The sequence below is a fragment of the Dasypus novemcinctus genome, chromosome 11, assembly GCF_030445035.2.
Source record: "Dasypus novemcinctus isolate mDasNov1 chromosome 11, mDasNov1.1.hap2, whole genome shotgun sequence".
Classification (NCBI taxonomy): domain Eukaryota; kingdom Metazoa; phylum Chordata; class Mammalia; order Cingulata; family Dasypodidae; genus Dasypus; species Dasypus novemcinctus.
The window spans coordinates 122,393,396-122,940,300 of NC_080683.1; the positions used below are offsets into that span (position 1 = coordinate 122,393,396).

Here is a 546,905-nt window from a genome sequence, read left to right on the forward strand (position 1 = left end):
CTTCCTTAGAATCACCTCCCAGTAAACCACTTGTACACACATACTTGTCTCAGGGGCTGCTTTTGGGGGAACCCAATCCCAGACAGTTGGAACCAGCAGTGGCTCTAGGAAGCAGAACTCCAGGATGGGACTCCAGGTTCAGTAAGGGTTCTGAGCTTCCCCCGATACCAGGAGACCCAAATGCCATCATACGCCTGCCCCCGTCAGATTGGAGGCAAACAGAGGCCAGGTGGTAAGCGGAGCCTTGGCCAAGTCCAACTCACCGTGAGCCCGGAGGCTCAGCCTGTCCCGTTATCCCAGTCTGCGTGTATAACCAAGAAGGACAAACTTAGCAACTGGTAGTGGAGCAGGTAGGAAAGTCCAGGCGAAGCCGCTCACACCCCGGCAGTCCAGACAGCAAATCAGAAGCAAGCCCGCCTCTGGGTGGGATGGCAGAGAGCAGCGATAGCCTGGGACACGCACGGGAGGAGAGGGCGGCGGTCGTCCTAGCCCTGCTCAGTTGGGCGTCGTGGCCTCTGTAAAAACAGACGGAGCTGGAGTTTGTCGACGCGGACTACGTCCTGGAGTCAAGCTGCTGCGCTGCAGGTGCATCTCCCCACAGCAGCTAATGCAGCCTCTGGCAGCGGCTGTGCAGCTCCTGGTCTGGCAAGTGCCTATCAGGGAGGACACCTGCAATCACCTGGAGAGGTGGCCACGCACTTATTTTCACTTATTTTATAGTTTGTTAGTTTGGTTTTGCTTTTTAGCTTTCCTTTTACTTCCGTTTCACTTCCTCCTTCCCTCCACTCCTGCGGTCGATGATCAAATATGCAACTTGCACCCAAATCTTTACTTATCTCAGGGAGAATCCAAACTAACCAGTGATCAGTTCCCTCAATAAAGTCTGTCAGTGGATATGAATAGATCCAAGTATATGAGCAACCCCAATAGATGGAAATGAACTCAAGTCATCGATGTTTTCTGATTGGACATCCTTCATCCCAGCTGTGTGGCTCTGAGGAGCGACGTCCGTAAGCCTAAGACGTGGAACATTGCCCAGCCTCCACGGTACAGCGGCAGTACGCTCTCCGTGGCGCGGCATAAGCGCCGATTTCTCACTCGTGCCCTGGGGGCCGGCTGGGCCACAGCTGCCTGGGCTCTGGGCTTTGCTCCGAGGGGCAGATTCATCTGGGTCTGCTCCAGGTGTCTCTGACCTAAAAAAGACCAGGAGGCAGGTTCTAATCACGGCAAAAGCCAAGAGCACCGGAGAACACGCCCCCTGCTTGCGACACGCCCACCCACAGCCTGCTGGCCAGAGCAGGCCACAGGACAAGGGCTCTGGCAGGCCTGGGGGGAGAAGAACGGGAATGAAAATGAGACCGACCATGCTGCAAATATTGAAAAGGGGAGGATGGCCCCAAAGGAGGCAAGCGCTCCCAAAACAAAACCAGAGTGGCCAGTCCAGGCCAGACGAAATAGATTCCCAGACGAAATGCACTGTGTGGGCAGGGAGGGCTCCACGCAGGGTCTACGGGCCACGCAAGCGCGCCCAGGGGACCAGGCTGGAGAGATGCGGAGGGCGGACGTGAAACTCCACCGTGGCAGCAGAGGATTTCATCACCCTCTCGTTTTTGGAAATGTCTGTTCATCTGCTCCAAGCACGGATATAGATGAGATCGACATCGCTATGAAGACACTTTGGACTCAGGGCATATGTGGAATTCTGCATCTGACATCTAGACGACACGCTGTTCTCGGTACACACAACACTGTAAACAGCGGGTCATCCTTGTCGACAAAAAGCCAGCCCCGACACGCCCCCATACAAGGGACTCCACAGACACATTCTCTGACCAAAACACAGGTGCAAAGGGCGTAAGAAAAAAAAGAAAACGAAGGCCCCTGTATCTGGAATAGGAAAGCATGCTTCTAGATGACTCCAGTTTAAAGAAGAAATCATAATGGGAACTTGAAAATGAATGATAATGAAGTCACTACATACTAGGACTTGTGAGATCAGCCAAAGCCGAGGCGCAGTGACGCGCGCCCAGGTGAAGAGGCACGTGTGGCAGGGACGGGGCAGGGCTCCTGCGGCGGTCAGCTCTCGGGCCCGCGTGGCCGCCTGGTGGTGTCCGCTCGTTTGGCCAAACACGGGCCTTGTTGCCTGGAGGCGGTGTTCTGTAGACGGGCCAGCATCCCCGGTGGTTGGTGTCGGTAAGTTGGCCCTGTGGGTGGGCTCATCCCGCAGGGGGTCCTGGTGGCAGAGGGCCTGCACGCCTCCCTGAGTTTCCAGGCTGAGGAATTCAGACTCCGGAATCCAGCCGCCTCCCGCCTGCCAGCCTGCCGTCCCGAAGTCGGGCTTGTCAGGCCCCGCCACCCCCTTTCCTTATGATACATCCCGGAATGTTCACTTGGTTCTGTTTTCCTGGAGAACCTGACTGATACAGATGTCTGTAGCAATACTCTCAAAACAGAAGAAACTTAGAAACGCCCTAAATACCCAGGCAGCACGTAGAAACGGCACACGTGGAGGAGGGGGCTTTCAGAAGGAAGGCGCTTCAGCCCCACGCTACAATGTATGTGGGTCTTAGCGACCTAGAGAGAGAGAAGTTAGAAATGAAGAAAATGTTCCCAAAGAACGCCTGCCACGAGCTCTCCTTTGTGTGACATTTGAAACCCTAAATCTAAGTGCATTGCTTCTCGGACCACACGTGTATGAGATGACACCCCCAGACACGAAGGGGCTCCAGGCAGTGGGGGGCTTGGGGTGGGGGCAGGCAGGGCAGGCGGGGGGGCAGATGTGGGCAGGGGGGGCAGGCAGGGAGCAGGCGGGGGCAGGCGGGGACAGGCGGGGGGCAGGCGGGGGCAGGCGGGGGCAGGCGGCGGTGGGGGGCAGGCAGGGGGCAGGCGGGGGCAGGCGGGGGGTGGGGGGGCAGGCGGGGGCAGGCAGGGGGCAGGCGGGAGCAGGTGGGGGCGTGGGAGCAGGCGGGGGCAGGCAAGGGCAGGTAGGGGCTGGGGGACAGGTGAGGAGCAGGCGGGGGGCAGGCAGGAGGGAGGGGGGCAAGTGGGGGCAGGCGGGGGCAGGCGGGGGTGGGTGGGCAGGCGGGGTTAGGCGGTGCAGGGGGGCAGGCGGGGGCAGGCGATGGACAGGCAGTGGGCAGGCAGGGGGCAGGCCGTGGGGGGCAGGCGGGGGGCAGGTGGGGGCGGAAGTCAGCAGGACAGGGGGCTGTTCTCACCCCCAGCCTGCGGCCCCCCCTTCCCCATCCTAGACCACGTTCTGGCAGAGAGCCAGGAGCCCCCGTCCAGGCACCCAGGAAAGAATCGCCGTTCCCGTGGGCCTCCGCCTGGCCTGCAGTGCCTAGTGAAGACCCTCTGCTGCCCCAGTGTGCCCCCTTACCCTCAGGGGGCCAGGGGAGCTGCTTCCGGGAAGGTGGGGTGTCCACGTGGGCAGCTCAGGGGTGCTGTGTCTAGGGCCAGCTCGCCCCACCGGATGGCCTGTGAGTTCTAAACCCACCCATGCCTTCCAGCTGGGCGCGGGGCTTGGTCATCTGGGGCGCCAGCCTGTCGGTTACTGGAAGGTCTGCTCGTCGGGTTGATACCGTGTGGACATTTAGACGGCGGCTCAGTGCGCCTTCTCCTCTGGGCTCACAAATATTAGGGCCTGGCAAGGCTGACTGGCGAGCACCAGCCAAGCAGATATAACTTAATTTCCCTGTTCTGGTCTGAATTTACCAAAGGCAGCATCTGGGAAAGGTCAGATATGTAAGGATTTTTCTCAGAAATGACTGGTTGGCTATGGGAAACGGCGAGGGGTCAGCGAGAGGGCCACATCACACAGGGTCTTATAAGCCATGCTGCGGAGGTTAACGTGAGAGGACAGGGGGTTCCGGAAGGGTTTTTGGTTTCAGGCTGTCATCTGCAGGGCCGGATCTGCTGGAAAGTGCAGCCAGGGTGGAAGGACAAGATGCCGGAAGGAGGAGGAGCGGCTGTGTCCCTGATCCAGGTGAGAACCGAGGAGGGCTGATGGTGGCGAAGAGACGGAGGGACACACGGCCTGCAGGACGCCGCCAGCCCCTCGCTGAGGGCGGGTAGAAATGAAGGCTGAGGGATCTGGGGCCTGAGCAGCTGGGGGCTGAGGGTGTCGTCAGCTGAAGAGGGCCTGGACGGGGCAAGAGGATTCCTTGGACTCGAGGGGCTCGAGGGCCTTTCGGCACCGCTTGGCTGATGACGACCGCGATGGGAGCACAAGTGAACAAAGGAAGGGGTCAGGGTGCTCATTCTCTCGTCGACCCTTTTTCTTTCTGAAATGAGAATCAATAAAAGGAGCTCCTCAAGGATGAGGACGCCTGAGCCAATGGCTGCTGACATCACCAATCCACGTACTTCTGTGTAGATTTGTTTTGAAGTTAAGCAACCAGGGAAGCAGATCTGGCCCAATGGATAGGGCGTCCGCCTACCACATGGGAGGTCCAGGGTTCCAATCCCGGGCCTCCTTGACTCCTGTGGAGCTGGCCCATGCGCAGTGCTGATGTGCGCAAGGAGTGCCGCGCCACGCAGGGGTGTCCCCCACGTAGGGGAGCCCCACGTGCAAGGAGTGCGCCCCATAAGGAGAGCCGCCCAGGGCGAAAGAAAGCGCAGCCTGCCCAGGAATGGCACCACACACACGGAGAGCTGCCACAGCAAGATGATGCAACAACAACAACAAAAAGAGACACAGATTCTGGGTGCCACTGACAAGAATGCAAGCAGACACAGAAGAACACACAGAGAATAGACACAGAGAGCAGACAATCGTGGGGGGGGAGAATAAATAAAAAATAAATCTTTAAAAAAATAAAAGAAAATTAAATTAAGCAACGGTATTATTTGTGAAATTTTATTTTGTGCCTGACTTGCCGGTTGTATTAATTGGGTCATCATCACTCCAAACCAGAGATGTAAAACAATCAATGCTTGCGAACATGTCACATTTCACAGTGGGCTTGGCAGCCCCTGGCAGGGTCCTGCTGGCTCAGGGACCCCGGCCCCTCCGTCTTCTGGTCCTGACCTCCGTGCAGTCACCTCAGGGGACAGGACCGAGGTGTGTTAGGGGCCGGCCTGGAAGAGCTTCCCTCTGCCCACGTTCCATCGCCAGGACAGCCGCGTGCTCTCCACCCGGGGCGGGGCTGGTACGTGCAGGCCCGACGCGGGCGCAGGGACCACCCCCAGCCAGGCTCCACGACCTGGCAAGGCAGGGAGCTGCACTGCAGGAAGCCCTCGCACACTACATGCCCAGCCCTGACGGGGCAGGTGGGCACTCCCACTTCCTGTCCCAAGAATGGGTCGTTTATCCCCCGACTGTGAAATGAGACCAAAGCGTTCTCATCTCCTCATTTACGACGTCTTGCATGAATGCCAAGGTTTGCTTAAGTCTATAGTAATTCAGACCTTTTTGATGAAGATCATACATAGCAGCTCTTTCCTTCTGCAATCAGCACTGTGAGTTTGCCACAAGGACTACAGGGGAGAATTTGGCAAACTGAAATGGAGACCTCCGAGTGGTATATTATCTGGATGTTTTGACTTAGAAAATCCCCAGTGTCTTTATTGAAAGCTAACCACGAGAAGCGGCTGTGGCTCCATCAGGTGGGCTCCCGTCTACATGTGGGAGGCCCTGAGTTCACATCCTGGGGCCTCCTTGTGAAGGCAGGCTCACCTGCATGCTGCAGAGAGCTGACAGCCCATGTGCCATGGAGAGCTGTGCAGCAAGATGATGCAGCAAAGGGAGAGCAGCAGATACAGAAAAAATGTGCAGTGAATGGACACAGAGAAGAGGCAGCAAAGAATGGAATAAGCTGCAAGGGGGGAGTAAATTCATAAACAAATACATCTTTAGGGAAAAAACAGAAAGCATAAGCTGCAAGGGGGGAGTAAATTCATAAACAAATACATCTTTAGGGAAAAAACAGAAAGCTAACCAGTCTTTTCAGACATAATCTAATTAAGGAGCACTGGGTCTGATAAGAATCCCTTTACAGGGAAGTGGATGTGGCTCAAGTGATAGAGCCCACCATATGGGAGGACCTGGGTTCAATCCCTGGGGTCTCCTGGTGAAAAAGAAGAGAGAGTGCCCACAACGGCAAGCCAGTGCCTACACAAGTGCCCATGCAGTGAGCCAGTGCCCGCGCAAGTGAGTCACGCAGCAAGATGATGACACATCGAAAGAGAGACAAGGGGAGAGTCAAGGTGAAGTGCAGCAGAAACCAGGAACTGAGGTGGTGCAATTGACAGGGAACCTCTCTCCACATCAGAGGTCTCCAGGATCAAATCCCAGTGAATCCTAGAGGAGAGAAAATGAGAAGAGAAGACAACACAGACAGCAAAAACAGCAGGGCGGGAGGAGGGGAAGGGGCGGGGAATAAAATAAATCTTAAAAAAAACAAGAATCCCTTTACAACAGGGTGGGGGAAAGGTGCAGCTCAGTGGTTGAGCTTATGCTTTGCATGTACGAGATCCTGGGTTCAATCACTGGTACCTCCTAAAAATAATAATAATAATGATCCTTTATGCTTGCAGTGTTTCATGCATGTATTTTGTCTTATTTGGTCAGCACAACTACCATAATATATTCTCTTTATTTGTCATAACAGCACCCAGATTTTTGATGGGAGTTACTCCTCACCCTCTCCCAAATCCTTCTGGTTTGGGTGGAGCTGACTCCACCTCCAACTTGTGGGGTGGGCATGTAGCTAATCGCGGCCAAGCAGATGACTCACCTGCCTGGCTGTCGGTCCTGACTCACAGGTAAACACACTGAGCCACACTAACCTGCATCACAGCTGGTCAATCATTGAACTTCTCTTCTACCAGGTTGAGAGACAGACATTCTTTTTCCGAAGCGAGTTGGAGGCCAGCCTGGCTCGTTGGAGGCCACCTTCCCAGGCAACAAACAGTCCTGGGGACCATGTGAGCCAAGATCCAGCACAGCTGATGCCAACAGACTTTCCAGCCACGTGGCTCGGCACATGCTCCTTCTTTCCCTTCACCGTTAGGTACTTATCCTTCACACCTGAAGAGGTCCAGTGCTTTGGGTTGGGTTACTATTTTTTCTATTTTACGGGAAAATAAACTGAGGTTCATAGAGCTTAAGCAACTTACTCTAAAGTTTGGTTCATACATAGTAGGGTCATACAAAAAGTAAAATTGACAGAGATTATGGGTTACTTGTATTTTATTTAATTAAGATTATTTTTAAGTTTGCAATGCACTTTTCTCTTTCCTTTCCACCAAGACTTAAAAATTTTTATTGGGAAAGAATGATTACTTCACTGTATATAGAGAGTTTGGCCTTGTTATGTAGGGTATTGTTTTTATATATGAATGGCTGAGTCATTCTCAAGAAATAAATAGTAAATTTCAACATTTCATGAGCCACATGATGGCTACATCTCCTTCTGTTGTCTACTTGAAATGAAATATTTTCTGCATTTGAGTCCCAGTTCTGATCTAAAATCAATGAAAGGGGAGTGGTATGGCTCAGCTTGAGTGCCTCTTCCCACGTACAAGGTCCTGGGTTCAATTCCTGGTGCCCCCTAAAAAAATTAGAAACGAAACCAAAAAAGAAGGTTTGAATACAAAAATGTGTGCTACTTAGGAAATCTAGTGATTTTAGAAAAAAGCATGTATGCACTGTATACTTCAAAATAACTAAATAATGGTATTCTTAATGGGAAAAACATCCCATTTTTTTCCTGGAACTGTGAATGGAAAACTCAGCTGCATACCATTCCAATCCAAGGATCTGTAATCTTAGACCATTGAAGAATTCCCCATTTCAAGGAATGTTTCTCTGTGTGGTTTCTAAACCTCCTGACTTGATGCAAAAAAAAAAAAAAAATCAACCTACCCTGGGCCGCTTAGGAGAAATCACAATGAAGGACGACCTTAAGTCTTCTTAAACCGTCACACCTGACACACAGCCCTTCCGTTGTGTCCCGCCGGTTTAGTCACACTCTTGACGTCATTTGATCTTACTTCATCCTCAGAACCAAATGGAGCTCTAGGGAAGTGACACGGGTTTCCTCTTTTACAATGAATGTGGAAGGCAAAACCTGCTTGGTCACAGCGACTGAGAAGTGAGTGTCAGACACGTCTTCGGGAGCTGACGTCTGTGGTCGTACTTGAGCGGAGCGCCGCGGCATTCTGTGGGACACCCCCTTAGTAAGAGCGTCTGCGCATCCCCCGCCGCCTCCCAACAGCTCTTGTGAACAAATAGCTGAAGGGAGTCTTGAGCAGTGGGTAGAAGGAGGCCGCTCTCCTCTTCAGGATGCATTAAGTTGGCTCCTGAAGCACAACTGGCCAGATTTTTGGCCCAGAAGTTAACACTTTTCTGAGGACAGAAAATGCCATCACTTAAACTCTCTGAGCTTTAGTTTCTCGAGCTGTGAAATTGAAATACACATTGAATGCCTGCCTCACTGAGATGTTGTGAAGATTGAAATGTTCCTTTAAACTTCATTATTTGTTCAGTCCAAAAAAAACCCACTCTGTGTGAAAATAAGATATTGGTGATAACTAGCATCGGTTTTCTCCTTCCCCTGCTATAAAAGTTACTAAAAGTGTATTCGAAGTCCAAGAACTAATACAATGACCATCACCCAAAATTGTTAGTCTCAGACAAATTAAATTCAAGTTATTATGAGGAAAGAATGACTGTACAATTAAGTTGTATTAGCTATTACAAATATTGATAGATCGCTATAGAGATATGCGCACACACATACTTTCGGTTTCAATTTGGTCAAATGGAGAAATCAGATTTGAGAAAACACCCTCCCCTACAGAGGAAGTACCGGAAGTGATTGCCAGGCCTGTCGTCTGAGTCAGCTCTCGACTCTCTTCATTAACTTGGGCGCTTTCGTTCCACCGCTCCTCATTTCCACGGCAGCCCAGCCTCTCTGGGTGGTGGGGCCAGTCCCTCCCCATCCAGCAGAACCACCCGCCCGAGTCCTGAGGGGCCCCTAAACGGCCACCGGGAAAAGCAACCCAAGGACGGTCAAGGGGTACGGGTCATCAGCAAAATGTGCCTTGGCCATTTGGATGGGTTGAACTGTACCCCCGGAAAGACATGCTGATGTCCTCATCCCCAGAGCTTCCGGATGTGGCCTCGTTTGGAATCAAGGTCAGCACAGACGGACTGGTGGGTTCAGAGGAGCTCCTGCTGGGGTAAACGTAGGGTCTTCAACCTGCTGTGACTGGTGTCCTTACGAGGAGGTGACATCTGGATGCAGAGCAGAGAAGGCCACGCGGCCACGGCAGCAGCGCCTGGAGACAAGCGGCTGCAAGCCCCGCGAGGTCAGGCACGGCCGGCAGGTACCCGGAGCCGGAGAGGGACGTGGACCGGGCCCGCCCCCGCGGACTTGTCCACACCTGAGGTCCCGACTTTCGGTCCTCTGAGCTGTGAGAGAATAAATGTCTGTTGTCTCGGGGTGCCCGGTTTATGGTGCTCTGCGGGCAGCCCGAGGAAAGTAACTCCCACCGTTTTCCCTGTTTCTCCATCTCATCGGCCTCTTTGCCCCAACCTGTCCTCCCCCAGAGCCCATCCCCACCACCCTGGGGGCTGGGGCTCAGCTAGCCTCTCTGCCTTCTTGGAAGGGTCTCCAGTTCCAAAATGATGGCCTTGATTTTTCCCCAGCGTCTTTCCTCAAACCTGCTGGTCTCGGCCAAGTGTACACAGCCAGGCCGGGCACACCTGCTTCTTGCATTATGGGAGTTTGCATTTCAAGCATGTGCATCCGTATTTCCCACAATTGGTGAAATCCTGCGAAGTCTCACAGAATCTAGAAGGGGACGGAGGCCCCAGGTGGGGCTCCCCTTGGAACAACAGACTTCCCTTTGTTCTTCAAGGTTCAGCTCCCTTCTGCTCAGAGCTGGGCTCCTCACTCCCCATGTGCTTCTGCAGAACTTCGCTGCCCTGGGCTTAGCAGTCGCTCTGGGCTGCCATCGTGCCCTGGACCCCCAGAACACAGCTTCGTATAGGGCATGACGAGGGCGTGCAGAGTCCTGCCGACTGGCACAGACCTGCAAGGACGTGGAGTGTCTCCTGAATGTGGGTGCACGCATGTGCCTCTGCTTCCTCCTTATTTATGGACAAGTGCCCTGGGCATTTGCTTCCTCTTTCGGGCCCTCGAAGGTTGAACGTGCACAGGTGTGACTGCGACTTGAGTACATCCTGACTCTTCAGTGGACAAGCGCAGGAGCTACAAGCGTCAAGTTCCTCGGCCCTTGAATAACTGTTGCTCTCTGTGCGTGCATTTGATGACTTTCGTTGAATAGGGGAGGTTTCCAGGACTCTTACAGGGCAGGGCCCACAAGTACTGCAATGCATCGCTTTGCTAATTGCTGTATATCAACTCCCATGTGGTTCATTGGTGGAAATGAGTTGCATTTATGACTGATTTGATATTTGTTGGTTGCATCCCTTAGGGCCTGGGAAGCATGAAGATCAAAGTGTTCTGGGAACAGAGAATCACACATTGCCCCAATCTGAGCACAGAAGCTCAAGAGGAGCACGAAACGTACATTGTGTTCTCCCGAGCTGAGAGTAAAGAGGGACTTAAACGTCAGACATTTGGGAAGCAGGTCTTGGGAGGATCTCCCTGGCTTTCTTCATCATGTCCTCCAGCAACTACTGAGATAATTCCCAGCATGGCGACCTTTCAACTCCTGATTGCCAGTTTTTAAGGCCTAATTCTAGTCCTTATGTTCTGTAGTTGGCACATTTTCTTGTTGTCCCTTCGGTGTCGGGGTTCTGACCGTCCACTCTCATCTTCTATTCTCACTCTTCAAACAGTCCCCCAAGTGGAGACCCACAGGCTGGAAACAGCCCACAGACATGCTCAGTTTGGGCCGTCAGGTCACAGCATACTTAAAACTGCAACTGTTCACTTACCCATTTGATTTCCCAGGTGCTTTTGAGAAACGGAAAGGCCTGACAACACTAGGCATAGCCACGACTAGCTGGAACTAAACAGGACATTCCTTAGAGTTGGATATTTTCTCTCCAGTTGCCACACTCTTCACCTCTCCCTGTTGCCTTAAATCCCAGGCCCACCCACTTGACTCATTAACGTGAGTATCTGCAACTTCTCCCCCAGCTCACTCTCCTCCTTACGTGGTGGTGTGAACTTCCTCCATCTAAAGTTGTGATCCAGAACACATTCTTAATCACAATACAATACCTCAGTTCCACCTACAGGTACTGTAATCTCCTCACTCTAAATATATTTAAAACCAGACCCATCATTCTTTCTCATCAGCCTTCTGTAAAGTTCACGGTGTCACCATCCGCTGAGACCTCAGGGCCGAGAGTCTGAGATTTTCTCAACTCTTCTCCTTCCAGGCTCTCATCCAGTCATGCCTCTTTCAAGTTATTCCTCAAAATCAATATCAGATCTGATCCTGTGATTCCTCTGGTCCCTGCTGCCTAGAGGTCAAAGTCCAGACTCCTCAGTGTGGCACGGTGGCTGTTTGTCATCTGGCCCCTGCCCACCTCTCCAGACTTCCCCGACTCCTGCCAGCCAGATGGAGATGTGCTGAGTTTCTGAAGACATCAGCATGTTTTACTCTTCTATGCCTAAGCTGCCCATCAACCTCAAACGGCCTTCCTTAGTGAGCACATGGCAAAAACCTACGCACCTCTTAAGACTGTTGAAACAGCTCCTTGGTGAAACCTCCCTTCCCAGCAGGACTGACCAGCTCTTCCCTGTGTCCCACCTCCCCATACACGCTTTGTGCAAACACAACTGGCAAGCAGGACCTAACTTCCATGTGTCTGCACGTGTCTGTCCTTCAGCTAAACTATAAGGCCCGTCCTGTTTCCTAATGCAGTAGAACCTTGTGGCAACCATGACCATTCACTCCTCAATGTCCATTCTTCCTTCTTCTACAGTAATAGGCCTTCCGGGCAGGTACAGGGCCACCAGACCCTGGGCTGCCAAGCCTCCCTTACAACCAGGTGTGAGCTTCTGAGAGCCTCCCCCTGGGGGCAGCTGCCATGGGCCTTTCCCCTGCCTCCTCTCTTCCTGCTGCTTGGAACGAGAGTGTGGTGACCTAAGTCCCACCTCCATGTGCTGAAGGGCTCCCTTGGCATGGAGAAGCGCAGGGCCAAGTCAGCAAGCCAGCCCCAGATGACGCGCCGGTGACCAGATACACGTTCGCCATATCTGAGCTACCATTTCGGAGGCAGCAGTTTCGGCTGAATCTCATCCCAACGTCTGAGCAGGCATGGCAAGCTCCGCCGGTGGTAGCTCAGCTAATCGGAGCTTTTCAGTCTTTCCAGTCAGTGCCTGGATAAAGACACATCACTGAGTCCAAGTCGGGAGGGGCCGGTGAGCTCAGCGGCCAGCTGGTGGCGTTTGGCTTTTCAAGACTGGCTCCAGGAGTCACGCCTAGTCCTCCAGTTGGGTAACCCGGAGGGCTTTGGCTGCTTTCCGGCTCTGGCCCCTGAGGACCCCAATCCTCCTTTCCCTTGGCCAGGACATGCCCGGCCAGCCCAGCCCCATGTCCTACAAGTGACTGCAACGACGTAGAGGGACGGTCAGGCTAGAGCCAAGACTGAGGGGAGGTGGAGGCTGTGGGCTGCAGGGAAAGGCCGGCGGAGGAGCAAAGGGCTGCAGCTCAGCCTTTGTGCACAAGGAAAGCAAGAGGCGGTGGGAGAGAAACAAGCCCGGCCCCCGCTGGGCAAACTGACCCGCTCTTTCAAAGGCCATGCCCGTGCCAGCGGAAGTGGGCTGGAAACCCACACCTTTATGGACTCGTGTGGGAGTGTAAACTGGTGAACATTTTGGGAGGCAACGCGACAGTTTCCATAAACATTCTAAATGTGCATTCACTGGAAGCCCAAGATTTTTAAAGGGGCGCAGGGCTCAACAGAAACACTAGAAATATGTGTCTTTACTGTTTAACTTTATTCCAGAGATCCTTATCATGCAACAAGACACTAGAAACACACTCACAAACCCTCTCTCGTCCCGAAGTAATAAGAACTAGGAAATATTTGGTAACAGAGTCAGCAGGAAATATATAAGACCCATGAAGAAACCTGTAACATTTCATTGGCGTTTACAGAAGGGCTAAAACTATCTTTACCGGCCGATGTTATTATTATTTTTTTTTAGGGGATTTCTACTTTTTCCATTTTTTTATTTTTATTTTTTAAAGGTACATAGTCACAAAAACATTACATTAAAAAATATAAGAGGTTGCCATATATCCTACTCCCCACACCCCCACTCTTCCCACATCAACAGCTTCTTTCATTAGTGAGGTACATTCATTGCATTTGATGAGTACATTTTGGAGCACTGCTGCACCGCACGGATTATATTTTATGTTGTAGTTTACACTCTCCTCCAGTCCCTTCAGTGGGCTATGGCAGGATTTATAATGTCCTGCATCTGTCCCTACAATATCATTCAGGACAACTCCAAGTCCCTAAAATGCCCCAATATCACACCTTTTTTTCCCTCTCTCTGCCTTCATTGACTTCCGTGGCCACTGTCTCCACATCAATGATATAATTTCTTCTGTTGCTAGAGTCACAATAATTCTATAGTAGAATACCAGTAAGTCCTCTCTAATCAATGTTTTATTCCTCATCCTGTGGACCCTGGATGGTGATGTCCACTCCACCTCTATATCGAGAAGGGGCTTGATCCCACATGGCTGATTAATGCGATTCTCCTGCTTGCAGCTGTAGACTCTCTTGGATCCCTGGTGTGATGGTTGACCATCCTCACCTCCCTGTTACCTGATCAGGGTAAGACCAATGAACTGGAGAGTAGGTGCTGCAACACTGCTGAGACTCAGGGCCCAGGTGGCTCATGGACAGTCCAGAGATTCAAGTCTCCTGAGCATATACCAACACCAGCACCAACCACGGGTTCAGTAAAAGTGACAGAAGAGGCATGTGTAGAAAGGTCTCATCTGAATCCAACTCCATCACACTCAGGAGCTCACATTCCAAAGTGGGGCCCACTGGCAAGACACCAAACTCTGGAGCTATCTGCCATGACCATAGGACCTAGGTGTCCCCATAGTCCCCAGGAGCCCCACTGCCTAGGGTTGTATCTACTTTGGCTGTCTCTGAGATCCTGCTGTTTGCTATTGTTTTTATATTTAAAAAGAACAAGAGAAATAACTGATTGTTTATTAACACTAGAGTTCGGTAAGATCGCAGGATGTAGAAGAAATGATAAGCATTAATGGCTTTTAAAATATCTGCCAGCAATACTGATGAGAAAGCATAATGGAGTGAAAAGAGGAACATTTCAAGTCAGTGGTATTTGATGGATTGATGGATAACCTGGGGAAAATTTGATAACCAATATGGGAAAAAATTATATCCCTTCCTCATACAACCCACAGACGCACACACACATATGCACAAGCCAAATGGGTTTAATATGTGAATAAAGAATATAAAGAATAATAACACTAAAACAAAATATAGGAGTCTATTTCTTGGTATGGAAAAAGCCTATTGAAAATCTCAGTAACAAGGCCAAAAACTATAAAGAAAATATTACTAATTACCTCCATACAATTAGAAACTTAAAGACTGTATAAAAAGGCCAACAAATGACAGAGAAGTGAAAATATTTGAAGGATTGAGCATTTGTTATAAAGAATACCTACACATCAATAAGAAAACTCAAATATCCATTAGGAAATGGGTAAAGAAAATTAAAGGGCAATTCACAGAACGATATAAAGGAATAATAAATGTGAGAAGGTGAGCATCATTAAATAAAATATATAGAAATTAGAACTGAGTGAAACATAATCAAATATCACATAGATTTACAAAGATTTAAAGAGATTTGTAACCAATACAGAAAAAAATAAACACTCCAGTGGAAAATTTATTAAAGAAAAAAAGAAAACCTTTTCTGTGTATCAGATTAATCAAAATGAAAAAGACTGACAAACCCGATGCAGGGGATAATAGGGTCACTTCCTGTGGGTTTGTTTCCATGCAAGTGGTCCCGCCCCGCCCGTTGCAGTTTTCTGTTTTCTTACCCCGTGGATTTTTCCAGATTGGACAGGCAAAAGTTTTATGTATGACTGAACATACTGGTGAGATTATGTCTGGTTTCTGAGAGGCGTGGTGAAATAATGGAAAGCCTGGATTGGAGAGAGAGACAGAGACTGATTCCTGGAGAAAGGGAGAAGGCTGGGGACTTGAGGGGCCGAGGGGTCAGCACGATCCTGAGCCCCTGGGGACAGAAGCCTGGGGTGCTGGCCCCCAGCATCGCACTCTCAGCTAAAGGTCTCCAAGTGCTGCGTGGAAGCAGCCACTTGGAGGCTGTGGAGAACGGGTAGCCTGTGGTACCCCGTGGCCAAAAGGCAAGAGGGCACCCTGAGCTGCATCTGCACAGCTCTGAGGTCTCCAGGCACCTTTGCTTGGACTTGGGCGGGGCACTGCCGGGGACCCCCTCATGGCAGCAGGCTAGCCCCCTGGGCTAATTTTAAGGAAATAAGGAGAGGTGATATTTCCTGCACACGCAGGGTCGTGGTTGTGGAGTTGCAACCTTGTTAGCCATCCAGTGAGAAGAAGGCGCCACCCTTCATTCATCACAGCCATCCAGGTGGACGATTTGGCCCTGCACGTCCAGTGGCCAGAGGTGCAAGTTTCTTCACTGGCCATCCCAACACCAGGACTGCACACGAAACAGCTCTCCTTACCGGGCAAGGTAAATAGGACTATTGTAAACTTCTCACAAGGGCACACATTCTGGAAAACCCCATATACCCATCTGCAGCGACTACTTAAATAAATATGAAGTAATCGGGGTGCCGTCACATGATGGGGCCTCCTAGGGCAGTAGAAGTGTTTCTGTGCTCCTCACCGTTAGTCATAGGAAACAGGCAACTCAAAACCTCGAGATACCGCCTTCCCACCCACCAGGAGGCCCTTACTTAGGGGAAAACAAGGGTAGGTGAAGATGTGGGAAAGCTGGGATCTTCACACAGTGCCGGTGGGACTGCAAAATGGTGCTGCTGCTATAGCGAATCATTCCTCGAAAAGTTACATGGTCTTGTTATATAATCCAGCCCACACAAAAACTTTTACACAGTTGTTCACAGCAGCTTTACACAAACAGCCTAAAAGTGGAAACAACCCAAACGTCTATCATAGATGGTGAGTGGAAGAACAAAATGTGGTATATCCACTCAAAGGCATATTATTTAGCCTCAAAGAGAACAAAGTGCTGATGCGTGCTGCAAAAACAAAGATGACATGCTGCGTGAAAGAAGCCAGACACAAAGGGCTAATATTCTGTGATTTCATGTACACGAAATGTCCAGAGGAGGCAAATGCATGGAGACAGGAAGTGGACTCACAGTTGACGGGGCAGGGAAGGGGCACAGGGCATGGCTGCTAATGGGTACTGGGTTTCTTCTAGCGATGAGAATGTTCTAGAATTCGATAGTGCTGATGGTTGTACAAGTTTGCAAATATACTAAAAACTACTGATTTGTACACTTTAAAGTGGTGAATTTTAGGGTATGTGAATTGAACCAGATTATAAAACCAGACTGAAAAATAGTCAAATTAAAAAAAAAAACACTAGCAGAGATGTGACTGTTTTAATTAATATGAATATATTGTTAAATGAAAACAAAAAAGAAATAATATGCAAATCTGGGTACCCAGAGGGATCCACCCAACATTAAGGTGAAATGCTTAGAGAGGCAGGCACGAAAATATCTCAGTGGGAATTTCTGAAGAATGTGAATTTGAGAGATTACACTTCGGCATGTAATTTTTGTATTTTCTTTTTTATAATGAACATTTGTTATTCCCAAAAACCAACAGAAAAAAAGAATTATTAACAACTAGTGTTTGCTGAGGTGGGGGACTGAACTTTTCAAGGATCACTGGTTGACTCATAAGTGGAACAGGCTTCAGAGGGTAACTCAGCACATCAATTTCTAGGAATTTATCCCATAGAAGTATGTGGACATTTGCCCAGGTATGTGTCCAATGACGCCCACTGTGGCAGTGCTTGTGATGGCAGAATATGTTAAATAAACAAATATACAAAAAAACTTTTTTGGCCTGTTCCCTAGAGAAGTTTCCTTCTGGGCCAATCATGGCCCTGCAGGACTATATTATGCCGTCATTCAAAACAGGGAGGGAGAGCTCTGCACATTGAGGAGGATACAAGTAAAAACTTACTGTTAAATAAAAACAGTGACTTAAAAACAGTAAGTATACCAAGATCTCTTTTTAAATTATTATGACTTTTTTTTTAAGGTTTATTTTTTATTTATTTCTTTTCCCTTCCCCCTATTGTCTGCTCTATGTCCGTTTGCTGTGTGTTCTTCTGCATCCACTTGCATTCTTGTCAGCAGCACCGGGAATCTGTGTCTCTTTTCATGGCATCAGCTTGCTGCGTCGTCACTCCTGGGCAGGCTGTGCTTGTTTTGCACGGGGTGGCTCTCCTTGCGGGATGCACTCCTTGCGCATGGGGCTCCCCTACGCTGGGGACACCCCTGGGTGGCACTGCACTCCTTAAGTGCATCAGCACTGGGCGTGGGCCAGCTCCACACGGGTCAAGGAGGCCCTGGGTTTAAACCCTGGACCTCCCATGTGGTAGACAGGCGCTCTATCCACTGAGCCAAACCTGCTTCCCTATTACGACTTTTATAAGCACAAGCAACAATTTCAAGAGGAGGCATACTAATGGGTGAGCAGCAGTTACCTCTGAGGGGAGGATTACAGAATTTTCACATCCTGTTTTACACATTTCTAGACTGTAGGAACGTTTCACAATGAGCAGGTATTGGTTCTATTAAAAGGAGGAAAACAATGAAGTGTTGTTGTTGTTTTAAGAAAGAAGGGGAAAGCCCACCGTGAGTGGCCCTGCTCCAGGTGGAGTCTTGGGCCAAGCCACAGGCTGGTGGCTCGGCAGGGCGGGGGCCTCCCCTGGCTGGAGCAGGTCAAGAGTTTGACGGATGTTCTCGGCCTGCCCTGGGCTTTCGGGCGTCTGGGAAGGCCCAGCTCGAACCCTTTGAAATGCCCGGGAAGGGGCCCTCTGCTGTGTGCCCCGCCCGTGGTGTTCTGCAGTCCTGGGGCCCAGCGCCTGTGCGCATCCCCCCCTGGCAGCGGGAGCCTGGCCAGTCATCTGGCCTCCCAGGCCGCCTCCTCCAGGGGCCGTCTTGAAGTTGACGTTAAAACTCGCAGGTGCCACATAAAAGGCGCGTAGTAAGTGTCAACCCACGCCCAACACCAACTCTCCCTCCTCCCAGTCCCCACCCCTGGCTGATGGGCTCTTGGTGGAGGCCGTGGGGTGGATGCAGAGGAGAAGCCGAGGGGCGAGAGACACAGAGGGAACCGCAGATGCGGGATGAGAATAATGAAGGGAAAAACAGGCGAGAGGTGCGGGAAGGGAGCTCACGTGTATTTCATTGCTCGCCTAGGCCAGATGCTTCGATGCACAGCTCATCTGCATCATCATCCTCCTCCTACAAGGAAGAGACGGAGTAGAAAGAATAAGTAACTTGCCCGAGAACTCAGGGTTCCCTGGAAGCTGAGGCTCATGCACGGCCTGCTGTCCCAACGCTCTTCTCCTCGTTATGGAAAAACTGTCATCTGTAGGATCGGAGAAACCACAGGAGAAGAACTGAAGGGGGAAATAGTTACACGGAAAAAAATTGTAGAAACGTGATGTTCAAACTTTATGAGGAGCCGCCGATGGTCAAACTCAAAGCTGTCCCTGGACTGAAACGATAACCCCCAGCGAAAAGCAAAGTTTGACATCTCGCTTGGTAGGTAGAGACACCCGTCAGCTGAGACGTAGCGTGAACTCTGTAAATAATGACGAGGACGTAATTTTTCCTCTGGCATAAAAATATCGACAGATTGTGGCAATGGTTCCCAACTCTTATGAAGGAGCCCCCCTTGGAGAAGGGGCGTCTCCGCTCCCCCATCCCTGCCATCAGCCAACACTTTCTCAGCCACTCTGGTTTGGGGAAATAAATACTGCAGGATGTTCAGTGTCTGCTCTTGGCAACGCGCTCTTCTCTTCTCAGGCCACCCCCGGGGCCGTTCCCATTTGATCCATCTATGACAAACGCAGCCCCATTGCACAGCCGCGACAGTCGCTTCCAAAGCAAAGCACCGCCTGCTGTCAGTCGAAACGGGTCTCCTTCACGCACGGTTTTCTTCAAGGCCATTATTTTAAGGCCGTGCAGAATAAATAAATCAATAAAATGTAAAAATGTCTCATCCCTGGACAAAACATTTCTGAGAATTGTTTCTCTCCTGAATGATGTGTGACAGATGGTACGAGTCATGGTGAGGCATTCAAACGGGTACAGAGGCTCCTACTGCTCCATCAGCTGTTTCCACTAACTCTTCCAGCCATTAAAGGCCAACTTATTTTTCCTCCACTAACTTCAGTTTGGCTTAAAAAAAAAAAAAACTTATTTTTTTAAAATAAATGTTTCTTAAACTGTTACTGGAAACCATCATTTGAAATGTAGCCTTCACATGCCATAGAATCAACCGTTGAAAGCGTCTCCTACCAGATAAATATCACAACAGATGAAATCCAATGCCCATTGCTCTGGGAGCCTTAAATAAATATCCTATGATCACTTAAATTATGAAATTCAGTCTTAGGTTGGTACATATGCAATATTTAAATGTTTGAATAAAGAAAATTACCATTAAAATTCTAAACAGTGTTGTTAGTATTTGGAATTTGCTAAAACAATACTCCTAAAGAATTATATTACTGCAAGGATGTTTTATTAGCTATGCTACTGTAAATAATGAATGGTATTCTATCAACATCCTACTCCACTTGGCGAGTGTGAACCTGTAAATACAGAAACCCAAGTATTTGCAGGCCAACCCACATGCACAACTTTCAAGAAGATACTTTTCTAAACACGGTCATGTATAAACTCCAGCTGCCCATCCCCACGTGCCCTCGAAGGTCCAACACCTCCCCACCCCCATACTTCTCTCTTGTGCTGTTCGTTTTGTTCATTTCCTGCTTTTGAATCTTCTGAAGGAGAGTTTTGGATGGAAAGGAACACTGAGCACCAGGAGAAACCCTGGAGAGGTAGATGATGAGCTTCACAGAGGGACGTCCAGGTGGCAAGGCTGCCACCCTTGATTCTTCCTGCTTTAGACAGTAAATGGCATTGCACGATAGAAACTGAGATTTACATCACACTTTGAAAAAGGCTGTAGTCTCTACAAAGAAATGAGGGTTAACAGAGATACTTAAATGAAAGACCTTAATCAAGTCAAAAACTGTTCCAGCGAAAACAAATCTGCTGAAAATTAGAACGTTTTCAAGGTTATTCTGGAAATAAATTGACTCTGCTTGGCAATCTTCAGAAAGTGGAAAGTGCTGCATTCTCTCCTGCCAGCTTTTTTGTGTGTGGCTGGCCACTGGTAAATAAGAAACAAACCCAAAATGTCTTTGCTTTTAATTTTGGTCTGACTGACCAACAAACCAACTTATGATTTTTTTTTTTTTTAACAGAAGAGACTTGCAAAGTAGATTGCCATCTGTAATTGTTTTCATTTTTTTTTCAGCATTCAGTAGCAGAATTGGCTAAAATTTTGTTGTTGATTGAATCCGAATGGTAAGCCAATTAGTTATTTTAATATGCTGCCACCAGTTCGAAAGACGCTGGAGACACATTGTCCTAAATACAAGGTGAGGGGTGGGGGAGGTTTTAAAGCTCTTAGCAGAAGAGCAGAAGTGTGATTCCTTCTGAGGCCAGCCCGCTGCTTCCAGGCATCCAGGCAAGAAAGAGGCGTCGAGCAACCTCACCGCCCTTGGTGGATCCCATCAGCCGGGAAGGCATTCGTAGGTGCCGGGCCTGCAGCTTCGACGCCGCAAGGACTAAGGTGGGATTCTCCTGGGACTAAACTCTCTGTGGGAGCAGGGGAGGGGAGGCAGGGCTGTCACTGATTGCCTTCTGGGTTTATTTTGATCAGATTTGCTAGTCAGTGTTGAGCTCTAGCTGAACCCATCCTTTCTCAATAACCGATGACCTCCTAGAGGTCCACAAGGTACACAGCCTGGCCTCCGCCGCGGCCCGTGCTCCCCACCCCTCCTGAATCAGCCGTGAGCACCTCTCCAGGGTGCACGGAGCCTGCTCTGCTCTGCCCCTGCCCTCCTCACTCATCTCGTCTGCTCTGCCTGCCCTCACCGGTCTACTCGGTATTCTAGAACAGCCTTGTCTGCCTTTTCATCATCTTCATTTGGAAATGGCCACCCTGGGAGGCCTCCTTTGCCATTTATATTTTTGGATTCTTTCTCCCAAAAAGCTGTGTGCAGGTAATTCCATGTGCCATTGGTGGGGGTGGGGGGGACCCTTGCTTTTTAGATTGGTGCTGGTGTGAGTTGGCACCTTTCTCTCTTGGGTGTGTATTTAAAAAATTTTTTGTTGGTTTGTTTTCTTAAATTAATGCCAAAAAGAAAACTCATTATCATTTGTAAACTTAATTATGCCTTGCATCTTATTAGCATAGTATTGGAACCACTTATTCTTTAGGTGCAATATTATTACAGTACAGAAAAAAAATGCTGAATGTGTTACGACACTGTACATTTAAAAAATGACAATGTGCAAATAAAGAGACACATTTTAAAAAATGAATATTCTAAGTCATCTTGCCTCATATTTATTTATTTATTTAATGTCTTTATTTTTTCAGTGATACATTAAAAAAATATGAGGTCCCCATATATACTCCCACCCCCCTCACCCCACTCCTCCCATATCAACAATCATGGCACATTCATTGCACTCGGTGAATACATTTTTGAGCACTGCTGCACCACATGGATAATAGTTTACATTATAGTTTACACTTTCCCCCAGTCCACCCAGTGGGCCATGGCAGGACATACAATGTCCAGCAACTGTCCCAACAGTACCACCCAGGATAACTCCAAGTCCTGAAAATGCCCCCACATCATATCTTTTCTTCCCTCTCCCTACCCTTAGCAGCTACCATGGTCACTTTCTCCACATCAATGCTACATTTTCTTCCACTACTAGTCACAATAGTTCCAGACTAGAATATCAGTAAGTCCACTCTATTCCTCCATCCTGTGGACCCTGGGATAGTTATGTCCACTCCACCTCTATATCGAGAGGGGGCTTAGATTCCACATGGATGATGGATGCAATTCTCCTGCTTGCAGTTGTAGGCACTCTTGGCTCCCTGGTGTGGTGGTTGACATTCTTCACCTCCCTGTTAGCTGCCTAGGGTAAGTCCAATAAACCAGAGGGTAGGAGTTACAAGTCTGTTGAGGCTCAGGGCCTGCCTATCACATGGTCAGTCCAGAGATTTAGGTCCCCTGAGTACACATCAAACCCTAGTGCCAACCACAGATCCAGTAAAAGTAACAGAAGAGGCTTGTGAACAAAGATCACATCTGAGTTCAACTCCATCACACTCAGGAACACAAACTCCAAAGTAGGGCCAATTGACATGGCACTGAACTCCATCTGCCATGACCACAGAACCTGTGGATCTCTGTAGCCCTCAGGAGAAACAACACCTGGCCTTGTATCTACTTTGGCTGTCTCTGGGACCCTCCTGAGGCGTGTGTAAGGGTGACCCCTCTGATGACCTCCTGAGTCTTTTTTGGAGATTCATAGCCCTATAAATTCATTTGTCCTTTCCATTTTCCCCTTTTATTCAAGGTCAAAAAGCATTTTTAACACCTGATATTACATGTAGGCTGAGATATTCTGCTGGTCTGAGTTGACCCTTTTATTCAAGGTCGTTTTCTAGTTACATCATCAGCTGGTACTTGGTAGTAATCCCTTGGCGCCAGGGAGGCTCATTCCCCAGGAGTTATGGCCCCTGCTGGGGGGAAGATAATGCATTTACATGCTGAGTTTACCTTTGAGAGTGGCCACATTTGAGCAACATGGAGGCTCTCAGGAGGTAACTCTTAGGCATTCTGCAGCTCTAGGCCTAGTTCTTATTTCAGGTGCACAGGCTCACAAGCATAGTCGTTAGTAACAAGGGCTCATTGTTGGACCATCCTTCTTTATTGGTCTTAGTCTTTGCACTTGGGGGATTGTTGCTGTTCCACTGGGGAATGTGATAGAGCTCCTCTGGGTAGGAACTCAGTACTCCCTCAGTTGTCATTTTTAACTGTAAGCACTATGAAAATATCCAAACATTTTTATATACCCTGTATACATGCCCTGGAGAACTCCCTCCCAACCATGTGCCCCCTATCAATAACATCCCACACCAGTATTCCTCCCCTGCCATAGTTGAACCTCTGTGTGGTCCAAAACTTCTTTGAAAATTTAAACCCATCACTATATTCCATTTTACTATTAATGGAACCTGGCAATATATTACCTCATTTTATTATTTTAGTTTAGTCTTGCCCCAGGTTTGCACTTGCTGTCTTCTCTCTCAGAAATGCTCTCACTCCACTCCTCAAGGCTCACTGCTTCCTCCAAGTTGCCTTCCCTGCCTTCTCCCCTTCCATCGTATCATCTTGCTTTGTTTAATTTTATCTGTCTCATCTTTATTTGACAAGTTCCTGTTTATTTGCTCGTTTAATTGTTCATTGTCTACCTCCTGTTGCTAAATGGTAAGCAACATGGTGGCAAAAGCGGCACTTCTCTTTCTGTGGCTGTTCTCTGTGCCTAGGACAGTGCCTGCCCCCAAGGTTGACTAAATGATGGAGTAAGAGTGTGCACAGAAAGGATGACAGGCTGAGACTGTGTCCAGATGGCTTGCCTGTGGAGGCCGCTGGGACCGTCCCCTGACGCTCCCCTCTGGCGTATGTCCTCCTTCATGGTGGGTGTCTCTGGCACCTGGGGGGCCCTGGTGTGCACCTGGGGGGCCCTGGTGCACCCTGGTCACTCTTCTCCATGAGGTAGTGAGGAAAGCCTGGGCGGGGTGCTCTTTGGCCTCTCCGTGGTGGCACGGCTGGTCATTCAGAGCCTCAGCCCCTCAGAACCAGGTGCTCTCAGGGCTGCGCGCAGGCTGTGAGGAAGCCAGGGCCTCCCTGGGGCCTGACCGAGGTGGGTGGGGGCAGCGTTTCCTGAGGTGGTGCTGGCTGCTGAGGTGGGGAGAGGCCAGACTCTGACTGGACAGGCCAGTGGAGGTGTCCCGAGGGCAGCTGCTCTACGAGTCCAAACAGGAGGGCCGCCATCGGGCCAGGAATCGTGAGCACACTGAGGGCAGGTGATGCCGCGAGACCCCACGAGCTCACCTGGGTCATCTGCAGCACGGGGAGAAGACCAGTGGCCGAGAACCAGCCCTGGGGCAGGCGGACGTGTCCGAGTCAGTAGCTGAGGAGCAACTGGCCGACTAACGCCAGCAAGGCTGAAGAAAAACGATGAGAATGCAAAAAGAACACTATTTCCTCAATCGTTCATTTCTTATCTATTTGCTTCATAAATATCAAGCAGAGTTGGTGCAAGGTAATTCGAGGCAACAAAACAAATCAGACTTGTCATGAACCCTGCCTTAGAGGGGACAGCAGTCCAGTAGGCAGATAAATGTATGTGATTCATTGAAATGCAAAGTAAAGAGTGACTGTAGGAGAGGGATAAAAGAGGGATAGAAAGGGCAGGGTATGAGCCACAAGCCATGATGATAAGATCGTAAAAGGATGGTGACAAAATGCAATGTGGTGCCCTGCATGGATCCTGGAAGCAAAAAGATTGGGGACGGAAAAACTGGTGAAATCCAAGTAAAGGGCGTAGTTTAGTTAATAGCATGGGACCATGTAGACTCCTTTGTTTTTACAAACTCGCCATGGCTATTTAATATCTCAAATTTACGGGGAGCTGGGTCCGGGGTGAACAAGAACTCACTGTAATATCTATGAAACATGAAAATGTAAATTATTATTATTTTTTTAATTGGAAGAATATGATGATTTAGGGAAGGGAGCCCCGAGGAGAGGAGGAGCAGACCACGTCAACGTGCACAAAGCAGGCATGGTGGGCGTGGGGAGGTTGAGGACAACTACCCACCCGGAGGAGGGATCCTGGGCAGAGGTAAGGGCACGTAAAAAGAGATCGTGTGACCCAACAGGGATGTCAAAGAGCTGAGTTCTCCTGCCAGCCCAGTCTCTGCAGCCAACCAGGGGTTTCCATGCTCTGCCCAAACTTCCGTCTGTTGGCTGCCCAGCCCCCAGCAGCCAGCTCCGCCCACGCAGCAGAGCGCATCTTCTCCCTTGACGGTGGCAGCCACTCAGCTCGTGATCCATCCACTTTTTTTATTAAGATTTACTTATTTATTTATTTCTCTCCCCTTCTCCCCTCCACCCCGGTTGTCTGTTCTCTGTGTCTATTTGCTGCGTCTTCTTTGTCCGCTTCTGTTGTTGTCAGCGGCATGGGAATCTGTGTTTCTTTTTGTTGTGTCATCTTGTTGTGTCAGCTCTCCATGTGGGCTGTGCCATTCCTGGACAGCCTGCACTTTCTTTCACTCTGGGCGGCTCTCCTTACGGGGCGCACTCCTTGCGCGTGGGGCTCCCCTATGCGGGGGACACCCCTGCGTGGCATGGCACTCCTTGTGCGCATCAGCACTGCACATGGGCCAGCTGCACACGGGTCAAGGAGGCCCGGGGTTTGAACCACTGACCTCCCATGTGGTATATGGATGCCCTATCCACTGGGCCAAGTCTACCACCTCCATCCACTTTTTACCCAGGGCTTTGACATGGGACCTGTTGACGTCCCCTGATCTAGGTGTCAATTTCCATTCAAATGCCCCTTGCACCAAGAAGGCTTCGCTTCCTCTTGGGCTCCTGAGCATTTCGCTGGAGAAGTCTTTTGGAGCCTTGACGAGGCTGACGCCCAAGGCCGCGCAGGCGTGGTCCGTACGCAGGTCTGGAGCCTGCCCCTCTCACCCGCTGCTGAGTAAGGTTGGCTGTGGACATCCCGCCTGATCCTTCTAAGCAGCTTCCTCACTACTGTGATGATAACTTACACCTTGGGTTGCTGTAAGTGTACAATGAAGTGAAGTAATATAGTCCTGTGCCTGGAATAAAAGAAGTGCCTAATAAACGTTCAGTGTCATTCACAGGAAGTCTCTTCCTTATTCATCCCTGAATCCCCCATAACATCTTTTCTTTTTTTTTTAATTTTTTAATTTATTTCTCTCCCCTTCCCGCCCCCCACCCCCACCCCCCGCCCGGTTGTCTGCTCTCTGTGTCCACTCGCTGTGTGTTCTTCTGTGTCCGCTTGCATTCTTGTCAGCGATACTGGGAATCTCTCTCTTTTTGTTGTGTCATCTTGCTGTGTCAGCTCTCTGTGTGTGCAGTGCCACTCCTGGGCAGGCTGCACTTTCTTTCACGCTGGGCAGCTCTCCTTACGGGGCGCACTCCTTGTGCATGGGGCTCCCCTAAGTGGAGGACACCCCTGCGTGGCACACCACTCCTTGCACACATCAGCACTGCACATGAACCAGCTCACCACATGGGTCAGGAGTCCCATACAGTAGGCAGACGCTCTATCAGTTGAGCCAAATCCACTTTCCCCCATAACATCTTAACACAGCACCTTATGCCGAATAAGCTGAATTCTCTCCTGAAAAGAGCAACAATTCCTGGAGCCACCTTCTATCGTGCTTGCGAGTTGTACTGTATTGCTAGCATTCGGTTATAGAAATTATAATTTCTGTACCAGAGATATCTCAGTGTTGAAGGGCTCTCATAAATTTTTTTTGAATTGACAAAGGGGCTAAGAGACTTGTTCAAGGATAAGCAAGTTAGTTATCATGCTACTCCCACGAGATATTTCCTTTTTCACAAAAGGTAACTCAGTGTACGTTGAGTATCTCTTCTGCAACAATCATCATAGTGGGGACATTCAAAGAAAGAGCTTAAGTTGGCCCTATAAGAGAGTTCTCGAATGTCATTTTGGTGTGTGAATTTCTCCACTGCCACGATTCTGAACTGTTTTAATTCTGAGCAGTCTAGTTGGATACCCTGACCGAAGAGTGGACAGAGCCCATTTCAGTTTACTGCCTGCTCCGTAAGTGCCAGCGGGCACGTGACCAGGCTCAGGTTACCAGCCCCGCCTCCTTTCTTACCACCCCCCATCCCTGCTGTCCTTAGGACCCCACACTCCAGAAGAAAGCTCCCGCCACACTCGAAGAAAAGAGGCAGCTCTGATCCTGTCATTCGGGTCCAAGATCATGTGTCTTCATTCCAGGTGAAACCTGACCTAATTCTGAGAAGACATCTTGTGACAATACGCGAAACGTGTGACATTTATAGTAAAGGAACAACAAATTTCTCAGAGCTTTTAAGACAAAATTGTGGCATTGTACTCCGTTTTTATAGTGAGTGTTGGAAATTTGTTGTTTGTGTGCATTAGTTTTCTGTAACTGATTATCTTCTTGTTTGTAGACATTAAAAAACACAAACAAAATATGACATTAGCCACAAATGTTTAAGTCATTAAAATGAGTGCCTTTATTTTTACCGTATTTGTAGATTAACAACATTTTATCAAAATCTGTATTTCTATTTAAACCTAATTTGAAACAGTACTTGGAGTTCAAAGATAAAATCTGAGTGTGGTGGGAAACTAAATTAAGATATTTTAAAGATTATTTCCAATAAACCTTGTTCTAGTTTGCTAAAGTCTGCTGTACTAGTCAGCCGAAGGGGTGCTGATGCAAAGTACCAGAAATCTGTTGGCTTTTACAAAAGGTATTTATTTGGGGTAAAAGCTTACAGTTACAAGGCCCTAAAGAGTCCAACTCAAGATTACTTTCTTACCAAACTCCGTTGCCACATGTTGAAGCAAGATGGCAGCTGACCTCTGTGAGGGTTCAGCCTTCCTCTTCCCTCTTAAGGCTACGTAAGTGCAGCTGCTTCTTCCGGCGATGAAAATGTTTTGGAATTCGATAGTGTTGATGGCTGCACAAGTTTGCAAATATACTAAAAACTACTGATTTGTACACTTTAAAGTGGTGAATTTTAGGGTATGTGAATTGAACCAGATTATAAAACCAGACTGAAAAATAGTCAAATTAAAAAAAAAAAACACTAGCAAAGATGGGACTGTTTTAATTAATATGAATATATTGTTAAATGAAAACAAAAAAGAAATAATATGCAAATCTGGGTACCCAGAGGGATCCACCCAACATTAAGGTGAAATGCTTAGAGAGGCAGGCACGAAAATATCTCAGTGGGAATTTCTGAAGGATGTGAATTTGAGAGATTACTCTTCGGCATGTAATTTTTGTATTTTCTTTTTTATAATGAACATTTGTTATTTCCAAAAACCAACAGAAAAAAAGAATTATTAACAACTAGTGTTTGCTGAGGTGGGGGACTGACCTTTTCAAGGATCACTGGTTGACTCATAAGTGGAACAGGCTTCAGAGGGTAACTCAGCACATCAATTTCTAGGAATTTATCCCACAGAAGTATGTGGACATTTGCCCAGGTATGTGTCCAATGACGCCCACTGTGGCAGTGCTTGTGATGGCAAAATACGTTAAATAATCAAATATACAAAAACACCTTTTTGATCTGTTCAGCTGTAGGCAGGCATCTGACTCATCTCTCTTCCTCTGGAGCTCGTTTCTCCCCAGGCTCCTAGGCTCAGCTGCTCTGTTCTCTTCAAAAGTTCAGCTGTAAACTATGAGGCGAATGTCTCATCTCTCCTCCTGGGGCCTCTGACATAGCTATGGAGATCTCTTCCTCTGTGTGTCCTGTCTATGTATCTACTTCTGTGTGTCTCCTTGACTGACTGTCCTTTGACATAGCCCACAAAGGGGACAGAGACTCAAACTAAGTCACCTAATTACAGGGTCCAAAGTCCTAATCTTAACATAATGTAATCAAAGGCATCTCAGCTGAAACTAATACAATGAGAGGGGATCACACCCAGAGGAACAGACTAGTTTACAAACATGATCACTCTGTTTGGAATGCATAAATAATCTCAAACTGTCACAGCTGCCAAAGCAATGTATCAGAAATTGGTGGCTTTTGCAATGGGGTTTCACTAAGTCATAAGATTAGAGCTCTGAGGCTGTGAAAATGTCCAACCCAAGGCTCCATCAGCAGATGCCTTCTCCCCGAGTTGCAGCTTTGAGCAATCAGCCGCAAGGCATGGCACAACGGTGGCGTCTGCTGGTCTTTGCTTCTACGGGTTCTATTGATTTGGGATTTCGACTCCCAGGGACTTCTGTCTTCTCTCAGCCTCTGGGTATTTCTCATCTGTCATTGCAGCTTTATTCTGTATCTGAAGATTTTTATTCTTCCATTTGTAAGGACTCCAAAAGAGGAGTAAGACCTTGCGTCATGTAATCTAATCAAAGGCCCTTAACTGAAGTAATTTAATCAAAAGTTGCCACCTATAATTGGTTCACACACACAGGAGTGGATTAGCTTAAAGAACAGGATTTTACAGTGTTGACAAAAGCTTCAAACTGCCACAACATTTTATAGACTTTAGGGTTCATCATATGTATTCATCAAATTAACTATTTATACCTAGTGATTTAATTATTGTGGACTTCCTTTTTTATTTTAAGAAATGCATGTATGTATGGTGTAAAAGAGAAAGAGCACATGTCTTAGCTTTCTGTATAAGCAGAGAACTGTTGGAGGCCTAAGTTCTTCATTCGGCCAACGTGAAAGTCATTGTTCAGTACCTCCTCTTTCTTCCTGAAGAATCATATGTTTTCGGTGCATTTATTACAGATATCTATTTTACACTTATGCATTTTATATTTGTCTGTTGCTGTACTGTCTGGTCTCCTGGGTCATCTTATAGATGGGTGGATGGGAAGAGAGAAATTTTTATTTTAATTAATTTTATTTATTTATTTATTCCCACCCATTGTTTGTACTTGCTGTGTCTGCGCATCTTCCTTGTTTCTTTAGGAGGCACAGAAAACCAAACCTGGGACCTCCGATGTGGGAGGGAGGTGCCTAATTGCTTGAGCCACCTCCATTCCCTGCTTTGTTGTGTCTCTCATTGTTTTTCTTTTTGTGTCTCTTGTTGCATCATCTTGCTGTGTCAGCTTGCCACACCTGCCCATCACACCAGCTTGCTGTCTTCTTTAGGAGGCACTGGGAATTGAACCAGGGACCTCCCATGTGGTATGCTCCCAACTGCTTGAGCCATTCCCTTCATTCCCTCCATTCCCTGAGAATTTTTATTGAATTCACCTCCATTCCCTGAGAAATTTGTACTGAATTTAAACAACATTAGTGTTCTGAGAATGTTCTTTATTACTTTTCTCCATAACAATATTATACTTTGAGCTGCAGGAAGCTTACAGAAGAAATGCCTGGGGATATGAATAGAATAAGAAAATGTGTTTTTAAAATGAGTACTTTAGAACGTATGAATGTCTTCTATTGAATCATTCTACATATAATTGATGACCCAAGATGTTATAACTTCAAAAGAGTTGCTATTCCGCAGTTTCCGTTATAATTTGCCTACATACAATTGTCTGCCTAATATTTTGTTCCTATTATGATAATAAAGATGTTCTTTAAATTCCATGTATCCAACAAAGATTCCCTTGACAGAGTTGACTCTTAAAGAGAAGATGGCTTCGTTTGGGCAGCCAGGTAAGTTCTCCATAAGGTCAAGACAAAAGGAAATGCTCCCTGCCTTGTCAGACTCCTACTTCCTTCCTTCACAAATTTTTTCCTGCCCCACAAACCTCTTCCAAAAACATGCAGGTTTGCCAGGACAGCCTCTGATTCTATTCTGCCTGGCACAAACTTATAGGAAGCAAACATCTTTCATTTTCCAAGGATGGAAATTCAGTGTCTCTTCATTAAGTTGTTTTACATTACTTCTTTCACACATTGATTCATTTATTTTTCCAGCAAACATTTACTATATGACTAAAAAGGGGCAATCACATCTGGTGATGCAAATATGAAGAAGAGATATTACCAGTTTTCATAGTCTAATGGAGACTATCAAATATAATAACAGATTAATGACAACTAAAAGTGCTAAGTGCTATGGAAGCACAGAGGAGAACGTAAGACTGTCACGGAGGGAACCAGGAGAAGCTTCCCAGAAGACGTGGGTCATAACTTTGAGGAGAGGTTCCTCAGGTGAAGAGGAAGAGGAGGGACCTATCAGGGGACAGGAGAAGAATGTCAGGGCAGGTAAATAAAAAACCATTGTCTTGAAAACAGCGGCAATTCAGAGAATGTTTCCCAACAGAGATTCAAATAAACAGTTTAAGCTCACTCTTTACCTCTACATTATATATATATATTTATATGTATAATTTATATGTGTATATATATATTTATATGTATAACCTTTATTCTGGTACAGAATGTTACTTTTTTGTTCACTTCCTTTGGTTACTATTATTTTAGATTTGACTTTACGTATGTTAGAATTATTAGCAGCCAAAAAAAATGTGGCCCAGAGCCATTTCTTGTTTCATCAACTCTTTCCCCCTAGATGCATGAGAACTCATGAGTTCATTATGAGAATGCTTTCTCTCTGGAAAAGAGTTTGGCTATTGGGCCGTCAAGATGCAGAAAGGCTTTGTGCTTTGCTTAGTTAATGCCACTTTGACCTATATAGCACTCTAATGTTTTATTCACTACTTATTTCTTTGGCTTCATATGGTCTCAGTTCTAGTTTAGGGCTCTGCTCTAAGGAATTGAATCATAAATGTGATGGGAAAAGCCCTGTGCAGACTCTGGAACACAGGTAAGTCTAGGAGAAAAGGGGCATAAAGAACAGTGGCTTTGTGAGTCTTAAATCAGCATACCAAAAGGAAAAGAGTAGACTTTGCATCCATTCATGATGGAGTAGCAGGATCCAGACTTACTCCCCCTGCCCCTGCACTGTGAACAACTAAAGAAATGGACAAAAACACACGAAACAACTATTTTCTCAATACTGAGCAATAGGCACTGATGTCTGTGCTATCTGATGCAGTCTTTTTTAAAGAAATGAATAGAGACTTAGTCATTTGTGGGACAATATCAAGTATTCTAGCATACGTGTAAAATAAGTCCTTTGGAGAAGGGGAGTGGGGAGTAAAATTAGTTGAAGAAATAATGGACAAAAATTTTGTAAATCCAATGTAAACTGTAAGCCTAAAGGTTCAAGAAATTCAACAACAAGGATACACACACACAAATGCACAAGACATTCCAAGGCCCATCATAATTAAATTTCCGATAATGAATGACAAAGAGAACATATTTTAAAAAAAAACAGAAGAGACACATTACATAAAGATGAACACACAGAAGAAAATTTAGACATTGTCAGAAATCCTCCAAGACAGAAGATAATGGAATGACATCTAAAGTGCAAAGGAAGAAAAACTGTCAACCAAGATATCTATATCCACTGAAAATATCCTTTAATAATAAAGAAAAAAAGCAAAAATTTTTAGACAAACAAAAGATGAAAGTATTTTCACCCCCAAACCTGAGCTACAGAAGTACAAAATGATGTTCTTCATGCAAAGGATGCAATATAGAAACTTGAATCTATATAAAGGAGTGAAGAGTGTCAGAAACAGTAAATATGTGGGTAAATACAAAAGATTCTTCTCACTTTTAAATTCCTTAACAGATAACTGCCTGCTAACAAAATGAAAAGTTAAATATAATGGTTAAATATAATATAATCAATAATCACATATTTTGTAATATATACAGAGAAGTAAAATGTGTGAAAAGGGAGAAAAGGGAGAAAAGGAAATATACTCTTGTAAAAATATTCTTAAATTGTACAGAAATTGATATAATATTGACGGAAGATAGACTGTGTAGGAGTTTGATAATATTTATGAATTCCAAAAAAAGATACTGATTATGTTTTAAACTGGTCTGTTCCTCTGTGCATGATTGTATTAAATTCCATGGCTTTACATTTACTTTATTAAATCAAGAGGGCTTTGATTCAGCCACATCAGTAAGGTCTGACTCAGGGTTGAGCCTCTGCCCCCTTAGTGGGCTATACAAATGGACATTAACTCAAGAAGACACACAGAAGAAGGTATGCAGAAGAAAAAGAGAGAACTTTGTCAGCTTTGATCCTGGAGACCCAGGAAGAGATTAGCCATTTGCCTGATAGTTTGCAGCTGAAGAGACCAGAGCCCTGAGCAGCCAAGAACCCCTGGAAAGAAATGAGCCTTTCAGCCTCCAGTGAGATCAGAAGAAGCTGGCCCCACAGAGCCTTAAGAGAATAGAAAGGCTGAACCCTCACAGAAAAAGGCAGCTATCTTGCTTCAACCTGTGGCAACAGACTTTGGTGAGAAAATACCTCTTATGGGACCTTGAGCTGGACTCTTTAGGGCCTTGTAACTGTAAGCTTTTACACCGAATAAATACCCTTTGTAAAAGTCAACAGATTTCTGCTACTTTGCATCAGCACCTTTTGGCTAATGTAGACTGAAAAAAAAAAGTTACACAATGTAAATTCTAACCCAAAACTACTTATAAAAATAACAAGGGAACTAATAAGAAATAGTGGAGATTAAAAGTAATCATAAAAAATATTCTACTTATACAATAGAAGAAAGGAAAATTAAGGAGGGGGGGTAGGAACACATAATAGTTGGCTAAAAGAATACAAATAGTAAAATATAGATTTAAATGCAATTGTACCAGTAATTACATTAAATCCAAATGGTCTAAATATACCATTTAAACGGCAGAGATTGTAAGACTGAATAAAAGTATGATTTATTATATGCTATCTGGAAGTGATTCACTTAATAATTTTAAAAGGTAGAATGAAAGTAAGAAATTGAACCAACATATAATGTGTCATTTTTCTTGTCCAAGGTCCAAATCCAGGGTCACACATTGCGATTAGCCTGTCACGGGTCCCCAGCCTCCTTCCATCTGAAAATGTTCTCCAATCCTTCTTTGCCTTTCATGCCTTTGTAAATTTTGAGGAATACTGGCCAGCTGTTTTAAGAAATATTCCTAAATTTAGGGTTAGCTGATGTTTTCTCATGATTAAATTAAGATTATTCATTTTAGGTAAGAACAACACCAAAGTGAGGTTAGCATATCATATTGGGAAGCATGTGATGTTTTGTCCCACTGATGATAACTTGGTGAACATGGTGTCTGCCAGGTTTCTTCACTGTAAAATTACCATTTTTCCTGTATAATTACTAAATATCTTGTAGCATGATACTTGTAGGAAGATACTATTTCTCATCATATTTTCACCCACTAATTTTAGCACCCAGTAAGGACTCTTGCCTGAAGCAATTTATTACTGTGCTTTTTGCAAAGGGTGATTTTCTATTTTCACCCTTCCTTCTACATTTGTTATTAATAGTTGACTTTCTACTATGAAAAAAAGCTTTCTATTCTCCCCATATATTTATTATTTATTTTCAGTTCCATTATATCAGTATGGACAATGGATTCTTACTTCTTTCTATGGGTTTTAGTCCATTGCATTTGTTGTTAATTTATTTTATTTATTGCTCAAATTGTCCCTGATTTGGCCATTGGGAGTCCCTTCAAATGGGCCCTGTATCCTGTTAACATGATTCCGTCATTTTTTGAGCACTTCCTTGTTTTTTGGTTCCAAAAAATAGTCTAGGCACCTCTTGTACTTTCTTTATCCCACCCCTGGAATGAGCCCTAATTCCTATTATTAAAGAAAGCTTTTTTTTTAATGAATATGAGAGCTCATATTCCACAACTTTAAGCTAATTTGAAAGTATTAGCATTAAAAAATATGGGGAGTAGAAGAACAGGGAAGACATGTGGATATTGAGTTTTCACTGAGCAAGAATCTTAAAAACAAAACAAAGTGGTTGTTGACCTTCCATTTCACTAGAAAAGTATTTTTCAGCTAATATTTTACATAATATCAAAATTATACTGGAGCAGTTCTGGTTAACCAAAATGTGGCATAAGATACTGCAGCATTCCTTTCCCTGACAAATTACAAAGACTTGCTAAGCCAACTGCCTCAGAACTCTGGAAAAAACAATTAAATGATTGCAGTAACTGGTTAGGGGCCAAATCAAGAAACGGCTTTAAAAATGGTAGGAGGCCCTTGTGACACCCTTGCTGCCCCTTCTCCACCTCCTACCCTGGGTGGTGTGGAGCCAGCTGGAGCTCCCATTGCGAGGCCCTGGCCTATTCTAGAGGGAGCAGAATAACCCTATGCACATAATGGGGTGGCAGTATGCCAGTGCCAGTCTATCAGGTAGCAGCCCAAAAGTCTGAACCAGGAAACTCATCTCTGGCTCACCCCGCTGGATTTGCCCTGAAGGCAGAAGCAGCTTGTGGGCAATTAAAGCAGTGTTAGCAATAATTAAATCCAACTGGTCTTGGGCAAAGATTACCTGCTTTAAGTCTTATAATAGAGCACCTCATAGGGGTGAAAGTTTATTTCATAAGGAATAAAGGGTGGTTTGAGTCTTTTGTGGACCCCAGAAAATTATGTTCTCAAGCTAATCCTTTCCTGTGCATATAAACCTATTATAGGTGGGAACTTTTGATTAAATTACTTCAGTTAAGGGCCTTTCATTAGATTGCGTGGCCCAGAGTGGGTCTTAATCCTCTTACTGGAGTCCTTTATAAATGGAGGAATAAAAAGCCATAGACACACAAAAAGCTGCAGAGACAGGAACCCAGAGCTGAGAGAGAAGGCCCCAGGAGCCAGAAGCTGAAATCAATGGAACACAGATGCTGAGAGGAAGCCACTGAAGCCAGAACCTGAAGGCAAGGAGGCTCAGAGGAGAGGGGAGAGATGAGTGGCCACCACCAAGTGAGTGACCACCCACATTTACAGCTCAAGAGAAAGCATCTTGTGATGATGCCTTGATTTGGGCACTTTCACGGCCTAAGAACTATAAGCTTTTAAATTAATAAAGGGGGCATTTTAAATCTTATAAATGGAGGAATTCCCAAGATCATGAACAAGCACAAGCCCGAGAACAGAAACAGGCTCAGAAAAAAACAGAGGGGACCCTGCTCATTACATTTGCCTCATGCTGATGTTCTTGGTATTAGAGCAAAACTCTGAACAAAACACAAGCCAAGGCAGAGCCAATTTGCAAAGACTGTGAAAAGTGTTTCTTGCCTTGTTTTGTTTTTGTTTTTGTTTGGTTAACTTCTTGCACGCAAGGAAATCCCTGTCAATCACTGCCTGGATACAACCTTAAGGAACAGAAATCTTTAAATCTCAGAGTTAAAGCTTTAATTGTACAGTGTGCATGAAAGATTACAAGACACACAAAGAAATAAGAAATGATGGTCCATCAAAAGAAGAAGATAAAAATCCAGAAACCATTAAAAAATACCTATTTTAGACATAACAAAAAAGACCTAAAAAAAAAAAAAAAGATCTTCAATATGTTCAGTGAGGTAAAGGAAAACACACACACAAAAAATAATGACTATCAGGAAAACAATCAGTGAATAATGTGAGAATCTCACTACGGAGACAGAAATTTTAAAAAGGAACCACACAAAGATATTGGAGTTGTAGACCACGGTAACTTGAAATGAAAATTTCTCTAGAGGGTTTTAACAGCAGACTGGAGCTGACAGAAGAAAGAATCAGCAAATTTGAAGACAAGACAATTGAAATGATTCAGGCTAAAGAGCAGAAATGAAAAAGAACGTTAAAATAAGTAACCAGAGCCTAAGAGACCTGTGGGACACCATTAAGCATACCAATGTACACATTTGGGCATCCCAGAGGGAGAAGAAAGAGAGAAAAGGGAAGAAAAAATATTCAAAGAAATAACGGCAGAAAACATGCCAACATGCTAAACTTACTTAAAGACGTGAATATGTATATTCAAGAATACCAATGAACCCCAAACAGGATAAACTCAAAGAGAACCAAATACACTCACACAGTAGTCAAACTATCAAATGCCAAGGACAAAGAAAGAGTTCTGAAAGCTGTAAGAGAAAAGTAATGTGGTCTGTACAAGGGAGTCCCAATATGACTAAATGCCAATTTCTCATCAGAAACCATAAAGTCAAAAAGACAGCGGAATGAAACATTTAAAGTGCTGAAGAATGTAATTGTTAACTAGGAATCTTATATTCAGAGAGATTGTCTTTCAAAAATTAGGGAGAGAGTAAGAATCCCCAGATAAACAAAAGCGGAAGGAGTTCATCACAACTAGACTTGCTCTACATGCAATGCTAAAGGGTGTTCTTCAGATACTACGCAGTGGATCAAAATGCCATAAGGAAATACAGACCCCGTAAAGGTAACCATTTGGGTAATTTTAAATGCCTGTACTTTTGTATTGTATTTTTTCGTATGTTTTTCCATTTTTCACTCCTTACAGGTTCTGAACGCAGTTGTATAAAAAGTTATGATAAATCTATGGTTTGGGACATATAGTATATAAAGATATAATTTCTAATAAGTACAACAAAAAGGTGGGGGAAAAGAGAGATTTAAGGACAGTAAATGTGTATCCTCTATTGAAGTTAAGTTGGTATCAAATCAAACATAATTGTTAAAGATTTAAGATGTTGAATTTAAGTCCCATGTTAACCACAAAAAATATGAAAAATAAATTGCGGTCACCCCTCGGGCTGAAGTGTGGTTTGCTGGCCTGGCGGGGGAGCAGCCGCGGCAGGCCAAGCCGCTGCCCCCATAATAGGGTGGCTGGTCGGACTCACCGCCACCCCTGAAGGGAGCTCGGCATGGGCGCAGAGTGCCCTCGGGTCTCCCCTTCTCGGCAGCCATGCTTCCGCGGCCGCCCCTCCTCCCGGATGGCGCCACACAATGCCTGTGGGGTGGCACCCTTCTTCTTCTTTCTCCCTGCGCAGGCGCAGGGCGGAAAATTCCAGTCTGCCCTTTTCCCCTCCCCCGACAGCAACAACAGCCAGGCGTGGGCGGAAAAATCCAGTCTGCCCTTTTTCCCTTCCCCCGACAGCAGCAACAGCCAGGCATGGGCGGGAAACTCAAGTCTGCCCTCCACCCCAGCAACAGCAGCCACCAATCCCTAAACCCTGCCCCTTCCCCCAGCAACAGCGACAGCCAATCCCTAACCACCACCCCTCCCCCGTCCAGTACCACCCACTGACCTTTCACCGGCAACCAATCAGAACAGGGCGTGGCTTCGACCAATCAGCCTTCCCCAGCCCCTATAAAACTGTTGCCTCTCCCTCAATAAAGTTGGACTTGCGTGTTTACCTTGTCTCCGCGGTAGTTCTTCTGCCGTGCGCCCTCCAGTTCTGAGAGCCCCCGACAAGGGCCTGGCCTCCCTTGTCCCCAGTTCGTCGCCTGCTTCTCCGGGCGACCCCTTCGTCGCCTGCTTCGCCGGGCGACCCCGTCAACCGAACCGCGCAACCCCTTGTGAGACCGATCCCTCGTCTGCTGCCAGACCGACCCCTCGTCCCAAGTGGGACCGACCCCTCGTCCCAAGCGGGACCGACCCCTCGTCCAGAGCTGGACCGACCCCTCGTCCGCAGCCAGACCCCACCTCTACCGACCGAGCAAGCCGCCGCAATAAATACAGCAAGAAATGAGAAGGGACGCAAAATACTACAATACAAAAATATCAAATAAATATGAAAGTAGACATTAATGAAAGAATTGAAGGGCAAAAATAGGTATAAAACTTACAAAGGCAAAATTGTAAAATGGCAAAATAAAGTCCTGCATTATCAGTAGTTATTTTGCATGTAAATGGATTAAACTATCCAGTGAAAAGTCAGATATTGGATGAATGGATTTAAAAACCTTAACCCAATATATGCTACTTACAAGCAGCTTACATTAAATTCAAAGATACAAATAGTTTGAAAGTGAAAGGATGGGAAAAAATGTACTATGCAAATAGTAACCAAAAGAGAGCTAGCTTAGCTATACTAATATCAGATAAAATAGATTTTGTGAAAAACTTCACATTATGACCAAAGTCATAGCCACACAATAAAACAGTGAAACCTAAGTTAAACCATGGGCTATAGTTGATAGTACAATTTTTAAAAAGTGCTTTCATCAATTGTACCAAATGTTCCACACCAATGCAAGGTATAAATAGTAGGTAGTACATAGGAATCCTGTATTTTATGCATGATTGTTCTGTAAACCCACAACTTCTCTAATAAAGAAAAAAAATCTGTTACAAGGGAAAAAGATCACTACATACTGATAAAAGGGCCAATTCAACACTCTTAAACAAACAATCGGTCAAAGAAGAAATCACAAAGGAAATTGGGAAATATCTTGAGGTGAATGAAAGTGAAAATACAACATTCCAAAATTTATGGGATTCTGTCAAGGCAGTTCTGAGAAGGAACTCTATAGTTCTGAATGCTTACATTAAAAAAGAAAAATGCTCTCAAATCAGAAACCTAATCTCACAACTGAAGATCTAGAAAAAGAAGAGCAAATTAAATCCAAAGTAAAGTAGGAAGAAATAATAAAGATTATTTATTCTCTATTTCATTTGGAGATAAATGAAATAGAGAATAAAAAAAAAAGGAGAATCAATGAAACCAAAACTTGATGCTTTAAAAAGATCAATAATATTAACAAATCTTTAGCTAGACTGGTAAAAATAAAAACAGAATGAATAAAATCAGATGTGATATGCGGGTATTACTTCTGACCCCATGATTATAAGAGGATACTAGAAACAACTGTATAGCAAAAAAATTAGATAACCTAGATGAAATGGAAAAATTCCTAGAAAAAGTACCTACACTGACTCAAGAAGAAATAAAAGATTTCAACAGACAAATAACAATTAAAAAGATTGAATCAGCAATCAAAAATCTCCCAACAAAGAAAAACTCAGTAGCAGATGGCTTCACTGGTGAAGTTTACCAAACTTTCCAAGTAGAATTATCACCAATCCTGCTCAAATTCTTCCAAATAAAATTGAAGAGGAGGAAGCACTTACCAACTCTAATACTAAAGCCAAATATATATTTAACAAGAAAATATCCCTTATGAATATAGATGCAAAAACCTTCAACAAAACACTAGCTAACTGAATCCAATAGCATATCAAAAGAATTATACACCATGCTCAAGTGTGATTTATCCCAGGTAGGCAAGGATGGTTCAACATAAGAAAATCAAGTAATATAACACATCACATTGACAGTATGAAGGAAAAAAAGCCAAATGATCATTTCAAATGATATAGAAAATGCATTTGACAAAATTCTGCATGACTTTTTAATTTAAAACCACGTAGAAAACTAGGAATAGAAAGAAATTTCCTCAACACGATAAAGGGCATATTTGAAAAACCCACAGCTTACATCAGACTCAATGTAAAGGCTAATAGCTTTCCCTTAAATCAGGAACAAGATAAGGATGCCCACTGTCACCACTATTATTCAACATGGTACATATTAGAAGTTCTAGTAAAGGAATTAGACAAGTAAAGGAAATATAAGGCATCCAAATTGGAAAAGAAGTAAAAATTTTACTTTCTGCAGATGACATGATTCTATATATAGATAATACTGCAAAATCCACAACTGTTAATTGCTATTAAATTCAGCAAAGTGGTGGGGGTACAAGATCAATGTGCAAAATCAGTAGTGTTTCTATATACTAATAATGAACATTATAAAAAAGGAAATGAAGATAAAAAGTATATCTACAGTAGCAACTAAAACAGTCAAATATCTAGGAATAATTCAACCAAGGATATCAAGTACTTTTACTATGGAAAATGACAAAAATGCTCAAAGGAATCAAACTTAAATAAATAGAAGAAAATTCCATGTTCATGGATTGAAAGACTAAATATTGTTAAGATGGCAAGTCTATCCAAAGTGATTTACTGATTTTATGCAATCCGTATCAAAATTCCATGGGAATGTATGTAGCTCAGTGGTTGGGTTCTTGCCTCCCATGTACTAGGTCCCAGGATCAATCCCCAGAACCTACTGGAAAAAAATTCCAACAGTCCTCTTTGCAGAAATAGACGAGTCAATCATTAAATTCATATAGAAGGCTAAGGGGCCATGAAAGGCCAAAACCATCTTGAAAAAGAAGAATGAAGTTGGAGGATTCATACTTTTCGATTTAAAAAATTACTGTGCTACAGTAATCAAAACAGTTTGGTATGGCACAAGAAGAGACATATAGTCCAATGGAGTTGTGTTCAGGGTTCAGAAATAATCCCTAACATTTATGGCCAATTGATTTTTGCCAAAGTGTCAAGCGCACTCAATAGGGCAAGAACAGTATTATTACCAATGGACATCCATGCACATAAGAATGAAGGAGAATCCATACAACACACGATATATAAAATCTAACTCAAAATCATTCAAATCCTTAAATACAAGAATCAAAACTATAAAACTTAAAGACAACATAGGCAAGCATTCTTTAGGACCTTGTGTCAGACAATGATTTCTTAGACTTTACAACAAAAGGACAAGCAACAACAGAAAAAATAGATAATGTGACTTCATGAAAATTAAAAACCTTTTGTGCATCAAAGGGCTTTATGATGGAAGTAAAAAGACAACCTACAGAAAGGGAGGGAATATTTGACAACCACATATCTGAGAGAGTTTAATATCCAAAAATATATAAAGAATCCCACAATGCAATAACGAAAAGACAAAGAACCCAATTTAAAAATGGATAAAAGTTTAATAGACATTTCTCCACAGATGATATGGAAATGGCTCAAAAACCCATGAAAAGATCCCCAATATCATTAACCATTAGGGAAATGCAAATCAAAATCACCATGTGAGGGAGCGGGTGTAGCTCAGTGGTCAAGCACCTGCTTCACACATGTGAGGTCCCAGGTTCAATTCCTGGTACCTCCTCAAAAAAAAAAAAAATCACCATGAGATACCATTCCATTTCACATTCTCTAGCAAGTCTCCTATGTTAGTTCAGCCAAAAGGGATGCCGATGTAAAGTACCAGAAATCTGTTGGCTTTTATAAAGGGTATTTATTTGGGTAGTTAGTTCCTCAAATGGGCAGTAATGTCTGGGGCCTTGATTTCCAGAGGCTTGGAATTTCTGAAATAAGCTTTCATTTTATTTGTGCCCAACAATTTAGTTATCAGCTTATCTCTTTCCTCTAACACTTTGGAGGAAATGCCAGGCTGTATTTTCCATATTTAGTTTGGAAATATCCTTGGCTAAATAACCAAGCTCATAATTTTTAAGTTCTACCTTCCATATAACATCAGGAGTCAATCTTGCTAAGTTCTCTGCAACTTTAAAACATGCATCACCTTTCCTCCAGTTTCCAATAATAGTTTCAACATTTCCTTCTAAGGCCTTATCAGAAATAATTTTGGCTCCAAATTCCTACAAACAGTCTCTTCAAAGCAGTCCAGGCCTTTTTCTATCAAGCTTCTCACAATTCCTCCAAAAAATACACCTTACCCATTTAAAGAACATTCCAGCATTTTGATAATTGCCAAAGCACCACCCCACTTCTGGTACCAAATTTTATATTAGTCAGACAAAGGGGGTGTTGATGCAAAGTACCAGAAATCTGTTGGCTTTTGTAAGGGATATTTCTCCTTGAGTGAGTGTCCATTTATATAGCCCACCAAGGGCATGGGAACTCAACCCTGCATGCCCTAATGACATAATCAAATCAAAGCCCTAATCGTAACATACTTAAGTGTAGCAGTTTGATATTGTTTATGAATTTCAGAAATAGATATTGGATTATGTTTATGAACTGGTTTGTTCCTCTGGGCATATCAGATTGGATTGGATTTGGAGGTTTCACTTTTTCTTCATTAAATAATGATTAAGACTTTGATTGGGCCGTGTCAGTAGGACTCCAGTCCCTGTCCACCAAGGGGACCACAAAGTTACTATCTGAGTTAGAAAGTTCTGGACTCTGAGGAACTAAAGTTTCATGCCTCAGTGATCATTGCCCGATGCCTCATTGTCTTGGAAGGGGCAGGTGTATACAGAGTCGTGGCTAAGTCTGGGCTCATCCCAAAGCACAGAGTCTATCTGTTATGCCTGAAAAATGGGATGGAGACACCACAAGACAGTTTCCACTGCAAATTTCTATCTCCAGATAGGAAAAATTCAGTCACAGTTTTAAAGAAATGACTATCCTTTTGGCCAGTTCACTAGACCAACTCAGTTTGCAGAATTACCCTCCTGCATTTGTAATACATCTTCAAATATTGGGTCATATCTTTTCAACACAATAGTGAGAATTGATGCAAGTAGCACGTAGCTACCGGGAATCATAGTACTTGACTGGTGGAACATATCTCAAAGATACTTCGTTAAAATTCTAGGCTTTTGGAAAAATGAAAACAATCCTCTAAATGTGTACATTCCCTCCTTTTTCCACCCAGGTCAGCACAAATAAATAAATGAATAAACACATGGATGGGGGGAGTGGAGCCCTGACACTTCTTCAGGGCACATTTCGTGGATTTCTACATTCCCCTGTCTTTTGTCTAGTCTGTGTGTTATTCTCGAGGCGCTGGAACTGAGCGAGGTTGAGGGGGAAGGAGCTGCCTCTTCCCCACCTCCATCAGGCTGGAGTTACCAGGAAGGAAGACTAACCAGGCCCCCAGCTGTGAGCGCGGGAACTCGGTGGAAAGAGGAGAGCCCAGGAAATTGGTCAGGGGAAGGGGCGTGAGCTTGGGGCTGCCTCCTGGGTTTTTCCCTCTCTCAGGAGGGGCCACGCAAGCTGCAGGCCCTCCCTGGCGGAAGCTGGCCTGGGAGAGTGGGGAGGTCAGGCCGGGAGGAGGTGCCCCTGGAAGGTGGGGCCAGTGGGTAGCCCCGGCTCCCCCCCGGCTCAGGGGGCCTCTCCTCCACATGGCCTGCAGACCCCCTTCTCTCCAGCCATGAGCCCCGCCAGTCGCTCCCCTGCTGCATCTGAGCCAGGTCTCTAGGGGAAACGTGTCCCTTATCTAGGAAAGCCTGTGGGCTGCCCTCTGCCAGGGCACCCCACACCTGAATGCCCTACCCAGGGATTTCCAACAAAGGTGTCCCTTTACCTAAGGGAGACTGTAGAATTCCCAGAGAGAAGTGACTTCTTGGAAACGCAACTGAAGATGCGATCATCCAAATCTGTCCAGATTCCAGGGACTGGGGTGGAAACACTCTTGTCTCTACTCCCAGCTAAGTCGGTTGTATGAACGTGTGCCGCGCCTCGGCTCATAGTTACACAACAGTGCATCTTTCTGGACTTCAAACATGAAACAGAACTGAGTCTTGCCATAGCAGAATGTGTTTAATTAGGCACAAGCTAGGTCTAACCATTTTTAAAATAACTTTATGCCCACTGACTTTACATTCCTATCAGAACCTAGTTCTAAGCATAGTTTTTAAAAATAATCGTTGTTTTTTCTGGTTTGAAAAGTTAGAAATGATTAATAATGTAAAGTTAGAAAATGTAGAGAAAAATAAAGGCCAAAAGAAAACTCATTCAAAGTGCCACTAGTATAGGCAATCACTGTTATAATTTTGGTTAGTAACATCCAATTTTCTTCTGCACATAATAGAATTATATAATTAAAACATCAGTTCCTATGTCTTTAGAAAGCTCCTTATTTTACTTATTAAGAAACTTTTTCCAGTCATTTAATCTGACTTTTAATACTGCAAAGTATTCTACTATACGGTTGTACCATAATTTATATAAATATTATGCAATATTTAGATAAATATGACATTGAAGAGACATGAAGGAATTAATATTTAAACTATTAACTGATCAAGTTAATATATATATTATCAACTCTTTTGCAATTTCATAATTTTCCCTTAGAATAAATGCATGCAGGTAAAATACATGTGTATTAAAGTTTAAATATAGACTATTAGTCTATATTTATATTTATATATTATTTATATTATTTATATTTATATATTATTTATATTAGTCTATATTTATATTAGTATATAAAGTTTAAATATAGACTATTTCTATATTGTCTATAGAAAGTTTGCCCTGATTTCTATTCTGGAAGCCCTGTCTATTTCTGTCTCTTTGTCATAACTCTTGGGATTGCATTTGGCTACAGGTAACAGAAAACCTGCCCGCAGAGATTTCATGAAGCAAGAGTTCTGCTTGTCCCATGCCACCGAAGCCCAGGGGTCAGCATTCTGGCTGATATAAAAGCTCTCCAGTGTCACCAGGAGACCAAGCTTCTGATTTTCTGCTTTGCCAAACTTAGCATTTGGCTTTCACCCCTTCTTCTGCAATGTGGCTGCTGTACTTCGGCAGCTTGTATTAGGATTCCTGGTCCAAAGGAAAAGGCAAGCCTGACGCTTTCTCCTTTCGAGACTTTAGCACGTGGTCAGACAACAACCCCAGGGCTTTCTACCTACTTCCCGCAGCACACAGCCCAGCTGCCAGGCGCTGGGGGGCTGTCACCCTCGGACTGTCACCCACACTACGGCTACTCGAAGGTTATTGAAATATGACACCAAATTTCCCCGCAGAAAGAGTAGATGAAAATATATTCCCTCCAACAATATTGGAGAAAGTCAGTTGCCCTGTGCAGTAGTTTGGTGTTATTAAATTTTAAAGTATTTTCAATTGTTTCTTCTTTACCAACTTTTGTTTTGCCCAATTATAGATACACTTTGATTTCTAATTGAGTATATTTGTTTTATATGTGTTGCTAAAATTACATATGATTTTGTATCATTTTTTCCACTCGATATTTTTCACATGCATTTTCCTACACCATTGTATATTTTTAAGAATGGCATAATCAAATGTCTGCCTTATGTCATATGACTATAAAATAATTTTATTCTAATTTTCCCCTTCATTTCCCTGACTTTTTGCTATCTTAATTAACCCTGTGATGAACAGCCTTATGTCAAATTCTTTGGTCAGCACCTTGGATTGTTATTAGAGTCCTATGAATGAATTCTTACCTATTTTGATATTTTTGTCATACTTTTTAAAGCTTTTACTGATTATTGTCTATTTTTAACATTTATTTTTAAATGTATTTATTATTTTTATGGGCTTAGATTCATAGGAAAGTTTTATAAAGATAGTATAAAAGATTCCCATAAAGTGTACACCCAGTTTCTCCTATTTTTAACATCTTAGGTTAGTGGGGCACTGTGTAGTCTGCTAGGCTGCAGCAATGTAATATACCAGAAATGGGCTGGCTTTTACAGGGGGAGTTATTAGCTTGCGAGCTCCCAGATATGAGGTCATGAAAATGTCCAAATCAAGGCGTCATCAGGTGGCGATTCCTTCTCCCCAAAGACCAGCTGCAGGTGATCCTGGACTCCGCTCTCACACGGCAAAGCACATGGCAGCGCCTGCTGGGCTCTCCCTCCTCTTCTGGGCGTCTTACCTTCAGCTTCACTCCCTGAGTTTCCTTCTCTTATATAGGACGCCAGTAAGAGGATTAAGACCCACCCTGGGCCACGCCGTACTGAAGTGATCTAATCAGAAGGTCCTACTTGCAATAGGTTCACGCCCACAGGAATGGATCCGCTTTAAGAACATTCCTTTCTGGGATGCATGTAGCTTCAAACCATCATGCGCATTTGTCGCACCAATGAATCACTATTGGTGCCTATTGTCAAAGCCGCTGCTTCACTCAGATGTCCTTAGATTTTGCCTGCTGTCCTTTGCGTCCTTCTATCTAGCCCGGGTTCCTTCTAGGATACCACTTGCTCACGGCGACCGTCACCCTCCTCTGCGCGGCGGAAGTATCTCACACTTTCCTTATCTTTGATGCCCTGGGCAGGTTGGAGGATTTTGCAGAACGCCCTTGATTGGGACTTGTTCGATGTCTCTGTCATGATGAGTTGGGCACTGCGGGGCTTGGGGAAGGAAGACGCAGAGGTCAATCCCGTGTCAAGGATGACGGCCACCATGTCCTCACAGCTGGCTCTGCACCGCTGCTGGGCTGAGGTCGTGTCCATCAGCCTCCTTGTCTGGGAAGTGGCTCTTTTCTCCCTTCTTGGGAAGGAAGCACCACGTGCAGCCCACAGGTGGGAGAAGTCGTGCTCTACCTCCTTGAGGGTGGACTGTCTATGTAAATTACTTGGAATTCTCCTGCATGGGTTGCTTATTTACTCAATCACTTATCCAAGTCATTTAGCTCCAAGATGGATATTTAAATGAACCATGGATATTTATTTATTCATATTTCAGACTTGGGGTTATTATCCAACACTTTGCTGTTATTTTCTTGCTCAAACTGTTCCAGCCTCAGCCACTGGGGGTGCAGGGGCCGTCTGTGGCCCCGTCACATGCCCACCATTGTCTTGTTTTGTGTGCATCTGCACTTCCTTTTATTCTGGCACTACAGGGTGCTCTGGGCTCACCATGTGCATTTCCTGTCCCAGCCCTCAGTCAGCCAGGATCCTTTCAGTGGAGAATTGTATTAGAAAGCAAGATCTGGACGGTGGGTTTGTGTCAACTTCATGTCCTGTAATCTGGGTTATATTTCCCCCCCAATGTCAGGCTAATTCTCACTGCAGTTAAACATCGGCCCTTTGCCATGACCACTCCACCCCGTTTGCACCTGCTTCTACCTCTGGACCCCAGAGCTGGTCACTGCCAGTTCTGTGTGGATCTAGAAAGAGCAGGAGCGGTGATGGCGATTAGGAATAGCCTGGGGCTGTGGGGAAGTGGCAGGGAGGAGCCGCCTGTCCACGTCCCAGCTGGTGGGGTCCCTTGAGGCTGAGCCTCAGCCCTGCCTGGTGGGAGGACAGCAGAGACCCTCTGAGAGGGGCAGGGAGAGCATCTCAGCCTCAACGCGGCCATGGCTGCGGGCCAGGGGCCAGGACACCAGGAGGCCCAGGGAGGTGATGGGGAGGGGTCCGGTGTAGGGCCACCGACAATTCTCTCTCCTGCTTCCCCAGCTGATCCCTACCCCCCACCCACCAGGCTGGCACGGCCTGTGGCAAATGCCCCGCCCTGGCCAGTCCAGCGTTCCTGGTTCTGGTCCACACTGAGCCGACTTTGGGCAGGTGGTCTGTCCTCTCTTAGCCTCCGTCAGAAGCAGAGGAGATGGCTCACCTTCCCCGCACTTTGGGTGGCTGGGGGGGTAAGCAGGGGGCCTGCCCACTTTGTCCCCTGCCTCCCTGACCCTTGGTCCACCAGGGTGATGGGAGGAGGGTGGCAGCACCCCGCTGCGTCACCCCGGCTCTGAGGCGCCTGAGTGGTGGGCGGCAGGCCCCTCCCCAGCTGCCCCCTGAGGAGCTCCCCCAGCCCCTTGGCATCAGACCTTGGAGTTCAGACCTCTCCACCGTCGTTCGGGACCTCTGTCCCCCCTGCCGCCCCCAGGGCTTCCACCACGGGGCCTGGAAGGGCGGGACGCCCACTGCGCTGCTCTCGGAAGTCAGGGAGCATTTTCCCTCATCTCTGTAAAAAGAAAAACAAAACCTGGGTATAATAAAACATGTAACACTGCCCTCCAAGCCCACCCCCGTGTTCTGTTCCTGGTGGGAGGGAAGCCAGGCTGCTCTCGGGCACCACTGGGCTTCTTTGAGCATCACCTCGAGGAAGGGTCGGAAATGACCATCAGGTGTCACCTGGGGTCCGTCACCAGGTGTCCAGGGGGGCCTGAGGGGAGGAGCCTCCCCGGGCATCCCCACTGCCCTTGGCCTGGAGGCCCCCGCTTCTGTCCTCACGTGGCCCTCTTCTCTCTATGTCTGCCTCCGTGTCCCAACGTCCCCTCGATGTAGGACCTGGGCCCCTACTGCAGCAGGACCCCATCTCCACCTGATTGCACCTGCAAGAACCTGACCTCCAAATAAGGTCATACTCACAGTTCTCAGGGGTGGGACGTGAGCATCCCTACTGGGTCCCCAAAGCAGGGACTGGAGCAGCTGAGAAGCAGCCTGCAGTTGCTCTTGCAGCACGGCTGGGGGGGTGGGGGGAGCTGGGAGGGGGAGAGGCTGGAATCCCACCTAAAGGCGAAGTGGGACCTGGGAGGGGAAGTCCCGCGGTGAAAGCAAGGGAAATGGCATCGAGTACAGACCTGAGTTTATTACACTGTATTGGATCACTTCTAGTGTTAAAAATGTGTCAGAGCCCTGCAGGACTCCCCGCTGGGAGAAACTGGTACTGGATACCCACCTTCAGAGCATCTCTGCAATTTTTCAGCAAATCTGAAACTACTCAAAAATTTTTAAAAAATTATATTTAAAAAATCAGGCTCCTTGATTATCTTCCTCTTCTTTGTTCTTTTTCTCTTGTAAGCATTGTTTCCCACCCAATGAGAAAAGAACATTTCCAATTTATTTGAGCTGGGTGTTTTTATTATTGCATGCCTCAAAAGATCTTCCCAGTAATATGACATTTTTGCTATATTTTGTATGCATCATGTACAGAATTGTCCATTTGCATCCCTGCTCCTCTCTGGGTGTTGTTTTATGATCAAAGAACAACATAAACTATGATTGCAATTATAATAGCAATAATTTGAAAAATAGTTTTATTCATTTGTAGAAATTACATTTACAAATGTTATTTTACCAACAGAATACATTTACTTATAAGTCAATAAATGTTAGCTTTTTAACACTTGAAATAATTTTAAATTTAATTCACTGTCAGGCTTCCTTCTCTCATTCCTTCCTTCATCCCTCCCTTTCTTTGTTCTCTCCCTCTCTCCCCTCCTTCTTTATTGTCTTCCTCTTCACCTTCTTCCCTATTCCTTTATTTTTAATTTTAATAGATTTGAAGTCTTGGATTCCTCCACTTCCTATCATTATGTATCAACTCCCAGTGAATTAGCAACCCAGAAACAGAAATTAGTTACTCTACAGAGTTTTGTTGAAATTCTGCAATCACACTCCAGGGCTATAAAAAACCCTTAGAGATATCAGGCCCAGGGACCCTAGTTCAACTGCATCTTATGATGAAGAAAGGGAGGTCCAGGGCTGGCAGCGCTGCCCAAGGGAGCCAGGTGGTCCCACGAGGGGATGAGGAGCAGAGCTGGGTCTGTGGCCCACGGTCCGACAGTGCACCCCAGTCAGATGCGCAGCGCCTTCTTCTCTCTCCAGAATGTCTGCAGTTATTCTTGACTCTTCCCTTCCTACAAGGAGACAGGCAAGCCAGTGCCAATAGCTACCTGCAAGGACTTTATCGTTCATCACTCCAATAGGATGTTGTGAAGGCTTTCACAGCTTTGCTTTACAACCTCTTTAAAAGAAAATGCTGAGAAAAACGCACAATTCTCTTACTTAGATGGAAGCGCCAGCTAGTTAATAATGTATCAAAAATTTTTACCATCGTATGGATTTCCCCCCACCAAATGCCATTTTACAAACACATAGATGCTCTAAAGTTTTACTAAGGTCAACTGTGGTGCTTTTATTCCATCTGCTCTCCCAAGAGTTACAAAGCAGTAACATAAATGAAAGTTGGTAGCCATGAAGGTGGCACCATAAAGACACTCAGATGATTGTGAGCAGACACAGGCTTATTTGTATGTTCTGGGCTCTTTATTCTGTGGCTGTAGTCTAATATTCTCTGGGGGCATTTCTGCTTCTACGTGAGTGGTCTGTGTTCCAAAAGAGCTACCCAAGTTCATTTCTCCTGTTCTCCCCATTCCCTGATAGGCGTGTTGTCCTGCCCTTAAGGCAGCTGTTCTGTCCCCCTCCCCGCCACCTAGCAGCTGTCTCAGGGGAGTTTTACTGTATAGCAACAGCGATCACATCGACTGGCCGTCAGGTGGACCTGGGCAATGGGAGACGATGCAGAGGCTTGGAAAGCGGCTCCAGAGGGCAGATGTTTGGCAGGTGCAGAGGCTGGTTTCCCAGATGAAGGGACCCTACCCCAAGGTGAGTCCTCAGTGTGGTCCCGTGCTTGGCGACTCTCTGGCGCCACACCCTGGCTAGCTAGTCCGTGGCAAGGCCCTTCGGCACCCATCCACCAAGGAGGCAAATCATCCTGGAGAAACCAGTGAAGGCAAACTGGGAGATCCAGCCTACCGCAGAGCTGGGAGTGGAGCCTGAGTAAATCGATTTCAACTTCCCTTCTGTGCAGGCGTTTACAGTCAGAATTAGGCAGAAAGTTAGCTGTGAGTTTCCCTTTGAACATTTCATTTTCATCTGTTCTTTGTTTCCTTTTCTCTAATTTCAAATAGTGTAACTATCTTTGAAAAATAGTTCAGAGGTACAAAATAAAAATCTCTGCTCCATCCATCCTTACACACTTGCTCGGAGAACACCACTGAGCACGTTAGGCCTCGAACTCGCCAGCTTTTTGACTGTGTTATAATAAACGTGTATATCATTTACCAAAAAATATACCATATTTCATGTGTGTGTGTGTGACCTGTACTGGATTTTAAATTAATGATATCGATTGGGCATCTTTCTATGTCTGTACGCAGAGAGTCAGCCCATTCATCTTAATAGTATCCCAACTGATTATATGGAGGTGTCACAATTTATCGAAACTGTCTTTGAACAACGGGTGTCTGGGTTACTTTTAAGTTTTTGCCGATGAAAACATCATTATACATACATCTGTAATTACTTGGGGCAATATTTCTGCAGGATGAATTCCTAGCAGAGAAATGAACAGGACCAAATATTATAACCTACCATACTTCCAATGAGACTGTATGAAAATCCGTTACCCTATATTCGCTTCTAATATTGTAAAGTTTTAATCCTTTTGGTCTTTTCCAGTCCAAGTGAAATTTGTATTTCTTTAATTATAAATGAGGTTGAGAATCTTTATAATATGGCTAATTCTCATTTGTATTTCTCTTATGGATTCTATGTTTTTAATTTTTGTACGTTTTCTGTAGTGATATTTTCCTTTATCTCAAAGATTTGTAACAGAAAATTTAAAACTTAGCTGATATCAGTACCCTCCCAGTTTGTCATCTGACTTTAAACTTTGTTTATGAAGTCAAATCTGTTTGCCTTTTCTTTGTGGTTTCTATGTATTATGGCATGTTTTGCAATGCAAAAATTATTTTCTCCTGCTACAATTATGATTTGTTGTGATTGTTAAAACTTTAGTCACTCTGGAGATATTTTAGGATATGGTTGTGATATGGGAAGATAAATTGATTTTTTCCCAAGAGTCAAATGTCACAGTCCCCATTTATTGAACAATATCTCTTTTTCTCACTTATGAAATCTCATTTTTACCTAGTAGTGAATCCCATGTAAATCAAGGTGTGCTTTTTTCTATCAATAGCATGTTAATCTATTGTTTTGAATCTCTATTAGTATTGGGATGTTTTAATTGCTGTAGTTTTATAATAGGTTTTAATACATGACAGGTCAAAAGTCTTCATGAATCTTTTTAATATTTTTCTTAGTTGTTCTAACCAATATATTCTTTACCAAATGAAATTTTAAAATTATTTTTCAAGGTTCTTAAAACACTGCATTTAGTTTTTTAATTGTAATTATGATAAATTTATTATAAATTATAAAGACCTTTATAAGGACCAGGAAGGAATGAGGGTCAGTGAGCCCCTGATACTAATGACTATGCTTGTGAGCCTATACGCCTGAAATAAGAACAAGGCCTAGAGCAGCACTGTGCCTGGGAGTTTCCTCCTGACAGCCTTCATGTTGCTCAAATGTGGCCAGTCTTGAAGCCAAACTCAGCATGTAAATGCAATGCATTCCCCCCAGCGTGGGACATGACACCCGGGGATGAGCCTCCCTGGCACCAAGGGATCACTACCAAATACCAGCTGATGATGCAACTAGAAAATGACCTTGAATTAAAGGTTCAACGTGGACCAGCAGAATATTCCTGTCTACATATAATAACCCGACTTTAAAATGCTGTTTGACCTAATGTAAGGGGGAAATGGAAAGGAGAAATGAGTTCATATGGCTATGAGTCTCTAAAAAAGAGTCTGGAGGTTGTCAGAAGGATTGCCCTTATGTACACCTGAGCAAAGTCTCAGAGACAGATAAAGTAGATACAACCCCAGGTATTGGTTCTTTTGAGGGCTAAAGAGACCCACGGGTTCTATGGTCATGGCAGATGGGGTTCACTGCCATGTCAGTTGGCCCTTCTTTGGAGCTGGTGTTTCTGCGTGATAGAACTGGACTCAGATGGGATCTCTTTTCACAAGCCTTTCATGCTACTTTACTGGAATTGTAGTTGGTGCTGGGGCTTAAGATATATCTAGGGGATTTGAATCTCTGGACTGACAATATGATAGCCACGCCCTGAACCTCAACAGACTTCAACTCCTATATTCTGATTTATTGGACTTACCCCACTCAGCTGACATGGAGTTGAAGAATGTCAACCACCACACCATGGAGCCTAGAGTGCCTACAACTGAAAGCAGGAGGATTGCATCCAGTATCCATGTGGAATCTAAGCCCCCTCTTGACATAGATGTGCAATGGACACAACCAATCCAAGGTCCACAGAGAAAATGTGGCATTGGTGTGGGAAAAGTGGCCATGGTGGCTGCTGGGTGCGGGGAATGGGAGGAAGAGATGAGATGTGGAGGCGTTTTTGGGACTTGGAGTTGTCCTGGGTGGTGCTTCACGGACAATTACGGGACATTGTAGATCCCCCCAGGGCCCACTGGATGAAACGTGGGAGAGTATGGGCTGTGATGTGGACCATTGACCATGAGGTGCAGCGATGCCCAGAGATGTACTTACCAAATGCAATGGATGTGTCATGATGATGGGAGAGAGTGTTGCTGTGGGGGGAGTGGTGGGGTGGGGGCGGTGGGGTTGAATGGGACCTCATATTTTTTGAATGTAATATTTTTAAAAAATGAATAATAAAAAAAAAAGACTAAAACCTTTATTCTCCCCCCCCCCAATACATTTCCCCATTAACAACATCTTTCATTAATGTGGAATATTTGTTACAATTGATTAACACACATTGAAGTATTGCTACTAACCATGATCTATAGTTTACATTATGGTTTACACTTTGCACCACACATTTTTATAGGCTTTGACAAAATGTATAATGGCCTGTATCCGTCATTGCAATGTCATGCAGAACAATTTCAATGTCCCAAAATGTTCATGCTACACCTATTCTTCCCTACCCCTCCCCTCAGAACTTCTGGTGGCCACTGCCTTTATATCAATGAGACAAGTTCTTCCATTATTAGAAACATAAGTCTGCTTTAGTCCATAGTTGCATTCATCCCGTGTTTGTTCATTCCTCAATCTTGAGGATTTGAGGATGGTGATGCCCTCCCTGTTTCCAAATGAGAAGGGACTTAGATCCCATGGGGCAGATGGATGCTCGCAGTTGTAGATACTCTGTTTTTTTGGCATGGGCATTGTCCATCATCATCCTTTTCTTAGTTGTCTTGGGTGAGTCTGAAAAACTGGAGAGCAAGTGTTGGCTGCAACTCTGCTGAGATTCAGGGCTCAACTGGCATACGAACAGCCAGAAGATTTAAGTCTCTGGGATACATATGTAATGGGTAATGTGCTAATTATAGGTTCAAGTAAAAGGAGCATATGAGCCATGTGTAGGAAAATTATACATGAGTCTAACTCTGATACATTGGGGGGATAGGATATCATATATTCCAAGATAAAGCCCACTGACAGTACATGCTAAATTCCTGGGATTGTCTGCCCTACCTATAGTGTCTCTAGAGCCCTCAGGAGCTCCCTGCTTGAGGCCCTGTTCACTGTGGTAACATAAACGTAAACTCTAGAGTGACCCCCTTATTCACTTTGAAATCTCTTAGCCACAAAAACTCATTTTTTAAAAATATTTCCCCCCTTTGGTTAAGGTCGATTTCCAAATGCATCGCTATTTGGCATTTGGTAATAATCCCTCAGCACCAGGGAGGCTTACCCCAGGAGTCATGTTCTATGCCAGGGAGAAGGTAGTGCATTTATATGCTGAGCTTTGGCTTAGAGAGAGGTCACATTTGAGCAACAAGGAGGCTTTCAGGATATAACTCTTAGGCAATATACAGGTTAAATTTCAATTTCACAAGAATGTGGTTCATAAATACAAGCATCAATATCAATGGCCTGGTGTATTGGTCTGTCCTCCTTCACTAGGCACTGTCCATGTACATAAGAGATTCTTGCCACTCTATAAGAGAATGTAGCAGGACTCCCCAGGATGGGCATTCAATATTCGTTTGGTTATTATGTGGGTTTTCATCCACTGAGACAACACCCCATGACCACTTGAACACATTCATATTCCATAGAGACATGCCTGAGGTATACCCCTCCCATACATCCTCCCACCACTGACACCCCATACCAGTGATCCTCCCCTACGAGACCCTTCTGCAATCCAAAACCTCCTCCAAAACAAAGCCTAAATAAATACGATGAAAATTAAAAATAAATTCACTTTAAATATAAAAGTAGAGATAGGTTAAAAGAAAATGAAAGGGGAGAGTTACCATGCCAATACTAATCAGAAGAAAACTGGAGTATCTATATCATCTTCAGTCAGAGCAGACTCCAGAGTGAGTAAGATCACCAGGGAAAGAGAGGCACTGCTTAAGGGTAAAGGGCCACTTGTCCATAGGAGTTCTTAAGGTACATGCACCTAGCAGAGCATCAGGAGACAAGCAGCTACAACCGCCAGAACTGCAAGGAGGAGCTGAGCACTGTTAGAAGTGCAGGCTTCAGCTACCTCCTCTGCCAGCAATTCACAGACCAACAGGCAGAGAGCCAGTAAGTGTGGAGCTGAGCCGAGCAGCACCAGGCTGTTGACTGAGCTGACATTGACAGAACATTCCCGCCAAGGCGGCAAAATGCACTTTCTCCTCAAGCTCATAGGGAAGACTGAAGAAGACAGACCACTATCTGGACCATAGAACACACCTTAACAACCTTAGAAAGACTAGAAATCATACACAGTACATGCTCACACCACAACGGAATTAGACTAGAAAACAACAACAGGAAGATGGCTGGGCTGGAAAATCCTGAAATATTTGGAAATTAAACAACACACTTCTAAATGAAACATGGGTCAAAGAAGAAATATCAAGAGAAATTTTAAACATTTTAACGAAATGAAATTAAACCTTATCAAAATGTGTGTGATGCAGTGAAAATAGTCCTTAGAGGGAAATTTAGAATACCGAATGTATATAACAGAAAAAGAGAGAGACCTAAATTAATAATCTAAGGTTCCACCTTAGGAAACTTGAAAAAGAAGAGCAAACCAAATCCAAAGAAAAAAATAATTTTTAACCATTAGAGCAGAAATCAATGAAATCAACAACATGAAATGAAGAGAGAAAATCAAGAACAGAAATTTGGTTTCTTTTTGACTTCCAGCCATCCTAACCAAGAAGAAAAGTCACAAATGACTCAGATCAGAACTGAAAAAAGCACCCTCCGGAGCCAGGGCACAGGTGCCTTTTGGCCTGGGCTCACCCTTTCCTGCATCCCACGTCTTGGAACCAGCGGTCCACAGCAGGCAGCACCACCTCAGTATTCTGGGAGGACCGGGCTGGAACTGTTTCCAAAAGGGAGCGCAGAAGGCTCCCACTGCAGCCTGCTAGCTGACGCCAGCGCATGGCAGGCGGGCTGCTTTTGGCTGACACCATTTTTCAAGATGTGAAACGAAACTCTAAGAGATAGGACATGCACTCTTGTCTCCTCCGGATCCAACCTCGCCCCGTTACTTATGACATATGCCTGGTCTCGGAAACATCTGGGTTTAGGCCTCCGAAAGATCCTTTAACTATTGTTCAACACTTATTTATTCTAAATGGCTTTGTAATCATTACCTTGCCACCCGTCTGGGGACAAACGTCTAGCCACCATGTAAGGATCTTCCAGCAGGTTTCAGGAGGTTCCACTCCAATCAAAGTTGCCGTGAAGACCTTGCTTCTAGCAACAGAGTCCCCCCAGGAGAATCCTGGCAAGGATGCTTGGCCGGCCTGCTGTGCTCCGGGGCCTTGGGAGCACCCTGCGCCACCTGGCCGGTGCCTGGCGTTTCTAACATAGCACGGCGGGGCTCTTTCCAGAGGTCGGGACCCGGTGGAGGAGCAGTGCTTGAAAAGGAAACCTGAGTCCGGTGAGGGCTGGAGGGGTGGAGCTGGAGCCAGCAGGAAGCCAACCAGGCGGTGACACCAGCAGGAAGGCCGTAGGGGGATGGTGAGAGGGTGAGACGCCTCGGCTCCGGCTAGCCTGGAAGGGTGCGCCCCCAAGAGCACGGGGACAAGATGGAGAAGCAGCGTCACCAAGGGTGGAGCCGTACTCGATGGGGCAGAGGGGCTTTTAGGTCTGGGTGAGATCTAGCCAATGACTGGCCACTAATCCAGATGTTACCCTTTTTAAAATGCCCTTCAGTGACCTGCCATAGACTCTGCGCTTAGGAACCGCATAACTTGGTAGAGTTCTCCATAGCAAAGGCAGTCCATTTTCATATCTGCAAAAGCTAGAGCATACAGCCAAAAAAATCAACATCACTGTTGTCCTCTTACCCGGAAAACAGCCTCGTGAGCAGCAGAAAAGCTGGCTAATTAAAGGCACTGGCACTGCATTGCAGAGCTAAGGCAATTTTTAACATCCGTAATGGGCATCAACTGTTGGGAAAAAGAGTAATTTTTTTTTTTTACCTTCATTTAATTGTTAATCTTCTCCAACTGCCCTGCAGGACAAAAGAGATCTCTCTGTCACCTCGATTCATATAAATGCATGTGAACAAACGTAGTCATTAGTCTGTACAAGTGTGGCTTCTGAATCGGTGGTTTTTAGCTACAGATTCTCCTTAAAATATAAAACTCTCCATTTAAAATGTGGATGTTAGTGTTACTAGTTTTAGTCATAGACAGCTGGAAACAGCCTAAATATCCCCAAACAGGGAAAAGTTTAAGCATGATGTGATCTGTTTATATGTGTGCTCTACTTTGCAATAATTTTAAATGAGTTTTAGAAAGATTTTTTGGTATGGGAAAATTCTTATTAAATTTGCAGCAAAATATCTGCTTCATGCAAATTGTGAGTTTGGTGTGTCACGATTAAGGACATATTGAGTATTATAAAAAGATGCAGGTAAATGCTAAAACATTTACAGACGTTTTCTCTGGGTTGCGAGAGTGAGGCTCATCTTTTTTCCAGTTTTGTTCTGGAAACCTTTCCTATTTTTACATTGTAAATATTTTATAATAAGAACAATAAAATCTCAGAGGTATCTTTTCTACACTATTGAGGAGCCTTTCCCATGCCATCCTGTTTGTACCTTGCTAATCTTTAACACCTCTTTGTATTGCACAGATGTGAAGGGGGGGTTACATGTCCAAATATATTGATATTTAGAAAAGGCTTCTCTAAAGCAAACACAGAACCAAAGGAAACACCATACATCGAATACTGGAGTATTGTAAAGGCGTGCATGCATGCAATTTTCCTTCTGAATTTTCAAACAAAGACCCATGGTTGTAAGAAGTTGGCTTCTTAGAATACAAAATACGGAGACACGGGGATCCCTGTTATTTCCTATGTCTGCAAGGCTTACCATCACTAATGAGAAAGAACCACACCCCCTCCAAAAAAAAAGGGAATGAGAGTCATTCTCAGTTTTAAACATCCCTTTGTAAGGAAAAGTACCTTCCGCCCATATACACAGGAGTGTCTAAAAGTAAGAGATATTACAATACCCAAAGAACGCCAAGACAACTGGAAGCTGGAAAGGGTCTTGCCACCTTCTCTAGGCGCCCTCCTGAAGCCGGCTAGGAGGAGAGGGAATCAGTAGATGGATTTGTCCACGCGTCATTCAGCGTCCCCAAGAGGGCTGCTGGAAGGCGCCCCACAACATTCTGCCGTTGGGAACAAGATTCCTCCCGCAGCCAGAAGCCCCCAGATTCTCCAGGGGCCTTATCATTGGGCCCCCCTGGGGGACTGATGGGTGGGGTAATTAATCAAAACAGCAAACAGCTGGGGTTCCTCCCCTGCCATTAGCAAAAGGGTGGAATAATTAATGGTTTTAAAAGCAAGCACAAAGGCTGAACTCTCTCTCTGGCCTTTGGATCCCCATTCTTGCCTTCTGCACTCTACTCTCACGGTGTTCCCCTCGTGTGGATCAACACGAAAGTGAAACATGGGCATTTATAATCTATAATGGGGATTTGTGGTGTGTAAATCAGCTTTATCACTCTTCAGCCCCTTCCTCTCTACCTGGAACCCATGATCTGTTATTTTCTCCCATTTCTCTTTCCTCTCCACCTTAATAAATGACTGGCCTAACTCACCTGACTTGCGCCTGAAATTCATTTCTCCAGCATAGTCAAGAACCTAGACAAAATTTGGTTACACTTCTACATGGGGTTTGCTGGTATTAGCAGAACTCAAGTGCAGAAGGCTTTTTCCTCCATCCCTGCTAACGGTGCAGTACAATGAAAAAGCTTAAAAAGCAGGATGTACATATTTTCTTCAATAAAATGAAAATAGTATTATTTTAAATATGGAATCATCATGTAAATGCTTAGCAGTATACAAAATATTAGAGTTCACAAAAGGAGCTATCTTTCACTGTGCAATGTTTGAAAAGCAATAAACCAGATAATTAAATAACACGAAATTGAACCTATTTCTACCAAAAAAAAAAAAAAAAAGAAATGAAAGAAAACAATGCTTAACAGCAATTGTATTACTTACCCTGTAAACACACCATTTGCATGTAGGTTAGTATTTTTTCCCCCAAAGAGTGCCTTAAAATGATGTGGGCTATGGGTGGGAGGCTCTTTGTCTCTTCAGAGATAACCTAATCTGTCTGTGGCTTGTGGGTGTGGGACGATAAGAGGCTGCAGTCCTGCCCTTGGTGACCATGGCAACGACTCCAGTCCCAGGAAACAGTTTAACAATGCAAGGTCTATAAACTTTAAATATTCAGGGGAAATGCAAACCAAATGTGCTAAAGGCTTATCTAGAATGTCTGAAGTCCATGCTAAAAGCTTACCTAGGATGTGGAAGATATATATACTAATTCAAGCCTATTGAGAACTGAAACAAAAGGACCATTTAACCTTTCCTCTCTTTATAAAAGAATCTCAAAAATCTTGTTCGGGCCTCGGGTTTGCAACAGGAAGCTCCTGAGTCCGGCTGGCAGTCAATAAACCACTTTTCCTTCTCAAAATCATTCCTGTGTCCTGGCCTTTCTATACGCAAATAATTGAACCTCTCTCAAATTCTATAACAAAAACATGACTATGATAATTAGCTATAGTCTAAAAAAGCAAAGAGCCCGACCTGGTCCTGTTAATAGCTAGTTATAAGGAAGTTCCAAAAACTGTGAACTGACGTTCTCATAAAATTATATTTGGGCCAAGGGTTGTGCATATGTTTCATTGTTTTAGCACGAAACTCACTATTTTATGACAGCAAATCACAAAACAATGAATCTAATAAAATAGTTTCATTTATTAGAGTGCTTTAGTTATTTATTTGAAAGAAACTGGCTTTCAACAAACATGCTGGAACAACTGGACTTCCACATGCAAACGAAGTGGGACCCCTAGCTCACACTGTATCGGAAAAGTAGCTCAAAATGCATCGACTGTTCAGTTTGCTCTCACAAATACCAACACAGACAGTCGTCCTGACCCGGGGCATTTTGGGCTCTTGGTGTCCAGGTGCTGCCTGGGGCCGCCCTTGAATTTCCCTGGCTTACATCCTGGCCCCAGGCCGGGGCAGGTCTCCCCTTTCTCCTGCTCTCCCAGCTCCCACTGGCTTCGGCTTCTCCCGTGGCCTTTCCCTAAGGCCTCCAGTCACCCTCAGTGCCTTGGGCCACGCCTTAACTGAAGATATCATGTTCAAGGGAAGGCAGATAAAGATTAAGAACATGAAGAATTGGGGTGTATCTTTCAATCTACCACACCCACCTCAAGAGCAGGGAAACCATAAAACTCCTGAAGAAAACAAAAGAGTAAATCTTCATGACCTTAGATTTGGCAATGGATTCTTAGAGAGGGCCCAAAAAACTCAAGGAACAATAACGAAAACTAGTTAAACTGGACTTCACAAAATCAAAACTTTTGTGCATCAAAGGACATTAATAAGAAAGTGAAGACAATCTACAGAATGGGAGGAAATACTTGCAAATCATATGTCTGATAAGGGTCTAGTATCCAACATGTATAAGGATGTCCTACAACTCAACAACAAAGTCAAACAACAACAAAAAGTGAGCAAAACACCAGAATAGACATTTCTCCAAAGAAGGAATACAAATGGCCAATTAGCACACGAAAAGATATTCAAAATTATTAGTGATTAAGAAATGCAAATCAAAATGATGATGATTTATGTCCTCTAGGACGGCTCTAATAAAAACATTAACAAGGGTTTTTGTGTATGTAGAGAAATTGGAACTCGCGTGCATGCTATTCTGAGTGTAAAATGGTGCAGCTGCTGTGGAAAAGTTTGGTGGATCCTCAAGAGGGTTAACTTATCATTACGAAACAAACCAACGATTCCACTCCTAAGTGTACGTCCCAAAGAATTTACAACAGGCATTCCAACAGATACTCATACAGCAATGTTCTTAACAGCATTATTCACAGTAGACAGGAGGAAACAGACCAGGTGTCCATCAGCAGATGGCTAGGTAAATAAGCGTGGCGTATGCACCACACAGTGGAATATTATTTAGCCATAAGAAGGAATGAAGTGCTGATACATGTGACAGCATGGTGGACCTTGGAACTTACGCTGAGTGAAAAGAAGCCAGGCATACAAGGGCAAATATTGTAAGATTCCACTTATCTGAAGCATGTGGAATAGGCAAATTCATGGAGACAGAAAGTAGATGAAAAGCTACTAGGGGCTGGAGGGAAGGGAGGAATAGAGAGTTATTGCTTCATGGGTGGTGTTTCAGTTGGGGTGATGAAAAGTTTTGGAAGTGATAGTGGATGATGGTAGCACAACACTGTGTAAGTAATTAATGCCACTGAATTGTACACTTAAAATGGTTAAAAAGGCAAGTTTTGTTATATATTACATGATATGTATATATATGACATTCTATATCTTACCACAATAAAATAAAGACCCAGACTAAATTTTAATGGTCTGATGAGAATATGATTATACTTTGTAATGAAGATGACAGAGTCCTACTGATGACATCCTAAAAATGCAAGGTAGGAAGGGCCTATCAAATGGAGATCATCATGTGAAATAGAAAACTTTATCAAGGTCTTGGTAAGATATATCTTCCTTTCATGAATCTACTTTTTTGGGGGGTTTAGTTTCGTTTTTGACTTTCATTCTTATGAATATGTAGTATGGGCAGAATTTAAAAAAATAGACCCATCTTTTACATGAAGAAATCACTACAACTCTTCAAGGAGTAGTTTTATGCTAGCAGACTTTTTTAGCATTAGCTTGATTTTTGTGACATCGGTTGCGATTAGCAGGATAATAATGCCCGTGTAAAACAATCGAGTGGGGTGGCTTGTTTTTGCAAACCGTTTGGCTGGAAGCTTCCGGGCAGCAGTCTTGAGTGTGCTGCTCTCTCCTCCCCTGCGGTTCTGCTCTCCTGATCCCCGGTCCACATCTGACTCACAGACTATTTGCAGAGGACACCTGTTTTGAATGGGTCCACAGGAAATACCTCTGCTGTCGTTTTGGAATCTGAACCTGCATTCGGCTGGCTGACAGGCTGCGACGATTAAACGCCGGCTCGGGGCCACCCCCACGAAACGCTGTCCCCCGATGGACACGATCTCAGCGTGGCCTGGCAGAACCACTGCAGAGGCCAGCTTCTGTTCCTTCCACCCGCCTTGGTATGTGGCGCAGGGAAAAAATAAAAAACCAAAGGGGCAAAGCTAGCTTATCTGCCAAAAGCTGAGTATTAAACCACTGCTTTGCTTCCTTTTTAACTTTTTGTCAGCCTCTCGTGGAAGGTGAACATTCTGTGCCGTACAGTTGGTAGATTTCTAAACCTTTCTTGGAAAAGTAAGCGGTGGCCTGTCCCCCGACAGCAGGGCCAGCGGGTGGATCCAGTGGGGGGTCCCGGCGGCGCCCTGGGCGCGGGGTCGCACCCATGGTGCGCTCCACTTGCCCACAGCCGCTACCCAAAGACCTCTACCCCGGTTCCCCGCTGGGACACAGGGGTCCCCGCCTGCAGGGCAGGCTCCGCGCCCTCTTCAACCCCGGCCCCCCGACTGCCCAGTCCCTTCAACTCCCCGGCACTACCTGGCCTCCCGTGCCCCGCTCGCGCCCGTCACTCACTGCCCCGCGCCCCCCGCCCTGGCCCCCTTCAACCCGGACCCGAGCCCCCGAGCCCCTGGCCGCGTGCCTCCTCGCCCCGGCCCGCGCCCCCCGCCCTGGCCCCCTTCAACCCCGGACCCGAGCCCCTCAGCCCCAGCCCCGCGCCCCCGCACCCCCTCGCCCCTGCCCGCGCCCCCTCGCCCTGGCCCGCTCGCCTCCGTACCCGAGCACCCTCACCCGCGGCCCAGGGTCCCTCACCCCCAGGCCCGCGCCCCCCTCCACCGCCTCGGCCCCGGCCCCCCCGGCTGCCGATCCCCTCCGCCTGGCAGGCTCCCGCGCCCCGCAGCCCCCGCCACCCGCGCCCGGCGCCGGGCGCAGGGCGCAGGGCCGGCCCGGGGAGGCCGGCGGCGCAGGACCCGGCCGGGGCTGACGCAGGCTGACGCCACGCCGCACGGGCCCGCCCACCGCCCGCGCAGGTCGCCGCCGTGGACGCGCGTGGCCCGTGGCCCCGGGGCGCGCCCATCCCGCCACCCGCCGGCCCCCCGCGGCCTGGGTCCCCGCGCGCCGCCGGCCTCGGGGTCATGGCGCTCGTCCCGTGCCAGGTGCTGCGCGCCGCCATCCTGCTGTCCTACTGCTCGGTGCTGTGCAACTACAAGGCCATCGAGATGCCCTCGCACCAGACCTACGGCGGCAGCTGGAAGTTCCTGACCTTCATTGACCTGGTAAGGCCTCCCTGGCCCGGCCCGTGCGCGCGCCCGCCCTCCTCGGGTCCCCACCTGTCGCGGTGGGGAGTGCACCCCTAGGCCCGGCCGCGCCTCGGCCCCGCGCAGGTGCGCTGCGGAACCAGCGCAGGTGCGCTGCGGGACCAGCTCTGGTGGGCGCGGCCAGGTGGGCCTTTGGAGGGGGCCGGCCCTGCGCGCAGAGGTGACGCGGGGAGATTCTCAAGGGGCCACGGGATCTGCGCCCCGCCTCGCCCCCTCGGTGCTTAGCAGGGCACCCACCTGGGACAAGGCGGCATCAGCTGCGGGACCGGTGCTGCCTGGCGACCTGGAGCTCCACCCGGAAGGCTCGAAATCCCCAGAAGGGAGAGAAGGCACCTCGTAAACTTGTTTTCTTGGCATCGGTTTTTGCTCCTTGTCAGTAATTTGTAATGCCCTTTCCCACAGAAACCCCAGGGAGGGACTCTCAGGGTGCATGGCCAGGAGGCCCATTGCCAGGTGAAAGGCTGCTGGCCTCTGCGGAAGGGGCACCTCCCTTGGCATGAGGTCATAGTCTTGACAATTGCAGTTTCTCTTGTTTCTTTTTTTTTAAATTTTTTAAATTTTTAGAAAATGTTACATTAAAAACATACGGGGTTCCCATATACCCTCCATCCCCCTCACCCCACTCCTCCCACATCAACAGCCTCCTTCATCATGGTGGGACATCCACTGCATTTGGTGAACACATTCTGGAGCACTGCTGCACCACATGGACAGTGGTTTACACTGTAGTTCACACTCTCCCCCAGTCCACCCAGTGGCCCATGGCAGGACATACAGTGTCCCAGCATCTGTCCCTGTAATACCGCCCAGGACAACTCCAAGTCCCGAAAATGCCCCCACATCACATCTCCTCCTCCCTCTCTCTACCCCCAGCAGCCACTGCGGCTACTTTGTCCACATCAGTGCCACAACCTCTTCCATCACTAATCACAGTAGTTCTTTTTAATGCTTATCGACCTTTGGCCTTAAAAGGATCCCCTACAGAGAATCAGAAGATGACAGAAGGCCCAGTGATGGCGCAGGTGGGGCCCCCACACACTTAAGATGGCCAAGTCTGGGCAGAGGGTAAAGCAAAAGGCTCAGCGAAAGAAAACAGAGAAGCAGTCCCTGCAACACCAGGACTCTCTGTCCAAGGTTATACCAAGGGCGTCAAGGAAAACACCTGGAGCTGTGGGCCTTCATTTGATGATGAGAACTTGATCCTTGCCTTAAGATGTGTCCCAGGCTGAGGACGCCTCACAGAGGTGCAGAGGCTTTCGTTTAGAAAGACTGCCTTATCTTTGCGTCACCTTAGATGTTTCCAGAGAGGAGTTTAATTCCATTTCCTGGCACCCTCCAAACTGTGCTCTGCCCCCAGGGTATCCACTTTCAGATCCTCCCTCCACTTCCGCTTTCTGGAAAGCCTTCTGCCTCTGGACATGCCAGGCAATGCCAGATGCCTCTCATCCCAGCCCTGTGTGCTCTGTCTTCTGCTCCCTCCTTTAACCACCAGGAGATGGACGGCTGTCCCAGATGCAGAGATCTGGGTAAAATTCAGACTTGTTTTCACAGAAAAGTCTCATTGGTTGACTGGCTTGTCCATGAGGATGGCTCTGCCAATCAGGTCACATGACAGACAGTTTCCATGGACTGAGTGAGCTGGGCCCGCCTCCCCGGAGTGCTTAAAGGATGCGGCAAAGCAAGTGTGGGGCAAACAGAGTGCCAGGGACAAGGTCCCTTTGCAAGGGTTTGAACATGTTCAAGATGTTTAGATCTTGGTTTGAAAACATGCGCATAGGTTTTCAGAATCCCTTTAGGGGCTAGGTGAGCAAAACAAACCCCTCTGGGGCCGTGGCCCGGGCCCCTTGCTCGGTCAGTCTTCCTGAAGAGCTGGCTTATTCCAGAGTGGCCAAGGAGCCGAGCAAGAACGAGGGGCAGCTCTCCCCGGGCCTTGGCACCACCAGGTGCTCAGAGGCCCCTGGCATTAGGTGCTGTTGGGGGGGCGGGGTCAGCAGGTGAGGGTAGAGGTGGAGGCTGTCACCTGAGATGGAGGCCAGCTGTCACGTTGGCATGGCTCCCGGTGTTTAAAATCCACAAACGATGTGCCCTTTGCCTTCGTAGGAGAGGCACAGCGCTTAGATTGCAGCGTTAGACAGTTGGACAGGCCAGGCTTACGTAAGGCCAGTCACCGTCAGCAGGCTTCTTCTCTACCCGGAATTCAGGCTGGACACCAAACGTGAAACTTTGGGTTTGCCTCGTATTTAGATTCAGCTTGTATTGGGCCCTCGATCAATCGTTCAAACTTGTTAATTCTCCAAGGCTTCTACTGAAATATGATTATCTTTAAGAATTTCCCATCTTTAACGGAGAGTATCCTGTGATGAAGTCTGTCTAAAACACAAGAGCGTTCCTGCAAAGTGTTGTTCTTCTTATTTTTAGAGATTTAGCGTCCTTAGCGCTTAAGCAGCTGTAAAAACACCCAACCTCCCGATCCTAGTGATGAAAAGATTAAGCTGCTATAATTTTCCCATTTAACCTTTCACTTTTTGTGTGTTTTTAAAAAAAGCTGAATAAACTTTATCACCCAGTGCCTTGGACAGCACTAAACTCACCAGAGCGATCTTGGAAGAAGGTTTTGCTTCTCAGCGTTTTAAGGAGAAGGCCCTCTTTCTGGCGGACAGGGATTGTCTCCTGGATTCCACGTTCCACGCTGTCAGCTGAGCAGATTCACGTGCAGACCCCAGGCCTCACGTGCCCTGGCTCGGATGGCTTGGTGCAGCTATTCCAACTTGACCACATCCCTGTGGGTGGGAGAGCCATCCCAGGAGAGCCAGGGCCAGTGGTCAAAAGCTGAAACTGCTCATTCCCCCAACAGCCTCTTTTCCTAGTGTTGGAAAACTGCAGGAGAGCTAGTGTACTTCAGGAAAACTTGGTCAGTAGGTGGAAGTGGGGCACTGCCTCGGCATGGTGAGCAGAGCACTGACCCCAGAGATGCCCACCCGCCACTGCCCGGAACTTGTGAATATGCTCTGTGACGCGGCAAGAGGAAAAAGGTTGCTAGCCAGATGGCCTTAAAATGGGGAGATGATAACGGATTATCTGGTGGGCCCAAAGGAATCACAAGGTCCTTTCAGGTGGAAGAGGGAGGCCAAAGAAGGCGCAGTGGGCGTGGGTGGGCTGTGAAGAAGGGTGCAGGGACAGGAGGCGGCTGGCTGGGAAGGTGGAGGGAGGGAGGGAGCAGCTCCTGGAACCTGGAAGGAAAAGAAGGGCAGGGAGCCTCCAGGAGGAACTCACACCGCCCACCTTGGCTGGAGCCTGCGGGTCCCGTTCTGACTTTTGACCTGCAGAATCATAGATGTGTTACCGCAGCAAGAGAAAATAATATACTTTGCTTGAAAGCCTCCGGCCTAAAGTGCAAAGCATTGAACTGTTGTATTTATGTGAAATACATGCTAATATCCAGCTAGTCTTTTATGTAGGTTAGTCAACTGGTTAATTTTAGCTTTAACCAAGGCACAGGCTTTTTCTGACTTATCCACGAAGGTAAGTGGAGAGATCCATACATACAGTGGGCAAGACAAACATCTACAAAACTGAACAGCACTGGAAAAACTAGGTCTTTTCTTTGCCATGAAATATTTCACGAAGGAACACTAGTATTAGGTAACATGCCAGGGCAAGGGAAGGGAGACTCTCAACTTGAAATAAGTGGGAAAGAAGGAAACCCTGAACTAACTGATATGCAAGCATACCAGTATTACAGCTGATGAATTTTCACTAACAAAAGGATAATTCCCCAAGTGACATAATAAAAATGAACAAAAACGAAGCATCAAAATGAAACCCACATAGTAACTTGAAGGGAAAAGGTGACTATTTGGAGATGTTCAGTTAGAGCCTGGAATATAACAGGTATTTCGTGAATGTTTGAATAAATGGAAACTTTCTCTTTCCAAAATTTTAATGAGTATTTTTTTCTTGTTCTGTCTCTTCACCAAACATTTCAATGTAATATGGATTTTAAAAAAATAAACCAGGACTGTTTTCAGATGTGTATGGTAGAAGATTTAACAAATGAGTCAGAATCAACTTCTTTGCAAAACATGAACCAGACACTTGTTAAAAACTAAATTAATACTGATGTTGGATTTAGGAGTTTTTGAGTCTTAAGGATTGCTCTTGCTTGCAGCACTCACCTGCGCGTGCTCTCATCCTCAGGGCCGCGGCAGGCTCGTTTTTCCACCTTTCCTGCCTGTGCAGTTCTCTGTTGGCAGAATGCTGTTGTTCCAACTCCTCAAAGCGTGGTCGTTGGACCAGCAGGGCCGGTGCCACTGGGGAGCCGCAGCCCTTCTGGATCAGAATCTGCATTTCAGCGAGTGCTGGGCTCAGCGTACATTTGGGCTTGGGAAATCTGCTCTTGCCGGTTTCATTTGTCTTTAATGTGGACGCGCTCATAGGACACAGGCTCGATGTCTTCTACCTATTTTCAGAGCATGTCTAGGTCCCTCAAACATGTGTTGAGTCATACTTAAAAACCTGCTATAAAAATGAAACATTTAAACTAAAAGTGAGAAAGAAACATGTACTCAGTACCAGGGAGGGGCTAGCTATTGCAACAGAGAAACAAATTTCCCTGGCCTTCCCCTAAGGAGGCTGGGAAGCATGCACCTTTTGATTGCACATTCCTTGTGCTGGAATGAAGGAAGCTTGGTGGCTTGTCAGGGAAGGTACGGTTTTTTCCCAGGCACTGACTTTTAAAGGTTGTTTATCACTCTGATCCTCATAAGGAGGACTGGGTAGTTAGTGTAGGAAATAATGCCCAGATGGGCTTTTAGCAGGATGTATGAAAATACCCTTAAAGAGGACGTTTCTTGTGTCAGGATTTATGAAGGTCAGGGGTATGTCTTCTCGACCGGGTGAGGGCATTTTTGTCGAGGTCGTAGGCAGTAGAACCGTCTTAGTTGGCCTGGCCTGCTGTCGTCACCCAGGGGACTGGTGTAAACAGCATGCCCGAGTGGCACCTGCTTCAGAGGCCAGAGGTCCAGCACCCAGGTATGGGCAAGGCTTGCTTTCTCCCGCAGACCGGCGCGTTCTGGCTGCTGCTGGTCAGGGAGGCCTTGGCTCTCCCGGCCCGTGGCGACGTCCTCTCGTCCCTCCTTCCGCTGACCTCCTCTTTCGTCTAGCTTGAAGGCCTCTGGCCATGTGGGTTAAGGCCCACCCTCATTCGATGGGGCCTTAACTAAAACTAACGCCTGCAGGAGACCCTGTTTACGACAGGGTCACTCCATAGGAAAGAACGTGTGTACATTGGGGCCTGTAATTCCAACTACCACAATAATCTAGGTACTTTGTTTTTGCTCTCTAAATCCATATTTCAAAAGAAGTTTTAAGAAAACCATGGAAGGGACAAAATTAGAGCTCAGAAGTGGGAAAGCTTAGGGGGCTCAAAGATCAGGAAATGGCCAGGTACACATGGAGGATATGTATTTCGCTTTTCAACAGGCTGAGAGTTCTAACGTTTAAAAAAAATGTAAGAGGTAGAATAAGCTGTGTAAGTACATTAAATGTGCATCTGAGTTTTCCTTATACTTACTTATATGCTGCTAGTAAAATATATACCCGAGTCTGTTTCATGGCTTAACTTTAAATAGGAAAAGTCTTGAGAAGAGCTTCTGCATCGTTATGCAACTATGGTACTTAGTTTTGTCGGCCAATACTGCCGCCGGCCATGCAAAGGCCAGAAGTCATCGAGTACTCAGCAAAATTAGGGGGGTGGTCGTTGTTCTTTTTGGATATTATACAAACAGGGTGAAACTGCAATTTTTTTTCTGCAGTGGAATCAGTCTTCACCTTAAAAGATACACATAAAATTGGAGGACTAAATAATTTTATATCTTAAACTGGTGGAAAAATTGGAAGTATAGTGCTTTGCATAAAGCTCTTTATCTTTTTTTTTTTAAAGATTTGTTTATTTCTCTCTCTTTTCCCCCCACCCCGGTTGTCTGTTCTCTGTCTATTTGCTGCATCGTCTTTGTCCCTTTCTGTTGTTGTCAGCGGCACGGGAATCTGTGTTTCTTTTTGTTGCGTCATCTTGTTGTGTCAGCTCTCCGTGTGTGCAGCACCATTCCTGGGCAGGCTGCACTTTCTTTCGTGCTGGGCGGCTCTCCTTACGGGGCGCACTCCTTTCACGTGGGTCTCCCCTATGCGGGGGACACCCCTGCGTGGCAGGGCACTCCTCGTGCGCATCAGCACTGTGCATGGGCCAGCTCCACACGGGTCAAGGAGGCTCGGGGTTTGAACCGCGGACCTCCCATGTGGTAAGCGAATGCCCTAACCACTGGGCCAAGTCCTCTTATCATCCTTATCTTCTTTTAAAGTGTTTCTTTTGGATCAAAATTAAACAGCGTCCTGGTTTTGTCAGAGTGGGGGAAATAACTAATAAAATAATCCCTCCTCCCTTTCCTAGCTGCGCGTGTTAGTGAATTACAGAAATTCATCTGGCCACTGTTAAGGTCACATCCTTGCCCGTCCCCGTCCCCCGTGTCTGGTATAACATTTAGCAGAATTGGTAGGTGTGCTTTAGGGCTGTCGTTTTTTCCTGTGTGTTCCCTGAAATGTTGGGTTTCTGGGGAAGCGTGAATAGTACTCCAGTTTTCCTTGTTGAATCAGATGTTCCTGTGACCCAAGCCTGCCTGGAAAAGTCTGACTGCTTAGGATTCCTTAGCAGCACGCAGTGTTGTGCGGCTTGCGGACGGACAGTTCAGGGGCCCCTGTCCACCTCCTGGACCCCTCCCGGAGGACTTGCTGTGAAATGAGGCACCCTGAGCCACTCCCCGTGGCCTGGAGCATGGTGTGGGATGAGCTTCCATGGCCTTGGTCGGAACGGGCTCATCACGACTACCCGAGAAGTGCCTTGGGTTTGCAAGTGCAGCAGTCCTACCATTGCCAGCCCTGAGAAAATGGGGTGTGTTAATTCTAGAGTCCCTTAAGTTAGGAGCGTGGGATTCTAGAATGGTCTAGGGTCCTCGTATCGACAGATATATAGACCTGTAATCTGTTTTTATGTAAATATTTGATTTCAAAAGAAATACATAATCATTGCCAATAATTTATAAAATGCAGAAAAGCACAGGAAAAATGCATTCCATGTGACTTCTCCCATCTTGTGGCTTGCTGTTACCATTTTTGTGCCTCAAGATAATATTTATTTCAGAATTTTATACGCACATGCACACTGTCCCTCCCACACAGTAAGCCTATATGTGTGTACAGAGTCAGATTTTAGAAAAATCAGTCTTTATAAAATTATTCAAAAACTACACAGAAATATAAATAGCATTCACAGATAAAAATGTTACTATTTTACTGTTTGTCTTTTCAGTCATGTATATATACTTAGATGTAAGCACAACTTCAATACATAAATATGTTTTTCGTTTTTGTTTTTTTTTTCAGAGGTATGGGGCTGCTCAAACACTAAGCTACATAGGCTCCCCTACATATGGTTTTTATAATTTTTTTAGGAGGTATCGGGGATTGAACCCAGGACCCTGTATAGGCAAAACACATGTTCAACCACTGAGCTACACCTGCTTCACTATAAGTTTATTTTTAATTCACCACAATTCACTTTTTGGTGTGCAGTCCTACATGATTTAACTAATGCATAAATCTGTGTAACCATCACCATAATTAAAAAACAACACAGTTCTATCACCCAAAAATACTGTCTCAAGCTGCATTTTTGTAGTTGGTCCCTTCCCTGAACCTTAACCCATAAGCTTTGTTCTTTCTAGAAAGTCTTATCAATGGTATCATACAGCATGTAACCATTTGAGTCTGGCTTTTTCAGTAGCACAACATATTTCAGATTCAGCTCTTCTTTTGGGTATGTCAATGGTTTGTCTATTTTGTGGCTGATTACTAGTCCATGGTATGGATGTACCAGTTAGTTTACGCATTCACAAGTAGAAATACACTCAGATTGTTTCCTTTTGGGGAGATGATGAATAAAGCGGCTATAAGCCTTTGCCTACAGGTTTTGTATAATGATGAGTTTTCATTTTTTCCTGGGTACTTACCTAGGAATGGGGTTGCTTTGTCACTTGGTAAGTGTGTGGTTAACTTTATAAGAAACTACCAATCTGTTCTCCAGGGAGGATGTGCCATTTTGCATTCTCACCAGCAAAGTACAGGATTCCACTTGGCTCTATAGCCTCATAATTTGGGTATTATGAAATTTTCTTTGATTTTAGTCATTCTAATTGGTGTGTGATGGTATCTCATATGGTTTCAATTGCCATTTCCATCTTGACTAATGATATTGAGCATATTTTCTTGTGCTGTTTTATCACACGTATCTTCTTTGTGAGGTTCAAATATATTTCTCATTTTTTATATAACAATATTGACTTTATTTTAATGGCAGAAGTTTGTATCAGTAGGCTTTGTTATTGAGCTGAAATTCACATAACTTTATATTCATCATTTTAAAGTGAATTGTTCAGTGGCTTCATTTATACATTTGCAATAATACATTTGCGTTATTGTACAGCCATCGGCACTGTTTAATTCCAGAACATTTATCACCCCAAAAGGAAACCCTTTACTATCCCTCCTGAATTCCCTCTCTTCCCATCTCCTAGCAATCACTAATATTTTTCACTATTTTCATGGATTTGCCTGTTCTAGACATTTCAAATAAATGGAATCTTGCAATATATGTTCTTGTATCTGACTTCTTTTACCTAGCATCATGTTTTTAAGGGTCGTCCATGCTGTTGCATGCATCAGTACTTCATTCCTTTGTAAAGATGGATAATTTTCAGCTGTACGTTTATCCATTCATCTGTTTCTACCTTTTTGCCACTGTAAATAGACCTACTATAAATGTTCCTGTGTAAGTTTTGTTTGAACACCTGTTTTAAATTCTCTTGGGTGTATATGTAGAAATGGAATCACTCGGTTGTAAGGTAATTCTATTTACTTATTGAGGAACAGCCAAACTTATTTTCCACAGCAGTTGCACCATTTGATATTTCTACCAGCAGTGTTCGAGGGTTCCAATTTCTCTTCACCCTTGCCAACACTTGTTATTTTCCATTTTTTAAAAAAATTAATCCATGCTTAGTAGATGTGAAGTGGTATCATTGTGGCTTTTATTTACATATCCCTAATAGGTAATGATGTTGAGCATGTATTTCTGTATTTGTTGACCATTTGTATGCCTTCTTTGGAGAAGTGTCTATCCAAGTCCTTGGTCCATTTTTAAATTAGACTGTCTTTTTGTTGTTGAGTTATAAGAGTTCTTTATCTATCCTAGATACTGGACACTTATCAGATCTATGACTTTCAAATATTTTCTCTTATTCTGTGTGTTGATTCCCTTCATTCACTTGATGCACAGAAGTTTTTTATTTTGATGCAGTAGAATTTATTTTTTCTTTTGTTGCTTATGCTTCTGGTGTTCTGTTTAATAAACCATTGCCAAATACTAGATCATGAAAATTTGCTTCTGTGTTTTCTTCTAAGAATATTATAGTTTTAGCTTTTAAATTTAGGTCTTTCATTCATGTTCAGTTAATTTTTGTAAATGAGATGAGGTAAAAGTTCAAATTCAGTCTTTGCCTGTGGATGTCCAGTTGTAAGAGCACTATTTGTTAAAGAGACTGTTCTTTCCCCCATTGAATGGACTTGGCTCCTTTGTTGAAAATAAATTGTATAGATGTATGAGTTTATTTCCGCATGCTCAATTACTCAGTTAATCCAGTGTTTATCCTAATGACTGTACCATACTCTTTTGATTGCTGTACCTTTGTAATAGGTTTTGAAATTGGGAGGTATGAGTTCTCCAAATTTGTTCTTCTTTTCAAGATAGCTTTGGATTTTTGAAGTCCCTTAACATTCTATATAAATTTAAGGAATGATTTTTCAGTTTCTGAGAAAAATGAGGGAGGCATTGGCATTTTGATAGGGATTACATTGAACCTGTAGATTGCTTCAGGAAATATTGCCATCTTAACAATATTAAGTCATAACCTATGAATACAGGATGTCTCTTCATTTATTTAGGTCTTTTTAATTTCTTTCAGCAATGTTTTGTAGTTTTCAATGTCAGGTTTTTCACTGACTTGGTTAAACCTGCTTCTAGGTGTTTTATTCTTTTTGATGCTATTGTAAATGAAACTGCTTTCTTAGTTTCCTTTTGGGTTGTTCATTGCTAATGTATAGAAATAAAACTTATTTTTGCTTATTGATCTTGTATCCTGAAACTGCTGACTTTGTTTTTTAACTCCAGCATATTTTTTGTGGATGTTTTTAGGATTTTCTATATAAAAGATCATGTTACCACTGAATAGAGATTTTTTTAAATTCTTCCTTTTCAATTTGGATATTATATATTTTTTTTCTTGCCTAAATATTCTGACTAGAATTTCAAGCATAATGTTGAATTGAACTGGTAAAAGTAGGCACCCTTGTCTTGTTACTCATCTTCAGGGAAATATTTCAGTCTTTCATCATTGAGCATGATGTTAGCTGTGGATACTTCATATATGCCCTATATCTTTTGAGGGAGCTCCCTTCCGTTTCTAGTTTGTAGAGTGTTTTTATCAAGAATAGGTATTGGATTTTGTCAGATACTTTCTCTGCATCAATTGAAATGGTCATGCCTTGGCTTTTCCCCCTTCAAATGATTAATGCAGTGTATTACACTGGTAGTTTTACCATGCTTGCATTTCTGGAATAAATCACACTTGGCCATGATATAATTCTTTTAATATGCTTCTGGATTCATTTGGTTAGTATTTTGTTGAGGATTTTTGCATTTATATTCATAAAGAATATTGGTCTGTAGTTTTCTTTCCTTGTAATGTCTTTGGAATGGGCTTGAAAGTATTTCCAGTAAAGCCAGCTAGTCCTGATCTCTGGTCCTGAAAGAATTTATCAGTGAGGTTATCTGGTCCTGATCTTTGCTTTTTTGGCAGGTTTTTGATTACTGATTCAATCTCTTCACTTGTTATAGGACTATTCAGATTTTCTATTTCTTCTTCCATGAGTTTTAGTAGATTGTATGTTTTGGGGAATTTGTCCATTTCATTTAGGTTTTCTGATTTGTTGGCGTACAGTCGTTCATAGTATTATTTTATAATCCTTTTTATTTCTGCAAGGTTAGTAGTAATCTGCCCACTTTCATTTTTATTATTTTTTAAAAATGTGTGTATTCTCTTTTCCTTCATCTACCTAAAAGTTTGTAAATTTTGTCATTTCAAAGAGCCAACTTTTAATTTTATTTTTACTGTAAATTTTCTCTTCTCTACTTCATTTATCTGCACTCTAATCTTTATTTTTCCCTGCTTCTGCTAAGTTTAAGTTTAGTTTGCTCTTCTTTTTCTAATTCCTCAAGTTGTGAATTTAGTTTATTGATCTGAGGTCTTTCTTCTTTCTTATGTATTTGTAAATATAAATTTTCCTCTGAATATTGATTTCACTACATCCTGTAAGTTTTCATATGCTATGATTTTATTTTCCTTTGTCTTAAAAGTATTTTTAAATTCCCCATGTGATTTCTTCTCTGACTCATTGGTTGTTTAAGAGTGGGCTTAATTTCCACATATTCCTGAATTTTCTGTTTTTCCTTCTTTTATTGATGACTAGTTTCATTCCATTGTGATCAAGGAAGATTCCTTTTATGATTTAATTATTCTTAAATTTATTGAGGCATGTTTTATGTCTTAATATATGGTTTATCCTGGTGAACGTTCTATGTATCCTTGAGAGAAATATATATTCTGCTGTTGTTGGGTAGAGTGTTCACTTTATGTGTGCAGGTCATTCTGGTTTATAGTGATTTTCAATTCTTCTCTTTCCTTATTGATCTTCTGTCTAGTTGTTCTATCCATTGTTTAAAGTGGACTATTGAAGTTTCCAAGTATTATTGTAGAACTGTCTATTTTTCCCTTCAATTCTATCAGATTATGCTTTATGTATTTTGGTGACTGTTGTTAGGTGTGTATATTTTTATAATTATTATAACTTATTTGTGAATTGACACTTTTAACAATATATAATATCCTTCGTTGCCTATTATAAAACCTTGACCTAATGTCTGTCTTTTTCCCCTGGTATTTTTATAGCCACCCCAGCTCTCTTTGGCAACTATCTGCAAGGAGTAACTTTTTCCATCCTTTTACCTTCATCTTCTTTGTGTCTTTGGATCTAAAGTGAGTCCTTATAAACAGACTATAGATGGATCATGTTTTTTCCCCCAATCCATTCAGCTAATCTCTGCCTTTTAATTGAAGAGTTTAATCCATGTACATTTAATGCAGCTAGTGATAAGGAAGAGATTAATTCTGATATTTTGCTACTTAGTTTCCGTATGTAATATAATTTTTATTCCTTAATTCCTTTATTGTTGCCTTCTTTTGTGCTTGTTTTTTTTGTAGTGTACCATTTTGAGTACCTTCTCATTTCCTTTTCTTTATGTATGTGTTATTTACTTGAAATTTACAACTAGCAACTTAAACTTGTAACAACCCAGTTTGAATACATACCAAAAGTTTCAGTAGAATTTATATAAAAACTCTGCTCATGCACATCTCCATCCCTTTCCCTTTATATTCTTATTGTCACTAATTATATCTTTTTACAAAGGTGTCCATTAACATAGATTTATAAAAATTATTCTATGCATTTATCTTTTAAGTCTTTTAGGGAAAAAATGAGGATATGTAAGTCACAAATACAAAAATATTTGATTTTACATTTACTTATGAAACTACCTGTACTAATGTTCTTTAGTTCTTCATATGGTTTTATGTTACTGTCTATTGTCCTTTCATTTCTACCTGAAGGATTCCCTTCAGCATTTATTGTAGATCAGGCCTACAAGTAATGGATTACCTTAGCTTTTATTTCTCTAGTAATGTTTAAATTTTTCCTTTATTCTTGGATGATAATTTTGCACGTTATAGAATTCTTTATTGAATTTTTTTCTTTCTGCACTTTTAGTATGTCATCCTACTGCTTTCTGGTCTCCATGGTTTCTGGTGACAATAGCCTGCTAATCTTATTTGGAATCCCTTGTTTGTCACTTCTCTTTCTCTCTTGGTTTCTGAGATTCTCTCTTTATCTTTGACTTTTGACACATTGATATTAATGTACTTCAGTTTGGAGCCTTTGAGTTTAACCTGTTAGGAGTTCATTGAGTTTCTTGGATGTGTAGATTCATGTCTTTTAACAAGTTTGTAGCCATTATTTCTTCAAATATTTTTTCTGCCCCTTTCTCTGTCCTCCCTCTCCTGGGAATCCCATTACAGATCTGCATATATGCTTAAGCTATGTTCACTTTTCTTAATTCTATTTTTGCCCCTCAGACTGGATTAATTTCATTTGACCTATCTCCAAGTTTGCTTTTCTTTCTTCTTTCTTCTCAAATCTACTTATGAACCCTGCTAGTTAATTTTTCATTACATTTTATTTTTTACCTCTCTACATTTTATTTTGTTCATTTTTAAAATAAGTTCTTTCTCTTTATTGATTTTATCCATTTATTGAGACATCATTCTCCTGTTTTCCTTTAGTCTCTGGCCATGGTTTTCTTTAGCTCTTTGAGCATATTTAAGAGAGTTTATTTAATGTCTTTGTCCAGTAAGTCATTATCTGTGAGTCCACAGGTCACTTACTTTTTTTTTTTTAAACATCCAGTTTTAAACATCCACCCCCCTTTGTGACTTTTTTTTTTGCTTGCTGTCTGCTCTCTGTGTCCATTCGCTGTGCACTCTTCCGTGTCTGTATTTATTTTATTTATTCCCTCCTCTTGCTGCTTGCTTGTTGTCTGTTCTCTGGGTCCATTTGCTGCATGCTCTTCTGTATTTTTGCTTGTCTCCCTTTTTGTTGCATCACTTTGCTGAGTCAGCTCTCCATGGCACTTGTGATTGGGCGGCTCTCCGTGGCGCTTTGCAGGCCGGGCGGCACTCCGCAGTGCTTGTGGGTGAGACTGCCTTCACAAGGAGGCCCTGGGACATGAACCCAGGGCCTCCCATGTGGTAGACGGGAGCCCAACTGATTGAACCACAGCTGCTTCCCAGGTTAGTTACTTTTAATTTTTTTCTTTCCTGTGAATTGGTCATACATCCTATTTCTTTGTAGGGCAGTTTGAGATTATTTATGAATTCCAAAAAAAGAAATTATTTTGTAAACTGTTCTGTTTCTCTTGGCATGATCCCCTTTGAGTTTATTAAACTCAGCGGAGATGTCTTTGATTAAATTATGTTAAGATTAGGGCTTTGATTCTACCCCATCAGTAGGATGTAACTCATGGTTGAGTCCCCATACCCCTTGGTGGGCTGTGTAAATGGACACTTATACAGAAACACACAGAAGACACAGAAGAAGATATGGAAGAAAAGGGAACTTGGTCATTTCGGTCCTGCCATGTGATAGAAAGGAGAAGGCTCAAACAGCTAAAGCCCTGGGAAGAGAGACGAACCCTATGCCAGCCTACAGCTGAGATCAGAAGAAGCCTTGAGAAGAAGAAGGTTACTTCTTCTGTTATTTTTTTTTTTGCCCCAGGTGGCAGCAGGTTGTTCATTTGTCTTTCACTGCTTTTAGGGAATGTCTTCCACATAACTGCTCTGCCCTGATAAGAGTTCCAAACTAGGAAAAACAAATGGAAGTCCCTCGCACAAGTCCTCCTGGGAAACCAAGAGACAAATTTGTATCTTTGGAAACATGTCCACTCTGCTTCCCTTCTTTTTTTTTTTTTAATTTCTTTGTCTTTTTTTTTTTTAATGTTACATTCAAAAAATATGAGGTCCCCATGTACCTTCCCACCCCCCTCACCCCACTCTTCCCATAAAAACAACCTCCTCCATCATCATGGGACATTCATTGCACTTGGTGAATACATCTCTGAGCACTGCTGCACCACATGGTCAAATGGTCCACATTATAGTTTACACTCTCCCCCAGTCTACCCAGTGGGCCATAGAAGGACATACAATGTACAGTAACTGTCCCTACAGTACCACTCAGGACATCTCCAAGTCCTGAAAATGCCCCCACATGCATCTCTTCTTCCCACTCCCCACCCTCAGCAGCTACCATAGCCACTTTCTCCATCTCAATGCTATATTTACTTCCATTAGTAATCACAATAGTTCCAGAATAGAATATCAGTAAGTCCACTCTAATCCATACTCTAATCCTCCACCCTGTGGACCCTGGGATGGCTATGTCCACTCCACCTCTGTATCATGAGGGTGCTTAGATTCCACTTGGATGATGGATACAATTCTCCTGCTTTCAGTTGTAGGCACTCTTGGCTCCCTGGTGTGGTGGTTGACCTTCTTCACCTCCTGTTAGCTGGCCAGGGTAAGTCCAATAAACCAGACGGTTAGGAGTTGCAAGTCTGTTGAGGCCCAGGGCCTGGCTATCATGTGGACAGTCCAAAGATTCAGGTCCCCTGAGTATACACTAAACCCCAGTGCCAACCACAGGTCCCGTACTCTGCTTCCTTTTGAACCAGGTAGCCACACCAGGAACATGGGCTGCTGCCTTTTAGATCACTGATATGCAGGGAGGTGAGTGGGCATGGCTAAGTTTAAATGCCCCAAAACTGTTCTACCCAATTGAGGTCACCTTTCTCTTGGTTAAGCATCCTCTTGGTTTTTATAAACCTTTGACTATCTTTAAAGGTTCTGATAAGGTTGATTCTGACTTTTTTTTTCCCATTTTCTGTATTTCTAGAGAGGATCAGCCTCTGAAGACCTTTTGTCCTCTAATCCATTGAAATTATCTTGCATGGTTTTAAATATTGGGAATTGGTTTTCTTACGGTTAAGCTTTGAGAATTTTTGATGCTGAATAAAATTCCTTTGTGTACCTTTTATTTCTTTTTCTTGCCTCATCACAATGACTTTAGTTTATATTGCATAGAAGTGAGGAGAGTGGATATCCTTGCCTTGTTCCTACCTTATGGAGAAAACAGTCCATCTTTTGCAGTTAAGGCTGTTAGTTTCTTTTTCTTCTTTGAGATGCCCTTAAGCAGTTTGAGCAAGTTTCCATTTATTCCTAGTTTGCTGAGAGAATTTTATTTTTAATATTATGAAGAGATATTGAATTTTGTTAGATGCATTTTCTACATTTATTAATATGCTTATATTTTTTTCTTAATATTTTTCTGTTAATATGATGAATCACATTGATTAATATTTGAATGTTGAACCATTCTTGCATTCCTGGGGTAGACTTCACTTTTATGTGATTATCTTATCCTTTTTATATATCTCTGAATTTGATTTGTTAATAGTTTGCTGAGATTTTTGCCTCTGTTCACGAGCGATATTGGACTATAGTATTTTTTTTTCTTTCCTGTCTTTCTCTGACATTGCTGTCAGTATACTGCTGGCTGCATAAAATGAACTAAGTATTTTTCCCTCTTCAGTTTTCTGAAAGAGATTGTGTAGAATTGGTAGTATATATCTTTGCTTGGTTGAATTTACCAACAAAATTATCTGACTTAAAAGCTTCTTTTTTGGGAATTTTTCAATCACATATTCAATGTAATTGAATTCAAGATCTAGGACTGTTCTGAAGTCTACTTTTCCTGGTATTAATATAACCCCTACAGCATTCTTATGATTAGTGTTTGCCTGGTATAGCTTCTCCATCCTTTTAACTTATTTAGTTCCATATATTCAAGGTAAGTATCGTGTGGGCAACATATAGATGAATAATAATTTTTTAAAAATGTAATCTAATAGAACTATCTCTTCTTTTTTTTTTAAGATTTATTTTTTTATTTAATTCCCCCCCCCCCCCCCCCCGGTTGTCTGTTCTCTGTGTTTATTTGCTGCGTCTTGTTTCTTTGTCTGCTTCTGTTGTCAGCGGCACGGGAAGTGTGTGCGGCGCCATTCCTGGGCAGGCTGCACTTTCTTTCGCACTGGGCGGCTCTCCTTACGGGCGAACTCCTTGCGCGTGGGGCTCCCCTACATGGGGGACACCCCTGCATGGCAGGGCACTCCTTGCGCGCATCAGCCCTGCACATGGGCCAGCTCCACACGGGTGAAGGAGGCCCGGGGTTTGAACCGCGGACCTCCCATGTGGTAGACGGACACCCTAACCACTGGGCCAAGTCCGTTTCCCTAGAACTATCTCTTAAATAATTATTTAATATAATTATTTATATGGTTGGATTCAGGTCTACCATTTTATTGTTTTCTTTTGTCCCACTTTTCTTGCTACTCTCTTCCCCATTTCCTAATTTCTTTTGAATTATTTGTAAATGTTTAGTATTTTATTTTGATTTATCTCTTGGCTCTTTGCCTATATCATTCTGTATGACTATTTTAGTTCTAGGGATTAGCACATATACAAATAACTGCACAGTCTACTTAGAGTTAACTTTTTACCACTTCAATTAAAACATGCAAGCCTTGTAATTTTACCTTCCCACTTAATCTGATAACTGTCCTATTTATTTCATTTACATAACTCGAAAACCCCATGACAATGTTATAATTTTTGCTTTCAATGGTCAAATATATTTTAGAGAACTTACTGGAATAAAGTAGTTTATTATACTTACCCAGATTGTCTCATTTCTGTTGTTCTTCATTGACTCCTTCCATCCATGTTTACCTCTGGAATTAATTTCCTTTGACATGTGGAACTTACTTTATCATTTCTTTTAGATCAGGCCTCCCGAAAGCAAGTTCTCTTAGGTTGTTTCTGTTTTGTTTTGTTTTGTTTTTTTCATCCTGAAGGATATTTTTGTTGAATATAAAATTCTGGCTAATGGTTCTTTTTTTTCGTCACTTTAAAGATGTTGTGCTACTGTCTTTTGGCCTCCATGATTTCTGATAAGAAATCTGCACTCTTTCAAGCCCTTGGACCCTTGAATCCGATGTGCTGCTTTGCTGTGGCTGCCATTAAGATTTTTTCTTTATCTGGGTTTCAGCAATCAAATTATGATATGCTTCGTCATAGATGTTCTAAGTGTGTCTTGATAGCGTTTGCCGATCTTCGGTCTTATGTCTTTCACTCAGTTTGAGACATTTTCCAGCTTTAGTTCTTCAAATATTCTTTCTGCACACATTTCTTTTTTCTCTTCTTGGTCTTAATTGATCTGGATGTCAGGGCATTGAATTATTGTTCTACCGGTTGCTGAGGACTTGTTACCTTTTTTTTAGTTTTTTGTCTTTTTTCTCCTTCTTTGTTCCTCAGATGGCATGATTTCTATTCCTCTCTTTTCAAATTTACCAATTCTTTCCTTTGTCATCTGCATTTTGCTGTTGAGTGCATCCAGTGAAATTTTTAAGTTCAGACATTGTATGTTTGAATTCTCAGATTTCTAAATGGAACCTTTTTATAATTTATATTTTTCTGATGAAAATTCTGTCTCATTACTTACAGCAGTTTTCACCTTTACCTTATGGAGCATGTTTGTAGCAGCTGCTCTAAAATCTCTCTGATAATTCCAACATCTGGGCCATCCTGGAATTAGCATCTGTTGATTGTTTCTTTCCTTGACTATTAGTCATATTTTCCTGGATCTTTGTATAGCATGTGATTTTGGATTTTACCCAGAATATTTCGACTCTTTTGTTGTGAGATTCTGGCTGCTGTTAAGTCCTTGGAAGAACGTTGATGTTCATATTTGTTTGTTTTAGCCAGCGGTCAGCCTGGTGGAGTCAAACTTCATGTTTTATCTCGCAGTGCTTCTGATGCCCGTTGAAATTTCCAAGGTTTGGCTGTGCACTTTGGGTCGACTGGAACTTCAGCACCCAGCATCTGGTCTGGCACTGAGCGCGGGTTTGGAGGGTGTTCGGGGCTTGGAGACCCCACTGTGCTTCTCTGGGTCCGCTGTGTGCGGGCCAGGGCCTGCGTTGGTTCATGCACAGGAGGGGCTCCCTCTCCTAGCTCTCTTCTCACCGTGATTTCTCCCACTTGCTCCACTCAGATGCCTCCTTTCTTGTTTCTCCCAGCCAGAATGACGGCCTTCTCTCTGAATAGTGGCCTCCCAGCTTGTCAGGGACTTGCCCACAGCTGGAGTCTTCTTCCCAGCAAGGCAGCAAAAGAAAAGAGGGAAAAAACCGCATTTCCCCTACTCACCACCGAACAGGCTCCTTTTTTCTGAGTTCTCTGGCTAGAGAGGTGGGCTTTTCTTGGGGTTTTTGAATCCTGTGCTGCCATTAGTGCAGCTCAATAGCTGCGCTAGGATTGGAGGAAGGAAAAAGAGAAAGGGAAAGAAATGGATCCCCTCCCAATCTCCAGTACCCGGCGCCCCTTTTTCCAGTGCTCTGGCTGGAAAGGGCAGTTTCTCCTGGAGTTTTTGCCGTTTGTGCCTGGTGCACAGTTCCAGCGTCCAGCCTGCCCGCAGGTCAACTCTGGGAATAAAGGGGACTCATAAGCCGTGTCCTGGGGAAAGCTCATCACGGTGTTTGTAACTAGCAGAGCTTTTATATGGGTATGACAGTGGTAGAACAGGAAAACCCAGGGTTGTGTATATTTCTAGAGGAAAAGCTAAAAACTGTCACATGGGACTGTATAAGGTAGTAAAACCTCATACAAAACACGAATATGGATGATATTGCATATCGAAGATAGTTTTTACAAAATATAGATGCAAATATAGTAGAGGGAAGGAAAATGAATAGCAGCTATGCAAGCAGGGAAAGCAGAGATTGAGAGGTGATGGGCTTTGTTTGTTTTCTGTTTATTATTATTAATATTGTAGTAATGGAAGTGCTTGAAGGGGGATTGAAGTGATGAATGCACAACTGTGTGATTACAATGTATACCATTGATTGAACGCTTTGGATGGATTTATGCTTTATTAATATGTATCAATTAAATTGGTGTGCTAAAAAAGCCATGTTCTTCACCCCATTATCGTCCTTATTCCAATTTCCCTTCTCATTTCCAATCCACCCTCCACTGTTTACTTCTTAAAGTCCTCAGGTAGTTGCTTTTTACATTCTGCTCAGTGTTTTAATTTGGATTCAGTTGGAATGATAGCCTGTGGTCACCTCACTCCATCTTGGCTGGAACTGGAAGTCACCACATATGGTTGTTTCTTTGTTTGTTTTAAGGTGGTACCAGTAATTAAACCTTGGACCTTGTACATGGGAAACACATGCTCAACCGCTTGAACTCTTTCTATTCTCCCACGTGTGGTCTTAATACCTGTTTTCCTCCCGCTTAAAATATTTTATAAACTTTTCCCCATGCCTTTATGGATTCACCCATAATTTTTGATGACTGCCTATTTCTTCATATGGGTGTTTATTTTTTATTTTTTTAAAGATTTATTTTTTTTAATTTTTTGTTGTTTTTTAAAATTTATCTCCCCTCTCCCCCCCCCCCCCCCCCCCCCGCCCTTCCAGCTTGCTTGCTGTCTGCTCTCCCTGTCCATTCGCTGCACATTCTTCTGGTCTGCTTGCCTCCCTTTGTTGCATCGTTTTGCTTCGCCAGCTCTCCACGGCGTGTGGGCAAGCCTGCCTGCACAAGGAGGCCCCGGGATACAAACCCAGGGCCTCCCATATGGTAGGCAGGAGCCCAATCAGTTGAGCCACAGCCGCTTCCCTGTTTGTTTATTTTTTGAATGAAAGATTTATTCTTCTCTTGGGAAAAACAGGAGGTTAGGGAAACACACTACACTTTGCAGCCCGCCTTGATTGGTAGTTGGTCCTCGCCTTCCTGGCACAGCTCTGGTAGAAGCACTGACTGCTTTCCCAGGTCGAGGTGTTCAGTGCCCACAGGATGCCCACAGCAGCTCTAGAGAAGGACGACACTTTTCCCCTGAGAGAAGCCGCCAGCAGCGCCATCCGTCCAAGTGGCCCCCCTTATGAACCAGCCCCCCTTTCCCAAAGCCCTTGGGCCCCCTAAACTCTCATTGCCCATTCGGATGCTATCTTGATTGTGTCAGTGAATACATGACTAAGTCTTTACACATGTTATTCCTAGGATAAATGCTTAGAGGTAGACTTTAAAGTCTAAAAGAGGTACTCTTTAAGAGAGTGTTTTAATTTTAAATCCATTTACCCTCCCTCCAGTGTTTAGAGTACTGGTTTTCTATCCTCCTAATACTATGAATAGCAAATAATGCCAACGATCACTCAAGCTGCTTAAACTTCACCATTTCCTGTCTAGTAAATTAATAGCAAATATTTCATCACATATCTGACAAATGGAAGTGCCTAGCTGGTTTGATACTATGCACATTTGGTTTGGGCTCATAGCTACTTGAGTCAACCAGTGCTCAGTGCATCCTAAGCAAGATGCAACTGACATGACTTTCTCAGTGTAGTAGACATGAGTCTGATTGTGCATTCCATTCAACTTGCATTAAAATTGTGCTTAATCATGAGTGATTTATTAGATCCAATTTGAAAAGTCACCATCAGCAGTCTGGGGAAAGCGATTTGCTATGCTTCATGTCCTTGTCTTTGTAATTCCACGTGCACGTCCTTACCACTGTGCCCTAAGAGTGCAAATAGAATGGGGGTGTTTCCTCTTGTGACATACTAAGGTGACTTCAGCTCAGGTCCTGCCTGGGAAAAGAGATGGTACACTCAGATTGAGTCATACGAGCAAGGTTAGGAATGGAGGGGTTTACACGTGAGGGAGCAGTGTGTGGACAAACAAGGAGCGCTGGCACCCATCTCGTGGCTGGCAGCAAGGGGCAGAGACCCCTAAGGAGAAGCAGTGCCCCCACCCCCATGAACCAAGTGAACCAAGCAAACACCCAACTCTCCTCTCCTCCCTCAGGCCAGTCTCCCCCTTTCTGCTTGTTGGTAAAACCCTGCCAGAAGTCAGAGTGAGAAAGCCTCTCCAGGAGTCCCTAAGATCTAACATGGGGAATCCAGGAAATGTTCTTGAGTTAAAATCACCTAGCACATGTGCATTCAGAAGTCGCTGGGTATCTTGCAACCAACTGTATTTGATGAAGGAGTATTTCTGTTCCCAAGATATTTATTTAGAGTTGGAATATGCAAAGTGATAATTCTTAATAAAATTAGATTTTTTAGCAAGATATATAGTTGAATCCCTGGAGGTATGAGTCACATATTACGTGCCTGTTGAAGAAGCTGTTGAGTGTGAGGTGTGAGTGCTTGGGCTCAGGAGTCCGACTGGATTTGAAGCTCAGCTCTTCCATGGCTGCTGCGTGGCTCTGGGCAATCTTGTTACCTTCCCTAACATTTAATTTTTTTTCATTTGTTAAATGGGAATAATAGTGCCTATCACACAGGGTTGTTGTGAGGCTTGTGTGAGATATGTGTATTATTTGCATAACCCAATGCCTGGCACATATTAAGTGCTTGATAAATGTTAGTGCTTATTGTTTTAGTTACAAACAGACGGGTGACTAGGGTGAGGACCATGTGGGGTATGAATCAGCCAAGGGGGTGCTGACGCAAAGTACCGGAACTCTGTTGGCATTTATAAAGGACATTTATTTGGGTAGATGCTTACAGTTACAAGGCCCTAAAGAGACCAACTCACGGTTGCTTTCTCTCTAACTTCAGCTGCCTCATGTTGAAGCAAGATGGCGGGCAACATCTGTGAGGGCTCAGCCTTCCTCTTTCCTCTTCAGGCTCTCTGGGCCCAGCTTCTTCCATCTCAGCTGTAGGCTGGCCTAGGGCTCAGCTGCTCTGCTCTCTTCAGCTGTGAACTATCAGGCGAATGGCTCTGCTCTCTCCAGGGCCCCAGCATCAAGTTCTCTCTTCTTCCATGTCTGTGGAGCTCTCTCTGTTCCTCTGCGTCTTCTCCTGGGTTCTCCCTGAGTGAGCGTCTGTTTATGTAGCCCTTCAAGGGGCAGGGGACTCAACACTGAGTCACGACCTGCTGATGTGGTTGAATCAAAGCCCTAATCTTGATTTAATCCAATAAATGTAAACCCTTGAACATAAATCAGTCAAAGGGTATCATGCCCAGAGGAACAGACCAGTTTATAAATATCATCTCTCTTTGGAATCCATAAATAGTCTCAAACTGCCACATGGGTAGTCTGCCAAATGGATATAATAAGCTTAGCTTATTCTAGGTTCACAAAGGAGAGAGAGTTCAGTGATTAAGCACACAGGCTCTGGAGTGGGACTTCGCGGGTTCAAAGCCTCTGCCTGTACTTCATTGGACAAGCCATGTAGCTGCTCTGTGCCTTATTTTCTTCATTTTGAAACTGGGGAGAATTGAAAGAGCTACATATCCTAAAAAGAGGATAAAAGTTCACAATAATGGGAAGCAGATGTGGCTCAAATGATTGGGCTCCCACCCCCACCTACCATATAGGAGGTCCCGAGTGTGGTACCTGGGGCCCCCTGGTGAATGCAAGCTGGCCCAAGCAGAATGCTGCCCCAGGCAGGAGTCCTGGCCCAGGCAGGAGTGCTGGCCCAGGCAGGAGTGCTGGCCCGTGCAGAGAGTTAGACAGCAAGATGATACAACAAAAAGAGGCACAGAGGAGAGATAGTAAGAGACACAGCAGACCAGGGAACTGAGGTGGTGCAAGAGAATGAGTGCCTCTGTCCCTCTCTGGAAGGTCCTACAGTCAGTTCCCAGAGCCGCCTAATGAGAATACAAGCAGACCCAGAAGAACACACAGTGAATGGACACAGAGAGCAGACAATGGGGGGCAGGGAGGCAGATAAATAAAATAAATCTTAAAAAAAAAAGTTCACAATAAGGTTAAAAATTTACAACTTTCGCCAGCCCGTTTCCAGGATCTGAGAAGCAGTCCCTTGAAAGCCAGAATCAGTGCAATTGACTCAAATATGTTGTTCATGTCCCTCCACACCACCCCCAATATCTGCTGGTCATAAGTGCGATCCGGGGCGTAAAGTCCTTTTCTTATTTCTATTTCAGAGATAACATGTCTGGAAAGATTACTTTTTAGTCAGGGGGGGCGGATCTGGGAGGCAGAGTGTTGTGCAATTGGAAACTATAAAACCCAGAAAACACCAGGGCAGGAAGGAAGTAGAAAGGGGACTAACAAGGGCCTTACATACTGGGAGATGTGACATACACGAGTAACAGGCTGTATGGCACTTGCAAAGCAGGAAGAGACCTATCGGCAGCAGTGTATTCTGGGATTTGTAGTTTCTTTTTTACGAACTGTTCTCAGGCTTCGGGGTGGCAAGAGCCAGCAATGAGCACAGGAAGGTGCCTCCTCAGCAGAGCAGAGGTTCATTACATGCACGCCTACTGAGTGCTACTGTATTAAGCTAGAACTGTACGTTTAAACATACTAACCAGCCATAGATCTGGGACTAGAATATTGCCCCAATAAAAGAGTGTCCCCCCTTTCAAGGTATATATTCTAGCTGTTGAAAATACTGGTATTAGACAAGACTCTCCTTGTTCCAGGATGAATAAATTAAAAAAAAAATCCCCAATAGCAACTGCATGCAAACTTTGAAAATTTTTGTGAAACAATGGAAATGGGATATCATCCTGAAACTCAGAGGAGTATACTGATGAAAAGTATTTATAGTCTGAGACCAAAACTTTGAGAAAACTCTTCAGAATCCTCAATAGGATTGAAAAGGACATTGTCTCTAAGAAAGAAAACATAATGTCATAAGTCGAGAGTAGAGAAATTAAAGCCCACAGGATGAGATGGAAAGAGAAGTGGGTGATATAAGGTTAATTGCAAGACTTTAAAATTGCAATAGCAAAATTGAAATCTGCAATGGGGGTGGTAAAACATAGAATTGATATATTGGAAAAACAAATTGGTGTGGTGGAGGACAAGCTAAGAAATTCTCCCAGAAGTCAGAAGGAAAGGAAAAAGAAATAGAAGTAAGAAAGGAGAAACTGTGAGATTCATATAATAGAAATTCAATAACAATTAATTGAAAAATAAATCACCATAATTAGACAAGAATAATAATGAAAGAATTGAAGAAATTTCCCAGTGATGAAGGAAAAAAAGACCCAATTATGTGAGCTGAAACAAGTTAAATATATCTAGACACATCCTTGAAAAGTTTGTGATTTAAAGTAGCAATTATTAAATGTCATATAAGTATCCATACATGAAAAATAAGACATTAAGAGTGCTCCAGCAAGTTACCTTCTAAAGAACAAAAATTACAATATTCTGAGTCATCTAAATTTAGTTTCTATTATGTAGAGTGAAACAAAGAAAGCAACAATGCAGCACCCACAGAATTTTTACAAGAAAATGATGTGATCTGAACATTTTATACCCAACCAAGTTATCTTTTTTGAGTAAAGGTAATTGAAATACATTATTAATTATGCAAGGTTGCAGAAAACACTGCTCATTTTCTCCTTGTTTTTTAATTCCATTTTACTGTTGTTTTATTGTTCAATTATTGTTCAACTGTTGCTCAAGCCAAGAGAGGAATTAAAATATAAAATTCAAGAATGAAGCAGGCATATTATAAACTTACATTATTCATTGAAGCTGATTAATTATGGAGTTAAGTTGAAAAGATTTCTTAGGTTCTTTCAGATTGCAAGGCACAGTGATATAATTAAACACTAAAATATAACTAATGAAGACTCTTGGAAAGAAATTTAGCCAAGTTAGAGTAGTTTTAATTGTAGATATTTTTAATGCTATTTCCCTGATTTCACCCACACAGAACTAGTATCTCCCAGCAGAGATACTCCTTTAATGAGACATAAGAATTATTTCTAAGTAGGACCTGAAAGTACTAATGTAAGCCATGTGAAACTTTGCAGTTTCCACTACAAGGTTACATGAACAGATATAAAAGGATATGACTGAATTGGCTAAATTATCTCTTCTAACACCTTAGTTTTGATGGTAAATTCCAGTCTTATGTAGGCCTATCTAGAAGGAGAATGACTAAGTTATTTTAAAGACTTCACCCGATCATACTGCTCCTCCTTGCTCTTAAATTATGATTTCAAATATCATAGAAATTTAAAAAACAAAATAAATACCTTGTGCTACTGTCACTGAAAATACAGCTTAGTCTTTATACCTCATAACGTGAATTTCCTTGGGCAGAGATGTCATGGATGTATACCACAGCGTCGTGCTGATTTGGATGTTCAGTAAGTTCTCTATGATAATAATTGATAAATTATTATTATTATTTATTAACGACTTCAATGTCTTTGAAAAAATAATTTCCAAAAAAGAAATGTCTTTCAATTCAGATAGGGCTCCCTATCAAGTTAGGAGATAGAAGATAATAGGAGTATATCATAGATATCTAAATACAATTGCAATTGATTATTCCTACTTTACATTTTTACTGAAGGACGACCTCACATTATAATTTAAAATGATTTTTTTCCTCCAATATATTTAGTTTTTCTGTATATTAACACAGTTTAACTCAAGGGTTGCCTGTAATAAACATATCGGGACCAATTTCTGTTTGTCACAGAAAGAAAGCCATTATGATGTGACCTAATTTGATATATATTTAAAAAGAAAAAATAGCCATTAGTGATGTTATGTACAACTAGAAAGTGAGCAGCTTGTTCCAAAAAATCTAAGTTGTAAAGGAAAAGTGAGTGTTTTTTGCTGGTAGCATGCCTGTCAATGGAACCTCTCTGGTTGTTTGCTGAACAGGGCTTGCTCCATTATTTTGTTGTGGGAGAGCTTTTCAGAAATATTCTGTTGAAGCAGAAATTTTAGACCTTACTCCCTTTTCCCAGTCCTCACTCCTGCCTTCATTGCCTCATTTCCCCCCTAGTATCTTAGAGTCCATGGCCCAGCAATAAAAGCGTACCCTGCACATCCTCAACTACCATCTCCCTTTTTGTCTTCACTGATGCACCCTGGAAATCTCATCCCACTTAACCCCAGTGCCTGCCCCCTTGTGCTGCACTGAGCAGCTGAGTGTCACTGGAGACAACCATGGTGTGTGTGATTTGGTCTTGCTTGGTACTGAAGACCAGTAACAACACCTTTCATTGGTGTGGTATGTTTCTTATAAATGATGAACACATACTGAAGCATTGCTACTAACCATGGTCTATAGTTTACATTATGTGTTACCCTTTGCAACACACAATTTTATAGGTGTGACAAAATGTATAATGGCCTGTACCTGTCAATGCAGTGTTATGTAGGAAAATTCCAGTGTCTACAGAATGCCCCATGTTACACCTATTCTTCTCTTTTCTCCCCTTGGAACCTCTGGTGGCCACTGCCTTTATATCAGTGAACTAGTTCTTCCATTGCTAGAATAATCATAAGTCTACTTTAGTCCATAGTTGCATTCCCTGCTTATGTTTGTTCATTCCTCTGTCTTGAGGATTTTGGGATGAAACTGCCCACTCTGTTTCAGATTGAGATGGGGCTTAGATCCCATGGGGCAGATGGATGGAACTGTCTTGCTTGCAAGTGTAGGTGCGCTGTGTTTTGGAATGGGTATTTCCCATCATCAATTGACCTGAGCAAGTCCAGTGAACTGGAGAGTGGGTGTTGGCTGCAACTCTGCTGGGATTCAGGGCTTAGTGGGCGAATGAACAGATTGAAGACATATGTCTGGGACATATATTTAATGAGTACAGTGCTAATTACAGGTTCAAATAAAAGGGGCTGAAGAGCCATGTGTAGGGAAATTATAAATGAGTCTAATACTGTTACTTTGGGGAGCGTATATTTCACAGTAAGGCCCACTGACAGAGTTCTGAATTTTTGAGATTGTTTACCCTGCCTATAGTGTCTAGATGTCTCTTGAGCCCTCAGGGCCCCACCATTTGAGACAGTTTACTATGGCAGTCAGTGAAATCCTGCTGAGACTTGCATAAGCATAACATCCGGGATGATCTCCCAACTCATTTTGAAATCTCTTAGCCATAAAAACTCATTTGTATTTAATATTTCCTCCTTTTGGTGAAGACCTTTTCCAAATGCATTGCTAGTTGGCACTTGGTAATAGTCCCTTGGTGCCAGGGAGGCTCATTTCTGGGAGTCATGTCCCATGCTAGGGGGAAGGTCATACATTTATGTGCTGAGTTGGCTTAGAGACAGGCCACATTTGAGCAACAATGAGACTTTCAGGAGGTAACTCTTAGGCAATATACAATATTAGGCTAAGTTTCAAATTCCCAAGAAAAGTTTTATAAGTACAACCATCAATATCTAGGACCTGGTGTAATGGTCTGTCCCCCTTTGTTAGGCACTGCTCATGTACTCAGGTGATTCTTCCCCTCTATTAGAGAATGCAACAGGACTTCACAGGATGGGAATTCAATATTCATTCAATTATTGTGTGGGTCTCCACCCACTGAGACAATACCCATGACCACTTGATCATATTCATATGCCATAGAGGCATGCTCCAGGTGTACCCCTCCCTACATATCCCCCATTACCAACACCCTATACCAGTGGTTCCCCCCACCACAGATGTTTCCCTCCTGTGATCCAAAACCACCCCCAAACAAGCCAAAAAGTAAACAAACAATAATAAATTAATATAATAGTAATAAAATGTAACAAAATATAAAATAAAAAAACAAAAGTAAAAATTAAAAAAAACATTAAAAAAATTTTAATGTCTTTAATCACCATAAGCTCTGTTACCTTTTATGTACAGTAACAATTTCTTCCATATGTTCCTCCAGTGTCTTAATTTTTTTTGCTCTATCATCAAAGAAGCTTAAGTTTCAGAAAAGTTACATAGAAAATATAGGGGATTCCCATGTATCTAACTCCCTCCCCCTTTCCCACTCTCCAGTATTAATATTTTACATGTGTATGGTATATCTGTTACAGTTGTTATACAAATATTGAAGCATTGCTACTAACCATGGTCAATGGTTTACATTATGGTTTACATTTTGAACTGTACACTTTTATAGTTTTGACATAAGTTATAATAGCCTGTATCCATCAGTTCCAGATCATGCAGAACAATTCCAGTGTCCTAAAAATGCCCTATGTGCCATCTATTCTATTCTCACCCCCTCCGCCTTGGAACCTATGGTAACCACTGACTTTAAATTTTTGAAGAATAACGTTCATAGTTACATGTAATAGTATTGAGGGCTTGACATACTGGTCTTTTCCTTTTATTAGGCACTGCCTATGTACTCAACAGATTCTTGCCCCTCTAATTGAGAATATACCAGGACCCCCAGGATGGGAGTTTAATACTTTATTTATTGCTTGGGTCTCCATCCACTGAGATAACACCCCATGAAGAGATAAACACTTCTATATTTCATAGAAGCATGCTTTCTCTATCCCACATATCCCCCCACCCCTGATACCCTGTACGAGTGACCGTCCCCTGCTGTATTTACCAGAACTTTCCCACCATTGTAGTTTTAACCACAGAGCTACAAATCCCCAGAATTCACCTGCTCCTCCCTTTAGCCCATCCCTCCAGTTCCATGGATAGTCCAACCCAACCACTCACCCTACTCCCCCTCACATCCCAGCACCATGGAACCCAGTCACCCCACTGCACCGCTATCCTCCCATCCACTGCCCTACCACCCCTTCCACCTTATCATTATCATGGGTTTTGCCATGTTGAGCACTGGCTCACCACTCTAAGAGCGAGGTTTAAATCATGGAATAAATGCTAAACATAAATAAGTAAACATGGTATGGGTGTAAGTTATTTAGCATAATTTTGAGATTAACTGGCACAGTGGTTGCTTTCCACACTGCATTCCTTTCCCATCCCTGCTTCCTGCCTCCCATCTGGAGGTAGCTGCCATCTTGAATTTTATGTTTATCGTTCCCTTTCCTTTTTTTCCCCTCTAAATTGTATATATCTTAAACAGTATATTGTGTTAGTTAGTTTTGCTTGTTTAAGGCTTTAAAACAGTATCAGTTAGGAGGCTTTCTCAGTCCAGACAGAAATAGCCCATTTGAGCAGGGCACGCTTAAGAAGCACAGGGACCTGCTGTGGCTCTGTTTTCATCATGTATCCTTTATTGCCTTCAGTACTGTGTAATTTTGTCTTGCAATTGATCAGCCAATTAGGAATTAGAAGGATGATTTGTAAATGTTCCTACTGAATTCACAGAATGATTTATCGAAAGCATAGAATTGTGGAAATTCACTTGCTCTGTTGTTTGGGAGGCCCAATGCTAATACACACATGTGACAAGGCCATGCTATGGCCAGTTTCTAAAGAAAATCCAGCCAAAGTAGATTTCCATTTGTGATGGTTAGGCTATTGTGTCCCAGGTAATTGTGCCCAGTTGTTTGGTCAAGCAGCACTGGGCTAACTGTAATACAAGGGCATTTATGGGCTTTAGTCTCCACTGACTTTACTTCAGTGGTAAGTCATAGATAACTGATTACAATTACAGCAATCAGGGAGATTGCCATCAGCAATGAGTGATGCTTTATCCAATCAGTTGAATGCCTTAAAAGGGGAAGTGATTCCAGCATTGAGAGAAAATTTCCCAGCTTGTCTTTGGACAGCCAGCATCTCCCAGAACTTGTCAAGAACCTTCATTCGACTTTCATTGCAGCCCCTGGTTGCGGCCTGCCTGCAGAACCTGGACTTGTGCATCCTCACGGCTGCATGAGAGACTCTTATAAAATCACATACTTTTGACAGATATCTCTTGTTGATTCTCTTTCCCTCGAGAACTCTGACTAACACAGCTTGGTATCGGAAGTGCCTCTTTAGGAAGAGAGTCTTAAACATGGGGTGTCTGAGGTGGGTTCTGTGAGTTTTGCAGTTGGCTCTCTACTCTAATTGGACTCAAGGTTACTGACGACTCCCTTCCCAATAACAATGCGGCTGCCAGCAGTCCATGATGTGGGTTGGCAATCGAAATACACAAAATATCATCACTGGATTCCCCTACTTCCACACCTTAACAGAGTTTTGTGGAGTCAAACGGTATAATGATGTTAGCTGGCTCCTCCTAGATACTCTGGATACTGTTACAAAAGAAGGAGATGAGTTAAAGGCTTCAGATTTTAAACTGAAACACTACATGAATGATGTGAAAGTTTCTGGGTGTGCTCTAAGAGGAAATATTGTTTCCTGTAGCCACAGGCTGGAAATATCTGAGAACCAAACTCAGACTCTCAATGTACGAGTAGCAGAGTTACAAAGGAAATTAAAATCTCAACCCTGTAGGGTTTCTGCAGTTAAAATGAAGGCATTGATTGGAAAAGAGTGGAATCCAGTGAATTGGGCTGGAGACATATGGGATGATGATGTTGATATTGATGGAGACATTGGAACCCTGAATTCTGCTGAGACTTTACCACATAAGCCTGCCATGGCCTGCCCTGTCCAGGCCACACCTTGTCAGCCTTGTATCCTCCAGCCTCCAGCCTGCCCCAGGGGGGCTGAAACAACTTCCAGCCCTGAGGTTGGTACCAGCCAAACTCCAGCATGCACTGCCCAGCCTCCAGTCTGCCCTGAGGAAACTGCCTTCCAACTTCTGCCTGAAAAGATTAATCCTGTCTCACCAGAAGAAAATGCAAGGGAATGCCCTGAGATCAGTAGCTTGCAAGGCATTTCTAATCCTTCTCCTTAACCACCCCCACCACCTTTCTTGTCTTGGAGACCTATTACTAGACTGAAATCACAAAAAGCCTCCAAAGGTGAAATACAAAGTGTGACCCATGAGGAAGTAAGGTATACTCAGGAAGAACTAAGTTTTCCAATTTATATAGACAAAACCAGGGAATATGTGTGGGAATGGCTACTAAGGGTATGGAATAATGGTGGAAGGAATATAAAGTTGGATCAGCCTGAATTTATTGGTATGGGCCCAGTAAGCAGAAATTCTAGATTCAACGCTTTAGCTTGAGGGGTTAGGAAGGGCTCTAACAGTTTGTTTGGGTAGCTTACTGAAACATGGACCAAAAGATGGCCCAGCATGCCTGAGGTTGAGATGCCCGATTTGTCCTGGTACACAGTAGAAGAGGGAATTCAAAGGCTTAGGGAGATTGGAATGCTGCTATGGATTTACCTTTTGAGAGCTGCCCATCCACCCCAGGAATGTCCAGAGGACACACCTTAACCAGGACTGTGAGGAATAAATTTGTAAGACTATCTCCATCTCCGAGAAGAGCTCTGTGGTTGCTCTTCTTTGTAGTTTAGATATTACTGTAGGGAGGGAATTAGAATCCTTAAACATTATGGGAATGATCGGGTGCCAGTCTGGTAAAAGCCAAGTATGGGCAGTTAATCACCGAAGTCGCGGTGGGCGTGGCTATCACAATGAAAGGCAGATTCAAAAAAGCACTCAAAGGAGTCTGAGTCATGTTGAGTTATGGTGTTGGCTAATACATCATGGGGTACCTAGAAGTGAAAGAGATGGGCAGTCTACTAAATTTCTTCTGGATCTGTGAAAACAGAAGAGTTCTATGTCGAGTGAACAAAACCATAGCTAAAATGACAGACGCAGAGAATCGCGGCCCCTTAATCAATTCCCAGACTTGAGACAGTTTACAGACCCAGAGCCCCTTGAATGAGGAGGAGGCTGTGTCTCCTTGGGGAAGGACCCTGTTAAACTGACCAAAATTTATACTGTTGATCTTCCTCCCACCTTTCCCCAAGGAGATCTACAGCCTTTTACCAGAGTAACTGTGCATTGGGGAAAAGGAAGTGATCAGACACTTCAGGGATTATTAGATACTGGCTCAGAAGTGACATTAATTCCAGGAGACCCAAAACATCACAGTGGTCTACCAGTCAGAGTAGGGGCTTATGGAGGTCAAGTGATTAATGGAATTTTAGCTCAGATCCATCTCACAGTTGGCCCAGGGGGTCCCTGGACCCATTCTGTGGTTATTTCCCCAGTTCCAGCATGCATAATTGGAATATACATATTCATCAACTGGCAGGATCTCTGACTTGTGGAGTGAGGGTGATTATGGTTGGAAAGGCCGAGTATAAGCCACTAGAACTGCCCCTACCTAGCAAAATAGTAAACCAAAAGCAATACTGGATGCCTGGCGGGATTGTAGAAATTAGTGCCATCATCAAGGATTTGAAGGAATCAGGGGTGGTGATTCCCACCACATCCCCATTCAACTCTCCTATTTGGCCTGTACAGAAAACAGATGGATCTTGGAGGATGACAGGAAATTATCATAAACTTAGCCAGGTGGTGACTCTAATTGCAGCTGTGAGAATGCTATGACCTTGGTTAAGGTGCAGTCATCATCTGGGAAAAGGGCACAAAGAATGATGATCCAGAGAATAACCAGGTGTTCTTGAGATTAAGAAGAACTCAGCATTCCCTTAAGTCCTGTTCTGTGTCTCAGAGCAGGAGGGAGAGGAGGTGGGAGCAGCAATCAGTGCCAGAGCTGGATAAGGAGAATGTATTAAGTGGGTCAGCAAAAAGGTATAAAAGGACAGTTTAATAAAGAATAATTTGCCTCATTTCTTTGGAGATTATGGTCCCCTGAACCCCGTTGTGTTGTGTCTTTTGTGTTTTTCTTTTCACTTCCACGTTCATACAGGTTCCTGCAACAGCAGCTGCTGTCCCAGATGTGGTATCATTGCTTGAGCAAATCAACACGTCCCCTGGTACCTGGTATGCAGCTGTTGATTTGGCAAATGCTTTTTTCTCAATTGCTATTAGTAAGGACCACCAGAAACAGTTTGCTTTCAGCTGGCAAGGCCAGCAGGATACCTTCACTGTCCTGCCTCAGGGGTATATCAACTCTCCAGCCCTATGTCATAATATTGTCTGCAGGGATCTTGATCCTCTCTCCCTCCCACAAGACATCACACTGGTCCATTATATTGATGATATCATGTTGATAGGACCTAGTGAGCAAGAAGTAGCAAAGACTCTAGACTATTATTAAGGCATTTGCATGAGAGAGGTTGGGGATAAATCCAACTAAAATACAAGGTCCTTCCACCTCAGTGAAATTTCTAGGTGTCCAGTGGTGTGGGGCATGTTGAAATATCCTCTCTAAAGTGAAGGATAAGCTGTTTTATCTGGCCCCTCCGACCAAAAATGAGGCACAATGCTTAGTTGGTCTCTTTGGATGTTGGAGAAAACACATTCCTCATTTGGGTGTGCTACTCTGGCCCATTTACCAGGTGACCAGAAAAGCTGCTAGTTTTGACTGGGGACCAGAACAGGAAGAGGCTCTGCATCAGGTCCAGGCTGCTGTGCAAGCTGCCCTACCACTTGGGCCATATGATCCAGCAGATCCAATGGTGCTGGAAGTTTCAGTGGCAAATAGAGATGCTGCCTGGAGCCTTTGGCAGGCCCCTGTAGGAGAATCACAATGCAGACCTGTAGGATTTTAGAGCAAATCCCTGCCATCTTCTGCAGATAAGTAAATAGTGAGTGGCATCACTCACTATTACTCCTTTTGAGAAAGAACTTTTGCCCTGCTCCTGAGCCTTAGTGGAGACTGAATACTTAACCATGGGCCATCAAGTACCATGACCTGAGTTACCTATCATGAGCTGGGTATTGTCTGACCCACCAAACCATAAAGTTGGGCATGCACAGCAGCACTCCATAATAAAGTGGAAGTGGCATATACAAGATAGGGCTTGAGCAGGTCCTGAAGGCACAAATAAGTTACATGAGGAAGTAGCCCAAATGTCCATAGTCACCACTCCTGCCATGTTACCTTCTCTTTCCCAGCTCACAGCTTTGGCCTCTTGGGGAGTCCCTTACAATCAGTTGACTGAGGAAGAGAAAACTCGGGCCTGGTTTACAGATGGTTCTGCATGATATGCAGGTACCACCCAAAAGTGGACAGCTGTAGCACTGCAGCCTCTTTCTGGGACATTCCTGAAAGACAGTGGTGAGAGCAAATCCTCCCAGTGGGCAGAACTTCAAGCAGTGCACCTCTTTGTTCATTTTGCTTGGAAGAAGCAATGGTCAGAGGTGGTTTGTGCACTGATTCATGGGCTGTTGCTAATGGTTTGGCTGGAAGGTCGGGGAATGGGAAGGAACATGATTAGAAAATTGGTGAGAAAGAGGTCTAGGGAAGAGGTATGTGGATAGATCTTTTTAAGTGGGCAAAAAACATGAAAATATTTGTGTCCCACGTGAATGTTCACCAGAGGGTGACTGCAGCAGACAAAGATTTTAATAATCAAGTGGATGAGATGACCCACTCTGTGACTAATGCTCAACTTCTTTCCCCAGCCACTCCTGTCATTGCCCAGTGGGCTAATGAACAAAGTAGCCATGTGGTAGGGATGGAGGTAATGCATGGGCTCAGCAACAAGGACTTCCCCTCACCAAGGCGGACTTGGCTACAGCCACTGCTGAGTGCCCAATCTGCCCGCAGCAGAGACCCACGCTCAGCCCCTGATATGGCACCATTCCTCGAGGTGACCAGCCTGCTACTTGGTGGCAGGTTGACTACACTGGACCACTTCTACCATGGAAGAGGCAGCAGTTTGTCTTAACTGGAATAGACACATACTCTGGATATGGGTTTGCATTTCCTATATACAATGCTTCTTCCAAAACTACCATCCATGGATTTACTGAATGTCTTATCTACTGCCGTGGCATTCCACACAGCATTGCTTCTGATCAAGGAACCTATTTCACAGCAAATGCTGTGTCAGAATGGGCACATGCCCATGGAATTCACTGGTCTTATCATGTTCCCCATCACCCTGAAGCATCTCAATTGATAGAACAATGCAGTGGCCTTTTAAAGACTCAATTACAGCACCAACTACATGGCAGTACCTTGCAGGGCTGGGACAGTGTTCTCCAGGAGGCTGCGTATGCTCTAAAGCAGTGTCCACTCTATGGTGCTGTTTCTCTCATAACCAGGATCCATGGGTCCAGGAATTAAGGGGTGGAAATGGGAGTGCCACCACTTACTATTACCCCTAAAATGGGAATGGCATCACTCACTATTACCCCTAGTGACTCACTAGGAACATTTTTGTTTCCTGTCCCTACAACTTCAAACTCTGCTGGTCTACAGGTTTTATTCCCAAAAGGAGGAGTGCTGTCACCAGGGAACGCAACAATGATTCCATTTAACTGGAAGTTAGGCATGCCACCTGGCCACTTTGGGCTCCTCTTACCTCTGAATCAACAAAGAAGGGAATTCTTTTATTGGCTGGGGTGATTGATCTCAACTACCAAGGGGAAATAGGACTGCATCTACATAATAGGGGTAAAGAAGAGTTTGCCTGGAATACAGGAGATCCTCTAGGGCATCTCCTAGTCCTGTCATGTCCTATAATTAAAGTCAATGGAAAATTGCAACAACCCAATCCAAGCAGGACTAACAATGGCCTAGAATCTTCAGGAATTAAAGTTTGGGTCACCCCACCAGGCATAGAACCATGGCCAGCTGAGTGCTTGCTAAGGGTAATGGAAACATGGAATGGATAGTGTAAGAAGAGGTAGTGAAAAATATGAACTTTGACCACGTGACGAGTTACAGAAATCAGGACTATAATGGTCCTGAATCTCCTCCTTATTTCATTATGATGATGATTGTATATGTACACAAAACAAATTTCTGTCTTCTTCCCCAAACTTTTCCCTTATCATATAATAAGGTGTATCATATAATAAGATATAATAAGTTTCATGCCATAATATCTGAGGATGTCAAGTTTGAGAATGAATATTACCCAAGAACTTGCACCCTATACTGTATGGAATTAATGCATTTCTGGTTGTAAGCAGGAGAGTTGAACATTGTTAGGTGGAAATATATATATATATACGTGTCTGTTATTGTTTTTACTTAGAGACTATAGTTTAAGGTAATGTGTATGGTTGCTGAGTTGACAAGGGGTGGACTGTGATGGCTAGGCTATTGTGTTAACTCGACCAGGTAATTGTGCCTGATTTTTCCATCAAGAAAGCACTGGGCTAACTGTAATACAAGGGCATTTATGGACTTTAGTCACCATTGACTTTACTGCAGTGGTAAATCATAGCTGATTACAATTACATTAGTCAGGGAGATTGCCATCAGCAATGAGCGATGCTTTATCCAATCAGTTGAATGCCTTAAAAGTGGAAGTGATTCCAGCATTGAGAGAGAATTTCTCAGCTCGTCTTTGGACAGCCAGCATCTCCCAGAACTTGTCAAGAACCTTCACTGGACTTTCCCTGGAGCCACTGGGTGGAGCCTGCCTGCAGAACCTGGACTTGTGCATCCCCACGGCTGCATGAGAGGCTCTTATAAAATTGCATGCTATTGACAGATATCCCTTGCTGATTCTGTTTCCCTAGAGAATCCTGACTAATACACCATTCAACTACAATTTTGCTTTCCACTGGTGTCATGCCGATTTTAAAATGTATTTACCTTTTCTGCAGTTTCAGTGAGTGTCGTTGATCCTTTCATGTCATGATGCCAGCACTGACTACATGGCTTAGTTTTGGCCACCGCTTGTGGTAATACCTTCTGTTCTTCCCACGCCAGTGTTTCTACTGCATTCGTACTGCCAACTTGATCCTCTGAACAGTAAGATTTACAGGAAGACCTTCTGTTTGTTCTTAGAAAACCGCATGGCTTATTGACCCCAGGTGCTGATTTTGGTTGTAAAGATGCTTGTAGTATTCATTAGAGCTCAATATTTTGTCTCAAGGTGATTTGGATAGAAAATTCTCCCAATTATTTTTGTAAAGAAAGCAAAAAAAGAAGGCACTGACATTCAACCAGAATTTTAATCTACAAAATAAAAGCACTCTCTCACTTTGTTTTAAAAGGCAAGCAAGGCACAGCAGCATTCCCCCTCTAAAGATTTTATACACTGCCAGTGGGGAATAGAATAATGTGGTCATATGTAAATTTTATTTCCTTAAATAATTTAAGCCTACTGTTAGAACATTTTGAAGCTTTAATTTATGTTTTATATGCTATCTGAGAAGTTTCTATTTTTCTTAGCCCTCTTTTCACTTTTACTAATGGTAACTGCTTTAAATAACAGACCCAGGCAAGGTTTTCATAATGAGGTATGAGGTTGCTCGCTTTCATTCTTCAGGTTTCTGTTTTACAAGAATAAGGTGAGAAAATCGAGAGGTCCCTGGTAGATCATTGGACCTGAGGGAATGTTCCAGCAATTCAAGTCTAAGTAGTCTGCACGGGGTGTACACATCAGCTATTCACAGGACTGCAGGAGTTACCTTACGTAGATGATGTATGACTTTCCCTCCACCATCTTGGCCTAATTTCCAGGGAATCACTAATTGGAGGGATGAGGGGCCAGGGGGAGCAGCCCAGGAGAGGAAGGACATGTGTGGAGCACGGACTCCTTCTGGGCAGGGCCTCCCAGCGCCCGGAGGAACGGGTGTTGGAGGACGGCCGGGGAGGAGGGTCCCCGAGGACCTGGAAGGCGAGGTCCCTTCCGCAGCAGCCCTGCCATGGCTCCTGACTTCTCGTCTGATAAAGCCTTTTCAGCCACAACAGTGGCCTAAACACCCAGGAGATGTTGAGTGGAAATGTCATTATTTCAGATCCTCTTTGGCTATTTTTTTAACAATTGCAGCCAGAACATAGCCAGCGGGTAATTCTGGCACTTGATCGTCGCCGCTGTGTTTTTAACATCCCGAACCCTGGGTGTCAGAGCCTCCTAAGTGCAGTGACAGTGCTTGCGTTTTTGGTATAACCGCCACACACCTTTATTTTTGTTAGGCTTAACCAACATCTGACTTAATACAATACAAAATGTCGTCGTGAGCTGAGACAGATAGAGGCACGTCAAAACAGTTGTGAAAACCACAACAAACTACAGCAAAGAAACATCAAACTCCATGAATTTGACTTGTCACTTCCGTCTATGTGTTATACCACCCCAGCATCCTGAATGTGTGCACATGCTGGGACTCAAATGCCTGGCCTAGATCTCTGACTCTGGAAGTAGATTCTAGAGGATTCTAGAGGATTCCAGAGGACAGCCGTTGCTCGAGACTGTTCCCTGAAAGGGGGCTGGGAATTATACATTTGAAGTCTACACTAAGGCAAAGAACAAGTATCAAATCTTACTCGTTGACTCGTTTACACGACCATTTTCAGAGTCCCTACTATGTGCCAGGCACTCTGTCAGGTCCTGGTAGTACAAAGTCACATGTGAGCCCATGCACACATGTGGCGATGGAGAGAGGTCAAGAATATGGTGGTGACAGGCTCGATCGCTGAGAGTCGCCATTGCATTCCTTGGTAGCGTCGATTGACTTGCTGCTTTGGGGATGGCTGTGCCTGGCCTCCGCGTTGAGAACACGATTTTCGGCCATCGCTGTGTGGTTCTGTATTGATAAATACAGAAGGTTTCTAAAATGAGCTACCGAGCGCCCGTGCACCTGATGAGCTTGCACCAAGGCTGTGCACTAAAGGAGAATCACCTGGGCCGGGAAAGGGCACAGCGATGGGCCAGTTATGTGTTATAACTGACGCAGGGGGCTCGTCCCAGCGGAGAAGGAACGGGCCGGGGCTCTGCTTGGCACGGCAGCTGCTGGTGGGGATGGTGGCACGAGGTGGCCACTGTGGTTGGAGTCAGCCTCCCACGCGTCTGCAGAAGCCAGCTGGGGGTGAGGAGGGGGGGCTGTGCAGGCTGTGGAGGACCCCTTTGTGGGGGGCTGGATTTCCTCCCCCCTGCTCCCCGCTTCCAGTTGCCACATCCCTGGAGGTGGCGAGCTTCCCACGCTGCTGACTGAACCCCAGCCCCCCGAGCTTTTCTCACTTGAGGGTTTTTCAGCTAATTATTCCCTGGAGCAGACGTGGGGCCAAAATTAAAAGTAGCAACCCTGGGAGGTCAGGGCTCGCCCAGTCCCTCTGGGAAGGTCCTGGCCTCGTCTGCCGTCCTTGTCCCTTCGCAGGGGCACCCGTGGGACTCTGGCCCCTCTGATTCTGAGGGTGGGGCTCCTTCTGCCCGTTCCCGTGGGCCGACTGTCTCCTCGTGAGGGCCCAATGCCCGGCGGAAGGTCCGTCTGAGCAGGACAGTGGCCGTGGCTCGGCTGGGCCCTGGGCAGCTCCAACGGCCTCTCGGGCTCCTCGGTCTACAGAGGCCTTTCCCAGGCAGGAGCCCCCCGTGCTGGTTCTTGTTTCTCGGGGATGGACAGAGAAACCAGAGGTGCTAAAGAATCCCTACCACAGGGGAGGTCCAGGGTTCAAACCCAGGGCCCCCTGACCCGTGTGGAGCTGGCCCATGCGCAGTGCTGATGCGTGCAAGGAGTGTCCATGCAGGGGTGTCCCCCACGTAGGGGAGCCCCATGTGCAAGGAGTGCACCCTGTGAGGAAGCTGCCCCATGCAAAAAAGGTGCAGCCTGCCCTGGAGTGGCGCCACACACAGAGTGCTGATTTTGCAAGATGACGCAACAAAAAGAGACACAGATTCCCGGTGCCACTGACAAGAATGCAAGCAGACACAGAAGAACACACAGCGAATGGACACAGAGCAGATGGGGTGGGGGGGGGGGTGGTGGTGGAAGAGAAATAAATAAAAATAAATTTTAAAAAGAAAGAACCCCCCCCCAGTGTGCTGGAGCTGTGGCTCGGAGTCGTGGAGTTGAACCCCGGCAGGGGGCTTGCTGGCCTGGGCGGGAAACGGCGTGCTGGCCGCTAAGCTCAGAGGAGGGCTGCCCGCCAGGCCACGCACACGTCTCCATTTCCATGAACCTGGCCAGGTCAGGTCAGCAAGCCCCGGGCCCCGGGCGGGGCACGGCAGAGCCCCGAGGGCCTCCAGCTGGAAACGCCTGTGGCCATGGGGCACCCCAGGGCAGGGGCGCCAGCTGCACCAGAGGAATCGGGCGACCACGGAGGCTCGGCCAGGGATAGGCCGGCCGGGCGCCGGGAGGAGGGGCAGGAAGGCTTCTCCCTGAATTGGCAGTCCAGCCAAGTGGGCCGCGCTGCGAGGTGGGCCCACAGCTGCACTCTCCGGCGTGCTCGGGAAGCTTCGGGTGGTCCGGGTTTGAGCACCTCCGGGCTTTGCTTTGGGGTTCTGGAGGGCCACGCTGCTTTCCTGTGGCTGGAAGCATGCTCCCGCCTTCCCTGATGCGTTAGCTCTGTGCGCAGCCAACCCCCAGCAGGCAGAGGGGAGGAGGCCAGGTGGGGCATGGGGACCCTTAGGGAAACCCTTAGGGAAAGGCTGGCTAATCTCCAGGGTGGCCCGGGTCTGGGGAGCGGGACAGGGTGTCCTCTCCGCTTCCACCTTCCTTCTGTCTTGTCGGCTTTGTCTGTCTCTTCCATCTCCCTCTGCTTTCCTTGGGGCTGGGGACGATGTCCTCGTGCCCTCTGAACCCTCATCGCGTGGAACGGAGATGGTGGCGCATTTTTAAACAAGTGGAGACGTTGGTTTCTACCAGGAAGCACCTGGCTCCCTCTCAAGGAGAAGGGCCTGTTTCCAGCCCCTGCTCGTGTGGGTGCTGGGGTGGCTTTCTGTGATTATTAGTTCTCTCCAGATCACCCCTCTCTCCTCATTTAGTTATTTCTGCATTTTAAAGATTATCTACAGATAAGTGAAATTTCAATGATCACTGTTCTAGGAAAGCCTTCATTTATGTAAAATTTGTATAGCACATGTCAATCATTTGGTTAAGATTTTCTTAGGGACAAAAGCAATCATTTGTATAATGAACGAACGAACCAAATGATTCAATTTTCGAGGTACTGGGGCCAGGGAATAAGTGACTAATTTTAGTTTAAAAATGCCTACTCATTGTACAGATATGATTTGAATAAATAAAGAAGAGGTGAAAAATTTTTTAGACAGAGTGTAGGAGGTTAAATTATGTCCCCAAGAGCACATGCTGTTACTCCTTGTCCCTATGGTGTGAACCCACTGCACACAGGACCTCTGGAAGACGCGGCTTATAGTTTAGTGTGGCCACCTGAACCGTCCTGCTGGACACCTTATGGAGAGGAGCACCTGGAAGCTGGGAGTTGGAGGAGGCCACCCTGGACGTCAGCAGAAGCCACCAGAGCCCAGGAACGGTCGTTGTCGTCATGTGATGGAGCCAGAGCCGCAAGCCGAGGACCCCAAGGATGGCTCACCGCCAGCACCCCGTGCCGCAGTCTTTGGGGAGAAGGCAAACCTTGTTGATGTCTTGATTTTGGACTTTTAGCCTCAAAACCATGGGCCAATTACTTCCTGCGGTTTAATCCAACTCATTGTGTGGCATTGGTCATAGCAGCCTGGCAGCCTGGTCACAGGGCAAAGTGATAGCTTATCCAAAAAATATTATTACAGACATAGGTATCCATCATCCAGATTCTGGAAACTAACGATACAAAGTCATGGTGTGGGTGAACTGGGAGAGTTTTTAAGTATACCTAGAAATGCAGGTTCTTAAAAGTAAATGGGAAGACTTTCTGCTGTAAATGCAGACAATGGAAATAAGCTAACTGGGATTATTTAGAAACCTTAGCTCCAATTACTTGAGTTTCCATCTTGGTACGAAGGTGTTGAAAAGCTGAGGGGAAGGAGCTTTCCTGGAGGCTCTGAAGGGGGTGAGAGAACATAGAAGGACCTTGTGTCAGAGGCAGAAGCGCTATCTTCTATAAGAATTTTCCAGAACCCCCAGGTAGAAGTCCCTTCTAAAACCTCAGAGGTCAACTAAGCTCTCCTTACACCGTGATAACTTGGAAACATTATTTTTAACGTCCGTTTTCTTCAGTGGGTTCCAGTTCCTCTAGTCCTCGTGTTTGATTATACTTCCTCCAAGGGAGGGAAACAAAGGACCGACACTGCCATTAAATTGCTGGTCCAGTTAAATTTATGTTGGACCGTAAGGTTTGGCATAAAACTTCCCTCTGAAAACTCATTTGCTTGAATTGCTGCTGTTTTAGTCTGACTTACATGTTTTGCTTAAATGTGTAGACTCGCCGTAATGGCTGTGCAGAAGCTTTGTTGCCGAACAAATTCCATCTCTCAGTGTACAGCTGAGTAGAAGGTATTTGCAGAAACGGGAAGCCGTTTCTCAGGTGGTGAGGCTGGCTGTGCAGGCTTCCCCTGCGGGCTGCATTGCCTGCATCGGCTGCAACGAGGGAGGGAACCTGAGGTCAGGAGGCTTAAATCTGTTTAGAAAACACTCCAGATTTACTCTACAAAAACAAGAAGATGGAACTTCCCTGTAAGATTTCTGACTTCCTGTAAAGCATCTTAAAAAAATGTACTCAATTCACGGTCGTGTCTGGAGAAACCCAAAACCAAGTGCCAAGCCTGGAAGGAGCCACCTGCCCGTGACCACCAGGGGCTGGCGGCTGGCTGGCTGTGCCACAGGCGACTTTTGCCTGATCTCACCTCTGTTTCTAGAAATCCAAAGGGCATTTGCAGCTCAGAGAATTTTCAGCTGGGAGAGGGGCTGCACTCAGGCTCAGAGCAGACAGAGGCAGTGCTAGGTCTACGTGAGGATACCGAACACTTGCTGTGCCGATTCCAGGCGGGCTCATACATATTCAAATTTCATACAAAAGAAATCTGGGCTTGTACTTGGGAGGGTATTGAATGCATAATCAATTAAGGAGCTGATATTTTGGAGCACTGAGCTGCCCAGGAACTTAATCTTTTTCTCCATTCGTTCAGCTCTTCTTCACCTGAGGTCACCACAGTTTTGTGGATCTCCATGTGGAGGGCTTGCACATCTTCCCTAGATTTTATTCCTAGTTATGTGTCCTCTTTTTAGGAGAGAGCTGTTTCTAGATGAAATCATAGCAAAATCTTCCTTAGACCCCTTTTACATAATATTACAGAAAGACTCTATTTAGAAACTGGAGACAGGAAGTGCCCCTGCACCTGGAGGAGGAGGAGTGGGATTTTGTTGTTGGTTTGAGAGAGGTGAGATGCAGCATGTCCTCTCCAGATGGAGTCTTTGGATTATCCTTAAAGGCAGCAGATGTGTGTGGGAAGAGGCAGGGTAGGTTGAGCAGCAGCTTTGCCTGGGGCCATGGTGATGACGGAGCTGCGTGAAGGAACCAGAGCACAGCGTAACTTTCTGAAGCACTTTCATTGATGCAGAGCAGTCCACCACCTTACCCTGAACCTACCTTCCTAGGACTATGACTTATCATTGCCAAGCGCCGGAGAGCAAAAGTTTTAAAATCAATGATTAAAATGCCATCCAGGTGACTGAGTTAGGGTTAAATATGTTGGCTTTACCATCAAATGTACTTCCCAGAACATAAAAAGATCTTCAGATGTTAATGAGATGAGTCAGCTAGGGCGTGCTGCTGAAGAGTTGAAGCCTCTTGGAATTCCTGCTAACTGCTGCTCGGGGTCTCTTCCTTTTCCCAGTCATGCTTTGGGAGAGCAGGCTTCTCCCCGCGGCCCTCGGGGCCTCACCTCCGCGGCATTGCTCGCTTGGCTCCCGACTCCCCCTAAGACGCGGAGCTCTGATCGCCAGTGGAGAGGGGTGGACTTCTCCACCTTCTCTGCAGTCGCTGAGGCTGTGGAAATAGTCCATCTCCATGACACTGTTGCCTCTGGCTTCCTGGGCGCTCGTGACCCGATCTTCCCCCACTCGCTGACCGCCTTCGTGTTCCCGGCCCTCTTCACTCCGTAAATGTCGGCACTCCACGCGGGCTGCATCCGGCGCATTCTCTCCTCTCCTTTGGAGAGCTCATGCACGCCCATAGCTTCCATGACACTCATTATTGTCATGGTTTTGAAAACAATTCTAGAAAAATCCTACACTACAAACATGTGTGTCTAGTTACCCTTTGGACCTCTTCGTTTAAATGCCCTAAAGACACATCAAGCTTGGCATTTAAAAATCAACTTCCTTTTTACCACATACTTAGCAGTCAGAGAGGGTCAGAGGCTGAGCCAACTCGACCGAGGTACGAGGAAACCCTTTATTGTCTGCCATAACCCTTTATTGTGTGATCCATGAAGGAGCTTCAGGGCGTTTGGAGAGTCCCTAAATTGCATGCACAATTGAGTATGTGCGCCTATGGAGAGAAGGGACACAGTTTTCGTCACCTCCTCAAAGTTCTTGTGACTCATAGAACCACTGGTCCACATACTTTCTGTTCATTGTATTTATTCATTTGGTAATGGCTGCTTGAGGATCTAGGTGCAGACATTTTGGTATATGCTCTTTTTCTGTAAGTTACAGTGATGCATGAAATGATTCAGATCCAAGTTAGCATTGAGTGTGAGCCTGTGTTCCAGATGTTTCCACATGCAAGGCCTCATTGAATCTTCACAGTAAATCTGTGTGGTAAATGTTTTATGACCATTTAATAGAAGAAGAAACTGAGATTCAGAGTATGAAGCACTTTGCTAAGGATGGCTGAAGGTTCAAGCAGGTAAACTTTACTTGTGGATCTAAGATGAATGAAACCTTATCCTCCTTCTCAAGAAGTTCAGCCGAGTAGGACAGGCAGAAACAGATGCTGAAATGCATGGTACAATTACAAGAATAAAGGAATATACCTATATTGTGGCACCAAGAAGGTTATACTCACTTTTTTTTTTCTGTTATGAATTTAGGCAAGTCATTTAACTTGGGCATTGAAAGAACATATGGAATTACTCTCTCCATATAGTTTCGTTTTTATTTTTTATTAGAGAAGTTGTAGGTTTACTGGACAATCATGTAGAAAATACAATACAGAATTTCTATATACTACCTTATTATTAACATGTTGCATTAGTGTGGTACATTTGTGAAAATTGATGAAAGAACATTTTCATAGTTGTGCCATCAACTTTAGTCCATGGTTTACTTTAGGGCACACTATTTGTGTTGTACAGTCCTACAAATTTAAAAGAAAAAAATTTATTCTGGTAACCACATTCAAATATATAATACAGTACTGTTAATTCTATTCACAGTGTGATACTACCATCACCACCATCCATTACCAAAATATTTCTATCATCCCAAATAGAAACTCTATAATTTAAACATTAACTCCCCATTCCCTACCCTTACCCCAGCTCCTGATAATCTATATTCCAGTTTCAAATCAGAAAGATCAAACAATATTTGTCCTTTTATATCTGGCTTATTTTACTCAGCATAATGTCTATAAGGTTCATGCATGTTGTCTCATGAACCAAAACTTTATTCCTTTTTAGGCTGAATAATATTCCATAGTATGTACATACCAGATTTTGTTTGCCCATTCATTGGTTGAAGGATATTTATGTTGCTTCCATCTTTGGCAATTGTGAATAATGCCATTATGAGCATTGATATGTAAATATCTGCTTGAGTCCCTGCTTTCAATTTTTGGGGGTATATTCTTAGAAGTGGGATTGCTGGGTCATATGGTAATTCTGTATTTATCATTCTGAGGAACCACCAAACTGCCTCCCACAGTGGCTGCACAATTTGACATTCTATTTTCCACATTCCTCCAACCCTTGGATAATTTTCCATTTTCTTTTTTTAATAGTAACCATTCCAGTGGGTATTAAATGATATCTTATTGTGTTTTCCGTTTGCATTTCACTAATGGTTAATGATGTTCAACATCTTTTCAGGTGCTTTTTGGCCACTTCAGTATTTTTTTTGGAGAAATGACTATTCAAGTCTTTTCCCCATTTTTAAATTCAGTTGTTAGTCTTTTTGTTGTGGAGTTGTAGTATTTTGTTACATATTCTAGATATTAAATCCTTATTGGATGTTTAGTTTTAAAATATTTCCTTCCATTGAGTAGGTTGTCTTTTTAGTTTCATGGTAAAGTCTTTTGATATGTGTAGCAGTTTAATATTTTTGATGAATTCCAAAAGGAAATATTGGATTATGCTTGTAATCTGATCTGTACCTGGGCATGATTGAATTATGGTTAGGGCATTGAGTCCCCACCCCTTGGTGGGTAGGGACTCACAGATAAAAGGCATGGCAAAGGACAGAGTTGAAGGGTTTCTAATATTGGAGTTTTGATGTTGGAGTATGATGCTGAGGACTTAAGTTGGAGCCCTGGCAAGTAAGCTCACAGAGGAAAGAGAAGCCAGCCCTAGGAAGAAAGGAACCTTGAACCCAGAGAAAAGCAAGCCCCAGGAACGTAGGAACCCAGGACGCCTGAACCCTTGCATATGTCAGCAGCCATCTTGCTCCAAATAGACTTTGGTGAGAGAAATAACTTATACTTTATGGCCTGGTATCTGTATGCTCCTACCCCAAATAAATACCCTTTATAAAAACCAACCAGTTTCTGGTATTTTGCACAGCACCCCTTTGGCTGACTAATACAATATGCAAAAGCTTTAAATTTTGATGAGATCCCATTTATCTATTTTTTCCTTTGTTGTTTGTGCTTGGGGTGTAAAGTCTAGGAAATCATTGCCTAAAACAAGGTCCTGAAAGTGTTTCTCTATGTGTCTCTCTTTGTGTTTTCATTCTTATATTTAGGTCTTTGAGTCATTTTGAGTTAATTTTTGTATATGGTGTCCAGCGGGGGCCACCTTCATTCTTTTGCATATGGACACCCAGTTTCCCCGGCATCAAGTGTTGAAGAGACTACTACTCTTCTTTACCTGCTGACTGTGCGAGGCAGCCTTGTCAAACATCAGCTGGCCATAGGGGGAGTGGGTATAGCTCAGCGGTTGAGTGCCTGGTTCCCACTTAAGAGGTTCCAAATTCAAACCTCATTATCTCCTTTAAAAAAAAAATCAATGGGCTGTAGATGTGAAGGTTGATTTCTGAACTCTCAATTTGATTCCATTGTTCTATTTATCTGTACTTGTGTACCAAGCTCTTTTGATTATTGTGGCTCTTGAATACATTTTTAAGATCACGAAGTGTGAGGTCTCCAACTTTCATCTATTTTTCAAGATGGTTTTGGCTCTTCAGGGCTCCTTACCTTCCCATATACATTTGATAACTGGTTTGTTCATTTTTTCAGAGGAAGCAGTTGGAAATTTTATTGTGGTTGTGCTGACTCTGCAAATTGCTTTGGGTAGAATTGACATCTTAATATTTAACCTTCTAATCCATGCATATGGAATGTCCTTCCACTTATTTAGGGATTCTTTGATTTCTTTTAGATATGTTTTATAGTTTTTTATATACAAATTCTTTATATCTTTGGTTAAATTTAATCCTAGATATTTGGTTTTTTAGTTGCTATTGTAAATGGATTTTTTCCTTTAATTTCTTCTTCAGATTGTTCAATACTAGTATATAGAAACTATGATGATTTTTTGGCATTGGTCTTGTACTCTGCCACTTTGCTGAATGTTTTTATTAGGACTAGTAGCATTATTTAGAATTTTTAGGTTTTTCCATATATATATATATATATATATATATATATATATATATATATAATTTGCAAATTGGGAAAGATTTACTTCTTCCTTTCCAATTTGGGTGCCTTTTATTTCTTTTTCTTGCTTAATTGCTCTGACTACAACGTCCAGAACATTGATGAATAACAGTGGTGACAATGGGTATTCTTGTCCTGTCCCTCATCTTAGAGGGAAAGCTTTCTGTCTTTCACTGTTAAGTGTAATGTTACCTGTGAATTTATATATATATATATCATATTGAGGAAGTTTCTTCCTGTCCCTAGTTTTCTAAGTGTTTTTATCAAGAAGGCTTGATGGATTTTGCCAGAAGCCTTTTCTACATTAATTGAGATGATCATATGTTTTTTTTCCTTTGGTTCTATTAATGTGATGTATTCCATTAATTTAATTGGTTTTCTTTTGTTCAACCATCCTTGCATACCTGGAATAAATCCCACTTGATCATGGTGAATAATTCTTTTAATGTGCTCTTGGATTTGGTTTGCTAATATTTTGTTAAGGATTTTTGCATCTATATTCATAAAAGATATTTGTCTGTTGTTTTCCTTTCTTATGGTGTCTTGATCTGTTTTATTTAATGAGGGTGGTGTTGACTTCATAGAATTGGTTAGGGATTGTTTCTTTCCTCTTCAGTTTTGCAGAAGCATTTGAACAGGATTGGTGTTAATACTTCTTGGACTGTTACTATTCTTTTACCCTTTGACTAGACTTGACAGCCTAGGCAAAAATCCATTGGCTATAGGTGTGAGGGTTTATTTCTGAACTCTCAACTCTATTTCATTTAAATTATCTAATTGGTTGGCATATAGTTTTTCATAGTATCTTCTTTTTGGCCTTTTTATTTTTGTGGGGTCAGTAGTAATGTCCCCTTTTCATTTCTGATTTTATTTGTGTTCTATTTTTTTTTCCTTTTCAGTCCAGCTAAAGATTTGTCAATTTTCTTGGTCTTTTCAAAGAACAAACTTCTGATTTTGTTGAGTCTCTATATTATTTATTTATTCTCTATTTCATTTATCTCTGTTCTAATCTTTATTATTTCCTTCCTTCTTCTTGGTTTTAGTCTGCTCTTCTTTTTCTAGAGCTCCCAGTTTTGAGGTTAGATCTCTGACTTGAGATCTTTCTTCTTTTTTAATGTAAAGCATCTAGAGCTTTAAATTTCTGTCTCAACCCTGCCTTTGCTGCATCTTATTTGTTTAGGTATGTTTACTTTTTTTTAGCATTTATTTATTGTATTTTTTTGAAGATATATAGATCACAAAAAATGTTACATTAAAAAATACAAGAAATTCCCACATACCTCACCCCATACCCCACTCCTCCCACAGCAACAACCTCTTTCATCATTGTGGCACATTCATTGCATTTGGTGAATACATTTTGGAGCACTGCTGCACTGCATGGATTATAGTTTGCATTGTAGTTTATACTCTCCTCCAGTACATTCAGTGGGTTATGGCAGGATATATAATGTCCAGCATCTGTCCCTGCAGTATCATTCAGGACAACTCCAAGCCCTGACAGTAATGTGCTCTTAAAAAACCCAGTAGGTCAAAGAAGACTATGGCCACTTAGGTTTCAGTATGTTGACTTTTTGTTTTCATTTTCTTCAAGATATTTTCTGATTTTCCTTGTGATTTCTTCTTTGACCTATTGGTTTTTTTAAGAGCATATTACTGAATGTTCACATACATGTTAATTTTCCATTTCTCCCTCTTTTATTGATTTCTAGTTTCTTTGCATTGCAATCTTGTTTTAAGACCTAACATATGGTCTGAGAATGATCCATGTGCACTAGAGAAGAAGGTGTATGCTGCTGCAGTTGGGTTAATGTTCTATATGTCTGTTAGGTCTAATTGGTTTAGAGTATTGCTCAAGTTTTCTGTTTTCTTATTGATCCTTTATCTAGAAGTTCTAACCATTTTTGAAAGTGTTGTATTCCTCTGCTATTAATGTATAGCCATCTGTTTCTTCCACCATATCTATCAATATTTTCTTCATGCATTTTGGGGCTCTGCTGTTAGGTGTATATATATTTATAATTGTCACATCTTGTTGAATTGACCCCTTTATCAGTATGTAGTGATCATCTTTATCTCTCATAATAGTCTATTTTATCTGATATTATTATAGCTACTTTACCTCTCTTTTGATTACTACTTATGTGTTATATATTTTTCCATCCTTTCACTTTCAACCTACTTATGTCTTTGAATTTATAGTCAGTCTCTTGAAAACAACATATAGTTTGGTCATAGGTTTGTTTGTTTTTTCATTCTGCTTTGCCAATATTTGCCTTTTTTAGTCTTTGTAAGTCATACCTTTTTGTGCCTCAAAATTCTTATGTTAATGCCTACTTCCACATTTATTTGATTTTTTAATATTGTACCATATTGAGTCCCTTCCATGGGGTTAAAATTTAACATCCTAAATATGAAACAATTATTTTTTACTGGGTAACAACTTGACTTCAATAGCATATACATAGACTGTTCTCATACCCTTCTATCTCCCCACCTTGTTTTTTTATCATGTTACAACTTATATCTTTGTACATTGTGTGTCCAAAATCACAGATTCATCATTACTTTTCATGTATTTGCATTTTAGCATTGTAAGAAGTAAGAAGTGGTGTTATATTCCAAAAAATCCAATACATTAGTACTGACACTGATATAATTACCCATTTGTCTATCTGTATCAGAGGTCCTTATTTTTTAATGTTGCTTTGATCCACTGTCTATTGTCATTTCTTTTTAGTCTGAAGAACTCAGTGCTTGTCGGGCAGGTCTAGTGGTGATGAACTCTCAGCTTTTGCTAAATGGAGATGTCTTAATATCTCCATTTTTTTTTTTGTAGGTGGTGGGATTTAACCCAGGACCTCGTACATGGGAAGCAAACGCTCAACCACTTGAACTACATACATTCCCTTACATCTTCTTCATTTTTGAAAGAAACACTCACCAAATGTAAAATTCTTGGTTGGCAATTGTTTTCTCTCAGTACTCTTTTAAGTATTTCCTCCTCCTGCCTTCTTGCCTCCATAGATTCTAATGAGAAATTGGCACTTAATCAATTGGAATTCCCTTTTACAGAAGATGCTGCAGTTTTCAGAACTTTCTCCTTGTCCTTTACACTGGACAGTATATCCACTATTTGTCTGAGAGTATTTTTCTCCAAATTAATCCTGTTTGGTGTTCTTTGGGTTTCTTGGATGTGCATTTTTTTTTCTTTCTCTCTTTTGCTATGTTTGGGGAGTTTTCTATCATTATTTCTTTGAATATTCCTTCTGCTTCTCTCATTCTTCTCTTTCTGGGACTCCAGTAATACTGGTACACTTGATGATATACCACAGCTCACCTAGGCTATTTTCACTTTTTATAATTCTTTTTTCTTTCTGCTCCTCAGTACGACTCATTTCAATTGTCTAGTCTTTGAATTCACTGATTCTTTCTTCTGCCAACTCCAATATTCTATTGAAACTCTCCTGGGAATTTTTCATTTCACTTATTGTGGTCTTTAACTCCCATAGTTCTTTTTTGTTCCTGTATACAATTTTTATTTTTCCTTCATTATTTTCCGGTTATCCTTTACTTCTTTCTCTGTATTTTCCTTTATCTCCTTGTCCATAGTTTGGTTTTCTTCATTGATGTTTCTGGATTATTATCCTTTTTCACTGGATGGGGCATCATTTCCCATTTTCTTTTCCCTTGTAATCTTTTGCTGCACACTGTGTATTTTAATATTTTTAAATGTTAATTGGGATTTAGACCCTGAGCTTTTTCTTGAGTTTCTATCCTGCTAGTGCAGGGGTTCTTAACCATGGACTTTAGGGGTCCATGGAAAGAATTCAGGGGGTCCATGAGCTTGAATTGAAAAAAATCAACCTATTATCTTTATTTTCTCTGACTTCTAACTGAGGTCTAGCATTTCCTTCACTTACTAATGTAGGAAATAAATTATAATCGTGTTCATTTCATTTCACATTACGGTTGTGGCATATCTCGAAAAATCACTTATGCTCATCCATTCTTTGAGTGTCATTAAAACTATCTGCTGCTACATTCTGAGAAGGGATCCATGGTCATTTGCCTGGCAAAGGGGTCTGTGGAACAAAAAAGGTTAAGAACCCTGTTCTAATGATATGACAGAAATTTCTTGAGTGCCTGGAGCTAATAAAACCAATGAAACCAATGCAAAAATCCCACCATTCACTGTCTTTGCAACTTTGCTTTGCACTGCCCAGTCCTCTCCTTCAGAGGTCAGCCCCCCTATTCAGAAGGGCAGCCCAGGGGAACAGGACGCCCTGGATCCTCTGTCTTTTCTCATCCTTTGTCTTGTCCTGGGAATGCTTGCTAGTGGTCGGAGGAGTTCATCTGTTTCTGGGAATTGGAACGTCCTCTCTCCTTCCTATGAAAGACCTTCTCCGTCCTGTGGGTGCTCCACCACAGGACTTCCGGCAGGTGAGCCTTTGCTCCAGGCTGCCTGGCTCACTTGTTTCTTACACTCTTTTTGGTGTCCGAAGAAGCTGCTCTTGCCTGGAGGACACCTTCTTGGCAGGGTGGGTGGGGCATTCCCTGGGCCAGTCTTTTCTAGCCAAATGAGGCGACAGACCCACAGTGGGATTACCGACCTGGCTCCCCCACCTGGGAAAGGGTTTAGGGAGGGGCCAGCTAGGGCACCAGGAGCTTCTACTGCTCTTTGTTTTTTTTTTTTTTAATTATTTATTTATTATTATTTTTTAATTACATTTAAAAAAAATGATGTCCCATTCAACCCCACCGCCCCCGCCCCCCACTCCCCCCACAGCAACACTCTCTCCCATCATCATGACACATCCATTGCACCTGGTAAGTTCATCTCTGAGCATCACTGCACCCCATAGTCACTGGTCCACATCATAGCCCAGACTCTCTCACGTTCCATCCAGTGGGCCCTGGGGGGATCTACAGTGTCCCATAATTGTCCGTGAAGCACTATCCAGGACAACTCCACGTCCCGAAAACGCCTCCACATCTCATCTCTTCCTCCCGTTCCCCACACCCAGCAGCCCCCATGGCTACCGTTCTCACACCCATTCCACATTTTCTCTGTGGACATTGGATTGATTGTGTCCATTGCACACCTATGTCAAGTGAGGGCTTAGATTCCACATGGGTACTGGATGCACTCCTCCCGCTTCTAGTTGTAGACACTCTAGGCTCCATGTTGTGGTGGTTGACCTTCTTCAACTCCATGTTAGCTGAGTGGAGTAAGTCCAATAAATCAAAGTGTAGGAGCTGAAGTCTGTTGAGGCTCTGGGCCTGGGTGTCATATTATCAGTCCAGAGATTCAAATCCCCTACATATATCTTAAACCCAGCACCAACTACAATTCCAATAGAGTAGCATGCAAGTCTTGTGAAAAGAGATCCCCTCTGAGTCCAATTCCATCACGCAGAAACACCAGCTCCAAAGAAGGGCCATCTGTCATGGCAGTGAACCCCTTCTGCCATGACCATAGAACCCGTGGGTCTCTTTATCCCTCAAAAGAACCAATACCTGGGGTTGTATCTACCTTATCTGTCTCCTAGACTCTGTTCAGTTGTACATAGGGGTATTCCTTCTGACAACCTCCAGACTCTTTTTTAGAGACTCACAGCCTTATAATCTCATTTCTCCTTTCCATTTCCCCCTTACATTAGGTCAAACCGCTTCCCGAAGTCATGTTATTATATGTAGACAGGTATATTCTGCTGTTCCGCATTGAATCTTTAATTCAAGGTCATTTTCTAGTTGCTTCTTCAGCTGGTATGTGGTAGTGATCCCTCGGTGCCAGGGAGGCTCATCCCCGGGTGTCGTGTCCCACGCTGGGGGGAATGCATCGCATCTACACGCTGAGTTTGGCTGTGAGAGTGGCCACATTTGAGTAACATGAAGGCTGTCAGGAGGCACAATGCTACTCTAGGCCTTGTTCTTATTGCAGGTGTATAGGCTCAAAAATGTAGCCATTAGTATCAAGAGCCCACTGTTGGGCCCTCCTTCCTTCCTAGTTCTTGCCGTTGCACCTGGAGGATTGCCGCTGCTCTCCCAGGGCCCACAACAGTGACCCCCCGGCCAGGAGCCCAGTACCCCCCCAGCTGTTGTTTTTAATTGTTTCCACTATGAGTATATATAGACATTACCATATACCCTGGGCATATGCCCTGTATAACTCCCTGTCAACCATATATATCCTGTCAATAACATCCCATATCAGTATTCCTCCGCTGCCATTGTTGAACCACTCTGTGATCCAAAACTTCCCGTAAAGTGAATCCCAACATACTGTCAGCTTCAGAAGAGTCTTAGATCACTGAAATTCATATATACAATATACAGTATTTCCCCAGATCCACCATAAAACTTTTTCCCTTCCACAGCAATAATCTTTTAACTTATTCATATCATATTTCCTGAAACTGATGTACAGATTCCGAAACTATAGTTTTCAAACAAGGTGACATTTGTGCTTACTATGTGGTCCATACTTTAGGTTGTACAGTTTTCTAAATTTTTGTTATCCTATGTTTTGTCTTATGGTTTTCATTATTAGTTTGTCGTCCCCTATATGTTTTTGGTGTAATATTAGCTGTTTTATATTCATCCTCATGTACTCTCACATAACTCCTCTTTTGCCCCCTTATTTACCTTTGTTCCATCCATTGCACATCCATTTTCCCCTCCCCTTAGGGCCCACAACGCCTGCCAATCTAATGCCCTGGGAGCCGTCCTTTCTCACGAGAGATACAGTTCTCTCTATTCGACGGCATTAGTTTTCCCCAGGATATGGGTCCACCCCACCCAATGGTAGAACCCACCTTGGCAAAATGAGCCTTCAGCTATTCCCTCCGGAGTCTGTCCCGCATCAGACCATACCCCCTGAGTGTCCTAACCAGGTAACCCTCCTACTTATACTTTGATATGTTTTACTCAACATTTAGTTCTCAACGAACTTCTGACACTCTCCCATTTCATATGTTGCCCCTCCCTCCCACCTATTTCTTGGACCATATTACCCCTCTTCCCATCCCCAGCGCCCCTCAAACCCAGAAAACCCCACCCGAAGGTAACCCCTTGCCCCCATTTTGTCCCTTCTTTGTGCTCATACTTACCGCCAGCTCATCACAGATTCCAACCCCTTCCTGATTTTTAGTTTGTTGATTGGATTCAGCCATGTTTTCCTGATTACTGGTTTGGTTTGTAGATTTTTGTTGCTGTCTTGTCAACATTTTTTCTTGACGGGTTTAATCAGTTCCTTAGCTTCTTTGTCTAGTCTTGGAGATTAATAAGCTGTTGTTTTTGCGTAAGTGTTATATCTTCTCTTTGTCACTTTGTTCTTCTTATTCCAATTTCTTATTGCTAGTTAAGCTCACTTTAAAGGAAAGTATTAGTGCTGGGGAAAGGCAATTGTGTAAGGAAGGAAAAAGTGTGAAGTAGTATTGGTGATATATGTTAACAAAGCAACAATATGAGTTCTGGGAGGATGGAGGTTAGATCATGTAAATTGTGTAGAGTTATAGTAGTAGGAAAGTACCTATAATGAGGTAGACGACTGAATATGGGAGGAATGTGGTACGTACTAAGAGGCTATTGTTTTCGTGAGAGAGGGAAAGAGAAAAGAAAGGTAATAGTTTCAGGGACGAATACCAGATGGAAAACTAAACAAAGGTATTAGAAATTAAGAGTTAGACACTTTGTGGATCAAAGAAAGGGAGATGGAATATAGGAGAGATAGCAGATGGTGGAGGATATCAAGTTGTAGGGGAAAGGGGATAGTGTAGATAGGCTAAATCTATTCACAGAGAAATGAGGCAGTGGAGGGTGAGGAAACCCAGCAAATGTGAGGTATTTCCTGTAGGACCCAAGGAGGGAATCCTCCACACGTAGCTGGGATCTCCGTGTATATTTCACAGACGGATCCTCTGTGTTACCTTCCCTCCAAATCCTCTACTGCTCTTTATAGCTGCGTTTTGTTGATTAGGCATTTGCCCCATAAATGCAGCCCTTAAACTGTTTTCCATAGTTTTTAAGAATTTTCTACCACTTTTGCCCTCAAGAGCTTTGGCCACATTGATCTGAAGAAGCTGATCAAAAGCAGGGAAGAACACAAACTCCAAAATAGGGCCAGCTGACATGGCACTGAACTCCAGAACCATTGTGCCTCTTATGTTACTTTTACCAGACCTGTGGTTAGTGCTGGGGTTGGTGTATACTCAGGAGACCTGAATCTCTGGACTGTCCATGTGATAGCCAGGCCCAGAGCCTCAGCAGACTTACAGCTTCTACTCTCTGGTTTATTAGACTTACCCTGGCCAGCTAACAGGGAGGTGAAGAAGGTCAACCACCACACTAGGGAGCCAAGAGAACCTACAACTGCAAGCAGGAGAATTGCATCCATCATCCATGTGGAATCTAAGCCCCCTCTCGATATAGAGGTGGAGTGGACATCACCATCCCAGGGTCCACAGGATGGAGGAATAGAGTATGGATTAGAGTGGACTTATTGATATTCTGCTATGGAACTATTGTGACTCTAGCAATGGAAGAAATTGTAGCATGAATGTGGAGAAAGTGGCCACAGTAGCTGCTGAGGGTAGGGAAAGGGAAGAAGAGATATGATATGGGGGCATTTTCAGGACTTGGAGTTGTCCTGGGTGGTGCTGCAGGGACAGATGCTGCACATTGTATGTCCTGCCATGGCCCACTGGGTGGACTGGGGGAGAGTGTAAACTCCAGTGTAAACCACTATCCATGTGATGCAGCAGTGCTCCAAAATGTATTCACCAAATGAGTGAATGAGCCACGATGATGAAAAAGAGGTTGTTGATGTGGGAGGAGTGGGTGGGGGTGGGGTGGGGGGTTATATGGGGACCTCATAAATTTTTTAAGTAACATTTAAAAAAAAGAGGAAAAAAAAAAAGAAAACAACAACAAAAAGCAGGGATGAATGATCTGCCCACACTCCCTGGATCTTGGAGAAGGTTTTCTCCCCACCTTGGCACCAGCATTGCACCAGAGGCCTGGGCAGAGGACTTCGTGTCTACCTGCCGTGAGGCTAGGGGATGGACACCCGGCCGCGTGGAGAGTGAAATTCACCAGGATTCACAGCGATTCACCAGCCCCTTCCTCCTGCTCTCCCCTGGATGCCACATCCTGCTCCCCTAGACTCCAGAGTTTCAAAATAGTTGATCCAGACCGTTGCTGCCAGCTTTGTGGTCTTCTGGTGGAGGGACCGGTGCTGGAGCTGCCTGCTCTGCCGTCCTCCCACAGACTTCCTGTTACAGTCAGCTCTGCTGCACTGTGCTGAGGAGGAAGTGGAGCTGGCATTCAGAGGGTGAGTCATCGTTTTCTAGGTGGACTAGAAGTTGAGAATCCTGCCAGGTTGAGGTAAGAGCATTTGCGAAACACAGCCAAGGGCGCTGCACCGGTCTTTGGTTTGTGAAAATAGGCGGTGGTTTAAAATGGGGAGCACAGAGGTAAATAGGGGTGGGGATGCAGGAGTTGATGAGCAGGTCCTGCTCACTGGGTCTCCACGTCACAGCTGCAGTCCCCTTCTGGAAACTAGCACGATCTCTGTGCAGCCACAGCTGTAAATCATTTCTTAGATTTTTTTTTCACCAAAGCTGATTAACTAGATGTGACTCTCACAGTGTGAGAAATATTAGAACAACCTTTTGAATCTGTGGATTGTTGTTGCTTTGTTTTTTAGGACTGGGAAATGCCATAACCATTTCCTTAACCTAATCTGATCACAACCAGATCCCAACCTCCCAAGGATCCCAAGCACATGCGTATCGCTTCAGCCCTTCCATGGCCCTGCATAACAGTCAAGTTGGTAGGAAAGTTTTTCTCAAGCTGAGCCATAACACGTATCCATTTTCAAAAGTCTTAGAAAGCTAAAAGGCATAGTGGTTTTTTTTCCCTTATGAAATGTGTCATGACTAGTTGAAACCCATGCTTGATAATTCCTAAGGAAAAATACTACAAGAATCTTTTACATAATGAGTTTACTGCATTCGTTCACTGTTTAGTCATGTGTTTTCCATAAGTGTACCCACATCCTGGGGAGACCTGATGTTCTCAAACTGAGGGAATTGTGACTCTCGAGAGCATCGGGGGCTACCAGTCAGTTAGGGCAGTCTAGTATGTCAAGCCCTCAGCATTGTTGCAAGTATCTGTAAATCTGGTCCCTTAAGTAGTGAAGATTGATTGTCACTGTGAGCCCTGAGGGGAGGGGAAGAGAGGTATAGAATAGATGAAAGCAGGGCAACTGGGGGCAGTGGAAGTGCTCCACAAGATCATGCAATGATGGATATAGGACATGTTAAATTACACCAAAAGCATTTAAAAGTCTATAAGCTAGGGCGGCGGACTTGACCCAGTGGTTAGTGCATCCACCTACCACATGGGAGGTCTGCGGTTCAAACCCCGGGCCTCCTTGACCCCTGTGGAGCTGGCCTATGCACAGTGCTGATGCGCGCAAGGAGTGCCGTGCCACGCAGGGTTGTCCCCCTGGTAGAGGAGCCCCACGCTCAAGGAGTGCGCCCCATAAGGAGAGCTGCCCAGCGCGAAAGAAAGTGCAGCCTGCCCAGGAATGATGCCGCACACATGGAGGGCTGACACAACAAGATGATGCAACAAAAAGAAACACAGATTCCCATGCCGCTGACAACAACAGAAGGGGACAAAGAAGACACAGCAAATAGACACAGAGAACAGACAACTGGGGTGGTGGGGGAAGGGGAGAGAAATAAATAAATAAATAAATCTTAAGGAAAAAAAGTCTATAAGCTAAAATGTAAACCATAATGTAAAATGTAAGGAAACTAAAATTTTAAAATGTGTACAGTCTAAAATATAAACCATAATGTAAACCAAGATGGAATCATGTCTGGTAGCTGTGTTTCCATATCTGTACATCAGCTACAACAAATATAACATGAGCAAGTAAAAAGATCATTGCTGTGGAAAGGGGAAAAGGGTTTGATATTGGATATATGGGAGTCCCCTATATTGTATATGTGAGTTACTGTGATCTAAAACTTTTTTGAAGACAAAATTAAAATTTGAGAACCCTCTTTATAGAAGAATCGCTTGCTGAAGTCCAATGAAGTTTTGTGTCCTTATTTTCTTCTTGATGATATGATGATATCTTGACACTTAAATGATCCATTTTCCATCTCCCAGCCCCTTAGGATGTTTTGCCTTCAGGCTTTTCCTTCAGTATTATTTTTTATATCCTTTCTCAGAAGGATATGAAAATGTAAAGAAAGTACTTTTACATTTTCATTTATCAGAGAAAATTATTTGCATAATTAAAATTGTTGCAAATATACCTGGAAATTGACCTAGGTGAAAAAGCCTGTTAGAGCATTCCTTTCAGGTCTCTGGACGTTCAGGCTGTCATGTTTACTTTGTGGTTCCTTCTAGAAATGACTATATTGACTGTGGTCTAGATATTGGTGTCAAAAGTAGGCTTGTGGAGATACCACCTTGACATCAACCTGGCTGCTCCTAGAGGCAGATGGCTCAGGAGGACTGGAGGACTAAAAATCATATGCTATGGCTGCAGAGAGGACACAATTAGGAGGCTTGAAAAGAAACCAGCGTGTCATTTGCTTGATGAGCTCAGACTGTAAGAGCATGACACTAAAGTTAGAATCCAGGGCTATCCATGGAGGTATGAGAACTTCCAAAGAGGCAAGGCTAATACCGGAAAGAGCTGAGCATCCAAAAAATGCCACAGACAACTGAAAAGCTCTGTGTCCTGGGTAAGAAAGAAACAAGGAAGTTTAAGTAAAAAAATTGGATAAATGTAAAAGGAAGTGGAGACTGTAGTAGAAGCCTATAAGTTTCAGAGCCAAAATATTTGCATTTATTTACACTGTGGGAGGCAAGAAAAATATGCCATAATGTCTATTATTTTTCATATTTCAAAGAAGCTTCCGTGTGATGATGAAAAAACTTTGCAAGAGGCTTGACTCCTCAACGAACTGCTACCGGAATGTGTGTGAGCCTGAGAGAGTGTTCTTTCTCTCCTTTTTGGAGATGCGCAATGTATAAAACGATAAACCACCTGAGGACTTACAGGTCATCTGAGGCAGTTGGTGGAAAGATTGTGCCTGGAAAGCACTGAGCAAAGACTTTGGAGTGCTACAAACATGTGGAGCTGACCACGGTGTATTGACCATGTATCATTTTTGCTAAAGAACAAACCTTCAGCCTTCCTCAATTTATTGTATTCATAGATTCATGAGGAGGGAGTGCTGCATCTGGCAGCTCGGCCTCTCCATGAGTGAGCAGAAGGCAAACTCTGTGAATCTTCCAGCTGTACCCCCACCACTTATCTTTTTAAAAATATTTTTCATTGAAGTATATCATTCATACGTGAAGATTCATAAACAATAAGTGTATAGTAAAGATTGTGAACTTACAAAACATATATAATATCATATAGGGGTCTCATACATTACCCCTCTACCAACAGCCTGCATTGCTGTGAAACATTTGTTACAAATCATGCAAGAGCATTCTCAAAATATTACTACTAACTATAGTCTCTATCTAACATATGGTGTATTTTTCCCCCAACCCACCCCATTTTTAAAAATATATTTTTATTATAGAGGTTGTAACTTGCAAAACAATCATGCATATGTGTAGAATTACCATACAATACCCCTTTACCAACACACTACACCATGGTGGAATAATTGTTACAGATTACAAGATAGTATCATCAGACTGTTACCACCAGCCATGGTCCATAGTGTACATTTGGCACACTTTTTCCATACCCCTGCATTATCAACATAGTACATCTTTGGCATTGATGCAAGAGTGTTATAATAATTGCGGTTAACCAATGTCCATAGATCACACCAATTGTAGTTTTCCCATGCTTCTCCATATTCCCACCACCCTGCAATAGCGATGTACATCTGCTTTAGTTCACAGAAGGACACTCTTGCATTTGTACCGTCAACCACAATTCTCACCACCTCTGGGTTACCATGTTATTCAGTCCCTAGATTATTCTCTACCTTTCTTTCAATTGACATTGACTTCCACCACCCTTTTCAGCCAAAATCCCATTTATAAACCAGCTGCTACTCACTATAATGTGTTACCATCAACTCTATCCATTTCTGCACTTTTACAGTCAAGTTAATTGAAACTTCTACATATATTAAGCATCACTGGTTATTCTCAACCCTCCTCTGATCTCCAAATAACCTATACTCTAGGTTTTAACTCCATTCACTTATTCTTCATATTTAGTTCATATTAATGAGACCACGCAGTATTTTGTCCTTTTATATCTGGCTTACTTCACTTAGCATAGTGTCTTCAAAAGTCATCCATGTTATCATGTGTCCCAGTTTCATTTCTTTTACTGCAGCATAGTATTCCATTGGATGTATATGCCACATTTTGTTTATCCATTCATTGGTGGATGGACACTTGGATTGTTTCCATCATTCGGGAATTGTGAATAATGCCACTGAACATCCTTCTATATAAAGAGGTCATACAACTCAACAACAAAAGAGCAAGCATTGCAATTTAAAAATGGGCAAAAGATTTAAATAGACATTTCTCCAAAGAAGAAATACAAGTGACCAAAAAGCACATGAAAAAATGTTTCATATCACTAGCTATTAGGGAAATGCAAATCAAAACAACAATGAGATAGTATCTAACACCACATAGAATGGCCATTATTAAAAAAACAGACAATAAGTGCTGGAAAGGATGCAGAGAAATAGGAGCTCTTCTTCGCTGTTGGTGGGATTGTAAAATGGTGTGGCCTCTGGGGAAGACAGTTTGATGATTCCTCAGGAAGCTAAACATAGAACTGCCATATGAGCCAGCAATTCCTCTACTAGGAATATATCCAGAAGAACTGAAAATGATGACACCCCCATTTTTGATGGCCCTGGTTAGGGTTATGTGGTGTGGTTTCTTCATCAGTTCCCCACATCTTTGTTCCAGGCGCTGAACCAAGAACTGGTGATCAGGAATGCATAAATGCAACCTTAGTCCTCAATGGATTTGTATTCTAGGCAGGGCCGTGACATCTTTCCTGGGTGAAATACTTTTCCTTTTACCTGGTGCACATTACTGAGCTCCTCTTGCTTGAATTGTGGTAGGTATTTGGGGTTGAGAGTGAGGATGGAGCCAGGTGCGGCCCCTGAGGAGGTGGTAGGATGTGGGGTGAGTTAGTTGTCCTGAAAGAGTCCAGGCTGTGAGTAAACAGACCTCAGTTCACATTCAGGCTTCACAGCCCAACTGCTCAGTGACGTTGGGCAAGGCAGCCCCTTCACCTTAGAAAGAAAATAAAATCTAACATCTGTTTATTTGTTCGTTCATTCCTTTGGCAAGAATTTATTGACTGCCAAGTAGTCAGCAGTGAATAGAATATACAAAATCTCCTGCCCTCATAATGGAGCTTAGATTATAGCATGGGAGAGGTGAGGGGTGTCAGACCTGGTGGTGAAGGACAAAAGGCAGGGAAGGGGTTTAGAAGGTGCTGGGAGGAGGGGCTCCAGCTTTGGACAGAGCAGCAGTGAAGGCTGTAATCCTGGCCAACACTTGAATGAGGATCTGAGGGGAGTGAGGGAGCCATTCTAGGAAGTGAGGGGATGTGAGGATGAGGGAACGAGGAGATGTAAGGAGATGAGGGAACAAGGAGGTGAGGGGATGAGGAAAGGAGATATGGAGACGAGGGGACAAGGAGACCAGGGGACAAGGAAGTGAGGGTATGAGGTGGCAAGGGGATAAGGAGAGGAGGAGACCAGGGGACAGGAGCCAAGGAGACCAGGGGATCTGGATGTGAGGGTATGAGGTGACAAGGGCAAGGAGACCAGGGGACAGGAGGTGAGGGTATGAGGTGACAAGGGGGTGAGGAGAGGAGAACACTGGGGACAGGGGGTGAGGAGACAAGGAGACCAGGGGATCTGGAGGTGAGGGTGTGAGGTGACAAGGGCGAAGAGAGAAGGGGACAAGGAGACCAGGGATGGGGTGAGGAGACGAGAGGGCAAGGGGATGAGGGGGTGAGATGAGGTAAGGGGATGAAGGGATGAGGGGGCAAAGGGATGAAGGGAAGAAGGGGCGAGGAGATGAGGGAAGGAAGAGATGAAGGACAGGGAGAACAAAGGTTCCACCTATGTGCCTGGGGGCCTGGGGGAGGGTGGGCTCAGGGTGGCCGGGGCAGGAGAGGCCTCATGGGACGTGAGAGGGACCTGGGCCTTCCTAGGATGAAGGCTCTGGAGGATTTTGAGCAGTGGCGTGATTGACCGTAATGGCTTCCTTTGGGCTGTCTTGTGACATGGACTGAAGGGGAGTGAGAGAGCCAGTGGCCAGGCGAGGGATGCCACGAGTGGACCCGGTGGATGGTGGGTAACACCAGGAACGGCCCCTTTACACTTGTGACAAGGGGTAAGGAACAAGCGTGAAGGCGACCTCAGAGGGTGCAGGGGAGGGGGAGGGACCCTGCCTTGGCACTGGGGAGGTTTCCCGTTCACTATCTTGCTTTCCTGTGTATTTTCCTCCCGTAACTTTTCTTGAGCTTCAGCCTTTCTGTCAGGCATGTCTGTCCCAAGCGAATGCAGCGGGCAGGGTTTTCCCTGACTTTCTGGGCTTCTGTCTTGTCTTGGGCTTTTGCTTGTTTGCTGTTTTGGGGTGTACAGGAGTTCAGTTGTCCTCTCTGTCTCCCGGGGGACAGACCTCCTTCTCCTGGGTGTTGGAAGCCAGCAGGTCTTTGGCCCAGATTGTCCACCTTTGCAGTTTTTTACACTCCTTTCATTGTCTCTAGCTGCTTTTGTGTGGAGGGCAAATTCTGGGAGGAGGGTCACTCCCGAGAGGACTTTCCCAAGTCAAACTTTCTCAGTCAAAATAGGGCCAGGGACTCACAAGGAGGGTGCAGAGAGACTCTAAAGTTCCTTGGGGAGGGGGTCAGGAAGGACATCTGGAGATTCTCTGACAGCTCCCAAAAGCTGAGCTTTTCTGGCCTGCTCAGCTAACAGTGGGGTAGTGCAGCCCTTCAACTAACTGTTCCCTGCCGCCCTGAGGGAGTGGTGCATCTTTAAACCTCCCCGCCCCCACTCCTGTCCAGGAGGTTTGAACGAAAACAAATGCTGCCCTCAGAGCCAAGGTGTAGCAGGGGTGGGGGCCAGGCGGTCCCAGCATTCCAAATTTGCTAATCAAAAGCCAAAATCATTAGGGGCCCATATAACACAGTGAACTCTGTGGTGAATGATGGACGGTGGTTAACAGTACAAATAGGAGAATGTTCTTTCGTGAGCTATAACAGATATTTAATACCAGTACATGGTGTTAATAATAGGATGGTTTATGGTAAAAATACACCAAATATAAGCTATAGACTATAGATAGTAGTAATGTTATGATGATGTTCTTTGATCAGGTCTAACAAATGTGTCACAGCAATGTAAGGTGTTAGTGATAGGGTGATGGATGGGAATCCTGTATGATATGCATGACTGTTTTAACTCACAACTTATCAAAAAGTAAAATAAAATAAAGCCATGATCAGTGATCAGCTGTGCACATCCCTGTTCTTGGGGAAGAGGATTTTCATGTCCTTTTCTGTCACCAGAAAAGACTGGACTGCAGGGTGGGCTGCCATGAGTGGGGGATGTAGCCACTGTGCAGAGGAGCAATTTAAATTCTTTAGTGGAAGTAAATTTAACACTGAGATGGAGAAAGTGGCCAAGGTAGCTGCTGAGGATGGGAATGGGAAGAAGAGATGTGATGTGGGGGCGTTTTCAGAACTCGGAGTTGTCCTGGGTGGTGCTGCAGGGACAGTTACCAGACATTGTATGCCCTCCCATGGCCCACTGGGTGGACTGGGGGAGAGTGTGGGCTATGGTGTGGACCATTGACCCTGAGGTGCAGCGGTGCTCAGAGATGTATTCACCAAGTTCAGTGAATGTCCCATGATGATAGAGGAGGTTGTTGTTATAGGGGGAGGAATGGGGTGAGGGGGGTTGGGGTATATGGGGACCTCATATTTTTTTACTGTAACATTAAAAATAAACTAAAAATAAATAAATTCTTTACTGTAGTTTATCAACCTCTTTTGCTCTTCCCTGGATGCTGTACAGTATTCTTCTGGCCTCCAGGGTTTCAAAATAGTTATTTGAGACAGTTTCTAACTGTTTAATAGTTGGTTTGGTGGAAGGACCACGTCCTGGAGCTCCCTATGTCACCATCCTCCCTGGAAGTTCTCCTGTTAGTGTGCTTTGATCTGATGCCATGCTTTTGGCAAATGCTGAGATGACCACATTGTAAGCCAGGCATGTCTAAATGTATTGGCATTTCAGCACAATGCATGGTCATTTAATTGTCTGTTTTTTCAATTTGTAATTTACTAAATGCTTTGTATATTAGCCATTAATAATTATTTGTTAAATTTTTGTTAAATCAATTGTTTGCTTAATTTGGTGTTCAAAAATAATTCATTTTTTATGCTAATCTCAGTAATTTAAAAAGTACCTTTAATCCTATAAAATTTTAAATAGCTCATAGTACCAGTTAAAAGCCACTCCCACCCATTTAGCTGGGAAAATGCAGTCAGAATACAAGCCCTGGGGGATTTGCTCTCATTAGTTGCAGATTAGGATGGAGTCTCTGACAAGGTCGCTCTGTACCTCATCAGGTGTCCGTGGAGCTTAGCTTGGTTGTACCATCACTTTGCGAGGTATATCCAAAGGCCTTCTTGAGGAGACTATTCTTCCTAATTATGTACTGAGCTTAATCCTGTGCATATGAACTTGGCCGGCCGCCTTTCCTTTCCAGAGCTGCTGAGTGATTATTTCTGACAGGAAAGTTTGTTTTTTCTTTCTCTCTGTCTGAATGGATTGCTTCCCAGCAGAGACTTGCAGCTTACGTGCCTCGCGCCTCTGTCATGAGCTGGAAGAGCACCAGCCATTGTCTGCACCAGGGCCTGCTTTCTACAGCACTTTCTGAAATCCATCAGCTTGAGATGCAGCTAGTCTACCTCGCACTTAAAGGACAGATTTAGAAAAATAGTTCCAACCATCAGAGGGAGCTGCGCTTACTGAGACTCACCCCCCACTGTGGGCGGTGGAGGGTAGTTCCCTGGGTGTTGTTTCTGAGAGGAGTAGGCCCAGGGGAGGGAGGAGAGTGAGCCCCAGGGAGGGGGGAGGGGGGCCCCAGGGGAGGGGGGAGGGTGAACCCCAGGGGAGGGGGGAGAGTGAGCCCCAGGGAGGGAGGAGGTGAGCCCCAGGGGAGGGGGGAGAATGAGCCCCAGGGGAGGGGGGAGAGTGAGCCCCAGGGAAGGGGGGAGAGGGAGCCCCAGGGAGGGAGGAGGGTGAGCCCCAGGGGAGGGGGGAGAATGAGCCCCAGGGGAGGGGGGAGGCTGAGTGAGCCCCAGGGGAAGAGGGAGAGTGAGCCCCAGGGGAGAGGAGAGGGTGAGCCCCAGGGAGGGGGGAGAGTGAACCCTAGGGGAGGGGGGAGGGGGAGCCCCAGGGGAAGGGGAGAGGCTGAGTGAACCCCAGGGGAAGGGGGGAGGCTGAGTGAATCCCAGGGAGGAGGGAAAGTGGTCCTCAGGGGAGGGGGGAGAGTGAGCCCCAGGGGAGGGGGCAGGGGCACAGGGGCGCTTTCAAAGGCACTGGACGTGTGATGGTGGCGTACACCATGGTGGTGGAATTGCTGTGGGATGTTCAGATGTCCCCTGCAAGGAAGGCACTGGGAAAAGGGCAGAGGAAATGCCTGTGGAATTCACTCACCTGATCTCCAGTCCCCAGTCACCGCCCCAGAGTGCTGAAATACCTTTGCACTCAGGCTTGACCTTGACAAGGGGTACAGCTCTCAGAAGCTAATCAAGTGTCCTTTTCATGGTATATTTAGTGCCATGTTTTTTGCATTTTTGTACTTTTCCTTGGCAATTTTTCTGTTTAAAACGCACCCCCCCCAAGCGTAGTGCCAAAGTGCTGTCTAGTGTTCCTAGGTGCAGGAAGGCTGCAGTGTACCTTAGAGAGAAATACCGTGTTGGAGAAGCTTCATCCAGGCATGCGTCGTAGCACTCTCAGCTGAGAGTTCAGTGTGACCGGATCAACCATCTTTGTAAATAAGATGTCTTTAAACAGAAACACACACAAAACAAGTTTATGTATTGATTGGTGGATGAAAATATTGTGACCAGAGCTTCATAAGAGCCTAACCCTGTATTTCTCCTAGAGCAGTGGTTCAGTTTTTGCTATTTCATTGCCTCCAGTGACTTTATAGAATATAACTACCCCTTGTAATGAGAATTAGCTGCACACACACACACACATATTTCTACTCTAGCTCCCTGGATTACATATACATTTATTAAAGATTGCAAGGTAGTTATGTTCTCTAATTAGAAAAGAGTCCAAGTAGATTTTTTGGTATTTTTCCTTTGTATCACTTACCCTTTAATTACTGCTCTTATCCTCAGATGGACATCCAGTGACATGAATCTAGATCAGTGCCCTTTTCCCACCTGTGCTCTCCACAGTTTCCTTCATTCCATGATCCACATCATCCAGTTTCCGTTTCTACCACTCAGAGTTCTGTCTTCTTGTTTCTTCTGTCTACAGTGTCTAAAATTCGTTTTAAATTAAGCCCAATCTTCAAGATAAACAGTATGGTGCTCGTTACAGTTAGTCTTGTGAAAATACAACAAAAAACATGACCCACTATGTATTTCAGTCCCTGAAAACTTAAGACTCTGAAAGGTTGAATTAGTAAAGGCAGTTGCACTGTGACCTTTTCAATTTCATAGAAATAACTATTTTATTCCTGACTTAATATGCTGCTTTTCCTATGATGGTGCATTCTTGGATCTTGCCTGAGGAAAGATAGGCAGTTTGGCTAAAATGTAAAAGCTGAAACTAGTTAAAGTAATGGCATAGCCTGATACATAGGGCAAGGTTTTAGTGTAGTTAACTTTAATCGAGAATGTTGAAGATGATCTAAAATAAATTAAACCTATCCTGGAGGAACTATATCATATATGTTTGGGAATAAATGCTAGAAATTTAATGAATTTTCCCTACAATATAAACAGAGAATATTTGTTTAATATGTTCCAGAGAACAAAGGAAAATAATATTAAGTGAATTTAATCACACCACTCATATGTAAAAAAGATAAAGATATTAATAGAATTTAGGTACATTTCCATACTTGTGGCAATGAATACCAAACCTGAAGTGACACAGTAAATCAGCAATGATTTCCTGAAGAGCACGATTATAGGGATGGGGAGAAAATGCAGATCAAATTAAACAATAGAGAATATTCTAGAGGAATAAATATTGAAGTTACTCCAAAATATCTGGGATATATCACATTCAGATCAATCCTCATTTATATTTCTTGGAAAGATAAGGTACATTTGACCACTTCATTTCTGCATGTGATACAAAACAGTAAGAGCAACCAACCTGCTAAGAACTCAGAGCCAGATGGTGCATGTGTCATGCTGAGATGAGGGCTGGAAATGCCAGCGCTGTGAAGTGGCTGGAGCCGAATAACATTTCAAAGTAATCCTGCTTAAGAGCCGCTGAATCTCTGTGTAACTTTTGCCTTTTAACAGCTAAAATAATGAAAGTTGCAATAAACAGCATGATATGTATAGGCCCTGGAAAAGCACAAGTAAAGTATCATTAATGTGATTTAATTGTCAGCACACATCAAACTCTGCTAATAGGGACCAAAATCTAACGTGATCTAGTAGTACTAACAAACTGCTTCTTAAATGAACAAATAACCAAAACTCAGTCCATGTTCTTTCCAAAAAAATAATGGCAGACTAGTTCATAATTTTTAGAGATTATTATTTTTAATATTAGACACTGTGAGTTAAAAAATAATTTTTAAAAATCCTGCTGTTTCCTAATGTTTGGAAATGAGGATAAAATTGTTCTGTGGTGCCTCCAATCCCTGATCTCTACAAACTTACTTTGGGGCAGTCATCCATAGCAGTTCAGGTCAGGCAGGAGACATGCTATGATCCCACGTAGGGGAACGCTGGGGGAAGTCTCCAAGCGACCATGTAACTGCAGAGACGGTGTTAGATGACACCATCGGATAAGAAAATTCTGTAGAAAAATAGATGACTTCATTTGTACATACCATGAATCATATAAATTTGGTAAAATGTTTAAACTATTTATATTTGCAGAAATTCTTTTGTGTTTCTTCTCTTCTGGAGTATGAGATCCTCTTTCTCTCATTTCATTTTCATTTTAAGGTCCCACCCCTTACTTTCTTTTACTTCTTTGTAAAAACTTGTTTCCAATGAATCAATTAATCTTTTATTCATTTTCCAAGGATTTATTGAGTAATTTAGCTCCATGATAAATCAGTTTTTGCTTCCTGCATTTTGAAGCTCTTAAATTAGGTATATTCACATTTGAGATCATTAGGCCATCGTGATGAAATGACCCTTTTATCTTTATGAAATGCCCCTCTTTATTCTTGGTAATATTTCTTGTCTCGAAATCTACTATTTATATTAAAATAGCTCCTCTGGGTCTCTTATGATTACTGTTTGTATCCATTTACTTTTATTTTATCTGCATATTGAAACTTAAAGAGCATATTTTGCCTTTTCTTTTGTCCAATTTGATAATCTCTATCTTTTAATCAGACATTTAAAACCATTTACATTTAAAGTAACTATAGCCATTGCTTTCTCTTTGTCCCATCTGTTCTTTTTTCCTTTTTTCATTCTTTCTGATTTCTTTTGAATTTTTTGATATTGTTAATATTCATTTTATTTCCTCAGTTGGTTTATTAATTGAGGTAGACACAATTTCTAAAATGGACTTCCAAAGCTGTCCCACCCAAGACCTGGACAACTATAAATAAGATGAGGTATCACGCCTGTGATTGTGTCATGTTATATGCACACTTGACATTAAGAAAGGGAGATTATCCAGGTGGTTCTGACATTATCACATGTGCCCATAAGGGCAGAGATCTTTCTCAGGCTGGTGGCATGAAATAGAAGAGGAAACAGAAGGGAAAGGTCAGAGATGGGAAGCACAAGAAGGGTTTGACATACTGTTGCTGGCTTTGAAGATGAAAGGGGCCACCTTAAAGATGAAATCCACTGAGAGTGACCCTGGCCAAACTAGGAAACGTGAGCCTCTTGTAAGTAATTGGATTCTACTGACAACCCAAAGGAGCTTGGTAGTGGATTCTTTCCTTGAACTTCCAGATAAGAGTCCAGCCTGGCCAACATCTTGATTTCACTGTTGTGGTATTATAAATACAGAACTCAGCTCAACCCACCTGGTTTTCTGACCTACACAACTGTGAGACGATACATTGATGTTTTAAGATGCTTATTTGTGGTACTTTGTTATTCAGCAATAGATGACTAATATTAGGTTTTAGCTAAACATCTCTTACTTTTTTACTGGCTGCTCTATATGTGTCCTTAACTTATCACAGTCTGCTGTCAAATAATAATATATCATATTACAGATAACCTAAGAACCTTAACAGCACATCTTCCATTCCTCCCTTCTTTTCCTTTTTGCTATTATCAAACTCTTACTTCTATGTATATTACAGACTTCACAATATATTGTTATATGTTTGCTTTAAATAGTTAACTATCTTTACATAATTTTTTTAAAATGAGAAAAATAAATGTTATATTTGTTCACATATTTACTACGTTCAGCAATTATCATTGCTCTGTATACATTTGCATTTATATCTGGTACCCTTTTCTGCATTCATTTTAACATTTCTTACAGTGAAAATGTCCTGACAATGAATTCTCTCAGCTTTTATTTGTCTGAAAAAGTCTTTTGCCTTTGACAATTTTTCCCTCTTGGAGGACTTAATTATCTCATTCCATTATTTTCTGGCTTACATTATTTGATGTGAAAAGTTGGTGATGCTTTATTTTTCTATATGTGTTAAGCCTTTTTTCTGCAACTGCCCTTTAGATTTCCTCTTTATCCCACATTTTCAACAATATGACTACAATGGTTTTCCTTCTGTTTTCTTCTTGGAGTTTGGCTTTAGAATTTGCCGCCTGTAGTAGGCAGAATCTAAGATGACTGCTGATGACCTTGTCCATTTTAATTCCAGCCGTGTGGGTGTGGGAAAGCCTGTGCCTGTGATTAGATGTCGTTCCTGTGATTGCGTTATTTTACATGGCAAAGGAGGACTATCTGAGGTGGGTTGGACCGCATCTGGTGCACTGTGGCTGATTGGAGGGGAAGAATTCCAATACCTGAAAAAGTTGGTTCATATTTTTAGTGAAAATTTCTAGTTGTTTATGGTGGGCCTGTAAGTCTCATACCAGTTACTTTATCATGGAATTTTTCAGTGAGCAGTGGCAGTGAATTCGCTTGTCTCTGGGAGGTATTGCCACAGGTATAAGCCAGAACCTTTCCTCTTGGACTTGGGCTTCACCACATCTCCATTCCCGGCCTGCATCAAATAAAGCAGTGGTTTTCCATCATTGCCACCGAGACGAGGCTCTACTCCCTGTGCCTATGAACAGAAGTCTCACGAAGTTTTGCTGATGCTAGGATCACTAGGCTTTTTTGAGCTTACCAAATTCTGCTATTACTAGCAATCTTTAAAACTCAGGTAAACTGAGCTGAAAGGAAGGGAACTGAAAGAGATTAACGAACCACATTTCAGAAGTTTAAGAACACTTTTTTACCTTTTGTTTCTTGAATTATTTTGAAATATTTCAGACTAGTGAAATGCATAGAGAAAAAAACACAACAAACTTCTGTACACACAACAGTCAACCTTAGAAATAAAATATTATCAGAACAGTTGAAGCCTTTCGTGTCCTTGCTCCAGTCATATCTTCCTGTCTCTAGAAGGACCCGTATCAGTGTTACTAATTCCTATGCACTTTTTCCTCTTTTACTTCATATTCATGCAACTTTAAATTTATTTTTGCATTTCTTAAAATTTATTTCAATGGTTTCGAGATGCAGTATTCTTTTCAGGCTTCCTTTTCTGTTGGTAGGTTTAGCTTTGAGGACTCTTCTTCCCCTTGGTCTGTGTTCCAAGTGGACTTATTCCACTGCCGACATGGACATCTACAGAAAGAGCACTTGTTATGTTTCCTAAAGAGTTTTACAGTGAGTTAAAATTGTATCTTTTACAAATAGATCATCAATGGATAATTTCTACTAGAAGGTGGCAGTAACTTCCCCTGAATCCAGTCTTGGTGCTAAATGGGAATAACTAAGTCCAGGGAATACACCTCCTACCAATTCCGTAATTAGAACGATGACTTGCTAAGCTGTCAAGAGTCCCAGCTCGTCATCGGCAGGGCTTTTATCGCCACCTCAGGAATTTCACAAGTTCCTGGCTGTAGTGAGCCACTGTTGGCCCCTGTGATCATCCAAACAAAATGTAACTGATGCAAGCAATTCAACTTGTAATTGATTTGACAGTGTATAACTGGCAGCTTTTCTTGGTAGTGGGGGGAGAATGATGTGGATATATGCATTTATATTACTTTGGAAAGATTTTATTTTATAAAAACTGAAAAACTGGAAAGGTGATAATTTAGTCCACGTTTGACAATGGGAGATTGCTTCGTCTCAGAGTCTTGATTTGTGCATTCACTTATTTCTCTATGACTCAAGAAAGAGCAGCTTAGAAAAATGCTCATAGTGGAACCATTCCCTTGAGTGGGGAAATCTCTAGATCTGAGTGCGTTGAGCCACGGGGAAGCTTTCTTCACGTCATAATTACCAAGTTTATTATTCTGGCTACCATGTCCTTTTCACTTCATTTCTTAGACATTTGTTAAACCCAATGGTCAATAAAACGAGACTGCAGATTTTGACGTGATATTTTACACTATTGGACCGCCATCTTGATCAGATGTGCATGCATGCATGTTTTGCCCTTGTCCTCAGGTGAGCAAAAAATGGATCAGTGCTTTTCTCATGTAGGCGTTACAGCTAGACAGTTCTCTCTTCTCTGTTTGCAGGACCAGCTCTCTCGATGTGTGTAGCCCATTTGCTGTCGCGCGCCTGGTCCCCGTGGCGCTTGTTGACTAACGCGGGCTGTTGTCTCCCTCCAGGTCATCCAGGCTGTCTTTTTTGGGATCTGCGTCCTGACTGACCTTTCCAGTCTTCTGACGAGAGGGAGCGGGAGCCAGGAGCAGGAGAGGCAGCTGAGGAAGCTCATCGCTCTGCGCGACTGGATGCTGGCTGTCCTGGCTTTCCCAGTCGGGGTTGTGAGTATGCTGCGGCAGGGTTAACTACCAAGGGGACCCGCGTCCTCCTTCAGACTTCCGGAAGGAGGTGCTCCCTTTAGGAGGTCTGAAATGGGCGGTCCTGGGCCCGCAACCACTCCAGTATGTTGGAGCTTGAGAGAAAACCAGCATCAGCTCACACCCCTTCCCGGCCCCAGCTGTGCCAGCAGCTACGCACTGATTCAGTGGATGCTGCTGACTGTTTGGGTCTGTTCTGGCTTCCCTCATTTTCTCTGTTGCAGTTTGATCCCCTCCGTCACTCCACTTCCTTCACGAGTCTGTTAATCGCCCGTCATCTGTACCTAACGCATCTCGAATCTATAGCCAGGTGCAAAATGAGAGACTGAGGGCCGGTAGAGGTGTTACCTAATTCAGAGTCAAACCTTCCCGCCATTTGCCAGGTGGATTTGGGGTGGTGCAGAAGTCCAGGGACCAGTGTGAGCAGAGCCAGAAAGCGGGTCTTTAAATCCACCCGATGGCTCTTATTTCTGTCTGCCAGGTCTGCAGCTGGCAGAGACACTAGGGTTGCACTGACCCCACGTGGGAAGTTTGTAGCGCACCCGAACTGTCGCTGAAATGCTTTTCCTATGCAGTAGGTTGTATTTTCAGATGCGACAGTCCTTCGCTCTCAAGAATGACAAAAGGGCCAGGAAAGAATACAGGGTCATGCTTTCATCACTTTCCCTCATCCTTGCTTTCTGAAAACCTAAAAAGCGTGCTTAGATTGCCGCCAGCGAGCAAATCTCTAAAATTCTATTCCTTAACGTAATGGAGTTAAATGCTTTACACACTAGTTTTTATTTCCCTCTTTGAACTTGCCTTATAAAATTTGAATACATTCTATCAGAAGAGCCATCTAAGAGAAAATTCCCATTAACATGAAGTATAAAGACATCTATTTCCTGCGTAAAAGAATTACCAGAAAAATCAGTCTGTGTGTTTTCTGTTTCTTTTTGCTCTTCCTCCCTTGGAATTCCTACAGAAAAGGTACAGGAAAGGAGCATCCCTACCTCCGGAAGTCCTCTGGGCTGGAGGCTGGGCTGCAGGAGGAACTCACCACACTGTTTGCTGGTAGCTGTGCCTGTCCTCCTTGCGTGTGCTGCCAACTCGGGGGAACTTCCCAGCACCCTCTCAGGACCTTGTTGCTCTCCTCAGGGATCCTTGCGTGTGACGTTGGGAACCTAACATTGCTTTGGGGGAAGTTTCTCTGACTTCCTATACCCTCTCGTCAACGTCCAGGTCCCTCCTGACTCTCTTCCCACGTGCCTGATGGGAAGAGTGGTGGCCTCTTCATCTGTTCACTTTGTCACATCTAATATTTTCCTTCATTTTTCATTGTTGTTGTTTTATCTATACTTTGCCCACTCCTCCCCTTTTTTTAAGATTTATTTATTTATTTATTTCTCTCCCCTTCCCACCCTCCCCCCCGCCGGTTGTCTGTTCTCTGTGTCTATTTGCTGTGTGTTCTTCTGTGACTGCTTCTATCCTTATCAGCAGCACTGGGAATCTGTTTTTTTTTGGTTCCATCATCTTGCTGTGTCAGCTCTCTGTGTGTGCGGTGCCATTCCTGGGCAGGCTGCACTTTCTTTTGCTCTGGGCGACTCTCCTTACGGGGTGCACTCCTTGCACGTGGGGCTCCCCTATGCGGGGGACACCCCTGCGTGGCAGGGCACTCCTTGCGCACATCACTGAGCATGGGCCAGCTCCACACGGGTCAAGGAGGCCCGGGGTTTGAACCGCGGACCTCCCATGTGGTAGAAGGACGCCCTAACCACTGGGCCAAGTCTGCTTCCCTCCTCCCCCTTTTTTGAAACCAGATTCTGCATCCTCACCTCCCACCCCATTTCACTCACTGCTCTCAGCTGAGCTCGTGGGTGCAGGGAATTCTCTTCTTGACTCTGGCCTCAGGGGGCCTGAGCAGGTGCTCAGAAGTCTTAAATGAATTGATGGATTTAAAGAGCAAATAGTGACTCAGAGATTTCTTTAATTTCGTTTGTTCTCACTCACTGACAATTGTACTCAATATTTCCATTTTTCATAATCTTTCCCTTTTATAAAAACTAGCTTTTCCATTTTTCGTGAACTTTCTGAAAAAAAGTTATTTACAGTTCTTCCTCCCCTCCTCCTTTCTTTCTTTTCCTCTTCTTTTCTCCCTCCCTCCATCCCTTCCTTGGTACCTCCCCCACTTTCCCTTCCTTCCTTCCATCTCTCCCTCTCTCTCATATTAAGATGAATCCTGGCCATCCATATTCTCCAGAAATCCTCTCACTTTTCTCCAGTTTCTCTTGTTCCAGTCTTGCCCCGTCATTTGCCTTTCTGTGTCTGTTTCCACTGGGCTTCTCACTCTAATGCCCAGACATTCATTTTGAAGGAAAAACACTAATACAAGCTTAGTTTCCTGGCTACTAAAACAACGACCAGTCGATACGGTGGCTGAAACGATGGGAATTTGTTGACTCACGGTTTCGAGGCTAGGAGAAGTCCAAAACTGAGCCATCACAGGTGATGTTTTGTCCACAGAGGCTGTGGCGTTCCCGGCTGACTGCCAGGGCTCCGTGGCTTTTCTGTCACATGGCCACTCACATGGCGGCATCTTCTCCTGTCTCTTTGGGGTTCAGTCGACTTGCGGCTCCTGGCTGCTCCCCGTGGCTTTTCCTTCTGTGTGTACTTTCCTTTGCCTGTAAGGACTCCAGTCAGTTGCTGAAGGCCCGCCCTACTGCAGGGAGGCCTTAACTAGTAACTCCTTCCAGGGTCCTGCTTACCAGGGGCTTCCCACCCACAGGACCCAGGCTTTGCGACTTGAACCTGCTGTTCGTGGGGGAGTGATTCTTTTCAGAACCTCATCGTTTTGTTGCCAAGGCCTGGACAGATGATCTGGACTTGGCTCTTTCTAAGCGTTTTTACCTAAAATGTTTTTTCATTAAAAAATAGAATTTTGTGATTTTTCACCTCATTCCCTAACGTCATCGCCCAGCACTCCTTTCCAATCCCCAGGACCCTGCTGTGGCCCCTGAGGCTCTCCCCTCCCCCACCGGGTGCCTGCTCCATGCCCCCCAGCTGGGCAGGAGGGTCTGTAACTCCACTGTGGTTGTATCCTAGCGGCTGTAGACTTTCTTCCCTGTTAAAATGCCTTCTCTTCCTGGAGGGATGGAGGGGTATCGTGTTTGCCCTTCCTGTGACTCCCAGGAATGGGTCTGAAGGGCCCATTGTCACAGGGTGGGGCAAGATGGGTGACCAGACCTGGTGGGCATGCAGCTCCATCTGTAGGAATCCTAGTTGGAGAATGCTTCTTGTGTGTGCGAATGAGGAATTATAGATAACATGTACAATTAAACACCATTTACCGTCTTGGTCGATACAGTCAGAATCCTACAAGGCAAAGCACCCAAGAACCCTTCCCTTGCTGGAAGCAAGCCTCAGGCACCCTGAAGAAGGTGTAGGGCTTTTACTGTACCCTTGGGGGTCCTGGAGGCCCCCCTTCGCCGCTGCCTGATCCCCGCACGCCCAGAGAGTGCCCTCTGTCGGTTTCCACGTGGCTTCCCTGCCTCACTCTTCTGCTGTCAGTCGGAAAGCAGCACTTTTTTGCTTCATGGTGCAGGACAAGAAGGCAATGGGCATAGAAAGGGGGCAGAGAATGGCAGCTGAATTCGTCACCTCGACTCAGACTTTCCCGAAGAGACAGTGCCCCAGTTCTTCCTGGTACTCCCAGCCCCCGTCCCCCCTCTGACCTCAGCGGGGACGGGGGCAGCAAAAGGACCCGGGCAGGTCGCCCAGGATTTGTGCTGTCTACACTAATGCTTGCCCTGGTAACGAGGTTCACTGAGCGCTGGTGGTAATTGCTTTACGGGCACAAAGGACGAGATGCGATTTTGTGACCCCCGGACCCGATGCCTCCACTTCATGGACCACTATCCCAAGGACGTCTGGAAACGACTGAGCAGCCCATCCAAGATGACTGCCATAAAGTTTCCTTGGCGCATAACCTTGAAGAAATCAGGCAGCCTCGCCGGGGTGAGCCTAACATGTGTCCTCCTGATGGGTGTCGACGCGCGTAAATGCAAAGCTGGGTGATTAGGGACACTGATGGCCGGAAGCCAGTGCTCCTCCCAGAGCCTGGCCAGCGCTCGGCGGGGCAGCCCTTGGGAGGCGCTGAGCCGCATGCAGTGCATCTGTGAACCGTCACCCTCACAAAGAAGCGCTGCAAGTAATTTCACGGCAGGATGAGGTCTGGAAGCCCCGAGCTCTGCTGGGAGCCAGCAGGCCAAGGACGTGTGTCCCCGTGAGTTTGTTGAATTTGTGCTGGCAGAGACCACTGTCAGGGTTGAAAAAGCAGGCGTAGGCCTTCCGCCAAAACAGCCAAGACAGGTATGGAAGGTGGAAAGCAGTGGCAAAAACACGACCGTGCTGAGCAGGAAAGCACCCCTCTTGGAAATCCGAGCCCCTTCACGCGGCACACGCTCCCACTTCCGCACGTTCAGGCCTGCGCCCCGCTCCTCAGTTGCTGTTCAACCTGAAGGACGCAGGTGGTCACCTGTGTCCCTGGGGGTCAGGTAGCCACGGGTGTGCTGGGGCAGGTGCTGCGCTGCTTTAAACTAACACCAGCCCACCCCCACCCTGGAAGACCCAGAACAGGGAGGCAGTGGGCCCCAGGGGGTGAGGGGTGACCGGGGAGCCAGTGGGCATCCGGCGTCCCAAGAGCAAACCAGCAGGTGCCCGCGAGAGCTTTACAGAGGTTTGGCCTTCTTATCTGAGGTGCGTCTCAGAACGATTTGTTAAGTAGCCATTTCTGGTGTTACCACCGTGTTCTTGTGAGGATTTTGTGTGTGCCAGCCTGGTCCAGAATCCTTTCATGCTTGTGACGGGGACTTTGTGGTACCTGCTTCCTTAGGAAACAGGGAAAATGAAATTGGCAATTGCCAGTGCAAACTCACAGATAAAGCGTCTACCAGTTATTTTCAAAAAGTGATCCTAAAAGTCCTGGTTTATTGACATATGACTTAACTCTGACCTATCCATAGGAAAAATTTTGCCATACGTGTCTATTAAATTGTTATGTCCCTATGATTAAAATACATGATTTTTTTATCACTTATTTTAAATGTTAGAGATTGGCTTCAAATGGGAAACAGACTTAGTAATTAATATTAATTTTTAATATCAGCAAGTCAGTTACTGTAACATATAAAGGGAGGCAATTTGATTCTATTTGTGATGAGAAATAGAAGCAAATGTCTTTCTGTTTTAACAGTAAAGGGAAAAATTTTAAGCACATTTTTTACTTTATCCTACAAATTCTGGATTTAATTTAAAAACATGCTTAATAGCCACTGATCCTCTCTTTATTAAATTCTCACATAGATACCCCAACCCAAACTCTTTTCTGTTTTCTTTAAGCCTTAGTTGATGATTGAAGTTTCTTTAAAAATGCTTCTGCCTTTCTCTTCCCCTTTGAAGCTGGGGGACATGTGTTGCTGGGTCACAGATGATGGTAAAACCCAGTTCAGTTCTGGTGGAGTCCTTCCCGCGCTTGACCTGCGCAGGGGGTGGGGGTGGGGAGGGGGGGGAGGCGGGGCGGGGAGGGGAGCAGGCAGGCTGCGTCGTGCTGCGTTGTCATTGAAGCGGGGGAGCTTGGTGAGGTTCAGGTGAGCCAGCCAGGTGAGGGACGGTGCTCAGGTGGGTGGCCTCACAGTCCTCTCTAAGGGCCTTGTCAGGAGGTGAAGGGCACACGCTCCTTAGGCAGATGCACCTGACGGGGAGCCGGGCTCTTCCTGGCAATGATGGGTCCGCTCCTTGATGAGAGCCAAACGTTCTCCATCTCGGCCATCTTTCTCGTCTGTTCCTGGTAACTCTGTGGTCGGCTTCCTCCATGCTTTCAAGACGAGTTTCTTAAATGCAAAAAATCAGCACACTTTAACGAAGGTTCACTGTGTCCATTTTTATCATACGACGGGGAAAACCCCACATTTCTACCCAGCCCCTTCACCAGATGACGTTCCAGCCGGGTCACACAGCCTTGAGGCACAGGCAGTGTCCCTGGTGCTGGGGGGCGGGGGTGTCCTTCAAGGGTCTCACTCTCAAGGGGCGACTCCACGACCGACACCCCCACGTGAATTAACACAGGCTTGGGGACGATACCAGTGTCCCCGACGGAGGGTGGAGGGCTGGGGACGGGATGAATTTTAGCCCGAGTGGTCCTGGGGGGCCCCTGGGACGACACCTCTGAGCTCTGTGTTGAAGGTGAGTGCCCGCTGGGGGCTGCAGCTGCAGGTGAGGGAATCCTGGGGAGCCCCGTTCCTGCCCTCAGAGAAGCCTGCCCTGAGTTTCCAGCCTGCAGATTAGCCTCCCGCTGCCCTTTCCCCCCTTCCTGGCTCATCAGTTTGTGTTTATTGGCCTGTCCACTGGGTGGCCGCTGGGACTCGCTCCTGCGCTGTGGACGTCGTTGACCGCTGTATCCCCTGTGTCAGGAGCACTGCGCGGTGATTACTGTCTGCTGAAGGGGCGCCATTCACTCAGCCGTCACCTATGCCTAGAGAAGTTGAATGTCCCCCATGCGAGCCGCCCGCAGGCAGGTGGTTTCGAGGAGGCCTCGCTCGGGAAAGCGCCGGAGGCCCCGCCGCGTTCCCCTTTGCCTCGCCTCTGTCTTCAGCGTGTTGGGTTTTTATCCCGGGACTGGTCACTCAAAGTCCCAGGAGGGTCGATCAAGCCCCCGGCCTTCCACCCTCGACACGCAAGTGCCGGGCAGTGAGAGGCGAGGCTCTGGCGGGAGCTCTCCCCACGCGTGCCCCTTCATCCGGACACGCCATGCCCTCAGATGCCTGTATCGTTGGTCAGGATGGCCCCGTGTCCAGTACCGCGTGCTGGAGGCCGGGGAAGCAAGGAGCAGAGGAGAGGAGGCTGCGGACGGCCTCAGCGGGTGCCGGTTCTTCCTTCAGGGCTGATGGCTGCCCACACGACATCAGAGGAGCTGTTTATTGAGAATAACACCAGAACGTAAGCCCAGTACAAGCTGATAGGATTTTAGGTAAGTTAGTGTCCATTTTTCTACACTGATATGAAAGATAGAGACAGTGAAATGGATGTGTCCAATCATGGATCTTTCCTCTCTTAGCCAAGAAGAGAACTATTTCCTCACTCTTTCTCTGGCAATGCCACTTGGAGGTCATCCATCCCCAGTGTTAGAGTAAACAACTACCTACTCCGGCGTTTAAAGAAGTCCTCTGAGAAAGTCATGTTTCCCAAACAGGTGGCTCAGAGGCTTATGTAGAATTTCTACAGCCCCATGCAAAATTTGTCAGCTGTGGCTCTTGCTTTAGATGACCAACACAGAAATGCAACTACCACGTCCGAAGGATGAAATTTTCCATAGCAGCTCCCTGTAAGTTGCAGGGAGGTATCATTGCACCAAGTGCCAACTCTCTTTAAACCAACCAAGATGTTACAAAAAATAGTCCAGGAAATGAAGATATCTTCTTCCAATACTTAACATTCATAAACAAAATAGGTACTTGAAATATGAGGCCAAGAAAAGGTAAAATCGATCTTTAGCAGCATTAATAACACGGTGCCTGTTTTCATAGAGAGCTAAGAGTCCTGTCCTCAGATCCCTGTCCCGGTACCCAGCATCTTCTGTTTGCCCCTGTTTTGGGGCCAGGCACAAGGTGCAGTTGTTATGGTTTGAACCTGTATGTTCCCCAGAGAAACACGTTCTTGAATCTGATCCATCCTTTTGAGGGTAAACCCACTGTAAGTAGGACCTTTTGATGATACTTCAGTGAAAGTGTGGATAAGCTTCAAATCATCATACCACTTATATGGCAATTCTTTAATTTTCTGAGGAACTGCCAAACCATTTTCCAAAGCACTTGTACCATTTACAAACAGTGAGTGTTCCTATTTCTCCACATCCTCTCCAACACTTGTTAATTTACTATATTTTATTATATACACACACACACACATACACACACACTAGCCATTCTAGAGAGTGTGCCATGGTATCTCATTGTGGTTTTGACTTCCTTCCCCTAATGGTGTTGAGAATATTTTCATGTGTTTATTGGCTATTTGTATATTGTGGCAGTTTGATGTTATTTACGAATTCCAAAAAAGAAATTTCATTTTGCTGTAAACTGGTCTGGTCCTCTGGATGTGATACCCTTTGACTGTATTAGGTTCAGCTGAGATGCCTTTGATTACATTATGTTAAGATTAGGGCTTTGATTCAACCATGTCATTAGGGAGTACAGGGTTGAGGCGCTGCCCTCTTTGGTTGCCTGTATAGATGGATGTCAATCAAGAACATTGAAGTAGATACACAGAGGACCCTGCAGCCCAGGGAAGAGACATGAGCCTGATAGTCTACAGCTGAACTTATAAAGAGAGCAGAGCAGCTGAGCCTAGAAAGAAATGAGTCCCAGACAAAGAGAGATGAGCCCTATGCCACCCTACAGATGAGATGGGAAGAAGGTGGGACCACGGAGCCTTAAGAGGAAGAAGGAAAGCTGAACCCTTGCAGACATCACCCGCCATCTTGCTCCAACACGTGGCCAATGACTTTAGGTAAGAAGGTACCTCTTATGATACCTTGAGTTGGACTCTTTAGGGCCTTGTGACTGTAAGCTCCTACCCCAAATAAATACCCTTTATAAAAGCCAACAGATTTCCAGTACTTTGCATCAGCACCCCTTTGGCTGACTAACATAGTATCCACAAGTCTCTTAGACTCTATTCATTTTTTTTTCTTTCTTTTTGTCTTTCTGTTCTTCAGCCTGAATCATTTCTATTGTCTTATCTTCAAGTTCATTGATTCTTTATTCTGCCTGCTCTAATCTGCTGTTGAAACCCTCTAGGGAATTTTTTATTTCAGTGTTGTGATCCTCAACTCCAGTATTTGTTTGGTTCCTTTATTAAAATTTCCCTCTCTTTATTTAGAATCTTATATTGTTCATTATCATTTCCCAATATTTTTAAATTCTTTTTCTGTGTTTTCCTTTGGCTTTTTAAGGATATTGCAGATATTTTACTTAAAAATTTTTTTAAAATTTTGTCTGTTAAGTCCAAAGTCTGGTTTTCTTTTGTTCCTTTGTATTGGCCATTTTTTTTCTGTTCCTTTGCACATTGCTTCTTTTGTTGCACATTGTACATTTAATATTTTGATGAGTTAACTCAGGGATTTAGTTTTTGAGTTGTGTATTTCTTAAATTTTTATTCAGATAATGATATGACAGAGAATTCCTTGAGTGTTGGCACTAACACAATGAACAAACCAGTGTAGAAAATACCTTTCATACTCTTTGCAAATTGGCTCTCTGTTGGCTGGGTTTTTCTTCAGAGTTTTGCCCTCCTGTCAGAAGATTAACCTGAGGTTAAAGTGCGGGGTCATGTCTTTCTTTTGTGAGGCTGCGTCTTGTCCTGGGCATGGCCTCTTTGCTTTAGGAAACCCCAGTTTACAGGACTCTGAACGCCCCCCTACTCTATGAAATCGATTCACTTCAGCCTTCGGTGCACTTTCATGTATGTTGAAGATGGCAATCCTTTGTCACTGGTGACTTCAGTTAATGTTTCTGTACTGTTTTAGCTGTGAGCAAGCTGCTTCTGTCTGCATGGAAAGTTCTGGGAGGGCAATCCAGAGACCAGTGTACTGGTTCAGTCCTTCAAGCTGCCACCAAAGTTATTGGCATTGACTTGCAGTCACCCCAGGATGCACATGGGGATCAACCTGCTGCACCCTGCCCAGGTCCCAGGACCCACAGTGGGAGTGCAGCCTGGCTCCACGCCGCACCCGGGAAGGGGTGATGAGAGGCCGGCAAGGACATTATGGCATCTCCTACCGGTTTTAAGTTGCCTTTTTAAAAAATTTGTCTTTTGCCCCATTTCTGCAGCCCTTTACTTGTTTTCTGGAATCTGAGGAAGATGACTGTGCCAGTGTCGGCTAATTGTTCCAAGATTCTGTAGACCACCACAGTGGTTGGCCGGAAGTCCAGGAATCAATGCTGTTCTTTGCTGTTCTTCCTTCTCCCTATTCTTCCACCCTAACATCTTTTTCTATGTAGAAAAGGCAACAATGATTTGCTCTGTGCGTGTGCCTGAGATTACGATAGTCCCTGTGGGGATTTTGAGGTCCCCCTCTTCTGTTTTGGCTGGATCAAAGTGCGCTGTGTTCTCTCAGGCCATATAAATAGTTCCCTTGTTCCCCAAAGGAAGGAGCTGGTGGACTTCCCACCTACACATACTGCGTGAACTTTCAGTCCCTGTGCAATCCCCAGGCTAATAAAGAAGAATCCGCCACAAAAATCAACAGTGTGCCTGGTTTAAAACATGAGTGCAGAGAGGGGTTCTGCCTCTATCGTCATCAGTTCACCCCTTGGTCTTAGAGAGGTCCCCTGCCCCCCTTATTTGCCTTAAAGTCAACTACAAATAAGAACAGCTGCCCTCATACAAGCATGAAATAGCTAACCGGAAGGAAGCCGTGATGCCGCAGGGCAGAGGGTTACACGAGCTTGCTGTTCAGCAGAAAACAAAACTGGCCATCAGTCCACAGAGGAGGCCACCCAGGCTCATTGGTTCAGAGTTTCTGCCTGGACATTCAGACACCCACCTGGATATCCCACCCCACCCCAACACACAGCACACACTACATTGGAGCTCCCGGGGCAGCGGGTACCTGAAGCTCGTGGTGCCTCCTGTAAAAACTTTGCCTGTTTCGCTGTCTTCTATATTATGATATTAGGTGTGTGGAGGAACTTGCTTATGCCCTTCATATTGAAAGGCGCAAAGAAGGCCAGGAAAATGGGGAGAGGCCTTTGACTGACCCCATGGCAGATAGTGTGCTGTCGCTAGCTACATGCTACCACGTTATTTCACTTCTCTAGAAGAGGGTCTCGCATAAAACAAGAGGTGTCCTGCAAGGGGACAGTCACCTGTCACTGCAGACTCTGATGCTCTCCTGAGGCTGGGATGTGGAGGACTGATGTCGTCCCAGCCATAGCATCTGGTTCTCGCTCAGCTTCGGTCCTATTGTTAGGCCTCAACGCAGGGCCTTTATGGATAACCAGAGATGGCGAGAAGAAAACTCCAACACAAGAGTTAGGTAAAACTCACATTGATTGTGTCTGCAGAGACAAGGAGCCAAGGTCGGCCTAAAGTGATTCAGACCTGACTCCCTCCCTGAGCTGTGGTTTCACTCTTGCTTAAGTGCCTAAGGTTCTACTTAGCATTTGCTTTGATTATGCATTAGCTTCTATGCATATGAACATGCATAGCTAGTTATAAAAATGTATGATTACTATGTTGAGGAAATCATGCTTGCACATACACTGCATGATCAAAAAAGTGGCAGGTACAGGGTGGGAATTTCACTGTTAATCAGGCAAGTTGATGAAGATGGGCAGGACTGCCTTCTGTGCAGGTCCAGCCAAGTGGTTGAAGCTGCTTTTCACACTTCGTTGCTCTAGCAAGATATTCTTGACCACAAGAAACAGAATCTGGCACTAAGAGATGGTTGTATCTCATTACCATCTAATTTACATGTAATTCCTTCCTTTGTATCTTAGCAACAGGGAGAGAAAGGGGAACAAACAAGTTACATTCAGGTATTCGGTCATCTCACCCTACATCCATCACTCTGTAGAAAAATGCCTGCCACATTGGATATCTGGTCAGCCATGTTAGAGGAATGACAGTCTTTCAGATTTCTACAGGAAAACAGAACCGACAGCATTCATTATAGGAATGGGCTCACGTCACTGTGGGGAGGGCAAGTCCAAATTCTATAAGACACATTGCAAACAGCTGGGAACTCCAAGGAAGGTTTTCAGCAGATTCCCCAGGAGAAGTTGGCTGGCTGAAGGAGACGTAGAAAGTATTTCTTCTGACTTCTGAAATTATCCCTTCTCCTTTTAAAGCCTTCAACTGGTTGCATAAGAGGAAGGCAGTCTCTTCAGTTGATTGTGATGTAATCAGCCATAGATGCAATCAACTTACTGATGATGTAAGTCCATGAAATATCCTCACAGGAACAATCAGGTCAGAGCTTGCACCATCAGCTAGCTAAGTTGACACATGAACTTAACCATCACAAAGAGTTTCAAGCAAAGAGGTCATGCAGTCGGAGGAAGAAAGCAAGTGCTCCAGGGAAAACATGGCCCACTGGAGGCCAGTGTTCTCTGGGCCCCACACTCACCATCTTTCTTCAGATCAGCATCAAAACAGATGCCCCTCCCATCACTTGGCAGCGTCCTGAACTGCTGAGCTTCAAAGTGATTAACTTAGTTTAACCTCCCGGCTTTTGATTTAAGAGAAGTGTTCCTCACTCACACACAAAAAATCCATAATTGGTCAGAAATTCTGGAAGGGTCCTAAGCAGATAACAAGGAATTCAGATAGGCCTAATGCCAAGAAAAAAAAATCCTGCAGTGTCATGAGGCAGAAAGAGTGCCAACACTGGGCTGTATCTACAATGCATCTTTGAGCCATTTTGCTCCCAAAGACAACTGCTTGCTTGCTGATTCCTTCCACATTATTTATACAGCATAGATCATCATACAAAAATTTATGAGGCGAAAACAAAAGCCCACTCGATTTTCCACAATAAGCATTTATTCCTTTTATAATAAGAAAACCCCACAGAAAGGTTTTTAGAAAAGCCCTATACAATTATTCACATTTGGGGAAAAAAACCCACAGTATTTGCAAATACTCTTCCATTTAGAGATGTTCAAGCTCTAAAATTAAAGGGTAAATTGTTCATAGAGGAAAAAAGGAGCATTAATATATTGTTGAGATGATACTAAGAAAAAACCTCTCCAAAAATCCTCTTCCCCACTACAAAGTATGTGCACAGTTTCCTACACATTTTCCTAGATAATTAAGGCATATAATCTAAAATAAAGACTAAAGACCCTTAGCTTACTTCCTCTTGTATCTCCGTATAAGTGCAGTGAGCACATCTGTGGGCATCCAATGTGCTTGTCAGTGTTCAAATGTTGCTGTAGTCCAGGACAGAGGACCCAGGTGATATATAACTCTATTTGCAGTAATCCATCTCCCAGTAAATAGACTCATGCTAAGTGATAATACACTGAAGTTTAAATGAGGAAAATAATTGATTAATAATGAGAAAAAATCGTCTTGCAAATTCTCTGCAAGAAAAACAGTTTCGAAGAAGCCAAAGGCAGTTGGACGATTTCCAGATGAACTTGAGATCAGGGCAAGGCGAGATAATCGAATGATGTTGGTGGCCAGTGGCATCAAGTTATCACTGTCTATGCATCCTTTTGCGCCATAGATTGCCTTCTTAGGTAGAGCAGAAGGCTACCTTGGATGGTCAGGGGACACATTCTTGCTCTTTAATGTCCAATCATAATAGCCCTTTCATTATGACCTTCTGTTGACGCGTCCTTCTTGTGCAGGCTGCAGTCTACATGCTCAGGCTTCCTCTTCCACTCTTAGAGTTCTTTCTGTTTACAGAGCATCTGCTCTGACACCACAGTCAACTTACCAAATGCCAGCGTTCCTCCAGTACAGGGGGCTTCTACTCATAGACCATAAAACTAATAAATTGTTAGATTTTTCCTTATTTCATTCTCAGATAGTAACTTTAAATTATTGTGGTCAGCTGGATGTCTCTCCTATGTACTTAGAGCTGCCATGTGGATATTCATTTTATTATAATTGTGTCTAATAATTCCGCTCTAGTCCCCTTTTATTAGAAAAGGAAGAGATGAAGACAAGAGTTTAATTATTCATTGACTTTAGGATGCACAAAACACCCAAATATTTGTATCAAAGCTAGTTGAGGGTCCATCTCAGATAGTCTTGCATGAGGTTTATGAAAATCTTTGTAATTATTTTGTGAATAGTCACTTGACAGTGAAAGAAACCTCAATTTATTTATTCTAGAGTGGAATTCAGTTTAAAGTGTCTCTAACTTTGAACCCATGAGCAGAGGGTTCGTTACTGGAAAGGTAAAATCGCCACCTTCCGAGGTGGCCTCCCCTGATGAGGCTGGAGGCAGAAGACCTGGGTTCTTCTGGAGGCAGCACCAGGTGGGGTCGTGTCTTTCCCTGCTTGGAGTTTGGCCGTTATCGTTTTCTTTTGTGAGGGCCCTGGTGATGGCAAGCACTCTCCGTTTTTGATGATCTGAAAATGCCTTTCTCTCTCCCTAATTTTTGAAAGATCAATATGTTGGCCACTGACTTTTGTGCGGGCTGTTAGTGTCCCTCAGGATTTAGAAGGCGTCGTTCCACTGCCTTCCGCCTTCCATTCTCGTGTGAGAGCTCAGCTTTCAGTCTAACTGCTGATTCTACGTACACAGTGTATTTTCTTTTCTCCCTTGATCCTTTTAAGATACTCCTTTTGTCTTACGGTTCAGTTAAACAATGATTTGTTTCCCAGTGGATTTTTAAAACTTTATTCTATATGTTATTCTTTTAACCTCCTGAATCTGAGTTTTGGAATTTTTAAACAGTTCTGGAAAGTTTTAAGCCATTATTTCAATATTTTCTTCTCTCGCTTTGTCTGATTCTGGACCTCCAAAGAAGATGTAAGACATATCTTTGCACTCTTTCCTCTATGTCTCATGACCTTTCTTTTATATTTTCTACTCTGTTTCTCTAGGCTACAAATCTAGAAAATTACTTTTGGTGCTTCTATTTCTCTAATTTCCTTTCCGGCTGTGTTAACTGTGCTATTTGGCTCCTCTATTGTGTATTTTAGTTATATTTTATACTTCCTAAAGCTCTGCTTAGTCTTTTGAAATTCCATTAATTTTTTTTTATATTAGTCATTTATTTCTTGAAACGTGTCAAACAGTTATTTCTTCTTACTCTGTCTGATAATTTTAGGATCTGAGACCTCTACAGATTTGATTTCATTCTGCTGTTATTTTTTTCTCCCTCTGGATTAACTTTGTTGCTGTGTTTGATTTACCTGATGGTTCCTTGTCTTCTTTTGTGTGTTGAGATATTTGACCTCCTGAGTTGTATTCCCAGTAACCTTATCTGCATTAAGTTTTTGAGATAGAAGCTTTGCATCCTCCAGCAAAGATTCTCCCCTGGGGGTACTACCACCCAGCAGGTCTCAACCCAGGGCCACTTTAAGGTGCTCCCCCCGTTACGATGGTCTGGTGTCTGGAAAGCACAGATCAGCTACGACCTCACGTGGTGGCCGCCTATGGCCGTGAACTCTCGGGATGGTTTTCGTGCTCTCTTTCTCCCTCTGCTCTCCACACAGAGTGGAGGCGACCACGGGCGCGTGTCCTCACTTTCCCCTTCTCCTTCCCTCCCATGGAGCTGCCCATCCCGAAGTCTTCGTCTCCTTTCTCCTGCGTCCTGGGAACACCCCGTGCCACCCCTGCCCGCATTCTCGCTCTGTTCATTTCTGGCCCCAGCAGTTTCACCATTTTTTGTCCTGTAATCATTTATCTAAAAGATGCTTTAAATTTCCTGGGTATGTTTCAAAACAACTCAAAAGCAAGGTTTTATCATTTTATATGTATTTTTAAGAAGAGGATATATATATATATAAAAACATAATAAATACATATGTGTGCATGAGCATATATACACACATTGTGAACACATGCATGCGTGTGTATGTCCATATATCTGTATTTTCAAAGAGAAACACTGAAAGCATAAATAAAGCAGTGGAGGGCTACCTCCCGACTGTGTCTTTAGGCTTTTAGTTCTTTTCCCAGGAGAGCAGCCAGCACCTCAAGTCCTCCTGCACTGTCTAATCCAGCGCGGAGGTCACTCGGGCGCCCCCGGGTCCCCTTGGGGTCCGCACACCCATCGTGACGCTTGCTCCCAAGGCCTTCTCGGAAGGCGGCTGGTCCAGCCCCGTGCCTTTGTCTAGTGGTCAGTGGGATCCCGGAGCCGCCGGCGGCCCCTCGCACCCGCTGCGTCCTTCCACTCTCTCTGGGCTCCTGGTGGCCGTCCTGCGCATGGTCAGCCATCGCCCCCGCTGTGGTCGTATCAGCGGGCGGGCCCCAGCACGTCTCCGCCCTGTTTCATGGCCCTCGGATCTTCTCCTTCCTTGCCGCCTCTTCTCCATCCCGTCCTTCTCACCGCACACGCTTTGCTGGCCAGGCCGCCTCCCCTGCAGGGTGATACGCCTGTCAACATCCCTCTTCCCCAGAGAAGACCCCCGGGCCAGCCCCCCACCACGTGGGTTCTGCTGGGGGGAAGCAAAGCCCACGGGACAGCCCGAGTTCCCGTGTTGCAGCCGGTGGGGAATGGCAGGCAGGGCTGTCGGGCGGCGAGGGGCCCAAGTGGGGGTGGGGGACACCCCACCTGTCCAGAAGGGGGCCCAGCTCACAAGCTGGAGTTCTGGGAAAGACAGCAGTGCAGGGGCTGGAACCCGAGCCAGGGACGGGGCACGGCCCCCAGGTGAAAGCCGAACCCCTTCGATCCTGTCGTCCAGCAGCAGGTCAGGTCGGCACCACTTCTCCTCTGGGGCTGTGGATTTGCCAGAGAAAAGGTGTACCTGGCCGAGTACTTGGGAGCCGCTGCCCTGGAGGGTGCTTGAGCTTCCCACGGCTGGCCGCGAGCAGGCGCAGGACAGGGCCTCCCCGAGGGGTCCCAGCCGCTTCACTCTCCTTGCCTTGGAGCCGGAGGGCAGCCCGCGGCTACTCTCCGGACAGGACGGTGTTCCTTTTCCTTTTGGTTTTTCTAGAATGATTAAGCATGTTTACTCACCAAACATTCTTTGCGTTCCTGCTCCAGGCAGGCTTATTTTATTTTATTTTTTTTGAGGTACCAGGGCTGGGGATTGAACCTGGGACCTTTTATGGGAGAAGCTGGTACCCAACCGCTGAGCTATACCGGCTCCCGCAAATTGTTTTTTTCTTTTTTTTTTTAATTAAGTTGCCTTAAAAAAAAAAAAAGATATATAGATCACAAAAAATGTTACATTAAAAAGTATAAGAGGTTCCCACATACCCCACCCACCACCCCCACTCCTCCCACATCAACAACCTCTTTCATCATCGTGGCTCATTCACTGCATTTGGTGAATACACCCTGAGCACTGCTGCACCGTGTGGATTACAGTTTACATTATAGTTTGCACTCTCCCCCAGTCCATTCAGTGGGTTATGGCAGGATATGTAATGTCCAGCACCTGTCCCTGCAATATCATTTAGGACAACTCAAGTCCCAAAAATGCCCGCACATCACATCTCTTCTTCCCTCTCCCTGCCCTCAGCAGCTACCGTGGCCATTGTCTCCACATCAATGCTACCGTTTCTTCCATTGCTAGAGTTACAATAGTTTTATAGTAAAATACCAGTAAGTCCACTCTCATCCATATTTTATTCCTCCATCCTGTGGACCCTGGGATGGTGATGTCCACTCCACCTCTAAATCGAGATGGGCTTAGATCCCTGGTTCCCAGGATCAAATCTGAGACCTCATACCTGAGAAGCAGGCGCACGACCCCTTGAGCTACTTCTCCCCAGGCAGGCTTCTAAAGGAGCCCCAGAAAAGGCCCTGAGGTCGTCTCTGGCATTTAGTTTATCCATTCATTCCCTTACTAGTTAATCTGAAAGTCTCTAAGACCTGCTTTCTGCAAGGAATTGTTTAAAGTGACTGAAAGCAGGGGCCCTGGGCTCACATCACAGCCTGGCACTTACCAACTTCTTGACTGTGGGCAAGGTATTAAAACTCTCTAAAGTCACGTTTCTTCATCTATAAAATCAGAAAAGCCAGAGCAGCTGCCTCGGGGTAGCTGTGATTCTTAAACAAGGCCTTGCTCGCGAAGGCGTTGGCCAGGGCCTGCGGGCTGGCCGCTGGGAGCCGCTCTCCACCCAGCCCGGGAGGGGTAAACGCGAGTGTTCTCTAGCAACGGCTCGGTGTGGGCGGTGAGCATTGTGCAGCACCAGGAGCTCCACCGTGGCGATGGAGCCACCTGTGTCCTGGCCGCGCTGGTGGCCACGCAGGTGTGCACGTGTGACTCAGTTTCCTCTGCATGCCGGGTCTGGTGAAATCGGAGTGTGGCCTGTGGTTTCATTATGCGGATTGTGCCCAGACCCACTTTCTGGTTTGGAAAATGCACCCTGGTTTGTGAGATGTCACGAGGGAAGCAGGGTGCGGGGCACACAGGGGTTCACTCTACCTCTTTGCAACTTCTTAGATGATTCAAAACAAAACAGAGCTAAAAATAAAAACTTTGAAGCCCCGAGAGAAGGGCTGTGTGTGGAGAGATGGACAGGGCCCCACCTCGTATGTGTTCTACTGAGAAGAGAGAGCAGAGGCTGCGCAGCCCCTTGGTGGGTCACGACCGGGCTGAGTGCCAGGAGGAGAAGGGGGCAGTGCGGGGCAAGGGTCTGGGCCCCCGGCCCTGAGGGTCAGGCCACGTCCCCGAGGGAGGGCAGCGACGTGCCGGCTCGAAGGCCGGAGGAGGCCTCCGGCAGCTGGCACAGGCAGCCCTGGGAGCTGGGTGCTGTGGCAGGCAGGGAGAGCAGGAGCTGCTTCTGCTGAGAGAGTGGGGGAAACGCACACCGAAAGGAGCTCTGCCTCGAGCCTGGGTTTTGAAAAGTTTTCTTTTGCCTTTTTTGAATGCATTTTTAATTAAACAAGCTGCAGTTTTGGAAGCAGAAAGGGAAGTGCTTGGGGAGACTGGCACCCTGGGGCAGGTGCCAAGAAGCCACTGGGTTCCCAAAGGGCATTTGACTTTCGTCTGCAAGCCATGAGAAGCCCTCGGGGGTCATCAGCTGGCAAGTCCTTGGATAGCCCTGGGACCAAGGACAAACGGGAGGCTGCTGGGACGGCCCGGGACGGGGCGAGCACGGCCGTGAAGGCCCCGGAGCAGGCAGGGGCGGCTCGGAGCTGCCCTGAGAGTCGGCCCCGCAGGCCGCGGCTGCCTCTGACCCGGGAGCCTCGGATATCCCCGGATAGATGCAGAGAAGCTTGCACCTCAGACGTCCATTGAGATCAGGGGGAGCGGGAGGTTGGGGGACTGTGCCACCCGCGGTGGCTGCTGAGACGTGGCGGTGCTCCCTCCTACGGGGAAGGGCTGGCCAGCTCTTCAGCGCCGTGGGGGATCGCCTTGAAATACTCCTAAATGAAGCACAGTTGCAGAAGACTGGGCGAGATCCAGTTTCTGGATTGTGGGGTGCATCGTCCAGGCCCAAAGATCCCTGAGCAGGCGCCCTCCTTTGCGGCCGGCCCTGCGGGGTTGGGGTGCTGCAGACAGGCCCTTCTCACACACTTCCTCTGGAGGGTCACTCGTCACAAACGCTTTCTGCTTGTGGCTCTGGTGCTCCTGTGTGCCGTGACTGACGCTGGGCCCCATGGTGGGGAGACCTGCAGCAGGCGGGTGCAGGAGCTGCAGCTGACGGCCCATTCCGGGAGGCGCAGCCAAGAGCTGCTGGTAGTCTATCTCCAGCAGCCAGGGGTGGGGGTGGGGCCTGGAGGGGCTGGGGGGACAGGGCGGGGCCTGAGGGGGATTTGGAGGGGCCTTGGGGAAGCACCCCACTACTTTCCTGAAGACTTTGAGCCTGCAGTTTAGCTTTTCACTAATACCAAGAAAAGGGGAAGTGGGGAAGATGATGATCTCCAGGAATGCAGAGAAATTCCCTAAAATTAAACCTTAGCCATTAGGAAGGCAAAGCAGTTTCTTTGCCCTGATAGAGGGCCTTGTCCAGCTTGCCTTTCTCTGGCAGGATAGCCGTCTGTGACCTCGGCTCGGCTGACCCTGCCCCCCATCCCCACCAACCCCCTTCTGCTGTCCCCCCACCCCCGCCTGGGCCCAAGACCTTCTCAGCCCCTGGGTCACCACCCCGGGGCCACCAGCCTTGGAGTGGGCTGGGCCTCCAGGGCAGCTCGGGGACCTGAGTTTGCTCCAGCCGCGGGGGTTCTCCTTTCCTTCCACCCTGTGCTTCTGAGGCTCCTGGTGGGTCCCTCCTCTCCTGGGGGCTCAGCAGCACCCGTGAAAGGGTGTCTGCTCTGATGGTTTTGGCACCTGGCGTCCCGCAGCAGGAAGCTTGCAGCAGGTCTGGCTCCCGGTTCTGCAGCCGCTAGATGTGCAGCAGGCTTCCTGCAGCTGCTTCCATGTGCCTTTCACTTTCACATGGGTCCAGTTTTTTTTTTTTTCTTTATTTTTTTAATGTTACATTAAAAAAAATATGAGGTCCCCATATACCCCCACCCCCCTCACCTTGCTCCTCCCCCCACAACAACCACCTCCTCCATCATCATGAGACATTCATTGCACTTGGTGAATACATCTCTGAGCACTGCTGCACCTCATGGTCAGTGGTCCACACCATAGCCCACACTCTCCCACAGTCCACCCAGTGGGCCATGGCAGGACATACAATGTCCAGTAACTGTCCCTGCAGCACCTCCTAGGACAACTCCAAGTCTTGAAAATGCCCCCACATCACATCTCTTCCTCCCACTCCCCACCCCCGGCAGCCACCATGACCGCTTTCTCCACACCAATGCCACATTTTCTTTGATTACTAATCACAATAGTTCATGAACAGAATATCAGTAAGTCCACTCTAATCCATACTCTATTCCTCCGTCAGTTTTTTATATACACATTTTATTTATTTTCTGGGGCTCTGTTCACTCAGTTACCCTCTTCTCTGGCTCGCTCTTCTCTTCTTTAATCTCAGTTTTTCTGCTTTGATGTCTTTCTGTAATTCTTAAATGGGGAAGTCTTTGATCATCAGTTGTCCTTCTTTGGGGCGTGTTTCTGGTTTGTATCATTCACTTACCTGTTTTCGCCGTGGTTCTTTCTGTCTCCTTTTGAGGGATCTGTGAATACGTTCCATGCTCTTTCCTTCCTTATTTCCTACCCCTAAATCCGGAGCCGGCTGCTCTCTCCTCGACTCCTCCTGGTCTCAGCTCTTTGGGACGGTGACAGGAAGCCAGAGCTGGGGATTCCGCTTGTGGCCCGCTGCCCCCTGCCCTCCTCAGCGGCCCACCCAGGCGTCCTGCAGAGCTGACTGGCCAGCCCACCCCTGCCTGTGGCATCACCCTGACACCTGAAGCCAGACAGGGACCAGGGCCCCTTTCCCAGAGAGGTCGGCAGACGTGCCCCTTAGGAGGCCGCCCCGGGTGCTCGTTCTGCTCACCCAGCCTGGCAGGCGCAGGATCTGGTTTCTGCTGCCCGGCCTCCCGGTCACGGCTCACGTCGCTGGCCCTGGGCAGCCTCTGTGTGGTTCTGGTCCCGGTCCACCTCCGTAGCTCAGGGCAGCCTCTGTGTGGTTCTGGTCCTGGCCCACCTCCTGGCCCCAGGCCACGTCTGGATGGTGCACATCTCTTCCATCCGTTTCCTTTTATTTCTCGCTCTCCTTCTTGGTTGACTCGGGAAGTGGGTCTCCCATCTTCCATCTTGAAGCAGGAGCCCAGAGGAGGGTTCTTTTAGGCCGACCGCTCAACAGTTTGGAGCAGCAGGAGCTGGTGGGAGGTGTGAGAAGGGGAGGGCTGGAAGACTGGCCTCGTAAGGAAGGACATGTCCTCCCCACAGGCAGAAGGGCAAAAAAAATGGAAGCAGAAGGGGACATTGTAGGTCAAAGGGAGGAAATGGAGTGGGGAGGAGGGCCCTCGCCCTGTGGGAGGCTGGGGTCAGGCACCCATGGGAGCAGCCATGGACTCATCATGTATTCAGCACATTTTTATCCCAGCATGCTCTTTGCCCAGTAGCGGAAAGCAGCTGTGAGCAAGACAAACTCCTGTTCTCTGAGACTTCACTTTCTCGTAGAGTATTAGACAATGAACAATTGAACAACAACAAAAAGAGCACAATTTCTTCAGGGCCTGTGACAGAAAATAATGGTGTGAATTGTAATCAGGGTGGCCAGGGAAGGCTTCCTGGAGGAGGTCTATTTAAGCTAGACCTGAAGGAACAGAAGAATCCGGCCATGGGAAATGGGGGAAGGACATCATGGCTTAGAGGACATTACTCTCATGCCTGAGAGTAATGATTTGAGGGAGCGAGCAAAGTGCCAGTTTGGGGAGTAAGAGAGAGAATGAACAAGTTGAGGTCGGAAGGAAAGTTGGGTTTTATTCTCATATTAGTCAGTAGAGATCACTCAGGACCTAACAGCAGATACAGATGGATCAATTATCAATTCTACCCCCAAAATGATGGCTGGGTGCTATGAAAAGGCACCCACTCAAACAGAGGCAGAAGTGGAGCTGGGATTCAGGTGTCCCAGTTGTGCAGGATTCTTCTCACTCTATTCCTAAGTATTTCTCTTTCAATTTTCATTTTGCTTCAGACAATGGGGATTTGTAGTCCCCGGTGTTTTTATATGCTTGGAGTTTACATTTTGAATTTGAATGTATTTCCTCCAGAAACAAGTTTCTCAGTTTGAGATAGCACTAATTGGCCTTTTTTTTTTCTTTCTTTCCTTTTTAATGTTACATTAAAAAAATATGAGGTCCCCATATAGCCCCCAATCCCCTCACCCCACTCCTCCCACATCAATAACCTCTTTCATCATCGTGGCACATTCACTGCATTTGGTGAATACATTTTGGAGCACTGCTGTACCACATGGATAGTGGTTTACATTGTAGTTTACACTCTCCCCCAGTCCGCCCAGTGGGCCATGGCAGGAAACACAATGTCCAGCAACTATCCCTGCGGTACCATCCAGGACAACCCCAAGTCCTGAAAATGCCTCCACATCACATCTCTTCTTCCCTCTCCCTACCCTCAGCAGCTACCATGGCCACTTTCTCCACATCAATGCTACATTTTCTTCCATTACTAATCACAATAGTTCCAGAATAGAATATCAGTAAGTCCACTCTAATCCATACTCTATTCCTCCATCCTGTGGACCCTGAGATGGTGATGTCCACTCCACCTCTATGTCGAGAGGGTACTTAGATTCCACATGGCTGATGGATGCAATTCTCCTGCTTGCAGTTGTAGGCACTCTTGGCACCCTGGTGTGGTGGTTGACCTTCTTCACCTCCCTGTTAGCTGGCTGGGAGACTCATAGCCATATAAACTCCAGTAAACCAAAGGGTAGGAATTGCAGGTCTGTTGAGGCTCAGGGCCTGGCTTTCACACGGACAGTCCAGAGATTCAGGTTCCCTGAGCATATACCAAACCCCAGCGCCAACCACAGGTCCAGTAATAGTAACAGGAGAGGCTTGTGAACAAAGATCATATCTGAGTTCAACACCATCACACTCAGGAACACAAACTCCAAAGTAGGGCCAACTGACATGGCACTGAATTCCATCTACCATGACCTTAAAACCTGTGGGTCTCTGTAGTCCTCAGAAGAATCAATACCTGGGCTTGTATTTACTTTGGCTGTCTATGGGATCCTGCTGAGGCATGCATAAGCGCAACCCCTCTGATGACCTCCTGATTCTTTTTTGGAGACTCATATCCATATAAACTCATTTGTCCTTTCCATTTTCCCCTTTTATTCAAGGTCAAAATGTATTTTTAACACCTGCTATTACATGTAGGCTGAGATATTCTGCTGGTTGGAGTTGACCCTTTTATTCAAGGTCTTTTTCTAGTTACATCATCAGCTGGTACTTGGTAGTAATCCCTCGGCACCAGGGAGGCTCATCCCCGGGAGTCATGTCCCACACTGGGGGGAATGTAATGCATTTACATGCTGAGTTTGGCTTTGAGACTAGCCACATTTGAGCAACATGGGGGCTCTCAGGAGGTAACTCTTAGGCACCCTGCAGCTCTAGGCCTAGTTCTTATTTCAGGTGCACAGGCTCATAAGCATAGTCATTAGTAACAAGGGCTCATTGTTGGACCATCCTTTATTGGTCTTAGCCATTACACTTGGGGGATTGTTGCTGTTCCACTGGGGAATGTGATAGCGCTCCCCTGGCTAGGAACTCAGCACTCCCTCAGTTGTCATTTTTAATTGTAACCACTATGAAGATATCCAAACATTTTTACATATCCTATATACATGCCCTGGAGGACTCTCTCCCAACCATGTGCCCCCTATCAATAACATCCCACACCAGGATTCCTCCCCTGCCATAGTTGAATCTCTCTGTGATCCAAAACTTCTTCGAAAATGAAACTTAATATATTGCCAGGTTCCATTAATTCCATTAAAATGGAATATAGTGATGGGTTTAAAGGTTAGATATAGAATACATACTAACTCAGAAAAATTAAAGTAAAAATAAATTAGGTTTCAAAAAATTAAAAAATTAAAAAGCTTTGTTTTTAATGTTTTGCATTTCATCACTGCTATAAGTGTTGCCCTGTATGTACAGTGGCAAGGCAATTTCTTTCATTTCTTCCTCAGCATCTACATCCTTTCTTTTTCTTTTTCTTTTTTTTCTAATTATTAAGTTTGTCTTCACAAAAGTTTTAGATCACAGTAATTCATATATACAATATACGGTACTCCCACATATCCAGCATTAAACACTTTGTCCCTTCCCCAGTGATGATCTTTTTACATGTTCATATTATATTTGGGGCAACTGATGTACAGATGTTGAGACAATAGCTTTCAAACATGGTTACACTTGGGTTTACATTATGATTTACATTTTAGCCTATAGGCTTTTATACATTTTTGGTGTAATTTAACATGTCCTATATCCATCTTTGCGTAATCTTGTGAAACACTTCCATTGCCCCACAGTTACACCGATTCCATCTATTCAATATCTCTTTCCCCCTCCCCTCAGGGCCACAGTGACAATCAATCTTCATTACTTCAAGGATCATATTCAGAGATACTTGCAACAATGTTGCAAGCTTGACGTGCTTGACTACCTTAACGCATTGGGAGCCACCAATTCTCTCAAGAAATATAATTCCTTCTAATTGAGACATCAGTCCTTCCCAGGATGTGGGTATACCTTCACGCTCTTTGTATGGGTCTCCATCCAATGATATAACCCACTATGACAAAATGAGCACTCACACACTCCCTAGAAGCCTGCCTTCTGTCAAATTCTCCCCTTTAAGTATCTTAAACAGGTAACCTTCCTTATTATATTTTCTAAAAAGTTTTCTCAACATTATACTTTCAACCACATACCTGACAAGCTCCTATGTTCAAATGTTCCCCTGACCCTACTCCCTATTTCTTGGGCCATCTTACCCATCCTCCCATCCATAGCCCCCCTCAAGCCCACAAAGCCCCACCCAAAGATATCCCTATGCCCCCATTTTATCCCTTCGCTGTACAAATATTTACCTCCAGCTTATCATAGATTTAACCCAGGTAAGTGTGAGCTCGTAACCTTCCTTTACCCCCCGAATTTCTTTAAGCCTATTATCCAGGCTCTAGCTCTCTGAGACAGCTTGGTTTACTTTATTTCATATCAGTGAGGTCATGTAGTATTTGTCCTTCAATGCCTGGGTTGCTTCACTCACCATAAGGTTCTCAAGATTCATCCATGTTATCACATATGTTTGTACTGTATTCATTCTTATAGCTGAGTAGTATTCCATTCTATGTTTATACCACATTTTATTTATCCATTCATCTGTTGATGGGCATTTGGGCTGATTCCAACTTTTGGCAATAGTGAATAGGGCAGCTATGAACATTGGTGTGCATATATCGGTTTGTGTCCTTGTTTTCAGTTCTACTAGGTATATACCCAGCAGTGGAATTGCTGGGTCATATGGCAAATCTATAGCTAGTTTTTTGAGAAACAGCCAAACTGTCCTCCAGAATGCCTGGATCCTTCTGCATTCCCACCAGCAGTGGATGAGTGTTCCCATTCCTCCACATCCTCTCCAGCATTTGTAGTCTTCCGTTTTTTTCATCACTGTCAATCTTATGGGAATAAGATGGTATCTCATTGTAGTTTTGATTTGCATTTCCCTAATAGCTAGAGATTTGGAGCATTTTTTCATGTGCTTTTTGGCCATTTGTATTTCTTCTTTGGAGAAGTGTCTGTTTAAATCTTTTCCCATTTTTTAAATGAGTTGTCTTTTTATTTTCGAGATATAGGAGTTCTTTGTATATGCAAGTTATAAGTCTCCTATCGGATATATGGTTACCAAATATTTTCTCCCATTGTGTAGGCTCTCTTTTCACTTTCTTGACAAACTCTTTGAGGTGCAGAAGGCTTTAATTTTGAGGAAGTCCCATTTATCTATTTGTTATTTTGCTGCTCATGCTTTTGGTGTGAAGTTCATGAAGCTATTTCCTACTACAAGGTCCTGTAGATGCTTCCCTACACTGATTTCCAAAGTCTTTATGGTCTTGGCTCTTACATTTCGGTCTTTGATCCATCTCGAGCTGATTTTTGTATAAGGTGTGAGTTGGTAATCCTCTTTCATTCTTTTACAGATGGATATCCAGGTCTCCAGGCACCATTTGTTGAAGAGGCTATTCTCTCCCAGTAGAGTGGGTTTGGTGGTCTTGTCAAATATTATATGACTGTATATATGAGGATCTATATCAGAACTCTCAATTCGGTTCCATTGGTGAGTGTGTCTATACTTGTGCCAATACCATGCTGTTTTCACTACTGTAGCTTTGTAGTATGTTTTGAAATCAGGTAGTGTGATTCCTCCAATTTCATTTTTCTTTTTCAATATGTCTTTGGTTATTTGGGGCCTCTTTCCTTTCCAAATAAATTTCATAGCTAGTTTTTCTAGTTCCTTAAAGAATACTGTGTTGATTTTTATTGGGATTGCATTAAATGTGTAGATCAGTTTTGGTAGGATAGACATCCATCTTAATAATATTTAGTCTTCCTATCCATGAACAGGGAATATTCTTCCATTTATTTAAGTCTTCTTTGATTTCCTTGAACAGTGTTGTGTAGTTTTCTGTGTATAAGTTTTTAACAACTTTAGTTAAATTTATTCCTAGATATTTAAATTTTTATTTACTATTGTAAACAGTATTTGTTTTTAATTTCCTCCTGAGATAGCTTATTATTGGTGTGCAGAAATACTACTGATTTTTGCGCATTGCTCTTATAACCTGTACTTTACTGAACTCATATATGTGTTCTAGAAGCTTTCTTGCATACTTTTCGTGGTTTTCTATGTATAGGATCATGTCATCTACAAATAATGAAACTTTGACTTCTTTCCAATTTGGATACCTTTTATATCTGGTTCTTGCCTCAGTGCCTGAGCAAGTACTTCTGAGGCAATGTTAAATAGAAGGGGTGATAATGGGCATCCTTGTCTTGTTCCTGATCTTAGAGGGAAAGATTTTAGGATTTCATCATTGTAAATGATGTTAGCTGTGGGTTTTTCATATAAACGCTTTATCACGTTCAGAAAATTTACTTCTATTCCAATCTTTTGCAGTGTTTTTATCAAGAAAGGGTGCTGTATTTTATCAAATGCTTTTTCTGCATCTATAGATATGATCGTGTGATTTTTTTCCTTCAATCTATTTATATGGTGTATTACATTAATTGATTTTCTTATGTTGAACCATCCTTGCATACCAGGAATGAATCCCACTTGGTTATGGTCCATAATTCATTTAATGTGTTGTTGAATATGATTAGCAAGTATTTTGTTGAGGATTTTTGCATCTAGGTTCATTAGAGAGATTGGTCTGTTACTTTCCTTTCTCGTGGTGTCTTTGTTTGGTTTTGGTACTAGGGTAATGTTGGCATGATAGAATGATTTAGGTAATGTTCCTTCTGTTTCGATTTTTTGGAAGAGTTTCAACAAGATTGGTGTTAGTTCTTTCTGGAATGTTTTGTAGAATTCACCTGTGAAGCTGTCTGGCCAAGGGCTCTTCTTAGTTGGGAGGTTTTTAATAACTCTCTTTTTTTAATAATCTCTTTACTTGTGATAGGTTTGTTGAGATCATCAATTTCTTCTTTCATCAATGTAGGCTGCTTATGTGTTTCTAGGAGTTTGTCCATTTCCTCTAAATTGTCCTTCTTGTTGGAATATAGTTTTTCAAAGTATCCTCTTATGATAATCTTTATTTCTGTGGGATCAGTGGTGATATCTCCTTTCTCATTTCTTATTTGTATCTTCTCTCTTTTTTTCTTTGTTAGTCTAGCTAAGGGTTTGTCAATTTTATTGATCTTCTCAAAGAACCAGCTCTTGGTTTTGTTTATTTTTTTCAAGCACTTTCTTGTTTTCTATTTCATTTAGTTCTGTTCTTACCTTTGTTATTTCTTTCTTTCTTCTTCCTTTAGTGTTACTTTGTTGTTTTTTTTTACTAATTCCTCCAAGTGTGTAGTTAGTTCTTCAATTTTAGCTTTCTTCTTTTTTAATGTATGGATTTATGGCTATAAATTTCCCTCTCAGTACTGCTTTTGCTGCATCCCATAAGTTTGGATATGTTGTGTTATCATTTTCATTAGTTTCATGGTAGTTATTGATTCCTTTTGAGATTTCCTCCTTTACCCACTGTTTTTCTAAGAGTGTGTTGTTTAATTTCCATATCTTGATGCAAAATCTGGACCTCTGGCCCTTGCAGATTTCCAGCTTCACTCCACTGTGGTCAGAGAAATTATTTTGTATGATTTCAATCTTTCTGAATTCATCGAGACTTTTTTTTGTGGCCTAGCACATGGTCTATCTTGGAGAATGATCCGTGTGCACTTGAGAAAAGTGTATACCCTGCTGTATTTGGGTGTAATGTTCTGTATATGTCTATTAGGCCCAGCTCCTCTAATATACTGTTCAAAGTTTTTATTTCTTTATTGATTCTCTTTTGAGATGTTCTGTCCGAAGTTGATAGTGGTGTATTAAAGTCCACCACTATAATTGTAGAGGCATCTGTTCTTTAACTTAGTTTTTCCAGTGTTTGCCTCACATATTTGGAGGCGCCCTTGTTAGGAGTATAAATGTTTATGATTGTTGGTTCTTCTTGAAAGATTATCCCTTTCATTAATATGTAGTGTCCATCTTTGTCTCTCACAATTGTTTTGCATTTAAAGTCTATTTTGTCTGATATTAATATAGCTACTCCTGCCCTTTTTTGGTTATTGTTTGCTTGTAAGATTATTTTCCAGCCATTCACTTTCAACCTTCTTGACTCCCTGTGTCTAAAATGTGTTTCTTGTAGGCACCATATATAGATGGGTCATATTTCCTTATCCAATCCTCCAGGCTGAGTCTTTTAACAGGTGAGTTTAATCCATTGACATTCAGTGTTATTACTTTCAAGGAATTACTTATATTAGCCATATTTTCCTTGGATTTGTGTTGTCGTATTTTGTTTGAATTTTTTTCTCTTTTTGTCTTTTTAGTTGTTCTTATATTCTCCCCCTACTCTACCTCTCCTGTTTTTTTCTTTCTTCCTGCAGAACTCCCTTAGTATTTCTTGAAGGGCAGGATTCTTGTTGGCATACTCTCTTAGTTTTTGTTTATCTGTGAATATTTTGAACTCTCCATCACTTTTGAATGCTAGCTTAGCTGGATAGAGTGTTCCAGGTTGGAAATTTTTTTCTTTCATTACCTTGACTATGTCATACCACTGCCTTCTTGCTTCCATTGTTTCAGATGAGAAATCAGCATTTAATCTTATGGAGCCTCCTTTGTATGTGATGGTTCTCTTTACTTTTGCTGCTTTTAGAATTTTCTCTTTGTCTTGATCATTGGATAATTTTACAAGTATATGTCTTGGGGTAGGCCTGTTGGGATTTATGCTGTTTAGGGTGCATAGTGCTTCCTGGACATGTACATTCATCTCCCTCCGTACATTTGGGAAGCTTTCAGCCATTATTTACTCCAAGACCCCTTCTGTCCCCTTTCCCTTCTCTTCTCCTTCTGAGATGCCTATAATGCATTTGTTTGTGCCTTTTGCATTGTCATTCATGTCCCTAAGTCCCAGTTGGAATTTTTCTATCTTTTCATCGATCAGTTCTACTCTCTGTTTGATTTCAGATGTACTGTCTTCCACCTCACTAATTCTCTCCTCTGCCTCTTCTAATCTGCTGTTATTTGCTGAGAGTGTATTTTTGATATCTTGAATTGTGCTGTTCATCACCATCATATCCGTTATCGTTTTGTATATGATTGCAATTTCTTCTGTATTCTCTCCAAGTGTTTTCTTCATATTCTTAATCTCTTCCTTCACTTCATCAAACTGGTCGCTAATATATGTTCTGAGAGCTTTTATTACTTGTTCGATGTTCTGCTCCTCTTCCTGGTTTTTAGTTTGTTCATTGGATTGGGCCATGTTTTCCTGATTACTGGTTTGGTTTGTTGTTTTTTGTTGCTATCTGGTCATCATTCTATCTTGACAGGTTTAATCGGTTCCTTAGCTTCTTTGTCTAGTCTTGGGGTTTAATTAGTTGTTGTTTTTGCGTATGTGTTATGTCTTCTCTTTGTCACTTTGTTCTTCTTATTCTATTTTCTTGTTGCTGGCTAAGTTCACTTGAAGGAAAATATTATGGCCAGGGAAAGCAAAATGAGTAAGAAAAGAAATGTATAATAGTAGTATTGATTGCAAATGTTAACAGAGGAACCATGTGAGATCTCGGAGAACAGATATTAGACTCATGTAAGCTGTGTAGAGTTATAACAGTAAGTAGAGTACCTATAATGAGACAGTCAACTAAATATGGGGAGGAATATAGTATGAATTAAAAGGCCAGTGTTTTCATGAGAGAGGGAAAGAGAAAAGAAAGACAATAATATAAAGAGTGAATAAAAGACAGAAAACCAAACAAAGGTATTAGAAATAAAAATTCAGAAAATTTTGGGGGCCAAACAAAGGGGAGTGGAATGTAAGAGAAACAATAGATGATGGGAGATAGAAAGATGTAGAGGAAAGGGGGTAGTGTTGGTGGCCAAAATCAATACACACAGAAAAGAGGAAATGGTGGATGAGGAAACATAGTAAATGTGAAGTGCTCCCTGCAGCACCTAATATAAAAAATAAAATAAAAAAGAAGAGAAAGGAAGAAAAAGAAACAAAGAGGGGAGGGAAGGGGGTGGGAAGCAAGCAAGAAAAAGAAAAAGAGAAAAAAAGTAAAGAAAAGAAAAAAGACCTTGGGGGAATAAAGAGGAAGGAAAAAACAAGGAGACAAACCAACTACAAAAAAATAAATAAAAGAAAGAAAGAGAAAGAAAAAAACCACCAAAGTTTCAAGCGAGGAATCCTCTTTGCAGTTAAGTAAAACGCTTAGGAATCTGATGTTCCCCCTTTTTCCCTTCCTCACTTCCCTCTCTCCCAGGGTGGCAGGAAAGCTGCATGAGGGCTCCAGTAGGAGATTTAAGTGGGTCCTTGTTAAACCATCTCAACACAGACAACTCGTTATTTCCAGTGAGAGAGCACCTACACCTCACTAGGAACCCCAAGTATGCTACTGGAGGCTTGGAAAGCACGTCCCACAGTCCCTCCCCCTTAGGTGTGCTAGGGGGTGCTAATTGATTTTCTGACTCCACCTTCTCCCAGACCAAGTTTCCTATCCCAGGGTGTTTAGGTAAATTGGGCTTTTTCAGCAGATTCGCCCCCCCTTTCTTCCCAGGTGCTCCCCAAGCCAGCCGGTATGCTCCTCCAAGCTCAAAAAAAAAGGGGGGGGGGCAGTCCAGAAAATTGACCCCGCACACACCTGACCCCTCTGCGTCTCCCACCAAATTTCTCACACTCACAGAGTCAGTCCAAAACTGGAGGGCTAGGGTAATCTCAGACCTCAGGGAGTGCTGGATTTGGGAATCAGAAGTCTGGGATATTGTGGACTCAAGGTATGTGAGTCTGCAGAGAGTGGACTACAGGGGCTTAGGAGACATGGACCCTGGAACCTTGCATCCAGGAAATACGGGGCTTGGGAACGCCGCTGCACAACCAACAGTTTTCAGGGAACTCCGTGGCTGCCAGCCCTAGGGGGAGGGATCCTGCCCACAACTTCTGACCTCCATGTCAGAAACCCAAAATTCTACCTCTAGCAAGCACCACTTCTGTCCCTGTCTCTCCAAATCGACGTCCAGACACCTCCTGCCCTGCCAGACCCCAAAACAGCCCGGTCCAGCAGGATTCCAACCCTACTTGGCCGCTTCTTTGCAGGAGAGTTTATGAGGTGCACTCACTAAGACGCCATCTTGCCCCACCTCCTCTCATTGGCCTTTTTAGACCAATCCATAGATAAATAACTCTTCTCTTAATACTTCTTCTTGGCAGAATTCCCTGAAATACCCTTCTCATTGATTTAACTAAGTTCCAAAGAATTTCCCACTTATCCATTATTTTAGTTTGCCAAAGGTGTATCGATGCAAAGTACCAGTAATCTGTTGGCTTTTATAACGGAGATTTATTTGGGGGTAAAAGCTTAAAGTTCCAAGGCCATGAAATATCCAAATTGAGGTTTCAGCAGAGATGCTTTCTCACCAAAGTCAGCTACTGTTGATCCTTGTGTGTGGCCACATGCTGAAGTAAGATGGCCGCAGATCTTTGCGACGTTTCAGCCTTCCCCTCCAGCTCACCATCACCACTTGAGCTGCTTCATAGGCCCCGTCTCTTGGGGCTTTGTACTTAAGCAATCCTGTAGTCTGCTCTTTCCTGGAATACAGCTTGTCCCTTAACGCTTCTGTCCTTGCAGCTCAGCTGTGGGCAAAACTGGAGTTTTTTCTCTCATATGTCAGTTACCTTTTTCCTTTCTGTCTCTCCATGTGAGTCCCTTTATAGCAGACCCATCCAGGAGGCAGGGACTCAGAGTCATGCCTCACCCATGTGGTCCAATCAAAAGCCGTAAAACATTTGTATCTAGTAATCCAATCAAAGTCCCTTCAGCTGAACTTAATGCAATCAAAGGGTACCACATCCAGAGGAATAGATTCATTTGCAAACATAATCTTTCCCTTTTGAGGATTCATACAATAATCTCAAGCTGCCACATAGTAATGGTTCTATTTAGAAGTGAACCAGAGCCTGTGGTTGCAGCTGCTCTCAGGCTCCATATGAGTTTAATACAGAAGCTACAAACCATGAACCCAGTTTTCTTCGGGCACCTGTTTCCAGTAGCTGGGGATTCCAATGGGCCTAATGTCCACCTGTCACCCATCTATTTGTCTGGGGAGCTCGGGGGCCTGGAATGTGTCTTCTGTCCTGGCAGCTGAAAAGGGCCAGGCATGAGATGAGGAAGCTGGCCAGGAAAGGAGCTTCCTGAGGGCAGTGGGATTCTTGAGTGTCATGTGACCTGTCCTGGGGAACCTATTTTTGTTTCCTACCCGTGCCCTGCCTGTAGAGTTCAAACTTATTTTGGGTTTGTTGATGATTACACTGTCACAAGGACATCAGGGCCAGAAGCCAAGACACTTCCATCTGCGCTGTGTTTATATCTGCAGAATTATCTCAGAGGATGGTGGCTCAGGTAGCTGTAGCTCTTGACCTTCTTGGGTTATGCCTAGAAAGGTGGTTATCACTTTCTTGAAAGTCGCTTCACTTTTAATGACCTACACAGTTCCCCTAGTAGAGGGGCAGGCTCAGAGCATTGACCAAACTTACACGAGTAAGCACTGACTCCACCCTGGTCTGTGCGATAGTCATGCTGTTAGTGACCCTTTGTTGTGAAGAGAAATAGCTCTCAACGTTGCTGGGCTGTAAATATTTAGCAACTGCTCTGCAGGGGAAAATGCTGGGTTATGCCATTTGCCAATTTCCACAGTGGAATATTAAGAATAACTTTATAAATTCAAATACTTAGATTAAAAGGAAAATCCCCACAAAAGGCAAAAATGTCTAAAAGTAACTGAAGAAAAAGTCGAAAACCTGAATAACCCTATAGCTACTAGAGAAATTAAATTCACCATTAGATCTTCCCCCCAGAAAAACTGGAAAATTAAATATGACCGGAAAAAATAATATCAGCCATGCATGAAGTCTTCAAAAAATAGAGGAGAAGCACTTCACAACTTTTTGGAGGGCATCATTATCCTGTTACCAAATTAGATAAAACATCATGAGAAAAGAAAAGTATAGCACAATATACCTCATAGCAGAGATGGGGAAAAAATGCTTAACAAAGTGTCAGCAAATCTAATCCAGCAATATACAAAAAATGTTACGACATGATGTCAAGGAAGGAAGGTTTGGTTTAACGTTCAAAAATCAATGTGTGTACTTCCAGGAGACCAAGATAGCGCTAGGGTTCTATTCCCCACAGAATCTTTGAACAACTACGATCTTCCTCAAAATTCCAGAAAATTGTTAAAAGATTGCAGTAATAGGATGAGTGCCAAATAGAGGAAACAGAGGAGAAGGTTCTGCTGCCCTTGCTGGTCCCGCTTCCATCTCTCTCCCACATGGTGTGGAGCAGCTTGCATTCCCACTGTGTCTCTGGCACTGTTCCAGTAAGCCGCACCCCCACTGCACATACTGCAGTGCCTGCATGTCAATGCCAGTCTGGCGGGAGGCAGCCTGAAGGACTGAACCAGTACACTCGTTTCTGGGTTGCTCTCCCAGAACTGACCCTGTAGGCAGAAGAAGCTTGCGCATAACTAAAACAGTTAAGAAACAGTGAGCTCACAGTGGCTTTGGGCAAATGCGTACCAACATTAGGAAGTACCATAGAGCACCCTGGGGTGGGGAGAGTCTGTTTTTAGGGAGTTGGGAGCATTGTGATGGGAAGTGTATGTGGCTCAAGTGATAGGGCTTCCACCTACAATGTGGGAGGACCCTGGCTCAATCCCTGGGGCCCCCTGGTGGAAAAGAAGAAGAGAAAGCATGCCTGCATGGTGAGCCAGTGCCTGCATAGTGAGTTGAGTGCCCACACGGCAAGCCAAGTATCTGCATGGCAAGCTGAGTGCCCACATGAGTGCCTGCATGGCGAGCCAAGTGCCCGTGCGGTGAGCCAGTGGCTGCACAAGTGAGTCATGCAGCAAGGTGATGACACAACAAAAAGAGAGACAAAGGGGAGAGTCAAGGTGAAGCACAGCAGAAACCAGGAACTAAGGTGATACAGCTGACAGGGAACCTCTCTCCACATCAGAGGTTCCCAGGATAGATCCCAGTGAATCCTAGAGAAGAAAAAAAGTGAGAAGACAAAAAGAGAAACTGATACAGAAGTTCACACAGTGAATGGACACAGACAGCAAAGAACAGCAGGGTGGGGGAAGGGGGATGGGAAGGGGAAAAAACACAATCTTAAAAAAAAAAGGAGCATTTTTCCCTGTAAAGCAGTGAGTGCAAGTCCAGTACAGGATACAGCTCAGAAAAGACAGAGAGGATCCCACGTTTTCTTCTTGGGTTGTTACAAGGGCTAAACTCTGAGAGACAGACCATATGCTCGGTCACAAAAAAAGTCTCGATCTATTTTAAAAATTGAAATCATACAGTGTGTCTTCTCCAAGAACAATGAAATGAAGCTCAAAATTAACAGCAGAGGAGGAGTTAGGATAGTAACAATATATGGATATTAAACAACACACTTTAACACAACCAAAGAAGAAATCACAACAGAAATTTGGAAACACTTTGAAACAAAGGAAAAAGAAAACACAAATACCAAAATTTATGAGGTGCAGCAGAGGCAGTGCTGAGAGGGAAACATATACCTCTAAATACTTACATTAGTAAAGAAGAATGATCTCAGAGAGCTAATCTCATAACTGAAGGTTCTAGAAATAAAAACAAACTAAACCCAAAGTGAGCATAAGGATGGAAATAACAAAAACTGCAGTGGAGAGAAATTAAATAGAGGGGGAAAAAAGGAAAATCAACAAACCCAAAGTTGTTTCTTTGAAAAGGTCAATGAAATTGACAAATCCCAATGGATTGAGAAAGAAAAAAAAATTACATGCAAATAACACAAATCAGAAATGAAAAATAAGACATTACTATGGACTGCCCAGAAAATAAAAAAGATTTAAAAAGTAATCAATAACTATAGGCAAACATTTGATGAAATCTAGATGAAATGGACAATTTCCCGGAAATACACAAACTACTTTCACTGACTCAAGATGAGATGGAAATTCTTTACAAACCAATGAATAGTAAAGAGATTGAATCAGTAATCAAAAATCCCAGAATTTAAAATTCACTGGTGAGTTTTCCAAGAAAAATTCATAGTCCTCTCTAAGTCTTCCAAAATATTTACAAGCAAAGAACACTTCTTATTTCATTCTAGGAAGCCAGCCTCACCCTATTACCAAAGTCATATAAAAATACCAACAGAAAAGATTATTATAGACCAATATAGGAATACAGATGCAAAAACACTAGGAAACTGAATCCAATAGCACATTAAAATAATTATACACTGTGATCAAGTGGAATTTATTCCAGGTGTGTGAGGTCAGTAAAAAATTAAGAAAACCAGTTAATGTAATATACCACCTGAATACAATGAAGGCAAAAACACGGATCATTTATGTGGATGCAGAAAGTGCATTTGACAAAATCCATCAGCCCTTCTTGATAAAAACACTCAGAAAACTAGGAATAGAAGGAAAGTTCCTCAACACGATAAAGGTCATATATGAAAAAACCACAGCTAAGACCATACATCCTCCATCATGAAATCCTGAAAGCTTTCTCTTTAAGATCAGGAATAAGACAAGGATGTCCACTATCACTGCTCTTATTCAACATTGTACTGGAAGTTCTAGCCAGAACGATTGGGCAAAAACAAGAAATAAAAGGCTTTTTTCCTATTTGTAGATGACATCATCCTATGTATCGAAAACCATGAAGAGGGGAGCAGACTTGGCCCAGTGGATAGGGCATCTGCCTACCACATGGGAGGTCCACGGTTCAAACCGTGGGCCTCCTTGACCGGTGTGGAGCTGGCGCATGCGCAGTGCTGATGTTCACAAGGAGTGCCATGCCACGCAGGCGTGTCCCGCACATAGGGGAGCCCCACGTGCAAGGAGTGCGCCCCATAAGGAGAGCCGCCCAGCGCGAAAGAAAGTACAGCCCGCCCAAGAATGGTCCTGCACACACGGAGAGCTGACACAACAAGATGATGCAACAAAAAGAGACACAGATTCCCAGTGCCACTGATAAGGATAGAAGCGGTCACAGAAGAACGCACAGCAAATAGACACAGAAAGCAGACAACTGGGGGGCGGGGGGTGAAGGGGAGAGTAATAAATAAAAAATAAATTTTTAGGGAAAAAAAAAAGAAAACCATGAAAAACCCACAGCAAAGCTCCTGGGGCTAATAAATTCAGCAAGGGGCGGGTTACAAGAGCAACACTCAAAAATCAGTGATATTTCTGTGGACTGGAAATGAATAGTCAAGAAAAAAAATCTGTTTACAATAAGAACTAAAAGAATCAAATATTTAGGAAAAAATTTAACCAAGGATATAAAGGACTTGTATGTGGAAAACTACAAAGCATTGCTAAAAGAAACCAAAGAAGATCTAGATAAATGGGAGGGCATTCCATGTTCATGGATTGAAAATCTAAATATTGTCAAGATGTCAGTTCTGCCCAAAGCAATTTACAGATTCACAAAATCACAACGTGATTTCCAATGGCCTTCTTTGCAGAAATGGTAACTTAGTCATTACATTTTATGGAATTCTCAGGGGACCCCAAATAGCAAAAACCACCTTGAAAATGAAGAACAAAACTGGAGGACTCACACTTCCCAATATTAAAACATATCACAAAGTTGCAGTTACAAACCAGCATGGTACTCACACAGGAAAAGACATAGAGATCAATAGAATTGAGAGTTCAGAAACTCTCTCATCAATGGCCAGTTGATTTTTGGCAAGGCTGCCAAGACCACTCAGTGGGTAAAGAATAGTTTCTTCAATATATGGTCCTGGGAAACCTGGAAATCCATATGCAAAAGAATGAAGGCAGACCCCTACCCCATACCATATACAAAAATTATGTAAAAAATGGATCCAAGACCTAAATATAAGAACCCAAACCATAAACTCCCTAGAAGAAAAACATAGCTTAACAACTTCAGGACCTTGTATTAGGCAATAGCTTCTTAGACTTTATGCCAAAAACACAAGTAATTAAGGAAAAAAAATAGATTAATGTGGTTTTGTCAAAATATTTGTGACTCAAAGGCCTTTGTCTTGAAAGTAAAGAGATAACCTATGGGAAGGGAGAAAATAACTGGAAACCAAAACCACTTACCTGATAAATGTTTATTGTCCAAAATATATGAAGAAACCCTACAACAAAACAACACAATGACAACTGAATTTAAAAATGGGCTAAAGACTCGAATAAACATTTATCCAAAGAAAATATATAGTGGTCAAAAAAGCACATGAGAAGATGCCCAGGATCCTTAGTCATGAGGGAAATGTAAATCCAAACCACAATGGCATACTCACACCCAGCGGAATGGCTAATAGTAAAAAACAAAACAAAACAGAAAATAACAAGTGGAGAGGATGCATAGAAGTTGGAACACTTTTTCTTTGTTGGTAGGAATGCAAAATGATGCAGCTCCTGTGGAAAACAGTCTAGTGGTTCCCCATATAGTTAAGTACAGAATTACCGTGTGACCCGGCAATAGCACTTCCAGGAATATACACAAAAATTTAAATGCAGGGACTTGAACAGATATTTGCACACTTATGTACATCTCAACATTATTCATAATTGCCAAAAGATGAAAACAATATAAGTGTCCATTAATAGATGACTAGAAAAACAAAATATGATGTATTTTCATCCATAAGAAGGTATGAAGTTCTTATATGAGTGAAATGAGCCAAGCACAGAAAGTAAATGTATGATCTCACTTACATGAAATAATTAGGATATATCAATTCATTGAGCTAGAACCTAGAATACAGTTTACCAGGGGCCAGGGTGAGGGTAGAAAACGGGATGTTAATGCATAGGTGGTATAGACTTGCTGTTTGGGGTGGGGAAAAGTTTAGGTAATGGAAGGTGGTGATGTTAGCACAGCATTATGGATGGACCACTAACACCACTGAATTATATGTTAGAATGTGATGAAAAGGGAAATTTCAGGTTATATATATGTTACTAAAATAAAAATTAAAAAAACAGCCTAGGACTGTACAACCCAGGGAGCCCTAATATAAATGATAGGCTATGAGTAATATTATATCAATATTGTTTCATCAATTGTAACAAAGTTGCCACACTAGGACTAAGTGTTAACATTGGGGAAACTGTTTGTGTGAGGGTGATATATGGGAACTCTGTACTTTCTGCATGATTTTTTTGTAAATTAACAGAATAAAGGAGAAAATGGTGTGACCACCTGGTTATGCAGGAAAACCATCTGACCAAATTAAGTTCTACTCATGTTAATAATATAGCCTCAGTTAATTAAGAATAGAAGTTATCTTCCTCAACATGGTAGAGGGCATCTAACCAAGTCCAGCAGCTAATATCAAACTACGTGTGGAAAGGCAGAGCTTTGCCCTGAAGGAGGGGAGACGACTGGGCTGCTCCCAGGGGCTCCTCTCCTCAGCTTCACCTTGAATGTCCTTGGCAGTGCTGTGAGAAAAGAAAAAGAAGCAAAGAGCAAACAACAGCTTGTAGAGGAAGAAGAAAACTACCTTTATTTGCAGGTGGTGAACATGGAATACTCTAAAATAACTTATAAAATAACTACTAGAATTCTAAGTGAATTTAGCAGACATGCAGGATACAATGCCAATGTACAGAAATCAACTGTGGTTTATTTAGTAGCAATGAAGGCTGTGAAAAAAATCACTGCTCTCTATAATAGCACCAAATAGATGTAACAAAGAATGTGCAAGATTTGTGGATTGAAAACCACAAACGGGGAAACGGACTTTGGCCCAGTGGTTAGGGCGTCCGTCTACCACATGGGAGGTCCGCGGTTCAAACCCCGGGCCTCCTTGACCCGTGTGCAGCTGGCCCATGCACAGTGCTGATGCGCGCAAGGAGTGCCGTGCTACACAGGGGTGTCCCCCGCGTAGGGGAGCCCCACGCGCAAGGAGTGCACCCATAAGGAGAGCCACCCAGCGCAAAGGAGGGAGCAGCCTACCGAGGAATGGTGCCGCCCACACTTCCCGTGCCGCTGACGACAACAGAAGCGGATAAAGAAACAAGATGCAGCAAATGGACACAGAGAACAGTCAACCGGGGGAGGGGAGGGGAATTAAATAAATAAAAATAAATCTTTAAAAAAAAAAAAGAAAAGAAAACCACAAACGTGCTGAGAAAAGTTAAAGACGACTTAAATAAATGGGCAAACATAAACCATTGTTAAGATGTCATTTCTTTCCAAATTGAATATGTAGATCAAAGCAGTCCCAGTCAAAATTCTAGCAATATTTGTAGAAGTTAACAAGCTGAAATCCTAAAATTTAAATAGAAATGCAAAAGATTTAGTCAGCACTCTGGGAAAGAGCAGCAGCGTCGGGTAGAGTGTGCAGGGTTACATGGTGGCCCCAAGATTCCATCCCAGTCAGGTCACGCTCTCTGGCAAAGGCAAAGGGAGGGATTTGCACCTGTGGCCGCTTCCAGGACCCAAGATGGCGGGTGCCCTACAGCCCTGGCCCCACAAGGGTGCACCACGTATTGTGCAGCCCCCATCCTCCAGGGGTCAGGCCTGAGATGAGGTCCCCACAGGCTTGAAGCAATGGGCAGGAATCCAGGGCCTCAGTTACCCAGGCGTGGCTGGGCGCAGGCTGTGTAGACAACCTGCTTGCTGTTGGTGAGGTCCCTCAAGACAGGGCATCGCAGGCGTGTTAAGATGCAGGGTCAGAGCGCATCCACGGGCACCCAGGGTGCTGCACGTCCAAGGAGCTCACAATTGTGTGGGTGCCACTGTCCACAGGCCGCACTTTGTCCAGGTCAAGGACAGTGTCTGCTGAAGCGCGGCCTCGAGGCCTCGGACGGGAGCTGCTGAGCGCCCCCTGGAACTGTGGCCGGGGAAGTAAGCGCCCTTGAATTGCGTGTCCACTCCGTGTCGGCCTCTCCACTGGTGTCTTCATAGCTGATGTCTCATTGGAAGTATTGACAACCCCTGCTCCCCAGTGGGTTTGGTTGTGTACCCCAAAAAGACCCAGTGGTGTCCCAAACCCCAGTTAGGCAACCGTGACCTGAATTGGAAAGGGGTCTTTGCAGATGTGACTAGTCACGGTGGAGCCAGACTGGACAAGGGTGGCCCTGGGGCGCCGAGTCCTCGAAGCGGAGGGCAGTGGCCGTGGACCCGGGGGAGAGGCGGCCGAGCGCCAGGAGAGGCAGGGAGGCGTCTCTCCCTGGTGGAGCGTGCAGCCTCACGGCTGGTTTGTCAGCAGAGTGGCCCGCGGCGCCTGGGTTCAGAGCTTCCCGCCTCGCGTGGGAGATGACAGCGTTCTGCTGTTGACGCCGCCGCGTGCGGTGCTTTCTGCCGGCGGCCTCCGGCCACTCGCAGACGCCCTCGCCCATGCCATGATCCCCGCCCCGACTCTCTCGGTGCTGGCCGCCCGGTAAGAAAACCCGGGCCCTCGGCAGCCAGCACGCCGGCCCGTTGGCCCTGCCGCAGAGCCACGCCCCGGCCTCGTCCGCGGGGGCCTTGCTCTTTGCTGACCTCCCCGCAGCTCTCCACGCAGCACCCGGTCTCGCCCACCCATGCTCTGCCCTCTTCCCCCGTCGTCAAGATCCACGGCCGCCCCCTTTGAAAGGATGGATGTCCCGTCCGCGTGCTGACCTGCCCCCTTCTCCCAGTTTCGCAGCCCTCTCTGATCTCTCTCTCTGTTTGCTCTGCGGTCCAGCCACTCAGAAGATGGCCTGGGTGTCCTAGCTGCTGAAATCCTACAGCCCTTCCTCAGACCGCACCCAGGCCCCTACCGCGAGCCCCCGCCCCTTCCCTCGCCGCCTCTACCCACCCCGGCCCCCTGCCCCTGAGTTCTCGGAATGGGACTTTACCCCACCAACCACCCAAATTGCCAACGTGAAGGTCAAGGACAAAAAGCTAACTTTATTTTTACTATTAAGTGCTTTATGCCTTTATTTTCACTGGTAGGTCTCTAATTTCCTTAGCAAATCCCTTCGTAATGAAATCAGGCCCAAACTAAGTTCACTGTGGATTCCATCTACGTTACCACACAAATTAGTGGCATCAGAACGAATGAGGCTTTAGTTGAGGTCCCATTTTGTGAAGACTCGTGTACACGTAGATTGCTAATAGAGTCGGTGAAAACAAAACCTCGATTTCTGTTTTTAAAAAAGCAATAATCTCTATTCTAGCCCGTTTTAAGGAGATGATGTGAAAGTCAACATAATGAAGATTGAAAGTAACTAGTAAATGCGTACCTTATAAATACAGTTACCACTGGCCTCATTTCCCATTGATTTTTAGAATATTTAACATCTGGAATAGAATGAATAATCCAAGATTGTGGAAAATTAAAAACCTTGTAATTGAACTTGGAATGCATATTTTTTCCACTTATAAAGATAGATAACATCAATCTACTAGTAGGTATTTTTCTTTTTTACATCTTATAAACTCATAGTGAAAATAGTTGACCCCGAAGCAGGATAAATGTCCAGAAACCTCAATCAGGTGTTAAAACTAGATGTGCAATGTAATGTTACATGTTGCAATAATTTCTCACTGTGTTTTATGAAACAATAAACGTTCATAATATCCAGATTTTAAGGGCGAATTTTTGTTCCAAGCCAACAGTTCCAGCATGTCATAACTGATAGAGTTGGAAGAGAATTTTGGAATGCTTCTGATTATCTGCTTTGAGCTGTAACCATCAAGTGTTTATAAAAAATGACATCAAAATAATTTATTTTTAATAATAAAATGTGGAATGTGGAATGTGGAAACAAAGATTACATTATTGTAAAAAAATACAATAAAAATTGTTTCTGATTTTTATATTCCTTCTGCATTTTTTCCACTCTGCAGTATTCGTTGTTTTGAGACCTCACCCTGCAGTCTTTGGTTCCTCTCTCTGGGATAACTCCCTTTCTCAGGCAACATTGTTGACAGTCACAAAGGCATACATGGTTGTCTTTTTAAAATCTGTGCCTACAGTTCAAGCCTTGGGCCATTTATTTCTTTACTTTCTCATCATTAGTTTGAAAAAGGCAAGATAACAAATTGAGGACTCTACTGTCTTTTGATGATTATGAGGCCGAAACAAACAATTTATTCCAAGAGAAGTAGGAATCTTCCTCACACTCTGCTTCTTGGTGCAACGAAAGCCCTTGCTCGAGCTTATATAAATTAATGCATTTGCTGGAATGGGACTTTTGGACGTTTTAGAGCAGTGGTGTCAAAGCTGTTAGGGGTAGAATGGAAACTTGAGAATGTGAAGATTAATTTAAACCACATGATGGGTTCAAGGAAAAGGAACACACACTGCATTTCGCGACTACGCATTGACTTTATAGGATGGGGAATGGGGTCATTAAAAAACACCACTGAACTTCTAAACCCTCTTGAGAGGACTCAGCCCAGCACCATCAGCCCCAAAATGGAGCTAGATTCCTTTCCCTTAGCGAGAGACCAAAGCGGGAGGGGAGAACCCAGCTCTCACCACCCATGGAATGAAGCCAGAACTGTCTTTCCTCATTGGCTGGTTTGCTCGTTTGTCTTTCAATAGAGACTCCAAATTCTGTTGGGTTCTTTTAACAATGGATTGTACATTTGTTATGTTATGGATAGTTGGTGAGTCTGAAATAAAAGATTTCTTCTCCTTTCCAGTTTGTCGTCGTTGTATTCTGGATCATTTATGCCTACGACAGAGAGATGATTTACCCGAAGTTGCTTGACAACTTTATCCCAGCCTGGCTGAATCATGGAATGGTGAGTGGACTCAACCAGTGATTTCCTTTCATTTAAAAAATTCTATCAAAGAGCTAATTGCACATTTCAACTTTCCATATCATCTACCTAAATAGTTGTGAAACATTGGAAGAATGTGAGAAATCATCATCTGAGAATGATTCTGTATGCAAATTTTTAAAAAAATTCCCACATTGAATTGGGTCATTACTAAAGCTGTGTAGTAGATGGACCCTCAAACGGTAAGAGGTTTCAGAGGAGTTAGTAACACCCCCAGCTCGCTCCAGGGAGGACTTTAATTCCTCGCTGTTGAGGCGTGTGCCCTGGGAGTGCCTGAAGATTGCGTCTGTCCAGCCATCAGCAGCCCCCTCGGCCCCCACCCGTGGGCTCGGCTGGCAAGGTGCCGTTGCCCTTGGAGAGCTTTCCCTGGCCGAGCGTCAAGGCTGTGATTTGCTCCCAGGCAGGCTTCTGGGGGTGTCTTTGGCCATGGAGCTGCCAGCCTTGTCACTGCCTGCCCACCCCAGGGTGTTGGCCTGTGGCTGCTAGACTTTGCCTTCGTCTCAGTCTAATTCCCTGTGATGCTTTGGGCATGGTGTTGCCTTCGGTGGTTTCCGGTCAAGCACCTAGAATGGCTGGCATGTCGCCATACAGGGGTTTGAGGATGCATTTTGGGGTGCTTTCCTTTTCACGTCTGCAAGTGGGTGTTGTTTTGTTTCTAACTAGGAAGACTGCATTTGGTTACAGCAATTTTTAGAATGTGTCACAGGATGCTCCTGATGAAAAGGGCAACCCGTCACAGAAATTATAGGGGAAAGAGGAGTTAGAAATCATAAGTCCCAAAATAACAGCCTCCCTTCTGCCCCCAGTGTTGGTGTATTTTAAGAAAAGCAGTGTGCATTAACAAACAAATATTACTGTACTGAAGGCTGTGATCGTTTCCTAAGCCCACTCGTGGTAACTGGTGCATCTCAGGGAACTAGAAGGTTCTTTCAGTCGGATGAGAATAGCATAGGTGAAGGATTGACACGGGCCCTCTGTTCTCATTTTGTACAAAGAAGTTGGGTTTTGTCAGTTTCATTTCACCACTCAGCAGCCAGATGTGCTCACTCTGTCCTTCCCCAGCTTTTCCCTTGGTTTGGAGGTGAAAAGCCCTCCCACAGCCCAGGCACTTGCCATCTGCCCAAATGCCCTCCGCATTCCTAACTGGCCACCCCTGCTCCTCTGTAAGAGCTGACCCCATCGCACCTGCTGTGAGCGGCCTTTCGTGACTCGCCCGGCAGAGTCAGCGGGGCCATTATTTGAGCTTGCACAGCACCTGTTCTGAGTCTTTATTACACATCTGCATCCCCCACACGAATGTTAAATTCCTGGTGCAAATATGTGTCATTGAATTCTTTGCCAGCTTGATTGTCATTTTTAAATGTTTCTGCAAGTGATTCCTGGCTGCCCAGGCCTGCCTGCCATCCCCTGCTCGGATCTTTGTCCCTTCAAGGGCGAAAGGGCTGTGGTCTTATATGTGATGTGAGATCCGTTGTTTGACGGCCTCAGTGTCATTTCTGGGAACTTAGGGCCCCGAGCCCCAGATCAGTAATGAGGCTTGTACGTACATGACGACATTGCGTCCAGGAGCACCAGCGCGTCCGTCTTGAATGGGCAGCATCCACCTGCACAGCACAAGAGCAGTGGGAAAGCAGAACGAAGGAAACTCACCGGAGCTGAAACCACAGGGCTCGATTTTGTGGACACCACCGTGGCGGAAATTAGACGTGGGTGCTACTCGAGGAAACGGCTTGTCTCTTTTCTCCTGTCTACCTCTCTTCTCTCAGCAAACCATCCTATAATTTCTTTGAGTAAGAGGAGAGAAAATGGGTAAAGAGATGTGTTAGAACAGTAAAAGAGCCTTGCTTATGTAACTGCTAGGTCACCTCCAACCTTCATGAAAATAGCCATGAAAGAAAAGTGAATTTTAATTCATTACAATAATTATATACAATTACGTAATAATATACTGTGGCACATTTAAATGAAGTCATTTCAATATCCAAAATCAGCAATCATTCCCTCTTGCAAGGGCCCCTGGGTTGTTTATCTTTGCCTCTCCATCAACCCCAGCGACAGGCAGCCACGGGGCGCTTGGTCGGTGTTGCGTCGAGAAGGACCTCCGTGCGTTTGCTCGTGAACTTGGAAGAATGTTGCATTTATGTTTCTCTCTGTCTATGACCGTCTATCCTCAGTCCATGAATGACCAAACCAAAGGTGATGTTAGCAAACAAATCCGTTTCCACGCGGTAGGGAGAATGAGGTTGATCAGGTCCCTGGAGGGGCTGATCCGGCTACTCTGGCAGCATTTATTGAAAACCTGGATGTGAAGAACACCCTGCTAGACACCCAGGGCTCCAGGATGAGAAAAACGCACGCAATCTGCAAGGATGGGAATGGGGCGTGTGGGATGCAGGGCGGTGAGTGGGAGAGCAGCTCCCACGCCAGCACAGGAGTCCCCAAAGGCTATTTTCACTTTGGCAAGGAGAAGCACAACTGTTACTCTGCCCCTCTCTCTTAGTTAAGAAAATAGAACCCTGAGCCCTTCTCCTCTGCAGATTATAATTTCAAGGCCCTGACAATGGAGTAAATATACATTAAAAGCAATAAATAAGTAAATAAATAAATATTTAAACTCCAGAAGGGTGGCAGGCTCTCAGCGGTGCTGTTAAAAGACTTGCCAACAACGAGCCAGTGTCTCTGCTTATTGAAAGAACGAATTAAGGTTCATAAAGTGCTTTGAGAATGCAAAGCACTGAAGGAGGTTAAGATATCATTACTGTCAGCACAGATCTTTAAAGAGACGTGTCCTCGATTCCCTTTGAGGCGCAGCAGGAGGTTTTCATGCCCCATATAATTTACAAGGAGGGGGAAAAATGAACCCCACCGCTGTGCATGCTTCATTTGTCAGTTCTGTGACACTGAGCCTCAAGAGGCCCTTAATTTAGGCAGCTATTCATTCTGTTCGATATTATTTTGACATTTGGTAGTGGCTGAACTTTTTGTACATCTGTCTTTCCAAGAAGAAAAGGCGTTAAATGCCACTTGGGTGATCACTGGCTTTGCGGGAGCTCAGCTTGGAAGTGCTTCCCTTGTAGATCAGATGACTTCTGGGAAGTCTCCCGTTCTGGGACACGCAGATTGTGCATTTCATCGTTCGTGGCGTCCGTGCCACCCTGATCTTGGAATTTTCATAAAATAAGCTGTTGGTAGAGAGAAGATCATTGTAAATGTTTCATACAAAAAAAAAACCAAAAAACCCACAAAAACGAGGCTTTCTCAAATTTTCCCTACATATTCAAAAGTAAATCCAAGCTCTCTGGTAAATTTCAAAAATAAAAGGAAGAAACTGGGGCATAGATCAGAAATATCCTGGGAAACTCTTTCTAGGATTCCCAAATGAGCGCCCAAAGAAAAAAAGAAAACAAAACAAATGAGACCCAAAGGGTCAGGGAGGGAAGGACGAGTTGCCTGTGTGGCCAGGACTTTCAGAACCCCTGCCTCTATCCTGCAGGGCAAGCGCTTTCCATTTCAAGGCCGACTTACCGTGGTGCCTTCCTCTCTGAATTTTCATTGTGATCATTAGTGCGACTGAGTCCAACTCTCCTGCGTAGATTTTGCCGATCTAAGGTTTGACAGGAAATTTGATTATTCTGCCCATTGAAGTCAGTCGTAAATTTTATATCACAGAAAATGCATTCTTCAAACTGATGTCTGAGCTCTTCCTCTCCCTCACCAGGCTGCCCCCTTCCCTCCCCCTCCTCCTCCACCCCCTTGTCACCCCGCTCCCCTCAAGTCCCCTTTTCCTCTCCAGCTCTCTCTCTCCATCTCACAAAATTGTTCCCAATTTTCTCAAACATCAGCTTAAAAAAATACATTTTCTGTGATTTGCGACATATATTTCTGGTTGAAAGAGCCAATGAAAAAATGAAATCGGCAAAGGGTGAAATTTAATGCGCAAAGAAGGAGCCAGTACAAGGGGAATGGTGGGAAAATACACTCTTGGGTAAAGAAGGTGCAGTGGCCACGTGATGCCACCCCCCTTTTCTTCTGCCGGATGTCCCCAGTTGCGCCTGGGGTTTTGGGGATTCATTTGTCCTTGGGTGATAGCTGACATGGGACTTGGCATATCCCTGGCACCCACTAAGCATCTGATGAACAAATGGTCATTGGTCAGTCAACTGAGCCACCTCCCAGTGCCCCCGCCTCTTCCTGGAATGCTCTCCCCCGACATCTGCTTGGCTCCCTCCTCCACCTCCTCCGCGGCTAGCTCAGCCTCCCTTTTCAGGAGGGCCTACCAGGACCCCGGCCCCAGCACCCCTGAGTCCCCTGGGGCCCTTAGCACCCGCAGTCCAGGACATGCCCTGCTCCTCCATTAGGTTTCTGGTGGCCAGGCCAGCTTCCTGTCCTGAAATACAGATTCCATTCGGGCAGGGATCCTGGAGTGTCTTAGGTACCAATTCACCCCAACACCTGAAACAAAGCATCCGCAGTTAGACAATCCGCATCTGTGGAAGGCATGAATTCACCTGTCAGTATTTTAAGTCCACATTTTCTCTTGTTCTCTTTTTTTGCCCACTCTTCCTTTTTTCCCTCAATAGTAGTGCAGAGAATGCACCCCCAAACCCTATTCCCTTGTACTTATCGTCACCCTCCACTCAGCTGTACCGCCACAGGAGGCTGCAGTAGGCGCACAGTGGGTGCCCCTGGGGTGGGGGGTGCTGCCTGTCACAGGACCCAGGGCTGCTACTGCCCAGAGGCCGAACTGATGCCCAGAAGTCCCAGAGCCCTTGGAGCACCCCCGGGCTGAAGGCCAGGCAAATAACGGCCCGGGTCAGGTTTATCGGAAAGCTCGTCTATATATTGATTGTTTCATCTAGGTATCAGTTATTTTGTTCCACGGTAATAGTCAGACAATGGCTTTTTAAGCAATTTCCTGCCATCACAAATCCCTTTTGAGAAATCATTTTCCGTGTTTAGAACTCAAGGCTGATACTTGCCTCTGCCGTTTGTCTTGCTACAACTAAAAGATGGGCCCTGGGAGGCGTTATGCTACTGAACGAAGACAGCCACAAAAGACCACGAGCGATAGGACTCCATCTACATGAAACAACGCGAGTAGAGAGAACCAGAACCACGGAGACAGGAGCCGGTTCATGAGGGGTGAGCGCTCGAGAGTAAGGGGCTTCTCTGTGAGGTGATGACAGTATTCTAACGTCGGCTGCGGTGATGGGTGTCTGTATCTGCAAGGGAACCAAAAACCGTTGGAGTGTGCTCTTTAAATGGGTGCATTTCATGGTGTCTGAATTAAATCTCAATAAAGCTGTGAGAAATAAAAGAGGGGCAGACCCAGCCGGGGCGCGGGTTCAGCAGAAGGTCTTTAACGTACGCTCAAATATTTCGGGGCCAGCAAAACCCAAAGCGGCTCACAAGTGCTTTGCCCCTAATCCCTAAATCCGTCGGTGTCTCCCCGTCCTCCGTCTTCCGTCGGCTTGCTCGTCGCTCTCGAGATGGTTTTTGGGGGGCAGGCGGGTAGACAGCGGCCCTGGCCCTCGGCCGCCTCCTCCACCCCAGGCAGGCACATCGTGTGGCAGCGCAGACGGTGCCCGGGCAGAATTCCACGCCCGTGTCCTTTCCAAGCCTCTTCACTGAAGCTCTAACCTCAGCAAGCGTGGCGAGAGCTGCTGGGGAAAGTGCAGTGAAGAGGCTGCGCTCGCGCTGCTAGAGCTGCGCCATGCCAGCCCTCGGGCCTGGGAGGTGACCCTGAAGGTCATGCACGGGCCGCACCTTCCCAGGAGGTGAGGTCCCCTGAGAAGCCGAGCCCTCCTGTCCTGGGGTCCCCTGCCCGGTCCCCCCCCCCCCGAGCCCTCTCCGCCAGCCTCGCCGCTTCCACCCGCAGCCTCTGCCCACAGCTGCAGCCTCTCGTGCTCTGGCCACCCTGTCCGCACCTCTTGGCCCACGCCCCTCTGGGCAGGACGCTGCAGGAACCCCGGGGCGGGCCAACCCTGGGCCCTGCTGGCCCCCAGGAGCTCATCGCGGCCCCGTCTGTGCCGCCCCGTGGGCTGGCCATGCTGCCACTCCCGCCCCCAGCAGCCCCCTGGAGAACGGAGGAGCCCGCGGGCCTGCTCATGACCCCCGGCCCGGGTTCACCCCTGCCCTGCCCCTGGTCGCCTTGCCCGGCTCCCACCTATTGGCTCGTTCCCCCCCGCCAAGGGCTGAGAGGCCCCCTACGGCACCTGCTCCTTTTGCCTTTACCTGGCACGGCCCCGGCTCTCGGAGCATGCCCAGGAGAGGTTTCCGGAGGCTGCACGCGTGGCCCTCGCTGCCACGCTCGACCCTGCCGCGGCGTGTCGGCTTCCCACGCCGCAGTGCCGAGTCCACACGAGCCGCTCCCTGCCCCTCCCGAGCAGCGCTTCCGTCACTTCGGCGGGAGCGGTCATCACTCTGCCCGGTAAAACGCCTGCGTCTTTCTCCAACCAGGGTGCAGCTAAGCCAAGACCCCGGGCTCTGGTCATTTGCGCCCCGTCGGCCGCAGGTGCCTTCCTGCTGAAGTCCGTCCTGTAGCCTCAGCGCAGTGCAGGAACGGGGGCCCTGGGGGCTCGGACCGGGGCTGGGGGGAGGTGGGCTCTGGCGTGACACGAGGGCCCGGGTCTGTGCCGTCGCATCGAAGCTGCTTCGGAGCCCACACCGGGGAACGTCGGTGACCAGACGGGCCCGGCCGGGCAGCGCGTCCCACCCGCCCTGTCGCGTGCTGGGGGACGGGGCATCCCTGAGGTCGTGGCAGGTGCGTGGCGGGGACGGGGAAGGGGTGCTGCAGGAGGAGCCGCCAGGCCACGCGCGTGCCCGGGACGGCGGCGTGGGAGCTGCGAGCCAGGTCTGCGGAGCCGAGAGCGAGCCCTGCGGCCATGCCGAGCCGGGGAGCAGGGCGGGGGCCGACGGCAGACGGGGGCCGGGCAGCCGCAGCTCCTGGGGGACGGCGTGCTGCTCACGCCAAGGTCGGGGGAAAAGGAACTTCCCTGGGAGCCCAGAATCGGCCCTCACCCTGAAGTCGGTCCCGCTGAGGGACGGCAGGTGTGCCCCGAGGAGCTGCCCGTCCCCGGCTCGTCCCCGGCTCTGCCATGTCACGGAGGAAGACGCCCAGCCACGGAGAAGCCGCGCAGCACTGGCCAGCCCCCGGGAAGCGCGTCTGTTTTTCTGTCCACTCGAGTCTGAGCAAAGTTACCAAGTTGATCCTCAAACCACCTGGTCCTCTGGAAACCGAGCCCTGGCCAGCTCTCCGGGCCCATTTCTCCCTCTCATCAGCAAGTCAGGCTTCTCCAGCCAGGCCTCAGCTTCCAGCAGGCCCCCCACTGCCCCCAGACCTCAGGCCCCTGCAGACACCCCACTGACCCCTAGACCTCAGGCTCCTGCAGGCCCCCCAGTACCCCCCCCAGACCTCAGGACTGCCAGGCCCCCACTGACCCCCAGACCTCAGGCTCCTGCAGGCTCCCCACTACCCCCCCCCAGGCCTCAGGCTCCTGCAGGCCCCCACTGCCCCCAGACCTCAGGATTGCCAGGCCCCCCACTGCCCCCCAGACCTCTGGCTCCTACAGGCCCCCCAATGCCCCCCCCCAGGCCTCAGGACTGCCAGGCCCCCACTGCCCCCAGACCTTAGGATTTCCAGGGCCCCCCAATGGCCAGTCCATTTCCCAGCTGCCTGTCCCCTCAGGCGCCCCGCCACCCGGGACCTCCCTCTGACAGCCCCCTGCTGTACTTGCTGTTTGCTCGCAGGGCACCCTGGAACTGGCGGGTCTTTGCAGCAGGCGCGTGGCTTAGCGTCCGTGACGGCCCCCACGTGTGGCTCTGTGCCTGGCGTGTGGCGGGTCACAGAAGACGTTCTCAGAAAGAGGGAAGGAGGGAGACCCCTGAAGGAAGGCTGTGTGGTTTGCTGTGCTCGTGCCTGCTCTCCCGCCTGGGAGCGCTTTCTGGAAAGGAAGGAAGGTTGTTTTCTCTAACTGGACCGAGGCCGGCCATCTGGACCCCAGCTCTACGCTCGAGGTCACAACCCCGTGTCCTTCAGGGATCCACCAGACCCCCCTCCGCTGGCCTCCAGGTGTCCAGCCCACGTCCTCTCCAGAGGAGAACGTCCGACCCCGCGCCGCCGGCTAGCAGGGGCAGAGCTGGCATGGACAGCCGAGACCAGCTGCCCTCAGGCCCCTCTTGTGGCCTCAAGACGGGCATTTTCGTGATACGCACCACACGTGCTTGGCACACTGCGAACCTCCCTGAGTTCTGGATGATTTTCCTTTTCGTCTGTGCAAGGATGATTTTTTCTGTCGTCTTGACTGTATCTATATGCAGAGAAGGCTGCACTCAGTGGTCTACTGAGGATTTGTTTTAATCTAAGTGCAAGCATTTGTCCCAGTTGGTGGAGATGCTTGCCCTTAAGAAAACCCCTTCCAAGCTCATAAATGCATTCATTCTCGAGCTCTGGGAAATAGCTCCTCATCCCACGTGTCTGGGAGCGGCGTGCTTTGGGATGGAAAGTGTGACGCTAGCGCACAGTGCCCTGCCACCGCTGCCTCTCTTTCATGCTGAATTCTTTTCCCTGCACCAGGTTGGCCCAGAAAAGGCCGTGGCTATTGGCCATGCTTCCAAAAGACGAGACGTTCCGGCCGCCTCAGAAGGTGAAGGAAGCCAGAGGCCTCGCGAGTTGTTCTCTGCTTGATTATTCCGTGAAAACAGCCTCGCACGAGTGGCCACAGGCCAGGCAGCGTTGAGCGCTGTGTGCCCGTCTCTGAGGTCCCCGCGGGTATCCACAGCGGGGCCCAGAGCTCAGCCCGGCATCCGTGGGGTCGAGCCCAGCGCCTGCCCCCTGCCTGCCCTTTAGACAGAAAACTCCCTCAGGCTAATGATTTTAACTCGTTGTAGAATCAATAGCAAGTCAGGGACAACTTCTGTCTCAGGCTGCAGAAACCCTGAATTCAAAGATACTCCTCAAATAAAAAGTTAACAAAATACCATAAAACCATGCATAAAATGTAAGATGTTTATGCGTGGACAAAGGACTTAAACCTTCCCTACTTTTATAAGAATTTCCCCTCAGCTGCAGCTCTGGAAAAGCTTTGGTTCAACTCCGAATTTGACAGCCAGCAGTCACACATGTGGCAAATATGAACTAATCATACCACAGAAATTTTGCCGCATTCCATGGTGTCTCGCTTATTTGTTGAATCGGCAGCTATGGCAACGTGCTCCCGCCGCTGGAGGCCTCTGCACAGACGTACAGGGTGGGGAGCTTGGCTGGGGTGTGGCTGCAGTTGAAGACCCGTGCAGACCCACTTACCACCTTTTTACCTGCTTTTCACGCTGGGTCAGGAGGTGATATTTGCATGAAAGTATTAAAAAGCAGCCTTCTCCTCCAAGTTCAATGGACAATTAAAAGATTGCTTGCCTTGCTTTCACATCGCACTCCAAATTCTAAAGTTTCCTTGCCTGCTTTTGCAAAGCCCTCTGACTTCGGAGCAGCCGCTGCTCAGTGGATAGCTGGCTCCTGGCGAGGGGTTGACCCGGAGCCACGAACGCCTCGGCCCTGCTCCCCGCTCCGCACAGCACGAGTGTTTGGAAATGACCTTGAAACCGGTGTTTGCCAGGTTAATGAAATACGGGCCTTCAAGTGCCACGTCGCAGGCAACATGTCACAGCGGCGCCTCCACGCTGACACTGAGCGCCACCTGTTCTAACATCGCTGGGAATGACGCCTTCTCTTCATGAACTGCTCCCTGCAGGGTGTTAGGAAAGTTTGGGAATGGAGAAAATTGGCTCCTTCCCCGTGACTGCTCTGGGGATTCTCTCTCAGGCCTTTACTAAAGGAAAGGAAGGTGCCCCGAGGGTAAAACTGTAAACGGAGAGAGGGTTGTTGAAAAGGGAGGGCGCGTTGTCGGGGTGAGTGTCGAGGCGGGCAGGCGAGGGAAGAAGGCTTGCTCTTACTTGGTGGGTCTCCGACTGCCAGGTTGAGCTCCGGGAAGGGAGCGTCTCCTTACCTGGGTGTCTCCCCACCTGGGCACACACACCCTCTGCTGCTGCATCGCTTGAAGGTGCTCACTGAGAGTGACCTCCTGGCCACGGGTTAGTTTTCTCCCGCTCTGAGCCGCACGGCCGTGTCAGCCTGCGACGTCCCCTGCGGGGCAGGTCGGCTGGCACGTCAGCTCTGGATAAAGAGGTCATGCTCCGATTTTACTTGCAAGTCAGCGACCAGCCCTGGGTGGGTGGTGCAGCCCAGCTCCTCCTGTGACCTGGGACCCCAGCCGAGCCACCCATTGGGCAGCCAAGGTGACCTCTGAGAGCCTGGCAGGCAACTCGCTCCTTGCCTTAAGCCAGCTCTCAGACGTTCGTACAGTCAGGGTCTGCGCTTCTTAGAAAACAAAAGGAAGACAGACAGTCCCGCTGCTCCAGCTCTCGGGGAGACTGTGAAGAGTTGGCCCTCTTACTTTTTAAGGCTTAGTAATCTCACCAAGTAATCCTGGGAAACTCGTACCCCTAAGATCAGGGCAGTGCACTATCAGCAGGGGTTTCCCAGAACTTCTTACTTCATCTAAGATTTTTCAATGAGTAATTTGACGTTTCTGTACATTTCAACTGAAATCACTAAAATAAAGGCATTTTTTCCTTCTAAGTTCAAATCTTCCAGGCTCATTATTTGTCGTTATGTAATGAAGCCCTACAACTAAGCTAAAAGTCAAAATTATAGAACATGGCAGTTTTCAAAACTGTCCACATTATGTCCTACGTTTGTTAAAACCAGTAAAGCTTACGCAACAGCTTTAGCAGGCAGTAATGTACATCGCAGTCAAGCATGGTGGTTTTTCACTAGGCTTTGCTAAGTGCTAAATGCTACGTTATTTGCTCTTGAACATTTTTCCAGTGTTTGGTAAGTTTGCTTGGAAAGTTCTACCACAGGGAACTCAGAAGATTCCACTATCTCACCGTTTCCTTCCGTGTCTCTCTTCAACGTGGTTTGCTGTGGGATTGCAGCACCACCGTCTTTTTTCCCCTTTAAGTGATTCTCATGGTGGAACACAGTTTCTCTAAGAAGCTTCCTCCCTCATTTAGAGACGTCTTGCGTAGTGTGACTGGTTTTTAATGTATATCCTCAGACACTTCTCAACTTGGTAAATGAACCAGGGATGAGAAACAAGGAGACTGCCCGAGGCTGGTGACCATGTCTCAGGCCCTGGAGCCCAGGAGCCGGTCAGGGGGCTGAGGGCCGGCCCAGGGGCTCTCGACACCCGAGGCTCCCGCCACGTCTCCATCCGTCCAAGCCTGGCTTGCCCCCAGGAATGCGCTCTCGCCGCTGGGGGCCGGAAGCCGGGCTGGGGGCGCCTTCCCACCCCTTCCCTCTCCTGGCGCTCCTTGACCCGCGACGCCGCCCCGTCTTCTCACGACCGTCGTCCCTCGTGGTCCAGCCTCAGGTGAGGTGAGGTGAGAAGGGCCCCCCCGCCCCCCCGTCCAGGTGGCCTCACCTGAATTGTTGCCACCTGCAGGAATCCTGATTCCAAGTAAGTCTCCCTGCACGGGAACAGGGACTGGGGCTGCAGCTCATCTTTTTAGGGGACACAGTTCACCCCAACCCGCCGACCCACAGCCCCCACGCTCAGCCGGCCTCAGGTGCTTTCCCTTTCCCCTCCTGATGGTTCTCGTGTTTATTTTCAGTAAACGTGTTAGGTATGAGGGAGATACTGACTATAATCAAACAGTAGCTTCACTTTTTAAAACTTGTAATTTTTTTTTGTTAGAGGAGTTGTGCGCTTACAGAGCAACCGTGCATAATGCGCAGAATTCCCGTATATCACCCCTCGACCGACACTTTGCATCGCTGTGGAGCATTGGTCACAGAGGATGAGAGAACGTCCTCGGGCTCTTACCACTACCTGTGGTCTGTCGGGTACATGCCGTGCATTTTTTCCATCCACCCCTGTAATTCACGCCATGCGTTAGGGTTCCCCTTCTGTTCTACAGCTTCACTTCTAAATCTACTCAGATCTGACCATCCTATATCTTAGAGTCATATGAGATTATTTATTTATGTGCTTGTGAATAAATGCTGAGCATTTCTTAGGAAAACCTTTATTCTGTAGCCCAGCCCAGCTCCGATCGAGTCAGCAGGGGCCTTCTGCAAAGCCTCAGGTGCAGGCTAGAGCTTCTTCCTACCTATGGGGCGTGCCCGCTTGGCTCCCCTGCCTCATCGCTGCACACTGACCCTCAGGCGTCTCTGCGTGAGCACCCGTGATGGAAGGACTCATGCTCCCCGTCGGCAGCTTCTCTTTTCTTTATAAACCTACTCCATCCGTGGAGGTCTGGATGAGGCTTTTCTCTCTCCTTTCCAAGAATGTTGACAAATTCTGGACAACCTGGGCTGGCCCAGGCCCCCTGCCCAGAGGTTCTGGTCGGTTCCACCTGGCCCGGAACCCACACACCTTTGTGTTTCTGTAAAGCTCCCTGGTGCGGCCCTGAGCCCGGCCAGGTGGAGGACCTGCAGTTCCTCTGGGCTCAGCGAAGGGATTGAAGGCAGGTCACAAAGAGGAGGCTCATGGTGCTGACAGCTGAAGCTGCTCCAAGGAGAGGACGCGGCCCAGAGAGGGTCAGAGCGCCCAGCCGGGCAGACCTGGCCGTTCCAGGCTGGCCACCAGGTGACTCTTCTACCTTAATGCTGGCACTGGCCCAAGGCTCTAGGAAAAACAGGTTCATCTTAACATTTCTGAGACGATTAAAAGCATAATCCGTGTGTCGATTATCATTGATCCTTGAAAGTGTTCGTGGGGTTAAATGGTCTGTAACTAATTAGGAATGGCAGTTAACGGGGCAGATGGGTTTCCTCTGGGTTATACGAAACTAAACATAAATGTTTTATGGAATTCCATTTCCTACTAAAAGGATTTTTACTTGTCAGTCGGGTTTTTTACGTTTTATTTTATTTTCTTGGGTGTCATTACTTTCCCATAAATCCTATAAGCAGAATCACGACGTAAGTCACAGCCTTACACTTTCCTGGAGCTGCTTCTGCAAGTGCAGCTTGGGATCTAGTGAACGTTTTAAAACCTGCATTATGTATGTTTATTTTGTAAGTTTGCAATCTTTGCTATACACTTATTGTTTATGTGTGTTCATGTATGAATATATACTTCAATAAAAAAAAAATCTTAATACAAAATAAAACCCCTGCATTTGGGAAACATGGGGAGAGAACGGAAGGAAGGAAGGGAAAAGGCGGGCAGGAAGGGAAGCAGGCAGGCAAAGCAAAACAACATTTTACTTCAGATTACATTGTTTTCGCTAATGGCATTCTAGAGGTGAAACTTCTGTGGTGTCTCATTGGTATGTTGTAGAAAACCCTGGAAGTGCAAATGGGTTTGGGTTTCAAAAGTTCATTAACGAGCCAGTTGTTTGGCAACGGAAGCCTATTTTCCCACAGAAACATCATTAGGGCAGCAGTGATTAATTTCCGAGCTGGCTCGTAAGCTCAGCTCCTGTTCCGAAGCTGAAGCACCGTGCATTTACAGTGATAAATGTAGACTCTGCCACTGAGAGCGGCTGGAGCTAAGGAGCAGAAAAGCAATCAGTCGTTGAGTTGCTGGAAACTTTTAACTGGAGCACGGTGCCGGAGGGGAAACTGAGACAGCCTGAGGGGCCTGAGGAGCTAGTGTTGGGACGCAGCGGGGCCGCGGCTGTTCCCGGGGGTCTTTGCAGGCACGCGTGGGCTTCGGGCTGCGCACATAGACTGGACCTGGTGGGCATGCCTGCCCTGCCCCGGTGAGCGTGGGTGGGGGGCATGGTGGCAGGCAGAGCAGGGCGCCCCCCCGGGAGCTCAGCAGCCAGCGGGGGTCAGGCCAGCAGCTATGCAGATGGGTGAGGGGACCTCCCTGCTGGTAAAAAGGGGTTTCGAGGTGCCCGGGGCGGGGTCCGCGGGGGCGGCATCTGCGCAGGGTGGGTGGAAATCTCTCCTGTCACCTGCGGGCCAGCCCCTCGCCTGTGTCCGCCGGTCCACCCTCAGTGTCCCCTCGGGCGGGGCCAGGCTCGCCGATCCCCAGTGAGGGACCGAGCCCCCCGGCGGAGCTAAGACCCTGCCCGCGCCGAGGCGGCACAGCCCTGGTGCGCTCTGCCCTTCCCGGCCGTCTCCCTCGCAGCCACCGTGGAGATACTGTGTTTTCCTCCCTGTGGGTCAGTGCCCAGGCAGTCACCTCCTCTAGGATTTAATCACGGAACAAAGCGACGTGTCTCCTGACGTGAAGCTCCTTGAAGCTCCCTCTGCATCCTCGTGCCCCGGGGCAGGCCTTGCGCAGGAGCAAGTGACGACAACTGGTGGACGGCCACCTGGTCCAGCGGCTGGAGGGCCAGCGGCGACGTAAGCTTCACCATGAGACGTCCTGCTTTCCTCCCAGCGGAAGCCAGGCTCACGCGCTCTCCCTCTGCCTGTCCTCCCTCGGGAGCACAGCAGTCTCTGCCTCCTGCTCCGGGTGCCACCTGCCGCGAGACCTTCTATTGAATTTTCACAACCCTATCACCATCCCCATTTCACTGCAGGAGAGCCTGAGGGCTAGAGGATTTAGGTGAAATCAAAGGACAAGGGCCCAGATGAACTTTCTCCTGATAATGCAGCAAGAGAGAGAAGAAGGAGGGCTGAGCCAGGAAAAGGAGGGACAGCGTAGGTGAGAGCAGGAGCTTGCTGGAAGCGTGGCTGGTGGCTTAGGAGACTCGCCACACTGGCTGGGGACTGCCCTCCTGCCCTCCTGCGTCCTTGGCGTCCCTGCCATGCTGGCCGGGGCTGCCCTCCTGCCCTCCTGCTGTCCCCACCGTGCTGGCCGGGGGCTGCCCTCCTGTGTCCCCACCATCCCTGCTGTGCTGCGCCCTGCTCCCGTCGGGTCAGAGCCGGGGAGTGGGGTCTGCAGTGCCCCAGTGTCTGGCCGAGCCAGCACCCTCCAGAGAAGCTGAGGGCGCAGGGTGCCTGTGCCCGCCGGCCCTGGGGAGGGCAGCCGCTGCGTCGGGCATCCACAGGAGGCAGGCATTGCCCGGGGGGGCGGTGGTCAGGAGAGGAGGAGACCCCTCTCGGCCATGCGCGCCCCAGTTCTCTTCGCCTCATGTGCCGGGCCCTGAGCGGGCCGTCCCCTGGGACAAATGTGTGCAGGAGCCAGGAGACCCCGAGACCCTGGCGCAGACAGAGGGCGGCGCGCCCCGAGGGGAAACCAGCCCCTCCCGGGTCTTTCTCAGAATTTCACCAGCCTTATTGGCAATAAAAAAGAAAAAATCTTCAGGAGAACAAAATTTTGCAGCATTTGCAGCAGTTGTCATGGTTACCTGCATACTTCCACTGCTTTATTGGGGCGCAATTCTCTTTATTTCTGGAAATACCATTGTCGTGAAATTTAATGGCGTGCAGCCTCTTAGCCATCGCCACGGATCGCGGCGACTCTGGCGACGGCGGTGACAGGCGTTGTGGGGTAGCCCCTGTGTGGTGGCGATCCCGTACCAAGGACACGGCTGTTTAGGAAAAGACAACCTGAAATCAGTGATGCTTGAGAATCCTCTAAAAGTGCAAATGCTTCCCGAAGCCAGAGTGCCTGTGTTCCACTGGCAGCTGAAAGGGGTGAGTTGTACACTAATATAATAATTTAGATTTTCTGACATTAGAACTCATTATTTATTGGTGGCACTTTGAGGTGTTTAGGAAGCTTTTCGTTTGACCGAGTCTTCATAAAACTCTTTTCTAAACTGATTTCTTGTGTCACGCAAGGGTTTTTGTGAAACACTGTTCGTGCAGGTTTTAGAGGAAGTTTGTCTAAGCTGTCATCCCTGTACTGGAGCCGAAGGCAGGTCAATCAGGCAGGCTGCCTGCGTGCAGCCAGTCTCCATATCCTCTTCTCTCCTCCTGGTCCCCCGCCATGTCCCACCTCCCAGCGCCCCTCGTGGCTAGCGTGGCCAGACCCATGGGAGCTGGGCCGTGGCGGGGTCTGATCACCCAGTTCTCGTGTCCCCGAGTCAGGCTGGTTGGTCTCCTGGTCAGCTGGATGCTTGCGTGACTGGGCGGAGCCAAGCCACCGTGGCGGCCATGAAACCTGCTGCCGTGGAAGCAAGCCAAAGCGCAGGTGTGGGGCTGTGCGCTCTGCACTTGGTGCTCCCAAAGTACAGCTTCTCGGCATTCTTTCCGCCTCCTTCCTTGGCAGACGGTCCAGGTGCTCATGCACAAGATCCGTGATAGATTCTTCCGTGGCCTTTGAGCAGGAACTGGCATTGTAACCCCCCCCCCGGCCCCTCCCAGCAGTATCCTGGGTAAATTTGCTGTCTGGGAGATCCCCAGAGACCTGGATGGCGGTGGAGAAGGCGGGTATTTAGAATACTTCACACCCTCCTGCCGCGTGCACCGGGAAGCGAAGGGCAGGCCTTTACCCTCTTCTGGATTCTTCTGGGCCCCAGGGACTGTGTTTGGCTCTCCGCTAGCTCATGCACTCCCTGTCATCTGCTGAGAAGCTCTGTCATTCCTGGTTTACAGGTTTTAGAACTTGCATAGAGCTTCAATAACTTCTTCACAGACAGAGGGTAGCAAGGAGGCTTCAGACAAAAGTTTGCCCAGGTCCAAAGCCGGCCGAGCTTTTTGCCTGGCTCCCCTGCCTGCCCAGCTCCGCACTCAGTGGACGCCACTGACCGCCGCGCTCCAGGGAGGACGCTGGCCACCGCGGTCGGAAGCAGAGCAGGTGGTTTTTGATCTTGTGTCGGGAGGAACCACTAACCGTCTTTTTTTTTTGTCTTTATTTTTTTAATGTTACATTCAAAAAATAGGAGATCCCCATATACCCCCCACCCTCCTCACCCCACTCCTCCCGCCGTAACAACAACCTCCTCCATCATCATGGGACACTCATTGCACTTGGTGAACACATCTCTGAGCACCGCTGCACCTCATGGTCAATGGTCCACACCATAGCCCACACTCTCCCCCAGTCCACCCAGTGGGCCATGGGAGGACATACAATGTCCGGTAACTGTCCCTGCAGCACCACCCAGGACAACTCCAACCCCCGAAAACGCCCCCACATCTCATTTCTTCCTCCCACTCCCTACCCCCAGCAGCCACCATGGCCACTTTCTCCACACCAATGCCACATTTTCTTTGATTACTTATCACAGTAGTTCATGTATAGACTAACACCGTCTTTTAAAGAGTTGAAACTTTCAAGGCTGGCCCGGTTTGGTTTTACCTCCTCCTCTATCGATTCGGCCATTGGAATCCTTGTCACGGGCTCCAAAATGCCAGGAGCTTGACCTGGGGGCCTGGAGGTGGACGGGTGGGGCCCTGCTCGCTCCTCTGCCCGCCGTAGGGCCCACCTTGCCCATCTGCACTGCAGCCATCAGGAGGCGGTGCCCACTGCTCAGCCCCGGGCTGCACGGCCCTCTCCCTGTAGTCAGGAGGCGTCACCGTGTGCCCAGCCGGTACCTCCGTTCTTGCGGAGGAAGGGGCAGGAGCTGGGGCCGCGGGCGGCTGACACGCCTTTCCTTGCTCACTTATGATCAAAGTGCTGAGGAGGAGAACGAATCAGGGAAGTAAAGTCCTTCAGAAATTGGATATCTCCCTCCAGGTCACCTCTCTCCAAGCACATGCTAAAAGAATCAGGAGTTAGTTCCTTGCGTTAAATTACTTTACAATGGCCTGTAACTATTAAATCAAGTGTTCGACAAATAAAATCATGGCAACAAATTGAGGCCATTTGAACAGAGACTGAGTATTAGATCATATTAAGTAATTAGAATTACTTTTATTAGGATTGACATGTGGTTAAATTGTAAAACAAAACCTCATCTGGTAGAGATATTTACCGAGGTATACATAAGTGAACTCATATGCCGTCTGGGTTTACTTTAAAACACTCCAGTAAAGCATGCCAACGGGAGAGGGCGAGTGGATGACAATAGATGGGGGAATGTTAATTGTTGAACTGAAATGCTGGGAGGTCTTTACACTGTCCACTTTTATGTACATTTAAAATTTTCCATAATAAAAAGTTAAATACTTGCTCCAAGAAACACAAGTAATTTTTGGCAAAGCTTGATGTTCATAGGAGGGCATTTCTGTGCTCCACTTAAGTGGATCCTTAAGTTTCCAGTGACTTCTTATTATTTTGCATGCATGCAACTGGAAAACCTCGTTTTCATCTACAGAGCTCATTAGCAATGTACTGTTGAGTCAATTAAAGACAACTTGGTTAGGCTGCTGAGTCTAGAGATGGGGGTCTGGGAACAATTACCATAAGGCCCCGGGGCCTCGACAAGCGACAAGCCTCTAAATAAGTGAATTTAAGAGAAGCCCACCTGCAGGCTTAGATGTCAGGGCAGCGCAGGAACAGGAGGCTCAGGTGGAGGCTCCCGAGCCAGGTCTCACGAGCCTCGAGGCAGGTGGGCTGTTGACAGATGCGGGTCAGCACCTCGCAGGGCCCCCCAGCATTGGGCCCCCGGGCGAGCGTGCCCGCAAACAGGGGACCGCCTGGTGGGGCCGCCCCTCCCGCCCATGTGGGCAGGTGCCAGGGGGCAGCAGGGCTGCGCACACGCATCACGAGTTCCCGTGTGCCGCAGGAGGGCCGCCGGGGAGAAGACGGTGGGCGGCTCCCCGTTCTGTGCTGAAGAGGGCGGGGCACTGGCAACTGGGGGTTGAGGCCGGCCAGGTTCAGGGTCAAGCTCTAAGGCCACCGGGCAAGCCGATGCGTCTGCGAGCCCCAGTGCATCATGTGGGTTGGTTTCTCTTTCTCTTAAATGGAATAATGACTTACCTTGGACTTATCACTGTGACTCGGGATAAGGCACATAACTCACTCCCCACTTAGCCATCAGCAAAAGCTGGCCATTGTCATGATTCTAGAAATTAAACCAGAAATTCACTTAAAGCCCTGGCTCACAGTTGGTATTTTTTTTGCTGTTCTGTTTTTGTTTTTTTGGTTAATATGTGCATTTTCCATCCTGGAAACGATATATTCCATCTCGGGACCTTAGCTCTGGAGCTCAGGCCTGCGCTGCTGGGTGCTGCTGGCCGAGGCCGCAGCGGTCAGGGTGGGCTCAGCCAGGACCGGTGGCCGTGGCACTTTTGGTGGTCTCTCCAGCATGGCAGCCTCAGGGCTGTCCGCTTCCGACGTGGCCCCCCGTGGCTCCCAGAGAAGGTTCCAGGAAGTCTGGGCACAACCGCAAGGCTCCTTCAGCCCTGGCCTCGGAGGCGCAGCCTTCTGTTGGCCAAGCAGGTCTAAGGCCTGCGCTCAGACTCAAGGGACCCAGTGGGAAGAGTGGCAGAGGGAACGGCCGTCTTCAGTCCCCATCGAGGCAGCTGGCCAGACGAGATCCTAGGCAGCGGAAGGGTCAGAGGCGGGAGCAGGGGGACGGGACGGCCTGAGAACGATGGCAGGACTCGGCTGGCGCTGAGCCACAAGGGAGTGGGGACGTGCGAGGAGGGGAGTCCTTCTCAGAGGGAGCAGGTCCTCCAAGGCTCGCTGGGGGGTGGGGACCCGTGCCCCATCCCTGCCCTGCATGGGCCTCCAGCCGGCTGTCCTGAGAAGATAGCCTCCCCGTCCGCCAACCCTGCCTCACCTGCACTTGTGTCTCAAGTTCCCTGGGCGAGAGTCAGTGCCTCCCGTGGGCGTCCGGCCACATATCCAATTCCAGGGTGTTCTTGGGTGGTGGGACAGCACCTCAGCCCCCCAGAAATGCCACTTTGAAGGGACTGAGCGCACCAGCCAGAACAAGGCTCGTGGAGCAGAGTGCAGAGTCTGCTTACAAGTTACCCAGCTCGGCGGCGGACTTGGCCCAGTGGTTAGGTCGTCCATCTACCACATGGGAGGTCCGCGGTTCAAACCCCGGGCCTCCTTGACCCGTGTGGAGCTGGCCCATGCACAGTGCTGATGCGTGCAAGGAGTGCCGTGCCACGCAGGGGTGTCCCCCGCATAGGGGAGCCCCACGCGCAAGGAGTGCACCCTGTAAGGAGAGCTGCCCAGTGCAAAAGAAAGTGCAGCCTGCCCAGGAATGGCACCGCACACACGGAGAGCTGACACAACAAGATGACGCAACAAAAAGAAATACAGATTCCTGAGCCGCTGACAACAACAGAAGCAGACAAAGAAGATGCAGCAAATAGAGAACAGACAACTGGCGTGGGGGGGGAAGGGGAGAGAAATAAAAAAATAAATAAATCTTTAAAAAAAAACAAGTTACCCAGCTCACTGCCAAGCCCCCGGTGGACAGAAGCCAAGCCACGCATGGGGGCCAGGCGGGCACCCAGAGCTGCCCAGGCCCAGCCCTGGGGACCCGTGGCTGCGAGGCGGCACGTCCCTCTGCCCTCCCCCGCCCCTCCCCTCCGTGCGCAGCCTCTTGATGAGGCTCTTGAGACCCTCGCTAGTTACTTGAAAGGAAGGCTTCTCTCTGGCACAGCGCCTCATTCTGTCCAAATTGTAGATGTGCTGGTGATAAGTTCCGGCTGCAGACATGCCTCACCTTTGCTCAGTGTTTTCTGTTTATGGAAAGTACACAGATGCTTTGTTTCAGGATAGGCGAATTCGGAATGTGACATTTTGCCAAGTTGGAATCCACTTGCCCAGACATCACACGTGGATTTTTCAGTGGTTTTCTTTTTAAAATAGCATGTATCTGGGTGCCCCTGATTAATTTAATATTGCATTCATGTGCTCTTATAGCACCCCAGGGCAGACACGCATTCACTCAGCCAGCAGCAGAGAATTCCCCAAGCTGAATTTTTAATAGAAGACAGACCGGGGGCTGGGAAGCATCAGCCGTGGGAATTCACGGGCAGCAAAAATGCTGGAGCGAGAGTCGGGCTTTCGGTGGACTCGGCGATGGAAACGCGGCGTCATTGTTCCCCAATCCCGGCACCTGAATCGTTGGAAACCACCGTGTCTGTCCATTTATTGACTCAGCGGCCATGACTGCTGCGCCCAGACACCCCTTTTCCTTTCTAAGTTCCAGCTTGCTCCTGCGTTTGCACGCCCAGTCTGTCAGGCCCAGTACATCTGTGATGGCCAAATCCCACAGGGACACTGGGCCTGAGTGGCCAGAGCCATTGCAGGTGGCCCGCGGGTGACTCCCTCCCTGCAGGGCCAGTGCCACTCTGGCTCAGGGCCTTTCAGGATCTGTTTTAAGTAACAACTTTTTCTTTTTCAAGATAGTTGTTAAATCTTTAGTCAAATTTCTCCCATTGCAAATATCTGGAATAACATTTTTCTAAATCAATTAACTGATGTAACATTTAGCTGAGCAAAAGTTCATTGATACCGCATGAGCGACATTGTAAATGAAGGCGCAGCTGCCAGCCTGCTGCAGAACGGTGTGACTCCAGCCACGCACGAGTCCAGGGGCGTTTTGTTTTGTTCTGTTTTCATTTCAAATATCGACTTTAAGAGAACCTACAGGGAAGTGTGTGCTTTTTGTAGTGTAAGCCACCTAGCCTTACAGGGGTTTCCAAATACAGAAAGTAGTAGTTCTCCTTGTAACCCTTCAAAAGGTTTGAGATCCACAGGGAGGCAAAAGATGCACCCAAGCAAGCAGACAAAAAGTACCACGCTCCTTAGTGGCAAGGAAAACTTTCTGTGACCAAGTTTTATGAGTCAGCATTTTCATGTAAATAATTTACAGCTGGAATCATAAGCGTATTAGATTCGAGCGTGCAGAAAAGCATTCCATGTCCTTTGCTCACGATGCTAATAGTTTAAATACACTTCACCCCGATCTTGATAATCTGCCTTCAGGAGTCCAGCTGCAGCTGTGGTGATGTTTAGGGTTGAGATCAAGAAGAGGCTTGTTCTCTGATGTGTAGGTACCACTAGGCCTGAGCATTTTGCAGGGGACTCTGTAAGACAATGCCAGGTGGGAGGGATACCAGGCGGTTAAAGTGGGGCGTGGCGTCTGCCTTGGGCAGTGGTCCTGCCATCCCCTGGCATCTCTTTGCCCAGTTGTGAAGACCCCCCCCCCGACTGCCCTTTCCCCAGAGCCCCGTGGGCACCCTCCACGCCCACTCACACAGCCCCCTCGCGTTCCTCTGGTGTTTGTATCCCTAGTTGCAAAGAATAAAAAGCATATTTTTAGTTTTAGAATTTTCCTTTCCCTTAAAAAAATCCCTGAAGGTTTGCGATCCCACTGCCCTTTCTTTTAGGGGAAGAAACGATGTTCACAGAGAGCAGTTCTCTAAAAGAACATCGTAGCTGCACGAGGACGAGCTCAGCTCTGGTTTCCGGTGACGGAGACAACGCGCGCACAGCGTGACGTCGCGGCCAGGGAGAGTTGGTTCTGGTGCAGACGGGAGCCAGGGCCTCTCCCGTGCGGGGCTGCACGCAGGGGGCACCCCCCCTGGGCTCCCGGAGGCACGTTCCTGGTACCTGTTCAAATGGGACTAGAGTATAAAATAACCAGTTTGCGTGGATAGTTCATCCTTTGGGTGGATTTAAGGAAAACCTCGAGAAGAAACAGAAAATTAGCTCCCGGTTTTCACAGCTGATTTTGCTCAGCGTAAACCGGGCGCCGTCTGACATGGTCCTTTTGCGCAGGAGGATTTCCCCCCTCTGAATTTCAGCCAGCAGAGCCATGCCTTTGATTTACGGTGTCTCAGAACTGCCTGTGCGTCTTTCAGGCTGAGCGTTCCATACCTGTTTTATGGTGGAGTGAAAATGCCTGTGTGCAGGGTAGTTTCTAATTACACCTGACGCAACACGAACCGGGACGAGACGGTGGCCTGAGAAAGCCCGCGCAGGAAGGCACAGCGGGGTTTTTGTCTTTGTGTCAGTAGAGCTGGCCTGCTCAAATGCTCAAATGTGGTGTGGCGTTGCCCACTCTCTCTAAAAATCCGATTCCAAAATTTTTCTAACAGGCCTGAGTCACGTTCCATTGCACAGGTACAAGCTTGCTAGGAAATAAACTTTTTTTTTCCTATACCGTTTTCAAGCAGAATCTTTATTCAGTGCTCTAGTTCAGCAAGTCCTGGCCCCAGAACTCTGCGGTAGCATGCTGCAGCACAGAGAGAAGCTCCAGCCTCCCTTCCCGTTACGTGGTGAGCCAGGTCTAATGTGTGGACACAAATGCAAGACGTGGAGTGAGGTCGCAGCGACCAGCCGTGTCATGCGCTCAGGGGCGGGACAGGTCAGTGGCCCTCGGTCTCCTGAGACTGTCGTGGCTTATTCCTAGGAGACGTTTTGGAGGAAGGGCAGCTAGAATTTAAAGGGGAGGTGAGTTCCCGTTTCTCAGGTCCATCTGGCAGAATAACAGCCTCATAAACGCAAGCAACACTGCAGAAATTAAAAATTAAACCCAGCCTATTTGTGCGGCATAAAAGCAACCCCATAAAGCTCTCTGATCTCTCACTTCACCCATCAAAAAGCCTTTCTAAGCCATTTCAGCTCTTTTCCCCCAGCTATTCTAAAATTCAGTTTCCTTATCTGCAAAATGATCTCTTAGGATGCTGGGGGGAAAAAAAACCTCCATTTATAATTCAAGAAAATTGCTGCAGCCGCCTGACATCAAGGCGGGGAGCTCTGCGGGAGAAGCAGGAAGAAGAGGCTGCTGGGGGGGGGAGACCACTCCCCGGGGGGCCCACACCAGGGACCTGAGTTGGGGAGAGTGCCTCTCCCCTCATGCCCGTGGTGGCGGGGGCCCCTGTGTCCTGCTCTGGGACAGAGAGCCGAGCCAGGGGTTGGCCAGTCCGCCCACCTGCACCATTTCTCCAATACAGAGGAGGCGGCTCTTGGTGTGACCACATCAGCAGGGGGAGAGGTGCGCACTTACCAATAGCAAGTGACCATGTCGCTGGGGCAGAGCCGCACAGGCATGGCCCACTTACCACGAGCGAGTTTCTACGCATCTCTTCTGTGTAGCGCGGACAGGAAGCTCAGGGCAGAGCCCCCCTGGCTTCACGGCGGTGGGCAGAGAACCGGCCCCAGGGACGTCCATGACCTCATCCCCGAAACCGGCGGGGTCCTGGGCAAGAGGGGTTAGGGCCACCGAGGAGCCATGGTAGAGCATCCAAGCCTAGCGCCGTCACAGAGGTCCCTAGCGGAGAAGAGAATGCAGAGGGGCCGTGAGGAGCACCGATGTGGGGGGCCTGGCTGCAGCAGCCTCCAGAGGTGAGGAGGCAGGGGTGGGGACTCACGGATAAAAGTCGTGACAAAGGACAGGGTTGGGGGTTCTTAATGGTGGAGTTTTGATGTTGGAGTTTGATGCTGAAGTCTTAAGCTGGAGCCCTGGGGAAAGAGACAGAGCCATTCGCCTCACAGTCTACAGCTGACCTTGTGGAGGAAAAAGAGGCGCTGAGCCCAGAGGAACCCAGGAAGCCTGAACCCTCGCAGCTGTCGGCAGCCATCTTGCTCCAACACGTGGAAATAGACTTTGGTGAGGGAAGCAACTTATGCTTTATGGCCTGGTATCTGTAAGCTCCTACCCCAAATGAATACCCTTTATAAAAACCAACCAATTTCTGATATTTTGCATCAGCACCTCTTTAGCTGTTCATCCCCTGTCAGTGCTTATCAGCAGGCAATAAAAATAAAATTATCCTACAGCAATATGTGTGGGGAGAAAACCAGACGTGGCAGAGAACCTGATCATTGTGAAGTCATCGGCGTGCTCGGGGTGGACCGCCCGTGGAAGCTTCCAGTGCCTGGTGACTGTAAATATTAGCAAACAGCTTTCCTCGATGGTTTCATCCCAAAGAAGAAAGCCCTGAAATTTCTAAACTCCAAGAGGTCGAAGCCACGGTGGCATGTGGGCTTTTCCTCTGAATTTGGTGGTCTGCAGACCGATTTTCCAGCCTGACTCTGCCCTCGGGGAACTCACCGTCAACCGTCCTCATGGGGCCCGGGCGGCTTGCACCTCCCTAGTCCCTCCTGAGGGGGCTTCCGACCCCTGGGTACCTGCCAAGGCCGCGGGCGGGCCGCGGTGGGGCTGGGGTCCACCCGGGCCCTGCGCACCCCTCCCTGCCACGCAGCCGGCTCTGCACTGGCAGGGGGCGGCAGGGCCGGGCGCGGGACGGCGCAGGTGTGTGTCACAGTGGGGGCAGGGGCTGGGGTGAGAGCCGCCCCCGGCCCACCCGTGGGGCCCCCACCACCTCCCCGCTGCACTCCCAGCCCCACCCTGCACCCGGCCCAGAGCCCGGGCTGCGCGGACAGGCGCGGGGCCCTGGCGGGGTGAGCGCGGGGTTTGAACCCCACGCCGAGCGCGTCCCGCACTCTGCCCGCCGTGCTGCCGCTGCCGTGCGGCCGCGTCCAGCCGGGGCGCCTCGGCCCGGGGCCATGGACGTCTGGAGCCTTCGAGGGCGCGGCACGGACCCCTGGCCTCGCCGCAGGGCTCGCCCTCCCCGGCTGTGACCGGGGAAAGTGCCCCCAGGTGCGGGTGACGCCTGGGCAGCACCCGGTGTTGTGGTGTCTGCCCGCCCTGTCCCAGACACGCGCAGCGCCCGCGGCCAGCGCGGGGGCCTCAGCAGGCTTGGGGGCTTGCCCCCGCTGTGCCCGGCGACCTCGGGGCCCCAGCTCCAGGCGTTCAGAGCAGAAGGAAACTCAGGGCGGGAGACGCTGGACAGAGCGGGGGTCTCAGTGGCGGAGCGGGGGCGTGAGCAGGGGCTCTTCACCTCTGTCCCGCGGACCCCTTCGCCAGGCAGGTGAAGTGAATCCTCCTGTAATTTACTTACGGCCTCCGTTCATAAGTGAAGGAAACGCTGCGTTTCAGCTAGAGGGCAGAGAAAATAAAGAGAATCAGGGGATTTTTTTCAGTTCAAGCTCTCGGACCCCCTGAAATCTTTCCACGGACCTCTGGGGTCCATGGACCCCTGGTTCAGAACCCCTGGTCTAAGGCAACCCTCCGCGAGGGTCTCCAGGCTCGTGTCGCACACGGGCCCCGAGGGGCAGGAGCCGCGACCTGGCGGTGGAAGCTGAGTCGTGACCTCGTGCTCGGGCGACAGTCAGGTCAGTGGGAGAAGGGGCTGGGGCTCAGCCCGCGGGCAGGAGGGCCTTTTAGCTCTCCCGGGCGGAAGCCTGAAGGCCTTTCCGAGCGCGAGGCCCGGCAGGGAGGCGGCCAGAGGTGGACACCGGGAGTCAGGGCCGTGCAGGCGGCCGAGCGCCTCGTCCAGGGCGGCGGCGGCTGCGGTCTCCAGCCCATGCCTCCCCGGGGGCCACGCGGGCGAGAGGCCAATCAGCCTCGCCCGCTTAAGTTCTTAAAAAGCATCACATTCCAAGTCCTAATATCAGAAAGGACCCCTAAGCAGCCCCTCTGAGTCCCACACCCCTGAAGTCGTTCCCAAAGCTTTTGATTTTTTTGGGGGTAGTAAACCTAAAGGTGAAGGGAATTGTCTTAATGTGCTGAGGATACGGATACAGCGTCATTCTAAGTAGAATTCTGTGTGTTGTTACATAGTTGCTCCATTTTATTAATCTCCAAACAATTATCTTGTGCTATTGAATGCCAATCACTGTGCTAGACTCCAGAGAGAGAAAGAAGCACAAGGTTTTGACAGAGGGTTGGATAAGATAATAAATGAGGGGCAGCTTCTAATTTAGACATGGAAGTGGGGACAGAGGAGCATGTGTCTGGAAAGTTCTTTCAGAGAGGACAAATGTCAAAGAAAACCAAAAACATTACAATACCTTTAGTATTGCCCATTTATGATTTCCCAGCACCTAATAAAATACTTTCTGAGGCAAGCTATGAAGGGTGGAGAGACGTGTGTCCGTGGTTTCCTACGTCCAGTGCCACTAAGGTAGGCCACTGCTAAAAAGACAGAGCGCCTGGGTTGGCTGTCGGGGCACCGCTGGGTCTGGAACGCACGTGCCCTGCCCGTGCAGTGGGATGAGCCCTGGATGGGAATCAGGGGGTCTTAGAGCAAGCCCCACTCTGCCACTTATGGGCCCTGAAATTTGGGGCAAGCCAGTTCTCCTTCTGAGACTCAGCACCAGGCTGGGGCTAGAGGAGCCAGCAGAAGAAGCATCCTGGAGCTCATAAGTGACTTGGAGGGCGAACTACAGAGTAAACTATTATCCACGTGGTGCAGCAGTGCCCTAAAATGTGTTCACTGTGCGATGAGTGTGCCACAATGATGGGGCAGGTTGTTGCTGTGGGAAGAGTGGGGTGAGGGGTATACGGGAACCTCTTATATTTTTTAATGTAACATTTTTGTGTGTGTGATGTGTATATCTTCAAAAAAACACAGTTTACAAAAATGATGTGGTAGGGGATGGGGAGTGGAGTATATGGGAACCTCCTACGTTTTTTGTTTTTTTATGATTTTTAATGTAACGTTCCTTGTGACCTATTAACTTTAAAATATACATAAAAATAAAATAATAAGCTAAAAATAAATAAATGAATAATTAAGTCACTTGGACAGTGGGGTTAGGCCTACCCAGGATGACTTTGCTGATTAGCTCTTAGGTGAACAGATCTCCTTGTGCAAAAACGGAAGGTCCTTTTCTGGCTACGGGGCATGGCCGCGTTGGTGCAGGGGCGAGGGGACGCCTTCTCCAGCCTCCTGCCCCCAGCCCACCCCACCCTCGTGACCAGGGCCAGGTGCTCTTTATGAGAGACGGACCATCACGCCTCTCTCCTGGGCCGTGCCCTTCGGTGCCCACTCACCACTGTCCGGGGACCCGGATGCCCAGGCCCCCGGTGCTCCAGGGGAAGCTGCCTGCCTCCGCTCACCTGCGCCCGGCCCCGGCCCCCCGGCCCCCGCGCGTTCTGCCCCAGGTCTTCACTGCTTCTGCCCTCTGCAGTGCCCTGGCTCCCACTTCCTCCTCGCCCTCCCTCCAGCTGAGTCTTCACGCCAGCTCCGCTCAGACCTCCCCGCGTGCCCTCTGTGGCGTCCCCAGGACGTGCCCCCCGCGAAGCTGCGCGCGCTGAGCCGCCACCGTCTGCCCTTCTCTCTCCTGATAGACTCGGGCCCCCTTGACAGCAGGCTCAGGTGTCCTCCCGCCTCACAAAATGCCGGCCGCGTTGAGGGGCTCGGAGCGTCTCGGCTGAATGCATGAACTGGTCGACTGCTGGCGCATTCGTAATCGCCTGGTAGTACCAAACCACTAAAGAGAAGACGGAAGTGGTATTCGTGATGCCAGAATGCAAATCCTTCCCTCTTTAAAGTTCCACCCAAAACACGGAAAAGGGCATGGGTTACCTAGGCACCTGGTACGCACCACGTCACTGAATAGGATTTTGTAGCAAACACGGCTCCTTGCTCGCCCAGCATCGACTGTCTCATTTCTCCAGAATCGTAGACTCTTGCTTTTAGCTGGGCTCCTGGCCACCAGGGAAAAACACATGATGCTCCTCGCAGCAAGCTATGGCACATGATGAAGTTCTGGCAAATAAAATGGAAATGGAAATGTTCAGTGGAACTTCCAGGAAGGCTGCTTGATGAGAGCTGACCTACCAGGGAGGGGCCCCCTTTGCCCTTCTGCTTCTCCTCTTTCTTCTGGTGTGAAGTTTAGATGTGATGGCTGGAGTCCCAGCAGCCATCATGGACCCTGAGGTGATCTTGAGGATGAAAGCCTGTGTGAGGATGGCAAAGCAGAAAGATAGAAGGAGCTGGGTCTCTGCTGGCACTACAGGGCTTACATCTTAACCGTCAATGGCCAATTTCTGGACTTCTTTCCATGGGAGAGGAACAAGTTTATACTCTATGACATGGATCAGTGAAGCATTTCTGTAAAGGACTAGAGAGTAAGTATTTTAGGCTCTGTGGGGCACAGTCTCTTCACTGCTGAGCTCGGCTGTTGTGCACAAAGCAGCACAGACAATCCATAAATGAGTGAGTGACTGCACAAAGGCAGTTTTAATCACACACACAGGTGGAGGCTGGGCTTGACCCCTGGCTGGAGTTGGCTGACCCCTGTTCTCAGGCCCTGCCCTTTTGAGTCTTTCAAACCTAACCCCAAATAGGATGTCTTATTTGGTGAGATAAACCTTTTGCTCATGAAGGGAGATGCCTGTTTCTCTTTTTTCTTTTCTTCCTTCAGTAAACAGTTCCCGTTCGCTTGGCCTGACCTGGGTTATAGAAAGTTCTGACAGCCCTGTTTGCAGACTCTTTTAATTGTCAGGACCAGCTGAGAGGGATGCAGGGATCTTCTCGGTTTCCCTCGTTCCAGCAGAAAGTAAGTGGGTCGGTGCGGCGCCTGGACCAGGAGAGCGGACGGAAGTCCAGGCTGGCAAGAGCCCAGGGGAGAGTGTCCAGCTGGGCCACGCGACACCTCCCAGACGGCCGGACCGCCACACTGCGCCCACTCCTGGGCGCTTGGATCAGCCCGGCTGATGGGCAGCAGCAGGACGGAGCTGGCACGGAAGATTCTTTCCAGCAAGGACACTGCCTGATGCTCTCAGGATGCCCGGGCTTTCTGGTTGAGGTTTTCCCATAAAAGCAGAACGAGGTGGTGGAGACCAAGGGCAGCGTTGATTTCCCACCTGCACAAACTCCCGCCGACCGGGGCGGCTTGCCGGAGCTCCGCGTCGCGACGGTTCTGTGTCCACGTCCAGGCTTGAGGGGAGCAGTGGTGCTTCCAGAGCCTTCCTGCCCCGGCAGGGCCCAGGTGTGAGATGGACTCAGGGACGTCCTGCAGAAAGGGAGTCCCAGCTTACACCTGCTCCAGTGGCCACACGTCACGGACCGACAGCCGCGTCCAGCCTCGGCGACACGCAGCTGCCCCGTGGCCGGACCGCAGAGGAAGGCAAGTGCTCGTCTCAGGGCACCGTGCTGCCGTGGTCAGTGAAGATGCTGGCGTCGTGCTCTTCACTGCCTTTTCCTCATTTCTTCCTATCGGGGAAACATGCCAGCTTGTTAGCGGGCTCCTGTGTTCCTGGCAGGTTGTAAGCCGTTTAATTCCATCAGCCCCGGAGCGCCTCCCAGTAATCCCTTCTTTTTTTTTTTTTCCTTCTTTATTTTTTTTTTAAATGTTATATTAAAAAAATATGAGGTTCCCATATACTCCCCACCCCCCTCACCCCACTCCTCCCACAGCAACAACCTCTTTCATCATCGTGGCACATTCACTGCATTTGGTGAATACATTTTGGAGCACTGCTGCATCACATGAACAGTGGTTTACATTGTAGTTTACACTCTCCCCCAGTCCACCCAGTGGGCCATGGCAGGACACACAATGTCCAGCATCTGTCCCTGCAGCACCACCCAGGACAACTCCAAGTCCTGAAAATGCCCCCACATCCCATCTCTTCAGTAATTCCTTCTTGTTGTTATGCCGGTGATGGTCAGGACAAATGCCTCTTGCCTGCTGTCAAGAGCTATGAATGACACAGAAGTGGATCTGGGGAGTGGGTTTCCAGAAACAGCCTCTCAGGGAGAAACGGGGAACCGGGAGTTGATTGTCTAAGCTAGAGTCGATACCAGGCAAAGACAGTCCTAACTCATACCCAGAATGTGGCTCTGCCAGCTCCTGGCACCCAGAGGCGAGAGCTCAGCTGGCGCCACCTGCTCACTGAGGACAAGGTTTTGGGTCTCTCTGCCATAGAGGATAGAATGGATGTGAGTGGATTCAAGGACCCCCGGGGGGGTGGATGGCAGCATTGGGCAGCTCGAAGAAGCAGAGTGAGAAGCTGAGATTCTCCCATGTTGGGTTCAAGGCAAAAGGGGAGTGGAACTGTCCCCTGGCCAGGTCACGGGACCCGTTACATGGCCTCAGTCCGAGAGCCCAGAATCAAACACTGACGACCTCCAGGCTGGGTCCTGGGCGTTTTGAACCACGTCATTAGCTCAGCTCAGTGTCCCCAGGTCCCCTGAATTGGCGTGGGCGATTCGACCTGCCAGGCCCCTCACCCTGGGAGGAGGCGACTCCCGCCCCTTCTGACTTGGCCCTTCCTCCCTCACCTGTGCCCTTCACCTGAGGTCCCCGGGGAGACGCCAGCTTCCCCAGCTGGCATCGGGCCAGAATCGTATCTCTTCCTCAATCCCAAACCTTGGAAGCAAATTTTACAAAACCTTTTCTCCAAAATGTGAATACATTTTTAGGCCAATAAATTGGATTTGGGGGGTCTGTTTCATTCTTTGCTACTTAATGTAAATCATTTTTAGATAATAGAATTAATGTCTTAAGCTCATGCGTCAAAGCCACTTCTATTTTTGCAAGATTCTGAAGAAATCCTTGAGGAGATTAAAGAAAATCTCTGGCCTACCACACTTAAAATTTTTAATTAAATTAGTTTGCTGAATCAACTAATTATTAGTACTGACCAGTTACTAAAAACAGATGATTTAAAGCAATTTTTAGATAAATAAAAAATTCTTATGTATAACTTGGCACTTTTCTCATTACTTCTCTTTTTTCAGTCACCTCTTTCTTTTTTCCCTGTCTCCTTTTTTAAATCTTATTTTTAAAGTAATATCACCAACTAGAGAAAAATAAGGAAAAAGGAAAAAAATTTCCCTCATTACTAACACTGTGGTCTTTTCCTTCTGGGCTTTTCCACTTGCCATTTTTCCTAAGCATTGTGGTAAACATAATGCTTGTGTTCAGCTTTTTAAAGTTGATGTAGCACACACGTTTAACCTCACAGTGTCTGCATCGGCTCAGGGCCAATGGCTGCAGAACAGTCGAGAGTGTGAAGGCATTCCCTGGTGATTATGAGTTACTGGGGGAGGGAAGGTCTCTGCCTTATTAGATACTCGATTGTTGTCGAATTGAATTTAATTCCTTGCCCATTCTAAGTTAGTAATAGTTTAAACACTGTTTCAACCAACATCTTTTTGGATAGAGCTTTTCACATATTTCTTATTATTTAAAATTTAATCCCAGACATGGGATTGCAGGCCACATGGTGTGGCCATGGGCCATGTTTGTGGCTCAGTGCAAATTGTTAGACTGCTTCCAGGTGGGGTGCGGGATGTCCAACACCTGCAGGTGCCACCTCACTGTTGTCAGCCCACAGGCAGTAGAAGGAAATGTGGCCTCTAAAACTGCTGTTTTAGAGTGGCCATTTTCTCATTTGTGTATTTGCCTCCTTTTACTTAGCTATTCGAATGAGTTCTATATAGAGGGAAGATATTAACTCTGTTTAGGAAGGGCTGTCTGCCTTTAGAGTTTTCTTTTCCATGGTTATGGAGGTTAAAAACTTTTTTTTAATCTTTAAAGGAGCTTTAGGTTACATAAATGTTACATCAAAAATAGAAGGGATTCCCATATGCCCCAGCCCTTCCCCCTCTCACACTTCCCCCCATTAACAACCTCTTTCGTTAGTGTGGCATATTTGTTACAATTCATGAACACATACTGAAGCATTGTACTAACCATGGACTAAGTTTCCATTATAGTTTACACTTTGCACCATACAATTTTATAGGTTTTGACAAAATGTATAATGGCTTGTATCTGTCACTGCAGTGTCATGAAGGACAATTCCAATGTGTTACGGGGATTTTTTTGGACTATCTTCACTCTCCTTGAAGAGAAATCTGTTAGCCTTCCTCTGAGAAGCTCCAAAAATCTTAAGCCTTGCGAAAATGCCTCTCACCTGTTTCAGCCACCAGTTGACCAAAGGGGCTCCTTAACCCTAACGGGTGTCAGAGACCCAAGGAACAGCTGGCAGCACCTTATCTCCCGGTGCTGCTTTCCCTGGTCAAGAGCAGCATGAGCCTCTGTGGTTTCCCACTTCCTGTCCCTTTCCAGATGGAGAGCCCCCTCCATGTGACCCACACAGCCTGCCCGGCATCTTGCCCTTGAAGTGCGTGTTTATCATATGTCTTTAGTAATATTTGCAGATTTTTGTCTTCCTCCCAACCTGTTTCTGATGTTTTAAAGGAGCTAGGTTTGTCTGTCCCCCGCCCCCCCGCTCCCCCGCCCCGAACTTGAGTTCTGAAGAAGTCAGCCGTTCCCAGTATCTAAGGTAGTACTTCCTGAAAACGGGCAACTTGACGAACTCCTGCTCCTCCTTGGAATTTGGCAAATCATCCTTTTTATTGTCTCATTCAACCCCTGCTATTCTCTAACCCGTTTCTGCAGTTTATACTTTCACCAGTTTTCCGCTGTAGTTTTCCATCTGGTAGGAAAGAGCAATTCAGCTTTTTCTGAATCTTTCCAGAAATTGCTGCCTTCATCCTGCTCCCCAGTCTTCACTGCTAGACTGTGCTGGTTGATTCTGTGTCAACTTGGCTGGCCATTGTTTCAGTTTCCTGGCTACTTAAGCAAATAACATTAAATGGGTTGGCTTAAACGATGGGAATTTATTAGCTTACAGTTTTGAGGCTACAAGAATGTCCGGATCAAGGCACCATCAAGGCGATGCTTTCTCCCTAAAGACTGGCATTCTGGGGCTGCTGCCCATGATCCTTGGCTCCTCTGCCACATGGCGAAGCACATGGCGGCATTTCCTGGTCCCTCCCTTCTCTTCGGGGTCATGTTGAGTTAGCATTTAGCTTCACGTGGCTTTCTCTGTCTCATGTCTGAATTCATTCTGCTTATAAAGGACTCCAGTAATTAAGACCCATCCTGATTGGGCTGTACCACACCTTAACTAAAGTAGCTTCATGAAAATGTCCTACTTAGAATGGGTTAACACCAACAGGAATGGCTCAAACTTAAGAACGTGTTTTTCTGGGATGCATACAACTCCAAACCACCGCAGCTATGGTGTCCAGTTGTTTGGTCAAACTCTAGCTTAGATGTGCCGTGGAGGGATTTCATCGATGGGATTGGCATCTGCTTCAGATGACTTTAAATACAAGCCCACCTTAGGCATCGCAGTTCAGTTTCAGACCACCTCAATAAAGTGAATATTGCAATAAAGAGAGTCACATGATTTTTTTTTTTTGCTCCCCAGTGCATATGAAAGTGACATTTACATTATACTGTGATCTATTCAATGTGCAATGGCATCAGGTCTCAAAAAATGTACATACCTTAATTTTAAAAATAATTTATTTGCTGGTGGAGGCTCTTGCCTCAATGGTGTTGGCTGTTGATTGATCAGAGTGGTGGTTGCTGAAGGTTGGGGTGGCTGTGGCAATTTCTTCAAATAAGGCTACAGTGAAGTTTGCCACATTGATTAACTTCACAAAAGATTTCTCTGTAGCATGCACTGCTGTTTGATAGCCATTTTACCTAAAGTAGAACTTCTTTCAATACTACAGTCAGTTTTCTCAAACCCAGCTCTGCTTTATGTACCAAGTTTATGTAGTGTTCTGATCCGTTCTTGTAATTTCAACTAGGAGTAGATTCCATCTCAAGATACCACTTTCTTTGCTCATTCCTAAGAAGCAACTCCTCATCCATTAAATTGTTATGATGAGATTGCAGCAATTCAGTCACATCTTCAGGCTCCACTTCTAATTCTAGTTCTTTTGCTATTTCCACCACATCTGCAGTTACTTCCTCCACTGAAGTCTTGAACCCCTCAAAGTCATCCATGAGGTTTGAAATCAACTTCTTCCAAACCCCTGATAATGCTGACGTTATACTATCCCATGGATCATGAATATTTTTCATGATATCTGGAATGGGGAGTCCTTTCCAGGAGGTTTTCAGTTTACCTTGCCTAGATCTATCAGAGGAATCACTATCTATGGCAGCTATCACCTTACAAAATGTGCTTCTTAAATAATTCTTGAAAGTCAAAATAATTCCTTGATCCATGGGCTGCATAATGGATGTTGTGTTAGCAGGCATGAAAACAACATTAACCTCATCGTACATCTCCATCAGAGCTGTGCGTGACCAGGTACATTGTCAATGAGTAGTAATATTTTGAAAGGAATCTTTTTTTTTTCTCCCTGAGCAGTAGGTCATGGAAGTGGCTTAAAATCTTCAGTAAACATATTGTAAACAGATGTGCTGTCATCCAGGCTTTGTTGTTCCATTTAGAGAGCACAGGCAGAGGAGATTTAGCATCATTCTTAAGCACCCTAGGGCTTTTGGAATAGTAAACAAGCATTGGCTTAAGTTAAAGACACCAGCTGCATTAGACCCTAACAAGGGAGTTGGCTTGCCCTTTGAAGTTTTGAAGCCAGGGTTTGATGTCTGCTCTCTGGCTATGAAAGTCCCAGATGGCATCTTCCTCCAAAAGAAGGCTGTCCTGTTCACACTGGAGAGCTGCCATTTATTATAGCCACCTTCCTCAGCTGTCTGCACTAGATCTGGATCACTTGCTGCAGCTTCTGCATCGGCACTTGCTGTTTTACCTTGCACTTTTATGTTATGGAGATGGCTTCTTCCCTTAAACCTCATGAGCCAATCTCTGCAAGTTCCAAACTCTTCTTCTGCAGCTTCCTCACCTCTCAGCCTTCCTAGAATTGAAGAGAGTTAGGGCTCTGCTCTGGATTAAGCTTTAGCTGACGGGGGTGCTGTGGCTGTCTTGTCTTTCTATCCTGACCACTAAAACTTGCTCCGTATCAGCAATAAGGCCATTTCGCTTGCTTATCTGGAGGAGCACTTTTAATTTCCTTCAAGAACTTTTCCTTTGCCTTGACAACTTAGATAACCATCTCAAGAGGCCTAGACTTCAGCCTATGTCAGCCTTCAATGTGCCTTCAATAAGCTAAATTGTTTCTAGCTTTTGATTTAAAGGGAGAGACATGCCACTCTTCCTTTCACTTGAATACTTAGAAGCCATTGGAGGGTTATGAATTGGTCTCATTTCAATCCTGTTGTGTCTCAGGGAATAGAGTGGCCCGAGGAGAGGGGTAGCATTGGGGAGTGGCCAGTCAGTGAAGCAGTCAGAGCGCACACATGCATTGATTAAGTTCGCCATCTTCCATGGACGTGGTTCGTGGCACCCCAAAACAGTTATAATAGCAGCAGCAAAGACTGATCACAGATCACCACCACTGAGAGATGAATAAGAAAGAAGTTTGAAATAGTGCGGGAATTACCAAAATGAGACACAGAGCCACGACGTGACCACGTGCTGTTGGGAAAATGGCGCCAAGAGGCTTGCTCAATGGGGCAGGGTTGCCACAAACCTTCAGTTTGTAAAAAACAAAAATGCAGTCTCTGCAAGGTGCAAGAAAGCAAGTCAGGTCTGTAAGGGTGACGACCCTCCGGGATGGGGGTGAGCCTCATCCAATCATTTGGAGATCTTAGCAGCAAGAACTGAGGGTTCCAGAGGGTAGAGGTACTTCTGCCTCAAGACTCCATCCTCCACTCCTACCAGGATTCCCAGCCTGAGTCTGCAGCCTGTGGCCTGGCCTACAGAAGCTGTTCGTGGGAGCGGATCCTTAGCATGGATTTCTTTACAAGGTGCACAGGCACACACGCAGACATATGTTCTCTTGCTGTTGCTCTGGAGAACCCTGACTGCTTCACGCCTAACTGCTGCCGCTTTTTTGCTCCGAGGAAACTGCTACAAACTGCAAGACACTAAAAACAGGTCTGATATTCATGATTCAAAATTCATTCAATAGAAATGGCACTTTCCAAATTAGAGCATCAGAAGCCAGACATCCGCTTTTATTAAGGAGAGCACCTTCTGGAAAATATGAAGTTCAACAGAAACAAATCCCACAGCTGCAAAGACCAGAATCGGTGTTTGATGGTCTGAGGTCCGGGGGTGGTAAGTACGTCGGCAGTCATGAGACGCACCCTGCTGACGGGTGGCCACGAATTAGCTGAACGACCTTGAGGAGGTCATTTCACCTCTTTGCCGCTCAGCTTCCTTATATATAAAACTGAGCACACTGGACTAGGTGGGTGATTTTTGAACTTCGGGGTGTTTTCAGCAACACAGCACATTTCTCAAATGGAAAGCCAAAGAGAAAACAGGCCGTTGTCGTGTTTTCCAGCTGAAGCCTGGGGAAGAGGCTTGATGAAAGCGACCAGGCGTGCCTCCAGCTCTGAGCCAGAGAGGTGCGTCATGCTCGGAGCAGGCTGGGCGCTGCATGAGCTGAGCGGCCCTCCTTGTGGGCAGTCTGGGCAATTTGGGCTGCAGAGGGTGGAAAGAGAAGACTCCTAACGCCCCAACTGCACTTCTGATTAAGAATAATGACTCAGTGACTCGCAGCTCCTTTTTTTTTTTAAAGATTTATTGATTGATTGATTGAGTCCCCTCCCTTATGGCTTGTTCCTTTCTTTGCCGTCTCTTCTCTGTCCATTCGCCACACGTTTTTCCTGTATCTGCTTGTCTCCCTTTGTTGCGTCATCTTGCTGCGCCAACCTCCGCGGCGCACGGGCCATCAGCTCTCACGGGCGCTGGCCAGCCTACCTTCACAGGGAGGCCCTGGGACATGAACCCAGGGCCTCCCATATGGTAGGCGGGAGCCCACCTGATGGAGCCACCACCTCTTCCCCTCGTAGCTCCCTTTGCTGAGCGCCACCTCCGTGCCGTGCGGTGGCTGCCGCTGTCCTGTGCTTGTGCCTCAAGCCCTCACCGCCCACCTCCCCGAGGCTGTCCACCCCACTCTGCGCGCAGCACGTGCGAGCTGCTCCGACGCGGCTCAGGGACGTCCCGGCCTTGGCAGGCATGTCTCAAAGCAGCCCCTCCCTTATCTGAGATCCCAGCTTGGATGTCACTCTTTTGGGATCTAGACTGTGTGTGGAGCCAGTGTTTTGTGGTTCAGATCATCACGCGATATGACGTGGACGCAGCAAAAGGTGGAAGGCGGCGCCGTCTGCCATTCAGCAGCCCCTGCCTCCCGAGGCCTCCACTGCCTCCCAGAGAGTTCATTGAGGAAACGCGGTGTATGAGTCAGCCAAAGGGACGCCGATGCAATGGACCAGAGATCGCTTGGTTTTATAAAGGGGATTTATTTAGGGTAGGATCTTACAGATGCCAGGCCATAAAGCGTAAGTTACTTCCCTCACCAAAGTCTATCTGGAGCAAGATGGCTGCCGACGTCTGCGAGGTTCAGGCGTCCTGGGTTCCTGCGTCCCTGGGGCTTAACTGTTCCCTGGGCTCAGGGTTCCTCTCTTCCTGGGGCTGGCTTCTCTTTCCTCTGTGAGCTTACCTCCTGGGACTCCAGCTTAAGGCTTCAGCATCAAACTCCAACATCAGAAACCCCCCAACTTCTGTCCTTCACCGTGCCTTTTATCTGTGAGTCCCCACCCACCAACGCCCTCATCATAACTCAGTGATGTCCAGGTGCAGATGAGATTACAAGCATAATCCAATATTTCTTTTTGGAATTCATCAATAATATCAAACGGCTACACGCGGTTTCAGCTTAATGAGGATAGAGTCAGCCCTGCTCAGCCCGCGAGCCTCCTTAAAGAGGCCGAAATCACTGTACGGGAAGGTGCTGCACGCCCGGGAAATGCCTAGCACGGAAGGGAAACGGCCTCTGCTCCCCGGCGCCCCCACGCGTGGGCCAAGCCACGGGCGCCTGCGGAGCGGTGGGCCACGAGTCTTCGGGGAGCCCAGCACCAGAGGCAGCGGCGGGGGCGCCGTTTCTCATTTGGTTCTTGAGGCGGTTCGTCCCGCGCCGTGCTGCGTGGGGGCAGGCTGCTGCAGGAGAGCGCGGGCCCCGCGTGGGGCGCTGCGACCCTGCGTCCCGCCCGGCTGCACCGGCGGTGCCCGCCCGGGGACCTTGGCCTCCGCTGGGCCTCGGGCTCTCAACCATCTTCCAGCCCTGAAGTCCTCTGCTCCTGCGTCCTCCGCACGAGGCCACTGTCCCTGGGGAAGCCTGGGGCGTCCCGTCAACGAGAGGGAGAGCGGGCAGGACGCGCCTGCCCCGGACACAACCCTGCGGCCGCCCCGACCGCCCGAGCAGCTGCTGGTTCTGCTGAGCCGAAGCGCATTACAAATCTCAACCTGGAAAAAGCTCCCAAGCGGCTCCAGGCCTTCCGCTGAATTTGGACACATCTTCACATCTCACTGTGCGGCTCATCCCTAACAACTGACAAAATATTTACTCTGCTCGGGACAGAAAAGGGTAACATTTTCCAAAATATTAGACAAGGTTGGATTCAGAACACAGGCGAGGAGGCAAAAAGCCGGACCTCGGTTGGAAGCCGGGTCGCTGAGTCATTCTCCGGCACGCCGCCGGGAGCGGGGCCTCGGGGACGTGTGGGCTCCAGGGGGCGTCTGGGGCAGGCAGGACCAGCGTGGCCTGCCACGTCCCTGGGGGGTGGATGGCGGTTCTCAGAGCGGGGTCCCTGGGCCGGCTGCACACAGCACCTGGGAGCCCCTGAGAGCGGCAGAGGCTCCCGGCACCCCACACCGCCGAAGCGGAAGCCCCGGGCCCAGCCTCTGCCTCCCGGCAGGTGTCCTGACGCTGCACACCTGCATGACCCCCACTGGCAGGAGGCCGTGAAGGCTGCCGCACGTGCCACCTGCCGACTGGAAGTGGGGGGCGAGGGCAGGACTGGCACTAAAGCTCCCACCAGTGCGAGCTGGGGGTGTGGCTCTTTGAGCAGTGCTCTCCCTCCTCTCCCTCCTCTCCCTCCTCTCCCTCCTCTCCCTCCTCTCCCTCCTCCGTCTAGTCCTGAGCCCGCTCACTCAGGACCATGTGCCTGCCTTACATTTGGCTGTTCTTGAGGACCATAAAAATACCCTGCGAAGGTTTTAAAACATGCTCGTGGGAAGCGGCTGTCGCTCCATCAGGTGGGCTCCCGTCTACCATAGGGGAGGCCCTGGGTCCGCGTCCCGGGGCCTCCTTGCAAAGGCAGGCTCGCCCGCACGTGGTGGAGAGCCAACTCAGCAAGGTGACGCAACACAGAAAAGGGATACAAGCGAAAACGCAGAACACACAGTGACTAGACACAGGGAGCAGTAAGCAAGCCATAAAGGGGGGGATAAAAAAACAAACAAACCAAAAACAACATGCTCACGTGTAGCTAAAGATTTTGATAAAAATGAATTGCATTTATAAAAAATTCTCATTTGAAGTCCCTCCGGGGATAAAAAATGGAATGGTTCCAATCTATTGGTATTTGCTGTTCAGTTAATTCACCTTGCTCTCAGTACAATAACTTTTTAATAAATGAATTCAAGTTCAATTCTTAGTGATTAGTTGGATGCTTGGATTAAAAACAATAGGCTATCATTTGGGTGACTGAATTGCTTCCACCTAAAGTTGCAGCTAATTTCTGGGAGACCTAAGAGAAGCTTCACCCCCACCCCCGCGCCTGCCCGTCCGCTCACCTGTGCTACCTGCCGCAGGTGCCCCTTGCTCGGTGTCTCCCCTTGTTGGAGGCAGGCAGGGCTTCGGCTCGTGCGTCTGTTGGCCTGGAAGGCTGGCGGTCTGGAGAGTGATTTCTCTGCCCCGTTCCAGCCCCCGTCTCCTCCCGCTCGGGTGTCCTTCCAGCACCTTAGAGAGGGCACCCCGTCGTTGCCTGGCCGCTCTGCCCGACTCTGCTGCTGCTGCCGCCTGGTCCTCGCCTGCCCACCACCCAGGCTCTGCCCGCAGTGGCCGCGAGGCCCTGGGAACGGGGCCTACACAGGTTGGGGTGCAGAGCCGGGCCCCAGCGCCCTGGCCCCCGGGGCCACGTGAGGGGCACGGGGAAGGTCCTCAGCAGGTGCCAGCCCTGTCCCCGCCATGACCGAGTTTGTCTGGGGGCACTCGGATGCGCCGTCCTTCCCGCCAGCTGTCCCCCGCTGCGCTGCCCTCCACCCTGGCTCGGCTCTGTCTCCCCTTCCCCTCTAAGGCGTGGCGCTGACCCCATCTTCCAGACTCCATCCCCCGCTCCATGCCAGCCTGAGGCCTCTTCCCAAAGGGCTTCCTCAGTCTGCGCAGTGAGGCGCGCTCCCCCCCCAGGTCCTGAGCACGTCCCATTCCCACCCCATGGGGCAGGGGGTCCCCCACGGGGCAGCGCGCGCAGGCAGGGGCCACACTGGCTCACGCCTCTTTGCTGCAGGGAATTTGTGCAGGAGAGGAACTTGGGAAATGTTTGCTGAGTGAGTAAATGACTGAGCGAGCATCACTCTGCCCTGCCAGTAAGAAAACATTGCCCTCACTTCCTCCAGGAGCCGAAAGTCTCTAAAATAATAGGGCCAGGGCCCTCATTTATTTTGGTTCGTTTAAGAACTAGAAAGTGAAGGCCTTGCGAAGAGGTTCTCGTGTGACACGTGCCCCTTCGCTGCGTCTTCACGTTGCCGCTGTGAGCCTGGCTTGCCTACAAGGAGTGGGCTATTTGACACACACGCAAAAAGGTGGTCACCAAAGCGAATTTCACCTGTAGGCATGGCAAAAGCCAGCCATCTGCTCGCAACGTAGACTTTAGAAAATACTGAAAATTGGTCTCTTGACTGCCTCTCCGCAAATGCCAAAATGTGCTGGACACCTTTGTCCTTTGTCCTTTAGGCTTTTTCCTTGAATCTCTCCCAATTTGAGAGGCTCAACCATTTCTTTGGGTGTATTTGTTGGGTCCCAGCTTTCAAGACGATGAGGCATATGGGTATTTGTTTTCAGAGAATGTCTTATCGTTAAGGGAAGAGACTGCCTAAATTGCAAGTCTTCTCAAGTTGTTTTTTATTATTTTATTTTGCTCAAAACCCCCTCCTTTGTAGCTAAACCCTGTGGCCTGGTGATAGGGGCGTGACCGCAGCCCCCATGGCCCCTCTCGGGTCTCCCGCTGTGACTCTCCTCAGGCCCCCTTGCCGGAGGCGCAGGCTGCCCTGTGTGGCGAGCAAATGCCTGCCCAGCCCTGCCTTAGAATGTTTCTAGGTCCTGTCTCCTTCACGTTCCAACCCAAGGGATGTTTTTCTTTGCATTAAGTAATTGCTTAGCTAATTCCGTTAACGGTGGTGAATATTTTCACCCCAGTGTTTTCTCCACATGTGGGTTTCTGGAAATAAAAATATGGAGAGTTAACTTTTATTGAGTTTGAAACACTAGGGATTCCGAATCGGCATGACTTTGTGAATATTTATGGAGCCTGCTTAAGCTCAGTGCCCACTGGCAAGGGGACAGAATTACAGCGGTGCAGCGGCCACATGCCCCTACGGGGGCCAGAGGACTGCAGCGCAGGTGGCTAGCCCCAGGGCAAGGGCATGACCGGCCTTGAGCTCGACTGCCTGAGCTACCGCTGAGGTCAAGACTCAAAGGCCAAGGTCATCTCAGGGCTAGGAATTTTGCCCCAGGAAGAAGAACTTGCCCAGTGGCCAGTTATCAGCCCGTCCACAAGTGCCCACTCAGCGCCTGCTCTTCCCTGGGCACCGGCTAACTTCAAATGACCAGTGAGAAGGGACCAGGCATGCCTGCGGCGTGGCGTGCACTGCCCCACGAGGGCGCTCCATGGCCAAGTCCCCGCGTCCGCCACGCCCTCGGAGCAGGGCTGGAGAGGCAGCAGCAGTGAGAGGTGGCCTCTAAGGGCCCTCCCACCCAGACCTGGGAAACCCTAAACTCTCATCCAGGAGATGGTAAACTTGGAAAAGCAAAAGACAAAAAACCCGGCTAGCTGTGGGGGCCTGAAATAGCTCTGCAGAACACAGAGGTCAAGTACTCCCATTTTAGGCCAAAAGAGCTGCGACCTCTTTGGGGAATTCTTTTTTGCCACATGGAGAAGCCTAGCAGGGTATTTTAGGATTTGTTTAGCAGCGTCCTTTGGGTACTAAAACCAAAGACTCCCCCCCGCCCCCAGCCAGCATCAGTGACTGGGCCCTGGGGGTTGGGGGGACAGCGTCCTGGAAGGTTCTGCAGGTGCAGGGACCAGGATGAGCTCGCGGAGTGGGCGCAGTGGAGCCAGGCCCACGGGAGGCCAGGTGCCACGGGCATCTGCTGTGTCCCCATGCGCAGGCAGCTCGGCGTCTCCCCGGTTGCTGTCTCCAGCTTCTGCGGCCTCCTCTCTCTCGCCTCTTCTTTAAGATTTCATGATGTAACTATAAAATGACTTTGAATAAAAGGATCGACTCGGACCAGCAGAATATCTCAGTCTACATATGATATCAGGAGTTAAAAATGCTTTTTGACCTGAATAAAAAGGGGAAATGGAAAGGACAAATGAGTTTATATGGCTGTGAGTCTCCAAAAAGAGCCGGGAGGTTATCAGAGGGGTCGCCCTTATGCGCACCTGAGCAGAGTCTCAGAGACAGATAAAGTAGATACATCCCCAGGTATTGGTTCTTCTGAGGGCTACAGAGACCCACAGGTTCTATGGTCATGGCAGATGGAATTCAGTGCCATGTCAGTTGGCCCTACTTTGGAGTTTGTGTTTCTGTGTATTGGAGCTGGACTCAGATGTGATCTTTGTCCACGAGTCTCTCCTGCTACTTTTACCAGAACTGTAGTTGGTGCTGGGGTTTAATGTATACCCAGGGGACCTGAATCTCTGGACTGTCCATGTTATAGCCAGGCCCTGAGCCTCAACAGACTTGCAACTCCTACACTCTGGTTTATTGGACTTGCCCCACTCAGCTAACAGGGAGGTGAAGAAGGTCAACCACCACACCAGGAAGCCAAGAGTACCTACAACTGAAAGCAGGAGGATTGCATCCAGCACCCATGTGGCATCTAAGCCCTCTCTTGATATAGATGTGGAGTGGACACAACCATTCCAAGGTCCACAGGATGGAGGAATAGAGTATGGATTAGAGTGGACTTACTGATATTCTATTCATGAACTATTGTGATTAGTAATAGAAGAAAATGTGGCATTGGTGTGGAGAAAGTGGCCATGGTGGCTGCTGGGGGTAGGGAGTGGGAGGAAGAGATGAGATGTGGGGGTGTTTTCAGGACTTGGAGTTGTCCTGGGTGGTGCTGCAGGGACAGTTACCGGACATTGTATGTCCTCCCATGGCCCACTGGGTGGACTGGGGGAGAGTGTGGGCTATGATGTGGACCATTGACCCTGAGGTGCAGCGGTGCTCAGAGATGTATTCACCAAGTGCAATGAATGTCTCATGACGATGGAGGAGGTTGTTGTTATGGGGGGAGGAGTGGGGTGAGGGGGGTGGAGGATATATGGGGACCTTATTTTTTTTTAATGTAACATTAAAAAAATAAAGACAAAAAAAAAAAAAGATTTCAAACACTTTCCAGCAGGGGAGAGCTGTCCTTGGGACAACGTCTTATACTCAGAACTGCACAGCGATGTCATAAGGTGGGCGGGTGGGTCAGTTTGCCAGGGCTGCCGTGACAGTGAGCACAAAACCAGGTGGCTTACGCCACACCGTTCTGAAGACCAGAGGTCCAACACCAAGGTCTCCGCAGGCCACACCTTCTCCTGGAGCCTGCCGCCATCCCGAGTTGGCACACCGCAGCCCTGGCAAACTCACGCACCCACCCACCTTCTTAGATCACGGTGCCTCTGCAGTTCTGAACATAAGACGTTGTTCCAAGGACTGATTCCAGCCTCCGGCCTCTCTCCCAGCCTCTTGGGGTTTCTCTTTCTTTCTGTGTCTGCAAGTGATCCTGGATTCCTCTCTCACCTGATGAGGTGAGATGGCAGCTCTCTTACTCTGCCCTTTCCTGTGTTTATATAGGACTCCAATAAAAGGATTAGGATCAGGGACGCAGCTGTGGCTCAGTCAGCTGGGCTCCCGTCTACCATACGGAAGGCCCTGGGTTCGTGTCCCGGGGCCTCATTGTGAGGCAGGCTGACCCGTGTGCGGTGGAGAGCTGATGGCCCCTTGCACTGCGGAGAGCAGGCACAGTGAGATGACGCGGCAAGGGAGACAAGCAGATACAGAAAAACATGCAGCGAATGGACACAGAGAAGAAACAGCAAAGAATGGAACAAGCCGCAAGGGGGGAAATGAATGAATGAATGAATGAATGAATGAATGAATGAATGAATGAAGAAATCTTTTTTTTAAAAAAGGATTAGGACCCACCTTAGGTCCGGCAGTCTAATCAAAGGCCTTTAACCAAAGTAATCTAATCAAAAAGAAACCCACAGGAGGGAGGAATAGAGTATGGATTAGAGTGGACTTACTGATATTCTGCTATGGAGCTATTGTGATTAGTAATGGAAGAAACTGTAGCATTGAGGAGGAGAAAGTGGCCACGGTAGCTGCTGAGGGTAGGGAGAGGGAAGAAGAGATGTGATGTGGGGGCATTTTCAGGACTTGGAGTTGTCCTGGGTGGTGCTGCAGTGACAGATGCTGGACATTGTGTGTCCTTCCATGGCCCACAGGGTGGACTGGGGAAGAGTGTAGATTACAATGTAAACCACTGTCCATGCGGTGCAGCAGTGCTCCAAAACGTATTCACCAGGTGCAGTGAACGTGCCATGATGATGGAAGGGGTTGTTGATGTGGGAGGAGTGCAGTGAGGGGGTGGGAGGCATATGGGACCTCTTGTATTTTTTGAATGTAACATTTTTTTAAAAATAGAGAAAAAAAAGTAAATCTAACCAAAAGGTCCCACATACAATAGGCTTATGTGCCCAGGGATGGGCTAACTCAAGAACATATTTTTCTGGGTTCCACAAAAGGTCCACACCAGGACAATGCCTTAACTAATAATTACATCTTCAAAGGTTCTATTCATAAATGAGTCCACACCTTAACTAACAATTACGACTTTCAAAAGTCCTTGTTCACAATGATTCCACACCTGAACTAATAATTACATCCTACAGAGGCCTGTTCACAAGAGTCCACACCTTAACTAGTAGCACCTTTGAAGGGCCTAGTCACAAAGGAGTCCACACCCACACGACTGCGCTTAGGATTTGAACGTGTCTTTATGGTGGGATGATCTGACCCCTGCAGTGGGTTTGTGCTCCCCGCCCCGACCCCAGGGTCTCGCTGCCTCAGTGGAGCCCCTAAGTTCTGTGTCTCCCACCTCACCCTGCCTCCTTAGCTTAGGCATCCTTTAGCTGCTTCTTCCTCATGACCTACCAGGACCACTTTGGGCCCCAAGGAAGTGTAGAGTGGGGTCTATTTTGTCTTCCCACACCAGACCTCCTTACGGGCTGGGCTATTCTTGAGTGAAGTTCCCACCCCTGGTCCCATCACGTGTGGCCAAGTAGGGGGTGGGGCTAGGGGCTGCAGCGGGGGCTCCCCAGGGCCAGCCCTTCAACAGAGCTGGGCAGCGGGTGGCCGTCAGGAGGGTGTGTGGGATGAGCACAGGCCCCTGTGTCTGGCCCGTGGTAGTGGAGCATGTCCCTGCCCAAAGGCAGGAGAGCACAAGAGGCAGAGGCAGCCGAGAGTCGCTGTGGTGAGGGAAGCAGCTGAGGGACAGGAGGCTGAGGGACAGGAAGCTGAGGGAGAGGAAGTCAAGGAAGAGGAAGCTGAAGGACAGGAAGTTGAGGGACAGGAAGCTGAGGGACAGGAAGCTGGGAGACAAGCTGGGGAACTGGAAGCTAAGGGACAGGAAGCTGGGGACAGGCAGCCGAGGGACAGGAAGCTGAGGGAGAGGAAGTCAAGGAAGAGGAGGCTGAAGGACAGGAAGCTGAGGGACAGGAAGCTGGGAAACTGGAAGCTAAGGGACAGGAAGCTGGGGACAGGCAGCCGAGGGACAGGAAGCTGAGGGAGAGGAAGTCAAGGAAGAGGAGGCTGAAGGACAGGAAGCTGAGGGACAGGAAGCTGGGAAACTGGAAGCTAAGGGACAGGAAGCTGGGGACAGGCAACTGAGGGACAGGAAGCTGAGGGAGAGGAAGTCAAGGAAGAGGAGGCTGAAGGACAGGAAGCTGAGAGATAGGAAGCTGAGGGACAGGAAGCTGGGAGACAAGCTGGGGAACTGGAAGCTAAGGGACAGGAAGCTGGGGACAGGCAACTGAGGGACAGGAAGCTGAGGGAGAGGAAGTCAAGGAAGAGGAGGCTGAAGGACAGGAAGCTGAGAGATAGGAAGCTGAGGGACAGGACACTGAGGTTCAGGAATCTGAGGGACAGGAAGCTGAGAGACAGGAACCTGAGAGACAGGAAACAGAATAAGAAGCTGAGGTACAGGGAGCTGAGAGACAGGAAACTGGGGGACAGGAAGCTAAGAGGCAGGACATTGAGGAACAGGAAGCTGAGGGACAGGAAGCCAGGGGACAGGAAGCTGAGGGACAGGAAGCTGAGAATAGAAAGCTGAGGGACAGGAAGCTGAGAATAGGCTCTCTCCTCTGGAGCAACATTTCTCAAATTTCAGTCCCACCCTATCTTCAGGAGCTTCTGCTCATGGTTATCTCTTGCCATCGCCCATTCAACTTCATGTCAGCCACGCACAGCTCTTTGTTGCTCCTGAAATGTGCCATTAGCTCCCACACCTCCCAACCTTGGGTTCTAGTGTTGGCTCAGTCATGTCACAGATGTGCAATGTGGGGAAGTCACTTCATTTCTTTGGGCATTAGTTTCCTTATCTAAAAAATAATAAAAATAAAAATAAATGGTCCAGCAGAGACTTTTTAAAGAAAGATACCAGATATAATGGTACTTTGTGAACTGTAATAAATTATATACATATAAGGAATTATCATAATATTTCATCTTTATGGCTCTCATAACAAGTACTCATTACATATACATCAGGGAATAAATGAATACCACTGCAGGTTCAAGTGTGAAATGGCATTTAATTAAGCAGATACTCCTGGAATGACAGAATCTAAAGCAGGACTGCTTGGGAAAGTCTTTTCCTTCAAGGAGCTATTTGAAAAGGAGCAGACCCATACCTAAGCAGGAAGGTATTATGTTAATGGCTCTCCAATGGAGAAATGACGAGCAGTGACTCAGCTAGTTCCGCTTCCCAGAAGAGGTGTGGACACGTAAGCTGCTTCTTCCAGGATGAGGAGGGGCTCTCTCAGTGGACAAAGTGGAAGGGGACTCTCCTGGCTGAGGGGACCTGAACAGATGGTAGACCAGCACACCCAGTAGAAATAGAGCGTGAGTCCCAAATGCAAACATGTGAAGCCAAACTGGAGAAGTGAATCTGAACGGTATTTTTTAACTCAACAAATCCTCAATGTTATCATTCTAATAGGTACTCAATATTTTAAAATTATTACTGAGGTGCTCTATGCTCCTTATTTGGTGCTAAGTCTTCAAAATCCACGGTGCATTTTAAGCTGACTGCACCTGTCAATTTGGACTCACTCCATTTCAAGTCCTCCATCGTCCCTATGCCCAGGGGCTGCTGTATGTGACAGCACAGGTGTAGACAGAGCAGACACCTGGAATGCGAAATCAGCCGCGAGCTGCCGGCGGGCCTGTGGCTCGTAGGTGGACAGCCAGAGGGCAGCTCGTGGAGGCCTTCAACGCCAGCGGAGGGGCCTGCATCTCAGCATGAAGGCCCGCAGGAGCCTTGGAAAGATCTGAGGAGGCTCAGACGTGAAGTTTTGAAAGCTGGGCAGGTACCTGTGACGGACGGATGGGGCCCAGAGCGGAGGCTGCCGGTGGGGTTGCGCAGTTTGCCGTATTTCTTTCTTGTAAACTTGTCAATACATGGGCTTCTGCTCTCAGTTTTGGCACTTGGTGAGTCTGTGTCATTTTCTGGGCCTTTTTGAGAACTTTAAGGAAAGGCACTAAGGATATCCCACTGTAAGAGGAACTGCTGGCCGGGCGTGGGAGTGGCCCTCCGCTGCTGGACCTGCCTCTGCCACGCCAGCTCCCCCAGGCACCCACCTTTAAGTGCAGGGCTAGCGAAGGGAAAGAGCCATCCCCTGGGTGCCTTCTTTGCCAAGACGCCCCTAAATTCTATACCGGCTGTGCTCCTTTGAGGTAACACTGTCCAGGCATTCTCACCAAAGGCACAAGTCTCAAACAGGAGGCCTGTCTCATCTCCATGACCTGATTATCACCAAGTTCTTCATGTCCCTTTGCCTTCATGGCACAGGGCCAGCTCTGGGGATCCATGGTTGGCTGAGGACTGCCTCTGCCAGAGGGCTTTCTTGCTTTCCTCTTCCTGCCATTCTCTGTGGCTCCATTGCAGCCTGTGGGTTTCCAACCTAAGATACATCCACATGTCTTTATAGGGGATGGGAGTGGGGGCGGGAGGACGTGAGCAAAGAGAACCTCATATGGCCATCTTTCCAGCTGCCGTGCCCTCTTTCCTTGGCTCTGGGAGCCCCTGCCTCTGCTGGCTCCCCCGGAGCCAAGCAGCCGTAGCCGGGAAGCGCAGAAGTGGCCAGCCACCCAGAGCAAGACGCCGCCTCATGGAGGTTTGCCCACGCGCCAGGCACTGGCGACCCTCTATCCCGCAGCCCACGTGGTGGCCGAAACCCAAGGGGAGCTCACAGCCCACCTTGGGTGTCCACCGCAGGGCTGGCTGCCCCCACCGAAGCCCCTTCTCAGACTTGGAATTTTCACACCATAGTGAAGAGCTAAAATTTCTTCCATCAGAAAACCAAGTCCTGGGATTCCATGACTGTAGGTCAAGACTTATTTTGCTTGAATGATAGAGCCCAGGAAATCAGGAAGGACTGGTGGTTTAATAAGCTAGCGAGGAAGGGTCAGCATGGGCCTCGGTCGGGAGCCGGGGACCGCCCCGATTTCCTGTGCCAGGAGGGAGTCGCTGCTACTCCTTATCGTGTCCTCAGCTTAGAGGAGCAAAGTGTTAGAAAAATATTCCCTTTCTTGAAAAAAACCAACCTGTCTTTTGAGTTACGTGCTGGGGGTCCGGCACTGGCCTGCTGGTGTACATCCTTGTTCTGGACAGGCAGGCACAGATGTTCTGGAAACTACTGAGAGTCCCCAGATCCCTTCTGTGCCCAGCCTGCAGGTGAGAGCCAGGCGGCCCTGAGGCGGCCAGGCTTGGGCTGGACACGCAGCCTTCTCCGAGGTGAAGGACTCCTTCTGTGGTCTCGTCCCTCACACGGACCTGGAGCCTCAGAGGCCCCCCAGGAGTTTTTCTCAAAAGAGGCAAGGCCGGGAGCCACTGTCCACGTGGAGGAGATGTTCAATCGTCAGAGAAACGAAGGAAGGGAAGCCACCCGGCAGGGCCACCTCGCTGGGGGCACCTGCTCTACCTGGACTTTCCAAGGGTGCTTTTTGGAACAGGCGAGGGTGGATGCCTCTGATGGACCCAGATGGAGGGTCCTCTCAGGGCAGGGCCGATCTGGGTCAGAGTCGAGACCCTGAGCCAGCCCCATCGGCAGCGGGTGGAACAGCACCTCAGGGAAGCAGCAAGTCCAGACTCTGGAGGGAGAGACCTCACTGGGAAGAATCACCGCTCCGCTAGGCAGGCCACGCTGCCCACGGCCCACGGTGCCTGGAGAGCTGGCGGAAGGGGCTTGGAGGAGTAGGATGAGGGGCGAGAGGGTGGCGAGACCAGAGAGCCGAGCCGGGCGTGTGGGGATGAAAAGCACCTGGAGATGCCTGCGACACCCGGGGGCCTGGGGCAGGAGCCTCGGCGCAGCGGGCTCACGAGCGCTTTGTCCTGACTGCTCGGCGGGGACGAGCAGTGCAGCTCCTCCATTAGGAAGCGAAGAGCCGGGATGTGCAAGGACTCTTCCCTCCTCGTCCTTGGAGCAAGGGGCTCCCGTGGGCCTTATCCAAGCCCCATGGGGAAGGGGCTTCCTTGCAACGAGGCATCTCCTGGAACACCGTACCTTTTGCTGTTTTCCAGGATCACAGGGCTCCAGGGAGCACGTGACATGGCCAAGGAGCAGCTGGGCTCTTCTTTAGAAAGTGGCCTCTTGCAGCCACTGAGGCATAGCAGTGGGGACAGCAGCAAGGAATGAGAAGCGGTCAGGTGGGTTGTGCACAGGCTGCGCTCGCAGCAGACCCCTGCTCCAAAAGCTTTTTAATAAGTGGCAGTTGCCATGTAGCCGCATGCATTTGCCCCCTGTCGATGGGCTGTTCGCTGGGGGCCTGGTGGATGCCAGGCAGTGTGCTTGGCCCCGGAACTCCCAGATGAACTCTGCAGGCTCCTGACCTTGAGCAGGCTCCTGACCTTGAGGGGCTAAGAGTCCACGGCAGGAGAGGGCGAGGAGGCGGTGCCCTGCCTCGGGAGGTGGCAAGATACGTTGGCAGGGCATGGAAACCTACAAGACAGGCTTTTCCTTCAAACTGGGGTTGTGAGCACCTTGCTCCTTGTGAGATTTCTTGTTTTCCAAAAATTGAATTTAGCTTTTCCTTTCATCTTTTGCAGGACCCCAGGTCTCTGGGGGGGCAGGCATTCGTTGGTTCTGCATGGGGGGAGAAGGAAATCAACTGGGATTTGCATGATACTTTTGCATTTTGTTTTGTATGCGGCCCTGCTTTGTAGCATGATGGTGGGCAGATGTGTAGGAAACGCACATAACTACAGGGTTTTGTGAACTCAAGGTGGAATCAGTGCAGGCGAGAGGAAATCTACGAAATAAGCTCCTTTTCTGCTACACAGCTCCCTGGTCCATTTTATTTTCTTGTCACTAATGAGCCTAAAGCCAAGTGTGAGGTTTTGGCCCAGCAGGGATTTCTCGGCTGATTGAATCCTGAAGCCTCTGTCGGTCGCGCAGGCTGTGCCAGGCCCCCGGGCGACGCGGACGGCTGCTGGCCCCACAGGCGACCTGCTGGCCATCTGGGCCCCTGGCCCCGGGGGACAGGCTCTGCCCTGCGTGTGCAGGTGCCTGCTGGGCTCCACGCCCCTGAGTCACACCATCTGTTGGTAATTTGTCCTTCTTGGGAGTCAGAGTTTTTCACACGTTCCATCTCCAGAGTCCCCTCTGGTGCCCGGCGTGACCGCGACCTCGTGGCACTGCATCCGCACCTGCAGGTGGCTGGGACCCAGCACTGGGCCAAGCTGCCAGGAACACACGGCGATGCTCTTTGCGCCTGCCCACTCCCAAGCAAGGCGAGTCTCGCTGGGACGTGCCTGAGGCCCGGCCACGCTGGCAGCTGTGGGGCTCCATTTCTACAGCCTCAGCGTCACTGGGCCATCTGCTTCTTCACACTGAGAGCAGAACGAGCTGCTCCACCAAACCTCCCGTCCCCAGCAGGCCACGTGTGCATCCATCCGTCTGGGGAAGCTGCTGGGTGGAGTGCCTGTCCCCTCACATTGCTTAAAGGAGCCAGGTCCCCTCAATAGCACAGTGTAGACCTGGCCCTTCCAGGAGCACATGCACCAAGTTCTCTCTGCGGGCCGGGCTCGGGGCTGCCGGGGTCCTGCAGAATTCCATTTCCTCTCGCAGGAGCGGCTGCTGCTACCCTGCTTTTGCAATCAAGCAATGTGCATCAGTCAGGTGAAGTCACATCCTCTTGCCCGAGCCACCAGCGGTGGAGACATCGCAATCTCCCCCCTGCCATGGGCTCCAGAGGGCAAGAGCTCAACTTTGTTGTGTGCTGCTCCTTATCTCTTTGCTTTCATAATCCAGTGCTTTGAATTTCCCGTCTCTGGCTAATGAATCCCTCAGAGCTTAAATAGAGCGTCACCCTCCCATTAGCAATTGCCATTCATTCACCCACCCAATGACTATGGAGCACCTACTGTGCACAGGCCCTCTGCCAGGCCCTCAGGACACAGTGAGGAAGAAATCTTGTTTCATAGTACCCTGTAGTTGGGGTACCGTTACCCATTTAACAAGGGTTTGTAAGGGATATGTGGTGAGCAGGCACTGTGTTGGGTACACAGGCTGTGAAGTCAAATGAGACAGGATGCCTGGGCTACTCTGCCCTAAGCTCATAGATAAACTTCCTGGAAGACTGGGTATCTCAGGAGTCAGGCAATAATAGCCTCTATGAGCACAAATATTTACTGTGCATGTGTTGGCCAAATTGTTGAACTTCTCTCTCCCTTGATTTCTCATCTTTTGGATTGATGGCACCAGAAAAATAGTTTCTACTCCTTTAACTTTGAAAGAAGGCTAGATTTTGGAAATGTGGAGAAAAGAGAAAAATCTAGTTTCATGAAAGGAGGAAACAGAACTTCAAAAAGTATATCATTCAGAAAGCTTTGGGCTGCAAGTAACTGATAATATGACCAATCACTTTAAAAATTAGTTTATTTTCTTACCTAAAAGGAAGTCAAAGGGTAGGCATTTCTGGTCTTAATCCAGTTACTCAATAATGCCTTCTAGGACCCATTCTTTTTTCCAGTCTTCTGGTATACCCATCTTAGTGGGTTGGCCTTTTGTCCCCAAAGTTATTGCCTCATGGTTCCAAGATGGTCCCTGTTGTTCCCAGAATGGTTTCCTCATAACAGTATCCCAAGCAGAAAAGAAGTTATAGGAGCAAAAGACTTTCTTCCTGGCATGGCAGTTTTGTTTTTGTTTTCTCATTAGGGGAGCCCTGCCCCAGCAGACTACCCCTTTTTGTTTGATTGGCTAGAACTGGTCACCCGTCCATCCCCAAGCCAACCCTCGTTCACCCCTTGGATCTGGGGGAGGGGCTTCTGTTTTCATTGAGGTCCTGGGCCCTCCCTCCACCAGCTAAAAATCTGGATTTGAAGTGCTGCAAGGAAGAAAGTGAGGAGGCAGTTAACAGTGTCTTTCATAGAGTATGAGTCATGGTCACCAGTCCCAGAACAACCTGGAACACTTGGAGAAACTGGAACAAGTAGGAAAGACAGACGCTGGAGCAGAACCTTTGTTTTCCAAAGAGCTCCTGTATTGCCAGAGGAATTATCCCTAGAAGGGGAGGAAGACTGAGAGACTCCTGTGGACTCGCAGGACTGGCTTGGATTTGGAAGGAGAAGGACCAGAGAAGGGGAAATCACATTGGCCAACGGGAACTGCCCTGGATCTCTGCCGTGGTTTGAACTGTGTCTGCCCACATTGTCATCCACCTATAACCTGAGCTCTAGGCACCCCGAGGGCTCACAGTCTACCTTGTGACCTTACGTGGAAATAGGGTCTTTGGGGATGAGGCCAAAGGCCATGACTGGTGTCCTTATAAGAAGGGAAGAGGAGACAGCACCTGACAACTAAGGAGGAGACTCAAGTGCCCCAGCTGCAAGCGCGGGAGGGCCGAGGTGTCGGCCAAGCCAGGAGCGGAAGAGGCTTCAGAGGGAGCGCAGCCTGCTGCCATCTTGAGTCCCGATTTCCAGGCTCCAGGACCACGAGACAGTGAATGCCTGTCGTCGAAGCCGGTTTGCGGTGCGTTGATGCCGCAGCCCCAGGCAAGGAAGACAGTCTTCCTACAAATCCCCTGTGACCCTAATTCAGGCCCTGTAGAGGTGGTCACCGGGGCAGCCCAGGAACCTCAGGTACTGCAGTGTGGAGGGACCTGGGCCCCCGAACAAGACATGTCTACACTCAGGAGAGTTGAGAGACTGGGCATCTCCAGCCGTCCCTGCACGATGATAAATCATCACCCAAGGAATTCACTGAGGACGCCGTGGGACCGTGCAGGACAGGAGGATGGTAGAGAGCATGGCTGGGCCCTTAGGAGGAGAAGAGCCTCCAGAGTGGAAACAACATGGGAGGAGGGAAGCCTGGGCCAAGAGGATCCCTGAATCTTATTCAGCAGAAACTCCGTGTGATATCCTTCAGGTCTCAGAGAACCCGTGGCCACGCCCCTGCTCAGCCTGGGTCCTTCCTCTGTCAGGCTCTTCTGTGGCTGTGGAGAGAGGAGGGTGGGTGCTTGGATGTGGCTGTTTCCTGCGAGGCAGGGGCCTGCCCCGGGGACGCTGGGCTGGCCTCCCCTCGAGGATGTTCAGTGGCCCCCTCCACCACCCCAGGGCCTTGTCCCCCAGCTCCATGCTTCCGCGTCCTGTTTGTCATCCACCTCACCCGGGAAGCGGCCCCACAGCGGCGAGCTTCGGCTCACTGCTTCTCATTTCACGGTTCCTCACGTGACGTCTGGCACCCTGTCGGTGCCCAAAACACGGGTGTGGGGCACACGGGCGATGGAATAAGGGCAGGTATCAGCCGGCCGATGGTGACCGCCATGTGGCCACATGGGCGACGGGAACTTGTCACGTGGACTCTGCAGTTGTGATACCCTGTCAGTAGGTGGGGCTGCGGGGGTGGCAGTCTCCTTGTAGCAGGTGTCAAAGACCCGTAAGGGGTGGGCAGGGCGTAGCCACTACCTGAGCCCACCTAAAAAGGGCAAAGGGGGTAAAGGGAGTCGGAAACCACATTTATTCCAACCACCCCTGAAAGTGAGTATTGTGGGGACTGGCCCTGCGGTCGGGCGAGCAGCCCACCGCGTTGGAGTCCCCGCTTCACCACGGTCTAGCGGCATGATCGGTGCCTCAGTTTCCTCTTCTACAGAGGAAAGGTGATCACAGCACCTACCTCAGAGGAGAGATGTAAGCGAATTAAAACTTCATTTGTACTATTTCCCTGGCAAGTGGCGAATCCTAGACAAGTGTTAACCTACTGAGTTTTAAACGAACCTAGGAAATGAGCTTGAAGGTCACACTCTACGGATGGAGAAACTTTAGCATAGGGAAGTCAAAGGAGGGCCCGGATCGCCTGGGCCAAGGAGGCAGTAAGTGACAGAATCAGGATTGAAACTTAGATCATTTCTACAGCCACGGTTTGTGCTGTTAGTGGCAAATCCACTGACCTTAGCACAGCAGGGAAGCAGCTGAGGCCCCATGCTGGTCTTTACCTCAACTAACCTGGTATTTCTGCATAAAACCCTTTCTGGGACCCTGAGCTCATGGAATCATAGATTTTAGCACATCGCCCCCTCTGGACCAATGGCCAGGAGAATTTTCCCGATGCTTAAAAAAAAATGTGTCATGAACTTTCTGTGCTAGAGGAGTGTTTTTTTCAGACTTCCAAACTGTCCTGAACCATAATTTTGTCAAGTACATCTTAAAAATGCATTACTATGTAGAAAAAGGAAATGAAGAAAAAAAAATTAGACAGCATTCAAGCCCCGATTTTGTATTAGATTCAACAGGTAGATTACTAAGACAGTGTCCAAATGCTCTGCCTCCGTTCTGGGCTCGCCTGCCCCGGGCCTGGTAAGGACAGTCAGTGTCCTCGGCGTCCTCCCGGGAAGAGCCGGTTCCTCCTCGTGGGAAGTGCTGGGCAGCCCTGTTGGCTGTAGCTCACGGCGGTCACTCAGCCTTCGGTGATTTTCCTGTAGAAACACGCCCTGATGTCTGAAAGGCCTCCTGGAGAACCTTAATCCACCCTCAGAAGGCATTCGAAAAGGGTCTTTAAAACCTTGTCTTTGCCCCCACAAAATAAAAAGTCCCACCGGTAATCCCGTGCTGGGCGTGAGGTCAATGTTAAAGTCCCTTCTAACCGAGGACACGAGACGTCCCTGTGCACTCGCCGCCCCCGGCCCTGGACACGCTGCGTCAGCACAGCCCTCCCCCCAGATTCCTGTGGAAACCCCTGGCACCGCGGACGAGGCCGAGCCGCCCAAGAGCTGCCGGGAGCCCTTTTCCCCTCGGCCTGTGTCCCTTACCCAAATCCGACGCCGACAACTTTTCCTTCAGGATTCAGGACCCAACTCCAAGCTTGGCAGCCACTTCCTTACCGCTTCTGGGATGTGGCGCTGAAAGACAAACCAAAAGAAAGGGGCCAGCGAGAGGGGTTTTATTTCGCGACTGCCGCCACGTCCGGTTGAAAGCGCCACTGTCCACGTCACCTCACTTTTATTTAACAGATACTTCGATTTTTCCTGTCATGTCAGGCACTGTTCTGAGGAATTTACAGACATTCACCCATTTAATCCTCACAGCGCACCTGTGAGGTGGGCTCCACCGTGAAAGCACAGAATGGTTGACCAGATGTCGTGAGGGCACGCAGCAAGCGTTTGAGCTGTGTCTGTGTTCCCCTTCCTCTGGGCAAAACCGGGACAGGAGGGGAAGGGCTCCAGACAAGCAGGGACGACCGCAGCGTGAGGAGAGGTTAGCCTCAACCCAGGAGAAGCAGGACGTCTGGCCTGGGAAAGCAGCCCGATCGCAGCGGTCACTGGCCACTGGAACGGAAAAACAAACCTAAGGCTTAGCAGCCAGTGTGACTTGAAATAAGAGAAATGGAACCAAATCGTGCAGCTGTCACAGTCAAATCCACATCAAAGGCCATGGCGGCACATCTGGCGCATAGCACCGGTGATCAGACAGCTGGGCTTTGGAACGCCCTGGAGGGCAGCCTGCAAACGAAACCCGCTGCCGAGGAAGGTACCACTCGCCCAGTTTTTCAGAACAAAAGCTCACAAGGGTTCCGGAGGTTCAGAGGTTCACAGGCTCAACCAGCGACTGGCAGACCCGGCGTTTAGATCCAGTTCTGTCTGACAACAAACCCTGGGCCGTATCCTCCCAGCCATGCCCGCAGAGCTGGTGGCCTGACAACACGGGGCAGATCACCGGAACCCTTTATCCAGAGGCCGGGTCACTGCACAGCCAGGAAGACTCAGAACTGTGGCCCTGCAGGTAATCCTGAGCTCACAAACGCACGTCAAGCTGTCGATCATTGGCACTCCCGGCAAGGGAAAGCTGGCCGCCCCTGGCGCGCCGCCGACACCGCCACCTGTACAGGAGGTAACGTCTTGGGAGCCTCTGCAGGAACCCCGTGCTGCCCACCAGCCCCGCACGCCCCACCGCGGGCCCTGAGCCCGTCAGGGGTGTGAGCAGCCCTGAAGGCAGGTCACCTGTGGTCCGCAGACCGAGAAAGGCGGCCGCCGAGCCCGGCCTGTCCGGTGTCCCCGATGCTGACCCGTGGAGTTGCTTTCATCCTAGACCTAAGCTCCTTGGCAGGTAGAGCCTGAGTCCCAGCTGGGAATTGTCGTCTCCCCAGGGCTGGCCTAAAAGCCTTCCCTTCCTTTTAGAGCTGTCCTCCACTCAGCTTCTTTGGGACCTGGGGAAGCCATCAGTGGATTGTGTGGCAACATTTACAGTTGCCGATAGAGATGCTGAAGCCTTATTGCATGCAGAGTCAGGATTATACCCGTGACAGTCACAGTTTCTCCAAAGCAATGGGAGAAAGATACAGTAAGAAAAGCCCAGGACTTCTGGGATGGGACATTGGGAGCGATACTCTCGGAAGGCCGAATGTAATTATGAAGTTCGCACTGACGGTGGTTTTTAAACAAAGGAATCCCGTGTGTTCTCTGAATTGCCAGGGTACATCGCCATCGTTTTCCTCTTGCAGCCTTAGTCTTATCGTTCTCTGATGACCTCCCAGTTAAAAATAACCAAATAAGTGTCCTGGACTCCACGATGCCAGGAACCGTTCGACTAGGTGGTGTCTCATCTAGCAAAGATCTGCTCTCAATCGCCCTGCATTAACTCAGTCTTAGTTTCCAGGCTTCTGTGACCAATACCACAAGCTGGTTTGAGCTGAAACAACAGGAATTTATTGGCTCCCTGCTTCCGAGGTCAGAGGCTTCTTCCCAGGGTCGGTAGCTCGTGGCGGGCTCGAGGCGGGCTCGAGGCCTCGGGGTTGCTGGGCTTGCCTGCGCCACGGCGACTCCTCCGCTCTCACCTCTGTGCGGCGCTGGCTCCCGGCTGCCCGCTCCTCCCTGGGGCTGTCCCTGGCCGGGCCTGGACTTCTTGCAGTCATGAAGGTCTCCGGCAACCTGAGGAGGACCCTCCACCTAGTCGGCCCACACCATAACTGAAAATAATGCCTTCTAGAGGCGCCACCCACCGTGGACTCCCTCCTGCGGGAAGCAGGTGGCGAACTACCCGGACGTTTCCTTTGGCGACACACAGCGGTGACATGGGGACAGCCAAGCGTTGGTGCGGGGTGGTGGAGGGAGGAGATTTCTGTAACCTGCTCAGGTTGCCACTGGCTGTGGGTCTGACACTCTGCCCTGGACTACAGCCTTGCTACTAAGGAAAGTGGAATAGAAGAAGGAATGCCTGATGCCGTGGGAAGAGGGGACTTAGAGATGGCAATTCCCAGAACAGAAGGCAAGAGGGGGAAAGACTTGACACCAGACACTCAACAGGCTTGGTGGCACCACCCCGGGAAGGGTACTGGAGCACCCACCCTCCCAGCTGCCCGCAGCCCACGCCCCTGTCAAGCTGGAGCTGCCCTCAAAATCCTTCCACTTGTTCCGGGCGGGCGGGTCCTCCGAGCTCGGGCAGCAGGAGCCGCAGCCACTCGCTTCCTCTGGTCAGCAGAGAGCAGCCGGGGCCGGGGCACAGGGCCTGCCGCAGAGCACTCAGAGCAGGGAGGGACGCGGCCCGCGCGGCAGTGGCTGCGTCGGGCTTGTCTGTTAAACGGTGGCGGAGCACAGAAGGAGGAGCCAGTCTCCATTCCCCAGCGCGTGAGGAGGCCTGCCTGGAAGGAATGGAAGTGAGAGAGGTGGAAGGACACATGCCTCGGTCAACGGGGGTATAGGGGGTCCAGTTAGCCCAGCCCGGGAGACACTTGCTCAGCCCAGGGCCCAAGTGGAGAACGGCAAGAGGTGGGGGGCACATGGTGGACCATCCCCTGGTCAAGAGCTGTCCCTCTTGCCAGGTTCAGGGGTGTTTTAGTGTCCTGGCTGCCGGAACAAACACCGCATAATGGCTTGGCTTTCCTTGTTGACTTCCACTCTGGCTGCTCCCTGAGACTTCTCTTTCCTTGGCCTCCAGACGTCACCCCCGTAGGATGAGGCCCCGCCTCCTTCAGTGTGGGCACACTGAAGTAAGTCCATCCTCAGAGCTCCTGTGTACCGGGGGGTCACACCACAGGACCGGCGCTACCGACGGAACGGGTCTTTGCGGGGGCGTTCCATTCCCAACAGATGGGAAAGACTTTTCCTGTAGAAGAATTCCCAGTTGTGGATCCCTGGGAGCTGTGCCGTGATGGCAGTGGGCTCCCTGCACTTGGCGTCTGAGCAGCCGCTGAGGACAGGGTGACGTGTGACACATGCACGCACCCCGCTGCTTAACCTGAGAGGTCACCGCAATCCCTGGAGGCCGTACCGGTCCCAGCCAGGGAGAGCAGCACCTGACGTGGCCAGGTTTTGGGTGGCGGGCAGGGCGCGCTGCCTGTGCAAGCAGGGAAAACATGGGTCATAGGACTTGGGGGCTGGTGTGGTACTTTACATAATCCAGTGATGTCTCTGTTTTCTTTTGAAACATCTCGGTTCAGCTCTGGGTTGGCAAGGGACAAGAGGTCTATAAACGCACCTGAGTTTCCAGAAAGCCCTTCACCTGGAGCCCTTGCCTCACTCCCTCTCCAAGAAGCAGTTCAACGGAAATAAACTCTCCGTGAAGGAAACACACTCGGCTGTGAATCTACAAGTTAGCCTTGGAAGAACCACATCTGCACGGCATTATCGCTGAATTAGCGTCGCTAAAGGTCACTTCTCTTCTCACGTGAGGGTCACACCACTCAAAGGCAGTGAACGAGCCAGCCTCCGGGCTTTTCACCAAGAAGTGAGCATTAGCCAGCCTTCATCACCCTAGCTAATATAATAATAAGCTCTTACACTTGGCTAGTTGGCGAAGCACTTTTTCTCCCATGAATTATATCATCAATAACCATTCCAGGTAGCTGGAAAAGTATCATTAAACCTATTTTACTGGTAAATATTGTCATTTGCCTGTGTCTGGATTTTTTTAACAAGTATCTATATAAACGGAATGAAATAAAGGATTGAGTAACTGAAATTACAATTTCAGGTCAGGTAAATCTGTCAACCCTTCCCCATCCTGTGCCAGTTAAATCAAGGTAGGGTCCTGCAGAACTGACTTTTCGAGATGGGCAGGCACCCCAAAGATGGACCTGGTAAAAGGATGATCGATAGCAACTGGGAGGCATGAAACTTGAGGGAGTATCTCAATATGTAGCACTGCCCTTAATAGAACATTTTCCTAAGTAGAAAACATACTCCTGAAAGAATGATGAATGAAGTCAAATTCTTAAATGGAAGAAAAGGAAAGGAGGTTGGAATTGATGAAACTGGAGAGGGGAAAGGCAGGGAGAGGCAGCTTGCTGAGGAGAGACGTGGGATTTGGTATAAGGTACAAGCCACTGGGGAGAGGGATGGCAGGATTTGTTGCCAGCATTTTTTCTGGAGAACATTTTGAAATGTGCAGCAGCAAAATGTATCAAAAAAAAAAAAAAGCCATTTCCAGAGATTTTATGTGTATAATTTCAAGGTGATTTGGTTTCCCCCTGGGGCTCTACACTAAATTCTTTCATTTTATTGACACTGTAATGGCATTTGATACACTCTGCTTCAGAAGTGAAAATGTTTATTCATTTAATAGATCAGTACAAAATCCAATCAAGAGTAAGTAGTGCCCCCTCGAACAGCTGCAGCCATACCAAATGGTAATTGCTTCAAAAAGAAGCCAGCTAGTTTGAGATGCGTGTGCCGTTCTCTGCTGTCAGCCAGGGCGCTCCCTGCAGAACGACTCGAGTTTCTCTTCCACAAGGAAAACCACCAGAGGACTGATAGTCCTCAGAGGACTGAGAGCGCTGTGCCCGGGCTTGCAGTCACTCTAATCCAGGCAGTGATATCGTGGCTCAGAACCTCGGCAGCTGTATTTTTTGAGGCTTCTGTTATCGGTTGGGAGCAGGCGCTTCCAAGACAAGGAGTCCACGCTCAAGTCTCAGAGCTCGGGATCGAGTCCTGGCTGCTGCAGGCTCCCTGCCTCCGTGTAGGCACACTGTGCAACTCTCCAAGGCTCCCTTCAGATTCCTCTTAGAGTTCTTGGGAATTAAATGGAATTATCCCATTTGAACCATCAAAGCAGAAACTGGCATATAGTAAGTGATCAATTTAAAAATGATTGTAAGGAAGCGGAAGTGGCTCAAGCAATGGGGCTCCCATCTACCATATAGGAGGTCCAGGGTTCGATGCCCAGGGCCTTCTGGTGAGGGCAAGCTGGCCTGTGGGGTGAGCTGGCCCACATGGAGTGCTGGCCTGTGCAGAGTGCTGTCCCGCGCAGGAGTGCTGCCCTGCACAGGAATGCCGCCCTGCCCACACAGAGAGCTGGCACAGCAAGATGATGCAACAAAAAGAGACACAGAGAAGAGATAATAAGAGGTGCAGCAGATCTGGGAGCTGAGGTGGCGCAAGAGAATGATCGCCTCTCTCCCACTCCAGAGGGTCCCAGGATCGGTTCCCGGAGCCACCTAATGAGAATACAAGCAGACACAGAAGAACTCACAGCAAACGGGCAAAGAGAGCTGACAATGGGGGCAGGGGAAAGAGTGGAGAAATAAATAAATCTTTTTTTTTTAAATGATTGTGAATACTTTTTTGTGAAGTTCAGGAAATAATGCCTAAGATTTTCTGAGCCCTTTCTGATGTCTTCTCTTACTATTCTAAGAGCTTTATATGTAAAAACTCATGTGGTCCTCTCAGCGCCTTATGCAGGAAGTGCTAAGATTCTTCCGTTTCACGGATGACCAAATGGAAGCAGAAGTTGACAAGGTGCCTGAGAAGGCCCACTGATGTTCAAATGATAAATGTTACCGTGGCTGCCCACAGGTGGGCTCACTGAGTCTGCAGGGGTCCAAGGCAGGTGAGCGCTGGGACCTTGCTTGGACCCAGATGGACTTGAAGTGAGTGTGGTCTCTGCACGGTCCTGTGGGTCTCCTTGCCTCCCAGAGTGCTGCCTAAAGGATCTCTCTGCCTCACAGGTGAGGTTGCAGACAGCCCTCACTGACTTCTGCCTCGTAGAATCAGAGCTGTGCTGAGATCAGACTCGGTCTCAAGTGCTTCTTTGTGATCTCCTGGAGTCTTCCATAACTGCCAAGTCAGTGGAGTTTGATTAGGAGTCATAAAAATGGTATCACTGAGGGATTGTGGGAAGATGGTATTAGACGAGGCAGGCAGGGATCAACTCTCTCACAAAAACTATGGAGAAAGAGCCAGAAGCTGTCTGAGGGACCTGCTTTGGGGGTCAGCAGACCAGGACAGGGCTACACAACTCCAGGAGCATGAGGGACAGCAGACAAAGAACCTGAAACAACCAACATGAGTTGCCAAACCCCCACGGCAGCCGGTAAAGGCTTCCCTCCCCCACCCCCAAGAAGTTAAGCTGGGGTAAAACCCCACTCAGTCATTGCAGCTGACTGAGAGGGGGACAGACATCTTCCTTCCTGTCAGCTGTTATAAGGGAAAAGGGAGGAGAGTTTGGGGGCTTTTCTTCAGTGTATTCTGCCAGCAGAGCCCACTTTGAATTTCGGCTCTGGCCAGACCAAAACACAGAGAAGCAAAGAGTTAACTGCTTGGAAAGATGTACCAACAAGCACCATCTGCTGGCCAGTCTGGAAATTGCATGGACAAAAACTGCTTTTGGTTCTCTCTGTACTCTGTGAGAGAAAATCTATTCCCCATTAGTGACTCCCTGGCCCAATTTTGATAACTTAAGCTGGGAAATTTTTAAAAATTAGAATAAGTTGCACCAAATATCAAAGAAGCACTGTGGAAGAAAAAAAAATTAGGCAAGGGAGAGAAATTGGCCATCAGAGTAAATTTGCCAACATTCAGATGCCTAGACATCAGCAAGAAATTACAAGCCAGACTAGGAAACAGGAGGAGATGGCCCAAACAAAGGGACAAACCAAATAACCTGAAGAGATACAAGATTTAAGACAATCAGTGGTAATCACACAACTCTCCTAAATCAATTCAAAGAATTTAAAGAAAATATGACTAAAGACATAAAGGATATTAAGACACTAGGTGAGCATAAAGAACAATTTGAAAGCCTGCAAAGAAAAATAGCAGACCTTATGGGAATGAGAGTCATGATGAATGAGAGTAAAAATACTTCAGAGGTACTTAAGAACAGATTTGAATTGCTCGAAGACAGAATTAGTCATTTTGAAGACAATATCTGAACTGGAAAAAAAGACAGGAGAACAGAAGGAGAAGAGAATGGAAAAAATGGAACAGGGTCTCAGGGAATTGACTGACAATGAGAATCGCAAAAACATATGAATTATCAGTGTTTTAGTAGGAGAAGAGAATGGAAAAGGGGCAGAAAGAATATTTGAGGAAATAATGTCTAAAAACTTCCCTACCCTAATGACAGGCATAAATATCAATATCCAAGAAGGACCATGTACCCAAAACAGAATAAATCTAACAGATCTACTTCAAGACACCTACCATTCAGAATGACAAACACCAGGCATAAAGAGGATTCTGAAAGCAGCAGGAGGAAAACAATGCATCACATACAAGATTCAGTGCCGACCTCCCATCAGAAACCATGGAGGCAAGAAGAAAGTTGTATGATATATTTAAGGTACTGAAAGAGGAAAAACTGCCGCCCAAGAATTCTATATCTGGCAAAACTGTCCTTCAAAAATGAGGGTGAATTCAAAGTCTTCACAAACAAACAAAAGCTAAAAGAATATCTTAATCAAAATCAGAATTACAGGAGATACCAAAAAGGGTACTGCATCCTGAAAGGAAAAAATAAGGGTGAGAAAATTGGAGAAGAATGTAGAAATGAAGGTTATTAGGAAGGGTAAATTCAAAGGTAAAAAGACAGACAATAGTGTAATATGGTATGACAACAGAAAGCCAAAGGACAAAATGAATAAAGTAAGTAATGACATTGAATGTTAATGGCTTGAACTCCCCAATCAAAAGACACAGGCTGATAGAATGGGTTAAAAAATATGAGCCATCTATATGTTGCCTAGAAGAGACTCAGCTCAGACATAAGAACACAACCAGGTTAAAAGTGAAAGGTTGGAAAAAGATATTCCATGCAAATAGTAACCAAAAAAAAGCTGGAGTAGCGATATTAAACTGTAAAACATTGCTAAGAGAAACCAGAGAAGACTTAAATAAATGACTTTAAAAAATGGAAGGACATTCCTTGTACATGGATGGGAAGACTAAATTTCATTAAGATGTCAATTCGACCCAACCCGATTCCAACAGCCTTTTTTGCAGAAATGGGAAAACCAATTATCAAATTTATTTGGAATCGTAAAGGGCCTCAAATAGTCCAAATGTCCCCAAAAAGAAGAACAAAGCTGGAAGACTCTCAATTCCTGACTTTAAAGCGTATTATTTAACTACAGTGGCAAAAACATAATAGTAATGGCATAAAGACAGATTGACCAATGGAACTGAATCAACATCCCAGTTGTAGACCCTCACATCTACAGTCAAGTGATTTTTGACAAGGCTTTTAGGCCCACCCATCTGGGCCAGAATAGTCTATTCAACAAATGGTGCAGGGAGAACTGGATATCCATATTCAAAAGAGAGAAAGAGGACAGTTATCTTACATCTTATCCAAAAATTAACTCAGGGGCCCAAATATGAAAGTGACAACCATAAAATTCCTAAAAGAAAATGTTGGAAAACATTTTCAAGATCTTGTGGTAGGCAGTAGTTTCTTAAACCTTACACTCAAAGCACAAGCAACAAAAGAGAAAATAGATAAATATGACCTCCTCAAAATTAAACACTTTTCCACCTCAAAAGACTTTGTCAGAAGAGTGAAAAGGCACCCAACTCAATAGGAGAAAATATTTGGCAATCCCATATCCAATAAGGGCTTAATATCCATGATATATAAAGAGGTGCTACAACTCAACAATAAAAAGAGAAACTACCTGATTTAAAAATGGGCTAAAGACTTGAACAGACAATTGTCCAAAAGAAGAAATACAAATGGTGAGGAAACACATGAAAAAATGTCCATCACTAGCGATTAGGGAAATGCAAATCAAAACTACATCAGAATGACCACTATTAAAAAGACAGAGAACTACAAGTGTTGGAGAGGATGTGGAGAGATGGGAACACTTATTCACTGTTGGTGGGAATGTAGAATGTTACAGCCACTGTGCAGGACTGTTTGGCAGTTCCTAAAGAAGTTGAATATAGACTTGCCATGTGACCCGGCAATACCAATGCTAGGTATATACCCAGAAGATCTGAAAGCAGTGACACAAACAGACATCTGCACACCAATGTTCATAGCATTGTTATTCACAGTTGCCAAAAGATGGAAACAACCCAAGTGTTCATCAACCAATGAATGAATAAGCAAAATATGGTGTATACACACAATGGCATATTATGCAGCTGTAAGAAGAAATGAAGTCTTGAAACATATGACAACTTGGATGAATCTGAAGGACATTGTGTTGAGTGAAGCAAACCAGACACAAAAGGACAAATGATCTCCCTACTGTGAATTAAATATATTGTGTAAAATCATATAGTTAATAATTAGAATATAGGTCACCAGAAAATAGTAGGAAAGTAGGGAATGGAAAGACTTTAGGGTTTATCTGTGCAGAATTGGTATAAAAAAAAAAAAGGATGTTTGTAAATCTTTGGAAATTAATAGAAATGATGAAAGCACATCATAGTGTTTGTACCTAGCAGAGCTATTAGATGGGCATGACAGTGAATGAAAGGGAAAGTCTAAGGTCATGTATATTACCAGAAGGAAAGCTAAAAACTGTGACATGGGACTTGAAGATGGTGAAACCTCATGTAAAATATGAATTTAAGTGGTATTGCATATGCATGACTGTTTTTAGAAAGTATAAGTACAAATACATTAGAGAGAAGGATAAAGAACAGCAGCTGTGTATGGCAGAGGAAGCTTAGAGAGATTGGGAGGTGCTAGGTTTTATTTGGTTGGTTGGCTGGTTTTTGTTTATTCATTATTGGAATAATGAAAGAGCTCTAAAAATGATTGAAGTGATGAATGCATAGATATGTGATTACACTCAATACCATTGATTATACATTTTGGATGGATTTATGCTTTATTAGTAGGTATCAATAAAATTGATTTGTTAAGAAATAATATTACTGTCAATGGGAATAATAATTCTGTATTACATTTACAGAAAAAAATGTACTACCAGTACATCCCAGTACCTGCCAGTACATGCAAAGGAAAGCTGTGGACAGCTGTGGGCACTGTGTGTACCTGTGCAAATGAGGTCAGAATGCTCTGTTTGCAGAGAGCGTACCGCAGTGGCATGGAGGCAGGTGCTGAGCAAACACACATTGTTGACTCATGTGTTGTGAATTTTGTGTCTCAGGAGGCTGGCACCAGGGCCCTGAGGTTTAGGGTGTAAAGATAGCTGCAGGCCACAGCTCCTTCCTTTAAAAACCACATCTCCGTTGCTTGCCGGGCCCTAGAGCGGCAGGGGGGAGGGCTGGGAGAGGTGCCTGCCTCCCACCCTCAGAGCACAGCTTTGCTGGGCAGCCTGCGCCACAGAGAGGGGTCCCCGCTGGGACCCAAGGGCACACCTCTCCTCCACTCGGGCCACAGGGACGTCTGACTGACCCACCCCCGGGCCAGGTGTCCAGTTGTCCAGCTGCGTGAGCTGAGCCAGCTGGGTAGACCTGAGGCCAAAAGCAGGTGCTTCCCGCCCTCCTTCTGCTGCCAGCCCCTCGGATGGCTGACGTCCTCCTGCGCCAGTCTCTCCAGGGAGAGGCTGTTAGAAAGAAAGCTGCACCTGTAACAAAACAAAAGCTCATCCAATTGTGGAGGAGGAAAGAATTTTATTAACCATCTTGCAAGAATGGGCACATGACCTGGATAAAATGGCCCGCCATGCCAAACAGCAAGAAACACTGACATTTATACCCTAAACCTAATGCAGGTCCCTCCCCTGTGCCCCAGTGATTGGGTACTTCAAGGGTTACAGCCTATCCAAGAGATCTAACTAGCTTACAGGCTCCTGCTCTGATATCCTGCATCCCGGCTGCCTACACTCCGGGGGGCTGGGTGTGCTCAGAGCCTCTTTTGCCCCTGGTGTGGTTTTCAAATTTGGCACCACTTTCACTCCTGGCTCCTCCCCCAGCACTCACCACTGGCTCTCTCCGCTCTAGCCCCACCCCCAGCACTCACCATTGGCTTTCCCTCATTCCCACGCCACTTTTCAAAATCTTGGGCCACCGAAGCCACCGGAACCCCTACCCTCCCTCCTCGAACAGGAGAGCCAGCTGGCTCTGGCTTCCCCTTGTGAAAATTAAACTTAACCCTGTCCCCAAGGCACAAGCCCCCCGATGTGCCCCCGGTAGCACTGCAAATGGGGAAGCTGAACTGTCCACCTTTTAAAAGCTTGAATTTGCAAAAGATATGAAATGAGCAGCCTGTCATTGGAGACCCATTTTCAGCAGGTTGTGGGGACGTTCCTTCTTTAAGGGGAAATGAGGGGGCATTTTTAGGTTTTGGAGTTGTCCTAGGTGGTGCTGCAGGGACGGATGCTGGACCTTGTGTGTCCTCTCATGGCCCACTGGCTGGACTGGGGGAGAGTGTGGACTACAGTGTGGACCACTGTCCATGTGCTGCAGCGGGGCTCCAGAGTGTGTTTGCCAGGAACCGTGGATGTGCCACAACGATGGAAGAGGTTGCTGATGTGGGAGGGGTGGCGTGGGTGGGGCGGGGGGTACATAGGGACCTCATATTTTTTTTAATGTAACATTTAAAAGAAAATGAAGGGGAAAAAAGGGGGAAGTGAAATGACCAGCACCCGCTTTTATGTGATTTGGGTTGGTAAGCGGGGCCGTTAGCGTTACCTGGAAGTCGAATACATAGTTATATAACAATATTCCAAAAATCAAGGCAGCGTCTGCCACAGGTACCCTGCTTGTCATTTATAAAGGTGTGGCGGATTTTAAAGTGGTCTCCTGCTAGCGCGCCTCCAGCTGCGTCGTCGAGGTACGGCACTGTCGTCGGCTCGTGAGTCTTCTGGGCAGACAGAAGCTTGGCTTGGAGCGCTCGCCTCTCCCTGACGGAGTACTCGGCGGTGACGGATTTAATGACGCCAGTTTGGGGTGTGCAGGCTGAGCCGCTCCGCCCGTGCAGGTTGTGAGAGAGCGGCAAGGTCCAGTGTCTTTAAGGGGGGGGTAGCACGAGGACGCGTGGGGAACTAAGAAGACCACCCCGGCTGCCCACGGCCTGACCGCACGCAGAGCGGGCAGTGGGCCGCCCCACGCCAGCCCCGGGCAGCCATTCTGGAGACCCAGCAGCAAGTCCAGTGTCCCAAGCTGAGCGCCCCTGTCTCCACCAGACGGGCCTGGGGTCCTCTGCCAGCTCCCGCTTCCCGCGGCCGCCCCCGTGGCATCCACCGCCCGCCTCCCCGTGTCTTTGCGTCAGCCCCCCCTCCCGCTGGCTGGGCTTCTTTACAGCCTCTGGGGGAGGACTGCCCCTGGGGTCACCAGGGGTCTGTTTCCTAGGGGGTCGTAAGGAAGTGGCACAAACGGGGCGGCTTAAGACGACAGGCATTTGTTGTCCGAGGTACCCAGCATGGGGGATAAATCCCAGGAGCGCTCCCTGGAGCACGTGAGGCTGAAACGTGAGCAGCTGTCCATGTTCAAGGGTCTGCTCCACGCCCCTCTCCTGGCTTCCAGGGGTGTCCTCAGGCTCCGGTTCTGCCATGCCATCACCTGGCTGGCTCCGCTCTCTGTCCTTCCTTGCCCGTCCTCCGCGAGGCCCACACCTGCCAGGAAGGGGCCACCTTTGGCTCAAGCGCCGCCTCCTTGTCCAGCCAGCGCTGACCAAGGAAGCAGAATGGGGAGACAGAGGGCATGCCAGCCCCCCAACAGGCATACCTCAGAGAGAGGACGCTGCCTGCGGCCACCAAAGAGCCTGTGGCCTGTCCACCATGAGGCCAGCCACCAGGGGTCCTCGCCCTGGCCCAGCACTGCATGCTCCCTCCTCTTCATCACCGCTGTCCCCGCCTCTTCTTCCCACCGAGGGGGCTGTGCACTAGGATACAGCTCCCACCATGCTCCCGCCCCTCTCTCCTGCCCCTGAACTCTCCATTTCCCGTGGATTCCTGCTAATGGCTGTCACTGAGCCTGGACTAAAATACGCAGCATCCGGGGTAGATCTCAGGCGGGTTCCCTTGAGCATGTTCCACGGCAACGTGAGCACTTGTTGACCTTGCGGACTGGGCTGCACTGAACGGGGGCTTCCAGAAAGCTGAGACTATGGCCTCAGGTGGCACAAGGTGCCATTGTGCAAAGGATCTGGAGAGGACGAGCTGACCCGGTTTCTCCAGGTAGACCCTAAGGGAGAGGCAGCGGGAGATGAGGCAGACACACAGGGGAGACGGCCACGGGGAGGTGGAGGCAGAGGCAGGAGTGACCGGCCATGAGCCCCCAAGCTCCCGGAGCCACCAGGCATGGAAGAGCCAGAGCGCCCCTGCCCCCCGGGTCAGCGGGAGCACAGGTCGCCCGCGCGTGACCCCGGCCCTGGCCGCGGCAGCTGCGAGAGAGTCCACGTCTGCTGGCTCGAGCCACCTGGTGCACGGAGCCCTGCCGCGGCCACCTAGAGCCTAATACCTGGACTTTCTAAATGTGCCCATGGGCATCTGCAGTGCACGTCCTGGAAACCACCCTGCACGCAGGCTGCTCACAGCCCGAGTGGGTGCTGCAGCTTCAGGCCCTGCCACTGGCTACCGCCTGGGACATGTTCCAAAACAGAGTTCTTGCTCAGTTGGAGCCAAGACCAGGCCTGAGCTTCTTGGAGAAACAAGCCAGGCTTTCCACCCAGAATTTTGGCCCTTTATACCCAGAATATAGCAAATATCAGACAAGCCAAACGACTTGAGCCCTGTTTATATATTCCATTGTTTTTCTGCAAGGAGATGCTTCCAGATTTCAGGTTGGCATACTGGGACCCGTCCTCCAGCTAATGGGCCGTCATCAGGTAGGGAAGTTGGCGCCCTGCCCCTCTCAGTATCAGGAACTCGTTAGCTCTTCGGCTCCCTTCATAGAAACAAGTTATCCTCAAACAAAAGCTCTCAGGGGAGGTCTTGGGGTAGGCATTTTAGGAGGTCATCAGTGTTTGCACTGAAAATCCAAATGTTTCAACGGGGAGAGGAAATCGTTATCTAAGTCTCCCAGAATTCGTAACGCAAGGAACCATCGCAATCGGCTTTTAAATTCCTAACACTAAACAGCATCACCCTCCAACCCGTCCGCGTCCTGATCCGCAGTCGCCGGCCGCCTGCCTTCACTGGCTCCCTGGGCTGGCGGACAGGCCACCTGCTGGCGGCCGCTCCCGTGAAGGCCCCCTGGGATGGCTTCAGCTCCTGGAGCGTCAGAGCCTGCCCTTGCCCTGTGTGAAGTCCTCTCTGCTTCCCGCCCGGGGAGTGCTTTGAACCCGGAGTGCCCACGGCTTCCTCCTCAGAGGCTCCTTCCGCTCTGTGTGAGGAGAAGGGCCTTCCAGAAGCCTGCCTCTCAGGCAGCTCTCAGAGCGAGGGCAGTAAGCCAAGAACTGGCCCCTCCAAGCAGCCCCTGCTCCCCGCAGAGGTGTGGGGAGAGGCGGGCCAGGAAGCCTGCTCGGCAGCAGCGCTTGGGAAGCTGGTTCTCGCTGAAGCGCTGGCTTGCGTGGAGCAGGAAGGGGCAGCTGGAGGGGTGTTTTCTTGGGTGGAAATTTTGCCCAGCGGGGCATCCCAGAGAAATTTATACCTAGAGGAATCCATGTTTAAAACAGCAGCAGTAAATACATATACATGTATATGTATATGTATGTATATGTATATGTATATGTATATGTATATGTATATGTATATGTATATGTATATGTATATGTATATATAGCAGCACTTATCCCTCCCCTCCCCTCCTCGAGAAGCCTTTGAGATTTCGTGAGTCCATCAAACCTAGTGCTCCATCCTGTCCAGGTTCTGAGATATTTTCAATTTTGCTACAAGCCACTACTTTTCAAAGATTAGGAAATCATCAGAGCACATTTTTTTCTGCTGCTAAGGTGACTAAAATGGTGGCATTGTATTTCCCATTATTTTGCAGTTTTAAAGTGTCTTCCTTTGTAAAACGGTGGCTTTGGCACTTGAGACTCTATATGGAGTTTTATAAATCAAATACCTCAGCTAGGAAACAGCAATTAAAAAGCAGGTATGATCTTAGGATATAGTAAGAGTATTGCAAAAATAAAGAAACCAATAAATGCAAACTTGGTCAGGCAGGCAGGTTGTTTACATCTACCATGTAGAGGAAAGCAATGAAAACAGAAGCTGGGAAGTAGACCCGATGGTGAAAACCTAAAGAAATTAGGATTTCTTTTAAATGGGAAGTGTAGGTGAATGAAGCTTTAAAAATCAGCCACCCCCGTTGTTTGGCTCCGTCCCCTGTAGGCTGCACCCCACTCATTGGCTTGGGTTCCTACTAACTTCTTGACCCTGAACCCTGGGTTTTCATTTACCATCAGTAAATTTCATATCGATGTATTTAAGCACTTTTCTTGCCCAGGAATTTTCAAAGTTTTCTTTAGTTAATCCAAACAAAATCTTCTATAGATACAAACCAGATAATAAATGGAACTGTTTTGGCTGAAATGGGGTGGGAAAGGGGGCCTGCTGAAATAAAATATACCCTTCTTATGTGGTATTTCCCTAATCTACAATAGACTATGACATTCCCCAATCCATCAGCAGTTTGTAGATTATTTAGCACTAATCGATTATATAGACATATAATCTTGAAATAACAGGGAGAAAAAAAACTATGTTCCCATTTGTTTAAAAAAAAAAGGACAAAATTAGTTGGGGCAAACTTATTTTCTCTGATTGCAGCCTGAACCTCTTGTGAAAATGTCAGCAGTGGACCGGGAAAATTCACGACAATGCTCACTTCCCTTCCCTCATTTTCAGACAGTGTATGGGGAGGGCGGGCATGGAAATCTTAAATCTTAGCATTAATTTTGGAAACATTTCACCCCCGGGCCCCATTTGCCCCGAAGGCCTGCAGCTGGAGTCTTAGAACAGGCTCGCCTGAGCTGTCCTTGGACTTGTGTGAGTGGCTATTTGGGGAAGATGCCTTTGGAAGCTCCCAAGCCGTGGCTGTGATGTCAGCTCGTCCTTTCCAAGGCAGCTAGCTGGACGCTCCCTGCACCCCTGCACCCCGCTGCACCCCTGCACCCCGCTGCACCAGAACGAGCTTTCAGAGCTCCAGGGTCCTGGGGCTAAAATTAGATAACATTTGAAATATGCTGTATACTTACTACTTAGATGTTGAACATTTCTGGATAACGTAACTTTAAAAGAAATTATCTTTTTCCCTGACCTCCCCAAAGAATTCAGGAAATCTTAAAAAAGACAAAGTCAACCCTCTTAAATTACTACAAACACAGCACTTCTGAGTCTTGTGGGGCTTTCGGTGGGTACACGCAGGTGTGTGTGTGCTTGGACCGTCGTAATGACGCATTTATATTTTCACCAAGACCTTTATACCTGCTTTTTGTGCTTTTCTCCATTTGTTTGCTTCATTTGATTTGGGTTTGTTTCGTTTTGCTTTGCTTTAGCTATCACTTACAACATTTCAGCTCTAAACTGCTCGGCAACGAAATGAAGTTGTGACACTTTATGTCACCCGGCCCACGTCTTACAGAGAGTTTTGTCAAAGCCCGGACAAGGACTTAGAGCCAGGCTCTTGACTCTGCAGCTTGAACCAGCCAGCGCCCACCTTGGCTTCCTGAGTGTCTGTCAGAATCGGGGCACCCTGCTCAGTGCCCTGGGAACGTAGAGATGTAGGTCACGGCCCGTCCCACCAGCTCAGTCCCTTCGGCCCGGATGACCTCCTCTTGGGCTGAATTCTTACTTGCACCAGCAATGCCTGTGGGAGGAGACTGAGTTCCCACAGCCCGGGCTTTAGTCAAGGGGAAGTTCCCCTAACTGTCCTTCACTGCAGCCCCAAGGTCACTCCCCTAAATGTCCTTCACTGCAGCCCCAGGGTCGCTCCCCTAACTGTCCTTCACTGCAGCCCCAAGGTCACTCCCCTAACTGTCCTTCACTGCAGCCTCAAGGTCACTCCCCTAACTGTCTTTCACTGCAGCCTCAAGGTCACTATCCTAACTGTCCCTCACTGCCCACCAGCCTCAAGGTCACTCCCCTAACTACCCCTCCCTGCAGCATTGAGGCCACTCCCCTAACTGTCCTTCACTGCAGCCTCAAGGTCACTCCCCTAACTGCCCCTCCCTGCAGCCTTGAGGCCACTCCCCTAACTGTCCTTCATTGCAGACTCAAGGTCACTCCCCTAACTGTCCCTTTCTGCCCACCGACCTCAGGGTCGCTCCCCTAACTGCCCCTCCGTGCCTGCCAGCCTTAAGGACGTACTTTTAAACGTTAAAGGAAAGGAAGGGGAGGACAAGGAATCTAACAACTGTCCAAGTCCTGTTACACAGCAAGCTCTTGGTTACAGAATTTATTCCTCCTGACAGTCCCAGAGAATGGTGTCATTATCCCCATTCAACAGATGAGGAACCCGGGGCAGAGGAGCCCCGTAGATTGCCCAGAGTCCCTGACTTAATGCACGGCAGCCGCAGTGCTTGAATCTAGGTTTCCCGGAAGACAAAGCTGAACGTTCCCACTGAGGACCATTTCCAAGCAGTCGATTTGGGAGGTCGGTCCCCGTTTCCCCACCAGTGGAATGAGGAGAGTCTTCCGCCTTAACCATCCTTGAAGGGGAGGTTTTGGAGCGTGCCTGGAGAAGGCCCTGAGCCCCTGCTCAGCTGAGCAGCCATCCCAGCTATGCCCGGAACTAGCCAAGAATTCCCCGCCGCCGCTCACACAGTGAGAGCAGCGCCTTCCATCCGCATCCCCGCCCTTTTGCAAAACTCACAAGACCTGTGTTGAGAGATGCTCCTCTCTCTAAAGCTCCGCACCCTGTGGCCACAGCCGTCTAGGGGACAGGATCCGTGGGAATCTGGAGGCCTCGTAAACAGGAGAGAGAAACAGGCAGAGACACTCGCGAGGTGACAAATGGAAACATCGTTTGAAAAGCACCTAAGGAGCAGTGGAGGAGGGGTCTTGGGTTCTAGACCCAGGCTTCAGGAACGTCCGTGGCCGCCACCGCCCTTCCGCTGCCTGCTCGGCAGTTCCCCTTGGCACTGACGACGCTCCCCTTGGCTTCCGGGCCGCCCTCGGCCCTCCCTGGCGCGTCCTCCGGTGCCGTCCAGGCTCTCTGCCTTACGCCCTGGAGGCTTTGCAGGCTCATCTTGGGCTCCTCCTGGACCGGGTGCACACTTCCTCCTAGGTGCGCTCGCCCCCACCCACCCCCCGATTCGCCTCGCGCGGTGTCCTGTCCCCAGCTCCAGTCCCACGTGCACTTGAACTCAAAGCTTCCTCCCCTCCAGCCCCAGGCCCTCCACTCCCAGTGCTCCTCGTCCCGTTGCCCACTCCGGCTGCTCCAGGGAAGTCAGCAGGGGTCCCAGGGGTCCTGTCCGGGTGACGGCCTGAGCCCCGGCAGGGCACAGCGGCAGAACGTACGGGAAGTTCTGAACCTGCTGCTCTCGAGCCACGATCCGGCTCTAGCGACTGGAGGCCCCCAGCGTTCTGCAGAGGGCGGGCCCGGTTGTGCTGGTGAGGGGAGGGGAGGGAGGAAAAGGAGAGGGAAGGGGAGCGGGAGCAGGGAGCGGGGAGGGGAGGGGAGAGGGTCCTCTCCTTCTTAGGAAGCCAGAGTTGAGCCCTTTCTTCCTTTTGCTTATTAAAATCAACGAAGAATCCCTTTCTCTTTGGTCAGCTCTGTGCTGGAGGGGTGGGGAGGCAAGCTGGCGAGTCCTCGGGTTTCAGACACACAAGCAGGCAGCCCTGGGACCCCTGAGAGCCTCATTGTAACCTGCAGGGGCCTGACCTCAGAGGGGAAGGGCAGAAGGGAAGGGGGGGGAGCTTGGCAGCTCTGTGGTTTGGGGACCCTTCACCCCGCAAGGCTCCATTTGGTGGAATACGGTGGACTTGGCCTAGGTAGGCAAAGCCTCCCTGAAAACCGGGTGTTGTTGCTTCCTGGAGCTGCCGTAACAAAATGGCCCAAACGAGGGGGGCTTAAAAACAGAAATTTCCTCTCATAGTCTGGGGGCCAGAAGTCTGAACTCACGGTGCGGGCAGGGAAGGCTCCTCTGCCTCCTCGGCTCCCGGCAGTGGCCAGGCCTCCACACCTTCCCCTCCGGCCTCTCCTGCGGTCACGGGCTCTTGTCCCATGTCTGTCCGGGTCCACACGTCAGGACACAGGTCCTGTTGGGTCAGCCCACCTAATCCAGCCTTACCTTACCTGATCACACCTTCCAAGACCAGTTCCATGGAAGATCCCACTCACGGGTCAGGGCTCAGGACTGAGCATATGGTTTTGGGGGACACGATTCAACCCATAAGTGCAGCTTTGGATGAATGTCACAATTTATAAGGGGAAAAATGTAAAGCTATTTTAAAAATTGCACAAATTATAACCCTTACCTTCCCTCCATGTGAAAATAAATAAAAACGTAGAAATGTTGAGTCCCAAGTTTTCCAGCACACCTGAAGAAGGAGTCATCCCCAAACTAACACTGCATGGGCTGGCTTCACCAAGCCCAAAGGCCAGGGGAAGCCTCCTCACCTCAAAGTGGAGCACTGCCTCCTGAGAGGAAAGGAAAGCTCGTGAAGGACGTCTCCAACGAGAGCAGCCAGCAAAGCACAGTTCAGCCTTGCAGTGATTTAATGAGCTTCTCAAAGTTCTTATCCCTCCCTGTTTTTAATGCATTAAATTTAATCTACTGATGATCTTTGGACTCTCAGAAAAGCAAATGGTTAGTTCATGGGCAATTTCTCTCAGTGATTATCCTTTCAGGAAATGTGTGAGTTATAAGGCAGTTTCTAACACATCCTGCCATTGACAAATGAAATGAGACTATGTGTCGAAGGCACTGCTGCTAAGAGGCGTGCAGCAATCCCTGCAGCCTCCCAGGGAGGTTCTGTGAAATAAATAACAGAGGCAGTGCAAGAATTTGCAAGAGGAAGGGCTTTCATCAGTACTGCTGAGCAAAGCCATCTCTATGTTAAATCCACTTGCAAATCCAAACGGTACCAGGGGAAGGTAAATGGACTTACCTAACCCAGTCGTGGGAAATATTAATATTAAATACTTCATGTTGTTAAAGCAGGGTGACATCAGTTCCACGGTATTTTTTTCCCTGGAAAATCGAAGGCTCCATCCTCAAGTAAGAGCTAGGAGGAATTATTTGCTGTGCGAGACGCACACACACTCACCCCCTGCCTGTGTTTTTGGGGCAGCTGGCAGCAGGACTGCCTCCCTTACCTCCTCAGCTTTGCAAGCTGCAGAGCAAAACCCTGAGCCGATGAGGAGAGTGCAAGGACGTCTCGGGAAGCCGTGGCCTCTGAATGAAGGAAACCGCTGCCAAGAATCCCATAGGCTGACTGCTTGATCATATATGGGTTGTAAGGAAGAGAGAATACTAAGGATTTCTGGAATGATGGCAGAGATTTGATACTTTTGGAAACTCATTTTTCAAAAGAAGTTCACAACCTGGTGAGTGGCCAATCTCAGAAAGACACAATTTAGGGTCACTGCCAGAGCTTCCCAGAGGGCAAGCCAGAGGGGCAAAATCATCATGGGGTGATAATGAGGGCCTCCCAATTCTCACTCTTCTTTCTCATTGTCATGGTCAGCGTGTGGAAGTTGTCAGTACACATCGTCACCACCATCTTCTATGACTTTTTCCCCTTTGGATCCCACCTCAAACAAGTCTTTTCAGCTAACCTGAAACATAGCACACGGCTACGGGCTGGCCAGGGCCGGTGACTCGACCATGGCCATGTACCTGCAAGTTAGAGAAGCACCTTCCCTTGATTTCCTGTGGCTTTTCTGCCCTGTGAATTCACGTGGCCTTCCCCCCATTTCATTGATGGTGACTGTAACAGTTTGCTATTGTTGATGAATTCCAAAAAGAAATACTGGATGATGTTTGTAAACTGATCTTTTCCTCTGGGCATATTAGATTATACTGAATTCATAGGTTTCCTTGATCAAGAAATCATGTAAACCTCTTGTGCCAGGAGGGCGTTGAGCCCCCACCCTTAGTGGGTGGGGACTCACAGGTAAAAGGCATGGCCGAGGACAGAGTTGGGAGGTTTTTGATGTTGGAGCTTGATGCTGAAGCCTTAAGCTGGAGCCCCAGGAAGTAAGCTCACAGAGAAAACAGACGCAAGCCCCAGGAAGAGAGGAGCCCTGAGCCCAGGAAAAAGAAGCCTGAGGAAGGGAGGAACCCAGGAAGCCTGGACCCTCACAGATGTCGGCAGCCAGCTTGTTCCCTCAAACGTGAGAATAGGCTTTAATAAGGGAAGTAACTTATGCTTTATGGCCTGGTATCTGTAAGCTCCTACCCCACATAAATACCCTTTATAAAAGCCAACTGATTTTCTGGTGTTTTGCATCAGCGCCCCTTTGGCTGACTAGCACTGTGACCAAGGGTGTTACACAACCCCAAGCAAAGCAAAACTGGTCTCAATATTCAGCACAACTCACAGTTGATAGCATTTCCTTTTTTGTTTTCTCTGCCCTGGTATTGTGCTGGACCTTCTTCCTGTCTTGTTCTTAAATTTCTCCCTTCTCTTGGCCCCATTTTATTTCTGATTTCTGGAACTTGCTCATTTGACTTCTCTCTTGCTTCTCTTCTTAGCATATACTAAAATTCCTGCCTCCTTTGTCATGTTTCTGTTTTCTTTTTTTTTTCTTTATTTTATTTTATTTTATTGCCTTTTAAAAAAATACATAGATCACGAATAATGTTACATTAAAAAATATAAGAGGTTCCCATATACCCCACACCCACCCCACCCCACTCCTCCCAAATTAACAACGTCTTTGATCAGTGTGGCACATTCATTGCATTTGGTGAATACATTTTGAAGCACTGCTGCACTGCATGGATTGTAGTTTACACTCTCCCCCAGTACATTAAGTGGGTTATGGCAGAATATATAATGTCCAGCATCTGTCCCTGCAATATCATTTAGGACAACTCCCAAGTCCCAAAAAATGTCCCCACATCACATCTCTTCTTCCCTCTCTTTGCCCTGAGCAACTACTGTGGCCACTTTCTCCACATCAATGCTACCATTTCTTCCATTGCTAGTCACAATAGTTCTATAGTAGAATACCAGTAAGTCCACTCTAATCCATATTTTATTCCTCCATCCTGTGGACCCTGGGATGGTGATGTCCACTCCACCTCTAAATCGAGAGGGGGCTTAGATCCTACATGGTTGATGGGTGTGATTCTCCTGCTTGCAGTTGTAGGCACTCTTGGTTCCCTGGTGTGGTGGTTGACCATCTTCACCTCCCTGTTAACTGACCTGGGTAAGTCCAACGAACCGGAGAGTAGGTGTTGCAATTCTTTTTTTTTTTTTTTACATGACACATTTACTTTAATTCATTCTTTTAAACATTTTTATGAATGTATTATTTCCCATAATAAAGTAATATGTGCATGATCTTCCAAACAAGGGAAACCACTGTAAGCCTACTGATGTGCTTTTCAGATCATTTTATGAATAAAATTTTTTAATGAAATAGGATATAAGTATTCTTTCATGTTCTTTAATGTCTAGATATGATCATGTAAATATTCTTAATATTTTAATAACTGCCCAGTATTCCATTGGTTTAAAAGCCATTCTCCTCCTCATACACCATTAAGATTATTTTGCTCTTATGAGTAGTGTTATGGAAAAGAGAGGAAGGTGTGTTTTCTCTCATGTCCATTTGTATTTATAGAGACTGCTTATTATTTCTTTAACACAGATTCCCAAAGTGGAACCACAGGCCTTGGAAAAGGGCTTAGTGCTGCTGATAATAGGTCACCTTTGCTTCCAAAGCCGTTTGCTTTTTGTCCAGCGCTCGAGGACATGCTCCTTTCCCATCACTCTTGCCACATCCAGTATCCTTGTTTTAAAAGAAAGACCTGCTCACCCAATGTGTGAGCGTGGCTTTTCGCTTTTATGCCCCTGCCCGTTAGTAAGAGCACATGCATTTCCCTGGAGGGGTGTACCGCCGACTTCTGCACATTCGTTCTTGCATCCTCGTGTCCTCCCTTTATCTTGTGCCCATGCTGCTTGTTCCCACCCTGGCCCTTCCCCCTCTGCTAGCTTTTCCTCCCCTCAACGTTAATTCTGTAACTCGCTTTTGTCTGCTGTCCAGTAACTTGTGGGCGGGCACAGCCCACACTGCGTTTTAAGATCATTTTTACGAGCCGTTCTCAGCAGGCTTCCTGCAGACCAATGCTCTCTCTGCCCCCGTGGTGAAGAGCTGACTGGCAGCTGGTGACAGGCAGGCCCTGGCGCTCACTGCTGGCAGGGAGCCCTGCGGGAGGTGCCCAGCGTGCCGCGGAGGAGGACGGCCGAGCCAACCCAAGGTGGGGGACCAGATGTCGCCCGAGCGTGCTCCATTGAAAGCCAAACAAAGCGCCAGATTTGGGATCGTTTCCGTGAGACGCCCCGGAGGGAAGCTGGCGCCCATCCAGGCTCTCGCAACAGCTGGTCTCCCCATGCCAGGATTTATGTGCCCTGCAGAAAACCTTACCTGCGTGGCATCGCTTGGTTTTTGGAAGGCAGTCGAGCAGTACTGCAAAGATGCAGAGTATATTGCTCCCTGCCAGAAAGGAAAAGGAGCCGTACATCACTGCACACCAGCAGTCCACGGCAGGCTGGGGACCCCTGAGAGGACGCGTTTTCTTTTTTATTTACTCCACCTGTGCAGCCCTTGAGGCTGTGACAACTCTCTGCCCTTGTTAGGAGGCCAAGTCCACCCTTTGGAAATAAATTATGTTGTAAACGAAGCTTCCAGGGACACCAGCCGAGGAGAAGCTGTGCCTCAGCCCTGAGGTCACCTTGGAAGATCTGAGTCTTTCCAGCCCCTGCCACTGGGTCTCATCCCGGGCATTTGCATTTTCCCCCTCCACAGGAAGGCGAACTCCGAGCCTGGGGGTCTCATTTTCTGAATACCGAGGAGGGACAACAAAATAAAGGAAGTCAATTCCCCTCTCCCTTCTAAAAGAGATGTTGTAGTTGGTTGTGCTGGGCCACGGGGGAAGGTTTTCATTTTAAGACAGAAAACAAGCGTTTTAAAAAATAACAGTGTCGTGAGGGCATTTGTGCTCGCCTACTTGGCTCCCCTTTACTCCTGAGCTAAAGCCAGGAGCCGAGTCCGTCAAGCGCAGCCCCTGCTGCTCCCAGCACCTGTCAGGTCAGGGACGCCCCCCACCCCCCCTGCCCCGCTGGCCTCAAACCAGGTCTTAGGCCTCACCGCACGGCTCTGGAGCTGGCCCTGCCCATTACAAACAGAACAAATGGTTTCCAGTCCCCCGAAGGAATGTGCTAAAGCCTTCTCCCTCTTTAACACGGACGCAATTTAGGTTTGGCAAGCACAGACACAACGTACCTGGCTCAGAGGAGAAATAAGAAGGCTCAGCACCCAGCAGGCCCTGTCAGCTACCGGATGAGAAGGGGCCAGCGGGGCGTCCCGGGAGCTAAAGGTCAAGGACAGTCTGGCTGGGCGTGAACCATGAACCTGAAGGACGAGAAGGGGCTGGCGGGGCGTCCGGCACCCAGGGTTTTGCAGAAGCCGCGCTGCGCCCTCTCCCACACAGACCTGCTTGGCACCCACTTTCTGTACTCAGCTCTCTGCTGTGTGTCCCTCCAGGGACATCTGTCCACCTCTCACTGTGGGCTCGCTGCACGACTCCCACGCCAGGGGCCTGTGGACGCCGTTCATTCAGCCTCGTTCCCTTCGTCCTCTGGACGCAGAAGCCTGTGGACCTTACAGGGATGAGGTAATACGGCCCCTTTGCTGCAGGAACTGAACAGAAGTAACTGGGAGGCTGCCCAGAACTGATCAAGGACGATGATGGTCAAGGACCAACTCCAGCCCGAAGACCCTGGCCCCCAGAACGCGCCCCGTGAAAGTGGGTGGCCCTCGTCCCCACCCCTCCCTCACGCTCTGCATCCCTGCAAGCCTGAAACAGCTCCTGCCGAACAGCTGAAGGATTCCACAAAAAGTGCCCGAACGCCGGCAGCCGCGGTGCTTCCGGGAGGCGGGAGGCCCCCAGGGCCACCAGGGAGGGACTTGTTGGCCTGCCAACCACTGGGCACCCTCTTCCGCTGGTCACCTCTCTTCCCTGGCTGTGCTCGTCAGTTTCTCGGCAGGTCTGTTGCCTCGATTTTGACTTTACCCGCTGCGCTTTCACACCCCACCGGTGGCCTGTCCTGGGATGGCGTGGCACATGGCCTGCGTGGAATTCTCAGGCCCTTTACGCCTGAGTTCTGGAAGCCGCGCGTTCCATCCCGTTCGTGCGGTCCAGAGCCGACCTCGTTTTCAGCTTTGAACAGCCTCTGTCTTTGGGGCTCCCTCGTCCGCTCTCACCCTCGAGGCTGGAAGCTTCTCCAGCTCCAGGGGGGCCTGGCCCTCCCTGCCCCCCTCCCAGCAGCCCCCTGAGACCTGGACCCGCCCTGTGGTGGAGGAGGAGCCCGGGGTCAGGGCAGCGGGTGGTGGGCAGGGGTCAGCCTGGCGCGTGAGCTGGCTCCGCACATCGCCGCACGGGGAGGGGGTTGCCTCTCCGCTGAGACGCACCCAGGACGGGCCCTGAGTCCTGCAGGTCCCCAGGAGTGGCAGTGGGGGGCCTAAGCCAGTCCAGGCCCATGACTCGGCCAGAGACGAGTGCCCGTCAGGCCCCGCATGGGCAGCCCGGTGCACGGCCTGCAGGTGGCTGCCGGGCAGTCGGGCGATCAGGACCCAGGTCTGCGGCGGGCATGGCGCTCCCAGCTGCCCGCTCTAAGCCATGGGCACCTGGCACTCTGTGCTCTTCCTTGAGCCTCAAGTGACTCCCCGCGCCCCAGGGGGGCCCTCTGTCCGGTGGAGGCGATCACGGGCCCACCCACAGCCCCTGGGCTGGCGGGCAGTGGAGGGCCCGTGCCCTGGCCAGGGTACCCCCTCCTCCAAGCCTCAGCCCCTAAACCCCACCCCGGGGACATCCAGGGGTCTCGGAAGTGCTAGGTAGTGGCTAGTTAGTGGCAGGGACAAGAGGTGGTGGGTGGCGTCCTGGCCACAGTCGCCCCCTCCGCATGCCCCACAGTCCCCACGACCGGCCCCAGCCCTTGGCACGGCCCGGGCAGGGCTTGGACTGGGCCGGGCGGCTTCGGGGTGGCGCACCATGGCCTCCTGTCCACGGGCCACGCTTGGCCCTGCCTCCTGCCCCGTCCACATGACTTGGTGCTGCACGTGGGCCCCTTCTGTCGGCAAGACCGAGTAGGAGGGAAGGAGGAGCCCGTGCTCTGCGCCCCACTGCCTCTGCCCCCTTTGCATCCCTGCCACCTGTGGGGACAGATTTGTGTACCTGTGCCTGTGTGCACGTCTATGTGTGGGTGGGTGTGCTCGGTGGTGTATCCGTGTGTATGGGTGTGTGTGTGTATTGTGTGTTTGCATGAGTGTGGGTGTGTGTGCTTTGGGGTGTATCTGTGTGTATGGGTGTGCATGTGTATTGTGTGTTTGCATGAGTGTGCGTGGGTGTGTGCTCGGGGGTGTATCTGTGTATGGGTGTGTGTGTGTATTGTGTGTTTGCATGAGTGTGCATGTGTGTACGTGCACATGGGTGCGTGTGTGGGTCTGTGCTCACGTGCAGAATCAGGGGTGTGCGTGGCTGTGTGTGCACAGGCGAGAATGCTTGCGTAATTTGGGTGTACGTGTGTGTCTGGCTGTGTGCCTGTGCGCGCGCATGTGAGTGCCTGGGCACGCACACACGTCCCCACGGCGCGACACCCTCGTGGGCTGCGTGTCACCGCCTGGAGACGCTTGCGGCTCTCCGCTGCAGTCACTCTGAGTGCCCACAGCCCGCCGAGCTCACGGCACCCTGCAGGAGGCTCCCGCGCTGGGGCAGGCGTGCCTGCAGACGGCAGGGGACGGCGGGTGCCGGGGGGCTCAGCCCCTCACGGTGCACCCCTGGCCCCGGCTCCGCGCCGGGAGATGGATAACCCCTGCCCCACGCCGCCTCTGAGATGCCCCTGGTGAAGCGTGCAGCACGGCCACAGGCTCCGCACCGGCCCCCCAGTGCTCTGCGTGGGGCAGCTGGGAACAAGTCCTCATCGGCCAAAGCCAACGTTTCAATCAGGCGTTAGAAGTTTGGGTTGTAGGTTTTACAACATCTCTATGGTGAACGTAATTGCTCTTATTGCTTCTGGTAGACTTTTGCCAATCAATCAAAATAGCATTTATTTCATCATAAACAAGGGCAAATTAAAGCCATTGGAAACGTTATGTTTGGAGACTCGGGGAAGAGGCGTCCTTCGGATCACTGAAATTTGCTTAGATGCTGTGATGGAGGATTGTAATGAAAACATGAAAGTCGATGGAAATGTGCTACAGTTGTCACTTCAGAATGCATGCTGCTGCGTGCCTTGTGGACATGCAGCCTCAGTTCAGCGACTTATTCCCGTGTGGATATGGTGAGGGGCCAGATAGCCCCTTCCATTTTTTTCATAGAAAATTCTCATTTTCTCCCTTAAAGAAGAATATATATATATATTTAATTTCCTTGCATGTGGCATCCAGAAACTCATTTTGAGCACTTTTTACATGTTAGATTTTACCACAAAAGCTGCTGGGAAAATAGGATTTACTTAGGGAAGGTTCTACCGCGATGTCCCTTCATGATGGTTTTTGGAAAGGCCTGAGTTCCCTGCGCTGCGCCGAGCCCGGTGGCACCGCGGTCTGCCCCCCCCCCCCCCGTGCTCGCGGCCTGGGGCTCACGTCCAAGGTGCATGGGGAGCACGAGGGGACGGGAGGGGTCGGGGCACGCGGAATGGAGTGCAGGGCAGGCTCGCTTATCCCTGAGGGCGTGCGCACCCCAGAGGCCGGTTCCTCACCAGCCAGGCTGCTCCCACGCCCTGCCCCATGCCCCGTGCCCCGTGCCCAGCGTGGTCTGGAGCCCGCCCTTGACAGTGGGGGGAGCTGACCCCTTCCGTGTCTGAGGAGGTTCTGCCGGACTCAAAACAATCTGAAAAGCATGGGAATAACCTTAGAATCCTGTGGCTTTTCTAAGATTTTTTAAATTTCAGGGGGTTCCTAATGAGTTTGTTCCTCTACTTGCTTCCTGAGCTGGTCACTTTCTCACGATGTTTAAGAAAATCTTACAGTGCTCACAATGTCACTGAATGCAAGAGCTCTTGGTCAGATGTCCCCTGTCCTGCCAGCTCTCCCAGACCTCCCAGCCCACCCTTTTGCACACTCTCCACTCCACCCCCCAAAATCCTCTCGGAATATCTTGAAGGAGCTTGGGCCGTGGACGTGACGAGGAAGGCAGCCCGTAAGCGTTTCCAGCACACCTCCCTGTCCACGACAGGCTACTGTCCCTCCACCTCCACCTGGGGTCACTGTCACCTGCACCTCCACCTATGTGAGGCCACCCCCCAGCATGGGCACCGAGACCCACCTGATGGGGCATCATTTCAAATTTAAGTGCAGAGACTTTCGATCCTTGGCCCCTCAAATCTCACCAGAGTTGGGGCAGATGGGAGAAGGTCCCTACCAGACACCGGTGTCCCCATAGCCAACCCACCCTCATGTCTTCCCAGGCCCCCCACGGGCACGACGGATCAGGGTTGGAAGGCCTCGCCCCTCAAACCGGCCGAGTCTGAACCCAAAGAGTTAACGTTAAGCAACATCCTTTGCTTCTCTGAGCCAGTTTCTCTCCTATAAAATGGAGTTGATAATAATATGTATACCTCAAAGGAGCATTGCAAGAATTAGATGAGCTTTAATCCATGTAAAGTGCTTAGCACGGTTCCTATAATGCAGTAAAAAGTAGCCATTGATATTGGGCGACTTGAGTGGGAGATCTCACAGTTAACATATAGTCTTATTTGCATGTATGGTGCAAGCTGCTTTTTACTATAGGATCTCATTTAATCCTCACACAATGCTAATTAATTAGCTCTTTGCCTGAGTGAGAGACAAAACCTGTACTAGCTTATTTTGAATGCATCCCCAAGAATAGCAACTGTTTGGGGCAAGGACTTTTGTCAGCTCTGTTCTAGGACATATGTTTAAATACCTCAAATCATGGGCAGCACAGAGTGATAATAACATAAGTATTTATTGAATTAGTGGGAGGATGGATGGATGGATGGATGGATGGATGGATGGATGGATGGATGGATAGATGGATGGATGGATGGATGGGTGGATGGGTGGATGGATGGGTAAGTGGGTATATGGGTGGAACAATGGATGTATGGATGGGTGGATGAGTGAGTGGATGGATGGATGGGTGGGTGGGTGGATGGATGGATGGATGGATGGATGGATGGATGGATGGATGGATGGATGGATGAACAGACGGATGGATGGGTGGATGGATAGATGGATGGGTGGATGGATAGGTGGATAGATGGGTGGATGGATGAGTGAGAAGCAGTCTCAGCCTGCTGGAGCATGGATTTCGGAGGCAGATCCGAGGTGTCACAGTGGCCACCCTATTCCACGTTCTCCACGTCCTTTGTTTCTGCTCCTCACTGATGGAGTGGAGGTGGAGAGAGCTGCTTCCATAGGGTTGTGCTGACCGTGGTGGGATGAGTCCAGGATAAAACTCAGCCTATGTCAGGAGCACAGCAAACATAGCTCTTCTTATCGGTGTTTGCCGTTCATGCACATAGGTTAAAAACAGGAAGCTGGACTGATACAGAGACAGGTGACAGAAGCCACCTGGACATGTTCACCTGTCAGGTATGTATTTGCCAAAGTTGAAAATAGCTTTCCTTCTTTTCCCTAAGTTGTTTTCAACTTTAAAAGGTAATGAATCTCGGGAATTCAGCACTCTATAAGTGGGCCTTACCTTGGAATATTTGTTACCTATTTCCCCAAAGTAACAAAGTTAGACTAATTTATAATCTCCCTATACATGGCTCTTCTGCCCCTTTTATTTGAACCTATAATTAGCATCATTTTAAATATGTGTCCCAGAGACTTAAATCTTCATTCTGTGTCTCTTTTTGTTGTGTCCTCTTGTTGTGTCAGCTCTCCATGTGGGTGGCGCCATTCCTGGGCAGGCTTCACTTTCTTTTGCCCTGGGCGGCTCTCCTTACGGGGCGCACTCCTTGCATGTGGGGCTCCCCTACACAGGGGACACCCCTGCATGGCAGGGCACTCCTTGTGGGCACATCTTTGTCTCTGCCCTGCAGCCCAGGCGCCCACAGGAAGGCATGTGCATGCTGACACACACACGTGCACTCACACATGCACACTCACACTCAAGCGTGCACACACATACACACAGCCATCCTTCACCCTTTTCTTTATGATCCAGAGTTGTGGGGGGGACATGAGAAAACCTGAATGTCCTAGCAAAGAGGAAGGCAAGTGCTGGGGCCCAGCCAGCGGGCCACGTGAGCACCCCTCCACAGCGGGGCGTCGGGCTCCAGGACGCAGCCCACGAGGGGCTGCGGCGCGCGCTGCGCTGTGAGGCGCTCCCGCAGCCCTCCTGCGTCCTCCAGCCACAGAGTGCAGGCCCTGCGTGGTGCGGCTTCCCCTGGGAGCCAATCTGCCAAATGCGGGCTGAGAATGGTACGCCAAGTGAAGGAATACGTTCAGCAAAACTGATCTTTAACAGTGAAGACATTTAGTTTATGTTGAGCCTGGACCAAAAATAGTTCTTCGGTGGAGAGACTGACAGTGTAAGTGACCTTCGACCTTGCGCTCCTGTGTGCAGATCATTCAACTCTGATACCTTTTAACATTATAATTCTAAGGTCGAGGAAAGAGCCTGGGATTTGGAGGCAGACGCAAGTGGTTTTAACCCCGAGTTCTAGACTCTCCAGTTCTGTGACTTTGGGCAAGGTCATCTTTCTGGCCTTTTGTGCCTCTGCTCCAACATGGAGTTTCTCATATCCCCTTAGGATGTGGCTTTGAAGATTAAAGTATTCGGAGCACCTCCTGTGTGCTGGGCTCTCCTCTAAGGGCCGCGGGAACAGGACCTGAGCTGGCCGCTCTCCCGCAGCCACGTCGCGAGGCCGGCCCGCGTTCACCCTGCAGAAGAGGAGCTGAGTATGGCCTTCCTGGCTCTGAAGTCGTTGGAGCAGACGGCGTTGCCAGGAGTGGACAGAAGCTGGGTTTCGATCCCGAAGCGGCTTTTACCTCGTACTCTGAAATAATAAACCCTCTAGCTGTTATCGATTTTGATTTACAGCGGTGCATCTAAAGGTTACTTAGAGACTCAGCAGGACCATTCATAGGCTTCTACCATTTTATTTTCAATTATAAGCTTTTTATTTGGAAACACTTACAGGACAGTTACAAAAATAATACAAACCTATACAGAAAACAATGTACCCCTACCCCCCCAGATACCCAGATCTACCAATTTTAATATTTTGCCACATTTCCTGTATCACTCTGTCTATCCATCAATCTATCAATTCAGCTGTCTATCCATCTATTTGGCTGTCTATCCATTTTTGAACACTTGAGTGTAGGTTAGATTCGTCATGCTTCTTGAACACTTAATATGGCCATGTACATTTCCTATGATCAAGAATATTCACATGTGTACATTTCTCATAACCAAGAAGATCTACCTATTAAGATATGCACCTTAAGTGCAGTTACCAAGTTCAAGAAATTTAACATTTCTTTAAAGCTAACAGTCTATACTCCAATTTTTTTTGTATTTGTCCTAATAATATCCTTTTGAGCTTTCTCTCCCCCTTTGTTAGATCCCTTCAAAGATCATATATTGCCTTTGTCACTGGCCCTTTAGTTGTTCTTTCTTTTTTCATAAATTGTGAAAACATATGTACGACATAAACTTTCCTCTCCCAACCTCTCCCAAGCATCCCATCCAGTGGGATTAATCACACTGATAATATTGCAGTACCCTCATTGCCTTCCATTCCTAAAACCTCCCCATCTCCCAAAACTGAAACCCTATATCCATTCTCCTTCCTTACCCCATCAACCTGTACTCTAATTTATGACTCTATGAGCTTGCATATTCTCCAGTATTTTTTCAAATGTACAAACTATGTACCTTTACCCATCTGCCCCCCACCTGTATGTCGTTCTTGTCCCAAATTACATGTTTATACATTATAAGTCCCAAACCACTGACTTATCATTACATTTTATGTGTTTGCCTTTTAGAGTCCGTGGCAAGTAAAAAATGGAGTTACCAACCAAAAATACAAAAGCATGGGCATTTATATTTACCCATGTGTGTTTGAAATTATTTTATGAATCCCAAAAAGATAAAGATTGTTTATAAACTAATCTATTCCTGTGGGTGTGATACCCTTTGATTGCATGAAATTTAGTCGAGGGCCCTTTGATTAGATTACTTGATATGATTGATTTAGGACTTTTGATTGGACCACATCAGTGAGGTGTGACTCAGGTTGAGTCTTTGTCCTTTTGCTGGGACTGATAAATGGAGACCAAGAATGAGGCACACACAGACAGGACAAGGAAGCTGGCATTGTTGATCCTGAAGTGTGAGAGAAGACTAGAGGATTGCTTAAGCACAAAGCCCCCAAGAGGCTGGACCCACAGAGCAGCTCAAGAGAAGACAAACATTGCTCTAGGCCTAAGAGTTCACATCTGAACTCAGGAATAAAGTGGAGAGCCGAGACTGATAAAGGAGGCCTGGGAAGAGACAAGCCCTGTACCTGGTTGCTCTTAGCTGAGCTCTGGGAGCTGGGCTCTGAAAGACAGTGAGTCCAGAGGGGAAGGCGGGGCCCTCAGCAGATATCAGTGGCCACCTAGCTTTGCCACATACCTAGACAACAAGAGCAACAGTAGCTGGCTTTGGTGAGAAAGCACCTGATATGGTGCCTCAATGTGGACATTTCACAGCCTTGGAACTGTAAGGTTAACTCCAAATAAATCCCTTTTATAAAAGTCACCCAGTTCTGGTCCTTTGCACTGGCAGCCCTTTGGCAGACTCAAACACTATGTTATTATCCTAAACAGATATCCTTAGTTCTTCATGTGGCTTTGGTCTATTGCCTGATGTCCTTCCTTTTAAGCCTACAGCTCTCTCTTTAGTATCTATCGTATGGCTGGTCTAGTGGTGACAAACTCTCTCAGCTTTTGTGTATCTGAGAAGGTCTTAATCTCTCTCATTTTTGAAAGACAGTTTTGCTGTATTTAGAATTCTTGGTTGCCAGTTTCTTGCTTTCAGCACTTTAAATATGTCATCCCACTACCTACTTGCCTCCATGGTTACTGATGAGAGATCGTCACTTAATCTTATTGAGGTGCCCTTGTCCCTGACATGTTGCTTCTCTCTTGAGGCTTCCAGATTTCCTTCTTTATCTTTGGTATTTGACAGTTTGATTATAAGATGCCGCAGTGTGGGTCTATTTGGGTCCTGTTTGAAGTTTTGACTGTCTTAGATGTGTATGTTCATATCTTTGCTAAATTTGGGACATTTCCAGTCATTATTTCTTTGAATATTCTCTCTGCCCCATCTCTGGTTCTTCTTCTTCTGAGATTTCCACAATGCATGTATTGGTCCACTTGATGGTATCCCACAGGTTCCTCAGGCTCTGTTCACTTGTATTCACTCTTCCTTCTTTCTGCTCCTCAGACTAGATGATTTCAATTGTCTTATCTTCAAGTTCTCTGATTCCTTCTTCTGCCAGATCCAATCTGCTGTTGAGCCCCTGCAGGGAAATTTTAATTTCTGTTCCTCTGGTCTTCACTTCTGTTTGGCTCCTTTAAAGGAGTTCCATCTCTCTACTGACATTCTCTTTGTATTTCCCTATCATTTTTCTGATCTCCTTTAGTTCTTTCTCCATGTTTTCTTTTAACTGAGCAGTTTAGGACCATTTTTTTAAAGTGTGTCTGGTCTGTCATAGATCTGGTCCTACTCATTGATGTTTTCTAATGCTTTAGTTTTCTCCTTTGCCTAGGCCATTGCTTCCTGTTTCTTTGTGTGCTTTGTAATCTTTTGTTGAAACCTGGACATTTTTATTTTTTAACACATTATCACTGGAATTTATACTTCAGAGTATCTGTTCCTTATGCTTGTATCCAGCTAGACTTATAAGAGAAATTCCCTTGAATGCCAGGAAATAACAAAAAGAAAGAAATAAAAAAAGAACAAAAAGAAAATACCTCTCCTAGTCTTTGCAGATTGACCTGTGCATATGCTTTCCTTCAGGGCTTATCCAAAGTATGTGTTTAGAGAATAGTTCCAGTCCAAAGCAGAGGGGCCCCTAGCCCCTTCAATCTTGGGTATGTGTGTTTAGCCCTAAGATCTTCCCCATTTTCACAGTCCCAGGCACTTTACAGAATGTCCTACAGCCAGCAATCCTTTGCCCAGGCTGTCACTTCACTGCTTTCCCATGGCGTTTGGTAGGAGAACTTGGTGACCTGCCCTCCTTATACAGGACAAGTTCCAAGACAGAGAGTCCCTCAGGCCACCACGAGATGGATTGAGCAGACGTACATGCTGCCAGTAGGAGCACAAGGGGCATTTTGCTCCTTCTAGAACTGAGGCCAGGGACCCGCGTCGGGAGCACAGCCTGGCTTGATGTGCAGCTGGTGAGGGGTTGGGACGAGGCCAGCCAGGGCACCAGGAGCTCCTGCAGCTTTCAGTGGCCTTTGTCTTGATTAGGTGCTCACCCTGTTACTGGAGTCCTGTAACTGTTTTTTGGGACATTGAGAAAGATGTTTCTGCCAGTTCTTGCTGGTTATCCAGAGCTTCTGCGGGGGGGGGGGGGGGGGGGGGACAGAGCCCTGAAACTTCTTAATCCACCATTTTGACTGGGTGGCTTTTACCAAATTTTTAGTCCTTTAAAGTGTACTTATCTGTAGGGCAACATTTCTATTTGTGATAAATATTTTCAAAGATATATAGATAGAAATATATTTGTTATTATTACCTGTTTATGAATAAGCCTAATTTGCATTATAAAATACAAAGAAGAGGAAGAGATATATGGCATTTTGTTCCTAAATTTTCTGAATGATATGCTACCGCTCTGATACAAAGTCATTTTTTCCTGAGCTTTACCAGTGGCCACACTTGCTCATGCACAGTGTCTTAGTTTGCTGGAGCTGCTGTGACAAATACCGTGCAGTGGGTTACCTTAAACAATAAGCATTTATTGGCTCATGGTTTCAGAGGCTGCAAGTCCAAAATCATTCTCTCTCCTTGAAGCCTGTATAGCCTTCCAGTGCTGGTTCGCCGCAATTCTGGGGGTGCCTTCGCTTGCATCTCTTTCCCCTGTCACGTCTCACTTTCCTGTGCCTCCAGCTTCTCCCTGGGCTTCCCCTGACTGGCTGTGCCCACATTTCCTCTGCTTAGAAAAGCCTCCAGTAGTACCGATGAAAGCCCTTCCTGATGGGGTAGGGCCACACCTTAACTAAAAATAGCTTCTTCAGAAGGTCCTCTTTACAAAGGACTCATACCCATGGGTTTGCAGATTAAGAACATATCTTTCTTGGGATACACAATCCAATCTACCACACACAGCCACCAAAAGGTCTTTGGCAGCAGTCATCTCACTGGTGGAACAACAGCTTCTTTGTAGTGGTGATGATGCCAATGATTAAAATGATATCCCTTTTGCAAAGAACTTTTCTGCTGATATCATCAAAGTTCATCCTCACCCTTTCGGGTATAACATCTAATAATCAGCAAAGGGGTAGGACAAGGTAATGACCCAGATAACTAACATATTCAGACTGGTAATTTGGACTGGTGTAAAGTTATAGAAAAAGGGATGATTTTCTCTTTGATTTGGAGTGATGAGTGAAGAAACAGTTCAGTTGTTTTTTTGTTTTTTTTTAGCATTAATGTGTCAAAAACAATGAACATCATCATCATTCTATAATCTGCACAGTTGGTTAGAGCCAGCATTCTCTTCAGAGGAAAGGTTTGACCAACGTGGGTTTTCTCCCGTGTGACGTTCGGTAGGACCCAGCCTTATTGCTAGCTATTTATCTGAGTTTTCCGTGAATGCACCCTTGTAAAACTAATGATGCCATCTTAGCCGGTCCATGCAATCCAGTGTCATCTGTGGTGACTGGATTACGACAGAAAACCAGTAGATCAGATCATTAAAATGCAAACCATCTCTGTATTAGCACACATGGACATTGCGTGTGATACCCTTCAGGACAAATCATACCACTTTAAAAACAATATAGAGAAATAATAGATGAAGAAATTAAAAAACTACCCAACTGTGAAATCACCCACCTGACATCCTTCAAATGCTGTACTCTAATTATTAGCGTATTAGCAATCAGAGTGGTTATTTAGGGGAGAATATGTGAGGCAAAGAATTTTCATTGTCTTAATATTTCTTATTAATATTTCTGCTTTTCTATTTTTTCTATGAATATAAACAGTGAATTGCTCCAAAGATATTTGCCGTGATATCCCTAGCATGTCTTGCCTGCTCATGGCTGCCTGCCAACTATTTCCTTTGCTAAAATACTTAGTAGTGTTTGAAAAGCATAACATTCAATTTGTGCCTTTTCTTTGAATATGAAGACAGTATAGCAAAAGCAAGCAAAGTGTCTTTCATGGCTATTATGAAGATGCTAAAGGGAATTAGATCCTACAATAAATGGAGAGTTTCCCTGGAGGACAAAGATGGCATTGGTTTCCTTCTGCCATCTTTGTCCTCCAGGGAAACTCTCCATTTATTGGATAAATATGTACCTTGATCCACCTCTACCTAAATGGTTCTTTCCCTTATGTCTTTCCACCAAATCTTAGTACCAGACTTATTCAGACCTTTCAGGGCTTTAAAAACTTGACTTTCCTTTCTTCTTACCACATGGAAGGAATAAATTTCATCCCCCACTGGCCCACTGAACTCGGTACCTAGAGTAACTGCTATGGCAGAAAAATATGAACGCATGTGCTTCCTCAAGTTCTGCCTTCAAACAACATTCCTAAATCCACACACTTGTGGTACAAACTGGCACAACCTTTCTTGAAACTAATGTGGTAGTCTGTGTCAAGAGCCTTAAAATTGCCATGGTCTTTGACCATACAATAACTTGACTTTTCAACCTTCAGAAAGAGACTTCCTTCTACAAAATATATTCATTATGACAGTTTTAATACATGAAAGTTTTATAACATTATTTCAGGACAGGAATTGGTTGGAAAAAAATTATGGAAAATCCATTAGCTGGAGTTTTAAGCAGCTACCATGAGGACTGACACTGCAGAAGGATTTCTAAAAAATGAAATATCGAAAATTCTCATGCTACAATGTTGTCATAACATTTTTTAAATTATGTGCATTTAATTATGAACTCCAGTATGTATAAGTCTTATGAACAGGGAGGGAAATACAGAAGACCAACATGTTAATAGCATTTATCTCTATTCCTTTCTCGCTTTCCAGTATTTTCCCTACCTGTATTTCTGAATTATCAAATGTCCTAGAAAGGGCACACATACAAACTTTTCAAAAATTAAGATCAGAAGAAATCGCCCATGGAGCCACGGCTGTGCGCCACATGTCCCTGCGCGCCCTCCCTCTTTGGCGGGCCATATGCCGCTCTCTGCTGGGGCGCCTGGCCTAGGAATTGACACTCCTCCTCCTGCGACGGGAGCAGAGCGGCCACCGCGGGGCCGTGAGAGGACTCGGTGTCACACGGTCTCTGTTCTTTTGCAGCACACCACGGTTTTGCCCTTCATATTAATCGAGATGAGGACGTCGCACCACCAGTACCCCAGCAGGGGCAGCGGGCTGGCCGCCATCTGCATCTTCTCGGTCGTCTACATATTGTGGTAAGGACAGCGCCCCTGGCCCGCGTCCCGCTCGCTCCTGCGCTGCCGCGTCGGGGCACGTTCATCACGGGGGTAATCGCTAACAGATTCACACTGCGGGCCTCCCCGGGCCCCAGACCTGGGCTCCGTCCCGTTCCCCCAGCTGCTTGTGTTTTCAGACAGCGCGAGCCAGACCTCACACTGCAGGAATGCCGACCAACCCCATGTCGGCGGCGCTTCTTCCAAGGCTGCGTTTTCCAACCCCTTTTCAAACTAAATGTTTTTCTTGGACGCCAGTTTTATTGCTTAAGGGCTTTCTTGCCTGAGTTCTTTGTTGTTTTTGCTTTTGTTGAGGGAGGAGTCCTTGTCGCAAACAAGAATGAGAACAGAAGATGGGGCCTCACGCAGGACTGACTCTGAACTTTACAGGAAACAAGTAAAAATGTGCTTTTCCCTGAGTCCATTCAAAACCTATTCCAGAGTTATCTGTTCCCCCTAGAATGTATTTAACTACTATGATTTTTTAATATCGGAGTAAATGAACCAGAGGAAATCCACATATGGCCTACCAGGCGCCGTTAAGCCACAGGTATGAGATGTCAGATTTATCTGATGTAAGTTTTTGCCTGAAGAGCTTGCTTCACTTTAATTTCAGTTCTTACCATGTTTCCATGTTTCAAAAAGTATGTATCTTGAGATGGAGAATTGCTTAATCTCCCTGGTACTTCCAAGTCCTCCTGATGCGAGGACACGCGGAAGAGGCGGTGCCCCAGGCGGCCTGTCCTGAGCCGGGGTCAGCAGCCGCGCCTCGAGGCCTGGGCGGCGGTCACGCTCCTCCCGCACCCAGAGCTGCCCTCCTGCTGGGCGGCGTCCAGGGCGCGGGCCGCGGAGCACCTTGCTCCAGCCAGCCCGGAAGTAGTAAACGAAGGGCAGGGCCACGCGTCTCACGCTTACCTGGATGGCCACGTAGAGCCCCAGATCTGCGTGGAAAGGGGACTGGCCCAGGAAATCCTGCTCTGCGGCCAGCCAGAGCGACATACGGACCCGGGCCCCGAGGACAGGCACGAGGCAGGGTTCATCCAGGGCATCGGCCGCATTGTCGACCGGTCACAGACCGGCTGCAGGGACTGGGGGAAAGTGTGTTCTCCTGATCACTTCCTGGATCTTTTTTTCCACCTAAAACTTTTAGCATGGATGTTTTCTGTTAGGAAAGGAAAAAATGATCGGAGCTCCCAGGTGAAGTGTGTCTATACAGTAAACCTCTTTAGGACTGAATTTATGTGCCTCATACATATGAACTTAAGTTCAAATGACTGTTCTCTTTCAGAAGGGTCAGGGAGGAAAGCTACACAGTTATGCCATGTATTCCATGTATAAAACGTTTCTGGAACTGCCTATAGTGTCAGTTTCTCATTCAATTCCTCATTTCCCATCCCCCCAAAATAAGGTGCATTACTCTGTACTCAGAGTTATTACCTGTGGGAAGGGAAGTTCTTTGCTCAGGCGACTCTTGGGTGTGTTTTTGCGCGTTTGTTTCTATACCGTTAGAGTATCTCTATCTTAGAGCCTCCCGGAGGCTCCAGGGATTATCTGCTTCCTGAAGGCATTTCTCCCACCATGGGCAGAGTCCGTCCACATTCCACGGAGAACCTGGGGATATGTCTTGGGTTCCTCACCGGAGACCCCGGAGAGCTTCAGGAACCTGAAGAGGGCTCACCCTCCCCGCCAAGGAGGCCTTCCCCATGCCAACCAGCGCTTGCTCAAATCTTCTCACCCTAGCCAGTGGGTCCTCTCGGCTGTGTCGTACGAAGCTCTCCAGCAGGCTTTTGCCGTTGGCATTCTGCCCTGGCACTCTAGCTGTGCCGCCAGCTCACCAGTGGCCTCACGTCGTGACGTCAGCCCCAGGAACGTCATTGGCATTAACCAGGAGCCTCTTGTTGCCTTCCAGACCCCTCAGAGCCCCCGTCCACCAAGGACGGCACAACGTCAGGCTGTGAAACCTTTTGGTAACACACCAGCATTGTAACTGGACGTTCCGGAGCTGCATGCCAAAATTTGGAAAGCGTCCCTCTTGTCACCTGCTGGTGTTAAGATAAAAGGACCGGGTGTGACTGAGCTGCACCTCTGCCCGGCTTTGTGTCTGCCTCCTCTCCAGGTGCACCGCGTCTCTCTCTGACACATCTGATCCGTTTCCTGGTTGGAGGAGCAAGGGTTTGAGAAAGCGAGGGTGCCTGGCCTGCACAACCTGGAGCCCTGGAGGCTCCCGTCCCCGTCACAGTTCAGGCCGTCCCAGGGCTCTCCCGCCTGCTCCCCACACTGCTGCCCCCGTTGCCCACATGTCTGGGACGTGAGTGCCAACAAAGAAATAGCAAACCAAGCTGCAGGGCAACCAAGACGTTGCCTTGGGGCCTTAGAATTGCAATGAGGGGAGCACAGATTCGAGCAGCAGCCAAATTGTGTCTATCTTGGCGTTTGCAGGCAAAGGTTTTTAAAGGAAAAGAAGATCACAGTTGGTGGCTGGTGGGTATTTGAGGTACTCTGATTGTCCTCCAGGTAATAGTGACTGAGTTCTTTATCTGGGGGCTTGTCATGGTGTGCGGATGCCCACGGGGTTCTGAGGGACACTGTTGCTTGAGGCTTGGCAGACTTTGCCAGATTGTGACGCCTGCTGGGACCTGCATAAGAGCAACACCCAGCATGCCCTCCCAACTCAGTTTTAAATCTCTTCACCGTAGGAGTTCTTGTTTTATTTCTTTTAAGACAAACATTCCCTGTCCATTTGTGGTGGGCTCTGAAAGCCTTTCCTGAACAGCCCCCTCCGCTGTTACCCTGCCTGCTCCCTGCACCCTGTTTGTGGGGTTCCCCCTGGTAAATGGGGGGTCATGGCAGCTACAACACAGAGGGCCCCTCGTTCTCTACGGCAGCTGCGTTATCAGGAGTCCAGACGCTGCCACTTCCTGGGGCTACTTGGAGTCAGGAACCATGCCTGGTGCCATCTCATATTATCTCATTTGGTTCCCAAAACAGCCCTTCCACCTGGCCATTGCCCATTTCAAAAAAAGAAAACAAAGCTCAGGGAGATCCTGTGATTTGCCCAAGAGGACCCCCCTGGATTACTGTTGCCAGAACATGCAGTGCCGGGGCCCCACGATGACCACACTCTCTGGCACGTCTCACCACGGGAAGGGCAACTCTCGGGCAAGTCCTGACTGGGATTGTAGTTTGGATTTTGTTCGTTTTGAGAAAATACATTCGAAGCAGCTGAGCCCAGGGGTTAAGCCCCGTCCTGGGTTTGCGTTGGACTCCTCCACTTGACCTTTCTGGGCTGTAACTCGTCCGGCTCCAGAACAGGGACAAGGAGAGTCTTACCTCCTGGGGTCGCCGTCGGTCCAGCCACGAGCAGTGTCTGCCCTAGCCGTCCAGCCTCCTGCGCTCTTTGCCGTCCCCTCTGCCCACACCCCCCGTCCCCAGCCACCTGGGAGGAGGACGGGGTCTTGGAAGTCTTGAGTCTTGGAAGTCTTGGAAGTCCCCATGCCAAGTGGGGAGGCTCTGGGACAGCCCCCGTAAATACTGGCAGACGGAACTCTCTGGCTTAGGAAGCAGACTGGTAGTCTTTCTCCTGCCATCCCCTCTCTCCCAGCAGAAGCGCATGGGGAAGGCATGGGGCGGGGGGCAGCTGCAGACGGAACCCACCAGTGCCAGGAGCAGAACAAGTGGATGGCTGTGGTCTGGGTTGACCTGGGAGCAGGTCGCTGGGTTTTAGCCATCATGGTGGGGACGCACCCAGGAGGCCAGCCCGAGGCACAGGCTCCCCAGCAGCAAGTCCCTGCGAGGGTTGAGGAGGTCGAGCTGGACTGACCTTCCCACTTAAAGGGTCTGTGGTGGGGAGGCCCCCAGAGAGCCCCACAGGAAGAAGCACCCGGACTTCGGGCTCATGGGGAAGTGGGATTAGCTGGAGAAGGGGCCCTGTGGTGGGACGATATCCAGCCTTCTCCACCCCTCCCTGGCCACAGACCCAGCCCATCCCCAGCCCTTCCTGGTGCTTGTGGGGAGGGGAGAGGGGAGGCAAGGGCTGGGGCATTGTAGAACCTTTAGGCCATGACAGGGCATTGTGCACAGCTCCAAATACATCAGGGAGCGTGGATGGCCTGCATGCTTTGAAACTCATTTTTGAAGCTAGTATCACCCTAACACCAAAGCCAAATAAAGAGATGTTGAAAAAAAGAAAATTACAGCCCAATTCCTTTAATGAATATGGATGTAGAAATCCTCAATACTTGCTAACCAAATCCAAAAACACATTAAAAAAAAGTTATACATTACAATCTAGTGGGTTTTTTATCGGGTATGCAGGGGTGGTTCAACATAAGAAAATTAATCAGTGTAATACACCACATTAATAAATTGAAGGAGAAATATCACATGATCATTTCAACTGCTGCAGAAAAGGCATGTGACAAAATACAACATCCTTTCTTGATAAAAACACTCTGAAAGATAGGAATAGAAGGAAACGTTCTCAATATGATGAAGTGCATGTATGAAAAACCCACAGCTAACATTGTATTTAATGGTGAAAGACTAAAACTTTCCCACTGAGATCAGGAACAAGACAAGGATGCCCACTCTCCCCACTGTTGTTCAATATTGTGCTAGAAGTTCTAGCTAGAGCAATTAGGCAAGAAAAATAAATAAAAGGCACACAAATAGGATAGGAATAATTATTCACTGATGATATGATCCTATACTTAGAAAATCCCAAAAAAATCCACAACAAAACTATTAAAACTTGTAGAAAGATTCAACAAAGTGGCAGAATAGATAATACACAGAAATCAATAGCATTTCTATACATAACTTATGAGCAACCTGAAGAGGAAGTCAGGAAAAAAATCCATTTACAATAGTGACAATTTTTAGGAATACATTTAACCTAGGACATAAAGAACCTGTATTCAGAAAACTATAAAACATTGCTAAAAAAAAACACAAAAAACCATTGTGATCTAAATAAATGGAAAGCTATTCCATGTTCATGGATTGGAGGACTATCACTAAGATGTCAACTCTACCCAAACTGATCTGCAGATTAGTGCAGTCCCAATAAAAAATCCAATATCATCTTTGCTGAATTGGAAAAGCCAATTATCAAGTTTATCTGGAATGGTAAGGGACCCCAAATAGCCAAAAATATCTTTAAAAAGAAGAACAAAGTTGAAGGACTCTCACTTCTAGACTTTAAACAACATTATCTAGCTACAGTGGTTAAAACATCATGGAACTGGCATATAGATAGATTGACCAATGGAATCAAATCAAGAGTTCCGAAATAGCTCCTCACATCTATAGGTCAGGGGTTTTTGACAAGGCTGTCAAACTATGTTGGGTTAGAACATTCAACAAATGGAACTGGAAAAACTGGATGTCCAAATCTAAAAGAAAGAAAGAGGGCCCTTATTGCATACCCTATACAAAAATTAATTCAAAATGGATCAAGGACCTAAATATAAAAACAAGAACCCTAAAACACCTAGAAGAAAATTTAGGGAAACATCTTAAAGATCTTGTGGTAGGTGTGGTTTCTTAAACCTTACATCCAATGCATGAGCAACAAAAGAAAAAAAAAATAGATAAATGGGACTGCCTCAAAATTAAATACTTTAGTTCAGCAAAAGACTTTGTCAAGAAAGTAAAAGGACAGCCTACTCAATTGGAGAAAACCTTTGGAAACCATATATCTTATAAGGGATTGATCTCCATATTGTATAAGAGATCACACAATTTAATGACAAAATGACAAGCAACCACATTGAAAACTGGCAAAAGAATTGAACAGACATTTTTACAAAGTGGAAATACAGATGGCCAAATGACACATGAAAACTGTTCAATATCACTATTAGAGAAATGCGATCAAAACTACAATGAGGGGAAGCAGCTGTGGCTCAGTCATCTGGGCTCCTGTCTACCATATGGGAGGCCCCAGGTTCGTGTCCTGGGGCCTCCTTGTGAAGGCAGGCTCACCTGCACGCCGCGGAGCGCCCCCGAGCCCACAAGCGCCATGGAGCACTGCCCGACCCGCAGATGCCGCAGAGAGCCGACTGAGCAAGGTAATGCAACAAAGAAAAAGGGAGACAAGCAAAAACACAGTAGAGCTCACAGCGAATGTACACAGAGAACAGGATGCAAGCTGTAAGGGGGGAGGGGAAAAATAAATAAATACAGACACAGAAGAATGTGCAGCAAATGACAAAGAGAGCAGACAGCATGTAAAAAGCCATGGGGGGGGGGGCGTGGATAAAAAATAAACTACAATGAGATACCATCTCATACCATACAGAATGGCCATTATTAGAAGAACAGAAAACTTCAAGTGCTGGAGAGGATGTGGAGAAATAGGACACTCCTTCACTGTTGGTGGGAATATAGAATGGTGCAACCTCTGTGGAAAATGATCTGACAGTTCCTCAGGAAACTAAATAATAGGACTGCCATATGATCCAGCAATCCCACTACTAGGAATATATTCAGAACTGAAAGCAAGGATGCAAACAGATATTTGCATACTGGTGTTCTAGTGGCATTATTCACAATTGCTGAAAGATGGAAACAACCTAAGTGTCAGTCAACCCATGAATGGATAAACAAGATGCGGTATATTCATTCGATGGAATATTACTCAGCTGTAAGAAGAAATCAATTGGGGAAGCACATGACAACATGAGGAACCTTGAGGACATTATGTTGAGTGAAATAAGCCAGACCCAGAAGGACGAATATTGTACAGTCTCACTGATATGAACTAAATGCGATGAGTAGACTTATGGAGTTGGACTAGGAAGTGAAGGTTGGTGGGAGGAGAAGGGGAGAAGGTGCTGGAGGTATGTGGAATGTTTAATGAGGTCAAATGTTATTATGTTGTGTTGGCTGAACTTGATGGTAACACATTATAATGAATGCAAAAGACGATTTATGGATGTGAGTGTAGCTGAAATGAGTAGTCAGGGAGGTGAATGTTAGTTGGAGGACAGCCGGAGGATAATCTAGAGAATGTATAACAATGATTTGGAAGTAGATGAGGATTGTGGTCGATAATATAAAGACGGGAATGTTCTACTACAGGGTGTTAGGAATGTGGTGATACATGGGAAAAGTAGAACTAAGGTAATTTATGGACCATAGTTAACAACAACATTGAAATGTTTTATAGCAGAAGCAAAGTTGGTACTATGTTTTTAAAACTTTACAGGTTTATTGATAAAGGGGGATCTCAAATCAAAGAGAGTCCCAAAATGGTTAGCAGGTTACCCTGGCTTATAAAAGAATTACGGGATTTCTAAAGGGGATCTTGCAGTGATTGGGTGCCATTTAGTGTCCTTACTGTAAAGGTGGCCACAGAGCCTGAAGCAAGGGCAGGCTGGTCACTATACCCAACTCTTCTATTTCTGATAGGTTGTCTCTATTGGACCCCAAGCAGCTTATTTCCAATTGCTGCTGAACCTGCAGCTTTTGCAGGATACGTTCCATTTGCTCAGAAATCCCTAGTTTTATTATTATATTTTGGAAAATCCCTGTCACTTTTCAGAAAAGGGGGCACTAGCAATAATACCAGTGAAGGCAGCCATTTATTTACATATATATAATGAGTAGGGAAGTCATATATTTACCAAAAATTCAGACAAAATGTCGAGTTCCCGTACGCCTCCCAGTACTAACCCTTTGCATCAGTGTGGTGCCTCTTGTTACAATGGATGAAGGATTACTACAATTAGACTATTAAGTGTAGGAGGGTAGACTATTAAGTGTTTGTGTTGTACAGTCCTATGGTTTTTTCCCTTAATTTTTATTCTAGTAACATATAGACAACCTAAACTTTCCCTTTTCAGCCACATCCAGACCTGTATTTCAGTGGCGTCCGTTACCCTCGCAGTGTTGTGCTATTGTCACCACCCATCCCCAAACTTGCAGCCGCTTTATTTTGTTTCACAGTGTGACAAGCAGGTCAGTGGCCCTGGGGCCACCTCCTCTGACCCCCGCCTCCAAAGGGCTGTGGACACTGTGCTGTCATCTTCCCCCTGGGAAGTCCGGCCAGGGCAGGTCTGGAACCCGGGCCAGCCCTGCCTGAGCCCTGCTCCGCCGCTGCTCCCACGGCCACGTGAACAGGGCTCCTGACCTCCCCACGCCTGCAGCTACCTGGGAAGGTCATGGGGATCAGGTCACGGTTGCCTCTCATGTGGGTGAAGCGCGGGGGCCGCACATGTAAAGGTCACTGGCCTGTGCCCTGATGCGGCTCTGGCCGCAGGGAGCCAAGCCCCGGCCGAGCCCAGGGAGGCCCCGCACATCTCCCGCACTGGCTGCAGTCCCCATCTGGAAGCTGCCTCCCCGCCCGCCCCCCTGGGACCCCTCCTCCCTGACCCGCGGCGCAGCCACCTCCCTCCTTCCCGGCAGGTCCTCACCCAGGTGGCCCTGCCGAAATCTCCGAGACGCCCGCGGCCGTCTCCTCTTGCCCCCTGTCCCTCCAACGCTCCCGGCTCCTCCGCCCCAGGGGTATGTGGCCTCCTTCCCTCCTCCACCCCCGCTGCCCGCTGGGGCCGCACGCTGGCCCCTTTCTCCCCAAATGCGGCCCCGTCTGCCCCCTGGGCCCCGAGTGGTCTCTTGAAATCAGGCTTAGAGTGGGGGTCGCTCCCCATGGCGGCTGGGGACGCACCTGCAAATCCCCATGTGGCCTAGGGACCTGCCCTGCCATCCCCTCGCCCCTCTCGGCTCAGCAGCCGGGCTGCTGTGACCCGCTCTCTGCAGGCCAAGAGCAGTCGGCTCCAGCCAGCTTCACAGCAGTCCCACCTACCCACGGTGGGGAGACACCTGTCGCCCACAGCCACCTCCAGAGCTACTCTCCTCGCAGGCTCAGCCTGTGCGGCACCTTTTCCCTCACTTCATGGGACTGCAAAGAAAAGAGAGAGCTTCCTCCACCACCGGATTCTAAGGGTTAAACCAAACACATTATCACATCAATCAAACTGTCAGAGAGAATATTCTTAAGATAGGTGGTTTAATAAGAGCAACTGTGTCTGTGGGAGTCTTAAATGCAAGCGAAGTAGAGAAAATGAAATCTGTACGTATATAAGTTACCTGGAAGCAGTCGTACCCGCACCCTGCGTTTGCCAGACCCCGCCGCCCATCTCTCCAGTACTGGAGTTCAGTTTGACTGTCTCTGCCCCCACCCCCACCCCCACCTGATAACTGCCAGCTGAAGCTGATCGACCTTCCAGGGTGACATTTTGTACGGGAGATGGCCCAGGTCGGGCAATGAAAGTGTCAGGTGGAGGAAGGAGCCATTTGTCAGTAAAGTGACAGCGACTTGGAGGGGGTGCTCAGAACGCGTTCCCTGGGGCTGCCCCCCTGCAGCCCCCAGCCCCCTTGCAGCGGGTGGGCTCTGCAGCCTGCAAGGACTGGGAGGAAGTAGTTCCAGGCCCCTGCAGGACAGGAGGCATGAAATAAAAACTTATGGGAAATAAAGTTTAAAAATCAGATGAGGAGCTTTCTTCACCAGCCCTGAGCTCAGACCCCAAGTCAATAGAATTTTGTAGTCAAAATGCCCTTTTGTTTGAGATACAGTGGAAATGCCAAGAAAAACTTGGTCTAAATAACCATGCAAAACTTTGATTTTCTGCATTTATGTAGACATATGTCCCTAATTTTCAAAGGGAGGAGAAACTAGCTTGAGTATTATTACATGATTTTAATTCTCCCATATTCTGAAGGCTTGGTTACTCAGGACAAATCTTAATTCACTCAAAAAGGCACTTCTTGGGTACTCACCTCGGGCCAGGCATTGTGCCAGGTGCAGGGAGCCAAAGATGTGGAAGCTTTGTCTGGGCCTCAGCTGGCTGACGGTTCACTGCAGGCTACAGAGAAACAAAGCAGTTACCACCCAGGGCCAGGCCAGGGGCCTCTGGGAGCCCAGTGGAGGGCTCCCTGACACAGACTTCCAGGGTCATGAAAACCTGCCCCCAGAAGGCATGGACAAGCTGGCATTTTGAGGGTGAATGAGGGTTAACCGTGAAGACCCAGGGAAAGAGCATCTCGGGAGGGGAAAGGAGATGGCCAAGAGGCAAGGGAGAGAAACCCTTGGTCAAGGAGCCAGAAGAAGTGTGTGGCTGGAGCAGGGGCATTTTCTCCCTTGCCAAATCCCTGCATCTAAATCCCACCTCTGCTCTTCCCACCAAGATGGCTTTTATTTTACCTCTCCACAGCATCCTTCTTTTAACTGATTTTTGTTAGGTTCATTGGTTAGGTGGTTCAGTAGTTGGCTGATGGCTTGCTTGGTTGGTTGATTGATTGGTTTTTGGTTCTTTGGCTGATTGGTTGTGTTATTTGTTTTGCTGATTAGTTGATTGACTGGTTGGTCGGTTGGTTGGTTATCTGGTTTGTTGATTCATTGGGGGATTGGTTGGTTGGTTGGGTTTTTTGCCCAGTTCATATGAATCCAGGTTCTCTCTGGCTACTCCTCCTCAGCCTCCTCGGCAGATGTCATCTTTCCACCCGCTCCCTAATGCTTGGTGTTATTTACGCATGGGCCTTCTGCAATACTACACTTGTCCCAGCATGAGCTTATCACTAGCATAGCTATAAGTTCCAACCACAAGCCAACAACAGCAAGTTCACAACCCATCCAGACTCTCTGAGCTCCACACCTGCATATTCCTCTGCCTACCCAACATGTCTCCTCTCACAAGCGCTCCAAACTAACATCCAGAATAAACACATTCTCTTCTCTCCCCACACCCATCATTCTCCCAGATCTGCTTCTTCTATCCATAAATGGCTCCGTTATTTTGTTTTAGTTTGCCAAAGGCTGCCAATGCAAAATACCAGAAATGGATTGGCTGTTATAATGGGAACTTTCACAGTTCTGAGATGATAAAAATGTCCAAATCAAGGCATCATCAGAGATGCTGTCTCACCAAAGGTCAGCTGCTGGCAATCCTGGACCCCTTCCATGTGGCAAGGCAATCTCTGCCTTCTCCTCCAGGCTCACTTACTCCCTGAGCTCAGCATGGGTGACAGGTATATGGCTCATCTCTCCCCTCTCCTAGTTGCTTCAGCTTTGGCTGCTCCACTGATTCCAGCCTCTGGCATCTCTCTTACCTTCTTGTGGTTTCTCTGACTCTGATGCTGCCAGCAATCCTGGAATCCTCTCTCACATGACATCACAGGGTAAAATGGCAGCTTTCTTTTTGTGTGCTCTCTTCCGATTATATAAGACTCCAGTAAAAGGATTAGGACCCACCCTGGGTCCTGCAAGCTAATCAGAGGTTCTTAACTGAAGCAATCTAATCAGAAGTGATCTAATCAAAGGGTCCCAAATGCAATAGGCTCACATGCACTGGAAAGGTTAGCCCGAGAACATAATTTTCTGGAGAGCACAAAACATGCAAACCAGGACATTCCACCCTTTGGAACCCAAAAGTACATGTTCTTTCCATATATTAATACAAAATACGTTCATTCCATCATATTTCAAAAGCCTTAAATCACTTCAGTAACAATATCACGAACAAAATCTCATCAATATCATTTATAAGCATGCAGTCTGTCTTGGGGCAAAATTTCCCTCCAGTTGTAGACCTGTGGAACTTAGAAAACAAGTTATCCACTTCCAAGATACAAAGGAAGGCCAATCATGAGATAAACATTTCCATTAACATAGGGAGAAATTGGAAGGAAAATGGGCCATGTCTCCCAAACAGTTCTGAAAATCTGCAGGGCATCCTCTGTTGGATTTCATAGTCTAAGAGTCATCTGAAGAACCATGTCTTCTCCTTGGGGCTTAGAGCAGGAGGTCCACATCTTCCAAGGGCTTGCACGGTGGCTGTCTTCTCAGCTCCACCCTCATCAAGCATCTGGGTGGTGGCCAAGTTCTAGGCCTCACCCTCCAAGAACACTGGGGTGACATTCACTCTCTCCCCAATCTCCAGGGCATGGGCCCAACCCCTCAGTATAGTGGGGAGGTGACCTAACTCCCCAACCCCCAGGGAATGTGCCCACCCTCTTCCCAGCCTGGGGTGGCCATTCTCTTCCAGAACAGCAGGTGGAAGGCCCACCGTCTTCAAATGCTGGGGCAGACTCATCCTTTCCACACACATGGTAGGTCCTTCTCCTGGCCCGAGAAGATGTCTTATGTCCAGGCCTGAGTTCCCACAGTTTTTGCCCTTGAAGTTGTTTTTCCTTCAAGCTCTTCCTTTTCTGTCCCTTTTAGTCCAGGCTGACAAAGGTTTCATTCATACAGTTCTCACCAAAAGCTTTTAAGTTTCATGTGCTGTTCACAGGGGTCCAAGTCATCAAACATTAGGACTTTCCACAAGTTCTTTCTGGATAACAGCATTTCCAGTCTTGACTTGCAAGGAAATGGCTGCCTGGTTCCAAGTTCAGTTAAGCCAGGGGTTCTTTTTTTTTAAGTATATATATATATATTTTTTTTAAAGATACTTAGATTATGTAAATATTACATAAACACATTGGGGATTCCCAAATGCCCTGTTCCCTACAACTCCCACATTTTCCCGTATTAACAACATCCTTCATTAGTGTGGCACATTCATTACAATTGATGAACACAATTTGGAGCATTGACACTAAGCAGGGATTATAGTCTACATTGAAGCTTACACTCTCTCCTGCACAATTTTGAAGATTATGGCAAGATATGTAATGGCCTGTATATGTTATTATAACGTCATTCGGGACAATTCTCAAGTCCCGAAAATGCCCCCATATTTCACCTGTTTTTCCCTCTCCCTACCCTCAGAACCTCCGATGGCCACTGCCTCCACATCAATGATATAATTTCTTCCATCACAATAAGTCTATAGTAGAAAAACAGTAAGTCTACTTTAGTCCATAGTGCATTCCCCAATCCTGAGAATTCTGGGATGGTGATGCCCACTCCACCTCTAATTGAGAGGGGGCTTCAATCCCATGGGACAGATGGATGGCACTATCTTGCTTGCAGTTATAGACTCTCTCGGTTCCTTGGGATGGTTGTTGTCCATCATCATCTCCTTGTTAATTGTCCTGGGTGAGTCCAATGAACTGAAGAGTAGGTGTTGCAGTTCTGCTGAGATTCAGGGCCCAGCTGGCACATAGAAAGCCCAAAGATTTCAGTCTCTTGGACGTACACCTATCAATCCCAGTGCCAATTATAGGTTCAAATAGAAGGGCCAGAAGAGCCATGTTTAGGGAAATCACAACTGAGTCCAACTCTGTCACACTGGGAGCATAAATTCCAAAGTAGGCCCACTGGCAGCACCAAACTCCTGAGCTCTCTGCCCTGCCTATCGTGTCTGGATGTCTCCAGAGCCCTCAGGAGCCCTGCTATTTGAGGCAATATTTACTCTAAGCCAGGGGTTCTTAACCTTTTTTGTTCCACAGACGCCCTTGCCAGTCAGGTGAAAACCACGGAGCCCTTCTCAGAATGTAGCAGCAGATAGTTTTATGGCACTCAACTAGCATCAGATCTAACAACTACCATGATTTCAAAGTATGTAAGCGATTTTTTGAGATAGGCAACAACCGTGATGTGATATGAAATGAATACTACTGTAATTTATTGGATACATTCGTCAGTGAAGGATATGCTAGATATCAGTTAGAGGTCGGAGAAAATAAAGATAATAAGGTGATTTTTTTCAATTCAAGCTCAGAGATCCCCTGAAATCATACCCATGGTGAAAAACCCCTGAGTTAAACCCTCACCTGGGGTGCTGTTCTCTGGGGACTAGTTTACCAGGAGATCGAAATTTCCCAAACCATCACTTTCTGGTTTCTTTGTGTCCAGGGGCTCAGCTCTCAGCTTATTCCTTTCCTCTCACATTTTGCTCTAAGCTGCAAGGAGAAGCCAGGCTTCATTTTCCACATTTAGTGAAGAAATCTCAGCTAAATGTCCAAGCTTGTCACTTTCAAAGTATGCCTTCCATCTAACATCAGGAGTCAATTTTACCAAGTGCTCTGCAACTTTAAAACGAGTATCACCTTCTAATCTAATCAGAGTAGAGAACCAGGTGCAAAAACCCCAGAACCAATTCAGAAATCCCATTTTTAAGATTCTGCTTCTTAAGAACTATTGCTGGTACCAAGCGGTGTTAGTCAGGGTTCTCCAAAGAAAAAGAACTGATAGGAGAGGTCAGTAAATATTACGAGCTGTTGTAAAAATGTCTCACTAGGCTGTGGGGGTGCACAAGTCCAAATTCCATAGAGCAGGCTGCAAGCCTGGAGCTCCAGGGAAGGTCCTCAGTCGTTCCCCAGGAGACCCTGGCTGTCTGAAGAACAGATGTGAATTCCTTCCCTGAATGTTGAAATCTCTTCGTTTAAGACCTTCAGCTGATTGGATGAGGCATCTCTCATTGCTGAAGGCCATCTCAGCAGATGTAACTGGCCCTCTATGCAGTCCACTCACGGATGACTGATGTCCATGAAATGTCCTTGTGTTACGATTAGCCCAGTGCTTGCCTGACCAAACAGCTGGGCACCATTACCCGGCTGAGTTGACATGTTATCCCAACCGTCATACATTTAATTGCCCAGCCACTGTTCAGGGGACCAGAAGTCACCTTTGACCCCTCCGTCCCTTCAGCCATCACATCTGTCCATCCCATTTTTACCCAAGCTTCCACCCTGGACTTCCCTTGCTCCTTGTGGGCTCTGTGCCCCCCGTCTGAAGCCCCCGTGGCTCTCCCAGGGGCGAGTGGGCTGGCTTCCTCGAACCCCTGAGCATGCCCTCTTGCACGTGCCCTGCCCCCTCGCCACTTCTTGGCCAGATAGATTATTTTAAAATGCAAATCTGACCAAGTCAAACCTCCTGCTTAAAATTCTTCACCAGTTAGTTTTTTTTCCAGTTTTTGTGGGGCTTTTGGTAGCGCTTTCATTTTCCCTTACACAATAACATTCTCTCCTGACAGGAGAAAAACAAAACCTGCAAGTCATCCATCTGTAAGAGCTGAGAATTACGTACAAAAATTTCATGTAAATTGGAACAATGCATAAATTTACAGGTATGAATACACACTGTTTACAACTATAGTGGGTAATTTAACCCCATGATATTCTGCTGGGAAAACATGGGATGACAAAGAAATTGGAGTCTTGAGGCTTGGATTGGCTGTGCTTTCTAGATGGCTGGAAGATGTAAGAAAGAGCAACCAGCCTCTCGAGAGATCTTGGAATTGTCAGCAGTGCTCTGCTCAGATCTGCTCAGGCCCTAGAGGAGGGAACAGTTCCCAAGAAACTGTCCATCAGGGAAGGGCATCAGGCCACGTCACCCCCTTCCGTAAGCATATTACCTGTAACTCCTCTTGGTCACTTCGCGTGCCCAAACACACATACTCACATTGAGACCAAAGGTTCACATTGAACTTCAGAAAATGTGTAATAAAAAGCAACATGAGGGAAGCGGACTTGGCCCAATGGCTAGGGCTTCCGCCTACCACATAGGAGGTCTGCAGTTCAAACCCCGGGCCTCCTGGCCCATGTGGAGCTGGCCCACATGCAGTGCTGATGCGCACAAGGAGTGTCGTGCCATGCAGGGGTGTCCCCAGAGTAAGGGAGCCCCATGTGCAAGGAGTGCACCCCGTAAGGAGAGCTGCCCAGCGGGAAAGAAAGTGCAGCCTGCCCAGGAATGGCACTGCACACATGAAGAGCTGACACAGCAATATGACACAACAAAAAGAAATACAGATTCCCAGTGCCACTGATAAGTGAGTGGACACAGAGAGCAGACAACTGGGTGGGGTGGGGGGAGAGGGGAAATAAATAAATAAATAAATAAACCTTTAAAAAAAAAAAGCAACGTGAAATAGTGCAGCTATTTGCCAACTATCAGGCAAAGACAGCTGTGTTTTGAAAACACCTGTGACAGGTAGAGGAGTCTAACAGAAGTTGCATCTCTCTGCCGGTGAAGTAATACTTGTGAACCCGTTCATACAGAAAGTGCAGTGACCCATGAGATCTAAGTCCCTCTCAACCAGAAGCAGAGTGGGCGTCACCAGCCCCAAATCCTCAAGACTGAGGAATGACCAGACGTAAAGGGGATGCAACTGTGGACCAAAGTAGACCTTATTATTCCAGTAATGGAAGAACTTGTAACACTGATATAAAAACAGTGGTCCCCAGAGGTTCTGAGGGGAGGGAGAGGGAAGAATGGGTGTTAAATGGGGCACTTTGGGGACATTTGAATTTTTCTGCATGATATTGCACTGACAGAGGCCATTATACATATTATCAAAAACTATAAAATTATGCAATGCAAAATGTAAACCATAATGTAAACTATAGCCCACGGTTAGTAGCATGCTTCAATCTGTGTTCATCAACTGTAACAAATGTACCCCACTAATGAAAGATATTATTAATGGGGGCAAGCATGGGAAGGGGAGGGCGTGGGGCATATGGGAATCCCCTATACTTTCAAGTCAACATTTATGTCATCTAAAGCTTCGGGGTGGGGGTATATGGGAACCTCTTATATTTTTTGAATGTAACATTTAAAAAAAAAATAAAGAGATCTTAGGAAGAAAATAAATAAATAAATAAACCTTAAAAAAAAAAAGCTTCTTTAAAAAGAAAGTGCAGTGAGCCTGCTAGCAGTCCTTTCAAAGTATTTTCCGTGCAAAGTGGGCAGGCCACCCGCACTGGAGCCCTGCTTTCCAATCTCCATAGCTGGAAGGTGAAGAGGCCGGGCACAGCACTTGCACTGAAAAGGAGCAGCCATTGCAGTTTTCATTATGGTGGCCCAGGGCTGTGACTTTGTCTGGGTACTAAAGCCAGCAGCACTGGGGGGTACCATGAGAGCACACAGCCCGTTGCCTTGGCAGTAGGTCCTTCCAGGTGAGCAGGACATGCGCTCATCACTGTGCCTAAGAAGGAAGACTGGACAGAGCTTCCAGAGCCAGGACCCTCTTGTTGCCAAGGCGACCTGCTGCCCACCCAGGAGCTCAGCGCCCTTGTCCAGAGGGTGCAGGCAAGCAGCCGGAGCTGCCCTTGGTTGGCCGTCCAGGACAGGGTGGCGCTGCTTCTCCCTGACGCCATGTGCAATTTCCTTGTCTGCTGTCATGGTGCACAGCTGGGAGAGGGAAGTATCACATGGGATCTGCGACGAATGGCCTTGAGGTCCTTGGAAGCTTTGCTGAGGACAGCGTGCTGCTCATTGCAGCAGGAGGAATCTCCTGTGGAAGGAGTGATACCAGCTCCCCTCACGCTCCGGGCTTATCATCCATACAGTTATTCTTTTGCGCTGCCCCCACTGTGCATCCTGGTGCTTGGGCAATGTACAATGGGAGCAGCGCAGCCCACTGGTGAGTGTCCCCAGGCAAAGCAGCTTGGCTCAGGCCCGAGCCACTGTTGGGGGAAAGAACAGTGATTTCTTGGTTCTTCTGGGTTCTCTCATTTGCTGCACACACACTTATAGAACAAGCTGGGAGAGCCGCAGTGAGGGCCTCTAGAGACTCTTCATTGCTGAAAGCTTGAGTGGCCTCCAAGTCCCTGGCCCCTGCCTACTTGCATGTCCTTGTCCCCTGTCCTAGTTCCCACTCTGCCTTGGTCCTCCAGGCACATCAACTCATTTTTAACCCTTTGGATGCACCGTGAGTTTTCTTGCCACAGTGCATTCACACATGTTCTGCCATCACCACTCGCTCTATTTCCACCCCAAACCCCTCACCTCGCTCACTCCCACCACCCTGGAATTTTTATATTAACATCCCTTCCTCCAGGGAAACTGCCCTGCCTGCCCAGTCTGGTTTAGGTCCACACTTCTTCCTGATAGCTTGCTCATAATTACTCCTAAAAGCCTCTCTCTCCTTCCAGATGGTGAGGCCTGAGGCAGGGCTGTCAGTTCATTGCTCTGTCCCCACCACCCAGCAGAATATTTGGCAGGAAGCATTTGTTAAAAGTAGAAATGAATAAGTCAGGAGAGGATGAAAGTGTCGAGCTTTGGTGACAGGAAGCTGGGGCGGGGAGAGGGGGAGGGTAGCAGGAGGGAGGCGGGGGAAGGTTTTTAACGCTTGTCTCTTATTTTCTTTTTGAAATGATCTGAATCCAAGAGGAGGATGGCTGAGATGGAAGCTTTAGGATTTGGTTTAGTTTTGCGTTTAAGGAGAAATCATATAATTAACCCCCATTCTCCATCACCCAGATTCAACAATTATCAACATATGGACAAACTTACTTTATTGATACTTCTACTTTGGTTTTTATATTGAGCTACAGTTCATGTACCATGAAATTCACCTCTAAAGTACACAGTTCAGTGGTTTAGCAGCATCACGGTGCTGGGCCCCAGCTCTGAGGGTGGCCTTTGATCCAACCCGAGTAAAATGGGCAGAGATTTAAAGACAGCACCCTGCTGCAAACTATGGAGTTAAAGGGCTGCATTCACCGGGCAAGTGCCAGATCAGGAAAACACAGCTTCAGAGAACCATCGGGAAGCTCCTGGCACCCTTGCTGGCTGTCCCTCAACCCCTCCCCAGGGCAGTGGAGCTGGCTGGAGCTCCCTTTGTTGATCTCTGACCACATTCCACCAGGAAATAACTGATGTGGGAAACTCCTCTCCCACTCATCCCCCTCTCAGAATTTGCCCTCCAAGCAAAAGCACCTTGAAACAACAAAAGCAAGGTAAGAAACAATGAGGGGGACAGCTTGAGGCAGACTTACCTGCTTTAAGTCTTGTGGTGGAGCACCCGGAGAGGAAGAAGGCCTATTTCACAGGGAGCAGAGGGGGCCTTCAAATTTCTGTAAATGAAGGAACTCCTAAGGCCACTAGCAAAAAGCCCAAACCCAGGACAAGACTCAGAGCCAGAAGAAACAGGAAGGACGCTCCACTGTGCATCGGCCTTCGGCTGACTTTCCTGATAGGAGGACTGAACACTGAAGGAACGGCTCCACCAATGCAAAGTCAGTTTGCAAAGACTGTGACAGATGCTTTTTGCATTGGTTTATTTGGTTTTGTTAGCTCCTGGGAATTAAAATCTCAGTCATATCACTAGCTGGATGCAAACTCAAGAAACAGACATCTCAGGGATTAAGTCCCAGAGTCAATGTTTTAAAATATTAAAATGTACAGTGTGTAACAAAATATTCAAGACAAACAAACAGGGAATGATGGCTTATTCAAAGGAAGAGGATAAAAATCCAGAAAACATCAACAAAGAAAACCAAACTGTGGACAAGAAGATGAAGGAAAATACAGCAAAAGAACTAATGGAAAATAGGAAAACAGTGAATGACCACTACAAGAATCTCAGTAAAGAGTGGAAAATTTTTAAAAGGAATCAAACGAACTCCTGACATTGAAGACCATAATAACAGGAATGAAAAATTCCCAGGAGGCTTTCAACAGCAGAGTGGAGTTGGAGCTGGCAGAAGAAAGAAACAGTGAACTTGAAGATAAGACAATGGAAATGAGTACTCTGAGGACCAGAAAGAAAAAAAGAATTAGGAAAAGAGAAAATATCCTAAGAGGCCTGTGGGACAGCATCAAGCACACCAATAGACACATTAGAACAAGGAGAGAAGGGAGCAGAAGGAGTTTATTACCACTAAACAAGCAATGCTAAAAGGAGTTCTTCAGACAGAAATGAAAGGGCATTATATAGTGAATCAAAGTGGCATAAAAATAAAGACCTCTAGTAAAGGTAACCATTTGTATAATTATAAGGGCCAGTACTATTGCATCGTAAATTTTTTTGGTATGCAATTCTACCTTTTAGTTCTTACAATTGTTAAGATGTCAATTCTACCCAAAGCAATTTATAGACTCAACCAATCACAATAAAAATCCCAACACCCTTCTTAACATAAACAGAAAAGCCAATATTCAAATTTATATGGAAGGGAAGGGGCCCCAAAGAGCCAAAGCCATCTTGAAAAAGAAGAACAAAGTTGAAGAACTAATACTTCCCAATCGTAAAATTTATTACAAAGCCACAGTGATCAACAGCATGGTAGTGCCACAAGGACAGGCATATAGATCACCAAAATTGAACTGAAAGCTCAGAAATCAACCCTCACATTTTTAGCCAACTGAATTTTGACAAGGGAGACATGTCTACTCAATTGGGAAAGGAACATTCTCTTCAACAAATGGTGCTGGGAAAACTGGATCTCTATTTGCCAGAGAATGAAGGGAGTCTCCTACCTCATACTATATACTAAAATCATCACAGAATGGATCCAAGATCTGTAAATATATGAACCAAAACTATAAAACTTCCAGAAGAGAACACAGAGAAGCATCTTCAGCACCTCATGCTAGGCAATGATTTCTTAGACTTTACCCCTAAAGAACAAGCAACAAAAGAAAAAATACATAAATGGGAGCTCATCAAAATTAAAAACGTCTGTGTACCAAAGGACTTTATCATGTAAGTAAAATGACAACCAACACAATGGGAGAAAATATTTGGAAATCACATATCCAATAAGAGCTTAATATCCAGAATATATAAAGAAATCCTACAAGTCAACAATGAAAAGACAACCCAATTAAAAACTGGGCAAAAGATTTAAATAGTCATTTCTCCAAATAAGATATACAAATAGCCAAAACGCACTTGAAAAAATACTCAACATCATTAGCCATAGGGGAATGCAAATCTAAACCACAATGAGATGCCATTTCACACATATTAAAAAAGTAAAAAATTACAAGTGTTGGAAAGGATGTGTAGAAATAGGAACACTCATTCATTCTTGGTGGTGATGTAAAATGATGCAGCCATTGTGGAATACAGTATGGAGGTTCTCAGAAAGACCTGGCAATCTCATTTCTAGGTAAATACCTAAAAGAATTGAAAGCAAGGTCTCAAACAGATACTTTGACACTGACATTTATAGTGGCATTATTAGCAATTGCCAAAATACAGAACCAACTCAAGTATCCATCAACTGAAAAATGTATAAGTAAAATGTGACATATATACCCAATGGATTATTATTCAGTCATAAAAAGGAATGAAATTCTTATACATGCAACACGGATGAACCTTGGAGACATCTTGTTGGTGTAAGCCAGACACAAAAGGACAAATATTATATGATCTCACTAATATGAAACAATTAGAATATGCAAATTCTTAGAGTCAGAAACTAGAATATAGCTTACCAGGGCTGGGGTGGGAATGGGGAGTGGGTAGTTAATGCTTAAATTGTACAGAATTTATATTTGGGATGATAGATACATTTTGGTAATCAACGGTGGTGCAGTTGACACAGCATGGTTAAAAGGGGAAATTTTCATTATATATATATATATATGTTACTAGAATAAAAAAATTTTTAATTCATAGGATTGTGCAGCACTGTGAGCCCTAAAGTAACCCATGGGTCATAGTTAAAAGTAAAATTATAAAAAGGTTCTTTCATCAGTTGTAACAAATGTACCACAGTAATGCAATGTGTTCGTAGTGGGGTGGTCTAGGGGAGCTCTGTATTTTATGCATGATATTTCTGTAAACCTACAACTTCCCTAATAAAATTTTTAAAGTTAATGAGAACTAGAGTAATCAGTTTGTCTAAACATATTTATTTGTATCTCTGAACAAGTTTTTTCATCCAAATTGAAGGTAAGTGTTTCAGAAATATTAGCCTAGCAATTCTCCCATCTTCTTTATTAGTCCACATTTGTGTTTAGTTCTCAAATGAAGGTTCCTAGAACAAAATTGGAGGGAGGTAGAAGGCTCTTCAGCCAGGTGGAAGAAGTAAAAAGATAGAGATTCCAGCAGGATTTCACAGGCAATCTGGACAGAAATTAGCCTCTTATTTACTCAGTATCTGAGAAGGAGAAAGTGCTTTTTCAAATGAAAAATTACTAGTTTTACACCTCCCATCACCACTGAAGACCATTTTTAATAATTCCTTTTTTTATTAACTCAATTAAAATTTTAGTTATGTACACACCCCAAAATTATTAAATTATGGAAATTGGGGATTTTTAACAGCATAGTGATTTAATAGGCTAGCGCCTGGACTTGACAAAAGAAATCCTTCTTTAAAATATCCACATGTATAAATTAGAACTACATTTTAAAAAATTGAACTCCATGTTCATTCTTCAAATGCATGAATTGTCCTTTGAGAAAAGGGACCATGTTGAGCATGAAATATCTGGCACCTACAAATTAAGGGGGCTTGAGCTGTATCTGACAAGGATCTGCTGCTTCTCGGCTGTTACTCCTTTACTTCTAAGTGTGCGCATCTTTGTGCTAACTATGTAGCTTGTTTTTCCAAAAGGCAGAGTGGGAGAGGGACTTGACTCTGGCTTTGCATTCCAAGTATATCTGACTGCAAGTTCCCTGTGCTCACCTACTAATGAGGCTGGACACGAACGACCTGCCTCAGAGCTCAGTGTTGCAGGCATGTGTTCAGGCTCACGAGCAGCACTCTTATGGGAGAGCCTGAGGCCTGATGTCCAGCCCTTTCTTGGGTGGCGTTGGCATGTGTTCAGATGGCAAGGGGCTCCCACAAAGGCCATGGTAGCAGCCCTTCTTTTGTTACTCACATTCACAACTTAGACAGGATCCAAATACTCACCCCCTCACTGCCTAAGGAAAAGAAAGAGAATGTCCATTGCCCTCCCAAGGCTGGTCTGGGCACGTCGCTAAGGCAGGAGCTGCTGTCTAGTCCGGTTTGTTCTGAACCACTGGCCCGCTAGTGTCTCTTGGACCTTATGGCATTAGGTTTTATAAGTGACCTTAAGTCATCTGGTTTTATTAGTCTAAGGACAAATAGAACAAAGCAACGAATAGAATAGTCTCATTAATGTGGACGGGACAAGTGTGAACTTGTACATGCATTAGAATGCAGTGAAAATGTGGAGGGGAAAATACAACTTTTTAAGGTATAAGGGACTGAGGAATGAAAATAGCTTTGGATTTTTGTTGCGTTGGTGTATCTGCTCATTTTTCCTGATGAACCAACATCGAGATTGCTTGTTTCCTTTGTTGTCCACAATAAATGCGTTCTAATAGGTGTCACTTCCCTTTGGGCTGTGAATGGATTACTTGAGCCATCACAGCACATGGGGCTATATTACACAGCCTGTCTTTTTGTAACTGATAAACATTTGACAGAGAAGTCCATTCTGGCTCAGGCATTCCAATAAAGAGAAGAATTTGTTAGGGCTTAATGTCATTTCTTTTTTTTTTTAAATAAAATTCGATTAAAGTATACATGAACATAAATAAGCAATAAGTGTATAGTAAAAGTTGTGAGCTTAAAAAACAAACATGCCAGTGACATGTTTGTTTTTTAATCTCACAACTTTTACTGGCACCGAGGTATCACTACCAAGTACCAGCTGATGACGTAACTAGAAAATGACCTTAAATTAAAGGTTCAATGCGGACCAGCAGAATATCCCTGTCTACATATAATAACAGGAGTTAAAAATGCTGTTTGACCTAAAGTAAGGGGGAAATGGAAAAGACAAATGAGTTCATATGGCTATGAGTTTCTAAAAAAGAGTCTGGAGGTTGTCAGAAGGATTGCCCTTATGCATACCTGAGCAGAGTCTCAGAGACAGATAAAGTAGATACAATCCCAGATATTGGTCCTTTTGAGGGCTAAAGAGACCCACAGGTTCTATGGTCATGGCAGATGGGGTTCACTGCCATGCCAGTTGGCCCTTCTTTGGAGCTGGTGTTTCTGCGTGATGGAGCTGGACTCAGATGGGATCTCTTTTCACAAGACTTTCATGCTACTTTACTGGAATTGTAGTTGTGCTGGGGCTTAAGATATATCTAGGGGATTTGAATCTTTGGACTGAAAATATGATAGCCAGGCCCTGACCTCAACAGACTTCAGCTCCTACACTCTGATTTGTTGGACTTACCCCACTCAGCTAACATGGAGTTGAAGAATGTCAACCACCACACCATCAAGCCAAGAGTGCCTACAACTGAAAGCAGGAGGCTTGCATCCAGCATCCATGTGGAATCTAAGCCCCCTCTTGATATAGATGTGGAGTGGACACAACCATTCCAAGGTCCACAGGATGGAGGAATAGAATATGGATGAGAGTGGACTTACTGATACTCTATTCATGAACTATTGTGATTAGTAATTGAAGAAAATGTGGCATTGATGTGGAGAAAATGGCCATGGTGGCTGCTGGGTGTGGGGAATGGGAGGAAGAGATGAGATGTGGAGGCATTTTCGGGACTTGGAGTTGTCCTGGGTGGTGCCCCAGGGACAATTGCTGGACGTTGTATGTCCTCCCATGGCCCACTGGATGGAACGTTGGAAAGTGTGGGCTATGGTGTGGAACATGGGACATGGGGTGCAGTGGTGCTCTGAGATGTATTCACCAAATCCAATGAATGTCTCATGATGATGGAGTAGACTGTTGCTATGAGGGGAGGAGTGGGGTTAAGGGGTGAGGGGTATATGGAGACCTGGCTATCATATGGTCAGTCCAGAGATTCAGATCCCCTGGGTATATATTAAATCCCAGCACCAACTACAGTTCTAGTAAAAGTAACAGGAGAGGCTTGTGAAAAAAGATCACATCTGAGTCCAGCTCCATCACACAGAAACACAAACTCCAAAGAAGGGCCAACTGACATGGCACTGAACTCCATCTGCCAAGACCATAGAACCTGTGGGTCTCTGTAGCCCTCAGAAGAACCAATACCTGGGGTTGTATCTACTTTGGCTGTCTCTGGGACTCTGTTGAGGTGTGCATAAGGGCAACCTCTCTGATAACTTCCCAGCTCTTTTTGGAGACTCATAGCCATATTAACTCATTTGTCCTTTCCATTTCCCCCTTGATTCAGGTCAAAAAGCATTTTTAACTCCTGGTATTATATGTAGATTGAAATATTCTGCTGGTCCGAGTTGACCCTTTTATTCAAGGTCATTTTCTAGTTACATCATCAGCTAGTACTTGGTAGTAATCCCTCAGCGCCAGGGAGGCTCATCCCTGGGAGTTATGTCCCACACTCAGGGGAAGGCAATGCATTTACATGCTGAGTTTGGCCTCGAGACTGGCCACATTTGAGCAACACAGAGGCTGTCAGGAGGTAACTCTTAGACACCCTGCAGCTCTAGACCTTGTTCTTATTTCAGGTGTACAGGCTCACAAGCATAGTCATTAGTGTCAAGAGCTCATTGTTGGAGCTTCATTCTTTTTTGGTCATTGCCATTGCACTCGGGGGATTGTTGCTGTTCCTTTAGGGACTGTGATAGAGCTCCCCTGGCTAGGAACTCAGCACTCCCTCAGTTGTTGTTTTTAATTGTATCTACTATGAAAATATCCAAACATGTTTATGTACCCTGAATAGATGCCCTGTAGAACTCCCTGCCAACCATGTGTCCCCTGTTAATAACATCCCACACCAGTATTCCTCCCCTGCCATTGTTGAACCTCTCTGTGATCCAAAACTTCCTGAAAAGTGAAGCCCAATACATTGCCAGGTTCCCTTAATAATAAAATGGAATATAGCAATGAGTTTAAAGGTTAGATATAGAATACATATTGATTTGGAAAAATTACGGTAAAAATAAATTGGGGTATCAAAAATTAAGAAATGCAAAAGCTTTGTTTTTGATGTTTTGCCTTCCATCACTGCAATAAGTGTTGCCCTGTATGCAAATTGGCAAGGCAACTACTTCCATCTTTTCCTCAGTGTCTACGTCCTATCTTTTTCTTTTCTTTTTTCTACCCTTTTGAATGAAAGAAGGTCCTTCATTGATTCTGGAGTGTGCAAAGCACAACTGCTCTTCCATTTAATTTTACTACATTTCTGCTGGACCTTTAGGGCTTATGTTTTTGCCTCCATTTAATGCATTTAAAAATTGTCCTCAATTTTGAATGAAGTCACCAATTGTGGCAGTTTGGTATTGTTTATGAATTCCAAAAGTAAATATTGGATTGTGTTTGTAAAGTGGTCTGTTCCTCTGGGCATATTAGATTGTATTAAATTTATAGGTTTCAATTTTACTTGATTAAATTATGATTAGGGCTTTGATTTGGCCATGTCAGTAGGACATTGAGTCCCTGTCCCCTTGGTGGGTGGGACTCACAGAGAAAATGACATGGCAGAGGAGAGAGCTTGAGTTTTGATGCTGGAGACCCGGGAAGTAAACACACAGAGAAGAAGAACACAGAGGAAGAGAGACAGCTGTTTAGACATGACAGAGGCCCCAGGAAGAGAAATGAGCCTGATAGTCTATAGCTGACCTTGTGATGAGACCTGAGCAGCTGAGCCCAGAAAGAAGCAAGCCCCAAGGAGAGAGTACCAGCCTACAGCTGAGGTTGGAAGAGGCTGGGCCCACAGAATCTTAAGAGGGAGAAGGAAGGCTCGACCCTTGTAGAGGCCAGCCGCCATCTTGCCCAAACACGTGGCCAGAGACTTTGGTGAGGACAGTAACATGCTTTATGACCTGGTAACTGTAAGCTTCTACCCCAAATAAATACCCTTTATAAAAGCCAGCAGATTTCTGGTATTTTGCGTCAGCACCCCTTTGGCTGACTAATACACCAAAGTTGAGTTGGCATTACTCAAATCTACTTATTCTAAACCAAGTACTTACGGACTCACCTTCATGCATTTGTACAGATGTTGCGCATGTGCTTACAATGCTCATTTGTGTGAGCTGTGCTGGCTGATGAGACTTGAAGATGAATCAGACTCACCTGCTCCCAAGGAGAGTAACCACAGAGCCATGTAGGAACGTATGGGGAGAGGTGTGGAGACAGAGGTCTGAGGTTCACAGTACAGAACAAGTACTTTCTCACAGAGGAAGCAGAGACCACACTAGAAAGTAGAGTGCCTGGAAAACAGGAGCAGATTCACTTGCATGAATTGCAGGGCAGACAAGGGCACTGTGCCCAGGGCAGCTTGGTCCCATCAGGCTGGCATTCGTTGGCTGGCAGAAGAGTTTGCTGGAAGATAATGTTGAAGGGCAGATTGGGCCCCCTAGAGGAAGTCTTCAAACTTTAGATTAAAATATTTGAACATGAATTTTTAGACAATAAAGTCACTACAAATGTTGGGGCAGGTAAATATCATATCCAGGGTTGTAACTCAGGGATACTGCCTATCCATTTTCAAGAGGGAGAGATGGGAAGCCAGTAAACCAGCTAAGGCTCTTTTGCCTTAGCAAGATTTGACCTAGAGCAGCAGCAGAGAGCCTTCCAGATGTGGTGTACTGCCCTCACCCTACCTCCCCTTACTTTAACTGCCACTAAAATGCCAATGAAGACAATAAAAGAATATTAACCCACAGGGTCAGAGACAGTAGGAAAGGAGAAGCACAACACATTTTAGGAGTCAGAAAACAAGCGGGAAAGTGGCAAAGCCCCACCCAAAAGACAGGGGTAAAGAGAAAGGCCAATACTATTGCATTTTTGGTTTATAACTCCACTTTGGGCAAATGCATAAACTATGAAGGTAAATCAGTGGAGTGGATCTCATAATGTAGAAATATGTAATCTGTAACAAAAACTACATAAAGGTAGAATGACAAAGTGGTATAGGAACATGGTTTAGAATGCTGTTGAAATTAACTTAGTACCAAAGAAAAGGAGAGTGTGATAGATTTAGGATGTTAAATTTAAGCATATCAGAGATTATGCAAACTCAGAGACAGAAAGTAGAGTACAGTCTACCAGGGTTGGGGGTGAGAGACACTAGGGAGTCAATACACCAAGTGATTATTTTCTAGTAATGGATGATGGGAAGGTACTGCAGCATTGGGAATGTGATTAGTCCTACTGAATGGTGTGCTTGGGCCAGGCTGGGATCAGAAGATTTATGTTGTACACGTTTCCACAATTTAAAAATATAAAGAAAGAGAAGCTAAAAAGAGAATGACAATTAAATCCTTACATAATACATATTCTGTACAATGCTACAATGGTGGATACATGATTGTATTAGTCAGCCAGAGGGGTACTCATGCAAAATACCAGAAATTGGTTGGTTTTTATAAAGGGTATTTATTTGGGGTAGGAACTTACAGATACCAGGTCATAAGGCATAATTTATTTCCCTCACCAAAGTCTATTTGGAGCAAGATGGCTGCGAGGGCTCAGGCTTCCTGGGCTCCCACGTTCCTGGGCTTGCTTTACTCTGGCTTCAAGGTTCCTTCCTTCCTGGGGCTGGCTTCTCTTTCCTCTGGGAGTTGACTTCCCAGGACTCCAGCTTAAGTCTTCAGCATCAAACTCCAAAATCAAAACTCCAACATTCAAAGCCCTCAACTCTGCCCTTTGCCATGCTTTTTATTTGTGAGGACTGGGTGGGGACTCAACTCCCTAATCATAACTCAATCATGCCCAGGTACAGATCAGATTACAAGCATAATCCAATATTTCTTTTTTAATTAATCAATTATATCAAACTGCTACAATGACTTTACGCATTTTTCAAAACCCATAGAACATTATAGCACAAAGAATGACCTTTGTATACATAATTTTAAAAATCATGTAGGAGGTTGTAGATCCCAGGAAGGAATGCAGACTGTGAGGAAAGAAGCTAATTGTGTTACAAATGCATGAAACAGCCTTACTGGGCCGGGGGTGGGGGTGGGGGTGGGGGTGGGGAAGGGAGGTGCTGACCTAGGCAACTTTGGAAATGAATGGAGTCTGTAAGACTAAAAGCAAAAGGCACTGCACATAAGCACTGTCCTCTAATTGATAAAAGTTGTATCCCAGGGTATGGGGTATAGGTTAGCAATTCTGATACGGCTATACATGTATGTGGGAATTGAATTAATTAATAATATGCCAACGGTGGGAGCCAAGTTCCTCACTGCTAGAGTGGGAATTTACAAATAAGCAAGCGGAACAGGCTGGAATACTCCACGTGGTGATGCGTTAGAGTTGGAGACATCAGTAAGAGCTCATGTTTAACTAATATAGACTCAGACAGTTACATATGAAAGATTTCTAGACTTGTGTGTATCTGCATGGGTTAGTATCTACACATATGTTTCTCTGCTCTGTCAGCTGAGAGGGTCTAAATGATATGACAGCACAATAGCAATGAGCACACTTGTGCCCAGATATTGGTTCCTAAGACTGTCTTCCAATGAGAGGAACCAGCACTCATTGCAGAAGTGGCTGATTCTAGGATAGGGCGGGGAATATGCAAGAGAACCCTGGAGCATTGTGTACTGCCAGAAAGTAAGGAAACACTAAAAAAAAAAAAGCTCTACCACACTTCAATGGAACAATGCCAAAATGACAGCAACCAACCAAAGAGCCCCCAGTGACCAGAGCTGAAATTGTCTGGGCAACAGAATAAATAAAGTAGTATTGGATTATAAACATAAAATATAAAAAAGTACCATGACTCCATTCCAATATAAATCAATGAATACATTAATAAATGGGGAGAAGATATAACTCTCCCATGCAGAGTATTCCAAATAATTTACGTACACTTCCTGCCCTCAAAGGGGAGAAGCATAACCGCCCGCACTCCTTGAGTGAGGGCTGCTCACAGTGACTTCATTCCCAAGAAGACAGTTTTAAAAAGCGAGAAAAGAAATTTTACAGAGAGAAACTTGACCAGCACGACTTCAGCCAGGTGATAAGGTCAATAGCCACAGTCATTAGTGACAGTCTGTACCCTTGATGGGATGTCATCTTCCTCCCAAAAACCATAAACCCAGTCTTAAGCCTGAGGAAAAATATCAAACAAATTCCAGTCGTGAGGCATCCTTAAAAATATCAGACCAGCACTTCTCAAAAACAAGGACTGTTTGATAACCTGAGGAATCAAAGGACACAGGATAACTAGACGTTTCATGGAAACCTCCATGGGATCCTGGGATAGAAAAGTGACATCAGGAGAGAATGAAGGGATGCTAAATAAACAAAAGGCTGTAGTTAATCATGTACCAAGATGGGTTCAATAATTTTGACAACTCTATCACGCTAATGTAAGATGTTAACAATAGGGGAAACTGGGTGCGGCATTTGTGGGAATCCTGTGTAGGATCCTCTCAATTTTTCTATAAATCTGAAACTGTTCCAAAAATGAATTCTATCTTAAAAACTCAAGATGCAATAAAAGAAAAGATCAGAGACCCAGAAAGAATTCTTGGGAATTAAGAATTTGTGGAAAAAATAAACTTTCAATAGATTAGAAAATAAGCTTGATGACGTCTCCCAGAAAGTAAAGTAGATGGAAAGTAAGAACAAAAAGGTATGTGTATATATCCATCTAGAAGGTCCACTACTAAGTGTCAGGAATGTCCAGCTTGAAAGGGCACCAAGTAACCAGCACAATAAACCAAAAAAGACCCAAACCCATGTTTACATTATAAATTTTCACACCACCAGGGATAAAGAGAGAAATAGAAAAGTGTACATCCAAAAGAATCTGTTTAAGCTAAAGCATCTGAAGAGTAACCTGTGTGCTAAGGGACACTGAAGCAATGCCTTTCAGATACTGGGGAGGGGCATTTTTCAACCTAGAATCTTATATTCTGTCAAAATATCCATTGCGAGTACAATAGTGACATTTTCAGATATGCAAGAAGTTAAAAGAAAACTTACCCCGTGTTCCTTTCCGAGGAAGCTGCCTGAGGGAGCGGCTCGGCACGGGTTAGACTGCTACTACGAAAGGGAAGATGGGGCGTCCACGAAGAGGAGCTGGGACAGCAGAGCGTGCACAGCCGAGCCTCGAGGTGGCACACTCGCTGCAGGCCTGGGAAACGCTGTTCCCAGCTAAACGCGATGCCCAGGGCTTCGCTCCAAAGTGGGGTCAGGCTGATGGTTGGTGTGCTGTTGGGTGTTTGTGTTTGAGGGCGATGTCAAAGGGCTGGAATAAATTAGCAGCACCTATTGCTTTAGTCTCCCAGCTGCTGAAAAAGACACCGAACGATGCCTGGGCTTAACATCAGGAATTTATCACTCTCGGTGCCAGAGGCTGGAAGGCTGCCTTCCTCCGAGGTCTGTGTCTTCTGGCCGGCAACCTTTGGGGTTCCTTGGCTTTTCTACTCATGACAATGCACAGGGTGGCATCTGCTTTCTTCTGGGTTCTGTTGAAGAAAGAACAACAGCTCTGGCTGCTCCCCATGGCTCCTCTCTCTGCGTCCCATTCCCTTTGCTTATAAAAGACTTCAGGGGAAGTGGATGTGGCTCGAGTGACAGAGCTTCCACCTAACACATGGGAGGACCTGGGTTCAGTCCCTGGAGCCTCCTGGTGAAAAAGAAGACAAGAAAGCATGCCCACGCGACCAGCCAGTGCCCGCACAGGTGCCCACGTGAGTGCCTGCACGGTGAGCCAGTGCCTGCACAAGTGAGTCATGCGCAAGATGATGATGCAACAAAAGAGAGACAAGGGGAGTCAAGGTGAAGCGCAGCAGAGACCAGGAACTGAGTTGGTACGATTGACAGGAAACTTCTCTCCCCATCAGAGGTCTCCAGCATTGAATCCCACTGAATCCTAGAAGAGAGAAAATGAGAAGAAAAGAGATCACAGACAGTAAAAGCAGCAGGGTGGGAGGAGGGGAAGGGGGTAAATAAATGAAGACATAAATCTTAAAAAAAAAAGACTTCAGCCTCGTTGGGCTAAGGCCACCCTCGGTGTGGGCACCTCAGCTAGCAGCACCTTCAACGTCCTGTTGTCAAGTGGGTCCACACCCACAGTCCCAGGGGTTGGGACCTGCACATGCCTTTCGTGGGAGCCGTGATTCAATCCCCAGCAGGTATATAATAAGCAAAGCAGATTTTTTTTAAAGGAAAGATGAAAAACTTCATAAGAATTAAAATATAATAGTAATCTGCTTTATCCAGTCATGGATAAAGTGTACATAGCCGTAATAAGGTAAGCACTGAATACTCATTTAGCCCTCCCCCTAATATGATAAAACTATGTGGGGTGGATAGAGGGAGGGGAAGAGAGAAGGAAAAGGCAGGGAGAAGGCTAAACTTCTTTCTTTTATGTTAGGAAGTCGTAATACCTAATACAGATAAATCAAGAAACAAAGATGTAAAAAACAGACGAAAGAGCTGAAAGTGTTAAATGTGGCTCCCTCTGGGAACCAGGACACGGGGAGGGGACCAAGGGCTACCCTTCCTGGGGCAGGTTGGAAGGTTTCTCTCTGGTATGAATTAAATAAATGTGTGAAAGGAATGCTACAACTCAGCTTGAAGAAAAGTAGTACTTGACTGCACCTCCCTAGTGGCGAGAGGCAGCTGCCACGGTGACGGCCACTGCCTGCCTCCCGTCACCAGGGCGGGGACCTGTCCACCTCCCATGGGCCGCAGTCACCTCTGACGCACCCGAGGCTCCAGTGCAGATTTGTGGAATGAAGAGGATCAGAAACATTTAGCCGTGGTTGAAGTGGCACGCAGAGGACAGAGGTGACAAATAAAGTGGAGATGACCCCACCAAGATTTGTCTTTTGTGCCCGTGCCCAAGGAATGTCTGGAAATTTCACTGCTATTTAAGAAGTTTGGCGATGAGAGGGAGATCGGAGGCCCAAGGAAGACGCCATCAGGAGGGGCAGAGCCAGAACACTGGCTGTAGTCCTACAAGGAGAGTCGAGGGGCAGGAGAAGCACTGAGAAACCCTAGAGGAACACTGGAGATCATTTCTGCAAAACGTGGACAATTGTGGTCTTCAGCTGTGGGGCTTGGGCTGCCCTCCCGCCTCCCCGCTCCGCCCCGCAGCCCGGGCAGGCCTCAGCCCTGCGCTCCCCTCTCCGGAGCGGGCACGTGCTCCCTGCTGTGCAGGAGAAGGCCCAGGGCTAAGCAGAAGCAGCCGGGAGCTGCCCTGTGGGAACCCAGGTGGCCCGTCTCCCAGGGACCCTTGCCAAAACGGGTGGGAGGAGGCAAACCGCCGAGCACCCGCGGAGCCCTGCGCCAGGTCCTGTGGGGGAGGAGCCTTCGGGGTGTGCCGCTGGCCCGGGTCGCGGCGCTCCCTCCCTAGCTCGCGGAGGAGGCGCTCACAGCGGGCCTCTCCCCGCCCCCCGGGGTGGGTGGCGAACCTCGGAACCTTCAAGCACCCTTGCGCGTGATAACCCGGCCTAAGCATGAGCGTGGCAAGTGTGCTTGTGCGTCTCGTCCGCTTGTTTTGTATCGAACCTGTGTCGATGGTGCTAAGAATGTGTCGTCTGATGCCTGCAGCTGTAAGCTTTACACCACTTTACCAAAGGGGAAACTGAGGCACAATCTGAGGGGACCTGGTGAGAATGGAGATGAATTGGACTCGACCTGGAGTGTCGAGAACACAGTGGCTAGATGGAATGGGTTGCAGAATTTGTGGCCTGCTACCTGGGGAACAGGTGTGGCCCCTGTTCAACCATCGTTCAGCCTTTCAAAGGCATTCGGCCAAGGGCAGGGTCCAGGCCACAGGCCCCTGAAATGGGCCCGTGTCTAGAGACCACCCAGGGGCTGTGAATTTGGGGTGGCTCCACTGAGAATATCGGGAAGTCTTTAATGACTCTTAGCTTATGACCATGCCTTAAGAGACCGTGGTGGCCAGTGCTCTAGCAAGCCCACCGCACGTGGACAGCAGACTCGTGTGATCCTCCCTGCTGCTCAGCTGGAGGTATGCCCACGCGGCTTCCCGCTTGTCCCCATGGGCTGGCGCTGCCACCGCATGTATCCCCAAAGATATGTGCTTGCTCAAGGCAATGCCCTTATCTGTCGCCTAGGGGCTGAAGCCCGCCACGGGGAGTCCTGGCAGACCCTGACCTCAAGGGCACAGCTCTGCACCCCACCTCTCAGCCCCCTGGTGAAGAGGAGGGACAGTAAATGTCTGCTGAATGAGTGAGTGAATGAGAGAAGGAAGGAATACCTGAACCCCAGAACGGCCCAGTGAAATTTTAGAGTCCCAGAAGTGTAGCAAGACCAGCCACGGGGCAATGAGTCCTCGGGGGATGGCCACAGCAGCTCGGCGAGGCCTGGGAATTAGAGAGTTAGGGCTACAGAAGGGCTAGGTCAAGGTCAGCATTTGGACGGAACAGAGCAGAGGCGCCCTCGGAAAGCTCCCCAGAAGTCCCACGCAGGAGCTGCGCCCACAGGCCCTGAGCACCCCAGCGCTGGGCCGACAGCCAAGCGCCCTCCCCACCCCGCCCGGGCCCTCGACTCGAGCGGAGCGAATGCACAGGGGCCGCTCTGTCCCAGCGGCTCTTTCTTAGGAGGGAAGTCAGCACCTTCCGTTTCCTGCTGTGTCCCTGCAGCAGCGCCCCACCCCCAGGGACGCTGGAAACTCTGGTCCCAGTTTTCATAAGAGACTCGAGTTAAAACTTCACCAACTGGGAGGGACTTGGCCCAGTGGTTAGGGCGTCCGTCTACCACATGGGAGGTCCAGGGTTCAAACCCCGGGCCTCCTGACCCGTGTGGAGCTGGCCCATGCGCAGTGCGATGCACGCAAGGAGTGCCGTGCCACGCAGGGGTGTCCCTCACATAGGGAAGCCCCACGTGCAAGGAGTGCGCCCCGTAAGGAGAGCCGCCCAGCACGAAAGAAAGTGCAGCCTGCCCAGGAATGGCATCGCACACACGGAGAGCTGACACAGCAAGATGATGCAACAAAAAGAGACACAGATTCTCATGCCACTGACAACAACAGAAGTGGACAAAAAGAACAACACGTAGCAAATGGACACAAAGAACAGACAACTGGGGAAGTAGAAATAAATAAAATAAATCTTTAAAAAAAAAAACTTCACCAACTTTTATTTTACACCTTGCAACATTCCTGTATCTCACATCTCCTCTATAATGAGCATGAATTACTTTTATGGCCAGAGGGAAAGCCCTCGTGCTTGCACTTGGAGGCCGGGGCCTCTTTGGTTTCTGAGCCCAGCGCCCATCCTGACCTGGCCTCCCAAGCGCCTGAGGAGCTGGTGGACAGGCTAAGGGCGGACTGCTATGGGCTGGGTCCCCTTCCCCACCTACATAGCCCCCTTCAACCCAGAGGCCTTATCTGTAACGGGACGGATATAAAATCTGCCCCCAGGAGTTTCCCACGTGAGGCAGTGGGCCCCCCCCGCCGGCCACCAGGCGAGCAGTGGAGTCGGCTGTGAGCTACTGCACACGTCTGTGTCCTCCCAGCTCTACCCAATCCCTCACTCCCGAGCTCAATGCGAACAAGAAAGCAGTTTCTAAGTCCCCCTTAAAGTGACCCTAAGGAGGGTGTGTCACGAGTGGCAGTTTAGATGCTGTTCTCCAGGATAAATAGTGTTCAGAGCCAGGAAGGGGGTGACTCCGCAGGGGCCTCAGTCTCTTCACAGCCACCACTCATGGTCTGGGGGGATGAAATTCGCCACGTGGCGTAAAGCACCACTGAGCTTGAGAGGGCCTGTTTTTCTCCACTATTTGTCATTCGTACCCAGTCAACAGCAAAAGTAGATATGAAAGAAATAGCTACCTCGTGGAATCTAAAACTGTCTTGCTTCCACTTTAGCGCTGGAAGGCCAGTTTTGTAATGATCCTCTATACTCAAAGATCACATGCTAAGAGATGTCCACTCTGCCCTTGAGCTACTTGTCCTTTGACAGAAGGCTCCCTTCTTTCAGCAGCATCCTTCTCCACCCACCCCTTCAATCTCAACCTTCTCCAGTGCTCTCTCCCTCCTACCTGAGACCCACCTGGGGAACCTCAAACTCCACGATGACTCCCACCACCATTTTTGTTGCCAATGAACCCACAACCTGTATTGCCACATCCGTCCTCTCTCTTCTCTTCAAACCAGGCAGCTCCCTGCCTCCTGGACCCCTCCACTTGGACATCTTCTGGACATCTCAAACCCAGACGTTCAAGGGAACCTCACCAGCCTCAAGCCAGGCCCCTCCAGCATTCTTCTCGGGGCACGGCAGTGCTCTCCCCCCAGCCAGCAAAGCCAGGGCTCTATGACGAACCCTTAACTCCTCTCAGTCCCCTGCATGCTAAACCCAGTCAGTCACCAAGTTCTCATCTAGTTCCTATCTCAGAAACATTTGCGTCATAGCCCAGCCAGCCTGCCACACACACAACTGAAATAGGAGTTTCACAAAACGTTTACCCTCCTTATATGCTCTGACGTTTTCTGTTTTTTATTCTGTTCTGTTTTCTTAAAATGCCTGTACCCAGTGGGTTACGTGTGAATGTGTATGAACCAGCTCTTCTGGGGGTGGAGGAGGAAGGGTGGCCCTGAAGCGTAGCTTTTTCCAGTATCCCCAGTGTAAACGCTCCCATCCTGGGTGATTTCAGCTACTAAGCAAGCAGCATCCAACTTCCTACAGGCTCAGCAGCCAGCCCTGATGCTGCACGAGCCAGCACGCCACTGCTCGTGGCATGCAGTTTGGTAGACGTGGGTCTCTGTTGCTCTTCCTTCCCGGGTCTCCGTGCCCGTTCCCCACCACCATTTCTGACACAGTTGGCTTCCTGGTCAGTCTGTCCATGCCGCGGTGGTTTTCCGTGCTTCACAGGCTTCCTGCTGTCCCTCTGGGGTAAAGCCGAGTCCTTGCCACGGCTTAGCAAGCCATTCGGGTTACGAATTTCTTGGGCTAAAGTGAAAGTGGCCGTCATTACCTTAACTCTCTGGACCTATTTGCAGCTCTCCTCTGAGTCTAGAATTACTTCTGTAAGAAAGACCAGCAAGCCGAGCCGTTTCCGGGCTCCCGAGGAGCACAGCCCGTGGCGGATGGCACCGCTGCCAAGGCGCTGCGTGTTGGCGCGCCTGCGCGGCGTGGGGGCGGTACCTGACTTGCCTCTGTCCGCCTCCCTTGCAGGGTGTGCTGGGTGCAGCACGTGACCGGCATGTGGGTGTACCCGTTCCTGGAACACATCGGGCCCGGGGCCAGGGTCCTCTTCTTCGGGTCGACGACCGTCTTAATGAACTTCTTGTACCTGCTGGGAGAACTGCTCAACAACTACATCTGGGACACACAGAGGAGTGAGTGCTGCTGGGGCAGGGAGGAGGCGCGGGGGCCCGTGGGGCGAGGGACGGAGGGGACCTGCCGCGGGAGCCGCGGCGCCTGTCCTTACGGGGGCTTCCATTTCGCAAGGGCAGCATTCATGTCAGAGCGGCCCGCGGCCCCCTGAGCTTCCTGGAGCCTTAGAAAGGGACGAGCTAGGGAAGCCTTCCCACCCAGGAGGAAGAGGCCGGCCTGTGACAGTGCACAGGAGAGGCGCCATGGGCGCAGAGACGACGCGCAGCCAGGGCTCTTCCAGACCCGCCAAGGGGCCCGAGCTAGGTGGGTGCTTACAAACGCAGCCACGCGATCTACTAGAGTCGCCCTGGTGGCCACGTTTAAGGCCCCACCGGGGGCCGTGGGACCCTCGGGGAGGTCTCACCACTGCGCTGCTAGAACGCCACGCCGCGAGCCCCATGCCTGGGCTCCACACTGAAGGCTTGCAAGCAGCAAAGGGCGCTGCTCCGTTCCTGAGAAATACACGTCACCTGCCACGCGATTTCTCTGCTGTTTCTGTTTGTGACAGAGGCCCCCTCTTTGCAAGGCTCCTTGTCCAAGCCGAGTGAAGGCTGTCTAAAGTGTACATAAGATAACGTAAAACCTGGAGGTGGGAAAGCCACCATGCTGCCGGGGAGCGATTTGAGTCCTGCCCAACACTAAGGCAAGGTGGCTGGGGGTGTCGGGGCTCCAGGCTTCTCCGCGGCTGTAGCCACAGTAGCCCAGATGCCCCCGGCCAGTGGACGCTGTCCCACCAACAGCCCACGCCCGCCCAGCTGGGAGCGCCATCTCAGGCAAGCAGGCCCGGTCCTTGCCTGCTTGTGGCAGCAACTGCTGCGTGCATGGATCTTCTAAGATCGGCTGTGTCCAGGCATTAGCCAATGCGGAATAGCCCAGAGGAATTTGGGAGCTTTTCTCAGTTGCTGGTTTGCTAGTGATAGGTGGTCTAAAGGAAAGATGGCACAATTTTAGACCCCGTTCAGAACACACCTGGGAGGATGAGAAATTAATCTTTCAATGATTTTCCTAGCTGTTCAGTGGGAATAGTAAGCTTTTGCTGTTAGTTAACTTTTAAAGTTCATTGACTTACAGAAATATCTTGAAGATAAAATGTGAACCTTTTTCAATTTCTTGGGAGACAGGCCGTATCTAAATTTGCACTAATATGCCAAATATTTGTAATTCAGGAAGTAGTTATGGCTGCCTGAATCCCCTCCACTGGCTTGATCTGGACAACCATTTGGCCATTTTCCTACCATTTCTATAAAACCCAACCTAGAATAATAGGTTGCTTGTTAGCAGCTATTGAATGAAGAGGTGAAAATGAGTGTGAGCTATGGTATTATGGACTATCCCCTGAATGTCATTTGTGCCATCCTCTTAAGTAACGTGAGTTAAGGCGGCCTGACATCTTGGCTCCTTTCAGGTCTACACATTGATTACATGGGCACAGCCAACCCTCATTCACTGCAGGCGTCCCAAAATGATGCCCTTTTCCAAATTTCACCTGCTGAGAGGTTTTATTAGACATCCAGAGTTGGATTTCTGGCTCTGAGCCAACATTTAAGACTTGAGAGATTTCACATAAAAGCGTCTTATTGGATATTTTGAGCTCTGCCAGCGCTGCACGCCCCGTCCTCCCCTGGCCACCGTGAACTGGGGAGCCTCGGGCGGTTCTGATGTCCCCGTCCTCCCCTGGACACGGCCCAGCCCGGCTCCATCAGCCTGAAAGCTGTGTGTGTGCATGAGCACGTGTGCATGTGAGCACATGTGCGTGTGAGCATGTGCATGTGTGTGTGCACGTGAGCGGTTGAGCAGGTATGTGCGTGACCATATGCGTGTGAGCATATGCGTGTGAGCGTGTGTTAGGAAGACTCGCGTCAGTCGGGTTTGGTATTGCAACCTTCAGTGTGTCAGCACTTACCAGACACTCCTGGAAGTCCCTGGAGAGGGGGGCGCCGGGCGCTGAGCCGCGCCCGCGAGCCACACAGGCCTGCATCCCTCCACGGGCTTTCCTTGGTCCGGTGACATCAGCCTCCCCTTCGCCGTGAAGTCACGTGCTGTGGCCTCCCATTGCGGAAGAGGAGGGCACGGCCCCTCGCACCCCCTTCCCCTCACCAAGAGGCAGCCCAGGCCCAGCTGTCTTCGGGGACCCCCTAGCCCGTCCCCTGCCTGTCCCCCGCCCGGTGATTACCAGGAGTGCACGGCTCACCAGACAACCTGGCGTGAAGTGGGCCCCGCGCCCTTGAAGCCGGCCTGGAGGTCGGAGCTGGGCGCTCACCTTTTGTTTTATTTTATTTTATTTTAATTAATTAATTTACTTATTTATTTTATTTTATTTTATTTTATTTTATTTTATTTTAATTTCTCTCCCCTTCCCCTGCTCCCCCACCCCAGTTGTCTGTTCTCTGTGTCCATTTGCTGCGTGTTCTTTTTATCCACTTCTGTTGTTGTCAGCGGCACGGGAATCTGTGTTTCTTTTCGTTGCGTCATCTTGCTGCATCTCTCCGTGTGTGTGGCGCCATTCCTGGGCAGGCTGCACTTTCTTTCGCGCTGGGCGGCTCTCCTTACGGGGCGCACTCCTTGTGTGTGTGGGGCTCCCCTACGCGGGGGACACCGCTGCATGGCACGGCACTCCTTGCACGCATCAGCACTGCACATGGGCCAGCTGCACACGGGTCAAGGAGGCCCGGGGTTTGAACCGCGGACCTCCCATGTGGTAGACGGACGCCCTAACCACTGGGCCAAGTCCACTTCCCTCACCTATTTTCAAGGACGCGACTCCAGGGGGCTTCCTCAGTTTCTCAGATGCGGTGAGATGCTTCCGTTCCTAAGCTGAGAAAAGCCTCGTCCTACCCCAGTTCTGGCGCCCCCGAGGTGACGGGTCTTGTTCAAGTCCAAACGTTACGAGGCCAGCAGCGAGGGTGCCCCGTCTCGAGGAGGCACAGGCGGGAGCGGCAGGAGGAGAGGAGCGTCGCCCGCAGCCCCCCGTCCTCGGGCCCCGTCGAGCGCCCAGCCCCGGGCCGGGCGGCCTCTGCCCACAGGCTCGAGGGCAGCCTGTGGCGGCTGCGTGGCCGCTGCTTTCTGCTTCCTGGGTGGGCTTCACCTCCGCTCCCTGCACAGGTGTCCAGGTGTCCGACTTGCCTACCCTCGGCCCCTTGCAGGGTCCACTTGCTGGCAGCCGAGCTGGGAGGTGGCAGGAGGGGCAGATAAGGAGAGGACAAAGGCCCTTCGCTCCCGTCACTTCCCCACAGCCCCCTCAGGTGGGGGCCGGACCCCACCCCTGTGCACGCAGCAGGGTCTCGTGCTTGCCACCCCCCCAAGGCCCTCACTCAAGAGGACGTTTTCCCTAATAGGGTCACAAGAGCACGTTACACAGTGTGTCCCTCTCTGCTCGTGGGACGCTCTCCATTCCTTAGTGTAGAGCCGAGCTGCCTGCGCCCAGTGCCCTCCCCGCACCCCGTCTGGGGTCTGTCCTGCCGCAGGCCCCGCGCTGGGCACTGGAAGCCGTCCACTGCCGCGCCCTCTCCTGCCACCTGCGCTGGCCCAGCCTCGAAGCCGCCTCCGCATCCGCCGTCCATCTGTTCATCCCGCGGAGCCTTTTGCGCCCGCAGAGGCCGGGCACCGTATGGGACGAGGGGGGCCGCGCAAGCGGCTGGGTCGGAGAAGGCCAGAGCGACCCTTAGTAGCAAAACCAGCGAAAGGTCTCGGAGGTGTTGGGAATTAGAGGGAACATCTCCAGCTCCAAGCCAGAGAGAGGCTGTGGGGCCCTTTGCCAGGCGTCGCTGCAGCTCGGGAGAACAGCTGAAGCAGCGCCCATCCAGCAAGGGGACAGCGGGCAGGGGCCAGGCGACCTGGGACGGCCACGGCCCCGGACAGGCAAGCGGAGGCCCGCCAAGAGTGGGTTCAGCCCCGGGAGGGCGCAGGTGCACACAGGCAGGGAGACGGTTCTCGTGGCTGGTGTGTTCAGGGGGCTTTCAAGAGAGACTTCGTGCTTGGGAAGGTCCAGAGCCCTTGCCTTGGGAGGGGACAGTGACGTTACCAGTGGGTCGAGTGACAGTCTGCTGGAAGCTGGCAGGAAGCGCCCAGGGCGTTGGCACCGAGGCCACTGGTCAAAGGGGAGCCCTGGGCCCCGGGGCCTGGTTCTTGGGCGAGGTGGGGAAGGTGGCCAGGGAGATCCTGGGGAGACCTGTAAATGGCTCTCCGCCCTAACCAGGAGAGAAAGCACGCGGCGGGGAGGCGGGCGGGGAGCCGCGGGGCCAGGCCTCCCACAGCTCTGCACAGCTGTGCCTGTGTTTCCAGGTATGGAAGAAGACAAGGAGAAGCCTAAGCTGGAGTGAGGCCCAGAGAGGAGAGCAGCAGTCCAGCCGCCCCCGCCCCGACGCGGACCCCAGGACACGTGTCTCCAAGGGAACTTGCCCTCCGTTGTCCTTCAAAGAATCCCTTCCGGCTTCATTGTTGGCAATAACGTCTTTTTCCCTCTCTTTTTCCTTTTCTACTTTATCCGACTAAACGTGGTCTTTGGACTGTCAGTTTTGCAGTTGAATTGTAACTCCGCCTAATCCAAGAAGGATGGCACGCGAAGGTGTTTCTTGGTCTGAGACACATTGACCCAGGGAGCCGGGGACGGCATGGTGGGCACCACCTGGCCGCAGGGCTCGACGTCCTCACCCCTAAGGCACTGTCAGTCCTCGTGATGTCACTCTCCTCTCGCGCCTGAGTGCAATTGTGGACCTTCCTGGACACAAACTGTCACTTCAGGACAGACCAAGGGGCCCCTAATGAGACACCAGCGCCGAGCACCTCCGAGCCCCAGCGGCTCTGGGGTCTCCGTTCCTAACTGGGCCCCTTTACCTTCTGGAGGTGGGTTTGCAGAGCCTGGTTCTTTCCTATGGTTTTCTGATTTGAAAAATGTGTATCTTTATAAGTCCAAAAAGAATAATTTTAAATGCTAATCTATCATCTTCGACCATATTGTTTTTAAGTTAGAAAATAGGAGGTTATTTAAACTAGAAAACAATACTTCATGTAAATCTGGGTGTCGGTTGACCATGGTAATATAAAGCAACAGGGAATATAAAACCATTTACTTCAGAAATTATTGTTACATTTTAATTGGTGATGTAATTTGAGAAACACTAGAAATCTCTTTCTCTCTCCTCCACGCACACATGCCACACTCTCTCTCATACACACATGCATGCACACACATTCTCTTACACACGTGCACATGCTCACACACAGGGTCATGCTCACACAGGCACATGCCCATCGTTCTCTCTCTCTTTTTCCTGATCTAAAACCACTTCCTAAGCCAGTCTGATGGCTGCACCCACCTGAAAGGAGAAGAGGAAGTATCTAGGTTGTTCCTAAGGCTGGATTCTTTTACAGATAATTAAAAATAGATATAGTCTAATAGTAAACCCTAAACATGTTTTATGATAGAGTTCCAGTCAAACTTATCTACATATCTGTAGGTATAGATGGCCTTAATTCACATATTGAAAGGAAAAGATTTCTCACTAGATTGCAAAGGAAAACCCAACTAACTGTATGCTGTGTATTGCCAAAAAACACGTAACATGAAATAATTCTGAAAGATTAAAAAGATGATAGGAAAAAGTATATCTGAAATTAAAAAAAAAAAGAGCAAGATTGTGATTGTAACACTCAGCCCAAGCCCATCTCCTGGTGACCTCACCCTACAGTACATGCTCAGGCCCCGCCGGCGTAGGGGAGATCAATAGAGAAGGCATCGGCGGAGGCCCCACGTTGGCTCCCTGGCTCTTGGAGTTAGGACTGGTATTAGGAACATCCAAGCAGAGCAGAGAAGGGAGGGAAGTCCCTGTCCGTGGAACTGCTCCGCTGTCGGTGCCACTTGCAATGACTTGCAGGAGGCAGAGCTGCAGTTCCCGTCCCTGCTGCAGGCCACTGCCCTGCTTGCCAAGGCCAGCGGAGGGAGGCATCTCAATCACCTTACACCAGCGGGTCTTAGAGACGGAGACGCGTAAACACTGAGACGCAGCTCCCTTGCAGCCTCTCTCCTGGAGCAGCCCCACGCTGTCCTGCTCTGGGTGTGCAGCTCTCAATCTCGCAGGTGTTTGTTTCTCTGCAGCAATGGGCAGCCAAGCAGACAAACAAGGGAAACCGTTCTTGTACCTACTGGGACTGCATAGGCTGCGCTTGCCTTTCCAAAGCTGTATCCAGCCTCCCTCTCTGCCCCAAGCAAGCCGCAGTGGCCTGGTTTCCCATCACCCCCCACGGCACCAGCCCCTTCAGTGATGACGTCGTGCATTTGCACTGCAAGCGGAAAGCAGCAGGGACCTGGGATACCTTGTAACACATGTTCACCCCAGAGGGTAATAGATAAATGGCGGAGGGGAGGATTAGACCTGCCTCCTTCATGACATTTCTAGCCCCCGGAGGTCTGGGGCATGTCAGAAAATGCCCTCCCAGGTGAAATCGGAACGTGGCCCCTGTGGGCCTCCCCACGCAGAAAGAGGCCCCTTGCTCAGGAAGTGCAGCTGGATTTTGGAGGAAACGTGAATCAGGAGAAAGAAATCATAGGGCTGGAAAAGTTAAACCGGAGGAGCTCAAGTAGCACTGTTTGCAGGTGTCAGGCTTTTGAAAGAAAAGACAAAAACCTGCGCTGATGATTCTTACTGGCAACAAAACCCTCAGCGTGATGGCCACGCAGCCACTGTGGTTCTTGGGTTTATGCCTGCGCTTGGTGGCACTGGGGACAAAGAGCTTGTCTCCGCTCCCCTCAGGGCCAGCTGGGGCAACTGGCCATCGGCATCCACTCACTTTCCTGTCCAGCTGTTGACAGAGGCAGCAGCCAAGGCTGGGACCTGTGGGTGCTGTGCTGCTCTGGTAGACTGGGCTGTACAAGCACAAGGTCACTGCGTCTCAGGCCTGCCAGGTGACAGAGGAGGGGGCACTACCCAGGGCACCTAGCAGGAGCGAGCGCACGAGATCAGATGCTTCGCAGATACGTTGAGCTACAGTGCAAATACAACACGCCCACCCCAAAACAAGCAACTGAAAAACCACTAAATTGAGAAAACTCAGTAAGGTCAGAGGATATAAAATTCATACAAGTAAATAAATAGTTTTCATATACGAAAGACGTTGTAGAAGATATAATGGGAGGAACAACCCCACTTTTGCAATAACAAAACCTTGGTGAAGAGAATTATAAAACTATTAAATGACAGAAGATTTGAACAAATAGAAACATATTAATACAATGTTTTAGAGAGCAAAACCCAACACCCTGAAGATGCTGGCTCTCTTAGTTAATTTACAAATTCAGCATGATCCCAACAAAAATAACAATCCATTGTTTTATTCGCTCACTCATTTTATTAGTTTTGAAACTAGAAAAGTTAATCCTAAAGGCCATATGTAAAAAATAACCATCAAGAATTGTTAGGAAAACTCTGGCTAAAGAAAGCAAAGAGGAGAACAAGAGCATTAGTTCTGCCAGATGCTAAAACATATTAAAAAGCCACATTAATTAAAACAGGATGGATTCAACTGTGTATATATATACCAAGTGATAGATGGAACAAAATAATAATAGAAACAAATGCACGAGGGAACTTGGGATATATTGAAATTTCTATCTCAAATCAGTAAAGAAGGATGAACTATTCAATAAACATAGGTTTTCTACCCTGACAAATTGCAAATGGGTAAGAAATTATATGTTTCAGAAAAAGTATTAGGAGAAAACTTGAGAGAATTCCTTTGCAGCCTTGGAGTGGGAAAGACTTTTCTAACTATGACTCATGGTTGAATAGTCATAAAACAAGGTCAGTAAAACAAGATTAATAAATTACATGAAATCTGAAAAATCCTGCCTTGCACAATTTTAAGCAAACACAGAATTCATAGCATAACTAGGAAAAAAAGGTTTGCAGTTCCTACATCAAATGGCTTGTCCTAATATACAAGGAGATTTTTTTAAAAGATGGGGGGGAGGGGCGGGGAGCCAACAATCTAATAGGAAAATAATAAGCAAAGAACATGAATACTTCAGAGAGAAAAAAAAATGAAAGTGACTCTTAAACATTTGAAAAGAATGCAACCTCAATCATAGTAAGAAAAATGCAAATTAAAACTACAGTGAATACCATTTTTACCTATAAAAATCCAAAAGTTTGACAACACACTTTTTTGGTGATATTCAGAGACTCCAGGCACATTCATATTTGCTTGTGGGAGTATAAATTGGTACAATCCCTACAGAATGCAATTTATATCTTAAAAAATTGCAAATGCATATAATTATTTGACCTAGCAATTCTATTTCTAAGAATTTATGCTCATAGAGATATTTCCACATGTGTTAAATTTATTAATTGCAAAAAATTTGTAATAGGAAGAAAACTGGAAACAATTGAAATCTTAATCAATAGGAAACTGGTTTTTAAAAGCCTGGTACTGCCATTCAGCAGAAAACTACACAGCTGTACAAAGAAGGAAGGGCGATGGTGCTCTCTTTATAGTGATATGGAAAAATCGCTTAAGTCTAATTTAAATAAAAAATAAACACGTTGGAAAGTGTGTATAGCATGCTACTTTTCATGTTAAAAAGATGGCCGTGTGAGTGGGTAAAAGCTAGTCTTTGTTTATGTGTAAGGAAACTCTAGAAGAATCTGAAACGTAATAGCAGTGTTTGTCTGTGTAAGTAGCAGAGGCAGAATCTCGTTGGAGACAGCAATGGGTGGGAGATTGCTCATTAAATGCTTTCCTATATACATTCACATATACTGTTTTTTGAAATATTTAGTTATATCACCTGGTCTGAAAAATGGAATTAACTTGAAACCCAACTTTTTGAGAAATGAAAAGTATGTAAAAGACAAACAAAAAAATCAATTAGAACCTATTCAGAAAATAATAGGAAAACACATTACAGAATTTATAGATGCTACCGAAGCTATAATTAGAAAAAAATTACAGCCTTAGTTTTTATATTTATACAAAAATTGAATGAAAAACTACATGTTCAGAAGAAGTAGAAAACATTTTTAAAAATCAGAAAAATATAAGGAAGGAACTAATAAAATTAAAAGCAGGAATTAAGGAATGATGCAGCAGGAAAAAAAAACCTGGAATTGGTAAATAAATTGACTAATAAATCCAATATCTAGTTCTATACAAATATCAATGAAATATACAACTAGTATATGCTAATTGAAATGAAAGAGAGAGAAGAAAATGCAAACATAAGTACAGATGTGAAGCAAAATTTTTTCTCTTCACCATTTTTTTAAAGATACATAGATCACACACAAAATTTTACTTATAACTCTATAGTAACAAATTCTTAGAACTCAATGAAATGTGCAATTTTCAAGGAAAATAGACTCAATCAGATGCAGATGCTTTAACAGACTGACATATGCGGAAGATTTTTTTTTTTTTAATGTCCGGTGAACTATCTCAGGAAAAAAGCATCCCGATCCAGAGTGTTTTATGAGCAATTTCTTGAAAACTTTCAAGTAACAATTCTCATGTTGTTTAAATTGTTTCAAGGTTTCAGAATAATGGAAAGCATCCAAAATTAGTTTTTTAAGTTATTATAGTCCTCAAAACAAAACTAACAGAAAATAAATTTTGCTTGCCTTAACTGAAATACTAGCAACATAAATCCAATTATTAAAATAATTTGTCATGACTAAATAAGATTTATTCTAAAAAATTCAAGGATGGCTTCATAAGGCTAGGATATTTTTTAAATACATTATCTCAATAATTCACAAAAGAAAACCATATGATTCTTTCCATAGCTGCTCTGAGGCATTTGAAGAAATTCAACATTTATTTCTGATAATACTATGAGTAAAATAAAAATAGAAATCCCATGTCATGATAGTCATCTCCAACACCAAAGCCATTCCCATGTCACTTCAGAAATAAGGCAAAGAGTCCACAACAATATTGCTATAATATTTTTCTAAGGTGTGTGGGTAGGTGAGATGCAGCTTCAAATAGATTACATTTTGACTTGGAGGGAAAAAAAGTTTTATGTAATTATAGAACCAATATTCTTAATGGAAAGGTAAATTAAATGTAAAACAATGCAGAAAAGACACAAAGCCACTATTTAAGTGGAAAAGACACAAAGCCACTATTTAAGCCACTATTTCCGCAGGTGGCTCTCAGAGGGGAACTTGAAGAGTCCTGGGACAATTCCCCCTGGGGCCCTGGGGCCACCCTTTTTCCTCAGAAAATACTTTCTTACTCTGGCCACCAAATTGACACGGGAAGAAGCTGAAATCTGCGGGCTTTCAGCCTAACACAGACAGAGGCGATTTACACTGCAGCAGTTTGGAATTGATGTACCCCTGCTGTGTTTGAAATATCCTTATGCGGTTAGACTTCAGGGTTTTGTTTCTCAGTAGTGGTTATTTCTGCCTCGGGAACCCCAGCCCCTGAACCCTGGCCACAGCCGAAGCCCAGGGGCTGCCTCTCCAGGTGCACCTGCCCCACCCAGCGGCTTCTCAGGCCCCCGCTGGCCACCACTCCTGACCGGGGTCAGCTCCCATTGGGCTGACCCCACCGGCTGCTCCGTGATCCCCCACCACCGGTTCCTCCCCTTGGCTGGAGCCCTTCCCGCTCCCATCAGGCTGCAGCAGGATGCTGGGTCCTGCGTCTCCTGGAGGTGTGGGCAGACCAGGGGGCTGGGCACATGCTTCCAGCTCCACCTGTGGGACCAGAAGAGCAATAACCAAGTGGTGCTAATTAGCAGAACGTTTATGAAGAAATGGCACCAAACATACATGGAGATGAAAAGCTTCCCAAATTATTTCTCAGAGTTACTATAACCCTCAAAATAAAACTGACAGAACACAGAATTTTACTCATCATCAATAAAATACTAGCAACATGCAGCTACTACTAAAATAAAATAACACTTTTCTATGACCAAATAATGTATAATTTTTTCCTGAGGGACATTTTTTTTTAAAGATCTATTTATTTATTCCCTCCCCCCCCCCCCCCCCCCGCTTTGCGGCTTTGCCATCTCTTCTCTGTGTCCATTGGCTGCGCTTTTTTTCTGTATCTGCTTATCTCCCTTTGTTGCATCATGTTGCTGCGCAGCTCTTTGCAGTGCATGGGTCGTCAGCTCTCCTGGGCGCACGGGCGAGCCTGCCTTCACAAGGAGGTCCTGGGACACAAACCCAGGGCCTCCCATATAGTAGATGGGAGCCCAACTGATTGAGCCACAGCCACTTCCCATGAGGGACATTTTTTAAAAGGCTTGAATAAAATGGAAAGATAGTCAATTTCCAGAAAATGTGATAAAGATGTCATTTCTTCCTCCATATAATTTGTAAGTTTAATATAACCCCAATCTATAATTGTCAAAGGTTTTGTGTTTAATTTAACAGAAGAATAAATAGGTAAAAACACAACTGAGAAACTCTTGAAGAGGACAAGTAATTAAGGTATACCTGTGTTGTTAAAACACGTTATCAAAACACAATACTAGGGAGAAAAGGCAATAAGATAGCAGCCCAGAAACATGCCTAGTAAATAATAAAGCAGGCATTTACACTCAGTAAGGGTATAACAAATTATTTCATAAGTGGTACTGCAACAAAAGAGCAACTGTAAAGAAAAGGCTAGTTTCCCCTCTTATAACACATACACGCTCACAAACACAAAATGCAGATGGATTAAATAATTAATTGCAACAAAAAGCTATAAAAAGAAATATTAGAAAGTATAGGTGGGTGTCTGATTCTATAATAGAGAAGATGTGGAAAGAAGTGTGTGTATAGTATATTAGCATGCATATTAATATGGATAGGGCACAAATGGTAAGGGCACGGAATCTCCAGGTCCAGGGACTGGTGGTCCCCGGGGTGATGGAGAGAAAGCCGTCGAGCCATCAAGAATGTGCTCATGTCAGTCCACCCTCTCCTACTACAGGAAACCCGAGGAGACCTGGCTGGAGCGGGCTGGACAACAAACTTGGTTTCCGATTTTTGGTACCGAGGTCTACAGCTGTCTTGATGAATTTGTAGGGACCGATTGTAGATGGCAGAGGACTGAGGAGTTGGTGGATGATAAGGAAGAGGATCTAGACACTACAGAGAGCCATGTCCACTGCAGAGCTCACACACCCAGAGCCCAGGCAAAGAGGACACACCAATCTAGCATGGACATCGCTGGTAGGTGACGATTCGGGCCAGCCTTTGGAGGGTAAACCTCTCCCACCGCTGCTGGGGAGAAGGAGGCGTGTTCTGTTTTCTTGAAAGGGACTTGGCAGGACCAAGGATAAAGTCCAGGGACTTGGGGATGGCTCTGATGGCGGCAAGTGTCCCCTCAAAGAATCACCTGCAGAGAGCGAGCGGCCAGAGGACGGGGTTGGAGTTTGCGCAGACCCCAGCAGAGCGCCGTGGAGTGCGGAGACAGAGAAGGCGTGCTGGGCCACACCGAGAACCAGGGCAGGCTGAAGACCCCGCGTGTGCTTGGGCGCGACCCGGGCTCTGGGGGGAACCTCCACGAGATCTCAGCATGCCAGGGAGCACGGCTCGGTTTAGGGGACCAGGGCACTGAAGAACAGGCAAGCGAGAGTCAAGCCTGTGGGCAGTCGTCGACCCCGAGTCTAGAAGGAGCGGAGCTGAGGAGAGAGGGAAGGCGCCCAGAAATGGGTGGTCTCAGAGGTGGCGCACAGAAGCATCAAGAAAGGAGGACAATGAACAGAAGGCCAACAAGGCCAACATCAGAACTCCCAGCTGGATGGTGAGAGCCCACGTGTTCTTGCTTCATCTCACCACGGTGTAGTAGATAGAATAAAAGCCCCCAAAATGTCAAAATCCAATCATCAAAACCTGTGAGCACATCTCCTTCCATGATGTATTAGGGTCATCCAGAGAAACGGAACCAACAGAAGATAATTTCCATGTGTATTAGGAGATTTATTAAAGGAGTTGGCTCAAGGGACCAGGGGGATTGGCTAGTCAGGATTATGTAGGGCAGGCCACAAGCTGGGAACCGTGAGGCTGGTGGGCTGGCTGAAGGAGAGATGGCAATTCTTCCTCTGACTGCGGACTCCTCAGTTCTTCAAGGCCTTCCACTGATGGCACGAGCCTTCTCTCCCTGCCAAAGGCAGTCTCCTCTGTTGGTTGAAGATGTCATCAGTCTCAGATGCAATCAACTGATGGGTAATTTAAATCAATGAAATAGGGAAGCAGGTTTGGCTCAACTGATAGAGCATCCGCCTACCACATGGAAGGTCCAGGGTTCAAACCCAGGGCCTCCTGACCTGTGTGGTGAGCTGGCCCATGCGCAGTGCTGATGTGCACAAGGAGTGCCATGCCACGCAGGGTAGAGGAGCCCCACGTGCAAGGAGCACACCCCACAAGGAGAGCCACCACGCGCAAAAAAAGTGCAGCCTGCCCAGGAGTGGCACCGCACGTACAGAGAGCTGATGCAGCAACATGACGCAACAAAGAGAGACACAGATTCCCAGTGCCACTGACAAGAATGCAAATAGACACAGAAGAACACACAGCAAGTGGATAGAGAGAGCAGAATACAGGGGTGGGAGGGAGGGGAGAGACATAAATAAAAAATAAATCTTTAATAAAAAAGACCCATCCTGAGCCACACCTTTAAATCAATCGATCATCAATCAATCAATCAATCCATGAAATACCCTCACAGTAGCCATCAGGCCGGTGTTTGCTTGACCGGACAACTGGACTCCAAAACCTGGCCAAGCTGACACATGAGCTTCACCATCACACATAGCCAAAGGGACTTGGCAGATGTGCTTGAGTCAAGAGCTGGGCGAGCATCCTGCATTATTCTGGTGAGCCTTCCATCGTTACAAGGGACTTCGGAGAGGAGGGTCAGAGTCAGGGGAGGAGATGGACGACAGAAGCAGAGGATGGATGATACCAGGAAGGGGCCACGGGCCCGGGAATGCAGGCAGCCTCTAGAAGCTGGGGGAGCTTTGGAAGCCTCTAGAAGCTGGAGCTGGCTCCCCTGGAGCCGTGCTTTTAGGACTCTCACTCCAGATCTGTAAGATAACTTTCATTGTTTGGTTGGAACTTAGTAACTTAACCACTAATATGTTACATCTGTCATAGGAAACTGACAGAGACGGTTGCAGTGAGCGTTTTTACGTATGCATGTGACTCCTCTTGTACTGCACCTAAAAAAAAGAAAAACCTCCCCAAAGGAAAAACCGCATGGTAATAGCTAAAACTGGGCCAAGCAGGTGATTCAATGCTGACAAGCCAGTCAACGTCACGAAGACTCATCTGACTGATTGAAATGGACGCGTGAAGACTCATTAAAGAGCCATGGAAGCAGCATTTGCTAGTCAAAGCTATCTGGATGCTTTCATGCCTGCTCATCAACTAAGAAATGAAAATTTTTATGACAGATGATCCTAATTTTGAGTATAATTCAAAGGTTTTTGGAGCAATGACAAATGGCTAGAATTGCTATAGGGAGATTTGCCAGGAAGAGAGGGAGGTCTCTTTTGTCCAAGCTTTCTTGAAAATACATATATTTTTAAAGCCTCAGTCAAAACAGTCCATGCAGTAAAATTCCCTCAAGGGAATTTGGCAAGCATATAAAACCAAACTGTATAATAGCTTTTTAAAATTATTCGTTTTACATTATGTTTGGTTCTACGTGCTTGCACAAGCGTATGTCATAAGGTTGGTCAAATAGCTTCAATATAAATATGTGCAAGAAAGAAATCGATTCCTTTTCAAACAGCTCAAAATGCTCTGCGCCTAGGCCGGAGCACGGCATTTCTTCATCCCATTCGGGTTAATATTTAATCCGCTCCTGGGATTTTTGAAATCCCGACCGGATACTGGACTCTCAGTGCCATGTCTGACTCACAGCTCCCTCTCCCTGTGCCCCGGGTCAAGGGGGTTGACCTTGACTTGGATGGCAAGGTGACATCCCAGGCAACGCCCTCTCAGCCCCTCAGGCCCCACCAGCTGGCCAAAATCAAAGGCTGCTTTGGCTTCTGAGTAAGGCCGAGTTGTCAGCCCTCAGGGAATGACGGGGGTCCACCCGACACAGTCCCTTGGCCTCTTCTCCCCTATGACCATGGCAACCAGCCAGCCATCCAGGTCCAGTGCTCTGGAGGCCCAGCTACCTGCACGGCCACCTAGCCATCCACCGAGAGCCAAAGGTGGGGCACAGGTGCCCTGGGGCCCTCTCCCCCACTCCCGGCAGCACCCAACGCTCTATCAACTTAGCACGCAGCCTCCTCCCCTCACCTCTTGGTGGGGCAGGGGGCACCTGGGAACAAAGATTTCACCAGAAGAGGACAGAACAAATGGGTCTTCCCTGCTCCCCAGCCTCTGCACCCTGGGAAGAGGTGGAAACGAGCTCTGCCTCCCGCAGAGGTCTGCTAGCCTTCCCCCTCTGCAGCATTGGTTCTTGGAGGCCCGTGGGATTTAAGACACTGGCCCAGCGGGAGGCCTGTTAGCAGAGCCCTCACGTGGGGCGCGGGCCCAGATGGCATCTCTCTGAACTTAGAAGGGGTTGATTCTTGGCGAGTTTTATTCTGAACGATGGATTCCAGTTGGCAGCTCCAGGGAAGCAAAAATGCCCCCCCACACACCACTCTACCACTGCTTTTTTATATTAATTTCATTTTATATCCATTATTAATTCTGGAATTTTTATATGAGAAATGGTTTTCCAAGGACAGAGCCACAGTTTATAACACTGTGCCTCTGAGAAGGAAGTTTTCCCTCTGAACTGGCTCAACCTGAGACCATGACGTTGGCACTCATTAAGTTTTAAGTCCAAAGTTACTATGTCGACTTCAAGATTCCAACTGAAACTGTCAGATAAGAAGTTCTATAACAACTAGAGAGCATAGTGATGAAAGAAGAATTCTAAAAATAAATAGTTTGCCATCTGTGCACACGTCTAGCAATCTGCAGCGTTCTACACTCAAAGGAGAACATTGAGGCAAAGCTGAAAACACGTTGTGTTGGGAATTTCTGCTTCCTGCCATGAGGAAATTATAGGGTCTGGAATTACCTTCCCACTGTAAACAGCTAGAAAAAAATGGATAAAATGTAAGAAAAAGCAACCATTTTCAGACATTGGTCAACAGAGCTGCTTAGCACCAGGATCTCTGAGGAAAGGGAAATCAGCTGTGTGAGCCCCAGCTGGTCCTGCCTTTCTGCCTATGGGCTCTCTGGATCACAATGCTGGGAAAGAAATCCCAGGCAAGGCTGGAGAGAAATCCCAGGCCAGGATGGAGAGAAATCCCAGGCCAGGCTGGAGAGAAATCCCAGGCCAGGCTGGAGAGAAATCCCAGGCCAGGCTGGAGAGAAATCCCAGGCCAGGCTGGAGAGAAATCCCAGGCCAGGCTGGAGAGAAATCCCAGGCCAGGCTGGAGAGAAATCCCAGGCCAGGCTGGAGAGAAATCCCAGGCCAGCCTGGTGGGCTCGCTGTGTACAGGAGACTGAGGTAGAGCTCAGGGAGTCGGCAGTGCTTAGAACTTGTGGAGCACAATGCTGGGTGGGGGGAGCTATGGAGAAAAGGGCTTCAGAAATCAGCCTGTGCCCCCCACCCGAGTCCTTGGCTGAATATCAATGTGCCCATGAGCAGGACTAAACCCTACTGCTTTAGAAATAGAACAATTACCAAGGAGCTGAGCAAACCCCAGAGCCCACCTCAGGCCAGGAATCCTCCACATTCCCACCAATCATAGTGAAGAGGCTTTGGGGAACACACAGGGAATTTAGGGGAGACCCCAGGAAGGTCAGATGTCTGTCACAGTTCTAGAGTTCTCAAAAGTTACTGCAGACCCCTTTAAAGCAAACCTCAAAATTTAAACCAATTCTCAATAATTTAACTGCCTTCTAGAATAAAGCACAAAACTCCTAAGGAGGACAAAAACAAAAACCCAGCACTCAGTACATAAAATATAACACACATGGCATCCTGTCAAAATCCTCCATATGCAAAGAAGCAGGAGAATATGATCCAAAATCAAGAGAAAAATCAGTCATGAGAAGCAGACCCAGAACTGACAATGAGATGGAATTGTCAGGTAGGGACATTAAAATGATTATTTTGAATAAAAGGGAATATGGTATAATGATGAATGCATCAAAAAGACACAACAAGCCTAAATTTATACAAGCCATGTACCCAGTTACACAGCTTCAAAATGTATAAAGCAAAAACTGACTCACTTGAAAGGAAAAGTAAGAAAATCCATAATTATAGTTGGATATTTCAACACTCCTCTCACAGTAATTGATAGACAATCAGACAAAATGGTAGTCAGGATATAGAAAATTTAAGTAATATGATCAACCATCTTGACCTTTGACTTGTAGAGAACACTTCCCCTACCACCTGCAGGAGTGCACATGGGACATAAGTCAAGACAGACCACACACTGCACCTTAATACAAGTCTCAAAATGCTTGAATGGATTGAAATCATACAAAGAATATTCTTCAAGTATAATGGATTTAGATAATGACACTGACAATTCAATATATTAAAATATATTATAGCTTTAGATGCTTATTTTAGAAAAGAAGGTCTAAAATCACAATGCCCTAATATTCTACCATAAGAAGCTAGGAAAAGAAATTAAAATTAGCCTGAAGTCAAAGAAGGGAGGAAATAATTAGTGTTAGAAGCAGAAATCAATGAAAGAGAAAATGGCCTAACAATAAAGATCAACGAAACCCAAAGCTGAGCCTTTGAAAATATCAATAAAATTGATTAAATTTGAGATAAACTGATCATTGAAAAAAGAAGATGAACATTTACCAATATCAGAAATAAGAGCGGGCACATCCCTAGAGATCCTACGGTCATTAAAAGAATATTATGAAAACATTTTGAACAACTTCGTATCAATAATTTCAACAACTTAGAAAAGTAGACTAATTCCTTGAAAAGCAAATATTACCAAAATTATCTCGAGAGGAAATAGAAAACCTGAATAGCTCTATATAAATTGGAGAGATTTAACTCCTAGTTAAAAACATTCCTTCAAAGAAAGCCCCAGGCTCAGATGGCTTCACTGGTGAATTCTATCAACACTTAAAAATACCACCAGAGTACCAGAATGTAGGTGAGGAGGGGTCACTTCCCAACTCATTCTACAAGGCCAACATCTCCCTGAGATCCAGAACCGTCCTTAGACCCAAGCAAGCCCAGCTTTGCATTGTGGACCCCCTCCTCATGGTTTCTGAAATCCCTTCCCACTACCACTGGTGCCTGGCATCAGCTGCTGCTGGCCATGCCCTCCAGGTGGGGTGTCCCAACCTGGACTGGTCCCTGATTCTCCCTCTTACATCCTTTACCTGCACATGGGTCAACCAGAAGGCCCAAGGACCCCAGGGACTTTGCCTTTGGGGTCATCCTGGATGCCACGGCCAGATTCCAGTTCCAGAAGGAAGCCATGCAGAGTAGATTGCTCACTCTGGGTGACAAACAATTGCTTCATGCAGTCATGAAAGACGGGGCACCCAAAATAGTGCTGCCAGGTGAGTTTGAGTGACACTCTCTCACTTCAGACACAGGACAAGTCCTGGACTCTGGCAACCAAGAGACCCAGGCCTCTTGGCCGTCCGTATTCTAATGGCAGTGACACCTCCAGTGCAGCCCCTGGAGGAAGCAGGTGTCTTTTGCCCACGGCAGCAGGAATCCTGCACTGTGCACTCTACTCTCTGGCCCCCAGGTCGTGCGCCCCCTCTCCCAATCCTGGGCTCCATGCTGCGGTCAGCAGGCCCCTGGAGGTGCTTGTGCCTGCTCCTCTGGGGCTCTGAGGCCACTACCCTTCGATGGATTCCCTCTTGCTCCTGGCTGGAGCAGTCACTCACACTTACCAGATGAGGGACAGCCGTGCTTTGCTCTCCTTGCTCTATCCAGGGGACCTCCCCTGTCCTCCCTGCTTAATGCAGCATGGGGCCAGTGAGAGTGCGGATGACACTGAGCGAGATCATGTTCAAGGAAAGCAGCAATTTCCATCTACATTTAGGCTATAAAATTCCAGGCAGTGAATTGAACATGAGCAGAAAACACAGCACGTTTCCCAGGTCCCTCCGTTTTGTAACGACCTTCCCTGGGTCCCGTGGGGAGCCTGTTCTCAGGCAGTGGACGATGCAGCGTCTGGAGTGATGTTGCAGGCAGCTTGCAATAAACGGCGCCCGGGAACTGCAGCGGCGAGAAGGCCTGCCTTGCCCCGCGGCAGCCTGGTTCTGACCGTGTGGGTGACAGCAAGCCAGAAAGGACGCAGCTGATGGTTTAAAAGTTGGAAGAGGCAGTTCCTGGATCCACGCAGGAGGAGATGGACACTGCAAAGACACAGTAAACAAATGCACAGCTGCCCCTCTCCTCCCCCTATTTTCCTAAATGCCCACCGTTTTAGTCTGCCAAAGTACCAGAAACGTGGTGGCTTTTATAATAGTATTTATTTGGGGTAAAAGCTCACAGTTCCAAGGCCGTGAAAAGTCCAACCCAAGGCACCATAAGAGGTGCTTTCTCACCCAAAGTCAGCTGCTGTGGATCCTGGCACAGTTGCCACGTGGTGAGGCAAGGAGGCGGTGAGCTGTGCAGAGGCCTCTGCTCTCCGGCCCAGCTGCAAGGGCTGGCCTCTCTCCCGGCCTCCTCTAGCGTCTCGGCTGCTCCCTGCGCCTCCCAAGCTCAGCTTTGAGCTGTCAGGCACGGAGCAGGGCCGGTCTCCTCTAGAGCCCGCCGGGGCCGGCTCCCTGGGGCTCAGTGCCTGAGCCATCCTCTCTCACTGCTGAGGCCAGCAGCCCGCTGCCCTTCTCTCCGCCTGACGCTGTGGCTCTCCTCTCAGACCCTTCCATCTCTAAGGCACATGCCTGTCCACCGCGCACGATGTTGTTTACGTAAAGAAGAGCCGACTTCCCCCAGGGGGCTGGATGGAGACCTAGTGGGACAAAACAAGAACAATCTCCAGCCCTCTCCACTAAGAAGAAAAGCCTGTTCGTTTTGTGTATTTAGATGCTAGTGAGTGGATTTGTGAGACTTGAGTTCAGATGTACAGAGACTGACATTCTTTTCTTTTCCTATAAATAAATCAGGAACAGATAACAGTTTTGGGGGGAGAACAAATCAAGCAATTTAGGGCAGCTCTTGAAGAAAAAGAATGCACTACAAAATGACGAATACAATATTAGATGCAGACATGAATATTTATTCACAACAAATCACCAATGTTTCAAAGTGGGCAAGAACCCCAACCGTGAGACCTAGTAAAATAGTAATAACAAATATTTTTACTCATTCATTGCCTGCTATGCCGCTATGCTAGTTGTTCCTTGTCTTTTGGGGCTCATGCTTTTCTTTTTGTAATATTTTCAATGGAGAAAATAGATAACTTACATTTTTCTCTAGTGTAGTCGAATTTTTTTTTTTAATCAATAGTCAGGATTCATAAAACATGCAACTTCCCCCAGAGGTACAGTCTGTTTGCCCAGATTTTCAAAACCAAGATGATTATTCATTCTATTTCCACATTTCCCATCCCAAACAAAGCAAATGCGTGTTCTTATTCAAATGCTCTGCTGTCAATCCCAGTCCTGCAGGAGCAACTCCTGTTTCCTCTCTACCCTGGAGAGGCGGAAGCCCTGCTGACGATTTCCCATTTCCGATTTGGGTGGGCGGAAGCGCTTCCCTGCGCACCGTGGTTTTCAACTCTCGCCCCTCCGCGCACGTGCTCGGGGCGCACCCCATGGCCAAGGACACACGCGCCCGGGGCCCCCACCCGCTCGCGGGGACGGCCTCGAGGAGAGCGAGGCCAGAGGGGCCACCGGCGTGGACCGAGGCAGCTCGTGGGGCCTCCTGGGCACATGGGACAAAGCCACGAGCCTCGGGGCGCACGGCCGGGGACCCGTGGGGGGGAGCGAGGAGCCAGGAGCGGGGCACCCCCTCTGCGCTCCCCCATCCGGCCCGCGGCGCTGCAGCCTGGGCCAGCGTGCTCAGGACGCCCTCCAGCCCCAGCTTTGGGGACAGTGACTGGCTGCGGCCGCCTGGCCGCTGGTGACCTGGGCTGCTCCCAGTCCCCTCACCTGGACAGGACAACAGCATCGCCACCTGCAGGGTCATCGTAAGTGGAGCTGGTGGGGCTGGGGGGTGTAAGCACGTCGGGGCCACCCAGGAGGTGCCGCTCAGGCGTCCCCAGCTGCCCGGCCTGCAGCGCCCAGAGCACTGGGCCAAGCACAGAGGAAGGAACCGGCGCGAGGCCAACTCCAGGGACGCCGGGAGGGCCCCGGGGACCCGCCGGCCCCGGCCCTTCACCACCCCGTGGGTGCCGGCGTCCGTCTCCCTCTACACCCTGCTCGAGAGCCGCTCCGTGGGCCCCGGCGCCTGCCGCCTCCGTCCCTGCTCCCGGTGGCAGTTCTAAGAGGCCGAGGGCACGCCTGTGTCGCTGGCTCTAATGTCCCGCCGACAAACCCGGCGGCGTCAGGGGGAGGCGCCCAGCGAGCCTGGCCCCTGGGCCCCGCTGGGGCCGCGCAGGGTGCCCGTGCCCCCGGGTCCGTACACCCCGCCTCGGTGGCCCTCGAGCCGGCGGGGATGTCCTGGGCGGGTCCCGGGCCGGCCGGAGGAAGCTTCCAGCGTGACCGCAGAGGCCGGCAGGACCTCCCCGCGCCCAGCGCCCCTCGTCCCTGGAGGAGGAGGTCCCACCCAAGGTGCCGCCAGGGGCAGCGTCCAGTGGCTCCGTGCAGGCCGAGCTCCCGGACAGAGGCACGGTGGCCCTGGGGATTGCTTGATGTTTGCAAGCAGCGTTCCCTAAGTCAGCTTCCCGCCACACACCCTAGTGAAAAGGAGCTCTGGGGGCACTGGTGCGCTGTTCTTTGAGCATCAGTTGTGGCCAGAGCCTGGAGGAGAGAAGGAAGGGCTGAGCTTAAAGCACCTCTCGGCTTTGGCTCTGCAGGGGCTGTGGATACGAGCTGGGGAAACCGGGGACAGCCACTCGCTGAGCGGAGCTGCCTTTTCCCTGCGGGACCCCCCTCGTGTGGTGCTGGGCGAGCTGCTCAGTCCACACCCGTGCGGGCGCGCAGGGCCTTTCCTGCACCCTCACCTGGAACGGCACGTGCGCTGCTGCTCCATGCCTTCCCACACTTCATTTAGACGTGACGCTCTCAAGGTGTAGAAACAACCTGGGGTGTTTCCTTCGGGTGCATCGAATATCACCTGTAGAAACACGGCACGGGGAAATCCCGGGGCTGGCCCGGGGACGGGTGCCCAGCCCACGTGGGCACGGCCAGCGTCACCCCTCGGCCGGCGCCCTCTGCCCTTCTCTAGTGCACTCCTCCTCGCCCTGACCGCCGGCCCATCCATTCCCCTGGCCTCCAGCCCCTTCTCGTCATCCCTGGCCATGCCTCTGGCTTCCCCGAGCAGCCCAAGCTTAGCTGAAGGGAAAGAGCACCGAGGGAGCTTTACCAAGAGCAGAGTTCGCGGCCGGGGCTGCAGGAGCGCCCGCCTCTGCGTTTCCTGCTCGCAGGCCAGCTCTTCCAGGGCCTCCACCAGGCGCCGGCCAGTCTTCTCTGCCCGAGCCTAGGAGGAGCGAATCGGGGAGGTTTGGGCAATGGCCTTGGGTCCCGCCAGCCTCTGGGTGGGCCGCCTGTGGGCCGGTGACGGTCCTTTGAGCTGCAACCACGTCTCCTGAAGCCGCCCCCTGTCTCCTGAGCCCAGAACCCCTGTGGCAGGATGATTTCGGGAAGGAAGAGGGGCTGGGTATACATGCCGTGGATGCTCCTTTGGGGAACAGCTCTCTCCCAGTCTCCCTCCGTGGTTCTGGAGGTGGCACCTGTGCATCACTGGGGCGCCCTCTCAGGCCATTGGAGTGGGCGTGCTCCGGCCCCCTCGCCCAACCCCTATCCAGGGAGTCTAACCATTAGGCGCTCTCTCTCCTGGGATTTATTTCTTCATGATTTTTAAATAGGATCTTGCCTTTTTGGTTTGTAGAACTGGAAGGATATGACTTTGAAGCAGCCTGTGGACATTTTTACTGCACATATTTGAACGCCTGTAGGAAGTAGGAGAGAATGAAGCTGTCTTAGAGAAGGAGATGGAGAAACAGCCTGTGGATGGGCGGCTGACAACCGAGTCCCCTACCACTTCTTCCAATAATTTCCCCTTTTACTCACTCAGCCCATGAGATGAGCTGGCCCTGTCCCCATTTCCCTGCACCCCAGCCACCCTCAGATGGAGTAAGTCTAGTCACCTGTGTGCGTGGCAGCCGGTTCCGCCCGCAAATGCCAGGGCCTTTGTTCTGCAGACATGGCGCCCGTCCTCCCAGAAGCCAAAGGGTCAGCTGGCCGCGTCCTTCCACATCAGAAATGTGGGAAGAAGTGGGAACACAAAGAAATTAAGACGGATAGAGACGTCCACCTGACAAGAAAACTGAACATGAGTTGCCGTAAGAAGCTCAGTGGGCTGTCTGACTACGGAGGGGATTCTCTGGGCTCAGGGATTGCCTCTGGGCAAAGGCAGATTGCCAGGCTACCAGGGGCACCAGCTAATGCCCAGGGGCTTGGCGGTGGCATTGCCATCGTAAACCGACGACTCCTTCCCTTGTACAGGGACATCTTGACCACCTCCCGGGACGCGGCTGGAGGACGCGCCTGTAACCTCAGAAGCTCCAGTGTGGAGGGGAAGGATGAAACAGAGTGAGTTCAGGCAGCATAATCAAGGGCCCAAGTACCGGATATTTTACCTCAAGATTTCAGCAGCACAGAAGCCACAGGAGCACATGCCTTCCCACACACGACTTGAGGGAATTCCACTCCTTAAATTGCACCTGCCTGGAAAGGAAGACTGTGGAGCTTTGGCTGTTTCCAGCACCTTCTGACCCACTGAAAACCCAGGATAGTCAGACCATAAATACGTGGAGCCAAACTAATTCCAGCCCATTGATCAGCACGAGAGGGCTTCAGACACATCTGCGCCCCTCCCAAGGCACGCTGACAGAGCGTCGGAGGGTGGCGAGTTACCTGTTTATCCAGGAAGGGTGGACTAGAGGTGATGTGGGTGAAGACGACAGCAAGACAGAACAGGGAGGATAATAAAAAAATATAAGCTTTTACTTTCTAAAATGTGCCAGAGAGAGAGACGTTGGCTTCAAAATTCACAAACGGCGCTGCCATAAGCTTTTAATTACTCTTGTAAGGCTTACAAATCTAGCAAGTAAAAGTAAAATTAGGGTAATATAAAACATTTAATAACAAAATAAACTCAACCACAAAAAAAGGAGGGTTAGGTGTATGTCTGAATGAACAAAGGGTAAAATTAAATAATTCTGGACTTCATTATTCCTGTGGTTATAGGAAAAAAGGAAACTGTTTAGTCTTACAACTGCTTATGTTTTTCTGAGAAGCAAGTTTTAATTCTCTGTATCTTCATAAAATTACATTTTAAAAAGGTACGGCTTTACGAAGGCAAAAACAAAGTAGTTCCATTGCAATCCAGAAATCATTTCCAGGTGACAGCTTACTTTCAAAGCCCACAGAGTGACAATTTTTCATGGATAAATAAGCACACTCATGACTTTATCTGCCCCTGTGATTTTGGATCCTTCGTCTTAAGTTTCCTGAGCATTCAGGTGGGATGGTCTTTCATCTGCACTGTTAAAAGAAGGGGGATTGGCGCGTTCCTAAAGTGCGCGTGGCTTTTAGCCCAATTTCCAGATGCGGGAGGTTTAAGCTACTGCAGTTGCGGCTCTGGAGAAGCATCTAGGCTCTCAGGCTTGCCCCTGAAGGAGACCTGAAAAGAGAAGAGTGGCCTTCTCCCTGAAACTCCCTCCACAGGTCCACTCTTCACAGCGTCTCAGACCTTCGCTTCACTCTAACCCACCCAGGGTGTCTGAGGAGGAATTCTGGGAAGGGGTCCCATGGGGACCTTGGGGTGCCTCACCTGTGAGCTGCTCCTTCTTTGGAGCCAGAGAAGCATCTGGTTCCATTGGAGGCCTGAGGGTCCGTCTGGTCCCTCACCCCGTCCAGGTAGGGTTTCCGTTACACTCCATGAGCTGCCTCTCGTCCACTGAAGCAGTTTGATATGGTTATGAATTCCAAAAATAGATATTGGATTATGTTTGTGATCTGGTCTATTACTGGGCATGATTGAGTTATGATTAGGGCTTTGATTGGGCCACGTCATTAGGGCATTGAGTCCCCACCCATCAAAGGGTGGAGACTCACAGATAAAAGGCATGGCAAAGGACAGCGTTGGAGGTTTTGACATGGGGATTTTTGATTTTGGAGTTTGATGATGCTGAAGCCTTAAGCTGGAGCCCTAGGAAGTAAGCTCACAGAGGAAAAAGAAGTAAGTCCCAGAAAGAGAGGAACTCTGAGCCCAGGAAGAAGCAAGCCGTGGGAAGAGAGGAACCCTGAGCCCAGAGAGAAGCAAGACCCTGGAAGGGAGGAACCCAGGAAGCCTGAACCCTCGCAGACGTCGGCAGCCATCTTGCTCCAACACGTGAAAATAGACTTTGATGAGGGAAGTAACTTATGCTTTATAGCCTGGTATCTGTAAGCTCCTACCCCAAATAAATATACCCTTTATAAAAACCAACCAATTTCTGTTATTTTGCATCAGTGCCCCTTTGGCTGACTAATACACCCATCAATTACTTGACTCCAGCACACCAGAGGGCACCCTGGTTTTTTTTCTTTTTTTAACAAACACTCCATCCTCCCCTCCCCCCAAAAAACCCTCTATCTCTGTAAATCTGCTCCTTCTAGTCATCTCTTCTAAGTGATATGATACAGTGCCCTGGTTATTGTGTGTCTGGCTTGGCTCTTCCATGTTGCAGCATGTCTCAGAAGAACTTTTTTTTTAAGGACTAGGGCTGGGATTGAACCCTAGACCTCACAAGTGTGAAGCCAACACAACCACTGAGCCACATTGGCTCCCCCTTCTTTTTATATCATTTGCCCTTAAAGCCAAATAATATTCCATTGTGTGTCTGTAGCACGTTCTGTCTATCTATTCATGTGCTGTTGGGCTCGTGGGTTGTTCCAGCTTTTGGCTCTTGTGAATAATGTTGCTGTAAACATTGGTGCACAAATATCTGAGTGTGACCCCATTTTCACTCTCTTTGGGTGTATCCCTAGAAGTGGGATTGCCAGATCAAATGGTAATTCTATATTTAACTTTTTTTTCAAAACCTATTAACTATCAGCTTTATTTTAAAATTCACAAATATTTTGCAGTATACAAGAGTTTACAGCCATTGGATTTTTAAAAGTCTACACAACAAAACTGGCATAACAAAGAAATCCATGCCAAATGATTCATTCACATACTGTCAGAGTTCATGCACTAATCTAACATGACAGTATTTAGGATAAATTGAAGGATTTAACACTATCAGCAGACTTTTAAAAAGTCATTTCTAACGCTACGAGAATTAGAACAACCAATTTATGGATTACTGGGTCAAAGCATTTCAATGGCAAACTTAGAGTGCCCTTTAAAAAAAAAGGAACTGAGACTGTGAGTTCATTCAAACATTCTGCATCTGAAAAGAACACCCTCCTTGTGAGTTAACACTCAAGGAAAGCTAAGCAAATGTCAGCGCCTGGCATTGTGACGGGCCAGGCTTGCCGAGTTTGTAATTAGGCAGCCTGAAGGCTGGACTCAGAGCTGGGGCGGCCTGTTGATTTGAAGCAGGGGCACATAGTAGGCCAGCAGCAGCAGGGAATATTTTAACACTTTATGTATTCTGAAGGATGGGTATCCTCAAATCACAGCGTAGTTCCTAGCAAGGTCCAGTCTGGAAATGCACACCAATGGGTGTCTGGGACACCAGGCACGCCTTGGTTCGCTGAGCATGCCCCGTGTGTCCCCTTGCGCTGTGCTCAGCAGTCGCCACTATGGTGCCGGCCTGAGAGGTAACCTTCTGAAAAGCATACCTACTGCTTATTTGTAACAAACGGTTTTAGTTAAAATATTTTACCCCGTCAAAGCTCTCCTGAGCATCAAATTGGCTCTCATTTTCCCCATATTAAGTTTTCGTGAGAAAACAGTAAGAAAAACAAAGAGGCAGCTTTCTGCACATTTTAAAACAAAGTTCTTTTTCAGGCTGTTCAGACATTTCTAAGTTAAATGCACAGCAATAGTGCAGTTAACAGGAAAGCTAAGGTCCGCTGTCTATGCCCAGTGGGAAGGAAGCACAGACTGTGCACCTACCATATGGAGGGTACAGGGTTCAAACCCAGGGCCTCCTGGCCTGTGCAGTGAGCTGGCCCATGTGCAGTGCTGCCGCACACAAGGAGTGCCGGGCCATGCAGGAGTGTCCTCCATGTAGGGGAGCCCCACGTACAAGGAGTGTGCCCTGCAAGGAGAGCTGCCCCGCACAAAAAAAGCCCAGCCCAGCCAGGAGTGACACTGCATACACGGAGAGCTAATGCAGCAAGATGACGCAACAAAGAGATGCAGTTTCCCTGTGTCACCGGATAATGCAAGCGGACGCAGAAGAACACAGGGAATAGACACAGAGAGCAGACAACGGGGCGGGGGGGAAGAGGGGAGGGGAGGAGAGAAATAAATAAAATAAATCTTTGAAAAAAAAAATAAGAGGGCAGTGGATGGGACCAGTCGTGGGTACAAGAGGCGACCATTCCATCACAAACGCAATTCAGTTTGGGGAAAATAGTTTCGTCTTTCTCAGGAAGAATACAGTGTGGACTTCTGCAACTCAGTAAGGCAGTGGTTACAATGTCCAGTGCCCCAAGTGGCTCTGTTCTGCCCCATCCTGGGAGAGAGGCCATCGGGTAGTCTGTGCGCTTCACCAGCCGCCGTGCTGGCCTCCAAGGCCATATCTAACCGCTGTCCCACGACGCTGTCCACTCGTGTCCTCGCAAAGGTAATGCAAACCCCAACCAGGAGTGAACCCTCGCCCTTGGCCAACACCCCTTCCTTGACCTCCGAACCAGACAACGATGGACCACAGGGACATTCCACAGCACAGGGGGCTTCCCACTCCAAAACCTCCCAGGCCTGCTCGTTACTCGGACTGGGAATTCTCACACTAACATACACACCCTTCTGACCCACATCCTTCTCTTCCCAATCCCGCCCTTTCTTTATCGTTGCATCCTGAATCACCTGCTCTGATGGAGAAACCCACTTTCCTTGGAGCCTGCTCCCGGGACGGAGGGCCCCTCTCTGGCAGTAGACAGTGCAGGTGGCTGGTGGGTGGCCCCTGGGTGGGGGCATCAGGTGGGAAGAGTTCAGGCTGCCCTCTAAGGCAGCGGCCTTAGCAGGACCCGCCACATGCTGGCACGTGCCCTGCTGGCGGGCACAGAGTGCATGTTGCTCTCGAGAGCTGGGTCAGGGCTTCCCACACTTCCCTTCCAGCCTGGACACCCCAAGGGGGGCTGCTGCGTGATGCACTGAAGCATGGGAGGTCTGCACTGCCCCGGCAGGGGGGGAGCTGCAGATGCACCCAAGGTTCAGGAATCATGGTGCTGAGTCTAAAACCATCTCCATTTGCACCCAGCTCCTTCCTCCGGTTGCTCCAGGCAGCCCACCCACCTCTAACCACCAACCCCACCCAGAGCAGGGGCACCTCATCACTGCTGATGCCCACTTTGCCCAAGCCCGGTCACTGCGGGGGCTCATCCCGCCATTTTCTCTATATTTAACCTTTTGAGGATCTGCCTTAGCACTTTCCACAGTGGCTGCACTGTTTTACATTCCCAAGAACAATGCTCAACAGCCCCACGTTTTCCACTTCCTCTCCAACACTTGCAATTTCCCAGCCTTTAAAAAACGCTATCATCGTGGGTTTGAAGTGGTATCTCATTGTGGTTTTGATATGCATTTCCCTAATGGCTAATGGTGTTGAGCATCTTTTCATGTGATTATCAGCCGTTTGAATATCTTCTTGGGAGAAAAGTCTATTCAAGTCCTTTGCCTGTTTTTCAATTGTTTTTTTTTTTCTTTTAGTTGTTGAGTGGTAGGTATTCTTTATATGTTCTGAATATTAAACTTTTATCTGATACATGGTTTCAAACTATTTTCTCCTGTTCTGTAGATTGTATTTTCACTTTCTTGATAATTTCCTTCAATGCACAGAAGTTTTCCTTTTGATGGAATCAAATTTCTCTGTTGTTTCTTTCATTGTTCATGCTCTGGGTGTCACATCTAAGAATCCATGGCCACACCCCAGGTTGCAAAGATTTACCCCAATGTTATCTTCTTCTAAGAGTTCTATAGTTTTAGCCCTTATATATAAGTCTTGTTCCATTTTGAGCTGATTTTTGTATATGGTGTGAGGTAGGGCTCTAACTTCATTCTTCATTCTTCTGCATGTAGGTATCCCATTGTCCCTACACCATTTGTTGAAGATTCCCCACGGCATAGTCTCAGCACCCTTGTCAATCAATTGAATATAGATGTGTGGTTCTACTTCTGAACTTTCAGTTCTGTTACACAGATCTATTAGTCTATCTTTGTTCCTGTAACCACACTGGTTTTATTACTATTGTTTGGTTATATAATTTGAAATTGGGAAGTGTGAGTCCTCCAGCTCTGTTCTTTTTTTAGATTTTGTAGCAGTTTGATATGGTTATAAATTCCAAAAATAGGTATTGGATTATGTTTGTGATCTGGTCTGCTTCTGGGCATGATTGAGTTATGAGTGGGGCTTTGATTGAGCCATGTCATTAGGGCAATGAGGCTCCACCCCTTGGTGAGGGATAAAAGGCATGGCAAAGGACAGAGCTGAGGGTTTCTGATGTTAGAGCTTTGATGTTGGTGTTTGATGCTGAAGTCTTAAGCTGGAGCCCCAGAAGTAGGCACACAGAGGAAAGAGAAGCAACCCCCAGGAAGAGAGTAACCCTGAGCCCAGGAAGAAGCAAGACTCCGGAAGGGAGGAACCCAGGAAGCCTGAAACCTCACAGACGTCAGCAGCCATCTGGCTCTAACACATGAAAATAGACTGGTGAGGGAAGTAACTTATGTTTTATGAACTGGTATCTATAAGCTCCTACCCCAAATAAATACCCTTTATAAAAACCAGCCAATTTCTGGTATTTTGCATCAGCACCTCTTTGGCTGACTAATACAGTTGTTTTGGCTATTTGGTTCACTTGCAGTTCCATATAAATTCTGTATACATTTGAGGATTCATTTTTCCACTTCTACAAATAAGGCTGCTGGAATTTTCATAGGGATTGCATTGAATTTGTATGTTGCTTTGGGTGATATTGACATATTAACAATGTTAACTCTCCCAATCCATGAACATGGAATGTCTTGCCATTTATTTAGTTCTTCTTTAATTTCTTTCAGCATTACTTTGTAGTTTTTGGTATACAAGTCCTTTGTATCCTTAGCTAAATTTATTCCGAGACCTTTCATTCTTTTAGATGCTACTATAAATGGAATTATTTTCTTAATTCTTCTTTGGACTGTCCATTGCTAGTGTATAGAAACACAGCTGTGTTTGTGGGTTGATCTTGTATCCTGCCACTTTGCTGAATTCAGTTATTCCTTTGGGATATATATATGTTATATATATATATATATATATATGTACATGTTGCCATGCCATCTGCAAATAGAGGAAGTTGTGCTTCTTTTATTTCTTCCAATTTGGACACCTTTTATTTCTTTTTCTTGCCTAATTCTCTAACACAAACTTCTAGTACAGCACACCAAAGGGCTTCTAAGAGTCCATTCACATCCATTTCTCTGTTCAATGCAGAACCACTATGGAACCTTAAGCCTTGATTATGTTTTTTTTAAGACTTTTAAGAAAGTAGATTATATAACATATGAGCAATAACTACCAAAAAAAACTTTAGTATCTAGCAACTCTCATTATCATTGTCAAGATATTTTAACTCTGTGAGCCTGGGGAGCAGATGCATTGCACAACTCATCTCTGGATGTCAACACACCTGGTGATTTCAGCTGAAGCCTTAGAAGGCGTATGGAAGTCACATCACAGCACTAACAAAGACAAGTTCAAAGTCCTCATCATTTCTCAAGGGGTTCTAAGCCAGTGACTTCCTTTCTCTCCAGCATAAAATCTTGATTTCAGGAAGGTAAAACTACCTGTCACATTTCTACAAACCAAACTAGGAAAGACTTGGCAGGTTCAAATTTCAATGTCCTTTTTCTTTTTCCTCATTGGAATTTGTTTTTATAATGTAGCCATGGACATGTGCTCTAAGCTTAAAAGGAAACACTCTTTAAATGTTATGGACAAATTACTAAATCTATAATTAGGTATCACCTGCTTAAATAAAGGCAAACACTTGCACTTTTTAAAATTGTTTTGATGTAGGATCCTGGAGAACAGACCAGTTTTGGTTTGTTTTTGTTTTTGTTTTTGTTTGGGGGGGGGAGGAGGAGGCACAATGTCCTATGCACAAGACAAAGGAAAGCTCACTAAATGCTTTGATAATTATAAATTACGAACATCCAAGGCCAACTGCTGTATCCTTTTTGTTTTTCCTTTGATGGCTTAAGATCTCAATTCACTTCTAAATTACATCATCCTCTGGGGTTTGCTGATCTGTCCACCCCAGTTAGCACCTGGGAGCCTATTACACCTGGTCACAGATCCACAGCTCAGGCTATTAAAGGTGGATTTCTGGGGAAGTGGATGTGGCTTAAGTGATTGGGCTCCTGTCTATCAGATGGGAGGTACAGGGTTCGATTCCTGGGTCCTTCTGGTGAAGGCAAGCTGGCCTGTGTGGTGAGCTGGCCCAAGCAGAGAGTGTCATTGGGGAAGAATTAGTAATAACTACATAACAAAAATGAAGCAAGCAACAATCAAATAAGGATATTATTAACTCAAGAAAAAAAAAAAGGATGCAAGAAAGTAGATGCCATCAGAGAGTTTTCCACAGGCTCAGTGGTGCAAAATACATAGGTTGTCCTCATAAAAATGGATACTTATGCAACGAAATTTTAATAAAACCATATTAGGGGAAGCAGATTTGGCTCAATGTTTAGAGCATCTAGCATCTGCCTATCACAAGGGAGGTCCAAGGTTCAAACCCCGGGCCTCCTGACCCGTGTGATAAACTGGCCCACGTGTAGTGCTGATGCACGCAAGGAGTGCCGTGCCACACAGCAGCATCCCCCATGTAGGGGAACCCCACGTGCAAGGAGTGTCCCCCCTAAGGAGAGCCGCCCTGTGTGAAAAAAGTGCAGCCTACCCAGGAGTGGCGCTGCACACAAAAAGAGCTGACGCGGCAAGATGATGCATCAAAAAGAGACACAGATTTCCGGTGCCACTGACAAGAATACAAGCAGACATAGACGAACACACAGCACATGGACATAGACAGCAGACAATGGGGGACTGGGGGGAGAGAAATAAGTAAAAAATAAATCTTAAAAAAAAACTCACACACATTAGGAAGATGGCAGAGGGAACGTGTCTGGGGTGTGAGGAGATAGAAAAGGCCAAAATTCCTCATTGCCCCAAGTGGGAAGTCAAGAGGAAAAAAATGAGAATATCAAGAAATAAAAGGCTACTCCTCAGTCAGAAGCATAAAGGTGAAGCTAAGAAGACGCAGTAGAAAGAGCTGCACAAAGTCACACGTGGAGCAGGCCCAAGCTCAGGCCTCTAGCGAAGCTAAGTCTGGGTGCATAGTGCAGGGCTTTGAGGATTCCAGGTGCCCAGCTCCCTTCCTAAGATGATGTTGTTTTAACAGACACACGCATGCACACAAACAGGGCACAAGCACACACCTGCCATACATGCATACATCATGCACACACACACACTCACACATTCGAAATCACAAACTTCTCCTCTGAGCCACGCGGTGCCCCTGAAGGTGAGGGCCACCCATCAGCCACACCTTCACAGGCATACCTCTCCGGCTCTCTCGGGGTGCCCTGCTCCTCTCCTTGCTGCTCCGGCTGCTCAGATGCCACCCAGCCATCTTCACTGGAGACTTGCGGTCTCCATCAGCCTGGGAAGCCCTCCCTCCCCAACAACACTGGAGCCTTGTTCTTTGATACTCTGCGTTTACTCCCTCCTTTGAGTGAGAGTAGCCGCCACTGGTCTCCTGAGAAGGCACACACGAGGAGGGAGCTTTCACTGCCTACTCATCTGAGCACACCTCTCTTCCACCATGGTTGATGCGGGGTACAGCGTTCTAGAGCAGAAAGGGTGGCCCTCGTACCTGGGGGCCCCGGAGTTGATGCCGAGAGGCTGAGGCCACCTTACCCCATCCCTTTATGTTGCATTGGCTTTCTCTTCTCTCTCTCAGGAAACCTTTGCATTCAGCTTTTTGCCAAGAGTGACTCCGTTTCAGAAGGTGCCTGGGCGTGGGTCTCTATTTATTCAACATGTGAGCTCTTGGCAGGCTCTTCCCATCCAGAAAAGCGTGTACTCCAGGTCTGGGATGTTTTCTTACATTGTTTCTATACTATTCCCCATCCCTTCCATTCTCTCTCCAGAAAGCCTATTAAATGCCACAAATCCTCTGCCGAGCCTCTGGCTTCCTCACCTTCTCTTTACCAATTGACACGTATTTGTCCTTTTTTTTTTTTTTCCTATTTCCTGAGAGATGTCTCTAGCTTTAGCTGCACTCCATTTGACATTCACCTGTTTTCTGCTGTCATACGTTTATTTCCTGGGAGTGTTTTAACCCCCTGATGGTTCCTTTCCCCTAGCCCACTGAGCTGGCTTTGTGGGTGAGTGCAATAGCGTCTCTCCTCTGTCAGGGGATACTTATTATGGTGTTTTTGGAGTATTCCTTCTGACTCATGTGTTATACTTCCTGTAAGCTCTTTTTATCTGTATGTTTATTTTAGCCTCGGCCTTACCAGTCAGATGCCTTTTCAAATGCCTGGCGACCCTCTCTGGCCATCTCTTTCTAAGAGCCAACCACTAAAAGTTGGGCCAGTGTGAGAGGGGAAGGAGGTGGGGTATATGGGAATGCCCTATATTTTCTTTTCTTTTTAATATTTTTTGTCTTTTTTTTCTTAATGTTACATTCAAAAAATATGAGGTCCCCATATACCCCCCACTCCTCTCACCCCACTCCCCCTCCCCCAAACAACAACCTCCTCGATCATCATGAGACATTCACTGCATTTGGTGAATACATCTCTGAGCACCGCTGCACCTCATGGTCAATGATCCACATCATAGCCCACACTCTCCCACAGTCCACCCAGTGGGCCATGGGAGGACATACAATATCCAGTAACTGTCCCTGCAGCACCACCTAGGACAACTCCAAGTCCTGAAAACACCCCCACATCATATCTCTTCCTCCCACTCCCTACCCCCAGCAGCCACCATGGCCACTTTCTCCACACCAATGCCACAGCTTCTTCGATTGCTAATCACATTAGTTCATGAATAGAATATCAGTAAGTCCACTCTAATCCATACTCTATTCATCCATCCTGTGGACCTTAGAATGGTTGTGTCCACTCCACATCTATATCAAGAGGGGGCTTAGATTCCACATGGATGCTGGATACAATTCTCCTGCTTTCAGTTGTAGGCACTCTGCAATTGTAGGTGTGGTAGTTGACCTTCTTCAACTCCATATTAGCTGAGTGGGGTAAGTCCAATAAACCAGAATGTAGAAGTTGCAAGTCTGTTGAGGCTCAGGGCCTGGCTATCAGTCCAGAGATTCAGGTTCCCTGGGTATACATCAAACCCCAGCACCAAGTACAGGTAAAAGTAACAGGAGAGACTTATGGACAAAGATCACTTCTGAGTCCAGCTCCATCACACAGAAACACAAACTCCAAAGTAGGACCAACTGACATGGCACTGAACTCCATCTGCCATGACCATAGAACCTGTGGGTTTCTGTAGCCCTCAGAAGAACCAATACCTGGGGTTGTATCTACTTTATCTGTCTCTGGGACTCTGCTCAGGTGTGCATAAGGGCAACCCCTCTGATAACCTCCTGGCTCTTTTTGGAGACTCATAGCCATATAAACTCATTTGTCCTTTCCATTTCCCCCTTTTATTCAAGACAAAAAGCATTTTTAACTCCTGGTATTATATGTAGATTGAGATATTCTGCTGGTCCGAGTTGACCCTTTTATTCAAGGTCATTTTCTAGTTACATCATCAGCTGGTACTTGGTAGTAATCCCTTGGCACCAGGGAGGCTCATCCTCAGGAGTCATGTCCCATGCTGGGGGGAAGACAACACATTTATGTGCTGAGTTTGGCTTCAAGACTGGCCACATTTGAGCAACACAGAGGCTCTCAGGAGGAAACTCTTAGGCACCCTGCAGCTCTAGACCTTGTTCTTATTTCAGGTGCACAGGCTCACGAGCATAGTCATTAGTATCAAGGAGCCTCTATATTTTCTATGTAACTTTTGTGTAATATAAAACTTCTCTAAAAACAAAGAAAAAATAAAGTCCATCCAGAAGCTAATAGTTGACTTTTGAGAACAGGTGTGAGGGAGGCTCAGCGTGTTGGGGCAGAAGGTTGACAGCCTTTCCTGAAGGTCAGGCTGTGTAGGTTGTGTCCATTTCCCAGCAGCTGAAGGTAACGCCTTATGCTGGGCTGGCTTAACGGCAGGGATGTTTGGGCTCATGGTTTCAGAGGCTAGAAGGCTTGCTTTGTAAGTATCTTCTGGCTTGCTGCCAATCTTTGGGGTTCTTTGACTTTGCCATCATGTGGGGCAATGTATTTGGCGGTGTCTGCTCATTTCTCTTCCGGTTCCCTTAACACCCAGCATCCAGCTGCTCCTGCTGGCTTTTCTCTGTTGACTCTACTACACTTATAAAGGACTCCAATAATCTGACTAAAACCCAGCCTGACTCAGCAGGACCACCCCTTAACTGAAGTAAGTTCTCGAAGAGATCAATTTACAATGGGTCCACCCCCCAGAATATGACCCAAGACCCAATCCAAACTGCCGGGCATAGTTGAAGCTACCACGACGTCCTTCTTGTGTTTTGGTCTGTTCTGCCAGAGATGCACCTTCCAGGCTGCTGCCCTGGGGGCAAGCTTGACTTCCCACACCCCAGGAAGGCATGAAGGGTCACTGCTTAGTGCACTGATGTCTACTTTCTCCCTGGTCCTCAGCGCGGCCCTCACTTCCCCTCTGCTCGCCTTATGTTGAGACCCCCCGTTCATTTTCTCCAAAGACTCTATCCCTGCGTCTTGCTGAGAAGGGGAGTTCTAACAGGAACCGCCATCCTGCTGTTTCCAGTAATATCTTCTCTCCCACCTCATGAGATGCCACCTCCACGTGCTAGAGCCTTTGATGGGTCCCAACCTGTTAGTATGGGAGGTTTCACCTCCCAGAATTCAGCAAACATAAAAACCGAGGCTTTCACTTTTCCGAGTGTGCCAGCACCCTGCCCCAGGCCTTTCCAAAGCGCGGAAGGCAGCGAGGCCTCCTCCCAGCCCCGTTCCCCCTCCGCACGGTGTGAGAGGCCCTTGGTCCTCATTGGCATCTGCCCATTCACCGCTGCTCCAGGAGCCAGCCTCCTTCTACGAGGAGAAGAGCTTCGCATTTTAGTCATAATTCTTGACAATAAGTCAGCATGAGGAAGAGCTAGAAAGTTCACATGGCATGTGTGCATAGCGCCTACGTGCACGTCGAGGCTTAGACACTGGCTTTGCCATTTTCTAGCTCTGTGGCTGTGGAAGAGAGACTTCCCTTCGGTGACCCTCTGTTCTTTTTATTTGATAAACAATAACACTGTGACCTATCTTGCCTGCCTGTCACTGATGGGGAAACTGTGCCCATGAAGTGACAGTGACGCCACAGAACCTGCGATTGGCATGGGCCACGCAGCCAGCACGCAGGTGATATTATCAACGCAAACATCAGCTCAAAGTTTACATTTCTTTGTATAAATAGTTGAAACTATCATGTTTCAAGTTAATGATGCCAAAGGAGATCATTTGTTTTAAATTTTAAATTGTTCACTTACGTTTCTTGGGGGAGATGTGCTTAGAGCAAAACCGGCCAATTGACTTGAAATGGAGGTCATTTGGAGCCATAAATAGCTCGTGTTGCCCCTAGTACGGTGTTATCAGGTCTTGGCAGGTTTCCCGTCTGTGAAGGAGCTGAGGCTGACAAGTCAACAGGCCCCTTTCCGTGGACGGGTGAGTGGCTCTGGTCGGCCGCTGTGAAAGTGCCTCTGAGACCCAATGCCTCGTGGGAGCTGAGAGGCTTGGGCAGGAGAGCCAAAGAAGGGCCCGCCCTGGCTCGGCCTGCTCGTTTGAAAGGACGTGAAGGACAGACATCGGGGCGGCAGAGGAGAAGGACGGCAGAAGAGAGGCCAGGACGGCACACTTGACCCTCACGGTCTACCAGTCGCCCACAGCCAAGCCCCAGGCTGGAGTGGCCTGATCAGCTCCGGCCCCTCAGCTGCCCTCGCACCCGGGCTGTGTGGTCACGTCCTTCTCCCCCAGCCCAGCCTGGCCTGCCCGTTCTGCCAGGCGTGGCCTCCCCCAGGACAGGAGCTGCTTGTTCTCTGCATCGACAAGCCCTCATGCATTCTCTGGCACACAGTAGGTGCTTGATAAGCACTCGATCCTCACATGTGCTCCCCATAAAAACACTGGAAGCCTCTTATGCTCTATCCGCCCCCACACCTCCCCAAGGCCCATTGTTTATCCCGGGCTGGAGGAAAGCTTGCGTCTTGATGCCGGGCCTGCGTCATAAAGAGATGAGTGAAGAGCCGAGAGCCTGAGGGGACTTGGCTCTTGTGCTGGGTGGACGCCAGCCCAGACGCAGAGGCGTCCCTAGACTGAGGGTGACGTCCTCAAGTGGCGATGGAGGCGGGAAGAGGCTGGCAGCTTTGAGAGCGATTCGGGGCATTTAGCTCTTATTTGAAAAATAAGAACATGAACTAAAAGGCAAGTGTCGATGGCATAGAAAGCAGGGGGCAATAAAGCAAAGTTTACCCCTTTAAGGAGAGAGGAGCCTGAAGGTCTTTGCTTTCAACAAGTAAATATTAAGTTTGAAAGGTTTGGAAAAGAATTGGGTGGAGTTGCAATCAAGTCCTCTACTTTCCCATTTGTCCCCATTTGGGTCTTGGTCAACCAGGTGGGGTAACCAATACCCCAGTGGCCGGTGTGCCCCTGAACTTGACCCCATGCGTCTCGTGGTGTTATCTGCATGAGCCTCTGGGGCACTGGGGTTTCCAGCCAGGAGAGGAGGGGTAGCCTGCCCAGGCAGGCTAACCTGTGTAGGACAAGGATGCCCAGGTGGAGGAGCTGTCAAGAGCTCCCTAGGGGAGAGAATCGAGAGGCGTGAGTCACCAGGGTGCCCTCGTGGGGCCAGGACGAGCCTCAGTTCGTCTGCTGGCACAGCCCCAGGTAAGTTGTTCTGAGATCTCAGGAGGCGTGGACCGCTGGGCAGAGACCCGGGTCCGTCATCTAGGGCCATGTCCTTGAGCTGGGATGTGCTGGAGCTGCTGGAGCAAGGCCACGGGCACGGAGCCGCAGCACAGGTTCCGCAGCCAGCACCCTGCACGGAGCGGGCACAAGGAGCAGGGGAGTTGTACTGCCACCCACCAGCGGGACGGAGAAAGAAGGCGCGGGCCAGCGCCCTGGAAGTTTCCTGAGCCAGGGCCTAGACATGAGGCCAGGACGGCAGGCGGCCGTCCCATCGGCTGTCCACGGTGCCAGGGCCGCCAGGAGAAACGTCCACCAGTAAAGGACACTGGAGGGCTCGGCCAGCAGCGAGAGCTGGGTGTGGCAGGGGCCAGGACAGCCTGCCTTCCCCAGCTGACAGCCAAGGCCTCCAGCACCATCACCGGCCACACTGCTGGCTCTAGTTCAGTAGAAAACCTAAGTACTCCTGCGCTTTTAAGACTTGCCCAGTTTCAAGGAGGTCAAGAGGAGGCACTCGTGGACCACAGAGTACACAGAGGCCAGGGCAGCCTGAAGACGTCTCGTTTTGTTTTACAGGGTAAGGTGAATTAGAGAGAAAAAGAATAGCTACTAAACAGGAACCGTGTAAGACGTCTCGGGCTGATGCCAACCGATAACAGAAATGCACAGCCACCCCAAAGCTGAGCACACGTGGAAGGCACCCTGGCCTCCCGGGTCCAGGAGCCGCGGCCCCGAGAAAATCCAGTGTCCCACGTCCTCATGTGTTTATTCATTCACGCAGCAGATTTGTACTGAGTGCCTACAGTATGCGGGCCCTTTGGTAAGCATGGAGGATACAGCAGTGAGGACACCCATGATACTTAAGTTCTGTTGGAAAGACCAACAATTAAAAGCAAAAAATAAAGAAAAGAGTGAAAAAGTACTTTCTGGTAGTGGTAAGTGCTAAGAAGAAGCAAGGAAGCAGGGCAGGGGCAGGCGGGGGTGGAGTAGGTGGGGGGGGCAGGCGCTCCTGCCCAGGAGCCCAGGGGCCTCCTCTCAAGACCCTACCCCGGCAAGGGAGGGGGTGGGCACAGACCTGGAGAAGGGGCTGGGGAGCCTAAGCCCGGCGGGAAGGCAGGTGGGGGGCAGGTAGGGGGCAGGCGGGGGGCAGGCGGGGGGCAGGTGGGGGGCAGGTAGGGGGCAGGCGGGGGGCAGGTAGGGGCAGGAGGGGGCAGGAGGGGGCAGGTGGGGGGCAGGTGGGGGGCAGGCGGGGGGCAGAAGGGGGTAGGTGGGGGGCAGGTGGGGGGCAGGCAGGGGGCAGGTGGGGGGCAGGCAGAGGCAGGAGGGGGCAGGAGGGGGCAGGGGGGGCAGGAGGGGGGCAGGTGGGGAGCAGTCAGGGGGCAGGCAGGGGCAAGCTGGGGCAGGCAGGGGCCAGGCGGGGGCAGGTGGGGGCAGGTGGGGGGCAGGTGGGGGGCAGGCGGGGGGCAGGTGGGGGGCAGGCAGAGGCAGGAGGGGGCGGGGGGGGCAGGAGGGGGCAGGGGGGCAGGAGGGGGGCAGGCGGGGAGCAGTCAGGGGGCAGGCAGGGGCAAGCTGGGGCAGGCAGGGGCCAGGCGGAGGCAGGCGGGGGCAGGCGGGGGCAGTGCTGGAGCTCCTTTCCTCCTACATCTTCGTTCTGCTTTGTTGGGCATTTTCGTGACAGAGGCCACGTGTGGGGGAGGAGGGTCCCAAGGAGGGCCATACTTGGGCCCACAGCCGCTATCCCCAAGCGCCCCGTGCCGCGCACCAGCGCCCCACCCCGTACCTGTTCCCTCGTTTGACACCTTCGGTGGGAAAGGTGAGCCACCTGCAGCTCCCACAGCCTACGGATGCTCCAGGCTGCACCCCGGGGGCCTGGCCCCCAAGCCCGGCTCTGCCTCGGGCCGCGCTGCCTCAGAGGGGCCAGAAGGTCATGTCCAGGCTCCCACCAGGCCTCCAGGGGCTCCAAGCCCCACGGGGGGGCTCAGGGGGCGCGAGCTGCCCGCTGACGGCCGAGCCTTGCTCAGGGCCGGCCCTGGCTCTGGGACCTTTCTTTAAGTACAGCTCAGCTGGACCCCTTGGAGGGCCCCCCCCGATCGCCCCCTGAGGGCAGCGTCGTCACCTGGGCCAGCAGCGGGTGTGGCTCTGTGTGGCTGAGGTGCTCGCGGATTTGTCCTGGGGCACCCGGAAGCAAAGGACAAGCGCCGCTGTGGCCACGTGGCAGGGCCGTGCGGCAGTGCAGCGTGGACAGCAGGACACGGCTCTAAGAGGACACATCCCCCGACCACGCGCGGGGGTCCCAGCTCCCGGTGGGTCAAGCAGCTGCCCACGGGCCCCTGCGACTTGGGGAAGGTTTCCGGGGACAGAATCCCACCTGGGTCTAAAAGCGCCGACTCCGACCCCGCACCCTTGGCCCCGGTGCACCCTAGAAAACCGTGTTCCTTCTGCAGGGACCTCAGGGGTCCCAAGACCCTGGCATGGAACGTGAATGTGAGGACCTGGAGGAAAACATTCAGGGAAGGGGGGCTATTCATTTCTAAATTGAGATCTTACCTTTCAGGATGGATTTTCAGCACAAGCCTCCGGCCCACATAGGCGTCCGGCCAGCGGGCGGGTTTGGCAAGGACCTTCCCGTGGACGACAGAGGGGCCACCCCTGCACTCCAGGTGGGCAGTGTCTGGAGGTGAACCCTCAGGGGACGGCAGTGGGACCCTGGGGGCGGGAGGGGGGTCAGCTGAGGCTCCTGCCTGCGCTCACGGAAAGCCCCTGGACACTGAGCCGCTCACGGAGTCGGGGACATTCACCCAAGCTGGAACCTCGGGGGCCGGGGAGCAAGATGTGAGCAGGAGGGGTGCCGGGGTTCTCCTTCTGGGGAGACCCGGGCGGCCTCTGCCACAGCTCCTCTGAGGGAGCCCCTGGAGAGTCTGGGGGACCAGCGCTGCGGCAGCTGCAGCCAGCGTGGGCCCCCGAGGGGCTCCCAAGAGCACCGGCAGGAACCCGCCTGCGTGGCGCAGGCGCCATCGCACCTCAGCGCGCCTGCCCGTCGGAGTTCCACTGGGTGGGGGCTGTCCCGGTGCCCAGGTCAGGACCAGGGTGCCCGGGCCATGGCCGGCCCAGGCCCCCTCGCCAGGCTCTCCCGGGCGCCGTCCCCGGAGCTCAGGAACGCAGGGGTGAGGGCCCAGAGGCGGTGGACGAGGGCCCCGGGCCGGGCCGGCGGGTGCCAGCGCTGGCAGGGGTCCCCGAGCGCCGCCCCCAGGCCGCGGCCCCCGCCGGGCGCAGCGCCTTCCCTCCGCACATCTGTCCCGCGGCCTCCCGGTGGGAGGGTGGGCGCTGGGCGGCCCCCGGCCGGAAACTGCCCGCGCGGGGATCGCGACTGCGGTGGATGCGGCGCCCGCACACGCCGCCCCTGCACACCGTAACCACGGCCCGGGCTGGCGTCAGCTCAAGCTGGCAGAGCGTCTCACGGCGAAGAAACGTGGAGGATCGGCTCGTGCGGGGCTGCAGCCAAGAGGAGGGCGCCAACTTCCCCGGGGAGGGGTCCCGCTGGCCGGGCAGCTCTGGGCAGCCTGCGCCGAGGGACGGAGCCCGGGCCCCCGCCCTGCTCCGCTGCCCCCGCTCTTCACTCTGCCCGCGCTGCGCCTCGCTCCTTCTCGGCGCTTCTCCAGGTGGGGGAGAGAACAGGCACCTGCCGCCCCCGGCCCCTGGTGCTGCCGTGGAAGGGGGTCCTCAGCAGGCCGGGGGGGCGGTCATCGGAGCCCGCGCTGGCCACGAGCCGCGATGACTCACAGCCACCTGGGCGCGGCGCGGTGCTGCCGTCTATTTGTGGGATGTTGTGCTGTTTGGGGATAAGCGAAGGCTCCACTCACAGGGGCTCGTTTTAGGTTCCCAGCTGCTAAAACCAACGCGCGACGGGGCGGCTTTCACGACAGGAGCTGTCGGCTCCCGGTTTTGAGGCTGAGGACATCCAAAATCAGCGTGTCGGCAAGGCGCCGCTCCCCCCCAAACCCTGCGGCGTCGGGGGCTGCCGGCCTCCCTCGGCGCTCGGCTTCCTCCCGTGTGAGTGCCAGGCAGCCCCCTCCATGTCCTCTGGGCTCTGCTGACTCCGGCCTGGTGCCCCCGTGGCTGCTCTCCCTGTGGCCTTCACTGTGGGGCCTCAAGGACCACGACTGAGACCCCTCCAGCGGGCGGATGAGGCTCGTGCGGTTGAGCGCCTGCCTCCCACGTGGGGGGTCTTGAGTTTCGGTCCCCAGTGCCTCCTAAACACAAAAACAAACAACAAGCAGACAAAAAAACCAACTCAAGGGAGGTGGACTTGGCCTAGTGGTTAGGGCATCCATCTGCCACATGGGAGGTCCGCAGTTCAAATCCCGGGCCTCCTTGACCAGCGTGGAGCTGGCCCATGCGCAGTGCTGATGCACACAAGAAGTGCCCTGCCACGCAGGGGTGTCCCCCATGTAGGGGAGCCTCACACACAAGAGTGCGCCCTGTAAGGAGAGCCGCTCAGCATGAAAGAAAGTGCAGCCTGCCCAGGAACGGAGCCGCACACACGGAGAGCTGACGCAACAAGATGATGCAACAAAAAGGGACACAGATTCCTGTGCCTCTGACAACAGAAACAGACAAAAAGAAGAACACACAGCAAATGGACACAGAGGACAGACAATTGGGGAGGAGGGGGAGGGAAGAGAAATAAATAAAAATAAATCTTAAAAAAAAAAAACAACTCAAGGGAGCCGATGTGACTCAGTGGTGGGTGAGCTCTGGCTTCCCATACACAAGGTCCTGGGTTCCAGTCCTGGCCTGGTACCTAAAAAGAAATTTAAAAGCCCCTCCCAAGTCAGCTGGGCCACACCTCAGTGGGGTCGCCTCAAGAGGCCCACTGGAGTGCGGTGAGGCCAAGGACGTGTTTCTCTGGGGTACGTAACTCAGCTGCCAGAGAGCATTTCACTGGAGTCGGGGACCCAGCCTTTGGCCCTAGACGGGTGGCAAGCCTGCGGCGCACCCGCCCTGGGCCGGCTTCAGGGGTGCACTGAGGAGGAAGACAGGCAGCTTCTGCTTCCCGGTGCTCAGCGGGGGAGGAAGGGGCCTCCAGCTCGGCCGAGGGCCAGGGCGGGATGTGTAGGAGTTCACCAGGGAAAGGGGGAGCAGGCAACCAGGTGGAGGGAGCACAAAGGGCCAGGCAGAGAGGGGTCAGCGCCTGGCAGTGGAGAGAATGGGGTTCCCTGGGGCCGAGGGTGGCGGGCCTGAGGAGGGCAAGAGAGGTGGGGGGCAGTGGGCGCAGCTGGAAGGAAAGGCCGCTGTCCCTGGAGTGGCGGAGGCTGCTGGGGAGCCACGGAGGGCTCCACGCAGCAGGCAGGGTGAGCTGACCATTAGAGGACCCCAAGGCCGCAGTCTGGGGCACAGAAGAACATTCTCGGGGTCCAGAGGCCGGATGCCCGTGGTCGGAGCAAGCAGGTGGCTGAGGGGGAACCCCAGGGCGTGGCCGCCCCCCTCGGTGTCCCGCCCTCCTGGGCACCCCCCAGCGATGCCACAGCCGTGTGCATCCGACCCGCCCCGTTTCCTTCTGAAGCTCCAGGGGTATGCGCAGGCCGGGCCGTGTTACGAGGCACGGTCACTGTCCAGGGGGCGCCAGGCGAGCGCACACCTGGCCCAGGCCCACCCGGGGTCAGCGTCCCCCGCAGGAGGCCGCCCCCAGGGCCCCAGGGTGGGCTGCAGTGCGCCGCGGCCGCACCGGCGAAGCCTGGGGCGTCGGCTGGGAATGGGCCATGGAGGGGGGCTGTGGCTGGGGGCCTGGGGGGACCGGAGCTTCGGTGTCCCAGAGCCCCCGGGCCAGCGAGCGGGCAGCTGTGGGGCACCCCGCGCCACCCCTCGTGGGGCGCCGGCCCAGATGGCACAGGCTCCCGCCCGCGGCCGCAGGGCAGTCTTGACGCTGGGTGGCGGCATCCTTAGGAGGGCTCCGTTCCAGGCCTTGTGGTTTGGCAAAAAGAGCATGTTTTTCACACACAAAACAACTGCATTAAAATAGCATTAAGGCCCTGGCTTGAGCCGGCAAAACCTAGGAAATTCGGAATTGTGGTGAAAAGTCTGTCCTCGCTTCACCCCACCACGCCTGGCGCTGCTGCTCCTGTGGCGATGCTGGGTGGGAAGAGGGAGGTCCCCGGGCAGGGGGTCACACCAGGGGACGAGAGGACGGAGGCCACGGGGCCAGCAGGCGGGCAGGGGCCCGCGGGCAGAGCCGGCCAGCACTGCCCCTGCGCCTCCCGCCGGGCTCTGCCTCCCGCGCGTGTCGCCCCTCCACGGCCCTGGACATGGGGGACCCACGAGCCGGTGCGTGCTCCCCACTTAACTCCCACGTGTTAAAGGACCGAGGAGAAAGGCCCCCTCGTCGGTGCGATAAGACGGGGGGTGCTGCGCCGGGGACCCCGTCTTAAGGCAGCGGGGGCCCTGAAACCCTTCTGATTTGGGCTGCGCTGACCTGCCCCACCTGAGAGAAGGTGCAGCCGGTCGCCCTCGCTGTTTGTCGTGAGATCGATCCTTGGCTCCTTAGATGTGTTTGGGGAAGAAATTTCTGTCATTCCAGAAGGTGCCAGGGCATTTTCTTCTTTAAAAATTTATTTCTCGTCGCCCCCCTCCATCGTCTGCTCTCTATGTCCATTCGCTGTGCGTTATTCTGTGACTGCTTCTATCCTTATCAGTGGCACGGGAATCTGTGTTTCTTCTTGTTGCATCATCTTGCTGTGTCAGCTCTCCGTGTGTGTGGTGCCATTCCTGGGCAGGCTGCACTTTCTTTGACGCTGGGCGGCTCTCCTTACAGGGTGCACTCCTTGCACGTGGGACTCCCCTACGCGGGGGACACCCCTGCGTGGCACTCCTTGCGCGCATCAGCACTGCGCATGGGCCAGCTCACCACATGGGTCAAGGAGGCCGGGGCTTGAACCGCGGACCTCCCATGTGGTAGACGGACGCCCTAACCACTGGGCCAAGTCCGCTTCCCTGCCAGGGCATTTTCATGGCATCTCCCCCAAGGTTCTGAAAGGAGCTCGATGTCATCCACGAGCTCAGCCACAGGCCAGGTTGGTTTTGAGGAGGGCGATGGGCACCCGTCGGGCCATTTCAGCCGACTCAGCTCAGTCCCAGGGATGCTGGGGGTCTGCGGTGTCGGGCATGGTAAGGAGGCACCTGCACGTACGAGGGCACAATGGGCGTTTAAAGGCTAAGTCCAGGGAAGCAGACTTGGCCCAGTGGTTAGGGCGTCCGTCTACCACATGGGAGGTCCACGGTTCAAGCCCCGGGCCTCCTTGACCCGTGTGGAGCTGGCCCATGCGCAGTGCTGATGTGCACAAGGAGTGCCGTGCCACGCAGGGGTGTCCCCCGTGTAGGGGAGCCCCACGTACAAGGAGTGCGCCCCATAAGGAGAGCCACCCAGCATGAAAGAAAGTGCAGCCTGCCCAGGAATGGCACTGCCCACATAGAGAGCTGACACAGCAAGAGGACACGGCAAAAAGAAACACTGATTCCCATGCCGCTGACAACAGAAGCGGACAAAGAAGATGCAGCAAAATAGACACAGAGAACAATCAGGGTGGGAGGGGAAGGGGAGAGAAATAAATAAATAAATCTTTAAAAAATAAAAAATAAAAAAATAAAGGCCAAGTCCAAGCGGCCCCTCCCAGGGGCCCCGGGGCATCTCCAGGCATCTCACCCTCCCAGGCTCTCCCAGATGCAAAGACCCCTCCCCACGCCCTCGACGGGAAGACGTGGAACAACCCCCGCTGCCCACACACTGTCCATGGCCACGCCGCGCCACTGGACCATGGGTCCCAGCAAGAAGCCTGCGCCGCAGCTCAGTGCACAGGGCCCAGGCCAGGTGCTTGCCGCGTCGTGCCCTCCACCACCCAGCAGGGCAGGGCAGCCTGGCTCTGCACGGCGTGTGGCTCCGTCCCAGGCACGGGCGCCCTCCCCATTTTGGGTGGGCAGCGAGACACAGGACTGCCCCACCCCATGGCAGGTGGGGGCGGTTGTGGGGAGGTGGGCGCCTGGTGACAGCAGAGATGCCAGAGGGGCACGGGCGTCAGCGGGGCCCGTCGCTCAGCGGGAGGGCCACACCCCGGGCTCCGGAGCCTCTTCTGACCTGAGCGGTCTAGGGGTGCAGCTTGGCGACCCCACTCCAAGCCTGAATGCAGAGCCCCAGGGCCAGGCAAGGGCCCCGGCGCCGTGTGGACAGGCCACCACGTGCCTGCCGCCAGGCACTAGAGCCCCTCAGCAGGGACGCTCTCGAAATAAAGGGTCCTGGCCAGAGGACAAGGGGAGCCTTGGGTACATTGTCCCCATAATCCCATGACCCCAGCCTCCCCCAGGCACACACGCATACCTGCATAGAAACATGCATGCCCACATGCGCACACGCATAAACATGTGTGCTTGCACATGTACTCGTGCACACAAACATGCATGCCCACACATGAATGAACATGTACGCTCATGCATGCATGGGCACACACTTGTGTGCACAAACATGCATGCCCACACATGCACACACGCATGAACATGCTTGCTCACACGTGCATGGGCACACACTCATGCACATAAGCATGTGCGCACATGCATGAACACCCATGCTCACACAAGTACAGACACACACTTGTGCACACAAACATGCGTGCCCACACGTGCACACACACAGGCATACATGCTCACACATGTACAGGCACACACTTGTGCACACAAACATGCACATGCACGTGCACAGAACCAGCAGACCCTGCAGGCTCGGCCCGGCCTGGCCATGATCCTGGACGCGGTCACCACGTGTGTCCCCCAGGGCAGAGAAGCAGTCCCCCACCTCCTAGGGGAGGCTCCTCCGTGTCCCCTCCCTGCCCCCCCTGGGCTGGGCACCAGAGTCCGGGCGGCGGGAAGGGACCGTGCACACGGGCCTCCAGGAGCCTCCAGCCTTCTCCCGTCCTGCTCCGTGCAGCTCCCATGCCCGCAGGCGGGGCAGGACACGCCTCCTGCTCTATCGGGGCGCTGAGCGATGGCTCCCACCGCACCAGGCTGAGCTCTGCAAACGTGAGGTTCAGAACCAGCTCGAGGGTGGGGGAAAGGCTGGTCGCCGGGGAGCCCTGGCCCCTCGGGGTGAGACGCCACAGGCACCTGCTCTGGGAATCACGGAGCCACACGCGCGCAGACCCCGTGGCAAAGGCAGGGACGTGGCCGCTCTCTGGGCCACGGCTGGCTTCCTGTGTGGTCACATCACCCCTCCACACCACGGATTTGCTTTCAGAAGAGCCCGAGAGAGCCCGTGGGCGCCTCACCAGACCCCCCGTGCTGGGCGGCCGGCGGCAGGAAGGCAGGTCCCCCCACCGGCCCCTCTTCTCTGGCTCTCCTGCTGCTCGCCGCCCTGGGCTGGCCGGGATGGGGCCGGCAGGGGTGACCCCCGGGCTGAGCCCCTGGGGACCCTGCGCCTCAGTCCCAGGTCTGCTCCATGACGTCTGGCTGTCACGCCCACGGAGTGGCGAGGCCGCTCTGAACAGAACCACGCTTACGGGGCTGGAAAGCCGGGGCAGCAGGAAGCACGACGGGCGCCCCCTGAAGACGGCGGCTGGTCCCCTCGAGAGGAGGCCCGGGTGTGAGACGCCACCGGCAACCCGCCCAGCGCGGGGGACGCCCCTGAGGGAAGGTACGAGAATGGGAGAACAGTCCCCACTATTTCTCCGAGACCAAGGGTCCAGCCCCGCCGCGCTGTGCGGTTCAGCACGGGTCGGGGGCCGCCGTGCGGGAGCGCTCCCCGCGCTGCGCTTTTGTTGCTCCGACTCCAGAACGCACAGCTTGCCTTTGCAGCCGGGGCGTGCCGGGCCACAGCGGCCACGAGCGGGAACCAGCTGGGCCCCGGGCCGGGCCCTCCTCCAGGAGCAGGCAAAGCCCCCCGAAAATCCCTGCAGCGCCCTGGCCACGGAGCCCCACAAATGACGCGTCAATTAGCAGAGACCAGTTCTGGGAGCCCGAGCGGTTTCAGGAGAGGCAGGCGGGGGGGTAAGGGAGGGGGATGGGCAGAGGGTGGGGGTCGGGGGCGAGCTCCCGGAGGACAAGGGAAGCCAGCCTGGCGGAGGGGGCGGCGGCGGCGGGCTGCTGACTGCAGTGGGTGGGACGACCGGAAGTTCTTTTATGGATCCCAAAAAGAAAAAGCTATTTTTGTACTCGAACTGACCCATTCCTGTGGGGCTGCGACCCTTCTGGTTGAGTCCCCGCCTCTAGCGAGAAGATTTACATAAGGGAGACGCGGAGAAGGGCAGCTCCCCGTCCTGACCTGTGCGAGGGAGAGGGCCCCGGTTCTCCTGCAGCTGCAGGGGGACAGCGCCCGAGAGGCTCAGGGACCCAGGCCAGGGGCCCGGCCGCCCCCAGCGGCGGGAGACGCCCCCCCCCCCCCCCCCCCCCCCGCCACCTTGCCCCGCCACGCGCCAGGACGCCGGGGCCTTGGCCGGCCGTGGTGAGAAAGCGCGTCTGCGGAGGCCTCGACTCGGGGCCTCGGATCTGCGAGCTTCTCCCCTAGTAAGGGCCCCTTTTAACCGCCGGCCTGTTCTGGTACCGAGCGTCGGCAGCCCCGTGGCACGAGGACGGCCAGGGGCCCGGGCTGTTTGGTCTGTGCGACCGGACGGGGAGCTGGGAATTCGGGGAGCAGGTGTGTCTAATAATTAGCCTGCACATGGGGGGTGACCCGGACCCCGCAGGCAATCCCAGGAGCCGGCCGCAGGGAAACACTTCCACGTGAGCGGCCGACCCCGCAGCCGCGGTCCGCTCCCTGAGCGGGGTGTGCGGGTGGCGCTGGCTCACAGCACGGCGCTCCTGCACCCAGGGGCTCTGGCGGGTTTCTGTGGCGCCTGCTGCCGACGGCGCCTGGAGGGGAGACAGGAAATCCCTGCCCCTGCCCGGAGCCGGCCGCCACCCTGGGGGCTCCAGGGCCCTCGGGAAGAGCCCACCGGCCGGTGGTCCCCGGGCCGGGGCGAATCCCGCTGTGGTCTCACGGCCCCGCCCCGCCTGCACACCGGCTCGCTCATTGCTGACAACACGCTGAAAGTGAATTCGCTTTCCTGCCCCCTCTGCTTCCTTTCAGAGTTTATGAATTTTGCAGTTTTGTTTAAAACAAAGATGCTCGGGGAGCGGATGTAGCTCAAGTGGTTGAGCACCTACTTTCCACGTACAAGGTCCCAGGTTTGATCCCCAGTACCCCCTAAAAAAGGAAAAAGAACAGAAGCTGCTCAGGATTTTGAGACAGGCCATCCTGTCGGCACGCAGACGGCAAAGCCTGAAGAGGCAGGACGGTGACACGTGGTCCTCGTGGGACAGCAGGATGCCTTCGCCCCTTCGGGTCTGAAAGGGGATTAGAGAATGCAGGCAGCAGACACCAAGGCCGGGAGCCTGTGGTAATTGTCCTCACAGGTCACAGGGTCCAGCAGCATCCGGGCCCTCCCCCGTGTCAATGTGTGCTGTTTAAAGGCTGCCCCCAGAAGGGCTGCAGGCCGCCCGTGCCCCACCTGCCCGGTCAAGCCAGTGTGGACGAGCCAGGCCAGGCAACTTGAGAGCTGAGCTCCGGTGGCGCTGGAGCTGGCGCTGGCCTCTGGCCATCTGCAGGTGCACTGCATAATGGCCATTATTTAAAGGGCCTTAAATAGAGCAGGCACCAAGCTCAAAATGTTAGGGTAGAAGTATAGTGTTTTCTATTTTAAATCTTTCAGCTTATAGCCAAGGAGATAGACCCAGAGGGAATGAGTGGTGTTGTGAGGTAGTTGCTGAACCAGGACAGCTAGTTGCAATCTCCTGCCCCCAAACTCACTTGAGACCCCTGACCCAGCACACTCACCCGAAGCCCCCCGCCCCCATCACACTCACCTGAAGCCCCCATGCCCCATTACACTCATCCGAAGCCCCCAGCCCCTGTCACATTCACCTGAAGTCCTGTGCCTGCCAATCACTTGAAGCCCCCCGTGCCCCGCCACGCTCACCTGAAGCCCCCTGTGCCCCGTCACACTCACCTGAAGCTCCCAGCCCCCGTGCCCTGTCACACTCACCTGAAGCCCCCGTGCCCCGCCACACTCACCCGAAGCCCCCTGTGCCCTGCCACACTCACCCGAAGCCCCTGTGCCCCACCACACTCACCTGAAGCCCCGCGTGCCCCGTCACACTCACCTGAAGCCCCCTGTGCCCCCGTGCCCCGCCACACTCACCCGAAGCCCCCTGTGCCCCGCCACACTCACCCGAAGCCCCTGTGCCCCACCACACTCACCCGAAGCCCCCCGTGCCCCGCCACACTCACCCGAAGCCCCTGTGCCCCGCCACACTCACCCGAAGCCCCCTGTGCCGTCACATTCACCTGAAGCCCCCAGCCCCCGTGCCCCGCCACACTCACCTGAAGCCCCCCGTGCCCCGTCACACTCACCTGAAGCCCCCAGCTCCTGTGCCCCGTCACACTCACCCAAAGCCGCCTGTGCCCCGTCACACTCACCCGAAGCCCCCAACCCCCGTGCCCTGTCACACTCACCTGAAGCCCCCAGCCCCCATGCCCCGCCACACTCACCCGAAGCCCCTGTGCCCCGCCACACTCACCCGAAGGCCCCTGTGCCGTCACACTCACCTGAAGCTCCCAGCCCCCATGCCCCGCCACACTCACCCGAAGCCCCTGTGCCCCACCACACTCACCCGAAGCTCCCTGTGCCGTCACACTCACCTGAAGCCCCCAGCCCCCGTGCCCCGCCACACTCACCTGAAGCCCCTGTGCCCCGTCACACTCACCTGAAGCCCCCAGCCCCCGTGCCCCGTCACACTCACCCAAAGCCGCCTGTGCCCCGTCACACTCACCTGAAGCCCCCAGCCCCCATGCCCCGTCACACTCACCTGAAGCCCCCAGCCCCCGTGCCCTGTCACACTCACCTGAAGCCCCCAGCCCCCGTGCCCTGTCACACTCACCCGAAGCCCCCAGCCCCCGTGCCCTGTCACACTCACCTGAAGCCCCCAGCCCCCGTGCCCCGCCACACTCACCCGAAGCCCCCTGTGCCCCGTCACACTCACCCGAAGCCCCCTGTGCCCCGCCACACTCACCCGAAGCCCCCTGTGCCCCACCACACTCACCCGAAGCCCCCTGTGCCGTCACACTCACCTGAAGCTCCCAGCCCCCGTGCCCCGCCACACTCACCCGAAGCCCCCAGCCCCCGTGCCCCATCACACTCACCTGAAGCCCCCAGCCCCCGTGCCCCGCCACACTCACCCGAAGCCCCCTGTGCCCCGTCACACTCACCCGAAGCCCCCTGTGCCCCGCCACACTCACCCGAAGCCCCCTGTGCCCCGTCACACTCACCCGAAGCCCCCTGTGCCGTCACACTCACCTGAAGTCCCCAGCCCCCGTGCCCCGCCACACTCACCCGAAGCCCCCTATGCCGTCACACTCACCTGAAGCCCCCAGCCCCCGTGCCCCGTCACACTCACCCGAAGCCACCTGTGCCCTGTCACACTCACCCGAAGCCCCCTGTGCCATCACACTCACCTGAAGCCCCCAGCCCCCGTGCCCCGCCACACTCACCTGAAGCCCCCGTGCCCCGTCACACTCACCCGAAGCCCCCAGCCCCCGTGCCCCGTCACACTCACTGGAAGCCCCTGTGCCCCGTCACAGCTCCTATGCCCGGCTAGGCACCCGCCCAGTACCTCTCTTCTTCCTCCATCCTGTCCTCTGAGTCAGTCCTGTTACGCTGTCCTCAGTCACAGCACCCGGAAGCCAGAAAGGCTCCCCTCACGCAAGGAGGGCCACCTCAGGGTCCTCCATACACTGCGGGGAGCTCCCGGGCCCCGGCTGGGGCCGCAAGGCCAGTCGAGTGATGTCCACGAGCCGTGGGGGGCTCAGCCACCAGGAAGCAGGCATCGCCGCAGGCCAGGCCCAAGCGAGCAGGCCTGGCCAGGCCGCCTCCCTGCAGCCCCCCACGTGGCACGCACCCCTGTTTCCAAACTTCCCCCCGAGGGCAGCAGCGGGAAGAGGTTCTTTTGTCCTCCAGCCCGGCAGAGGCAGAGGCTGACTCCTAGCGAGAGCGGAGGCTGGTGAAGGCCGGGCTGCCCCCTCGTAGAGCTGGAGGGCCCCAGCACGCCGCCCTCGCCCCCAGTGCCCACGCAGCCCGCTCTTCAGCCTCCTCCACCCAGCGGCCCAGGGCAGCGCGAGCGGCGTGCGGGCTCCCAGCCGTGCTTGCTAACGAGACTTCGGGCAGCGGTCTCAGCTCCGCGGGCACCGCACTGCAAGTCCCATGGCCTGGACCCAGGGCATTCTCCTGGTGAAGCTGCACTCCAGCTCCAGCGACACCCAGAAGGCAGCTTGGTTCTCTCACATCTTCCACCTTCTGGACACACGAGCTCCTCCTCTGGAGCTTCTCCCCTGGAGAGGGTTTGTACTGGGATTTTTTTTAGAACATTCTAGATCACCCTGAGCAGACTAAGGCACGCTCGCAGCTGTGCTCTGTGGGTAGCAGTCACTCCGCAGTGAATCTGATTCTTTCTTTGCCCCTCTTCTCCTTATACATAAACAAACTGTTAAGGTTTCTTCCCATAAAAACTAACTTGGAAGTGTTAGAGCTCTTTCAGAATTTGTCTAGAAGGTCTTCTGGCTTTTGCTGGAGGCCCTCATTAAAAAAATTATAATAACTTGGAAACTAGAGAATATTATTTTAATAAGAAAAAAAATAAAAGCTCTCTCCTGAGAAGCTGCTCCCAGCACCAGAGTTACAAAACAGGAACAAACCGCCCAGCGCGCCAGGAGGCGGGGGGCTCCCTTTGTCCGGGCCCCTCCTAGAAGGCCACTTTTCCTTGGTTGCCATGTGGCTGCCCAACTTTACCACCAGGGAGAGACACCCAGTAAATCTTGGGGTTCTTATGCAGCTGTGCACAAGTGGGGCCCTGTGCAATTCCAGGCGTTGAGCCAGAGAATCGGGGCATGCAGGAGGAGGGGGCCCGCGGGCCAGGCTGGCCTGGCAGGTGAGGAGGCGTCAGGAAAGAAGCCACAGGAGCAGCTGCCCAGGGGCCCCACGGGCCCTTCCCCGAATCAGAGGAAAATGGCTTCAGTTGACTCTCACGTCTCCACCCATCTCTGCCGGCCAGCAAATGTCAGCTTGTCTTCCTGCTGGAGTGAATGACTTAGCAAAATGAGAATTTTATGTTACAGTGGAATATGACTCAGCCATAGGAAGGAATGACGTCGTGATTCATGCAACGACATAAATGAAACTTGAGGACATCATCTTGAGTGAAACAAGCCAGACACAGGAGGACAATTATTATCTCACTGATATGAAATGATTAGAATAATCAAAGCCATAGAGTCAGAACCTAGAAAACAAGTTACCAGGGGCCAGCGTGGGGATAGAATATGGGGGGTTAATGCTTAAAGTGTGCAGGGTTTCTCTTTGGGGTGACAAGGGAGAGTTTGGTGACGGACGGTGATGACGGTAGCACAAACCTGAGAACGTCCGTCAACACTCTGAATTCCGTATCTGAATGTGGTTAAAGGGGAAATTTTAGGTGGTACATGTTACTAGAATAAAAATTTTTAAAAGAAAACACACAGGACTGTACAACACAATGAACCCTAATGTGAACCACAGACTATAGTTGAGAGTACAATTATAAAAATGTGCTTTCACCAATTGTAACCAAGGAACCGCACTAATGCAAGGTGTCACTAATGGGGATGGGGTTTACCCAGGAACTCAGGATTTTTAAAACTTATTGCAGTTTATCACTTATACATAAACATACATAAACAATAACTGTGTAGCAAAAGTTGTGAATTTAAAAAACAAACATACATAACATCATACAGGGCTCTCATACCTCACCCTACCACCAATGCCTTGCATTGTTATGAAACATTTTTAACTAATGATTAAAGAGCATCCTCAAAATATTACTACTAGCTAAAGTATCTTACATTTGGTATATTTTCCCCCAACCCACCCTATTAGTAGTAGTAGTATTTATATATCATTTATACATAAAAATACATATATAGTAAGTATATAGTAAAAATTGTGAACTTACAAAACAAACATGCATAACATCATACAGGGGTCCCATACATCAACCCTCCACCAACACCTTGCATTGTTGTGTGACATTTGTAACATTCTTTGTGATCTATTAACTTTAATAAAAAAAGTATAAAAAAAAAATCTTACTACTAAATATAGTCCTTATCTTACATTTGGTGTATTTCCCCCCAACCCATTCTATTTTTTTAAATATATTTTTATGATAGAAGTTGTAAACTTACAAAACAATCATGCACGTGTGCAGAATACCCATACAACACCTCTCTATCAACACACTGGTGGAACTTTTGTTACAGATTATGAGGTAATATCAGACTATTACCAGGTCAATAGCATTCATCTGGCACACTTTCATCCATACTTCCCCATTATCAGCACAGTACATCTGTGGCATAGATGCATGAATATTACAGTATCGCTGTTAACCACAGTCCAGGTCACTCCAGCTGTATTTTTTCCATGCTACTCCACATTCCCACCCCCCTGAAATAGTGATGTACATCTGCTCTAGCTCACAAAGGACACTCTTGCATCTGTGCCATCAACCACAATTCTCACCCACCTTTGGGTTCACTGTGTTAGTCAGTCCATAGATTATTCTCTAGTGTTCTTTCATTTGGCATTTACATCCCTAGACTACCATTTTCAGCCATATTCCCATTTATAAATCAGCTGCTACTCACTATAATGTGTTGCCATCAACTCTACACATTTTCACACTTTTACAGTCAATTAAAACTACATACATTAAACATCAGTTGTCCATCTGAGTCCTCCTCTTATCTCCTTCAAGAATTCACCACCTACCACCAGGTCTTAAAGATATTTTCCTCTATTTTCTTCTAGAAATGTTATGGTTCTTGCTTTTATATTTAAGTTTTTGATCCATTTTGAGTTAATTTTTATATAAGGTGTGAAAAAGGGGTCCACTTTCCTTCTTTTGACTATGGATATCCAGTTCTCCTAGCACCATTTGTTGAATGGACTGTTTGGCCCGAGCTGGGTGGATTTGACAGGTTAGTCAAAAATCACTTCACCTTAGATGTGAGGGTCTATTTTCTGAACCATCAATTTGGTTCCATTGGTTTATGTGTCTATCTTTATGCCAGTACCATGCTGTTTTTATGACTGTAGTTACATAATATGATTTAAAGTCCAGAAGTGGGAGTCTTCCAACTTCACTTTTCTCTTTTAAAATGTTTCTGGCTATTCAGGACCACTTACCTTTCCAAATAAACTTGATAATCATGTTTTCCATTTATTTTAAAAATGCTGGTAGAATTTTTATCAGGATTGCATTGAATCTGTATATCAATATGGGTAGAATTGTTTTCTTAATGGTATTTAGTCATCCAATCCATAAGCATGGAATGTTCTTCCTCTTATTTAGGTCTTTTTTGATTTCTTAAACAATGAGTTGTAGTTTTCTTAATACAAGTGCTTTACATCGTTGGTTAAGTTTATTCCTAAATACTTGATTCTTTTAGTAATTGTTGTAAATGAATTTTTTTCCCCTGACTTCCTCATCAGATTGCACATTACTGGTGTAGGTCAAAGTCTATTTCATCTGATATAGGTATAGCTACTCTGGATTGTTTTTTTGATTGTTTGTTTGTTTTGTCTTTTTTGTTTTTGTTTTGGTTACTGCATGTGTGGAGTATCTTTTTAGAGGCTCTGACTTTCAATGTATTGGTATCCTTGGGTCTAAGGTGAGTCTCTTGTAAACACAGAGAGGTGGCTCATATTTTCTTATCCTTTCTGCCAGTCTGTGCCTTTGGATTGGGGAGTTTAATCCATTAACATTCAATGTTATTACTGTAAAGGAAGTTCTTATTTCACCCATTTTGACCTTTGGATTTTATCTGTCATATTTTATTTTCACCACTCTTTTGAGACTCTTAAGTTATTTTTACCGATATAATCTTCATTTCTACACACTCTTACAAGCCCCTCTCTCCTGTCCTTTCAGACTGTAGCACACCCTTTAGTATTTCCTGCCAAGCTGGTCTCTTGGTTACAAACTCTCTCAGGTTCTGTTTATCTGTGAATATTCTAAACTCAGCCTCATTTTTGAAAGACAATCTTGCTGGATAGAAGATTTTTGGCTGGAAGTTTTTCTCTTGTATCTTAAATATATCATACCACTGTCTTCTTGCCTCCATGAGAAATTGGCACTTAATCTTGATGGGTATCCCTTATACATTATGCATTGCTTTTCTCTTGCTGCTTTCAGAATTCTCTCTTTGTCTTTGGCATTTGACATTCTGATTAGCATGTGTCTCAGAGTTTGGTCTATTTGGATTTATTCAGATGGGAGTACATTGTGCTTCTTGGACATGGATATCTATGTTCTTCAATAGGGTTGGGAAATTTTCTATCATTATTTCTTTAAATATTCCTTCTGCCCCTTTTCCCTTCTCTTCTCCTTCTAGGACACCCACAACACATATGTTTGCAAGTCTCTTGCTGTTGTTTAGTTCCCTGAGACTTTGTTCAATTTTTTCCATTCTTCATCTGTTTTTTCATATGTTCACTTTCAGAGGCCATTTCTTTCAAGCAAACCAATACTTTCTTCTGCCTTCTCAAATCTGTTCTCATACGAGCGTAGTGTATTTTTTTTTTTTCTATCTGGTTGCTTTTTGTGCATCACTTCACCGCACAGGGGCCTGTGCCTCTCTGAACCATGTGGGGACTTGTGCCTCACCGTGCAGGTCTAGAACACATTTTTTTTTCACCAGGAGGTCCAAGGGATCGAACCCAGGTCCTCCATATGGCAAATGGGAGTTCAATTGCTTGAGACACAGCCGCATCCCCCAGAGTATTTTTAATTTCATTTACTGCGCCCTTCATTCCCCTAAGATCTGCTATTTTTCTATATATACTTTAAAATTCTTCTTTATGCTTATCCAGTGTCTTAATATCCTTAATCTCTTTATGCATCTCATTTTATTAAGGAGATTTGTTTGATCATGTATGATTAGTTGTCTCAACTCCTTTATGTCATCTGGAGGCTTATTTTTTTCCTTTAACTGGGTCATATCTTCCTGTTTCTTGGTGTGGATTGCAATTTTTGGTTGGTGTCTTGGCATCTGGCTTACTAGACGTATTTATTCTGGGTGTGATTTCTCTCTTTAGTTTAGGGCTTTCTTGCCCTTTCTCTCTTACTAGTTGTGTAGTAGGAGCCAAGGATATAGTTGGTGCTGTAAGTTGTGGAGGCTCAAGTTGTCTGAGTCAGTCCCAGGGACTGATGAAGTTTCTCCCAACTTTCCCCTTTGCCAGGAGGAGGGACAGAGCCACAGCTGTCGGTAATAATCCAAGTCATGCAGGCCTACACTGTAGTTGACCAGAGAGACTGATAAAGCTTCACTTGCCTTTCTTTCCTGCCTGGAGCATGGAAGAAGCTGCAGGTGTGGGCAGCAATCTATGTTGTGTGGGTCCAAGATGACCGCAGTTGCCCTGGTAGACTTCTGATTATTCTGTCTGTGCCAGCTGAATGTACCTTCAGTTACCCAGAGAGGCTGGTACGGGCCCACCAGCTTACTCCCTGCTGGAGGTGGGGCTGAAGCCTAGGCTAGGGCTGCAGCCAATCTGGGTGAAAGAAACTGGTCTCTACCATCTCTGTGATTTTTAGTTAGCCCGGCTTCCCTGCATGTTGGGGGTGGAGTCAAAATGGCAGCTACCAGCTTCTTTCAGATTCGGACAGGTTCAAACTCAAGCTGTTTTTAGGGTTATACTTTAGCTAGCTGAATTTACTAATCATTCACTGACATTGGTGGCCAACCATCTCTTCCTCCCATTTTTGGGAAATGGAGCTTCTAATTCTAGCCACAGAACTGCCCCTGAGCGGTTTCTGCCATCAGAGTAGGATGATCACCAGCCTCCGTGGCATGGCCTATATTTTCCTGGAGAGGCTGGCGCAGGTCCCCCCACCTTCCTCCCTGCTGGAGGTGGGGCTGGCGCTTATGCTACAACTGCAATCTTATCTGGATGGAAAGACAGTCCCTGCCAGTCTGTGATTTTTGGTCTGCCCCACTTCCCCTTATCCCAGGGGCAGGGTTAAAATGTCAGCTACCAGCCTCTCTCTGACTTGGACAGGTTCAAATTTGAGTTGTTCTTAGGATTATACTTTAGCCAGCTATGTTTACTAATCAGTAGCTGAAGTTTGTGCCAAACATCTCTTCCTCCCCCATTTTTGGGAAGTGGAGCCTCCAATTCCAGCCACAAAATAGCTCCCAAGACTTGTGCTGCCAGTGGGATATGGGCACCGGCCTCTGGGGCGTGGAGTGCTCTTCTTAGGAATCTTCCCTGCAGATGGGCAGTCTCCTCCTTCCTTGCTTCAAGGATGTTGCAGGATGCTCTTCTGGTCTCCTGGAGTCCAAAACAGGTGCTTTAGGTAGTAGGTGATGACCAACTGCCCACAGCACAAGCTGACTGTTGGAGCTCCTCCTCTACTGCCATCTCACTGGTTCTTGCAACTCATGATTTTTCTGTCAACCTACCACCTTCCTAATTAAAAAAAAAATTTAATACAACCAAAAGAAGAAAAAGCTCCCTGCCAGGGCTGGCCTGGGACTGTAGGGCAGTTCATTGTGTCACTGTGTCACTGTCCTTGCCCTAACATGAACCAGCACTTCTTTCCAACTGTGAACCTTGATAAACTGTGGACCTTGGTCAGTGAGCAGGCACAAAAAACCAGACTGGAGCTGCGCCCATCACTGATGTGGTGTGATCGCGCTACTACGAACTTCTGGGGAAGGGAAGCTCCAAAGTGTCTGTCATCGTTAAGGCCACATTCTTCAGCAGAAGAGCTGAGAAGAGGGAGGGGATGGGGGAGCTGTGTCCTGGTGGCTCGAAGCCTTGTGGAGGGAGGGTCATTCCGTGCTGATACGCTTATCCTCCGGGGGTCCGAGTGTGGACTCCCCTGGCTCCTCTACCTCCTGCTGCACGGTCAGCATCAGGAACCCCCCCAGCCAGGCTCTAGGACAAAGGATGTGGAGGCCTTAGCCAATGAGCAAACTGGAATGTTATCTCCACCTACACAATGGTAACCAGCTCATTTTAGTTGGACACCTGTTTGCATTGCTTACAGTGGGTGCACAAATGGACCTCACCTGTTCCATGGGGATCAGAAGAGAAGACAGTCACCTCTGTTTAGAGAGGGACAGAGGGATAGAGCTGAGGCAGTTCCAGAGGGCTAAATTCCTGATCCTAAGGGTTTCTTCCTGGGTCCTTTATTTTGAACCAAACCTTTTTAATTTTAACCAGAATCTAGAATTAATAGTTGTTTTTTTCTTCTAGTCAGAAATGTACCTAGTGGAGAAAATTGGGAAATCTTGACGATCAGAAACCGAGTCAGATTTCCTAGGTCCTGTGGGTTGGTGATGGCCTGGGCCTTGAGTTGGAGAGGGGAGACCCCAGAGCCAAATGTCCCTATCGACTCCCTGGTCAGCCCCCCAGATGAGCGGGGAGTCAGCCAGGGCTGGGTGCTCAGCAGGTCGGCCGATTCCTTCCTGGGAGATATTTCCCATTTATTTCAGGTCTACAAGAATTAAGGGCAGGGAAGCAGACTTGGCTCAACTGATAGAGTGTCCGCCTACCATATGGGAGGTCCAGGGTTCAAACCGAGGGCCTCCTGGCCCGTGTGGTGAGCTGGTCCACACGCAGTGCTGATGTGCACAAGGAGTGCCGTGCCACACAAGGTGTCCCCTGTGTAGGGGAGCCCCACGCACAAGGAGTGCGCCCTGTAAGAAGAGCGCCCCCGCACAAAAAAAGCACATCCACCCAGGAGTGGTGCTGCACACACGGAGAGCTGATGCAGCAAGATGACACAACAAAAAGAGACACAGATTCCTGGTGCCGCTGGATAATACAAGCAGACACAGAAGAACATACAGCGAATGGACACAGAGAGCAGACAATGGGGGGGAGGGAGGGGGAAGGGGATAGAAATAAATTAAAAATTTTAAAAAAAGAATTAGGAGTGGCTCACAGCCAAGCACCTTAAAGAAAAACTACCTAGTGACTGATGCCTCCTGGCCCTCTAAGGGGTAGCATAAAGGAAAACTAGTGACAGGCACATGCCACGAGGAGAAGAAACAAGGAAACAATGTTCAGATGGCGAGACTACTGGAAGGAGGGGAAGAAGGAAGGAAAGAGAGAAAGGAAGAACTTTTCAAGGTGGTTAGAAAGCAACAGAAAACAGCCAAACGTGAAGCGGCAAATACGCACATTTATAATTTGAGGGACACTGTTGATTCGGCTTCTAAAGGTGTTTGTCAGTATTGACTCCCATTGACACGTAGGAGGGTTTTCCCATATCTGTACTGACTTTGGATATCAGTCATCTTTTCAACTTGGGGAAACCTGTTAGGCTAAAATGTTTTCCCTTCGTTTCATTGAGTGTTTCCTGGTGATCAGCGAGGTCAAGCACGCTGGCACGTATTTGTCGGCCGTTTGTATCCAGCCACATCCAGAAGTTTCCTCTCGTGCCAATGGAATGGAGGAGAGTATGGGCCATGATGTGGACCATTGACTATGAGGTGCAGAGGTGCCCAAAGATGTACTTACCAAATCCAATAGATGTGTCATGATGATGGGAACGAGTGTTGCTGGGGGGGGGGGGGGAGAGGTGGGGTGGGGGGGTGGGGTTGAATGGGACCTCACATATATATTTTTAATGTAATATTATCACAAAATCAATTAAAAAAAAAAAAAAAGAATCAGTAAAAGAGTGGTGACTCCTACTCTCTGGTTCGTTGGACTTACCCAGGTCAGCTAACAGGGAGGTGAAGATGGTCAACCACTGCACCAGGGAATCAAGAGTGCCTACAACTGTAAGCAGAGGAATCTCATCCATCATCCATGTGGAATCTAAGCCCCCTCTTGATCTAGAGGTGGAGAGGACATCACCATCCCAGGGTCCACAGAATGGAGGAATAAAATATGGACTAGAGTGGACTTACTGATATTCTACTATAAAACTCTTGTGATGAGTTATTAGAAGAAATTTTAGCATCGAAGTGGAGAAAGTGGCCACAGTAGTTGCTGAGGGCAGGGAGAGGGTGGAAGAGCTGTGATGTGGGGGCATTTTTGGGACTTTGAGTTGTCCTAAATGATATTGCAGGATCAGACGCTAGACTTTATATATCCTGCCATAATCCACTGAATGGACTGGGGGAGAGTGAGAACTACAGGGTAAACTATTACCTGTGTAGTACAGCAGTGCCCCAAAATGTGTTCACCAAGTGCAATGAGTGTGCCTCAATGATGGGGGAGGTTGTTGGTGTGGGAGGAGTGGGTTGAGGGGTGGGGGGTATACAGGAACCTCTTATATTTTTTAGTGTAACATTTTTTTTGTGATGCATATATCTTCAAAAAAACACAATTTACAAAAATGATGTGGTGGGGGGTGGGAGCGGGTTATACAGGAACCTCTTGTGTTTCTTGTTTTTTTGTTTTTTAATGTAACATTCCTCGTGATCTATTAATTTTAATTTTCAAAATTTCCAAAAAATTTCAAAAACAAAACAAACAAAAAAAAGAAAATGAATGAGCTTCTCCCTTGGGAAGCAGCAGACCCTGGGCTCATAAGCACAGCCTTTGTGGGAATTTTAGTCGTGTCACGTTAGCTTGGGCACAACAGACTTTGAGGAAATCTGGAGGGTCAGGTGAGGCTGTCAGATTTTCTACATTTGCAGTCGGCGGAAGGCCCAGGAAAGGGAAGAAAGAGAATTAGAGGAATCAGAAGCCTCTTCCCCAGGGTCAGACAAGGGCCCTCGAGGGGCAAGGCAGAGGGAAGAGACCCCGAAAGACCCCCCTTGCTGGGACTGGAAACGTGGGAAGCCATTCTCTGGGCCAGGCTTTGGCTCTCTGAACAGCCCCCAGGCATTCGGGCACTCCCTGTGAGCTGGGCATCCTCGCCTTCTCCAAGGGCTCTTAATTTTGCGTGCGCAGGCTGAAACCGCGCACAAAAGCACCCAGCCGCAGAGGCGGGTGATGGCTGGAGGGAACGGGTGCTGGAGGCACTTCTGCTTCGCCTCGAAGGGGCTCGGTGGACACTGCCCGTCCCCCCTTTCCTCCCACCCCCCGCAATGTTGATGTGGCTCCTTCTTGTGAAAGGCAACTCGGAGTCGAGTTTGCAGACTGGCGTTTATTCAGGACCCAGAGTTACCTGCAGCAAAGGAAGCCAGAATGGATGTAGCTTCAGGTCTCTAGGGATGGCAAAGGGCCTTTATAGATGGAAAAAGGAAATTACTTTGACTCCTACTGACAGGAGCAGGATTTGTCCATCTTATAGGACGCATTTAGGGCCTGTGGGCTTTGTTTTCTATTGCGTCAAAGCCGATGATCTGGGCTTGACTGGCTGTCCAGGTCAGCTGCTCTGGCTGTCCGGGTCAGCTGCTCTGGCTGTCCGGGTCAGCTGCTTTGGTGGATTTCAAATTTCAATGGCATTTTTGGGACTTGGAGTTGTCCTGAATGATATCGCAGGGACAGATGCTGGACATTATATATCCTGCCATAACCCACTGGATGGACTGGGGAGAGTGTAAACTACAATGTAAACTATGGTCCATGCACTATAGCAGTGCTCCAAAATATGTTCACCAAATACAATGGTTGTGCCACGATGATGAAAGAGGTTGTTGATGTGGGAGGAGTGGGGTGAGGGGGGTGGAGAGATTATGGGGACTCTTATATTTTTTAATGTAACATTTTGTGTGATCTATGTACTTTCTTAAAAAAGACAATAAAATTTTGCAAAAAAAAAAAGCTAAAGAGGGAACTTAAAATGGCCTGGCGGGGTTGTTTGGCTCTGAGGGACCCCAGGGCTTTCTCGACACAGTTCTAGCTTTGGTAATCCATCGGTGCTCGGGAACTGGCACCCAGAACGGGCGCCTCGGGCTGCTGCAGGAGCGGGCCAGGATTGGACGGCACAGGGGAGAGGGGGCGTCGGGGCTTGAGCTGTGCCCCCAGGAGGCGCTTCCAGGACCTCCGACTATGAACCTTGTTTGGAAACAGGGTGGCCTCAGACGTAACTAGTACATCTAGGGGTCACGATGACAGCGACGAGCAGGGGCTGTCCTCCACGAGCACGGGCCTGGGGCCCCCAGGGAGCACCCCACAAGTGGAGGAGGGGAGGCAGACACCGCCCCGTGCTGGGCCCCTGGGAGGACGGCTGTGGGCACTCCAGGGCCCGCGCTTTCGTGGGGAGAGCATGGCGCACAGCCGGCAGGGCAGGGCGAGGAGGCCGCAGGGTCCCAGCGCCCCACGCGGGGCTGTCAGGGGTCTCCCCGCAAAGCCGCCCCACACCGTCCACGTCCGGCCCCTCATCACTGGTGTTTGCTCACGCATGTCCACTCGGCTGGAGCAGGTGCTAGGCCCGCGTCCGCAATGGTGAAGGCCAGGAGCCCACGGCCATGGCCGCGAGGGCCGTGCAGGCCAGCGTGTGGGGCCGACCCGGGGCCCTCCTTGCTGTGGAAGGCAGGGACAGCGCCTGCTAACCTGCGTGGCAAACTTTGCTGCACATTATTGAACTCTGCCAGAAGGAACTCAGATTTGCCAAGAGTAAAATGGGTCAAGACTCACTTGCCAAATTCTGATGCGTCATATACGTAAAGCTCTAACCACACCGGGGCTATTTCAGAGGCCTGGGGATTTTTCTACCAAATGTGCACCCTAAGTCCACGTCACCTGAGGGCTCAGCACAGTGGCCCACATCCTCGACCCAACCTCTGACCTCTGTGCTCTCACCCCAGGGCTTCCAGGGTGTGGCGCCTGGTGGGTGGGGCTCCCCCCCCATGGGGCTCCCCCTCCCCCCGGGTTTGGCACATGGTTCTCCACCTCCTTCCGGCCTGGGCCTGTTGCGTCCCCGTGATGCACTCTGGGCCCTGGCCTGGCTCCCTGACCACGTGACTGGGTTGTATGGGCGGTCAAGGGCAGGTTGTAATTCATGTTAGCGTGGAAAGTAAACAAACAAGAACGATCAGAAAAAACAATAAAAAGAGCAAATGCGAAAGGGCTCTGGCTTGACCCGACATACAACCCCTCTGTGCAAGACAGCCGGCACAGTCCACAAAAAGCGACAAGGAGACCAGTGGGAGGGAAAGAAGTCCAGAGAGAGACCCAAATACACATGGAAACAGGATGGATGACAAAGGTGACATCTCAGATCTCACGGGGGGAAGGTGGACTTTTTAATGAATAACGCGGGTACACTAGCTAGCCACTGGAAAAACATAAAATCCATCTCACGCCACCAACAAGAATGAACTCCAAGTGGACCAGGGAATCTGAATGCAACCACACAAGTACTTGAAGAATACACGGGTGAATCCTCTTGAACCATGGACCATGGAAGGTGTTCTATCCAGAGGCAATACAAGATAAGACTGGTAAATCTGGATCTACACAATTATTAAAACATTTGCTGGGTTCCGTTCCCAGTGCCTCCTGGAGAAGGTGAGCAAGCAGTGAGCAGACAGAAGACAGAACTATCTTGGGGGGAGGGGGTCAATAAATTTAAAAAAAAACAAAGACAATGGGACACACTGGAGAAAATATTGATGACATATATCACAGAGAAGGGGTAATAATCCCATTATATAAAGAACTCTTAAAGAGAGGGAACATAAATTCCAAAGTAGGGCCCACTGGCAAGGCACCAAACTCCTGAGCTCTCTGCCCTGCCTATAGTATCTGGATGTCCCCAGAGCCCTCAGGAGCCCCGTTATTTCAGGCAATATTTTCATTGGCAGTCAATGAGCTCCTGCTAAGATATGCATAAGTGTAACCTCTGGAATGACCAAGTGTAACCTCTGGAATGACCCCCTAACTCAGTTTGAATTTTCTTAGCCATATAAACTCATTTGTCTTTATACTTTCCCCCTTTGGGTGAAGGTCTTTTTCCAGTTGCATTGCTAGTTGGTGCTTGGTAGTAACCCCTCAGTGCCAGGGAGGCTCATCCCCAGGAGTCATGTCCCATGCTGGCGGGGGCGGGGGGGAGGTAATGCATTTATATGCTGAGTTTGGCTTACAGAGAGGTCATATTTGAGCAAAAAGAAGACTCTCAAGAGGTAACTCTTAGGCACCTATAATACTAGGCTAAGTTTTAATTTCAAAAGTACAGGTTCAAAGGCAAAGACCAAAAAAGAATGAAGATCCAACAATGAGCCCTTGATACTAATGACTATGCTTGTGAGCCTGTGCACCTGAAATAAGAACAAGGCCTAGAGCTGCAGGGTGCCTAAGAGTTACCTCCTGACAGCCTCCATGTTGCTCAAATGTGGCCAGTCTTGAAGCCAAACTCAGCATGTAAATGTGTTGCCTTCCCCCCAGTGTGGGACATGACTCCCGGGGATGAGCCTCCCTGGTGCTGAGGGATTACTACCAAGTACCAGCTGATGATGTAACTAGAAAATGACCTTGAATAAAAGGGTCAACTTGGACCAGCAGAATATCTCAATCTACATATAATTCCAGGAGTTAAAAATGCTTTTTAACTTGAATCAAGGGGGAAATGGAAAGGACAAATGAGTTTATATGGCTATGAGTCTCCAAAAAGAGCTGGGAGGTTATCAAAGGAGTTGCCCTTATGCACACCTCAGCAGAGTCCCAGAGACAGCCAAAGTAGATACAAGGCCAGGTATTGGTTCTTCTGAGGGCTACAGAGACCCACAGGTTCTATGGTCATGGCAGATGGAGTTCACTGCCATGTCAGTTGGCCCTACTTTGGAGTTTGTGTTTCTGTGTGATGGAGCTGGACTCAAATGTGATCTTTGTTCACAAGCCTCTCCTATTACTTTTACCAGAACTGTAGTTGGTGCTGGGGTTTAGTATATACCCAGGGGACCTGAATATCTGGGCTGACCATGTGATAGCCAGGCCCTGAGCCTCAACAGACTTGCAATCCCTACACTCTAGTTTATTGGACTTACCCCACTCAGTTAACATGGAGGTGAAGAAGGTCAACCACCACACCAGGGAGCCAAGAGTGACTACATCTGAAAGCAGGAAGATTGCATCCAGCACCCATGTGGAATCTAAGCCCCCTCTTGATATAGATGTGGAGTGGACACAACCATTCCAAGGTCCACAGGATGGAGGAATAGAGTATGGATTAGAGTGGACTTACTGATATTCTATTCATGAACTATTGTGATTAGTAATAGAAGAAAATGTGGCATTGGTGTGGAGAAAGTGGCCATGGTGGCTGCTGGGGGTAGGGAGTGGGAGGAAGAGATGAGATGTGGGGCATTTTGGGGACTTGGAGTTGTCCTGCGTGGTGCTGCAGGGACAGTTACCAGACATTGTATGTCCTCCCATGGCCCACTGGGTGGAATGTGGGAGAGTGTGGGCTATGATGTGGACCACTGACCATGAGGTGCAGCTGTGCTCAGAGATGTATTCACCAAATGCAGTGAATGTCTCATGATGATGGAGGAGATTGTTGTTATGGGGGGAGGAGTGGGGTGAGGGGAGTGGGGGGTATATGGGGACCTCATATTTTTTAATGTAATATTAGAAAATAAATAAAGACAAAAAAAAAGTAAAGGTTCAGTTGTGGTTTCCCTACACATGGCTCTTCTATTTGAACCTACAGTTAGTACTAGAGTTGATAGGTGTATGTCCAAGAGATTTAAATCTTTGGGCTCTCCAAGTCCTATTTGGGCCCTGAGTCTCAACAGAGTTGCAATACCTACCCTCCTGTTCATTCAACTCACCCAGGACAACTAACAAGATGATGATGGACAACAAGCATCCCAAAGAACAGAGAGAGTCTATAATTGCAAGCAAGATAGCCTCATCCACCTACCCTCTCAATTAGAGGTGGAGTGGGCATCACTATCCCAGAATACTCAGGATTGGGGAATGAAAGATGGACTAGAGTAGACTTACTGTTTTTCTACTATCAACTTATTGTAATTCTAGTAATGGAAGAACTTTTATCATTGATGTGGAGACAGTGACCACCAGAGGCTCTGAGGGGAGGGACAGGGAAAAATAGATGTAATATGTGGGCATTTTTGGGACTCTGGAATTGTCCTGAATGACATTGCAATGACAGATACAGGCCATTATATATCTTGCCATAACTTACAAAATTGTGTGGGAGAGAATGTTAACTACAATGTAAACTATAATCCATGCTTAGTGCCAATGCTCCAAAATGTGTTCAATTGTAACAAATGTACCAGGCTAATGAAGGATATTGTTAATGTGGGAAAATGTGTGAGGGGTAGGGAGCGGGGTATATGGGGATCCCTATATTTTTATGTAACATTTATGTAATCTAAGTATCTTTTTAGAAAATTTTTAAAGTTTATATATATATATATATATATATAAGTAATTAATGACCTTGTTTAAAAAAACTGCAATAGAGACGGATAAAACCCTGATAGAATAGCTTCAAGAGGGAATGTCAAGAGGAGCATTTGAATACAAGAATATTAGTAGTATAAACAGTGAAAACTAAGTACATAAACTGTAATTAAAGTATAAGTGATGAATGATATGCAACATTGCTATTTCTTAATAAAGTTATTAATGAAAGGAGAAATCAGAAAAAGAGGAAGAAAGCTTGAACAGAAAATGCATTTGAAAATAAATATCTCCTTTAAATTTACAAAAAGATCTTCAAATCACTCATAACTACAGAAATGCAACTTAAAACTTCCATTTCTCCCCTATTGGATAGCAAAAATGGAAAAGTGTGACAACACTTTCTTTTGGAAAGGCAGGAGGGAAGCAGGTAGGAGAGCAAACTAGCACAATTCCCTTTTCAGAAGGGAACACGGCAGTGACTAAACTACACCTGCACTCATCTTTCTCCGGGGCTCCACCCTGAAGATAAATCTTCAAAAGACAAAACTACCCAAGTCTGCAGGAGGCCACGCAAAGCAGCACCGGGAGGGTGGGCCGACAGCAGGACCCCAGGTACACGGTGACAACTGACACAGTGGCTACGCGCAGTGTGGAGGGTGGTGGTGGCACTAAGTGAAAACGGCCAAGCACAACTCATACGGCATCCTTTATGTAAGAAAGGAAATATGAGAAGATACATGGGTCTGCTTGATAATTCAAAGAGAAATGGAGAGGAGAGGAAGGGGTACCAACGAGCTTGGTTCCATACAGCAGCAGGAGGGAGGAGCAGGGCGGTAGGGCGAGAACAGGGCGCACGGAGGGGGGGCAGCGGGGCGGACCTTCTCTGAGTAGGGCTGTGTAGTTCTGACTTTGGGGAACCATGGTAAGGATTCACGTGGTAGACAGAGAGAAAGTCAACAAGGATGGGGAAGGAACCCAAAATGGAGTATGAGTCATTCTGAGGCCAATCAGGAAGTGGAGACCACCTGCGAAAGTCGAATACAAAGAAGCCATGACCCCAGCAGGGAGTAACTGCACCCGTGTGGCGAGAACTCTGGAGACGAGCCTGGGCCTGAGAGAGAGCTACAGAACTCCTGCATGTGGCCAGGTCCCACCCTAAGGCTGGGGTTTGGATCTCATTGCAGGGTAGCGTGGGAGATGGATGCAAAAATTCTGAGGGTTGTCTGGGCCAGAGCTGCTGCACCATCACCAAGCAAGCAGGAAACACCCCTGCATGCCAAGGCTCCCATGCAGGAATTACAGCCAGAGCTGGAAGCCAAGAATGCCCTGTGTATTACAAGTGACCAGGCTGGCTGATGGGCACCCGGAAAGTACTGGGGTATTTAGAGCTCACACCCCAGCGAGGCAGCACGAGGCCACAGTGCATGGGGTCTGTGTTGCCAGGACCACAGTGAGGTGGTCCCCAGCTGGGACCAGGGCTGTGGGCTCCCCAGTGCACCATGGGATCTGGGCAAGCCCCCAGGGCTGAGCTCCAGAGCCCTTCCCTGACAAAGCATCACGTCATATTCGCTGCAGAGAAAGGTTTGAAGAATCCAGACCCATTACTGCAGAGCAGGTAATGAAGGATGGATTTGGAGGTAGGAGGCAATAAATTGATAACTGGTGTAAAATGCAAACAAACTAACCAACCTAACTATGTGACAAGAAATGAATAGCACGACCACACAGCAAGGGGAGGGGCAAGGATGTAGCCCAGGTTACTTTGAAAAACAGGGTTTTGACACTACACTAAGACCAAAGGTAAAATGGACCATCCACAAATGCACTTGCAGGGGGATGGGCTGAAATCCCAAAAGCACCCTGAGCATATTCTGGAGTTGAGCAGATAAGGGACTATACTGTGGATATGAGAAGCGGTTTTCTCATTGTCAGAGAAAGGAGCCACAAATCAAGAGAGGCTGGAAGGAACCTCTGGTGCTGGACTGGAGTTAAACGTATCAAGTGAACCGATGATTGTGAGGGAAACAGGCCTGGAAGGTGTGTGCGCGCACCTAGAGCTCCAGCTCCGTCCCTGGGGAGACCAGGAGCAGGGCGCTCCAGCAGAGCGAGCACACCACGCCCATAACTTGGTGTCTAAAGACCAGTCTCTGCCAAGAGGAGCCGACACTGATCCCAGGGCCAGAGGGAAAGTACAAGGTGAGCCGGGGCATCTGCTGGTGCCAGAAAGTCAGGAAGTGCTTTCATAAAGATGCTGGCACATGTCAAAAGAATCCAGGAGCTGACCTGAAGGGACTCTCTTGGCCAAACAGAAAGCAATTTGAACAAACGAAACACATGATGGCAGTAATGGATTATAACCCACAGGATAAAATGAGCATGCATGAGTCCACACCAATATAAATAAACAATTGAATACATGTATAGGAAGAGAAAGTTCTTCCTTACAATAGAATTCCAAGTCATAAACATGGAAGGAATGATGGAAAATAATGCCACTGTTTGGCAAATACCACTGTGATCATCGTTTGAAGCAGGAATTATCAATGAATGCTGTAATTAGTAGACAATGTATGATGAGAGACAGGATATTTGTACCGTCTCAGAGTATCTCCCCCAGGAAACAGCGATTCGTGCCAGGGGGAAGACAGCTCCCCTAGAGGCAGCCTTCAGCAAGCACCCAGGCTGACCCTTGCCAGTCACGGGACAGGGGACGTCAGGCTCCTGCACACCTGGGTCATTCACAGAGAAACACCAGCAAGCCCGACCTCAGGAGCAGTCCACAAAATTAGCCGGCCAGAACTTGCTCTTAGAGAGTAAATTCACGAAAGACCAAGAAACGCCGAGGGGCTGTTCTGGGTTAAGGCAGTTGCGTAAAAATTTAAGGGCGCTGGCTCTCAGGTCATGCCCCTGGGGGGTCGGCCCTGGGGGAGGCCGAGGAGCCTTGACCACCCGCAACGTGAGGTGCTGGTTTAGACCCTGGGCCTCTGCTGGGAGAAGGGCACGACTTGGATTTGGCCTTGGGGCTATACATAGAGATGTATCGGAGTTAATTTCCTAATCTTGAGCCCGTTTCTGTGGTTAAAGAAGATAACACTTGAGGCGGCGGGCTTGGCCCAGTGGTCAGGGCGTCCGCCTGCCACACGGGAGGTCGGCGGTTCAAGCCCCGGGCCTCCTTGACCCGTGTGCAGCCGGCCCACGCGCAGTGCTGATGCGCGCAAGGAGTGCCGTGTCACGCAGGGGTGTCCCCCGCATAGGGGAGCCCCACATGCAAGGAGTGCACCCCGTAAGGAGAGCCACCCAGCGCGAAAGAAAGTGCAGCCTGCCCAGGAACGGCGCCGCCCACACGGAGAGCTGACACAGCAAGATGACGCAACAAAAAGAAACACAGATTCCCATGCCACTGACAACAACAGAAGCAGACAAAGAAGACACAGCAAATAGACACAGAGAACAGACAACCGGGGTGGGGGGGAAGGGGAGAGAAATAAATAAAATAAATCTTTAAAAAAAAAAGAGAGAATACTTGAGGAATCTGGATATATGGGAATTCTTTCTCCTATTTGTACAACTTTTTATAAGTTTAAAATTATTTTAAAGTAAAAAGTTACTATGTTTTTAATTGAAAAAAAAAAAGTAAAGATAAAACAGCCAGCACATCTATGCTTGTGGCGGAGAAACTTGCGCCATGGCACGTCTGGGAGCAGTGACAGGGTCAGGAGGCCAAACGTGGGCTCAGGCGGCAGCCGGAGGTGGCCCGAGTCTGTCCTGTGACTCACTAACTGGGCGGTGCCAGGCCGGTGACCTCATTCCCCTAAGCCTCAGTTTCCTTATAGGAAAAATGGGTTGCCATAACAATACCTACTTCATATGCTCAGGGTAATATCTGCAGGAAAATTTAGAACAACAGCAGGCGCACATAGTAGGGCCTCAGCCAACAGACTTAGCAGGAGCTGCTGCTACTGTGCTTCTTGGGGTTTGCCACTCAATCCCAGGTCAGCCCTCGCGGCCCATGCCATGCTGGGTGCTAAAGGAGACGCCTCGTATTTGTGTTTCTGGAGTTTTATCTCAATGTAAGTAAATTCACTTAAATTTTGAACTTACGAAACAGGTAAGCAGCAGATGATTGTTTCTCTCACAGCATGATTCATAGGCCTCTTTGGGAGCAAATCAGCCTCCGGTTTGCTTTTGATTTTTCGGAAGGAGATGGTGGCGCGAGGCGGGCGCCCGGGCACTGCCTCCAGCAGCCTGAGAAGGGCGGCACTGCGCGGCACAGGCGGGCAGCTGGCCCCGGAGGAGTCCGCGGCCGGGAGGAGCCGAGCGCCGCGTCGGCCTCTTCTAAGCAGGTTCTGAGCTGCTAGGACATGGGGACGTGAAGCAAATCCTTGAGGTCAAGGGCTGCCCGCAGGCCCCGCTGCCTCCTTAGTGCACTGCTGAGGTGACTCCAGGGTAAATAACGGGCAAGCACAAGGGAAGGCTGAGGGCAGCTGAGCGGCGCTCCATTTCAGGGCTGGGGCAGGCCCGGCACGCCGGGGTTTCGAGTCGTCCTCAATTCCCTGGAAGAACGGAAGCCTCGGGGTGGAAGTGGTCCCACGTAACGCGAGGTGCGCAGGCCTCCTCACACACAGTGTGCCCGGCCGTGGCCCTCCCAGCGTCTCCAACACGCCTGTGCACCGAGGAGCGCGGGCCACGTTCCAGAGCAGGCTCTCTTATATGTAACATCTGCCCCAAATTTCTGGAAACCCTAGCTTTTGACTATTAACCGAAAAAGAAACTTTGCAGCCAGTCACTTTGGAAAGCAGCTCAGCCTCATGCTCGTCCGACCTGGCCGAGTTGTCCCTGGCCCTTTTGCCGGCCACCCTGGACGTTCCAGCGTCTCGGGCCCTCCACCCGCGCCTGCCCCTTTGACCTCAGGCTGCTACGATCGGGCCTCGTTAGAGGGAGCTTCATCCCAGCCGTGGTGCTGACACCCCCACTCACCCAGCCCCTCAGTCCGTGGGGGCTCCTTCATCAGGACACCCCATCCCGGGGTTCTCAATCTCATACCCAGAAGCTTCTTCAATGTCCCCTGTATTTTTCTGATTTGTGTTCAGAGATGTGCAGGCCTCCTTGTGCTGCCCCTCATGGTTTCCGTTCAGTTAACTCTACACTAACCCCCCCCAGGTGAACCCCCTCCTGCCTACCCCCTCATCCCGCAGGTGCAGGACCTTCTCCTCCCTCGGCCTCGTTTTCCACGGCTCGTTGTTTCCCTCCATTGCCTTTATTTTTCACCCCTCATTTCCTTCTTTTCCCCTTTAAGTTGGTCGAGTAAATGCTCCAGAGGCACCTGGCTAGTGCTCACACACTGTCTGTCACGACAGTGCGCTCTGGGATGGAGGGCGGTTAGTTAATGGGGAGCCCGTGAGCGAGCGGGCCTCTGCAGGCGGGGTCCTATGGCTCTACAGCCTGCAGGAGGCACGTGCGCCATTGGTGGGCTGGCTTTTTCCAATGAGTCACAAATAGCACGACTTCTCTTATTATTTCAGCAAAAAAACGTCCTGGAGCAAGATGGTGAACTGCTTGTTTAAGTAGGCGCTGGCCCCACATGGTGACGCGCGGGTATGAACATCTCCATCTAGGCAAAGAGGGACCCCACGAGCTCTCTGAATGCCTCATGGTGATGCCACATGGCAGCTGAGGCTTGTCATTGCTCCTGCGAACACACCCACCATCCACCATGCCGGGGACCGAGCCGTGTACAAGCCGGGAGGCCAGAGCATCCGCCGGGCCCAGTGCCGCAGCCTGGCGCCGCCAGCGGGCGCTCCTTCTGTCCGGCTCGTGTCACCTATGACAGCACCTGGTGCTAGCTCCGCACTTTTACTCTGGGAGCTTTTTCAGGAAAAGCCCGTCATCTGTCGCTCCTGTGGCCTGGGTGGGAGTGCTGCTGCTGCGTCAAGGGTGGGGTTCCGTCTAGAAGGCAGGTCCCTCCGTGTGCGTGACGCTCCAGGCTGAGAGGCGTTTCTTCCCTTCAGGACACAATTAATACTGGCAGGGCATTGCATTCAATTTCCACATTGCACACAACCCGTGGATTATTCTCTTGTTCCACCAAGTAAATGCAGTTTTGTGCATTTTGCTAGAAGAAAACAACAGACCAGCAGGTTACAGGTTCATTTGGCAAATTAGTGTTTATTTAGTGCATGCGAAGTGTGAGGCATCGTGCAGCCCTGTCCTGTGCGTGGCGAGGACACGGGGGGAGTCATCCTCACCAACGGTCAGGCCGGGGAACGGCAGGGGAACCCAGGCCAGTGCTGTACGTGCCGGGGGAAGGACATGCAGCACAAACCCACCTTCTCAAAACGTTGGTGTTCCCAAGAATCTGAGTTGGATTTCTTAGTCTCCCTAAATGTGTTCATACTGATGTAAACAAACCGGCCTATCCCTCTGCCTCCTGCCTTCATTTTCACAGTGAGGACGTACCCCTCCCCAATTCCACATTTCAAAGCTGGTCCCAGGACATTGCAAAGGACCCTAACACCCCTCAGGGGTCCTCAATATGCTAAAAAGCACTCCCTTTCCCAAGAAGCAAAAGTGGCCTGTTGTGTCGTCCACACTGAGGGCAGGACCAGAGGGCACAGCGGGATTTCTTCTCTGGGGAGACGTTCTGGCAGGCAGTGAGTCTGGATGTGGCCTCTGCTGTTTCGCTTCTAGGGCCAACAGCAGCCAACAGCTTCTCCAAAACGTGTACCATGAAATTGGCCTGAGAGAAGCAGCAGCAGCAGCAGTCACTACCGGCAAAACTAGTCCAGGGCTCATTCATTTAGGGCAGTTGATATAAACCTGACCTTTCTCCCAGCTTAGAACCTGCATCGGTCAACTGTTCAAGGGAACCCTTTTCTGGACCGTCTTGAGGACATGACTGTGACTTTGGAAAAGCCATTTGTACAGGGTGCCATCTTCACTTACAGCTGCTGTGGCCAGAGGCAGGTCAGGGGACCCGCCAGGGTGCTGCGATGGCGGGAGGAGCACTAAGGCTTATACACTGCACGGCTGAGCTACGGCAGGGGACGGAGAGAGAGGAATACAGAGCGTACAATAAGGCCAGGCAGGGATTCGAAAGTCTAGGTATTGCTTTGATCGTCATACCTAGGGCTTTTTCAGAGAATTTGCTGCCATTAGCCATTCTGCACAGCATTCCTATCATGTGGTATCGGCAGCTGCATTTGGTCGGTGTTGGTGAAGAAGTCTAAAAAAGGAGTTAAAAGACCTCCCAGATGTGGAAAGGAGTTGGAAGCAGAGCTGGTTTCCCAGTCTTGCCTGGACAGCACATGATGAAGCAGCACGGCTTTGGGGAAAGACAAACCTGCGTTCAGCTCCCGGTGCCGCCCGCGCCACTCATCTGTGCCACAGGGGTCTGTGCTGGATCACGGCGGTGGGCCAGCTCCTCCCCTCGCCTCCAGCCAGGCCTTCTGCCATGGTTCTTCACATCGCTCCCCACCCGGGGGCTTAGCCATGTGACCTGCTCTGAACTGACGGACACTGCAGCATGCTGCCGGCAGTAGTTTGATACTGATTTGCACTTAGGCTGGCTCAGGGCTTGCAACTAGACCCTGCAGCTCCGCTCTCTTCTAGAGAATGTGCCCAAGCCAGCCTGCTGGAGGACTAGAGACATGGAGGGGACTGGGTTTCCCCATCTGTCCCAACCCAGGCCAAGCTAGATCGGCCTCCAGGAAACCGGGTCCCACAAGTCCTCAGCCAGCCCAGGCAAGACTGGCAGCACCGTCTAAACCACCACCCAGAAATGCGAGTGATGAATAGTTACTGTGGTGTGCCACTGTGCAGCATCACTGTGGCAATAGCTAACTAACACATGATGGTGCTATCTGTCATATATGTATCCATTTAAATGAGAAAATGTATATAAGTCACTTAGCACAGTACCTGGTGATAACAACAAAACAATGATACCATGTTCTGTTGCTTTTGGAAAATAACACAATACATAAAAGTATTGGAAATTCCTTTGTGGATCCTACACAAGACCTATCTCATTGAATATTTGTGCAAAATCATGCAATTTTACTTCCAGTTTTTGTAAAGAACCAAGATGATGGTCCAATTGTACTTATCAAGCCTATCAGTATGCTGGGATGCTTGAACACAAACAAGACAGCCCTTCAAAAAGGCTCACCTGCTGAGGGATGACAAGTCCAGTCTTGAGAGCGCCTGTGCACTGTGGGGGGCCGGGAGGACACAACAAGCGCCCTCTAGGTCCCTGTCCTATGTGGGCAACCTTCTCGAAACAATTTAACACGATGGCTAAGAAAGTGAGCTCGAGAGTGTCAGTTCCCATCTGCCTCGCAGCGCTGTGGTCTCAGGCAAGTGGCTCCAGCTCTGCCTCTCAGCCGGGGGCCAACGCCAACCTCCTGGGGTCACTGCAGGGACCACATGACCAGAGCTGCAAGGCCCGGAGAGGTGGCTGCTGTGGCAAGCCGCACAGGCCTTGGCTCTTGGCTGTTGGCACAGATGGGTCCGCGCCTGCCCACGGCATCTCTGATGAGGCTGCTCTCTGCAGATGGAGACCACCACCAGCTGGTGGGCCTTGGTTCGAGGCAGGCTGCTGGGACTGCACTACCTGCAGCTGACCTACGTAGGGCGCGGCATTGAACCTCGGTGCACACAGCCGGGCAGAGCAGCCATGCCCACGAGGGAGAAGGTGGGAGCGGACCAGGCCTGGCGGCCGTCCCAGCCGCCTGGCAGCCACCCTCCCTGCCCCTCGGGAGATTGTACCTGCACGGCAGCCCTGCCATCAGCACGGACACCAACCCGCGGCCCTCCCCTCACCCGCCGCGGCTTCCTCCCCACGCAGGTCCCTGCCTAGACACCAGCTGTGATGGCTAGGCTAATGTGTCAACTCGGCCAGGTAGCTGTGACCCGCTGTTTGGTGCAGCAGGCACTGGGCTAACTGTAAGACAAGGGCATTTATGGACTTTAGTCACCTTCGACTTTACTACAGTGGTAAATCATAGACAGCTGGTTATAATTACATCAGTCAGGGAGAGTGCCATCAGCAATGAGTGACGCTTTATCCAATCAGTTGAATGCCTTCAAAGGGGAAGTGATTCCAGGATTGAGAGAGAATTTCTCAGCTCATTTTTGGACAGCCAGCATCTCCCAGAACTCGTCCAGGACCTTCACTGGACTTTCGTCGGGGCCCCTGGGTGCAGCTGCCTGTGCATCCCCACGACTCGTGCATCCCCACGGCTGTGTGAGAGACTCTGATAAAACCTCTTCCTCTCGACAGGTGTCCTGCTGCTTCTGCTTCCCTAGAGAGCCCTAATACGCCAGCACTCCTCCTCTGCCGGCCCTCTCTCCCTCTAGTCCAGCGCCACTGGCCTCCAGTGCTGCAGCCTGCCAGGAGGGCAGCAGCCGCCCTCGGGAAAGGGCCAGCAGAGAATCCACACCCACCTCCCAAGCTGGGTTAGCCCAGCCCTCTGGCTCTCATTTCCCTCTTTTCAAAATTCACCAAGGGCCAGCTGAACACCTGACACTATCGCAGCACCAGCGCCGTCCCCACAAAAGGCAGACGCACAGATTCCCCGGCAATCAGCTCAGCACCGATTTCCTTATGCTAGCATTTCCCAAGCAAAAGGCGTTTCCCAGGACCCACACGGCACGCTCAGACCCTCTCAGCTCCTGCCAGCCAGACGGGCATCAAGAGTCAGGGCTCTCCAGGTGAACAGGGAAGGTGGTGCAGGATGACAAGCCGGGACAACAGCCTCTCCCTCAGATTCCAGGATGCCTGTCAGGCTGTGCCAGCTGCTGGAATGTGGGTCTGGAGGACCCAAACCCCCAGGGAGAGGGAGCCTGCGGCAGGCACCTGCATCAAGCACCTGCACAGAGCACTGCCGGGTCAAGGCACCTGTGGCGAGGCACCTGCACCAAGCACCTGTGGCGAGGCACCTGCACGGAGCACCTGCCGTGTGGCACCTGCAGCAGGCATGTACTGTGCTGCCGTGTGCGCTGGCCTTCCTTCATCCACGGGACTGGGCTTGGGTGCACATGAAAATGGCACTTTTAAAGGCAGTGGAAGGATGTTCTATAGCGCCCATTGCCAACCTCAGCTGTTGCCAAGAGTAATCGCCGGTGAAGAGATAAAGCCACTGGGATTTAACTTAAATGTTAACAGAACAATAAAGCTATGGCCTCCCTAATGACAGTTTATAATCTAAACAGTGTCTTGGTCCGTGAAAATGCACATGGTTCTTTTCTTCTTTTGTTCCTCATTTAATGGCTGATTGTTCCATGGAGGTCAGCAGACCTCATTTGGCTTCTGGGGAGATCGGCCTGCCACCCCGACACCTTCACCCGCTGCCTTGGTGCCTCGAGAGCATATGATTAAAACACGAATCCAGCTTCCGGACTCACCTGGCAAGCAAGTTAGGTAAGTGTCCTGCGGCCCTTTTCTTGCTGCCAAATAGGCAAACACACCCCCTCTTACCTGTCGTGCCCACCCAGGATGCACCGGCCATTTGTCCCAACTCCTGGAACCTGCTCAGGGGACGTGGCAGAGACGCGTGCTAAGGGAGAGCGCTGGGCCGTGCCCCGGCACCTTGCCTGCCCAGTGTCCCCCCGCGACGGCCATGGCAAAAGCCGCGGCCCGGCTCTGCCAGTGGCCCCTGAGCGAACGCGCCTGCGGGCTGCTGGCCCCCGGGAGCCTGCGCTGACCGCCAGGCCCGCAGCTGGCGTCTGGGGAAGGCCTCGTGCCCGGCACTGCCAGGGCCTTGTGCAGGAGAACTGTGCGGCGCTGAGGCTGCAGAGGGCGTCCCCTCGGGCCGGAGGGGGCCGGGGGGTCCACATAGGCCGTGGGACTCGAGGGGAAGGAGGCGCAGGCCGGAGCTGCCGGAGGGCGCGTGGAGCTTGCTTAGGAGAGCCGAGGGGCGAGCGCCCCAGCTGAGCCCGGGCCAGACCCCCGCGGGGCCGGCGCTGGAGGCGGGGGCGCGAGGGCCAGTGGGGGCTTCACCGTCCCTGCAGCCCTTCCGCGCAGGCCCCTGCTGACGCCCACAGCAAGGTCGCCCCTCCTTAGCGGCGAGGCCTCCGTGGCGACGGCCCGCCAGGCTGGACTGGGAGCCGGGCGACCCGCACGCCACGGCCTCTCTGGGCCGTTACTTTAAAGCCCCTGGGCTGTGTCCGAGGCGCGGGGACAGGACCCTGCTCTGCACCTCCCTCGACGGGGGCGGCGCGTGCTCGCTGAGTGTCCTCAGGGCCCTGGGGCACGGCAGGGGGAGGGTCTCCGCCGCGGTGGGGACGGGCAGGACGAGGCGCCCCCCACTGCCTGGGAAGCAGCGGGCTCGGGGCCCGGCGGCTCAGGGCTCTGCGTCGGCTGGAACGCAGTGACCGCCACTGAGTTTACTGCCCCGGGGCGGGGCCCTCGCCCGTGGCCCTGGGCAGCTCCTCTCCCTGGCCCCGCTGACCCCAGCTGGGAGGTGGGCTGCGAGGAAGGGGCGGGATGTCGCCCAGCTGGCGGCTGCAGGCACCCGGTCCCCGGGGCTCCCCGCACTCGCACTCCGGGGCCCTGACCACGGCTTGTGCCGTCAGAGCCTCGGGAACCCCCGGCCACGGCCTACTGGGCGGGCCATGGCCTGCTCTACCCAGCCAGCACCACCAGCACCAGGCTGTGGGGGCATGGGGGCTGCGGGGGCACGGGAGCTGCGGGGCACGGGGGGCCGCAGAAGCACGGGGGGCTGCAAGGGCATGGGGGACTACGGGACAACAGGGGCTGCGGGCGCACAGGGGCCACGGGGACCACGGGGGCCATGGGGACACGGGGGCTGCAGGGACACGGGGGGCTGCAGGCACATGGGGGCCACAGGGACCACAGGGGGCCGTGGGGGACCGCAGGGGCTGTGGGGGCCACGGGAACTGTGGGGGGCCGTGGGGGCACGGGGGCTGTGGGGATACAGGGGCTACAGGGCTGCAGGGGCATGGGGGGCCACGGGGGCACGGGGCGCTGCGGGGGCTGGGGGGGCCGATGGTGCTGTGAGGGCACGGGGGCACAGGACCCTCCCGCCCAGGGCACTCGCGGGACCCTGCACAGCTCCTGGTGCTGGCTCTCAGCCATCCCTTCTCCAAAACAAGAAGGCTCGGGCGTGCAGGGCAGGCGTGCGTTTCCTAAGGGACCCTCAGCAGGCTGCCAAGGGAGGCAGAGCGCGGGAGCTGCTGCCACCGGCCCTCGCCACCCAGCTCTGGGCGTCAGGCCGCTGCCCCCACGCTGCTAGCATGGAGGGCGCCAGCTCGCTGGCAGGTGCGCAGCCCAGAGCAGCCCCGGGGCTGGCCGGCCACGATGCCAAGCCTGCCCCGCATGTCCTACGCTCCCTGGGGCTGTTTGCCGGACCCCCGATCCTCCTCCAGTGGGTGACGCCGGCGGGGCCCGGGAGCTGGGGGAACACATTTTGTGTGCGTGGAGCCGACGCGTGTCCCTAAAGCCAGCAAGCCTGTGCTTGGGCCATGCAGTCCCCGTCCCCGGAGCGGCCACTGGCGCCCGGCCCTGCTGGCTGAGCGTCTGCACACAGCGCCTCCCCAGCAACACCCAAGCAGGCACCCACCTCCCTGCCAGGCACTGGCGCTGTTCCGGAAGGTCCCAAGCCCGGTCACGCCGAGCACAGTGGACAAGGGTGCAGCACGAGGGAAACGGACCCTGCTGTGGGGGTCTGTGCTAACTCGGCTTATTCTGCCTGGTGCCATCGCTCCGCTGCAAGCTTGTGGCCCTGTGTCCTTGGGGTGACAGGGAGATGACAACAGCCTGACCTCTCTGGGCTGTGGACAGACCAAGGTGTTAGCCCAGGGACAGCGCGGCGGGCGCCACGTGCCGTGGGACGCCAGCTTCTCTCCCCTCTGAAGGGCAGGCCCTGTCCTCAGGGCTGCACTGCCGGGCCTGTCCCCGGGCCGCCCACCCCGTGCGCCCACTCCAGGAACCACAAAGAGCTCACAGGCCAAGTGCAGATGGAGGCTCTCCTCTGTGAGGAGTGGCCGTGGGACGAGCCCCGGGCCAGGCGCCCCTCCGCTCTGCCCAGCCCTGACCCCACTTGGACACCTGCCTCAGCTCGGCCCCTGCATGGCCTCAGCTCAGCTCAGCTGGACCTCCTCCCCAAGGCTTCCCGGCCTCGCGGTTTAGAATCTAGACACACAGCATCTGCCCATCACACGGAGGAAAGCTGTGTCCCGAGCTCAGCGCTGGTGCCAGCCTGAAATAATAAACACCAGACCTGCTGCTGAGAACCCGCACGGCGATGGGGTGGGAGGCGGCGGTGGTTTCACTTTAAGTCCTGGCTTCCAAAAGGGCCCAAGAGAGTTCCGGCTTTATAGTGGCCGTTCTTGAGGATGAATGCGTGGTAACGTTTTTAATATCATGATCGATCATGAATAAAATGGGTCATCTCATCACATCCCTGAACCCAAATAAGATGATAAATTATCTTTCCTCTTTGCCAGGCTCTTAAAATGTATATAAGGAAATAAAATATTCTAAGCCAAAATACACACCTTGGTGCTCGCGTCTCCTTCCGTGTTTATGAACCACCTGCCACGCTTCACCTGTGCAAAGGAGCCATGTCATCAGTCCTGACGCCAGCGCACAACGAATACCTGCATCACCCGCGCCACAGGTGACATGGGCGCCAGGGCAGCCCACGTCACCCAGGAGGGCTCTGCCGTGGGGTCCGTGGACAACACGGAAGCAAGCGGGCATGGCTGGGCGCCAAAAGAACTTGGTTTCTGGACACTGAAATTTGAATTTCATGTAATGTCCACGGGACTCTAAAAATATCAGGGTTTTCCCAACTGCTGAAAATGTACAAGCCACTTTTAGCTCATGGGGGCACAGAGAGAGGTGGCACCGGTGTGTGGTGCCCAGGTCGCCAGTTCAAGTCCACGCCCGTCCACACAGCAAAGCCTGGGCGTCACGGAGAAGGCGTTCAGCCAGCGCCCACCCAGCACCCAGCTGAGGGTCAGCCTCGCAGGCTGGTTCTGAACTGCTTCACTGGAGAAACCGCGATCCGGGGGACGTCAACTTCCACCGGAACTGGTGAGAGTCTCCCTTACAACCCCCGCGTCACCCCATCGCCCCCAAAACGGCGGCAGCGGGCCTCAGCCAGGGGCAGTTCCCTGCCGCCAGCTCCCTCGCCCGGGCAGGGAGACCCACTGTGGCTTCATCGTGGACTTTTAACAGGAACCTCATTTTGAAAGTACCAGCGTTTGAAACGTATTTTAAGTCTCTTGTCTCCATGGAGACCCACGAGAACTCCTACCTAATCGCCAGATGACCGCCTTCCGGGAGCTGAAGACCACGGGCTCTCCACCGCCTGCAGAGCCAGAGCGCCGGCTTCGCCCAAGGCCCCGCCTGGAAGAGGGAATTAGGTTTACACGGGCAGGGGCCTTGCTGAGATGAGGAGGAGCAGGACTTACTTATAAGGACTCCTTTTAATTTTACTAAAACATCTCAAATTTTTTTTCCCTTTTTCGAGGTACCGGGGCCGGGGACTGAACCCAGGACCTTGTATGTGGGAAACCAGCGCTCAATCACTGGGCCACATTGGCTCCCCTGAGTTGTTTCTTTTGTTTGTTTTGCTTGTTGTTTGTTTTCATGTTGTTTTTGGAGGCACTGAGGGCTGAACCCGAGACCTCCAAGAGGGAAGCAGGTGCTCAACCGCTTGAGCTGCACCTGCTCCCTAAAACACCTCAATTTAAAATATTCTAATTAGCAAAAGAATTTTGTAGATTGAGGCAGATGTAATGAAAGAGGAAGAACAAAATCAAATAATTTGACAGCTGTTTTAAATTTTGTATTATTAATTTTCCATTAGTGCCAAATTTCTCTATTAGTGCCAAATAAATTTTCTTCAAAAATTGTTAATAGTTCCTCTCCTCACAGACTGTTTATTAATTAGTTGCCAGGCACAGTGATAAAATCAGTAATTATACAAGACATGGTAACCAAAACGTGAGTAAGTTTAACATCACTAGTGAGGGACAGAGGGACGCCATGGTCTCCAGAGCAGGACAGGGGCACGTCACGGCCTCCGGAGCGGGCACCCAGAGAAGAATTTGACATCCCCAAAACATACAACCTGAACCCAATTGTAAGAAAAAGTCAAGCACGTCCAAAATGGGGACATTTTATTAAAAAAAGAAGTGGGGGTGTGAGGATGGGGAAGGGCGGCGTTATTCTAAAAAGTCAGTGTCATAAGAGACGGTTTGTGGCAATGTTCCTAAGAGCCGAAGCACAGGCCAAGGAAAGGCAGCGCCTGCCCGACTGGCCAGCAGGGAGGGGTGCTCTCAAGCACGTTTGGGGGCAACCGACCAGGGAGGAACCGAGGCCAGGTTCAAGCACGGGCTCACGCTAAAGCCACCCTGACAGCTGTCCCGTGGGGAGCGCGGCCACGTCCCTGTCCCAGGGACTTTTCCTGAGGCATTTGGGGTAAAGGGCCTTGATTTAGGCTGTTCAGAACTGACTATAGAGTGGTCAGAAAAATTTATAGTGAGCGAGGAAGAGGGAGGGGGGGGAGCAGAGATGACGGAGCGAGAGCCGTGAGGGCAAACACGCAGGCACATCAAGAGCGTAGAGGGTACATGGGTGCTCCTGCAAACTATTTTGCATCTTTTCTGTAAGTTTGAAATCATTTCCAAATAAAACGTTTAAAGAAAAAATGAGCATTTCTAGCCTACACTGGAGTTGTGGGTACCCATTTTCTCTCCATAACATTCCAAACAGCCCAGGAGGAGAGGCATGGGCCCCGTAGAAGCACGCGTGGAGATGCCGTCCCGGCCCGTGTCACCGCCGGCCTCGGCACAGCCCGCACCAGGACCCTCCAGCACTGGGCGTGCTCGGCCCTGCGCTCCTGAGCAGGCTCCCGCAGCCACGGCACGCACCTGCAGGCTGGGCGGGAGGGCGGGAGGGCCACCCCCAGCGCGTGGACAGGGCCGGGCGGAGGCGGCAGAGCTCGGGAAGCCTGGTCGCCCCGCCCCGTGTGGCCCCTCACTGCCGCCTCCAGAGGTGCCCCCGTTCAGATGCGCCCTCGCCCACCGTGGCTGGTGAGGCCCACCTAGAAGTGAGGAGGTCTGCACCCAGCCAGCCAGGGCCACGAACCTGGGAAGTCTTTCCTGTGCTCCACGTAGTTTTGCTCTTTTCCTGTTTTTTTAGCAGTGACTCTCTCTGGGCTAAAACACCTGTGTACTACTTTTGGCTTTGCCTTTTTATCCTACATATTCTGTTAGCCCGTCTCCCCTAAATTTCTATCAATACTTTCATTTACTATGTGCTTCCCAAGAACTGTGTGGGGGGATCAGCCAGAGCTGCCGGTGGCCCTCTGAAGAGCACATGTCCCAGCTGATGGTCCACGAACGATCCCAAGGAAAGGGCACGGAGGCATGAATCAAGGACGCTGCCGTGCAGAAAAGCAGGAGCTAGAAGTGAATTATGATTCCCTGAAGAAGGAATAAGCTAGTAAGACGCTCTAAGGTTTACCAAGAAGCTAATCTGTAGAGAGGGTGGCACTAAAAGAAGGTGCATGGAATGTTACTGGACATCCAAAACCAGGCAGCTTCTGCGTAAAACTGCTCAGACGGCGTTCAGACATGCACCAAAGCGAGCAATACAAACCCTCCAAGGTATGTCAGTGTGTGACGAGCTGCCGCTCCTGGCCATACAGAAGCACTCACCACAATCACATCCCAGCCCAGGGGTCATCAGAAACAGAGAGTCAGGGACGCCGCTCAAGGGGCAGAACCGAGCAGAACCGACAGAGGTTTTGTGGAGAGGAAGCGCGCCAGGAGACGTACCAGGCGAGCAGCCCAGCCGGGGAGGGGCGGCGGGTCTGGGCCGGGGGTCAGAGTCTGGGTCTGGGTCTTTATCTGGGGTTGGGGCCTGGGGTCTGGCCCTGGGGTCTGGGGTCTGGGCCCGGGTCCGGGTCGGGTCTGGGGTCTGGGTCCACGATCTGTGTCTGTGTGTGCCCAGCTCTGGGTTGGGGTCTGGGGTCTGGGTCTGGCCCTGGGGTCTGGGTCTGCGTCTGGGTCTGAGTCTGGGGTCCCGGGCCGGGTCGGGCAGCCCCGGCCTCGCCCTGGGCCGGCGGGACGGCTGCGCCCTCTGCTGGCAGGACGCGGGTGCGCCCAGCGCGGTGGGCAGCCAGCCCCTTCCTGGCCCAGCCCCTGGCATCCCCACGCAGGGGACCTGGGCGACCTGCAGGAACGTCCTCCAGAGTGGTGTCACACGGCTAAACTGGGACGGTCTGGATTTTTAAGGAGCAGTAGCTGAATCATTTCAGAGCAAACTCTCCTCTCTGCAGCCGACGCCCCCGTCACCAGGAGCCGCCCGCCCCTTACCTGTCCCCTCCCCACCCTGACCCACCCACAGCGCATCACGCTCTCTCTGCGTCCTGCGCTGGACTGGGCCCCGGGCCGGATCTGGGAGCCCGCGGACCCCAAAGCACTGGCCCAGCTACGCACTTCCTGTTGTTTTAACAGCCACCTTCAGAGGTCCCAGGTAGCACGCCACAACTTAAAATGATGCTGAAGTTCTTGTTTTAAAGGTGTACATTTTCTCAGAATGCATGATAAAAGCAGAGAACTGTTCCAAGCCCTCGTTTCACAGCATGGGTGGCCCGGCGCCCCGGGAGCCCTGGAGCGCAGTGCCCGGGGAGGCCCCGCCTGGCGTGGCCCCGCCTGCTCACTCCGAGGCCGGCTCTGCCCGAGGCTGGCGAGCAGTGTGGCGGGAAGGGAACGCGCAGCCTGCTGGGTTCCGAGGCCGCCACCTTCGCCCCTCCATCTCCTTCCAGGTGTGGACAGCTAAGGTGCCTGCACCTGTGCCCTGGTGACAGCAGCACAGACACGATCCGAGGGCAGTCACCTTCCACCAGGCAGTTCACGACTCTGACAATCCTTTCTCCGAACTTTCGACTTTGGTGCTGTGGAAAGGGAAGAAAAGGAAGGAGAGGAGATGAAGAGGCGGGTCCCCGTGTACTCTCCACACTGAGTGGCTTCAGGGGGCGCGTCACACGCAGAGGGGACTGACCGTTCGGGTTCTCTTGCTTGTAGAAGGCCTTGAGCATTTCCACGGCTTCCTCGGCCCGGTACCCAGGAATGCACTGAAGACATGGGGGGAATCAGAAACAGGACTATGAAATGTGCGCCGTAGCCCACGACGGCCACGCACGCAAGCTCTAGGTAGGCGGATGCCAGGTAATGCAGAGATGCGCAGGGGCATCAGCAGCGGGGGTAAAGGACGCTGCCGAAAGAAGAGGCGTGCTGCCTCGCCAAACAGTTCTCACTCGAGCCCCTGGACGGTGGACCTGGGGACACACTGATCTCCTCGGGCCCCTCAGGTGTGGACGCAGGTGATCAGCACCTGCCTCCCGGGATTCCTGGAGGCTCACTGAGATGAGGCCCAAAGGTCATGCTCACGGAGCACGCGGCAGCTTTCTTTGCTGTTATTTCCTGGTTGCCCACTCGGGGTCAGTGCTACAGAGCCAGGCTTGAAACCACAGCTGTGAGCGCTCTGACCCCAGCTAAGAAAGAAAGAGGAACTCGCCTAAGAGTAAAGAATCATTTGAAAGGCTGAGGGGCACTTGAGGGAGAGTGAAAAGAAGCTGCAGGGGCTGAGGAGGAGGAAGGGAGAGGGGTGGTGAGGGGGGCTCAGGAAAGGAAGGGGATTCATGTCAGCCCACCCGAGGGCCTGGGAAGCAGGAGGGGGGATTGAGGACCCTGGCCTTGCCCACTCTGGCGCATGGAAGGATCCAGAAGGGGATCTCGGGACGGGGCTTCTGGGCAGCAAGACCAGCGCTGGACAGGAGGGGCCGGGTTTCCAGGCTGGACCTGCGGGGGCGGCACTCCTGCGAGGCCGCCTGGGCCTCCTCGTCCTCAAACAAGACCTTCTTCCCCTGCTGCTCTGACAGGAACCAGGAACGGTGGGGCCCGGCTTCCCCTGCAGCCCCCATCTGGCCCACCGGCCCTCAGGGCTAGCCCCAGGCCAGGCACCTGTCCATAGACGTCCCTGGGCCCCTGCCCTGCCCTGGCGCCTCCCACAGGGCGGCCTGCCCTGGACTGGCATCCCCCTCGGGGCAGCCCCTGCCCTGCCCTGCCCTGGCGCCTCCCACAGGGCGGCCTGCTGGGCTGGCATCTCCCTCGGGGCAAGCCCTGCCCTGCCCTGCTCCGGCGCCTCCCGCGGGGCAGCCTGCCCTGCCCCTGCCCTGCCCTGCCCCTGCCCTGGTGCCTCCCGCGGGGTGGCCTGCTGGGCTGGCATTTCCCTTGGGGCGGCCCCTGTCCTGCCCCTGCCCTACCCCTGCCCTGGGGCCTCCCGTGGGGTGGCCTGCTGGGCTGGCATCTCCCTCGGGGCAGCCCCTGTCCTGCCCCTGTCCTGCCCCTGCCCGGGGGCGGCCTGCTGGGCTGCCTGCCCAGCACCTATGTGGCCAGAGCCCTCCAGTTCAGAGGCAGAGGCCGGCCAAGGCTGGCAGCCCCGGCTCTGTGCGCAGTGGAGCAGCCCGGAGCTCTCCAGAATGGACCAGTGTGCACCCGTCCTGAGTGAGATGGTCTGGGGAGGTCCGGCACGCTCACCCCGCCCGCTGTCCATGTGGTTCTCCCCGCGGCAGGCAGGGGGACGAGGAGGCTGCCACCCCCTCTCTAAGACGCCAAGATGGCAGTTCCAAGGGCCCATTAGCCCCCAGGAAAAAGCCCTTCTCATCCAAATAACCCCGGAGGCAGAGCAGGGATGGTAAGCTCATCTCCACCTTCCTGGAGGTCGCCTCTACAAACATCAGCGTCACGTGTACAGAACACACAGGAGCTGTGGGGACAGTCGGTGTTCCGCTGGGAAAAGTCAAGCTAGAAAGTTCCGCAGAACTTGATCTCAGTGCGGTTCAGCCCCAGTTCCGTCCCTGTAATGTTCTGCTGAGAATACCCGGGGCCTGGGAAGAAACCAGCATACTCTGCCCAGCATTTGTTACATAGCTTCAAGAGTGCTTCTTTGTAAAGCGTAATACTTTTAGATTTACCTTGCATTTGGAAGAGAAAAATGATCAAACCAGTTTACGAAAGCTGGTATGTATGTATCCACAGGCTACTCTCTGAGGGAAATTCAGCCAAGTAAAGAAAAAGCGTAAACCCCGAATGCATATAGCCAGAACCGTAAGATCCTGGGGAGAGGTGGCAGGCTCAAGGGAAAGCGGAGCTTCTAAGGGGAGTGAAGAACCAGGGTCCCGTGGCTCTGAGGAAAACTTCAGCATTAAAAAGGCAGGGAAAAAGTCAACGAACACACCGCGGGGCTGGTGGACCCCACAAACAGCAGGTGGCAGTCGGCCAACGCCTGCTCTACGCGCGAGTCTCACTGGCAGAAGCCACGCTCCCCGGCTCTGGGGGGAGTCCCCACACCGAGGGTGTCGGGAGCGCAGCCGGGGTGGCAGCCGAAGGCTGCGCCCACCCCAGGGCCCTGCGCGGCCAAGGCCCAGCGCCCACCCCGACTCCCCCCCGGGGGTTGCACCCACCCGGGGCCCGGGCTACAGCCCCGGCGCGGCGCTCCGTCTCCCGACCACACGCCATCCCAGCCCTGCGAAGAGCGCGTCAGCGGGCCGCAGTCACCTGGAAGGGTCTCCCGGTGTTGGGCAGGTCAGCCGAGGCGATGTCCAGCACGGAGCCGCAGCCACCAAACCGCTCATTCTGGCAGCCGTAGACGACCAGCGGGACGACTGCGGAGAGCTAAGGAAACCACGAGGGAGCGGCGGGACGAGGGCAGGGCAGGCCAACAGCCTGGTCAGGACGCTCGGGCGCGCGCTCTCACGTTCCTCCTGTGCTGCACCAGCAGGCCCAGACAGCAACCCCGACACTTGAATGGGCACGGGAGTGAGCGTGCACCTGTGACGCCCACGTCCGCACACTCCCCACTAGGCCCCCGTCACTGTCCAGGTCCAATGCAAAAGGGGGCAGAAACCTCCCCCAAGGACCATCACCTTTCAAAGCGGCGGGTCACTCCCGCTTCCCTGAACAAGGTAAAACCTCTGCTCCCAAACACAGAGAAACCCCAGCTGAGCCGCCGTGCAGGCCGGGCGCGGAGGGGCCAGGGTCCACCCATGACCACCCGCTTCCCCCCAGCTCGCTGAAGCCACTCTGTCCTGACCTGCGTCGTAACGAGGATGGGAGGCCCTAGCGGGGTGGGACAGGGCAGGCCGGGCCGCAGCTCTCCGCTGGAGGGCCGAGACCCAGCCTTGAACACTGCTGCGGCCCCACCGCCTCCAACGCCCATTCAGGTCTGAAGGACACAATCACCAAAAACGCCCGTGAGCCACCCAAGGCCTGGGCCGGCCCCTCGCTGAGGGCAACCAGGACTCACCCCGCGCCCTGCACACAAGCCGATCGGCAGGGTCTTCCACTTCTTTTATTTTATTTTATTTTATTTTATTTTATTTTTTTAAAGATTTATTTATTTTTATTTAAATTCCCCTCCTCCCCCTGTTGTCTGTTCTCTGTGTCTATTTGCTGCGTCTTGTTTCTTTTGTCTGCTTCTGTTGTCGTCAGCGGCACGGGAAGTGTGGGCGGCGCCATTCCTGGGCAGGCTACACTTTCTTTCGCGCTGGGTGGCTCTCCTTACGGGCGCACTCCTTGCGCATGGGGCTCCCCTATGCGGGGGACACCGTGTGGCAGGGCACTCCTTGCACGCATCAGCACTGCGCATGGGCCAGCTCCACACAGGTCAAGGAGGCCTGGGGTTTGAACCGCGGACCTCCCATGTGGTAGACGGACGCCCTAACCACTGGGCCAAGTCCGTTTCCCTTCCACTTCTTTTAGAAGGGGTGCCCACACCGCTCCCCGAGTACTGGGCCTGGCTGTTGGATGTAGTTCACTGACACATGACCAGGTCCAGCCTAAGCACTGGACCTTCCGGCCGGAAAGAGCTGAGCAGGGGTGGAGGCCAGGCACGGTGGCGGCTGCTCTGGCTGCTGTCCTGTCCAGCTAGCACTCAGGACGGAATCCAAAGGCCATGGGCTAGGGTTTCCCTCAGGGTAAGGGGCAGCGAGAATCCATCTGTCCCCTCAACAGCCGGGCACTGAGCCCCAGCTCTGGTGATGAGAACGAAGCAGTGCAGAGTAACAAGGCGAAAGCCAGCAGATCTGGCGCTGGCGCGAGGGCTCCAGTGCTACGCTGCTTGGCGTTGGAGAGTTTCATCTTTCAAGGTCTCCAGCTGCTGTCCTGTAAGTTGGGAGGTTTGACCTTGCAGGACTCACATCAACTTTAAAAGTCGATGAACTATGGCTCTGGGTTGACCAGGACCTCCATTTTATAGAGCCTATACATTTTACTCTCACATACCTCTATGCTGTTTTTACAATGATTTAGTTATTCATATATTTAGCAAAACCAGTATATGGGAAAATATGCAGGTATGACACTGAGAGTGTACGACTCTTCAGATACTTTTTCCAAACAGGCCTTTAGAGCACAGCCTGTGCCCCTGGGTACCTGGGCTGGTCACTCCTCGCAGACACAATCCGAAGGGCTGGGACCTGATCGAGCCTCTGTCCACTCACACGATATCCTTATTTATTTTGACTTAAAAATGTTTATGCATTGTATGTGATCATGGTCAAAACAACCAAACAAAAACAGAGAGAGAAGGAAAAATTGCAAATTGCCTATCCCTTATCCCAAGGCAAAGCTTTGGCCCCCGTTCTCTCTGTTTTCATTTTCATTGTTTTGTTTGTTTTATGCCCCGTTCTGGAACCTACTTTAACTCCCTTTATGATTTCTCTTTACACGGCAGTTTAGGTTTATTCTGAGCTTTTCTTTCTCCAGCTTATTTAAGACTGTGTGTCTACTGATCTAGAAGGACAGGCAGTTTCCCCGTCAAGGCGCCCTGCGCGTGGCCAGTGTCTCCCAGCCCGGCCGTGCCGGCGCAGCAGTGGAGGATACGCATCAGGCGCAGCGCGGCCGCGCACATGATGCAGGGCTCCACGGTGACGTACAGCACCGTGTGGGCGAACACCTCGGCAGGGCTGCGGCCCCCGCGGCGGCACCACTCCAGGGCCTGGTCAATGGCCACCATCTCGGCGTGCCGGGTCGCCTGCGGAGACAGGGGTGGCGGGAGGGCTGCTTTAAAGGACGCGGAGCGGGAAGGTCAGCACGTGCCCACTGTTTCTGCCAATGCTCCGTGGAGAGGTTGGAGGACACGCGCAGCCGCTGCCAGCAGTGTCCTCACCTCACCAATGAAGACCCCAAAGAGGGCCCGCAGGTCAGGACAGCATTCGTCAGGTGCCTCAGGGGAACCCACTTAAAACGCCAGGAGGGAGCGATGTCGCTCCCAGGGGCAGGGTCCCAGATTCGGTCCCCCGGAACTCCTAAGGAAAAATAAACTACAACGCCACAGAGAAGGTAAGCCTCTTTAAAAACCTGGTGGTTTCTGAGTATTTTAGGGGAAGACTGAAATTTTCGCGAGTGGGAACTCCGGCCTCAGCTGTGTTTTCAAGGCTCTCACCGGCCTCCCTCCAGGCAAGACTATATTCAATTTACTGAAGGGTCACCATTCACATTTTCTCTGAGACGAGCTTTCATCTACAGGCAGCCTAGGGAAAGAAGTGCAGATTTGGTATTGGTTTCAGACTCTCGTGGAAGGGAGGGTAGTAGAGGAGAAATCGCACAGCATTTGGAATTGCCGCACTTGAATTTGAATTCTGGCCACGGCAATACTAATCCCGTGGCCCTGGGCCAGCCCCTGCCGCGACCAGCCGTGGTTCCTCTGGGAACTCACGAGGCAGGGTGCCGCGGGATCCTGTAACATGCCCTTGGTCAGCTCCCCTCCCCTAACCAATTCCTAAATGTGAATCGCAGATATTCTAGGCAATAATTCTTTACAACGGTCCTGCTCACAGCAAGCAGCAACAAATCTATACTGACAGTTACGGGCTAAATGAAATTCCAGGTGGGCAAAAACCTCAGTCCTCAGCAAGCCCAAAGCCGCGGGCAGACAGGAAGGCGCTCGCTCCCTGAGCTGGCACGCAGGGGGCACATGCAGCCCCTGAGGAACAGGCTGCCCCCAAGCTGGCGAGGGTGGCTGCACAGGGCTGGAAGGGATCTTGGAGAAGGGGCGCCCTACCAGGCTGTGTGCCCAAACCAACTGGGGAGCTGCCGTTTCCCCAGATCAGGAGCTTTCTGAACATCAGATTCAGAATCACTGAATCAAATCTCCCTAGTTCTTGATAAATAACTCTGTAACTGAATCATCTCCATCACTCCCTCTTTTCATAATGGAAGAAACAAGCTAAGTTAGAAGTACTAGAGCTGCAGCTGGAGGAGGCAGTGGGGGTGGTAGTCTCGGAGCCAAAGCAGAGCAGAGAGCTCCTTTGGGGTCCTGTCTCCATCCTCTGTTTACAGAGCAATCCTCTATAAGACAGATGCCAAATTAAATCCGTTAACACAGGTGTCATCGGGGGTTAAGTTAGGTATTCTTTTTTAATGAGTATATTCAAAGTTCTCATTTAAAGCCTTCATACTGAAGCATGGAAGTCAATTGGAAGGTGACAATTATTTAAAAGACAAAATCACTTAACCTTTTTGGAATTACTCTCCCAGATAACGGTGTGTATGCACTAACGGCAGTGGTAAGTTTCCCACTCATTTCACAGATACTGCGATATCCCCTTAACTGCTTGGTGAATCTGGCCCCTGTTTCACACGGGCTTCGCTAAATCCCCTTGGCCTTTTCCGGTTTGGTACACGGGGCGGACGGCGCGTGCTGCTGCAGCCCCGGCCCCACGCCAGCTTGTTCTCTGGCCCCCGGGATGAGCCACCCAAGAGGATGGAAGTGGAAGGCCGTGTGAGCAGCCTGGGTGCAAACAGCGCCCGTGTGAATCATGAAATTGACACCTCCCTCATCCCTCCCCACACTCTAAGCACTGTGTCAAAAAGCCTCGCTGTCAACGCGGGACTTGCCGCCCGGCCACAGGGCAGGGAGCAGGCCCAGCCCCTTCAGGGCAACCCCCCACGCAGCTGCGGGAAGCAGGCGGGATGCAGGCCCAAAGCGAGGTGCGGAGGGGGAGTGAGTGACTAGGAGATCGTTATGTAAAGGCACTAAGGGAAGGCGTTAGGAATCCGTGTGTTTTGTCAAGTGGAATTTCCACTTAGGTTGGTCTCACGTTGGGATAGACTTGTCTCTTCCACAACGACAATGGATAATCAACTCCTCTTGGGGAGAAAAGAGTTATGCTAAAGTTTCACTCAAGGCCTAAAGCTCCGTGAAACAGGAAGTTCTCCCCTAAGATGCTTATTTACTCAGTACATTTTACTGAATTTTCCCAATTTTTAAAAATCAGTAAGTACCATTTTTACAATTAAAAAAAACACAGGCATTCAAAACCAAAGACATCCAGAGGCCGTGCCTCCACCAAACGCCCAGGGCTGCAGCCCCTCGCCATCACCCCACCGTCACCCTGGGGCCCGCAGGGACGCTGTGCCACCAACGTACGTTCTTTGTTTCGTTCACCTCATTTCTTCCCTTTCCCACGACTTCATTGTTGTAGACCAGGAGGCAGCCAACAGGGACTTCAGAATTTTCAAGGGCTTCTTTGGCCTGAAAGAGGAAAACCTGAGACATAAGGCTCAATACCTGGAAAGGATGCAACGAGGAGACAGGTGCACGCCAACACCAGCACAGGGGTGCCGCCGGGCCTTTCCTTCTCCTGGGGAGCCGGGGGTCGGGGCTGGTTCTGGGACAACTCCCCTTCGTGGCCCGGGGCCCTGGTTTTCCCTCTCATGGAAGCAGGGTGATGGAAAGACAACTACTGACCATTCTTCCTCAGTTGCTAGGGTGTGTGCCCCTTCTCAGGGACAGCCTATCTGCAACAAGGCAGAAGAAGCTTGCCTAACTTGCTCTTTCCATGAAAGTTCTAGAAATTATCCTACAGAGCCCCAAGTGGCCAAATAGAAGGCGATGACTGGATGTCACCCAGGGCCTGCAATTTCTGCTCTAAGTGAAGCAGATCACTCTACGCAAAATCACTAAGTGAAGCAGATCACTCCATGCAAAAAATGGTGTAATCAGAGTCAACCAGCAAAATGGCGGCAGAGGCGCTCCAGAGTCAGCTTGTGCTGTGGGCAGTTAGTCATCACCCAGCGCTATTTAAAGCACCTGTTAGGGGGCTCCAGGAGACCAGAAGAGCATCATGCAACACCCTTGAAGGAATGGAAACAGGAAATGGCCCATCTGCAGAAAAGATTCATAAGTAGAGCGCTCTACACCCCAGAGGCCAGTGCCCATTCTCCACTTTAAGTACAAGCCATCTTGGGACCTATTCCATAGCTGGAATTAGAAGCTCCACTTCCCAAAAATGGGGCAGGAAGAGACATTCAGCACCAACTTCAGCTACTTATTAGTAAACCCAGCTGGCTAAAGTATAATCCGAAGAACGGCTAAAGTCTGAAACTGTCCAAGTCAGCGAGAGGCCAGCAGCCACCATTTTAAGTCTGTCCCCCGGCATGAGGGGAGCAGGGTGGACTGAAAATCACAGGCTGGTGGGGACTGGCTTCTTTCCATCCAGATCAGATTGCAGCTCTAGCCTAAGCCCCAGCCCCACCTCTGGCAGGGAGGAGGAGGCTGGGGGGACCTGCACCAGCCTCTCAGGGAAATTACAGGCCAGCCAGAGATCATCCTGCTTTGGCAGCACAAGCCACCTCAGGAGCTATTCTGTGGCTGGAGTCGGAAGCTCCATTTCACAAAAATGGGGGAGGAAGAGATGGTTGGCCTCTGATTTCAGCTACTGATTAGTAAATTTGGCTGGCTAAAGTATAACCCTAAGAGGAGCTAAAGTTTGAACCTATTTAAGTCAGAAAGAGGCCAGTAGCCACCATTTTGACTCTACCCCCAGCATGAGGGGAAGCCGGGCTGATTCAAAAATCACAGCGATGGTAGAGACCAGTTTCTTTCATCCAGAATGGCCTGCAGCCCTAACCTAGGCTTCAGCCCACCTCCAGCAGGCAGGCCCTGCACCAGCCTATCCAGGTAACTGCAGGTACATTTGACTGGTACAGACTGAATAATCAGAAGTCTACCAGGTATCCTGGCATTTTGGACCCACACAGCATAGATTGCTGCCCACACCTGCAGCTCCATTCCCTTGATCCAGGCAGGGGAGAAAGGGGCTGGAAGCTTCATCAGTCTCTCTGGGCAATTACAGTCAAGGTCTGTACAACTTGGATTACTACACATGACTGTGGCTCTGTCCCTGGCAAAGGAGAAAGTTAGGAGAAGCTTCATCTGTCCTTTGGGCAATGAGGGCAGCTTGAGCCTCTACAGCTTACAGCACCAACTACATCCTTGGCTCCTACTGCACAACCAGTGAGGGAGAAAGGCCAGGAAGCCCGAAACTAAAGAGAAAAACTGCACCCAGAATAAATACATCTGGTAAGCCAGATGCCAAGACACCAAGAAAATTACAATCCACACAAAGAAACAGGAAGCTATGACCCAGTTAAAGGAACAAGGTAAGTCTTCAGACAACAACTAATCATAGATGTTCAAACAAATCTCCTTAATAAATTCAATGAGATGGCTAAAGAGATTAAGGATATTAAGAAGACACTGGATGAGCACAAAGAAAAATTTGAAAGCATACACAGAAAAATAGCAAATCTTATGGGAACAAAAGACGCAATAAATGAAATTAAGAATACATTGGAATCATATAATAGCAGATTTGAGGAGGCAGTAGAAAGGATTGATGAGCTTGAAGAAATGGCCCCTGAAAGCAAACATACAAAAAAACAGATAAAAGAATAGAGAAAAATTGAACAAGGTCTCACAGAACTAAACAATGGCAAGAGATGTGCAAACATATGTGTCACAGTATCCCAGAGGGAGAAGAGAAGGGAAAAGGGGCAGAAGGAATATTTGAAGAAGTAATGGTAGAAAATTTCCCAACCCTACTGAAGGACATATATATCCATGTCCAAGAAGCACAACATACTCCCATCCAAAAAAATCTGAACAGACCAACTACGAGACACATACTAATCAGAATGTCAAATGCCAAAGACAAGGAGAGAGAGTTCTGAGAGCAGCAAGAAAAAAGCAAGGCATAACATATAAGGGATACCCAATAAGATTAAATTTTGATTTCTCATTAGAAACCATGAAGGCAAGAAGACAGTGGTATGATATATTTAAGATAATGCAAGAGAAAAACTTCCAGCCAGGAATCTTATATCCAGAAAGACTGTCTTTCAAAAATGAAGGCAAGTTTAGAATAGTTACAGCAAAACAGAAACTGAGAGAGTTTGTAACCAAGAGACTAGCTTTGCAGGAAATACTAAAGAGTATGCCACAACCTGAAAAGACAGGAGAGAGAGGCATGGATGAGAGTCTAGAAAGGAAGACATATCAGTAAAAGTAACTAAAAGTGTCAAAAGAGTGATGAAAATAAAATGATAGAACAGAAATATTTAGGGATAAACTTAACCAATGATGTAAAGCACTTGTATTCAGAAAATGACAACTCACTATTAAAAGAAATCAAAAAAGACCTAAATAATTGGAAGAACATTCCATGCTCATGGATCAAAAGACTAAATATCACTAAGATGTCAGTTCTACTCAAATTGATATAAAGATTCAATGCAATTCTGATAAAAATTCCACCAGCATTTTTAAAATAAGTGGAAAGCACAATTATCAAATTTATTTGGACGTGTAAAGGGTCCTGAATAGCCAGAAACATCTTAAGGAAAAGCGAAGTTGGTCAACTCTCACTTCCGGACTTTAAATCATATTACCTTGCTACAGTGGTAAAAACATCAAGGTACTAACATAAAGACAGGGACATAGACCAATGGAACCAAACTGATGGTTCAGAAACAGACCCTTACATCTACAGTCAAGTGATTTTTGACTAGCCTGTCAAACCCACCCAGCTCAGGCAGAACATTCCATTCAACAAATGGCACTGGGAGAACTGGATATCCATAGCCAAAAGAAGGAAAGAGGACCGCTTTCTCCCACCTTTTTAAAAAATTAACTCAAAATGGAATAAAAACCTAAATATGAAAGTAAGAACCATAAAGCTTCTAGAAGAAAATAAAGGAAAAATATCTTCAAGACCTGGTGGTAGGTGGCAAATTCTTAAAGGAGATAAGAGGAGGCCTGAGATGGACTACTGATGTTTAACGTAGTAGAAGTTTTAATCAACCACACTGTAAAAGTGTGGAAATGTACGAGTTGATGGTAATACATTATAGTAATGGCTAATCTATAAATGAGAATGTGGCTGAAAAGAGTAGTCTAGGGATGTAAATTGAAAGAAAGTTAGAGAATAATCTAGGGACTGAATAACACAATAAACCCAGAAGTGGATGAGAATTGTGGTTGATGGTACAGATGCAAGAGTGTCCTTTGTAAGCTAGAGCAGATGTACATCACTATTGCAGAGTGGTGGGAATGTGGAGAAGCATGGGAAAAATACAGTTGGAGTGACCTATGGACTGTGCTTAACAGCAATAATGTAATAGTCATGCATCTATGCCAAAGATGTACTGTGTTGATAATGGACAAGTAATGGAAAAAGTGTGCCAAATGTATGCTATGGACCTGGTAATAATCTGATATTATCTCATAATCTATAACAAAAGTTCCATGACAATGTGGTGTGTTGATAGAGAGGTGTTGTATGTGAATTCTGTATATGTGCATGATTGTTTTGTAAGTTTACAACTTCTATCATAAAAAAATATTTAAAAAATAGTAATAGGGTAGGTTTGGGGAAAAGCACACCAAGTGTAAGATAGGGACTATAGTTAGTAGTAAGATTTTGATGATATCTTTCATAATTGTAACAATGTCTCACAACTATGCAAGGTGTTGGTGGTGGGTTGATGTATGGGACCCCTGTATGATGTTATGCAAATTTGCTTTGTTAAGTTCACAACTTTTACTATAACTTACTGTTTATGTATGTTTGTGTATAAATAATAATAATAATAATAGGGTGGGTTGCGGGGAAATACATCAAATCTAAGATACTTTGGCAAGTAGTACTATTTTGAAGAGGCTTTTTAATCACTAGTTAAAAACGTTTCACAACAATGCAAGGCATTGGTGGTAGGGTGAGGTATTAAGAGCGCTGTATGATGCTATGTGTGTTTGTTTTGTAAGTTCACAACTATTACTATACACTTATTGATTATGTATGTTTATGTGTGAGTAATATACTTCAAAAAGTGGGGGGGAAATGGTAAAGCCAGCTCCTAAGTATTTAAAAGAAAGAATCTATGTCCTTAAAAGTCTTGTAAGGGGAGAGGGGTGGCTCAGTGGTTGAGTGCCTGCTTCCCATGTACAAGGGTCCTGGCTTCAATCCCCAGTACCACCAAAAGAAAAAAAATTCGGAGAAAACAGTTACAAATGAAGGGGAAGGGAGGGGAGGGAAGGGCAGGGGTGGTCCACAAAGGCTTTGTTCCTGAAGGCCACGCACTAGCAGCAGCTCAGGCACCTGCGGATGAGAATGGCCAGCAGAGCAGCAGCATGTTTCACACATGGTCTGCCTGCCACTCGACAAGGACAAGCTCATGACATTCACTGCAAGCAGACGCATCTCATGGACGTCACGGGGGTGACAGAAGTCAAACGCAGATGCACACGCTATGTGAAGTATTAGGATGGGCAAAAATGAACCCTGACAGGAGGTTGCTTGTGGGGTGGTATGGTTTGGCAGAGAAGGCCACAAGGAAATCTTCTGCCACAACGAAAATGTTCTCTATCTCGACAAGGGTGTGGGTTACGCAAATGTCAGCATTATTCAGAATTGGTTGAACGGTACATTTAAGACCTGAGCGTCTCACCCTGTGTAAGTAGATCTCAATTTTAAAGATAAGGTCAGGACTACTTCAGGGCTAGCCCTGCCCCACAGCCCAGGCACAGCAAGCCCACCCTCACACATGCCCAGGAGCCCTTGACCTTGGACGCTCCCTCGACCCAGGGCTGGGCATGCCCAGCAGGTCCAGAGCCAGGACAGCTGGGGCCTCCTCCAGAGCAGCAGGCTGTGGCCCTCCCACCGATCGACCCTGCTCGGGAAGGAAGGGGAAGTGGCAGCCCCAGCCAGCCTGTCTCTCCCCCTCCCAACCAAGCAGTCCTTGGGTAGGGGGCCCCAGGCACTTTGGAAGCCCACATTCCCATCAAAGGGTAGTCTACCCTCCCCGGGGCAGGCAGGGGGCAGAAGTGGGGGCGGTGCTGGAAACACACTGACTGTGCACAGCCTCCTCCTCCCGGCTCCACGTGCTTTGCTTCCACGAGCAGTCACTTCCTGTCCCAGTGCTAAGGGAGGTCCCAGGCAGCCGAAGCCGTGCTCGGCTGGCACCGACGCTCCATGTGCCACGTGGCCACCATGGGCACGGGCAGAGGCCCGTGGATAGGAGATGCCCCCTCCTATCTCCCCCCTTCAGTGGTGGGGCAGTGTGGGGGAGGGGAAGACTCAGGGTGCCCCTGGAGTCTTCAGGGCGTTGGGAACTGCCCATGGCTCACTCAACCCAGTTCTACCACCTGGCGAAAGCAGTCCCCACGGACGCCAAGTCCGAAAGACGGAGCCCAAACTCACCGCACAAGTGACACACACTCAGCCCAGGTTACCACAGCGGCGAGGCCGGCAGCAGGGCCACCGGGGCAGGCGGAAAGGCTCCGTCTCAGAGCCGGTCAGGCCCTGCCGACAAGGTGACGGACCACCCCAGGTGCACAGAGACAAGCATTTGCAGAGCCCCCACTTCTCGCCAAGCTCTGGATTTAGGGTGCAGGATTGGCAGTGGGTGAGATGGCACAGTCCACGTCTCCTGGGTGCTGAGAGTCTAGCAAGAGGTGGACACAGCACAGTCCCCAGCACGATTTAGCCAACCCTGTGGACTGGAGGGAAGTTCGCAGGACAGGAGGATACAGAGACCTGCCCCAGGGCCGGCTAGAGACGCAGCAGCAGCAGCCGGGCCGGGGTGGGACTCTCTCCTGCTGCATGGCAGCAGGGCAGGGTGCCCAGCCAGCCACCGGGCATGCTGCAGTTCAGAGCCCGGCAGAGCAGAGGCCACGGCCAGCGATCGCAGAGGTCCTGCGCCTGGGCTCTGAGCATGAGTCAGACACAGGATGAAATGACCACTGGGATGAACTCTGCTGAAGAGCCGCCCCTCCTGCTCCCCGCGGGTAAGGGCGGGTGAGGACAGCACCTTCAGGGCCCAGGCCAGGGTCTGGCATGTAATGCAGCTTTCAACAAACCATGAGCTAGCAGCCAGGAGGCTCCTGGAGGGCAGCTCAGGGGGACGGTGGCTTAGAGGGAGTGTTGGCTGCGCAGATGCAGAGATGGCACAGGAGCTTCCAGGGTTAGGGCTTGCTGGCTATGTAGGAGTGACACTGGCCCCACAGGCACAAGGCCGCCTGGATCTAAAGCACACGCCTTACACAGAACTGACTCGGGGGGCCTAGGGAGTGTGAGTGCACGACCAAGACGGTTCAGGAAACAGAGTGAGTGTGAGTGCACCAAGATGGTTTAGGAAATAGAGTAGGAGTGCACGACCAAGCTGGTGCAGGAAACAGAGTGAGTGTGAGTGCAAAACCAAGATGGTTTAGAAAATAAAACGTGGGTGGCGGACTTGGCCCAGTGGTTAGGGCGTCCGCCTACCACATGGAGGTCCGCGGTTCAAACCCTGGGCCTCCCTGACCCGTGTGGAGCTGGCCCATGCGCAGTGCTGATGCGTGCAAGGAGTGCCCTGCCATGCAGGGGTGTCCCCTGCGTAGGGGATCCCCATGGGCAAGAAGTGCTCCCTGTAAGGAGAGCCACCCAGTGCAAAAGTGCAGCTTGCCCAGGAATGGTGCCACCCTCACGGAGAGCTGACATAACAGGATGACTCAACAAAAAGAAACAGATTCCCGTGCCGCTGACAACAACAGAAGCAGACAAAGATGATGCAGCAAATAGACACAGAGAACAGACAACCGGGGTGGGTGGAGGGGTGGAGGGGAAATAAATAAATAAATCTTTAAAAAAAAAAAAAAAGAAAAGAAAACGTGAGCGTGAGTGCACCAAAATGATTTAGGAGACAGAGTGAACATGAGTGCACGACAAAGATGGTTTAGGAAATAAAGTGTGAGCATGAATGCACCAAAATGGTTTAGGAAACAGAGTGAGCGTGAGTGTACGACCAAGATGGTTTAGGAAATAAAGCATGAGTGTGAGCGCACCAAAATGGTTTAGGAAACAAGGTGTGTGAGTGCACAACCAGGGATGGGATAGGAAACAAAACATGAGTGTGAGTGCACCACCAAGATGGTTTAGGAAACAGACCAGAAGAGAAAATTTTTTGACCTAGAGCCAAGTGAGGTTTCTAGATTTCACACCGCAAGCACAGGCCATAAAAACAAAACTGATAAATCAAAATTAAACACTTGAGCTCTGCAAAAGCCCCTGGAAGAAAACCTTTGCAAACACATATCTTACAAAAGGATTCATGTCTAGACTCTATAAAGAAATCTCAAATTGAACAGTAAACAAAGATTCTCTGAGAAAATGGGCAAAGGCAGGAACAGACACTTCACTGACGAGGATGCACAGGTGGCCCGCGAGCCTTGAATGAAAAGACATTCAGCCTCACTGGCCGCGAGGGAGACGCCAACTAGAACCCCAGGGAGACGGCAGTGCGCCTGTAGAAGGCTCGCTGCTAGCCGGGACGCAGGGACACTGGGACCCGTCCTCCACTGCTGGGGACTGTGAAGAGGACAGCTGCTCAGCAAAGTTTGGCAGATTCTCAAAGACTAAACAAACAACTGCCACCTGACCCATCAAGGACACCGCGGGGCACCTAACCCAGGGGAACGGAGACTCCTCCCACCGAATCCGAATCCCGAGGCGGACGCTCAGGCAGGACCCAGGATCACGCCCACGCCTTCCGGCAGATGCATGCTAGACCCCTGGAGCCCACTCCTCCGCAGAACAGACCAGCGAGGGAAGGAAGGGGCTGCCCGTCCACCAGCAAACTAACCCAACTTCTCACAGTTCCTTGAGGCCGTCCGTGCTCCTAACCTTCCCAGAACCCAGTCCCCTTTGAGAAGCCGAGGGAAGCGAGGGACTCGCACATCACGTCGTGTTTTAAATCGTTCTAGCGTGTGCAGATCCCCTAACATCTGGCCCCGTGTTTTGGTTTCCCAGTTGCTAAAACAAATACCACGCAATGCGTGGCTTAGCAGCAGGGAGGTATGGGCTCATAGCTGCAGAGGCTGGAGGCCAGGCTTGCTCCCAGGGCTGGAATCTTCTGGACAGCCGGCGCCCTTTGGGGTTCCTTGGCTTTTCCTGCACACGGCGATGCACACGGCAGCACCTCCTTTCTCTCCCGGGTCCCCCTGAGCTCCAGCTTCTGGCTGCATCCCCGGCTTCTCCTTCCGTGTAGTTTCCTTGGCCACGCTCGATGAAGGCCCACCTTCACTAACGACACCTTCAAAGGTCCTATTACAAAGGGGCTCACCCCCACAGCACGGGGGTTGGGGCCTGGACCTGCCTTTGTCAGGGGCGCGTGGCCCAGTCACCCACGCCAGCGGAGGCCCAGTTCTCAGTGGACAGCCGGATCACCACCAAGCCAACACCAAGAGCTTCCGCCTCTGGCACTTGACGGTTACTCTGCGTTGTCACCCCGCCCTCTCCTTGCCACACCGCAAACCCCCTTTCTTCTAAACGCAGGAAGCAGCCCATGCGCCTCAAGGCACTGCCAGCTACAATAAGCTACAACTGATTCATTCTGGAAAACATTCAACCTTTTTTCCCATGTGTATGTATAGTCAATCTCTCTTTTTTCCTACTTGCGAAGTAAGATATATTCAAAGCTGAAAACTTGAGTTTCAAAACGTAAGTTATACTCAAGGCCACAAAAAATCCACACATGAAAATAAAAACCACACGCAATCCAACCCCCCAAATGGGATCACTCTTATTATTCTGAGGTAACAAATCAGTTTTTTGGTTTCTTCTATGGCTGCATACATATATTTGTAGTTTTTACAAAAGCAAAATAGCTTCACAGTACAGATACTGCTCAGCTGCCTTTTTCATTTACACAAAATGCTCCTACAAGGCAATTAAAAAAAAAAGCAGAGAGGGTGTAGCTCAGTGGTTGAGCACCTGCTTCACATGTATGAGGTCCTGGGTTCAATCCTCAGTACTTCCTAAAACAAAAATAAAATTGGGCAAAGGATATATCTAGGCAATTCACAGAAGGAAAAAATCCAAATGTCCAATCAGGAGCCTCAACACACAGCGGTCAGGGCAAGGCAAATGAAGACGAGACTGAGGAGAGGGGTGAGGGAGGGCAGAGTGGGAGGGGCCAGGGAACAGTGGGGGGCCCTGCTGGGGGCGGATCTGGAGGGCAGGGGGGTGTGGCAGAGCAGCAGTGTGGGCCTGCGGTCAGGATCCCAGGGCTGGGCTCAAACCCCAGCTCCTTCCTCTCGCGCGCTCTGACTCGCAAGCATTGAGGTTACCTTCCAGGCCCTGAGGTTCCCTCAGGAAAGGGGACAGCACCACCCTACCTCCTGGGCAGGTGGGAGGGGAAGATGGTCTTGCCCAACCAAGGTCTATCAGTCAGCCAAAGGGGTGCTGATGCAAATACCAGAAATCTGTTGGCTTTTATAAAAGGTATTTATTCAAGGCTTGCGGTTACAAGGCCATAAGAGTAAGGTACTTCCCTCACCAAAGTCTGTGGCCACGTGTTGGAGCAAGATGGTGGGTGACGTCTGCCAGGGTTCAGCCTTCCTCTTCCTCTTAAGGGTCCTTGGTCCCAGCATCTTCCAATATCAGCTGGAGGCTGGGATAAGTCTCGTCTCTCTCTCAAGTCTCGTTTCTCTCCGGGCTCAGTTGCTCTGCTCTCTCCTTCCCAGGCTCCAGCTCAAAACTTCAACCTCCCTTCTCTGTGGTGCTTTTTCAAGGGGGCAGGGTCTCAGCATCATACTGACATGGCCCAATCAAAGCCTTAATCAAAGATAAACACAGGGAAGCAGACTTGGCCCAGAGGATAGGGCTTCTGTCTACCACATGGGAGATCCTCAGTTCAAACCCTGGGCCTCCTTGACCCATGTGGAGCTGGCCCATGTGCAGTGCTGATGTGCGCAAGGAGTGCCGTGCCACGCAGGGGTGTCCCCCACACGCAAGGAGTGCGCCCCGTAAGGAGAGCCACCCAGCTCGAAAGAAAGTGAAGCCTGCCCAGGAATGGTGCTGTACACACGGAGAGCTAACACAACAAGATGATGCAACAAAAAGAAACACAGATTCCGGGTGCCACTGATAAGGATAGAAGCGGTCACAGAAGAACACACAGTGAAGGGACACAGAAAGAACAGACAACTGGGGGGGTGGGAAGGGGAAAGAAATAAATAAAAAATAAATCTTTAAAAATAAATAAATACATACATACATACATTTCTCTAAAACCACCCTTGTTCCATGTCAACTATTTTTTCTCGATGTCCTCCTGTCTTTGTCCACTTGGTTAAAATAACAGCTTCTATGTATTGAGCACATTACCTTCAGTGTTTATCTCCTTATTCTGTACATCTCTATGAAATTTTAATCCCCATTTTAGAGGGAATGAAGACACTGAGGCTGAATGGTCAAGAACAAAAGTAGATCACTTTGCTGGTCACCGACCAGCCCAGAGTTTGAACACAGGCCTTGCTGACCTCTGAGCCCATTCATCTAATGTTAAACATCACATGCACTTGTGAAATTTACTGTACTAATACCTAATATCCATAATGATTTTCCTAACTGCATACCATTTGACACAGTAATACACCATGATTTGATCAACTGTTTCCCTTTTATCAGAAGGATGAAATGTTTCCTGGTTTTCACTGTCATGTATAACACTGAAATGGCAATTAATGATTTTATCTTTCTAAATGATGTCCTTAAAATAAATGCCACAGAACCACATGGCTGGCCATTAATTATATTATTGTAGGTTGCCTTTGAAAAATGTGGCTCCTTATAGATGGGTAGGATTGTATTTTGATTTTACACACTCTCATTAATTTTAGATGACATTTTAAAGAATTGGATTTTAAGCTTTCTAAAGGACCATTTTCTAGTGTTTTCCAAAGCTTGCTCTGGGCACCAAGCTCCTGTAGGCTCAGACGCCTGGTCCAGTCCACCCATCCACATGCCAGTCAGTTCCTCTCACTCTGGGCACCAAGCTCCTTCAGGCTCACACACCTCGCCCAGTCCACTCATCCACACGCCAGCCCAGTTCTTGGCTACCCTGTATGTATGCTGCCTCCCTAGTACAGAAAGTACTGGACACTTCACTTGCAAGCTTCTCAGTGTACAAATTAATCAGAGTCAACATTCTTGCCCCCAGTTTTGGCACTGGCTGTGCTTCTTCTCAGAAGTGCATATATCATTTTAAACTTCTCCTTCAACTCTTTGAACTAATTTAAGATTTGAATTTTCTCTGGAAGGGGAGGGGATTGTATGATTAAACAAAGCACAAAATTTATGACGTGTTTTTTTCCCTTTTTCAGAACTGGTAAAAACATGTATCAGACAAAACCAAAATGGCAGTTGTGAAGTAGAGACCTCCAAAACCTGTGTAGAAGGAAAACTAAATTGTCACACACCCTAGGTGGGTAGAATACAGTTAAGAGTCACAACTGTCCAAGCCAGAGGACCCTTAGACGTGATATGGAGCGCAGCCATGTCATCACACGAGTCAGAAGCTGAGACCAAGGACGAGTGCCTTGTCCAAGGTCACACGAAATGGCAGTGAAAGGCAAGGCTCTACTGGAGGACTTAAATGTTTGGTTCAGAAGTCTAGACAGAGACAAGTGGAGGGGTCTATACTATGAGCTACAAGCTCTTGGGGCCAAAAGAGGCTTGAAGGAAAACAGAGACCTGAGATAGAGAAGGATGAGAAGAAAACAATCTGATGCAAGAGTGACACAGAAGAGTCCTGGAAGGGGCGGCCGAGCTGGCCTGGAAGCCGCTGGGAGGCTCGGGGTAGCCCTCCACAGTTCACATGCGGGAGCACCACAGGTAAGCAGAGCCCTTGAAGAATGGAAAATATCCTAGGAGACCAGAATCTGACTTCCCAGTCCTCAGGCCTCACCTTCCCTCCAGATGCCTCACCTTCCCTCCAGACCCCTCACCTGCAGGGGGCTACGCATGCAGCTCACCTCCTGCCCTGTTCCCCTTTTATCTTCCTCACTGTCCATTAAGAAGCTGCCTAGCACATGAGGTTGTTAAAATGACTTGAAGGAGAGGGAGTGAAATGGTGACATCACGTGAAAATTTGGTACGTCTCCACCTTGATGAATTTAGTGACATAAAAGGAGGTTCCAAAACAAGCACATGCATAAAACCAATCACAAATGTTTATAAAAATGCAAATGTTACCATTTAGTTTTAAAAGTATCAGATAGAAAGCTCTATGTCATGGAAGTTTAATGAAGAAAATTAACTTCAAAGTTAGTTTTGTGAAATAAATTTAATGGTTCATGATCTGCATTTTTAAAAATTGGAATAAAATAGAAAATATCAGAAGCATATGAAGAAAAGGCAGGTACATTTTTATGAAACTACTGTTTCATAATTATATGTGTGTGTGTTTGCTGGGTTATAATATAAATCAGATTTCTTACTGTGGGTCACTTTCAAATAAGTATGAAAAACAAATTTAGGAGAACATTATATAAGCAACAGAAACAAAGAGAAAGAGGACCTAATAAATCATGGCTTATACAAGAAACTGAAAAATATCTGGCTGTCCTACTGAATGAATATGCAGGAAAATAATGTGAGCGGTTATGTCAGTAAGAGAACAGAAGAAGAATACACTGAGATCAGTTTCAGACCAAATCCCCAAGGCCAAGCCTGTCCACTCAACAAGAATTTGTGGGCAGAAAGAGTAAATGATTAGAGAATTAACCATAGGAGACCAGAGGCCACTGAGGATAAGAAGGACGTAATCAAAGGCACTTATGAAATGTGGGAATGTTCTTCTGGCAAATATGGCAGGGGAGGGTCACTGGTGCAGGTTGTCAACAGTGGGAGGATGTGTGGGAAAGGGTGCACTTGGAGCATACTTCGATGGAATATGAAGTGTTCATCTTATCATAGGGTGTTATCTCAGTGGGTGGAGAACCACACAATAAACAACAAAATATTAAAACCTCCCATTCTGGGGAGTCCTGCTACGTTCTCAAATAGAGAGGCAAGTATCTCTTGAGAACACAGGCAGTGCCGAGTAAAGAAAATGAACTGGTATGTCAAGCTCTCAATTTTAATTCATGTAACTATGACATTTACTCTTGTAAAATTGAAACATAGCCAAATAGTAACTATTGCCTAAGAGTTACCTCCTGAAAACTTCCTTGTTACTCAAATGTGGCCTCTCTAAGCCAAAATCAGCAAATAAACACATTACCTTCCCTCCTCCCTGGCATGGGACATGACGCCAGGGTATGAGCCTCCCTGACACCGAGGGATTAATGCCAAGCAGCAACTAATAATGCATTTGGGAAAAGGCCTTGATCAAAAGGGGAAACATGAAATACAAGAGTTTTCAAAATGAGTCAGGAGGCCATTCCAGAGGTTACACTTACGCACATCTCAGGTGGATCTCACTAACTGCCACTGTGAACAAAGCCTCAACTAGGGGTGCTCCTGAGGGCCCCAGAGCCATCCAGACACTATAGGCAAGGCACACAATCCCTTGAAATCAGCACCCTGCCAGTGGGCCTTACCTTGGAATATATAACAACTTATTTCTCCAAAGTAATAAAGTTAGATTCACTTATAATTTCTCTACACAAGTCTTCTACGCATTTTATTTGAGCCTATAATTAGCCCTGTACCTGTTAAATATATGTCCCAAAGACTTAAATCCTGCCTGTTCATAGCCTGTTGAGCCCTGAATCTCAAGAGTTGTGGCCAATACCTACTCTCCAGTTCATCAGACTTGCCTAGACAACTAACAAAATGAGGAAGTACAACACCCATCCCAAAAAACAGAGAGTATCTTCAACTGTAAGCAAAAGAGCTCCTTTCATCTGTCCCATAAGATCTAAATCCCCTCTGAATCTGAGGCACAGCAGGTCATCACCATCCCCAAATTCTCAAGGTTGAAGAATGAACAAACCTAAGCAGGGAATGCAACCATGGACAGAATAAACTTGTTACTATCGCAGTAATAGAAGAACATGTGAGGTTCTGAAGGGAGGGGGAAGGAATAATAGATGGAAAATAGGACATTTTTAGGGCATTGGAATTAAGTGTAAACCACAGTGTAAACTACAGACCTTGGTTAGTAGCAATGCTTCAGTATTTATTCATCAACTGTTACAAATGTATCACAGTATTGTAAGATGCTTAATAACTGAAGATGTGGGAGCGGAAAGGGTGGGGTATGTAAGAATTCCTTATACTTTCGATGTAACTTTTCTGTAATCTAAAACTTCTTTTAAAATTTTTTTCATAGCAACATTAAGCAAAATGTAAAACAGAAGAGCATCTCCAGCAGAAAAGGGAGGGAAGCAGAAGTAATTTTAAAGCCCTCTCACACTTTGATACACAGACCAATGATTGCAATGGTAATAAAAAAATTTAGAAAAAAACCAAACTGTCTTTTTACCACTAGACAGCTGAGCTCCTTACTCCTGTGTAAACAGTATATAAGTGCAAACTGCTTGTGTAAAAGGTGCCCTCTGGAGGAGCGGTTGGCACCGGTAGCTTAGGTTTGGATCACAGGACAGGCTGATCAGAGCCTCCATCAGTCTTGAAGAGAGCAAAGCAAAGGGGTGAAGGAAAGAATGGATGAACCTGTGAATGAGTGAACAAACGATGAACGAGTGAATGAACTGAATGAGCAAAAGAGCGAACGAATGGCTGAATGAACGAATACTTGAATGAATGAATGAGCGAAAAGACAAGCTAAACACAGAGTCGCCTCCCTGACGCTCCACTCACAGGGGACGAGCCCCTGCACCCGCCCCCCGCAACCCCCTCCTCTAGGGGATGAGCCCCCCCATCCCCCGCAGCCCCTTCCTCTAGAGGACAAGTCCCCCCGCAGCCCCCCCCTCTAGGGGAGGAGTCCCCCCGCAGCCCCCCCCTCTAGGGGAGGAGTCCCCCCGCAGCCCCCTCCTCTAGGGGAGGAGTCCCCCCCGCAGCCCCCTCCTCTAGGGGACGAGTCCCCCCGCAGCCCCCTCCTCTAGGGGACGAGTCCCCCCGCAGCCCCCTCCTCTAGGGGACGAGTCCCCCCGCAGCCCCCTCCTCTAGGGGACGAGTCCCCCCGCAGCCCCCTCCTCTAGGGGACGAGTCCCCCGGCAGCCCCCTCCTCTAGGGGACGAGTCCCCCCGCAGTCCCCTTCTCTAGGGGACAAGCTCCCGCAGCCCCTTTCTCCAGGGAACGAGGTCCCCGGAGCCCCTTCCTCTAGGTGACGAGATTCCCGCAGCCCCTTCCTCTAAGGCGAGCCCCTCGCAACCCCCTCCACTAGGGGACGAGCCCCCCGCAGCTCCTCCTCCAGGGAACGAGGTCCCCGCAGCCCCCTCCTGCAGGGAACGAGATCCCGCAGCCCCTTCCTCCAGGGGGCGAGCCCCTTGTAGCCCCCTCCTCCAGGGGACGAGCCTCTCGGAGCCCCCTCCTCCAGGGCACGAGATCCCGCAGCACCTTTCTTTAGGGGACGAGCCCCTCGCAGCCCCCTCCTCTAGGGGACGAGGTCCCCCCACCCCCGGCCCGGTGCCGACCCTCGGGGCGACCCGACATTGGGGATGGCGAAGCCGAAGCAGCCCCCAGGCCCTGCGCCTCCCCAGGCGGCAGCCCCCGCCCCGGGCCCTCACCATGCGCACCGCCTCCTCCATCCAGCGCTCGGGGTCCGCCTCCGTCCGCGCCGCCGCCATGGCGCCGGAGCCCGGAACGCCGCTCCCGGAAGCCGGCGCTCGGAACGTGCCGGCGGGCCGCGGTTTCCGGCGGAGCGAAGGGAGCGGGCACGCGGGACGCGGCTTCCGGCCCGACCGGTTCCGGCGGGGGAGGTGGGAGGCGGGGCGGGAGGCGAGCCTGAGGCGGAGGCGCCGCTGCCCGCCCGGCCCACCCGCGCGCCGCGCTGATCGCCCGCGGGAGCCGGGCCGGGTGTCGGAGCGCTCCTCAGGGCCGGGCCGCGGCGAGAGCCGGCCTCCTGCTGACCCTCCCGGCCCCGCACCCCAGGCCCGAAGATGCTGCGGTCCATGTGGAATTTTCTGAAACGTCACAAAAAGAAATGCCTCTTCCTCGGCACGGTGCTCGGAGGTGGGTGTCCGCGCGTCGTCGGGGCGCTGGGAGGAAGGGCGGGGAGAGGACGTTTTCCCCCGAGAGGGGGTCTGGAGAAGGGGCTCTTCCGCCCTCTGCCCTCCCGCTGCCTCTGGCCTGGCCTGGCCGGCCTTCCTCGCCCGCCGGGCAGTGTGTGGCTCGAGGTCCGTGCTCTCCCCTGTTCTGCTCGCTGGCTCTGCTGGGAACTTCTCGCTGGTATTTGGCACTCCCGGCGCTTTGAGCGGCTTTCATCCGCAGGAGTGTCGTAGTCTATAGTAGAGTCACCTACAGCCTGCACTTTGGGTGTGGTTAAAGTTAGTCTGAATTTTTTAAAACAGCACTAGGAAGGCCAGGAGGTATCTACTAGACAAGGAAAAGAAAATCAGCGTTTGAGCTCACTTTTTGCCGTTTCAGAATGCAACTGTGCAATAAAATTCTTAAGGGATCTTGTGCAAGTGTCCTTAGGTTCTTCAGGGTTGGGCTAAATGCCCTTTCACCCGGCATAACTGACACAGGTGGAGAGGAGATTGAGAAACACATAAAATGATCTTGAAACCCATTTTCCTAACACAGCAGTCGTGCCATAATATGGAGGGATTTGAAGGATAGAATAAAAAACCTTCTATAAAATAAATGTAATGGGGGAAAAAAGCCTTGTAAATTATACAAGAAAGAAAACAAGAGATATTAGGCTAAAAAAGAGAAAAGTTTCAGAACATGAGTATTTGAAAAAGAAACTCTTCTTACTAACTGCATGTTCTGGTTTAAAAATACTTAAAAATCAAGAACAGCAGTTTCCCAAAGATTTGGTTGCTTCTTTCTTACTGATAGATTATATTCTATTGCCCCCAAATAATTTGTAATCAGTAATGCCCTTAACATCAGTAATTCAGATTTGGTGACTCTTATTTATGAAACAGACTTGTTGATGAGGCAAGGATAGTCTTTCTCATGTCCTTAGATGTGGACAGCTGGACAATTAACATGTGTAAATTGTTTTATCCTTCTTTAAGAAATGCTTTATCGAGATGTATTTAAATCTAGCTAAGACTACTGCGTCTGTTTTATTTGTTAAAACTAAAGCTATGGATGATGAAAGAAATATAAATATAGCAATTTTGCCGCTACTGATGAAAAGAAAATTATCTCTTTTAGCAGTCTTGTAAGAAAAAGCATACCCTTTCAAGCTTATGGGACAGTATAATGGTAGATAAGAAATAATCACAGGTGATTCACAAGAGTATATTTAAGAGAAAGAGATTTAAAAAACAAAACTACTGAACACTTTGAACTATATGTATAGCTAACGATTAGGAGGAATGGGTGAAAGTGTTCAGAGGGGCAGAAAAGAGAAAATAATATTAATGTTTTATAATAAAAAGAAAGTCAATTTGAAAAAAAGAAAAAGAGATGTGGTAGTTTGGAAATGTGATTTGGAGCTCTGGTCTTAAACTTAAGCCATTCCTGTGGGTATGTACCTGTGTAAATAGGACTTTATGATGAGGTTACTTCAGGTAAACTGTGGCCCAGAATGTGCCTCAATCCTATTACCAAAGGCTCATTCATTGGGTAGGTGACAGAGGGAGCTGAACATCAGCGGAACCTGGAAAAGAAGGGAGAGATCAAGAGAGATGGCATGTGCGAAAGCATTGCCTTGATGACACCTTGGTTTGGACTTCTCCCAGCCTCAAAAACCATGAGCCAAGAAACCCCATTTAAACTAGTCCATTGCATGGTATTAGATTGAGCAAGGAGGATCATACTTCTGCTCCAGGAAAGGTCCTGTAGCATGTTAAATTTCCATCAGTCCAATTTAGGAAATATTCATCAAGTGTCTGTAGTGTTGAAGGTAATAAAATGGAGGCACAAGATTACAGAAATATTTAGTAGTAATGGCTGTCATTTATTTGGACACCCACTATACGGTAATTTCAGAGCCAAGCTCCTTCTAGACAATAGGATGGTTATTGTGATCCCTATTCAAATATGAGGAAACTAAAGCTCTAAGCAGTTAAGAAACTTGGCCAGCATCAGGGATGGTAAAGGGGAAGCTGGAATCCAAACTCGGGAGATTAGACCCCAAAGCACATTCTTCCTGCACTCTACCACCGTATCTTCATTGGTTTTATAGTCTGGTAAGAAGAAAAAACAAGTAACTAATCAAAATATAAACCCACAAGAAAACTGCAAAAAATGCTATGAAGGTCATAATGACAGAGAGCATATGCAATTGTAAGAAATCGGTCAGAGAGGCACCCCTGCTCCCATTTCTGCTCCTTCTGTGCCTCGTAGCTAGGGCCACGCCAAGCTGTCAGGAGCTGGTCATGGGCAACCCCGGCCTTCCGCAGCTTGGGGCTCGGGGCCTCCTCGGACCCCTTGTCAGGCTGAGGGCAGACATACTGGAGGCCTTGCTTCAGGTGCAGCCACTGGCCCAGCCCAGGCCCCTGGCATCATAAACAGACATAGAGTTCCACATCCGGCACAGCTACCCCTTGAGCAAGTTGCTGGCCAGCATGAGGCCTACTTGGAACTTCACAGAAAATGAAAAGCAGTTTGTCCTATACAGTGTCACAGCCAATTATACAGAATTATACAGAAATAACTTACACATGTCAAGAAAGATGAATGCAGGTACCACGAGAAGCTCCTGGAATATCGTTAAGGTCATCTCATGCTGCACCTTTACCATTTGTAGACTACTATAGTTAAAGACCTACAGATAACACCATTTTCATATTACACTGGATTGCAATGAGAAAAGTTATGATTCATTGCCCAGTTTTACTGCTGCTGACCATCTAAGACTTGTTGCCATAGGAAGAAGCCAGTACATTGATCTTATGAATTAGTGCACATCATCAAAAAAATTCAGACAGAAGATAGCCCATGATCTTTTACTAACAGAGCCGGTGGAAATCACCATACAGGCACGGTGGGTAGTGCAGGTTGGCTATATTACAGACGATGACCTGAAAATATGCACTGTCTGAGAAATGTGCTGTTGACAAGATCATCCATTCAGGTCCTCAACTCTCTGTATCACTAGAGTACAATGTAGTACATAATTTTATATAACAAAGGATTTATCTGGATATATCAGTATCTAATAACACTTGTACAGTTTTCTCCTCTTGAAGGTTTTGTAATGAATCGAGTGCAAGGTGGTTATTTTGAAACTCTCTAAAAGATCGTTTTCAATAAATGAGCACAGAAATGTTGCAGAGTGTGGGAATGTCCTCAAGATACTCTTACCCCTGGTTAAGAATGTATATATGAATTTTGGTGATCTAAGACTCTTCTGAAGCTGACATTATATTAGGATTCACTTTACGGGAAGTTTTGGATCACAGAGTGGTTCAACAATGGCAGCGGAGGAATACTGATATGGGATGTTATTGACAGGATATATATGGTTGACAGGGAGTTATACAGGGCATATGCCCAGGGTATATGGTAATGTCTATATATACTCATAGTGGAAACAATTAAAAACAACAGCTGGGGGGGTACTGGGCTCCTGGCCGGGGGGTCACTGTTGTGGGCCCTGGGAGAGCAGCGGCAATCCTCCAGGTGCAACGGCAAGAACCAGGAAGGAAGGAGGGCCCAACAGTGGGCTCTTGATACTAATGGCTACACTTTTGAGCCTATGCACCTGCAATAAGAACAAGGCCTAGAGTAGCATTGTGCCTGGGGGTTTCCTCCTGACAGCCTTCATGTTACTCAAATGTGGCCATTCTCACAGCCAAACTCAGCGTGTAGATGTGATGCATTCCCCCCAGCGTGGGACACGACACCCGGGGATGAGCCTCCCTGGCACCGAGGGATCACTACCACATACCAGCTGAAGAAGCAACTAGAAAATGACCTTGAATTAAAGATTCAATGCGGAACAGCAGAATATACCTGTCTACATATAATAACATGACTTCGGGAAGCGGTTTGACCTAATGTAAGGGGGAAATGGAAAGGAGAAATGAGATTATAAGGCTGTGAGTCTCTAAAAAAGAGTCTGGAGGTTGTCAGAAGGAATAGCCCTATGTACAACTGAACAGAGTCTAAGAGACAGATAAGGTAGATACAACCCCAGGTATTGGTTCTTTTGAGGGATAAAGAGACCCACGGGTTCTATGGTCATGGCAGAAGGGGTTCACTGCCATGACAGATGGCCCTTCTTTGGAGTTGGTGTTTCTGCGTGATGGAAATGGACTCAGAGGGGATCTCTTTTCACAAGACTTGCATGCTACTTTATTGGAATTGTAGTTGGTGCTGAGTTTAAGATATATGTAGGGGATTTGAATCTCTGGACTGATAATATGACACCCAGGCCCAGAGCCTCAACAGACTTCAGCTCCTACACTTTGACTTATTGGACTTACTCCACTCAGCTAACATGGAGTTGAAGAAGGTCAACCACCACAACATGGAGCCTAGAGTGTCTACAACTAGAAGCGGGAAGAGTGCATCCAGTACCCATGTGGAATCTAAGCCCTCACTTGACATAGGTGTGCAATGGACACAACCAATCCAATGTCCACAGAGGAAATGTGAAATGGGTGTGGGAACGGTAGCCATGGGGGCTGCTGGGTGTGGGGAACGGGAGGAAGAGATGAGATGTGGAGGCGTTTTCGGGACGTGGAGTTGTCCTGGATAGTGCTTCACGGACAATTACGGGACACTGTAGATCCCCCCAGGGCCCACTGGATGGAACGTGAGAGAGTCTGGGCTATGATGTGGACCATTGACTATGGGGTGCAGTGATGCTCAGAGATGAACTTACCAGGTTCAATGGATGTATCACGATGATGGGAGAGAGTGTTGCTGTGGGGGGAGTGGGGGGCGGGGGCGGTGGGGTTGAATGGGACCTCATATATTTTTTTTAATGTAATTAAAAAATAATAATAAATAAATATTAAAAAAAAAAAAAAGAATGCTGTTTCAGTGTTGTGCTGATTGGGCTCTGCCCATAAGAAGGGACAAATAATAAATTTGAGTCAACTACATTAATCATGGAGGAATTTTCCATCTGTAAACAGATTAACAGATACTTTAGATCCATGAAAGATGCTCCTATCATCTTTTGTGAATGGTGGTGAAAGTGGGAGCCCTGTACAAGAAGCTTCGTTAGCTACAGATATGATACAAATAGTCCAGAAGATCCAGCTGACACAGCCAGTGTAAGCAGTTTGAATCTGTCTACAGGATATACAAAGCTTATAGCATTCCTATTTAACTCAACTCTTACTGCCTTTTTAATCTTTCACTTGAAAAGTCATGCAGTCACAATGTTTAAAGTTGGCATGCTGTTAGATGAGTCTCTGGACAGCTTTCTTGTTGAACTAGAAAAGGTTCAGAGCATTGGTGAAGGAGAATCACATTATCTTGATCATACACTTACTCTGAGAAACACAATACTGTTTCTGCGTCATAATAAAGATCTAGCTGCATAAACTGCACAGCCCAAACAGCTCAATTATGGTTTTCCTCTGGACCTTTCATGCAGTGATAAGCCTTCTTGGTTTAGACCCTGCAACTTGCAGCAGAATTCTAAACAAAAATTACACACTGCTTGTTTTCATGGCTCCTCTCACCAATGAAATTTGGCCCATCAGCAGCTGTACCCCTCAGGATATTGGACCAGCTGTCCCAGAAGTCAGTTTTCTGTCTGGTTTAAAGTGTATGTTTATCGGGAAACAGACTTGGCCCAGTGGTTAGGGCATCTGTCTACCACATGGGAGGTCCACGGTTCAAACCCTGGACCTCCTGGACCTGTGTGGAGCTGGCCCATGCGCAGTGCTGATGCACGCACAGAGCGCCGTGCCACACAGGGGTATTCCTGAGTAGGGGAGCCCCACGCGCAAGGAGTGCGCCCCATAAGGAGAGCCGCCCAGCGCAAAAGAAAGTGCAGCCTGCCCAGGAGTGGCACCGCACACACAGAGAGCTGACACAACAAGATGACTGACGCAACAAAAAGAGACATAGCTTCCTGTACCACTAACAACAACAGAAGCGGACTAAGAAGACGCAGCAAATAGACACAGAGAACAGACAACTGGGGTGGGGGGGAGGGGAAAGAAATAAATAAATAAGTAAATCTTTAAAAATTTTTAAAAAATAAAATAAAATAAACCCTACGTTTAACATATCACTGGGCAAGAGCCAGCATCTCTTTTGCTGTCCAAAGGTACAGGATTTCAAAAACTGCCTGATACATTCCAGGGTTATGATTAATTACTAATTATTAATTAATTACTAATGATTAATTACTAATTACATCTTGGGGTCAAGATCCTGGGGTCATCCCTATTTCAGATGTGCTCACAATGTTGAAAGATGCTTAACAAGTCCTGAAGTTTTAGTTCAGGGACAAGGTTTGGGTGGGATGGAAGAAACTGTCCAAATACTGTTTGAATTGATGAAACTGAAACTACAGGAGAGTTTACTCATGTCAATATGGGTCTTCATGAAGCATTGCAAATATTAAGGAACAAAGTAGAATTGCAGCATTTCTGTGGATATGTTACCATGTTGGATGCTTCTGAAAACTCAGTGATGCCTCTGATGAGAGGGGACCTGATTTAGCTTCTGGCTCAGATGTAAATGGGAGCAGAGTCATTTGAAATGGTCGTTGAAGAAGCAACCGTGGGTTCAACAACAAAACAAAACTGTTGCCACGATAGAAGGACATTGGCTTCCTCCTGAACTGTGCTTTGGACTTGCACTGTTTAGTTCTGAATTAAACCAGAAAGCTTATAGAAAAATGGCTACACATGGCCTTTGCAGAAAAGAGAGCCTTCAAAGCCCCTTACATTCCAGTAGAAAACTCTCATTGCTAGTCTCTAACTTTGTTCACTCATTCTAGGAAGGTGCTTCAACTTTGGACATTTACACAGAGGCCAGTTTTTCCAGTTTGCTTTCACAATCTCATTTAAGCTGATATGGGAGTTGCACTTCCTGCAAAGAACTTAATATTTAAAGATGGCATCTTACCAGAATGGAGTGGACAGTCACCTTCCTCACCTCTTGTTGCTAGTTCATTTGCAATAATTCCATTATATCATTTGTTGCGAACACGTTCTGCCTTTTTTCTCCCTTAGCGTTAGCTTTATAGTGCCAGCCTCTAAAAAGCATCCTGCTGCTGCAGTGCAAAACATATTTAAATGATGTTAAAAGTTTTGGAAGCATATTAATGTTTTCTAAAGTTTTGCTCATTATTTCACATCCTAATGCAACAGAGCTTTTTAACAGCCAGCGCTGTATTTTTTACCTTGAGACCACCTGCATTTCTTTTATATAACTGAGGATGTTCTTTATGGGCTTTATGATGACTGTTATGTTTATACGTAGTCAGTATGAATATTGCAACTAATATTATATGTTAGTTTACCAAACATAACGCTTGTTTAATTTTATATATTGTTACCTACACTTTAGTGAATCGTGGGAAGAGATGGAACTCTTCTTCTGAAAAGGCTTCTTGATACGGAAAGTAGCCCAACTGTAAAACAATAAACACCCAGTGCTGAGAGATATGATGGGGCACTAAGTATCCTGTGGATGTCTGTAAATTATGTATTCAGTTGACCATTGTTGAAGGTGTGTAAGTCAGTATAGTCGTGTAACTTTACCATGATTTATAAGGTCTTAACTCAGATATAACGATTTCACTGACATCTCATAAGAAGCTTTGGAAAACATTCTATTTTGAAACAACATTTATATGTGTAGACTTAGGTTGTCACTTAGTTTGGGCTTTGTATTTTCAGAGTCTTTATGAAAAAACAGAGTTTTAGTTCCACTCTAGTATCTGGCTGCTGCACCTTTTCACCCTGATTTTATTTTTTGTTTAGTAGCTCTCACAATGAACTGTTTGAAATTGAATTTGATGTTTTCAAACCAAGGATTGTGATTTTAGGTTAGAGTTACTTATTAGAAGCATTAAAGTTGTATCTTCTGGTCAGAATATTATGGTAATAAGCCTCCTTTGAAGACATATTCTTAAGCATTCTGGATCTTAAATTTATATGAAATAGATTTGGAGGGAAATGATGAAGAAAACTTGAATAATTTCAAAGTGTTTTTTGTCATTGACTGGAATCACTTTTTAGATTTTCCAAATTACTTTCCTTAATAAGTTTGTGCAGTGATAGCTCAGTTAACTTCTTTAGAGGGTAATCAATTATTAGTTTAAAACTGTAATCCAACTAATTAGTCAAAAAAACATATATTGAAAACACTAAAAGCGTTAGAAAATTTGGGAATGTTATAATCTAAACATTTTTGCTGATACATTTTTGTTATTTATAGAACTATTTGTGTGTTTAACATACTTCTATAGATATGTTTCTCTCTTAAAACTACTGATATAACCATGCATTCAATACCAGGCCCTATCTACAGAATTGAGTATTTTGGACCAGGTTACCTGTGATACAGTTAGTGCTGTGTTTGGAGTAAATGCAATAACATTTAGTTTTCTACTTTGTCCTATATGAGATAAAAAACCAAGTATATGTTATAAATGTTTTTATGTAAAAGGAACAATATATACTAATATTAAAATAGTTTCAATGGCCGTGAATCATTCATTTTTTCTCCCAGTAATTGATATTATACATTCCTAGTGCTATTATTTATGTGTATAACTTTTACAGTCTTTCAACTGAAAGTTGTAAAGTACTTCATTTCGTCAAGACTCTCTAACGTCATTTAATTTGCTTTGAGTTAGTTGTAGTTATTTATTCATATATTTATCTAAGGTTACTGGAATGACAAGTAAACTAATAAAGAATTGTATATTTGTGGTTGTTAACAGTGAACCCAAGTTGCTGGTGAATTTAAAGCTTAAAATATGAGAGTAATTTGCTGCTATATTTCCTTTGAGAGACATTGGAGGAAAAAATAGAACCTAATAACGATCATGAATTTTAGGGAAAGTACTAAAAAAACTTGGTAAACTCGGGTTTCTTCAGTGAATGAGGAAAGAGCAATCATCTGATTCAAGGCTGAAGACCACTCAAACTCTTAAGGAGAGAGAATCTGCGTTTTTAGAGCTGTTAGCAAAGTGTGAAGTGCCACTGCCCGTGCTTGGGTTTATGAATTTGGCTTTCATTTGTACATTAACTCATGTAAAGATGCATCTCTTACATCTTACATGTAAATTCAACAAAAAGGTAAATTTAAAATACAGACTTTGTTATTTGCCAAAGAAGATTCATTATAGAATTTTTATCCAAAAAGAAAGAAAGGGAGGGAAGGAGGGAAGAAATGAGAAGGGACTTCAGAGCAGGGCCCATTTTGTCTGGCCTGAAAGGTGGGTGATCTGTCAACAAGCTTGCTCTAAGAAGTCTGGCCATTCCGTGGTGGAAGGAACCCAGGAACCTTACATCGCAGCTTTTGAGTTGCAGCCCTCCTTGTTCTATTTCCTTACATTTTGGGTGAATAACTGCTTTAAACCAATTTTTACAGTTTGACCAGTTTATAAAAAGACTGGAGCTGTGGTTTGCAAACTTTTGGTCTAAGTACTCCTTTAGAATCTTGAAAAATTAAGGACCTCAAAGGGCTTTTTTTATTAGATGTGAGTTATTTCTATTACTATATTAGAAATTGAAATCAGGAAATTTTAAATATTAATTCACTATAAAACAATTATAAGCCTATTACATATTAACATAAATAACATTTTTATGAAAATAACTGTATTTTCCCAAAAAATTAATGAGAAGAATGGCATTGTTTTACAGTTTTATAGATATCTTTAATATCTGGCTTAATGGAAGAAAGCTGAACTCTCATATCAATCTGTCGCAGTACTGCACATCATGTAGCATCTAGAATACCCCTGCTTACACTCCTGAGAAAATGAGGATAAAAAACAGCAGGTACCATTTTAGTGCTATTACAAAACTAGTTTCAGCCTTGCAGATCCCTTGAAAATGTCCCCAGGCCACACTTTGAGAACCAGTGCACTGGAGTCAGGGATGCAGAACAGAAAGTGATCCAAGCAGTATCTATTGGCTTGATGTCCAGAAGCTCAGGATGTGGGCTCATGACATATGTCTTTCTTCCCTCTCCTTTCTGGCCTCATCAGATGTTCCATTTACCTGTTCGTTCATTCTCTCATTCAGCAAGCAGTTGACTGCGAGCAAGTGCCTCGGACCTGGGAATCCAAGGGAATAAGAAAGAGCCCTGACCTTAAGGAACTCATGGTAGAGTCTGGAGAGCACACTTCAAAACAAACTAGTACAGTAATGTTACTGTGCTGCAGAAATAGAGCAGGATGCTGTGGGAGCAGAGAGCGAGCAGGACAGAGATGCCTGGCAGTCTTTGTTGGCAAAGCACTTCCACTTGAGCTGAGCCATAAAGCGAGCCAGGGAGAAGGGGACCCAGCAGGAAAAGGCAGAACCATGTTCAGAGGCTCAGAGACCTGTTGTTTTTCATGACCCAGCTCTTTCAGTATGGCTCAGCAAAAGGTGCAAATGTGGAGTAACAAAAGACGACTTTGGAGACGTCAGATTGTTCAGGACTGTCCTGAATGTGCCATTCTGCAGAATTTGGATCTTCTCCTGTGCATCACCCCTTCTTAGACATTAATATGGATAAAAATCACTTAAGCACAATAGAAACACAATCATATCACAAGTTCCAATTCTTTGGGTCTGGAGTACTGTTCAAGAACTCCTTCATCCATCCAGCAAATATTTATTGAGCTCTTGTATACCATCCGAGGATTTATGCCTTTGTGATGCAGCATCATGTAAGACAGGGCATTTGGGGATGTTCTTATGGAACTTCTGTAAAGCCTATGTTTTTAAAAAGTACTCCAACTAATTCTGATGTGAGGGGCAGGATCCAGGCATTTCGGTGATGAGGTGTTGAAGGCTCTGCACACGGCAATGAGGACATCAGATTCGTGCTTTAGAAAAGCCTTTGTGCATGGAAGGTGGAGTAGAGGGTGAGTTCAGAGGTGAAAGCGGGGTTAGGAAGCTGCAGGCCTGCTCTCGAGCATCGCGGTTCAGGATCCGAGTGAAGGCATTGGCAGAGGAGATGGAGAGAAGTGGCAGGATTCAGAAAGTCTTTCTGAGGTACAGAATCTTTTCAAACTATTTAGTAAAAGTTGTCATTAATCTTAAATAAAGTCATAGCTACAGAAGAAATTTTAACCCCAGCCTTTCATTTTACCGTGAAGAAATTTAGACCCAGATTGAGAAAGAGCTGTGCCCAGAGTCACCTGACCAGTTGGCGCCAGTCGTCCACTCCCGGTTCCCGAGTCCAAGTCCAGGGCCCCTCAGGGCATGGGCAGTCCTGCTTGCCTGGGTCCAGCCCGAGTCCTCTGCCTCATTTTCCAGAATGACCCATCTGACAAACCCAGGAGTGGAGGCTTGGAGAAGGAGAGGCTGAGTGAATTAGATCAGGGGAGGAGCTCACTTCAGCAGTAAGTCAGGGAGTGTGGGGTTGTGGGATTTTAGCCTTGTTCAGTTTTCTTTTCAGCTTTGAGAATACACTGCATTTAACAAGTAACAATATTTCCTAAAAAAAAAAAATTATTCAGACACCTTAGAAAATCAAATGAAAGTGGTATACCTTCTCCCTATTAAAAGGTGCACGCCAGTCAGATTTACACATAATTGAGAACACTTCTTCGCTATGCAGAGGGCTCCGTTTTGGTGTTTCGTTTTACAGTATAGTTTGAATCTGGCACCTTCGACCAGTCGTCCATCCTGACACTGCAGTATAGTTTGAGAAGTAATTATTTGGCACGTAGCTTTCAGTAACCTGTTGTGCAGAGTAAGATGCAAGCAGTTGATTCAGAACTCGCTGTTAAGTAGGAGGAGTTGTCTGTCAGATGGTGTCTGGGGAAACCTGAGTCAGTTTCTTCATCCTGCTGGGGCTGTCATGATGTGTAGTGTCGCTGTATTGAGGAAGGACTACAGGAAAGGGAGCCAGGAACTTTTGTTTTTTAAACATGATTATAATATTTATTTGCATTAAACCTAAAAGCAGCAGTCATACTTTATTTATGGCTAAATGTTTGTAGCACATATACTTTCACTGAACTATTATTTTTAAAAGTATATCCCATCTTATCAGCTCATCTGTAACATCCTTCTTGGTGAGTAATTTAGGATATGTGTTCCTAGCGGGGCGTGCCTTCCTCACCCACCCCAACCCGGTTAATTAGGTCCCGCCCAAGCCTTGGCTTCTTTTTGGTAGATATTGGGAGCCACATGTAGTTGGAGGTAGGTGAAGGCCAGCTACTGCCTGACAACCTTGCCACCAGGTTATGCGTAAGTTGCCTTCCTCAGACCATCTGTTGGTGAGCAGAGGTGGACAGTAATACACCTGTGCTGGAAGCTCCTCAGAGCACAGGGCCCATCTGGTGCCCAACACAACCGTGCACAGAAGACTGAGCTGAAACTAATGCGAGAATATTCTGGGGCAGGCTTCAGCTCCCATCTATGACTCATTTAACTGAGACTCCTCTGAATTAACAAGTGAGGCTAAGTGGGTGAAGGGCTTGCTAGATGCTTACATTTTCCTGTTCATGGGTATTTTTTAAATGTTTTCGTTATTCCAATATCCTGGGCACCACTGATTTTATCTCTGAGAATCCATTTCTGACATTCATAATCTAGTTGGCAAAATGCTTGGGCTGATTGGGAGATAGTTGGTTGCGCTGCATAAGCCTGGAGTGACTTGATCAGATGCAAACCGAGCGCCCTGGAGTGTTAACGCTCCCAGCCTGGCAACTGCAGGCCCCAGAGTTGGGACGCCATTCGCCCTGTCTGCGCTGACATTTCAGGATAAATTACAGAGCACGAGACAGGATAACCACCTGTTCTGTAATCCTGTACTCTTAGAATTTAGGAATTTCTGTTCCCTCTACTTCCTTTCCATCCAAGTTACTAGTTTTTAGGTGCCTTCAGGTTCATTCTCTCTGCTTTTCTCAGATGGAGATTTCTCTAACACATGGATGGACAAATCAATGTCTATTTGACTACCTACCATCCTTTCATTCTATTTTTAAAAAGTATTATATTTTTTAAGTATTATATGCTCATTGAAGGAGATATGGAAATTATAAAGAAGCAAATATAGGAAAAATATCACCTATTATGCTACCATTCAGTGATGATCATTATTAGGAATTAAAATCCATCTGTTTTTCTATGTACCTTTTTACAATAAAAATGTAGCCTGGAGTATCTCCTTTTATCGTCTAGCCTGTGCCTTGTAGGTGATGAGTCACTCACAGCCCTTGCCCATGCCTTCCCCAGCAGCCCCCTGTGGCAGGCTAGCAGGCTCTCCGCTCCCTGGGAAAGGCCCTGCCCAGCATTCAGCCTTATTTACACCGCATTGCTTCGGCTTTGGCTACAATGTTCATCTTTTTCTTTCTCTTTAAGCCAGTCTTACACAGTTGCTTAACTCAGGGTTTTAAGTCATGATTTTTTTAGCTTTTCACTAACATAAGACTTATAATTGGATAAATGGGTTGAATACTGCTTGAAATTTTTAATACTCTTAAATAACTGGATGAATATACTTGCTTATTTATTGCAGGAGTATACATCCTGGGGAAATATGGACAGAAGAAAATCCGAGAAATTCAAGAAAGGGAGGCTGCAGAGTACATTGCCCAAGCGCGCCGACAGTACCACTTCGAAAGCAACCAGAGGACCTGCAACATGACAGGTGAGGCGGGAGGGGCTGGCGCGCAGAGAGGGAGGCTGGGGTCAGCCGGGAGAGTGAGCAAAGAAAGAGTGGCATGTGGCCGGCTTTCCATTCCAAAAGACATCATTTTATTATGAAGTGTAGTAGTAAGCATAAATCATTAGAAATATGCATGAATTCATTTTCGTGATTCTTGCAGCAAATACTGTGGCATCTGGCCTGGGGAAACAGAAGGTACATCAAAAAAAGCAACCCCCCTGACCTTGGAGTTAATTTCTAGTGAGAGGAAAACGTGATAAACATGGGCAGTCACTTTGGGCAGCGGAGGCTGCCATCTGGAAGTGCAGCTGAGGGGTGAGGGGGCAGCTGCTCCTCACAGCAGGGTCCCCAGCAGACCCAGACCCTCAGAAGAGGTGCCTTGAGGGAGCCAAGAAGCCTGTGGCTGGGCTCGGAGAACAAGCAAGGGGTGCCGGGAGCGGGCTGCAGAGGTGGGCCTGGCCCCATCCACTCAGAGGTCGTAGCAGCAAGTTAGAATGCACTCTCGGTGGCTGGCTGTGGGCCTCCAGCCCTAGCGCGTAGCATGCACTCAGGCACTGCTCGTGGATGGTAATGGTCCAACCTCCAGCGCTAAAGCTTACTGAGAGAAAGCCTACCCGTAATTTGAAGACAAAGTATTTTATTACAATTGGCATAATTCTTTGAAGAATCAGTGCTCAAATCCGTGTCTTACCTGTTTTTTGTTTCCATTGTTTAAGTATAATCCTTTATCTAATATTTCTTTTAAGGACAATTTAGAAAGAATTTATAAAAGTCCATTTTAAAAAGTTGAAAGGACTTTATTAGTCCATTTACCTCATTTTACAAATAGGCTGAGGGAAGCGGATGTGGCTCAAGTGATTGAGCTCCCACCTACCACATGGGAGGTTAGGATTCGGTTCCCAGTGCCTCCTAAAGAAGACAGAGAGCTAGCGCAATGGGCGGGCGTAGCAAGCTGATGCCACAAGAGACACAAAAAGAAAAGCACAGTGAGAGACACAACAAAGCAGAGACACAAAAAGAAAAGCACAGTGAGAGACACAACAGCAGGGAGCAGAGGTGGCGTAAGCAGTTAGGTGCCTCCCTCCCACACCGGAGGTCCCGGGTTCTGTTTCTGGTGCCTCCTAAAGAAACAAGGAAGATGAACAGGCACAGCAAATGCAAACAAAAAGGGAGTGGGGACAGATAGATAAATCTTTTAAAAAAAAAAAAAAAGGCCGATACCAGGATGGTTGAACGATACTTCGAAGGTTACAGCTGGAGTGAGACTCTTAGCGTGTGAAGTACCAACACTGGAAGAATGCCATCCTTCTGTGAAGCCTGTTGTGACCCAACTGCCAACTGGGCGGGCCGCACCAGCGAAGCCCCGGAGCTAGAGCGCAGGCCACAGGCAGGCAGGTCAGCGCCCAGCACACACATCGTCTGTGCAGCAATTTTTTTTTTTTAAGATTTATTTTATTTATTTATCTCCCCTTCCCCCTGCCCCGGTTATCTGTTCTCTATGTCTGTTTGCTGCATCGTCTTCTTTGTCCACCTCTGTTGTTGTCAGCGGCATGTGAATCTGTTTCTTTTTGTTGCGTCATCTTGTGTCAGCTCTCTGTGTGTGCGGCGCCATCCCTGGGCAGGCTGAACTTGCCTTCGCGCTAGGCGGCTCTCCTTACGGGGCGCACTCCCTGCTCCTGGAGCTCCCGTACATGGGGGACACCCCTGCATGGCATGGCACTCCTTCCATGCATCAGCACTGCGCATGGGCCAGCGCCACACGGGTCAAGGAGGCTCAGGGTTTGAATGGCAGACCTCCCATGTGGTAGACGGATGCCCTAACCACCGGGCCAAGTCCGCTTCCCCATCTGTGCATCTATAAAACAATCTAAAAACCCACTTAACAGAGGTTTTATGAGAATGTGATGAGATGAGGCAGGTAAAGCACTTGGCACATAATCAGTACTCCTCAATCACTTTAAACAACTACCTGATTACTTAAACAGCTCTTCAACATTCATGTAGTACTACTGTCAAGGACACCTTAAATATTTAGAGAATGGGAAAGATCCAAATTTTCAAAAATGGGTAAAGGTAGATCCTGGGGCAAAAATACATCCAGTTTCATGTAGATCCTGTGTCAGTTTGGGTCCTCTGGGAAACAGATGCTAAAATTAGGTGCACACGAGATGTGTTAGAAGAAGCCCCCGTGAAAAATGTAGAGTTGGGAGCAGGATAGGAAGGACAGCCTTTTTGAGCACAGCACAGGTCCCATGCCTTTGAGGGAGGCAGGAGGGCAGGGAGAAGGTCTCAGGCTTCGAGGAGTGAGGCAGGCCAGTGCGGAGGCCTCAGACCAGGTGGAGGGACCCACAGCGAGGGACCACGCCAGAGCCCACGAGCACAGTCGCCAGCCCACAGCCAGGGGACACATTGGCGTCCCCCAAGCGCAGCACTGGCTGTGAGCAGTGTATTCACAGCCGTTGGCCCACATTGGAGCAGCTCGGGCTGTCATCTCACTGCCCCAACAGAACATTTCCATGACCCATCAACCTTCCAGGAGTAAAGAGCTGGTTATAGGAAATAAATAAGGAATGTGGTGATCACCAGGAGCCAAAGTACAGGCCCACTGAAACACCTTCCAATAGTCTCCTGGTCTGCGCTGATAATGGGATTACAAACAGTATGATTGAATTTCCATCCTTTTGGATAAGGTGGTAGTACATGGACTAGAAAAATTAAGTACTTTTAGATAAATTTAACTAGTCCTCTTAACCCAAGAAATTGTTTCCAACTTAAAAGATATTTTGTAATGGAATGGTCTGGGCCCTGCCCTTGCCTTATCTTCTTAGTGATTTTACTAAAGATTTAGGAAGGATGCTTATTTAGTTCACAGATGCCATAGTGCCTGGATGCATAGCTGAGGCCACAGAGGAGGGTTCAGGAAGCAAAACTAGCTTAGTCTCATTGAAGTGGTAGGCTGGGGTAAACAATTTATAATGCCTGAAAAGTCACTTGCACAGATACAGAAGCAAGCCTGGAGGCAGAAAATATGAGAAAGAATTGGGTATTGCAGCTCTTTGTGAACAAGTGTGTGATAGGACTGCTAGAAATACTAATTCAGCCCAGGCCCCAGCAAGCAGTAATGCAGCGGCTGCCCTCACTGGGCATTTCCCGTGGAAGCCTGGGTTGACTCGTGCAGAGACCGAGGTGCTTGCTCAGGGCCACACACTGGCCCCACATTCGCAGTTGGCTAGAGCTGCTGCGGTCCCCAAGGCCTGTAGACCCAGAGGTGTATCTCTTCTGTGCTAACACTGATGACAGCGACGGGCAGACAGAAGTGGAAATGATACGAGCCCTCTCCAGTCATGTTGCTATACCTAGTAAGCTCTGAGCTGGTTCCTTACTAGCTCAGGCCTCCGTCTTCGGAAAGGAGTGTTCTGGTTCCTGATTTTTCCTGGTATGGCAACAAAGTGCATTTAGGCTGCCTGTATATTGCAGGTACACCAGAGGCCACACAGCCTTGTTGCATGGGCTCTGAGCTAATTCTTTAAATATCAGGCTAAATAGCTTAGGGGTTAAACAAGGAGATGTGCTGAAGCTACAGAGGGCAGCATTGAAGTAAATATCTACAGTGGGTTAAAACCTGTGCTTTCTACACAGAAAAATAACAGGGATTTTGTAATCTGTCCTGCCTAGTTCAGAGGTGGAATTCATAACACTTCAGTCTTCCCTTTTAGAACGTGATGTTTGTGATTGCTGGATATTTTTTTATTTTGTTAATCATTACTTATTTAGATTTAGAAACCCATTCTAAATTTATATGTGTGCATTTCTCCAACATTTCTTACACCATGCATAGAGTCAATGAATGAAGTAACTCCTATAAATGACGTGCAATCTCTTATCTTGATAGTACTTTCCTTATAGTACTGGATCTCATTTTATCTTCACATTCCTGGGAGTTACAAACAGGCAATTGCCATAGGTAAAACCAAAACTAAAACTCAGCAGATCTGATTTCCTACTGTTTTCGTTTGCCAAAGGACTACTGATGCACGGCACCAGAAGTGGGTTGGCTTTTATAATGGGAAATTTATTTGGGGAAAAGCCCACAGTTCCGAGGCCGTGAAATGTCCAAATCGAGGCACCATCAGAGATGCTTTCTCACCAGAGCCAGCTGCAGGGGATCCTAGTGTCCTGCCTCTGGCGAAGATGGCCGCTGTTCTGTGGCTTCCCCTCCAGAATCTCCCGTCACCTGACGCTCAGCTGCGGGCGACCAGGCATAGGGCTCGCCTCTTTCCAGGCCTCCTCTCGGTCTCGGCTGCTCTGCTTTCTTCCCAAGTTCAGCTGCTAGCTAACACGCATATGACTCATCTCCCTGGGCCTTCGTTCTTTGAACCTCTCAGGGGCTTTTCTCTTTGCAGCTCAGCTGTGGGCAAAATTGGAGTCCTTTCTCTCATATTGCAGGATCAAATATAGCAGCTTCCTTTTTCTGTGTGTGTGTCTGTCTCTGTGTCTCCATTTATATCAGGGTGGAGACCCAGGCTGGCTCAGGCCTCCCTGACCAATCAAAAACCCCTAAAGCCATCTTAGTGAGTGACCTACTCAAAGGACCTTCAGACAGATTTAATGCAGGCAGAGGGCCCCACACACCCACAGATATGGATTATTTGAAACATAATCTTTTCTTTTGGGGATTCATAAAAGAACTTCAAACTGTCACATCTAGCCTGGTGCACTTTTACCTAAGTTATAATGAATAATAAATGCTTTGTAGTTTTTAAGGAATAACCATTTTTCTAAATTAGAAATAAAAAATGAAACTAAAAGTATAGCTCAAGATAAAAGGTTTTGATCATTAAATCAGAAATGAACATTTTTTAAAATGTCGAAAGTACGGATAAGAGAAAGGGAAAAAAACAGAATTATCCATAATCCTTATTCTCAAGACAACCACTGTTAACATTTGGGAATAATCTTTTCCATTCTTTCTTCTCTGTGTTCTTGTTTAAATTACTGTGATCATGGTGTAAGTAAAGTTTCATTTAACATAGCAGGTAAATAACGCATTAATACACGGTCCTCTTGTGTTAACAGTAATACTGATGGTAATTTGAATTCTGTGGCCTTACCCCTCCTTCCTCTTCTGGCTCGTGCTGTCCTGTAGCGAATCGACGCGTACCCCTCAGGGAGGGCAGGTGTCCACCTGTGACCTTGTCTGTTTGTCCTGCAGTGCTGTCCATGCTTCCAACACTTAGAGAGGCCTTAATGCAGCAGCTCAACTCTGAGAGCCTTACAGCTCTGCTGAAAAACAGGTAATTGCAAGGTATAGCAGTTCTTGTTTATTCACTGTACATCAGATTTGTGGAATGAACTGAAATACTGTTCAAATTTTTTGTGTCCTTATTTTTCATTCTATTAAAGCCTGTAATAGGCTCAGTTTGAAAAAATATTAAATGATTTATCATTGGATCCATCTTTTATTTATGTTCTACATTGTTGCATAGAACTTGTAGGGCAGCAGTATCTGAAAACATCCCGTTTTTCATATATATAACTGGAAATTGTATTGCTTTGACATTATTCAGAAAGTTAATCATTCATAGATGTGTTCCTGAACCTGATGCTGGGGACTGACAAAGTTATGTTAAATATTGTGCTTCTTAGAGAGTTTAACAACATATGTAATAGTAGATAAAGCAGTGAACATACCCTTTAAGTAAATGAGGCATATGAACTTAGGCTATGTACAAAACCAAGCACAGCTATAACATGAGCGTGTGATGATGATAATTCACAATACCCTGACCCTCTCCTGTTTATGAAGCTCTTTTGCATATAAGATCTTGTATGTGGAGTACTAGTCTGTGGAGGTAGACTAATTGATGTCATGCTGTTTTGAAAGTACTTCCAGAAAGAAATGACTTTCTTATTTTATTGAACAAGATTGGGGCTCTGTCAGTCAGGGCTCTCCAGAGAAACAGAATTGACAGGAGACATATATATATTAAGAGATCTATGCTAAGAATTGCCTTACACAGCCATGGGGATCGGCAATGGAGTTTCCACTAAAAGTGACGTTGAATTTCCCAAGAGAAGCTACTGGCTGCAGTGGAAGCAGGAATTCTGACTTCTGAAATGCTCAGTTCTGGCTTTAAGACCTCCAGGAGGTTAAATAACAATATGGAAAATTTCTTTGAAAAATTTTTCTATATTCAGAGACTATCTCCCAAAATAACCATGGATTTGTAGGCTTAGGATTTTTTTAATATTCTTTAAGTGGAATGCCAGAAGTAAGGGCTTTTTCTCCCCCAAGATTTCATCTAGACATCATTCATAGAGGCGGTAGACTTCCAGTCCTACTTACAGATCGACATTTTAGCTTGTGAATTCCAGGGGTGCTGAGGAAGCAGCCAGGATTTCCCAGGTCACCTGAATGCTTACTCCTTCTGTGTGTAGGAGAGCACAGAGACAAGACAGTGCAGCGTTCTTAAGTGTTAGTCTTATTGGGAAGCAAGACAAATGAAGTAGAAACATGGCACACTTACCAACACTGCGGGGGTGGATATCACGAGCAGGGGCGCCTGTTTCTTGCAGGGTCATGTGTTCATATGCTTGAGGGGGTCCAGTTTCTTCCCACAAAGAACTGGCCATCCCAAGGTCACGTAGACCAATTAAGTTATCAGAATTCAAAGGAGATTTGGGGTCATGCTGAGGAAAGAGTAATAGGCCAACCAGGAGACCACGAAGGATCGAAGGATGGTAGAGAGAGGGTGGGTCTCCACGGAAGGAAAGGTGGGCCTTCCGTTCTCCCCTTACTTTCCAGGAGGCGAATCTTCACTTCAGAGACTCTGGGTAATCTTTAAAAAGATAGGGGTCTTTTTCTTTCTTGCCTTTCTTTTGATTGAAATTATTTGCCATTTGTAATACAAATGTCCTTTTGAAAACCGCATGGAACCATGGAACAAGGAGCTTAAGCCCTTCGAAAGTGTGATTCAGGCCTCTCCCCCCCCCCAAGGCCACTTGAGCTCCTTTCCTCCTTCACCTCTAAGCGAAACCTGAGGAGCAAGTTCATTCTCTCTTCAAACTTAGTGTGGTAATACCTGATCCAAAATAAATAAAAGCCTTGATGTTTTGACGGTTGGCAATGGCAGTGGAGTCTCAGTGGCCAAGAATCACTGTGAAAAGATTAGCTTAATTCTTAGGTAGAGATTTTATTGCCATTGAAGAGGCCGGTTATCTTTAAGTGGGAGGTGATTTCCATCTGGCAAATCCTTTCAGAGGACTCTTTGCAGAGATAATACTTTGTCCGGTTCTACAAAGATTTGGAATTGGAATTTTTAAAAAAGAAAAAAAGGACAATATTTTTTAATCCCCCTTTTTAGGTCTAATAGTGGTGTTGACATCAAGAAATGCCCTGGGGGGCTGTAACTGTGTCCTCTCCCACCAAAATCACCCAGCTGAAATACTGCTTCAGCCAACAAAGCTTCCAGACAAATACCCTAATTTGCCCCTCTGCAGACGGACGGCTGCTCGTAGGCACTGCTGAAATTTTTGGGAGTACCATTTTATTTTGTTTCCTTTAGAATTTCTTTAAGAAACACAGTGAAATCTTTCTTAGGTGGCGTTCAAAAGATGGTGTAAATTGCCTTTATTAAAATACCTACCCTTCCAATTAGGGTTGATTTCCAATTTAATCAGAATAAATATGTCATTTTACCACCAGACTTGAACATTAGCGCAGGGCTGGGGTGCGGTCTGGGTTGTGGGATTTACTCCATCTGCCGACACTGTGCAGGAGCAAAGAAAGGCAAGAAGTCAGCCGTGTCGGTCCGTGCAGGGAGCGTAGTGAGGGCGCCCTGCCGGGACCTGGCTTGGTCCACCAAGCAGGCGCCGTGAGTGAGCTTAGCTGAGGCGGTGGGCTCTGATGATAGGCTCCCCCTACTAGCAATCAGACGCCTTGGAGGAATAGGTGGTTTCCGGTCTGGAGCAGGAATTGAAGAAGGTGAACCTAGTATACCTTTTCATAGCAGGAAAGAGGACACTGTGGAAGACTGCTGGGGTGAGAGCAGAAGCCAGCCTGTGTGGTCCCCAGGGCCGAGGACAGGCAATTGAAACATCAGTAATTGCAGGGCTTGAACAACGTGTCGGGAGAGGCTTCAGTCCAGGTGTTGCTCCCTGCTTTCCTTCATGATTTGTCATGGGCATGTGCTCAGAAGCAGGACACAGCCTGGCAGGGTGCCCAGGACCCCGGGGCCACACTTGTTTTTGACTGCGCTCTGGGCTTCGCTGCGCTTTCCAGGTTCCCCAGGGAGCTACTGCTGTTTTTTATTTTGAAAAAATAGAGATCCATAAAGTTTGAAGTTTTCTGTTAGATGGTCTGGAGTATTGTGTTCATCTTTTATGATTTTTTTCTGTAGGCCTTCAAACAAGCTAGAAATATGGGAGGACCTGAAGATAATAAGTAAGCCTCCTTCTTCTTTGTGCCTGTACGTCCTTAAACCATTCCTACAGGGAAACGTGTGTACCATAGTCTGTGCTTGACTCTCCTTTGCCCACCTTGTAGAGCCGCAAGGACTTGGCCAGCTCCTGCCCATAAAGCAGGGGCAGCGCTCGCCCTTCGTCAGCACCAGTGTTAGCGGTGAGGAAGGCACAGTGCTGCCCTGGACGCCACGTGCCTCTAGTACGTGCTGACATCACCGGGTCTTGCCAGGTGTCATAAGTGATGAAAACTGGAAGCAAGGCCCACCCTGGAACGTTTGAGTCCACCAAGGTCCCAGAACTGTCCTCCCTCCACTCCCTTCCATCCGGCTAGCCTTTATCAGCCGATCACACTGCAGCCTTTCCTGTTTGGAAGCAAGCCTCCTTTCAGCCATGGCGTGCTCTCACCCTTCACAGCCAGAGATCTCCACAGCCCTCGCTTCTCATCACTCCCGCCCCCTCCCTAATCTGTGGCAACCTGGCTTCCCCACCCCCAGTGCCACCCAGACAGCTCTCACCGCCCCAGGTGTGACTCCTGCTGTTCCCCTGAGCCCTGTCCGCCCCTGCTGGGCCCTTCAGCACAGCCAGCACCTGTCTCTGCTCTGTTTGAACTGCTAGGCAGCCTCATCCCAGGACCCCAGTCCTTTCACGGGCTCCTCCTCCTCCTCTGCATGTCCTTGAGGGCATGTAAAGTCGATGCTTCCCAGGCCTTGCTGGTTGTAATTTGTATTGACATGATGTGTAACTAATGTAGGGTATGTAACCAACCATATATAACTTACTCAATGTACTTGTGTTGGTTATTGTTTCAGTTGAGAGATCATATCTGATTTACATTCAAGTCTTAAGCAGATAGACTGACTAGGAAATATTGTGAATTGATGTATTTTTCTCAGTTATTGTGAATTGATATATTTGTTTCAAGTAGAAAAATGAAATTTTTTTAGGAGGTACTGGAGATTGAGCCTGGGACCTTGTACATGGGAGGCAGGCACTCAACCATCGAGCTACAGCTGCTCCCTAAGGATTATGGGGGATTTTTGTTGTTATTCTAGGAGGTACCCTGGGGATTGAACCCAGGACCTCGTATATGGGAAGGAGATGCTGAAACCACTGAGCTACACCCACTATCCGAAAAATGTATTTTTTCTAGTCTAAAGAAAAAAACCTTAGGGATGGGTCATGATTTTACACATTTGTTTGTATGTTTTAATAACTTTACCAAATGGTTTTCTTTTCTCCCTAAAGGCTTCACAAGAAGTATCGTGGCCGTGTATAGTACATGCATGCTGGTCATTCTTTTGCGGGTTCAGTTAAACATCATTGGTGGATACATTTACCTGGATAATGCAGCAGTTGGCAGAAATGGCACGGTGAGTTTAGTAGACTAAGTAGATCTTATCCCTTTCTTTCAAGAGATTCAAAATATAACTCAATATGGTTTATCCTGATAACAGCTTCTGTGAAATAAGTATCTTTATACCAAGGGCAATTGTGAGCTCACGGCCTTTTAATTACTTTCATATTTTAAAACTAGACTTTTGGGTATGTTAAAGAATATTATTTTTGCTATCGTTCCAGGTCCTGAAAATCTCAGTTCAAGTTACACTGAAAATAATACATACTAATTTTTAAAAACTGGGATATTCTAACCTCATTTCTATTTTGTACAGACAGTTCTTGCTCCCCCAGATGTCCAACAGCAATATTTATCAAGCATTCAGCACCTCCTTGGAGATGGTAAGATTCTTATCTGTGACCTGTGAACTAGTTTTAATTCTTTGATCTGTATTATTGAGGTATTTAAAAAGTAGCAGGACTTTTACGTGTTTGTTTTCCCATTAATAGGCCTGACTGAATTGATCACTGTCATTAAGCAAGCTGTGCGGAACATTCTAGGAAGGTCAGGCATAGTTTTCTTTGGCTTTTCTAAGTTCCTGATGCTGAGGAATTGTAGTGAAGCTGGTGGCTTGATAAGCAGTGCCTGTGAAATCCTCTGTAACCTGTTTCAGACTCTGCCCTGGGGTAATGAGTTGCGGAATCCTGTTTCTGCACAGTATCAGCCTAGCGTAATACTTCATTGTTTATTGATTGATTTCCAAACAAATCAGGAAGATTCGGGTCATGAGATAAGAGACCTCCAAGCTCTGCCTCGGTGGCTCTTCCGTCCTGTTTAAGCAGTATCTGCAGTGGCAGTGAGAATGTTCTTGTGGAATGTCCAGCAAGTTTCTCCTTGGCTCAGCATCACCATTGCTCTGATTTCCTAATCCATTCGGGTGATTCCACAACCAGCAGTTTCAGGTTGCATGGGACAAAATGAGCACAGAAGGTAGCCTGGTAAGAAAAGAGTATAGACTTTGTGCTGTATACCTTCAATTTATCCCAATTCCCTTTTCTCTGTTTCTAGTGTTTCTCTTAAACATTCTTTGTCCCTTTTGGACTTGGAGCATAAACTGAAAGAAATCAGGACTCTGGTTGAGCAGAAATCCTCTTCTCCTTGGGTGGATGCAGACGGCCCCGGGCCCTTCTTGTGCCAGTACATGATGCCAGACGAAGAGGCCCCCCTGGCTGCCCAGGTGCTGACCCCTAACACGTGATGGTCACCCCCAGGGCTTTGTAGCTTTATACATGTTTACTCTCTCAAAATTGAAATGTCTGAGTCTCTTGAAAGGTAAGTGATTGAAAGACATCGAGTCCAGTAATTTACATAAAGCCTCATTGATATAGAGAAGTCTACATATGTGGCTGGTTTCCAATTAGAAACATAAGTTGCAGGATTCAACACACTTATTGAGTACTGTCAGGATTGAGGCCATATGCTGGGGAAGTAAACTCAGGGTGCACAGGAGACATGGTCAGCACAGTGTGGCTGGTGCACCTGGATGCCACCAGCCAGCCCCCCAGAGGCCCAGCCCCAGGTGCTGGGAGGTCTCAGGGCTTTCAAGTAGAGACAGGAACCTCAACTTCAACCTGTAGACAAGAGGGAAATTTGAGCAGGCCAGGAGCACCGCCACGTTTGCTTTGTCAAGTAAAGTGGCCTGTGGGACTCTAGCCCCCGGATGAGAGATCTGACGACTGCCACCGTGCATCGCTTTACAGGTGCACCTGGGCTGCCATGACACAGCCACTCTTCACAGGTGGGGCTGGACTCCTGTGACACAGCCGCTCTTCACAGGTGGGGCTGGACTCCTGTGACACAGCCGCTCTTCACAGGTGGGGCTGGACTCCTGTGACACAGCCACTCTTCACAGGTGGGGCTGGACTCCTGTGACACAGCCGCTCTTCACAGGTGCAGCTGGGCCGCCATGACATGGGCCACTCCTGGGTCAAGAACAGTGGCTGTGCCAGAGATGGCAGGTTCCTTGCCTCATTCTCAGTAATCCATGGTTTTTTGCTTGTGAGCGGATGGCGCCTCCTCTTTGTGACTGGGAGGAGAATGCCTTGCCCAGGCAGTGGGAGAGGCCACCCGGCCAGACCTCAGCACAGAGCCTGTTGGTGCAAAGCCCACCATGGCCATCACTGCTGCAGGCTTGCCCTGAGACTGGACCTGCCCGGGTGCTGAGGAACCCCACATTCAGGAGAAGGCCGAGAAAAGTTACAGCCCATTTACCTGGAAGAATGGAGGCTCAACTGAAGCAGATGGGACAATTCACAGAAAAAGCAGGAGGACATTCACAAAGGAGCTTAAGGAGCTGCAGTCAGGACCAAAAAAGCTCCGGGAACTAGAAGTCAGTTCCCAAATGATAACGTTCAGCAAGGGACTGAGAAAATGATTCAGAGCACAAGGCGAAGAGAGGAACCAGGAGCCCACTCCCAGCTGGCCTGAAAGGGAGGGGATGGCAGCATCGGTGGAAAAGACGCACACTTCTGGCGCAGTTTCCTAACAATGAGGGAGGCAAACCCCAAGCCTATTGGGTATTTTGTTTGTTTTGTCAGTGTGAACTAGAAATCTGCAAGAGGGGCCAGAAAAGCAAAAGCTTTCCAAGGTGTAACTTTACTATGATTCTTGTTTTAAACAACCTACCTGTGCACACGCGCTCTTATGTTTTCGGGGGCTTTAACTTTTTTTGTATGATGCTAGAACCTGTACGTGTAGATTCCCTGAGATCATTAGTTTGAGTAATATTAGTGTCATCATAGTCCTGTGCTAATACCTGAAACCTGACGTTTGGCGTTTTGATGTTACAGGCGTGTGGACTTTCCCCTAGAGATGTGACCACGATTAAACTCCTCAATGAAACTAGAGACATGCTGGAGAGGTATGTGTGCTGCAAGCTGCAGGAGAAAGGTGTCGCTGGCAGAGCAAGGCGTTAATGGCCATTTCTTTGTTTTTTCTGAACATGTTTATAATATACTGCCTTGCTAAAATTAGAATGTGAACGTGTTCTCCTGCCTTGAGATAGGTTTCCTCCCTGAGCTGTCGAGGGAAAAAGCAGGCACCTTTCTTAAGATGCCTGTGCCTTGCCAACCCACCTATGCGGTGGAGGTCCTGATACCCTAGTTGAGGGGCTAGAAGGTACCTGGGATTTATATTTTGAAAAAAGCGTTCCAGGATAATTCTGCTATACTAGTGTATACTGGGAAATGCTTACCAACCAGTTCTGCACAAATAAAAATTAAAACCTTAAAATTGTAGTAGATTTTTGTGGTGTGGAAAACCCCACAGCAGCAGATTTTGGGGCACTGACTTAAAATCACTGACTGCCGCAGGTGGGAGTTGGAAAGGACGCACTTGTGAGTCAATGCCTCTGGCTCCAGCTAACTTCCCGTATGCACACGCACGCGCACACACACACAGTGCTGCCAGCTCCAGCTAACCTTCCCGTGTACATGCACACCACACACACATCACACACATACTCACTTTGAAAATGGTTCCCTCTAAACCTTTCAGGAGAGTCTATAATGCTTCTAAAAACTTTGAGTGATAAAAATTCTACATCCTCCCTCAGTTAAATGTTTCTGTTTTAAATCACCCCAAAGAGAGCAAGGGTGTTATAATGAAAGAGACACTGGGCTCCTAAGAAGGCCAGAAGGCCAGATCCAAGGCCAGCTCTCCTGGCCAGCTTCTCAGAGAACTGAGCATCACCTTCACCGGAGTTCCCAACTAACAGAGCTCTGCCTGCAGCCAGTCCCACAGAATTCGGGCATATGAGCCCCATGGTTCCGTGGGCCGGTTCCTGTGATAAATCTCCTAGCATTTACGTTCGTGTCTGTGTGTTCCGGCAGTTCATTTTCTCTGGAAGGTGTTTAAGGCCCGTAGGAGAGTCCACAGGGCTGGGGAGAGGAAGCCTCGAGGAGGAGAGCCGTAGGGCATGTGCACGTGGGGCGTTTGGACAGGGACGAGGAGCCAGCGTGCGAGAGTGGACGGGAGTGGCCAGGGGGGTGGAAGGAGCAGCAGGGAGGCATCCTGGGGCGGGCGGGGCTTCCAGAGGACGTGGGGGGCCCCATCAGGTCAGGGGACTGAGAAGACCCTTCCATGTGTGAAGATGGCAGTCGCTGAGTTGCCACCTTGAAAAGTTTCACAGGAAAATGGATCCAAAGGAGTTAGAATTGAGGGAGCAGAGATAGTGATTACCAACAGCTGCTTCAAAAGTTTTGCCTTGAGAGAGGCAGGAAAATGGGGTACCATTTGGAGGGGGATGCGGGATTCTATTGTTGCTTTCTAAACACTTTAAGCCTCTTTTTTTCCCAGCTGCTCCCTTGGCAGGGGCAGTCACCCGAAACACCCCACTCCATGGGCAAGGCAGCACATGGACACAGAACAAAGCGTTTTTTAAGCAGCGTTTTACTAGGCTGCAATTCCGCAAAGTCAGGGGTCGTGACTAGGTGGTCAGTGTGTCCTCTGCCCTCGGAAGAGGCCTTGTGTAATGGGTTCTGAACGAGCACTTGTTGATTTGCATTGAGAGGAGAGGGAGAAATTGATGCGCAAGGCAGGATGATTGTGAGGTCGCAGGACCCTGAGCCGCAGAGGGGCCTTCAGGGCTCCAGGACGGGAAAACGGCTGAGGAGGTGCACAGTGCAGGGTCGGGCGGCGTGGCGAGCGGGTGGGCCTTCTCTCCTGAGGTGTGTGTGAAATAGGAAGCAGGTCGTTTATTTCAAAAAGCCGCCCTCCTTTCATTGGCCTAAATGAACCCAATTCAATAATAAAAGAATAGAGATTAATGTTTGCTTGGCATTTAAGTGCTCCGGGTGCCGTTCTGAACTGCTTCGTGGTGTTTCACTTCCAGTGGCCCCGTGAGGTAGGTTCTTGATGGCCTTGGCTTCAGTTTCTATTTCCTCCATTTCTGTCCCCTTCATCATTTTGCTTTTCTTCTTTGGACTCTACCATATTCACTTTAAAAGGGAACAGAGGAGTCAAGCATAGTTACCCTGTGAGCCAGCAATTCCACTCTTAGAGATCTACCCAAGAGAAATGAAAACATTTGTCCATAGCAAAACTTGTTAACAAATGTTCATAGCATTATTCACCACCAGTAAGTGGACCATCCAGCTGTGCATCAAAGATAAACATACGTAAAATGTGATGTACCCACACTGGGAAATCCTGTTAAACAATAAAAAAGGAATGAGCCCTTGATAAATGCTACAGCATCAGTGAACCTTGAAAGCTCTGCTCAGTGAAATAAACCAGACCCCAGGACCACAGATTGTATGATTCTGCTTATACAGAATATCCAGAAAATCGATAGTGACAGAAAGGAGATTGATTAGTGGTTGGGATGGGCTTGGGGCCAGAGTGGGGATTGGCTGCAAATGGGCATGAGGGAACTTTTTGGGGTGATGAAAATGCTTAAAATTGGATTGTGATAATGGTTGCAAAACTGCCAATTTACTAGGAATCATTGACTTGTATGCCCAAAACAGGTAAACTGTGTGTGGTATGTAAGACAAACCACAATAAAGCCGTTTAAAAGAAAAAGAAAACTAAGGCGGAAAGGTGGATGGCACATGCCCTCCCTAAGAAAACTGAGCCAAACGGCGTGTTCTGGCTTCTGGAGAACCGTTGAGTTTTTGTGAGGTACTGACAAGGTTTAGTAAAAGGACCCTGAAGTCGCCAGTCAAGCATGTGTACTTGAAAGTAGTTAAATGGGAAATTTTTGAATTGTGTACCCATTGCTTAAATAAAAGATCTAAATAAACCAAAAGACCTGGGTTCAAGTTTTGGCAGCCCACTTACTGAACACATACCATCATCCCTTGGGTCTCCAGCACTTTGTACATCGTGAAAATATTTTCTGCCTTATTGGGATGTCATGACTTTGTAAAGCAAACCAATGACCTATGGCTAGAAGGTGACTCAGGTTTCCTCCAGAGAGGGAACGCTGTTATTGATAGTATTAAAAACACATCGTATAAAGTGTATCAGAAAGTACAGAGATGAATGAATATTCTTTGTGCTGTGCTAAATAATGAGCTTATTTTTTTATGTTTTAGTTTTTAAAGATTGGCTCCCTGATATATTTACACATTATTTTGGGGTTTAAAAACTCTTTTGTGGTAATATGGCCAATGGAAACTGACTGTCAAAGGGAATTGTTTTCCTTTTCCAGTGAACACCTGAGAAGTGACTGATGCTTTTTTGCTCTGTGTAGCCCAGATTTCAGGACAGTGCTGGACACCTGCCTAAACCGCGGCTTCAGCAGACTTCTGGACAACATGGCTGAGTTCTTCCGCCCGACAGAGCGGGACCTGCAGCGTGGAGACTCTGTGGACAGGTGAGATGACACATAGAAATGGTGTCAGGCAGAGAGTACTTGGAAAATCAGCACTTTGAATGCATTTAATTTTTGATCCAGCTGAAAAAATATCCTGGATAAATTTGGGTGCTTCATTTTCCAACAAATTAAACTCTGCTAAACCAATGACTCTTGTATTTTTTCCCAAAAACTTTGCCATTATATAAAAGAACTTAAATTGTGAAACTATCTCTCCATAAACCAAATTCCAACCATTGTTTTTTTTAGTTCTTTAGAATACAGAACTGACTGTGTTTAGGTTGTAATGTATTCCCTAAGATTCTAGTACTGCAAATCGTAGTCGACCTCTCAATTCAATACTTTGGTCATTATGACAGCCAGGCCTTATTGTGGATTCCCATTTGATGGATTATCACTTTCTAGTTCTACAAATACATACTTTATCCATTTTCAGCCCTTAGTGTAGGACTGGGGTTATTTATTTAGTGCCGTCACTGTAACTACCAAGTTACATGCTGCCAAAAAGCATCCTGGTCTTCTCTCTCTTTACCCTCTCAGCAGCACCCCTTGGATCTTGTGTTCTAAGTTAAACTCTTTAAGGACCTCTCTTTTGCCATTTTTACATTAAACTTAGAAAAATAATGGGCACTAAATCAACGGTGACTGACATAATTTCATCCATAGAGATTAGGGAAACAGTAACTGATATGCAGTACGTAAGTGCAATATCCAATTTAATCTTTAGTCCACATGCAAGAGATGACCTGCCCAACTCTCTGGGACCCTTCTTTTTTATTTATAATTGACATCAAACATTTGGAATACTTTATTTTCTGAAGCAGTTTAAATCTTATTTGACAATTCACAGTCTCTAAATCTGGGTACCCCAGTTAATAAGATCTCACTAAATCTATACCTCACACATTACTAGTATTTACCAAGCAGTAATAAAGAGTTACAGTCATTATTTTAGCATGGACATATATCTGACTTTATCGCATGTGACAGACTAGGGAACACTCTCTGGCCTTCCTGACCATGTAGAATGTTTAATAAGGTGGATTGTAAAAGGTAGAAATGGATGGTGTTGGTGGTAGCACATTATAATGAGTGTAACTAACCCTGCTGATTTATAAATGTGATTGTTGCTGAAAGGGTTAGTCTAGAGAGATTAATGTTAATTGAAAGACAGCTGGAGGAGAATGTAGAGACTCCAAAATAGAGTGATCTTGGTATTAGAATGAGGATTGTGGTTAATAACACAAATACAAGAATGCTCCTCTATTACAAGGTGCTAAGAATATAGTGATACATGGGGAAAGTACAGCTATAAACAGTAATACTGTGGTATTTTGATGGCAAGGTAGAGAAGGTACTATATCAATGCTAAAGGTCAAAAAAAAATGGGACTTAGTATTATGAAAGGTGAATATGATCAAGTTTTGTGTTTTCCCACTTCATTAACAAGGAGACCTTGGGCATGTCATTTAACAAATCTGTGCCCATTCACTTTTTTAGGATTAAATAACGTAAATATGCCTGGACAGGATTCTTTGAAAGTAATGCTTCCATAATTTGTTAAGCTGCCTTTTGTCTGTTATTTTATATTTTGAAGTTGAAACAAGGTTTACTAATTTTGGGGGGAAAAAATCAGTAACATTGTTTTGCACCAGTTACAACCTGATAAAAAACAATAGTGGATAAAGATGGCACCCAAAAGGAGAACTGTACAGACTGAGGTATGGGTATCAGTGTAAGAATCCTAAATAAAATAGTAGCAAATGAAATCCAAAAATAATGAGCAACAGTAATATGGCCAATAGTTACTTTTTTCATGTATGAGTATGATCGGTATTCTTCAGAACATTATCTCATTAAATTCCTAAAATAAGCCTAGGAAGTATAGGTACCAGTATTTTTCTTATTTTACAGGTGAGACACTGAGAAATAGAGAAGTTAAATAACTTCAGGTCAAGAAGCTAGCAAATGGTAAAGTCAGATGTTAAGTCACATCTGTCTGGCATCAGAGCCCACAGTTTTTAGTTATTGTTACCAACATTCTGACTTATCTGTGGTTGAGTTTAAGAATTCAAGGAAGGTTAAAACATTAGGAAAGCGCTTCCCATCATCCATAACATGAAGAAGTCCGTTGGACAAAAAAGCAAACACTGTCTTCAGTGCTGCTGAAAGCCGTCCAATAAATGTAACATCCAACAACAGGAAGATGGTGAGGCTGGAGCAGGGGACCGCTGCTCAAGAGTAAGAGAAAAGCAGGGAAAAACGGCAAGCCACCACTCTCACCTCTCAGACCTGGAAAGACTCATGGAAAAAACGGTGTGCAGCGCGGAGCTGACATGCTCATGCAGGGAGGCAGAAGGGCATTCAGCCCCCGGCACCAGGAGTCTTCAGAAGAGTCGCACCCCTCATTTGCAGTCAGGAAAACTAGGCACAAGCACTTAACTGCCCAGTTCTAGGAAGCTGATGGTCTAAAATTGTCACCACTGCCGGTGGACTACTGTATAACCACTAAAAAACAACTAGACAGCAACTTGGCAAGAACTTTTTAATAACCTGGAAAGATGCTCATAACATATTGATAAAAATGCAAAAGCTATGTGTCTGGGGAGGTCATGGTTTAGGGTTTAAACAACAACAAAAAGCACGTGTATATATCATGGGAAGGAGTTAGCTAGGAGTCAAGTACAGTGGTTTATTTCCAGAGGGTAGAATTACATGTACTTTTTATGTTCTTCGTAACACAAGCTAATCTTGACTGTAATGGTGTTCCAGTCTCTCCAGCGTCAGCATGCCTTTGGCTAAAATAATCCCGATGGTCAACGGGCAGATCCATTCTGTGTGCAGCGACGCACCTAGCCACTTTGTTCAGGTAGGACGAAGCCTTCAGGGGTGTAAAAACAAACTGGATGGGGGGTTGCTGTATCTGTCTCATCTTAGATGACATTTCTCTCCTGCAATGTGTTCTATTAAAACCATGCCCCTCTCCCTTGCCGCCACCTCGAAACCACCTGTAGCATGGGATAGGGGTGCCCTGAGGCCCAATGTGTGGCCAGGGGCCCTGGCCCATGCCAGAGCCCAGCTTAGAGGCATTTTAATGGGCCTCTGAATTCATGTAGCACCAGCATTTGGCAGTAAACTGCTGGTAAGAGGGCTGGCTGGGTCTTGAGACAAATCAGTAATAAAATTCCTCAAATTTTGAGGAAAACCAAAAAACTTTTGTGGGGAAGTGAAGCATTTTAGCAGCTAATAAAAAATTACTATTTAAAAGTGCATCAATAATCTCACTAAAAGCTGCTTAGACAGTGGGCTGTTTAGATTTTTCACTAGGCTAGCAGTAACTCCAGCTTCCTTCTTAGGAAAGAATTGGAATGCACTCATTCAAACTGGTGTTATTAAAAGGATAACTCTGGGCCCACACAGATTCTTTCTGAGCCATTTGCAAATTTGTAAACTGTCTTAATGTGGAAAGTACTTGCAATGCACCCATGTGCAAACTCCTGCACCAATGTGCAGAGAAGAGCCCCTCGGGCCTGAGGGCGGGCAGGTGGCATCCAGGACGCGGGCTCTCAGGCCCCCACAGGGTCTCTGCTTTCTGCCCGTGGGAACGTGAAGAGCACGGGGGCGAGGCTGATCCCCGTCAGAGGTGTGGGCAGCTCTCCCCTGGCTCTTCTCTGCTTCCTGTGTGTGTCTCCCCCGTAAGAGCTGGAAGGTCACAATGCAGAAGAAATAGCGAACAGTGTGAGGGAAAGAGGTGGCTCCTGGCCTTTCAGCCCTGGCTACTTGCTCTGCTCCATGCGAGACTCTGGCCTGACCAGGCTCCGGCTGTTCGCTTTGACAGACCCGTGGGAAGCCACCGAGAGTAACAGCGGAGCGTCCGTGCAGCAGGCACTGACTGAAGTCCCCCTGGTAGAGGACCAGAACAAAGGCTTTCACCTCCTTTCTGTCGACACGAGGAGTGAGGTGGTTCCGTGCGGTGGGATGTCATGAAATTTTATTTCAGACCATTGACTGACAGAGCTTCCCCCCATTCTTTAAACTGTGGTGTCTTTGAGTTAAAATACCACGTGGTCTTCTTAACTTACTAAACTGTCATATGCTCTGACACATCAGTTTACCTTTGAAAAGGCCTTTGCCTTGGATGGAATGCTATTTTACTTTAAATGTAATTTTTTTAAACGACCGCTGCCACTTCAGCGTGCAAGTGTGTGGGAGAGCCTGTCGTCGGGATGCTGTAGACCAGGGGCGCTTTCTGCGAAGGGCCAGGTGCGACAGACTTTGCTATCCATATCGTCCGTTACAGTGGCTCAGGTCTGCTGTGGAGGCATGAAAACTGCCGTGGGCAGCCCGTGACTAGTGTGGCTGTTTCAATAAAACTTTATTGAAAGAAACCAGTGGTGGCAGATTCAGCCTACGGGCCATAGGTTGCTAACCCTCCAGCAGAATATACCAGTGTGGGGGACAACAGGTAGGTAGTACTCCTGGGGAAAGGCAGGAAGTGGGAGAATCGGAAAAATGTTGCAGAAGCTAGTTTTCCAGTGTTAGTACAAATAGATTGCTTTCAGGAAACCAGAAGAGAAAGGTTTTATAGATGGAGCCGACCCTGTGGTATAGAATTTGTATTCCAGACTTCTGGACGCTGCTTCAGGATGCAGAACTTGGGCACATTTAAGTCCTTACTGTACAGCAGGGTCAGCCACCTGGCCTGTGAGCCAGGTCCAGCCTCTGCCCATTTTGTCAGTGAAGTTTTCTTGGAACATAGCCATGTACATGGGGTTGTGTGTTGTTTATGGATGTTTTCAGGTACAACAAAAGTGTTTCTCAAACGGAGGCATATATCGCTCCTAAGGAAAAACATCGTAGCTGTCTAGAGTTCCCTTTTACGTGCAAATAAAAACTATGCATAAACTCCTTAAGCTTATAGCTTTTTCATAACTTTAAAACTAAAAAACATTTATCTGTTAGTAGAATCCAAACTACAAAAATGAAACACGTTGCCCACTAATAAGGCTGGTGACGACTAACTCACGGTTCCGCTGTGCACAGGGACCCTCCTGCCCCCCCCCCACGCCTGCCCCTGTCCCCTGTGCAGCCTGCCTCCCACGCCCCGCGCTCTGGGGGATTTTCATCTACTGCCACTGCTCAGAACCGTACTTCTATCCTTGATCTACACGACTTGGCCTTCATGTGGAAGATTCTCGGCCTCTGTCCTTTTCCCACTGTGGAGCCAGCAAGCCTGTGCACATCACGCAGGCCAGTGCCCTGAAGCCAGGGCAGGACTCAGAGGAGATTTTGCCTTCCAGATGAGCCAGAGTTTGTTTGATTTTTTAATTTAGATTTTCATGGAAATTAGAACAGAGAATTTCTTCTCCCATCCATGCATCCCTAAAAATTGGTCTGTAAATCCTAGCACGAGGAACATTGACTTAAAACCATGTTTCACAGACCTCCTGTGAGTGGGTACTTGAAGCTCAGGTCAGAAAATTTAACCATAGACATCCTGAGTGCAGGACTGGAGATTTTTCGAGCAGAGGAGAGAGAGCCTGAGGAGGGCTCCCCCCCCACACACACGCAAGGGGTCTCTCGCCTTGCCTTTGCCATGGCCCCTTTCACAGTCTGGCGAAGCCTGTGGGTCACTTCTCAGAAGAAAGTTCCAAATGCAGACAGTGACATACATAGAATTTCAGAGGAAACCAAGCGTATGCAGTGTTCTAAGTACTTTCTAAAGTCAGATTGATAACAGCAAGACGCAATGGCAGTTCTAGTACCTTCTGTGCTGTCCTGCGACAGGAGCAAGTGTGCAATCACCGCGGCGCTGCATGTCGTCGTAGCTGGTTGCCTCTTCCACACGCGATGGTTGCAGGCGATGCTGGATTCAGTTCAAGGGGAGTGAAAGGGGGGGGTTTCCCTTATCTTTAGTTCCCAGCCCTTTGGGATTAGAAACCTTTGCTCTGCAGTACACGTGTCTGGGGTGCTGTATGCACTTAGCATGTGCACATGCCATGTCCACATGGGCCTCTGTTGAGCCTTTAGAGGCTGACATGCTTCTGCCCTGTTGTGTCAGCTTGTCTCAGAATCATTTATTTAGCAGGTAATTACATAGCACTCGATGCATAAATCCATTAGAAGATTATTTAGGGTTTTTTCCTCTCAAAGTCACATTTGAATACTTACATTATCTACTTTCTTCACATGAGAAACTGGACAATGAATATCCTCTAGAATTTATTACAAGAAAAACAATGTTTTCCATTAAATGGTTTCCTCGTTGACCTTAATGACCACAGAAGTTCGAGCTCAGTTGTTGCTCGAAGGCTGAGGTGACCTCAGGTGCTCTGCACTTGTCACAGGCTGATGATGTGCTGTCGTCCTGGCAGGATCTGCTGCTGATGGAGCAGGTGAAGGACTTTGCTGCCAACGTGTACGAAGCCTTCAGCACCCCCCAGCAGCTGGAGAAGTGACGCCCTTCCCGCGGAGCTGCCGGAGAAGCACCCAGAGAACTCTGCAGTGACTGCTTACTACCAGACACCTAATAAAAATATATTCTCAATCAGAGTCTCCATTTCAGAATGAAATTTACTTATTTGGCATCTTGATATATTTTTTCAAAGTCATCAACAGGCATATCTGCGTGTACGCACAATGCAAATAGCAGAATTGTTATTAATATGTTAAAACAGGGATGTCCTTTCCAAACTGACAAAATCTACTGCAGATACTTTTTATACACTGTGAACTGCAGTATACTTCAACATTAATATTGAGCAGATCTGTTTGGAAATGGCTATTTAATTACTCCTAAGTTTATGAGACGGCAGTCAGCAGGACCGAGGCGGACTTTTCTCCAGAACCCTTCAGAGGAATAATTGGTCTCAACTACGCCTTGGTCGAGGACTCTTCCCTTTTTGTCCATCAGTGAACTGGAGCAAGTGTGATCAGCTGGTTTTTCTTTGCTATTGTAAAGGGCCTTAGAAAAGTACACTGATTTAGCGACTAAAATTGTGCAGATGCTGTGTGCTCACAGCTCTTTTAACTACATGGTTTTTATTCATTTGTATGTAAATAATTTCAGGAGTTTACTTTGTATTGATTTGGGGCACAGTCACATCTTATTGCAATAAAGTATTTTAGTAAAATTTGGTTTTGTTGAGTTAATACTTTTAAAACATTTGTCACATCTCATTTTTGTTGGTTTTTGGAAGAATGCAACAATTTTCATTTTTTCCCCAAGGTTCATTTTAACTGGTAATATAATTGATGCTTTTTTTAAAACTTGTTTGCTTAAAGTTAAATAAACAGCATTGTCTTCTGAAAACAATAACTCTGCTCTCTCTAGTAAATCTGTAGTTCTGCCAGCCGCAAGGGTAACGAGGGCAGGACAGTAGGTGCCGTCCGTGTCCTAGAGGTGCCTCCTGCAGTGCCAGCCATTCTCGGCGCCCCCCTCGCAGCAGAGTCAACTGCGGGAGGTGGAAGAGGAGCCGTGTGTCTCCAGGGCCAGGCACGGCCCAGGCAGGCGCCTCTGAATCAGCCAGCCTGTCCTGACGCTCTCCTTTCCAAAGGCTGGCAGGAGGATGGCACTGGCCACTGAGTGAACGTGAGTAGTCGGGCCTGCATCTTCCAGCAGTATTAGCCCAGGATGGGATCAGGGGAAAACCGACTGGAGACTGAACAGGTGGTGTAGCTTTGTCAGGCTCAGGAACTGAACGCCTGAAAATTGCAGCCTGGAATCATCTGCATCTGTCGCATTTCGGCAGCTGGAGGGACACAAAGACGCACATGCATGTCGAGCTCGCTGGCGGAGGCGCTGCAGCGCTGCCTTGCAGTGGCACAGAAGCAGCCCCAGTACCCAGGACCACAGTTGTTTGGTTCCTCCAAGTAAAAGCAGGGTGTCAAAAAGCAGCACCCACGTTCTCAGACACAAGTTGGAATATACCGTCTACTTTCTAATTGAGGAGGCCCCAGGCCTTCCTGCCTGCTGAGGACAGGCCCACTGGGCGCTTGCTGGTGTCTTGTGCAGAATTCCTAATTTACATTGTTCTCCCCAGTCCTAAACTGTGTGCCCACACCTAATGAACCAATACTTCTAACAAGCACACGCGCCCAGTATTTCCAAGTCGGTCGTTGAGCCTGGCTGTCGGGAGCTGCAGCTCCTCACACTCCTGGCTTCTGTTTAGTGGCTGTCGGCCCCGGGGCTGCCAGGGGATTTAAAACAAATGCATTCTCCCTTGTTTCTGGAGCTACAAGTTCGAGATTGAGGTGCAGGCAGGGCTGCGCCCCCTCTTAAAAGGAAGGATCCGCTGGTGCCCTTTGCCAGCATCTGGCCGTGGTCATCCTTGGTGTCCCTAGCCTTGCTTGGCCTCCCCAGCCATCCCATGGCGACTCTTCTCCGTCTCCGCCTCTCGCTGTGTCCACATTTCCTCTCCTTACAAGGACCCGTGTCGCACTGGACCAGGGCCCACCTCTGAAGCACATGTCCAAAGACCCAGTTTACCAGTGAGTTCCCACTCACCAGCCCGGGGTCAGGACGTGGACATGCTTTAGGGGACAGTCTGGTCATGACGCAGCAGTGCACTAAGCAGTCACGTTCTCTCTTGCATGCCTTTAAAAATGCGCTTATTACTGTGTGTGTATCAAAAGCACTGGTTTAAATTTGCTGTGAGCATTTATTTGTTTGGAAGTTCGGCATGAAGATTTTTTATCTAACCAGGTCTTTTACTTAAAAAACGAAATGAACAGAAGGCAGAGCAGCTGCCACGTTTCCTTCTGTCCTAATTTTTATGAGTGCCCCGACCTTACAGAGCGAGTGTGCGCTTCCAGATGGCAGTCACGAGGACAAGAGCTATTCGTGCTTTAAAGTGATACCCGTGTTTCTTTCCCGTGGGGAAATCAGCATCACCGTCTGGATAACTCAGCCCAGCAATATGGTTTGGTTTTCCCTGAATAGTCCTTAGGCCATGAAAGTAAATAAAAAGTTACTGAAATTGAGAAACAGCACTTTTGTACCTAATAGAAACTCTTGGGAAAGGGATTCATTGGTTGGGGGGATAAAAATCCATTGCTTAAAGCAGGTAGTGAGATGTCTAATTTTGAATAACCCTTCTAATTCTCATCCTCCATGCCACACAGCTCTGAGAACTCACTGGACTGTTGGTACAACATCACGAGACACGTGCAGGGCATTTCACAGGAGAGCACAGACAGCCCCTAAATAAGTTTGAATTAGGGCTTTCACACTTGAGGTGTTTCCTCTGATGGGTGTGGTTCCCAGCAAAGCCGGTGGTCAGCGCCCCTGGAGCTGGGCTGGGTTGGCGCGCGGCCCCGAGGCAGCTCCAGTTTGCCCGCTATTTCCACTGTGCCCTTTATTCTCAACTTGAAAAGGTAAAAATGGACAGAGCAGGAACTGAAATGATTGGCGGGTTTTATTCTAGAAAATGCCTTCTACAAGACTAAGTCTTAAGATCCTGTTTTGTTCTGTTTTGTTTTTTCTTAGTCAGGTATTTGAGCCAGGTAAATCTTTGCATGTCCGAGCTCTAATAAGATGTTCTTTGGGGGAAACAGACTTTGGCCCAGTGGTTAGGGTGTCCGTCTACCACATGGGAGGTCCGCGGTTCAAACCCCGGGCCTCCTTGACCCGTGTGGAGCTGGCCCATGCGCGGTGCTGATGCGCGCAAGGAGTGCCCTGCTACACAGGGGTGTCCCCCGCGTAGGGGATCCCCACGCGCAAGGAGTGCACCCCGTAAGGAGAGCCGCCCAGCGCGAAGGAGGGAGCAGCCTGCCGAGGAATGGCGCCGCCCACACTTCCTGTGCCGCTGACGACAACAGAAGCGGACAAAGAAACAAGACGCAGCAAAAAGACACAGAAAACAGACAACTGGGGGAGGGGAGGGGAATTAAATAAATAAATAAATAAATAAATAAATAAATAAATAAATAAATAAATAAAAGATGTTCTTTGGGATTGGGGGATATTAAGGCATTTATCTGTGTAAATACTTTAGCATGGTTTGAAATGTTTGGTAGGTGCAGGAACTTCAGGAAAGTCATTTCTTTTTTAAGTTTTAAACCTCTCAGGGTTTTAGGCAATACAGTGCTCTTTGGAACATTTAGAACCCTGAGATGCGTGCATTTGATCCATGTGACGAGAAACCTAGAGCCCTGCACACACAGGGACAGCCGGGGCGGAGGACTTGGGCAACAGGCAGTGCATATTTAGATTTATATCAAATCAGCATTATTTTTGCTTCATTCCTTGGGAAGATCTGAAGAGATTTCCTAATTTTCAACTAATTTTCTACTTCAGTTTGCTTGACAGCAGACACAGTACACAAATTGATACATTTAAACTGGACCTCAAATTAGCTCATCTACCAAAAAAAGACCCTCAACTCTAATCCTAACCCCCAACCCCGCAAAAAAACCTGGAAGAATATGCAGGAAAATTATAACAGAGGAGTGAGGAGCGTGTTTACCAGAGATTTCTTTTTTCTTCTTTGAGCATTTTGTATGTTTCAAAATACCTACTGTGAACATAACTTTTTATAATCAAGAGGAGAAGAAAAGGCCAAGTCTTTACAAAAGGCAGTTACCAGAAGCCGTGGACATCTATTTCATGCTGAATGTATTACACACCACCAGTTCCTAGCTGCTTTAAAATGTACGCGCACCCCACGAGTCTCGGGCTCCCACGTGCAGAGCAGTTGGTTGTGAAGAGATCTGAATGGCAAAGTGCTCTGGGGAGCTGCACAGTTCCATGGGTCATTTAGGCAAGCACTTAGGGGCAAGAAGCCGCCCTAGACAATCACTGCTCTTCCCTGACCCCTGTCCACGCATTCCCCAGGTGCCACGGAGCTTCTCGCCGTCCACCTGTGCCCTTAGAGCACGCTCTGCAGGGCCAGTGCCCAGCCCCACTGGCAGGGCAGCTGGCTCACTGTCAGCTTCGGCAGCTCCACCCAGAGGCCAGCACCCCCTGCAGAGATCCAGTTCAGAGGCTTTTCATGTCCCAGGAGGCGCACCTGAAATTAAAGCACACACAAGTGTCTCCAAATGCATCACTCACTCACCCACTATTTATTGGGGAGGAGTGGGTTGTTTTTCTAAATAAACATGATTCCAAGAGATTCCTCTTATACCACTTATTTTGTGGTTCCCAGCTGTCTTAACCCTTGACTCAAATGAGCCACACATCTGTCTTGCTCCTATATTACTCTAAGGAGGGAGATGAAAATGACTGGGGCAAAACAATTCTGGCAGTTGAAGTGTGAGATGAGGCGATGCAGAAGAGAGGCTCCAGGAGAGCAGAGTGGCTGGAATCAACTGGCTCGGCCACAGCCCGCGCAGGGCTTCCCCGGGACACTTGGAGAAAGGCTCTCCTTAGCCAGCCATCCTTCCTCTGCAGTTTTCCCAGGAGCCACTCTGGGCAACAGTCCATCAACCTTATCAATGGCTGGAACTGTTACATATCCTTAGTCTTAATGAGCATTCTAAGTTAATTGAAATAAGTAATTCTATACATGTTCTACGGTTATTTTAAACCAGAGTAATAAAAAAGCAAAACCCATCAACTCTGAAATAACAGTAGTCATTGGCATCAAAGAGAACATGGATAAAATAAAAAGATAACCAGCTTCAACCTCCATCCCCCTGCCTGATTAACCACTGTGCATGGGGGGCCCAGCTAGACAACCACCTCCTAAAGGGGTGGTCAGCAGCGGAACGATAAAGACAGCTGTGAAATACGTCAGCTCCAGCTCCCCACCAGGCCAGGTGGCCACAGCCCCAAGACTCATCTGTAACTTTCTCCAAAGCTGTTCCTACACTTGAAAGGTTGAGCCCCGACATCTAATTTCATTCCCACATGTTCTGGACTGGGGACCCGAATTCCAGTCTCAGGAAAAGAATCACTTTGGATGCATGTGGACAATGAACATGGCAGAATTACTGCAAGGACAATCTCCACATGGATATGCACGGAGAAACTGCCCCAATTTTATGTCTCCTGCCTGGGAAAGGAAAGCCCGTGTCCAAGGTTTTGGCCAGAGGTGGCCATCCATGAAGCTCACTCTGAAGTCACTCTTCCCAGGTCTAAGAGGAGCACAGAGGAGGCTCTCCTTGAAGGTCCCCGAGAGCCGTGTTGGGTCCCGTCAGGACGTTCCAGGGGGCCCACTACAGCACCGTGAGGTAGCCGTCTCCTACCTCTGTCGCCCCCACAGTGGCCTGGGGCTCGCTGAGGAGCAGCAGCCCCGCCCGGGGCCAGCTGAGGAAAAGGGCGTAGAGCAGTCCTTCCTTGGGCTTGGCGGTGTACCTGGTCAAGACAGGAAACGAAGAGGCTGGGACGACGCAGGCCCCGCCCGCTGCTCAGGGCTGAGGGTCCGCCCGGCACTGCCTTGCAGAGAAAGCTGGCAAGCTCCCACCAAGGTCGTCCTCACCAAAGGCAAGGACGGCTCGCCCCTTGGCGGAAAGGCCCCTGCTCGGGCTGGCCCACCCTGGGAGGAAGTTAGGGGAAGGGAAGCCCGTTTCCCCAGGCCCCTGCTCCCTGGGCGAGCCAAGGGCTTCCCTCCTGGGCTGCACAGTCCTGAGCCCGCGGGCGCGGGGTAAGGGGGCGCGGAGCCGGCTGGCACCCGGGGGCGCGGACTGCGGGCAGCGCGGGGTATGAGGCGGTGACCTGCAAGGCCCCTGCGGAGCTGCCAACTCCCGCGGGAAGCTGGGGGCGGGCAAGACCCCACAGTCGGGGACTCCCAGGACGCGCGCGCGCCTGGAGGGGACAGCACCCTCCGCGCCCCCCTGCAGGCAGCCAACCTCTCCCCAGCCCTCAGGGCCACTCAGGGCTCCAGCCGGGGCCACTCTGTCCCGTCCCTGCGCGGAGGGCACGGGGCAGAGGGGCCTGCGGGGGCCGGGGGGGGTGGCGGGCCGGGGGGCGTCCCAGAGGAGGAGCAACGGGAGGGGCAGCGCGGGCTGCAGCGAGCATCCAGGCCAGGCCCCCGCACGGAGCACCGAGCGCCGACGGCCGGGGCCTTGGGGTTGGAGCTGGCAAGGGAAGCCGGGCACAGGTCCCCCGGGCGCATGGGCTCCTCTCCGGGACTGTGGCTCCAGGAAAGGTGGGGTGGGGGTGGGGGGTGCAGCTGAAAAGGGCCGTGGGGGCGAGAGGGCGCCTTCCCGAAGACGGACCCGTCTGTGTGACAGGCAGGGCCCAGGGCAGAGCTGCGGGTACGCATCCTGGGGGGGTGGCCGGGCACCCGGCCTGGCAGAGACCAGGGTGGCCTCCGCTTGTGCACGTGTGTGCGTGTGTCCCTGTGGGAGCCTGTGCCTTGTAGTCAGGGCCAGCGCCAGGCAGGGATCAGCAGAGCTGAACTGCAGCCTGGGTGAGGACTTGAGGTGCGTGCCAGCGGCCAGCGGGCCACCGACTGAGGGTGGACACAGCGGGTGACCGACCTGGACGAGGCGAGCAGGCCTGGAGGCTGGGGCAGGGAAAGGGGGTGGCATCATGGGCGACAGGTCCCCGGAGCTGGGGTGCCCTGTGGCTGAGCTTAGGCCCCAGAAGGGGTGCAGTCCTGGGATCAGGGCAGGTCTAAGGCAAGGAGGGGCAGGGCTGGCAAAGGGAGCACAGAGCCCTGGAAAACGGGTGGGGGCAGGGGGGCAGGGCACACTGCTGCGCGCACAGACCCTAAAGTTGTCACAGTTATGTCCCGGTTCCGGGTCCAGTGGTGACAGTGGTGGGGGCTGCCTGTGGGGAGGGATCGAGCCACGGGGAAGGGTCGCAGCCGCTGGCAGGACAGGGAATTTATAAGCCGCGTTAAGTACGGGGGCTGCACCCTCATTTAATGACGTCCAGGGCACAGGTCAGGGGCTGCAGTCCAGATCAGAAGCCCCTATTTATGTATCAGCACAGACGCAAATTCCAGAACCAGATGTCAGCTATCCTCTGGAAAAGGGGGAGCTGCCCCTAGTTCTCATAATGGCTCCTCCAGACCTAAAGTCGTACAATTATTCTAAAACCCCACAATGATTTCCTCCTGTCTAGATGGCCGCCTTTATTTTCCTCAGTGACTTGAGAATGTTTTCAGTCACAAGTCAAAGAAGAACTAAGAGCATCCGTCTCCTCCTGGCTTAGGGAGGGGCCAGGCTGGCGTCGGGGGCGCACCATCTCTAACCGCTCTTCTGGACATACACCAAGGACATCCTATTGGCAGAGTCTGATTCAGGTTCTATTGGTACATGGAACCCTCACAAGTTCAGAGGCAAGGCTTTTAAAGAAGGTACTGGTTGAAAGAAAAATTAACGAGTTGAGATAAAGGAAGAACCTGCAGGTTTAGACATTAGAACAGTATGAAAAAATTTTCTTAATGAATTCAAATAACAGGGACATTTTGGCTGATTTTTAATCTAATATTTTCCCTGCCCTTGGGCACCTCTTGTTTGCTGATTTGCTGTGAGGTCACACCAGCAAAGGCTAGAGTTGACTTAGCTAGCAACACTGAAGTCTCCATTTTGGACTGACCACTGGCCGCTCAGCATTTTTCATTTGTCTGAATGGCTTCTGAATTCAATAAGGGCTCACTACTTTTTTTTTGGAGGTACCTGGGATTGAACCCAGGACCTTATACATCAGAAGCAGGTGCTCGACCACTGAGCTACAGCCCCTCCCCAATGAGGGTTGTGGTTTTTTTATTTGATTTGTTTTTAGGAGATACCAGGGATTGAACCCAGGACTTCATGCATGGGAAGCAGGCGCTCAACCACTGAGCTGCAAGCGCCTTCCCAAGAGCTGACTTCCTTTAACTAAAATCTGTCCATCACTAGCTTCCAGAGTTGGCCCGAGCTCGGTTTGGTAGATAATCACTGAAAACCACGCTGATTTCCTCGCCCTTCCTCGCCTTTCCGTGACAGCAAGCCAAGCTGGGGGAGCGCGCTGTGTGTCCCTTCCCCTCCTCCTCCTCCCTCTCCGGCTTTCCAGGACCTCCCGCCGGCGCGTGGGACTTGCCGCCAGCGAGACTTACCACACGCCCGGGCTGACTGTGTCGTTTTGGGCCCTCCAAGGACGGGTTCCGTAAATGGCTTCTCCGTTGACTTTTAGCCAGGTCCCCATTTGCCTTAACCGCTCCTCAAAAATGGCCGAAATGGTGCCATCGTGGGTGGGCCCGACATTCACGAGCAGGTTTCCTCCACACGCAACTGTTTCGACGAGTTGCTGAAAAATTCAGAATGAACGTAGCTCTTAGCTTACACAAGGCCACCTTGAGGGCTGCGACACTGCTGTATTTGTGTAATTATATATCCATGCATCGTCACCATCTAGAACCAACACCGGGTTCTGAAGGACGCCCTGCGCCCAGCCCCTGGCCCCCCACCCCCCGCCCCGCCCACCTGCACCAGCTCCTCGGGGGCGAGGTAGTCGGTGACCACGGCGTCCCTCCTGTAGCCCCAGGAAGCCTTGTCGATCGTCATGCAGTTTTCCCACTTGTGCGGCAAAAGGCGCCCGGGGTTGAAGCGGTCACGGCAGGTGTAGTAGCCGCCGTGCTTGCAGATGCTGCCGGCCCCCCAGCGGTCGTTGGTGACCACCGAGTCCCGGACGGGGCTAGAATGGAAAGCACAAAAATAAGCGACACGGAAAATACCTCCCCTGGTGCCACCCTTGGACAGCGGCCACAGCGCAGGAGCCCAGGCTGTGGGTCGGGCGGGGCAGTGGTCTGCGGCGCTCTCCGCCACTTCCCGGCGCCCCGACCGAGAGCGACTTAACTCCTTCCTCACCTGTTATTAGACCAGACACACTGTGTGGAAGATGTCGCCAGTGCCCGGCACACACCTCCCTTGTAGGGGGATGACACCGTCACCAAAACTGTCTCCCCCTGCGTTGTGAGTGGTAGCGGAAATCGCATTGCCACTCCAGGTGCTTTGCCTTTGGAAGACTGAATAATCCCAGGCCTTATGCCCCAGGCTTTGTTTCTCTTACAGTTAAGCCTAATATTGAAAAATAAAACCTCAGGACTGGGAAACGGACTTGGCCCCGGGGATAGGGCGTCCCCCTACCACATGGGAGGGCCACGGTTCAAATCCCAGGCCTCCTTGACCCATGTGGAGCTGGCCCATGTGCAGTGTAGATGCATGCAAGGAGTGCCCTGTCACGCAGGGGTGTCCCCCACGTAGGGGAGCCCCACGCTCAAGGAGTGCGCTCCCCGTAAGGAGAGCCACCCAGCGCGAAAGAAAGTGCAGCCTGCCCAGGAATGGTGCCGCACACACGGAGAGCTGACACAGCAAGATGATGCAATAAAAAGAGACACAGACTCCCGAAGCCACTGATAAGGATAGAAGCGGACACAGAAGAACACACAGCGAATGGACACAGAGAGCAGACAAGACAGTGTCATTTCTTGGAGAGGCGGCTCACCTGCTCTCCAAGTGCACCAGTGGCAGCGGTTGGCTCCCAGCCCGTGCCTGTAGAAGGGGTCCCTGGCGAAGCCTCTAAGTGTCAAGGCCCCCCCAGCGTGTTTGCCTGGGCTCCCTGACCTTAGAGCCAAATACTTAAAATTGCAAGAGTAAACTTGGTCCATGTCACTGAAGCCTATGGCAGGAGCTCACCCAGAACTCCCTGTTCTAAGGGGCATGGGGCGCATGCTAGGAAGCTGCTGGAAAGAAGAGGTGGGAGTGCTGATAATGAAGAAGACGGGCAAGGGGACAGCGACTGGGCAGCAAGTACTGTCCCAAGGTGAGAGGATAAAAAGAAGCACGAGACGAGCCGAACGGCCGCCAAGCAGAGAGGGTGGAGATTGAAGGCAAGGGCATCCGGCACAGGGATGGCCAGAGCAGAGGGCACGACAGGTGGCCCATGGGAGGGGTGGCTTCGGGGCCCTGAGCGGTGGGTTTTTAAGCTGATTCCCAAGTCAGCCTCCCGAGCCGCATTTGCCTCCCGATGGGCTTGCCGTCATTCTCTGGGGCAGACACTGGTCTGTGTCATAAGCTTTGTGTGCAGGGACTTCCCGCCCCTTACCGCACCTGAGTGCGGCGGTGACGAAACGCCAACGGCCCGCGCCGGGCAGGCCCGCGGAGGCGAGCCGGCCCGTGGGGGAGCCCGCACCTGTCGTTGTAGAGCCAGGCCAGGAAGCCGGTGCTGTTCCAGTAGCGGTCGGGCGCGCCGCCGTCGCCGTCGGCCCACAGCACGTCGGGGCGGTAGGCGTCCACCAGCTCGTGGAGCTCAGGCAGCGCCTTAGACACCGGGAACTGCCGCCTCTGAAACGTGCTGGACTCGTCGCCGAGGAAGAGGGGGTTAAACCACTCGAAGAGGGAGTAGTACAGGCCGAAGCGCAGGCCGGTCCGGCGGCGGACAGCCACCTCGAGCTCCCTAACGACATCCCTCTTCGGGCCCTGGTCCACGGCGTTCCAGGTCCAGGAGTGCGCCGAGCCCCACAGCGGGAATCCTGGAGGAGGCGGCAGACGCCCGCGTGAGCACATCGTGTTCTCTCGGCAACCTCTACCCCCGCGATGCCAGACAAACCAGACGGTAGGCGCGCTGTGCGGGCAAGGCCACCAGGGCCCACCGCGGCGAGCCTGCTGGCGGCAGCCACCAGCGGCCCGATTTGGGTGCCCAGGACCCTCCACGGCTGCAGTGCAGGGGAGGGGGGAGGCGAGGGGGCTGAGGTGCCCGGGCACCTCGGGGTGTCACTCGGCAGCCCAGCGGGGGCCTCTGGGCAGAGCACCCCAAGGTGGCAGCAGCCAGGGCCCTGGGGCCTGCGGTTTATCTTAGCTGCGGCTAGCAGAGGGCATGGGCTCTAAATAGCTAAAATATACTCGTTTGGGAGATTTTTCAAGCAACTGGATGTGGGAGACGTTGAGGTGGGCACCGGTGGGCTCCGGGCCCAGCCCGCTGGGAGGAGCCCACCCCACACCGGCCAACGCCCGTTAAAATCACAGCGAGTGACGTAGAGAGAGCCACAAACGACTGTGCGATGGCAATTTTCTCCACAGTAGTGTCCTGCTTTGAGAAGAGAGATGCATGAAGAGTTGAACAAGGCGGGACGGGGTTTTGGAGGAACTTCCGGGACCCCGGGAAGACCCCAAGAGCCTGGCTTAGCCCTTGTATTTCCCTCGCAGAGCACACATGCCCGAGGGCCGGGCAGTGTCCTCTGCTGCTCCTCAGGGAACTGCTCGCACAAAATAAAACATCAGTCATCACAGGACCCAGCCTGCCCCGGAAGGGACACTGCCAGACTAGCGACACCGGGGCCAGCTGTAGAGAGGACACACTCCTGCAGGACTCCCACTTGACTTCCACGCCAAAGAGGAAAGTCTCTTCCGTGGTTTGGGACTGTATTTCATTACCCTGGTGATTTGTGTAGTAAATCTCCCTTAGCCTGAGTATTCATTTAAGCAGGAGGAAAAGATTTTTTTTAAAAAAGACACTACATCCCAGCCAGACTGTACTTCCAAACTGGATTATGTTCTTTAAATTCCCTAAAAATGAATTATCTACCAAGTAATAAATGGGTAAGAAAAGTAATGCATCCCACTACATGAGCACTTTGAAATAATTCACATTTCAAAAGGAATTTGCAATCATATGGCTGGTTCTTTATAAAAATAGTATAAGAAATACATAAACGAAAATACCTCTGAAATATAAAATCCTCAGAAATGCCCAGGGGTAAAAGTATATTGTCCCTGTTCCACTAGAACCTAATAGAATCATTCAGAAGAGAAATACAGAAAGGCCTTTTGGTGAAAACCGTGATTTTTACAAAATAGGACAGGTCCAAGAGCAACTTGCTCTTTGGATTCATTTTAGGGAGCTTTTGAAGCCGCTCCCTCTTGCCTCCAAAGACGCGGGCGGTGAGCTTCAGAGCCGCACCCATGTTTTAGGTCTCGACTGACCCAAGTGTCAGGCAGTGCTGGAACCCCACGTCGCCTACGCTCCCGCGGGGGCCCCCATCTCAGCAAGGTGGGCAAGTGAACCCAGCTAGGACATGGGGTCCAGAAAGTGTGTGTATGAGGACATGCACCCATGAAGACCCAGCCTCAGGGTACGGTGAGCCTGTTTTTTTAATAAGCTCCTTGTGCCTTAAGCCTGGCGAGGGTCCCAGACCTCAGGACATCAAATGTTCACAAGCACATACACTTCACAGTCATCTCCGCAGGAGAAAAACGCACAGGGGAAAGTCATGAAGCTACCAGAACATGGCCGAAGAGAAGAAGAGCCTCAGAAGATAATTACACAGTATTTTGTGTTTGTTGTGCCCACCCCCATCCCTGGTCAAAATTCTTAGACAAAGTCAGACGGTCACACAAAGGAAGCTCTGAGTGCACTGGCAGCACCGTGTGGCTGCTTCCCTAACCCCAGTGACATGGGAATGGCAAGTGGTGGAATCTCTGCAATTGCTGGCAACCGCTCCCCCTTTGGCCCTCTAAGAGTTGACGGAGAGGTGTGGCACTAAACTAAAGACGCGGCATACAGCTGCCTCTGCAGCGTTACAGAGGTGGACTGAAAGAGGACAGAGCGGTTTCAATTATCGGCTTGGACTTGCGGTCCCCACCCTACTGCAAATCTCTCCACCCAAGCCTTGGAATATTGTCAAATAGGCACAGGACACGGTGTGACCCTGCCACCCCCCACCCCCCACTGAGTGGACGGTGGGATCTTGTTTCATACCCAACGGCCGGTGGCCGTTTACGGACACTCCTAAGTTCCTACCAAAAGAACAGCCTGGCGTTTCATATCCCCCGTCAGCCCTGGCGAATGCTGCACTCGCTCACCTTCGTGGTGTTTGGAAGTTAAGACAACGTATTTGGCACCAGAGGCCTGAAAAATATCTGCCCACTGGCTGGCATTAAAAAACTTTGCTGTGAAGAGTGGTCCAAAATCTTCGTATCTGAATCCGGGAGGGTAATTGTTTTTCATAAAGTCCACAAACTTCGGGATCTTTTGCTTTTGCCAATACCACCTACGGGGAAAAGGGAAGAGTGCGTGAACTGGCGTGGTGGCGCTCTGGATGGAGGCCCGGCTCCCCGCACGGCCCCTCGGCACGCTGGCACGCTGGCACGACTCGCCCGCGGGCAGGCCGGCCGCCGAGCGCTCTCAACTGCCCACTCGTCAGTCGCGGCACGGAGCGTGTGTCTGCACAGTGAGACAGATGCCACAGGGCTCTGTACAGACGCCACGGGGCTGAAAGGGGAAGGCCGAGCGCTGAAAGGCAAAGCACATTTACGAGTCGCCAACAGAGAGCAAAGGGCCAGGGACAGCTAAGGTGCTGCCCTTTCAGGGCACTGCCTCCCTCTCCCAGCACGCTTTGTTCCATTTGGGTCAAGAGCTGTGGGCCTGCGGTCTTAGGAAACGAGCGGGCCCCGGGAAACCCCGCAACCAGCGCGCTGCTGCCCAAGCAAGGCTTAGCGAGGACGCCCCGTGGGCAACGTGGCTGCACACTTCAGGCGAGCCCACCGAAAAGGACCTCGACGAGGGACGGGGCCTGGCCGTCACTCCTGCTTGCCCACGGCCCCCTGCTGAGGTGCGTCCTTAGGGTGAGCGTCCACCCAGAGGAGCAGGTCTTCCTGTCACCGCCACGAGGGACATGCCCATGGCACGGGCGCGCAGCCGGCTGGGGGCTTCTGGGAAAGGTTTCCCCTGATAAAAGGGAAAGGGGCCCCCCATGCCTGGGGCCGCGCTGCCGGAAGAGGCCCTGCAGGGGCAGGACCTGCTCAGCCAGCCAGCTGCCCGCCTCTGGTTGCGGCCACGCAAGCCCGTTACGAGGTCCCTTTCTCTTGGGGTTTCTCTGCTGAAACTTCCCGGTGCACCAGCAGCTGCCGGCAGGCGGAAGAGAGCGGGCAGCCCTGAAGGGGGGCCTGGCCCTTCTCCAGTCTGAGGGCAGGAAGGAAAGAGGAAGAAGACACATGAGCAGGCGTAAGGGGCCGTGGGGCAGCCCTGGGGCACGTGGGGGTCCCAGAGAGCCGAAGGGGAGAAGGGCAGAGGGAAGACAGAGACTCAGGCCACTTCAGGGTGAAGAACGTCTGCTCCTTTACATACCGAGCTCATCGGAAACATTGCCAAATAAACTCAACGTTGTGTAACATCCGAAACGTGCAGAGGAAGATTCCTAACATCCTACTGGCGTGTATGCGGGTGGTGAGAGTCAACAGAGGAAGGCAGGGGCCCTGTGTTACAGTGTATTGTCACAGCAGGCATGGGCACTTTACAGCTTGCACGGCCCCTTCGCAGCACAGCACCTAACCTACTGGGAAAGCTGCTGGTTTGGGAAGCCTGGCTCTTTGTAGAAAGTGGTACGGTGCATACTATGTAATGTGAATATGCTATACAGTTCCTGCTACATATTTTGTGCACCACATACAGTCTCTATTAAATTCCACACATACTACATCTTTACATAGGAGTACATGATACGTATGTATATATTCAAGAATTTCTCTATCTTGAAGAATCCCATCTAAGGAGGGAAGGCCTGTGAAACAGTTCAGAGTAGGAAGAGATCACACACACTACCTCAATTTCACTGAGGCAAAATGAAAGGTAATTTTTCACGGAGAACCCTCTATGGTGGTCTATTAATAATTGGGGTGTTTTTCCAGGGTCCAGTTCTAGAGCCTTTTAAAGGTTCCTGGAGCCGCACATGGTAACATTTTAACATCCTAGAGCCAACACACCTGTACAGTAACCCGCGACTCACAAACCCACGACAGCGTTTTCACCTGGCGGGGAGGACACCTGGGGGCAGGTATGCGCGCCGCCACGACGACCGGGGGCCAGACTCCGCGGCCGGGGAGCGGGGTCACCTGGGCCGCCCTCGGGTGGCCGGGCCAGTGGCGGTGCCTAGCCTGCGCCGCGGGCCACAGACGCCCGGAGCGCGGGACTGCCGGGGTGCCCCCCTCCCCGAGGGCGCCCCGACGGCAGCAGCGGGCAGGGCCGGGCGCTCACCAGAACCACTCGCTGCCGAAGCTGGGCACGGAGAAGACGCCCCAGTGCACGAAGACGCCGAGCTTGGCCTGGTCGAACCAGGCGGGCAGCTCGCGGGCGTCCAGCGACTCCCAGGCGGGCAGGAAGGGCGCGGCGCCGCGCGCGGGGGGCGGCGGCAGCAGCAGCAGCAGCAGCAGCAGCGCGGGCAGGCGCATGTCGCCGAGGGCCGCCGCGGGCTCCCCGCGTGCGCTCCGGGGCCGCTGCCCTCCCGAGCCGCCGTCGCCCACCCCGCTGCCCAGGGAGGCGGCCGTCACCGCGAGGGGCGTGGCCGGGGGCCGGGAGGAGGGGCCGAGGTCCAGGGAGGTGGCCGTCACCGCGAGGGGCGTGGCCGCGGTCCAGGGAGGAGTGGCCGTCCCGGGGAGGGGTGGGCGCATGGCCTGCGGCCCCGGAAGGCGCAGAAGCCACCCCCAGGGCGTCCTGGGGCTCCGCCGGGGCTGGCAGGCGGAGGGTCAGCAGCCCAGCCCACCGCCCAGTAGGTGAGAAGCTCCCTCTCAGCTTTGACAGGGGCTCCGGTGAAACCCCCAGGTCAGGGTTTAGGATTCAGCAGGTTTGCAAACCGAGGAGTTTGTATTTCTGGCAAGGTCCCCGGGGGGGGGGGGGCTGCGTTAGAAGCCAAGGGGACATGAGGCCCCTAACACAGGGCAGAGGACGGGGCGACACCGGCGGGCTTGGCAGCGGGAGCCCGAAACTTGGAGAGGGCCGTGGGGCGCGGCCATGGCCCCGGCTCCCGCCGCAGTGCCTTCCTATAAAGCCAGTCCCCACCCTCTGCCCCTGCAGACCCCATCGCGGCCACCAGAAGCCAGCCCAAGGTCCCCTCCTCTGCTAAACTTCCTGCCACCACCCTCCCCTCCCCGGCCCCTGGCACCCTCCCCCCTCCTTCTGTCCACGAGCCTGGGGTTCCCTGCATGGCCTTGTGGTCAGGTGGGCAAGGAGCTGGCTCCCGGGGCCCTGGGAGCTCCTCGAGGGCAGTGGCCTGCTGTCCTGCCTTCCCTGCATTTAACCGTGAGCCTGTTCAGAAGGGAGGGGGAGGGATGGAGGGGGACGCGGCATGGGGGGGACGGGGAGGGGGAGGGTCGTGTGTGTGATACTGCAGTGAGGGACATATGCTGTTACACATTTGTCAAGGCCCATGGAACTGTGCAGCACAACGTGCAACCCACAGTGTGACGCCAGGCCTGTTAGTGGCGGTGCTTCTGTACCATTCATCGACTCTCACGCGTGCACTCACTAAGGGAAGATGTTAACAACGAGGGAAATGACGTGTCGGGGAGGGTTGCATGGAACTCCCTATACTTTTGGTGTAATTTTTGCGCATGGGTAGCAGTTTGATATTATCAATGAATTCCAAAAAGAAATACTGGATTATGTTTGTAAACTGGTCTTCTCCTCTGGGCTTACTAGATTATACTGGATTCATAGGTTTCCTTGATCAAGTAATCATGTAAACCTCTTGTGCCAGGAGGGCGTTGAGCCCCCGCCCTTTGGTGGGTGGGGACTCACAGATAAAAGGCATGGCAAAGGACAGAGCTGGGGCTTTTAATGTTGGAGTTTTGATGTTGGAGTTTGATGCTGAAGTTGGAGCCCCAGAGAGAGAGACAGTCATTTCCCTAATAGTCTACAGCTGACCTTGTGGAGGAATCAGAGGCGCTGAGCCCAGAGGAGCCCAGGAAGCCTGAACCCTCGCAGCTGTCGGCAGCCATCTTGCTCCAACACGTGGAAATAGACTCTGGTGAGGGAAGTAACTTGAGCTTTATGGCCTGGTATCTGTAAGTTCCTACCCCAAATAAATACCCTTTATAAAAACCAACCAATTTCTGGTCTTTTGCATCAGCACCCCTTTGGCTGACTAATACAGCATGTAAATCTAAAATTTCTCTAAAAATAAAGTTTATTACAAAAAAAAAACAAAACCCCCGCCTGGCCTGGAGCAGCACTGGAAACGTGGGAGCTTGTCTGCTGCGGCGCTGCAGTGACCTGGGGTTCTGGCTTCCGAGTGGCATGGGCAAAGGAGGGAGTGACACTAACCAGAGCCGCCCTGGCTCCCCTCTGGCCCAGCGGGGACCCTCGAGCATTGCTGCCGGCTGCCGGCAACCACAGCTCCTCCATGACGCCCCCCGTTTGTCTCCAGGAGGGTCCTGGGAGGAGGGCTCAGCAGCCCCATCTGCGATAACGCAAGGAGACGATTTGTATGGTCCCACCTTGGAAACCCAGAATGACCGAGGACCGCTGACCCCTGCGCATACTTCTACAAGGTGACCCCAACCGCCAGTGCTCCAGGAAAAGTAGGCGCAGCACCTGCAGGGCCACCACCGTGGACCGTCCCCCGCGCCGTGGGCCCGCAGGAGCGGCAGCGCGGCCCCGTCCAGCCTCCCTCCCCACGGGAACCCGTCTCTCAAGGACAGCCTCCCGGGCAAATTGCACGTGTCCTCTGGCCGCCTGGTCATGTCCCCACGTGCTAAGCAGACCCCTGCTCTGCGGAGGCGTCACCCTCTCAGGACACCCCTTCTCATTTCACTCGAGGGCAAAGAACCGTTCTTCGGCAGCCCCAGGACTTGATCTGCAAGTCCCGTTTCCCCGTCACCCTAGGAGAGACTGGGGACAGAGCTCGGGCCCTCGGGAGTCTCAGAGGCGCTGGGTAGGAGCCCATGGCGCAGGATTTGGAATGGACGGGAGAGGAATTATGTGAAGAGGAAGCACTACTCACGCATATTTGTCACATGCTTGAGAAAATGAAACCTGCCAAGTGTTTCCCGGAGCTCGATGGCTTTGGGGGGACCGGCATCCCGTGGGGCTGGCCTCCGTTTCCCCCCGCAGGAGGTGATCGTTGCAACGCTGCGGCCTGTGCACCTGGGGCTACTGCGACTGAGCCATGAGCCACCCCGACTAGGCTTCGACTGCTTAGTCAAGGGTTTAGCCAAGGACCCCGAAATCCAGGACGCCCAGGTTCTCAGGGGCCCAAGGCTGACCTCCAAGGGCACCGGGCGCTCGGGCCCCTGGGGCTTCCAGAAGCCCCGCCCCCACCCTACTGTCTCGGGCTGGGCGCTCCCGAGAGGCGGGGCCCGATGTGTGGGTGCGCTGTGGAAAGCCTCTTTGTGCCTGCCAGGTTTACTGTACGGCATCGGCTCCCACCATCGTGGCGACTGGCAGGCGGGGCTGGAGCTGAGGCCGGCAGAGGCTGGGCATCCCTGCAGGCGCTGGCGTGGGGTCTTGAGCCCCAGACCCACCGGGGAAGCAGCCGGCTGGCCACTCAGAGGGGGGCACAGTCTTGAGGCCCATTTCCCTGGCACTGAAGGCCCCGAGGGTGGGCCGAGGCCACCCCATCGTGGGGTCACCTCTTTGCTCAGCCCAGCCACATGCTCCCTGCCCTCCCCCAGGCTGGCGCTGGACCAGACGGCTGATGCCAACACTCAGCCACATTGACACGCGAGTGAGCCGCCACCGCCAGCCTCGGCACCCTCAGTGGCCAGACAGGGGAGCCCCACTTTGCCACCACAGGCCCGGCGCTCACCCCAGCCCCTGCTGCCGAGACCTCAGGGTGCCTTCAGCTGCGAGGGGGGCACTGACCCCCCACGGAGGCCAGGAGGACCTCCACAGGGGGCTGCACGACCCCGCTAACCCGCCGGGCAGCTCCGCAGGCTGGGGCTGCAGTGGGCAGTGTAATCTGCATCCCAGCAGAGACCGACACACGATCCCTCTGCAAACGCGGGAGGGAAGAGTCCCAAACCTGGTGGGCCCAGCGCCTTCTTGACAGGTCCACAGAGCAGCGGGTGGGGCCAGGAAATGGGAGAAAGCCCCGCCCTTCCTGGTCCAGGCCAGGTAGAAGGAGGAGGAGGAGGGAAAGCAGAAGGTGGAAGGGGCAGAAGAGGGGGGCGAGAGCCCGGAGGCTGCAGGCTTCCTGGGTGGGCGCCCCTGAAATCCCGCATCAGGCGTCCCTCTTTCCTTGCCTCGGTTTCCCCAGCTATTCAAGGTGCGCAGTAGTGCATCTTCCTACTGGGGGGCTGTGAGAACTGAGCCAGGTGAAACACACCAGAAGCCCCCGTGTTAACTAGTATTACTAGTAACATGTTAACTAGTTATGTGTTAACTAGTATTACTATGTGTCAGATAAAGAATGGGGAGAGCAAGGGGAAGGGCCTTGGCACTGGGACCCGAGGCGCCTTGCGGGCGACAGTGACCTGCCGCTGGCAGAGCAGTGCTGGGGCTTCCCGAAGCACCTTGGCCCCAGTGGGCAGCGGCACCCGGGACTGGTGGACACCCTGCCCGGGAGCCTGGCCTGAGGGTCCCCGGCACAGAGGCTCTGGGCCAAGGTGTGGGGTTCGCAGCCACCCCCCACCAAGGCTGAGTGGGGCTGGTGGCACCGGATCGCACACTGCGGCGGTGTCCAGCTTGCCCTGCGTCGCCCCCGACCGAGGGTCCGCTCCCAGGACCAGTGGGCAGGGGTCGCCTCCCTCCCACCACCGGACAGCCCCGGGTCTCCCCAGCTCCATGCCCTGGGTAGAGAAAGGGGGCACATGGGGCCGGAGGCGCTGAGCCTTTCCTCCCTGTTGGAGAAAAATGACGATTACTGGGACACGGAGACTGATAGGATCACAGGCAGAGACAGAACTTATTGAGAAGCTCTCCCAATCGAGGGGGTCTGAAGAGAGACTTCAGCCCACTCCTGGAAGGGGGGGACTTTCCTAGGCGGGGGAAGGATAGTCAGTGGGAGGGGGCGGAGGGTCCGAGTGAGGGGCAGGGGCCATAGGAAGCCCTAGAGTGGACACTCTCCTGACAGTGGCTAGAGGGCAGTGGGTTAGGGAGTGCTGGTTTCTTGCAATGCTGCAGGAGCAGATGCTTCTTTGATCAGTAGGGATTAAGGGGTTGCTTTCTCTCCCTCCGATACGCAGGGAGGGAAGGTCTCCTCTCCCTTTGCCCCGTCTCTGCGTGGTTTCTTTGTTTAACCTGTGGGGAAGCTCCCTGCCCTTGGACACGTAGGCTTATGGGGATGGGGTGAGCCTTTCCCCAGTGCACATCAGGGGAAACTGAGCCACAGCTTGTTAATTATTGCAAGCCTCTAACACTCCCCAAGGAGACCCCCTACTCCTGAAGAGGCTGCTGAACCAGGGGATTTGTCTACATGTAATCCAGATCGCACACCCCCACTGACGGGAGCGGCGGGCGGCGCGGGCCCTGGCAGGAGCTCCCCCGGGCCCTTGGCTTCTGCCCGAGCGCAAGCGGCCAGTTCTGGGCGGGGGCCGCCGCCGCCCCCAAGTCTCCTTTCCAGGGCCCCGCGGAGGAAGCAAAAGCTAAAGCAGAGGAGGGACCCGCCGCGGCGCCCTGCAAAGCAGGAGCTCAGCGAGCCGCAGCGAGGACGCTGGAGCCCCGGGAGCAGCGGAGGGCGCGGCAGGGTCGGGGAGAAGGCGGCGTCCAGGGCGGCCGGAGGGGCGGGGGTGAGGGGTCTAGAGGGACGCCCCGGCCAGAGGCCACCGAGGAAGCCAGACGGCGCCGGCTAGGGCGAGACTGGACCCCGCGCGCAGGGGGCGCCGGGCAGGCGGGGGCCGGGGGTCGTGGGGCGGGAGAGCAGCGGGTGCCTTGGCGTTCTGAGGGCAGAGCCCCGGGGGTCGGGGGGTGGCCCGGCGCTGGGCGGCTGTTCTCACCCGCAGCCCCCAGGCAGAAACGATCTTGGGGCGCAGGGGCGGAGCTGAGAAGGCCCTGCCGGCGTGGGCCGCCCCCTTCCTAAGGGCCCTGAGGCTTGTGTGACCACTGCTCCGGCGTTCAGGCGACATGGCTGAGGTTCTGTATCAAAACGTTTTCCTCCACCTTCCAGTTCATGCTTTTCCTTTGGATTTAAAAAGAAAGGTAAGCATTTTTGTGGGTCCCTAAAAGTATCGTGAGCCCCCAGGGCTGTGCCCCCTGCACGCAGGAGAAAAGAGTCACCGAATTGAAGCATTAAAATAAAGAGCACTAAAAATAGACAAATAGATTGGATTAAATATTTATGTGACGGGGAGCCAGGGTGAGTGCATCGGAAAAGCGGGGGTTGAACGGGGTGATGGCAAGTGCTTGACTGTGCTCAGGGTCTCTGCTGAGAGCCAGAAGCCTCCCCTCACCCTGACACCCCACTCCCACCTGCCACCGTCCCTCCCTGGCACCCCGCTCCCACCTGCCACCATCCCACCCTGACACCCCGCTCCCACCTGCCACCATCCCACCCAGACACCCCGCTCCCACCTGCCACCATCCCACCCAGACACCCCGCTCCCACCTGCCACCATCCCACCCTGGCACCCCGCTCCCACCTGCCACCATCCCACCATGGCACCCCGCTCCCACCTGCCACCATCCCACCCAGACACCCCGCTCCCACCTGCCACCATCCCACCCTGACACCCCGCTCCCACCTGCCACCATCCCACCCTGGCACCCCGCTCCCACCTGCCACCATCCCACCCTGGCACCCCGCTCCCACCTGCCACCATCCCACCCAGACACCCCGCTCCCACCTGCCACCATCCCACCCTGACACCCCGCTCCCACCTGCCACCATCCCACCCTAACACCCCACTTCCATCTGTCGTCCCTCTGCTCCCCCTTTCTTCACCTTGCATTAGCTTTCATGTGGGCACTTAACGCTCTTTCTCTGTAGATAGATAGTTGATAGATACAGAGAGGTGATAGATAGATAGATGATAGGTAGACTGATGGATAATAGATCCATAGATTCGTAGAAGATAACTATAGATAGATGGAGGGGTGGCTTGGAGCTCTGTACCCCAGGAAAGCATGTTCCTAGACTTGGCCCATCCCTGTGAACCCTTGTGAATGGGGCCTTTTGACGAGGTTACCTCAGGTAAGGTGTGGCCCAGCAGAATTGGGACGGGCTTACCCCTAATACTGAAGGCCTTATAGGAAAGGTCACAGGGAGAGAGGGAGGGAGAGGGAGCTGCCCAAGGCTGGAAGTCAGCAGAAGCAGGAATAGAAAGGAGAAGTCAGGAGAGCCACCTGTGCAGGGCCACGTGTAGGCGGGAAAGCCAAGGACCAAGGAGGGCCGGCAGCCAGCCAGGACGCCACAGACTTCTGGGAGAAAGCATCATCTTGATGACCCCTTGAAATTGAACTTCTACCACCAAACCCGTGAGCCAATGAATTCCCATTAAGTCAACCCATTATATGACGTTTGCTTTAGCAACAAGGAAACTATAATACATGGATAGATAGATACATGAATAGATGAGATAGATGGATAATAGATAGATGGTTGTAGCAGTTTGGTATTATTATGAATTCCAAAAATAGATATTGGATTAGGTTTGTAAATTGGCCTGTTCCTCTGGATGTGTTAGAGTGTGTTGGATTCAGTGGTTGAAACCACTTTTACTTGATTAAATTATGATTAAGGCTTTGATTGGGCCATGTCAGTAGGACGTTGAGTCCCCACTCCATTAGTGAAAAGACATGGCAGAGGACAGAGTTGGAAGTTTTTGGATGCTAAAGCCCCAGGAAGTACATACACAGGAGAACACAGGAATAGAGATGGCCCCATAGACATGGCAGAGGCAGAGGCCCCAGGAAGAGAGAGAGCTTGAGAGTCTACAGCTGACCGTGTGGAGAGAGAAGAGCAGCTGCGCCTGGAGAGAAATGAGCCCCGGGGGGGAAACAAGACTTACCCCAGCCTACAGCTGAGACTGGAAGAAGCTGGGGCCACAGAGCCATAAAAGGAAGAGGAAGCCTGAACCTCGCAGGCGTTGGCAGCCATCTTGTTCCAACCCGTGAAAATAGACTTTGACGAGGGAAGTAACTCATGCTTTATGGCCTGGTAACTGTAAGATTCTACCCCAAATAAATACCCTTTATAAGAGCCAATAAATGTCTGGTATTTTGCATCAGCACCCCTTTGGCTGACTAATGCAGTGGTTAATAGATAATCAATCTGTATTAGTTTTCTACAGCTGCCACACAAATTATCACAGACTTAGTGATGAAAACAACACAGATTTACTGCTCATACTTCTAAAAGCCAGAAACCTAAAATGGGTCGTGCTGGGCTAAAATCACACCATCAGCAGAGCTGCATTCTTTCTGGAAGCTCCACGGGAGAATCTGTGTCCTTGCCCTTTCCATTCTAGAAGTTTCCCACGTTCCTTGGTTCTTCAAAGCTGGGAGCAGCCTCTCCTCTTTCTCATGCCACCCCCTTCTGCGTTCCAGGGTGCCATGTGTCCCCACTCCTCCTTCAGGCTGACACTCATGCCGTCTTCCAGAATTCCAGGAGCACAGCGTCATAATCGGCTCTAGAGTCCGATCGATCCCCCACAGACCCAGAACATTCTTCCCCTGTCCTTCCCAGCGAGGACACTTTCCTAGTGAACCCTCAAAGCACAGAGGGGCTGCCCACTGCCCTGGGGCTGCCCATGGCCTCCCTTTGGAGAGCCCCTCAGGGCTTTGGGGAGCCCAGAGACTTTTCTGAAGAATGCCACCTGCAGTAGTTCAGCTAGCCTGCCCAGGTGCCACCCCACCTTTCTAGAAGTGGGGGTAGAGCTGAGTAAAAGAAGCCAGGCCACACAGTACATGGCATGTAAGGGAATGAAACTCATCTGTGGTGTTGAAAGCTGATCACTGGTGGCCTAGGGCTCTGGCTAAAGGGAGGAGTGGACTGCACGAAGAGGAGGAGTCTCTGCGGGGCAATGGAATGGTCCATGTCTGGATGGGGTTGTGGTTCTGCTGGCGTGTTCATCTGTCAAACTCATCCAATTGTATCTTTCCTAAGTTTAAACTCATCCAATTGTATCTTTCCTAAGTTTATTTTTAAATTTAAAAAGTCTATTGTAGTAATGATCTACAAGGTAATGTTTTCCATTTTAATCACTTTCAAGTGTATGATCCAGTGGCATTGATTACATTCACTATGTTGTGCTACCACCCCAACATCCATTACCCCGACTTTTTGGTCGCACCAAACAGACACTCTTTACCCTTTAAGTAATAACTCCTCATTCCCCAAATCCCCACCCTTGGGAATCTGTGGTCTGATTTCTCTATGAACTTGCCTATTTTAGGTATTTCATATGAGTAGAATCATACACATTTGTCCCTTTGAGTCTGGTTAATTTCACCCAACGTGTTTTCAAATTTCATCCATGTTGTAGCAGGAATCAGAACTTCATTTCTTTTTATGGGTGAATAGTATCCCATTTCAGGAATAGGCCACATTTTGTTTATCCATTAGCTGGTTGATGGACACTTGGGTAGCTTCCATCTTTGGGCAATTGTGGATAATGCTGCTGTATTGGTGTGCCAGTTGTACCTTTAAATAGGTAGAATTTATTGTATGGAAAGTAAACTGTCATGAAGCTGATTTTTAAAATGGGAAGAGGATTACCCAAAGGAAAATCAAGGGCCTCTTCATAGAAAATAATTTGTCCACAACACAGAGAAAATAGTTGCAGGGGACTCTCCTTGCCCCCACACTGACTAGTGGTGTGGCGATTGTGCTCCGGTGTGAAGTTTGAAGTTTTCTTCTTACTACCATCTGCCATGGTTTGCAGCTGGATGGACCCCTGAAAAGATATTCTTAAAGATCTTCCACCCCTTTGGTGCGGGCCCATGGCGAGCAGGATCTTAGCCTCAGGAGGGACCCTCCTCATTCCGGATGTGTCTTCATCTTCTTGCTGGATTCCTTTACAAGAGAATGAAATTCAGAGGAAAAGAGAGAGAAAGCCACAGAAGCAAGAAGCTGGAAGCAACGAAACTCAGAGGCGAAGGGACAGACCAGCAGTCACCGCCACATGCCTGGCCACATGGCAGAGGAGCCCAGGATGACCCGCAGCTGGTCTTCGGGAAGAAAGCATCACCTTGACCATCCTCAATTTGGCCATTCTCACGGCTTCAGAACTGTAAGCTTGTAAGATAGTAAATTCCCAATATTAAAGCCGTTTAAGGTATCTGCCTTCAGCAGCCCAGCAGCCTGGAACACTCCCTCTGATAGACAGGAGTAATCTCCTACCACAACTCTCCCCAGGTAGGAAAGAGAAGAAGCATTTCCTTTACAAAGACCAATCCACCTTAGAGGGGAAGGTAGTACTAAGACCGTCATTCATATCTGTAATCAAGAGCTGCCTCCACACCTAACAGTGATATTCTAGAGACTTCTCATGAGAATAAGGGGGACAAAATCTATGGTATTTTATTATGACCAATTTTTCTGGAAATTCTGGCTAAAAAAATAATATATTAAACCTAAATAAGAGGTTTTTTTAATTAGCAGAGGAGAAAACATTCCCATACTCCCCCTTTGGTAGATGACGTTATTATAACTCAAAAAACCCAAGAGAGAATCTGAAAACTCTTAGAGCTAAAAGGAGTTCAATAAAGTACTGGGTTACAAAGATATGAAAATCAATAGCTTTCCTGTATATACAATAACTGATTCGAAAAAGAAAAAAAATAATATTCCATTAACAATAGCAACTAAAAAATGGTGAAATAGAAACTATAAAAGGTGGACCACAAACTGGGCAAATACATTTTCTACAAATACAAAAGATGCTGTGCTCTTCTTGATCTATAAAGTGCTCATACAAATCAATAAGGCTAAAATCCCTACAGATAAAAAAAAAAAGAGCTTGAACAACCATTTCATAAACAGGAAATAGAAATGACCGCTAAATATACCAAACAAGTGCTCAGAGTTGCCAGACTTTTAAAAACCCCTAATCATAGCAGCAGAAGCTTATCATCTTCCTTCTTGTCAATTTAGAAAATGTTTTTAAATTTTTATGGCCATTGCTGGCAAAGTATGATGACTCCTCTCAACTAGTGCAAGCAAGAGTTCAAATGGATCCAGTCTGCAAGCCATGATGTAAATGGGCACGATTTTTCTAGAAAGTCATTTACTTTTCATTTCCAAATTAAAAAAAAAATTTTTTTAAATACTTATTTATTTATTTATTTCTCTCCCCCCACCCCCACCCCCTACCCCGGTTGTCTGTTCTCTGTGTCTATTTGCTGCGTCTTCTTTCTTTGTCCACTTCTGTTGTTGTCAGTGGCATGGGAATCTGTGTTTCTTTTGGATGTGTCATCTTGCTGCATCAGCTCTCGGTGTGTGCAGCACCATTCCTGGGCAGGCTGCACTTTCTTTCGCCCTGGGCAGCTCTCCTTCTGGGGCTCACTCCTTGCGCGTGGGGCTCCCCTACACAGGGGACACCCCTGCGTGGCAGGGCACTCCTTGTGTGCATCAGCACTGCGCATGGGCCAGCTGCACACAGGTCAAGGAGGCCCGGGGTTTGAACTGTGGACCTTCCATGTGGTAGACGGACGCCCTAACCACTGGGCCAAGTCCGCCGCCTAAATTTTTTTATATTTTGGTTTTGTGAGATCAAATGTATTGATTTTTTTCACTATGAGCTCTTCCATTTCTTTCAATTTGTAAAAAATGCTTTTCTAGTCCATTTTTTTCCCGTTCCATATTTTCTTCTAACCTTTTCATGGCTTTGCTCTTTTACCTTCAACTCTTCAACCCATCTTTATTTAGTGTGTTTTAGTGAATTGTGTCATAGGAAGATTTAAGAAAAATATTTCTGCAAATATTTGGAAAATTTCAAACCCCGATTACTGAATACTTCCCACGGATTTGTGTTGGCACCTTTGTGAGAGGCTCCTTTAGATGTGCCCGTGTTCGCTCTGCTGGCCAGAGGTCGCGGACATGCTCGGCCGGTGCCCGGCCTTGGGGCTGGACCCCCGGGCTCCCCCGCTTGCGGCCCAGCCTCCTGCCACTGTCCTCCCTGCACCTCGACTCTCATCAAAAGAACACGGACAGGGACCTGGCTTCCGGGGGCTGGTGAGGGCAGAGGAGGCAAACACACCCAGCACGTACATGACGAGTGTGTCACACGTGTGTGGGCAGCGACCAAGACACCAGCCCCGCATTAGCTTAGTCACTAGAGTTTTATTTCTTAAACAAGCCTTCATTTTTATCTATCCCTCTTTAAAACACAAGCCGCCTGCCGGCTTCCCTGGGAGAGCTGCCTGATGCGTTGCTTCTCCTTGTGGTCCACCTGCACTCTAATTTGCCTTTAACAAGGGGGTTCTTTCAGTGGCCCCCGCAGCACCCACGCTCTCCAGGTGGACTCCAGCGGGTCTGCAGGGGCTGGAGCCCGGAGGCCTCCGGGCCCTGCGCGCCGCGCTCGCTGTGTCCGCCTTCTCACAGCAGAGCCTGCGCTCCCACTGGACCCCCAGCCTGCCTGGGTCTCCTCGTGCCTTACCTTTGGGGTCTTCACAAAGGCCCCCCTGACGCCCTCTTCTGGGAGTTTCCGGTGAGAGTGCCCTGCTGCTTTCCTTCAAAGCACCTGTGCTCAAGAGATGTTCCCGTTGGACCCTCAGCTCCCAGGAGACGTTCTCGCCGGCCCCTCTCCTCCCGTCTACCCAGCTTCACTGGCGCTCCCTGCCTCCGCCTTCTGCCTTTGGCCCTTCTCTCCCAGAAGCCTCAGAGCAAAGGGCCTGCATGTTACGCTGAGAGGGCGCCACAGAAAGCGCAGGGGAAGGCGCCTTGCCACCCTTCTCCTGGGGATCTAGGGCCAGCTTCTGCCGCTCCCTGTCGGAGAGCTCAAGCTTAAAAACAAGCAAATGGAAAGACAGAGCCTGCCCAGGCCCTCGGACAACCCCTCCCGACCTCCGCTTTCTGCGCTTCGCTGTGCCCCTCGCTGCTGGCGACCCCTGGGAAGGAGCGCGGATGCCCTCAGCGCCCTCGCAGAAGGGCACCCAGGCCCTTGTTCCTGGGGGAGTAGTTTACCTGTTTTTGTGTTTTCACGTGACAGCTCAAGGTCCCCAGACCAGAGCAGGCTGAGCACCGCACATTGGACGTAGGTCTGTGTTTGCCTGAGGCCTCGGCCCCTCACGGAAGTTAGGCAGACTGTTCCCGAAGGGGAGGGAAAGGCAGGGGGCTGTGGGTGCGATTTACATGCAGCCAAGTTCCCTCTTTTTTTAAAAATTTATTTCTCTCCCCTTCCCTTCCCTCCCCCAGTTGTCTGCTCTCTGTGTCCATCCGCTGTGTGTTCCTCTGTGTCTGCCTGTATTCTTATCAGCGGCACCGGGAATCTGTGTCTTTTCTGTTGTGTCAGCTTTCTGTGTGTGCGGCGCCATTCCTGGGCAGGCTGCACTTTCTTTCACGCTAGGCGACTCTCCTTACCGGTGCACTCCTTGCTTCTGGGGCTCCCCTACGCGGGGGACACCCCTGCGGGGCGCGGCACTCCTCGCGCACATCAGCACTACGCATGGGCCAGCTCCACACGGGTCAAGGAGGCCCAGGGTTTGAACCGTGGACCTCCCATGTGGTAGACGGATACTCTATCTGTTAAGCCAAATCTGCTTCCCCCCACTTTTTGATACACAGTTCTGTGGCTTCTGACAAATCTGTGGTGTGAGCCCCCTTCCCCCATCCCCCTCGCCCCTTCCCTGGCAACGGGTGACCGTCCCGCTGGTGGGCTCCACTGCACCCCTCACATGGGCCTCAGGCCTGAGGACATGGAGGGGGCGTCTTCTGGCTGCCAGGGCCCCCTGGGCGCTAGAGCCGAGGCCGTGGCGGCGCAGGTGACGGTCTCTGCGGGGAGCTGGGTGTGGCCGTGGGCCACAGAGCAGCCACTGGGAACGGGGAGCTGGGGGCAGCAGGCTTGGGACCGAGAGGCGGGGCGGGGCCCTCGGGGGACCCCTCATTCCCACGCATTCTGGAGACACTGATTTAGCGTTGGCTGTAGACAGAAGAGGGTAGTAGAGGTGGGGGAGGGCCGGCCGGCCGCCGTCAGGGTAAGATTGGGAAGAGCAGCCCAGCGGGCAGCGGGAGTGGGAGCTGGCACCCGGGAGAGGAGGGGGCGGGGGGCGATTTGGGCTGGCAGGAGAGCTTCCCCGGGAAAGGATGTGCCGAGTGGAGGCCGGTGCTCCAGGGAGGCCACTTCAGGGCCCAAATGGACAAAGGAGAACCCGAGCGAAGGGAGGTGAGGAGGTGCAGGGGCTGGGGACACCCAGGAGGTGGTGCCCCAGAAACCAGGCGCAGGGGCCAGACGAGGCGGTGACGGGAAGAGCGCAGCGCTGCGGGGGCTCAAGGACCAGCTCAGGCCAGCCCCGAGGGCTGCCCAGCACGGGGTCAACAGGCTCCAGTGCGGCTGCAGCAGGTCCACAGGGCAGCGCGCTTGGAAGTCACTGGAAGGAGAAGAGCAGTGGGCAGGGAGGGGGCGGGAGAGCACGGAGGCACCCAGCGGCGCTGCCCTCTCGGAGCCCCACGGCGAGCGTGCGGTCTTGGTTTCCTGGAGCCTTGGGTGGCCTGCCTCCCACCGTGGGCTCCCCAGTAGGCGTTCGTGGAAAAGGAGACTTGAAGACCTGCAGCCAGGGAAGACGGAAATGTTTAAGGCGGCATTTCTGTGTCTTCAGAAGAGCCTTGGGGACAGATGGCCCCGGAGAGCTGTGGACCCAGGCGGCGCCTCCTGGGAGAGGGGGTCACGCCACGGCAGCCCAGTGCGGGTCCTCCGGGGTGAGCGGGAACCCTGGCGGCCTCGTCCGGGGACAGTCCCGGTGGCCTGGGCACTAACAGCGCAGGTCCGTTCTCGAAGCAGAGCGCCCCGCCCTGCTCAAGGTCCCGCGAAGGCCACGTTCGCAGCTGCCAGTGGACGTGGACGTGCACGTGGACGTGAGAGGTTGTAGGAGCTCAGGGCAGCCGCCTGGGGACGGGAGTGCATTTGGGGTCAGGGGCTGGGTGGTGGAGTGGGGGCTGGACCCTTTTGAAGGATCTAGGGCGGGCTGGGATTATTATGGGCTGGCTGTGCCTGAGGGCGTCCCACAGGGCCCCCTCAGGGACCTCCTTCTGTCCTGCCTTTCTCTCACCTTCTCAGCTGGGCTCAGTTTTCTTTCTATGGGGGATACCCGCAGGGGTCTGACACATTCCTGCAGCCAGTGTTCATTCCCCACTGCACTTCCAGGGCCCCACACCACTGACCCCCATGCCCCTGACACCTCCTGGCCCCCCACGCCCCCGGGGCCCCCACATCCCTGACCCCCATGCCCCCCACACCTCCTGGTTCCTCACACCTCCTGGCGACCCACACCTCGGGGCCCCATGCCCCCCACAACTCCTACCCCCTGGGCCCCCATGCCCGGGGTCCCCCACACCTCCTGGCCCCCCAAGCCCCCCACGCCCTGGGTCCCCCACACCTCCTGGCCCCCCACACTGCCTGGCCCCCCACACCTCCTGTACCCCAGGGCCCCCCGTGCCCCGGGGCCCTGGCGCCTGGGGGTGAACCTTGCTCGGAGCCTAACTGGCAGCCTTTCCATTCTGGGCAAGACCGCAACCTCCCGGGGAAAAGGATAAGGCTTCCGTGAGGAAATACCCGCGGGTGCAGCACCAGCTCCTCTGCTCCTCCTGCAGAGTTGCCCGCCACGTGCGGCTGCCTGCGGAAGGGGTCCCCAGCGGCGCGGGCGCGGGTCCTTCTCGAGCACCGCAGCGGACAGCGGTGATCTTGGTTTTCCAGTTCTCAGGAGCCTGCCCTTGACCGCCCCTTCGAGTAGGTCCCAGCGGGCACAACCCGGCAGTGCGGGCCACGGCAAGAGTCCGCCCGCGCGCGCTCGGAGGGCGGGGTGCGCTGGGGGCTGGACTTGACCTCCCCAGCGTCCCGGGCCGCCCGTGCGCTTTGGCGCCTGGGGCCACCTCCCAGGGCCACCCGCCCACAGTCCCCCGAAGAGACACGCTGCTGTTAGCCCCGGCCCTGCACCCCATCCGCCAGCCCGTGGGCCCCTCGGGCTGGCCCCGCCGCCGGCGCTCCGCGGGCCCCCGTGGCCGTCCCGCCTGCGGGGCGCGGGGCGGGCGGGTCCCGGAGCAGCCGTGGCCGCCGAGCCGGCCGGCGGGGGCGGCGCCTTCCTGTGCCGGCCTCGCCTCCTCTTCCTCCTCCTGCTGCTGCCGCCTGGGGACGCGCCGGTGTCCCCGGCCCGGGACGCATGGCCGCGGCGGGGTCTCGGCACGAGGCGGCCGGCGCGGTCCCCGCGCTCGCCCCGCGCCCCCGCGGCCGCTCCCAGAGCGACCTGTCGGCGGCGAGTGCGCGCAGAGCCCGCGCGCCCCAGGTGCACACCTCCGGCTCAGGTAGGGGGGCCCGGGGACGGTCTCAGCGGGCGGCCGGGGACGCTGCCCCTGGGGGGGCGCGCGTGCGGGGCTGGGCGCGTGCGGTGGAGCTGCGGCGCTGGGACCCGCGCAGGGTGCGCTCCGGCACGGCTGCGGGGCAGGGCGGGGGCCGGTCGCTCAGGCTGCTGCGGGGCTCGACTCGCCCTTCCGTGAACGCGCGCGCGGGGCGGTCTTTGGTGCGCGGGCCTCACCTGTGCGGGGCCGCCCCCGGTAGTGGGCGCGCGGGGGGGCGCCGGGGCGGCCTCCACGCCCTGACGTGACCGGAACTCCGCAGGCCCAGGCCTCACCTTGGCTCTCTATCTCGGTCCTGGGTGGCAATGACAGAGGGCACCCGCACGTGGGCCGCGGTGGGATTAATTAATTGCAGGAAGAGTGGCCGGCACTGTGAAAGCGGGGCTTGGGACGTTGCCAGGAGTCTCCTCTCGTCGCTGGTGCGTGAGGGCGCAGGAGGGACCTGGGAAGGCCGAATGGGGGCAACCCCAAGACTGTGTGGAGGGGGCTGGGCTGAAATCAGGGCGCTCTGCCCGGCGTGGCCGCGGGTCCCCCCACTCCCTGGTAGGGCTGGGGCGCACCCTGCGCCCTGGGGGGCCTCTCTCCCCAAACCCCCCAACAGAGGCCCAAGTCCCGCTGAATCCTTCAGCCAGCGGCCTCTCTTCTCAGTCTTAAGTTTTCACCACCCAGCCCTGGATGGCCGCACGGGTGGGGTTGAGGTGGCCGCGCAACGCCCCTGTGGGCAGCTGACATGCAGGGCTGGAACGCATGGCAAGGTTTGCGGGGGTCCTTGCTGCCAGCTCCACTGTGACAATCTGCGAGTCCGAGTGTATTTGCTGCTTTGGGCGTCTTGGCTAAACTGCGCTGCACCCCTGGACCATCCTGACTGATTTGTACAAAAAAGGACCGTTCCAGTGACCCGAGAGAGACCACTGGAGGTTAGCCCAATAGGTGAATGCATGTGGCTTGCTTCCTCATCTGTCGTCAGCACGGGCAGCAGGCAGCCGTGCCTGGAAGCAGTGTGCGTCCCGGAGGCCACGGCTTCCCTTCCAAAATGGACTGTCGGCTGGGTGAGCCTTCAGCCCCGCGGCCCTGCACCCGGGCGCCGGCCCACGTGACGGAACTCCAGCTCCCATGCAGGCTGAGAGCCCTGGGTCCCTTTAGAGCTGGCTGGCTGTGGGCAGGGACTCCCCATTTCTAGAGTCAGAGAGGAAAAGAGCGAGCCCTGGACCCAGCCAGAGGGCCCCCTGAGCCCCGTGTCCCAGCCTGAGGGTCCCCCAGCCCCGTGTCCCAGCCTGAGGGTCCCCCAGCCCCGTGTCCCAGCCTGAGGGTCCCTGCGCCCCCGGACCCAGCCTGAGGGTCCCCGAGCCCCTGGAATCAGCCTGAGGTCCCCCTGAGCCCCGTGTTCCAGCCTGAGGGTCCCCCAGCCCCGAACCCAGCCTGAGAGTCCCCAAGCCCCTGGAACCAGCCTGAGGGATCCCCTGAGCCTCTGGACCCAGCCAGAGGGTCCCTGAGCCCTGTGTCCCAGCCTGAGGGTCCCTGAGCCCCTGGACCGAGCCTGAGGGTCCCCTGAGCACAGCCTCTGCAGGCTGCTTGCTGGGCCGCATGGCAGGGCCACTGGGCCAGGCTAACGGAAACTTTTCAGAGCTCCCCGGGAGGTGGCACCACGTGAGGAGGCCGTCCCGTGGCCTGTGCTGGCGCAGCCTGATGTCCAGCCTGGCACAGCAAATGGGCACCCAGCCCCAGGTCCTGAGTGGACGCCAGCCTCACCTCCCCTGGGAGTCCTGGGCCCTACCCAGACCTCCTGAGCCAGGGTCTGCATTTTAGCAAGATGCCCGTGTGGACTGTGGGCACGCTGGGGTTTAAGTGTCCCCCTCTGACAGCCTGTAGACTTGGCTGCACATTAGCATCACTTCAGAGAGGGATGGCACCCGCCCCTGGGCGCTCGGTGAATCTATCGTGTAACCAAGTTAAAGAAGCGTGGCCTCTGGCAGGAGCGCCAACCTGGCGCACTCCCGCATGCGCTCATGTCCTGCAGACTGCTTCTCCACGCCTTCTCACCCCCGGTCCACCCCTTCCTCCTGCCCCGCCCTCCCAGGCCTTCCCTCGAGCCCATGCTCCGCTCCAGCTGGCCGTCAGTCTGTAGTTCCTCAGGGCAAGTTTCTAGCAAGGCTGTGGCCCATGCCCAGGCCCGGGGGAATCCTTGGTGAGTGGGAGAGGCCTGGTGGTGTGTGGCCTGGGAGGGGACAAGGGGAGGGGACGGTGAGCAGTGTCTCTCCGAGGGTGGTGAGCGCCGCCTCCCTCCAGGCACCTGACCGCAGCCTGGCAGCCCCCAGCCCCCACGGCAGCCCCTTTTCTTGAAACTGCCCCTGCGATTTGTCAACACCTGTGTTAGGAATCAGTTCAATTCGAACCAGTTTTAAGAGTCCCACTCTGTGCCAGCGCCACGTCGACGCCGTGGGGACCTCTCAAGAGAGTCCACTTCCCCGAACTTGGCTTCATTGCTAGATTTTTGTCCAGAAAAGCATCTCACTTTTCAGGGGCTTTTGTTTATCTTAATTTCAACCTATGATTTGGGGAGTTACTTTTTCACATGAAAAAATGCGTGAGTTTTATCAGCAGAAAGTATAGCCGTAGATTTTAAAATCCATCCTAAAAAAGGTGAGGAGAACCAAATATTTTCAAATAAGTAAATTTTTAAAAGATGATAGAGGTAGTGAGGTGTATTAGTCAGCCAAAATGGTGCTCATGCAAAATACCAGGAATCGGTTGGTTTTTATAAAGGGTATTTATTTGGTAGGAGCTTACAGATACCAGGCCATAAAGTGTAAGTTACTTCCCTCACGAAAGTCTGTTCTCATGTGTTGAAGCAAGATGGCTGCCTACGCCTGCGAGAGTTCAGGCTCCTGGGTTCCTCCTTTCCAGGGTCTTGCTTCTCTCTAGGTTCAAGGTTCCTCTCTTCCAGGGTCTTGCTTCTCTCTGAATTCAAGGTTCCTTTCTTCCTGGGGCTGGCTTCTCTTTCCTCTGTGAGCTTACTTCCCAGGGCTCCAGCTTAAGGCTTCAGCATCAAACTCCAAAATCAAAACTCCAACATCAAACCCCCCCACGTCAAAAGCTCCAACTCTGTCCTTTGCCATGCCTTTTATCTGTGGGCCCCCACCCACCAAGGGGCGGGGACTTAATGCCCTAACGGCATGGCCCAATCAAAGCCCTAATCATAACTCAATCAGGCCCAGGTACAGACCAGATTACAAGCATAATCCAATATCTATTTTTGGAATTCATGACTGTATCAAACTGCTACCTGGCATGAAACACTTCATTTCCTGCCCCCAGAAGGGCCATCGCTGACCTCTGAGCTCTGATTCTTTGAGTTGATGCTGGTGTCCGTGGCATTGTGCCAGGGCGCTTGGTACCGGAGGCTCTGGTCCCACTGTAGCTGGGCTGGAGCAGTGCTGCTCCAGGAGCCCCGGGCACCTGCTCGCTGTACACTTGCCACTGAGGACCACCTGGCTTCCCACTGCCTTTCTGCCTCCACCTCATGGCAGGAGAGCAAGCCCCCTTGCCCAGGAAAGGTGGCGGGTGCTGGGTGAGAGGCAGCATGGTGTAAAAGTCAGCCTCACCTGTCGCCTGTAGCAAAGTGGATGCATTCCTGTTACCTGTACCTGCGGTGAGCACATCTTTAAATTGGCCTTTCCTATTAAGTCTGCATGTATCTGGTAAGTCAGGCTGCATCTGACCTGCAGCTGAAACCCAAAACTTGTCAGGGCCTTAGACGCCCCTGGGGACCAGCTCCTCTTTCTCTCTGTAGCACTTTCCTAAGGAGGGTGGGCTCTCACCTGCACCTGAGCCTCACCGCCCCTGCTGCCCAGCCTTCTCACCCTCTAATTGAGACAGCATTTCTCCCCCACAGGTGTCTCCTTCTTGTCCACCTACGAACAAATGGGGCACTGAGGCCTGTCTACCCCACGCAGACTTACCTTTGCCTCCTCTCGGCTCCCGCCCCTATGGCTACCTGGCCCATGTCCTTCTGTCCTTCCTGTTTCTTCGTTCAGAGTCCCTGGAGAGGACCTACTTTCGAGCCACCTTTCACAGCAGACCATGTCACAGGTCAGAGGGAGGCTGTAGGTTGGCTGTCCTTGAGCAGATACCAACCCAAACCCAAAGCAGCTGTAGCCCAGAGGAGGTCAGCCAGGATCAATATGGCCACTGGGCAGTGTCCACCCCTTCACTCATTCATTCTTCCATTTGTTCACCCAATGCTGCAGGCTACCACAAGCCACACTCAGTCCTAGGCACAGAGGTGAGCAGGTGTGGCCATGCCACCCTGGGGGTAAGACTGACGGCAGGCGTACCTGCAGGCCAGGTTCAAGAGCAGCTCTAGGGACCTGAGCCGTGATTACGGGCCATGCAATGATGACGACTCTTCTAGTTTCCTAGGCTGCACCATGACGTGGGACAGCTTAAACAATGGGAATGCAGTAGCTTACAGTTTGAGGCTCAATGAACTCATCGTTAAGATGATACTTTCTTCCTGAAGACTGGCTGCCAGTGATCCTTGGCTCCTCTGCCACCTGGCAAGACATGTGACGGCATCTGCTGGCCTCTCCCTTCTCTTCTGGGTTTCGTTGGTTTCAGCTTCTTGCTTCTGTGGTTTTCTCTCTTTCTCTGTCTTCATTCCATTTATAAAGGACTCTAATAAGAGGATTAAGACCCACATGGGTATGCCTTAACTATTAGGTTGGTGCGAAAGTAATTGCAGTTTTGCATTGTTGAAAATTGCTGTTTGATATTGGCATGCATTCTTAAATAAATCTGGTTGTGTTATACATCATTTTACTGTGCATTTCTCACTTTATGTTTTTTTGCTAATGACGTTATTACTTGCTGTTTATTTTATATTTATTTTAGACTATGGAAATGATGTTAGACAAAAAGTAAGTTTGAACAATTTTCTTATTTGAGTTCCAAAAGGGTCATAAAACAGTGGAGACAACTCACGACATTACCAACACATTCGTACAGTGCAGTGGTGGTTTAAGAAGTTTTGCAAAGGAGAAGAGAGCCTTGAAGATGGGAGTGAAGTGGCTGCCATTGGAAGTTGACAAGGACCATTTGAGAACAATCATCAAAGCTGATCCTCTTAAACTATACAAGAAGTTGCTGAAGAACTCAACATCAACCATTCTATGGTTGTTCAGCATTTGAAGAAAGTTGGAAAGGTGAAAAAGCTCCATAAGTGGGTGCCTCATGAGCTGACAGAATATATATATTTTTTAAATTGTCGTTTTGAAGTTCGTCTTCTCTTATTCTGTGCAACAATGAACCATTTCTTAGTCAGATTGTGATGTGCAACAAAAAGTGGATTTTATACGACAACCAGCAATGACCAGCTCAGTGGTTGGACTGAGAAGAAGCTCCCCAGTACTTCCCAAAGCCAAACTTGCATCAGAAAAGCTCATGGTCACTGTTTGGTGTCCTGCAGCCAGTCTGATCCCACTACAGCTTCCTGAGTCCCAGAGACACCATTCCCTCTGAGAAGTATGCTCAGCAAATCGTTGAGATGCACCGAAAACTGCAACACCTGCAGCTGGCGTTGGTCAACAGAAAGGACCCAATTCTTCTCCATGACAATGCCTGACCGCATGTCACACAACCAGCACTTCAAAAGTTGAACAAGTTGTGCTACAAAGTTTTGCCTCATCTGCCGTATTTACTTGACCTTTCACTAACTGACTACCACTTCTTCCAGCATCTCGACAACTTTTTGCAGGGAAAACGCTTCCATAACCAGCAGGATGCAGAAAAGGCTTTCCAAGAGTTCATCAAATCCCAAAGCACGAATTTTTACACTAAGGAATATGTTAACTTATTTCTCGCTGGCAAAAATATGTTGAGTGTAATAGTTCCTATTTTGATGAATAAAGACATGCTTGAGCATAGTTCTCATGATTGAAAATTCACGGTCCAAAACCACGATTCCTTGTGCACCAACCTAATAAAGTTGTCTCATTAAAAGGTCCCACTTACAATGGGTTTATATCCACAAGAGTGAATTAGATTTAAGAACATGTTTTTCTGGGTATACTGAGCTTCAAACCATCACACTCCACCCTCTGGCCCCCCAAAAGACATGCTGTTTCCACATACAAAATGCATTAATTTCATCACAGTGTCACAGAACCTTCAGTCACTTCAGTAACAATGCTCAGTACAAAGTCTCATCAAAACTGGGTATTAGCGTGGTCCTTCCTGGGGCACAAATCTGTCTGTGGTCCTGTGACACCTAGAAAACAACTCATCTGCTTCCAATTGTCAAAGGACGGACAAGTGTAACATGCCCATTCCTGTAGGGAGAAATTGGAATGAAAACAGGGGACATAGGCCCCAGATAGTTCTGAAACCTGCAGGGCAAACACCATTAGATTTCAAGTCCTACAAGTCGTCTGTAGAATGATGCTTTGTCCCTGGGGCCTGATGGAGCGGCAGCCCACCCTATCCAAGGGCTTGTGCAGTGGCCATGCTCTCGCCTTCCTTCCAGTTTCCAGTGATACTTCCATCGTTTCTACCTAAGGCCTCCCTAGAAGTATGTTTGCATCCATATTTCTACCAACAGCCTCTTCAAAGTAATCTAGACCTTTTCTATCCAGCACCTCACAATTCTTCTAAGTTCTGCTTATTGCCCGATCACAAAACCGTTTCTACATTTTTGGTAATTGCAGTAGCAGCACGCCACAATCCCGGTACCAAGATCTGTTTTAGTTTTCTAGATTGCTAAAAACAATGAAGGGGATTGGCTTAAACAATGGGAGTTTATTAGCTTACAATTGGAGGCTAAGAAAATGTCCAAATCAAGGCATCATCAAGACTACGCTTTCTTCCTGAAGACCAGTGCTGGTGATCCTTGGCTCCTCTGCCACCTGGCAAGGCACATGGCGGCACCTGCTGGTCTCTCCCTTCTCTTCCGGGTTTCATTGCTTTCAGCCTCTCACTTCCATGACTTTCTCTCCCTCTCTCTGTATTATTCCATTTATAAAGCACTCCAGTAATAGGCCTAAGTCCCATCCTGATTGCGTTGGGTCACACCTTAACTGGAGTAGCCTCATCAAAAGGTCCTACTTGCAATGGGTTCACACCCACAGGAATGGATTAGACTTAAGAACATGATTTTGGGGGTCCACACGGCTCCATACCATCAGGATGATGATGGTGACTCCCTGCTTTCTGAGGATGTGTGACCAGCTAAGACCCCGACGCCATGCGGGTTCTGGTTTGCATCAGGATCCAGTGGAGCTCAAATCTGAAGGCAAAGCAGGGGGTTTACTCTGGACTTGAAGCCACTGCAGGGGGTGCTTCAGAGGCGGGAGAGTACCAGGGTTTGTTGCTCACTCATCAGATCAGCTAAAGGGCTCAACGCGGAGGATGCAGAGGCCTCGCCAAGGAACTCAAGGTCTAGTGGAGAAAGCCATGCAGATAAGGCGACTATTGCGGCATGATGAAGTGCAGCCTGAGACGATGGCCGTGTCCTGGGCCTGGGGGAGGACAGCATGGCTGGGGGGAGGGCAGCCAGAAGGGCTTCCTGGAGGAGGTGAAACTGCACTACCTCCAGGCAAGAGAGGGACTGGGGAGATGGAGTGGGTGGGGTCAAGAGGAGCAGGACAACAGAGCTGGGGGAGGGGGAGGCTGGGGAGGACGGGGCAGTGTCAGCGGCATTTTTCTGGTAAGGACTCCACGTAAGCCCCCCGGCTGCTAGGAGGCAATGGACCCCATGCCCACCTTGTCATGACTGGAAACTCCGCCTCGCTCCTCCAAGAAACAGCTCACACCCGTTGTACCCGCGGGGAGAAAACCACAAAGCGTCTATTTCTGCAAATGCCATCAGGAGACATAACATCAGAACAAGCATCTTTCTCTCAAAAGTCAGCCCATGTCTGTCTATTTTAAGGCCAGATGCTCCAAACGTCTCGTGTGAATGGTGACGCTCGACGACCTCTGCTGGGCTCTGCAGGTGTTTTCTGGCCAGCAGTCTCCAGCGATGAGTCCTGAGCTGCGTTCTTTAACCTAGCCCTAACTCATCAGTCTGGGAATCAGGTGACACTTGCAGCACAGGGCCCCGGACCTGTCTCAAAGGACAAGTGCAGTTTCAGTGAAGCAGGGAGCAGCGCCAAGGCGGCGTGAGTGCTTTTGAAATGCCACCCATGACTCATTCCTTCAGTCACCGCAGCGGACGCTTGCACAAAGGAGAGGCTGCTCCGGTTGTCTGAGAGGGTTTCTGATAAGTCGCGTGCTGTGACCTGTCGGCTCAAACTTGACATTTAGAGGCCTTACTCTGCAGTTTCTGGAGGCCTCTGTGAAGTCTTGAGAAGAAGTAGCTATTGCTTGGCCTTCATAACAGGAAGAAGCACACACCTTTACCGAGTAATCATCTCTGCCCGTTATCGCGCCGCGGCTGGGGAAGTTGTCTTGGACGATGCTTCCATTTTGTGGTAGAGCTCGGCTCTTCTAAGCGTGTGACTGGCAGCCCTGAGTCTTGTGCTGTCAAGGGTACTTTGGCCTACCTGGAGGTGGCATCTTCTTTACAGCTATAATTACTATCAAGTGATCACGAAGTAGCCTCATCACCAGTAACCAACACCTCTTCCACCCCTCTTTACCAACTTTCTTAACTCGCTAGGGCTGCTGTGACAATTTCCATAAACTGGGGGAAAGAGGATGGGGCTTAAAACAATCGAAATTTATGGGCCAAAGACCAAAAATCAAGGTGCCAGCTGAGCTCTAGGGAAAATTCCTACCCGCTTCTTCCAGCTTCTGGCGGTGGCTGGCTCTCCTTGGTGCTCCTTGGCTGGTGGCAGCTGCACTCCACTCTCGGCCTCCGTCTTCCTGTTCTCAGTTTACCTCTGTGTGTCTCTGGGTCCACATTCCCCATCTCTTGGAAGGACCCCAGTCCTATTGGATCATGCCCACCTCATCCAGTTCGGCCTCATCTTAAATCATCCTCCTCAGAGATCCTATTTCCAAAAAATGCTGCAGGCCTGGGACAGGAGGTAGGACTTGAACGTGACATATTTTGGGGGGTGCAATTCAACTCAGAACGCCAACCTGGGGGTTATGATCTTTGACTTCTTTCCAGGGGCCTGAGTGAGAGTGATGGAAAGATGCAATGGCGATAAAAAGGACATATTCTAAAAAGGTGATGGAATTTGTGTTGTCAAGTGAATGTTGCCTTTTAGAGTTGTCCGACTGGAAGAGTATGTACGTATTCCAGCTGACGTTGTTGAGTGAAACTGTGTTTAACCAGGTCTGTGATGAACACGTTTGAGCCCTCGTTTTACCTGCGTATCTTGGCTATAACTAGCTTGTAGCTGTTTCTAAGAATCATGTCTGCCTGTGAGAGTTGCTGCCATGGAGGAAGGTTTGAGAGGCTTCTAGAAATGGCCAGGGCAGTGGCCCCATTGTGGGAAGACATTTATTGCCTTCCAGCATGGCTATTTTTGCAGGAATAACACTCATTTGTACATTTCAGTCATTTGCATTATTTTACAGTAATGCCTCAAACCCTAAAAAAATATATAACCATCAAAATAGCATGTGCTGATGAAGCAGGGTAGTTTAGACTGTTAAAATAGTCACTGTGAGATTAAGAAAGTGAAGAAGCTGTTGTAAAATTTGTGGAGGGACTCAGGGAATTAGTATTGAGAGGGTTACTCGTAATAGCCGGGCTCTGATTAGAGTGAGCACATTTCCTCAGTCAGTAAGAGTGGCTTCCTTGTTTGAGCTGAAAGGGGAGTGGGGAAGTAAGGCTACAAGAGCAACCCAAGAGCATGAAGAGGAGCTGGACATCAGGAGGGCCTGGAACCAGGAACTGATGAGATACTTCTGACCAAGGAGGCCATGCTCTTTATTTCTCTCTCTGGGAATATCACTGTCTCTAACTGTCCACCTCTCTAACTATCATCTAGCTGGCTAGCTGTCAATCATCTATCTTTCTACCTACCTATTCATCCACTTATCCATCCATCCATCCATCATCCATCTATCCATCCATCATCCATCAGTCCATCATCCATCCATCCATTCATCATCCATCTTTCCATCCATCATCCATTTACCTGTTCTTCCATTCATGAAGCCATCACCCATGGATCCATCATCCATCACCCATCCATCTCTCCATCATCCATCATCTTTCTACCCATCCATACCAGATTTCTCTGCTGCTATGAGTACATGTTTACCCCAGTCTTCCCAAATTTGCTCATTTTCAGTTCAAACGACCAGAGAGACTCCTCAGTGCCCCTGGATCCCAGGCGGCCATTTCTACAACCAGCTGTATCTGTGATTTAGGACATAAGTCTCATGGGTGTGGACCGGAAAGCTCTTAGTTCAGCACTGGGGGTCTGGGGTGGGGAGGGGGAAGGGGAAAGCATGTCAGGAGTATCCATTGCCCCAGAGCACCAGGGGAGTGGCAAGGTGAGGTGTTCCCAGGCTTCTGGGGGACAAAACTGCCCCTGAGTCAAATGCCTGTTAAGGGAAGAAAGAAGAAAATGAGTGGGGTAAGAAAACTGTGTAGAGTGAGAGGACATTTGCCTCCAACGAAGTGGCCATTCCGTGGCCCATGGAGTGGTTTGGAGTTGTGGGGGAGGAAGTAAGATCAGGGGTCTTCCTAGGGGACAGTGGGAGGACAGCGAGGTGGTGGGGGCCTTGGGCAGGGGCCGGCCAGTCCCGTTGGGGGTCTGCAGGGGTGGGTCTGTGGCTTAAAGCGCTTCATTGTCAGCGGGTGGGATGTCCATCGTCCCCACATGCACCACACTGCACCACAGCGTGTCCAGTCCGTGGCACTGTGAGGGCCCTTTGGTTTTGAGCCACACGGCCCTCAGCGGCCACTTCACCAGACCCCCTGGCTCCCACGGGCCTCACGCAGTAGAACAGAATGGCTTGGGGGGTGGCACAGAGTCCGGTCCTCCCTCTGGGAGGAAGAGCCTTGGTCTGGGGCCTTTTGGGGGTGGGATGGCGCTGCCCTGGTCTGGAGGGATCAAGTGATGCGGCCACACCAAGACGCCTGGGATGGCTGCTCCCCAGGCAGCTGGCGAGCCCCGGGGGCCAGGCGGCCGGGGCAGGCTGGTGGGCTCCTTCCGGAAGGCACGGCCAGGGCAGGAAGCCGCAGGAGCCGGCGTGGCCCCCCGCAGCCTGAAGCGAGCGCCCTGCCCGCCTCCCCTTCCTGCACCTGCTGCCCCCCCACCTCGGCCGCTGCTCTGTGAGCCTCTCCCCCGCTGCCCTAAGGCCTCCAGGGCGCCGAGCAGGAGAGGGGGCGGCAGTCTCGGTATGATTCAGCCGTCCGCGGCCCTCCCCCCAGGAAGCGCACCTTCCCAGGCTGCGAAGTCAACAGGCGACAGGGCCCCACGCGGGCCGCCACCCCGGGCACCATTTTCTGCCAGCTGGGGACGGGCTGACCTTCAGGGACCCGTGAGCCCTGAGCTCCCGTCCGTGGGATGAGGTGACGGGGTCATAGCCTCCCACGCACCATCTCTCAAGGACGCTCACCCCGGGGAGCTTGCTAATGCGGTGGCTCTGGGTAGCGTGGACGCCTGGCCCTCATCGGGCATCAAGATGGACCGGTGCTGGGCTGGGGACCACGTTTTGAGGAGCAAGGCTCTGCAGGGAGCTTTGAATGGGCTCGCCGTAGTTAAAGAGCTGATTTCTTGTAGCATTTCACATACTTCAAAATTCCAGCTGCGGAAACTTCCGCGCTGCTTAAAAGTGTACTCTATGGGAAGAGCGGGGTGAGAGGGGTGAGGGGGTATATGGGGACCTCATTTTTTGAATGTAACATTAAAAAAATAAAGACAAAAAATGATAAGGTGAGTTGGAGGAAAATACCACCAATATAAGATAGAGACTGTAGTTGAGTATTTTTTTGATGATGCTTTTTCATATTTTGTAACAAATATTTCACAATAATGGAAGGTGTTGGTGGTGGGATGATATAGGGGAGCCATATGATGTCATTCATGCTTGTTTTGTAAATTCACAACTTTTACTCTATAATTATTATTTATGCACAATCATGTATGAATAACATACATGAATAAAATTTTTTAAATAAATAAATAAAATGTAAAAAAAAAGTGTACTCTTGCCTCGTGCTTGGCAGACGCAACCATATACAGGTGGACGTTCGGGAAAGTTTCGAGAACCTTTAGAACTTTCCTCCCCGCAGCATGATTTGCTGCATGGGTGCCTAGGAGAACCCTGCGACTTGACCTGAAGACGCTGAGGTGTCTGGAGGGCTTTCAGGTACAGGGTTAAGAGGTGGGAGTTGCCCTTTTTCACTGACGTTTGAAACATGTAATCCTTGAAGACGCTAAACCCGAACCCCTGCTGTAAGAGGACATCACCCGAGAAGGAAAAAGACAAGAATGGAAAATGAATGGACACTTTTGAAAAGTTTTACGCTCGTGGAGCATTTTCACCTCTTCCACCTCTCGGGGTCTGAGACGCCTTCCGTAGGGGAGGGGGAGCGGCTGAGGCAGACTGGAGCTGAGGTGATGGGAGAGCGGGAGTGGGGGACCCAGGCTGCGGGGCCTGGGGGGGTCTCGTCCGTCCGGAGGGGGCTGGAGGCTCAGAGGACTCAGGTGTCAGCACGGAGGCGGGGCCACCCAACATGGTGCGGCTGTCAGAAGGAGGGGTGGAGGACGAGAACGAGAAGAGCTGTGGGGTCTGCCGACAGTGACTGGTGTCCCAGTGTGGATGGAGAAGATCTTGGAGGTGGGCAGCGTGGCGGGGGAGAGGCCACAGCTGTACCTGGAGAACCTCGGCTTTCTGACTGTGTCAATCATGTGATGCTCGGTCACTGCCGTGGACGTCCCAGGAATTTTCCTATGTGCCCACGGTACTTGACAAATGACTTTTTTTTTTAGGTACTGGGGTCAGGAATTGAACCCGGGACCTTGTATGTAGGAAGCTGGTGCTCAACCGTTGAGCCACATCGGCTACCCTGGGTTGGTTTTGTTCCTTTGTTTTGCTTGTTTTTTCTAAGAGGCACCGGGGACTGAACCCGGACCTCCCATGTGGGAAGCAGGTGCTCAGCTACTTGAGCCCCACCAGCTCCCAGCAGACGCTCATTAAGCCCCCACACACTGGAATTGGTCTCACATTCCCTTGACCCATACTTGGCTTCGGCTTGTCCTTTCAAATGCCTAAGGGCTTTTTCCTTCACTGCTTTAGAATTAGGAGCTTTGCAAATTCAATTAGTTACTCACAGGTTCCTTGAACATTCTTTCAGGTTACTATACATGAGTCTACCTCATTCATCTTAAAGTCTGTAGAAAATTCTACAGTCTAGGGGTCCCATATTTTCTTCTTTTTTCATTTTCTTTGATTTTTTGTAGATGTACTGCATTTGTTCAAGCATTTCCCTGTTGATAAACATCCCATGTGGTTTTAGATTTCTGATGTGACGGTGTGGGATGAGCCTGCAAACCTGCTAGTGCCCCATGGGAAGACTCCCAAATGAAAAGGTCTGGGCTCCTTAATCTCAGGCTCTGCCGCAGCTTCCTCCAAACGTCTGTGCCAGTCGTCCCTGCACCACACCTCGGGCCCGTTTGCCCGCACCCTCGACGGCCCTGGGTACTTAGCACGTTTAGCTTTTGCTAGTCTAGGAGGTCAAAATTGTATCCCTTCCCGTCTGACTACGCATTTCCCTGATGACTAGTGAGGTGGTTTTTTCCCTGTTACCCGCCTTGAGCATTTCTTCCCCCAGGGTCTCCCCTAAGCGTGTTCTTTCCCCATTTTTTCTGTTATTTTGCATCATTTCCTAGCTCTGGGCATGTTACGGTAATGATGGTTTGTTGTGTACGTTGGGAGAACTTTCTCCTACCCAGTCGCTTCGCTTTGTTCTCTGCACACTTTTTTGCACACTAGCAAATGCAGGTTTGATGTGGCCACGTGTTTATCCACTCAGGATGTGCAGACGGGCCCGCTGCCTGCAGCTGAAAGCCCTTCCTGCTGCGAGCCGCTTATCTGCCCGTCCTGGGCGGGGGCTTCCTGCTGCCTCCACTTTCCACCTGCCCTCGGGTTTGCTCGCAGCCACGGGAAGCGCAGAAGAGAGAATGGTTTCCGCCAGCTCGTGTCGCCAGGACGCAGCAGTTCGGGGCATTTTCCTGGGGAAGCCACAGACTGTGCCGCCTGCGGCATGTTGCCGAGGGCATCCTGGGCTCGGAAGTGCCACCCGGAGCATCTCGTGCTCACCCGGCACCACTCCGGGTTCCATGGCCGAGACCTGCGGCCACGTGTGTTGGTTCTGCCACAGCGGATAAGCCTCCCCAGGAGCCGTGGGGACGAGTGAGGGTCTGTCCACTCTTCCTGCTGCGGGGCCACCAACAGAGTTGACGCTTCATTCACCGCTTTGCTTGTCCTGCTCGCCTTCGCCTACTTGTCAGTGTAGCCACCTGGCCTCGGGGAGTATCAGGTCCCACCCACGAGACCACGAGGCGTCCATGCCACCTGCGCCATGTGGTGGTTCTGTCCCCCCACTCGCCTGAACCACCACGTCCTTTGGTGACATGCTCACACTGCACCCACCTCCTACCTCCACCGCAGGTAAAATCCAGCGGTCCCCGGATGGTTCTTGTCATGCAGCGTCATCGCAGACACCAAAGAATTTAGGGCAGGCAGGCATCCAGCTTTTTAATTAACTTGTGTTTGCACGCCAATTTTTTTTTTAAAGATTTTTATTTATTTCTCTCCCCTCCTTCCCCTCCCCCTGCCCGTTGTCTGCTCTGTGTCCATTTGCTGTGTGTTCTTCTGTGTCTGTTTGCATTCTCAGTGGCACCAGGAATCTGTGTTTCTTTTTGTTGCATCATCTTGCTATGTCAGGTCTCCGTGTGTGCGACGCCACTCCTGGGCAGGCTGCACTTTTTTTGCGCAGGGTGGCTCTCCTTGCGGTGTGCACCCCTTGCACATGGGGCTCCCCTACATGGGGGACACCCCTGCGTGGCACGGCATTTACTGCGCCCATCAGCACTGTGCGTGGACCAGCTCACCCCATGCGTCAGGAGGCCCGGGGTTTGAACCCTGGATCTCCCACGTGGTAGGCGGATGCTCTATCCATTGAGCCACATCCAGGCAAGAAGGTGAGGAAGGCAGATTCCTCTCTGAGTAGCTGGTCTCCCTGCAGCGTTACCCCGGAGTTCCAGGGCAGTGAGAAGTGAGGTGCGTGAGGGTGACGGAGGAGACACCCCGCAGAGCCTGGGGGGCCCGGCCGAGGCGGGGTTTGGGGCGCGGGATCCTGCGGCATCAGCTCCGGTGTGGCCCACCTGCCCCCAGGTTTCTCCCAGCCTCACCTGAAATTCATTTCCTTGTTTCAAGACCGTGAGGCCTGGCTCCCCCAGTGCTCCTGGGCCGGGTGTGGGCCTGGAGCCCCCCCTCCTGCCCACCTCCCTCCTGGGGCCAGCGCTCAGAAGTAGCCGAGGGCCAGGGGCCAGGGCTGGCGCCCCCCTCACCTGCAGGGCGAGGGCCCAGGCAGCTCTCCACCGCCCAGGCCCCCCACGGCCCTGTAAAGAGGAGGGGCTCCTGCAGCAGGAGGGCCTGGGCCGCCGCCGCCGGCCTCGCCGTGGAGCCCAGCGCTGGAGCAGGTGGCTCTCGCCTCCCTGTCCTGCTTGAGCCGCACCACCTGGTGACTCCAGTGTCCACCCATCTCTCAGAGGAGGGCTGGGCCCTGGGCCGGTGGCCTGGGCCACAGAATTTGGAGCCCTCCTCTTCTGACGAGGGCGCTCCCCGTGGGGGGCACCGGAGCTCTGGAGGGGCCCGGGGGAGGAGGGCGGCAGTGTCTGGGCAGGGACAGTGGGGGGGCCCAGCCTCTACCCCTACCTTCTCGGGGTCTCATCTTCTTGAAAGGACATGGTCACTGGACTTAGGTCCAGTGCAGCCAGCAGGATGCCGCTTTTATCTTAACTCATTCCGTTCGCCCAGACCCCTTTTCCAGGGAGGTCACGTTCTGAGGTCCCGGTGGACATGAATGGGCGGGGGCCTCTCTTATCCAATCGGTGCATGGCCCTGGGGTCCGCTTCCTTGCCTGGTCCATCCCCACCCCCGTTAGCACGCCCCCTGCTTTGGAACCAAGGCATGGAGCATCTTTTACCTGGACTCAGGTGGAAACAAGCCATGTTCATGGACAGGTAACGTTTAGGCCCAGGGACTGTGGAATCCTCTGGAACCATCTTCCCTCCAGCCACTCATTGCTGCCCGGGAACGCATCCCAAGGCCTCTGGTTTTTCTTCTCATTCCTGCCTCCAGCATGATGGAGGATGGGTAGGCTCCTCCAGGTGTGGGACCAGCCTCACCTGTTCCAGGTATGGGACCAGCTTGACTGGTTCCAGGAGACTGCCAGTGTGAGCCCCTCCCTCTGACCCCATCCCCAACCGGCCCCCAGATGGCTCCAAATCAGGAGCCTGCCGATGAAAAGAGAATTAAGAGAAACAGTTCCAATCAAAACGTGTGGATTTTATTTGGATCTCCGTTCAAACAAACGTACAAGAGAGCGATAGGACAGTTGGGAAAATGCGAACACTGCACATTTGATGATACGTGAGTGCATGCACGGTGCATATGCACACGTGTGCACATGCATGGGCGTGTGCCTGTACACACATGTGCATGCAGGCTCACTGTACCTGTGTATACATGTATGCTGTGTGCATGTGAGTGCACATGTGCAGTGACGTGTGCTCGTGTGCATGTGCCTGCGTGTGTTCTCATGTGCGTGCAAGTGTGAGCGCAGGGTCACGTGAGGGGCTGACGTCCGGCTCAGAGCAAGGGAGGGGCGGGTTGGCCGGCCGGAGCTGGCCCTGGGCCAATGGCCGCGGCGAGGCCGGGCAGGGAAGGCATGGAGGCCCGGCCCCCGCTGACCTGGGCACGGCGAAGGTTGGTTCCGGGGTGCCCCGTGGCTCTGAGCGCAGCGTCCCTGTCTTGGCACCGCTGTCACAGCCCCGGGACGCCACAGCTGGGTGCATGGGGCCCATCCCAGAGCCGTCAGGAGGGGTCACCCTCATGGCAGGGGCTTGGGACTCAGTGCTTCCCCGGGGCCCTGCACCTGCTTCATGGGGCGATGGGCGGCCCTGGGCGGCCGCAGGTCAGGCCAGAGGCGGAGAGTGCCCTGAGGCATGGGCCCAGGGGGTTCTCGCCGTTCATTGGGGGCTGCCTCGGTTTCAGGAAGGGCCCCCGCAGCGTCCCTGGAGGCTCTGTGAGCGCTGGCTGCTCCAGGGCCTTCCTGGCTGCTCTGAGCGGCCGCCTTGGGAAGGCTCCGCAGGCTGTCCCCAAGCGCAGTGTCCGCTGCCCCGGCCGCGCGTGCTTGGGGGCTCTGGTCGCAGGGCTTGGCAGGGAGGGCTTAGCCGAGCACCGGGGGCCAGGCCTACCCTCCCTGAGCCTGGGGGCCACGGGGCCCACCCCAGGACCTGCCCTCGCTGACGTCACCTGCGAGCCCTCTCCTGTCCAGCTCTACCTCCAGTGAGCGAGTGAAGGTGGTCGCCAGGGCGTGGCTGCTGGCTGGATAACTGAGTGGGCGGAGGGGTTGTGAAGAAGGTTCCAGAGGAAGTGCTGTGTGGGCGCCAACTTGGCCTCCAGGGTGGGATCTCGAGCGCGACGGGGGGGATGAGGGGGGGCTGTGGCTGTCCCGCAGTGCGGGGGTGCCGTGAGGGCAGAGAACTGAGGATGTCCAGGGCCGGCCAGAAGCACCCAGATTCTCGGGGCCAGGCTGCCCACCTGTCAACTCACCCACCTGTCTGGTCTCTCACTTGTCGGGTCTCCCACCTGTCAGGATGCCCACCTGTCTGGTCTGCCACCTGCCAGGTGACACTGCTGTGGCTCGGCAGCGAGTTCTCTCTCGCTCTGGCCTCCCCTGGCACACACCTGCATGTACCTGCTCCTGGGGGTCTCCTGTCCCTTTCTTCCAGCACAGAGCCCCCTCTCTCTTGTCCTTCCCACCTGGCCAGGGATGCTTCCCCCTCCAAGCCTCCTTCGCCTGGGTGGAGTTGTCCACTCTGTCCGTCTGTCCTTCCCACCACGCCCCTGCGTTGCACCGGGACCCTCAGTTTGCCCAGCTGTGTCCCAGCGAGGTTCTGGGTTTTCAGGGCCGACGCACCTGCCTGGAAACGCCAGCGCCCCAGGGGCTGCTGTCTCTGGTTGTAAAGGAGGAAGAGCGAATCGAGGGCCCTGCCCACAGCGCGCGCTGCCCCTAAAAGACAGCGAGCCGGAGGCGACGGAGCGAATTCGAGGTGAAACGGGACGGCTCAGCCGCCACCTTGTACAGAGTCGTCACCCAGTGCCTGCCTTGAACGCTTCAGGGAACGTCAGCTGCGCCCCTCACCCTGCTGCGCCCCTCACCCTGCTGCACCCCCTCACCCTGCTGCACCCCTCACCCTGCTGCACCCCTCACTCTGCTGAGCGCTCCCAGCAGCACGCGCTTTGCCCAGCAGGAGATCCCTCCTCTCACCCCCGGGACTCGGTCTCCAGTGCACGGGGAGAGCCGGCTCCTGGGCCAGCCTTAGGAGCTGCTTCAGTTGTCCTCCTCTGCTGTCACGTCCCCTGCGGCGTCTGTGTGTGCTGTACACAGGGCAGACAGCTTTTGGCGCAAGTGGTAGCTGACGCCTGGGGGCAGAGCCTGGCGAGCGCTGTGTTTGGTTTTCTGGCGCTGGAGCCTCCTTCAGGACGCGCGTCGCCGCTGGGCCTCGTGCCTGCGGGTCCCTGCCCCCTGGAGGCCAGCCCTAGAGAGGAAGCCTGTGCTCCAGGCAGCTCCGTGAGGTGGGCAGCAGGAGGGGGCCGTGTGGCCCCGGAAGCGTGGGGACAGATGGCGAGGGCGCAGCCCAGCAGAGGGGGCTGCCGGAGGCGGCTCCAAGGCCGAGGGGCCGCGAGCGGAAGGCAGGGGCTGCCCGGAGGGGTGTCACTGGCGGGCGAGTGTGGGCGTGGGCAGTGCGGGCGCGTGCGGCACTCCCCACAAGTCCGTGGGCACAGCAGGGCTGCCCTGGTCGCGGCTCGGAGCGGGAGCGGTGGCTCCAGTGGGCGGTGGGCAAGGAGCGCTGGGGTGCCGCGCGGCGTTCCCGCGTTCATTCAGTGTGGGCCAAGGACAGGGAGCATGCCACGACCCAGGGCCCGCCTTCGGGAAGCTTCTGTTCTAGCAGGGAGCCGTGGAAATAAGCAGCAAATGCCACCCATAAGCCTGACACAGTGTCGGGCAGTGGCCGCGCCGTGGGGGACTGGGCAGAACAGGCCCCGGAGCCAAAGGGGGCGGCGTGGGGTGAGCCGCTGCTGGGGCGCTCGGGGAGACTCCCCACGATGGGTGCTGAGCCAAACCTGTGGGCAGGCGGAGCAGGGCCCAGGAGCACGGCCGGGCAGGTGTGGTCACTGCAAGGCAGCGGGCGGGGGCTGCGGGGGCTCGCTGGAGCAGAGGGGCCTGGCAGGGGCCGGGGCAGCGCCTGGTGAGGAGGGCCGGAGCTGGAGCGACCTTGTCTGTTCAGGATGGTGCCAGGGGGCTGGGCCTGAGCAACCCATCACCGAGGTCTGCGAGGGGCTGCCAGGGGGCAGGGCCTGCAGCAGGGCTGGAGCGGGGCAGGGGCTGCGGGGGGGCTGTGGGGGACAGGGGCTGCAGGGGGCAGGGGCTGCAGTGGGCTGCAGGGGGGCGGGGGCTAAGGAGGGGCTGTTGGGGGGCAGGGGCTGTAGGGGGCAGCCTGGGAGACCAGGGGTTTGCATGGGGCATATGTCACCTGCGCCAGCTGCTGGGTGTCCAGGCGAGACGGCGGGCACCTGGGGTGAAGGAGTCCGGAGCTCTGGTGAGAGAGCCCACTGGAGGAGGTCGCTGGCGCTGAAAGCTCCCTGCGGGGCTCAGTGGCTCCCAGGACGTGGGAGGGGGCAGAACTAGACCCTGGACCACACGGTTAAAAAGCTGTCCACTGCCCCTCACTCTCTTGCCCCAAGGGCCCCCGCCTTGCCCAGGTGTAAACACCTGGTGAGGGCTCCTTCCTGGCCCCCCTCAAATCCAGCGCCGGCTTGGATGGGGCTGGAGCAGGCGGCGTGGCTGGGCGCGTGGGCCCTGGCTCACCCCGGGGCTGTGACCGCCGCCCCGGGAGACCCCAGGTCTGGAGGGGGCACCCCTGAAGAAGGTGTGGTGTGGGGAGGTGTTTCTAGAAAGTGGGAAGGGAAGCCAACACCAAAACCAAGCCCCACGAAAATGCCTCAGGCTTTTGCAGCTCATTATTATCGTAGCAAAATAAAGAAAGCCCGAGCTAGGTGGGCTTGCAGGTGGCCCTCGTGCCCACCCACGCTGCAGCAGCACGGAGCCGGGTGAGCGCTGCCTCCCGCCCCCACACCCCAGGGTACTTTGGAGTCCGACCCGGACACCGAGGCCCTATCGTCCTTCCTGCGCATCCTTCAGGAGGCCCGCTAAAGAGCCAGGCTCGAAAGACGAGGCCACAGAGCTCTGACCGCCCACGAGTCTCGCCCTGGAGCGCAGCCCTGGGCACCCACAGCTGTCCAGGGCGCCCCTGCGCCCCCCGGCCCAGCGGGCTGCTGGCTCTTTACAAGGCCTCGGGCCCCCGGCTCGCCTGCACCCCTAACCCACCCCTGATTGCCTCGGGCCCCCGACTGGCCTGCACCCCTAACCCACCCGATTGTCCCAGCCCAGCACAGCTCTGAAAGTCGCCCGACTTCATCACAGCGACTCTGAGGCCTGACGAGTTTAATTACGTTCGTATGGTTCTCGTGACTTTTTAAAAACTTTCTAATTTGAGATCATTTTAGCTATACAAAACTGTGAAACGAGTACAAAGAATTCTCACATACCACTCACCCAACTTCCCCAATGGTACAACCTAAAGAAAACACCAGAGTACCATGCTTGAATCCAGAAATCAACGTTGATAAAATGCAACTAAGTGATCCACAGATCTTACTCTAATTTAGCCAGTTGGTTTTACTTTTTAAAATTTATTTGGGGGTTATGTCTCCTTGGTCCCACCCCGTCTGGCTTAGATGCTCAGCCTTTCGTGACCTTGGCACTTTTGAGGAGGTCGGCCAGTTATTTTGCAGAACATACGGCTGTTCTCTCATTTGCATTTTTGGCAGGGACAGCACAGAAAGGCTGCTGCATCCTCCTTGCGCCAGGTCAGGAGGTGTCGAGGTCCACCTGCCCCATCTGCGGTGGGGCCTGCCGAGCTTTCTATCCAATGAATGATCATCCTGCAGGGAGGGTAGCAGTTTGACATGGTAATGAATTCCAAAAATAGGTACTGGATTGTGCTTGTAATCTGGTCTGTGTCTGGGCATGGTTAATTTATGACTAGGGCTTTGATTGGGCCACACCATTAGGGCATTGAGCACCCACCCTTGGTGAGTGGGGACTCACAGACAAAAGGCACGGTAAGGGACAGAGTTAAGGGTTTCTGATGTTAGAGTTTTGATGTTAGAGTTTGATGCTGAAGCCTTAAACTGGAGCCCCAGGAAGTCAGCTCACAGAGGAAAGAGGAGCCAGCCCCAGGAAGGGAGGAACCCTGAGCCCAGGAAGAAGCAAGCCCTGGGAAAAGAGGAACCCTGAACCCAGAGAGAAGCAAGACCCTGGAAAAGAGGAACCCAGGAAGCCTGAACCCTGGCAGATGTCGGCAGCCATCTTGCTCTAACATGTGAATATAGACTTTGGGGAGGGAAGTAACTTCTGCTTCATGACCTGGTACCTGTAGGCTCCTACCCCAAATAAATGCCCTTTATAAAAATCAACCAATTTCTGGTATTTTGCATCAGCACCCCTTTGGCTGACTGTTGCAGGGAGATACTTTGAGACTATGCAAATTACTCTTTCTCACCCGGGATGGCTCCCAGTAGAGACGGCAGGACCTGCGCCCTTTGAGGATTCTCGCCCACTGTGGTGATGGCTGCGTGTTTCCCGCATGGTGAATTTCTATTTCTAACACCCCTTCCCCATGCAGGAGCTGGACTTCCACTTAAGGAAGGGTTTTGATTTCTCTCAGTGTGGACTCGTGGAGATGGATTCTGTGCTGTGTGTCATAGTTCATTCCTGTCATCATCTATTTTCCTGCTCGTGGCTGTCGCCCTGCGGCCACGGAGGGCTCGCCCAGGCCGGCCGCCGCGTCCTTGTGACACGCCCCACTGTCTTTGAGGCACTTCCTTAATTTCTGGCACTGCAAGATGCTGGAGGCCCGGCTCGTGCCTCCCCTGCTTCTGGGCCCGTTTCTCCCCGAGCCCTGGCTTCAGCGCAGTTTTCATGGTGATTGGAAGAGTTACGGGCCTCATCTTTGGAAATCGGGGTGGCCGTGCGGAGAAAGCCACCAGGGCCGTTAGACGCTGTCCTTCCTTCTACAGGGCCGGCCTGATTGCCAAGCGCTGGTCTGCTCACGTGTCAGGTTACAAAGAGCGTTTTCTGCTACAAATGGTAAAAGGAAAAGGGAAGCCACGCGAGCCAGGCTCTCGCAAGCGCGGCCGCGCGCTCTCGGTTCTGCATTTCTGTTCAGCGCTCACCGCAGGGTCCAGGCTTCTTTGTAGCTTTTCAACGCTGCCGTTGCGACGCGCTTCCTCCTCCGGCGTCTCCCCACTTTCCCCCTCTCCTCCGTGTCCTCCCGGCCCCCCCTGCCCCCCCGCTCCTTGCTGAGCTCCTGTTGGACGTGGCTGTCCCCTGAGCCCGGGGCCACTTTTCCGGCCGCTCTGGTCAAGGCCTAGAGCCCCAGCAGGTGGGGGGGCCGAAGTCTTGGCCGAAACTCAGGGGGTTCCCGCCCCCTCGGCTGAAAGCAGCCACGCGCTCTTCCCCAGGTGGATCGTGGGCCCAGGCGTGGCGGGTCCCCCTGGGCTCCACGGCGCAGGGTGGGCTGACGGCGCGCCCCGGGGTCTGTCCCGCGCGGGATCCCGCCACGCCTGCGGGCAGCGCCCGTCCCGCCGCCCCGGCCGTCCATCCCTCGGCGCCCGCCACCTCACGCAGGGCTCCTGTGGAGAAACCACCACACCCACGTCGTCAGCCACGCCGTTGGGAGGACGCCGCCCCTTCCTGGCGGCAGGACGGGGCTCTAATCGGCCTTGGCCACGGCCGTGTCCGAGGGTGCGTGCCTGACCCGGCCCAGGCAGGACACGCCCAGAGCACATACGGGAGAGAGTGCGGGAGCCCGGCGTGGTGCCGGCCCCCGTGGGGCATCCACGTGGACGCCGACGCACGCCGGAGGCCGAGGACTCCAGGGCCCCAGCGCGGCCACACAGCAACGCCCTTCCGTGGCACCGCGCTCCCGACCTGGGCCCTGCTGCGTGGACCCCCGCCGGGGCCGGCCTGTCCCCCGCGTCCAGCCGTGTGCTGTGGCTGCGTTAGCACCTTTTCAGCGCCTCGTCCAGCTCCTTCCGGGCCTCTTTTCCTCGGACGGAGCACAACGAGCCCCGCATGGATGCGCTGCCCGTCTTCAGGCCTCTGGGCGGCGCGGGGCACGTCCATTCAGCCCCTCCGCTCGCTGGGCGCGCCTCGGTGGGGTGGTGAGTTTATTCAACGCACGGCCCGCATTCCTCGCTCTTGCTGTGTGACGGCTGACCACGAGCGAAACAGCTGGGAACCAATCACCCCTGTGGCCTCACAGCCCCGGGGGGCCGGGGGCAGGAGCAGGTGATGGAGCACCTGTGAGCCAGGTGTGCTGCCCTCCTTCGCTGCTGGAGCAGGTGATGGAGCACCTGTGAGCCAGGCACACTGCCCTCCTCCCCTGGCACGCACCTGCCGCTGGGCGGCCGAAGGTCAGCCTGTGGGCCCCAAGATCACCCGCGGGGCTCCCCCACCACGGCTGCCGGCTACCGCAGGCCAGGGAGGGTCCCTCGCGCTCATCTGCGATGACAGAGTCTGGGATAGCCCAGAGGAACGCCGGCGCCCCGCTCCCCCGCTCCCCCGCTCCCCCGCCTTTGCCCTTCCCTTCCCTTTGGGTGAAAACAAGTCCCCGGCGCCGTCTGCACTCGGGGGACGGGGCCACACGCGATGACACAAAGCTGTGGACATCGGACGGTGGGAGACTCCCGGGTCGCCTTTGCGTCTTTCCGCCACACCACCCTAACACTCTGCGTTGAAAACAGCTTCTTTCAGGTGAGCAGGTTTTACATCTCTCACCTCCTGGCTCCCAGAGGAGTCAGCGAGGCTTTACACACGGCAGTGCGTCTCCTTTCCACCCAGGAGCCACCGAGTTCACTTGAAATTCCGCTTTACCATCACTGGCGTTTTCTTTAGGTTCATCATTTCACAGATGCTCACAAAATGAATCTCAAGAACACGATGAAATTTTCAAAACTTGTCAATACTGCTTAATGATTTTAAAGTGCGGTGGCGTCAAGAACTGTTTGCATCAGAGACTCGAAGTGAATCATTTCCAGACAAGCCGGGACGCATGAGGCCCTGTTGTCACGTATTCCATTTCAGTTTAAAATCTGACAGCTTGCCTTCTTTCATTTTTCTTACTAATAGAAGGATCTAAAAAAAAAAGGCATTCCTTTCCAAAAGGCAAAAACAAACCCTTGTGCAGCAGCTCTGTGACAGTTGGCGAGTTTCCTTTATAGACGCAGGGTGTAGATGGGGCTGTAGGATTAGATTTCCCGGTATTTACTTAGCTAGTTAACTTCACCAGATATCCGTTTGGGATGTAATTCCGCGCTCCTTCTAAGTAGGCAGACAGTCATTAGTGACACCGAGAGCTCTTCCGGCCGATAGCTCCTTGCATATATTTTCATGCTTTTGTGCTTGACTTGACATCTGCTAATTGTCTCCCCCGTTTTGCTTGGGCCAGTAGCTGTGCACGTCATGATTTACGTCGCGGCTGCCCACCCACGGCAGTGGGGCACTCAGGTCCTCTGGCTTCCCCTCTTACAAAAGGCCTTTTTAAAAATCACCCAGTTAAACTGTGATTTAGACCTTGTTTATATAGCATCATGACATTTTACAGGCACCTTATCTTAATTTGCCAACATCCATGGAAATGCTATAACACTAAGACTTTGTGTATAAACTGCCTGGTCCTTTGTTTTCTTGGTAATAAACTGCTTTCAAATCGCCAGCTTGCAGGTGCATTCAGGAGACCACGTCCCCCAGCTGCTATTCTCCACTCGGCACTAGAGGGCACAGTGGGCGCGCTGCTCTGCAAACGGACCTCCCAGCGCTGGTGGCCCTGGGAGAGCCGCCTCCCTCTCACTTAATAGCTTCTATTGAAAACACAGATGTTCTTATAAATGCACTGTTGGATTTTTCCTCTAAGTACCTCAGTCCTTGAGAAGTAATAGTAGATGAATTACTTTTTGTTTTTAACTACTTAATGTTTATTTATTCTCCAATCTATTAAAACCCTTGTTGGACTGTTTCGTTAAATAAAAACACAGTCCCTCTTGGGGTAAATTGTTTTCAGAATACAATTGATTCTTAAGTACATTAAGTCTTCCTAAATGGGCATTTGCTTTCAGTTTAGGAGAAGCAGTCTCTGTGTTCCAGCCTGTGAACAAGCATCTAAAAAGTTTTTAGAAACTTTTAAGTGTTGCTGTTTTCAGCCAAGAGGGCAGAGTCACATTTAGGGAACGAGATGTGTCAAAGCGAGCCAAAGCAAATCTCTTTTCAGTTGGTGGCCAACAGAACAGATGCTATCGATAGAGCCACAGGGTGTTCCTGCCTGGAAGCTGGCAGCCCTCCAGGCTTGGGGGTCTTCCCTGGATTGCTCTGTGTGAGGTAGCATTTGCCAGCCAAGCCGGAACCTCTCAGTTACCTTTGAAAATCACGTTACACCCGGGGGACTCTTGTGAGAGCCACTGCTGTAGGGTGTCAGCTCTCGTGCCATCGCTTTGGACGGCCTCTCCTCTCCTGCATGCTCCAGATTCCATATTTCACACGTCCAAGATAAGTTTCTAATCTTGAAAAAATAAAGCTAGCAGAGTGGCATCCACTCAAAAAGGACCTGTGTTTAGAAGTACAAGAGAACAAAAACAAAGGGTTTACCAGACTTTACATTTATTAACTTTTAGAACAGTGTTCTTTCCACTCCTACCCAAAGGGCTTCATGCCAAAGCTGTATTTCTAACATTCAGATTTCAGTTTTACAATGTAAGTTGTTCTTTTTAAGGTTCATGACCTAAAATTCTTTGAAGAGGACCAAATGTCCTATGACACAGCTTACATTAGAGGTATATTCTGCTTAAGATTCTATAACAAAAAACACAACACAAAGAACCCCAAACCTCTATCTCAGATGATATTTTCGTATCCTTTAGTTTTGATGAGGTGCACATTTGGGAGTATGTGATCATTAAGCTTTCTATAGTTTAAAGACACCTTTTTTAAAAGTTGAGTGGAATGTAAAAATATTTTTTGATTTAAAAAGTCATATTTTAAGTCCACTAAGAATCTTGTTATGATGGATCTTCTGGTAAAAAGGAAGAACCAATCAGTTATTTTCTAGCATGTTCTGCGTGCAAGACTCTGTGCGAGGTCACATGGGAGACACTGAAGGTAGATGGCTTAGTGCCTGCCCCTATAGCCTCAGGGTCAAAGGCATCATTTAAATAAAAATTTATAAGACAAGGAAATTACGTCCTGATCACAGATGGTAATGTAAAAGAAGAACAAATAATTCTACGGGTAAAAGAAGTCAAGGAAGGCTTAGTGAGGAGGGAAAAATACAGTGAGTGTTGAAGGTTGTATAAAAGATTGTTCCAACCAGAAGAAATGGGCTGAGTAGCGGCACTGAAACGAGAGACCCCAGGGGCAGTTTCAGTTTGGCTGGAACCGAGGAGTGGGAGTGGCAGATGGAGCTGAAGGGCTCTATGGGGACCCTGTCGAACGAGCACTGTGCCTTTGAACTCCAGTCTCCAGTCAGTGGAAAGCAGCTGAAAAAGTGTGAGCCCCAGAGGAATCTAAAAGCCATGCTTGGGAAACGGACTTTGGCCTAGTGGTTAGGGCGTCCGTCTACCATATGGGAGGTCCGCGGTTCAAACCCCGGGCCTCCTTGACCCGTGTGGAGCTGGCCCATGCGCAGTGCTGATGCGCGGAAGGAGTGCCCTGCCACGCAAGGGTGTCCCCTGCGTGGGGGAGCCCCACGCGCAAGGAGTGCGCCCTGAGGAAAGCCGCCCAGCGTGAAAAGAACGAGCAGCCTGCCCAGGAATGGCGCCGCCCACACTTCCCGTGCCGCTGACGACAATAGAAGCGGACAAAGAAACAAGACGCAGCAAATAGACACAGAAAACAGACAACCAGGGGAGGGGGGACTATTAAATAAATAAATAAATCTTTAAAAAAAAAAAAAAAGCCATGCTTAAAAAAGAGTAAAGCGGAGGGGAGCAGATACGGCTCAAGCAGTTGGGCACCTGCCTCCCATGTGGGAGGTCCCAGGTTCAGTTCCTAGTGCCTCCTAAAGAAGATGAGCTGACACCATGAGCAGACATAATGAGCAGGGAGTGGATATGGCTCAAGTGTTTGGGCACTCGCCTTCCAGCTGGGAGGTCCTGGGTTCGGTTCCCGGTACCTCCTAAAGAAGACAAGCAGACAATGAACGGCCACAATGAGCAGACACAACGAGCAGAGACAACGAGTAGAAACAACGAGCAGAGCAGTAAGCAGACAGACAAGGGAGCCATCTGGGGCAGGGAAAGAGTAAAGTGGGAACCAGATGATAGATGGAAAAACAAAAGTGAGAGGAGAGAGATGCAAGGAGAGCCAGGAAGACCAATTCAAGTTGCTTAAATATGAAATAATCAGAGCCTCAGCCAAGGTCCAAGGAAACAAGAAGGTAGGGCATGGTGAGGGAGAACGTGGATGTGGACGTGACATGGATGTGGACGTGACGTGGACACAGATGGGGTGTGGATAAGAATACGATGTGGCTGTGAATGTGGGTGTGAAGATGGATGTGGGCGTGGCTATAGAGAAGAGGATGTAGATGTGGATGATACAACGCGTAGGGCACTAGTCGAGTCAACTTGCGATTGTTAATACACTGCACAGGTGAGGCCGCATTATTTCCTACACTCATCTGAACCTGCCCCGTCCCCACTCCCTTGGCACGCTGCTGAGAATCCCACAGTCTACTTGCCGGGCTCCGGCTACCCCACCCCTTTCTTTAAGAGCACATTACGTATTTCACACGTGCAGCCATCTCTTCTGCAAAGTAGACTGTGATTTTAAATGGAATAGTAAGGTAAGTGCTGCATCTCTCTCGACTGAAAAGTGGAAGATGCCCACCTTAAAATGGTTTGGAGCCCTAGAGAAGAAAAGCAGAAGGGGTAATTCAGGACAGCATATGGCTAGACAGAATCCTCTGTAAGAATGCAATACTGCAGTTGCTAAAGATTTTTAAATCTACTTTTATACCTGTTAGTAACATTTTGGAGTTTTCTTTGTATGTGGCTTGTTTTTTCCTAGGCCACATCTAAATACTGAATTTTCAAATGAGAATTTATTATTTTGGTTTCTTGAGTTGCAGAGATTTCTCTGCATGCAGTTTGCATACAAATTTGCAGTAGGGGTATTCCTTCTGACAACCTCCAGACTCTTTTTTAGAGACTCACAGCCTTATAATCTCATTTCTCCTTTCCATTTCCCCCTTACATTAGGTCAAACCGCTTCCCAAAGTCATGTTATTATATGTAGACAGGTATATTCTGCTGTTCCGCATTGAATCTTTAATTCAAGGTCATTTTCTAGTTGCTTCTTCAGCTGGTATGTGGTAGTGATACCCCTATGTACAACTGAACAGAGTCTAAGAGACAGATAAGGTAGATACAACCCCAGGTATTGGTTCTTTTGAGGGATAAAGAGACCCACGGGTTCTATGGTCATGGCAGAAGGGGTTCACTGCCATGACAGATGGCCCTTCTTTGGAGCTGGTGTTTCTGCGTGATGGAATTGGACTCAGAGGGGATCTCTTTTCACAAGACTTGCATGCTACTTTATTGGAATTGTAGTTGGTGCTGAGTTTAAGATATATGTAGGGGATTTGAATCTCTGGACTGATAATATGACACCCAGGCCCAGAGCCTCAACAGACTTCAGCTCCTACACTTTGACTTATTGGACTTACTCCACTCAGCTAACATGGAGTTGAAGAAGGTCAACCACCACAACATGGAGCCTAGAGTGTCTACAACTAGAAGCGGGAAGAGTGCATCCAGTACCCATGTGGAATCTAAGCCCTCACTTGACATAGGTATGCAATGGACACAACCAATCCAATGTCCACAGAGGAAATGTGAAATGGGTGTGGGAACGGTAGCCATGGGGGCTGCTGGGTGTGGGGAACGGGAGGAAGAGATGAGATGTGGAGGCGTTTTCGGGACGTGGAGTTGTCCTGGACAGTGCTTCACGGACAATTACGGGACACTATAGATCCCCCCAGGGCCCACTGGATGGAACGTGAGAGAGTCTGGGCTATGATGTGGACCATTGACTATGGGGTGCAGTGATGCTCAGAGATGAACTTACCAGGTGCAATGGATGTATCACGATGATGGGAGAGAGTGTTGCTGTGGGGGGAGTGGGGGGCGGGGGCAGTGGGGTTGAATGGGACCTCATATATTTTTTTAATGTAATTAAAAAATAATAATAATAAATAAATATTAAAAAAAAAAAAACAAATTTGCAGTAGGGTTGGGCTTCTCCAGGAGGGAGGGTTTAGTGTCTTTTTTTTAAGATTTTATTTTTTATTTTTTATTTATTTCTCTCCCCTTCCCCCAGTTGTCTGTTCTCTGTGTCCATTCACTGTGTGTTCTTCTGTGTCCGCTTGTATTCTAGTCAGCGGCACTGGGAATCTGTGTTTCTTTTTGTTGCGTCATCTTGTTGTGTCAGCTCTCCGTGTGTGCGGCACCATTCCTGGGAAGGCTGCACTTTCTTTCACGCTGGGCAGCTCTCCTTACGGGGCGCACTCCTTGTACGTGGGGCTCCCCTACGCGGGGGACACCCCTGCGTGGCAGGGCACTCCTTGCGCATATCAGCACTGTGCGTGGGCCACCTCCACATGGGTCAAGGAAGACCGGGGTTTGAACCGCGGACCTCCCATGTGGTAGACGGACGCCCTAACCACTGGGCCAAGTCTGCTACCCTAGGGTGTCTTTACGCCTTGAACTGGTCACCCAGGCCACCTCCCAGCATCAGCTCAGAGGGTGTCCCCACACCTGCTCTGAGCCCCATGGCCTCATCTGGCCCTCGGTCCAGCCAGCGCCGCAGAGATTGTGGCCAGTAGCCCAGCACCACAGCATGTGTGCGGTAGATAAAAAATTCGTCAAAAATCGGTCCTTTCTAGCATGTCTATTACCTTGTCATGCAATCCCAGTGCCTGGACCACAGCTCTCAGTAAGCACCTAAGGATGAATGAGCCGGCACATCAAAGACCCGCTCACAACTGGGTGTTCGGTCTGGGTACAGTACCCATGAGGGCCACTGGTGCCAGAGCTCATTTAGAAAGCACCATGCGTCCCAAAGCCTTTTGGGGTCGTGTGCCGCGAGGACCCCTTGAGCAAACGGGAGGCAAGGAGGCCGGAGCAGAGCACGTGGAGCTGGGTCAGAGCTGGCCTCGTGCTGTGTGAGTCTGCCACGTCACCTGTAGGGGCCGACCTGGCAGGTGGGTTTTGTGTGAGGAGGGCAGGTATACCTGGAAGGTGGGGTGTATGTGAGGAGGGCCGGAGCACCTGGCAGGTGGGAGAGCTGTGAGGAGGGCAGGTGGCAGGTGAGGTGTGTGTGAGAGCAGCTGCATCTGGCAGGTAGGGGTGTGTGAGGAGGGCAGGTGGCAGGTGAGGTGTGTGTGAGAGCAGCTGCACCTGGCAGGTGGGGGTATGTGAGGAGGGCAGGAGCATCTGGCAGGTAGGGGGTGTGAGGAGGGCAGGTGGCAGGTGCGGTGTGTGAGATTAGATGCACCTGGAAGGTAGGGGTGTGAGATTAGATGCACCTGGCCGGTGGGGGGTGTGAGAGTAGATGCACCTGGCCAGTGGGGGCGTGAGGAGGGCAGTGCACCTGGGTGGCAGGTCCTTGGCAGGCAGGCGGTGGCTGGCCCGTTTCAGGAGGACCATCTGCCCGTGGGTGAAAAGCCGCCGGCCGCCCTTTGTAAGTTCTCTCGAGGGTCACGTTTTCATTACGGGAGTAGACACAGCACTGCAGGGAAGGGAGAGTGGTCAGCGAGACCCCATCCTGCCCTGCAGACCGCGGCATCCGGGGGTCCCCCAGGGGCTGTCAGGTGCTGGGTCCCTCTGCTGTGTGCCCGCCACCTATTCCAGAGCCCAGGTGTTTTCCAAATAGCGCGGCAGTGGGTCAGCGCGGGTGGCGAGCACAGCTGTGCTTCCAACGCGGGCCACGGCTCGGGGCAGGAGCTGGCCGGGGCTGCCAGCTCTGGACAGGTCAGCGCGCTGGGCAGGGGGCCGAGGCGGGTCCGGCCCCGGGGGGAGGGAAGCGGCGGCTAAGTGAGAAGCGGGGTCCAGAGGGACCAGCTCCTGGGGCCGAAGCGATGAGGGACGAGGCCCGGGGCCCAGGAAATTGGAGGCCCGGACAGAACGGAGGCCAAGGGCAGCGCGGCTGTCGAAGCGTGTGGGAACGAGCAGCCCGCGTCCCTCCATGGTTCTGGAAGCTTCCCACCAGCCAGGGGTGACGCCTCCAGGTCTGGAGGGAAAGGGGTCCAAGGTGGGACACATGGGCCCCCAGCCCAGCGGAGGCCCTGGGCGACTGGGGGGATTAGAGATAGGTCATAGTCAGGACATCCGGGCTCTTCTGCCGCTGACGGGCGCGAGGAGCGAGACGGACTGCCTGCCAGCGTGGCGCCCTCTTCGCCTGTGGACCGTAGCCCTGGACCCCCCCCCCACGCCGATGGCCATCTGAGCCACTGGGCCTGCAGGGACCGGGCATTGGGTGGAGGGCACGGGACGGGGGCTGGTGGAGACAGCGCCTTCTTTGGAGCCGAGGAATGGGCATAGAGGCTGGACCCAGGCCCCAGGGACGAGAGGGGCAGGTGGCCAGGGCCACCGAGAGGCAGGGGCCGGCACAGCCGGAGGCTGGCTTTCCTCTTGCTCACCTGCCATAGCCAGGTGGGAGACGGACGCCAAGAGGGCGTGACGGGAAGCACCAGGTGCTGGCGCCGCACCTGCCGTGGAGGGAGCTGGGAGCGGGCTGGGATCTGCCTCCAAGAAACCTTCCACTGAATTTTTGGCAGCAAAACATGATGCAGATTAGAAACATGTATAGACTGGGCTCCGTGTTAAATTATGTAGGTACGTCTATAAATTATTTCTGTCCATGGACCCACAGGCTATTAGATGAATTAGTGCCTCATGTTTTATGTTGAAAAATGCCATCTGACTTTATTCTTAACTCATCTTTCAGCTACATGAAATGGTTTATGTGGAATAAACCATATAATGGAATAATGGTACCTAAATCCTGTTAGCAATTAGTGCAAGATCACATTAAAAAATTAAATTCTGAGTCTGTTGAGGAAAAAATCCAGGATACTTTTTCGTATGTATATTCAAGAAACCAGTGTGCTATTAGCTTGTAAGAGAGTTGTCTGTTTTAAAATTAAGGAAAGTATTCTTTCAACTCTATCCCACAGGAACTTTGCCTGAAGGATTCGCATAAAAAAACCAAAGTACAATACTCAGCACAAATTCTAAATATTACTGGCAACGAAAGATCTTCTAAAGGCTGTTTATACGGAAGATAATTGATCTTATACAAGTAGATAGAATTACAGGATCCCAATTTAGAAGGGCTCTGGCACTGACAAATGGCGGCTAGATTTCCCTAGCCATAAATTGGTACTTAGTAACTCACTATATTGTCAATAGAAATATATGTGTCTACAGGAACTAAAAGTTATGATAAGGGGAAAATAGACCTCATTGAGCCAGTCCCTTAGTAATTTTCAATTTTTTTGAAAAGTTCTTTTTAGCCATGGAACCATTTTTAATCCAAACTTTATAGAAGGCCTACATCATTCGTCAGAAACCGACCACAGGGGAGCTGCTCTGATTAAAACAGCCGAGAAGAGGCTGCGAGCAGGAGCAGGCAATTCACACCAGGGCCCCAGGGCCAGGCTTTCCCCAATCAGCCCAGGGCAAGCAAAAGAAAGTAAGTTATCAAGATAAATGTAAAATCTAAAGAACAAGAAAACCAAAATATGATAGAAGGTCACAAAGCCAAAATTGGTTCTGTGACAGGAGAATAAAATCACCCACCTGGAGAGTCCCGAGTGCTGGAGAAGGCAGGGTACCAACGGCGCCGAAGTGGGTTCAGCAGGCTGGCAGCAGCGGCGAGGAGAGGAGATACGTTCAGGTTGTTTTAAACAGTTTGCTATCGATAAATTTGAAAACAGATTAAATGTACATGTTCCTAAGTCCTTCAGTTCTCCAAAACTGACTTGAGAATAGACAAATGGACAGCCTGTAACAAGTAGCCCATTTGAATCAGTGATTTAAAATGTTTCACCAGAATGGGAGTTCAGCCCAACATTCAACCAACAAGTAATTCCAATACCACCTACCCTATTTCGGATTATAGGAAAAATGAAATATGACCCCAAGTCATTCTAAAAAGCAGGCAAGGGCAGGTTGAGAAAGGAAAATGACAAATTAAACTCAATCATGAAAGTAGTTGCAAAATTCCTGAGCAAATGTTTATAGCCTAAATCAGCAATGTCTTTAAAATATAATAATTACAACCAGGCTGAGTTTATTACAGATAAGTTTAACATTAGAAAATAAATTAATAAAATTCACCCCCTGTATTAGTCAACCAAAGAGGTGCTGACGCAAAATACCAGAAATCGGTTAGTTTTTATAAAGGGTATTTATTTGGGGTAGGAGCTTACAGATACCAAGCCATAAAGCATAAGTTCCTTCCCTCATCAAAGTCTATTTTCACGTGTTGGAGCAAGATGGCGGCCGACGTCTGCAGGGTTCAGGCTTCCTGGGTTCCTCTGGGCTCAGCGCCTCTGTTTCCTCCACAAGGTCAGCTGTAGACTGTGAGGCTCTCTAGGCTTTGCCTCTCTCCACAAGGTCAGCTGTAGACTATCATGCAATTGGCTCTGTGTCTTTCCCCAGGGCTCCAGCTTAAGACTTCTGCATCAAACTCCAACATCAAAACTCCACCATTAAGAACCCTCAGCTCTGTCTGCCATGCCTTTTATCTTTGGGTCCCCCACCCACTAAAGGGTGGGGACTCAACACCCTAATAACATGGCCCAATCCAGGCCCTAATCATAACTCAATCACGCCCAGGTACAGACCAGATCACGAACATAATCCAATATCTGTTTTTAGAATTCATAACCATATCAAACTGCTACACCCCTGTAACATACTAAGGCTTAAGATCATATAATCATCTCAACAAATGCATTAAAAAGTTTGATGCAATTGAAGAGGGAAGGAAATGTTCTTAACCCATTAAAGGATATCTAAAAAATAAGCAGAATCAAAATACAATGCATCATTCTCTTTGAGATTAACAAGATGTTTCTACCTATAATCTCTTCTCTTCCACATTATATTCACAGTGAATCCAACAGAATAGAGCAAGAAAAAAAAAGGCAGGGGTGGAAAAGATTGGAAAGTAAGAAGTAAAATTGTCATTTTTGACAGATGACATGATTGCTTATTTAGGAAAATCAAAAGAATCTATAGCTAAACTATTAGAATTTATAGGACAGTTTAGTAACATTGCTAGGCCTAACATAAACACTCAATAATTTTTTGCATTTATACCCCAATAAATATTGTACAGTACACATTATTCCATTGTGGTAGCTGCCAACTACCAGGGCTAGAACTGCTGTGAGGGCTCATGGGCAGGTTTGTCCTCGGCAGACCGTGTCCCAGCTCCCCCATCACTTCTCGACCCTGAGTTAACACTGTGGAATTGCCATGAGAGAATTCAGTGTTGAAAATGCAGTCCCTAGAATTCTGTGTGCAGCCACTTAAATTCATGGTAGCAGAATTTAAAATTGATCTGTATCCGTGTCCGTAAGGGTCAGAGAGCATGTGCTTAAAGCTTGGAAGTAAACTTCATTTACACGAGAGGCTGTTGGTGGGGTGTTAGCGCAGGAAGGAGCGGGCAGTGCGGGACGGACCTGCGGTGCACAGGCCAGGGGGCCTCGGGCCAGGCCAGGGCCAGGCCAGCTCCCTGCGGAAGGGGGATGCAGCAATCCAGCTCCCAGTACGTTGGCTCGAAGGGAGGGCAATGCAGAACTTAATGAAATAAAAGGACAGAGAGAGACACAGAGAGGGAGATAAAGCCGGGCCCAGGGGCTCGCAGCATCTGGAACTGAGAGCCTCGACCCTAGTTTCCACCTCGTATTTATTAGAAACTACCAAGCAGCTGTGTGCTATCAGAACTGCAACATCATCTACAATAATAGGGAACAACTGCAACAGCTACAATAGAACAGGTGTGACATTTACAATAAGGAACAGGTGAGCCGGTTTCCCACAACAGGGGACCCTTGGGACACAGCTGGGGGCCAGCTCCCTCAGTGCCACCGTAATCCAGGTCACTTTTGTCAAGGCAGGAAGATGGAACATATTTCACTTACGGTGTGTTCACTGATTTATAATCTTTAAATATGTGTCCTTTTTTTACACCTGCCCCAAACCCCACAAATATTAGGGGCCCCGACAGTAGGAGGAAGCTCTGGGCCCTGCATGTTTTTAGTAAGTCCCTAGACCCTTATCCAGCTCCAGGAAAGAAAAGCAGAGTGGAGGCAGGGAACCCCAAAAAACTGAGGCGGTTTCCACCCACAGACTCCACAAAACCATGCTCCCAGAAGCCTGCCCCACGGGGCCTGGTGCCTTCCCCACTGTAACACTCCCTGCGGGCAGCGCCTGCCCTGGTCCACTCGTTCCCCTCAGAATTTGCTTCTGCACCCACTAGGCTTGCCCATCCCCCCGCCTGTCCCCCTTCATCTTTTCTCACTTAGGGTTTACACTATACAAGTTCTCTCCGATTAGGAATCCCCCACACTCAGATTGTTCTCAGAGAAGAAATGGAATCGTGTGTTGTCAACTTGGTGCACTGAGCAGGTATCAGTGGAGTCCCCGCCCGGGGCCAGGTACTGCTGGAAGCTCAGCCCGTCCTGGCCTGTCCTCCAGGCAGCTCCGAGCGCGCTGGGATGGTTCACAGCAGCCCAGACGCCAGACAATCATGTTCTTCAAGCTGACCGCTTCCCGTGGGTGCAACCCTACTGTCAGTAGATCCTTCTGATCAGGTGGCTTAGGGAAGGTGTGGCCCAGTCGTCTTCATCCTCTCACTGGAGTCCTGTGGAAGGGGATGAACAGAGCGAGCGTGCACCGTGGAAGCAAGGAGCTGCAAACGGCAAAACCCGGAAGAGAAGGGCGAGAGCAGTAGACACCGCCATGTGCCTGCCATGTGACAGAGGAGCCCAGGACCGCTGGCAGCCGTCCTGAGGGAAGAAACGTCACCTGAGGATGCCTTGGTTTGGATGTTTTTCTTGTCTTCAAAACTGTGCCCTGGCAAGTTAATACATTCTCATCGTAACAGGCAAGCCGTTTGTGGAATGTTGCTTTCCGCAGCCCACGGCCTGTCCTGGGAGCTCAAAGGACAACCTGCGGATTAAATGTACATATTCTTTTCATCCCTTTAATGGGCGTCCATAGGTGAAAACAAAATGAGAAGGTTTGGTGAAACAACTTAAAACCTTGCTTTATTTATAGAAGCCCTATGAAAGTTCCTTTAAATTTCGTTCACAGAGTTAATAATCCCGTGTCAGTTTATGGCCTTTAAAGGTTGTAAAAGCATTCTACCATATCTGATGAGATTTTAGGCAAATCACCCATTCACGTAAATGTTGAATGCCTGGAAGGAGATTTCAGGGCAACGGTGAACGGATGTAGAGACTTGCACCTGTGCCGGCTCCCTTTAGACAGGTAGAGGTGAGAAAGGAGACCCGCTGTGGTACCCCATTGCTCCAGGAGGGCTTTTGACAGCCTCTCCAGAGCACAGTCCTTCCTCTGCCTGTCTGTGACAAGATCTCAAGCCGCCCCAGCTTTCTAAGAGGACCCCACGCCCTACACATCTTGCACGGACGCCGCATCCTCACGGCCCTGTGAGCAGCTCGCTCAGGGTGGCAGCTCGTCCCCTGCCCTGCCCCGGCCTCCATCGGCCTCGGTGAGTGTCACCGAATGACTGAAAACTCGTGCATTTCTGACAGCTGTTTACCTGCAAGGTCATTTCAGGATTGCTCCCTGTGGTCAGAAGACACGGCACTGCGCTGCTGTGCAAACCAGCAACGGCACCGTGTGTTCCTTGCTAAATGAAGGGGGGCGCTGCCGCCAGTCTTGGGGCAGGGAGGCAGGGAAAGCCCTGATTGCTGATGGCCAGTGACTGCCACCCACGCCTGCACCTGCCTTGGCCTGGCCCACCTGGCTGCCCCTTGGTGATCTGAGGCCTGGCAGCCGTCGCTCCTGGGCATAAAGGCTCGACTCCTGCTGAGTGCGAGCCGCTGCGATCACCTGGGCGCTCTCTGCTCTTGAGCCAGGTCACATTCACTGGAGCTGCCTGTGATGATGCTGAACCTCCTAGGGGCTCCACCCCAGCCAGCTGCTCGTGGCAATTAGGGGCTCCGCCCCAGCCAGCTGCTCATAGCAATTAGGGGCTCCACCCCAACCAGCTGTTCTTAGCTATTGGGGGCTACACCCCAACCAGCTGTTCTTAGCGATTAGGGATTCCACCCCAACCAGCTGCTCTTAGCATCCTAGGGCTCCACCCCTGCCAGCTGCTCTTAGCATCCTAGGGGCTCCACCCCAGCCAGCTGCTCGTGGCAATTAGAGGCTCCACCCCGGCCAGCTGTTCTAGCTATTAGGGGCTCCACCCCAACCAGCTGCTTCTAGCATCCTAGGGGCTCCACCCCGGCCAGCTGTTCTAGCTATTAGGGGCTCCACCCCAACCAGCTGCTTCTAGCATCCTAGGGGCTCCACCCCGGCCAGCTGTTCTAGCTATTAGGGGCTCCACCCCAGCCAGCTGCTCTTAGCATCCTAGGGGCTCCACCCCAGCCAGCTGCTCTTAGCATCCTAGGGGCTCCACCCCAGCCAGCTGCTCTTAGCTATTAGGGGCTCCACCTCAGCCAGCTGCTCTTAGCATCCTAGGGGCTCCACCCCAGCCAGCTGCTCTTAGCTATTAGGGGCTCCACCTCAGCCAGCTGCTCTTTGCATCCTAGGGGCTCCGCCCCAGCCAGCTGCTCTTTGCATCCTAGGGGCTCCACCCCAGCCAGCTGCTCTTTGCATCCTAGGGGCTCCACCCCAGCCAGCTGCTCTTTGCATCCTAGGGGCTCCACCCCAGCCAACTGCTCTTAGGAATTAGGGGCTCCACCCCAGCCAGCTGCTCTTAACATCCTAGGGGCTCCACCCCAGCCAGCTGCTCTTAGGAATTAGGGGTTCCACCCCAGCCAGCTGCTCTTAGCATCCTAGGGGCTCCACCCCAGCCAGCTGCTCTTAGCATCCTAGGGGCTCCATCCCAGCCAGCTGCCCTTAGCTATTAGGAACTCCAGCCAGCCAGCTGCTCTTAGCAGAGTGTCTTTGCAAACAAACCTGCGAAGGACAGGTGTTCTGAAATGAAAACTCTTAAATGATGATTTCATGAATAATATCCAACTTCCTAAAATTAGCATTTATTCTGATTCATTTTCAAACTTGGTTTTAGAGGCAAGCCAATTTTAGATTCCCATAGTAAGACATTTAGAAACCTTCATAAGTTGTGACACATTATATGCAAAATATAAATGGACATGAGTGATTTTGCTTATTGATAAGTCCAATGAGCTGATGCTCCCTAAAATATTTAGGGACTCAAGTACACATGAGATCTGTCCAATGGTCCACGAAGGGTGAAGGAGGTGACATAAGGGATATGGGTGATGGACTTATCATCTTCTGACTTTAAAGACAGCATTAACCTTTCGTTTCCAGCATAAAAGTAACAGGCGACCCTGTGGCCCCGAGTCGCTTGGGGCCTGTGCACGCAGAGCAGACAGCAAGCTGTCCCCGGGTCACGTGCCTTCTCCGTGCTGACTGGACTGGGAGCTTAATTATTTAAATGTTTCCAGACTCAAATGACTGATGAGTGGATATATTTTTAATTCCCTTTTACAGAGCAAGCTATAAGACGCACCCCAAACTAAAGTCACCTTGATCAGCCGCCTGCTAGCTCAAAGTCCCCTACCCTGGATTTCATTTCCATGCCCACACTGTAAATTACAGATTTTATCCAAATGTCAAGGAAACTGAGCCCTGCTTTAATCCTGGCCCAGGGCAGGCCTTACTGAAGCACGCCTGAAGGTGGTTGGGCTGGTTTTTTTAAGGGAGATAATGCCGTTAGAATGAAGAAAAAGAGTGTGGCCGCACTGCTCTCCCTAATTTAGCCCGCTGAAGACACCGGCGCTGACTCACTGCAGGCCGCGGCTGCTATTTCAGCGCGGTTCTGCGGCGCCGCCTGCTCCCTGGCCGCCTCCTGGGTGGGTGGGTACAGGTGGGCGCGCTGGAGCTCCCGCCAGGCTCGGCTGAATCCTCCTCCAGGTGCTCGCAGGTGCTCCGAGAGAATCGACGGGGCTCCTGAGGCGGTTCCTTGAGGGTTCGGGGGTGCTGAGAAGGGCGCAGCTTGGGGAGACTCTAAGCTGAGGTGATGTGCTGAGGAACCCTCTGGAGTGGTTAATGGACGGTCTCACCTGAACCAAGGCCCTTCGCAGCTCCGTGCAGGTGGCCGCCAGCCTCGTGGTCTCGGCTCGGGGCCTTTCCGGCATGTTCTGGGCTCCAGCTGGGGGCGGCTCACCGAGCTGGCGGTCGTTTCCCGGAAGGGCCACCTCTCGGCCGCTCCGGTGGCAGGGCTCCCAGGTTTCCATGCTGCGCGCTGCCCTGGGAAAGAGATGGGGTCCCATGTCCACGCCGCGGGCGATGACCGGAGGTCAAGGCGCACGGCACAGGCTTTCGAGTGGACCGTGAGGGCCAGCCGGCCTCATTCCTTTTTCTTCTTCTTTCAAATGTCATTGTGGTACCCTACATCTACCTGAAATGTCCCGCTTGGCCGTTTTAAGGGTGCCCTTCCACGCTGGGCGTCACCGTCACGCTGGGCTGTCGTCCCCACCGCCCGTCGCCGGCACTGGCTCATCTCCCAGACAGAAGCCGCCCCCTGGGCCTCAGCTCCCCGCCCCTGGAGGCTCTCGCCGCCGTCTCTGAACGGGCCGTTCTCGGCGTTTCACGACGGGCCACCTGCACGCGCGTCCTCTCCCTCGCTCGGCCTCAGGGCTCCTCGCGGTGTCGCCTGTTCCGGATCGCCCGTCCCCTCTGTGGCTGAACGGTGGTGGCCGCGTGGACGGAGCGCAGCGTTTCTCCCCTGGGCAGGCGCTGGGCGGCTCCCGCCCGCACTGTGGGACTAGGAGCTGCTGCTCGGGGACCCGCTGGGGTTCTGTGGGGAACACCCCCAAGTGGACTTGGGGCTCCTGTGCCAGCGTTCTGAGGAGCGGCCCAGCTGCCACCCCGCGGCCGCACCTCTTTGCACCCCCAGCAGAGCCTGGGGTCCCCGCTGCCCCCAGCCTTACCCACTCTTGCTATTTTCTGTCCCTTTAGTAAGACCCGTCCTTGGGGATTGAAAAGGGTTTGAAATGGCATCTCTCCGTAGCAGCCTCTGCCACCCACGAGGCGTTTCTAGAGCTCTGGGCACTTGCAGCAAAACTCACAGACTGACTGGGTTCCCCAACCCCGGCCTGCCACCTGCCCCTGCCACCCGCCCGGGGGCCCTGCCACCCGCCCCTGCCACCCGCCCGGGAGCCCTGCCACCCACTCGGGGGCCCTGCCACCCGCCCGGGGGCCCTGCCACCTGCCCCTGCCACCCGCCCGGGGGCTCTGCCACCCGCCCCTGCCACCCGCCCGGGAGCCCTGCCACCCACTCGGGGGCCCTGCCACCCGCCTGGGGGCCCTGCCACCCGCCTGGGGATCCTGCCCTCCTGCCCAGGCCCGCCCCGAGGCCCCCCTGCCCACCTCGGCTGTGCTTCCAGGCCCTGACCATGGCCACGCTGCCACACAGCCACGCTGCCACATGGCCACACAGCCTGCCCCGCCGGGCCCTCTCCCCAGGGCCTCCCGGCGGCCGGGCCTCTGCCTCGCCTTGAAGGGCTGAAGGCGGCTGGTTTCGCTCGAGGTGAACCCCCTCTCCCCCGGCCTCCCTGGAATCTAGCGAGACCCCTGGGGTGGGTTTCCTGACCCCGCCGGGCGCACACGGGGCCCTCGGGGCTGAGTCTGGATCCTGCGCGGCCTCTGTCCCACTGAGTCCGGGCTGGGGGCCGGGCCCCTCGCTTCAGCTGTGCCCTGGCCGAAGGGCCTGAAGCCCCCTGCAGCTGTGGGGGGCCCTGGGGCGGCCCCCAGGAGCGGTTTGGTGAGCACCTTCATGAGCCGGCGTTCGGGGGTGCCCCGAACCCCCACCCTGCCCTTGACCTTCCTCTTCCTTCCTAAGGAAGCACCCCGCTCCCTGCCAGCACCCCCCATCGCCTGCTCAGCCCCCGGGGGCCTCCCAGGGCAGCGGCGGGGACCCCGCACGTTCCTGTGAACTTGAAGGGCTGGATGATGTGTGGGGCCGAGCAGGGGGCCCCGGGGCCTTGTGTGGGAAGGGGGCCTTGAGGGGGGGATCCCGGAGGCCACTGTCCTCCCCGGGGTCCTCTGGGGGGAGGGGGAGACGGCGCCCGAGGCAGAGGCTGGAGCATGGGGCCGTCGGCCAGGGAGCGCGGGGTCCCCCAGGCTGGAGAAGGGGCCGCTCCCCTTCTTTCCAAACTCCCTCCAGGGCCAGGAGGGAGTAAGCGGGTGCTGTTTGGAGCCACTGGGTGGGCGGTCCTTTGTCACAGCGGCCACGGGAACAATCCCCGAGAAAAGGGGGGAAAGCCCCTTGAAAGAGGACCGGCCCAGTGCGGGTGGCTGGTGGGCTTCTCGGAGGAACCCCCTCCTCTGGGCTGTGGCCCCGGCGAGCCCCTGCCGCCCAGTACCTGCCCCTGTCTCACCCTCCATTTGCCTCAGCCCCAGGAGTGCTCCTCACGCAGCCCGCAGGCCGCTATATCAGCCAGCCCCACGTGCTGATGCGCAGCCCTGGATACCTGTTGGCTCTATACAGGTGTTTATTTGGGGTGGGGGCTTCCGTCCCCAGGCCCTGAGGAGCCCAGCTCCGGGCTGCTTGCTCAGCAGTTGCTGCCCCGTGGGGAAGCAGGATGGCGGGTGATGTGCCGGGCCCCTTCCCTCTTCCTCCCGCCGTAAGCTCGCCTCTCTGGCTTCCTGGATCCGCTTCTCTCCAGGCTTTCCCGGCTGCTCAGCTGCACACTTTCCAGCGAGTGGCTCAGCTCTCTCCAGGCTCAGGGATCAAACACAGTTCCCGTGTCTCTTGTATCTTCTGCGTCTTCTTGAGTGAGTGCCCATTTCTATGCCCACCAGGGGCGGGACTCAAAACCGAGCCGCCCTAATGACGTGGGAATCAAAGCCCTAATCTTAACACAATGTAAGCAAAGGCGGCTCAGCTGAATCTGACACAATCAAAGGGGCTCCCGCCCAGAGGAACAGACCAGTTCACAAATATAATCCTTATCTTTGGGAGGGGGGGGTCATGAATAATCTCAAACTGCCACCCCTGCCTGGGATGACTGCTGGGGGCTGTCCGCCCCTCAAGGCTGGGGGTGGGGGCGTGAAGAGTCAGCAGGGTGGGGGAGCCTGGGAACTAAGCAGGCTGGGGTCTCACTTCAGAACAGCGGCGAGGTGGGAAAGGCTGTGGGGTGGGTCCACTTCAGGTAGGCCTCTGTGGCCTCGGCGCTTTGCTCTATGTGTCATCGGCACCCACGGAAAGTTCAGGAAGCCTCCCCTGCTTTCTTCCATGAGTGCCTAGGTAAGGACATAGAAGAAGGGAGAAAAAGAACCATGTCCCCAGTTAATCTGAAGGCAAAGCTTAATGCTTCCCTACTTTTTACTAATAGTGCCCTGTTGGCGGAGGACACTAAGCTTTCACTGGGCTGTTGAAGGGGATCGGGGAGAAACTGATGACAGAGGAACCTGCATCCTTAAAATAAGTTGTTCTCTGATATCAAAATGAACAGTAAGACAGAAGCAGTTTTTACAACAAGAACGTGGGCCTCGTCTGAGTCTTCTGGGGCCACTGTAGCAAAACCCCCAAACTGCACGGCTCCGAACAACAGGAACTTATCCTCACTGCCCGGCTCCTCTGAATGTAGGGCCGGTGTTGCCAGGGCCGCTGTCCCTCTGGAATCTGTGGGGCAGCCCTCCTTGGCCTCTCGGGCTTCTGTGTTTGCAGAGCTCCTTGGCGTTCCACGGCACTCCGTGGCATTCCATGGCTCTCTGTGGCATTCCGTGGCTCTCCATGGTGCTCCACGGCTCTCGGTGACATTCTGTGGCTCTCTGTGGCACTCTGTGGTGCTCCTTGGTGCTCCATGGCATTCCGTGGCTCTCTGTGGCACTCCTTGGCACTTCATGGCACTCCATGGCGCTCCATGGCGCTCCTTGGCGCTCCTTGGTACTCTGTGGCTGGCAGCTGCAGTGCCCCAGCCTCCGCCTCCATTGTCACACGGCTCTCCCCATCTGCATCTGAACCTCCTCTTGGTGTGAGGACGCTGGTCACAGAGGCTCAGGCCAGCTGCTCTCCAGCAGGACCCCTTCTTTGTAGTCACAGCTCCAGAGGCCCAGTTTCCCAACAAGGCCATGCTCTGGGGACCGGGTGAGGACTGACCGTGTTTCTCTGGGAGACAAATCCCACCCGCAGCAGGCGCGTGCACTGAGTCTTGCCTCTAGTGGTGAGCTCTGTGGGGTGCAGGGATCACACCCAAAGATGCTGCGGAAGGACAAGGACGGCTTAGAACCTGATCCGCCACACGTCCTCTGCCCCAGCCCTCGCGCCTTCGCCTGTGACTGGGCGATGAGAGTACGAGCTCAGGCCTGGGGTGGGAAGAAAGGAGAGCACACACAAGGCAAGAGAGGGGCTCGGTGCTTGGAAACAGTCAGTGCTCAAAAAGGGGGCTGCACTCGTGGAGATTGGCACCAAGGCTCAGCTGTGGGGGCGTCTGGACCCCGGTGCAGGGAGGAGCCCCCGGTGCTCGCCCCCAGCCAGCACCCCCTGGGGAGAGGCTCCATGGGGGCTGGGCCTGGACAGGCTGGTGGTCCAGTGTTGGCTGCCTTGTCTTTGTCCCCGGTGCGGTTTCGGGGGCCGGACCAGCGCCAAACGGAGGTGCCAGTAGGTGTGCCAGGGTGCAGGCCGGGGCTGGGGTACACTCCCGACCCTCAGGAAATCCCACTGCGTGTCGGAATTTGCTTCTTCAGGTGCCGGACCACTCCTTTGGTCTGTGACTCTGGCAGGCTGACTCTGCTCCTTGCCCCTAGATGAGTCCAGCGCACCCACCCGGAGGTCCGGGGGCCGTAGCTGCTGTCTGGGTGCAGCTGGTGCGTCACCCCTCATCGGCCTTCTTTTGATCTGGCCCTGTAGGGAAAACCCTTGCTTCTGTGGCTGGAAAGGGGTCCCGGGCAGGGCCTCCAGCTGGCGTGCTCTTGGAAACCTGCTCCTTATGCTGCTGTGGTCGGCGGTGGCAGTGGACGTGTGAGACCATCGGGACTCGAGGTACTGAGTGCTCATTTTAATCAGTTTCTCACACAGTTTAGGGAGATGAACGCAGTTCTGTTACATGGGGGAGGGGAGATGCTAGTGAAGTAAGTTTGGGAGACCCTCACGTCTTAGTTTGCCCCAGGGCTGCCGTTACAAAGTACCAGAGATGGGCTGGCTTTTATTATGGGGATTTCATCAAGGTCAGAGCTTACAGTTCCGAGTCTGTGAAACGTCCAAGTCAAGGCACCGTCAGAGACGCTTTCTCATCAAGGTCAGCTACTGGTGATGCAGGGTCCTGCCATGTGGCAAAGATGGTGGCCGATCTCCACCGAGACCCCTGCCTTTCCTTCCAGAACCTTCCTTCTCCCAGAGCTCAGCTGCGGGCAGCCAGCCAGAGGGCTGGTCTCTCCGGGCTCCTCCCTCAGTCTTGGCTGCTCCGCTTTCTTTCCCAGTTCAGCGTGAGCTCCCAGGCCCATGGCAGCCTCGAGCTGCTCTGCAGGTGCAGCCCCTCGGGGGCTCCGTGCCTCTGCGCCCTGCAGCTTCCAGGCTCCGGGGCCTCTCTCAGCCCTGGGGCCGCGCTGTCTTCCTGCCGTCGTCCTCTCTCTCTCAGGGCAGGGTCGTATGGCAGCTCCTTCCTCTCTGTGTGTCTCTCTCTGTGTCCGCATTTATATCAGACCCAGCAGGAGGACGGAGGCCCCAGCTGGCTCACGCTCACCGACGTCCACTCAAAAGGCCCCGTGCCCGCAGGAATGGATTTGTTCAAGGCTGGTCTTTCCCTTTTGGGGATTCACGAAAGAACTTCACGCGGCTGCTCCTTGGTAGAGCAGTTAGGGGTGGAGGGCTTTGAAATCCAGGGACCTCGAGATCGGCTGAACACGAGGGGAGCGCTCGGGTGGGAAGGATGAGCGGCCAGGTCTGGGGGCGCATTGAGGAGCCTCGGGGAGGGAGCTGGACAGGCCAGGCTGGAGAGTATGGACTGCTTAGGAGGCATGCCAAGCCAAGCCTCCCCCCAAGTGAAGTGGCATCATCGTCTTTTGGTGTCTGAAAACTTGCAAGAGGACACCCAGCTTGTCGGGACTATTAGGACACTGGCCGGCGTATCCCCTGCTCCAGAACAAATAAAGATGATGCTACCCTTTGGTCAGTACTTTCTAGAAAAGGTGAAATGATAATAAGCACAAGGGACTTTTTTCCTAATGAATTTTGAAAATAAAATGGTAGCATGAACAATCCAAGTCATAATCGTATTTTGGACTGTGATGCGTGAAGGCAGAGCCCTGGAGCTGTCCCGCGCTTCTTGCTTGTTAGGGAAGTTAAAAGTGACCTGCGATTGAGTACACACTACAGCCCGAGAGCTCAGTGACCGACCCAGAGAGAGACATCTACAGACCTGACATGTGGTAAGAGCAGAGGGCCGAAAAAGGACAGAGACAGGCGGGAAGAGAGAGCTGGAGGGGAAGACGTCTGGACATAGAGGCTGGTTTGTAGTCATCTGCAGTAATGAGTGGTCTCCAGATTTGCTTTTGTGCATCCTTCAGTGAAAAGAAAAACTTGAGCATGTTCTCTCAAAATAGGTATATTTATTTGTTTAGAAATTGTTTACATGGACAAATGTAATAGCTCATCACATATATTATGTAGCATAAAAATAAAACATTTTCAAAGTCCAGATCAAGATGAAACAGCAATATTTCAAAAATAACTTAAAAGTTTACTGTTTTACTGTCACAAATTTCTTTTATATTAAATTATTAATTTTTGAAATGAGGGCAGTGGCTGAGTATGCATCATGATTTTTTAAAAATCTTGGCGTAATGTTTCAAGTAATAGCAAAAACGTGGTTTGGTTCTTACCAAATTTCTTTTGATACCTGGTTTTAATGGTGGCCAGCATTGAAAATGCATCCTTTGCTAAGTTTGCTAAATCATAATTCTTATTTATCAATCCCATCGACTTGTCACACAAAGCTTTTGGTTGAAATTCAGCTACAAAAGTGCTATCTCCTTGTTTTCATTGTGTATTCTTGAAAACTAATCAATGTTTGTTGCATCTTTATGTTTTTTTACATAAATGGGTTAAAATCCACTGAAACTCTTCATTTGGAAAATTTTAAGAACAGGTTGAATTCAGTTTCAAATATTTTAAGTGTGCTATAAGTTGCTGTAGGTGAAAAATACCCTTTTTTGCAACAAAAATCACATATTGACAGAAATATTTCCAAGCATCCATTTTTAATGCTCTCTCCAGTGCCTGAATTCCTTTTGAAAAGCTGTACTTTCTCACTTTTTATTAAAATATCATCCTTATAGTCTGGTGGGTAAATGCCTTTCGGCTCTCTCTTATTTAGTATGTATTTTCTAAACTGTTTATTTTTCCACCCCCCTCCCCTGCTGTTTTTGCTGTCTGTGTCCATTCAATGTGTGACCCTCTATATCTATGTGTCTTTTTTTTTTGTCTTCTTCTCGTCTTTTTCTTCTAGGATTCACTGGGATTTGATCCTGGGGACCTCTGATATGAAGAGAGGTTCCCTGTCACTTGCGCCCCCTCAGTTCCTGGTCTCTGCTGCGCTTCACCTTGACTCTTCCCTTCATCTCTTTTGTTGTGTCATCACCTTGCTACGTGACTCACTTGTGCAGGCACTGGATCACCATGCAGCCACTGGCTTGCTGCACAGGCACTGGCTCACCACGTGGGCACTCGGCTCACTGTGCAGGCACTTGGCTTGCCACAGGGGCACTCACGTGGGCACTTGGCTCACCGTGTGGGTACTTGGCTTGCTTCATGGGCACTGGCTCACCACGTGGGCACTCACGTGGGCACTCGGCTTGCCACAGGGGCACTCATGTGGGTACTTGGCTCACTATGTGGGCACTCGGCTCACTATGCAGGCACTTGGCTTGCTGCACAGGCACTGGCTCACCACGTGGCCACTCATGTGGGCACTCAGCTTGCCACAGGGGCACTCATGTGAGTACTTGGCTCACCGTGTGGGTACTTGGCTTGCTTCGTGGGCACTCACGTGGGCACTCGGCTTGCCACAGGGGCACTCACGTGGGCACTGGCTCACTGCGTGGGCACTCGGCTCACTGTGCAGGCACTCGGCTTGCTACATGGCACTTGCATGGGCCCTCGGCTCACTACCTGGGCACCCACATGGGCACGCGGCTCGCTGTGCAGGCGCTCAGCTCACCACACGGGCACTCGGCTCACCACGCTGGCACGCGGCTTGCCACACAGGCACTGGCTCACCACACAGGCACACCTTCTCTTCTTTTTCACCAGGAGGCCCCAGGGATCGAATCCAGGTCCTCCCACGTGGTAGGCAGAGGCCTTATCACCTGCGCCACATCCTCTTCCCCTGTATATTTTTAATTGAGTGTATTTTCTTAGAACCGTTTTAGGTTTACAAAAACATTGTGCAGAAAGTAGAGCGAGTTCCCATGTGGCTCCTCCCTGCCCCCCTTGGTTTACCCTAGGATGGACATCTGTGCCAGTGCAGCACATCTGTTGCAATGGATGAACCTGTATTGATACAGTATTACGGACGGTCTGTAGTTTACATGAGTGTGTGTAGTTTTATAGGTTTGGACAAATGCTTAATGCCATGAATTTATCATTACCATCATTTTTTTTTTAAGATTTATTTTATTTATTTATTTCTCTCCCCTTCCCCCCCCCCCCCGGTTGTCTATTCTCTGTCTATTTGCTGCATCTTCTTTGTCCGCTCCTGTTGTTGTCGGCGGCACGGGAATCTGTTTCTTTTTGTTGCGTCATCTTGTTGTGTCAGCTCTCTGTGTGTGCAGCGCCATTCCTGGGCAGGCTGCACTTTCTTTCGTGCTGGGCAGCTCTCCTTACAGGGCGCACTCCTTGCGCGTGGGGCTCCCCTACATGGGGGACACCCCTGCGTGGCACAGCACTCCTTGCGCGCATCAGCCCTGAGCATGGGCCAGCTCCACACGGGTCAAGGAGGCCCGGGGTTTGAACTGCGGACCTCCCATGTGGTAGACGGACGCCCTAACCACTGGGCCAAGTCCGCCGCCTCATTACCATCATTACAATAACATACAGAATAGTTTTGGTGCCCCAAAAAAGCCCTGTACTATACCTTTTCATCCCTCCCCCACCCTAACCTCTAGCAGACACTGATCTTTCCACTGTTCCCATAGTTTTGCCTTTTGCAAATCACCAGTATGTAGTCTTTCCAGGCTGGCTTCTTTTGCTTAGCAATATGCATTTAAGGTTCCTCCATGTTTTTTTGACATCATTTCTTTTATCACTGAATAATATTCCATTGTACAGATACACCACAGTTAGTTTATCCATTCACCTATTTAGGGCCATCTTAGCTTCTTCCAGAATTTGACAATTGTAAATAAAACATTTGTGTGCAGACTTTTGTGTGGACATAAGTTTTCAATTCCTTTGGGTAGATATACCCAGAAGTATTATTGTTGAATTGTGTGGTAAGACTATATTTAACTTTGTAAGAAACTGTCACACTGTATCCCAAATTAGCTGTGCCATTTGCATCTCCCCTAGCAATGAATAAGAGATCCTGCTACTCCATGTATTTGTCGGCATTGGTGGTGTCAGTGTTTTTTGGTTTTTAGCCATTTTAATAGGTGTTTTGGATTTAGCCATTCTAATTTAGTTCTTTTAATTTGTAATTCCCTAATGACATATAATGGTGTGCATCTTTTCATATTCTTGTTTTCCATCTGTATATCTTCTTTCGTGTGGTGAAGTGTCTGTTCAGAAAGAGTTTTAAGAGTTCTTTGCATATTTTGGATGCAAGTCCTTTACCAGTTACCTGTTTTGCAAATATTTTCTCCTGGTATGTGACTTGTTTTTTCATTATCTTAGCAAAGTCTTTCATGGAGCAGAAGTTTCTAATTTGAATGAAATCCAACTTTCAATTTGTTTTCTTTCATAGGTCATGCTTTCAGTTGTTGCATCTAAACAGTTATTGCCAAACCCAAGGTCGCCTAGATTTTCTCCCATGCTATCTTCCAGAAGTTGTATAGTTTTGAGCTTTTCATTTGTGCCTATCATTCAAGTCGAGTTAATTTTTGTGGAAGGTGTATGTGTCTGTGACTAGTCGTGTGTGTGTGTGCATGGATGTTTGAATGTTCTAGCACTGTTTGTTGAAAAGACTATCCCTTATCCATTGAATTGCTGTTGCTTCTTCATCAAAGATCAGTTGCAGGTCTATTTCTGGGATTCTTATTCTTTTTTTTTTTTTTAAAGATTTATTTTTATTTATTTAATTCCCCTCCCCCGGTTGTCTGTTTTCTGTGTCTATTTGCTGCGTCTTGTTTCTTTGTCCGCTTCTGTTGTTGTCAGCTGCACGGGAAGTGTGGGCAGCACCATTCCTGGACAGGCTGGAGTTTCTTTCGTGCCGGGTGGCTCTCCTTACGGGCGCACTCCTTGCGCTTGGGGCTCCCCTACGTGGGGACACCCTTGCCTGGCTCGGCACTCCCTGCGCGCATCAGCACTGCGCATGGGCCAGCTCCACACGGGTCAAGGAGGCCCGGGGTTTGAACCGTGGACCTCCCACATGGTAGACGGATGCCCTAACCACTGGGCCAAGTCCGTTTCTCTGGGATTCTTATTCTATTCCTTTGGTCAATTTGTCTATTCTTTTGCCAATACCACACTGTCTTGATAACTGTGGCTTCACAAAAGGTCTTGAGGTTGGGAAATGTCAGTCCTCTGACTTTTTTCTTCCATGTAAACTTTAGAATCAGATGGTTGATATCCACAAAATAACTTGCTGGGATTTGATTGTGATTGTATTGAATCTATAGATCAAGTAGGAGAGAATTGACATCTTAACAATATTGAGTCTGACTATCCACAAACATGAATTATCCCTTCATTTTTTTAGATTTTCTTTGGTTTCTTCCTTCAGAGTTGTGTAGTTTTCCTCAAATAGATACTGTACATATTTTGTTAGATTTATATCTATAATTTCCATTTGTTGCTAATGTAGATGGTTTTGTGTTTTTAATGTCAAATTCCATTTGTTCATGTATGTATGTGTGTAAGAAAGTGATTGACTTTTATATATAGACCTTATATCCTGCAGCCTTGCTATAATTGCTTATTAGTTCCAGGAATTTTTGTTTGTTCGTTGATTCTTTAAGATTTTCTTCATAGACAATTATGTCATTTGCAAACAAAGACAATTTTCTCTTTCCTCTCAATCTGTATACATTTTCTTTCTTTTCTTGTCTTATTGCATTAGCTAGAACTTCCTGGACAATGCTGAATAGGAGTAGTGAGAGTGGGCCTCCATGCCTGATTCCAGACCTTCAAGGGGAAAATTTCTCACCATTAAGTATAATGTTAGCTATAGGTTATTTGTAGACTTTTAAAATATCAAGTTGAGGGAGTTCCCCTCTACTCCTATTTGGCTGAGAGTTTTTATTGTGACAGAGTGTTTGGTTCTTTAAAATGCTTTTTCTGCATCAATCGATGTGATCATATGATTTTTCTTCTTTAGCCTGTTGATGTGTTGTATTATATTGATTTTTATATGTTGAACCATTTTATTGAGGATTTTACGTCTGTGTTCGTGAGGGTTATTGGTTTGTAACTTTTCTTTCTTGTATTTTTGTTACATGGTTTTGGTATTAGGGTAATGCTGCCTCAGAATGAGTTAGGGAGTGTTCCCTCTGCTTCTGTTTTCTTGAAGAGGTTATAGAAAGTCAGTATTATTTATTACAAAAATGTTTGGTAGAAATCACCAGTGAAACCTTCCAAGCCTGGTGCTTTTTCAAGAGAAATATTATTAATTATTCATTCACTGTATTTAATAGATATAGGCCTATTCTGATTATATATTTTCCTGTGTGTCTGTGAGTTTGGGTAAATTGTGACTTTCAAGGAATTGATGTACTCCATCTATTATATCATATCTGTGGCATAGGCTATTTGTAATATTCATTTATTATACTTTTAATGACCTTGGAAACATTAGTGGTGACTCCTGTTTGCTTTCTGATGTTAGTAATTTGTGTCTTCTCTCTCTCTTTCTTGGTTAGTCTATCAATACATTTTAGAGGCTTTAATGCTAAACAACTACATTCTTTCTATTCTTTTAGTGGTTGCCCTTAATTAATATATATGTCTATAGATATATAAATTCATCTATAAATTAAAAAATATAAAGCCATCTTTTTGCGTTCACTCTAAATCTGAAGTCATTCATACTTCTAGTCTCCTTCATACTTTGTTCTTTGAACATCACCTCCTCACCCTATTTTGTTACAGTTATCCAGTTTTAACCCTTTTTGTAAACACACAAAATTGTCTTGTTGCTTCACAGTCAATAGTAATTTAAATGGTCTAATACATTTTATTGGCTTCTTACTTACTGTTTTTTCATTCTATATCTACTCTCTGGACTTCTCTTCTTACTGAAGTACATCTTGTAGTGAATTTCAGACTGTGTATTTATGAAGTGGCAAAATTTTGCTGCACCTCATGAATGTCAATAGCTGGATGTGATGGCTTGAAGCTGTATGTGCCTAAGAAAAATGTATGGTGATTTGGAGCTGTGTGGACCCCAGAAAATTATGTTCTTATGTGGGTATAAACCCATTGTAAGTAGGGCCTTCAGATGAGACACTTCAGTTAGGGTGTGACCCACCTCATCCAGGATGGGTCTTACTCCTATTATTAGAGTCTGAATAAACAGAATGAATATATATATAAAGGAAGCATCTCCTTGATGATGCCTTGACTTGGACATTTTCCTGGCCTCAACTGTGAGGGAATAAATTCCATTGTTTAAGCCAACCTATTCCATGGCATTGCTTTAAGCAGCCTGGAAACTAAAACAGATTTTTGGTACCAGGAGAGTGGGGTGCTGCTATGGCAAATACAAAAAATGTGGAAATAGCTTTAGAATTGGGTAATGGGTAGAGGCTGAAAGAACTGTGAGCTGGATGATAGAAAAGACTTAGATTGCTTTGAAGAGATTGTTGGTAGAAATATGGATGCTAAGGTACTTCTAAAGAGCCACTGCAAGGAAATGATGAATGCGTTATTGAATCCAGAGGAAAGGTGATCCTCATTATAAAGTGGCAGAGAGCTTGGCAAAATTGCATTCTGATATCAGACAGAAGGCCGAGATTGAGAGTGATGAGCTTGGATATTTAGCTTAGGAAATATCTGAGTGAAGTGTGGAAGGTGCAGCCTGGTTTCTCCTTGCAGCTTATAATTAAGTGACAAGGAAAGAAATAAGCTGAGAACTGAACTCCTGGGTACAAAGAAACCAGAAAATGATGGTTTGGAAAATTCTGAGCTTCCAGAAAGTAAGACCCCAGAAAATAAAGCTCGATGTGAGGATTTAACTGAACTTGGAACCACCCTGCCATTTCACTGCAAGTCAGGATTGGAAATGCAGTTATCCAGGAAGGATCTGTGAAAAGTCCTATGTCTGATGGTTTGGAACCTTGTGTACTACATGCAAAACCAACACGATTTTGTGTGTAATCTATATGAATGGAACCACTGCCAGCCTGGACTAAAAGGGTCAGAGAAGGGACAGATTGAAGGGAAAGAGTACTTCAAGGACAGAACCAGGGAAGCTGAAGTCTAAGCTGAAGACATCTTCTCGGGCCAAGAGAGCAAACCCACCCATGTGTGTGGAAAGGCTAGTCTGCCCCAGCACTTGGAGAGGGTGGGCCTTCCACCCTATTGTTCAGGAATTGTGCTCTCACCCCAGTGCTATCAGAGCGGGAGCCTGTGTCCCAGGGATTGCTGCAGAGATGAGCATCGCCCCCATGCTTAACGAGGATGGAGCCTTCCAGGGGAGCCCGGTCACTATCCTGATACTTGAAGAGGGTGGCGCCTTTTCCCCAGTGTTTGGGGAGAGCAGGGCTGCTGCACAAGCACTTGGAAGAGGTAGAGCTGATGCTCTGTCAGGCCTAGAGGGAAGAGAATTGCTCCATAGATGACTCTCAGACTATGAGATCTAATGGGATATGCCCTGGTGGGTTTTGGAATTGTTTGGGACCCATGAGCTCTGTTTTCATTCCAATTTCTCCTCATTGGAGTGGGAATGTTTATCCCATGCCTGTCCCTCCTTTGTGTATTGGAAGAAGGTAACTGTTCTCTAGGTTTTGCAGATCCACCAACAGAGGGGACTGGGCCCCAGGACAGACCACACCTGTAACTGCCTTTGATGAGACTTTCTACTTAGCATTTTTACTAAAATGACGAGCCTTTTGGGTATTGAGATGGAATGAATGATTTGTATGTGGAAAGAACATGTCCAGAGGGTGGAGTGTGCTGGTTTGGAGCTGTATGTACCCCAGAAAAACATGTTCTTAACTTTAATCCATTCCTATGAGTGTAAACGCATTGCAGGTAGGACTCTTTGATGAGGCTACTTCTGCTAAGTTGTGACTCACCCAATTCAGGATGGGTTTTATCCTATTACTAGAGTCCTTTATAAATGGAATGAATACAGAAAAAGAGAGAAAGCCACGGAAGTAAGAAGGTGAAAGTAACGAAACCCAGAAGAGAAGGGAGAAACCAGCCAATGCTGCCATGTGCCTTGCCGTGTGGCGGAGGAACTGAGGATCACCAGCACCCAGGCTTCTGGAGGAAATCATGACCTTGATGATGCCTTGATTTTGACATTTTCCCACCCTGGCATCTTGGGCACGTGAGAGAAGTTCTCAGTCTCTTTTCCTTGTCTCTTACCTGCTCTTTTATCCTTTCCCTCTCCATACTCTATTCTGGGAGAGTCCATTAGTTCTACTTTCCTGGTCACTAATTCTCTCCAACCCATTCCAGACTAGAAACAAAACAAAACACCATATTTCTTGTTTTTTCTAAATTAAATTTCAGTGACTATATATTTTATTCCCAAGATTTCCTGAGTATTTTCCATATCTGCCTATTCTTATCTCATATCTGCTTATTATTTTTTCATATTTTCCTCTTGGTTTTCCATAGATGTGATACGTTCACTTATCCCTTTTATATACCCCCATTAAAAAAATCTTTATCGGATTCTTCCATAACTTGTGCATCATTAAGATTGAAATGATGTTTTATTGGTTATTTTACTTAGTTTCTTTTTCAGTATTATTGTTCTTTTGGGGTGTGACTCGTGCATTCGCTTTGAGTGGGAAGTCTTTTGCAGTTGTGGTTTTGCTTTTTGTTTTTTTGGGGGGGAGTCTCTGCCCCCCTCTCTATCAGGTCCCTGGTTTTTGTGTGCTTCCACCCTGACCCTCTGAATCCCAGGTCTTAGGGCTCCTGCTCTACAATGGGGGAGGGAAGGTACCATAATGATCCTTATTTCACTTTTGATTATGAGTATTTATTTCTCCGGACTTTATAAAGCCATGGCTGATGGAAATGGGGCAGGAGCCATTTTTAAAACTCCCTTTCTTGAGTGGGGGAGCCCCGTTCAAGTGGAGAGCCTGGCTCTGGCCCTGAAATTCTCACATGGAGCTCTTCTATTACATATGTTTATATATGTGTATGTGTGTATATGTGTGTGTGTGTATATTTTTTAGGTGGTACTGGGGATAGAACTGGGGACCTCATACCTGAGAAGCAGACGCTCAGCCACTGAGCTACAGCCGCTCCCCGTGTGGAGCTCTTTTAAAAGCCTCACCTTGTAGGATCCGAGCCCCTGGCGAGCTTCTGCTTTAGCACCCCCTGCACAGCAGAAGCCTCCATCCCTGCTTGGAGCTGTTTGGCTCTTTTCTGATTCGTGAAAATGGTGACGTAGCTTTTTGGCCCAGCTATGACCTCTCTATTTACTATTTTATCTGTTGTTGCTATGTACTCCGAAGCAGAGGAGAGCTGTGCAAGCAAGAAGGCACCAAACCACCTTAACCAGAAGTCCCGACTTGTCGGAAGACCCTGTCTGACAGGTACAGCTTCACCAAGGTCTAGACACCAGGGCAAGTTCTAAGTAGTCGAGAAGTTTCATGCCTCTGCCTCCAGAAGTTCTCCGAGTCTGTGGGAACAGCAGGGTGGGCCAGGGACCGTGTGTAAAGGCTGACAGGCAAGTGTTAATGCACAATTCTGCCGCCACCTACTACAGAAGAGAAATCTCAAATGGAGGATGGTGAGAAATCATCAAAAACACAGGCATGGCAAATCAGGGTTGTCCTCATATCCGTATATTACCCCATTAGAGAAATAACTGTCGGTATTAATGTCCCATTGCCACAAAACTGGGGGGCCTAACCAGAGATTCCAGAAATGCATTCTCTCAGAGTTCTGAAGGCTAGATGTCCAAAGACAAGAAGGTGGCAGGGCCCTGCTCCTCCGAGGTGAGGTCTGGGGGCCACCGTCCCGCCCTCCAGGGCTCCAGCGATGGTGCTTCTTGGTGTTCTGGGCTTGGTGACAGTGTCCAGGCTCTGTGCGTTTGCCACCCGGCCCTCTTCCTTCTGTGCCTGCCTCTCTGTGCCCACGTCCTCCTCTTCCTACCAGGTCCCGTCACCCTACTCCAGCGTGGCTCACCTCAGCTAACTACACCAACGACCTTCTTTCCAAACAAGAGCAGCTCCTGAGGTCCCGGGGTTAGGACTTCAGCCTCTTCTGAGGGACACGGTTCCACCCGTCTCGCAGTCTCAGGTTTCTTTGCCAGCTCTTCCTGGAAACGATCTGCTGTGAAACTTCCTCCTGTAAACTTAAAAAAAAAATAGTTCATAAATTTGGTTTAAGTACTTAGGAGCACTTAAAAAGTCAAAACACTTTTGTTCATCAAAACTGTGTCTGATAGCTGATTTTGTCAAAACGGGGGTGGATGTATTTTTGGAAGAGGTTTCCAGAAGAATCTGTCCCTAAAGGAGCTGGGAGCAAGCCCGACTACTCCGAATCGCCAGTCAGCATTCCGGCTCCCCTTCCCCTCCCATGAGTCCGAGTGAGAAGGTCAAGAAGGCCGATCCGCTGAGCCGGCCCCCGGCGGACCTGCCTGTCAAGCACTGGAATTCAGCCTCTCGTTTTTTCCATCCCAAGGATCAGCGCCTAAGCTTGTAGAGACACCTTCCAATTGATTTTCTGAAAGCCGCGCCGTGACTTTCCGGCCTGTGGTTCGGCAGTCGCTCCGCGCTGGGAGTCGCTTGTGGCCGCTGTTCTGTACTGCAGCCTCCTGACCTGCCCCTGGCCCACCTGGGCTCACTGTAGACCTACAAGGCAGCTGTCAAAAGGCTGGCGCATCCCTGCATCCCCGCACAGAGGTCGTGTCGTGGGAATGGAAAGAAGACGTTTTCCGGGAAGCCAAGACCTTCTCTTCTTTGAAATCATGACGAGGCTTTTGCTGGGAGGGACCTTTGGAGAAAAATGTGATGATGGTCAGGTTGTCGCCAGGGCCCCGGGGACCGTTAGAAGGTGGAGGACGCCGGGGCCACACCCCACCTCCTGCCAACAGTCCCTTTAACGCCCAGATGGCGAGGGTCGGAGCCTTCCCTCTGCGGCAGGGAGGCGCTGGGGGGCTTTGGCTGCATGTGCCCCAAACTCCCACTGGGCCCCGAGTCATGGTTCTAAGAAGGCGAGGAGTCT

General features: G+C 49.1%; 4 protein-coding genes, 1 non-coding gene and 1 pseudogene across 8 annotated transcripts; 4 read left to right on the forward strand and 2 right to left on the reverse strand.

Moving 5' to 3' along the window:
• Positions 1 to 63,516: 63,516 nt before the first annotated feature.
• Positions 63,517 to 320,390, forward strand: AIG1 (androgen induced 1). Of its 3 annotated transcripts, none has more exons than XM_004452026.4 (6): positions 63,517 to 63,788; positions 137,044 to 137,199; positions 180,710 to 180,811; positions 274,819 to 274,934; positions 311,640 to 311,803; positions 316,122 to 320,390. In XM_004452026.4, exons 1-6 carry the CDS (start codon positions 63,648 to 63,650, stop codon positions 316,157 to 316,159), a joined length of 717 nt encoding a protein of 238 aa, XP_004452083.1. In that variant the 5' UTR covers positions 63,517 to 63,647; the 3' UTR covers positions 316,160 to 320,390. The 3 variants fall into 3 exon arrangements, with proteins under 3 accessions (XP_004452083.1, XP_004452085.1, XP_058163559.1); XM_058307576.2 differs by lacking the exon at positions 63,517 to 63,788 and adding an exon at positions 69,990 to 70,126; XM_004452028.4 differs by lacking the exons at positions 274,819 to 274,934; positions 311,640 to 311,803; positions 316,122 to 320,390 and adding an exon at positions 185,810 to 186,193 and having other exon boundaries at positions 63,538 to 63,788.
• Positions 320,391 to 364,725: 44,335 nt separating this feature from the next.
• LOC131280532 (U7 small nuclear RNA) lies at positions 364,726 to 364,786 on the forward strand. The gene has a single exon (XR_009188137.1). It is a non-coding gene; the product is annotated as a U7 small nuclear RNA (small nuclear RNA).
• A 29,878-nt stretch (positions 364,787 to 394,664) lies between these two features.
• ADAT2 (adenosine deaminase tRNA specific 2) lies at positions 394,665 to 421,478 on the reverse strand. 2 transcript variants are annotated; one of them, XM_058307577.2, is made up of 6 exons: positions 421,368 to 421,478; positions 405,003 to 405,107; positions 402,455 to 402,605; positions 400,130 to 400,236; positions 397,572 to 397,644; positions 394,665 to 397,464 (listed from the first exon to the last, which is right to left on the reverse strand). In XM_058307577.2, exons 1-6 carry the CDS (start codon positions 421,425 to 421,427, stop codon positions 397,403 to 397,405), a joined length of 558 nt encoding a protein of 185 aa, XP_058163560.1. In that variant the 5' UTR covers positions 421,428 to 421,478; the 3' UTR covers positions 394,665 to 397,402. The 2 variants fall into 2 exon arrangements, with proteins under 2 accessions (XP_058163560.1, XP_058163561.1); XM_058307578.1 differs by having other exon boundaries at positions 421,377 to 421,465.
• Positions 421,479 to 421,578: 100 nt separating this feature from the next.
• On the forward strand, positions 421,579 to 459,015 carry PEX3 (peroxisomal biogenesis factor 3). Its single transcript, XM_058307580.1, has 12 exons — positions 421,579 to 421,812; positions 435,370 to 435,501; positions 440,732 to 440,813; positions 443,919 to 443,962; positions 445,228 to 445,352; positions 445,653 to 445,719; positions 445,828 to 445,882; positions 446,387 to 446,555; positions 448,168 to 448,238; positions 451,575 to 451,697; positions 454,470 to 454,566; positions 458,072 to 459,015. The coding sequence occupies exons 1-12, from the start codon at positions 421,740 to 421,742 to the stop codon at positions 458,153 to 458,155; spliced, it is 1,122 nt and encodes a 373-aa protein (XP_058163563.1). The 5' UTR covers positions 421,579 to 421,739; the 3' UTR covers positions 458,156 to 459,015.
• Positions 424,023 to 428,686, forward strand: LOC139440073 (protein FAM91A1-like; annotated as a pseudogene).
• On the reverse strand, positions 458,069 to 473,864 carry FUCA2 (alpha-L-fucosidase 2). Its single transcript, XM_004452030.5, has 7 exons — positions 473,602 to 473,864; positions 471,432 to 471,619; positions 468,763 to 469,102; positions 467,055 to 467,265; positions 466,688 to 466,878; positions 463,887 to 463,995; positions 458,069 to 462,706 (listed from the first exon to the last, which is right to left on the reverse strand). The coding sequence occupies exons 1-7, from the start codon at positions 473,793 to 473,795 to the stop codon at positions 462,566 to 462,568; spliced, it is 1,374 nt and encodes a 457-aa protein (XP_004452087.3). The 5' UTR covers positions 473,796 to 473,864; the 3' UTR covers positions 458,069 to 462,565.
• Between the last annotated feature and the right edge of the window lie 73,041 nt (positions 473,865 to 546,905).

What these genes read in the sequence shown, in the direction of transcription:
- FUCA2 (XM_004452030.5), bottom strand. Translation starts at nt 473,795, where the DNA reads ATGCGCCTGCCCGCGCTGCTGCTGCTGCTGCTGCTGCTGCCGCCGCCC. An exon ending in TTCGGCAGCGAGTGGTTCTG is followed by an intron (nt 471,620 to 473,601) that starts GTGAGCGCCCGG and finishes TTTTCCCCGTAG; the next exon opens with GTGGTATTGGCAAAAGCAAA. An exon ending in ACAGTCAGCCCGGGCGTGTG is followed by an intron (nt 463,996 to 466,687) that starts GTAAGTCTCGCT and finishes TGTCTTGACCAG; the next exon opens with GTACACCGCCAAGCCCAAGG.
- PEX3 (XM_058307580.1), top strand. Translation starts at nt 421,740, where the DNA reads ATGCTGCGGTCCATGTGGAATTTTCTGAAACGTCACAAAAAGAAATGC. An exon ending in CCTCGGCACGGTGCTCGGAG is followed by an intron (nt 421,813 to 435,369) that starts GTGGGTGTCCGC and finishes TATTTATTGCAG; the next exon opens with GAGTATACATCCTGGGGAAA. An exon ending in CAGTTGGCAGAAATGGCACG is followed by an intron (nt 445,353 to 445,652) that starts GTGAGTTTAGTA and finishes TATTTTGTACAG; the next exon opens with ACAGTTCTTGCTCCCCCAGA.
- AIG1 (XM_004452026.4), top strand. Translation starts at nt 63,648, where the DNA reads ATGGCGCTCGTCCCGTGCCAGGTGCTGCGCGCCGCCATCCTGCTGTCC. An exon ending in TCCTGACCTTCATTGACCTG is followed by an intron (nt 63,789 to 137,043) that starts GTAAGGCCTCCC and finishes GTCTCCCTCCAG; the next exon opens with GTCATCCAGGCTGTCTTTTT. An exon ending in CATCTGGGACACACAGAGGA is followed by an intron (nt 311,804 to 316,121) that starts GTGAGTGCTGCT and finishes CTGTGTTTCCAG; the next exon opens with GTATGGAAGAAGACAAGGAG.
- ADAT2 (XM_058307577.2), bottom strand. Translation starts at nt 421,427, where the DNA reads ATGGCGGCGGCGCGGACGGAGGCGGACCCCGAGCGCTGGATGGAGGAG. An exon ending in AGGTGAACGAAACAAAGAAC is followed by an intron (nt 402,606 to 405,002) that starts GTACGTTGGTGG and finishes CTGTCTCCGCAG; the next exon opens with GCGACCCGGCACGCCGAGAT. An exon ending in CAAGCAAGAGAACCCGAACG is followed by an intron (nt 397,465 to 397,571) that starts GTCAGTCCCCTC and finishes CCCTTTCCACAG; the next exon opens with CACCAAAGTCGAAAGTTCGG.